General features: G+C 41.0%; 3 protein-coding genes, 2 non-coding genes and 2 pseudogenes across 28 annotated transcripts; 5 read left to right on the top strand and 2 right to left on the bottom strand.

The window, feature by feature from the left end:
- Window positions 1-19,731: 19,731 nt before the first annotated feature.
- Window positions 19,732-55,952, top strand: BDH1 (3-hydroxybutyrate dehydrogenase 1). 2 transcript variants are annotated; one of them, XM_027537738.1, is made up of 7 exons: window positions 19,732-19,921; window positions 26,754-26,880; window positions 32,550-32,622; window positions 33,302-33,412; window positions 46,117-46,258; window positions 53,413-53,565; window positions 54,930-55,952. In XM_027537738.1, exons 1-7 carry the CDS (start codon window positions 19,753-19,755, stop codon window positions 55,400-55,402), a joined length of 1,248 nt encoding a protein of 415 aa, XP_027393539.1. In that variant the 5' UTR covers window positions 19,732-19,752; the 3' UTR covers window positions 55,403-55,952. The 2 variants fall into 2 exon arrangements, with proteins under 2 accessions (XP_027393539.1, XP_027393550.1); XM_027537749.1 differs by having other exon boundaries at window positions 19,884-20,067.
- Window positions 55,953-151,423: 95,471 nt separating this feature from the next.
- LOC113890094 lies at window positions 151,424-152,135 on the bottom strand (annotated as a pseudogene). The gene has a single exon (XR_003510430.1). The product of XR_003510430.1 is annotated as a 60S ribosomal protein L9 pseudogene (transcript).
- Window positions 152,136-238,145: 86,010 nt separating this feature from the next.
- DLG1 (discs large MAGUK scaffold protein 1) lies at window positions 238,146-509,067 on the top strand. 22 transcript variants are annotated; one of them, XM_027537537.1, is made up of 27 exons: window positions 238,146-238,241; window positions 239,531-239,582; window positions 240,241-240,372; window positions 261,469-261,635; window positions 332,027-332,191; window positions 365,664-365,762; window positions 385,345-385,398; window positions 400,795-400,845; window positions 403,612-403,736; window positions 409,570-409,739; window positions 410,894-411,030; window positions 417,133-417,277; window positions 427,279-427,399; window positions 432,272-432,428; window positions 448,662-448,764; window positions 464,055-464,169; window positions 468,986-469,162; window positions 472,940-473,009; window positions 476,756-476,855; window positions 485,751-485,792; window positions 486,486-486,521; window positions 487,952-488,002; window positions 489,111-489,212; window positions 494,844-495,016; window positions 499,842-499,951; window positions 505,929-506,020; window positions 507,216-509,067. In XM_027537537.1, the coding sequence occupies exons 2-27, from the start codon at window positions 239,564-239,566 to the stop codon at window positions 507,320-507,322; spliced, it is 2,820 nt and encodes a 939-aa protein (XP_027393338.1). In that variant the 5' UTR covers window positions 238,146-238,241; window positions 239,531-239,563; the 3' UTR covers window positions 507,323-509,067. The 22 variants fall into 22 exon arrangements, with proteins under 22 accessions (XP_027393338.1, XP_027393344.1, XP_027393382.1 ...); XM_027537543.1 differs by lacking the exon at window positions 238,146-238,241 and adding an exon at window positions 238,306-238,335; XM_027537581.1 differs by lacking the exons at window positions 238,146-238,241; window positions 476,756-476,855 and adding exons at window positions 238,623-239,070; window positions 477,544-477,577 and having other exon boundaries at window positions 486,501-486,521.
- On the bottom strand, window positions 278,394-278,500 carry LOC113899844. The gene has a single exon (XR_003513016.1). It is a non-coding gene; the product is annotated as a U6 spliceosomal RNA (small nuclear RNA).
- Window positions 391,626-392,399, top strand: LOC113890090 (annotated as a pseudogene).
- LOC113899722 lies at window positions 495,240-495,366 on the top strand. Its single transcript, XR_003512970.1, has one exon. It is a non-coding gene; the product is annotated as a small nucleolar RNA ACA64 (small nucleolar RNA).
- Window positions 509,068-519,708: 10,641 nt separating the features above from the next.
- On the top strand, window positions 519,709-545,673 carry MELTF (melanotransferrin). The gene is made up of 16 exons (XM_027537516.1): window positions 519,709-519,936; window positions 521,703-521,857; window positions 523,128-523,227; window positions 525,460-525,642; window positions 527,242-527,398; window positions 528,572-528,639; window positions 531,470-531,657; window positions 532,191-532,371; window positions 533,420-533,571; window positions 536,063-536,159; window positions 537,076-537,270; window positions 538,158-538,314; window positions 538,416-538,483; window positions 540,258-540,445; window positions 542,836-543,034; window positions 543,491-545,673. Exons 1-16 carry the CDS (start codon window positions 519,888-519,890, stop codon window positions 543,571-543,573), a joined length of 2,220 nt encoding a protein of 739 aa, XP_027393317.1. The 5' UTR covers window positions 519,709-519,887; the 3' UTR covers window positions 543,574-545,673.
- The last annotated feature ends 31,043 nt before the right edge of the window (window positions 545,674-576,716 follow it).

The following is a 576,716-nucleotide window of genomic DNA, read 5'->3' as shown; positions in this document are numbered from 1 at the left end:
ATAACTCGAGATGATTCATGACTGGAACTGCTGGGTTGGATTTTGGAGGATACTGTCACATTGATCTCTCCCCCAAATTAATTTGAACCAATCAGTATATAAAGCTATTTCCCTAAGTCTAGTACCTCCTGGAAATAGGGCCAGAGGGATCCCTGCCATGGACTCTAAGCTGAGGAAAGCTCCATTCTGGCTGTCTCTGACTGTGCCCTTCCCAAAGGGAATGGGCTGTTTGGGTTCAATGGGATGTGTTGACCTAGACCCTGCACCCCTCCACTTCTTGATATCCTCTGGGTATCTGATACCCTAGGATTTCTTCCCCAAAGAGCTCTAAGCCTACCTCTGGGGTAAGTACAGCCTTCTTCCAAGATCATACGGCTGGTATACTCATCCCTAGGTCCTATATGAAGTATAGACAGAGCTTGGATGTGTGGGCTGGGTGTGCACACACACACAGGCCCAAGGTATCTGATAGTGGAGGATGGAGCTGGGGTGGGAAAAAAAGAGACAAGCTTTGAACTAGGGGCTGGAAGTTATCTCTGATGCAGAAGTCTGAGGGGTATAATAAGTCTAAACTTGAAACCTGGCCTGTCAGGTTGTGATTGAGATATATTTGTTAAGAGAAAATAATATATTTTATTTAATGGCTTGCTTGATTTATAACCTTTATGTATTGAATAATATGATATGTGGGTATGCATTTGTATTATTGCTCTAACCCTGTACATGTTAAATGTGTGGCTCAGATGGTAAAGTGCCTGTCTGCAATGCAGGAGACCTGGGTTCGATCCCTGGGTTGGGAAGAACCCCTGGAGAAGGAAATGGTAGCCCACTCCAGTAGTCTTGCCTGGAAAATCCCATGGATGGAGGAACCTGGTAGTCTACAGTCCATGGGGTTGCAAAGAATCAGACACGACTGAGTGATTCCACTTAGTCTATTGGAGGGGATGGACAGAAATGGCATATTGAACTGTGATGGGCATATCTTTAAAATTAGTAATGCTGAGCATGGTCACATGATTCTTAGCCATTTTTGTATCTTTGCTCCTTTCTTCTTTTTCTTTCTCTGTTTGTAAATGTTCTCTTGTGTATGAAGCTAATTAGCTCTTTGTCACCTGTTTTGCATATGTTTGTCTCTCTTTTTGTCATTTATCTTTTATTTTCATTTTTTTTTGCCAATGTCTAGAATGTTTAGACATTTTCTGCTTTCGTATGCACTTACCATTTTTCTTTTCTCCTCTTTCTAATGGTTTTTGTTTACATGCTATTTATGTTTTTCTAAAACCTATCTTACTGTAAGCTTTTTTTTTTGCCACAAACACTGTATTTACAAAATATATGTACTGAATACTACACATCATCCTATCACCATGGAAACAACCCCAAAGCCAAGGGAGGGCAGGCTTTAAAAAAAAAAAAAAAGCGATGCCCATAGAAAGAGCAGAGTTCTGTCTCTCAGCCACCCTTCCAACCCAGAAGGAGAATTTCCCATTAGCGCCTGGGAGCAGGTGGTGAGCTTAGAGCCCACAGGACTGAAGGCCTAGAGGGGAGAGAGGTGATGTGGGGGTAGGAGGGTGAGGCTGGCTGCTTGGGATCCTGCTGGGAACGGGTGGGAGGAGGAAGGGACACCCAGTATCCAGCAGGGGGCGCTGGATGCGTACAAGCAGCAGAGGGAAGCCGCAGCTCACTCGGCCTTGCGCGCTCCAGGCCGCAGGCTTCTGAAGATCCGGTTAAGGTCGTCAGAGCGTGTCTTCACACCAGCGAGGCATTCGCTTGAGCTGGTAGCCACTTTGCCAGGCATGTACCACCTTGGGGTCCCCCACGTCAGAGAAGAGCCCCTGTTCAGCCTCGTGTATCTCAACAGGGCTGTAGCTGCACAGGGGTGGCAGTGACGATGAAGCCAGTCCACCTGCTTTTTCTCCTGGAAATATATTACCACAGCCCCTACCACCTCAACCAGGGTGAGGAAGAAAGGCGCCCACACGTAAGCCTCCAGGGAGTCACTACTGACTTAGGGTAGGAGGGGCAGGCATTGGGACTGTGGTGATACTCATGAGTCAGCGGCCAGAGGGCTGGGTAGTCAGCGTGGGAAGTAGTGCCTCTGCAGGGCACCTCCACTGGGCTCCCTCGGCCACTGCAGCACGGATAGGAATGCCCTGGGTTCCCGCACCTAAGATAAAAAACTGCATATGCTTCCTCCAACCCCCAGCAAATTTGGATACATATACTGTCTCCTGACCAAAGATCAGCTTCAGAGAGAGGAGAAGGAAGGCAGAACAGAATAAAATATTTGAAGAAATAATGGCCAGAAATTCCCCAAATTTGATAAAAACTATAAACTCACAGATTCAATAAGTTCAATCAACCCCAATGAAGAAAACTACATCAAAGAACATCATAATCAAATTGTTCAAAATCAATGATAAAGAAAAAATCTTAGAAATGGCCAATGGGAGAATGAATAGAGGAACAAAGACAAGGATGACAGCAAGTTTCCCACTCGGAGAAAAAAAAGCAAGCAAGACAATAGGGAAGCATCTGTAAAGAGGAGGACAGAAGTATGAGGAATGGAAAGTCAGATGACTCTGCGTTCACCCAGGGCCTGACACTATGATGTGCTTGGGCCAATAGGGTATGAGAATTCTGTAAGGGGCAGATACCTAAAGGCAGGAGGAAGTTTGAGGGCCCATTTCTACTCCGTTACCTTTAAGGCATCTCCCCATGGAAGGATGCTCCACTCTGAAGTCTCTCTGCTTCAGAGACTTCTCCCCTGATAAGAAGTCCCTCTTTCACAGTAATGCCTCAGGGCACTTGCTAGCTCCTGGGGATCACTAAACCCCTAAAAGGAGTGGGGTTGAATAGAAGCAAAGATAAAGAAAGGATGTCAGCATTAGATATAAGGGATAGGTAAGCTTATCCTAAAGACAGGAAAATAAGACCTGGAGGGGAAGTCCAAGACAGGTCAGAGTGGACTTGATCATGGGTCAAGGTGAATGGCTCTGGACAAATGTCATGAACTGTGCAAGAGTGCTCAAGGCTCCACAGTGAGTGGTAGAGGCCGTGTGGAGCAGGGGCCAGGAGGCTTGGTGGTGGCAGGAAGTATAGGTGCGTCTTGCCAGAGATGCCAAGGGCTAAATCTCCTGCTAGCTGTTTCTGCCACCAAGGACCCATCATCGGCTGACCTGGATCTTTGAGAAGGTCACTGCCTTTCGAAGGCAGTCATTTGGCCTGGGTCTCAAAGATCTGTAAAACTTCACTTGGAGTATCCAAAGGGTTTGGGAGAGAGAGCAACTATCAGGAAGGCAAGTTTCGAAAAGCCATCCAAGGACTGAGGTTGCTTTAAATGTCATTGAGCACTTGGGAGATAAATGAAAATCATGCATTCTATACGGTAATTTTATTAGAGAGGATAAACATCTACAACTGCAGAATTCAAATTTGTGCAATCTGTGATTTTAGAGGCATCTTCTAAAGCCTTCTTTTAATTAATTTAAGCCCATTAAATTGAATTTCTTACTGTTTCTGGCCCAAACTAAGTTGTCATACTCAGATTAATTTCTCTTCGAAGAGAAGCAAGGCAATTATGAGTGTACCCATGGTGAGTCACTCTTTGCTGGCAGAGGTTTATTGGTATTTGAGGGAGTATTGTTTACCTAAAATATCTCGTGATACATGGCTGGGTGATAATATGTAATTAAACCATCGAGTCAACATATAGCTTCATTCTCCATTAAGCAGAGAGCTGCACCTCTAGGCAGTTTCGATCATTGTGGTTTCTCATACCTGCTGGAACTACCCTTGGGAAGGGGACTGGCCTCTTCCCTGGTTCTCTACCTTAACTCCTGCTTGTGTGCCTTGAATCATAGGTCTTGGGCACTTGAAAGGGCAGTGAAGTTCATGGAGGAGTCAGGAGGGCATCACCCTGGATAAAAATGATGGAACACAGGAGTGCTAAGCCATCGTCAGATTTGCCCAAGCCCACTTTGTCATCCTATTGTACAGAGATGGACGCCCAGGAAGGAGAGATTGTAAGGTCACATGGCAAAATAGTGGCAGAAACCAGATGCTGGTTTTTTGACTCTGAAAAGTGTTCAGACCTGCTGCATTGCTAATTTATTATAAAGTCAGAGTTCTTCACAGCTTTGTCATTTTGACACAGGCCGTCCCTGACAATCCTGTCCCTCAGAGTACGGTGACAACAGCAGGAACAGAACAAGAGGAGCAGGCTCCCCCTTGTGGGGGGCTCCTCTCTGACTGTCTGCCTTCAGGACAAGGGGAATCGGTGAACACTTGTTTTTTGTCCCATTGAACCTCAGACAGCAAAAATGCTAGGAGACCCCAGAAAGTGAAAGTGAAGTCACTCAGTCGTGTCCAGCTCTTTGCTACCCCGTGGACTGTAGCCTACCAGGCTTCTCCGTCCATGGGATTTTCCGGGCAAGAGTACCGGAGTGGGTTGCCATTTCCTTCTCTGAGGACATCTCGGAAGATGAAGTAAAGACAGGCACAGAGCTGAGCGGTGGTCTCCAGGGACTCCCCCATATTAACTGGGATCGCAGCTTCCCTTGAGTGACTCCATTGCTATCACCTCTGAAAACAGGCTGCCTGTTATCTACCTACATTCCCTTCAGTTTGCTCGGAGCCTCTAGGCAAGACTGGGCAAACATTTCAGCCTGATTTCAGAACAACTCTGCCCTCCAGGCCCTGCTAGGATTAGGGGAAAGTTCTGTGCCCATTCCTCAGTGTGAAGCTAAAGGGGAGCAGCCTCGGGCATACCTAAGGGGAAGCAGGACTTGGGGCAGTGAGGGGCAGCCACACTCCCCAGTGTTGAAATTCTTCCCTGGATTACCTTGGAACGTCTTGGTGGATTTTCTTAGTGCTGAAGAGAACAAGCGGGAATGTGCCTATTCAATGTAGCTGAATAACTGTTTAACAAATATCTGTTTATTTAACAAATCATCTATTTATTTAACAAATACCTAGGAAGTGCCTGTTATGTGCCTGGAATTGCTTATAATATTCTCTCATATGCTATTCAGTTGGCTCAGCCCCTTCACGTAAGTTCAGCTTACCCATTCAACCATGTGATAGGACTTTTTAAAAAAAGATTCTTTATTTAGGCTGTGCTGAGTCTTTGTTGCTGTGCACAGGCTTTCTCTAGTTTTGATGTGTGGGCTTCTCACTGTGGTGGCTTCTCTTGTTGCAGAACATGGGCTCTAGAGTGCATGGCTCAGTGGTCATGGCACACAGGCTTAGTTGCCTCTCAGCATGTGGGATCTTCCTGGACCAGGGATCGAACCTGAGTGTCCTGCCCTTGGTAGGTGGGTTCTTAACTGCTGGACCACGAGGGAAGTCCGTGATAGGGCTTTTAATTTGCACCATGGGCATTGGCCATGTCTCTAGCATTGAATAGTCCTGCTCACTCTCCTGCCTTTGGGACTGTGCCCCGCCCACGCCTCACACCCCACTCACACTTCTGGTTCTGTATTGTAGCTCCTGGGATCCTTTAGCCTCTTGTTTGTTTTTAAACTTACTGTGCTTTCAGTATTGTTCTAGAATGTGTGTCCCATGGAGGTACACTTTTGCTGTATCTCTGGTGTCTAGATCAGGGGCTAGTATTTCCCATAGTAAGGGCTCAATATGTATTTGTAGAATGTATAAGTAAATATTGAAGCAATTGTAAAAAAAAAAAAAGTATAGGGCAGCATCCCTACTCTCAAAGTCTTTTTAATTAAAAAAGTAATATACCTGGATTTTGGAGCTTAATTACATCCCCTTGAGTGTGGGCTGGACTTAGTGACTTGCCTCCAAAGAATAATATGGAAAGGGAAAAATAGGAGCTTTACAATGTAGAAAGCTGGCAGTCACTTCCTTAACCAAGTAATCAAGGTTAACATCATCAGTGAAAAGTTATGTTGATAATATTGACCCTTTGTGATGTGATGAGGAAAGCAATTTACCTCTGTGATGTCTTCCCTCTGGAACCTGAAACCACAGTCAAATCATGAGAACGGGGTTTCCCTGGTAGCTCAGTGGTAAAGAATCCACCTGCCAAGCAGGAGACTCAGGTTCGATCCCTGGGTCGGGAAGATCCCCTAGAGAAGGAGATGGCAACGCACTCCAGCATTCTTGCCTGGGAAATCCCAAGGACAGAAGAGATTGACAGGCTACAGTCTATGGGGTTGCAAAGAGTCAGACACAGCTAAGTGACCAAACCACAACAATCATGAGAAAGACTTCTAACAAACAAAACTTGAGGAGCATTCCACAGAACCCTTTAAAACTGTCAGGGTCCTGAAAATCAAAGCAAGACTGAGAAGTTCTCGTAGATTAGAGGAAACTAGGGTACATGACACCCACATGCAACGCGGTGTCTGAGATCAGATCCTCGGACACAAAAAGAACAATAGCGGGGGAAAAACAAAACTAGTGAAACCCAACTAAAGCCCGGAGTTTAGTTAATAGCAATGTGGTAATTTTAGTTTCTTAGTTTTGACAAATATACTATGGTTTATACAATATCAACATTAGAGAAACTGGGCGAAGAGTATATGGGAACTCTGCACTGTCTAGCAAATTTCCTATTCATCTAAAACTATTCAAAATAAAAAGTTTACTTAAAGCATAAAAGAACAATATATTCTTAGAGTGAAAAAATTCAAACAGTTTGGAAATAAAGCAAAAAGTAAAAGCTCCTCAATCTCTCTTCCATTCTAATCCCTTATAAATAAGAACTATTGAGAGTTTGGTATCTAATATTCCACATCTTTTTCCATGCCTAAGTAAAGGTTTGTAATTTTGTATATTATACAAACAGTTCTCTTAAAATTAAAAGAAATCTTTTGGTGGGCTTGTTGTATACACATTGTTCTGTACCTTTATTTTTTTCACACTACAATATATCCTGGATATCTTTTCTTGGCTTTACGTATATACTTGGTGTCAGTCTTTTTAAAGGCTGCACAGTGTTTGACGGTGGGAAGGCATAGTACTTAGTACTTGTTTGGTTGTAAGTGACTGAATGCCAGCTGGAATTAGTTTAAACAAGGAGAATAGAGCATAAGAATAATAACAGGATGTCTCCGGAAACTCGTGAGAAAGAGGGACGCCAGAGCCAGAGTGAGTCTCTCTCACCTTCTCTATTTGCAGGTCTTCTCTGTGTTTCAGCTTCATTACTCTATTTATGGGCTTCCCTGGTGGCTCAGACAGTAAAGAATCTGCCTGCAATGCAGGAGACCAGGTTCGATCCTTGGGTCAGGAAGATCCCCTGGAGAAGGGAATGGCAACCCACTCTGGTATTCTTGCCTGGAGAATTCCATGGACAGAGGAGCCTGGTGAGCTACAGACCATTGGGTCACAAAAAGTCGTACATGACTGAGCAACTAACACACACACACACACACACACACACACACACTCTGTTCATACTTTCTGTGGCCCAGTCAGCTGTATTCGTCCACTTCACAGGGCAGAAATGACGTTTCTGGGAAGACTCCCCCTGAAGTTAAGATTTTACATCTTCAGACTAGCTCTCTTTCTTACTTCTAGTTCAAAAATTTCAGAGAAGGGTTCTGATTGGTTTGCCACAGATCAGGTGAGCACCATAAATCAATCAACTGTGGCCAGGATAGCAGACTTGGATCCTCTGGGAAGTACCAGCTCCTGATTTAGACAATAGAAATACAGCAAAGATGTATCTTTATGGAACAGACATTCTAGACCAATACTGAATGCACAGTAGGCTTAAAAACAAACAAGCAAGACTCATGTTTCAGGGGATAGAGAAGCACAGGACATGAGGAAGTGTGATCCCAGAAAAGCAGTCATTCTGGCTAGACAATATTTTGGTAATAGGTGGACCAAAATTAAATAAAATTATTTAATTTTTAAAATAATAAAAATTAATCAATTGATTAAAATAATAAAATTAATTTAAAATTATTTCTTTTATTAATAAATTGATTTTAATTACTTTTAAATTATTACTTTAATTAATTAATTAAAGTTAAATGATTTATTTAAAATTCCAATTTTAGATTATTACCCATTTTTTAATCTGTTACAAATAATGTTGCATCAAATACCCACATACATACATCTTTGTGAAATATGTTAGTATTTTTGTAGAATAGAGTCCTAGAATGGAATTGCTGAGTCAAGGGGCATCATGCATGTTGCCAAATTATTTTCAAAAACTTTCACACCTGCCAGCCGCGTAGGAGGGTGTTGCCTCCTTGTGTTTCTTCAACCTTTTAATTTTCATCAATGTCATGGATTTAAATTATACCTTTTTTTGACTTGCATTTTTAAAGTTGGTTTATTATCATAATTGAGCATATCTTCTTATGTTTATTAGGCCTTTGATTTTCTTTGTTGTGCTTTATTTATCCTATGTGTATTTTTTCAAGTAGATTACTTATCTTTTTCTTTCTCATATGTAGGAGCACTTTATGTGTTGTGGGTTTTTAGCCCTTATTTATATGTTATATATGTTACAAATGTTTTCTCTCAACCAATGATTTGAATGCTGCCTCTCCTTGTATGAAAGTTTAAATTTTTAAGTAGTCTCATCTTTTAATCTTTTCCTTTATGTCTCCAGAGCAATTTGTTGGGGTTAGCAAATCCTTTTTCAAACCCAAGATAAACGAGATAGTCTCATATTTCCTTCAAGTATTTTTGTAGTTTCAATTTTCATTTTAGATATTTAATCTTATTTTAATTTTTGTGCGTGTGGTATATATGTAAATAATTGTCCCTATACCATTAAATAATTCATCCTTTTTGATTGGCAGTGCCATTCTTATTGTCTTAAATTTCCATTAATTTGTGGTTCTGTTTCTATTCTGCTTATGTGTTCCATTAATCTGCTTTTTCAATTCATGCATCAACACCATATACTAACTAGCTTAGCTTTGTAGTATGTTTTGATCTATGAAGCATTTTTAAAAATTTTCCTGCTTAATTCAGAATCAGTTGGTCAGGTTCTCCCTCCCGTACCTCCACCTGCCCCTGAACCAAATTCTAGAAAAATTGAATTGAATTCTAGATAAATGTAGGGGAAAGATCCATCATTTTAATATTGCCTTTCAAACTGGAAACATGGTATGTTCTCTTAATTTTCAGTCTATGTCTCATGGTACTCAATAAAGACTTACAGTTTGCTTTTTCTTTATTAAGATTTTGCATTTCCCTGTTATCTACGAGTTCTTCGTATTTTTTGTTGTAGTGTGAGTCTTAGGAATTATTTTTTAACATTACATTTTCTAAATGGGAAAGCTTTTCATTTTCTCCCTATATTTGTCTTATATTCAACCAACTTACTGAACCTGTTATTATTCTAATAATACCCTAAATATTCTAGATTAATAATTATATGCCTGGAATCATGGTAGTTTTGACTCCTTTTATTTAAACTTTCTTTTTCTTGCCTTCAGCCTCACCTTTGAGGTGTCTGGATGTAGTTTCTGTCTTAGACATCTCTTTGGGATGTGACACTTCAACCCCCTTCCAGCTGTGACCCCTGCACCATGGATGGAGCTCTGTTATTAATTATGTGTGGTGCGGGGGGTGGGGGTGGCATGGGACTCGTGCCATGAGGCAGCCTCTTCTTTCCGGAACATACTCTCCCTGTAAGCATGGCTTTCACCCTTCTCTGTCGTGGGCACTGCAGCCTCACGTCATGCACAAAACTAAGAGGCCATTCGAGGGCAAACCTCCAAGGATGACCTGGTGTGCCCTGAATGCCAGTACACAGCTGGACCCCACCACAGCCCCTTTCTCTTCATACTGCCAGCTTTCCCTTTCCTTCTAGCTCGGTCAGAACTGGAAGACTGGGCTAAGTCTGCTGCTTTTGTCTCCCGCTTACCCTACACCCCTTTGCACATGCTCTCGTGTCCTGTGCTTTCCTCCACTCTTCTCTAATTGGCCTGGTAGGACCCCAGCTTGTGTCTTCTGTCCTCTGCCACCCCAGACCTTTCCCAGTGATGGGAAGGAGGAGCTAGCGTGCTGTGGCTGATAAACTGAATGCCTCCTGCACTGGAGGCTGGCTGCAGAACCTGAGGAAATGGGAGGGATGAAGAGGCAAGAACAGAAACCCCTGGTCGGCCTCAAGGAGTCTTCAGCCATGAGGAAACATTGTACTAGAATCACCCAGAGATACCCCAACTGGCCAGGGCTTCCTGAAAAAAGACACGCTTCTGGGTTAGTTGTGTGACCTTAAGCAGGCGTCCCCAACCTCTGGGTCACAGACTGGTACCTCCTGTCAGATCAGCTGATTTATTTCCAATCTGTTTCTGTTCTTGCTTTTATGAAAAGTTTATATGCCTCCAGAGGCTGTGATTCCACAGCGCCCTCTGAATAGAGGCCAATGAACACACACCAGACTTCCCTGACCATCCTCCTAACACTTATCCTTCCCTGCCCTCTGCCCCCATGCCTCATGCCACAGTGTAGCTCCCAGGGGTCACAGCTATGCCCTGACGTGCTGGGCTTTCTCACACCTATGAGAAAATCTTTACTGTTTTCTGTCTGGTGTATCCTTCCTTATCTCAGTTTGTCCAAATTCTACCTATGAGTAAGTAGAATCACCTTTATTGTATGCCTACCGACAATGTTTGGCCTGGATCCAAGCATGAGGATCAAACAAATCCAGCCTTGGGATTATGTCAATTTCATGAAAAGTCCTCCCTTCCTAAACAGAAAAGGCAGGATACTGTTCTAGATAAAAAAGGAACTGAAGAGACAGATGAACTAAATGTAAGTTATGATCCCTTATTAAGGTGGAAAAACTACAAAAGTATAGGGGCATTATTGGGCTAATTGAAGGAATTTGGAGTATAGATTAATTAAATCATATTGTTATCAATGTTTAATTTCTTAAATGTATCAGTAGTGTCATGACTGTGTGAGAGAATTGCCTTGTTCTTTTGAGATACATGGTGAAATGTTTGGGAATGATGTGTTATAATGTCTACAACATATTTTAAAATGACTCAGTGAAGTATATATGTGTGTGTGTACATACAGTGAGAGGAAGGAAATATGACCAACTGCTAACAATTGGTGTATCTAGATTATGACTATATGAGTGTTCACTATACTCTCCCTTCATCTTTCTTTATGTGTTTAAACTTTTTTCCAAATATAATTTGAAGGAAAAAATATCCCATCTCTCTTATAATCTGAAACCCAAGGCAGTCACTTCCTCCATGGAGCCTGTTTTTTGGCCCAAATCTTAGGGAACAGCTCCCATTTCCATCCTCCCAGAGCCTCCTGGTTTTGCCTGTTACATCATCTGACCCAAGCCACCCTGAAGAAGAGTAAGCTACAGATGTGTCGGTCCACCTCCCTGGGCTATGAGACCCTGGAGGGCAGTGACCGCAGAGACCCCCAGGGATGGAGAGGGTGAAAAAAGTAAGCTTTGTCATGTTCCTCCCTGCCTGGGGACCACCCCTCCTACCTCTGCTTCAGGGCCCTGAGTAAGGGCCCTTCTTGGTTCTGTTGAGTCCTGCCCTCCAGACAGAAAGAGAGACAATCCCAGTGTAGAAGGATCTATTTCAATGCAGTATCAGGGTCCAATCAGGGAAGCAGTGCACTCTGAGTGGGTGTATTAGTGAGGGTTTTCCTGAGAAACAAACCAGGCTGTGTGTGGATGGCAAGAGAGAGAGAAACAAAAAGGGATTGATTTTGAGAAGCTGGCTCACACATTTATAGAGACTTGGCAAGTCCAAAATCTAGGTTAATCTGGCAAGGTAGAGACCTGGGGAAGAGTTGCAGTTCAAGCCCAGAGGTGGTCTGTCCAGAGTTCCTTCTCCTTATGAATATGTCTGTCTTTTTCTACTAAGGCCTTCATTTGTTTGGATGGGGCCCACCCACATTGCGGAGGGTAATTTGCTTTACTCAAAGTCCACCAATTTAAATGCTAACCTCATTCAAAAACAATTTCACAGAGACATTCGGGATAATGTTTGACCAAATATATGGGCTCTGTGGTCTAGCCAGATTGACACATAAAATTAACCATCTCAGTTCACTCTTTGTCAACCTGGCACCCATACATGTCTCCTTAGACCATACTAATTCTCCAAATAAAAACAATAACAAGGTCATAATTCAACCTTCATGATACAACTATGCTGTATACAACTAAAAATGCACTAACTGTTTCCCCAAAACCGTATGCGAAGTCCTTGGGTGATAGTCACTCTTATTGATGTCCCATAACTTAATGATGTGAGGTTAACAATAGTATAATATATAATACAGAATCAAAACCAAAGTCAAAGTCAAACATCTTATGTTCCACCAGTGGTCCACAACCTTTTGGGCACCAGGGACCGAAAGGTTTCATGGAAGACAAGTTTTTCACGGATGGGGGTTGGGGGGATGGTTTCAGGATGATTCAAGTGCATTACATATATTGTGCACTTTATTTCTACTATTAATACATCAGCTCCACCTCAGATCATCAGGCATTAGATCCCAAATGTTAGGGATCCCTGTGTTACATGATAAGGGGATAGGAGAGAAAAGAAAGATAACACACACATATTCATAACAAAATGAAGAAAGACTCATAGCCCTTGTTCTGTAACTGGTCACATGGTTGTAGCTGGTATTTTTAATTATCTTTTCCACTGAGCATTCCATATTCCCTTTGCCCTCAGCAGATCTTTACCTGGTGAAGTGAAAAAGTGAAAGTGTTAGTCATTCAGTTGTGTCTGACTCTTTGTGACCCCATGGACTGTGACCTAACAGGCTCCTCAGTCCATGGAACTCTCCAGGCAAGAGTACTGGAGTGGGAAGCCATTTCCTTCTCCATGGGATCTTCCCAACTCAGGGATGGAACCCAGGTCTCCTGCGTTGTGGGGTGACCCAAACTTTCATTTATGAAGAGTCTAGACCATTAGTAGTGCTGTCTGAATTCAACAGCTGTAATTTTCCATTGACTTTACCACCTGACCTGCCTCTTGAGAAATCTGTATGCAGGTCAGGAAGCAACAGTTAGAACTGGACATGGAACCACAGACTGGTTCCAAATAGGAAAAGGAGTACGTCAAGGCTCTATATTGTCACCCTGTTTATTTAACTTATATGCAGAGTACATCATGAGAAACGCTGGACTGGAAGAAACACAAGCTGGAATCAAGATTGCTGGGAGAAATATCAATAACCTCAGATATGCAGATGACACCACCCTTATGGCAGAAAGTGAAGAGGAACTAAAAAACCTCTTGATGAAAGTGAAAGTGGAGAGTGAAAAAGTTGGCTTAAAGCTCAACATTCAGAAAATGAAGACCATGGCATCTGGTCCCATCACTTCATGGGAAATAGATAGGGAAACAGTGAAAACAGTGTCAGACTTTATTTTTCTGGGCTCCAAAATCACTGTAGATGGTGACTGCAGCCATGAAATTAAAAGACGCTTACTCCTTGGAAGGAAAGTTATGACCAACCTAGATAGCATATTCAAAAGCAAAGACATTACTTTGCCAACAAAGGTTCATCTAGTCAAGACTATGGTTTTTCCTGTGGTCATGTATGGATGTGAGAGTTGGACTGTGAAGAAGGCTGAGCGCCGAAGAATTGATGCTTTTGACCTGTGGTGTTGGAGAAGACTCTTGAGAGTCCCTTGGACTGCAAGGAGATCCAACCAGTCCATCCTGAAGGAGATCAGCCCTGGGATTTCTTTGGAAGGAATGATGCTAAAGCTGAAACTCCAGTACTTTGGCCACCTCATGTGAATAGTTGACTCATTGGAAAAGACTCTGATGCTGGGAAGGATTGGGGGCAGGAGGAGAAGGGGATGACAGAGGATGAGATGGCTGGATGGCATCACTGACTCGATGGACATGAGTCTCAGTGAACTCCGGGAGTTGGTGTTGGACAGGGAGGCCTGGCGTGCTGCGATTCATGGGGTCGCAAAGAGTCGGACACGACTGAACGACTGATCTGATCTGATCTGAATACTAAGAGACGCCATGGCGGGATCCTCTATATTGCAAACGTACTCTTCTTCACCTGATTGTGATGTCTAAGAGGTAAGTTTTGGTCTCACCTTCTTGCAGCTGGCCCTGTCCAAAGCCATCTTACAATCTTTCTCAGGTCCTGATTCTGGGCCATGCTCAGGGAACTTTCTGGATGTTTCTCATTCTGTTCAGACCAGTTCCTGTGCTCATTCATGCCCACACACCGCTGGTGGGGAGAGCTCACTATGCAGTCAGCTGCAGCTGCCCTTTGGCATCTTTTTTTCTTATTCATCCCTAGGCAGCAGCATCCACCCATGACCCTCCATTTGTCAGAGGGCCAAACTTACAGACATTTTAAGCTTAAAGCAAACAGTTATAAAGATGAAGTTTGGTTTATTCAATGACAAACACAAACCATATCTCAAATCTGAATATTGTACTTTAGCATTAGTTGGCTTTGCTTATCATACGAGTGTGAGAATTCCCCTTCCTAGTTAAAGACAAGCATTGGAATAATATACCTGGAAGAGGTTTCCAGGGAGTGTTTATTAGACCCTATCAACTGAGAATTAAGAGAATTCCAGGTATATTTAGCTTGTAACTTGCCTGGAGAGGATCCTGCTTGCCGATATGGTTGAGGGAGACTTGCTCCAGTCCGCCAAGGTGAGCAAATGCTGTGTGAAAACTAGCAGCAGAAGGAAAACCCAAGTCTTGGGAGGAGCCTGGTGTGAGGGGAGGGGAGGTTGGGGAGGAACAAATAAGCCTTTGGAAAGAGGTGCTGGCAACCCCAAAATGGAAGGCCTCAACTTGGTAATTTAATTTCCCTTTTGAAATGGTAGGCTCTGGCCCAGAAGCAATAAACAGAAAATATAAATAATACACATTCATTGGGGGGGGATGAAAAGATATTAATAAAATAAGCATATGGTTTTATATTGTGGTTTTAAAAATAATTTGTTATAACATATTAACTATTCTTTAAAAAATAGAATTTGAAGTTCAGAAAATTAAATCAGATTTAAGGGTTGAGAATTTTGTCCCATATTTTTGTCTTTCAAAGTTGATATGATCAGTTAGGACCTATAATTTCTTTTCCTAGTTGAGGGCATCAGATCTTGCCATCTGTATTGTACTTACTGAAAGAAATCTCAGTAGAACAAAGCAATTCCAGTTTCTGTTAAGATTACTCACAAAACAATGCCCAACTGGTTACAAAAACTTCTGTACTCCAAATAGCTTTATAAACTTGGATTCTTATCCTTTTTTCAAAGCAAGAAACTTAGAAGAGTTGGTGGTGTGCTAAGAGTCCTTTGAGTAGGACAGACTTGTGTGGGCTCTGTCTCTGACACTTTCTAGCTATGTTGCTGTGGGCAATTATTTGACCTCTTTGGGCCTCAACTTTCTTGGATGGAAAATGGGAATAATCTTGGGTCACTTTTAGGACTGCTGCAGAGATTAAGTGAAATAATGCACACAAAGCACTTGGTATAGTGTTTGGTATCCAGTGATCAGTCATCAGCTGCTAAGTCGTGTTACTGAAGACAAGGACCCCATTACTGTGTTTTTACCATGTTCCCAGCACAAAGCAGGATGCCTGGGATCTAAGGGCTCAGTTGAACTAAGCTGCATGAAGGAAGGAGTTTCAAGCAGTGCTGTAGCTTGGGGTGGACAGGCAGAGGTAGAAACACAGTCATTTTTTATTTCCTCGTACTTTTCCCTCTTCAAAGATCCCAATTACCTCAAAATAACTTTGGCTAAATTTCCAAACTGTTCCCCTCTCTGCAATACACACACAAAAAGAAAAAAAAATCTCGCAAACCTGCGGCTTAAACAATCATTTTAATTACATACATTAATTAAATTTTATTTATTTAATGTCAAGAGACAGAAAGGGAGTGAGGATGTGGATGCCTGATACACCTTTTTTTCCCCATAAGGTCTAAGTCCTTGTTTTACTTACTTGTTCATTCATTGCAGGGAGAAGGTTGGGCCTCCAGTTCTCATCCATGGGTAGAATTCAGTGTTATAGTCACGTTAGGATCAGGGCTCTCTTGCACACTAGATTCTGAGCACCACAGCTTTGTTTAGAATAGTACCTTGGGTTTTTTCTTTCCTTCACTGTCAATTATAGAAAAAGCTACTCAACACTTCTAAAATTCTGCAGATTAAGGACATGATTTCTAGCCAAAAAGAACTTTTTAAAAAAATGAAAACTCAGTTGCATCAAACAAATGGGAGGCCTCCAGGGTCTGGGAGAGTAAACGGTGTTGTGCTGATTCTCTATTGCCCAGGAGAACTCAGCACAGAGCACTGTCCTCATGATTTCCTGGAGGGCTCCCAGGTGGCCAGCTAAGGGCAGGGTTTAACCTGCACCATCTGGTGTTGGGGGCTCCTTGTGGCTCTGACGGTAAAGAATCCCTGTGCAATGCCAGAGACCTGGGTTCCATCCCTGGGTCAGGAAGATCCCCTGGAAGAGGGAATGGCTACCCACTCCAGTATTCTTACCTGGAAAATCTCACAGACAGAGGAGCCTGGTAGGCTACAGTCCATAAGGTCGCAAAGAGTCAGACATGAATAAGCAACAAACACACACACAAACATGTTTGTTTTGGGACACTTAATACTGAAGGAAGAGAAGAGCAGGGGCATTCAGAGATGCGGCAGGGCCAGGTCTATCAGAGGAGGGCTGGGACTTGGGAGGATGAATGACTAGCCTGAGCTGGGATTTAAGAAACTCCTAATTGTGAACATGGAAGCAATTGGGACCTAATAGAGGGACAGAAGCAAACACTGGGGCTCTCTGGGAAGGGAACCATTAAGCCAATGGTTAATCCAAAAGAAGCATCTCAGCTCACCTTTCAGGGTCATTCTCAGCAGACCTTTCCTGAGTTTGCTAATGAGGAATCCATTAGGAGGGGGGTCTTTTGAGGAGGCTTCATCCTGAGAGTCAGGATGCTACCCTTCTATAGACCCTGTCCTGAAGCCTCACCAGAACACTCAACTACACTTACAAGCCCCTCTTTCAGAAGAGTTACAGGACCTCTAAGGATTCATTTAGCTTACAAACATGTCTCATTTCCCTTCTTGAGGGCTGGGACTAAGGGCTGTTTCCTCGCAAACCTAGTTTGGAAATTTGCAACAGCAGTCTCTTGATATTGAAATGAGATGAAGTGTGCTGCGTGCCAAAGACCCTGGCCTGAGACCTTATATCTGACCAGAGGAACTGCTCTCACAGTGGGCGTGGGGCAAAAAGTAGACATAATCTTGGCAACATGCTGCTGGGAATGACCTGGGCCCCACCCTGTCTCTGCTTCCATGTTCAACTCCAGAGCTGAAAGTTTCTTCAGTTTGCAGGTCAGCAGTCAGGACCTCCCTTGGAAGGAGGGAAAAGCTGTAAGGTGGGGCTGAGAAAGGCTTTGTTCAACCCTAACCTAGACCCCGCCCTTCAGCTGGTCTGTCTTTTGGGAGTCTGAAACTTCCTGCCTGCCTCCAAGAGCTTATTAGTAAAGCCTCTGCCTACAAGCGGGAGACCGGGGTTCAATCCCTGGGTCGGGAAGATCTCCTGGAAAAGGAAATGGCAACCCACTCCAGTATTCTTGCCTGGAAAGTCCCATGGACAGAGAAGCCTGGTGGGCTACAGTTCATGGGGTCGCAAAGAGTCGGACACAGCTGAGCTACTTCACTCACTCACTCAGCGGGGAGGGCAACTGGGGAATAAAAAGAACAAAAGCTCAAACAGAACAAATGGATTCTTCATCAGCAGACTTGGGGAAGATCTGCTGAGAATACCCGGAAAGTTGGGCTGAAATGCCTCTTTTTTTGGCTGCCTGGGTCTTTTATGTGTTTTATAAAATGTTATTCAAGTAGAGTTGATTTACAATGTTGTGTTAGTTTCTACTGTACAGCAAAGTGATTCAGCTGTACATATATACATTCTTTTTAAAAATATTTATTTCTTTGGCTGCATTGGATCTTAGTTGCAACACATGGGATCTTTGTTGCATCATGTGGGATCTTTTGTTGCTGTGCGTGGACTCTTTAGTTGTGGCACGTGGGCTCAATAGCTGTGGCACATGGGCTTAGCTGCTCGGTGGCATGTGGGATCTTACCTCCCTGACCAGGGATTGAACCAAGGTCCCGTGCATTGCCAGGTGGATTCTTAACCACCACTGGACCACCAGGGAAGTGGTTACATTCTTTTTCATTCTTTTCCATTACAGTTTATCACAGGATATTGAATTTAGTTCCCTGTTGAGATGCCTCTTTTGCACTAACCATTGGCTTGATCTGGGATCCACCCCTACTCCCCCGCCCCCACAAAAACAGATTCTGAACAAGAATTTGTATCAGGTAGTTTATTTGGGGGAATGAATCCCAAGGAACAGGACTGGAGGACTGGTAAGAGTCAAACAGTCAAGGCAGGAAAGAAAAAGGCAATCCAAGGGTGGATTACTGAGCTGATTAAGTTGGATACTACCACGGGCAGCCAGGGTTCTGTCATCTTAGGTGCTGTACAAAATGTACCTTGTAACTGCCCATGGAAGAGTGGAACATTTCTCCACCAGCTTCTGTTCGTTTTGGTTAGAGGTTGTCCAAGGACGTGTTCATTCCTTTGTACTTCCAGGTTTATGTCAGAATGGGCTGTGGCTTCTTGCAGGGGTCCAGACTGCAGTGACAGAGAAGCCCTGAGATATCAAGTACAGCTGAAGCAAGGTCCTCTCAGGTTACATCTGTATGTAGCAGGCTGCCACAGCAAAGCTGGAATAAAAAGATGGGCTGGGAAGGTGTGAGGTCAGCCACAAACGGAGTCAGACAGACATAGACACGTCAATTGTCCTGCCTTCCATAAATAGAACTTTATTTCCATAAATTCTCAGTCCAAAGGTAGGAAGGAAGTATGTTTTTCCTGGGTGGAAATATTAACTCTTTAGTCAACTGCTTTTGAAGCAATGCATAACCCTCAAAGTATAATCTGGTGACCCAACATAGCTATCTATGTTATGGCAGTGGCATGCTGTACCAGTGACTATTCTAAAAAACACCACTGAAGCAAGCTTGAGTCTGTCTATGAAATGGGTACAGAAAAACAAGAGTAACTACCTTCACGTTTCTCCGGGTCCTCGAAGCTCTACCTGCCAGGAGCTGGAGATAAAGCAAGAAGACAGACTCAGCCCTCAAGAAGCTCACATAACCTGGAGCTGAGAGGTTTCTTTAAAGCCCCACAGGGCCCTCACTTCCTTCCTGTTTTCATCTGCCTGGTCCCTTTCCAATCAGTTCTCCGTAATTTGACCTAAACATAGGTCTGCCACTAATTTGCCAAGACAGCTTCCTTCTCCTCAGTTGGTTTCTCATCCAGGAAACTTGGCAGGGAAGCTTGACTTGTGGAGATCAGCCTCCAGTATTCCTTTGTTGAAACTCTGGGAAGCTGTGCTATTCTTAAATCTTTTTTTTTATTTTTGTAACCCATTGGAATAACAAAATTTTAAATTAACTTCATCTGATCAAAAGACAAACTTTAAAACCAACCAACCAACCCACCTACCTCAATGAGCTCGAGACAGTAAATAGGCATACGTCCTGGAAGGCGCCTCAATCTTACCAGCTTTCCTCACTTCCTGGGGCGGCATCTTCGCCTTCCTACCCATACATATCCGCTGGGTGGTCTTTCCCCGCTCGCTCCAGAACCAGGATGGCGGTGGAGGAGATCTGAGGGTGATTTAGGGCTAAAGGACGGTCAGCAAGGGGTTAATCCCGGGCTAGGCGCCTAAAGAATAGAGTTACCCTCCGCGGGATGGGGGCTGTGCCTGGCGCCCCAGGACAAAGAAGGCGGCGCGGTGCGGAGCGCTCCCCGCCCTGGCAACGCCCGCCGTCGGGCTCCGCCCCGCGCAGCCCTACGGCTGAGCCACTGTCTGTAGGAGCACCCAGGCAGCTGAGGGTGGAGGCAGCAGGAGTGAGAGCGGGTAAGGGTCTTCGAGAAGGAAACGGCGGTAGCGCCCCCACTCGGTGGTACGGGACACGAGCGCGGGTGCCTGCGAAGCGCCAGGTTATCGCGAACGCACCAGCTGAGCCCTCTGTAACTGGAGCCCCCGCGCCAGTTTGTTTTGGGGTAAGAGGAGGGGTCCGCACCTCTGCAGTTCAGGGGTGATGAGCGGGCGCCCTTAAACCGGCATGATGATTGGCTTGGTTTGGATTTGCTCTGCCCTTAAGCCGGGTCGCGGGGATGCGGGTGGAGAAGGGGCACCACATCCTGTAGGCTGGGCCCTGCGAATAAGGCCGGGGTAAAGGTGTAAAAAGATGTATCGATCCCGTCCAGACCTGCCTCAACCCCAGGTAATCCTCATCCTCCGCCCTCCCGGCCTGAAGGTTATTATTCGGAATAATGTGCTCGGTCGGAGGAGACCCAGGTTGAACATGTGGCGCTGAGTCTCCCAAGTGAAACCCTCAGCACTTATTCTTCTTTGCCGCCGCATTTAACAGAAGGCGAGCGCAGCCACAAGGGAAGAAACCGGTCCAAGGTCACATGGTAGTCGGAGACCGAGCCAGGACCGAAGCCAGTAGGACTGCTTTCTGGCCCGAGCCCCCGCATCTCTCCCGGCCTGCCCCGCATCCTCGTCCGCCTTCCACGTCCTCCACCAGGCTCTGTTCTCGGGGACTTGCTGGGTGGTGGGAGTGCTTCCTCCCTTTCTGCGGCACCCTCGGGAAGGATGCTGGACAGCAGTCGGGCCGCCGGTCCAGCTTCCTCGAGCACGAGCTGAGCCGGCTGTTGCTGGAGGACCGCACAGGCCGCAGGACCGAGGGAGGAGGAGGACCGAGCAAGGTGGAGGCGCCGCGGGAGCCGGCGGGAGATGCTGGGGTGGTGGTGGTGGGCCCGGGCGGGGCAAGGCCCGGAGCCTCAGAAGCCCGCTGGCGCCGGCAGAGCACAGCTGGGTCTGGGCGGTGCCGTCTCAGCCAGTGGGAGCGCGGCTTGGGCCGAGCCCCCTCGGCTGCTCGCCTCTGGTAGGCGGGAAGGTGCGGCAGCCCTGCGATTGGCCGAGCTGCCCCGGACGCGCGGCCAGAACGCGCGCAGCGAGTTGGCGCCTGCGCGTCTCTGGCGTCCCACGCTCTCCCAGCGCGCTGGGGCTTGTCTGAGACAGGGCTCAGGGCGGTCTGTGCGCCTCGGGGCCGCGCCCGGCTGGGGGAGGGTATTCTGCCGCGCGCCACGTTAAGCGCCGTTGATCTCTGCGTGTTTTTTTCCAACCCGTCTGCCAAAGTGTGCCCCAAGTCAGCTGATGTAAAGTCACCTTCTAACCCTGCGAGAGGCTGCAGAGGCAAACATTTAGTTACGGTGGGCTTCCGACTGCCAGGATCCTTTATGACGCATCAAGTATCTTCCTTTCTACCAGAGCATTGGAGCCCCGCCCTGTACAGGGCAGATACCTGTGGCGGGCGAGGAAGCTGACCTTTGAAATGTGTGTAGCTCTAGTATTCTCTCAATACACATTTAAAGAGCGGCTGCTTCCTGTCAGACACCAGAGTAGTCATTTTGGAGGAACCTGAGACCAATCAAACAACACGTAGGTCCTATTTGTGGGGCAGTCACAGTCCAGGTTGAGACTGGTGATCAGATGGGGGCTGTGAATGGTTATAAACAAGATACCTTTAATGCTACCCAGCCTAGGTTAAGTGCAATTTCCGAGACGCATAAGACTGAACTGCAAATATGGATGAGATTGATTTTTGATTTAGGGGATCAGGAAAGGTTTCTTGAAGGAGATTATTTGAATCAGGGCTTGCCGGATGAAGGAGACCTCAGATTAGGTATAGGATGAGCAAGGCAGGAAAATTGGAAAGTACAGGCATATTGAGAGATGATGTAGCAAATGGTATGAGTAGATGAGAAAAGCATAGTTGGAGATAGAATTTGGAGGGGCCTAGTGAGGACCAGGGGGTCGGGCTTGTACATTCTGGTTTGAAATGTAAGCACTTCTGAATAGGATGCTCCTTAAACTATCATTGTACTGATGCCTTTTTTTTTTAACATCTGCACGAAAAAATCTTGGAAATATCTTTGATTCTTTCTTCTTTCATACCCTACATTTAATTTGTCAGTAAATTACAGTGGACTTTCCCTTCAAAACACAGCCAGACTTTGACCTCGTCTAATTGGCTCTGTGGTTTCCACCAGCATGGTTTCCTCCATGGCAGCCCTTTATATATATATATCTCCAGGGAGTACCTCTTCACATTTTGCTGGAATTGTGCAGTACACAAACTGCATGGCTGTACATTATGGTCCTGGATTATTGCCATAGCTTCTAAATGGTCTCCTTGCTTCTGCCCTTGTCCATCCTCAGTCTATTCTTAACCCAGTGAGAGTTATCATATTAAAATATAAGCCCAACATGGTATCCTCTGCTGCAAACTCTCTTAAAGCATTCAAATATTATGTGCCTACTGTGTACTGGTTTGACTTGAATTTGGTAGGCAAGCCCTGTTCTCCTAGGGATGGAATGGCTGCTTAATCTGGTGGTTGTAATTATAGCCATTTTGACAGCTCTGGTAGCACTTTCTTTTGGGGAAAGACAGATGTTTCCTTGACAGATGTGAAGAGGGAGAGGCTCATGTTCCTGTTATGATTACGAGGTCTGCAGTGTGCCATTCTCAGAATATCAGGCAAGCCTAAGAATTGATGATAGTGTCTGCAGAAAGAACCTGCTTTCAGTGTGTTTTCACCAATATTGTTTTGGCTGCAACTGATTTTAAGCATGCTTAACACAGAGTAAGGACATCACGTGCCTTACAGAGCTGAAGACGAGGGCAGCCCGGTCTCAGGAGCAGATCTACCCCCAGGAGGCTCTGTTAGTTTTTTTTCTCTCTTCACTTCCATCTCTGTTTCTATCTACATGTGTGCCTGACTTTTCTCTCTTTGCAGATTGGCTTTCTCCATCTCTCACTTTCTGGCTTCAGGCTCAATGTCACATAGCTGCCTATCTGCCTTCTCCAGCTCCAGCAGTCAGGTCACATGTCTGTGCCCCACGAGGCTGATTTGCTTGCTTTCACAGTGCCAGGAAACAGAATAATGGGTTCATCTGGGGTCGGGTGTCTCTCCCTGATATAGTCTTCCATGGCCAGAGAATAGGGGCGGGGGTGGTCCTCACTGCACAACTACAGCATCAGAGGCCAAACTCTGTATACAATAGGCAAGTCTGGAAGGACAGGGATCAGGTGAGCAAGATGGACACCCAAAATTTGGCCACTGTAGAGCGTGTGATGTATTCTCTGAGAAGAATTGGCCGTCACCTAAGTCTGATCAGGTGACTGGAATCTGCTGGACTAATCCAAGTGTCTGTTAGGTTTGCCTTTGCTGAACTGAGCTTTAAACCTTGGCTTTTATTGAAGGTCCCTGCTAAAGGCAGTTGTATAAAAGTCACTTCTGCATTTATGATAAAATAATAGGGAGAACATCATCTATAATATCGTTTAGTGTTCCTTCAGGCTTTTGTTTCTGAATAGTTATCTCTCTAAGGAATAATAGACATCTTTTTAAAATAAGGGCTTTAAAACTTCTCGTTTCCTTTTTGCTTGACGTCAAGGAAACCCCCATCAATTGTATAGTTAACATGCATAGCTGAGCTGAGCTGAAATTTTCAGGCAAGATTATACTAAAAGTGATCAGAAGGAAAACAGCCAAAGGATAATAGACACCTGTCTGGTGAGATCTCAAACTCTGATTCCCACAGTGGCCAGGCAGTTAACAGAGGTGATATGGGTAGGCTTAAAATAGTACAAACTTTTTGTATTGAGTTCAAGTATAACATAGCTGGCTTGTTACATTGCCTTTTAAAACATGAGGCTGGCCAAACAAAATAGCCAAATAGAGTATGTTAGAAACTGGCTGCCGGTTGTCAGACCTTGGAGTCTCACATCACTTACTGACTTTGAGCGCCTCAGTGTGGAGTCCTTGCATAGGATGCTTCTTTGCTTAAACCCAGCTTGCCCTCTGCAGTGAAACAGGACCTCCCCCTCCCACTTGTTAGTACCAGGGCCCATGAACTCTGGGTTCTCTTTTCTGCCTAAGTATTGCTTCCTGCATTCCTGTTTGTTGCTGACGCCCTGCCTTTTCTGAGGATGTCAGTACCGGGAATGTTTGCCACTTGCTGGAGACGCCTTGACCCTGAGCACAGGAGGGCAACCAGCTGTGTCCTCTGCAAGATCTTCCTGTCAGAATGTAGCAAGTGAGCCCAGCATCAAGACAAGGATGCAGGCAGGTGTTTTTTGTTTTTTTGAGACAGTATACTTTGCATGGGTTACACATGGGTTTTCATTGACAGTGGAAAGGAGGTACCCTTGAGAGTAGACCTAAGTGTTCTCAGAAAAGTTTCCCCAGATTCCAGAATACTTGAGCATTTTGATTTTACAGCTGTATTTTATTTTATAAATTTGGTCCCCCTGGAGCAGCTAACGAATTCAAAGCTAAAGAGATGGTCTCCACCCCCCAAAGGGGCTCTGCCTGTGCCCTTGAAGCACCTGCTTCCTACAACCATTTTGTTTCCAAACCAAAAGGCAAGTGAGTGGCATCTCGAGTTTGAGAAGCTAGTATTTACAGAGGCTAAAGCCCAGCATAAGACACTAAGATGACAAACCACCCTGAAGAGTGTGCAGCAGTTTCATTGCCTGTAGCATTGTATTTGGAGTGAAAATAGCAACATATTTAAGAAATGTAAAAGTACAGAAGAAAAAAGATCTAAAATTCTGGTATTTTGTATATAAGACGACAGTGTGAATAGTGCATTATTAAAGGGGCTGAGTTTTTATGCACTTTAAGCTATTTTGATGCCAGCACTTTTAGATGTGGCTGACTTGAAGGAAAATAAAGTTGAAAAGCAGCCCTTTATTTGGAGATGACATTGAGGCATTCTCTGCCACAGGCATTGAGCAGAAGGGATGGAAAGGGCTTGAATTATAAACAACTGGATTTAAAATTACCCAGTGGCGGTGACCTCAGACTCCAGTCCTGGCGGGAGGAGGTGGAGATGTGTGTGCTCAGCCAGCTGCTCAGTACTTGGGCGGGGTGGGAGTAGGGACACCGCCTTAAAGAATCTGAGCCCAGCATGGGCCTGTGCCTTCCATGAAGGGCTAGTCTGTGGGTGTATGGGAGGTGGGCTTCAAGCCCACAGCTCAGCCCCACTCAGCAGAGACTCGCCGAGTGCCTCCTCCGTGTCAGGTTTCTTCCAGGCACGGGGAGTTCAGTGGTGACCAAGATGGACCAGGTGCCTGGCCTCACTGAGCTTATGAGCTGGAAGGGAGAGATCAAGTAACGAAACAAGAGAATGTTGGATTGAAGAGTGATCTTACGGAGAGCAATCCCTGCGTGCTGCATGGGGGGTTGGGGCAGCCTCTCCGAAGTCAGAAGGGTGAGAAGGACCTAGTCATCCAGTGTGAGGAAAGGCAAAGTCCAGGGCTTCGAGGCGAGAAAGAGCTTGGCGTGTGTTCAGGTCAGCGTGGCGGCAGCACAGCGAGTGAGGGGAGGGCAATATCGAATAGGAAGGGAGGCAGAGGCAGACTCCAGAAGGCGCGGGAAGGAGGGGGAGGTTTCTAGGCCAGGGAGTCACACAACCTGACTGGTGTTAGAAAGATCTTTCTGGCTGCAATGCTGAGACTGCTGTGTGGCAAATAAGGGCAGGAGTGGAAGCAAGAGCCTACTGCACAGTCTGGAAGGATCACACAAGACAAAAAGCCCTATATATTGCTCTCCCAAGGATTAAACAGATGGAACACCTCCACCTGCCTCCTACAGTGAACACTGTGGGGGTTGGCCAGTCAATGAACTTATTTCAGACCTAGAACCAGGTGGCTGGTTATCAGATTAGGGTGGCAGCAAGATGGCAGGGGAGGAGCTGCATCTCAGGCAGAGCCTTGTTACTGATAAGGGCAGTCTAACCCAACACAGGCAGGTGTGCCAAGAGACTAGGACAGTTCACCAGGAAAGGGCAACAGCTCCCCTGAATGTGACTGCCTGGCCTCAACTCCCTCCCCACCTCCCTTTCCTTCCCTTAGGCCAGGAGGGGTCACTAGAGGGGAATCAACCAGAACAGGAGGGCACCTAGTGCACACGCTGATCAACAACTCATAATGCACAACTAGTCACTGTGCTGAGTAGACTAAAGGTGACACTAGTGATACATGGTCTTGTTGCAACGAGGCTGACTTAACCTGAAAAGGGAGTGGTCGGGTGGTGGGAGAGACTGTGCGTGTGTGTGTTAATTTAGATTAACTAGAGCATGTCTCATTTTGTAGCTCTAGTCTCCATGCTGTGATGAGTTTTGGGGAGAGAGGTGGAGAGCTAAATCAAATGATATGTGGCCCTGGGCTGGAGAAACTGCCTGTAGGGTCACGTGGACAAATTTAGGTGGCTGTTTTGCTGGATATGGGGAACACAGACTAGAGAATGGGACTCATGGAGTTGGGGTCACTGAGGGCTCAGGTCCCCAAGTGCCCCACTAGTTGCTGCACAGTCTGTTTTGAGGATCGCTGATCTGGCCCAAATGGGTGATGATTCATCCAGGGTTGCCCCATGAGTTTGTACATAGCCAGAGCCAGAACCCAGGTTTTTAGGTGTTTCAGCTATCTGACTCTTTCTATCAGATGAGGCTGTAGCTTGCGAGGAGGGTGGCAGGCAGGGACTGTCTGGTGCCATAACTGGACCTGGGTAGAACAGAGCCCAATTTGACTTTTACAACCTGGAAGGAACATGGCCACTCCTGCCCAAAGCCCAGAAGGCAACAGGCAATGAGGGTGCTTTTTGTGTTTCAGAACCCACCAGGAGGAGCCTGACCATTCTGCCTTTTGTGGCCACAATGCTAACAGCCCGCCTCTCCAGACCCCTGTCACAGCTTCCAAGGAAAACCCTGAATTTCTCTGATAGAGAAAATGGGACAAGGTAAGACAGTGAAGGGTGGAGGTAGCCTTGACGGTTACACTTTCTGGGTAAAGCAGAGCTCTTCATGCATAATAAGGTCTGACTCTCAAAGGTGTCTGTCAGTACCCACCGTCTACCAGCAAAGGACACGCAATGGTGTCCTTGGAAGACGGAGACCTTCCCACAAGGTCTATGCCCACAAGGCATAGAAGAATATTTTTCATCAGATTTTTTTTTTTGAAATAACTCTACATTTGTAAAAAATTGCAAAAATAGTACAAAAATATTCCGTATCCCCTTTACCTAACTTTTACCTAACTTCCCCAAATGTTAATGTCTTACAAAACATAGTACATTCATAAAAAACCAGGAAATTACCACTGATATCATACTATTAACTACAGACTTAATTCAGATTTCATCAAATAGCTCACAAATACAGCTTTTCCTAGTCTAGGATACAAACCAGGGTCCCCATTCCATTTAGTTGTTATGTCCCCTTACTCTCCTCCTGTTGAAAGGTTGCTGCTGCAAGACGTGTGTTATGCCTCGATTCGTGACCTCCAGATGAGAGGATTTTGATCCAGGGTCAGAGATGAGGCTTGACTACTTGGAGCTTTTTGTGTAGCAAAGTTTTATTAAAGTATAACAGAGATAGGGAAAGCTTCTGACAGACATCAGAAGGGAACAAAGAGAGTGCCCCCTTGCTAGTTTTTAGCAAGGTGTTTTACGTCTGTTAGAAAGCTAGTATCAGGGAAGAGAGACTCTTCCACGCTGAGGGAGTTGCACCAGGCCCCTCCCACAACATGCAGTTGTGAGATAGGATCGAACAAGGTGTATCATCCCCCGGCCTTGAATCAATTGACATGAATATTGGTTTGTTGAGCCATTATCAGCCCAAGGTTTGAGAAAAGAAAAAAAAGGTTAGTCTTGGGCAGAACCGGTTTCGACAACAGAGAAGGGAAAAAAAGGCTGCCACTTGCAGTTCTGGCCTTCCTACCTGTTACCCACTCACTGTCCGGGTCAGTTCCTCAGTCTCTGTCGCGCATGACCTTGATACCCTGGAAGAAAATGTCTCTCAGTGTGGGTTGTGTGCTGTCCTTATGTTAGGATTCACCTAGAGACCAGCCCTTTTTAAAATCTCACTCGTGAAACCAGTTAACTAAAATGTCGCAAAACTTCACTGAATTGTGTGATTTAGAGAAAGCATTGAGTTGGCCAGAAAAAAAAAATTATTGCAAACTGACTTGTTGCCAGATTTTCTCTAACCCACTTCCCCATATTCAAATCTATCCACTCAAAGTTGAGGTTGTATTACACCAGGTATCATGTATATATATTACACCTGGGTGCATTATACCAGGTGCTACTGCTTGTACCCAGCTGTCCGGGGCAAATTTGGGTTTTTCTGTAACAGCTTACGACAAACTCGAACAAACTTTTTTGCCAACTCAATACAAATTAAACAAGCAACTCTTCTTTGAGAGCTTCTGGAAATTTCCTTTTCCAAGAGTATTCCATGTGCTCTACTACCTCAGTTTCTTCTTTTGCAGCCAGAGCAAGGGAGAAATAATGCCTTTTTCTTTCTCTTATATTTGAGAGGAGTAAAATCAAGTGGCAAGTTAAATTCAGAGTCCCCGCAACTAGAAAATGGATGGTTATTTTCCATGCCAACGTGTGCTCTCTGGCGAAGTAGAAATTTGCCATCGACAGCTGGATGTGAGCAGTAGCACCTGCTGTAATACACCCATATATGTGATATATATGACACACATGGTGTAATGCAACCCCCAGCTGTGAGTGGATAGGTATGAATATGGGGAAGTGGGTTAGAGAAAATCTGGGAACAAGTCAGTTTGAAATAATTTTTTTTCTTGCTGTGACTTTTTGTAACTTTCCAAAATATCAAATAGTGCAAAGGGATGGCAGGGGACAAGCACAGTTCTGCCAGGGACACTTTGTCCTTTTTGTACAGCAAATCCTGGGATTATGGAAATATAGTGATTATTTAGATAAGGTCATTTAATTAATTTTGGGTGTAGTGACCTTACCATTCTACTCACGTGTGACCAGTGTCCTCACCAGAGGCTGTGTCAGAGAAAGCCAAGTAGGGGCCTGGACTTACATTCTACCCTGCTAACCCCACCACCCCCCCACCCCAGTAATAAGGCACCCTCCCTGCCTGAGGTGGAGGTGGGGGAGTGTCAGAGGACATCTAGAGGAGAAAGAGAATCAGGACTTCCTCCACCTCTCAGCAGTAACCTGTACACCCCCACATACAATGGGGAGCAGCAATGAGACACTGTATCTCCTCACAGTCAGGAAGGGTTGGTGGAGACCCAGTGGGGAGCCAGAACTCCCATCCATATCCAGTGGTAACTCTTTCCAATTTATTTTATGAAGCTAGTATTACCTTGATTCCAAAACCAGACAAAGACCATAAAAAACAGAGAACTACAGACCAATACCCCTCATGAATATAGATGCAAAATTCTTAAAATATTAGCCAATATAATTAAGCAGTATATTAGACAGAGAAGGCAATGGCACCCCACTCCAGTACTCTTGCCTGGTAAATCCCATGGATGGAGGAGCCTGGTAGGCTGCATTCCATGGGGTCGTTACGAGTCAGACATGACTGAGCGACTTCCCTTTCACTTTTCACTTTCATGCATTGGAGAAGGAAATGGCAACCCACTCCAGTGTTCTTGCCTGGAGAATCCCAGGGACGGGGGAGCCTGGTGGGCTGCCGTCTCTGGGGTCGCACAGAGTCGGACATGGCCGAAGTGACTTAACAGCAGTGGCAGCAGCAGCAGTATATTAGAAGAATTATAAACCATGAAAAAGTGGATTTGTTTCAGGGATGCAAAGAATGGTTCACACTGAAAAATCAATTAATGTAATCCACCAAATTGAAAGTCAAAGAACAACCATATGAATCTATCAATGCAGAAAAAACAAAATTTAATACTCATTTGTGATTAAGAACTCTAAGAAAAATTGGCATAGAAGGAAACTTCCTGAACTTGATAAAGAGCATCTATAAAAACCCTTGCAGCTAGCATTGTATTAATATTTTCTGGTGAAAGATTGAATACTTTCCCTCTAAGATGGGCAGCAAGGTAACCAATTCACCATAGTGCAGTAAGGAAGTACAGTGAAGCAAGAAAAGTAAATAAAAGTCATACAGATTGTAAAAGAAGAAATAAAACTGTCCCTAATTTGCAGATTATATGATTGACTACATAGAAAATCCCGAGGAATCCACAAAGCACTCCCAGAACTAATAAGTGAGCTCAGCAGGACACAGAATATGTGATAACACACACACATCAGTCTTTTTCTATATTCTAGCAATGAGCTTGTGGATATAGGAATCTAAAACAATTTGCTCAAAAGAATGAGTTACTTAGATATAAATGTAACAAATTATACACAATTTGTACATTGAAAACTACATAATGCTGATGAAAGAAATCAAATATCTAAATAAATGGAGACCCACACTATGTTTAGAAATTGAAAGGCTCAAAAGAGTAACGACATTGATTTCCCCCAAACTGATACACAAGTTTGGCATAATTTCTATAAAAATTTCAGTCAGATTTTTATAGATAAAGACAAGATTATTCTAAAACTTATATGAAAAGGCAAAGGAAATAGAATAGTAAAAACCATTTTGAAAAAGAAAAATAAGGTGGGAATGCATGGTTCAGTGAAACAGAGAATCCAGAAATAGAGCCACACGGGTTTGCTCAACTAGAATTTGACAAAGATCAGTTCAAAGAAGTTGCACAATCAGTTCAATGGAGGAAGGATAACATTTTCAAAAAATGAGACTGGAGCATGGATATTCGCAGACAGAGGCTTACCAACTTTGACTTAAGTTTCACATTTTATACAAAAGTTAACTCACAGTGGATCATGGGTTTAAATTATAAAACAAAACTATAAAATTTTTAGGAAAAAAATAGGAGAAAATCTTTAGTTTGGGGCATAGGCACAGAGTTCTGAAACTTGACACCAACCGTTTGGCCTTAAAAGGAAAAATTAAATAATCAGAGTCATCACAATGAAACACCATTTCTCTACATAAGATCCTGTTAAGAGGATGAAAAGACAAGTTATGAGCTAGGAGAAAATATTTGCATATTACGCATGCAACAAAGGACTAGCATCTGGAACATATAATGAACTCTCAAAACTCAACAGTAAGAGAACGATCCAGTAAGAATATGCACAAAAGACATAAAGAGACATTTTATCGAAAGGGATATACTGATGGCAGATAAGCACGTGAAGAGATGTTCAACATCATTAGCCCTTAGAGAAATACAAATTAAGACCACAGTGGATATCTTTACACAGTTACCAGCATGGTTAAAATAAAAAATAGTGATACTGCGAAATGCTGGTGAGGATATAGAGAAACTGGATCACTCATACATTACTGCTGGGAATGTGGAATGCTATAGCCATACTGGAAAACAGTTTGAAGTCTGTTAAAAAACTAAACATGCAACTACTGTATGACCCAGCAATTGCTCTCCTTGGCATTTACCCAAGAGAAAAACAAATTCACACAAAAGCCTATACAGGAATGTTCCTAGAAGCTTTATTTGTAATAGTCCTAAAAACTGGAAGCAACCCGGATGACCTTGGTCCATGGAATACAATTTAGCAATAAAAAGGAACAAATTATTGAAACATGACAATCCAATGAATCTCTAGAGAATTATATTGGGTGAAAATAACCAACCCCAGGAATGTTAATGCTGCGTGATTCCATTCTTGAAATGACAGAATTATAGAGGTGGAGAACAGATGAACAGATTAGTAGTTAGAGGATGTTGGAATGTGTGGCTATAAAAGAATAATGCAAGGGATCCTTGTGATGGAACTGTTCTGTATTTTCACTGCATATGTCAATGTCCTGGCTATGATACCGTACTAGAGTTGTGCAAAATGCTACCAGGAGGGGTAATTGGGTAAAGGGTACAGGACATCTCTCTGTATTATTTCTTAACTTTATGTGAATCTAAAATTATTTCAAAATAAAAAACTATCAGGAAGCCACATAAAATCTAAGGATTAAGACACTGAATTTGTACACGGCTTTATTAACAAAGGTCTGTTGCTGGAAGGCTCTGCCTACACAGTGGCAAAAATGGCCACTATGACTGCTAGCCCACTTTCTCCCAGACTAATAACCCTGGAGGAAACAGGCCCTCCTCAGTGGTATCAGCAGGTAGTCCTCAGGGGTTTGGGGTGGGAATAGTGGAGTGCTCACTGATGCCTGAGGGTCTGCTGAGTTGCTTCTGCTCTAGAACAAGGGCTTCCCTCATAGCTCAGTTGGTAAAGAATCCGCCTGTGCAGGAGACCCCAGTTCGATTCCTGGGTCAGGAAGATGCCCTGGAGAAGACCCACTCCAGTGTTCTTCAGCTTCCCTGGTCGCTCAGTTGGTAAAGAATCCACCTGCAATGTGGGAGACCTGGGTTTGATCCCTCAGTTGGGAGGATTCCCCTGGAGAAGGGAAAGGCTACCCATTCCAGTATTCTGGCCCAGAGAATTCCATGGACTATACAGTCCATGGGGTCGCAAAAAGTCGGACACAACTGAGTGACTTTCACTTTCAGAACAAGGTCTGGTGTGACCGCAGCCTCTGGTCATGGCTTGCTTTCCTCTTTCAGAGGCTCGCTGCTGCTTTACTCTGCGCCCTTTGTTCCTGTTGGCCGTCGGACTTACGCTGCTTCAGTGGACCCGGTAAGTGGCAACCTGGCTACCTGGGAACCAGCCAGGTGGTCAGAGGCCTCCTTCTGGGCTCCCAGGCTCTAAGCCACCCTCAGAGCAAGGGCTTCCCTGCTTCCAGGGCACTCAGAGCCATCTGTCACTTGCTGAACAACCCCCAACCCCATCAAATGAAGTTAGGGGTTAAGACTTTAGATTCTAAAATCTCTCAGGCCCAGTTTCAGTTCTGGCTTTATCACTAATGATGTTGGGTATTTTAAAATGTCTGTGTCCTCACTTGAAACACGATGTAATAATCACATTTAGGGTATGGAGATATTGTGAGATTTAAAGTAATGCATGCACAGTGCCTTGCATGATAAGTACTCAATACTTGATGAGGAAGATGTCAGTAATGCTGGTGATGCTGATGATAGTGAATGCAGATGAGGAAACTGAGGTCCAGAAGGGAGGTGACTTTCTCAAGCAATGACACTAGTTGATAGCGGAGTCTGGGTTAGAACCTGTCTCTTGATTCTGAGTCCAAGCATTTCTACTACACCATGGTGCTTCTCCAAACAGAAAAAACAGGTGGGGAGGACCAGGCCTGGCCCACTCAAGAAGCCCTAATTAATTGTTGCTGCCCAGAGGAGGCCTGGTCATTCAGCCCCCACGATCCTGGATTCCTAACGTGGAGTCTGACCTTTTGAAACAGGTTGGCAGCAAAGCTGTCCTGATCACGGGCTGTGACTCGGGATTTGGGTTCTCCTTGGCCAAGCATCTGCATTCAGAAGGCTTCCTTGTGTTTGCTGGCTGTTTGATGAAGGTAAGAGTTGAGTCATTTTCATCATCATTGTTATTTTTTGTAGGGTTTTAAAATTGTAGTCAAATACACATAGCACAAAATTTACCATCTTAACCATTTTTAAATGTATAGTTCAGTGGTAATAAATATATTCACATTATCGTGCAATCATCACCTCCATCATCCTCATAACACTTTTCATCTTGTGAAACTGAAAGTCTATACCTAATATAAACATTAACTGTCATTTTTCCCTCCCCTCCAGGCCCTGGTAATCACTATTACGGTTTCAGTCTTTATGAATTTGACTACTCTAAGTACCTCATATAAGTGGACTCGTGCAATATTTGCCTTTTTGTGACTGGCTTATGTCACTTGGCATAATGTCCTCAAAGTTCATCCATACTGTAGCATATTACAGAATTTCCTTTTTAAGGCTGGGTAATATTCCATTGTATGTATATATATTTTGCTTATCTGTCCATCTGTTGATGGACACTTGGGTTTCTTCCAACATTTTGGCTATTGTAAATAATGCTGCTATGAACATGGGGGTACAGATATCTCAAGATCCTGCTTTCAATTCTTTGGGGGTATATACCCACAAGTAGAATTACTAGATCATATGAAAAGCAAAATGGCTGTCTGAGGAGGCCTTACAAATAGCTGTGAAAAGAAGAGAAGTGAAAAGCAAAGGAGAAAAGGAAAGATATAAACATCTAAATTCAGAGTTCCAAAGAATAGCAAGGAGAGATAAGAAAGCCTTCCTCAGCGATCAATGCAAAGAAATAGAGGAAAACAACAGAATGGGAAATGACTAGAGATCTCTTCAAGAAAATTAGAGATACCAAGGGAACATTTCAGGCAAACATGGTCACAATAAAGGACAGAAATGGTATGGACCTAACAGAAGCAGAAGATATTAAGAAGAGGTGGCAAGAATACACAGAAGAACTGTACAAAAAAGATCTTCACGACCCAGATAATCACGATGGTGTGATCACTGACCTCGAGCCAGACATCCTGGAATGTGAAGTCAAGTGGGCCTTGGAAAGCATCACTACGAACAAAGCTAGTGGAGGTGATGGAATTCCAGTTGAGCTGTTTCAAATCCTGAAAGATGAAGCTGTGAAAGTGCTGCACTCAATATGCCAGCAAATTTGGAAAACTCAGCAGTGGCCACAGGACTGGAAAAGGTCAGTTTTCATTCCAATCCCAAAGAAAGGCAATGCAAAAGAATGCTCAAACTACCACACAATTGCACTCATCTCACACGCTAGTAAAGTAATGCTCAAAATTCTCCAAGCCAGGCTTCAGCAATACCTGAACCGTGAAATTCCAGATGTTCAAGCTGGTTTTAGACAAGGCAGAGGAACCAGAGATCAAATTGCCAACATCCGCTGCATCATGGAAAAAGCAAGAGAATTCTAGAAAAACATCTATTTCTGCTTTATTGACTATGCCAAAGCCTTTGACTGTGTGGATCACAGTAAACTGTGGAAAATTCTTCAAGAGATGGGTATACCAGACCATCTGACCTGCCTCGTGAGAAACCTATATGCAGATCAGGAAGCAAGAGTTACAACTGGACATGGAACAACAGACTGGTTCCAAATAGGAAAAGGAGTACGTCAAGACTGTATATTGTCACCCTGCTTATTTAACTTCTATGCAGAGTACATCATGAGAAACGCTGGGCTGGAAGAAGTATAAGCTGGAATCATGATTGCGGGGAGAAATATCAGTAATCTAAGATACACAGATGACACCACCCTTATGGCAGAAAGTGAAGAGGAACTAAAAAGCCTCTTGATGAAAGTGAAAGTGGAGAGTGAAAAAATTGGCTTAAAGCTCAACATTCAGAAAACAAAGATCATGGCATCTGGTCCCATCACTTCATGGGAAATAGATGGGGAAACAGTAGAAACAGTGGCTGACTTTATTTTTGGGGGCTCCAAAATCACTGAAGATGGTGATTGCAGCCATGATATTAAAAGACTCTTGCTCCTTGGAAGGAAAGTTATGACCAACCTAGACAGCATATTAAAAAGCCAGAGACATTACTTTGCCAACAAAGGTCCGTCTAGTCAAGGCTATGGTTTTTCCAGTGGTCATGTATGGATGTGAGAGTTGGACTGTGAAGAAAGCTGAGTGCCGAAGAATTGATGCTTTTGAACTGTGGTGTTGGAGGAGACTCTTGAGAGTCCTTTGGACTGCAAGGAGATCCAACCAGTCCATCCTAAAGGAGATCAGTCCTGGGTGTTCACTGGAAGGACTGATGCTGAAGCTGAAACTCCAATACTCTGGCCACCTCATGCGAAGAGTTGACTCATTGGAAAAGACCCTGATGCTGGGAAGGATTGAGGGCAGGAGGAAGGGGACGACAGAGGATGAGATGGCTGGATGGCATCACCAACTCAATGGACATGAGTTTGGGTGAACTCTGGGAGTTGGTGATGGACAGAGAGGCCTGGCGTGCTGCTATTCATGGGGTCACAAAGAGTCGGACACAACTGAGCAACTGAACTGAACTGAAAGGGTGTGAGGTGATACCTCGTCATAGTTTTGGTTTGCGTTTCCCTCACAAATTTTGATGTTGAGCATCTTTTGATGTGCTTATTGGCCATTCATATATCTTCCTTGGAGAAATGTCTATTGAAGTCCTTTTTTAATGGAATATTTTTGTTGTTGTTGTCTTAGGAGTTCTCTATATATTCTGGATATTAAGTCCTTACCAGATATGTGATTTGTAAATATTTTCTCCCACTCTATGGGTTGCCTTTTTATTCTGTGGATACTGACTTTTGATATACAAAATTTAAAAATTTTTATGAAGTCCAATTTACCTATTTTAAATTTTGTTACCTGCACATTTGGTGTCATATCCAAGAAATCATTGCCAGATTCAGTGTCATGAAGTTTTGCCCTATGTTTTCTTCTAAGAGTTTTATTGTTTTGGGTCTTACAAACGTGCAGGTTTTTGGTCCATTTTGAATTAATTTTTGTGTATGGTATTAGGTAAGGGTCCAATTTCATTCTTTTACATGTGGATATCTGGTTTTCCCAGCACCATTTGTTGAAAAGACTGTCCTTTCCCCTTTGAGTGGTCAAGGCACCCTTGTCAAAAATCATTTGACCATATGTATTAGGGTTTATTTATGGGCTGTCTATTTTATTCCATTGATCCATATGTCTGTCTTTATGCCAATACTAGGCTATTTTGTAGCTTTGTAGTAAGTTTCAAAATCAGTGAGTCTGAGTCCTCCAGTTTTGTTCACTTTTTTTGAGATTGTTTTGGCTATTTGGAATCCCTTGGGATTGCCTATGAATTTTAGGATGGGTTTTTCTATTTCTGTAAAAAACAAAATCACTAAGATTTTGACAGGTATTCGATTAGATCTTAAACTGCTTTGAGTAGTAGACGTTTTAACAATATTAAGTCATCTGATTCATGAACCCAGGATGTGTTTCCATTTATTTCTATTATCTTTCATTTCATTCATAAATGTTTTGTAGTTTTCATAGTGCAAGTCTTTCACCTTCTTGGTTGATTTAATTCCTAAGTATTTTATTCTTTTTTGATGCTATTGTCAATGGAGTTGTTTTTGTAATTTCCTTTTTAGGTCGTCATTGTTTATGTATAGAAATGCACCTGATTTTTGTGTGTTGACTTTTGTCCTGCTACTTTGTTGAATTCATTTTCAAGTTCCAACAGGCTTATATTTTTGTGGCATCTTTAGGGTTTTCTACATGTAAGATCATATCCTCTGCAAGCAAATAGTTTTATTTCTTCCTTTCCAGTTTGTATATCTTTATTTTTCTTGCCTAATTGCTACAACTTCCAGTAATGTAGAATAATATTCAGTAATATTGAATAGAAGTGGTTAGATTGCCCAAAATCAACTGCAGTTTACCATCCACTCATTCTCCTGGAAGTTGCAAGCCTTAACAGATTCTAGATTCTAACAGACAAGTTACATCAGACAGAGTCTGCAAGTGCACTGTCTGGGTGAGGAGACAGATTCCTGGTGCTTCCTACTCTGCCATCTTCCCAGAATCTTACATCAAGCTGTGTATTTAATATCAGTACTGCCCAGAATCTGGGCCAGTGTTTGTGGTTGGTTTCAATTGCTTTGCCAACAACTGGCTCATCTATTGCTTAAAACAGCTGATATCTTTTCCATTCTCTTCAGTGTCCCTTATTCTTCATAGCTTCATTCATTCATTCATTTGTCAAATGCTAATGATGTGCCTGACACTTTGTTAGATGCTGAAGAAGAGTGAGACCTGATCCCTGTCCCCAAGGAGCATTGTCCAGTGATGGGACCGTCATGCACAGACACAGCTGGAAGAATTAGAGTGGAGAGTGTTCTCAGTGTCGTGCAAAGAATGCTTAATGAGAACACATAGAAGGAAGGGGGGCTTCCCACATGGCACTAGTGGTTAAGAACCTGCCTGCCCATGTAGGAGACAGAGGAGACGCAAGGCAAGGATTAAATCTGGCATGACAGAAGGGGTGACATTTGTTCTGGGCCATGGAGAATGAATAATTCTGTCATAAATGGAGACTTGAGAGGAATAACCAGTCAGACAGAAGGAATAACCTAACCATATGCTAGGAAGCATGAGGCTCCACTGGGACTCATAAAGTAGAATTTAGGGGGCATGAAAGGAAGCACTGGCACATGAAGTTGCAAAAGTAATTAGGAGACAGTCATGCAACCATTACCACCATCCATTTTTAGAACATTTCCAGCTTTCAAAAATTTCCCTCTTTGATTATTTACACACCTGTCCACTCCTCCCTCTAGTCTTAGGTAGCCACTGACTTCTGTCTCTTTAAATTTGCCCTTTTGGACTATTCAAATAAATAGAATCATACAATAAATAGTCTTTTGTGCCAAGTTTATTTTACTTAGCATACTGTGTTTGAGATTCATCCCATTGTAGACTGTATCAGTAGTTCATCCCTTTTTACTACTGATTAGTATTTTAGTATATGAATATGCTACATTAAGGGCTTCCTGATGGCTCAGCGGGTAAAGAATCTGCCTGCAATGCAGGAGACACAGGAGAAGCAGGTTCAGTCCCTGGGTTGGGAAGATCCTCTAGAGAATGAAATGGCAACTCACTCTGGTATTCTTACCTGGAAAACCCAATGGACAGAGAAGCCTGGCGGGCTACAGTCCAAAGGGTCACAAAGAGTCAGACACAATTAAACGTGCAGGCACGGCATATGCTAAATTTAAAATTTTACTAATTGATAAATATTTGGATAAAAGTGTTTGGACTTTTGGCCTTTATGAATAATGTTGCTGTGAATATTCACATACATGTCTCCATGTAGATGTATTTTTACCTGGTTCCTTTTAGTGGAATTTGGACACCAACATCTGGGTATTAGATGTGATCGTTGCTAATGGGGCATTGCTTCTCCTTGATCACCTCAGTGGCCAAAGCTGGAATGTGTATATAATCATATACACATTTATATGTTCATATACTGTATCTATCTCCTACATACATTTCCTATAAATATTACACACACACACACACACACACACACACACACACACACAATTCATAAGGTTGTCCTGACTTATTCCAATTCATCACAGTAGCATTCTTCCTGCTCCCCTCATTCCGTATTTCTTTCTTCTTTTCCTGTAGTTAGAATGCTGACTCCCAACTATGTGGATATATATTAATTAATTTAATTAATCCTACAATACATACACAAATGCTTCAGAATTGCTACATTCATACACTACAAACAGCAAAGCTACTAAGTTGTTGTGTCCGTTTGTATCCTGTGAGAAGCAGGTGCCAAAACAGGATTAGATGTATTAAGAAATTGATTTAGGAAATGCCTGTAATGGCTAAAGAGAATGGAGGAGGAAGAGTCAGGGAAGTCCTTTAGACTGCAATGCAGGTCTTTGAAAAGAAATTGGAAGAGGATTAGGTAGGCAGAGGTCAGACTGCAGAACAGTCTGAGAGTCTCAGCTGGGATGATGGAGAGTCCCAAGGCAAAGGTTATTTGTTAGAGGAGACCTGTCTCAGGCAGGAATGGCCCAGTAGCTTCCTGTCATGCTTGGTCATTGGCTGAGAGCAGCCTAGGCACACATGGCCATGGCCATGGCATTCCTGCCAAAGTAGATCTGAAGGTGCAGCAGCACAGGACCTTCTCTTAGCTGCTCCCACAGCAGGTTATCCTGAAGGGAAGTCTGCTCTGGTCCCCACAGTGTAGCCTAAGATTTCTTTAAGTGTTTTTTAATCTGTTGATCAAAGGTATACAAAGTACTGTGTTTAAAAGTTACTTGGATTAATTAATATTATTATTAAATTGGAGTAGGAAATGGCAATCCACTCCAGTATTCTTGCCTGGAAAATCCCACAAAGGAGCCTGCCAGACTGCAGTTCATAGGGTCACAAAGAGTCAGACACAACTGAGAGACTGAGCATATATACATACATTATTATATTATTTATTTGAAAAAATAGTTTGATTCATTTATTTGTATTTTGTTCCTCCCTATTCTTCTTGATTTATTTAGTTTTAGAAGATGCAAACATTAACAAGGATCTAAAGCTAAAATTATTTAAAAAGGTAAACTCAAAGTAATGTTACTCCACCACCTCCTATTTTTTTCTACTCTATTCTTTCATTTCCACCTTCATAAACATTTGCGTACTGTATGCACTCATTTTTACCTAAAAAACTTACTGATATATCTTGGAAACCACCCCCATGTGAGTTCACAGAGATCTTTTTCACTTTTTTTAAACAGCATCACAGTGCTCCATATGTGGGTGGACCACAGTGGACTCCAACAGGTTCCTATATATTTACTAACATATAGGTTTTTTCCAATATTTTGCAATTATCAATAATGCGATAATGAAGAACTTTGTGAATAGGTATTTTTTTCACATATTGTTGGAAGTTTATCTTTAGGGTAAATTCCTAGGAGTGAGGTGACTCTTCAGTCAAAGGGTTAATGAAATACATCATCATTTTAAAAGATATCCCCCAATTTCCTATCATAGGGGTTGTGTAATTTTACATTCCCACCAGTAATGTATGAAATACCTGTTTCTACATACTTTCACCGATAAGAGTATGCTTTAAACTTTTGATTTTTGCCAGTCTGATAAATGAGAACTGTATCTCAGTATAGTTGTAATTTGTATTTCTTTTACTGTGAGTCGGAGAAGGCAATGGCACCCCACTCCAGTACTCTTGCCTGGAAAATCCCATGGACAGAGGAGCCTGGTGGGCTGCAGTCCATGGGGTCGCTAAGAGTCGGACACGACTGAGCGACTTCACTTTCACTTTTCACTTTCATGCATTGGAGAAGGACATGGCAACCCGATCCAGTGTTCTTGCCTGGAGAATCCCAGGGCCGGGGGAGCCTGGTGGGCTGCTGTCTGTGGGGTCGCACAGAGTCGGACACGACTGAAGCGACTTAGCAGCAGCAGCAGTTACTGTGAGTGCTTCTCTTGCTGGCCTTTGAAGTCATGACCCAGAAGCTGTACTTATGGCACCTGTGCTCTCTCTCTATTGGCCAGAGCTTAGTCACATGGCCTGCCTGCCTGCTAGGGAGGCTGGTGAATGTAGTCGTTATTCCGAAACAATATGTACCCTGCTTGAAGTCAGGGGTTTTACTGCTATAGAAGAAGCAAGAATGGGTATTAAGAACAACTCACTGTCTCTGTTCAGTGGGTGAAACATTTTTCTTCATTTTGAAGGCAGTAGGAACCCTGGGAAGGAATTTTTTTCACTAGGTTTAATATCTATAAAACAATATCCATGCAATGTAAAAAATTTCAATAACATAGCAAGCACAGGTAATAATTTGCACTGTCATGGTTTGAACATATTTCCAGATCAGAGAAGAGTTTGTCCTTTCAACGTTTATTTCTTTTGAATTTTGAAAGTAGTACAGATTCATAATAGACTCAAACAATATAGAAGTGTGTGATATGAAAAAGTAAAGCCTTTCCTTTCAGCTGTCTTGCCCCGCCCGTGTGCGCCTGGGCGTGCGAGCTCAGTCACGTCCGGCTCTGTGCAGCCCCATGGCAACTGCAGTTCATCTGTGCCCTTTATTTCTCGCTTTTGTCAGTGCAAACAAAGCCACAGTGAATAGTCTTGTACCTGGCTTTGCAGGCTTTCATTAGTGATTGTTAGAAAAAATTTCTAGATGTGAAAGTGCTAGGTGGAAAGATTTTAGAATTTATTCAAATCTACCAGATTGCTCCCCATAAAAGCTATACCAGGGCTACTCCCTCTAATGGTGAAGGCAGGGCTCAGAATGCCTCTGATCGGGCTTTTATCAGGGAATGCCAGCGGCCTCTCTCTTGGCACATCCATTGGTTACTTCTCAGGCCATTATCAGCAGCTTTGACTAAACAAACCACTCTTGCTTATAACGCTTTGTTTCTTGGTTTCATGGACACCCTGCTCTCTAGGTTTTTCTTCATCCCCTTTGCTGGCTTCTCCTTTGGCTCATTTTGTAATATTACAGTGCCCCAGTCTTGCTCCTCTTGTCTCCATGCTTCTAATATATGTGACAGATGCTCACAGATAACACATGCCAAGTGTCCTCACCTTCTGCCTTGAGGTGTGCTAGGCTGCCTAACAGTAAAATGCTGAGAAACCATGAAACCTTTCTGCTGGGATTAGCCCCTGACCTGCCTCAGTGTTGTAATAAATTGATATAAAAGAGGTTGGAAGTTTAGAGACGGTAGTTAGAGTATATTTTCCCTCTAGTCTCAAGTAAAATGAGGTGGGCTTCAGGGAGCTTACTTGGAGAGCTTACCTTTTGTGCCTTGGTGATTAGAGGTCACAAAATGGTGTGTTAATGTTTACCAAAACAAGTCTAAAAGCCTCCAGATGAGGCCAGAGTGGCTCATCTGGAAGCAGAGCGAACATAGCCCCAATGAGAGAGGGTTGTCCTTCCACCCAACCAGGACACTGCTGCCTGGATGTGGACAGTGGGAGAGTTGCCTGGAGACACCTTAAGGGTATGAGATGCAGTGAGACTCCTGAGAGGCTGTGTGTGATCCCGGACAAAGCGGAGTCCCACTGAAGCCCGGGCTGAGGGAGGAGACACCTCTGTAGAGGAGGGAGTGGTCCCGTGGAGGGATCTGTGTGGAAGTCACAAAAGTGTCCCAAGAAGGGAGGGCCATCTCTGGTGCGTCTGCTGTCCCAGGGCACCAGGAGCAGACGACGATGGCACCCCCACCCCCCAGAAGACTATGGTCTCACCCTTTCATTGGCCAGTCCCCACATCCAAGTCTGAAAGGGTCAGAGATTAAGGAACAGGAGACAAGGACGAGCTCGAAAATAGTGAGACGCACAGCTTCCAGCCCTGCTAGTTGGTACCCCACTCCCACACCCTACCCTGCCAGGCCCAGGTCAAGGCAGGCTCTAAGCTGGAAATAAGTTTGGGCATTCAAGCCAGGCTGTACTGGAGTTAGTGGATCAGTAGACTGAACCGGACTCTCTGCCAAAACAAAAAACTTCTCTGTTAATCTGGGAATGAATGCAAAAGTTACCAGACAAGTCTGGTAAAAAGTTACAAGTCTGCCTGAATGTTCATCCAGGGGTGGAAAAATAGCTTACAGATGTAGTTTAAAGGGATTACATAATAAATGGGTTTATCAAGAAACTGGTTACCCGGGCACCAACGCTGAAGGACCAAATGCTTGTCCCTAAGCAGCAAGACAGATGTGGACACACACAGAAACCCTGGAGCGAGGAGGTGGAATGATCCGGACAGTGCAGCCTGTGTCCTGGGACAGGAGGATCCAGAAGGGGACAGACTGCCAAGGGCTGCGGGCTGTGGGCTGAGGGGGTTGGGAAAAGGCTCCTTTGAACAGCTGAAGGCCAACCGACAGTCAGGGAAGCCAGACGTGGAGGCTGCTCAGAGGCTGATGAGGATGTGGGATGGCGTGGGATGGTGGGGCGGGGGGGCGGAGCGGGGGAGGCTTCTCTCCTGGGGGCCTGAATGCTGAGCTGGAAGCTGTGGTTTTCTCTGTGAGAAGGCTCTTAGCTGTCAAGCAGCCAAACTATGTTCCTGTGGGCACCCTAACCTGGATTGGGGGCCACCCTAACCCAGAGTGGGGTGGGGTTCTCCCCCGGGAGCTGCAGGGGCGTCGGCTTGATGCTAGCAAGAGGCACAGGAGAGGTCTGGAGTGGGGTTCTAGAGTTGTTTGTTGCATGATGATAGCAGGGTTAACAGAGGTCAGAGGAGGAAGAGCGCTCAGCGCCTGGTCATCTCAGCTGGAATCGTTCTATTGGAGCAGACGTCAGCGGCTCTCGGAGACTTGGGCCATGCAGACTCTATCCTCAGGGGCTTTTGAGGAGCCCTGATACAAAGACTGAATTAAAACAAGATAGGTGTTTTCCTGATGCCCGTCTGCCGTCTGTGGGAAAGAGAGGTGTCTGTGGGCAGCCCCTCCAGCCTCTGGACTTGAAGACAGCGTCTGGGCAGTTCTTCTCTGGTGGACTCCGGGGGGACAGCAGTAGGCGCTCACCCCTGTCTGTTCCCCGGAGCTGGAGCACCATGCCGATTAGGAAGACCGGCACATCCAGGGGTTCGCAGGGCAAGTCTTGGGCAAACCAGGCCTCACCCTTGCTGCTATGTGCAGTGGTGACTCTGATGTATCTGATGTTCCTGGTGCCAGGCAGGGCAGAGGCTCAGGGAGCCATGCCTCTGAGTCTTCCAGGGCCTCTGGGGAGGCTCCCTGGGTAAGTTGACAGTTTAGGGGTGAAAGAGATATTAGAGGGGGGTCAGCCTGATGTCCTGCCTGATGCCTGAGTTTTCTCTGTACCGTGTTCTCCCATCCCATCCAGACAGACCCCACATCCACCCTCATTGTCTGAACACCTCCAGGGTAGCCCATGCCATCTCCAGACTGTGAGAGTCACTCCTCGTCTTGAGCTGAATTTGACTTCCCTGCCCTGATTCTGTTTTCCGGGCTGCACAGGACAAGTGGGCCCCCTGCCATCCTGTTCTCCCAAGTCCTCTCCAGAGAGATTATCCTCTCCAGTCCTCTCCAGCCCTGGTAGACCAACGTGATAGAGAGCCTCCCCATTCTCTCCTCGGTCCCTCTGACATTCATGATGTGGGTTCTTCAGGCCTGGGGTTAGGGGCCTCCCGTTTCAAACCACTGATGGCACTCAGCCCATCTTGTAGAGAACTTTGCACCACAGCCATCCTCACGCTCCCTGCTCTGGCCTTGCCGGGGATGTTTGTTCAGTACCAGATGGAGCCCAGGCCAGCCCTCGGCTGAGTGACTTTTCTCAGTGGTCCATGGAACAGGGAGGCATCTCTCCGTCCCTTCGTCTTCTGGCGGCTACTCCTGTCCTCTCCTAAGATTCATCACTGTTCCGTGGGCCACTGAGAAAGGCCCACAGACGGGAGGACTAAGGAGATAGTGCATTTCAGACAGCACAGTGTGAAGCACAGTAAACAGTAGGTGATGTCTGCTTTATTCAGATCCTGCGTCTGCTCACCGCTGCCCGCAAGCAGGCCCTTGCCTGATGCTCCAGCCTCACGTCCCACCACTTCCTCTACCTCTGCTGTGCCTTCAGTGGCTTGTGGTAGGACCGGAGTTGTCCTCTTCAGGAAGTGCCTGGTCCCCAGGCCCCCCTCTGGTTCATGTCCTCGACTGGCACTGCTTTTGGAGGCCCTTCCCTGCCCGCCGCACTTTCTGTGCAGCCTCCTGCCTCCCACAAGCTTTCACGCAGCATAGTTGCCCAGTCTTGTCTGCTCACACATCTGCCTCCTTCCTTAAAACGTGACTCTTTGAGGACAGAGGCTGTTATTTATTTTCACGTCTGTTAGTAGCACAGTGCTTGAACATGAGAGAGGCCCAAGACATGAGTGCTGAGCGAGTGACACTTTTCTCTTGTTTAATAATACTTGAATTTGCATAGTGCTTTGTCATTAGGAAGGTTTTTTTTAAAGCGAGTTCCTCATGCCATTAACCCGAGAAGGTCAGTGCAGGTGGCGATGCCCTTGGAAATAGCTGTGTCTGGAAAAACTGGGCCCCTCTTAAGGGATGCACCTGAGCGCACAGAGCCTGGTTCGTGACCCAACTGCAGTTGCAGCCTGGCTCTGGTCAAGCTGGTGTGACTGGCTCTTGGCTTAGAGCAGAGGTGACTGACTGGCAACCTGCTGGTCACACGCAGCTGTGGGTGTGCTTTGGCATGCAGTGGCTTTTTTTTTTAAGGGTAATTTTTCTAACACTTGGAACATTAGGAGATCCTAGTTACTAGCTTAAAAATCTAAGCATCTGGCAGCCCTGGGATTGCATACCCACATGGACAACAGCTGGCGGGGTGAGAGGGCGTGTGCTCCGTTCCTGAGCCCCACTGTCACCACTGTCTGATCCCCACATGCCTGGCCCCGGTCCGTACTGGGTTTGCGACCTCTGCTGGGAGACAGCATCCTGCCGGGGGGCTTTGGGGGCTTGTGTCTGAGGCACTTAGTTTGGCATTTGATGTGCCACTGTGCTCAGGGGTTGACTAGAACCATTTACTGGTGGAGCAGGTCCAGGTGGGGCCCCAAAGACCACCCTCTGCGGCTGTTAATACGCTGTGCACAAGCCCCAGGCTTTGGTTGGGACCGGGGGCAGTTCCCTGCCTTGGCCCTAGTCCTCATCCCGCAGGCTGGGTAGGAAGGAGGCGGGTGCGGCAGCTCCTCTCTTCTCCCCAGGACAAAGGGAGTGATGGGGTCAAAGAGCTGGACAGCATGAAGAGTGATCGCTTAAGAACTGTCCAGCTCAACGTCTGCAAAAGCGAAGAGGTGGATAAAGCGGCGGAGGTCATCCGCTCAAGCCTGGAGGACCCTGAGAAAGGTAAGGGCGCCTTGGGGCAGTGGGGGTGGCTGTTCTGAGGGGACCCTCCCCAAACACCCCCTTCCATATGCTAACATCCTGCCAAAAGACAACTTTTCTCTTGTTGGGCTCTTCATCCTGCTGCAGAGTGGAGGAAATAGGTTAAATTTCACACTGCACTGAGGCCATACAGACCAACCCAGCCAGTCCTCACTGAGTGCAAGCTCTGGGAGCTGGGCTGATGCTGGGGACACAGAGATGGCCAAGACACAGCCCCTGCCCCAGGGACCTCACAGTTCACTGGGGAGTTGACCCAGATAATCTCCATATCCCCTTTTGGAGTGCAACATGGGATGGGCTGGGGGAGGGTCAGCCAGGGCAGATTGGCAGAGTGCAGGACAGGACGGGCATTCCAAGTGGGAGGGAGAGCGTGAACAGTGATGGGGAGCACACAGGCTGTGCTGAAGGGCAGCCAATCAGGGTCAGGCTGGCGGTTGTGTTGGCAGCACATGAGATCAGGCAGGGAGGTCATGCTTGGGTCCCATGTGAAGGAGCGTGACTGCTCTCTTGAGGGCGAGGGGAGCCACTGAAGCGGCTTTGCTGTGAGGAATGACCTGCTCAGACTTGTAGTCTGGGGATGGTGGTGGCATTGTGGAGGGGAGAGCGTGAGTGTGAGCCTCCTGAATTAGTACACTGGGTGTTGGAAAAGAGGAGGCACCAGATTTAAGGAGTATTGCGGAGACAGAGCCGGCTGGACTTTGTGTGTCGAGATGAGGTAGAGGCGAGAGGTCTGTATCCTGGACAGCTGCTGCCCCGCACTGGAGGAGCAGCCGAGGGATGGTAGATGCTGACATGCCTATGCACACACCCCCTTCCCCAGAAGTCTGTGGGCTGCAAATCAGGTGTGCATGGTTGGAAGTGAGACTAGGAGTGGAGGAGATGCAAGGAGGAACTCCTGGAGAACAGAAGCAATTTGGGGCCACGGAAGAGAAAGACATCTCTCAGAGAGGTTTGGTACAGTGCCCCAGAAGCTAAGGGAACAGAAAGTTGGGGGCCCATCGCCAACAGGGTCACATGCTGCAGAAAATTCTGTATTGTAAGAACTCAAGTGCCCTCCCGGTCCAGGCCACAGAGGACCTTGGTGGGAGAGGCTCTGTCGTATAGCAGAGGGGAGGGGACATGGCTCTTGCAGTGGGACGGTGCTGCATTCTGGTTCTGTCACTTCTTCCAGGACATTTACCTTTGAGCTTCCTGTCAGCCCAGGTGAAAAGGGGGTGCCTTATTCAGCCCTCTGCCATCCTGCAGAGTAGGGTGGGGCAGCTCTCTGAGCCATTACTTCAGTCGGTGGTAGGGAGTAGGCAAGTGAGTGGGTGACCCAGGCCAGTGCTGGCCGCACTGCTGAGCATTTATCAGTCAGGTGGAGATGCTGTCATCCCCCAGCAGTGACCCCAGGGGCTCCCATGCTGTGAGGCTCTCAGAGAAGCTATCACTGATACAGCACCTTGTCAGCCCAGGGCCACCCCCACCCCCACAGCAGGCCAGTCCCAGGCCCCTCTGCTCTCTGAGGAGAGGCCCGTGAGTTCCAGAACGCGCTGAACATCTGTTTAGTAATGAACAGGCAGAGCCAGGACTCCTGCCCCATTAAGCAAAGGCAGGATGGGTCCCACTGGGATGATTACCAGCTTGGAAGGTACAGCCTGCCTTGCCTCCTCCCCGGTGGTAAATCCTCCTCCTGCCCGCCTTCTCTGGGTTGCCTTCATAAATGATTAGGCTGGAAAACAGCTGCAGTCAGCACCATAAACCGACTTCATCACAGCCTGTGGGTTTGTGGTGATAAAACGGCCATGGAAAGGAAGGGTCAGGGTAGAACTGAGCACAGAACAGAGCTACACTGGGGTTGGGGGCTGCTCAGGACCCTGGTCCTTGTCCTCAGCCACCAAGACGTAGTCAGCTCTATCCCAATACTAGTCTGCCCAGTTAGCCTAACTGGGCAAGTTGGGGAGGACCCCGGGCTCCCCGTTGCCCTTGGATTGGGCTCAAATCCCAGCACCAACCCTGGTGCAGAAACCGTTCCCTGTTCCTTTTTCCACATGACGCATTCCTGCAAGGGCTGTTAAACTGCTCACCATCACCTTAATTAACCAGTACTGCATTTTTTGGAAAAAAAGATTTGAAGATTTTTTAGATCTGAAAAAGAAAATAAATCTGTCATATATGTGGCTGCCCAGGTCTCTCCCCTTTTCCCTTCCTTCGGCCCCCTCTCCCCCGACCGCCAACCCCTCATGGACGTCTTTTACTGGGCTGTTGTTGTTTATTATTAAGTCACTGAGCTGTGTCAGACTCTTTTGCGACCCCCTCCTGGGCTACACCCCGCAACTCTAGCCCACCAGGTTCCTCTGTCCGTGGGATTTCCCAAGCAAGAATGCTGGAGTGGATTGGCATTTCTTTCTCCAGGGGATGTTTCTGACCCCTGGATCTTTCTGACAAGGGCTTAAACCCTCGTCTTCTGCATTGACAGGCAGATTCTTTACCACAGAGCCACCAGGGAAGAAGCGTTTTTCTGGGTTGCTGCTGCTGCTGCTAAGTCGCTTCAGTCGTGTCCCACTCTGTGCGACCCCATAGACGGTAGCCCACCAGGCTCCCCCGTCCCTGGGATTCTCCAGGCAAGAATACTGGAGTGGGTTGCCATTTCCTTCTCCAATGCATGAAAGTGAAAAGTGAACGTGAAGTCGCTCAGTCGTGTCCGACTGTTACACAGTGCAAATTCCGCCCCCTCCTTCTCAGGCAATACTGTCTTTGACCACCAGATGGCGCCCTCCCTGAGCTTGCAGACCAGATGCCTTCCCTAAGTCTGTGGCCACTTTTGACTCACTCCACCGACCCACCTTGACTTCCCAGATGGCGCTAGTGATCAAGAACCCGCCTGCCAACATAAAAGACATGGGTTCGATCCCTGGGTTGGGAAGATCCCCTGGAAAAGGAAATGGCAACGCACTCCAGTATTCTTGCCTAGAAAATCCCATGGACAGAGGAGCCTGGCGGGCTACAGTCCATGGGTCTCAAAGAGTCGGACACAACTGAAGTGACTTAGCACACACACACACACCCATCCACCTCAGCAGGAACCTTCCAGGAGACGGTCCATTCTACCCACCCTCCGCCACCACCCCCAATTCCCCCAGCATGGAAGGCACGTTTTGATGGAGAGTCATCACATTTTGATGGCGAGTTTGACACCCTTCACCCTGGCTCTGTGGAACAGTTGCTGCTGAAGCCAGGAGAGCCAGTGGTGGTGGTAAGATGAAGGGGATTGTCAGGTTAGAGCTGGTGAGCCTTCTGCCACCAGCCCCTTTGCTCCCCCACAGGGACCTGAGGGACCGGCCATCCAGAGCCTGTGACCAGCCCTTCCTCCACCACCATAGGGAAAGGCCAAGCAAGTGGACCAACCTGCAGGCTGTGGGCATGGCCTGATCTTGAAACCACCTCTTACCTTGCATTCAGTAAACATTTATTGAGTGCTTACTGTGTTTGGTAGTGTGCTGAGCATGTGAAAGGGTGAGAGCTGGCAGAGGAAGTTTGTAGTTGGGCAAAATGGAAGTCAGTGGCTTCACGGCAAGACCTATGAGGATTATGCCATGGACAGGGAGGTCCCTACATCTGGGGTGTACTCAGTCTGGAAGTGAGAAGGCTGCAGTTGCTCTGGGCTTAGCCTCTTACTAGTGGTGTGAGCTTGGGTTTGTACCTTCAACCATGTGGGCCTCAGGGTGCCCATCTGTGAGGCTCACAGCTCGATCCAACCACAGCAGGAGCACTTTAGCAGAAGCTGCTCTCAGGCTGAGGGTCAGAACGGCTGAGCAGAGTTAGGACACTGTGGAGGCAGGAGGGGCCGTAATATCAGAGGAGTGGCAGACTGTCCAGGCTCAGAGAGGGCAGAGTCCTTGGCGGGGAGTGGATGACAAGTGTGGGAAAGGAGGCTCGCACATCCCACTCCAAAGGGAAGCAGAGGAGCAGGAAGTGGCTGACTGAGAAGGAGAGCCTGGTGGAGCAGTTCGGATCAGGATGGAGGAGGACAGCGACTGACAGGGAGACCTGGGAGAGCTTCTCCAACAACAGGGACCCAAACTAATGCTGTGGACACTGGAAAGAAGGCAGTGATTCTAGTAACCCAGCAGAGGAAGCCAACAGCAGCACGGGATTAAGGGCGAGAGCTATGTCCTCATGCAGACCTGGGTTCTACGCCATCCTATCCACTGATTAGCTGGGTGATGTTGAACAAGCTGCTTAACCTCTCTGAGCCTCAGTTGCTTCATCTGGACATGGGACAACTCAGTATCTATCAATTGGTTTTAAGGATCAGGTGAATGAATGGATACAACATGCTTAGTTCAGGGCCCAGCAGCCATCCTTTTGCTCCTTCTTGGTAATATTAAAGCACTCATGACTCATTAGATGCGGGGGAAATGACGGGGCTGGAGGAGTCAAAGATGACAGGGAAACTTAGCGAAGGGAAACTACTAGCAAAGCAGGCTTGAGCACTTGGTGGTTAGTTAGGGTGAGTTGGGGACCTGTGGGACCTTCGGATGAAAATGACCATCAGGAGGAGGGGTGCATGGGAAGTTACTCAGAGGTGGCGATGGGGCAGTTACAGGAAAGCAGCTGTCACCCAGACCAGCAGGAAGGTTATGAGTCTATTCAGAATGTTGACCAAGGACTCCAGGGCTCTCCTGGGTGCACAGACTTGTTACTTATCGCATCATCGGAGCTGAAATCCAGGAGCACTGTGCTTCTACAGGTCAAGGGCAGTTAACCTTTTTTCATATCAGAGTCAGATGTAATTAATTTTTAGGTGGATAAAAGGGTGGTATGTATTTTATGTCATGTATACTGTCCATAGGAATCAAACACAAAGCAGCTGGAAACTTTCATGAGCATAAAGAAGATGAGGCTGCTTAAGCATCGTGTGTCACTGCATGACAGTTGCTCTAGGACAGGATCCTGGAGAACAGGTGGAAGAAGGGGGTCAGGGGAGATGAAGGAGGTGTGTGGGTATCAGTAGTGCTCACACCGGGGGCAGGCTGAGGCCAGAGAAGATGGCAGGGAATGAGGGTGGGAGAGATATCCCTAGCAAGGGGATGCCCTGGACACCCTGGAGCAGTGTGGGGCTGGGACCCAGACTGGCAGGAAAATGGGGAACTGGAGAGTGTAGCTCGTGTTCTCAGAAGCCTGGCCATGGAGGGAAGGAGAGCAGACAGTGGTGTGAGGGAGCAGCACGATTAAGAGAAAGTTCTTTGGGATATGAAACATGGTATTGATATTTACATTCATTCATTCACCTGACAAACACTTATTGAGCATCTAACGTGTACACTGTTGAAGGGAGGGAAGCATGGACGGGAGAGGAGTGAAAGTTGCATAAAAAGAAGGGTGGATGGCTCATGATGTGGAATGCAGTGGAGGGTGAAGTGTCAGCCTTGACAATTGGTGAGAGGCCTGCTCCTCCTGGGAAGAGGAGCGGGGCAGTGACTCCCAGGGGAAGGTCTGCGGGGGGTCGGGGGTGGAGGGGAGTGGCTGCGTCACCGTGAGGTCACTCATGAGAGCTGAGGGGGTGGCTTTGGCTTGGTCGCCATGGGGAGTGGAGGTGAGAGCGTCATGCGCACTTTGTTAACCGGCAATTTCCTTTCTCTAATAAATGCTCTTAGTTCTCTGTAATTGAAGGAGAAAGCACAAGAGGTCAGTTGCCAAAGCTTTAATTTGGGTAACACGGAAGGAAAGCAGTTAGAGACCAATTACTCTGTCATTTACACAAACTCACTTCCGTGATTAACTGGGGTGAAGCAGGCCTAAATTCCCACAGGAAGGGACAGCCCCCAGGAGGCAGCTCTGCTCGAGGCTACATCTTGGGAAGAAGCACTTTCATGGCCACGGGAGACTAAACCCTGAGGGTTTCCACAAAGAAGGGGCAGGGCCCGGCTGTCCTGAGGTTCCAGCGTGTCCAGTCCTTGTACCTGAAAAAACAGAACTCAGAGGGGGCCCCGCTGCACAAGGCTGCCCCTCGCTGTCTGTCTTGCCCCTCACTGTCTCGCCCTTCGCTGTCTCGCCCCTCACTGTCTTCACCCCTCACCGTCTCGCCCTTTGCTGTCTCGCCCTTCACTGTCTTCACCCCTCACTGTCTCGTCCCCTCGCTGTCTCATCCCCTCGTTGTCTGTCTGGTCCCCTCGATGTCTGTCTTGTCCCCTTGCTGTCTGTCTTGTCCCCTCGATGTCTCTTGGCCCTCATTGTCTCATCCCAGTTCAGCTCTGCCCCGGCCTCACTGGTCCCACTGAAGCCAGGCTTCCCTCTCAGGTCCTCTGTCTCCCTACCCATGAGAGTAATTATCAGACTAAGTGGACTCAGATGATCCTTCAAGTTGGTCTTGCAGGAAACAACCCAAGTACACTTGGAGAGTTTGCTCTGACCATGTACTAAGGCCAGTGGGATCACACAAGCCTGAGGGGTCTTTACTCCCTGCAAAGACCAGGTGTGTTCAGTGTTCATATTGATGACTGATGGCATATTGGTAGCTGACCACATGACATCCAGCCCATAGTGCGTGGTTCAGAGCAGAGAGCAGAGGATGGAGGAGTTGTTAGCACCTCAGAGTGGAGTCGGACTGGGGCCTGACGTGACTTCAAGGCTTGGCTGAGCCTCTGACTTGCTGTGTGACCTTGGATGCTATGTCCCCTCTCTGGTTCTCCAGAGAGGACTTGGCCTGGAGGACTCCCGAGGTTCCCCTGGTTTCTGGGAAGAGGGAGAAGATAAGCAAAGGCTCAGAGGCAGGAATGAATAAACAGGTGCAGGGTACAGGATGAGACTGGAGGGTAGAAGTGAGTAAGGTGAGGGGGCGCTCCGGGCTGGGGTCAGCAGGGCTGGGTTGTGAGGGATCAAAGTGGCTGCAGGGAGAAGCGAGATGAGAACTGGAAACTGTGGACTGAAGGGAGGTCACAGCTGGCACTTTAGACCTCGCCATCTCTGGTTATTCCTGGGTGACTCTAGAACATGACTTGAAAGCCTTGGACAAGAAGCTGCCAAGTTGTGGGGAAAAGGAATGAAAGTGCCTAGGAGGATGGGCTGCAGGCTGTCAGGTGATGCCTGAGGCTGAGCCCTGTGGTGACCCAGTTCTGTCCCCTCCGGTGCAGGCTTGTGGGGCCTGGTTAACAATGCGGGCATCTCGACGTTTGGAGACGTGGAGTTCACCAGCATGGAGACCTACAAGGAGGTGGCGGAAGTGAACCTCTGGGGCACTGTTCGGGTGACGAAAGCCTTCCTCCCCCTCATCCGGAGGGCAAAAGGTAAGGTGGAAGGGGACCTTCCTCCTGTCCTCTAGACCTGCTCTGCCTTTCCATCTTCACTCAGAATGGTAACAGGTCTCAGAGCACCCAGTACCCACCACCATCACTGGCTGAGCCCATAAACCCCAGGGGTGACGCAGGGCCTGTGGATGGTGGCCAGTGGGGGTGCCCTGGGCAGGGGGTGGAAAGGGATGTGTGGTTTTCAGACAGTAGAGCAGGTAAGAGGTCAGCATTCTACACCAAAGGCTAAAAGATTATAGCAGTAATCCTAGTCTGAGAACTTAATCTAGACAAATAACCACCCTTGTGCACAGAGCTTTGTGTATACATCATGTACTGACGGAGGTGTGCTTAAGTAAATGTTTGTAGATCCAGCCTATGGGTTACTATGCCATAGTTTAAAAATGAGACAATTGTGGTAGTAGTTGAAAATAATAATAATCAAGATTAGAAATTGGCAAAACAGACAAAATGCCCAAACCATGTTAGGTAGCCACATGTAAGCAAGCCACCTAAGAAGTCCTGGGCTCACATTTTCTCCCTACAGTAGCAAACAGTATGGCAAAAAGGGGAAGATCCATGCCCTCCGTCCCAGTGACCCAGCAGTGACAGGAGGGACCCAGAGAGCAGCTGTGCGGTTTTTTAAGAAAACGCCAACGTTTCAGCGACTTCCAAGTTGGAGGTTTCTGGAAGGTGTCTCCCCATAGTGCCCTGGTGGGGCCGTGCCTTGACTTACTAGGGGCATACCCAGTGCAAGGGGCTCTGTGGTCTGCCTGGCCTTCTGGGGAAGGCTGGATGGGCTCCTTCTCCACCTACTGCTCCAGGGCAGGCAGAGGCTGTGGCCACTCCTAGCGCCCCCAGGCTGGGCCTGTGGGAGAGCTTCTCTAGGTCCCCTCTCCCCTAGTGCCTGAAGCTCCGCTCAGTTATTGTCTGAGACCTGAAGGCACGTTTGGAACCCTGCCTCTGCCTGCTTGGCAACAGAGCCAGGCCAGGTAATAACAGTTTGGAGTTACTGGCAATAGGAGAACGTGGCAGGCAAGACAGAGCGGTTGCCCTTTATGTTGTGCCCTCCTGTTCTGCAAACCTACTTCTTTTTTCTCCTTCCCTATCCTGCTTGGACCCACCTGGCTACACAGGAAATACCAAGGATGCTGATGCTGATGCTGACCTGAGCTGGCCTCCACTATAAATGAGAAACCCGCCTGACCCTGGGTGGTTCAGAAGGCTGAGCCCCAGCCACGCAGGCTGCAAAAGAGGTCTCAGGCCAAGAGGCCGGGTTGTAATCAGGCCTCCTGAAACACGCCAGGCCCAGGCCCCCTGCAGGCAGGGCCCCATGAGCAGGTGTTTGCTGTCTTCCTCCACAGGCCGCGTTGTTAACATCAGCAGCATGATGGGCCGCATGGCCAACGTGGCCCGCTCCCCGTACTGCATCACCAAGTTCGGGGTGGAGGCTTTCTCTGACTGCCTGCGCTACGAGATGCACCCGCTGGGAGTAAAGGTCAGCGTGGTGGAACCCGGCAACTTCATCGCCGCCACCAGCCTCTACGGCGGTACTGAGCGCATCCAGGCCATCGCCAACAAGATGTGGGAGGAGCTGCCTGAGGTGGTGCGCCAGGACTACGGCAGGAAGTACTTCGATGAGAAGGTCGCCAGGATGGAGAGCTACTGCACCAGCGGCTCCACGGACACCTCTCCTGTCATCAAGGCTGTGACACACGCCCTGACTGCCACCACTCCCTACACTCGCTACCATCCCATGGACTACTACTGGTGGCTGCGGATGCAGATCATGACCCACTTCCCCGGAGCCATCTCCGACAGGATCTATATTCACTGACAAGTTTCGCCCTGGCCTCTGCTGGGGAGCCCTGGGTGTGGAGGGAGGGCCGGGGAGAGGCTTGAGCCATCACTTCTTGATGTCTCACTGGTGGATTAGGCCCATCCCAGGAGGACCCACCACCAGTCTGAGCATTAACTAGAGCAGGTAGCCCAGCCCAATTTGCATACCCAGTGAATGGCTCAGGCCTTCTCAGTTGGGGTGCAGAGTAGTGGGCAGGGCCCCCAAACCTCAGGGCAAACATGGTGCATCTGTCTTTCTGGAGTTGATTTTATACAAAGATTTTAGGTAGATATCTTTATGTTAACAACAGATTTATTATAAAATAGAATACAAATCCTTTATATTTTAAAGCCAAACACCAATTGAAAAAATATATCTCATTTGAGCCTTAAACCAGCCTCATAAGTTAAAAGGATGGGTTTTCTTTTGTACATGAAGCATTTTTGGCCCAAAGAGGATATGTGAATTGCCTTTTATTGCTTATAAGTCAATTTTGCTTATATTGATTTCTATAAAATACAAAGGTCCAAGGTGTGTGTTCCTGCCACTGGGGTAGAAATGTTTCACGGTTTATGTTCCGGGGCAGCTCTTCACGTTTTATGTTCCGGGGCGGCTCTTCACGTTTTATGTTCCGGGGTGGCTCTGGGGCCAGTCACTGGAGGATCCGGGATGAGCTCTGCACCCTCCTTGCCTGACCCGTGCACACCACGTGCCCACCGTGCACCTCTCTGCATGTCCTTGGTGTTGCTATGTGCAGCCTGCAGCCAGCGATTCAGAGCTGAGTGAAAGGGGTGGCAACATTCTGGAGATTTACATTTGAGATTTCTCCAACCTGTTTTAGGACAAACGTGTGGAGGTGCTCAATGGCTAAGAGGTGGTTTGTTTCTAGTTTGGATCCGCTTGGTTCTGCCCAGGGCGGGATGCATGTTGATGGGGCATCTTTGGCAGGAGCTATGACAGATAGGATGGGCACTGTGGCATCTTCTCCCCTGGGTGGGTCCAGGTTCCCTGTCTGTCTCATGTGGTGCTTGCACACACACCTGTTCTATGGCACTCCAGCGTGGCCTTCAATGACAGCTCACCTTCCAGCTGTGGCCTTATTTTTAATTAAGCCAGGTCACTGACAAGTAGAGTTTGTGTTATCACTTCTTGGGTTTGGCTTTGAAGGCTAAACTCATAGTATCCCTGAAATTGTCCAGAACCTGCATGTTTGGACCAGAACCAGGCACCACCCTTCTCTAGGTAGCTGCAGACCTTGAGACAGGGCCCTGAGTTCCAGCCCTGCAAATCAAACCAGCCCTTTTGCCTCGCCCTGAAAGGGCCAGGCCTGCCGCTAGAGGGCGCCCTGCCTCCTTCACAGCCGGAGTGGCCTCAGCTCCCGATTTGGGAGTTTCCACCGAAGCCTGAGGTCTCAAAGGGCTGGTGCTTCCCACCTTGGAAGCACTCTAGGCACAAAGATACAAAGCCCCTTTAGAAACAGTGTTCCTGCTCTTCTAGTAGTTTCCTGGATTAAACATGGAATCTGGTTCCATAAGAAGGCAGAACCTGGGCAGCTGGAACCTGCCACAGGGCTCAGGCAAAGCCAAAGAAGACCGGGTCTCACAGCCTTTGAATTCAGCTTACCTGTTAGGGATTCGTCCCCTCTGTGGTCAGTCAGGGATGCCCTGCCCAGCTCACTGTGTGGGTGACAGGTGGGCAGGGAGGCTGAAACCCTCCAGAAACACTGGGAGGGACACTTGATGGCCATTGCCTTTCCACAACAAGAAAAGCTTTTTGAATCACAGAACTTGCTTTTCAGAATCTCATTTTTTATATCTTGGGAGATTTTTGTCCATGCCTAATTTTATTTTATTTTTTTTTCATGCCTAATTTTATTAAGGAAAAATGTATGCAAAAGTTGTTCATGTGCATGGATGCCTGGGAACTGGCAGGAAAGGGAGATGGTCACATTCTGTGGGTCAGGATCAGCAGTAAACCGGACACTGGAGAAGCCACGTCTGCGTCTGGGACCTCCAGGAGTAAGTCAGAACTGCTAGGCTGCCCTGCAGGCCACCCTGATTTTTAATTTTTATCCCAGTGATTGAAAAACCCAGAACAACTTCCCTCCAGATGACCTCAAAGCTAATTAAAACCTGATGTGAAGAACTGACTCATTGGAAAAGACCCTGATGCTGGGAAAGATTGAAGGCAGGAGGAGAAGGGGACGACAGAGGATGAGATGATTGGGTGGCATCACTGACTCGATGGACATGAGTTTGAGTAAGCTCCGGGAGTTTGTGATGTACAGGGAAGCCTGGCGTGCTTTAGTCCGTGGGGTCGCACAGAGTCAGACATGACTGAGCGACTGAACTGAATTAAAACCTCACAATTACCATTCACCTTCTGGTGGCTGAGTGCCTCCTTGAGGGCAGGTCTAGTTTTGATCCTTTACAAGAGGCAACTGAAGTGGGCAGAATAGAGGTCTGTTCCCCTTTTACAAATGACATTAGAGACCCAGAGAAGGGAAGTGACTCGCCCAGCATCACAGTGGGTCTGAGCAGATCCAGGGCCAGCACAGAAGTCTCCTGAGCAGTGCTGTTCATCATCACCTCACCCTGTGACCCCAGGGACCTGGGAACTAGGTGGGCAGGTCAGGGGCACCTGGTACCCAGACCCCTACTGCCTGTCAGCAGATCTGCCCCTTCTTGTGGGGGTGGGAGTGTGGGGCTGCCACCTGCTCCCACTGTCCGGGGCTGCTTAGGACTAAAGACATCTGCTGATGCTGCCTTGGATAGGAGCATTGTCTCTGGCACCCTCTTCTTGGAAGGGTTTGCTCAGTCAGTGAGGCCTGAGGACGTGTCTCCAGTTGTGTGTTCAGGCCCAAAGCTCTGGGCCTGGTCCTCTTGGAGTATAGTCCCATCTCCCAAGCAGCAGGGACCCACACAGGGCCCTGGGCCAGGAACCAGGCATTCTTGTCTCATGGGATCTTCTCAAGGGGTGTGAGGTGAGGGGGAGGGGGTGAGTCCTGCACCCCAATCCCATGGTGTAACCTTGAGCCAGCAGTAGCTCTGGATCCCAGGCCTTACTGAGGCCTGAGGCAAGAGGAGGGGAAGCTGCAGACAAAGCCTGGCCCTGGGGAGCAGGGTGCTGGCTGGGCTTGGCCTGCACCCAGGGTTTGGTGCAATAGTACCTCTGTCTGTGGGGACAGGGTCCTGTGCCTTCAACTGCCCCTCCCTTGATGGCTGGAGGCTGGGTGAGGGCTTTCTGCAAGATGCTCCTGACAGCGCCTTGTTATGGAACACGGGCTGTGCTTAACATTCCACCCAGGGCCAAGGGCTGTGCAAGCAGGTGACAGACCAGCCTGGCCCTGCCTGCCATGAGCTGCTCAGAGTGCCCCTGCTGCCCAGGGCAGGGGGCCTGCTCACTTTGCTCACTTCCTGTATTTCAAGTGGGGCCTGGCTCTGCAAACTTGTACGGAGCTCTTCTGTTGCAGGTGTGGATGCGAGCAAGCAGAGGCTCCCTCAGCTTGGGTAGAGCCAGGCCTGGGCTGTCAGAGCACAAGCCGGCCCATCTGTGTGGTGCTGGGCCCGTGCACAGCCAGCTCAGCCCCTCCCCTCCTCCAATTCTCTCAGCAGCACTGGGAGGTAGCCAGGGTGGGGTTATTATCTCATTTTATACATGAGGAAACAGACTACCCCAAGTCTCTCACCAAGGGAGGGATAGAACCAGGCGGCCAAGTCAGATCTAACCTCCAGCCCGGAGTTAGTGATGCATGGAAAGCAGGGCAGATGGCACCCAGATCTAAAATAAGGAGGGGGAAAAAATACCTCAATTACGTAACACTGAGAAAGACCCATAGGCATGTGCACGGTACAACCACACGTGCTGCCCCGTGAGCCGTCTCCTCCTTCCTCCCCCATCTTCTTCCCTCTCCCAGGCTCCGGGCACTGCTCCCTGGAAGGGGTTTTGCTGGAGGAGCCCTCAGTGGCCCTCCGAGGGAATCTGCCTGGCCTGGCTCACAGTGCCCCGTCCCGGGCCTCTCTGAGGGTGTGCTCCAAGAAAACCAACACCTAACCTTGAACAGAAACACATTCAGGAGCTGCCCTCAGAGGGCATGAGGTTGTGTGAGCACAAGGCTTGAGAACCCTCAGATATGGATCTGCGTCAGGGATGGTTGTGGGACTCTGGTGCTCAGTTGTAGACCAAGCAAACCCGGAGCATCTAGGCCCATCTTGATGTGTGTGGGGACTGAGGAAGGTGGTTTGTGACATTTGTGGCTTCAGAAGTCTAGGGTGAGCACCTACTAGGCTGGGCCCATAGCCTGGGCTTAGGAATGGGAAGGCTGCCAGGACCGTTGGAACCTCAGAGAAGGAAAAGAGACTCAGCCATCATCCTGCATGACTCCCAGCCTCCAGGCAGCTGGCCAGGCTTTGAAGCCCTTCAGTGACAAATTTCTCCTTACTTCCTAAGACAGCATTTCATTGGTTAGGGAAAATTTACCTGAAGACCAAGCTGAAACCTACCACCTGTGACATAAGTCCTTTGACACTTGGCCATGACCCAGAACGGCACAAAACACTGGGTTGGAAATGGCCAAGTCAGGTTCAAGAGCCAAGGTCCCTCACTTGACAAGGTTTCCATACTCTTCACTGTTTGAGCAGAAGGTTCCAGCTGTGGTTATTCCGTCTCTCATTCTTGATGACACACAGCAGGCTGAATGGTCACCTAAGTCCCCTCAAGCAGCAAGAAATCTGAGGCAGGTTTTAATACATCTGTTGAGATGCTGACAATTTCTTACACACACGTGCCGCCTCACAGCTCATCTCTCCTCTGATCCTCATAAATGGCTTAGGAGTTAGGCAAGGCTATTGTTCCCACTTTACAGATAAGGAAACTGAGCTCAGAGAGGTGGAATGTTTTGCTTAAAATCACAAAGCCAGGAAGTGGGAGAGCCAAGGCAGAAATCCAGGCCTGGCTTCCATCCCTTGGACCCCTTCCTTTATGCCAGGCTGCCTCAGCTTCTCTATCAAGGCCCTGGAGCTGGGCTGGACCACTCACACAAAGGCTGGTCATATAACCTGTGAAGGAACGATGGGTGGGGAGCATTAAACTCAACTCTCTCCCAGCCCAGTTTTGAAGATAGCAGTAGGGGGAGGGAGGCCGAGTATTCCCCAAGTGTCACTGCTAGTGTGTCCATTGAGTCTGGATCTGCCCCTGGTCTGGACTCTCGGAGAGGGGCCTGAGGTGGAGAGACCAGGGCCAGGAGGTATTCCCAGGGCTATGGCTGGGGACCCCCGGACTCAGCACCGATGACATGCATGACAGCAGAGAGGATGTGAATGGGGACTGACCTCTGGGGATGCTGGAGACCAGAAACTCCTTGTACTGTTCTCTCAGTGAGACTTAATTACTCTATAAAATGTGAGGCTGCTCCCACTTATCAAATTATAGATGAGCTTAATTACAGTTCACTGAGTAACCACACTGGGTGCCTTCAGAAATAGCAGTGGGCTGATTGCCCTTCTCAGCCTCAGCTGTGGTCACCTGGGTTTCAGGAGGAAGTGCCCACTGTTTCCAGATCTCAGTGCTGTTCAGCTCGGCTATCAGCTTTCAGAAGGAACTGTATGCCAGGACAGGTCAGGCATGCTCCTGTCCTGACCACCACCTGGCTGGGCCTGCTTGTGCTCTGCTGGGCCAGCTCTGTTCAACTGCTGAGTTGTTTATTCTGCCAGGGCCCCTCTCTCTCCTACTTGTATTGTTTTCTGACTAAATATTTTGGCTCCTAATATCTGACCCAAAGTGTGCAAAGTAGTGCAGGACAGGCCTTAAGAGACAAGGAAAGAACATGGTACTGGATGAGAAAACACATGTTATGGAGACTCAAGGGCACATTCAAGGAAACAAGTAAATAGCAGCCAGGCCCCTAGGGATTGGTGAAAGGTCTGTGACATTATGAAGGCACCATAAACTTCCCTGAGGGCTGGCAGGACTGACGGACTTGTTGCAGTGGAAGAAACCAGTGGAAGGCATGATGTGATTTCAGGGCCTTTGATGGGAATGGATTGAAGGTGGGAGGAGAAGGGGACAACAGAGGATGAGATTGTTGGATGGCATCACCAACTCAATGGACATGAGTTTGGGTAAACTCCGGGATTTGGTGATGGACAGGGAGGCCTGGCGTGTGCAGTCCGTGGGGTCGGACACAACTGAGCAGCGGAACTGAACTGATGGGAATAGAGGAGCAAGCTGAGGATAAGACGCTTGCCCTTCGAGTTCCCACCTTCAGAGGTGCCCCTGGGACTTGTGTGCTTAATAGCATCTGCTCCCTCTCTGCCACCTGTATTATTTGCGTCTTGTGTCAGGTGCTGTGCTGGGCACAGGGCATCCAGGGGCAGGCAACTCATTGCTCTCCTAGGAAACTTCACTGACAGATACCATGATCTGGGCAGGAACTAAATGCTGTATTCTATCAGCAGCGAATGACCGTATTGGTCATTTTCAGTCTACACACAACCTACACTGCCTTCTTCCCTTTACAGCCTCAGCACCCAGGTGACAGCAGATGTGAGGGGGCAGGAATGGGCAGGGGTCTTTTTCTACTTGTGGAGTCACCTGACTTTCTCAGAGGAAAAATAAAAAGTGAGTGTCCCCGGAAGAACACTGCTGGGCCTTGTCCAGATGCCAACAACAGGAAGTGGCCAAGACAACAGTGCTATGACCGCTGATCTGGAGGCTGAAGGCAGAAGCAGACCAGATGCTCAGGCTGAGGGCAGACAAGGAGGGGTGGATGCCGCCTCGAGGAACGTGCTGAATTGGAGTTTTTCGTTTTGGGGGTCGACTTTGTGTGAGGTTAAGCGTACAACAAAAAAATGCAGCAGAATGCTTAAAGATACTCTCAAGGAAGCTCTTGTTTTCGTGAAGCAGAGAAAGAAGGGGCAAATCTGGGGTCCCCGAGTGGCCAGCCTTTGGGGAAGAGAGCCTTTCGGTGATGCCCTGTTAGAGATGCAAAGACCTCAGAGAACCTGCAGCCAGACTGAAGAGCGGAAAGAAACAGCAGTCTTTACTGAAAATATTCTGGGCAAGGTTAGGTAGAAAGTACAGAAGCTCTGGAGTCAGACAGACCTGACTTTGAATCTTGTTCTGGATCCTTCTGATAACACAATGATGTCAAGTAATCCAGTCTCTGCAAGCCTCAGTTTCTGTATGTCTAAAATGGGGGTAGCAATGAGTCCCTTGCAGGGTTGTTAGGTGTGTAAGGTCCCTAGCATCTAGCACAGGGAAGGGACTCAGGAGGCTCCTGGCCAGTATAGGCCAGGCCTAAGTGACTCTCTCCCATCCCCAGCCTACGCCACCTCAACCTTTCAGAGAAATACACAGATCTTACTCCAAGGGTGTTCCAGAGGCAGAGACGGAAGTCAGAAAACACTCATAGTTGAACCCTAGCAGCCAGAGCCCACCTCACCACTCACCCTGCTCCTTCCAGGGACCTGGGACAGAGGAGGTAATTTCCTCCTCCAGGTGCTCCTTTCTGATTACTAAATGCAGAACAAACTCTACAGCCCTACATCACCTCCTCGCCAGAAATCCCTGAAGAGAATGTCAGGTGGGTTAAGGAATTATTGGCCAGAAGGACTTCAGCCCTCAAAGCCTGGATAACAAGTGCATCCCTGGCAAAGAAGGAGGTATTTTCTCCAGCACAAACCTTTGAAACTGTCCAGGGAGATCAGTCCACTCATTTGGCTTTGGGGAGGATGGACTGGTTCCTCCCACGCTCCTCACCCCACTACCTTGGGCTGTCTGCATTGGGAGTGCATCAGCACTCCTCCCCAACCCCAGGCTGTCTGTGTTTGGGTTCTGCATTGGAAGTGCAGAATCTTAGCCACTGGACCACCAAGGAAGTCTTCTGATGGCTTGTTTTAGAAGCACCAGGGTAGAGAGATGCTGGTGAACTCTCCTCCCTTTTCAGAGACCTTTGTGGGGTGAGGGAAGGAGAAGGAAAGGTATTCCCTGAGCCCTGGCAGAGGCCAGGTGGCCAGCTGGAGTGTTCCTGCTAGGAAGAGAAGGGTGGAAGGCCCAGTGCAGATCTGTCTGTCCAGTTAGGCATCTAGATTGTGGTACTAGTTGGGGGCCCAGCCTCCCCACAATTTTCAGGTGTGTATCCCACCAGGGAAGAGTTCATTGCTGCTGCTGCTGCTAAGTCGCTTCAGTCGTGTCCGACTCTGTGCAACCCCATAGACAGCAGCCCACCAGGCTCCTCTGTCCCTGGGATTCTCCAGGCAAGAATACTGGAGTGGGTTGCCACTTCCTTCTCCAATGCATGAAAGTGAAAAGGGAAAGTGAAGTCGCTCAGTCGTGCCCAACTCTTAGCGACCCCATGGACTGGAGCCTACCAGGCTCCTCCGTCCATGGGATTTTCCAGGCAAGAGTACTGGAGTGGGGTGCCATTAGGCCATGCCAAACCCACCTTCTGTGTCACTCTGCCCCCTCGGAACCCCTGTGTCGTTCAGTGTCCTCTCTTTGGCCAGGAGGGGGCATCAGCTGCCTCTCCAGTTTTCTTCCTGCCTTTAGAGTTGAGGCCTGGGAAGGCCCAGGAGGTAGTTGAACAGGATAGGACTTTCTCTGACCCACAGCAGGAGGCCTGAGTTCCACATTCTCATTGCGGATTGAGCCACCAGGGAAAGCTGAGGAGAAGCAACATGTTCCCATTCCTGTTTTTTAGTGCTCTGAGACCTGACTTCAAGCTGCCTATCTCCTGCACAAGCCAGAGGCCTGGGGCAGAGCCTGCTACAGGTTTCTGATATATAGTATACATTCTCCCTTTCTATAGCACTGTACCCATTCTCCCTTTCTATAGCACTGTGTTTAGCTGGACACATGGCTGCCCATAATACAGACTACATGTCCCAACTTCCTTTGCATCTATAGGTGATCATGTGACTATGTTCTAGCCAATGGCATTTGAGCAGACATAGTAGTACAACAGCTCTCAGGAATCTTTTTTATGCGAGAGCCTACAAGCACCCTTTGGCTCCTTCGTTCTGTCTTTCTGCTGCCTGGAACTTGGATACTGCCATCTTAGACCATGGGGTCAAGGCCATGTATGGCATTATAACATAATGTCTGAATCCCAGATACAAGGGAACTGTTACTTTCCACACTTCTTCAGCTACTCAAATTTTATGTGAGAAGAAATAAACTTCTGTCTTTTCTACATTACTACTAAATTATGTAGTTTGGGATTATTTCTTTGGAGGCAAACCAAATTCTGACTAATGTAGGCCATAGCTAGACAGAAGATGAGGAAGTCAGCGCGCACATATGGGGGCAGGCAGACATATTTGATAATAGTCATGAGCATTTATTGAGCACTTCCTAGTGCCAAACCCTGGGTTAAGCACTTTATATGCCTTATCCCATTTGATCCTCCCGATGATACTATGAGGCAAGATTTATAATCCCAATTTTATAGATGATTAAACTGAGGCTTAGGTTTAAATCCTTGCCCAGTCAGTCAGAAAGTGACAGGATTCAGAACCAGATTCTCTTTAACTGCTGGGCACAAGCCCCGACTGTTCCTCAGGTTTTAAGCATGGTCCCTCTCAAGCTGGGCTCAGCTTAGATTGAGAGGAGAGACTCATGAATCTGTGACTGAATTAAAATTGACCATAAATCAGGCTGAGACCCTGAGCAACCCAAACTCTAGACTATATTCTCCAAACAAAAGTCGGACTTTAAATTTTTTTGAGGTCTAGTTCCTCCACCTAATGAGGGTGTCCCCTCAAGAGCACCCCCAATGTGATCATCTGCTATAGTCTGAATGTTTGTGTGCCACCAAATTTATATGCTGACATCCTGACCCTGAAGATGATGGTATGTTGGGCAGTGGGGTCTTTGGGAGTTGCTTAAGTCATGAGGGTGGAGTCCTCAGGAATGGTGTCCTCAGCTGGTGAACCAGCTATGAACCAGGGAGAGCGCCCTCCCTTGCTTGACCTTGCTGGCACCTTGATCTTGGACTTCTCAGCCTCCAGAACTGTAAGAAATAAATTTCTTTTGTTTATAAGCCACCCGTCTGTGGTATCTTGCTATATTAGCCAGAGACAAGACATCTCCTATTCAGTGGCTGAGCTCAGGAGGCTCCAGACACCTCTTCTTCCACCTCCTCCTCTCCCCACCTTTCTCTTTTCTTCCTCCTCTCATCTCCCTCCTTTTCTCTGCACTCCCTGTCCTCCTTTACTTCCCGAGGATCATGGAGATTATGCCTGCTGCTGCTGCTGTGTTGCTTCAGTGGTATACAACTCTGTGCGACCCCATAGACAGCAGCCCACCAGGCTCCTCTGTCCCTGGGATTCTCCAGGCAAGAACACTGGAGTGGGTTGCCATTTCCTTCTCCAATGCATGCATGCATGCTAAGTCGCTTCAGTCGTGTCCGACTCTGTGCGACCCTATGGACAGCAGCCCACCAGGCTCCTCTGTCCACAGGATTCTCTAGGCTGGAGTGGGTTGCCATTTTCTTCTCCAGGAGATTGTGCCAGAGGCCGCTTATACAGTGTGGCCTCCCCCAAATGGACTTTTGTTTACTTTCAAAGATTTCCATGGAGCATCAATCTCAAAAGGTCTAAAACATCAAGAACTCCATCTAGACAGGAAAGCTTAGTACTGCTTCCCGCTTTACTACCGAGTTCCTTTGTCACCTGGTCAAGTCCCTTCTCTATTCTGAGCCTCATTTAAAAAACAATAGTAAGGATAGTAATAATATTAATAGCAACCCCTAAAATACTGTGACCCAGGCAGGACAGGTTATAAGCTGCACTACATGCATTAATTCGCTTAATCCTTACAACAACCTTTTTAAGGAGGAAGGAAAGTTATGACCAATCTAGACAGCATATTAAAAAGCAGAGACATTACTTTGCCAACAAAGGTCCGTCTAGTCAAGGCTATGGTTTTTCCCGTGGTCATGTATGGATATGAGAGTTGGACTGTGAAGAAAGCTGAGCGCCGAAAAATTGATGCTTTTGAACTGTGGTGTTGGAGAAGACTCTTGAGAGTCCCTTGAACTGCAAGGAGTTCCAACCAGTCCATTCTGAAGAGATCAGCCCTGGGATTTCTTTGGAAGGACTGATGCTGAAGCTGAAACTCCAATACTTTGCCCACTTCATGCAAAGAGTTGACTCATTGGAAAAGACCCTGATGCTGGGAGGGATTGGGGGCAGGAGGAGAAGGGGACGACAGAGGATGAGATGGCTGGATGGCATCACCGACTCGATGGACATGAATTTGAGTGAAGTCCGGGAGTTGGTGATGGAGAGGGAGGCCTGGCGTGCTGCAGTTCATGGGGTCGCAAAGAGTCGGACACGACTGAGAGACTGAACTGACTGACTGACTATTCTTATTCCTGTTTTACATGTGAACAACCTGAGACTCAGGTTTTTAAGTTGCCCAAGATCACGCACAACAAAATAAAAATAAGAGAACAACAGATTTGAAAGAGGGCCTTGAACTTGTGCTTAGTTACACTCTCTCCAAATGGTGTCTCCTGCAGTTTTAATGCAGCAAAAATGAAAGAGGGAGGGGGTGGGGGTGCCCTCTAATCTCTCACCCCTACCACCTCCCATGCACTACCCTGGGGTCCTCACTTTCCACCTAGAATAGTGTGCAAACCATACAACTCCAGAGCTCTAGTCTCTAAGGGTCCCTCTCCTTGGAACATTCTGAGTTTCCCTTGACCAGGAGTCACTGGGATTGGGAAGGCAGGGTGCCCTGCTGTCTGCCAGCTGACACTGGGATTAAGGGCTTGATAAACCCTGCCCTGTGATTAACCCCCCAGAAGAGCCTGTTTTTCCAGGTGAGCAAAATCTCCTAGGAAAGATGGGGCCTCCTGCTTAACCTCAGGTCCTTTCAGAAAGCATCTCCGCTTTAAATTAGGGGCGAGACACCCACCCCTAGAACAGAGGAAGGGAGGTAGCCAGGTTCTGCGGGCAGGCCCGGAGCAGCGGCGGTCTGCTGTCTGTGCGGGCGGGGGTGTGCGTCCGCCCAGCAGCTCCCAGCCAAGCGGGCACTCGGACTCGCCCGGAGCAGGAGGCGGGGCGTCCGGGTGGCCTCGCCGCGCTGGCCCCGGTGGCCTCCTTGGCTCCCTGCGGCTCCTCCTGTCGCCTAGCGACCCCATCCTTCCCCGCCTCCCGGCCGGGCAGCTGGCATGCGTTCCGCCCTCCTCCACTGGTGACCCCTGCCCCAGTGCTGTCTGGGCTGCCGAGGACCTTGGTCGAGTCTCATAAATCTTTTCGTGGTAGAACCGTATGCCTGGTCTTCAGTCCCTAACAGTCCTCTCCCGTCCCTCGCCCCTCCGGTGTGTGGACCACCTGCCCCACAGCAACGTGATGGAGGGATTGGCGTGTCTGACCCCTGCCGGCTCCCTGCGGCAGGAAAAAAGCCACTCTGGCTGATGACAAATGTGGGTGCCCTGTGACCATTGTGGGAGACACCTGGGGCCCTTCTGCGGATGAGTCAGTCTCATGGCCTGGCCGCCAGCCTTCGGGGGTGCGATGGGCTCTGGCATCTGGCAGGAATTTCCATTTGTCCAGAGTTGCCCATCCTGCTCCTGCTTTATTTCAGCAAGGGGCGCAGTGCCTCAGAAACAATCTGCCAAACATTCTTGTTTTCAGAGGAGACCATGAGTCTCCTGCTGTGCGAGAGATTTCCTTACTACAGTGGTGCCAGTACGACACCCGCCTATTCACTACTCACACCTCCGTGCTGAGCCTCTTTCCCTCAGGGTATGGAGATGGCTGGAGAAATGAAGGAAGCCTTGCATGTTTCTTTGGTGCTCTATTGAGCTGGAGACACCTATGCTGAGGGTTAGAGATCTGCTTTCCAGGTGGTTTTTGAAATTCGTTTTAACCAACTTATCATGTGGCATTGGTCACATTCCACCCCTGCTTTGAGTTGAGTTTCCCTCATCTGCACAGTAAATCAATGGTGCCTCCTAGGGGCTCAGCGACTCTTCAAAAGTAACTGATAAGGAGTTTGCTTTAAGATCTTGTACAGAATAGGATGTGCTTAAAAAAAAAAAAAGTTGGGGGAGGGAAAGGGTTGAAAAGCACTTGCTTGGGTGACCTCACAGCTCTGTCAAGGAAGTGACTGCTTAGGTCTTCTCATGGAAAACTTTTCTTTAGGCTTCATCATACAAGGTCCCTGGGTCTGATATGTTTTCTCTCTTCGAATGACCAGTACCTGCCACCTTGAGACTGCCCCAGGTGGAGACAGGAATGAAATGGTTCCACAGAGCTTTCCTGCTTCTGGGAGCTGAAGGTCATTTCTGTATCCCCCACCCCTGCCACCATCTCGCTCCCTGTCTAAGCCTCCACTGTCTGCCTCTCCTACAAGATTATGACAACAAACCCCTCCCCGACACTGTTCTCATTTGACACAGCACACCTACACTGGAGGGAGGGACAGAAATTATTTCCCCCATTTACAGATGAGAAAACAGCTTCAAAGGGGTGAAGGGATTGAGCAAGGTGATAGGCAAGCTTTTGGCAGAATGGTGTAAGAATCTTGGTGTCTTGATAAGGTAAACTGGCACTCCTGCCAGCTAGGGAAATGGTCCTGAGGGGTGTGATGTTGGTGAGAGAGAAAAACATGCTGTGAATAAGCTAACCCACCCTCTTGAGCCTGCTCTACCAACCAGAACAGGCCGTGGTGTGTAAGAGTGGGGGGGGCTTCTCTTGGACCCCTGGTGTCCTCTGAACACTTCCTAGGGGCTCCGGAGCCAGGACACTTTAAGGAATGGGCAGAGGGTCCTGGCCAGAGACAGGAAGGCCCTGGTCCAGTGACTCCCCTGCCCTCAACGCACACACACCCCTGGGAGGGAGACGGTGGTCCTCGGCGTTGACAGATTCTGACGCAGAAGTTCTGTGCAAGCAGAGGGTTCTTGCCAGCCAGCCCATAAGGCTCTGAGAGTTTCCCTGGAGCATTGCTGGCAGCCTCTTAACTTCCTCTGCTCTTTCTAAGATGGACCTGGCATGTCCTCAAGGAGCCCTGAGTGGAAATTGGCATTTCAGTCACATTTCCAGTTTCTGTAATCCCTCTTGCTTGGGTAGCACCTGGGAGTCTACAGAGCACCTTCACACCAGAGGTCCATGAGGTAGGCAGGATAGACAACAGACTTATCTCCATGTTATGAACTGGTCACAACAGAGACTTGGGGGTGGGAGTGGCTTGTCCAAGGTCACACAGAGCATTGGAAAATCCAGAACTGGAACCTGGGCCTGTGACTGTGTTTGGTTGAGTGATGGTCTTGACGCATCAATTCCTGGCCTTGCCCACGGTGTTTTCTCCTGCCCACGGCAGCCTCTCTGGCAAAGACAAGAGCAGGGTATCCGTCCTGACTTCCAGCATTTCTCCATGACAAGCTGCTCCTCATACAATGAAAAAAAGGAGGTAGGGGACCAAAATCATGCAACCAACCTGGGAAAGAAGCACTTTCCATGCCCTGTACGAGCCAGGGTCAGTCCAGTGGAGTGGGAATCAGGAGGCCTGGGCTTGGGTCCAGGTCAATAACTGATGCTCTGGGGTCCTCGGTCACGTCATTTTGAGTCTCAGCTCCTTTCTCTGTAAGATCGGGTAAAGGACTAGGATTACTGTTCTCTACCAACTTGTTAACTGGGAAAGTTTATGCAAAACCCACCCTAGGGCTAGTGGATCAGCTGTGTGCTTGATGAAATCTGTGGGAACCCACATTGTTAAGCTGGTGATTCTGAATGATTCTGAGGCCCGCTGGCGTCTGAGACCACAGGACTAGATAGTCCCAAGGGCCTTTCCTACACTGACATCCTATTATTTGAGGCATCAGGAAGTGTGGTAAGTGCACTCTGACTTTCTGCTTATTTCCTCCCATGTTTTGTTATTTGAGTAGACCCAGTGTCCTAGAAATGGAAAGATCTTTTGAAATAGATGACCAGAGTACAGTCCCTTCAGTTAAAGTACAAGTATGAGAAGGCCCAGGAGGGGCAGGATTTTGCTTTCCCAAGGGACCATGAACCAGTTGTGGGTTCTCTGGGCCTCCACCTATCCAGGTGTTTTCCAGACCTCCAGTCCAGGGTGTATTAGGTGACCCACCCCATGGGCATATCCCAATAATAGGATGATTTCTCTAATGTGGCCTCCACCCACAGATCTGTGGGAACCCTGACTCTATCTAAAGGCTCTATCTAGCTCAAAATGGCCAACCTTCCTCCTTGTTCCTGAGGAGGCCCTCCTTAGGGGCTGCCAGAGCAGTCCTGCTCCCTCCTGGAGTGTCTGCGTGCTTGGCAGCCACATGTTTGGCTACATAGAGAAGTCAGATGTCACTGCCCTGCTGGCCCCAGACTATACCAGTCATGGTTTTTGGTTGAAGACAACAGAAACTAATTCTGCCTGACTTAAGCAGAAAAGGAATTTATTCAGGGATATTGGGAAGCATTGAAATTCAGCAGGAAGGCTAGAGAACCAGCCTTGGAAAACAGGTAGAAACAAAGGTGGCGGCCAAAGCCTCATGCCATGGGGGGATTCCCCAAAACTAAAGACAGATTGGAGACAGCAAAAGTAGATGAAGAGGCCTGTGAGAATTCAGGTGAGAGATGATAGAGTCTTGGGCTACTGAGTAGAGGCTGTAGAATGGAACAGAGGATGGATTCAAGACAAGTTTAGGAAGGGAAATTGACAGGACTTGGTGGTAAGGAGGATATGGGGAGAGGTGGGGATTTCTGAGATCACTCTGAGGCATGTAACTTGTGCAGCCAAGTGGAGGAGGGTATTAGGGGAACACTCATTCCCCACTCCTTAGGTTTCCTGGTGAAGGAACTATTATTAGAGTAACACTCCTGAGCTCTGTCCCCATGGCTCCCTATACAATTGATTGGTCCATTAGGGAGGAGGAACTGGGCTAGTATGGCTCAGGGTCTTCTGAGTTTTCTATTCACCGTTGCCTGCCACAGATGGGTGTGATCCAGTTTGGTCTCAAGGCCATGGCATGAGCTTAGTGGAGCCAGCTCTGCCCTCCCCACCCCTACTCACATCCCCTGTGTAGAAGCCTACATTCTGCAAGGCACGTTCGATTCAGGGCAGCCTAACCAGTTCAACCAGCCTCAAATCACAGAAATGGTTCTGACCTGGAAATAGAAGAGAGCTGTCATTTTCTTGGGCCCCCTCCCTTCAAAGCCCAACACTTGGACATACTTGTGCACTTGGTGCATCCCCTGAGACAGGGAGCACTTAAGTGAGCATAGACCTTAAGGGAGAGATCCTGAATTCAACTCTGGATCGCTTTCCGGGCCACTTTGATTTCTTACCATTGACTAAAATGTCCTATTAAATCAGTACACTTGCCCATGCACTTCTTTTTATTTGTTTTGGGAACATTAAGTACATCAAAATAAAACTTGCTAAAATTTTACTTTGTTTCGGTAGATCAGCCTGAACTTAAAATCTGAGTCAGGTCTCCTCAGACAGGTCGAACCTGCACCCCATCCGGAGGGATAATCATAATATCAGTAACAACTACCACAGTGAGGAACTTTGCTGTGCTCAGAACTTCTTTCTCATTTAGTCCTCACAGTACCCTCTGGGAGGAGCACTTTTGCTATTCCCACTTTACAGATGGAGAGACTGAGTCGCAGAGAGGTTACAGGTCAAAGGCAAGGACACCAGGCTAATGAGAGGTAACTTTCGGATTCCAAAGCTCTTGCTCATAAACAACATGCTGTCCTGGAGGGTGTGCTGGAAGATTTTGTGGGGGTGGGGTTGGGGGGTCTTTGAAATGATTCATTGTTCAACTTGAACACATGTGGGCTCTAGGGACAGGGCAGGTCCAGCCTGGGATCCTGCTGTGCTAGAAGATTTTCAATTGCTGTGTGAAAGTAAGAAGCAACATGTTTTTTGTGTTCTCTGCTGACGGATTCCAGGACCTGTCAGCCTCTGCTTTTCTCTTTTGGTCTGTGCTGGTCCTGCAAGCCTTTGAATGCACAGCTTCCTCCTCTCTACTCGTCAGGCATTTTCCAGCTGTCCCTCCCCCTCCCCTTGTCACGCAGAGACAACCTGTCTGTTACAGCCTCATAAATACAGCCAGAACCATCTCAAAGAGTTCAGCAGGCGGGCAGGAAGGCCAGCCTGAAACGGAGCGGAGTTAGCCAGGATTCTGCCCACGGCGCTCACATCTACTATGCAATATAAGCACTGCCTGGTGTGGAAAATCGGTTGCACTGGAGCTGGTCTGTGGTCACTGACTTGTCCTCATTTGCACTGGGAAGTAATGCTGTCCTGAGATTTAGTCTCCTGTAGGTCTGCACTGAGTCGGACACGACTGAAGTGACGCAGCAGCAGCAGGTCTGCACTGAAAGTGGGGGAAGCACAGCAACACCCTCCCCACCTGAGTCTCAAACCCCCTGCAACCTGGGCCCCCAGCCAGGTGCTTTCACAGCTGTGCGGTGAGCTGCGCTCTGCCTGGTGAGCATTGCTCTGAGGTCTGAGTGCCTGGATCCAATCCTACACCCTGTGCCTTCCAGGGTCTCCTCCAGGCCTCTGTATAAAATGAGGATAACAGTTGTACCAACCCCATGGAGCATACATGATTTAACACATGTAAAGGCTTCTGACCATAGTAAGTGTTGCAAAACAGGTTGCTGCCATCACTGGCACCATCAGTACTTGGTTAACCACCTTCATGTTTTGTTCGTTTGTTCTTAAAATCGAAACCAGTACCATACATCATATTATTTATTTAATATTTCAAATGAGGAGGAGAAGGGGATGGCAGAGGATGAGATTGCTGGATGGCATTATCGACTCAATGGACATGAGTTTGAGCAAACCTGGGAGATAGTGAAGGACAGGGAAGCCTGGCAGGCTGCAGTCCATAGGGTCGCAAAGAGTTGGACATGACTGAGTGCCTGAACAACATATACTTCAAATGAACTTTAAATAAACTCACTTTGAAACACAGCATCCTTCTAAATAAAGTAGCCTTGAAATCACAGATTTGATGATGTTACTTATATTTTAAGTGGCTCTTTGCAACAAATGCATGCCTGTTGAAGTACATGTGTTCACCCTGTAGCACAGGTCATCTTGTTCACAACCGGGGTCCCTTGCCCTGGCTTTGAGGAACACTGCTGTGGGTGAGTGCTGGCATCAACTCAGTCTTCTCATCTGTAAAACAGGTGCAATGTGATCCTGCTGCTTCCCGGGACCGTTATCCTATTCTGCAGCATGTTGACTGTGACCAAGCTTTGCAAAGTGCCGTTCACTAGTCGCATTGCTATCATGTGGCTTTCTCATCCCTGCCACATTCCAGGTTAGCTCTTATCCCAGGTTTGCAAAAGGAGCTGCTGATGGTAAACTTTCCCAACCCCTATCCCGCCTCTCCTTGGAACTTGTTGGAATCTGCAATCAAGTATATATATTTTTTCTCATGTGTTTCATTTCCTCAGGCTAGAACAGCACCCAACCTATTTTAATCCTTCATCCTCGTTCAGCATCCCTCCTCCTTATTGAGGGTGTTAAGCCTAGTTGCTAGACTCATGTGATCACACCCCCAGCCCATACCCCTCCAGTGAGGCTTGAGCCTGTCCCAGGGTTCAGGAAGCAGCACCTCCAGGAATTTTATCTCCACTGGCCACGGACTCTCCTCCTTCTAGCCTGTCCGTGAAACTCACAGGTCTGCAAATACCTGTTCTCTGGACCGACCAGCAGAGGCAGCTGCCCCAATTCTGCCTTTTCCCACTACGTGATGACTCGGTAGGCATTCCTTCTGACTAGAGCCTCTCCTTTCTCTTCACCTGGGCCAACATCTCCACCAGAGGGCTTGGGGTAATTTCAGCTCCAAGGAGAGATGGCTGAGGACTTGGGGTGGGGTGTGGTTTGGTTGGGGAGGGGCTGTTCTGTAGGCAGAGGAGAGGATGGAAATAAATTCCCAGACTGCTGCCTGGGATGCTTTGCATTTCTCTGACCCCACCCTCCCCGCCCATCCTGCAGGGCTTTGCAAAAGTCCATTTAGAAAACTCCACCCTGTTCTTGTGGGGAGGTCTGATGGATGGCCTCCATCAGACACAGGAGAAGCTGAGGAAGCTGAGCACTGATGACCGTGTGATTCCTTTTATTTTATGGAAGGAAGGAGAAATGCCTCTAAAACAAATCCAGAGTTTCTCCCTGAAGAGTGGAAGAGAAAAACAGTTTTTAGTTTCTTAGACAATTTTACTCTTATCTATGTGCTATGGAATCCAATGTGTGTGTGCATGCTCAGTCATGTTTGATTCTTTGCAACCCCATAGACCTGCAGCCCGCCAGGCTCCTCTGTCCATGGAACTCTCCAGGCAAGAATACTGGATTGGGTTGCCATTTCCCACTCCAGGGGAATCTTCCTGACCCAAGGATCAAACCTGCATCTCTGGCCTTTCCTGCGTTGGCAGGTGGATTCTTTACCACTGCACCACCAGCGAGTCATGGACTCCAGAAGAATGTACAAAACAGCCTTTCCAGTGTGAGTTGTATCTTCCGAATCAGTTGAAAGTGGCTCTTCTCCACTGCAGCTGGGGAATCCCTGGGACCGCCTTAGCCCTAGATCCTTGGAGCTAGGCCACAGGGCCCCTCCCAGTTGACTCTCTCCTTTTAGCCACCCCTGCCCCAAATATTGCCCCTTCAGATTTTCTCAGCTCATTACTCTGGCTCCCAGGTCCTGGCTTGCAACACTAAATTCCAATTTTCCTTGGCACCTATTTCATTGTACCAGCAATTGTTACTGCTTAATAAATGGTGCTCAATGATAGCTGTTCCAGTTTATAGAACCCTTGGGAAAGAGCTTCCAGAACAGTGGTATGTCGTACCTGCCACAAAATTCAGCAAGTTGAAGACATCTGTGAGTGCTAACCCTCCTTAAGAGAGTCTTGTCTGATGGGATAGTTAGTAGGTGACAGAGGGACATTCACAACAGGGATGATAACAACAGTAATAGTTCTTAAATCAATACAGCTGGGCCCTGTAGTGGATGGTGAGGATTCAGTCACAAACAGGATGTGCTCTCTGTCTTCAAGGGCTCCAAGTCTGGGTTATTTTGACTCAAAAGAATTTGCAGTGGCCCTTTCAGTCCACTCCTCTCTCCAGCAGCCGGGACTCATAGCGATCAGCATACCATCATTTCATCAATGGATGCAGATATGACTGAGGATTAGACACCACACCTTTTATTCCTTCCTGACACTATGGGCTCAGATTTTGTAAAACATGGTTCATGTCTGCTTATCTTTTTACATTTTTATCCACATCAGTGTTGTTTTTTCGCTTCTTAGCTAAACTCCCAAAGATGAGGAGGAAATGTGTTTATTCATTTAAATTGCTTTGCACCAGGATCTGCTTAGCTGAACACCTGGATGGCATTTTGATAATGATGATGCTGATGTTGACAACTGCTTAGTAATTCGATTTCTATGTAAAAGTGCCCTATTTTAAAAGAAAGCTTGGCTAGAACTTAACTTAAATCATAGACAATTCAGAAGATGTTTCCTTTAAGAAAATGGCAAGAATTTGCTGTATGACACAGGGAGTTCAAATCTGGTGCTCTGTGACAGCCTAGAGGGGTGGGATGGGGCAGGAGGTGTGAGGGAGGTTAAAGAGGGAAGGGACATACCTATGGCTGACTCATGTTGATATATGGGAGAAACCAACACAATATTATAAAGCAATTATCCTCCAGTAAAAAAATAAAAAAAGAATATGTCATGAGCATCAGGTAAAAACTTAGATGTTAGTTATAAATTATGTATAAATAAATGGTCAAATAATAATTTTAAAAAAGAAAAAGGCAAAAGGTTTTGCAAATGAGGGAAGAGTGGTCCTGGTAGCTGTCTCTGCTTTCGGCACTGTCCAGGTCGCCTCCAGAATGACGCAATGTCCTTGTGAACCTCATCCCATCTGCCTCTGTCTGTCATGGTCCAGGGCCCATCAATCATTAAATGCTATCCTTCCTGCCTCCCAGGCAGGCTTGGGCTTCCTCTGTGAGTCACTCTCTCAGAAGCTGTGACCCATGCAGCACCCCAGAGCATCTCAGCTCAGCACTTCATTGCTAGCCTCTGTGTTCATCCAGCAATTTCAAGAAGAAACTGTGAAGTGTTGCTCTATGCCTAATCAAAAGCTGTTCTGCCAAACCACAGGGCAGTGAAGATAAAGGTTGCTTTCAAAGCTAAATGGAAAGCAAACAAATATAAGACCAAATTATGTTGGTCCAGTTGGTTGCTTCAATCTCAGCCCGTCAGAGGCGGCAGTGGAGGCTTCCTCGCCTCCATGTGACAGGGCTGATATTCAGCTGGTGTGCAGAGTAAAGATGGCTCTGTCTCACCAGCTTCCATGTGCCCTCTCATCTCTGGAAGCTCCCAGGGAAGAAGCAAGTATTGCTCCCTCTTGGAAGGAATGGGCAGCATCCACACAGTGATGAAATTCTCAAGATCCATTTTTTATCGCAAGACTTTCAATATTTCCCTAACTACCCCTGAAGTTTGCCTGGCCATACCCCTGTCTCTGGCCTGATGCTCCAGCTGAACAATGCAATAAGAAGTATTCTGGCAGCCCCTGTATATTGGGGTGCCCAACAGTTGTGTGCTCCTGAGCTGGGGAACCAGAACTATCAGCCCACGAGAGCCGGACTGTCTGGGACCACTTTTTCTCTGCAGACTTTGAAGATATAAGGCAAGGACCTTGAAAACCAAATTCCAGAAGATATCAAGAAGACACAAGTGGAGGAAAACAAAGAAAGAAAAGTGAAGTGATCAATGCTGCTAAGTCACTTCAGTCGTGTCCGACACTGTAAGACCCCATAGACGGCAGCCCACCAGGCTCCCCCGTCCCTGGGATTCTCCAGGCAAGAACACTGGAGTGGGTTGCCATTTCCTTCTCCAATGCATGAAAGTGAAAAGTGAAAGTGAAGTCGCGTAGTCATGTCTGACTCTTAGCGACCCCATGGACTGCAGCCTACCAGGCTTCTCTGTCCATGGGATTTTCCAGACAAGAGTACTGGAGTGGGGTGCCATTGACTGCTGCATAAATATAGAATCAGCAGGATACCACTGGCTTCCAAGAGGGGATCATTATTCCACTGGTTTTCACCCCAGGCTGAAGGCCCTCTACTGCAGCAGTCCCCAACCTTTTTGGCACCAGGGACCAGTTTCATGGAAGACAATTTTTCCACAGACCGGGGAGAGGGATGGTTTTGGGATGGTTCAAATGCTTACATTTATTGTGCACTTTATTTCTATTATTCTGACACTACCTCCACCTCAGATCATCAGGCATTAGATCCCAGAGGTTGGGGGCCCCTGCTCTATTGGATTGTGAAGACTTCTTGGGCAGGTCCAATAACCTGGGTGTCTTCTTTGCCCTTTGCTGGGTTTCAACTTGAGAAACAGAGAAGAGGGAGGGCGGTTGCTGTGAGGGGTGTGGGTGTGAGAAAGATGAGGATGTGAAAATCAGGGTCTCTGCAACTAATAGCTGAGATTTGCCACCAGCCAGAAAAACGCTAGTTAAGCACTACCCTAGGCCACCAAGTACACCGTCCTCAGAAATCCAGTGGAACGTTTTCAACCTGAGAGCCCCTTATGCTCCCAGAAATGAATTTCATATTCCTCAGTTCCTAGCCAAGAAAGGGGAGGATATGGACCTGGTGGGCCTGCAGGTAGTCTGGACCAATAATCAGAAGGAGCTTTGAGTTTAGTGCTGGGTCCAACACCGAAATAAAATCTGTCTTTCATCTGATCCCCCTTGGATCCCCTGGATATGCTGGAAATAATCCTTGATAGTTTTAACTGAAGTAGCTGAGACAATGGAAATTTGGAGAGCAAGACCCAGACCACAGCAATCTGTTGGCCACAACAAGCCACACTGCAGACTTCCCTTAATGCAATCCAAGTCATCATTTATTACTAACTTCATGGATGACCTGTTGACTGTGGGCTACCACTTCACTAGACCGGTGGGAACAGATGGTCTAATGTGGTGAGAGCATTGAAGAGTGTCAGGGCTGGAACTCCTTTATTCTACCGATAAGGAAGCTGAGTCCCAGGAGGAAGATATAGTTATTTGTTCACATTTCTGCTTCCGCAATTAGGTTACAAATTTCTTGAGGATCGGGACTATATTTTTTGAAGACTCAGAGCCTTAACAGAGGGCCTGGCCACTGTAAAATGCTCAGAGCATGTTTGTGAAAGGGAAGGAGGGAATATACGAAGAGGCCTTGCTCGAGATCACACAGATTGCAGAGGCAGAGGTGAACCCCCCACGCACAGGCCTCTGTCCGGAGGCTGGCATGCTGGCCACTCGGGGAGCCACTGATCTCCTCCCAGCACTGCCAGCTCTAGTCGATGCCTCTGCAGGTCAGGCTGGCTCTGTCTATTGCCCAGAAAGTATCACTGCTGTGAGACCCCAAGGCCTCTGCTGCTCCACAGCAGGTAGAGTAAGCACAGCAGTGCTTACCTGGGCTGTCATATGAACATCATCAGAGGAGCCAAGCCTTCTCAACTCCCCTGCTGGAGGGACTAGGCCTGGGCTATCATCTTAGGCTGGTGTCTCTGTTGGGGCAGAACCCACAGCTGGAGCCAAAGGAGAGCCAAGAGTGAGGGCCCCAGGTTGCAACCCAGGGTGCAAGCAGGATGGAGCCAAGCAAGGCAAACGGGTGGCAGACTTCTGGAAAAGTCAGTGAGGCAGGGCCTTAGAAACCAAGCTCCAGAGAGCAGAAGTGTTAATTGCTCAGTCGTGTCTAACTCTGCGGCCCCATGGATTGTAGTCCGCCAAGCTCCTCTGTCCGTAGGATTCTCTGGGTAAGAATACTGGAGTGGGTTTTCATTTCCTTCTCCAGGGGAATCTTCCTGACTCAGGAATCAAACCGGTGTCTCCTATGTCTCCTGTATTGGCAGATGGGTTCTTTACCACTCGGGCCACCTGGGAAGCCCCCCAGAGAGCAGAAGGGACCTGCAAAGCTCACCCACTATTGGAGCAGAAATGGATATGAGGCAGAGCTAGTCTCTTCATAGAACAAAGGTATTCTCTTCCTCAGAAGAGTGAGGAAGAGAGGGAGTCGGAGCAAGTCCTGGAGGAAATACAGTGCACTTGCAGTTTCTGTTTACAGGGCCGCAGCAGCCTCGCCCGAAGCATGTCGGGAGTGGGGGTGGGGGTGGGAACGGGGTGGGATGCTATTACAGGAGCTGGGCCGGCTGCATGGCTGTTGTCTCAGACTCACTCCACCTTCTGCCGGCCCTGGGAATCTACCTTGTCTCTTCCCTTATGCTGGCTGCACTTTGGCAGTGGGGAGAGGCCCAGAATTGGACATGACTGTCTTCTAAGCAGACTTCAAGGCCCTGTCAGTGATGTCACCTTCTGCCACGTTCATACACAAGGTCTCCCTTTGAAAGGTTGTTGCTGACCCACAAAAAGACGCTAGGATTCTTGGCCTCTGGAGGAGAAGAATTCAATCCAGGGCCAGAGACGAGGCTTGATCGCGCAGAGCTTTTGTGTAATAAAGTCTTATTAAAGTATAAAGGAGATAGAGAAAGCTTCTGACATAGGCATCAGAAGGGGGCAGAAACAGTACCCCCTGCTAGTCTTCAGCTGGATATAATAGTCACTAGCAGTCTGTTAATGAAAGAAAGGAATGTCTTAAAATTCAGAATGGCACCAGGCCCCTCACCCATAAGATGCATTTTGGGATAATCTTGGCACCAGCCGGTTCATCCCAGGCCATAAAACGATTGACTTGAGTCTTTTGTAGAAGGGCAGATTACCACACAAATAGTTTCGTTTACATAGATTAGGGGAACAATGTCTGAATATAACATACTGGTTTGTCAAGTAGGTTCTGAGCCATTAGGCAGAACCAACTTGAACACAGAGTCCGGGGTAAATGCATAGTACATTAGCATAGCTTAAGACAAACATTTCCAAAAGAAAATTGCATTGGTTAACTCAAGGTTTGAGAATAGCTCATTTTAGGTGAAACCAGGTGTCATTATGGCAACACAGTATTTTAAGAGAAACCTCCTTTTAAATTTGGATAGAGAAGGAAAAAAAATATTGCTAGTTTGTTTCCTCCTGCCGCTTAAGAGAGACAAAAATGCCTGACACTTGCAAGCCTATTTCCTCCATTTGGAGACCCCTGGCCTTCCTGCCTGCTACCCTCTCACCTTGTGCCCCAGGATGGGCGCTGGACCCAGACCATGGTCCCTGCCCCCAGGGGGCACCTTTGAGACAGCCAGCATGGGGCACTCCGAAGCCAGCACAGCTCTGGCCACACCTAGTAGGCTCTTCAGAATAAGCAGAGATCCTCGCAGGTAAGTTGGCCGCTTGGAGGAAGTGAGGCTGGAATTGGAACCTGAGCATTGCATGTCGGGGTGGGGTTTTGAGTAAAGTCACTGCAGCCGTATATGAGCTTCTTACTGGGTCGGGGGACAGAAAGTTGTTGGGGTAGCCTCAGAGTCACGGAGTGAGGGTCAATGTTTTTTAAGCATTTTCTTTTGTTTAGCAGCAGAATCCTTCACAAAGGAAAACTTACTCAGGTATCAGTGTGCTAAAAGCAGAACTGCTCATCTTCCCTCTTAGTCCAGAGGTAGCGCCCCAGAAAAGGAATGGAGCTTTACCACTGGACTAGTTCAAGCTTCCTGTTGATGGGCAGGGAAACTGAGGCATGGAAAGTGGAAGGACAAGCTCGTTGGCTCTCAGGAGTGGAGGCAGACAAGGTTGAGGTCTGTCTCCTATCTCCAGACCAGGGCTTCTGCCAGTAGACCCTACTCCCTCCAGAATGCGGTCAAACTCAGGAGACCTTCCACCAGGCTAAGGAATGTGGGTTCCACAAGATGGAGAATCATGGAGTGTGTGAAGGCAAAGGCATTCTTTCTTACATTCCAGTGTGCAACCTAGCTTGGACTGCAATCTCTTGATGTTTCAACCCCTTGATTAAGGAGGCTAGCGTATTTGAATCATCTGAGATCTCTGGCAGTGCAGGGTAAAGACATGTGGGGGTGGTGGTTTGACTAGAGAAGGACAGGTATCACTGGATGAGTTTAGTACATGGATGTGTTGTCAGTGGATAAGTTCCGTGGAAGGATCAGTGCTTCTTAAACTATAGGAGAAATTGTCCTCCTTCATTGGCCTAATGATGTGGCTTTAATTAGGAATTCAACAATAACAAAAAGTCTTCAGAGAAAGAATAATACTGTGTGGTATCACTTACATTGACTCAGTGGTAAATAATCCACCTGCCAATGCAGGAGACACCAGAAATGTGGGTTCAGCCCCTGGGCTGGGACAGAGGTGCCTGGTAGGCTAAATCGCACGGAGTCACAAAGAGTCAGACATGACTGAGCATGCACGCACGCACGCATCACTTCTATGTGGAATCGAAAAAATATAACAAACTGGTGAACATAACAAAAAAAGCAGGCTCACAGATATAGAGAACAAACTAATGGTTACCAGTGGGGAGAGAGAAGAGGTGGGCAATATAGGGTACGGGATTATGAAGCCCAAACTGTTATGATAAAATAAATAAGCTACAAAGATTTATTGTGCAACACAGGGAATATAGCCAATATTTTATAACTACAAATGGAGTATAATCTTTAAAAATTGTGAATTACTGTATTATACACCTGTAACTTATATAGCATTGTACATCAACTATACCTCAATAAAAAAAATACACTTAAAGATCTAAATGAAAAGTAAAATTAAATAAGCCCCATCTTGAGCTCACAAATAGTGAAAAGAAGTGATAAATGTCTTTGGAATTTAGACAAGACCTCTTGCCTCAGTCCGGAGAAGGCAATGGCACCGCACTCCAGTACTCTTGCCTGGAAAATCCCATGGATAGAGGAGCCTGGTGGGCTGCAGTCCATGGGATCGCTAAGAGTGGGGCACGACTGAGCGACTTCACTTTTACTTTTCACATTCATGCATTGGAGAAGGAAATGGCAACCCACTCCAGTGTTCTTGCCTGAAGAATCCCAGGGACAGAGGAGCCTAGTGGGCTGCTGTCTATGGGGTCGCACAGAGTCAGACACGAATGAAGCAACTTAGCAGCAGCAGCAGCCTGCCTCAGTCCTTGCAGATTTGTCTTGGCCAAGCCTCCTCCCACTAGGCCTCTATCAGTTTTCATACAAGTCTTAGTTTCATGTATCTTGTGACTAAGAAGGCTAACAGGGACTTGGAATGGAGTGAAACGTCTGAAGTGGGTAGCATGTGCATTTATCGTTTTCTTTTTTTCTTATTCTTTCTTATGACTGAACTGAGAAATACTTGTCAGGGAACATCAGACACTTTCTGAGGTCTCAGAGTCAAACCACCCCTCCACTATCACCTAGGAGAGCTGCTCTCTCAAGTCCTGACTTACCCAGCACCATCTGGTACATAACACACTTGGAGTGCTTTATAGTTTGTAAAGAGCTGAGTATATTCTCTTGTTGAGCCTCACAAAAGTGCCTTGAGGCAGGCCAGCAGGCACTGTCTTGATTTTAGAGAGAGTAAAAGCAGGGTCACAGGGCAAGTAGACTCGCTAAAGGTGATGTCACTAGTTAGCATTTATTTAACAGATATTCATTGTTTTATTTATACTGCTTTATGGATGATATTTGTTATTACAGATGAAGCAAGATCTGCTGACTTGCTTCTCAGGACTCTTTCAGCAGCACCAGGCTTTTTCTCCTAAGGATATAAATAAAAATGGATTTTCCACTGGAAACAGGTCAAATGACTTAATACAACCATAGACAATTCAGAGGGTACTGGTAAATCTTAAATGAGTCATGCTTCATTTAAATAGCCAGAGGAATGCTGAAGCCTGCTACATAAAGAACTAGAATTATACAGTTGGAGGGAAATCAATTATTGAGAACAGTGGCTTTTAAACATTTTTAAGGCATAAAAACCATTCTTAAAATTCAATCTTAACAGGCATTTCAATAAGAAAGCCTATCAAAGCAGCATCTTTGTAGAATTTGAGTGAAGTGAGTGAGTGAAGTCGCTCAGTTGTGTCCGACTCTTTGCAACCCCATAGACTGTAGCCTACCAGGCTCCTCTGTCCATGGGATTTTCCAGGCAATAGTACTGGAGTGGATTGACATTTCCTTCTCCAGGGGATCTTCCCGACCCAGGACTCGAACCAGGTCTCCTGCATTGTAGACAGACACTTTACCGTCTGAGCCACCAGAACTTGAAGCTTCACTTAATATCTTTGGAAAACCTTCTTATTTATAGATAAGGAGACAGGCCCAGAGACCCAGGGCCTAGTACGTTGGGGAATCAGTGAGCTGGGGCTGGAACGCCAAACCAGCGGTATTTCATGCAGAATGAACTGATTGACCCAACTCATTTTTGGGGCCTCCCTGGTAGCTCAGACAATAAAGAATATGCCTGCAATGCAGAAGACCAGGGTTTGATTCCTGAGTTGGGAAGATCTCCTGGAGAAGAGAATGGCAACCCACTTAAGTATCTTTGCCTAGAGAATTTCATGGACAGACCAGGGGGTCGCAAAGAGTTGAACACGACTGAGTGACACACACACATTTTTTGGTCATGGGCTTCCCAGGTGGTGCTAGCCATAAAGAATATGACTGCCAGTGCAGGAGACACAGAGACGCCAGCTAGATCCCTCGGTTGGCAGGATTCCCCTTGAGTAGGAGATGGTACCCCACTCCAGTATTCTTGCCTGGAAAATCCCATGGGCAGAGAAGCCTGGTGGGCTACAGTGCATGGGGCTCCTAGGACTCGGGCACGAATGAGCCCAGCACACACACACCCAGTCTTTTCCGGTCACCTTTGCTCAAGCTAGTCTCTCTTTTCAGAATATATTTCTGCCTGTGAAACTTGTATTTCTTTCCCTCCAGACCTGGATCAAAGGCATCTCCCCTCCCCTAGGAAGTTTTTTCCAGGGTTATAGTGGGAAAGCCACAGTCTCACTTCTGAGTCCCTTTGGTGACACTCTTAGGATGCTCTGCTTTGGTCTTAGAGTCACTGGAGGCTTAATCCCACTCCTGAGATTTCATCCTTTTTGAGGATAAGGGCCTCTTCCTAGAACCTAATGCTGTCTCTTTCTTCTAGCTCTAAAATACTATGAAGCTACAATCTCAAAAGATCTTACTCTAGAGTCTTATTTTTTTTTCTTTTTCCAAACAGAATTATACGGAATCAGCCTCAGTTTTGAATACCTAAGTCTTGGCTATTTAGAGTCTTTTAAAGCTGAGCAAAGTTCCTTGCATCTTGTCATCTTCCTCATTCTTGAGCATTTATCATGAGGCTCTATAAGAACACTGACTGGCTTTGACCACCGCCTGTGAAACACACACAGTGACTGCCTTCAGGGGCACTGGCTAAGGCGTCCAAATGGCCCAAGCCCCATCCTGGCCCTGCCATTTCCTTAGCAAGCCCCGCCCTCCCTCAGAGCCCCTGTCCCTTCAGCCATCACACAGGCCCACTCCTCCGTGAGGAGCTGAAGACAGGTACATGTAGAGGCATTTGTAAATGGCAGGCTGCCTTGTTGGTCAGTTTACTGAAATCAATGGGAAAAAATTAGTCTAAGATTTCAAAAAACTGTGTAATACCAAATAACCGATTTATCTGCCTATTCTCTTTCTAGTGGGTTGCTGTGCATTATAGAGCTATAGGGTTCCTACCACTTATGGTTCAGCCCTGTAGCCCTTGTATTTTCTGCTCTGGAAATCAGTTCACTGTAATCTGCTGACTCCAGTTGAAAACATTCATTCCCAAAATATTTTTTGAGCATCTACTATGCCAGGGTGTTATAGGTTGAATTGTGTCTCAAACAAGATAGGTTGAATTGTGTCTCAAACAAGATAGGCTAGGGACTTCCCTGGAAGTCCAGTGATTAAACTTTTGTCTTCCATTGCAGGGAGAGGGAGGCGGGTACCAGTGTGATCCCTGGTCAGGGAACTAAGATCCCACATGCCTTATGGCCCAAAAACCAAAACATAAAACAGAAGCAATATTGTAACAAATTCAATAAAAGACTTTCAAAATGGTCACATCAAAAAAAATTTTTTTTTCTTAAAAAAAGATACACTGAAGTCCTAATCCCTGATATCTGTTAATGTGAACTTATTTGGAAATAGAGTCTTGGCAAATACAATCAAGTTAAGAAGAGGTCTTACCAGAGTAGGGTGAGCCCTACTCCATTGTGACTGATGTCCTTATAATAAGAGACGATGAGATACAGATGCAGATCCAGAGAGAAGTCTCCCATGTGAAAACGGAGGCAGAGATTGGAGTTCTGCTGCCACAGCCAGGGAAGGCTTAGAGTTACCTGAAGCTAGAGGAGACAGGAAAGGATTGTCCCTTAGGGGGTTTGCGGGGAGCATGGTCCTACCAAGACCCTGATTCAGATGGCCAGCCTCCAAAACTGTGAGAGATTACATTTCTGCTGTTTTAAGGCACTCACTTTGTAGTACTTTGTTATGGCAGCCTTAGGAAACTAATACATTGGCAAACTGGGCATCTAACGGAGAATAAGACACAGACCTCACATTTTGGAGAAGGCAGCGTGACAATAAACATAGATGAATAAATATGAAAATGGCCGATTCAGGTAATAAAAAGGAGAGTCATGTGATATTTTAATTCTTACTTGAAGGAAGAGAAGCCCTTTGCATAGAAGGTGGGCTGGAACCAGATCATGTAGGGCCTTGGGATGATGTCTGGGAAAAAGGATTGTCATGGAGCCATGGTGGCTATGGACAAACCTAGCTGGTTTCTTCAAATGGATAATGGTGGCCTGGAAGAGATCAGTGGCAATGGAGGTGAAGTCAAATGGACAGATTTGAGATACTTCACAACCGAACCAAAAGATCTTGCTGATGGATTGGCTGTAGAGATGTGAAAAGAGGAATCAAGAATGAATCTAGATGTTTGGCTTAAGCCAAAATAATTTATTTTGGAGTAGATGGTGGGGAAAATTAGAGGACTAATGTGTTAGGAGGTGAGTGGGACAGCATCAAGAGTTCTGCTAGTTTTCTAAAAAATTATTATTATTAGTTGGCTGCACTGCATCTTCCTTACTGCATATGGGCTTTCTGTAGTCGCGGTGTTTAGGCTTTTCATTGCCATAGCTTCTTTTGTTGTGGGCTCTGGAGCATGTGGGCTTCCGTAGTTGCAGCTCATGGGCTCCAGAGCATGGGCTCAGTAGTCCTGACACAGGGTTTAGTTGCCCTGTGGCATGGTATCTTCCCCAACCAGGGATCAAACCTGTGTCCCCTGCATTGGCAGGTGGATTCCTAACCACTGGACCACCAGGGAAGCCCAAGAGCGCTGTTAGGTTTGAGATGCCTGTTAAACATCTTTGTGGAGATGCAGGGAAGTCATTGGCTGTGTGAATTCAGTGGCAAGAAGGTCCTCAAGTCCAGGGTTCTTCTTGTCTGAGAAGAGATTTTTCCAAATCCCAAGGCCTTCAGTGAGGCTGGAGTTTCTTTTTTTCCTATTGGAAACTTTCTCTTTGTCCAGGGTTATAGCTGGGTGTATGCCTCCTGGGTGGCCCTGAATAACTGCTAACGCTAATAAATTTGCCAAGTAGCATGCAAGTTTTCAAACTCTTTCACAAGGATTCTGTGCTTCCTGCAGCATCTTTAGAGCTGTGCCTAGCTTCATCTGCAGAGTCAGGTCTCTTGGGGCTTCTGGGATAACCTGGGTAGAAGGGTGGGGCGAAGCTCTAGGTGACCCTGGACAGTATTCCCAGGACTCCAGGCCCCAAGTAGCTTGGCTAATAAAGAGAGCAGAAGAAACCTTTTGCTTTACACAGACTCACTTCCTGCACAAAGAACTTGGGGGGTGGGGGTGGGGAAGAACCCAGAAATGCCTGCACTCTGGGCAGGCTGAGCCTCACTCAAGGTGTTGACTCAGAAACAGCAGCTGCTTGCCCTGGGAGCTGGCACAGCCAAAGATCAATTAAAACATGCCATTCTGGTTTGCTCTCCCCACCCTAATCCCTCCAGGGCACTTCCTCTCACTTTTAGCTTCCTCCATAGACTCTTTTGCTGCCTAATTAGCTTAGAGTCCAGTGGCTGTAGGAGAGGGGAGTGTTGCACCAGGAAGTAGGACCTGGGGCTTGCTTGGGCTCCCCCAGTAGCACCACTGGGACTGTCAGTGAGTCACTGAGCTCCCTAGGCCTCTGATTCCTCAACCAGGAAGCAGACAGTGATCACCACCCTCCAGTCCTGTACTTCCAGGGTTAACCTGAGGGTGAAGAGAGAGTGCATATGGCCATGCTCTTTAAGCTGTAAACCCGTCTCCAAGTTTAGTGGGTTTTGTAACGTATAGCATATATAATATGACAAAGCATGTATTGTTAACCCATCTTAAAAGTAACACTAAGAGAGAAAAATGGAATTGTTCCTTTCTAGTTGCAAAGTAGTTTAGCAGGCAAGAAATCAATAATCCAGAAACTCCTGACTTTTCCTGAAGTTGACATCTCCCTGGCCCCAGGGACTCAAAAGGAGGGGGCTGTAATTGGGTGCCAGAGAATGGCTGCAATATAGGGTTCCAGGAGCCCCCCAGGGAGGGTTGCCAGATCAACAAATAAAAATATAGGATATCTAGGTAAATTGGAATTTCAGATAAACAACACATAATCTTTAGTATAAGTATGTTCCAAATATTGCATGGGATATACTTACACTAAAAATTATTCATTGTTTATCTGAAATTCCAGTTTGACTGGCCATCTTATATTTTACCCAGCAGCTATACAGGATGCCTGGGCTGTATCAGGCAGAGGACTCAGCAGGTGTACAAAACCATGTGGATGACCAATATGCCTTACCTGTGACCCCAGGATTGCACCCTGTCTTCAGGGTGGGGTCTCCTTACCCTTGAAGCATTTCCTTGGATTAAGGAAATGGTCTGTCTTTACTAACTCAGTACATATGTTTGAGGGCTTCCTGTGTGCAGAAGGGCATTGTCTAAATGCGCAAGACAATAAATCCAGTCACCATGGACTTAAGAGCTTGGGGAGTTTTAGAGGAAGGAGAGACCAGACTCAAAGGAGACGCCAAGGTGAAAGCTGAGGAGAGCGTTAGCCAGGGAGGAGGACTGAGGAGAAAGCAAATAACAGGGCCTTCCCGTGCCCCAGCACAGCCTCTTCTCCACGGACTGGGCGCTTGGGACCCATGTCGGTCATGTCCTTACGCACCTCCTCCCAGTAAGTCCACACACTGGAGTCACTAGTGGGCTTTGCACGCAGGCTTTTCAGTGAGGTGAAGGGATGCAGTGAGTTACCTCAGACAACGCCTCTCCTGGGGAAGCAAAGTTGAGATTTTCTGCTGAAGCTTGTCATTAGCAACACTTGACATGCACAAAAAGGAGAAGGCAAAGGAAACTGGCCACTGACCTGGCTGTATTCCCACCTCAGGAGGTACTTGTCTGGGCCCATAGAGTCTCTCCTCCCCTCCCTTCCTTCCTGCCTTCCTCATTATTTCCTGACCAACTACTCACATAGGAGAATTAATCAGAGTCCCACTAACATGCTGCTTACAGTTACAGGTAAGAAGGGGAAAGGACTGAGGCCTGAGAGCAATCATATCCAACTGGGAAATCCAGGAAGGCTTCCTGGAGGAGCTAACATTTTGCTGTGAGTCCTGAAGAACACATAGGATTTGGACACATGGAGACAGAGTGGAAAGAGGTCACATACAAACAGGAAAGAGGGTGAGGCAAATAACAGAGCTGGAGAAACCAGAATTCAAGAAGAAAGTGTTGATTGGGAAGATTTCAAAGCCTTCTGAGCTTGATCTCAGGGTTCAAACCAGGGGCTCAAGGGAAAACAAAGTTTGCATTGTCCTGGGATGCTCAGAGAAACATTCTGACCCACTTGTTTACCTGTTTTTCTCTTTCCCCTCACTTGAGCACATCTTTCTCTGTTGGAGGATCATTTATAATTCAGGCAACCTCCTTCAGAGGGAGCAGGTGTTTCTCTGGGATGAAGCACCTTGGGAAGCAGAATGTACAAATGGCAAAAAAGCTTGTCACAGCAAAGCCAGGCAAAGAGAAGCCTGGGTTGAGGCAAGGGCAGAAGGAGGGGGAGGCTTACTGGCATGTAGAGACAAGGCAGCAAAAGAGAGCATCATTCTCTTTCCTTCCCATTTCTGAAAATCCGGATTGACTTTATTCTCCTTCAGCTCCAATGTCCGTGATCCCATCACTAGAATGCCTTTCTTTGAGTCCCAACAACCCCTCCTTCAAGATCGCTCTTTAAAAATGCTCACATGTTTATCAAGAACTGTCTACCCTGGGTTCCTCAGACAGCAGAGCCTGAGGTAATGCTTAAGTATTTGCTTTCTTAGGGCATGCAACCCCAAGGAGCAGAAATATGGGCAAAGGGGAGTGGGGCTGGGGTGGGGCGATTGACAGGCATGTTTTCAAGCCAGTCACAACTTGCACAAACCACAACTGCTGTTTCACGAGACCGTCTTCTGAGAGGCCACCTGACAACCATACACAACGTGCCTTCTCGGTCAAGAGAGGAAGAGAGAAGAGTGTGTCTGCCAGCTTCTACCTCCTGTGGAGACATTTGGCCCACAGACATGAGTTCCTCCACTCTTCTATTGCACATATATGAGCACCATGCAGGTCATGAAGCACTTCATGTGTCAGGTCAAGAGGGAAGCTCCATTCCCATGATGGTGGTGAGTGGTGGGCCTTGAAGGGAAGCACTGTGGGGTCAGGCCTGGGTGAAAGTTGTTGGGGCCCACACCGAACTAGTCTGCACTGGACACTGGGGCAGAAACCAGTGGCCTTTGGAGAGGCCAAAGAGATTCTGGAGATGCCTGTGCGGTATCTGGTTTAGGAAATGTCCTTCATCTTATTATTAGCAGCTGTCACCTGAGTTACCAGTTAGCTCTTTATCTGACGCCTGCCTGCTGGTGACTGCTGAGAGCAGGAGTCAGACACGGATTGGACATAGCCATAGATGGAGGTGCTGGGGGCAAGGTGGGTGTCTGGCAAGCTCACTTCCCCACCCTCCGTCCTAGGTTGGGGTGTGATGTGATGTGAATCACTCTGTAAGCCCATTTCAGGGTGCTCACCTGTGGCTGGAAGGCAGGCCCCCAGAGGGCCTCAGCAAGCAAATACAACCCCGCACAGGGACAAGACATTAAAGGGACTCCTGAGGACCCAGCATTATTAATGGCCTGTTCAAGTCAGAGGAAATCAATAGCTGTTTATAAAGGGCTTTGGGGAAGAAACTAGTTTCGATAAAGAAAAAAAGGAAAGACAAATACTTGCTCTCTTTGAGGCTGAGAGGATGAGTCAGGATTTCCTCCAGATTGACAGTGTTTCTATAAAATTTTGACTGACACCTGCCAAGAAGGAGGGGTTGTGTGTGCGAGTAGAAATGAACCACTAGATTGATTTCTTAATTAGATTTTCCATCACCCATCCAGAGTTTCCAAATTCCTGAAGATGGAATTATTCAGTACATAGTTTTCTAAAACACATTAGTACCTTCTTTCCCACAGCACTCAGGAAAATGAAAAAGGCTCTTAAAGCTCTAGAGCATGTATCTGAAATGCTGTGTACTTCTGCCTTGGCAGTGAGAGTGAAAACAAGCCCAGATTCCATTTGAATGGTACAGTGTTTAATAATTTTCTCCAGGAGCTCCAGGCTCTGCTGGATGTAAACACTGTCTTCTTTCTCCTAAGGGAATTAGGTGGTCAGCATTATCAGCCCAGTTTGGCAGCTAATGAAGCAGAGCATGTGATAGGGAAGTGATTTGTCCAAAAGAACACAGCGACAGCATTAGGTGTAACTGTTCTCCACTTTGTCTTCTTGATTAAGTTACCGTTTCAGACTAGAAATCATGGTAAAGACCCTGGATTAAGCACCTCATTGTGAACAGGGGAAAAGAGGGGCACCAGAGGTCACAGAGAGCCATTCCTTCAGGTCTGGGTATTTGTTTTTGTTCTCGATCTAAAGCTGAAGTCTCATCGGTGGCTGACAGGCCAGCACTCCCTCCACTAATCTAGCCAGGACACTCCTGGGCCTCCCAGGAACTTCATCCAGGATCACAGTGCTGGCCTTCATCCCAGGGACCTAGTGTGGCTTGCGTCATGACCTAGCGGTACCTGAGTTCAGTTCCTCTTTGTTAAAGGCCTTCTGTGTGCTGTGCTGAGCAGAGCACTGAATGACCACGTGAGTCTGTACTTGGCAGAGGCAGAAGAGAGGACCGTTTGGTGCTGACTCTGGTGACCATGGCCCTGAGGTATGGTAGGCCTGCAGGGAAGCTGCAAGGCCCATAGGATTCTGTTACCAGGCTGGGGCCTGGAGAAGATATCACCATATTGTGGACAGCTGTCCTAGCTCTAGTTCAAACTCCAGTGCCGTCACTTATAGTTGGTGGTCTTGGGGAAGTGAGTCTTTTAACTTTGCTGCACTTGGGCCTTCTCATCTATTAAATGAAGGTAATGATCTCTACCTCAGAGTGAGGAGACTAAACTGTATAATATATGTAAATTCCTGGCACACAGGAGGCCCTCAGTGATTCCTGTTATGGTCATGACTGGCTTAGTCCCAGTGTCTCTAGGTGATCATGTTTTGTTAAACTGGAAGCTGTGCTGCTCTGGTTCCCTTGGTCACTCCCATTTAGGCATGTCTCTGTCCAGGGAGGGCCACAGGTGAAAAGTTGCAGGCATTCTGTAGCTTGCCTAAAATCACACTCATTGTTCCCACAGGAAAACCAGGAAGCTTCCAGAGTGGAGGGCCCCGGTTCCCCGTCTGCACAGTGGGGTGGAGTGATGTTTGAACACACTTGTTTTTCTTTGCAGATTTTTTCAGAAATCTGAAAGGGTAGAGTCAATTGCTAATGAGACAGTGTTTTCCATCTCTGTCTTTCCTATCAGATGTTGTCTGTCATTGGGCTTGGAGGTACATGAGGGGTCAGATCTCCAGGGATTCAGGACCTGCTCCCAGATTTCCTAACTGGCTAGGAAGAATTACTTTAAAAAATGTTGGGAAAGGAGACCAACATGGTTCCTGGAAAAGCTGCACAGCTACCCTCCCTCCTTCTCCACTTTCCCACTGCTCCAGCAGTTTAGATGCTGGCACAGCTGACCTTGACATTGACAGACAAGCCCCACTTCCTCTCCCACAACCCATTCCCACTGGGGCTGCTTTAACTGAAAGGTACGGCCACATGCAGCCCCATGAGTGGGAGAAACACACACTACAGATGTGTGCTGTTTGTGCAGGAGAGCGTGAGTCTTTGTCTTTTGTTGGTGTTGTGGAAAATTATCAATAGGCTTTTGGTTTTTTCAAAGGTTACATATGGAATGTCTTCTTCTTCATATAGGCTGTCCCCTGCACCCCAATTCATATGTTGAAATCCTAATCCCCAGTACCCAAGAATGTGACTGTATTTGGAGATAAGACCTTTAAAGAGGTAATTAAGGTGAAATGAGGTTATATGGCAGGGCTTCTCTGGTGGCTCAGATGGTAAAGAATCTGCCTGAAATGCGGGAGACCTGGGTTCAATCCCTGGGTCAGGAAGATTTTCTGGAGAAAGGAATAGCAACCCAGTCTAGTATTCTTGCCTGGAGAATCTCATGGACAGAGGAGCCCGGATGGGCCCTCAGCCAACATGACTGATGTCCTTATAAGAAGAGGAAATTTGGGCACAGACAGATATGAATGAGAAAAGACCATGTGAAGATACAGGGAGAAGATAGCCATCCACAACGAGACAAGCTTCAGGAGAAACCAACTCGGCTGACAACTTGATCTTGGACTTCTAGCCTCCAGAACTGTGAAGAAATAAATTTCCATTGTTTAAGCCACCCAGTCTATGCTACTTTGCTATGGCAGCCCTAACAAAGTGTACTCCCCATTTATGTACTCTCAAGTTTTGTGGTCTGTTGTTTTAATTTCTTCTTCTCAAGTTTGAAGGACAGATTCAAAGGGAGTTTGTTCTATTGATGAGTAAGATTTGTTAGAAACCATCTTGTGAAACTCTTTGGCAGATTGAGAAAAGACAAAGCCCAAGCCCATGCTCACTGAAGTTGCTGTATTTGCACCACATATCCTAAACTATAGAGAAAATCAGAGGAGATGGATCTATTTGTACTGACACAAAAATTTGTGAGTTTATGAGATTTGTCCTGCCAAGTGGTACCAGGAGAAATGAGCAATTATGATAGCAAGTTCTTCATCTTAAAAATTTATTTATAAACATCATTAGAGAACTTGATAAATGTTTTACTTAAAAGGGTTCTTTTTTATTTAAGAAGAAATATGTTTCTGCCAGTTATAATTCCAGTTAACCTAATACAATATATTCTGGGCTTCAGTTTTTCCTTCAGTTGTTGATAATTCAATAAACCTTTATTACATTTGTAGTTCTTTCTAGGGCCAGGAGATTCTAGAATCTTTTTTTTTTTTATAAAAATAACTTTCTTTTGAATAGCAGTTTCAAAGATGTCTCAAAACAACCCTGTGAGGCAGTACATATACTGTTACTAACAACTAGCATTTGTATAGTGTTTGATCTCTTACATTATACCATCTTGTTTATTTGCCAGAGAAGGTAAATGAATTGGTTGAAGATAAACAGCAATCTTTAATGTTGAGGTGGGATTAGAACTCAAGCCAAAGCTTTTTTCATGACACCATCTTTTTTTCTTTATAGATAGTCTTAGAGTTTGGCCTTTGATGGTCTAAAAGTTCTGGAAGTAATTTCTATCCACCCTTCTAGATCCAGCTCAGATGCCACCTCTTCTGTGCAGTCTTCCCAGATACTCACAACACAAAGTTAATTGCTCCTTCATCTGCAGCCTTGAAGCATGTTCTTGGGCCCTTCTTTGCTGCTCTCGCCCTCTCTTGCTTTTATTTTGGTTTTCTATATACCCATCTTATCCCAATAGACTGAGCTCTGTGAGGCTAAGAGGAAGACTTCCCCACCCCAACTAGCCCAAGGCTCAACTGATAATACTTAGCATGTGGTCAGGATGTGAAGATGAATTGCATTCACATGTTCCAAATGTCAATTCAGGGGTGCTCCTTGGCCAAACGAGTTCATTGCTTCTCTGAGTGTATGGGAACGTAGGTACCTCATCTATAAGAACTGGATACATTTTTCCTGATGGAAGGGTGGCTAATTCATACCACTCCATATCTAAACTACTGCCATCTTCTTGCTACTCCCCAACTGCTTCTTTACTTTGGTTTTTTCATTCTTTTGTATTTTCCTTGGATAGATTTCTAACCACTCACCGCACCTCCTGTGCTCCTCTGCCCCCAGCCCTGGTCCACAAAGCTGGAGTGAACTCCAAAAACAAAGTGACATTCAACATGTAGACCCACCGACCTTCAAATTCCAACCTGGAACCACTGAGGAAACCGGGGCAGTAAAACTTGACGGGTTTGGGAACCTGTTAATGAAACTTACCACTCCATTAATATGTTAGAAATGTTACTACCAATAGGATATTCTTTAGAAAAATTTTCAGATGGTAATTTTTCAAGATGGTGGAAGATAACTCATGATTAACCATTTTAACTGCTAAATATTGCTTATCTATATAAATATTTTCCATCACTGGTTTTTCTGTAGTCTATGGGTTCTCAAAAGGTGTTCAGTTCAGTTCAGTTGCTCAGTCGTGTCCGACTCTTTGCAACTGCATGAACCGCAGCACACCAGGCCTCCCTGTCCATCACCAACTCCCGGAGCTTACTCAAACTCATGTCCATTGAGTTGGTGATGCCATTCAGCCATCTCATCCTCTGTTGTCCCCTTCTCCTCCTGCCTTCAATCTTTCCCAGCATCACTGTCTTTTCTAATGAGTCAGCTCTTCGCATCAGGTGGCCAAAGTATTGGAGTTTCAGCTTTAGCATCATTCCTTCCAATGAGCACTCAGGACTGATCTCCTTTAGGATGGACTGGTTGGATCTCCTTGCAGTCCAAGGGACTCTCAAGAGTCTTCTCCAACACCACAGTTCAAAAGCATCAATTCTTTGGCACTCAGCTTTCTTCACAGTCCAACTTTCCCATCCATACATGACTACTGGAAAAACCATAGGATTGACTAGACAGACCTTTGTTGACAAAGTAATGTCTCTGCTTCTTAATATACTGTCTAGGTTGGTCATAAATAGCAAACACCCTCTTCCAACAACATAAGAGAAGACTCTACACATGGACATCACCAGATGGTCAACACCAAAATCAGATTGATTATATTCTTTGCAGCCAAAGATGGAGAAGCTTTATACAGTCAGCAAAAACAAGACCAGGAGCTGACTGTGGCTCAGATCATGAACTCCTTATTGCCAAATTCAGACTTAAATTGAAGAAAGTAGGGAAAACCACTAGACCATTCAGGTATGACCTAAATCAAATCCCTTATGATTATACAGTGGAAGTGAGAAATAGATTTAAGGGATTAGATCTGATAGACAGAGTGCCTGATGAACTATGGACAGAGGTTCGTGACATTGTACAGGAGACAGGGATCAAGACCATCCCTAAGAAAAAGAAATGCAAAAAAGCAAAATGGCTGTCTGAGGAGGCCTTACAAATACCTTGAAAAGAAGAGAAGCAAAAAGCAAAGGAGAAAAGAAAAGATATACCCATTTGAATGCAGAGTTCCAAAGAATAGCAAGGAGAGGAAAGAAAGCCTTCCTCAGCAATCAGTGCAAAGAAATAGAGGAAAACAATAGAATGGGAAAGACTAGAGATCTCTTCAAGAAAATTAGAGATACAAAGGGAACATTTCATGCAAAGATGGGCTCAATAAAGGACAGAAATGGTATGGACCTAACAGAAGCAGAAGATATTAAGAAGAGGTGGCAAGAATACACAGAAGAACTGTACAAAAAAATCTTCATGACCCAGATAATCATGATGGTGTGATCATTCACCTAGAGCCAGTCATCCTGGAATGTGAAGTCAAGTGGGCCTTAGAAAGCATCACTACGAACAAAGCTAGTGGAGGTGATGGAATTCCAGTTGAGCTATTTCAAATCCTGAAAGATGATGCTGTGAAAGTACTGCATTCAATATGCCAGCAAATTTGGAAAACTCAGCAGTGGCCACAAGACTGGAAAAGGTCAGTTTTCATTCCAATCTCAAAGAAAGACAATGCCAAAGAATGCTCAAGATCAGATCAGATCAGATCAGTCAGAGTCCCTTGGACTGCAAGGAGATCCAACCAGTCCATTCTGAAGGAGATCAGCCCTGGGATTTCTTTGGAAGGAATGATGCTAAAGCTGAAACTCCAGTACTTTGGCCACCTCATGCGAAGAGTTGACTCATTGGAATGCTCAAACTACCACCTAATTGGACTCATCTCACATGCTAGGAAAGTAATGCTCAAAATTCTCCAAATCAGGCTTCAGCAATACATGAACCATGAAATTCCAGATGTTCAAGCTGGTTTTAGAAAAGGCAGAGGAACCAGAGATGAAATTGCCAATATCCGTTGGATCATCGAAAAAGCAAGAGAGTTCCAGAAAAACATCTATTTCTGCTTTATTGACTATGCCAAAGCCTTTGACTGTGTGGATCACAATAAACTGTGGAAAATTCTGAAAGAGATGGGCATACGAGACCACCTGACCTGCCTCTTGAGAAACCTGTATGCAGGTCAGGAAGCAACAGTTAGAACTGGACATGGAACAACAGACTGGTTCCAAATAGGAAAAGGAGTACATCAAGGCTGTATATTGTCACCCTGTTTACGTAACCAATATGCAGAGTACATCATGAGAAACGCTGGGCTGGAGGAAGCACAAGCTGGAATCAAGATTGCAGGGAGAAATATCAATAACCTCAGATATGCAGATGATACCACCCTTATGGTAGAAAGTGAAGAAGAACTAAAGAGCCTCTTGATGAAAGTGAAAGAGGAGAGTGAAAATGTTGGCTTAAAGCTCAACATTCAGAAAACTAAGATCATGGCAAAAGGTGTTAGACAAACAGTGATAATGAAACATGCTCTAAACACTACCACTCTCAGGACCTAGTCTTCAACCCAGATCTGACCCTGAAGTCCCTCTTTCTCCTCACCCACGCTTCAGCTCCCCAAAACTGTTCTGCCTGGGGAAAGGTTTTCTTAAAACTACAGGTTGAGCGCCAGTTCCTGACACAGGCAGACAGCAGGCTGTGCACAGTTCTTCCTGGGCAATTCACTTAGAGCAAAGAGGGATCTTTTTTGAGGCTTAAGAATATCAATATGCGGCTGCTTTGCTAAAATGCTCTCTGTCTCTCACAGTCAAAGAAATCTGCTTGCCTTGAGCTAGCCTCCAGTTTCTTGTTAAGAGCTAATTTTAGAGCTAATTTGGGTTCCATTAGTATATGGTTCTGTTGCAAATCTGACATTAACATCGGCGGCTTGATGAGTAACAAAGGGAGGAAAAGCCTTTTACCCTAACTGCTGCAATGCGGGCACATATGGTGTCATTTTTCAAGGAACAGATTTTTGTCTTTCTTGCCATTTCAGAGCTGCTTCCCTCTGAAATTACCAGCTCTAATTTAATGCAGAACATGTCTGGATGTCACTGCAGAGATCTAGTTAAACTGAGAGAGCTGGCAGGTCCCACAAATTTGCAAAAACAGTGTTCATTTGCACAGTATAATGTCTTCCAAGTCCATGCTTACGGACTGGGAATCAGTTACCAGTGATGTGGGCTCTGCCCATAGAATTAGAGCCCTTCCATGATTCTATGTCTGAGGTTGGGACACTAGTTTTACAAACTCTTGCAAGGGGAGGTTGGAGTGTTTCCCATTTCATCCCATGACCAGCAGCCCACGTGCTGGGGCCCACATAGCTTTAACTGATATCCATGAGTCCAGCTATGGCAACAGCAGGGCACATTTGAGACCTGTCTGCTAATCTGAATTCTGCCCGTAGCTGGCTGGATAACCCTGTTCCTGGAGGCTCAGCCCCTCACTTCTAAAATGAGGGAATTCTGGGACTCTTTGATAGCTAAGCTCAACAGCCTCTAATAGTAACTTACATTTATCTGACTCTTCTACATTCTTCTGAGAACCCTCATGTTTGTTATGTCCTGTGATCACCACAACATCCTGTGAGGCAGGCATTCCTGTCTTGCCCTTGGGAAATTCTGACTCAGAGAGGCAAGGAAATTTGCCCAAGGTCACACAGCTGGGAAGAGGGAGAGTTGGGACTCCAACCCAGTTGGCCTCACTCCCAGTTCAAGGCTCTCAGAAGTCAACAGACTGAATCAGAAAATAAGCTTTAAATACCACAACTCATCACTAGTGGCCATCTTAGCAGAGAACCGTGCCCAACAGGCCTACATTGTTCAGATGTTTCCTTGCCCAACAGGCCTACATTATTAACTTGAGAAATTATATTCTTGTTTTGGGACATGAAGTATCATGAACGAGCAACCCAGAAGGGGCTGAAAGGCAATAGGAAAGTACCAGAATTGATTCCAGTGCTGGCTTTGTCTCTGTCACAACACTTGTTTCTGTGTGACTTAAACAAGTACCTTGGCCTCTCTGAAACTCATTTCCCAAATGAGGCAGGTGGGTAAGATGCTCTCCAAGGAAACTTCCCTTTGGATCAGCCTATGGTTCTATGGCCAAGGTTCAATGCCAAACCCAAAGAGCATAGCGACAAGATGTAAGACCTTTGGTCAGGGAGGACCCTCTATGCCCAAAACATCTAGATTCTATAAAAACAAAATGCTCCAGGAAGTTAAAAAGTGAAGCTGCTATAAAGAGTGAACAAAGCAGTTACTCCTGAAAGTGACCAGGCAAATGTGAAAACAGGTTAGAAACTGCTACAGAAGCCAACCAAGTTAGTAACAAGAGAGGCAGGCACAGGACAGGACAATAGGGAGCGGTGGGAACTGCAGCAAAGCAGTAAGCACTGCCTGACTAAGGGAGCAGTGACCACTCAGTGCCAACCAAGCTTGCCAGGCAGGAATGTAGATGTGGTGCAAACAATATTCCAGTTTCTCAAGAGGACTGGAGATCTGAATATTCATGTGAAATATCCTAATTTTTAAACATTGGACACAAACCCAAAGACTTAAAACCCTCTTATGCCAAATAAAATGTCTGCTTGTCATATGCTGCCCAAAACACCAGTTTGTTAATTCTGCGCTAACATCTAAGTTGTCTGTGTCTATCTTTGCATTAAACATTTCCAGACGGCCTGTTTCCTGGCCTTCTTGGGAGCATGCTGCAGTAGTGACCTGCCATTTCAAGTCAACATGTTGACCGTTTCAAGTCAACAATGCTTTTCATCACATAGATCCCATTTTCCTGTTCACAGCCTTTGAGGGTGGACCTCCAACAGGGGCCAGCATGCATGTCCAGTTCCTGCTCTGCCTGCCCGAAAATAACCTTCTCCAGAGAGACAAACAACAGTGGGAAGGGAAAAGTATGATTTGGCCTTGCTAGGACACGACTGAGCGACTTCACTTTCACTTTTCACTTTCATGCATTGGAGAAGGAAATGGTAACCCACTCCAGTGTTCTTGCCTGGAGAATCCCAGGGATGGGGGAGCCTGTTGGTCTGCCGTCTACGGGTTGCACAGAGTCGGACACGACTGAAGTGACTTAGCAGCAGTAGAATAAAACAGACACTATTTTTTTTTCCTGCCACCATTTCTACTTTATTGGATCAGATAACCATTTTTATTGTTAATTTAGGTACAAATTAATTGCTGTTCAAACGAATGAAAACAAAAACAAATGCTCTCACCATTACTTGCTACTTAAATGGCAATTACTTGTCTTTGTAATCCAATACAGCAAATATTAGTGCATTCGTGCTGCATTCTTTGGCCCAAGGCACTGCTAATGAGAAGAATGGATGTCCCTGGAGATTCCCTAACAACCTGAGCAAACCTGGAAGGAAGGTGGTTGACCCCAGAGCATTTATGTCTGCCTTTCTCTTCTTTCCAACTATAACTGAATAAAGGAATAGGAGGATTTGATAGTATTTTCATGTCCCTTGTTTTTCCTCTGAGAGATTTCTTATCACACCTGTGATTCTGTATGCATTTTTCTCTTTAGAGTCACAGGTGAAATATCTGTTCTGGAAAGCATGTTGGGGCCTCTTGTCCAGGCAGCACTCATAGGCCCCCAACCTGAGTGTGAGGGTCCTCCTTCGTATGCCTGTAATCTCAGTACTGACTTCATTAGGGCCCTGATCATACTGGGCTAGAACTGTCCACTTATTTAGCTGAGCTTCCCTCGAGTAGACTACAAGCATCTTGAAAGTAGGGATAGCATCTTACTCATCTTTGTAACCCTGCTCAAAGTATGGTGCCCGGTACTGGTGTGGCAGTGATGCTCAGAAATGAAGACAAAAGAAAAGCTTGGCGAGCCCCTCACTTTATCTGTCTGCAGCACCTTCTCAGTGTATCCTCTGTACAGGGTACCACACAAGTAATTTCCTCCTTTGTGTCACAGATTTTTAGAATTTCCTGCCTAATTTTGTCATCTTTCATATAACAGTGACAGGAAGAACATCCACCTAGAAATATCTCCTTGATTTCCATTTGCCAAATCAATCTCATCTCCCCCTACCAAATAAAATGTAGTTACTCTTTGATCAAATGAAAAGGTATTGCATAAATAATGGAATTATACTATATAAAAGTTTTTTATGACAGTAAGGAAATCCCATAGTGTACAACAGTCAATACCAGACTCTAGATTAGGTCTAACAAATATTCTTTTTCTCACCCTCAAGAAAGTTGCACTGGAACTCGTTTTGAAGTTTTTATGATGAAATTGTAGATTCTTATCACAAAGAACTGAAGGTAAAGAGTTCCATGACTAGTTTTCTCTGAACACTTCTGTCATTTGAGAGCCTGTTTAGAGTGCAGAGAATTTCTGAGTCACTTGCAGGAAATTTTCTTTGTCTGCATATTCTGCATTCCAACAGAAGAGCCCTTAACTTTTCATCAAAAGTGGTTTAAAGCATCAATTGTAAGTCAAATATAATGACTTTTTTGTAAATGTTCTTGATTTCCTTACAGAGGTTAGCAGCACAGATTTGTGTTCAATGGACTGTTTCTGTATTCAAGTCTGTACTCTGTACAGAGCTTAGCATAGTACCTTATGCTTAATCAATGTCTGTTAATGACTAGATGGTTGAATGATTAAATGGATGCCTCTTACACAGAGGTAACAAAACATTCCTTTTTATCCTGGATAGTTTTTCCTTTGATGATGCTAATAGAACTCATAGATTTAGACTAATAGAATGTCAGTGATAAAATCTGACAGTGATAAAAATAAATCTAGTTCAGTATTTTTTTCACTTTTCAGATTTCAAAAGTGAGGTTCAAAGAACCCCAAGATCACTTGGAACACTCAAGGGGAATTTCAAGAAATTGTACCAAATATGAGCCTTAAGGTACGCATGGGTTTCCATGTCAACTGAACATGTGCTATTTCATTACTTTCTGTTCTCTCTACCTTTGTGCAATTCTCATAAACTAGCTAGGATTCAGAAGTGTGTGAAAGACTCATTCATCAAAGCTCTTAAATACTGATTGGATCTCTTTATCCACTAGTCATTAATACTGTGGAGTGGAGTTCAGTATTCAGTGGATGAGAACCCACCGAGAGGTCTATTATCAGTGCATGGGGAATGAAAAGAGCTCTGGGTCCCAAGTTCTAGATGGATGTTTTTACTTTTCTCTATTCCCTAAGGAAAGCGGTACTTAGAAGAGCCAATTTATATAACAGATGTGAACACATTGTAGCATTTATAGCATGCAAATGCAAGGGGTTAAAACTGTTCTCAATGTGTCCCTAGGGACACAGTAACCAAGCAGATCCTTTGGGACATGAGGATGGAGGGCAACCCTGGGGTATTGAGCCTCCCTGCTCAAAACCAATAAATATAGAAAATTAACCTTCTGAGAGTCAAACAGTGGTTTCCAGCTTTTTCCAGTATAAGCCTTCCTTTGTTATCATCAAAATCTTCCCCAGAGCCCCTTCCACATGATGTTTGTATTTAACAGCATTTGTTGATTAAGAAAACACATATTGATGAAAAGTTATTACGAATTATGACCACCGTTTGCATTTTATAATATTTTGTTCATTGTTACATTGTGTTAATACTTTTGACAAATACTGGTACTAGATTAGAGCAAACTATGTTAGTTATTCAACCACCAGGCACTCACAGATTAGCTGGCTTCTCAGAAGAATTCCCTCTGCTCTCAGATCAGGGAAATCCTGCATTAAACTGTGATAAGGAAACATAATGAATGGGTCAGCCAAGTAATACAATCATCTTAAGTGGACTCTGGCCCCAGGTTGAAGTCAGACTTTATGGATGACATTAACGTATCCAAAGAGACAAGATATTGGTTACAAGAAGACCTGCTGCCAGTGGAAGCCAGAGGAGGTAGCTCCATCCTGATGAGCGCTGCAGCATCCTACCAGCCCTGCCCAGGGAAGACATGCATTGACCTAGAGTCTCAGTCTCAGGTCCTGGTGTAACAACTCATGTTACACTCCAGGCTCAAGTGAGTATCCTTGCTGCCAGCAGAGAATAGTCAGACATCCTGATTGTTTTATCAAAGATGAAAGTCTTGGTTGTAGATCAGACAACCATCCTAAAATCTTGGATAAAGTGAGACCAGTCCCGAGCAATGGCTGACAGGATTGATCTGGCCCTGAGGCCTGTGAGTAGTCTCGGGGTAGCCATGCTATTGTCCCTCACTAGGAATATATCTTCTTTTTCCATTACCTTGAGCCATGATTTCTCAGCTTCAGGACTATTGACATTTTGGGTCCAATACTGCTTTGTTGTGGAGGGTTGATTTGTGCATTGTGGTATGTTGCGCAGCATCTCTGGCTGCTCCTTACTATATGGCAGTAGCATCCTGACCCACTTGCACCCCCCCCCCCAGTTATGACAACCAAAGCTGTCTGCAGACATTGCCAAATATTTCTGGGCCAGGGGAACGCCACCCCTGTCCCCCCAGGTGAGAACCACTAGCATGAATTATTCTAGTTAAGTGTCTACAGGATGCAACCACATGGGTTTTTTCTCAAAGACTAGCTTATTCCCAAATCACAGTACATTCAATTTATATGCAATGTTGCCTTTATCCAAAAGATGTTAGAATTCTTGAAAAATCAATTTCAAGGAGCTTGTGTTAATTTAGAAATACGGTCAAGCTCCACTTCACTATAATGCAAAGGAAACAGTTATTCTGGCAGCTGAGTGAACTGAAACTTCTCTTTGATGCCCTGGTGATTCAAGGGTCATCCTTCTGAACAGCAATTGCTCCTTTTTTAAAGTGTAATAGGGATGGATTGTGCTGACTAGGGGAGTCACTTGGAGGTTTGATATTCTGTTGATTTAAAGAATAAACACTTGATTGTTTTTGATTTCTTATTATTTACCTCTTCTTCCTAAAAACAGTACCACACACACAAAAAAAGATATTCCAATTATTTGAGAAATTAAATTAGTTTTGTGTGGCTAAATTGAAGATTTTTGCTAAAATGATTCCACCTTTTTCTAGATAATTCTTCCACTGGAAATTTCTTCTTTTGAGAAGAGCATTTCCACCACAGTCAAACCACTTAAGTACATAGAGTTCATCAATGCGCGTACTTACAGAGAAATTTCCACCTGATTCCATTCAGGAGTGAACGTTTCCCTCTTGGCCCCATCCGTACTTCTGGTCCCCAAGGCCACCATTTGCTGTTTGAGGCCTTATAAGTTAAGCACCAAGAGCTGGTGACTGGTGAGAGTCCACACTGACCCCAAAACAGAACACCTCCACGGGCTGCCTTGTTTCCCTGCCCCTCCCCTCTTTCAAGGACTCAGGCATTTTCATCCTTCCTGTTCCGGCCCAGCTGCCCCTTCCTGCTTCCCAAGTTCGGTTCTGTCTAGTCTCTGGGAGAAGAAAATCTGGTTCTTCAAGCATTCACTGAACTTTTGTGTCTAAACCCAGGCTCTGCAGTTTCTGTGAGCATTTATTTTTTTCAGTTTTATACATATATATATATATATATATATACTTCCCTGTGTTATACAGTAAATAATATACTTCCCTGTCTTATACAGTAAATCTTTATTTCTTATCTATTTCATGTATAATACTGTGTATCTTAATCTCAAACTCCTAATTTACCCCTCCACAAACTTGCTTTTCTCTTTGGTAACCATAAATTTTGTTTTCTATGTCTGTGGGTTTGTTTCTGTATTGTACATAGATTTTTTTGTATTATTTTTTAGATTCCACATATAAGTGGTATCATATTTGTCTTTCTCTGCCTAATTTACTTCACTTAGTGTGATATTCTCTAGGCCCATCTATGTTGCTGCAAATGGCAATATTTCATTTTTTTATGGCTGAGTAATACTCTAATTGTATATATACCACATCTTCTTAAACCAATCACCTCTTGTTGGGCACTTGGGTTGTTTCTATGTCTTGGCTACTGTAAATAGTACTGCTTTGAACACTGGGGTGTATGTATCTTTTCAAATTAGATTTTCATCTTTTCTGGATATATGTCTAGGAGTGGCATTGTCAGATCATATGGCAGCTGTATTTTTAGTTTTTTTACGGGCTCTCCATACTGTTTTCCATAGTGGTTCCACCAATTACACTCCCAGTGATGTAGGAGGGTTCCCTTTTCTCTACTCCCTCTCCACCATTTATCATTTGGAGACTTTTGATGACTGGTGTGAGGCAATACCTCGTTGTTATCTTGATTTACATTTCTCTAATAATTAGTGATGTTGAGCACTTTTTTCTGTGCCTATAGGCCATCTATATGTCTTCTTTGGAGAAATGCCTATTTAGATCTTTCACCCTTTCTTTAATTGGGTTGCATTTTTGATATTGAGTTGCATGAGCTGGTGAGTGTGTGTTTCTGTCAGTGCCCACTGGAGTGCCCTTGGATGCCAGTGAGAAGCAGAGCAGAAGGATAGGTTAGCTCTTGGAGATGTAGCCCTGTCATGTGTCTTGCCAGCTATCTGAGACAGAAATGAAGATGAAAAGGGGCAATAATCAAGGCAGCTCTGCACAGGAAGCCCCTTCCTATTGGAGCCGCATAGAGTTTCAGGATGGCTGGGGCCTTGAACTCCATCTTTTAGTCTTTTTCTGTTGGGGAAAAGGTGGGGTGGGGGGAACTGCTTGGGTAAAGAGAGTCTCTTTGGGGGCCCTAGGATATAAAAGTAATGGTTCTGAGTTTGAGACCCTGCAAATCACCCTCATGAGAAGCCTGCTGGGAGGAGGAGTGCTTTTTAAGAGCCTGAGTGCAAGCAGACTGTCCCCCGCCCCCAACATGGGAGACGAGGAGCTCATCGCACTGGCAGCTGCTCTCCACCTGGCCAAGGCCTCCCATGACAAGCAGAAGAGGGGAACCTGGTCTAACTGTGAGGCAGGGGGTGATATAAAGCCTTTCAAGTGCCATTCTCTCTTTCTCCAGCAGGGTGGGCTGGGTGCCAGCATAGACACCCAGGGGCTGCTGCTTGCCTAAGTTCCTTTGTGCAGGAAGCACTGTCTTCATGTAGAAAAGCCCCAGCCAGAATACCGGCTCATCTGCCCAGCTGGGTGTCTTCAGACTAGCCCAAACTGCACGATGCTTCCTGCTGTGGCCCTGCTTACCCATCAGAAAGGGACCAAATTTATGAAACCTACTGGGTGCCATACACCACACACACACACACACACACACACACACACACACACACACACACACACACACACACACACGCACACACGCGCGCGCGATCTCATTTAATCACCTCAACCATCTTGTGAAGTAAGCATTCTTATCCTTGTTTTACAGATGAGGTAACTAGCTTAAGCAACTTGCCTAAAGTCACTCAACTAGACTTTTTTTTGAGTCTTCACAGAAGGGGACTGATTTGGAGACTCTGAAGAGCCTGCTGGTCCCCACTCCTCTCCTTGGGAAATTGTGGATGAGCAGTGACCCAGGCAATGAAGAATCACTGCTAAGGACATAAGAGATTTCACCTGCCTCCACAGGCAGGCACAGCAAGAAAGGTCTTTGTCTGGCGAAGGTCTATTAGGGCAGTTGTCAAAGTCAGGCAGGGCCAGCAAACTACTATCTCCTGAGAAAAATCACTGCATCTTCAGAAATGCAAATTTGAGACCAAAAAAAAAAATCTTATCTGTAATTTTATAATGACCATCCTAATTCCCAGTTGACATCTGCAGCAACTAAATACCTGGAAGGCCAGTTAGGGGCATCAAGGGGTGGGGGGCGGGCGGGAAAGCTGGGGAATTCCTCCTCCTCCAAATCAAGTGTGGGATTGAAAGGAATCCCAAGAGGGAGGAGCGGCGGTAGCAGCTGAAAAGACCATGCTCCCTGCGTCTCTAGGAGGAAAGGGACCCCGATGGAGAGCAAAAGTTGGGTGGTGGTGGGGGAGGCCCCTGCCTCAGGCCCGTAGGGCTGAGTGTTAAGAGCTGCGCTGAGCCCCGCATCCGGTCGGAAGTACGAGTCTGGCGCTCCTGGCTCGGGATGCTGCAGCTGTTCTGGGGATCTGCACAATTAGAATTCTCCTAGCGCTACGAGCCTGCAGGAATCCAGTCACGTGGTGGACGCTGTGCTTGGAGCTGGGGTCAATGAGAGCTCAGTCTGAGGGAAAAAAAAAAAGCGTTCCCTCCCCTCTGAGACATATCCTTCTTCGCGGTGGACTGCTGGGCTTTTCCTCAGAGGAAACCTCACCACCTGCGGGAAAAGGCTCCTGTCAGTGACCCAAGCCGGGTGGCGCCCTCGCCCGCCCTCCCCCCACACCCCCTCCCACCTAATGGCGTGGAAGCTCTCAGGCGCATGCGTGGTATGCAGGGGCGCAGAGAGACACTCTCCCATCTGAGTAGGGTTCTGTCAGAGGCGCATACCTCCACATCCTTTCATTCCTGTTCCTCTCTACCACAAGACTGGCTTCGCACCAAGTTAGAATCTGGTTCCTGAATAGCTATAGGGCTACAGCTTTACAGAGATCATTTCTTTCCTATCTTACCCACTTTGCCACGAATCTGTAATTAATTAAGGGGGCAAAAGCTTTCACTAGAATTTCCTGAGTCAGAACCAAGGCTTTATTATTTCTGCTTTGGCGGGGGTCGGGGGGGGGGGGGGTTTGAAGATTTCCAGATTTCCCTCTCTTTCTCCGGGTCTCTTGATGGGAATGCATTTCCCACTTCTTTATGTTCACAACTGTGATGTAAGTCTCCCAGATACTCTCCCTTCAGCCTACTCAGTCTCCCATCCACCAAATGAAATGCTGGACCCAAGCTCTTGACCAATTTGAGCCTTCCCATATCCAGCTTGTTCTTATTACTGATGAACCTCCCTCCATCCACCCTCAGGAAGTGTTAGTCGATCAGTCGCGTCTCTTTGTGACCCAATGGACTGTAGCCTGCCAGGCTGCTCAGCCCATGGGATTTTCCAGGCAAGAATACTGGAATGGGTAGCCATTCTGTCCTCCAGGGGATCTTCCTGACCCAGAGATCAAACCCAGGTCTTTTGCATTGCAGGCAGACTCTTTACCGTCTGAGTGACCAGGGAGGCCCTCACACTCAGGACCAACAGCTATTTCCAGAGGGAATTTGATTCATCCTTGTTGTTTTCCAGTTTGTTCTGTGCTGCTTTTTTGTCTTCCCTGAAAAAAAAAAAAAAAAAAAGCCCTCATCCTCATTCCTGTCAAAGACCTGTCAGAAATCACTACTCTTCTCTGTAATGGGCATTAATGTCCTGTCAGAAATCTGTGTTCTCCTATCAGCAATCACTGTCTCCTGTCACAGTGATTGCTGATCACCCCTCTTCTTTTTAAAAATCACTGTTCTGAGAAGAATCACCACCTCAGAAATCCCTATTCTCTTGTCAGAAATCCACTAATATCCTGTCAGAAGTCAACATTTTCTGTCAGAAATCCTTGATTTCCTGTTATAAATCATTGCTCTCCTGTCAAAAAATCCCTGCTCTTCTGTCAGAAATTCCTGCTCTCCTGACAGAGATCACTGTTTCTTGTCAGAAGTCACTACTTGCCCATTGGAAATAGTTGCTCTTCGCCTGATCCTTCTCTCCAAGGGATATTCAGAGTTGTTTGTTACATTTTGACATTGATAGCTTCTCTGTGACTTCCATCCTGCTGGCTGTTTGCACCTGTTTTGCTGCATCTATTGAAGCTTCAATGCTGGGTCTGAAAGCAGCCTGGGCAAGTGGGCATTGTACTGGGGCATCCACAATCTCATGTGCTCCTCTTGGTTGATCAGACAGGTCATTTTTGCTTGCTGGACCTTTTCCTCTTTGTTAGGGATGATAATATTTTGCTCAGCCTGCTTCACAAGGTTATTTAATTTAGATCATTTGACAGTTCTGACTTTTAGAAAGCTGTTACCTTATTCAAGCTAATATCTCTCTTCCTATAATTTTTACTCACAGAGCAAGTCTAATACTTCTATGCTGTGGTAGAAGGAACACTTTTTCAATCTAAATCTTCTGTAACCCAGTGGACATTCCTGAAGTTCTCTAACATCTAGATTAAACCTACTCAGTTCCTGATATGACATGGTTTTCAGACCTGTTGCCAGCCTGGCCACATATAGTCCCTCCCCTTGCACCTCCCCAAGATGTGGTCTAGTTTGTTTCAGTTTCCCTAAGAGTATGGTCTGAATGACTCAGGGGAAGCAGGATTACCACCTCCTTCCTTCTAAAGCTGAGTATTAATGTGGCCTAAAATTGCATTAGTTTTTGTATCATTTTCCAAATAGAATCTTCCTAGCCAAAAGCTCTATTTGTTCAGTAAGTCATTTTTTCCTTCTCATTAGAGGTTTATAATTTTCTTTGAATAGATTTTTGCATGTCCTATTAGGATAAATGCAAAATATTTAATGTTTTAGATTCTTCAGGGAATGAATACTCTTTCTTTTTTCCATTTTATTTTTTTCTAGTCTTCATCACTAGAATCTAGAAATGGTATTGATTTAATTTTAATCTTATGATCTGCAATGTTGCTGAACAGATTTGTCATTCTACTAATATTTCTAGGATACTCTATATCTTTCATGGAGGGCTTACTCATTCTCTTTTATAATGTTGAAAGCTTTATTTATGGCAAGACATAGCAGTACTCCAAGCTGTAGCATTTTTTTTCCTAGGAAATGCTCAAAATGGGTAACAGCACCCTCTTTTGCGGGAATGTTGCTGGCTATACCTAAAAGGGTATATCAGAATACAAGGAAATGAGGATGACATTATTATATGGGTAAAAGTGAAAGTCACTCAGTCATGTCTAACTCTTTGCAACGGCCTGGACTGTAGCCTGCCATACTCCTCTGTCCTTGGAATTCTCCAGGCCAGAATATTGGAGTGGGTAGGCAGTTCCCTTCTCCAGGGGATCTTCCCAACCCAGGTCTCCTGCATTGCAAGTGGATTCTTGTTGTCTGAGCCACCAGGGAAGCCCAAGAATACTGGAGTGGGTAGCCTATCCCTTCTCCAGTCGATCTTCCCAACCCAGGAATCAAACTGGAGTCTCCTGCATTGCAGGCGGATTCTTTACTAGCTGAGCTACCAGGGAATGGGTAATCTTTAATTAATTGATTTCTATCTTTAAAAGTAAATCATTCAATAGCTTTTGATAATTCAACCATTAATAGCAACAAATTACTTACCACATACTTCACAGCTAAGAACTGGTAACACCAAAGCCGGGATAATGATTAAAACAGGTTTTCACTGAATTGTACACTTTTAAAATGAATTTTAAAGTATGATTTTTTACAAAAGGAAAAATCTAAAACATAGGCTGTGGAGACAGATATTTTGAATTTATTATGTCCCATCTCTGCCTCTAAGAGGCCCTGTGGTCTTGGGTAATTGCTTGATTTCTATAAGTCTCAGTTTCAACCAATGTAAAATGGGATTATGAATCTCCCCTCCTCTATTCCACTGTAAAAGACCCTCTACCCTCCCCACCCCCGCCACCATATTGAGATATGGAATGGCCAACATTTCTCATTTTACTAGATTTGGTGATTGGTACAGATGTGCCCACATAACCCCAAATGCATCAATTGAGGTCTTGAGGAGGACTGATGCAGGTGTTAGGTTAGAATAGGGCTCTTTCCTTCTGAAATTATAAGCTGTAAGGCTCATGGGAGTCAAAGCTCTGGGGCTCATCTTTTTCATCACATGGAAAGAATATACTAGAGAATGAAGCTTACACAGAGGAGATAGAAAGGGAAATCTTTGATAATATTGTTTGAGCACATGGATCCTGCCTACCCAGAAACTAGACAACTCCTGGTATTTTCATTTGTATGTGCCAGTAATTCCCTTTTCTCTTAAGCTTGTATTGGTTGGGTTTCTGTCACGAGCAACCCAAAAGGACCTAATGTAGAAATCTATTTTATATGGATGCTATGATAATTATTTGTGGTAATACACGTAAAGCACCCAATGTTTCTGTAGAAAAAGTACTCAAAAATTGAAACTTACTATTATCATCATGATTATCACTGTGCAATAGAGAAAGACAATTTTGTGTCTACTTTGTCTCCCGTAGTAGCTAAGACAGCACAAGTATACAAGAGTTCAATAAACTTATCCTTTAGCAAGAAATTTATATTTTCCCTTAATATGGAACTTAAGCATGAATAAATCAGAATTTTTCTCTGCTTTCTATTCTTATGAGATAGAGACAAATCAACAAAATGGAAAGAGTGTTGAACTGGGGGCCAAGAGACCACGGTTCCAGTTCTGACATTGCTTTTCACATATTGAATGCCCTTCCCCTCTCTGGGCCTTGGTTTCTCCACTTATTAGATTAGGCTTATAAGCTCTAAACCTCAGGCTTAAGGAAAAAGATCAAGGAATTCTTTTAATATCCCATGATTTCTTGGGGTTAAAACAAATCCAGTTTCATATACCCTTGAGGAACCAGAGATCAAATTGCCAACATCTACTGGATCATTGAAAAAGCAAGAGAGTTCTAGAAAAACATTTATTTCTGCTTTACTGACTATGCCAAAGCCTTTGACTGTACGGATCACAATAAACTGTGGAAAATTCTGAAAGAGATGGGCATACCAGACCACCTGACCTGCCTCTTGAGAAACCTGTATGCAGGTCAGGAACTGGACATGGAACAACAGACTGGTTCCAAATAGGAAAAGGAGTACATCAAGACTATATATTGTGACCCTGCTTATTTAACTTCTATGCAGAGTACATCATGAGAAATGCTGGGCTGGATGAAGCACAAGCTGGAATCAAGATTGCCGGGAGAAATATCAATAACCACAGATATCCAGATGACACCATCCTTATGGCAGAAAGTGAAGAGGAACTAAAGAGCCTCTTGATGAAAGTGAAAGAGAAGAGTGAAAAAGTTGGCCTAAAGCTCAATATTCAGAAAACTAAGATCATGGCATCTGGTCCCATCACTTCCTGGGAAATAGATGGGGAAACAGTGGAAACAGTGTCAGACTTTATATTTTGGGGCTCCAAAATCACTGCAGATGATTATTGCAGCTATGAAATTAAAAGACACTTGCTCCTTGGAAGGAATGTTATGACCAACCTAGATAGCATATTAAAAAGCAGAGACATTACTTTGCCAACAAAGGTCCGTCTAGTCAAGGCTATGGTTTTTCCAGTGGTCATGTATGGATGTGAGAGTTGGACTGTGAAGAACTTTGAGTGCTGAAGAATTAATGCTTTTGAACTGTGGTGTTGGAGAAGACTCTTGAGAGTCCCTTGGACTGCAAGGAGATCCAACCAGTCCATTCTGAAGGAGATCAGCCCTGGGATTTCTTTGGAGGGAATGATGCTGAAGCTGAAACTCCAGTACTTTGGCCACCTCATGCGAAGAGTTGACTCATTGGAAAAGACCCTGATGCTGGGAGGGATTAGGGGTAGGAGGAAAAGGGGACGACAGAGGATGAGATGGCTGGATGGCATCACTGACTCGATGGACATGAGTTTGAGTGAACTCTGGGAGTTGGTGATGAACAGGGAGGCCTGGCGTGCTGAGATTCACGGGGTCGCAAAGAGTCGGACATGACTGAGCGATTGAACTGAACTGAACTACAATGACACGGGATCAAGGAAGTTGGCGTACTTGCTGATGAGCATTTTCAAGATTCTATGTTTCCATTGGATGATGTAAGGAAGTTCAGGACTCTTCACTTGCTAATGTAGAAATGTTGCAAAATGCATTTTAGAATGATTTTTAGTCACAGGGCCTGAAATATAATTTAATATCCAGAAAAAAAATCAATGGAAACAATATTTTTCATTCATCAAGCATTCCTTTAGAGCCTTCTAGACACATACTGTGTGTGTCAAGCACCAGGGAAGCATCAGGACTAAGACCCGTTTTCTGAGGTCAAGGAGAGCAAATCTTGCCAGGCTATTTCCTGATTGTCTTGTTCATCAAGATTTCACTGGAGTTCAGATACAAATAGAGATTTTTGATGCCCTTCCTGGGTGTCCACTGTGTGCTAGGCCCTGGTTAGACTAGTTCGTGCACATTGTCTGTCACTGGGTTATATATAACTTGCCTGTACTCCCACCTCCCAAAAACACTGCTCTGGCTGAGGCCAGAGACAAGCACCTTGGTAACTGATCCTCCCTTCACAAGCAGGCCCTGACCCTCACAGCCTCATCCTCTCTCATCCTGGCTTTCTGATCAGAAGTGGAGCTTCGCTTTGTAGTGAAGCCTGGAGCTATGGTGCTTGTGCTTAGTCTGACTCTTTGCAAACCTGTGGAATGTAGCCCTCCAGGCTCCTCTGCCATAGGATTCTCCAGGCAAAAATACTAAAATGGGTTGCCATGCCCTCCTCCAGGGGATCTTCGCAACCCAGGGATCGAACCAAGGTCTCTCACATTGCAGGTAGATTCTTTACCATATGAGCCACCTGAGAAGCCCATGAATACTGGACTGGGTAGTCTATCCCTTCTCCAGGGGATCTTCCCAACCCCAGAGTTGAACCCAGGTCTCCTGCATTGCAGGCAGACTCTTTACCAGCTGAGCTACAAGGGAAGCTCCAGAAGCTGTGGTATGTACAGGCATCTGAAGCACCTACTTTGTAGAAGATGTGAGGCATTGATTTTAACTCAAGTGCTGGTGAGACGGGGGATAATTTTTATGTTCAAATAAGTATTGATAGATCATGGAGTAAAGTTTGAAATTTGAACAAATTTAAGATTCATTCATTTTTTTTCAAAAAACTACTGAATGCCTGCTGTGTGCTAAACATTATCCTAAGCCCTGAGGATTATAAGGTAAATATACAGGAGGAAAAAAAAAATCTCTGCCGTCATGGGGCTCACACTCTAGTAGAAGGATAGACCAAAAAAAGGAAAAAAAGAAAACCCGTAACATTTCAGATGCAGACAAGGTCTATGGAGAAAAAGAGAGCAGGGAAGCAGATTTCAAAGCCATGTGCAACTTGCAGAGGACTGCTTCAGGCTTCACCATCTGATTCCTTGGAGCTCTTCCTTTCCTCTGTAGCAAGGTTACCTGGGCAAGGAGGGATGGTGGGGGATAACCAGGAGATAAACTGGTCTAAGAGGTGCATCTGGAGCCCATAGACCCAAGAGGAGTTATTCAGAGGGAAGGGAGGCACCCAGTGATACCTCATGGCCCAGAACCCACACTCTGTGGGGCCCCAATCAGGGCTTGAGCAGGCTTCTATTGCCATATTTCTACCTCCTCACTCAGCACGATCCCTGCTTGAGTTTCTCAGGTGCCCAGATGGCTGTCCTGGGGGAACTTTTTTCACTGCTCCCTCAATTTCACTCATCAAATTTCATTAGTAATTCCTCAGACTCTACCCAAACCCATGCCCTTTTGGCCAAATGCAGCCCTGCTCTGTTACCATCCCACCCTCTATGGTTAGAGAGCTTTCCTAGCCACACACGGTGGTGGTTTCTCATGCCTCACCCTTGTAGGGCAGAGAGGAGAAGGCAAATCAGAGAATGGAGCTTAATGAACAGTGGGGTATAAGAGCGGTCCTGCCAAATAGGACAGACATTGCAAGCCATTGGTTCTCAACCTTTACGATGTCCCAAAGTCATGAGTGGGCTTGTTAAAACAGCTTTCTGGGCCCCCTTCTCCAAAGTTTCTGATTCAGTAGGTTTGGAATGGAGCTCCTGAAACTGTGTCTGACAGGATCCAGATGGCAGCGGTGCTACTGATGCTGAGCCCACACTGAGCTCCAGGGCTCTAGGCCAGCCAGTGAGGCAGGATGAGTCTGCCTCTGCACCCCAGCCTCCTTTTGGGCCCTTCTCCACCTCTAATTTGTGAACACTTCCCCCCTCCACTTTCTTCCCTTCCTTAGCCATCTGATTTTCTCTCTTACTCTAAAAATAGCCTTTGGAGTATGGTCTGAAAAACAATTCTACTAAGTTGCAAATAGTGGTCATAACTATCATTCCTTCCAGGAATATTTGAAGTTTGACAGTCAAATACACACCAAAGCTAAATAAATAAAACTCTGATGGTGGACTTCGGGGATCAACTAGTGAGTGGTGGCTATGTCTGGGGGCTTAGGGCCTCTGCAACTGTGTAGGTGGCCACTTATCTTACCTCCTGTCAGGGGATGGCTCCCACTCAGTCTGGCTAAGAATTGAAATTCTACATCCCTCTTCTCCAGAAGCAGTGAGGCAAAGATGCTACTGCTGAAGAGGAGAACAACTAATGGCAATAATTAAATCCCCCAAGGAGACAGGATTCTCAGTGTCTTTTGTGTTCTGGGAGTGTCTCTTGCTTTGGTGGAAAGAAAGAAAATCCATTGTGACAGGCTCTGGTTTTCCTGCACTTGGAGCCCCCTGCATGGTTATAGCAGGGTCCGGTTTTTTTCTTTGAAAAATAAAGTGACCAGAATTTTAAAAAGTAAGGTCATGGTTCCCACCCCAGGTTTAGAGAGAAAGAGTGGGCGGGTATAAAATGTGTGGGGAGGGGTTCCTAATGAAGAGGCTGGAAAAGAAGGTGCATGGAAGGAGGTCAGCCATGGCCAAACTGCTCATCGGTGCAGAATCTCAGCCCTGAGCACTTGCCTTCCAATCCAAGAGGCATCTCTTGCTCTCACCCAGAGAGAACGAGATTGCTGACAGAGAGGGAGGAGCAGGGTTTTGGGGTGGGCTGAAGGGAGTTGTCCCCTGAAGCTGACCTGATAAGGCCGGCACTGTGGCAGATAGGCAAGCACCAGCCTGGGAGCCAGGGGTTTAAGTTCTTATTCTTACATGGTGTGGCACAAGTGACCGTGCTCTCCACCACCGACAGAGGAGTTAACTGAGATGATGTTTAACATCCCTCAGACCCTGAAATTCCGCTACCTCTTCTCCCATCATCTGCCATCAGAGATACTTGGAGTTAGTATTAGTAAGTGTTAGTGCGTGAGGACCAACTAGAGAGTTCACAGATGACAGTCCTTTTTTTCATCTCTTCTCTTGGCCTCAGGTGAATTACACATGAGGATTATACACAAGGAGATGTCTACTGTAAAGCATCTCTCTGTTCTGTCTTCAGTGGCTATTTCTGGAGTCACATTACACACTGGGAAACCTCCCCACATCCTCCCCTCTGCTCCATCTCCTACCCTGGGCCAAAGGGTCTCATTCCCCAAAGCTGACTCTTGCTATTCTTGTTGGTTTTGCACAAGGAACTCTGCAATGATCTCAGCTGGCCTTGTCTACCCCCTGAGAAATGCCATTCCATGGTGCCCTTGAGGGCTCAGATTGGAAGAAGCAACCAGAGTATGAATTCATTTCATGACATATAACTTTAGTAACATGCCTATGTAAGTGTGTGTGTGTGTATGCAACATAAAGATTTGCACTGGAGGTGTTATAACATGGCAGTGAGCCATGGAGTCACAGACATCAAGATTTAAATGCTATCTCTGCCACTTATTAGTTATATGACCTCAAACAAACTGCCTTCTTTCTAAGCCTCAGTTTACTTATCTGCAAGGTGATCATTATATGCACCCCAAGAATTTTCTGGGAGCCATGTCCTCCCTTCTCAGACTATAAAATTTATTTCAGAGCTAATCAGAAGGTTCCATCTGTGTTGTGAGCATGCATCCTTTCTGGTGGATAGTAGCACTTCTTTCTACTGCTGCTGTCTCATTGGGGACCACCCTCCTGTACCCCCTAACACACATGGGTAGCCAAAGTCCCGCAGATAGGCCATGGCATCCAAGAGGCCCCCCTCTTCTCCTGGACCACTGGCCCTTCAGCCTCCATAAGATCACATATCAGGCACAGGCTGATTTCTTTCCTGAAGAATTAAGTCTCCTTCAGGAGAAGGAACTGGAGAAGGAAATGGCAACCCACACCAGTACTCTTGCCTGGAGAATCCCAGGGCCGGGGAAGCCTGGTGGGCTGCCATCTATGGGGTTGCACAGAGTCGGACACGACTGAAGCGACTTAGCAGCAGCAGCAGCAGCAGCATAAGAAGAAGAAGGAAAAGAACCTAGAGCACTAGTTTATTTGGACTTTTCCTTGAAACTCACTAGGAAAAACTTTGATCTTCTTAAGGAGGGTCCTCAGATACTCCCATTCCCATGGATCTCAAGGCACTCTGTCCTCTTTGGTCTGTACAAGGCCCTGCTATGCGTTCATTCCCTTTTTTCTTCCATGTACCCCTCTCATTCTCCTTCCCCTACAGGCAATCATGGATTTAATCTATATCTTTTTGTGTATTTCCTGTGATATATATATTTTTTTCATGTAAACTGTGCTGTGTCATATGGACATTCTCTTTTCCCTTCTTCCTCCAGCACTGAGCTTTTTAAATCTATGTGTATTGCTGTGTGCACTTCAGTCGGTTTTCCCCTCTTCTCTTCCCATAACGGACTCTGGGTGACCTTCAGCTTCCTCGCCACAGATAACCACACTGCACTGAGCTCCCTCTGACAGCATGGGTGCCCTCTCCTAATGGGACTCACTGCTCTCAGGTTTGTCTGCGCTATCTCTGAATCTAAAACACATAAAGTGCGCGCACGCTCTGGATCCTTGTGACCAGGAGGACCCGAGAACACTCAGGTGGCAGAGACACGAGCATTGCTATTTGTGCCCCCTTGTCTCACAGGGCCTTGGGGGAAGGGACTCCAGACCTGTAATCCTGGATAATAGGAGCCTCTTTAGATGTTTTCGTCTCAGGCCTAGTTGTTCCTTCAACTGGTTGACAGTTTAAAAAAACCTGGAAACAATGGAGTCTAAACCCCTAAAGAGTATATCCCTCATTAGAAATGCATTTATCCTGTCCTGGATGTCATACTGAGGAGAGTTTGGTTTCTTTAGGGGGACGTAAGGGTTTGGAGGAGAAGGCAATGGCAACCCACTCCAGTACTCTTGCCTGGAAAATCCCATGGGCAGAGAAGCCTGGTAGTCTGCAGTCCATGGGATCGCTAAGAGTCGGACACAACTGAGCAACTTCACTTTCACTTTTCACTTTCATACATTGGAGAAGGAAATGGCAACCCACTCCAGTGTTCTTGCCTGGAGAATCCCAGGGACGGGGGAGCCTGGTGGGCTGCCGTTCATTGGGTCACACAGAGTCGGACACGACTGAAGCGACTTAGCAGCAGCAGCAAGGGTTTGGAGAGGCATAGGGAGTCTTGCTGGCATCTCAGAAGAGCTACATTTGATGTTCATGGCTGCTCTGGGATCCTCTGGGGAAGGGCATTGGCCTCAATTAAATTCTCTCATCAGTAATTCCCTTCTAGTCAAAAAAGGCTCAGTGATTTGCCAGTACCTTCCAAAGCTTTAATAGGATTAAATACTGTTCATTGAAAGGTGTCTATTATTATTGAGCAAATTTCATAGACTTCCTGACTTTTTAAAAAATCCTTTTATCCTTCTTCTTTGGCTACTTCCTCTGTCAAACTGCCTCTTTTTGGGGGGTCCAGAGGTGCTGCACGAGCCTCAATGGGCACCATAAATACAGGAGCCTTGACTGCCCAGACCTGCATTCATATCCCTGAGCTATTGGCGTGTGCAACCCTGATTCTAGCCTGACTTCTCATGGCCTTAGTGTTCTTGTTGAAAAAAACAGGAAGGTGTCAGAGAGTTGAGGCTTTCTGGCTCTTTCTGTTTCTGATTTTACAAAGGTCTCTGATTCCTTGGCATTTCCAAGATGTAGCAACTTCTGCCTTCTTCCACCCCACATCAACAATGACTGCCAACCCTCAAACTGCTGTGACCACGGCCCTTGTAACCCCAATGCTCCATCATTCACTCCTGCCTCTCTAGCCCCCTTCCCTTTCCGAGGCCACTCTCTATTTTTCACCTCTTTCCCCCTGCTTACTGTTACATCCCTTTTCTCAAGGAATTCCCATCCCTCTCTAGTCTCCCTCATTGAAATAACAGTTGAAAGCATGCAGGGTCTCTCCCTTTCCCCCCCAACTTTCCCTGTGATCCCACAATTCCCCCAAGGGTTCTTGTCTATTAAGTGGAAGCTGAGTGTACTTTGAAGGCCCTAGAATTTTTGCTTTAGAATCACCCCATATTCTCGAGTATCTTGATAAGGAATAATCTGGGCTACCCTAGAGCTCTCACAATCATGCCAAGATCTCCCATGCTACCCCAAGATTCTCTATGGCTTCCTCATTAGGTGAGAAGACAAAGACCAACAAATCTCCCTTATAGAAGACTGATATGCTCCTTGACTTTTCTCTAGTCATGTCAAGCTTTTGGGGATTTACTGTCTTCTAAAAGCTGGGCCCTTGTAGCTCAGCTGTAAATGCAGGAGACCGCAGTTCAATTTCTGGGTCAGCAGATCCCCTGGAGAAGGGATAGGCTACCCACTCCAGTATTCTTGGGCTTCCCTGGTGGCTCAGACAGTAAAGAATCTGCCTGCAATGTAGGAGACCTGGGTTTGATCACTGTGTTGGGAAGATCCCCTGGAGGAGGGCATGGCAACCCACTCTGTTATTCTTGCTTAGAGAACCCCATGGACAGAGGAGGCTGGTGGGCTACAGTCCATAAGGTCACAAAGAATCAGACATGACTGAGCAACTAAGCACAGCACAAGAGTTGGACAACAAGCTCTGCTTCAGACTCTTTCATGCATCTTTCATTCATCTGACACTGGGAGATAACTCAAGGCTGCCAAGATGAATACACTGAAGAACCCTGGCCTTCCAGAGCTCACAGTCAGTGGGGACACACAGATGGTCAGAGACCCACAGACTCTTCTACAGTTCATAGTTTTTTCTCCTGGATTCTGGGGACCAGACAGGTTGGGACTGGGAAGAATTTGACTGAAGCTGTAATTTACCTAAGTTATTATCACTCAACTGCAAAGTTGCTCACAAGTACATTCATTCTAGATATAGTGGCATACACAGCAGAGCAAGAAAATCAATAGGATAAAAAAAGGCAGAGGATTGTATAGTGATAAATAGCCATGTTTCTCAACTTGCCCTTCTATTGGAGTTTTGTCCTTGCCTTCCTGTCCTCTAAATTTCTCTGCAGTTCACAGGGGATGGTAGGAGTCTGGAAGACAGCCCTGAGAATACTCATCTTAGTACATGTGGGGACCCTACTACGGCTTTGTGTGAACCAAGCAGGAGGATGGCTTTTGTCCTAATGATACCAACTGATACGCTCTTTCAAACTTGGTGTTATCTTGGAACCACATTCATTCATTAGAAATCAATTTTTAAAAGAGTTCTAAAGACTTTCACATTTTTGGTGTCACTAGTAGTCATAACACTAGGCCATACTTTTATGAAGCTTCAGATAAAGAGTAGATACTCAATAATATGGGTAGTATAATTGCCAGTCTATACACAACTACTCAGACATGAGGAGAAAATGTGGGTTTTTTCCTATGACTGACCAAATCTTTCTCATGAATCCTGTCCCTGTTTTACAGTAAAGGGAGTAAAGATAATAGTAACTTACCAATCAATAGTAGCTCAGTCTGTCCCTGTTTTGGGAGACTCATGGGGCTAGCTGCTTAGAAGTTCTGATGTCTTTCCCCTCCCCCATTCCACCCTCAGATGGTGGCAGTGGCCCTGGAGATCTTGTCTATCAGGTGCTGGCCTCTGGGCCCTGTGTGCTCCTATTGCCTGCGGGGTGTCTGACCAGTTCTGGTTTCCACAGGAAATTTTGTGATTCAGTTAGGGCGTGGGGTAGCTTGTTGGCTCACACCCTCTGAGTCTCAGTCACTTTCCCCATCGGCCCTAAGGCCTCTGATGTGGTTTCACTCTGCCTTGCTCCACAGAGACCCCTGATAGGCCCACTCGCTTGTGCCTCAGCTACCATCTCTATTTCCCAAGGGGCATCTGGGGATTTAGGGCCCTTGCAAGGCACATGATCCTGGAGTGGGGCCTGAAAGCACTGAGTCTGGCCATTTTTTGAAGTGGCCATTTTCAGCTCGTAAAGTGACCTCCTGTTAGTAATGGGGAACAAGCTGATTCCCTCACAGGGGGCCACCATGGAGTGGAAGTTTCCTAAAAAAGCCATCTAGCATCTTCACCCATCTGGATTTCAAACTTGGGGTGGGGGGAGTGGTGAGGTAAACTATAAACTTCCAACCTGATTATTTCCTTCCACAATTTTCATCTCTTTTCCTTCTCCCAGTGCCCACTGGAGCAGGAGGGGGAGGATCCCCTCCTCCTCACCTTGTATTATATCCTCCGACTCCCACTGGGCAGCTCTCTCATAGCCTGGCCCTCATAAGGAAAATAGGGCTCTTTTCTCTAAACTATGAAAGTAGTTAGGAGGTAAGTGCCCTCCCCCAGCCCCCTGGCTTGGCCTTTGATATGGGAGCTACCCGACGACCAGGAACTAAGGATAAAAATATGCTGTTTTACTATTCCCTACACTTCTCCATTACATTTTATATTTATGTATGAGCCCCAGTCCTTCCCTAGATTAGCATGTTGCTTACGAAAACATAAAGATTAGGCTGATATTTTTTTTAATTATTGAAAGTCATGCTGAGGAAGAGGGAGGCAAATGACAAGACATGACCTCTGATCCCAAGGATTGGTTACAAATGTAAACAAGTAACTGACCTGAAACAGGAAATTGCTGGGAGAAATATCAATAACCTCAGATATGCAGATGACACCACACTTATGTCAGAAAGCAAAAGAAGAACTAAAGAGCCTCTTAATGAAAGTGAAAGAGGACAGTGAAAAAGTTGGCTTAAAGCTCAACATTCAGAAAACTAAGATCATGGCATCTGGTCCCATCACTTCATGGCAAATAGATGGGAAACAATGGAAACAGTGACAGACTTTATTTTGGGGGGCTCGAAAATCACTACAGATGGTGACTGCAGCCATGAAATTAAAAGATCCTTGCTCCTTGGAAGAAAACTTATGACCAACCTAGATAGCGTATTAAAAGCAGAGACATTACTTTGCCAACAAAGGTCCGTCTAGTCAAAGCTGTGGTTTTTCCAGTAGTCATGTATGGATGTGAGAGTTGGACTATAAAGAAAGCTGAGCTCCGAAGAATTGATGCTTTTGAACTGTGGTGTTAGAGAAGGCTCTTGAGAGTCCCTTGGACTGTAAGGAGATCCAACCAGTCCATCCTAAAGGAAATCAGTCCTTAATATTCATTGAAAGGACTGATGCTGAAGCTGAAACTCCAATACTTTGGCCACCTGATGTGAAGAACTGACTCATTGGAAAAGACTGATGCTGGGAAAGATTGAAGGCAGGAGAAGAAGGGGACGCCAGAGGATGAGATGATTGGATGGTATCACCAACTCAATGTACATAAGTCTGAGTAAACTCTGGGAGTTGGTGATGGACAGGGAGGTCTGGCATGCTGCAGTCCATGGGGTCACAGAGTTGGACACAACTGAGCAACTGAACTGAACTGAACTGAGGGGTGTGGAGCAATAGCCTATGCAAGAGGGTTTGCAAAGGACTTGGTATGCTTCGGATGTGAGGCAAGTAGAGACAGCATTAAAGTCACAGAGGACTACGATCACAAGCCTGGATTCAGGACTATGAGGTTTTTGAGGAGTATCTGGTTCCATTTGGTACTCTCTGATGCTAGAACTACAGTTCCAATTGCTCAGTACACACCAGGCCTGGTTTCTAGGTGCTTCCTGGAGTTCAGTGCACTTCATGGGCTGCTGCATGGGTTTGCACTCTATACACCTCACTGGTTTCTAATCAGAAACTAAGTTTATAGAAAAACTTGGCTTTTTCAGAGTTTGCCTTTTGAGAATGGGGCTAAGGAAAAAATGCCTTTTGAAAATTGGGGTAGCCTATGGAATGTCTCTGGAAGTTACCTCTCCTTTCCCCCAGCAAATGGATCCCTTCCCCATCCTCACCATTGCCAGCAGGAGCAATAGCTATAGTGTCTACTATTGTGGATTATGGAGAGCCAACAGGGTTCCATGTCAAGGAGAGTCCAGGGAGAGAGATGATACACGCTCTAGGAGCTGAGAGTGAGGCTGGAAGGCCCCAGGTACTCGGGGGGCACGTTAATGCAGAAAATATTTATTAGGTGCCCAGGGATGGGGGAGCCTGGTGGGCTGCTGTCTATGGGGTCGCACAGAGTCGGACAAGACTGAAGCGCCGTTGCAGCAGCAGCAGCCCTCTATAAACTGAGCTTTGTTCTAAGCATTGAGAAGAGAGTGGTGAGAGAGACACAGGAAAGGGCTCTGCTCTTCATTACATTCATAGAGAACGTAAACAATAAAAAGTAAAAACTATAAGAACTGTAAAAATATAAGAGACTAGTAAGTGCTACACAAAATATTACTTTAGAGTGATAGGGTGAAGAGAAGCAGAGCGGCCTCTTTGGAGGAGCTAGTCAGAAAAGTTCAGCAACTCTTTCTTGTGGGTATCTGAATTGAACACCAACAGCCCTTTAATTATTACTGGAGTAAATTGTGTTCATCGTTTCCACATGCCCTGGAGCATTTATATGTATTATTTTTGACATCCACAGTTTATTAAGTATAGCAATAATTTAATAGCAGGCCACACATCTTGTTTTCTTCTAAGCTTTATTAGATTGGATTACTATAGCTTTGTCTACTTCTAGTTGAAGTGGATAGAGTGAAAGCGGTTGCTTCTTTGCTTCAAACTGCAAATCAGCCTGACAACCTTGCCTGGAGAGCAATTTCTATGAAGGAAAAAAATGAGCGAAGCAATCAATTCATTAAAGGATGACTCAGAGGAAAGGAAATGGGGGTATTGGATACAGGGAATATAGACCATAAGTTGTGAGCAATCTTCTCATTTATAGTTGATGGGAACATTATGCCTCCTTTCAAATCAGTCATTTCACAGAGCTAATGATCAGTCATGGGTCATTTCCCCCCTAAAAAGCTCTTTCTGTGTCTCACAGGGTCCTCAAGAATGCACAATGCTCAGACACTAAGAAAGAAAGTCTAATGGTAACACCCGAAAACAATAAGAATATCAGCCATTGTAAGGTTTCTGAGACTTTACAGAAAGAATCACCAATAAAAGAGTAAGAAAGCCCAGGGGAAAGGTCAGCTCGTGTCAATCAGAGGATGGCCTGGCACTGAGTAGACAGGTGCAGCCATTTTTTCTCCCAGGAAGGACCACCAGTCAGCTCTGCTCCATAACTTAAGCACCATTGACTTGTCCATGACATTCAAGTATTTCTGAAGATTGCATTAAGATTTTGCAATAAACAGCTTCAGAGTATTTTATCCCAACTGACCAAATCCAATGGCGATCAGAATGTTATATAGAAATAAAAGGAGATAAACAGTATTTCTTAAACCTCATTATCCTTTTGATAAACCAACTCCTTTCTGCTCAACATTTTGTTGAATTTTCTTTTTATCTATGGTGAGATCAATAATTTTAAGTATTATTTCTTAAAGTTTTCATTACCAGCAAGAGCCTCAACAAGTAAATAGTCATCCCATGCTTAATAGCTCAAACTCACAATACCAGATGAGAAGGATCTGATGCTTCCTTTTTGTTCTCTCTGAGAGAGGGAAGGTTCACTATGATGCCAAAGCGGGAAATCCAGGTGAGGATTTGTAAAATCTATCTTCTAGTAGGAAGAGAGCCTTGTATTGTGGTATCTTAGAGGACTAGAGTCCTCAAAGCCAAGCAGAAGGAGGAGAGCTACTTTTGTGGGAGAGGTGGGAGAGAGAACACAAGTGTTGGCTGGAAGAAGCCACTTTCTTCATGCTATTGGGGTCAGTCAATAATAGGAAGAGCCCCTGTTCAGCAGGGGCTCAGAGAGCTAAGGCTCAAAGTGCCAGAGCTGCCATGTTGGAAATGGAATCGATTACATGTGTTGGATTAGTGGCACACAAGCCCTCTCCTGAGGACCAACACTATCCCCTTCTCAGACAATCTACTCCACCTGTCCCTACTAAGACCTCTCGTCACCCACTCCCTTACCTTCTGCCATAGCTAATAGGACCATGAGAAGACAGGTGACCCCAGCTGGACCAATCCGATGATCACTCCTGGGAACAGGGAGGTGGGTCTCAGAAACAGCAGGTTTCTGCCAACAGCTTGAACTCTAAGTTGGATATGAAACTGGGATTGGGGCACCCGTGTTTGGACATAGGTCTGAACAAGGTGAGCTGGGAAAGATAATAATGAAAGCCAAACTTGCGAAGTACCAGGCACTGTTTAAAGAACTTTATTTATATGAGTCAATCTCACAACAATCCTACAAGGTAATTACAATTAGTTTCTTCATCCCCACTTTATAAATGAGAAAACTGAAGAACAGAAGCTTAAGGAACTTGTTGAAGGTCATGAGCAATTAAATGGTGGAGCTAGTATTTGAATCTAGTCATCTTGACTTCAGAGAGTGTCCTTAACAATATGCTCTCTGGAGGGAGGGAGGGGGTGTGGGAGGAGGAGAAAGAGAGATGAGAAATGTGCCCTAAAGAGTTAGATATAAGAGGCAATAGAGCTCTAGAATGGAGAAGGAAATGGCAACCCACTCCAGTGTTCTTGCCTGGAGAATCCCAGGGACAGAGGGGCCTGGTGGGCTGCCGTCTTTGGGGTCGCACAGAGTCAGACACGACTGAAGCGACTTAGGAGCAGCAGCAGAAGCAGAGCTCTAAAAGACAAAGACTTGAAGAGCCAAACCAGTCTGGCTCTCATCAACTGTGCCATTTCTGGCATCATTCTTATGAAGCCTGGCCTCACTTCTGCTTTTGGTTCCACCAGATCCCTCTATTTCTAATCATATTTCTTTTTTACTTAAGCCAGTTTGAATAGGTTCTGTTCATTGCAACCACACAATCTCTGACTCAATAAATTAAAATAGGAGGGAACATTTTCCAACAGGGGGTCTGAAATTAGATAGAATTGTGTGTTATGTTAGTCAGCTAGAGAAGTATGTGAGAAATGTTTTAATTTTGCCCTTTCTTAAATTCACACAGTATACTAAGCAGGGATGATCTAACTGCTTTAATAACCAAGATTAAATGTCATACAAAAGTATGATTTAGAAAAGGGAGTACAGGCAATTCCCTGGTGATCCAGTGGTTAGGACTCTGCTCTTTCACTGCTGAGGGCATGGGTTCAATCCCTGGTTTGGGAACTAAGATCCCAGAAGCTGCGCAGCTGCAGCCAAAAAAAAAAGAAAAGGGAGTACAGTCTCTGCCCAATGACTGGATTAGTATTGATTCAATCATGGCTTCACTTCCACCTTTGGAATTTAAATTACAGAGATAGCTTTTTGGAATGGCAGTAAACCAAGTACCAACCAGTTAGAAAAATGGGTATAGATGATGGATTCTTAATCAGTCTTAATTTTTGTTTCTTAGTTAATGTGTTCTCCATTGCTGCATTACGAATCATCTCCCAAGACTCAGTGGCTTAAGAAACTATCATGTATGTATTCTCTATCATAGTTTCTGTGGATCAGGAATTCAGACAGGACAAAGCAGGGATGGCTTGTCTTTGGGCTACCTTCTCTAGGACTTCAGTTGGGAAGATGTGAGGTCTGGGAGGCTCTAACCATCTGAGCTCATAAGCTTTTCCACTCATAAGTCTGGCCATTGTTGCTGGTTATTGGCTGGGCCTTCCCCCGGGCTGTCTTCCAAAATACCTACATGTGACTTCTCCACATGGTTTCTCCACCTGACCTAGTTTGATTTTCCTCGCAGCATGGCTGCTCAATTCCAGGAATGAGCATCCCTGGAGAGAACCAGGTGGAAGCTATATCACATGTTATGATATAGCCTTGGAAGTTACATAGCATCCTTTCTGCCATGGTCACAAGACTGCTATGTTTAAGAGGTGGAGATACAACCCACCTATTGAGGGGAGAAATGTCAAAGTCACATAGTAATAAGATTAACTGGGATGGGAGATATTGTTATAGACATATTTTGAAAACTAGACAGAGATAAAACATAATGACAAATGTTGATTTTTAAAATGGACATGTAGTAGAAGTCTATAAGTCCCCAACTTTTTTTTTTTGTCCCCAACTTTTTTGAAAAGCAGGATATTAAGTAAATTCCTAAATGGCTTGATTGAAAATTTCATCACTTGAAAGGAACAGGTGACAAGGGAAAGTGATTATACAGACTGGATTCTGCCAGCAAAGAACTGTTAGTGATGCAAAACTCACAGGAGTTTTGAAGAGAGTGCTCATCCCATTCAAGCAGGACAAGTCACATGCATGTCTTCAGACTTACAGACGAAGAAAGCAGACTTCAAAAAGTTCAAAACAGATGATCTCATGGTGAGAATCTCTGAAAGGGAGTATGGCTAAAAAAAGGATGGTTCTAAAAACAAAATTCAGAGCCTAAAATTGTGAATGATCCTGATGAGGAAGAAAAAAAAGACATCCAAAGGAAACAGCATTTCTGCTGATGAGTTCTGATTTTAAGAGGGCACACACACAAAGATGGGAGGAGGGGCACAAAATCAAGGATGTGTATAGAATGACACAAAATTTTAAGAATGTCAAAGGCAAGAAAAAGCACACAAAAAAGTTGAGGTTTTGAAGGTTGGGCAAGCTAAAGATAAATAACCAAGAAGATTCTTCTATGTGTATAACAACAGGGAAAGAGCAAGCATAATGTTTCTAAGCCCACTGTGTGGTCTGCTAAAACATCTAGAGTTACCCTACTAGTTAACACAATGCACACTTAGAAAATACAAATTTGTAAAACTTCCTTCAGTTGACAGAAAGAAAGCAGAATGCCTTTACTGCTATTTTGCTTTCTCCTTCACCATTATGGACTTTCAAATTTAGGATAACCATGTCCTGCACTGCTTAGGACAGGCCCAGTTGTACCAGTGGCCAGAAGGGATTACTAATAGTGTTCTATGTCGTTCTCAGAAATGTTCGTATTTGAATACTGGACAAGATAGAACAGAGATGGCAATATATTTTACTAGCCCCAGAGCAAAATTATAATGTGGAGCCCCTTGTTCAAAGAGCAGGAAAAAAGGTACTGTTAAAGGTACTATAATATAAAACTTTTTCTGTTCTTCTACAGTTTCTCTTGATTGTGTTTTTTATTTTACATTGTTCTAATTAAAATTTTTATTAATATGAAATTTACCTTTTATATTTATATTGTATAATGCCCATTTAAATGCAATATAAAAGCATTTGACTAGTGTTTGGAACCACCAAAATTATACTATTCACATTTTTTAGTTTGTGTGTAAATGTTTATCCTATTCTTAATAGAGGAAATACTGCAAAAAAAAAAAAAAAAACAGGCTTAACTGTTTTTATTTAACCTTTTGACACTCACACATTCTACCAGCACTCTTTACCTTCAGCTTATTGATGAGAAAGAATGGATGGAAAGGAAAAGGAGCAATGGATTGTCCTCACTGTCCCTTTTCTTCTGTGTCAGGATATTCAGCACAAGTGATTGGCTACAGGGACGTACCTTGAGTAAGAAAGGATATGCTAGAATTCCTTGGTCATTTGTATTTCTTAAATTACCTTCTTGGGCATACAAAGAAAGTTCTGGTTTTAAAGGAGAATGTGGCTTCTCAGATCTATTATCAGCCTGCTCATTCAGTCATAGATGTAACACACTTACATCTCACCCTGAGCCTGGATGAATTCCATACATCATGGATCCAGTAGCATTCTGTACTCACAGGCTTCATGAGCCTGCACTTGCAAAACACAAGCTCAAAGATAAAATCAAGAATTGCAAGACAGCGATAAGGTACCTTAAACCATGGTCATATGCCCCTGAAGCCCCTGGATAAGACAAGGATTGTGTATAGTTTCTTGAACTTGAGCATGCCTCAGAATCCTGTGGAGGGCTTGTTAAAGCACAGATTGTTGGGTACCACCCCAGAGTGTCTGATTCAGTAGGCCTGAGGTGGGGCTCAAGAATTTGCATGTTTAACATAGTCCCAGGTGATGCTGATGCTGTTGGTCCTAGGATCACACTAGAAGCACCCTAGTTGAGACCAGTGTGTCTCTCATTTGATTATGTGCATCAGTCACCAGGATATCTTGTTAAAATGCGGGCTCTTATTAAGCAGCTTGGGGGTGGGTCTGGTACTGCAGGTCTCTGGTCCCACTTTGAGTGGCAAGTGTCTAGAGTAGGTTCTGAGTACTGCTCCAGGAGAAAGACGGGCTGGGACTTGAAATGGGCTTTAAAGCATGGATGTGTGTGTGCTCAGTCGCTAAGCAGTGTCTGACTCCTTGCCACCTCATGGATTATAGCCTGCCAGGCTCCTCTGTCCAAAGGATTTCCCAGGCAAGAATATTGGAGTGGCTTACCATTTCCTTCTCCAGTAGGAAATGCTTAAATGAAGACAGGGGCAGGACAAAGGGGACTATGCAGAGAGAGGAAACAAGAGCAATGAGTAGAGGAATTTGGCAGGAGCAGAGGCAATTATTGGAAATAGGGAAATGAGGTTGGAAGACTGCAGAGGAAAGGCCAGAATGCAGAGGGTCCTCAGGGTTGAATGTCCCCCTAGGAGTGGTAGTTCTGGAGAATATGCCTCCACCAATATCCCCAAACAATTCTCCATACCCATTGTCATTAAACCCTAATCAGCCAGTCAAACTAGCAGTCCCCAAGGGACCAAACACTTCAAAATTTAATTTCTTTAGGGGCATCTTATGTTGAGCTCTAAGGTAGCAGAAGCCCGAGTAAGAATATCTGGTTTCAGGATCTATCTTGGGTTGGGTGACTCTGGGTGAACTCTGGGTGAACTCTGGGTGAATCGGGTATATCCGGGTTCTCTGTAGTTTCTCTGTAGGGGAAGTCTTAGATGATCTCTCAAGTCCCCTTAAACAAAAAGATTATGTAATTTTGGGAAACTGTGTTCCACCCCTCTCAACACCCCTACCATGAGGGTCCACCCTAATGAAACCCCAGTGTGCAGGGTCAGGACTAAATAGAAGTGGGGAAAGTAGGTTGGTGCTTGTAGAGGAAGAGGAGCTTCATGGTGCTCCTGTTTCCAATCATAGTGTCTCTTTACAGGATTAGGGACTGAGTGCCCAGGGATGGAGGCATGTCCTGCCCTCAAAGGAGCATTCTTAAGAAGTTTACCTTGACTGTTAAGACCTAAAGAAGATCCAGGTGTGACCAGGAAAAGGTAGGGGGTAGTATTGAAAACAAACCACTAAATGGATGCAGCTGTGAACTAAAGTTATGAAACACGCCGTGCAGCTACTTCCCACCTCCTGCTCTGCTCACTGCTACCCAGACTCAGGTTTTCAGGGGACCTTCCAGTGGCCTGGGAGGTCACTGCTGCTTGAGTTTACTGTGGGTGGGAGGGAAAGGAAGTCAATGACCAATAAATAAACCTGATTCTAGCAACTTGTAGATATTAACTAAAACTATGCACAAAAGATCAAAAAATTTCAATTGGAAGGCTGGAAGATGGACTAAGTTTATCTCCTCCTCTGCAAGAACAGAGACAGGGCACCCCTGCTTTTGTTTGGCTCAGTTCCTATCATCAAGAAAAGGCTCCAGGTCTTGTCCCCACCCCCCAAGGAGGTGGGTAAGCCCACTTCTCTGAGGTTTTTAATTCCTGAGATAATCCTTTCCTTCCGTGCCAGGTGGGGGGTAGGGAGACCCTCACATCCAAATCTTTGATCTGGGTTGCAGAAAAAGAGAAACACTTCTATAAAACTGTCAGGAAGATGGGAAGGGGCCTTGAAAGAGGAGTTGTAAATGGGTAGTTCACCTTTGATCAGTCGCCTAGATTTTTTTATAGCCTAGGATTATGGGTTTAGAAGAGCCTTTCGTGTGTCCCCATAGGAACCATGTGACTTAAGAACAATTAGATTATTCTAAAAGTTTAGAGACATTGTGCACAAAGGACTTTCATTTCCATTAAAGAAAAACAGAAAACATCAGCCAAACCATGAAGTTGATCCCAGAGCTAGTAATAAACTAGAAACCCAGCCTGTTTTGTTTTTCCCTGTAATAGGATACTTTGGGCTAGCAATTCCACTAAAATCTATTAACTGACAAGGGTAGGAGATATATTTTTATTCCCCACTCGCCACCCCCCAGATAAAAGAAACAAAGTATTTGCTGTTTCTCATCGTTAAATTTTTATTTCAAGCTATATAAAATATCAGAAAAGCAGAAACTTAACAGTGAGACTTTTTTAACTTGAGTACAAACAGATAATAGGGCTGACTGCTGATTTCCAGTTAATTCATGTGTGTGGTCAAATACTTCTTAGAAAGACTAATTCATTATACCTATGTCAGTCTGTATGTTTCTATGAGTGTCTCTCTCTCCTCCCACCCCAATACCACATGAAGAGGAAGAAAGTTTACAATCTGTTTGTCTTCAAATCCGGTCAGCAAGAGATCTCATCTTGGCTAGGAAATATAAACAGCTTCATGTCAGTGCTTAGGGAAAGTTTGCGATTTGGGGGAAGGAAGAGACTTTTCAGATGTTCTCAGCCCTTTAGCCACCACCCTCCTGCTTGCTTCCTGAGCTGTCCTCTCCCAGGCAACGTGACTGTGAGCCCCCCAACTACATTGGTGGCTGCACCTCAGAAATGTCCCATTTCCTGTGGCAGCCCTGGCTTCCTCTGCTTGTGCATCAGCCGGGAGTCAAAAGCCCTGTCTCTCTGGAGCTGGCAGGTTTGCCTGGCATTTACTGCACCTAAGCTGCTATCCAGACCTAGCGCAAGCCCAGTACAGTCACCGGGAACAATCTCTTCCCCTCTAGCCTTTATGATACAGCTCTAGCTGCCCACCTCCCTTTCCAGGACCCTTGACTTCTTAGGATGGAAGCAGAATCCGCTAGTCCATTGGCTGGCACTGAGCCACGACACTGAGAAAGGGCTTCCACCTCTTCCGCAGGAGGTCTAGCCCTAACTATAGAATTACCAGTATATTGTCATCCCTGAGAGGGGATAGCAGGCAGCTGGTAGACAGGACAGTCTTCCTGACAGTGAGAGAGCTGTCAGTGTTAGAAGCTGTCATCATTGCTAAACAAGGCTCTGATGTCTGCATGGGAGGCCCCAGAGCTGGAGAAGCAGACACCAACTACAACCTCAGGGCAGAGCCCTGAACTGATTGGTGGCTGATGTTAATGGCAAGGGATGGGGTCCTCTTCACGGGAGCTGATCAGGGAGGTCCTCATAAAGAGAAATATTTAAAACTTGAGATTTTCCATTTTTGAATGATTTTTCTCTTCTTCCCTGTCCTCAGCTATCCATACACACAGACACATACACCACAATTTCTTCTTCCCCTCATGATTATCAACAAGCACCAGTGATTTTTTTTTCTTGCTTTTTCTGCTCAATAGTGCATAGTTTTCAAGGGTGCAAATAAGGAATTATGTGAGTTCCAGATGTTTTCATATGTATTGAAATATTCAGCGCCTGTGTCCTTATGACCCCAAAATATCTCCTCAGAGTAGTTAAAACCTCAGACAGTTTGAGACAAATCCATCTAACATATTCATTTGTTAATCCAACAAGTAAGTACTGAGTGCCTTGCATGTGGAAAACAGGAACTATCCAGGGAGAAGAGAACAAGACGTGGACAGCTGTTTGGTGATACGAAGATGAGCCCTTGGTGGGGATTCATCAGATTCTCCCATTCTTGCCATTGCTTCAGCTCTTTAAAGAGCCTCTGCAGGTTCTCAGTTTGGCCTCAGCTCTCAGGCTGTCAGCCCCTATCTGGTAGACACTTGGTTTGGGCTTGTAGGCTGGAGATTGGGCATCATTTCTGCTCACTCTCATTACAAGAGGATCTATGTACATGTCGTAATTTTACATCCTTTCTGCTGGAGGTTATTGGTTATCTTAAGCCTGTGGCTGGGAGAGTGGGTTCCAAGATGGCAGGCTCTCCAAGGGTCAGTAATGATGGACAGTGAGAAGGACGGAGTGTCCAGTCCTGTGGGGAAGAGAGTAGTAGTGTACACTAGAAAAAGTGAGTACTTTTTAGAGACTATTGTTCCTGTTGTGTCCAGACTCCCCTGTGCTTGACAGAAGTGGAAACTGGAGCCCTGCTAGGTCTGCCAGAGGAGAAGGTATTCTGCCAGACATCTATGACAGGATGGAGGGGTGGGGAAAGGGACAAGCACTGAGCCCCATTCCAAGGGGACTTCCCGAGTGCAGGGGACAAAGCTGAGCATAAACTGGAGGGAAAGGCTGCTCCAAGGAACAGAAGCAAAGGCCTTCTATCCAAGGTCTTTCTCAAGCCTGGGGGCCCAGTGGGATCAGCCTCTCAGATTCTCACCCAAGAACATTTTAAAGGCCCTGAGCCACCGTTGGCAGTTTCTCAGTCTCGCTGACTTGGAATCCTTACCCAGGGATCTTTTCACAGCTTTCTGCTATTAGCTATCCCTCAGATATGTGTACTCTCTGCAACTGACAGAATGCCAGCCCCTGGAGGAGCTGGGAACCCAAAGAGATTCCAGGATGCCTCATTGTTATCCATGGCAAACTTTAATGTGTAGATTCCCACTTGATAGGTAAATCAAGAGGAAAAACTGACAGTATTCACAAAACACTGGTAAATTCTTATGATGTATGCATTCCATTTTTATTGGGAGGGGGTCAAAAAATACTTGCTGAGCACCTGCTTAATGAACTCATTCTCCTCCTCCTTCCCTCAGCCCTCCACTTCTGAGTGAAGCCTTCCTCACTCCTTCCTAATCCTTAATATTTACTGTCTCCCCATCACAGCCCCTCACTGCCCTGGAAACGGAAACCTCCTTTTCTCCTCCACTGCACTGTTAGCTTCCTGGTGACTGTCCTTCTTTCCTGTCTCTCTCTGCCTAGTGCTTCAACCAACACAGAGCAAGGGTCTATGTTAAATGTTTGTCAGGCCAGCGAATGAATGAGGGGATGAATGAAGGCATATAAAGCTGCATATGCTAGTGATGTCAGGGGACTGGGCAGACACTGATGACCAGTCTGGCATCAATGCGCCAGGTGCCCCCTTTGTGCTGGGAGGACATCACCACTGGTCGTTCACCTCCCTCCCAGCCAGAAAGTCTTCTTTGTCCCTTGGGCTTGCCCTTGGTGGTTGTGGGTCCTCCTACATGTTCAGGGCTTTGCCAAGCACAAAATGAACGCTCCTTCAGATGGCACCCTCATCAGTTTATGTTCAAATTGCCTTCTCCCCCAAAATTCAAATTGTCTTTTCTTCTTCCTGAGGTATAATAATCCCCGCAACAGATTGTTTCCTGTTCTATAAAATGACTCCCTTCTGCTCGCCACATCCCCACCATGGCATTATACCTTCTCTCCTGTTTCCTTTGCAAATAGGCTTTCTTGTACCTGAGCACAGCCACTAGCTGACCCTGGAGCCCCTTGCCTGGCAATTCAGCATCCATTGGCTTTGTAGACAGATGATAAAAGAGGAAGGTCGACCCTATCTCGTCACGTGCAGTCCACTCACTCCCTGCTGCCTTCCAGGGACCTCTGCTCCCGGACTGTTTAGCCTGGGTAGTCTCTTCATCTAATTTCCTAGCAAACTTGAACTAGACAATTAAAGATTCAATTAGAGAATTGGGAGGGCTGCACACTGTCCCAGGAGGATTCACTTCATTCTGAACCTCTTAGCCTAGGAAGATCACCCTTTCCCAGACCCCGCTCTTGGTGGAGTACCGATGTCTGGGAGGGCACCAGTCGCTTGTGATCATCCACTGAGGAGAAACAGTACTGAAGTGGGGGTGGGTGGGCGACTCATGTTGGACAAGGAAAGAAAGAAGACTCTGGGGTGGGTGGGAACCAGGGCAGGATTCAAAGGAACCAGCCCACCAGAGCGTCTCACCTGTGCAAAGCCACACACATGTAGGCTCTGGGTGTTCCTACTCAGGGTTAATATTGAAGGAAGCATGTTCTAGGAGGGATGGAGATTATAACACTGCACATTTGCAGTACATACATGCCTGTGTACACACACACAGCATCAAACAGTACCCCAGGCTAGAAACCCAAATAGGATTAAGGTGTTTGGGCTGGGTATCCTGTAGACTGTGCCTGCTCAGTAGTGTAGGCATTAGGATGAGATGCTGGTGACATTGGGAAGGAAATCGGGTTAACAGGCTATGTATGACCTAGGGCAATGCCATGTGAGGAAAGTGTCAGATACCAAACTGGCTACATTCACTTTCCCCTGTCTCTACTCTGCTTTCTGCACTGAGAGAGGACCACAGCCACAGGGGTTCCATGTCCTCTGGCTTCTGATTGGTTTTAGCCAATGGACAACCTCAGAGTTAGAGGGAAGGAGGAGAGAGAAATGAGGTATTTATTTCCCCGGCTGCATCCTATGACATGGCCTCAATCTGGCGCTTTCCTTCCTTTCGGAGCATCCCAGCTCTGTACAGCTCTTTTCTGGTTCCAAGGCCCTCTCCCTCTCCTTATCCCGTCAGACTTAGGGATGGCAGCAGCTCTGCTCTGCTCGCCCTGGGTTTCTAAACTGTCCTTTGTGATTGTCCCATACTCCAACCTATCTTTGCTAATTAGCCCCTTTATAAATAAAACCTCCTTGAATTATCCTAATTTGACTGTCTCCTGTAGGAATCCTGACCGATATAGACAGAAAATCATATTTCAGTAAGACCCCCATTTTGTTTAAAAGAGAAATACTGTCAGGAGCTCAGCTGAGCTGGAAGAGCAAGCTGAGCTGTCAGGTGTCAGAACAGCTGATTGAAGCAACAATGAGCCAAAATGAAAGTAACAGTGAAGCCTTTAATCACTTGCCGTGATAGTATAAGCAGGAGGCTGAACCCGAGAAGGCGCTAACTTCCTCCTGTTTCATTTTCTCCATGAAATGACACCTTGGTAGAGGCCCAGGTGGATCAGCACTGATGTGGGCTAATCTCAGTGTTGAAGGGGTCCTGAATAAGAGGCTCTGGCAGCTTTACAGACCCCAGAGTCGGGGAGGGGAGAACTGAGAGTGGATGTGTACTGAGTCCTGAGTCCCCGTGGGGAGAAGTGGCAAGGCCTCCACTCCACACAGAGGTCTCAGCTGAGGTGCCTGGAAGACCTCCGCCCAAGACCTCAGGGAAGGAGACCTGGGCATGAAGACGCCAGGGTTAGGGATGTAAACATATGAAGGGCTTGACTGGCCAAGAGGCCTGAGACTAGGCTGCAACTCTCTCTTCAGAGACTGGGATGCCCGAGCTGCGTGCCGAGGCTGGGGCCAGGACCACAGCTTTCCTGGTGTAGCTGCCAGGGAAAGCCTTGCCTGGGGATCAGGCCTGAAAAATCACACATGGGTTTGTAACTAGGAGCTGGACTTCTCAACTGCGGACACACACAATGGGGGAAATACATCAAAATATTAGCAGCGTTTTCTCTAGACCTAGCAGTCAAATAGAAATGTAATGTGAGTGACACATGTCATTTTAAGGTTTTTAGTAACTGCATTAAAAAACAGGTGAAATTAATTTTAATGATTTTGTTTAATGTCCAAAATATTATAATTTTAAGCACATAAGTATTTTTAAAGTTATTAATGATAGATTTTATACTTTTGTACAAAATCTTCAAAATCCAGGGTGTATATTATACCAACAGTGCATCTCATTCAGATTTTCACATTTCAAGCACTCATGGCAATGTGATGGTTAACACAGCCAAATTAGATGGCTCCGTGCTAGCTGATGGGCTTGCAGATTCTTAAAAAGTATTTTGCAAGTTTTCTACTACAAAGGTGTTTTAAATTTTACTTTATAAATCTCTAATCTATAAATGTTATCATTTCTGGTGTTTCTTTCAATTCTATTTTAGTAAATGTTTCCTCTTAAAATGGATTATTTCTACCAAGGGGATCATTTCCTACTATATGGCAGCAAATTTAAGAAGAACAGATCGTACTATTTTTGGACAGCAGTAAGATGAACAGCAAAGAACTTCCAAGAGATATCTGTGAATAAGTAATTCAAAAAATGTTTTCTTAAATAACTTTATGGTGCAAGCATTTGTAAACATAAAAGTGTTGGGCTGTACCCCATAGAACTGCAAGCCTTATAGTTGCCCAGAGACCAAAGGAAAAGCCTAGAGACATCAACGGTTTATTGGACAGGGGGTCTTACAAGTGTCCTGGAGCTACACCCCACTACGTGCAGCATGAGATAGGCAGGACGTGGCAGCAGTCTTCACCAATCAGGGGAGAAGGAGCTACCATTTATAGGGTGGAATTGCTGTCAGGTGGGCTCATTAGTTACCAGGGACAAAGTAAGTCCTATATGATTAAGAGGATTGGATAGTCATGTGAGCAAAGCAGGGCTTGGTCAAGCAGCAGGTGAACAGAGACCAATTGCCATCTTGAATGGCCTGACCATACATACACATATGTATAAATGTCTATGTTATCTGTTATATTAAATATTTAATGTATTTACATGGGTAAAAATTCAATCCTTGTCTATGGTGGCCTAAGAAGGAAAAGAGTTATTGCTATCTGGAGGGAGTGAACCTGAAGAGCATTAGCTGGGCAAGGGCTGCACTTGGTCCAGCCTTGAAACCGCAGGAAGAGCGGGTGTGGCTTCAGCAGACAAGAGGGCTGAGCAGGGCGGGCAGCTGGGTTTGCACCTGTGCTGGCTTGGACCTCCTCTCTGCTGGTGTTGCTCCCTGCATGTTTGGAGCATCACCTAGACCTAAGCCATCCTGCCCCAGAATTGGGATCTGACCCACTCAAAAATATACAATTCTGTCCAACTAACTCTAGATGTTTTTCATGGAAAAAGTGGAACTCTAAGTTCCAGAGAGCAAAGGAAGACTCACCCATGCAGGCCACGTCTGCTCTGTGCCAAAAGGTGAGTGTTACTATTGCACTTTGGGACAGTAAAGACATAATCTGTCACAGAGTTCATAGTCCTAGGCTCATAGGAAGCACTTACAGGTTGCTTACCTGATTGGCAGGTTGGTTGGTTTGGAAACAGCTGCATGAGAAGGAAGCAGAGAAATTGGCCCTGTGGCTGGAGGCAATGTGAAAATGGAAAGAACTTGAAGTAGGCATCAGGACTCTTCCCCTTGACCTGTCTATGTAACCTTGAGTAAGACATTTCCCTACCTGGGACATTGTATTTCTCCACAGACAGGGGATTAAATTAGGGTCATGAGATGATCTCTAAAACCCATTCTAGTGAAAGCATTTTGCGATTTTTTCCTCTGGAGGAAGCATTTAAAAGGCAGTCTAAAGATAAATTTGAAAATGATTTCCAAGTCTGATTTTTGAGACAGCTGGGGCCAGAAGAGGTGAGAGCCTGCATTTATCATTAGGACCCAGTGTCGGGTGGAAAAGAACTGCCCTAAAGCCAAGGGCCTGAGTAGGCAGGATTTGCTGAGAACTGCCTGGGCTGACCGCATTAGCACACATAATACTCCTGCTGATTTTTTTTCCATTGGAAACGTCCTTTTTGTCTGAGGCAATGTTTTCCACAGTTCCAGGGGGCTGTGGTCATTTCCTAACAAGAATTTTCCTATTTTGAGCAGCTGTGGTCTGGCACGTGTGACACTGAGTCTTTTGAAGCTGAACCTCACTTGGGTCCTAGAGGGCTGAGGGCTGGTGGGTAAATGCAGGCCTGGTGCACTCTGTGCTGTGTTCTCAGGCCCTCAAACCATGGTAAAGTGCTTCCTCCAATACCTTGGAGGAATAAAATAATACAATAAAGAAGTTGCAGTATATATATATATATATATATATATATATACACACACACATACACACACATACACACAAAATGGAATCTTATGAGTCATAAGAATTGCCTTAGGATTATGGTGCTAGATGTATAAGATTACAAATGACAGAAGTGTAAGGACCTTGGGAGGTCATCTGGGATAATCTTCTCATTCCATGAGAGGGGACTTGCCCCAGGTCAGAGAGTCAGACAAAAGACAGCTTCCCTGACTCTTCCTCAAGGTCCCTGGACACTCAGCCATAAACCTGTCCACTGAACCTCCTTCTTTGCAGATGTCGTGGGTAGAGAAAGAGAAGTTAACTTTCTGTGAATGGTTCAATAATATGTTTCAACCCTATACTTCTACTTTATTATTATCAGATACCTCTTTCTCTATTTCCTGATTACTCCATCTTTGTCCTTTGGCTTTCAGTGTTTATTAGAAATGATAGATGGAATACATGAATGCAGAGGTTCATTCAACAGACATTCACCGAGAGCCTTCTACTGCTGAGGATGCTGGATAAGTAAGATACGGGTCCATCAGAGCATGGGAGATTCACTTTCCCTGCCAACCACAGTCTCAGGCAACAAGCTCAGTAACACCCACCGAGGCACTGCTTAGGGAGCACAGAGGAGAGGTGGTTTGCCCTGTCTGGGGCTGGGCAGGGATTGTAGAAGGAGATAAGCTGGCAGATAGAGATCTACCTGCATATAACAAATACTAATATTTTGATTATTTGGTAAAGAAGTTGAAGTCCGCCTCCAGTGTAGGTTAGGTGTTTATATTTAATCCACAACCATCAGGCAAGGGCCATGAGAAACAGGATCTCCCTAGGATTCAGTCTCCTAAATTTCTTCTTCAATCCACAATTAGGCAGCCTCCTTCTCCTTTATCGTTTTGCTGTTGTTTACATTGCCAATCAGATGCACTTAGCTTCAGTTCAGTCACTCAGTCATGTCCGACTCTTTGCGACCCCACGGACTGCAGCACGCCAGGCCTCCCTGTCCATCACCAACTCCCAGAGTTTACTCAAACTCATGTCCATTGAGTTGGTGATGCCATCCAACCATCTCATCCTCTGTTGTCCCCTTCTCCTTCTGCCTTTGATTTTTCCCAGCATCAGGGTCTTTTCAAATGAGTCAGTTCTTCACATCAGGTGGCCAAAGTATTGGAGTTTCAGCTTCAACATCAGTCCTACCAATGAATATTCAGGACTGATCTCCTCTAGAATGGACTGGATGGATCTCCTTGCAGTCCAAGGGACTCTCAAAGAGTCTTCTCCGACACCACAGTTCAAAAGCATCAATTCTTCGGCACTCAGCTTTCTTTTTAGTCCAACTCTTACATCCATAAATGACTACTGGAAAAACCATAGCCTTGACTAGACAGAACTTTGTTGGCAAAGTAATGTCTCTGCCTTTTAATGCTTATTCGCAGCCTAAAAACCTCGATCAAAGTCTTTCTTATCCCACACAGACCTGGAGAAGGGGAAGACATAGAGCTAGGGAAGGGACAACAGGCTAAGTCATGGGCTGACTGAGCATCATTCAGGCACCACAATGGTCCTGGGGATTCCCTTTCCACCAGGAGGTTGGCAGAGAGCTTGATGGGAGTGAAAGGTAATCTGGGGTTCTTCCAAAACAAAATCAGCTAGAAAATGTCAAGCACCTGGCTTAGTCCTCTCTCCAGGTAGTTATTTACTTATAAAAGGTAGCACCATTTAAGCCTTAAATGTCACCTTCTTGCCTCTGCAAACATGGAATCAGGTGACCCCCTGAGTACTTCAGCCTGTATTCTTACACGCAGTATCCCCGACACCAGTTGGGGGCAGCCAGATACCCTGTCCAGGCATCAGCAATCCCCGCACCCACCACCCCTGCCCAGAGAATGGTGCCAGGTACTGCAGCTTTAGGGGTTTTGGTCCCTGATAAGTTTAATGCGTCTCCTTCCTGAGGTCAGTTCCTAACTTTACCCTCACATTGATAACTCTTTTAAAACACACTGAGAGCTGAATTTTAATTCCCAAGCTTGGGTCTCTACCTGGCAGCTCCTCCTGTATCTAGCCCAAACTGCTCTCAACAGCCTTCTCTTTTATGAGCTAATCCCTCTCTTGGCTCCTGCTTGCTAATGGTTTTCCCCATCCCCCCATACCCCAGACACCATATGTTTAATGATATCCTACAAAGAGGGTAAATTTCCCTTAGCCATCCTCTAACTTTTGGAATGTACTGTCCCCTCAATAGTGGCAGGGGGGAAAAAAACAACAAATTAAGCTCTAAGACAGCATGAGAGCTAATGGACCTCTCTTTCTCAGAGAAGGGAAAACAAAGATTCCAACCATTTGGGACCCCTGAATCATCCCGCTGAGAGGTGATCAGTCCCAGTCTGCTAACGAGCTCAAATAAGTATTCAGTGATTTGCCTTTGTTCAGTTCTCTTCTACCTGAATTGTTTTCTCCACTCCACCTTCAGACACACTGCCCGAAAGTTCATCTGAGGGGCAAGAGATGGTGATTTGGGTCTCTGGTCATTGTAAATCACCAGTGATGTCTTGAAATTCAAAGCAATATAAATCTGTGCCATTTGGCTCATTATGAACAGGTATTATCAGAAACATTTTCAGTGCAGATTATTTTAAATGTAATTATTTATTATCTCCTATCCATTCAGAACATGGAAGGAGTATTACTGAATATTAAGGGACTCTATTCACAGAACATGAGTTTCCCGCCCAATATTTCCAAAGTGTTGTTCTAGATGAAATAAACATACAGTAATCAGTCAGTTTTAGGAGAAGTGGCTTACCCTCCAAACCTTACATAACTGCACTGTAATCTTGGCTTTGTTCCTATCCAGATACTGGGCTGAATACTGACAAAACAAGCCAGTTAATTCAAGCTTAGATCTCATTTGACTGTTTCCCCTCTCCCGACTAAATTAGCACTTTTCTCAGGCATCATTCAGAACAATGTTTCACAATCCTGGCTGCAATTAGAATCATCTGGGGACCTTTAAAAAAAAATCAATGCCCATGCCCCACTTCAAATCAATTAAAATAGATTTTTTTTCTGGAGGTGGGCCTGAGGCATGGGGATTTTTATAAAGTTTCCCTGGTTATATCAATGTGCAGCCATGGATGTGAATCACTGTTTTAAATGTAAGCAAAATTAAGGAGTGAAAAATTCTCTTGTGTAATGACTGACAATTAAATATTTGTATAAAACTTAACATAGTCACAGTTTAAGTCAAATAAAGTCAACAAGAAGCTATATCTATATAGTGAAAAGTAGACTGTTCCAGTGCTACATAGATTAGCCAGATTTGGGAGGTCATGAAACAATTAACATAAATAAATCTGGCCAAAGACACTTCAGCAATCAGCTTCACATCCATCATGTTTCTAGCAAAGCCAGGGCTGTTTGTGTGAGGTAGTCATGATTCACTCTGCATTCTCTCCATTGAGGGAGCCTGGATGAAAGCCAATGGTCTAACTGTAGTACTCGGCCGGGGTGGGGGGTGGGGGTAACAACTGAGATCAGACCCAGGACACAACCTCCTCATGCTGACATTGGGACCACACTGTGGCATCTTCTCGAGAAGTCCATGACAACCTGAAGCACCCATCTTAAAGATGTTTTCCTATTCCACCACACCCAACTTCCTGCCCCCCAAACAGACACCCTGGGCCAATCCTGAAGGCCACTCTGTTTACTGGGCACAACCACACTTCAGAAAAGACATCCTGGCTGCTGCAGGTCTGCAACTTCCCTGCTGAGGCAGAGCCTACTTTCCTGAATCTGTCTGCCAAGTTCACATGTCCCCAAATGGTCCTTCTCACAAAGAGGTCTGATCTGCAAGCCTTATAGCATCTCCATGGCTTTAAAGAATGCAAGAAAGGTCTGTTTCTAATTACCACATTTACAGCTCCCTCTTCCCTCCTCTGGAAAACAGACCCAGCTCCTTTTTGAAAACTTTCAAATATATCGCGCTTGTTTGGAGAGCAGTTTTCTTTCCAGGTTTTTGGAAAGCTGAAGTCACTGACACAGTGCTGCTGAGTGATACTGTTGCCTAGTACAAACATCACTTGTTCTAAGCACAGCCAAACCTACCTTTTAGGCCACACTTCAGGCAGGGAGGGGTGAGCCTGGTGTGGAATAGTCCCGGGGCTGCTGGGAGTGGTGCTTCTGTTGGCAGAGACCTCAGTGAGACAGGGCTTATGATGGTCTGTCTTGAACCTTGCCCCACCCCATCCTGACCCTGACCCAGGCACCAGTTGATTCTAGTTCAGACCTCTACTCAACATGAGACTATAGAGAAACCTGGTGCCCTTCTGGGGAATAAGAATGGAAGGGTATGGATCCCGGGATATCAGGCATCTGGTCTGTTCATTCTGAGCCTGGTCCCAGTTACCACTGGTCTCCATTAATCCATTAGATCCTTCTCTACGAAGAGCACAGATACAGCAAGATCTAGTCTGGAGTACAGAGAAGGCAATGGCACCCCACTCCAGTACTCTTGCCTGGAAAGTCCCATGGACGGAGGAGCCTGGTGGGCTGCAGTCCATGGGGTCGCGAAGAGTCAGACACAACTGAACGACTTCACTTTAACTTTTCTCTTTCATGCATTGGAGAAGAAAATAGCAACCCACTCCAGTGTTCTTGCCTGGAGAATCCCAGGGACGGGGGAGCCTGGTGGGCTGCCGTCTATGGGGTCACACAGAGTCGGACACGACTGAAGCGACTTAGCAGCAGCAGCAGCAGCAGTCTGGAGTAACTAGCTGTTAAGGCCAGGTGCTTCAGGATCCTCTCCTCATTATAATTACCTTATACCCCCAGGTCAAGTCTTCCTCTGTGCATATTCATGATGATCAAGTGTCATGTGAATTGCAAGATTATTTATTATAGATGCTAGAATATTAGCACTGGAAGGAACCTCTTATGTTACAGAGGTGTCTGTAAGGCTCAGCCAAGTGAAATGACTTTCTCAAGGTCACCCTAGCTAATGCCAGAAGTAGGAGGAGAACCCAGAAATCCCAACTCCCATACAAAATTCCACCACCCTTCACTATCAAATTTTAATGTGGACCATACTATGTGTATAAGTTGATGAATATATTCTCTTCCCAGAAGATAAGACTGCTTGGGGAAATAACTTTATTAATAGAATGTTACTTGGAGTTTCAGAGGCCCAGTCCAGGGTTTGGGCTGGAGAGAAATGCGTGAATCCAAGAGTCAGGGATGCAAGATGCCATGCTGTAAAGGTGAGTGACGGACACTCCCCACGGTGGGTGCAGGGAAACTTTCTGTAGCTCTATGGACAGTCAGTAAAGAACCGGGAAAGAAGCAGGGTTCCAAGAGAAACCTTAATCCCTGAATTAAAAATGGAATTATTCTGAGAAACCAACAGAGGGAAAAGTTAATCCCTTCTTAACTACTCTTTGTTCCCTCAAACAAGCTGAAGCAAGTAGGAGGAATTGCCAGCCCAGAACCCCCAGAGAGAAAAGTCTGGTCAGTTGATTTATTTAACCTACAGCCTGTCCAAGAGAGGAGACTGGCAGGGACTAAAAGGGACACAGCCATTTTATGGGGGAAAAAACCCAGCTACTGGAATGAAACTGCAGTCCTGTCTGTTCCCAGCTCAACCCAGGGCCACAGTCTGGAGGGAAAAGATTCCCCTGATGCCAGCCATGGGGGGAGGGGCAGCCGAGTTCCTAGGGGCGGCTGGCAGGATATGGCTGCTCTCTCCAAGCTCTCTGGAAAAATACAAATAGGGAAATTTGAACTTGGGTCTTGAATAAGCTCATTATATGTATCAGTGTAATGTGAGCACCCAGCAACTCCTAGGGCTTGGTGTCTGGTGACTTTCCCCTCAGTGGCTCCAGAGACTGCCAAAAAGGGCTGGTCACTCAGAGCTCAGGCCTGGTCAGCCTCTAGTTCCAATCAAAGGAAGACACAGAGGATGAAGAGAATGTGTCAGGGGGTTTGGAGATCAGTCCTGGGGCGGACCTCCCCTCCACACGGGAACCAGAGTCATATTTCCTGGGATCCCTAAAGAAATCTTGGTAACAGAGAAAATGAGCTAAGAAGAAAGAGATTTCTTAAAAAATGATGAGGTTTATGTCAAATCAGGTGTGAGCTGGAGGGTACTAACGTGGAGACCCAAGAAGCTGCTCAAGGACTGAACTGTGGGTTTGTGCGGTCCAGACTGTGGGGGGCCATTTTTCCCCATAGGGGTGCAGGCCGACTACCCCAGGATGTCCTCTCTAAGGTCCCCTCCCCTCCTTGCAGCATAGGCTTCAGGCTGGGAGCTGCATTGTGGAGACTGGGAATGAAAAACCAAGTCTCCACCTGCATCCTCCATTCTGGCCACTGTGCTAGGGAAAGCTCTTCCCCCACCTGTTCACTCTCAGATCTGAAAGACAGAGCTGCAGAGCCAGCGTTCATCATGACTCAGTTGCCCACCCAAGAGCTCTGATGAGGAATGGCCACACTACTAAAGACCGACACAAGGTGAGGATTAAGGGGTGAAAAGAAAAGTCCTTAGGGCAACGACTTGCCCCTCCTCACCCCTTGCCTGGGAAGCAGCAGGAGGTACCAGTTTTACTCCAAGCAAATCCTGGGTTGGAGAGCACTGGTGGCTCAAAGCTACCGAGTGCCACCCCAAGGACATCCCAAGGTCCTGTGGTGACAGACCTCCTTAGCGCAGATGTGTCTCGAGTCCACTCTGGGGCCAGCTCTGGGGACGGCAGGGAGGAAGAACGACACAGCCCACACTCCTGGAGGTTACATTCCAGACAGAAAAACTGACAGCAAGCCAAAATGATGTAAGGGAGCAAAGGGAGGGGCATCTAAGTATCCTGGGGAGTTGAGCAAGGCCTCCTGACGGAAGTGACATAAATGCAAGATCTGAGAGTTAGACAAAGTGAGGGTGGCAGGGACTGCAAATTGCCCCTTAATATCTATCTCCTCTGCTTCTGTAACCACAGAATTTTCTGTTCAGTCTGTGACTTCCCAGGAAACACTTATACTTCCTAGCCTCTCTTAGAGCCAGATGATACTCTGGCCACCTGATGTGAAGAACTGACTCGCTGGAAAAGACCCCGATGCTGGGAAAGATTGAAGGCAGGAGAAGGGGGCGACAGAGGATGGATGGCGTCACCAACTTGATGGACATGAGTTTGAGCAAGCTCCGGGAGTTGGTGATAGATAGGGAAGCCTATTGTGCTGCAGTCTACGGGGTCACAAAGAGTCAGACACGACTGAGTGACTGAACTGAACTGTGACTATGTGACCATGGTCTGGGCAGTGGGAAATGAGAAGAGGTGGTGTATAAAGTCCTGGCCTTGGGGAAGGGGCTAGCCCTCCTTTGCCCTTCTACTACTGGTGGTGTGGCAGTGGCAGGAAGCTTTCTCAGAGTAAGGAAAGAACGATGACACTCTTGATGGTCAGATAGAAGGTACTCAGGCCTCTGATGACCTCTCAGACCAGAGCAGCCACAGTAGTTCGGAATTTTATATGAGAAAAATAAACTCCTATCTCATTTAAGCCATTGTTATTTTGGTCCCTCTGTTAGAACAACCAAAGTAATATCCCAACTAACGCACAATGTGAGGGGACAGCAAGGAGTTTCTGCTTATATTCATTTGATCTTCCTAAGAACCCAGTAAGCAGGGGATTAAGTATTTTGGTGTTACAGAATCTGAGGCTGAGAAAGCTAACTGTCTCATCCAAGGTCAAATTGTGGTAGAGACAAGGACTCAAAACTCAGGTCTTTACCCTTCCTAGACCAGTGAGCATGCGCTGCCTCCCTCTCTCTAGAGTGGGTTCTGGTGCTTTCTCCCTTTGTGAGATCAACTGTCACCAAACCATTCACACTCCTTCTTCATCCCCCTCCCCTAAGTCAGTGCAGACAAGTCCATGGTCTTGATAGCCCAGGCCTTGCCCAGCCCCAGCAGCAGGTTTAAGTGCCTACGTGACATGGCGATTTGGGGAGCTCTTACATTTTATTTTAAAAAGGGATACTTGGAAGAATGCTCTGTCTCCCAGCTTAACCTGTACTCCCTCGTGCAAAGGACCCAGGAGTCCTTGAAGACACCAGCCCTTGGAGAGCCCAGGGGACCCTCTGCTCCTTCATAAGGGCAGGCCGCTTCTCTCCTTACTATGATAGTCTAGGCTTCTTAGCAGGAGCATCCCAGCTCCTCGGGGCACTCCTCAGGACACTGTAAGAACAATTCTGTTATTTAATCTTTTGTCAGCCCTCTGACTGATTGCATGGGAAATTGTGGGCTCATCCACGTTCATGCAAGCCGTCCATCGCTGTTCTCCTACTGAGGCGCTCCAGAGGTTATGAATCACCTCCGGGGTACGGTATCTGAATAATTCAGATTTTAAAATATTGATTTTTATTCCTCACAGCTAGGAAGCAGCTTTATACAGGCATGTGGCTTGATCGGGCCATCATGTGTCTCAGATGCCTGTATCTTGCAAAGATTTCAAGGCTGAAGCAGCCAGGGAGGCAAGGCTGCAGTTTCCTCGGAAGCCCACTCCTTAATGTTGGACCTGGGAGTGGGGACGGGGGTGCAGGTCAGGCCCTGGGCATCATTTCAGATAAGCAAAACATCATTCATCCAGATGCCTTCCTCTTTCTTTCATGAAGCTCCTTCCGTGTCGTTTTGTTGCTATCCACAAAGGACATCTGAAAATCGGGCTCCTCGCTCCCTTCTGTCGTTTTTCTGTAATTGCTTTCTTCATGCATTGCTGTATTTGCTTTGAGACACAGTAATAACTCGGAGGCACCTAGAGGATTCTTTAAAATGTTTGGAAATCTACACAAAAGATTATGGAGACTCTCAGATAACTGTTTTCTCCCCCCACCCCATTCCTCTCCCTGGGTGACTGGCACACTCCTGCTTTTTCACCCTCTGCCTGTGCCCCCTAGAGCCTCCCCCTGGTTGGTATCATGGCCAGTTCCCTTCCTTGAGCTCCTGACTCACATGTTCATCTTCCTTGAGGATCGGCCTAGATGACCCCCAGGCCCTCAGACTCCCCTCTGAACTCATTGTCTTCACTCCCAAGCCTGCTTCTCAGCCTGTTTGCCCCCTTGGGTGATGGTGTCTCTACCAAGCGGTCATCCAAACCGGAAGCCTGAGAGCCAGTGTGCACGTGAGGTGACTGAGTTCTGGCAGCTACTCTTTAATGTCTTTGAAGTCTATTCTGTCCATCTGCTTTCCAAGTATATTCTAAATAGTCTCCTAACTCATCTCTCTTATAGCAGTCCTGTTTCTCCAATCCATTTTCTACACCACCAAAACAATGTTCTACTATGCCACTCTGATCATCAGGGTATTTTAGGATTCTTTCAGGAGCTCCCTCATGCCTTCAAAGTAAAATCTCAATTCCTTACTTAGCAGGACTTTGTTTCCATTGCTATTACTCCCTTCCACTCCCCAAGCAGAATACTCCCGAACTCCTGTGCCCTCACACCTCTGGGCTTCTGCCTGGGCATCCTTCTGTATAGGACCTTCTCTCTCCTGACCTGACCCCTTTCTCCTGATGCCTTCAGTCCAGGCACCCTCCCTCTCAGGAATCCTTCCTGCTCCCACCCCCAGCCCCTCACAGCAGCCTCTGTACATTGTCAGAGCACTCATCACCAGCTACTCTGGGAGCTCCTGAAAGGTAGGAATTGTGTCTTGTCTATCTTGTCCTAGAGCCTGGCAGTGTGTCTATCTCAGAGGAGGTGCTCATTAAATATTTGCTGCCAAATAAGACGTTGGAGAACCCGAGGATGACATGGTCACTTCCTCCCAAGATTTCTGTCACTTCTACATCAATTTTTTGTGTTGGTGAAACTTTAATACCAGTTTAGGCCAATAAAATCAGTTCCCTTAATTTTTTTCCTCTGGGAATATTACTATATTTCATTTATCCATTATTGGTATTAATCACTAATTAATTAATATTAGCCATTAATAGTATTAATTCATTTAGCCATCCATTAATCAGTCACTTCATTGAGCAAATATGCAAAACCTCCTCTATGCCAGCCCTTGTGTTAAGCATTAGGGATAGGAAGCTAAGTGAGGTGGAGCGTAGCCTCTGTCCTCAAGGAGTTAACAGTCCAGTGGTGAAGACAGATATGCAGACATATCATGACAATAGCTCTGAGTCATGTGGATCTTAGTCTCCCCACCAGGGATTGGACCTGCATCCTTGGCATTGCAAGACAGATTCTTAACCTATGGACCACCAGGAAAGTCCCAGAAGTCTTTAAATAGCAAGATCCATCTTACTCTGAACTTTCCTGAATTAAAACTTAAAGCAGACACGGAAGTTTACTTTCTGGGCCTAGAAAAAGAACATGATAAAAATGATACCCACACCAACTCTCTTGCCATGTATCCTGGGATTCTCATTTTGCCTAGGATCCTATTTATTGCAGAGCCTTGCTTGTGAACACAAGGCCAGTAGATGGAAGAGACCTTTTCTATAGTGCTAACTGAGACAGGCATGCCCTGGGCAAGGAAGGGTTAACCTGGGAGTCAGGGCCTAGTGGTGGAAAGGTTCAGAGCAGGGCTTAGAGCCACCTTTACATTCTGGGTCTACCTTTTGAGCCTGAGAGGCAGGGCTTCTCTCACTTCCCAGCTCAGCTCTCCTTTGTATCCCTGGATCTTAATCTCTGTGTTCCTCCCTTCGGACTGGTAACCTGAACTTGTTCTCCAATCACTAGTGGGATATAGTGTTAGGGACTTCAGGGACAGCAACTGGGGTTTGGAATAGCCACCGTGGGGAAGGGGACCCAAGACCAACTCATAAGCCTCATTATTCTTCCATTTCTCTCAGGATCTCCAGTTTTTCTGGGGCTGACGGGTCATGCAGGGTAGATTTCACAAGGGGAGCTCACACCTCACCCATTCCTCATGAGCAGAGAGGGCTTGCCAGACGAGTGGGCCAAAGCAAGTCCATTTCCCAGTGGGACATCATCTCTCTGTTCGGGGCCCTCTCAGAGGTGGGCAAGATCTAAGACAACACTCCAAACTGGTTGTGTTTCCTCTAACTTTCATACCAGTCCTGATCAAAGTGGGGCAGTGGCTGTTTTGCCTATTGCATTTCAGTTAAGGTGATGACTTTGATTGGAATCACAGGTGGGAAAGTTCAAGGTTTAGATAGTGAAAAGCATCCTCTGAGCAAAGATTCCTTCTGCCTGGGAGATGCATGAACCTTTATCCAGGTGCCAACCTTTTCATCCCGCTGAAGATAGGAGGTGGCTGTCATTTCATTTGCAGGTAAGAGCGGAGAGCAGTGTGTAGCAGGCCCTTCGGTTTTCCAGTGACTCAGCCTGTGACCTTTTAGGAGAGATCTCAGAGAAAGCGGAGGTGGAAAACAGGAGCTTGCTTTTCCAGGGCTCAAGTGGTGGTTGCTGCTGCCGCTTGTTTTAAAAAGCAGGTGTACAGAGTTGAATTAATCTGACTTGTTTCATGGAGCTGTGGAGCCAGCCTAGATCATTGGTCCTGGGAAGACCCCTCTCTAGAATTCACTTCCTTGTTCCTTTTACTCCCCATCCCACAATCCCATTCCCCTCTGTCACCCGTGGTGATTCTTAAGTATTTAGTATGTATCCTTTTGTTTGCTTTCATACAAACAGTATTTGCTTGCAGTATTTAGTGTTTTTTTTTTTTTAAATACAGTTGATTTACAATATTGTGTTAGTTTCTGGTGTACAGCAAAGTCATTCAGTTACACACACATACACACACACATATTCTTTTTCAGATTCTCTTCCATTATAGTTTATTACAAGATATTGGGTATAGTTCCCTGTGTTTGCAATATTTTTAATTTACGTTAATATTCCTTCATTATATCTCTTTTCTTTGTTCTTCCCCTGCCCCATTCTTTTCATTGTTCTCCAGATCCATCCATGCTTCTGTGTGTATATCTGATCATTTGCTACAATCTTACCGTATAGAATTCCCAGGTATGTACTCTCTGTATTTGATTTCTCAACTCAGTGGTAAAAAGTCAGGTAGCCCCCAACTCCCACCACAAATAACCATGCAGAAAACACAAGTATCCTTATGGAATTATGTAAGGATTTCTTGGGATATATAACTAGAGGAGGAATTGCTAGTATGCAACACTGAATTTGACTCATAATGCCAGAATATTCCTGAGAATGTTTGCTGATGCATTTTTCTGATGTTCATCTTCTCACCAGCAGTCCATAAGAGCTGTCACACCCCATATCCCTGCCAACACTTGGCACTACACTTCCTTCTAAATTTTGCTAAGGAATGCAGTGATAGCTCTTTGATGTTTTAATTTGCATTTTTCATATTACTAATGTTTTTGAGTCTTCCTTGATATCTGCCATTGTGGATATATAGTATACTGTTAAGATTCCTGTCCTAAGACCAAGGCCCTTGTTAACCCAGCTGCCGGAAGTGCTGGCTGCTTATGGCTCACAGATGAACCCTCCCCAGCAATTATCCTCAGGCAGAGAAAGCTGCTTCACCTTGGGCTGTGAACTCTCCTTGAGGATGGCATCCATTCAATGACTAGTCATTGAAGAGAGATAAAGCCTGGTCCCTTTGCTAAGTCCAAGACCTCTCTGAAGAGAGACCCTAGTTTCCACATTCCCCTGTGGGGTCAGTCTAATCTGAACTGCAACACAGTTCAGATTCTTGGTTCCACCCACTGCTGTTTACTTCATTCCCTCACCACTTCCAAACAAACCTGCTCAAAACTCTCCATCTCAGATTCTGCTTCCAGGAAGACTGACCTACACCAACTTGCTAATTCTTTTGAGTTTCATCCTCTGTACAATGTCTGTTTATATCCTTTCCCCATTTTCTATTGCAGTCATAAATGTTCAAGATGTTTGCATGTTCTTTGTATCAATTCCCCATTGGTTTTAGATGTTACACATATCTTCTTTTTTTTAAATCAGTGTTTTAACTTTGTTCATGGAATCTTTTTTTTTTTTTTCAAATCAAGAGTTTTTATTGTCTCTTTAAAACATCACAACTGAGTCCATAGAACCATCTGCTATCTTGTTGTTTCTGCAGCAGGATCACTGAGATCTTATTCATCAGCCTGCTGAACTGTTCCTTTTTCAGAAACATAGATACCATCCAAAAATTTTCTGATATCCTTGTTTTTAACTGTGGTGGCTTGCTGAATCAAAGCAGCTGAATTTGACACAAGTTCAATGTCATTTCCTTCAAGAATCAACTCATCTTTCTGGGCTTGAGATACTGAACAGGCAACCCCTGGCCTCATTCGAACCCTGCGTATATATGTTTCACCCAAAAAATTTCGGATTTCTGCAAGAGAACCATTCTCCTGAATAACAACGTTGATGGGGAAGTGGGCATACACCGACCTCATCTTGTAATGGAAACCCAGTGTAACACCCTTGATCATGTTCTGTACATGACTACAGATTGTGCGAACAGTGGCCAATTCCTTTCTGTTTCCCCACCAGTTGTCAACACGGAGCCTCTTTTTCTTTCCAAGGAGACTGAGTTCTACATTGATGTGATTGAAGTCCCTCCGCAGGGTGCCTCTGGGGCCCTTCACAATAACTGTCCGTCCCTTCAAGTTAATGTCGACATTTTCTGGGATGTCGACAGTCTGGTTGCTGAGAATGGTCTTCATTCTCGCAGTAGATGCGGCAAAGAGCTGTTCATGGAATCTTTTGCTGATTAGAAATCCTTAATTGTGATGTAATCAAATTCATAAAATTTTGCCTATGGCTATGCTTTTGAAGGAGAAGGCAATGGCACCCCACTCCAGTACTCTTGCCTGGAAAATCCCATGGACGGAGGAGCCTGGTGGGCTGCAGTCCATGGGGTTGCAAAGAGTTGGACACGACTGAGCATCTTCACTTTCATGCATTGGGGAAGGAAATGGCAACCCACTCCAGTGTTCTTGCCTGGAGAATCCCAGGGACAGAGGAGCCTGGTGGGCTGCCGTCTATGGAGGACTCTGTGTCCGCACAGAGTCAGACACGACTGAAGCGACTTAGCAGCAGCAGCAGCAGCATGCTTTTGAAATTTCATCTTAAAAGAGCCCTCCTGAATCACAAAGATATTTTCCTGCACTTAATCCTACTAATTTTTTCCTACTACTTTTCTTTAACTTTTTACACGTATGTCTCTATACCACCCAGAGCCCTCTTTTGTATGTGGCATTAAGTAGAGACTCATATTTCTTTTTCTCCATATAGTAAGCCACTTTCCCAAATGGCATTTACTAAACAATCTATCCTTTCCCCAATTTGTGGTAGCACCTTCATCTTATATTAAATTCTGACCTATATGTGAGTCTGTGTCTGAGCTCTCTATTCTGTTTTGTTGGCGTATTTGTACATTTTTAATTACTGTTTTTATCATGATGGCTTTACGTGTCTTGATGTCAGAGAAGGTAAGAGCACTCTTCACTCTGCTTTTTAAAAGTTGGCTTAAAAAAAAAAAAAGTTGGCTTAGCTGTGATTCTGTGACTAATTGGAGTGTTAACATATACCTGCATAATTTTGAACAAGTTTAGCTTAAGTGTTTTGGACTTTATATGTTGTTTAGATTAGATTAGATTGTTTAGATTAGAAGCCCTTAGTTCATCCGGCAGCAATGGGTCTGCTAGCCAGCAGGCTGGAATGAGGATTTGCGTCATCAGTGGTGCACATACAGAAGCACAGGGGAGAAACGTTAGGAAGAAGTCAAGCCAAGAGATGCTATCTGGCCTGCACTGGGTGCTAGAAAGCCCTGACAATTCTCTGCAAAGTGGAATCCAATCTGATCCAAGAGAAACATTCAAAGGCTCAGCGATCTTAATGAGCCTGGGAACTTAATCAGAAGCAGTAATGAATGATATTAACAATACTATCCTGCCAGAGAAAGCCCTATCTGGATGCTGGGTTGCTTGGCCTGTGCTCCTGAGCATTGCAAGACTCTGTAAAAAGGTTAGTTCATTGCTGCCTTGTCTCTCTGCTGCTCCTGCAGCTCTTCAAACCCACTGTTACCCAAAGCTCAGCTTTGAGGCACGTAACGTTCTTGTTTTGTGATAATGAGGAGACTGTGAACAGGCTGTAGTTAGTCAGCCATGGTGTGAAGATGACGTGTGCTCCAGTGCTGGAAGTGCTTACAGGTTCAGACACGTCAGGGCTGATGGGGGATGAGATGACTCACCGCTGAAACCTTGAAAACCAAGTTCAAGGAGAGGGCCAAGGCTTTCCAAATGTAGACATGCTCTTGGATGGAGCTGAGGGTACGCTGTGAACTTCTGTTTTCTCCTTGCCAAGAACTTTAAGGCCGAGAGTATCACCTCTGTTGGGTCCAGTGTGTCCACCTGCTTCGCGTGGACCAAATTCTGCTGGGTGTCTGCATCTTTCCTTTCTCCTTCATGCTGTTTTCATCATCTGCTGCCATATGAGGCTCAGACCCCTTCCTGTTTGTCAAGCTCTTACTTCTAAGTTCAGAGTCTTTGATAACAGGCATTTTCTTTCTTTTTTATAAAATTTATTTATTTTAGTTGGAGGCTAATTACTTTACAATATTGTAGTGGTTTTTGCCATACATTGACATGAATCCACCATGGGTATACATGTGTTCCCCATCCTGAACCCCCCTCCCACCTCCCTCCCCCTCCCATCCCTCTGGATCATCCCAGTGCACCAGCCCTGAGCACCTGTCTCATGCATTGAACCTGGACTGGCGATCTGTTTCACATATGATAATATACATGTTTCAATGCTATTCTCTCAGATCACCACCCCCCTCGCCTTTTCCCACAGAGTCCAAAAGACTGCTCTATACATCCGTGTCTCTTTTGCTGTCTTGCATATAGGGTTATCATTACCATCTTTCTAAATTCCATATATATGCATTAGTATACTGTATTGGTGTTTTTCTTTCTGGCTTACTTCACTCTGTATAATAGGCTCCAATTTCATCCACCTCATTAGAACTGATTCAAATGTATTCTTTTTAATGGCTGAGTTTACTCCATGTGTATATGTACCACAGCTTTCATATCTATTCGTCTGTTGATGGACATCTAGGTTGCTTCCATGTCCTGGCTATTATAAACAGTGCTGTGATGAACACTGCGGTACACGTGTCTCTTTCAATTCTGGTTTCCTCCGTGTGTATGCCCAGCAGTGGGATTGCTGGGTCATATGGCAATTCTATTTCCAGTATTTTAAGGAATCTCCACATTGTTCTCCATAGTGGCTGTACTAATTTACATTCCCACCAACAGTGTAAGAGGGTTCCCTTTTCTCCACACCCTCTCCAGCATTTATTGCTTGTAGACTTTTGGATCACAGCCACTCTGACTGGCGTGAAATGGTACCTCATTGTGGTTTTGATTTGCATTTCTCTGAAAATGAGTGACGTTGAGCATCTTTTCATGTGTTTGTTAGCCATCTGTATGGCTTCTTTGGAGAAATGTCTGTTTAGTTCTTTGGCCCATTTTTTGATTGAGTCAGAGAACAGGCATTTTCAACTGATCTGTATGGATTGTGTTTTTTCCCCTGAGGGGCTCTACAAAATCCTGGTTTGGGGCTACACATGTTTAGCTCAAGAATGGCCCACAAGTCTGATTGCTTGGCCCTGTGGCTCTCTCTACCTAACCTGAGTGTGTCTGCCTCTCCTGGACACACGCTAGATCCTGTACTGTGACAGGGTGTGGTCTACATCATCTGCTCCCTTTGGATAAGGGTCAAATCCTGATTGGGGCCCAAGAAGGCCTAGAAAGTGCCCTCATTTGACCCTTGTAGCTTTGCTGAACCCCAGAAGGCTGGAGTTTAATGGCCTTACTGTAACAGGAATGTGTAGGGCCACTCTGAGGAGAAGGCCTTAATCTCTCCTCTTCATTCCCTTCTCTTTCTTTTGCTCTGGGTATATGATGGGATCTCAAGGAAGCTCATTAACTAGCCTCCTATTTCCTTTAGGTCTTCTTTAAATGTAATGGCCAATACTTGGAGCCTCTATTAGCTGCTTCAGAGACCAACTGCTGTGTCTTAAACAAAGACAACTTGGCTGAAGGCCTTTTAATGTACTTTTGGGGTCCTTGCAATGAGGGATATCAGAGGGCTTTATCCAGTGTTAGACTGCCTGGAGTGCTAGGAGCTAGGAAAGGGACTGGGGATGGCTTTTTTTTTTTTTTTTCCAGAATCAGTGAGAAAAGGGAGGAGACTGTGCCACCTTTTAAGATTCTCAGTGCAGTTATCTAGGAAGCATCTATTGACTCAGCTCATAGGTAGGTAAATATTCACAGAAGGAGATACCTCAGTGGTAGAGATCAAGTTGTTGACTATCCCAGTGGAAAATGAGATGATCCATTCTGTACCACCATCCTCTTACCCCATCAATTCTAAACTTTTAGAAAGAAAGGAGTACAGCCCAGCCCACAGGTAGCCCACTGGAGAGGATACTGTGCTGACTGTGCTCACACAATCTGCCCTGGTGCCAGTCAGATGCTGACCAGGTCTAGCAGGATGGCAATGACTTCGTTCAGGGCTATTGAGGATCTTACTGGAATGGATAGCCTTCCCCTTCTCCAGGGGATCTTCCCAACCCAGGAATCGAACCAGGGTCTCCTACATTGCTGCTGCTGCTGGTGGTGCTAAGTCGCTTCAGTCGTGTCCCACTCTGTGCGACCACATAGACAGCAGCCCACCAGGCTCCCCCATCCCTGGGATTCTCCAGGCAAGAACACTGGAGTGGGTTGCCATTTCCTTCTCCAATGCATGAAAGTGAAGAGTGAAAGTGAAGTCGCTCAGTTGTATCTTACTCTTAGTAACCCCATGGACTGCACCTACCAGGCTCCTGCATCCATGGGATTTTTCAGGCAAGAGTACTGGAGTGGGGTGCCATTGCCTTTTCCGCTCCTTCGTTGCAGGCTAATTCTTTACCAACTGAGCTATCAGGGAAACCCCTCTATACCTCTTAAAGCCTATGCTTGTCCACATGTCTAATTAGAACTAGAGAATACATAGCCCAACTCTAAAGGGCTACTGCTGCTGCTGCTGCTGCTAAGTCGCTTCAGTTGTGTCCGACTCTGTGCGACCCCATAGACGGCAGCCCACTACGAGTTCACCAAATCTTTAGGCAAAGATGCTTCTTAGAAAAAATGAGCAGTTGCATCCCACAAACTGACTTTCCTATGTTTGGTTTCTCCCAAGAATATTAGATATAACTTTTCACATGTAGTAAGCTTCAGAGCAGATCATGTGGTCACAGACTTCTTGGTTTGGGCTCAAAAGTTGGCCTACCTGTCCCTGAGGGGACCTCTGAATATTAGGCTATATGAAACCACTCTAAAAAATGTTGCACGTGGGTGAGCAAAAGCAGAGATGGGCCCAAGGAGCTGGACCACCACCTGCACTCCCTGAGCAACCCCTTTCTCCCTGGAGCTTCTGAGGAGGTCCATTCAGTTATCATCATCTTGACTAAATCCAACACAGCCAGGAAGAGCCATTTCTCAGGAATGACCCTTGGCAGCCACACCACTGTGCCTTCTTGTGAGCCAGGGGGCCCAGGGCGAGGAGAAGTCAGTGCAGAAAGTTTCTTATGCTCCGTTATGATCCAAGGGCTCTGAGTTTTGCTGGTGAAAGTAGGAAAAAACTCCTCATGACAAGGAATCAAAGAATGCACAGAAGGAGTGTAGATAGTAAACTATCCACAAAAAGATGCAGAGCCTGGCTGAAAAAAGAGAAGGAAATGCAAAGAAGCAAACAGGTTTCATGCTCCACCACACAGTTTTTTAACTGGGGTACACCCTAACTATGAATTTTCAACCCATATCAGCCTACCACAAACCCAGGGACAAGTGGCTGTAACAAATAACCCTCATTCACTTCATCCTACTTGGAGTATTTGTTATATACTAAGTCACTTCAGTTGTGTCCGACTCTGTGTGACCCCATAGACGGTAGCCTACCAGGTTCCCCCGTCCCTGGGATTTTCCAGGCAAGAGTACTGGAGTGGGTTGCCATTTCCTTCTCCAATGCATGAAAGTGAAAAGTGAAAGTGAAGTCGCCTAGTCGTGTCCAACTCTTAGCGACCCCATGGACTGCAGCTTACCAGGCTCCTCCATCCATGGGATTTTCCAGGTAAGAGTACTGGAGTGGGGTGCCATTGCCTTCTCCGTATTTGTTATAGCTTCTGCCCAATTCCATTTCTTGGCTTCATCTCACAGATCCTCTCCCTTGATTCATATCCTGTATTCCTGACTGTTTAATTTTCCCAATTTGACATGGAAAAAAATGAATAAAATAACAAAACTCAATGATAGCCCAGTTTTGTGCTAAGAGAAATGACACATTTAAATGAAGCTGAAGGCCCTACAAATTGATTGCATCTTTCTAGAGAGTAATCTGGCAATAGCAAGAGCTGAGCCCTAGCCATGATCCAATCATTCTGGCCAGGAAAGCATATTCCAAATAAACAAACCCAAAGGGATAAAAAATTGTTCCTACAGAAATAACCATATTGTGTTATTAATACTAATGAGTGAGAAATGACACAAATATTCAACCTGAGGCAAACTGGAAAGCAAATTATGATGTACCCATATAATGGACACAGTATTATAATTATAATTGACAAACATGAGGACTCTACTGACTCAAAAAACCTGAATGTGAAATAACATTAGAGAAAAAAACACCCTGAGAGATACATCCTTACAGTGACGGCACAATGTGAAAACCTGACAAGCATCAGAAGGGAATTAACAGAAACACAGACATTTAATACACAACGGAGTTATCCTTTGGAAAAAGTATGTAAGTTCATAAGAAAAGTGTTTCCTAAATAAAGTAGAAAGGTGGGAGGACAAGGCATTCTCCTCTGGTAGGTGTTCCTATGCTGGCTTGGGTAAGATGCTTGGCTCCTTTTTCTTTCAGTTTTGTTTCTGTCCTGTAGATGTTCTCAGCTTAAGGAGAGGATGGGGTAAGAGCTGTCATCTTGGCAGCACCCTCCACCCTCTGCTTCTGCCACCCAACAGTTTGGTCTGTAGAGAATCCTTGGCTTCCTTTCACTTCTCCTAACTCATTTTTCAAAAACCAACCCAAAGCCTGCATCTGCCAGCAGCAACAGTAGCTGAGACAGCACCAGCCTTAAAGTCCAAGGCCAAGGTTCTAGCCCTGGCTTTGCCACCATCTTGCTGGATAGCCTTGGACAAGTCACTTCCAGACTTGGGCAAGTCTGGGCCTCAGTTTCCTCGTCTATAAAATGGCAGTGTTGGGCCAGGTGATTTCTAAAGTCCTTCAAGTCTTTATGTTTCTATGGCTTGATCTTTATTGACTCAGGACTAGGCAACGAGTCTTAAAATGGAATTCCCATCACTCTGAGGCTGACAATCAATTCTGTCGCCTACAGTCAGCTGCCTACATGCCTTGAAGGCTGGGGTAGCACCATGACCTGATCCCTCTTACTATAAGTTGCCGGGGCTCACCAAGGGTTGATGAGGAGAAAAGAAAGCAGCCTGCATGTTTTGGGCCCTTATCATTGGACAATTAATAATTACAGTTCAATGTTTCCTGAGAGGGTTAAGAGCCAGAAAGTTCCAGCAAGAAGCAGATCTCCTTTAGAAGAGTGGGCTAGTCCCACTTGACCTCAAGTTGCCAGAATGAGGCCCTCTGAACAGCTCTGCAGCAGCTTCTAGGATGGCAATGACCAGGCTCCTGTGTCAAAACAACTCCCCACATTGAGACTTCCCAGAGAACCAAGCAAGCAGAACAGAAGTAGAGTCACAGAAGCTTCACCCAACTGGAGGAAGAGCATTTGAAGCAAGTCAGAATTCTTTCAGATGCACTGTGATCAAGAAGAAAAAGATTGGAGAGAGAAAAATGGAAACTGTTCAAGGAGAAGTAGTTGGCTGTGGTATGCAGAAGGGGCCCTTAGGGCCACTTCAGCCTCTAATGAGTGCATTTCCTTGGCACTGTGAGAAATGCATGGTGGCAGAAGGACAAAGGGATGGGAAGTGGGGAGAGCTTTTGTCTGCTTTTGGCAGAGAGAATGAAAAGCCTCTTGGCTGTTCAGTGGCCACACTGCAGTAAAAGAGTAGGTGAAGCTCTTCTCTCTAAGATTAAGGGCACTGGGAGGGCACGGAAGGCCCTGCCTGCAGCGAAGATCTTAGAGAAACAATGAACATAGCAGCCTTTATGGGGAACTGTATGAATTAGTTTGCACTGAGTAACAAATCATCCCCAGCCTCAGCTTAAATCATCCCCAAACCTTGTGGCTTAAAGCAACAGTGACTTACTGAGATGACAGCTCTGCAGGCTGGCCGGGTCCTTCTTCTGCTCTGGGCCAGCTTGGCTGGGCTCCCCTGGGCCACATGTCTGCCATCAGTCGGCGAATCAGCTGGCAGTTGAATGTCTGAGGATGGCCTCACTCACAGGTCCGGGGGCCAGCACGCTGTTAGCAAGAGTTATGAGGCGACCAGGCTGCGTGTCTCACATCATCTGACCGTCTAGCTTGGGTTTGTTTATGAGGCAGTGAATCTTCAGAAGCGGCACGGGAGGAAGCAGCAAAGCCCCTTGAGGCCTGGACTGAAAGCTGTACATTATCAGTTCCAATGCACTCTATAGATCAAAGGCCAGCCAGAGTGACCAACTGTCCTGGTGTGCCCAGCACTGAAAGGTTTCCCAGGACGCAGGACTTTCAGAGCAAAAACTGGGAGCATTCTGAACAAGCTGGGATGGTTAGTCCTTCTAATGGCCAGCCCAGTTCCCCATTCTTGGCTTTCTTTCTAGTGCCAAGAATGGGGAACTTGACATTTCTCCAAAGAAGATATAAGATGGCCAATAAACACATGAAAAGGTGTGTAACATCACTAATCATTAGGAAAATGCAAATCAATGAGATGCCATTTCACACCCATAAGGATAGCTATTATCCAAAAAAATAGAAAATAGCAAGTGTTGGACAGGATGTGGAAAAATTGGAACATTTGTGTATTGCTGATGGGAATGTAAAATGGTACAGCCACTATGAGAAACAGAATGGTGAATGCTCAAAAAAAAATTAAACACAAAATTACCATATGATCCAGCAATTCCAATTTTGGGTATATACCCAAAAGAATTGAAAGCAGGGACTTCTACAGAGATTTGTACACCTATGTACATAGCAGCTTTATTCACAATAGCCAAATGGTGTCTGTCTAATAGATAATGCAAGTGTGAATGGATGAACAATATGTGACATATGAATACAATGGAATTATTTTTCAGCCTTTAAAAAGCAAGTAAATCCTGTCACTTGCTACAACATGGATGAACCTTGAAGACATTATGCTAATTGAAATAAGCTAGTCAAAAAGAAAAATACTGTGTGAGTCCACATATATGAACTTCCTCAGTTCAGTTCAGTCGCTCAGTTGTATCCTACTCTTTGCAACCCCATGAATCGCAGCATGCCAGGTCTCCCTGTCCATCACCAACTCCCAGAGTTTACCCAAACTCATGTCCATCGAGTCGGTGATGCCATCCAGCCATCTCATCCTCTGTCGCCCCCTTCTCCTCCTGCCCCCCAATCCCTCCCAGCATCAGAGTCTTTTTCAATGAATCAACTCTTCACATCAGGTGGCCAAAGTACTGGAGTTTCAGCTTCAGCATCAGTCCTTCCAATGAACACCCAGGACTGATCTCCTTTAGGATGGACTGGTTGGATCTCCTTGCAGTCCAAGGGATTCTCAAGAGTCTTCTCCAACACCACAGTTCAAAAGTATCAATTCTTTGGCGCTCAGCTTTCTTCACAGTCCAACTCTCACATCCATACATGACCACTGGAAAAGCCATAGCCCTGACTAGACGGACCTTTGTCGGCAAAGTAATGTCTCTGCTTTTGAATATGCTATCTAGGTTGGTCATAACTTTCCTTCCCAGGAGTAAGCGTCTTTTAATTTCGTGGCTGCAATCACCATCTGCAGTGATTTTAGAGCCCCAAATCAATAGAAACAAAAAGTAGAATACTGGTTGTCAGGAGCTAGAGAGAGGAGGGAATTGGGAGTTAGTGTTTTAAAGGGTGTAGTGTTTCAGTTGAAGATGAGAAAGTTCTGGAGATGGATGGTGGTAAAGATTGCACAACAATGTGAATGTACTTCATTGCCACAGAATTGTATATTTTAAAATGGTTGAAACAGTAAGTTTTATGTTTATATGTATCTTACCACAATAAAAAAAAAAGAGTAGGGAAATTGCCTCCCTTATTAAGGACAGGAGCTATAAACTATTGTGGCCATTAATTTATGGCCACAAATAGCTATACATTATTTTTGCCATCTGCTGCACGGGAGAATGGGAATTTAATTGAATAAGGCCAAGCGGTTACAGTAGAACATAGTTTTTGAGAAAGTGTGCTGGGAGACAATGAGCAAGACCCAAATGTGACTATTTTGGTACACTAGAGAGTGAAGGGGAGGAGGCAATGGCACCCCACTCCAGTACTCTTGCCTGGAAAATCCCATGGATGGAGGAGCCTGGTGTGCTGCAGTTCATGGGGTCGCTAGGAGTCAGACACGACTGAGCGACTTCACTTTCACTTTTCACTTTCATGCATTGGAGAAGGAAATGACAACTCACTCCAGTGTTCTTGCCTGGAGAATCCCAGGGACAGGGGAGCCTGGTGGGCTGCCGTCTATGGGGTCGCACAGAGTCGGACACGGCTGAAGTGACTTAGCAGTAGCAGCAGCAGCAGAGAGTGAAGAGGAACTAAAGAGTTGCTTGACAAAGGTGAAAGAGGAGAGTGAAAAAGTTGGCTCAAAACTCAACATTCAAAAAGCTAAAATCCTGGCATCTGGTCCCATCACTTTATGGCAAGTAGAAGGGGAAAAAGTGGAAGCAGTGACAGATTTTATTTTCTTGGGCTTCAGAATCACTGTGGATGGGGACTGCAGCAATGAAATTAAAAAGACGCTTGCTCCTTGGAAGGAAAGGTATGACCGACCTAGACAATGTATTAAAAAGCAGACATCACTTTGATGACAAAGGTCCATATAGTCAAGGCTATGGTTTTTCCAGTAGTCATGTATGGATGTGAGAGTTGGACCATAAAGAAGGCCAAGCACCAAAGAATTGATTCTTTTGAATTGTGATGCTGGAGAAGACTCTTGAGAGTCCTTTGGACAGCATGGATCAAACCAGTCAATGCTAAAGGAAATCAACCTTGAATATTCATTGGAAGGACTGATGCTGAAGCTGAAGTTCCAATACTTTGGCCACCTGAAGTGAAGAGCTGACTCATTGGAAAAGACCCTGATGCTGGGAAAGATTGAAGGCAGGAGGAGAACAGAGGTGTGAGCAGAGGATAATATGGTTAGATAGCATCACTGATTCAATGGACATGAATTTGAGCAAACTCTGAGAGATAGTGGAGTCCAGGAGAGCCTGGTGTGCTGCAGTCCATGGGGTCGCAAAGAGTCAAACATGACTTGGTGACTGAACAAGAAGAAAACCTTTGGGAGCCAGTTGTAGCTTAGGGAAAAAGAGAGACTTGAAAGAAGGTACATATTGATGAGTGAATGAGGTGATGAGCAGTGTGGCAAGACTTTGGAACTGGCTGGAAAAGTAAAAATAAAACTAAGTCAGAGCCCTAAAGAAATCACTGACGCGTAAGAACGGCTCCAAGGCGTCCCCCTGGCTGTGCCAGAGCACGCAGTCAGTAAACACCTGAGTCACCCAAGGTGTTGGGTGCTCTGCCTCCCCTCCTAGGCCCTCTCTGCTTGTGGAGTCTGTGTTTGTGGAAAACCTGGATTGTGCCTGTTTCTTTAGTCCAGTGTCATAAGGAGCAGACAGCAGGGAGGGGTGAGGAAGGCCGTGAGTGTGTGTGGGTGGCCAGGAGGAGTGGTGGCAGATAGGAGCTGAAGAAAGCTATTAATATGAAGCAGATGACCAGCAGAACAAACAATTCCTAGGACGAGGTGACAGGGAGGGATTTGGAGAGCATCTTGTCCACTCTTCCCATCAGAGGATGTGAGTCCAGAAAGTTTCGGGCACTTGTTCAGGATCAGTCACTGGGGGAAGCAGGAAGTGGCAGAGCTGGTACCTAGGACAGTGTTCTCATTCCTAAGCTGGAGCTCTGTCTTCTACAACCAACGTTGTCCAGCTTCCCCACAGAACCTTCTCCACACGGTCAGTGAGAGTGAGCATGGCAAAACAGCGCGCCTCCTCTCCCCCGGGTTTGCTCCAAGCCTCGGGGACTCAGTGCTCTTGGCACACGGGACTGTGTCTACTTGCTCCCTCAACCCTGGGAAGTCTGGTACAGAAGGTGTGGTGTCATCAGCTACTTAATTAAGGGGTTCTACTGTATTTGCCAGTCATTTTCCCTACTCAGGCCTGTGGGAAGAAGTTATTTTTAGGTATTATGGGAAGTACAGTACAGACCAATCCTTTTTTCTCAATTCAGTGACTAAAATTTAGCCTGCTCGGGGTTTGTGGCTTAACACTTAAAGGTCAACAGTCAGGGAACAGTCTCAGGAGGACAAAGTACTGGGGAGCGGGTAGAGTCAGGCTGAACCCTCTCTTTCATCGTGTGGAGAGGAGAACTTCTGGGAAGAACCCCAACTGAGAAGCAGCTGGTGAATGGATTTATTGATCCTTGTCTCTTCCAGCTGGGATGGCTTCAATAACTGGGCAAAGCTAGTAACAAGCATACAGTTGTCTGCACTGTCCAGGGCTCAGTGTGCTGCTCTAGGAATCCTATGATGAGAATCCACACATTGGTATGGGCCTGCTAAGGACAAGTTATTAGGGGACCTTTCAAGAGGAGGCAGGTCCAATGCCTGCCCTTGGGGAACTCACAGTCTTGTCCAACATGATTCACTACCACATTCTCATTCCAACCAATGGAAAGGGAAATGGAGCCATGGGGGTGGGAGGGAGCATCCTTCTTTTTAAAGGTTGAGGGATTGCTCAAGCTTTGTACTCCCATCCCGCTGACCAGGGGAATAAGGCAAGGACTGAAATCAAAGGCACGTGGAAAAGGTAGGGGCTCAGGAGGCACAAAGTGCCTGTGTCTGACACCTACATAGCCGAGGCTAGAACCAGAGAGCAAACAGAATCTAAAAACTCCAGCTTGGCCCTAACCACACTTTCCCCTATGTTGCCTGTCAGGACAGATGCCAGAGAAAGGATCCAAAGCTACCTTGAGAGGTCAGGTTAGGCCAAGTGGGGAGGGACAAGCCAAAAGCTGGCAGGGAGTCAAAGAGGCAGCGAGAGGGCAGAAGCAGAATAGGAAGCCAAGAGTTAAGTGGAGTGGGACACTACGGTGCTCAGTCACTCAGTCATGCCTGACTCTTTGCGACCCCCTGGACTGTAACCCACCAGGCTACTCTGTCCACAGGATTTCCAGGCAAGAATACTGGAGTGAGTAGCCATCTCCTTCTCCAGGGGATCCTCCCGACCCAGGGATTGAATCCACGTCTCTTGCATTTCCTGCATTGGCAGGTGAACTCTCTACCACTGAGCCATCTGGGAAGCATTAGTTAGGAGTCAGGTTTAGCAGCATGGGACAGAGACCCAGAGTAACTATGGTTACTCTGGGTGTAACCCAGAGTAACAGAAGTGTAGACAGAAGTGTATTTCTCAAGTAGAGTCTGAGCTAGTAGAATGGTTCTGCTCAGGGAATCATCAGAGGTACAGGCTTCTTTTCTTGCTCCATCAATCATCTCTCATTTGTTGTCCTCATTTGCATGGTCCAATATGACTCATCACCACATTCACATTCCAACTAAGGGAAAGGGTGATGGAGCCATGGTGTGTGTGTTGGGCGGGAGTGGAGAGAATCCTTCTCTTTAAAGGTTGAGAGATTGCTCAACCTTTGGACTCCCATCCCATTGACCAGAACTTGATCACAGGGCAATGACTAGCTACAAAGAAGAATGAGGATTGTTGTCTTTATTCTGGGTGACCATGTGCCCTGCTAAACTGTCTACTGCTGTGGAAGCGGGGAAGAGTGGGTATTGGGGGATGACAAGCAGTCTTTGCCACAGGCAAAGACAGAAATAAGACAAGACAGGGCCCATCCAAGGTCAGTCTGGCACAGTCTATCAAGCACAGCAGCTCTTCTGTGATCCCTGCCAGGACTGTGTCCTCCTGGACACTGAGAAGAGAAAAGTACAGAGCAGAGTGAGATTACCATCCTTGAAGGAACTAAGGAAGTCTTCATGTAAGTGTGCATTTCAGTGGCGACCCATCTATCTAACAATAGATGGAGAGGAAGGACACTTGAAGAAGACGTGCCAGTTGTGTGAGGAAAGTGGCAGAGATGGGATCCAAGATAGCAGGAGCCGCTGAAGGTGTCTGAACAGGGGGAGAGACGGGGACTTGCTTCTCCTGGCTTCTCAGTGGCCACTGCAACAAGGTTCGATGCCAAGACAGGTGAAGGAAGAGAATGCAGGATAAACTGATGCTTTGGGGCACTGGGCTCTAGACTGCTTTTGTATCTCCCCAGAAGAATTGGACCTCACTGAATTTACATAAGCAGGTGCTCTGTCCCACCTTGCACTAAAGACCCTGGAGGCCTTGCCTTCTCGTTTTGTTAGGGACGTGATGGCTCTGCCCTCTAATGCCCCACAGAGGCGTCCTCCCTGTCTCCCTGAGCTGCAGACACAGATGCTTGACACTGAGCCTTCACTCGATGTTCTGGTTCCCAGTTGGTGTCTCTATGGGGATGGGGAATGAGGATGGCTGGCTTCACTCCTCATGCGTAACAGAGCCGGAAGATTTGTGAAACCCAGGAGGTTCTGCTAGGCTGTTCTGCAGTAAATACTTGTTATAAAAATAAACCTATCTTGCTATCCAACAATAATGAGCAATACCCCAGATTGCCAACGCTGGAAGTACTCAGACATCTCTGGGCACACTGCTGCAGCAAGCAGACCAACCTGCGGCAGCATGTCAAGTGCACATATCCTCTTCCTCCCAGTCACCCACATCCCACCCAAGACTCAGACCTGCTTCAAGTTGTCAACTAAAAAGCAGCCAGGTATAGAGAAACGTAAAGTTCTACTTTTGAGTCAAAACCAAATTGCCAATGTTGGTGATAGGGAGTATGACTATAGCTGGTGTAACAGAAAAATTAAGGGGTTATTGTGGACTCTACATTTAATCTGAGCCAATGGCATGCAGTTAGCATAGGGATGCTCATGTAGTCTTTAACTGCTTTGGAGCCAATGGGATATCCAGAACAAAGGAGGCTGTTAATCTTGTTTCAGATCAGAGTAACATATGAGGTACAATCTGAGAAAAGGTTCCAGAGTGGTATGAGAACTCAAAACATGGAGGTAAGTTAAGAGAACAGAAACCCTGCAGCCTAGAGGAGGCTCAGGTGAACATAATGACCAGCTTCACATCCCTGGAGGGTTGTCATGGGGATAAGAAAGCAGCTTCTTCTGTGTGAGCTCCAAGGGGAAGATATAGCCTGGCCTGTTAGTTTCAGAATAGCTCTTGAATTGTCTGAAAATGGAATGCTCTTCTCCATGAAATAGTGAATTCTCCATTGCTACAGTTTGAGAGGCTGACTGGGTAAAGGCAGGACTAGGGGACCTCTTGAGTTTCTTCCATATTTGAGGTCTTATGATTCTGTGTGCTTTATTTTTAATTACAATTTTTAGTTGGACATAAGTGTAGATGTATATGCTGTTATAGGGCTTCCTAGGAGGCACTAGTTGTAAAGAATCTGCCTACCAATGCAGGAGACATAGGAGATGCCAGTTCAATCCTGGGTCAGGAAGATCGCCTGAGGAGGGCATGGTAACCCACTCCAGTATTCTTGCCTGGAGGATCCCATGGACAGAGGAGCCTACCCTCGGACTACAGCCCAGGGTCTCAGAGTCAGACATGATTGGAGTGACTGAGCATGCATACATACATGCTGTTGTAAGATACAAGACATAGAGATCTGGTGTGCCAGTTACTCAGTTTCCCTCGATGGTAAGATTTACAAGACTCTAATAAAATCTCACAATCAGAATATTTACCACTCCAACAAAGTCTGTCCTTCCTGTGTCTCAGAAGTCCCTGCTCTTGAGGAGCTACCAGTCTAAAGGAGAATAAGACACATACAGAATCAAAAATAGTGCAAGTTTGAGTATAAGACTGAGTGGGACCAACCAAATGCCATGGATCGCCGAAAACAAAGAGATCACATCTGCCTAGGGACACCAGGAAAGGTTTTCCCGGGTGATGGCATGGAATCAGGCCTTGAAGGAAGAATAGGAACTTGACAGATAGAGTTGGGAGAAGCATTGGTGATATAGTGGTTAGCATAGCTAACTATTGGAGAAGGCGATGGCACCCCACTCCAGTACTCTTGCCTGGAAAATCCCATGGATGGAGGAGCCTGGTAGGCTGCAGTCCATGGGGTCGCTAAGAGTCGGACACGACTGAGAGACTTCACTTTCACTTTTTCACTTTCCTGCATTGGAGAAGGAAATGGCAACCCACTCCAGTGTTCTTGCCTGGAGAATCCCAGGGACGGGGGAGCCTGGTAGGCTGCTGTCTCTGGGGTCACACAGAGTCAGACACGACTGAAGCGACTTAGCACATAGCTAACTATAGCCTTCCAGACAGAGGTAGGCATTCTTAGTTAAGGACTTGTGACCATCCAGGCTCATTAAGAAGTAGAAGATAAGTCTCCTTGTGAATGACTTCCTCTTGTTACAGATCTACTACATAATCTGAAATTGCCAAGGATATGAACGTAGGTGCTCAAAGAACCATTGACAGCCTCTGGGTTGGCTTCATCCATTTCCTACTTTCTCCCTAGGGCCTCATGTGTTACAGGGGATTAGGATCTGTTGAATACATTCCTGAGTGAAGGTATGAATGAATACATCTCTGCCCCTGTTGCCCCAGTTCTGCTTTTCTTCCTTCATAGAAGAAGAGCATGCAATAGCATGGAACGCAATGGCATTGGTTTGAGTAATCACCTAAAACCCATGTGGTTTTCTAGTGTTGTAGGCAGGAAAGCATGAGATGCTGATTAAGGCTGAGGTCACAGGCACCCCACAAACCCTCCCGGAAGCCAATTAATTTTTTTTCTCTTCTGTGGCTACAGGCTCTGCACCACATCCGAGGTGTTTCACTGTTCAAAGAAATCTCATAATCCACAACTGGTTATCTTTTCCTTAAACATTTTGATAATCAAGACTGCAGAGCAAGTTTCTGGACCTAGTTACCTTTGCCCTTGCTTTACCTTCCTCACCTCTGGGTTTGTGGTGTGAGAAAGGAATGTGTTTCCTAGAAGCAAAGAACAGCAGAGCTTAGGTGGTTGGGGAAGGGGGGACTTCGAAATTTAGAAATCGTCTGACATTATCCCTTATTTTAAGACTAGAAAGTGGTGGTCAGGAGAGGGCACGTCCTGTCCAGTGTCATCTCGTGAGCCACTGGCCTCACAGAGCGCCGGCCTCTTGGCTTCTCTTGTGATGTTCACTTCAAGGCAACCAGCTATTTCCTTCTCCGACAAAGCCAGCCCCTCTCGAGCCTCCTACCCGTGGCCGTGTGCCAAGAGTTTCTAATGCTTATGACAACACGGCACAGGAATTAGGTGTACTTGGTTTTCCTTATGTACAGAAGCATAAAAAAGATCAAAGCACTTACAGTTTGATGATGTTCCCAAATGCGAGTTCAAATTGCTGAATTAAACAGCCAGTAATTTTTTAGAGGACTTTCCGGAGTAATTACTCAAGATGGAATTAAACTATATTTGCCTTTGGCTCCTTCTCATCCCCTCCCACTGCCTGGAAGGAGGAGGAATGGGGAACCGACAAAGAAAATCTTAAGACGGTATTGCCAATTACACATTTTTACCTGCCTCATATTCTTTTGCTTTGCACATTAATTAAATCAAGCCCAGGTGTCTTGCAGATGGCTTAGCTGCTGGCGATCGGAAGAGATTAATAGATCCTAGCAAATAGGTAAGGGAAAAGCTCTCGAGTTTTATGGGTCATTGATGCTGCTTCTCTCAGCAGAAATCAAGACTGAGAAGGAAAGACGTGGCATAGTTAATTAGGAAGCCTCAGTGGCTCCTCACGTGTTAACCATCTCCAGAGTCCTGAAAGCAGGCAGATCCCCTCTGCTGGCAGATCTGGCCGAGCCCACAGATCTGAAGGAAGTCAGACGTCAAACTCTCATTCTAAAGGAAACTGGTTCAGGATTGAAGGTTTGTGATCTGGGACCAGAGACTGCTGTAAGGGCCCTGGGTGGCAATTAGGAGTCAGCCGTATGATGGGGGAGTCAGTCTCTGGCTTCCTTATTCTGCCTCTGCTGATTTTGACATCTCTCCCCTAACTGTCAAAACAGAAAAAGAAGATAACTGAACTGGGTTTTAAACTGTGCTCAAACATGGGTCAAAACACAGCTCTGCTCCTAAAGCCCAGGGCCCTTGTCCCTACCCACTGTAAGAACAGCTTCGGGTTAAAACACAGAATGACACCCATCCCCCCTGTACGGAGGCTCAGGGTGCCCAACTCCATCGTCCAGGCCAGGTCATGTTTCCTTCTGGATCACCCGGGATCTGGGCTGAGGCCAGGATGAGGCAGGGAGGTGGGGGGGCAGGGCAGAGGGAAACAAAGGTCACTTATTACTGACAAAGAAGGCATTTGTCCCAGCGTGTAAAGCCCGGGGTTTCACACAGTGCTGGGCCATTCACTAGAGCCCTGAGCTCACACTAACCAACTAATTAGTTCCAAATGCTCCTCAGAAGTCTGCCTTCCACGGTGCCGATTTCTGATTCATTGCCACGGGGACGGATTTCTGGGTGAGACAAATGATGAGCAACCAGGAGCCAGGCAGGTTCCCTGGAACTCTCCCACACACTGTTGGAGGCAGGCACACCCACTTTGTCTCAGAACATGAACATACTTTGGTTTGTGCAACTTGAATCCCTTTCTGAAGAATCCTGGGTCTTGTCCACCCTCCCCCATAGTGAGTTAAACCAAAATGTCCTGGCTTCAGAGGCCTGGTGGAAATGACTAAGCTGTATCTTGCAGCCAGTGGTCATGTCGGGTCATTCTCATCCCAGAAACTGCCAAAGCCTTTAGGTAATGATTTAGTCTGTCCATTCTTTGGTTTTCTGCCCACTGTCTTCCCCAGCCCATTCCCCAGAGGTCTCTTGGCCCCATGACATTTTCATCTGCAATTTTCCTGTGCCTTCTGAAGGGAAGAGACTTAGGGCCTGGATAACCTCTTTAAATTGGACCAGGGAAGGAGCTTACCTGGACAGGAGGTGGAGCAGGTCTAGGTGAGGTAGGGTAGCACCTGGGAAACACATGGAAGGAGGTACTCTCAGGCGCCTACCCTGCACTTACATGGCCTTGACAATGAGCATCTCTTTAAATTGTTCATTCTTGGTGCTTCACTTGCCTCACCCTACTCCTAACCTAGGTGTGGAGGTTATTTCTAACCCTGAAGGAAACAGTTCACTTCCCTGGTCACAAACCCAGGATGCTTTTGTTTTTATTAGAGTATAGTTGATTTACAATGTAAATCAAACTGATTTAGTTTCAGGTGTATAGCACAGTGATTCAGTTTCATATATATATACACACACATACATGCATGTATATATACACATATACACTTGCACACATATATGCACATACACATACACACACATATATGGTCTTACCTGGTGGCTCAGTGATAAAGAATCCTCCTGCCAATGCAAAAGAGGCAGGTTCAATTCCTGGGTTGGGAAGATCCCCTGGAGAAGAAAATAGCAACCCACTCCAGTATTTTTGGTTGGGAAATCCCATGGACAGAGGACCCTGGCAGGCTACAGTCCTTGGGGCTGTAAAGAGTCAGACATGACTTAGTGACTAAACAGTAACAACACACACCCATATATACATATATATATATATTCTTTTAAAGATTCTTTTCCCTTATAGATTATTACAAAACACTGAGTATTGAGTATAGTTTCCCGTGCTATATAGTAGATCCTTGTTGTTTATCTGTTTTACATCTAGTAGTATGTATATGGATGTGAGAGTTGGACTGTGAAAAGCTGAGCTCCGAAGAATTGATGCTTTTGAACTGTGGTGTTGGAGAAGACTCTTGAGAGTCCCTTGAACTGCAAGGAGATCCAACCAGTCCATTCTAGAGCAGATCAGCCCTGGGTGTTCTTTGGAAGGACTGATGCTGAAGCTGAAACTCCAGTACTTTGGCCACCTCATGCGAAGAGTTGATTCATTGGAAAAGACTCTGATGCTGGGAGGGACTAGGGGCAGGAGGAGAAGGGGACGACAGAGGATGAGATGGCTGGATGGCATCACTGACTCGATAGACATGAGTTTGAGTGAACTCCGGGAGTTGGTGATGGACAGGGAGGCCTGGCGTGCTGCGATTCATGGGGTCTCAAAGAGTCAGACACGACTGAGCCACTGAACTGAACTGAACTGAGTATATATATGTTAATTCCAAACTCCTAATTGATCCCTCCCTGACACTTCCCCCTTTAGTAACCATAGTTTGTTTTCTATGCTATGAGCCTATTTCTGTTTCATAAATAATTTTATTTCTATCTTCCCCTCCCCGCTCCCAGATGCCACATGTAAGCAATATCATATATTTGTCTTTGTCTGACTTACTTCACTTAATATAATAATCTCTACATCCATCCATGTTGCTCCAAATGGCACTGTTTCATTCTTTTTATGATACATATCATGTGTATGTGTGTGTATACATACTACAGCTTATTTATCCATTCATCTATTGATGGACATTTAGTTTGCTTCCATGTCTTGGCTGTTGTAAATAGTGATGCTATGAACACTGAGCTGGGTGCATGTTTTCAAATTAGTTTCTTCTGGAGATATGCCCAGTAGTGAGACTGCTTGATCATAGAGTAACTCTATTTTTAGTTTTTTAAGATACCTCTATAGTCGGACACGACTGAAGTGACTTAGCAGCATACTGTTCTCCACAGTGGCCACACCAATCTACACCAACAGTATAGGAGGGTTCCCTTTTATCCATACCCTCTTCAGAATTCATTATTTGTAGACTTTTTGATCATGGCCCTTCTGACCACAGTGAGGTGATATCTCATTGTAGTTTTGATTTGCTTTTCTCTAATAATTAGCAATGCTGAACATTTTTTCACGTGTCTGTTGGCCATTTGTATGTCTTCTTTGGAGAAATGTCTATTTAGATCTTCTACCTATTGTTTGATTGGGTTGCTTTTGTTTTTCAATATTGAGCTGTATGTATTGTTTGTATATTTTGGAAATTAATGCCTTGTCAGTCTCATTATTTGCAAATATTTTCTCCCATTCTGTAGGTTGTCTTTTCATTTTGTTTATGGTTTCCTTTGCTGTGCAAAAGCTTTCCAGGCTGCTTTTAAAACAAAAAACACTAATGCTTCACCACAAACTAAATTAAATCAGAACTTTTGGGTGTGGACCCTGGACTCACTCATCGGAGTTGAGCCTGTTGAGCAGCCACGATTCAGAGTCGCTGATCCGAGGGCTGTCATGTGCCACAGGTAAGGGATGGATATCTGCTGATATCTGCTTCAGTTTGGCCAGGGCTCAGTTGTCTCTGTGACACTTGACTCCTTCAGGACTTTGGATCCTACCAGGCCTTGCTGGACTTCCAGGCAGACTTACAAAGGCAGTCTGATCTTGGCTACAGTGCCAAGCACTCCTACTCTGCAGTCAAACTTTCAGCAAAGTTTCTATCAGCCTCTAGGAGCCACAGAGATTCCCATGCTGTGCTCATCTCCTTTAATGTGGCCACAGATACCCGATGTTGGTACGGGGAATGTGTATGGTTGTCCCTGCAGGCTGCAAAGAAGACAAAGTGTTCTCCTCAACTTAGCAAACATGTGTCCCCCAAGACTGGAACCTGGGGTAAGGAGATGGAGACACAAAGCTATCTGAACCCCTCTGTCACCCTTTTCCTAAGATCTGTTAGAAATAGAAGAATGGGCTGCCTCCCCATTTTTCCTCTTCCCTCCTTGGAGGGATAGATCAAATTCCATGACCAGATCCTCCAGGCCTTTAGAAAATTCTCTTCCTAGCACTTGACTTTCAAGCCTATTATCATTCTTGGGAATCTGGAAAATCTGATTTGACAGAGAATCCTAAACTAAGGCAGAGACTGCCCTTCCCTGAGGCATCGACACTCCCTGCTTTAGGGACTGGGAGGCTCCAGAGCAATAAGATGTACAGGTTATAGAAACACTTCTAAAAATATTTCAAAACAACATTATCTTTACATTTGTGTGCCAAGATTCAGCATTTCACTTAGTCTTGGGAGTCATGGGTTTCCTATGTGGTGCAGTGGCAAAGAATCTGCCTGCCAAAGCAGAAGATGCAAGAAATTGGATCTCTTGTGAGTTTGATCCCTAGGTTGGAAAGATCCCTTTGAGAAGGGAATGGCTACCCACTCCAGTATCCTTGCCTGGAGAATCCCATGGACAGAGGAGCTTGGTGGGCTACAGTCCATAGGGTCACAAAGAGTGGACACGACTGAACGACTGAGCACGCACATCGGAAGGCATGGGCCTCTTTCTGGATCTCCTGTCAGCATTGTTGGAACATCTGAAGAGGTGAGGGGCATTTTCCTTTCCATCTTATATTTTCACAATGAGAGAAGAAAATTAAGTGAATACTAGGGCCTCGATGGGGTGGGGTAGAGGGGCCAGAAGGAAAGAAACAAAAGCTCTGAAGTGGGTCTTGAATTTCAGTTAATGTCCTTATCAGGATCCTTAAACCTCTGAGTAGGACTAATATATTTTATCGAGAAGCTTAAAGTCTTTGACTCAGCTATGAAAACTGAAAAATGCATAACCCACCTCTACCTAACCCTGGGTGTATGTTTACCCAACTTTCCCCCACTTCCACCCCGCCCCCACATTCTGTCTCCCTGTCAGTGCCTCTGTAAACACTCCTGTCACGGGCTAGCTAGCGCAGGCTCTTGCCTCTCTTTCCAAACACCTCACCCTCCCTCTCACTGCTCTCTCCCACCCCAGCCTGCTCCCCTGCCCTCATGTGCGTGGCCAGGCAGGGCTACATGCCAGCCCACAGGCCCCATTTCTGTAGTTGCACAAACACCACTAAGCCCTCTAGGCTTCTAGGAGCTGGGCCTGCCCTCTGCAGGAGATTAAGAGCCCACGGTGAGTCAGCAGCACAGCTGGGCCCAAAGCCCCAGACTCCTGGCTGAGCCTCTGTCAGCGGACATTCCCTGTAGCCTCCTACTTCCTCCCCATGGACACCCTTCTCATTCGCCTCAAGCCCTAGGTAGACGTCTGTCCCCATTTGGCCGAGTCCCAGCATGTCTCCTTCCCTACCCTGCCCCAGCCCTGGAGCTGTGCTGCCAAACGCTCTTGGCCTGGATGGTTGGCCACGTCTATAAGGCAGAGAAGCCCATGTCTTAGTGGTGACAGTGGCATTCTGGATGACAGGGGGTGTGAGGTGTGCATACGTCCTCTCCGTGGCTGTGACCCTATGGATTCTAGTAGGGAAGCTGAACAGCTGCCACAATTCACCCACAGGCCTTCGGTGCCCACATGCTCTGTGAACACAGCTACTGTACACTACTGTGCTGAGTCACCACCAGGAATCTGGGGAGACAATATTGGCCTATTTTTAAAAGATCTGCTCATGTACTCAGGCTGTCACAAAAGACTGGATAATTATTGCCAAAAATAGGTGTTGGTTCAGGGTCTCCAGGGCTGTTGCAGGCAGGTCCTTTGACAAGGGGCTCTGACACCACACGTGTAGCATGGTTGTCACCGTGGGAGAGGCTGGATTTCCGTGAGCACAGCACCTCCAGCCGCCACATGGGGAATATCATGGACTCTTGATACCCTTTGCTTCTTGAAGGAACGAATAGGAGCTGCAGGAGAGGCCCCAGGACCAACTTTGAAGAACAGAGATTTCATCTTTGTGCTGACTTCTCTCTGAGTCACTTAATGTCATTTCCATTCATGGGAAGAGAGAAATCTGGTACAAGCAACTAACCAGTTTGAATTTCTAACTTCTTGGGAATCCAGGAACTTTTAGGCCTCTGTAAACAAGTCTCCAAAGCTCTCCCTCTTCTGTTGGGGTTGGGGGTGGGGGAAGCCCTCTTCACAATCTTCTCATCATTCAGTGAGCCCTATGGACTGAGTCTCAGAATAACATGCTCCCTAGAGATCATCTTCTCCAATTTGCTTACTAAAGAGTAAATCAAGTTTCAGAGTAGGGACTGGATTTGTTCGGGTCATAGAGATGAAAACCAGTGGCCAGCCCTAGAGTTAGCCCTGTGGTGGGGACGATGGATAAGACACAGCCTCTGTCCTCAAGGATCCAAGATTCTCAAGGGGAAGCAGTCATTAGTGCAGAGAGCAATAATACATGGTAGTCTGTAATTAGATCCAGAAAAAGTTGACATGAAATATCTTGGGTGAGCAATGATGCAAAATCACTCCTGCATAAGGAATCAGGGATGATATCATAAGGATCAGTATTAGAGTTGACCTTCCAGAGGTGGGCTGGATTTGGACACTTGGGAATAGAAGAAGGGGGACAGGGGTATGCAGATGAAGGAAATAGCTTGGGATGAGACCTGGAGATGGGATGCCCAAGGAATATATAGGCCAGTTTGGCTGTTGTATCAGATACTGAAACCAAACAATGAGGGTGGGGAGGGGAGTAGATCAGGGGAAGGTCAGATGATAGAAAGTCTGGAATGCCAGAGTACAGGATTTGAACTTTATTACCATTGTTAACATCTCAAAGTACCAGGTGGCAACATGCCAAGCATTTTACAAAGCAATATTACTCATGTAGTGCAGAGTCTGCACTTTCTAGGAGCTTGGAATTCAAGACAGAGAATGAAATTATGGACAGATATTTAAGGCATAGATTATACATATACATAAATCAAAAATTATTTAACACATAAGTCTTTAAGTGCAAGTCAAAGAGTAAGTACATTTAATGAACACATGAAAGAAGAAGGCATCTGGAGACGTGTTATGAAAAGTCTCCCTCTGTCTGCGGTCTCCCCTGTGCTCTACGGCTCTGAAAAAGGACTGGAAGAGTCAGCATCAGTCTTAATATTAGACTTCAGCTTCATGTGGCTTTGTCTTCCAGATGGCTGATTTCTGACATGGAACTATTCCTTGCGTTTCCCACTTGTCCTCACTGATTGATCTAGTACTCTTCTACATCCAGTCCTGAGCTCATAACACACAGGAGACGCAGCTTAAAGGAGGAGAGGATAGGGATCAGGGTACGGTGGTGCATGTTAACCACAGCACAAGAGAGAACTCTTCCCTTGTCAAATCAAAAGACTGTGGGTTATGTGTCCTCCTGGAGCAGGGAGTGCCATTTGCTAACCCACACAAAGGTGTTTTATGGGCTTGTGGCTCTGAGGGGGATGTGGCCAAACAGCTTCTCTAGCTAATAATCCTCTCCAGCCTTACCTCACATCGCGGGACCTGAAAACACTTCCAGCCCAATGCTGTGGGCCAGGTGCCAGCATGGAGGTGACTTTCAGCCTCCCAGTTCACTGCACTGAACTCCTGGCTCATCTGCTTCCTGATGAGGCTGGAGATCTGAGAAAGGGCAGAAGGAAATCTTTGCTTAAACTTACTACTACTTCTACTAAGTCGCTTACGTCGTCTCCGACTCTGTGCGACCCCACAGACGGCAGGCCCACCAGGCTCCCCCGTCCCTGGGATTCTCCAGGCAAGAACACTGGAGTGGGTTGCCATTTCCTTCTCCAATGCATGAAAGTGAAAGTGAAGTCGCTCAGTCGTATCTGACTCTTCTCGATCCCATGGACTGCAGCCTACCAGGCTCCTCCGTCTATGGGATTTTCCAGGCAAGAGTACTGGAGTGGGGTGCCATTGCCTTCTCCAAGCTTAAACTTAGCAAAGACCAAAAAGTATCCATATACATGCTCTAAACACCTTCTGAATCAAACCCTGTCCTCAAACTGTTAAACAGACCCCTGACTATCCTGGTGTACTTGGCAAATACAGCACTTGACACTTCATACGCTGTAAGAGTTGGACGCTCCTCAGAGTCCCTAGTCAGCAGAAATCACTTCCCACTCCCTATTCCCCATACACACACCCTCCCTAACAGAGGCCACCCAGCCTTTCTCTGAGCATTTGAAATGACTTAGAGCTCTCCAGCCCCAGATGGCCCCTCTCACTGTGAGTGAGCTCTGGCTGTGTTAACTGTCTCCTCTTTTTGTTCTGCTGCAATTTGACCCCTGTAACTTCCACCGTTAGTTCTGGTTCTCTCTCTCAAATCTATATATGCCATATAGATTTGTAGGTAGGAAGAAAAGAAAAAAATGACATCCCTCCGTAAAACAAACAAAAAATTCCCTTTTATCCCTTTACTCACATGTTCCTGCACCAGGAAACCAAACCTCCTACAAAGCAGCCCTCAATACTTCCAGCCAAACCTTTGTCCCTTGTCCCTGTAATGTACCATTCTTTGTCCTGTTCCTGTTCTTGGTTCCTGACTCCTGGGCTGGTTTCCTGGTTATCAGCTGGCAAGAGTCACTTGGACCTCACCCAGCTTAAGCATCAGTTCCTGGCTTCTCCCCCACCACGTCGATTCTGCTTTTCCTGGTAGCTTACGGTACATAGCTTACCTAGATCAGCACCAAGGCCTCCATGAACAGTTGCACAGGTTGCACACTGCTCTGTTGCACATCACCCTCTGGACCCTATCTAAAGGCTACTAGCCTCATATGGCTAATGAGCACTTGAAATGAGGCTAGTACAACTAGGCTAGTAATTTTATTTAAATTTAACTAAATTAAAAAAATTTTTAATTTAAATATAAATATAAATAGCCACACATGGCCAGTAGTAATGTTTTGAATAGCATATATCTATTCCAACCTCAATTCACACATGAGGAAACCAACAAAGTGACTTTCTCAGCAAAATTACTTTCTCTAAAGTGTGAACCAATTTTCTTATAACTTTCATTTTCATGTAATTTTTTGTATAATTGAACCCAGATGTGCTTAATAGAAATCCTGACATGGTTAGAATAAGGCCTGACTAATGAGAAAGATCTTTTGAAGAATGGAGGATCTTGCTAAACTTTCACATTGGTTTTTAACGTTAGGGTCAACTGGATTACTTTTTAGTAACTTGAATGCTCATCGCTACTAGTACTAATGAAACTGATACCCTTAATTGAACATCGACTACAGGCTGGGAACTTGAATTGATTTTCTATTGCTGTGTAACAAAACATTGCCAAACTCAGCAGCTTAAGACAATGAGTATTTATTGTGTTACATGGTTTCTGAGGATTAGCAATCAGGGAGTGATTTGGCTGTGTGGTCCTGGCTCAGGGTCTCTGAGGTTGCCGTGGACATGACAGCTGGAGCTGCTATCTCTGAAGGCTTGACTGGGCTGCAGGATCTATTCCTAACACAGCTTACACACATGTTGTTGGCAGCAGGCTTCACCTCCATACCCCGTGGGCCTCTCACAACACATGATCCTCCCTCAAGAACAAGTGACCCCGAAGGAGAGTGACGAAGCAGGAAACCTCAATGCTCTTTTATGACCCTGGCTTAGACGTGACACGCCAACACCTCTACTGTATTCTGCTGGTCACATGGACCACTTCTAATGCTACACAGGAGGAGATGACATATGGTGTCAGTATGAGGAGGCAGAGATTATCTGGGGCATCTTGGAGACAGGCCATCTCAGTACTTCACACATATCACCTCGCTTCAGCTTTATAAAACAAGCAGGTGGAGACTATTATTATCCCCTTTTACAGATGAGGTGATTGGCTCAGAGAGGTTAAGTGACATCCCAAGTGTCTCAGGTGACAAGCAGCAGAGCCCTGTCTCTCCAGGTCTTCTTGGCAAAGACTGTCAGATCTCTTCGGTTGCTCTGCCAACCATGACATGCTCCAACAGGCATTCTTCTTGATCCAGTCCTTTGGCTTAAGGCATTTTGCATCTGTTAAATCTTTATCTAGCTTCCCAGGTGGCACTAGTGGTAAAGAACCTGCCTGCCAACGCAGGAGACTCAGGATATGAGGGTTTGATTCCTGGGTTGGGAAGATCCTCTGGAGAAGGGCATGGCAACCCACTCCAGTATTCTTGCCTGGGGAATCCCATGGACAGAGGTGCCTAGCAGGCTGTAGTCCAAGGGGCTGTAGAGAGTCAGACACAACTGAGCGACTAAGCACACACACAGGGAAAATTTAACACTCACTCCTGACCTGTTAAAAACTTTTTTATTTTTTGGAGCTAGGAATAGAAAAGTACTTCCTCAACACAATCAATTGCAACTCATGCAACTCATGACAGTAGCAACACAATACTTCACTGAAAAGCATTAGACATAATCTTATTAAAATCAAGAACAAAGATCTCTGCAACTGTTACTGTTCTTTAATACTTGGAAATTCTGATTAGTGAAATAAAATAGAAATAAGTAGAATTATTGGAAACAAGAAAATTGTCATTAGAAACTCCCAGAGAATCATCTGAAGCCCTCACCAGTATTAATGAGATTTCCACAAAGCACTGGATCTGAGATGTACACCTCAGAGCAGTAGCTTTCCCATAGTTCAGCAGTAACTAGCAACAAGGTGCAACAAATCTCCTCATCCCCCATCCCGCTTGTGTCACCCTGGAGCCAGAGGCCTGTGCTTATTTTGCAGCCAAGCATTTGTGCCTTTTTCTGGTCCACATGCAGGGTGCCTGAAAATATGGGGGCGGGGGGAGGACTGCGAAGCAGACAGCTGCAAAAGGAGCCCTCAAGCTGGAAGTTTTCTGCGTGAGTCTGGGACTGTCTAACACCCTGAGGATTGACAGACAAGCCTTCCCCTGCCACTCTGGCTTTTCCTTTGCAGAGAAAAATAAAGAACAGGAGACAGGACGCTGGCAGGGCCGGATAGTGCTTACCATATCAGCGGCCAGAGTGGAAAGTGCCCTGGTTTTTGAATCCTGAAGATCCAGTTTGGTTCATGGCACAGACATTATTCATTTGAAGAAGCTATGCATGTCTGCACCCCCACTTTTTTCTCTGTGGGGCAAAAAGGGGATTGCCTACCACCTAGGAATTGTGGGGAGAATGCAATCTGATAGTGAGCAGGAAAGTACTTTGCCAACTAAAGTACAGTGGAAACAGAAAGTAAGACTGCTTGTATTGACGAGGGCTCCAAGCCAGCCTGGTGACAAAACCGCATGCTGTGCCGGCTCTCTGGCTGGTCCCTGGGTCCCCAGGGTGCATCTGACCCAGCTGTGACACTACCCCAAAGTCCCACACAGGCCTCCAGCTTGGTGAACTGACCACATTGGCTACTTCATATGCCCTAAGGACAGACACAGAAATGCAGTTATCTTGCATGTTTGCCTGGGCCGAGTTTCTTAGTCCATAGACAGGTATGATTTCTCTGATGAACTTGTTTGTATTGCAACTTCTACTTTGAGGAGCCAGGGTCAAAGGGTGTCACCTTCCTTTCTGACAAGGAGATGGTAGCATGTCTCCTGGAGCCTCAGGACAAGGCCTCATGATCCCATCGAGGTTTGGGTCTGGCCAGCAAGACACACACAATAGGGTCCCAAGGACAAAGACAAGCCCCCAAAGAGTCTGTACAATAGGAGTGGGCAAACACTATGAGGCTGGGAGAGCAAGAGTGGAAGAAGAGTAGTCTCAGTGGTCCTCAGAGCATAAAGAGGAATGGGCAGGGGTTAGAGGAACACAGGACAGGTCAGGGAGTGAGAACTGGGAAGGAGCGAGAGAGAGGCTCTGGGAATGGTCCCAAAATGATCTCTTAGCATCTTAGGTGTCTGAGGGTGACTCACCTGCCTAGAGCCTTTACTTCTGGGGGCCGCCCCAGGTGGTCCCATGCTAAAATCAGCCAAGATTTCTTAGGTGAAGCATGTTGCCCCATTTTGTTGGGAAATGGGGAAAATTTTGCAGTGACTGACTTCAATTACCAAATTCTCTCTGCTTTAAAGGAGCCCTTTCCCCCGTAGACTGGAAAGTGTTTATGTCTACCTGGGCATGCGCATGCCAGCGGGGATGGGGTTTGCTTAGGAAGTAGACTGATTGCTCCCCTCATTCCTGAGATAACCGCAGAGGCCCGCACCAGCAGCCAGGGCCCCAGGGTCGGGCCAGCCGCTGCGGGGTGCAGGCTCCTAACTGCTGGACACCCGGGGGTGCAGGAGGCCACTCCTTTCCCTCAGTTCAGTCAGCCCTGGCCGCAGATCCATGTCATGCTCCCATGGGGAGTAATGGGGAGAATCTGCCCTGAGCAACTAGATGGCCTGCGGCCCCAGCCCGTGGAGTAAAGCGCTGGTGACTATAAACCGCAACTGAAGGTCAACTGTCCCTGTACATCCACCCAGCCCCCTTCAGCGTACCCTCTGAACATGACACCCTCTGAACTCAGCTGGCTGCTGAGAACTAAGAACCCACTTCAAGATGAAGACTCCTGGGTGCAAAGTACACAGTCTCCCCGGGAGCCCCGGCTGGTCCTGCTAACCCGCAACCCCAGCTTCCCTCATCTCCCTGGAAACTGTGTTTCTCTTCCTCTCCCTCTGAGGGTCTCTTTCTCTGTCTGTCGCTCTCTCTCTACTGTTCTATCTGTCTCCACCCCTCTGTGTGTGTCTGTGAGTTCCCCCTGTTTCACTGTGTTTCTCTGCTCTCTCTATGCCTCTCCTATCCTTTGTCTGCCCCTCTGTGCCTCTCTGTGCCTCCCATTCAGTCTTTGTCTCTTTGATCCTCGGTGTCTCTCAGCCTCTCTCTGATCAGCTGTCTCTCTCTCTCATCTTTGAATAAAGCTGCCCACACAGCACCTCCAGCAGGACCAAGGTCCTCCCAAGGTCCCCACAGAACAGAACAGAGCAAGGTGGACACTGAGCCAGGCCCACATGTCAGGTCAATACAAAGGTTTTGCTGAAGCCTGCCCTCTGGCCACGTGAAGCCAGTCCGTGGCGCCAGGGTGTTCTGGGCATACATAGCAGGCTGCATGGGCGCTCACCTCTTAAGCAGCAGTACCTGGGAGACTCAGAGAGACGATTACACGCTGTGTCAGCAAACCTGTGAAGCTCCGTGTCTCCCTCCCAAGAGTCAGCATTCTCATTCTTTGTATTCTTTGGTCCTTCCTAGTAGCAGGAAAGACCTTTAGAAGCCAGTGTCTATACAAAACGCCAGCTGGAAAACCATAGGTTTCTGCTTCCTCTAAGTGAGTGGGAGGGAGTGGAGCTGGGGCTAAAGCATGGATAAAGAATTAATAAGGATATAATAGGTATAGCCATGCAGAGCCCCATAACTTGAAAGACTTGAAAGGTTCAGGGCCACACCTGTGGCCAAGTCACCACCCACCACCCCTCTCCCCCCTGTCCTGCCCCACCTCAAAAATATAGCCACTCAGCAACCAATATATGAATCAGAGTAATAATAACCGCCATTTCTCTTGGGTCAGGGGTACTATCAGCCACTTGCTGTATTAGTATCTTGGTCATTCCTACAAAAAAAACCTAGGTAAGTAGTCATCTTTCCATTTTACAGGTGGAGAAACTAAGGCTCAGAAAGTTTAAGTAATTTGCCTGAAGTTATACAACTAGGTGTAAAAGATCTAAGGTTATTACTAGAAGCCAGGACTGTCAGCCTCCAAGCTGCACACTTGCTCCATTGTCACATGGAAGAAAAGCTTTTGGTCAAATGGAGATGTTTCTTTTCACATCGGAGTGTCCTTTCTATGAATGGATCAGAACATAGAAATACTTGGAAGCAATTAAGCATCACGTCAAGCCAACCTCTCCTCCCTGCCTTCCAGGCAGCAGGTGGTACCTTCTGAGCACATCCAGGAGTAGTGCCATTCCAATCAGTCCAGGTAGCAAAGGCCTGCGGTGATGTCCGCGAAGCTTCAGGTAATATTCCATTTGCTGCGTTTTACCAGTGGTCAAAACACAAAATCAGATGTTAAAGGCTTAAAAATGTATGGAAGAAAAATTTGCAGTTTATAAAATTCTAGCATTTTTTTTTCTTTGAATTGAGCTAAAACTGACATTATTCTCATTATTGAAGTAGAATACATTTTCCACTAGATTTGACTCAAAGGTCTAAGAAGGGAAAGGAAGGGCTCCCTGGGGACCTCCTCCCAAATGTAGCTCCTCCTCTGATCGGCAGTGATTAGGAGGCCTGCATGTGCCTTACTGTCTCAGGTCAGAGAGAAGTTGGGAAACAAAAAGGTTTGAAAAAAAGACGTCTGGTCCATCTATCTGTAAACTCTTCCTTACTCCTTGCAGTGGAGAAAAGAGTTCTGTTCACAGCCATTGTTGCTGAAACAAGAGGGGAGAAAAGGGTGGCTTGAAAGTCAGCCAGGCAGCGTAACGCCACACCCACTCAGGGATATTTAAACCTGCTGAGCCTCTTGGAGTTAATGTCTCCCTGCAGTGACCTCATGGAGACAAGATATGGGTTTCTGGTGCCAGGAGGAGACTGTGGCTTCACACACAAAAAAGTTTACGAGGTTTAAAAGAATTCATTACTCTAATAATACAGTAAGTAGTGACCCAGAGTATACACACCCAAAGTGGATTTGGGCCCAATTGCCAATTTGGCGGTCTTCATTTGACATAAACTTGATTCCATTCCATTCCACAAATATTTCCTGAGTTCCTACTGTGTGCCAGTGCTTTGACCCCAAAGAGCTTATTCACCCTAGGAAGGGAGAGCAAATAGGTACTCAAAGGTGGAGGGTCATTGAACAGTCAACAAATGGCTTTTGAGGGCCTACTAAAGGCCAGGTGTTCAGAATGAGGGATTCTAGAAAAAAAGCTTTTTGAAGGCAAATTTGATACTCTTTTTTGATCAAATAAACCACAGTCAGTTTAATTTCATGGGCAAGTCCCTATTATTTAAGGACTTTTTAAAAAAATGTTAATGCTTTTTCATGTTAATTTTTACAGGGAGAAAGCCCCTCCTTTTTCTTGCTGTCTCTACCAGAGTCTGGAAAGCTAAAATAACTGTTCTAGCCACTCCAGTTGGTTTATTTTACCTGTGTCTGAGCCCAAGCCTAATAAATAATATAAAATAAGCACTAGTGACCACTTTCCACGAGCTGGAGGCTTTGTATTCATCAGCCACCACGTTGCGAGGCACAGATAGCTAACTTTTATGGAGCAGTCACTTTGTGCTAGGAACTATTCTGAAGTATTTACGTGTGTCTCCTCTCCACTCCTCACTTACTATCACTTCCATTCTACAGATGAAGAAGCAGGTTTGGTGGGGCCTTGGAGCTTGCCCATGTCTGGTAAAGGGCAGAGCTGCTAGCTGAGCGTGTCACCAGTCACTTATGATATCTCCTCCCAGTCTTCTTAATGAAGTCATTCTTAAAGGATGGCCCCAGACCTGCAGCAGCAACATCCTCTGGGAGCTTGTTAGACTTGGAAATTCTCAGTGCTCACCCCAGACCTACAGAATCAGAGTCTAGGGGGTGGGGCCAGCATGCTATGTTTCAACAAGCTCTAAAGGGGATTCCAATGTTTGTTAAAGCTTGAGGACCCCTCTTTAGAATACGTGAGGAGCTTCTCTTGTCCTCTTCTGGACATTCCTGTTGGGGACTCCTCTTTGAGTTCTAAATCTTGGAATTCTTTTTGGATTCTGGGTCCTGGTTGATCTTTGCAGTTGCCTTAATGCAGGAAGAAGAGGGATTCTTTGATGTTATGGCCCCAAGTCCACTTTGGGCTTTAGGTTCACAGCTACCTAAACTGAGCGGTGCTCTAAGACCCACTGTGCAATGTCAGGAACAAGTCTTTCTAACCCAGGCTGGAGTGACTTACTCGCTGTTCCAGGCTCTCCAGGGTCTTTTCAATACATGCCAAAGCACCTCCCAAATTCTACCTTGGGAAGCCCTATCTGGAGCTCCCACTTCCCTTCCAGCTCCATCTTTGACTCAGGTGGCCTCTAAGGGTCTCTGGAGTTAGGGCCCAGAGCCATAGAGGTCCATCTGATTTCCAGAGCAGGTGACTTTTTTCTTAGACTCAGAGCTAGAAGAGGCCTCTGGGACCACCCAGTTCAACTCCCTGATTTTATCAACAAACAGAGGCTGAGGCAGTAGAAGTGATCAGTCCATATGTACCAGACAGACACTGGAAAGATGGGGTAAAACCCATTGGAGAAGTGGTGGGGGCATGTCCTGAGTCCACAGTGCAGGATACTGCCTTTGTGACACTCAAGAGAAGTTTCATGTCACCAGAGCAGGACACATGCCTACTGACTAAGCTACAAACAGGCTCCAGGTGCTTCAGCTCCTGTTGGACAACGTTCATAGCAAACTCTGGGTTGACCCAAACTTTCTAATCCTCCTCTTGAGAATGGAGAGAAATCTCAGATCAGCAGAGTAGAAAAGAGGGCTACTGGCCTGAGAGAAGAAGCCAAAAGGTTTTTCTTCTTGCAGTGATTTCCTTTGGATGAAATCTAGCCCAGGTTTGAGCTGTCCAAGGGATTGTTAAGGAAATATTTATGATGTTGATGGGATTAGAAAGAATACTGGGGACCATCAGTAAAGGGACCTTTAAAGGAGGGTGAGAATGATTGTGTTTGTTTTCTCCAAGACCAGTTGGAAGATAAATTTAGGCCCTTCCAGAATGACTACTACCATGCTTCCTTAGCACAAGTTTTTATTTCCCAAGGGAACAAAGGCAAGGGGCCACCACATCTCTGAGGTGAGTCCCAGCAGAGAGCCTCTGTGTGCTCTTGAGGATGGCTCAACAGAGGCCAAATTAATTTACTTAAATTGCACCATACTCAGGTGCTCAGTGTAATTTTAAAGTGATATGAACATCAGAACTCTTGTTTCTGAGTAGTTTATCTAGTGACGCCTCTTGGCATTCACAGGCAGCCAATTTCTTCCTGAGGAATTTCCACTAATCTCTTCTCCAGGAATAGACCTTGGCTCCCAAGGCAGTGTCAGTGAGTTCAAGGCATAGCTTGAATTCAGCCCTAGCACTGCCAAAGCAAAATGCCCTGACTGTAGGCAAATGGACAGAGATCTGTAGAGCCTTTTCTGGGGTCCCTAGAGTTAGGCTGATTGCAGTGGCCTGTGAGCTTTGGAGTCTTTCCTGCTTCTGGGAAAGGGGACCAGAGGTTTGAGGAGAAGGAGGTGACAGTAGGGAGGGGAGAGCAGAAGCTCATAGACATACAGAGAGCCTTCGCCACTCTCTGACCTTCTTCTCCTTCCTCACCTACCATTTCTATGACAACTTTCCCACCTCATCTGCACTTCATCTTTATGTCAAACAGATTCAAGCTAATTGGGATGAAATAGTGTTGATTTCCAGACTCTAATTCTCCATGGTTAAAGATCACTCTCCCTGGGAGTGATCTTTAACCAAATAGAAAATACAATTTGTAAAGTACCGTATTTGGATTTGCTTGGAATATGGATGGAGAGAGTGGTAGGGTTATAGATGAAATAGGATTGCCTCCAAGTTGATCATTGTTGAAGATGGGTGATGGCATTATTCACAAGAGCCAACAGGTGGGAATAACTCTAGTGCCCATGAACAGAGGAATGGATAAACAACATGTGCTATATGTTTATAATGGGCTATCATCCAACTTTGGAAAGGAAGGCAATCCTGACACATGCAGCAACTTGGATGAACTTTGAGGATACTATGCTAGGTGAAATAAGGAGTGGTGGCTCAGCTGGTAAAGAATACACCTGCAGTGCAGGAGACCTGGGTTCTATTCCTGGGTTGGGCAGATACCCTGGAAAAGGGCACGGCTACCCACTTCGGTATTCTGGCCTGAAGAATTCCATGGACTGTACAGTACATAGGGTCACAAAGACTTGGACACAACTGAGTGGCTTTCACTTCACTTCAAAAGTCAAATACTGTATAATCCCACTTGTAAGAGGCACCTGTGGTAGTCAAGTTCACAGAGAAAAGAATAGAATAGTGGTTGCCAAGAGGTGAAGGCAGAAAGGGGATGGAATCGCCTGTCCACTCTGGACAGTGGATCGCCTGTCCACTCTGTTCAATGGAAACAGAGTTTCAATTTTGCAAGATGAAAAGAGTTTTTGAGATTGGTTGTAGAACAGTGTGAATGGTCTTGTTACTAAATGTACAATTAAAGTGGTTAAGATGGTAAATTTTATGTTATGTGTATTTTACCACAATTTAAAAATTTTTAAAAAGTTTAAGGTGAGTGATGGTTATCGGAGTATTTATATACTATTCCATCTATTTCAACATTTGGTATTTACTGTATTAAAAAGCAGAGACATTACTTTGCCAACAAAGGTCCATCTAGTCAAGGCTATGGTTTTTCCAGTAGTCATGTCTGGATGTGAGAGTTAGACTATAAAGAAAGCTGAGTGCTGAAGAATTGATGCTTTTGAACTGTGGTATTGGAGAAGACTCTTGAGAGTCCCTTGGACAAAAGGAGATCCAACCAGTCCATCCTAAAGGAGATCAGTCCTGGGTGTTCATTGGAAGGAAGCTGAAACTCCAATACTTTGGCCACCTGATGCAAAGAGCTGACTCATTAGAAAAGACCCTGATGCTGGGAAAGATTGGGGGCAGGAGGAGAAGGGGACTACGGAGGATGAGATGATTGGATGGCATCACTGACTCAATGGACATGAGTTTGGGTAAACTGCAGGAGGTGGTGATGGACAGGGAGGCCTGGTGTGCTGAGGTTCATGGGGTTGCAAAGAGTTGGACATGACTGAGCTACTGAACTGAACTGAAAATAAAAAACTAAGCATGTTCAATGTACAGTAGCAATGAAAGCTATCAAAAACATCTAGTAATACCCTTTAAAAGAATTGCACAAAGTCTACTTTTAAAAATACATTTAAAATACCATAGAACTTTACTAAAGGACATAGAAGAGGTCTTGAATAAACAGTTATCTTGCTCCTGCTTGGGAAGATGTTATTTGGAGGGATGTGCAACCTGTCCATATTTATCTGTAAGCTGACCTCAATCCTTTCCAAAAAAAAACAACAAAGAGCTGTTCTAAGGAACAATAAGCTGATTTTAATATTCATCAGGAAGATGAAATGCATAAGAAGAGCCAAGGAAAATTTGAAAAAGAGAAAAAAAGACATGCCTTACCAAGGAGCAAATTTTACTTTAATGTCATGATAATTAAAACTCTGCAGCTATGGCAAAGGAATAGACAAGATCAGAAAAACAGACAAAGGGGAGAGTTAGGGGATTCTGGGATGACAGAAGCTTAATGTGTCCCCTTTCCCGACATATGATGTTAGCTCCTACCCACCCATCACTTCTGAGTGAAGCAGCTGGCAGACAAGGGCCTGGAGGGAAAAGGCTGGATAGCTGATGTGGGACTTTTTCCCTATAAAGAGCCCAGGATGAGATTCTGAAGGAAGCATGACTCCAGCCTGCTGTACATGTTCCAGACTCCCTGACCTCCCTCCCTAAAGCTAAGGAGGAATAGGGCAGGGGACCTGAGAGTGTTCCTGTGAGACCCAGAGCAGAGGTTCCTCCTGCTGCCTCAGCAGGGGACTGACCTGTCTGTCTGCTCTTGCACAACCTGGTCAGTTGTTCAGCCACTGAGCCATAGGGATCAGGGAAAGACAGGAAAAAACACACTCAAGAACGTGGAGGTGGGATGATTTGAGAGAATAGCGTTGAAACATGTATACTACCATATGTGAAACAGATCGCCTGTCAAGGTTTGATGCATGAGACAGGTGCTCAGGGCTGGTGCACTGGGATGACCCAGAGGGATGGGATGGGGAGGGAGGTGGGAGGGGGGTTCAGGATGCGGAACATGTGTACACCCGTAGTGGATTCATGTCAATGTATGGCAAAAACCACTACAATATTGTAAAGTAATTAACCTCCAATTAAAATTAAAAAAAAAAAAAAAGAACATGGAGGCCACAAGGAGAGGAATACCCAGAACAGGTTTCCAAAGAGCCACCAGAGGAGACAGAGGACAACTTCAACAACAAAAACAGGAACAAAAAGAGCCCAGTGAGGTTGCCCAGTAACAGAAATCACGCTTTTTTAATGAAAAATGATTTATGGAATCATTTAAATGAATGATTTAAGGGAAAAGACAGGTTTGAGACTCAATTAGTGGCCTGAAATAAAAATGTGTGAGAAATATTACAAACCACAGGTGATAATACAAAGAAATTGAAATCATGGAGGAAAATATGAGATTTTGAGGGCAGGTCTAGGAGAGCTTCAGTTCAGTTCAGTTCAGTTCAGTTGTTCAGTTGTGTCCCACTCCTTGCGACCCCATGAATCGCAGCACGCCAGGCCTCCCTGTCCATCACCATCTCCCGGAGTTCACTCAAACTCATGTCCATCGAGTCAGTGATGCCATCCAATCATCTCATCATCTGTCGTCCCCTTCTCCTCCCGCCTTCAATCTTTCCCAGCATCAGGGTCTTTTCTAATGAGTCAGCTCTTTGCATCAGGTGGCCAAAGTACTGGACTTTCAGCTTCAGCATCAGTCCTTCCAATGAACATTCAGGACTGATTTCCTTTAGGATGGACTGGTTGGATCTCCTTGCAGTTCAAGGGACTCTCAAGAGTCTTCTCCAACACCACAGTCAACAGCATCAATTCTTCGGTGCTCAGCCTTCTTCACAGTCCAACTCTCACATCCATACATGACCACTGGAAAAACCATAGCCTTGACTAGATGGACCTTTGTTGACAAAGTAATGTCTCTGCTTTTGAATACGCTATCTAGGTTGGTCATAACTTTCCTTCCAAGGAGTAAGCGTCTTTTAATTTCATGGCTGCAGTCACCATCTGCAGTGATTTTGGAGCCCCCCAAAATAAAGTCAGCCACTGTTTCCACTGTTTCCCCATCTATTTGCCATGAAGTGATGGGACCAGATGCCATGATCTTTGTTTTCTGAATGTTGAGCTTTAAGCCCACTTTTTCACTCTCCTCTTTCACTTTCATCAAGAGGATTTTTAGTTCCTCTTCACTTTCTACCATAAGGGTGGTGTCATCTGCATATCTGAGGTTATTGATATTTCTCCCGGCAATCTTGATTCCAGCTTGTACTTCTTCCAGCCCAGCGTTTCTCATGATGTACTCTGCATAGAAGTTAAATAAGCAGGGTGACAATATACAGCCTTGACATACTCCTTTTCCTATCTGGAACCAGTCTGATGTTCCATGTCCAGTTCTAACTGTTGCTTCCTGACCTTCATACAGGTTTCTCAAGACGCAGGTCAGGTGGTCTGGTATTCCCATCTCTTTCAGAATTTTCCACAGTTTATTGTGATACACACAAAGGCTTTGAGCTTACATGGGACTAATTAAGTCCAAGTCCCAGATGACAAAAAGGATAGAATGAGATGGTGGAACATCTACAGAGTTCTGGGGTCAAGGACAGCAGTCCAATAGTCCTATACCTAACCAAGACATCAATCACCCACAGAAGTTAATATATATATGTACATATATCTATATACATATGTATATTTAAAAATATGCAAGTATCCAAGAATTATAGCACTCGCTGAATAAAATAGTTTCAAAGAGACTCCAACCAAAATCAAATGAGTTACAGAAGAGAAGAAACAGGGGTGAGCAACAAATCATGTTTCCTTATATATTTTAATACACACACACATATATGTATATGTATGCATGCTAAGTGGCTTCAGTCATGTCCAACTCTTTGCAACCCCATGCACTGTAGCCCGCCAGGCTCCTCTGTCCATGAGATTCTCAAGGCTAGACTACTGGAGTGGGTTGCCATGCCCTTTTCCAAGGGATCTTCCTGACCCAGGAATCAAACCCACGTCTCTTATGTCTCCTGCATTGGCAGAGCTAGTGCCACTTATTTGCTCATATATATATATACACATGCTTACACACACACATTTGTGTGTATATGTGTATGTGTATTGATTTTTATACACGTATAGTTCAGTATAAATGGATAACAAGAGCCTGGAACTGTGTAATGCTGAAAGGATTCTTAAAATAGAGGTGAAATGCTGCAAAGATAATTCTAATAAGATCTAGAAAGAAAAGTGCTGCACTATTTCAGCAAAACCTAGGTGTTGGAGGCAGAGCATGCAGAACGAAAGCATTCCGGAGGCTCTTGGGATAAGGAGAAGAAAATGGGGAAAGTAGGAATATTCTAAATATCTAAGTGGCAGAATGAAGAAGCATCTAAGTGGGAAAAATAGTAGGGGGGTAGAGTATCTAAGTGGGAGAAATAATATCTCATTTTCTAATAATAATAAAAGAGTTTGATATTGAACACCAGAAAAGGAAAGAAAGGGAGATAACCATTAATGAGATGGAAAGATTGCAGGGAACTCCTGTTTAAACAAGAGTAGAGAGGAAAAGCAATTTGAGCAAGCTAGTAAAATTAAGGAGAAAGAAAAATCATAACAAACTTAAGGTAAGTCAGAAGAAATTAAATCAGGTTTCATAGTTGTTACACGAAGCGTGAATGAACTGAATTCTCTCTTTACAAAATATAATCTATACACTGGGCTAAAAAGGAAAACAAAACAAAAACCCAAACTCTATCTTAACACTGCTTGTAAGAAACATACCTTAAACAAAATGATAAAAAAAAAAAAAAGTTAAAAGTCCAGGAATAGGTCTACATAGATTTTTCTATAGAGGAAAATTTTATGTAGAGGAAAATAGTTATGTGGAGGAAATTTTTCTATTTGATAAAAGTGGTGTTTCACATCATCAAAGAATAGATGGATTTCATAAAGAATGTTGTGACAATTAGATACATATTTGGAAAATTCAAATTTGCCTCAAAAAGAAAATATACCAAATTAGACACTCTCAAGACAAAAGATAAACAACAGATTCAGAGAAAATATTTACAACATATACATTATTCATAATAGACAAAGAATTACTATTCAGAATTTGTCAAGATATCCTGATTTTGAAAGGAAAAGATAAACTACCCAATGCAACAACAGGCAAAGGATATGTACATTTACAGAAGAAGAGAGCCAAATGGTCCATAAACCCATAAAGTAGTGCTCAGTCTTCTTTGGGCAAATGTGGAGATGCACATTAATATAATACAATGTTCTTTTTCTCTCATCAGATTGGCCAAAGTGTTAAAGATTTATAACATCAAGCGATGGCAAGGGTTTGGAGAATGTAAATGCAGTCTCCTGGGAAATCTATTTGACGTCTAATACAATTTTTTCTTTTGCTTGAATCAAATACAATATTAAAAGTGTGTTTCTTTTGACTTACAAATTCTTCATCTATATTCTAGAAGTCTTATGTGTGTAAGGAGACATGTATATAGCAAAATATTGGAAATAATGCAGATGACCATCAATAAAGGGAATGTTTAAATAAGCTATGGCACATCCAAGCTATGGAATCTTGCAGCTGTTAGAATGAGTTACCATATATCTAGTGTTATAGAAAGATGAGAAGATACTTTTGACATACTGTAAAGTAAAAGAAGCAGGCTGAAAAATAATATATAGTATACCTCTGTTTTTTTTTTTTTAATCCCTCAAAACTAAATTATATCTTCACTGCATAGCTATATAAATGAGGAGGGGACTGCAACTAGAGATAAGCAAAAGGAAGTTGAGTTTTATTAATATTTTTGAGTGTTTTACAATAGGAATGTAATCATGAATTACATGTGTGTAATTTGAATATATATTTAACCATAATAAGAAGAAAGACCTTCATGCTTTGAAGGGCAGATGTGTCCATTAATCCATTCATAAATGCCCACTGTAAGCCACTGTTGCTGGAGAGAAAAAATGACTCATACACAGCTGAGTCCTGGAGGAATTCTCTGTCTGGTAGAGGAGATAAAATGTGTAAACCAATAAGATAAATAGGTCAGCAAAATATGATGCAAGCCATGGGAGGCACATGAATGAATACTAAGGGAGTTCTAAGAGGAGAGTAATTCCTGGAGATAGAAGCATTAGTCGCTCAGTCGTGTCAGACTATTTGTGACCCCATGGGCTGTAGCCCCCAGGCTCCTCTGTCCATGGGATTTTCCAGGCAAGAGTACTGGAGTGGGTTGCCATTTCCTACAGGAGAGAGAAGAGGGGCAGAGAAAGAAGCAAGAAAACTTTCATGGAGAAAGTAGCCATGTTTGTGTATGTGTGTGTGTGAATGTATGTGAAAGTGTGTGTGTGTGTGTACACAAGTGCCAAACACTCATACATTGACAGAGGTTGGAAGGAATGGCTCGGAAAGAAGACCCCCAGTGGAGAGCCGATTTGTGCAGGAGACAAGGTAGAACAGGAAGCATATGAGTTTGACTAGCCTGGGGAAAGGAGGAGAAGCAGGGGCAAGTAGAGATTTATACAGCTAGAAAGGGAAAACAATGCAAAAATGTTCATTTATGTAGCCAGCGAATTTCCTTGCCTAATGGGGGGAGTGGGGAGAGGTTGCCTGGAGCAAGCAATAAATGCATGATTACATGTTTAAAAATAACTGCAATGTCACATGCATGCTTGTTTACAGAATAAAGATGACCAAGTAGAAAGATATGGACTCAGTTTATAAAGTCTGGGGGAGCCACAGAAGGTTTTTGAGAAGAGAAGTGACACCATCAAGTTTTAGAATTTCTCCATGGCACCTTGTGTGGGCAGATTACGACAGGTGGTTCCAATGGTTTGGACCAGAGGTAATTGGAGCCCACGTAAGGGAGTGACAGGGAGAAAGAGGAGGAAAGGACAGATCTGAGCAATATTACGAAGGAAGAATTGTCAGGACTTAGTGAGTTTGGTTTTGGATATATTGCCTCTGAAGTATCTGGGGACACTCAAGCAGAAGTATATTAGATAAAAGAAAAAAAATGGATAAAAGAATTTGAAAATTAATAGATACGTGTATATGTATAACTGAATCACTTTGCTGTACACCTGAAACTAACAACATTGTTAATCAACTATGCTCCAAAAAAAAAAAAAGACGTTTGGAAGCCTGCTGCCTGGAGAGAGCAGACTGAGTCCTTGTTTCTGGATGGAGGACGAAGCAAGGGAAGGATCAGTCGAGAGGAGCACTTGGTGTGTGCAGGAAAGGAGAGGGTCATTATGGAGTCTCCTGGGATCTCAGCAAACCAGGGAAAGGGGCCAGGACTTCCATTACCCAGGAAGGTCAAGAAAGCCAGCAGAAGAACTGGGTTCCGGCATTTGCACCTCAAACTTGTGCTCCTATCATCCGATGGTGACAACCCATCTGATTCTGTGTGTGCAGCTGGCATTGGCTCTGCCAAGCTGCAGCTGGGAGCTGACTGGATGAGACAGTGACAAGACGAGAGGGCCTCACTTACAGCATGTGGGAAGGAGGGGTATAAATTGGACATTCAGGCTCTAAGGGCTGCTAATAGTGAAAGGAGTAACTACAGCCTCTGTTTAGGGGGTCATATCCAAGGTGATGCTGCGCCACCCTTCGCTTTCATAGTGCTCCCCACCTGCTCCTCCCTCATGACTTGCTTGGGAGCCCACACTCCCCAGGCCACAAAGACAAGAAAAGGAGCAGGCACATCTCTGCCTGTCTGCAGGTTAAGGACTCCTTAGTGGGTTCCTAGTGAGTGGTAAGTGGCAGGCATGTTTTACAACCCCAGATTAAAGGCTCCTTCCATATATGTTTATGTTTTATGTCACTCAGATTTCGTTTTTCTGTGAGTAAAATGCAAGTTGAGTTTGGCAATCAAGGCCACCATAACCATATTACTTAGCTGTGGTTGGTGTCTTCAATATATGCCACCCTTCTCCACCCTGCTCCCTGCCACAGGGCCTCTGACTTCTGTTGGGTTCAGCTACTTGGGAGCTCCAGAGGGATATCTGAGTGAGGGGAGTATGATGACAGGGTGTTTATTCCTTTGGGTCTAAGCGTGATTCTGACTTTATGAGACTGAAGCTTGCAATTCTATTGGTCCACAAATATCAGAGATACAACTGCTTTCAATAGTATATGCTCTGACTCTTTATGTCACAACTTTGTAAATAAAATTTTTTAGAAAAAGAAGGGAAATATAATCCATTCTTTCCTCTAGTGGGTTTGATTGGAATTTGGATATTTTTATATTAGCAATGTAGAACAAATTCAGTTTTATTACTCATCATTTGTAATATGTCAAAATTTGAGATTGCTGTTCCATTTGGGAAGATTTCTATTTTCTCTTCTATATTTTCCTTCACATATAACTAAGATCTAGAGCATTTCAAATTTTCTTGTGCAGGAACTAATCTTAATACTCTGAATTGGTGACTTATAAACCAGCTTGGGCTTCCCTTGTGGCTCAGATGGTAAAGAATCTGCCTGCAATGCAGGAGACCCAAGTTCTATCCCTGGGTTAGGAAAATCTGGAGAAGAGAATGGATACCCACTCCAGTATTCCTGCCCAGAGAATCCCATGGACAGAGAAACCTGGTGGGCTACAGTCCATGGGGTTGCAAAGAGTCGGACACAACTGAGTGACTTTAACAGCTTGTCTTGGGCCCCATTATAGTGGCAGCAAACCATAAGTTTTATGTTATCTCTTATAGAGGGTGCTGTGTGGTTTTGCCTGGATTCCCTCATGGGGCAGCCATCCCTCAGCTGCTAGAATATAGGATCTGCTGAGGCCACATGTTTGTCGTCTCTTCCCAGTCCCGCCATCCACATTTCCTTACAAGTGTATCTCCTGAGAGCTCTCCACAGTAAAAGAATTGAATGCAACTATCCAGTTCATAGACCATTTCCAGGGAACCCCTCTAGAGCATCTTCATAGATGTCAGGATTTTGTATCAAAGCAGCAAGAAAAGTAAATATTTTCCCAATGAGTTCATATGCTTCACTCTTCTCATCAATAGTTCAGTTCAGTTCAGTCGCTCAGTAGTGTTCGATTCTTTGTGACCCCGTGGACTGCAGCATGCCAGGCTTCCCTGTCCATCACCAACTCCCGCAGCTCTCTCAAACTCATGTCCATCGAGTCAGTGATGCCATCCAACCATCTCATCCTCTGTCATCCCCTTCTCCTCCTGCCCCCAATCCCTCCCAGCATCAGGGTCTTTTCCAATGAGTCAGTTCTTCGCATCCGGTGGCCTAAGTATTAGAGCTTCTTCATCAATAAGATTACCGAATAATCCAAGATCCTTCACTTCTATTTGCATTTTCTTTCTTCTTAATAAATTGCTAATTTTGATATGATCTGAAATTTTTTATATCTACATATAAATGCAGGAATCTGAGAACAAATGGAATTCCATTTAAAAAGAGATAGGATGGTGCGTTCATAGTTGCATGTGCTGCATTATATTTCTGACAATGAGAACTGAATTCTAGACCTAAAATTTTAGGTCTGAGTATGGGCCACAGATCAGTTTCTGGTTCCTCACACCAGTCTCTGTTCTCTTCACTACCTGCACCAAAGGACACACTCTTATTACAATGTGACCTCTCTGGACCTTTAAGTCATGACATAAGATGAGTTGGTGGTAAGAGTATTCCTGGAAGCCATTCCTACATGAGGACAGCTAGCGGTGAATTAAATATATACAGAGTGACTGTGAGCAACTTAAATATATCTCATCCAACCCAAACTCATCTTCTCAACCAGATCCTAAAAATGCCCACGACGCCTCCAAAGCCACCCAACATAGGATGTGTGTGGTAGAAAGAAACTAGGATCAAATATATCTTACTTTTATAAAATTTACCAAAAAATTTATAAAAGCATGGGACATATGAACACCTTGCTAGGGTTACTCCCCAGACCTGGAATGGGACCTCTACCACTGTGAACGCTACAGCGTAAACTTGACCAGTTTCATTGTAAATTCCCCTCTAGCTAGACTTCTCCCAGCAGGGCTGCCTCAAGCTGACTGCGTCCTTGACCAAAGCCTCTGTTCTTCTAAGGCAGCTATTCGATGTGACACTCTCTCTGTACCTAGAGGTGCAGTGCCTTGGCTCTTACTGAGCCTTGGTTTAGTGTGCTATTCTTTATGGTTCTCCTACACCCCCACCTTTGCAAATAAATCCTCTTCTAATTATCCTATGTTGGGTGTGTCCTCTGCTTCCTGTTGGGACCCTGACTAGACATCACTCCCTCTTCCCCAACAAGACCTCAGTTTCCCTCAAGTTGCTCCCTAACTCTCCCTTCCTCACCCACCCTGGGTCATTCATTTTCCCAGACCTTGGCTTACCCTATCTCCTTGCCTGAATATCCTCAGCAAATCCTGCCAGCTCTTCCAGGCCCAGCTCCACTCCTCCCTTCTCCCCAGTCCGAGTGGTGCTGAGGAAGCACTGCAGGGTGGATGGATGTTTGGATGTTATCTGAGAAGCATCTGCTTTGCAGAACCTCCCAGGGAAGGGGAGGGACTCCTGAAGATATTGATTTCACAATTAACCCTCAGAGAAGGAGTCTCTTTACAACCTCTTTCCTGGAGACTAGACTCACTGTTGATTGCATCACTTACAGAAACCCTGTCAAAGTGAGGAAGGCTCCTTCCATCCCCCAGGTGAGCAGGGTGGGATTCCCCGTGCCTGTGAGGATGTGACTGATTAAAAGGGAAGCTGGCTGAATTCCCTGCTAAATCATTTCCAGCCACAGTGCCTAAGGGACTCCGCTGGAATGCAGGGCAGGAATGCAAATGGATCCTTGCTGGGCCTGTCTTGAAGGAAAAAGTCACGTCAGACCCAGAGAAATGGCCTTTTGGGAGAAGAGATGAGAGAATGGCACTACTGCCAGAGGGAGCAGAGACCTGACTTCCTTCTCTCAGGCTCCCTGAGAAATCCCCCATTGCAAGAAGTGATGGGAAACAGCCCCTGCCGGGGTTCATGAGCAAGTCATGGCTCCTTCCTAGAAAAATAAGGCCAGAAAAGAGGTGGGCTCCAGGCTTTTTTCCCACAGGGTGAAACAGCCTGGAATGCTTACTGGTTGCCCCTGCAGAAGATGGCTGTGGGGCCATACACATTCCTGGCATGAGAAAATAGAGCAGGATTTTGGCCAGAGAGGAGGTTCTTGTCACTGAGAGTGTAGGAAATCTGTTTAGCATTTGGGGAACTTCGTGGAAAATGAGCTGGAGCACGAGAGCCAACTCTCTGCTTTGGCTTTCTAAGACTCATGGAGGAAAATGCAGGGGCTTTCAAACCAGAAAAGTACCAGATGTCTGGGGAATTGCTTTCAATGGTTGATTTGAAATTAGAATACATTTTTATCTCCTTCATAGAATTGGAAATGTATGCTTGTCTAAATGGAAGGTGTGATTGATGACCCCCTGACTCGCCACATGTAAATGTGTGGGGCGGTTAATAATCTGTGGAACATATTATTCAGCATTAGTGGGAAAAGTACAAACCACAGGCAGTGGATCTACGGCCTGGACCAAGCTCCACCACTAAGTGTTGTGACCTTGGGCAAGTCGATTTCCTACTCTGAACCTCAATGTTCTCATCTATAAAATGAATTAATTGTGTGAAATGATCTTTACTGTCTTCTCTAGCTGTAAAAATCCTATGATTTTCATAAAACCAGCCACAGGCCATTGGGAGTGTACGCTGTTTTCTAGTCCTCTAATGAGGTGAGTTTATTCTCCTGTGGGTGGCACACGATCACAGTCTTTAGGCTCTCATCGCAACTCTCCCTACTCCCATCTGTGTGTGCTTAGTCAGCCTATCTCCCTGAACCCCAGTCACTTCCTCAGGGTTCACAAGGTCAGATCTGGTCTCTCGTTCCCCAGAGAGAAGACTCATGGTACAAAACCAAAACTGTCCTGGGTCTCGCTGTGCTGGTTCCAGCTGAGGAGACACACAAATGCGCCAAGCCTTCTCAAATAAACATGAGTCTATCATATCTTAAGTCTGACCTAAGAGTCACCTCAAACGGTAATCCCTTAGGACTTGAATGGTGCATAAATACCCAGAAGATATAAGTACCTTGGGTCTCCCTCCTTTAGGCTCCCAATACTTTCTTAAGGCATCCCTGACAGTGTTCTTGGGTGGGTCAAGATTGCCAGGGCATTCATGGGGCTATTTGGAGGAGGAGACCTATCTCCTTCTGGCAGTTTTCCATGACCCTGAGTCCTGGAATCAAATAAATCTCCCCATTGGGCCCCATTTCCTTACACAGCTTCCAGCTCACCTGCCTGCTAATTTATTGGTGAGGACTTCCTTAAACACAGGAGCTGGAAAGCATGCTACTTTCCCAAGGAAACAGGTATAACAGGTAAGGCCTGAAGGCCTTGTCTTGTAGCACTAATTTTGGATCAGGCAAAGCCAGATTTTATTCTGAGTGGATTATTTCTAGCTGTGTGATCTCAGGTAAGTTACCTAACCTCTCTGAACCTTAGTGTTCTCCTGTGTGAATACCTAGCTTTCAGCACAGTCATGATGTTTAGAGATACTATTCATAGAACAATGATCTCAGTGTATTGGCTCACTTGTATCTGGAGCTCAATACATTTTACAGTTCCTTCTCCTTCTTTGTGTGAAACATTATGAGAAAGTGAAAAGTTGATGACTATTAGCTTATTAGCATTGTGGATCCATTATATCATGCCTATACCCAGATCTCCAGCCTATCTTTCCTCCAACTTTTCATCTTCCCTGAACTGGTTACACAGAATCACCCACCCATCTCAACACACATCCTCGTGCCCTCCCTAGACTGCCCTCCCCAGTGTTTACTTGCCTAAGTATTTCTCATTCTTAAAGGTCTGGTTCAAACTCCATGTTATGCAGAAAGCATTCCCTGACTTCTAACCAGAAATCAACACTGCCTCCCCTGAATTCCTGCAGTGCATTTGCTATCCACTCATCATTTTTCCCTTCTATGATAAAGATGTAAAAATACTGCCCCTCCCCTGTCAACCAGCAGAACATGAATGATAAATACTGTACATGCATCATCTCAGAAACCCTCAGAAGAGTGATCTGCACGAAGCTGAAACTCAGAAAACAGTTTTGATTGAATAAATGAATAGAGATGTATTTATTGGAGGTAGAAGATGAGATGAAATAAATGATAGCTCTTGAAAAAAGGAAACTCAAGAGAAAGAGAAAGCCATGCTTTTTGCAAACCGATTGTGCAAGATGGATATTGCAATCCCAGTTTACAGTGGTAGAAGAGGAAGCTCCTGAAAGTTAAGTGATAATGTTTATAACCATTAACAGGCACAGCCATGTGCTGAGGACTGTACCCAGCATTTCACGTGCATCATTTCATTTAATACCCCCAACAACCCTTATGAAGTAGTATTATTCCCATTTCATAGCTGAGGCCCAAAGAAGTTAAGATAACCCAAGTTGACAAAGTTCCTCTAGAGAAGGGGTTTACTGTAAATTTATACGCTCTACCTCAAATGTGCATAATTGGTAGAGTCCTTTATTTTTCATAACTGATAATTTTGACCTCTAGATCCTCAAATCCCACTGAGGAGCAGGAAAGAAATATCAAAATGTGTCAAGTCAAAGATCTCCAGGTAGTTTTTTTTTTTTTTTTTTTTTTTTTAAGAATGGTAGTAAAAGAGTTTTTTGTGTTTACTTTTTTCCAGTTTTCTCAGTTTCTTTTGAACAAGTATTTAAATAACTGAAGGCTGGAACTTCTTCCGAGGCTATTTCTCCCTCTTTAGGTCTTGCTCCTCCCCTCCACCTCCCAAGAAGGTGCGTCCTTGTTCTCTTCTGTATGTTCTCAGCATCCTAAGTCCTTACTGTGTTCGCATACAGGGCCCTATTCACACCTGTAGCCGAAGTCCACGCTGCACAAGCATGTGGCCTGTTCTCTCGGCTCCCTCTTCCTCCCTGCTGCTGGTTCTGTAGCATCCTCGCTGCTCTCACCAGTACAGCAGACGTGGGTCTCAGTCCATCCCTTGGGGTGTGGGTGGTTCTCCTCCCAGTCTCTGTTTTGGGTCACCTCCCCTTGTGGGGGACCTTCTGCATTTCCCCACTGGGGGCTGCCAGGAGCTTCTAGCTCGAGGAGCACCAAGCTGGGAGGCAGTCCTGCCTCAGGCCTCCTCTCTGCTCCATGAGCCCCCTCAGGTCAGCACGGGGTCCCCTAAGGCTGTCTCCTCCCAGAGTCTCTTAGGCAGGGAGAGGAGCACAGACCTTGGTTCTGAAATCTTCCTCAACTGAACCGAAGGTTTCTAATCGTCCCCTTCTGGGCATGTCCTCCTTCCCCCTTTTGCCTCCTTTCCTCATCCCTTTGTGGAAAGGGCTGCCCTCCCCTCCAACTGTTTAACAGGGAGGGTCTCTGTATTGTATCCTCCTCCTTGTGGTGCTGTTCATCTTATCCTGTTTCTTAGAGCCATAAAGGCAGAATGACTGTAAGAATATATGAGGAAGGTATTTTGAAAAGTGTTATTTATCTCATCCCACTAGAAATTAAATCCAAACATATCAACACTAAAGCTTAGCTCTCAGCATCATCCCAATATTACAACACTAAGGAGGGAGGCCTGGCGTGCTGCAGTCCATGGGGTCGGACACGACTGAGCGACTTAACTGAACTGAAGGAGGGTAGGTCTGGATTGAACTCAGATCTAATCCAACCTCAAAAATCCAAATTTTTCCATGAAACCATTTTTCTTTTTTGTTCAACTGACATAAAGCACCCCCAGACCCTGCCACTCCAGACATATTCTGGGGCCTTCCTTCTGTATCATAGCCCGTGCAGAGCCCCAGGGCCCTTTCTTCAGCACCAGGGTCTCCTCCCTTTCTCCCAAGCAGAGTCCAGGGCATCTCCAGGGTTGACTCAAGAGTGTGTTATGAGCAGAAACGCGAAAGACCTGTCTTCAGAAGTTTGCTTGCATATTTTGGATCACTTAAAACAGGCCTGAGGGGGCCTTTGATAGGTTTGTTTTGTAGTTGGTTTATTTCTCCAACAGGGTCATGGATTTCACTCAGCTGCATAAAGGTGGGAAGGCAGTGTGTGACCATGGGGTGCAGCGACCATCAGCTGGAGCTGATGGTGGTGGTAGTTTATTCGCTAAGTCGTATCCGACTCTTGCAATCCCATGGACTGTAGCCCACCAGGCTTCTCTGTCCATGGGATTCTCCAGGCAATAAAACTGGAGCGGTTTGCCATTTCCTTCTCCAAGGGATCTTCCCGACCCAGGAATCGAACCCTGGTCTCCCGCATTGCTGGCAGATGATTTACCAACTGAGCTATGAAGGAAGCTCCAGCTGAAGGAGGCTGGAATTTCCCGCGGGCCTCAAAAATCCTCTTGAGAAACTTAGTCTGCTAGTTTAGTTCAAGTTTTGTTTTGTTTTGTTTTCCCTTCAGCCAGGCATTCAGAATCTGTCTCTCTCACCTGGGAAGTTGCATCACCTTGACAAGCACAAGGCAATTAAGAGGTCCCAGCTGCTCCTGCTGCTACTGTGCATTTGCAGGGAGAGAGGGAGGGTGACTGGCCTCTCAGATGTGCTTTTGCTGGAAAGCGTGAATAGAAATGGAGAGCTGAGGCGATTGCTCAGACCATTCTGATCAACATGAATGGTATTTGCCCAAAATACTTTGGGTCATAATTCTCAGCTAGAGGCAAAAGTAAGGCATTTCTGGGATTATCTTAGTTCTTTACTAAGTGGAGAAACCAATCTAAGGATTTTCTTTAACAACCACTTCTTGAGTTTCTGATGCACAAGAGAAAGGGTCTGGGCTGGGTAGGTCAGCACTTTGATACAAAAACAGATAATCATGGTATTGAACTTTGTGGTTTCTGGCTGGTGGGGGGTGACCGGAAACGATGCAACATATAGTGTCTACTCCCCCTTAGGAAGATTCTCTGTGTCTTAACCCTGCCCTGACCCTATTGCTTCACAGCCTGAGTTCTGGAAAGATTGGTTCACATGCACTGCCTCCAAGTCCTCTCCTGCTCCTACTCCCCACCACCCTCTGAGCTGGCTTTAACTACTATATTGGCATGCACGTTTTAATCTTTATCTGACTAGTGTTGCCATATTTAACAAATAAAAGGAGATTTACTTACAAATATAGAAACTAATACAAACAATACCTGTGTTCTAGTTTTCCAAGATTGACCACTTAATATTAAAATAATAAATAATATTATTTATCCATTATTATCCCTCTGATCCTCCTCTCATCCCATCAAATGCAAAACTGGAAGCAACAGAACCAGACAAAGGGATCCCACAAGTGTTTAAGAAGTGCTGGGGTGGGGTGGGGCATAATCTGGGAGAAGTAGAAAATCAGTGCTCAGTCAAGGCATTCTTGTAATGGGCTTCAAAACAGCAGAAATCCATCTTTTTCTTAAAAATGCAGTTTTCCCAGAGACTGGTGATCCACTTGAGCTGTATAAAATGAAGTGAGTGAAGGTCGCTCAGTCGAGTCCGACTCTTTGCAACACTCCATGGAATTCTCCAGTCCAGAACACTGCAGTGGGTAGCCTTTCCCTTCTCTAGGTGCTCTTTCCAACCCAGGGATCCAACCCAGGTCTCCTGCATTGCTGGCAGATTCTTTATCAGCCGAGCCAAAGGGAAGCCCTGGAACACTGGAGTGGGTAGCCTATCCCTTCTCCAGAGGATCTTCCCAACCCAGGAATCGAACAGGAATCGAACCCAGGTCTCCTGCATTGCAGGTAGATTCTTTACCAACTGAGCTCTGAGGGAAGCTTGAGCTGTATACTGGTGGCAAACTGAAAACATTAAATGAAAAAAAAATCTTACTTTATGTCGTTTTGGGGTTAAAAAAAAAAAGACTTTGAATAACACGGCAACACTTAAAGCCCTGGTGAAGCTTATTTTGTTTCCGAGCTTGTTCACTCTTGCAACCATCTGAAAAGACTATGAATCAAAATATTAATTGTGAGTATCTTTGGGTGGGAAATTGGAGGCAATCTTTTGTTTGCCAAAATGCATTTTTTTAGAGCAGTGAAGAAAAGGGAGACTGCTTTAAAAACTGCATCCAAGGGAAATTAAATAGATAAATTTTTCATGAGACATATAGGATTTGAAGAGCTACAGATTATATGCTGATAGCCTAGAATTTGAAGCTTGAACTTTAATGAGATTTCTCCCTGTCAGAATTATGGATTGATTGTACCACCCAGGGAACAAACAGCTGACCTCAAATCACATGCCAATATATTCACAATTAAACAATCATTCAAGAAGCTATAAAGCACACAAAATGCATAGTGGCTAAAAATAATAAACAAATGAAGCTTCTGTGTTTTCTTGCCTGAGAACAAGGGGCCTGTTCTTTTAGTATTTATAGTGAATAGTGAGACTCTGTGGAAAAAAATACAGCAGTTGGTAAGTGTTCTAAGTGAGGCATTGCAAACATGTCAGAGAAGCTGGGTGCTTCTAACTTCACCTGTGGTTGGCTAAGGAAAACGGAGGGGCAGGTGGCCAGTGGGCCCCTAGATTACCAATTCGACACAGAAAATGACCATTTTGAAATTTCATTCTTTTCCTTCTTAATTTTTTCCTTTCTGGATTTTAAAACAAGGAAAGTATTTAGTAATGAGAAAGTGATTTACTGAGCATTTTCCTGCATATGCTACTCAAGTGAGATGTGCTTTTTTCCCCTAAAGGTGACCTCTGTACTCCAGGACAGATTACAATTGATAAAAACAGTTTAGAAAGTCTTGCAAGATTTGGAAGCATTTGGAAAGTGGCAAAAACACACCGTTTTCTCCACGTATTCAGTCCTATGCGTTTGGCGTAGAAAGAAAAACGAAACGAAGTGCCTGGTTTGATTTCTTTTAATTAGATCCTCACCTGGGTTTAGATGTTTTGTTTCCCTTGCTTCTTGAGGGAGGAGAGTTGTGCTAATGTTTGTTATTTGCACACGCAAAGGATAGGGGTAGTTTTTGGCAGCCTCTGCACTTACCAGTCCTGAAATACCTTTTTAGCATGGGGTCAGACAGCCACATTTCCCTGAGGGTCGCTTGCCAGGATGCCATGGGGTGCAACCAAATCCTATAGCGTGAAATGACAGGATCAGTGGCCACGCTGGCGTCTGATGGACAGTGAACCGCGGACAGCAGGTCAGCCTGCCAGGCTCCATTCCAACAAATGCCCTTTAGAGAGCTGACCTTCTGTCTGCTGGGCCTCCCTCTACCAGATACCATTGGAATTCTGGTAATAATTCTGGAAATAAATAAAGGCTTTCAGTGGGTCAGTCAGTCAACAGATCTTTCTTAGACACCTAAGAAAGGCGTTAGGCACTATAGATACAAAGAATTCCATGAGAATAGAAATTTAGACCTGCAAGAATATTTCATAATTGACCATGTTCATCTACGTTATATCAAAGAAGATAAAACAGATATGGTCCTCACACTCAAAAAGTTTATAATCTAGTAAGGGAGATGAAGCATGCAGATACATTACTACTTTACAGAGCACAATTCAGCACTCTGTCACAAGAGAAAAAGCAAGTTCCTGACCAGAAAATGAACAGCTATCCTGGAGTCACAAGCTAGTACTTCCATGTTTCAGAGAATTCGAAAGAGGGAGACACCACGTTCAGCTTTGGGTCAGGGTTGTGTCTAGTCAAGACCTACATGGTGGGATTTGGATGTCTGAGGGTGCAGGATGGAGTGGCTGCACTTTTGTTACCTTGAAAATTTCTAAAGGTGTGCTCCTTTGGTTTTGAGGCTCAACATCTTTTTGAGGGAAGTGCACATACCAACCATTTGGTTGCCTTTGCAGCACCTGTACTTTAAATCTAGCAACATTTTTGGAGCCTAAAAGGTAATGAAATCATGACTTATAATTCATGTTGAATTAAACTTAACAATGTGCTTAGTCCCTCAGTCATGTCTGATTCTTTGCAACCTCATGGACTATAGCCTGCCTGGCTCCTCTGTCCATGGGGATTCTCCAGGCAAGAATACTGGAGTGGGTTTCCACTCCCTTCTGTAGCAGATCTTCCCAACCCAGGGATCAAACCCTTGTCTCCTGCATTGCAGGTAGATTCTTTACAGTCTGAGCCACCAAGGAAGCCTTAAGAATAAAACAGGTCTAAGTCTCACACGTGGGCCGTGGGCCATTTTCTAAAGCCACACAATTTAGGCATTAATGGTTTTTCAAATTGTGGGGGAATAATCTGCATACTTGAGTGGCTTAAATCATTAACTTTGTCCTAAAATTTATAACTCTTTAATACAATCTCATCATCCTGCCTAGAGAATGAGACCTCTCCTAAATGAGAGAGGTCTCATTATATGACAGATAACTATTAAGTAAACATTTTGTTTCAACTCTTTATTCTGATAATTGTTTTCACATGGTGTTGAAAGATTGCCTGTTTTGGTAATGAATGTTAGTTCTTTTCGTTGGTGATTCAATATTTTATGGCATCTCAACATTGTCATTCTGAATGTCAGTTGCCATTGAACAAGACTGTAGATACAGAAAATGTAGAGTTTTAGATGAATGTGTACTGACACCAGAAGATGAAAAGAAAGTTACGAAATCCCGTCTGATAAAAGTGTGTTTGTGTATGCTGTTCTTCTTTCTTCTAAAAGAGAATAAGAGCATTCTAAAAATAATGGCTCATTATGGATTCTGATTAGTCTATTTTACATTTATGACTTGCAATCTACAGCATTCCTCTGGTTTTCATGACTCTTATGTCCTAATTGTCTGTGTCTTGGAAGCTAAAAACATGCCTTAGAAAGTCTTACATATTCCTACACAAAAAAGGTGGTTCTAGTGGTGAAGAATCCACCTGCTAATACAGGAGATGTAAGAGATGTGGGTTCAGTCCCTGGGTCAGGAAGATCCCCTGGAGAAGGGCATGGCAACCCACTCAAGTATTCTTGCTGGAGAATCCCATAGACAGAAGAGCCTGGTGGGCTATAGTCCATGGAGTCACAAAGAGTTGGACATGACTGAAGTGACTTCTTATGCACACACACCAAGAAAAATTATGGGATTTGTCAAGTTCTGAACTTAACACAACCTTCTTTCCTCATGGAAATGAAAAGATGCTTCTTAATGTATACAATAATCTAAAATATTAGTTTGATTAAATAAAAAATATAAATTAGTCATATTTATTTCCAGATAATTTTCTTACACTTCTACAAATGCCTAAGTAAACTACTATCACTTAAAGTCAAAAGCCATGTAGAATGAATTTTGTTCCAATGGGCCCAAACATTTCTTTTAATCTCTAATACGAGGCAATATGTTTGCCCTGTTACAAGGCAAACATGAAGATGAGAAGCAAACTTAAGTCTACTGACAAATATAGAAAATGTTTTGCGTACCGAATGAATGTGTCCATGTTTTCCTGTTTCCATCTGGATCCTTTTCAGTGTGATTACTTATTTTTAGGTTGGCATTTTAGAAGATGAAATGGCTTCAGGAAATGATGTGAAAGGTTAAGAAGATGGATGAGAAATTTAAGTCCAGAACTGTCATGAGGGAAAATGTAGCCTCCCAGTATCATGTTCAATGTATTTCTCAGAAAAACAAGATATCCATATTTCTACTGAATCTATATCCCTGAACCATGTAAACTTGAGTAGCTATGCTTTGGTGTAAAGGTTTGTAAGAGAAAATGTGGAATTTGAAGTCATATAAGCATAGGGGGAAGCAGTATAATCAAATAATGAAGCGTAAACAGGCCCCAAACAGTCTGACACTTTTAAAAACACAAAATCTTGGAATCCAGGGGGAGAAGGAGGTTTCAACTAGAACAAGGCAGCGATTAGGTTATATGACATTGAACCCAGACAATCTACCAAAGCTGAGTTACAGAATTATCAAGATAGTGTTGAGGAAAGAAGCTCTCAGAATCTGAATAAATATTAGCTGTGTTCCTAACATTTTGAGGAATTCAAGATATTCTAGAAAGCTTCATATTCTGCTAACTCCCTTATGAAATAAGTAACAATGAAGTCATCAGTTCTGGCTGTGTCTGTAAGTCTGCCATCAGGTGTCCCCAGGACAGATGAGGGCAAGGAATGGCCCCACATCCACTTCCTGCTCAGATGGCCATGCTTGTTTCTGATCATGCCAGTCCTGCCCTGTCTGACTCCTGATTGTAGGTTCCCCTTGGGATTCACTCTGGATTTCTGAACTGGGTTTGGAATTTGTTCATCCTCGGCTGAATCTGGGCTCTCTGTCAAGACCTCAGTCCATATTCATCCTTAAAATCTTCTACTACACGATGAGTCAGTGACTCTTTCCAGACCTCCCACTTCTAGCCTTGGCCTCATCTACACAGGGCACCCTGACCCCTGGTGAAAGGGAAGTACAACAGGAGCTACAATTTTCATGTTTTAAGGCTGTGGAAGTTCACACAGGCCCCAAACAGTGTGTCCACACTCCCCTGTATATGGAATGGGTCTTAGACACTGTTCTTTCATTAACTAACCTGACATTTCTGCACTGACACAGAAGAGAAGATGGTCCAGGTTCTATTGGAGGTCTCCTCCCTTTCTTTACCTTTCTTTTTCCCTCCCTCCCTATCATCCTTCCTTCCAAAAGTTTTTGCTTGGTTTCTCCTATGAGCCAAGCCCTGGGCTACACGCTAGAATCATAAAGATAGTGTCCCTGCCCTCCATAAACTCACAGTCTTGTGCCTTCTGCTTTGAAGCTATGACCAATCAAGACTACATACTCATAGACTTGTTAAACATTTTAGAGTTTTGCCTCTATTTAAAATGAGGAGGAATAGGAATTCATGTGTTCTTTGTCTCATACTGGGTACTTAATCAAAGATTTAGGTAGAGCTTTCAGGGAAAAGTGTGTCTCAGAAAGCATTAACCTTACCAGCCCAAACTGCCATCTCCAGAAGAGCATTTTTTTTTTTAATCTCTATTATGCACATTTGTAAACTTTTTATTCTGAAAGCATTATAGATCACAGGAAGTTGCAAAAACAGCTGATAGAGTCCCCTGAATACAACTTCTTCCAGTGGTATGATTTTAGTACACTATAAGAACAAGGAAATTGACAGACTTGATTGCGTCTTCGGCAGTTTTCATATGTGCTCATCTGTGTGTATGAATGTGTGTGTTTCTATGCAGTTTTAACCCCACATAAATTGTGTAACCACCAGAGCAATCAGGATACAGAACAGTTTCATTCCCACAAAGGTACTCCCTTATGCTGCCTCTTAGGGTCACACCTACTTGACTTACTGGGCACTTGGCAATCGAGACTCTGCTCTGCATCTCTATAGTTTTGTAATTCAAGGACGATTATCAGCTCAGTTTCAGTTCAGTTCAGTTGCTCAGTTGTGTCCAACTCTTTGCGACCCCATGAACTGCAGCACGCCAGGCCTTCCTGTCCATCACCAACTCCCGGAGTTCACTCAGACTCACGTCCATCGAGTCAGTGATACCATCCAGCCATCTCATCCTCTGTTGTCCCCTTCTCCTCCTGCCTCCAATCCCTACCAGCATCAGAGTCTTTTCCAATGAGTCAATTCTTCGCATGAGGTGGCCAAAGTACTGGAGTTTCAGCTTTAGCATCAGTTCTTCTAAAGAACACCCAGGGCTGATCTCCTTTAGAATGGACTGGTTGGATCTCCTTGCAGTCCAAGGGACTCTCAAGAGTCTTCTTCAACACCACAGTTCAGAGGATGATTATAAATAGAATCATATAGTATGTAATCTTTGGAGATTGCCTATCATCACTTCAGATCCTCCAAGTTGTTGCATGTATCAACAGGTTGTTCCTTTTTATTGTTGAATAGTATGCCATTATTTAAATGTACCAGAATTTGTTTAGCCATTCACCCACTGAAGAACATTTGTATTATTTCCAGTTGTTGTTTTTTTTTAACTAATATGAATAAAGCTTCTGTGAACACTCCTGTAGTTTTTCTGTATAAACATAAGTTTTCATTTTTCTGGCTTAAATACCCAAGAGTGCAATTGCTGGGTATGATAATTGCATGTTTAGTTTGAAGAGAAATTCCTTGTTTGTTAGCTTAAAAAAAAAAAAAAAAACTTTACTGAGTATAATTGACATATAATAAGTTTCATATGTTGAAAGTGTGTGATTTTTTTAACAAAAGTATATATACTGAAACTATCACCACAATAAATACATCCTTTAGTCTCCATACGTTTTCTCATGGCACTTGATAATCCCTTCCTCCTGTCCTACATGCCTCACAACCCATCATCCCAAGGTAATCACTGATCTGCTTTCCACTGTGATACATTCGTTTTCATTTTCTAGAATTTTATGTTAGTGAGATCATGCTCTTTTCAGGAGATGTCTGGGTTCCTTCATTCAGCATAATTATTTTGATATACATCAATTCATATCAATAATTAATTCCTTTTTACTGTCAAGTAGTATTCCATTCCTTGGATATACCTCCATTTGCTTATCCATTCCTCTGTCAATGAAAATTTGGGTGGTTTACAGTTTTGGATATTATAAGCAAAGCTGTTGTGGACATGGATGTGAAAATTTATATACAAACATATGTTTTTATTTCTCTAGTGTAAACGCCTAGTGGTGGGGTTAGGTGGTGGATGTGTATTTAACTTCTTAGGAAACTGCCAAACTGTTTTACAAAGTCATGTATCATTTTCTCTTTCCCCTAGAAGTATATGAGAGCTGCACTTGTTCTCGGAGAAGGCAATGGCACCCCACTCCAGTACTCTTGCGTGGAAAATTCCATGGATGGAGGAGCCTGTAGGCTGCAGTCCATGGGGTCGCTGAGCGTTGGACACGACTGAGCGACTTCCCTTTCTCTTCTCACTTTCATGCACTGGAGAAGGAGGTGGCAACCCACTCCAGTGTTCTTGCCTGGAGAATCCCAGGGACCGGGGAGCCTGGTGGGCTGCCGTCTGTGGGGTTGCACAGAGTCGGACACGACTGAAGCGACTCAGCAGCAGAAGCAGCAACAGCAGCAACAGCACTTGTTCTCCGACTTTGCCAATACTTAGTCTTTTCAGTCTTTTGACTTGTAGCTATTCCAGTAGATGGGATATTTCACTGTGGTTTTAACTTCCATTTCATGTTTTTGAGCATCTTTTCATGTGCTTCTTTGCCATCTCTCTATCTTCTCTGGTGAAGTGTCTATTCCAATATTTACCCTTTTTAAATCAGGGTGTTTGTTTTCTCATTATTAGGTTTTAAGAGTTTCCCAAGCATCCCTCCAATAAAAGTGCTTACCCGCTCTGTTTTTAGTTAACATTTTAATTGGCAAGTTAAGCTTTTGTTCCTTTAAAGCAAAACAGCCCTAACTAATTTGACCCCACTTTGTGAAATGAAGAGAAACCAAGTTCTGGGAACCCCGGAGGTGAGGTGGCAACAGATTTTGGCAAAAAGTGAGGTTAACAATGTCTTCTGTGAAGAGAAGCTACCTGAAGGAAAGGTTTATCCCCACCTACTTCACTTGTTTTCTTGATCCCCATTTTAGGTTTAGTCTTGGAATTACTCTTGTTGTATCCCTCCTTGGTTGGCTCCTCGGGCTTCTTTTTCCTCATTCTCTATAATCGTTATCAAATATCTACCAGGTGTCTGACCCTGTGCTAAGGCACTACCCCTTACTGCCACTGCCCCAAGATCTGATATAGCATCTCACACTGCAGGGGTTCAGGAAGTGTTGTCTAAATAGAAGGATTGGTGAATGGGTGTTTTAATTTTATTAAAAAGATCAGTATTTTCACAAACTCTTTGTAGCCCCAGAGTTCAGCCGAAGGCCTCTCGAGTTTACCATGTGGGATCCAAGGGGCTTTCCAAGAGAGCAGGACTCTTTCAGTGCTGCCTCTGCCAGCCACACCCAGATCAGTTCCACTTTTATCCATGTTATGTAGTTGGGCTCCACTTAAGATTTTATTTTTATGGGACTTCCCTGGGGGTACAGTGATTAGGACTCCATGCTTCCACTGCAAGGGGCCCAGGTTCCATTCCTGGTCTGGGTTCCCACTAGTCACGCATGCAGCCAAAAAAAAGATTTTACATATTTTTTTTAAAGGTGTACTTCTGCTAAAAAGAAAAACTTTTAAACCTACTGATGTAGATACCAATTTGCTGATATAATTCCTTGAAAAAGAGAAATGAATCCTAGTCCAATTTACACTATACTAGGTATCAATCATTAAATGATATTCAGACTAGACTCTCCAAATTGAAAGTGAGGGCCACAATATAGCAGTGATGCAAGAGCTAATTAGTGACTGAGGCGACGTAGAAGTCCCAGGATCATCATTTGACATCAGTGGATTCCCTGCTAATAACATGCTAATATATTTATGAGGAAAGCGCCAGTGAATGCTCCCAATCCACCGCACAAAGTCTTTTACACCCTGGGAGGAACTGCTAATAACAAATTTGTAGTGGTTGCAAATATCTTTTAGTTCTCTATAAAAAAAAATTAACAAAGGAGCAGAGGCAGGTTAAAGAACTCTGAGAGTCTTTCAGGTTCAGGTGTGCAACAAAATTTCTAAAGGCAGAGAATCTAATCTTTTTTTTTTACACACCTGAATGGAAAAGGTCCTAGATCAGTAAGAATGTTAACAATGGCCCTTAGACAAATAACAAGTCAACATAAATATGTCTGAGAGTCAATCTTCTCATCTGTAACCTGGTGATGGTAGGAAAGGACATTGCATAAGTTGTGGAGGATAGTGGAGATGAAGCTGTTTTGTGAACCTCAGTGTGATATGTTAAATGAAAGGCACTGCTGCTAAGTCACTTCAGTCGTGTCTGACCCTCAGCGACCCCATGGACTGCAGCCTTCCAGGCTCCTCCGTCCATGGGATTTTCCAGGCAAGAGTACTGGAGTGGGGTGCCATTGCCTTCTCCGAATGAAAGGCGCTGTTACCATTGATTCTGCAAAGGCAGAATCTTCTTGTTCTGGATCTTTCTCTGACAGAAGGCAATGTGGCTTCTCCTTACTTGTCCTTCTCCCTCTCTCTCTTCTTGCCTCAGATTCCAGGGAATCATCCCACTCCCGAGCAGATTCACCCGAAATATGAAAGAAGCAGGAGATATAACCTATAACAAGGAGAAAAACAAGTAAGTTGAGACAGGCCCATAAATGAAAGAGGATAGAGTTACCAGAAAAGGTGGCACTAGTCGTAAAGAACTCGCCTGCCAATGCAGGAGACAAAAGAGACCCAGGAAGATCCCCTGGAGGAGGAAATAGCAACCCACTCCAGTATTCTTGCCTGGAGAATCTTATGGACAGATATAATAAAGACCGAAAATGGAACTCTGTGAAGTTCAAAAATACAATATGTGAAATGATTTCATTTGATTAATAGCAAATTAGACACTGCAGAACAAAGGGTCCATAAATTTAGAAACATAACAATGCAAAATTTATAAACTGAAGCACAACAAGAAAAAAAGGGGAAAAAATTGAAACAGGTTTCAGTGACCTGTCAGACAATATCAAGCTGTTAAACATTCTTGTAATTAGAGTCCCAGAAGGTAAGGCAGAAAAATCATTGAAGAAATAACAGCCTAATATATATATTTTGATGAAAACTATAAGCCCACAGATCGGAGAAGGCAATGGCACCCCACTCAAGTACTCTTGCCTGGAAAATCCCATGGACGGAGGAGCCTGGAAGGCTGCAGTCCATGGGGTCGCTGAGAGTCAGACACAACTGAGCGACTTCAGTTTCACTTTTCACTTTCATGCATTGGAGAAGGAAATGGCAACCCACTCCAGTGTTCTTGCCTGGAGAATCCCAGGGACGGGGGAGCCTGGTGGGCTGCTGTCTATGGGGTTGCACAGAGTCGGACACGACTGAAGTGACTTAGCAGCATAAGCCCACAGATATAAGCTTGATAAACCATAAGACAGAATAAACACAAATTAAACTACAGTAGATAGACCATGGGCTTCCCTGGGGGCTCAGACAGTAAAGAATCTGCTTGCAATGTGGGAGACCTGGGTTCAATCCCTGGGTTGGGAAGATCCCCTGGAGAAGTTCATGGCAACCCACTCCAGTATTCTTGCCTGGAGAATCCCCATGAATCAAGGAGCCTGGCTGGCTATAGTCCATGGGGTCACACACAGTCAGACATGACTGAACGACTAAGCACAGCACAGATAGACCATATTATAATCAATTTCTGAAAACCAGTGATAGTCTACCAGATACGTCTTTTAATTATATATTTTTAAACAGCCAGCATCAGAGAAGGCTATTTTCACTCTTACCTTGTGCTGCACCAGCCCTTTCCACGTACCATCTTCCCCAAGATAAAACAAAAAACAGTATTACCTCACTCCTCATCACTAGCAGTAAGCATATCAGGCAAGAGACGTTACTTTGCCAACAAAGGTCCATCTAGTCAAGGCTATGGTTTTTCCAGTGGTCATGTATGGATGTGAGAGTTGGACTGGGAAGAAAGCTGAGAGCTGAAGAATTGATGCCTTTGAACTGTGGTGTTGGAGAAGACTCCTGAGAGTCCCTTGGACTGCAAGGAGATCCAACCAGTCCATTCTGAAGGAGATCAGCCCTGGGATTTCTCTGGAGGGAATGATGCTGAAGCTGAAGCTCCAGTACTTTGGCTACCTCATGCGAAGTGTTGACTCATTGGAAAAGACTCTGATGCTGGGAGGGATTGGGGGCAGGAGGAGAAAGGGATGACAGAGGATGAGATGGCTGGATGCCATCACTGACTCGATGGACATGAGTCTGAGTGAACTCTGGGAGTTGGTGATGGACAGGGAGGCCTGGCGTGCTGCTATTCATGGGGTCACAAAGAGTCGGACAGGACTGAGTGACTGAACTGAACTGAATTGAGCCTTTGACAGGGATTCACATTATCTTGTCTAATCCTGATAATAATCTTGTAATTATTGTCACTAGGTTGTTGGTGTCCATTTTATGAGTGAAGAAATGAAAGCACAGAGAAGTTAACTTGTTCGTATCACATAATTAATGCTGTGGAAGTGAAGTGAAGTTGCTCAGTCGTGTCCGACTCTTTTCGACCCCATGGACACCAAGCTCCTCCGTCCATGGGATTTTCTAGGCAAGAGTACTGGAGTGGGTTGCCATTTCCTTCTCCAGGGAACTTCCCAACCCAAGGATCGAACCCAGGTCTCCCACATTGTAGACAGACTCGTAACCGTCTGAGCCACCAGGGAATGCTGTGGAACCAAGGTTCAAATCCAAACAGACTGACCTGGGAGCCCGTCCACCATGCTCAACACTATACTATATCAGCACCACGAAGGGCATCACACCCTCCTAGGGAAGGAAGAAATACTACTTATAATTCCCTACTAAGTAGCAACCATAAAATGGCTTTTTATTAAAGCACAGTTTTCAGCTGCTTTCCCCAAACTGTTATCACCTTTCCAATTTAGGGGGAGAGTAAAAAGTCTTAGAAAAGTCTGTACTATGCTTACTCATTATGCCTGGATCTCAAGGACTGGAAATGAACCACCTTTAATTGGAAAAGTAATGAACTTAGAACCTGAAGATACGATTATCAGCTCTGTGACCTCAGGCAAGTCACCTCTTTGACCTCAATTTTTTTTTAATTTAATTTTCTTCTAATTTTGTTTTCTTCAAACATCTTAATTTCCTTAAACATGTTAATCAACTTTTCAGTTTAGTTGTAACATATGTTTGAAGATCCCCTTCTGCCATCTGTTGTTTCTGCTGGGTCTTTCTTATGGTGTCTTTCCCTCCCTCTTTCTCTCACTCCCATTTCTTTCTTTATTTCAATTTATTCATGTGTAATCCAGAAAAAATAATAACTAATTATAAGAAATGTAACTGGAAGTGGTATATAAAAAGTAATATACACAAACTTGAAAAGACTTTCCATGTTTATTTCAGTTCAGTTCAGTTGCTAGTCATGTCCAACTCTTTGCGACCCCATAGACTGTAGCATGCCAGGCTTCCCTGTCCAACACTAACTCCAGGAACTTGCTCAAACTCATGTGCATTGAGTCAGTGATACCATTCAACCATCTCATCCTCTGTCGTCCCCTTCTCCTCCCGCCTTCAATCTTTTCCAGCATCAGGGTCTTTTCAAATGAGTCACCTCTCCGCATCAGGTGGCCAAAGTATTGGAGCTTCAGCTTCAGCATCAGTCCTTTCAATGAATATTCAGGGTTGATTTACTTTAGGATTGACTAGTTTGATCTCCTTGCTGTCCAAGGAACTTGCAGAAATCTTCTTCAACACCACAGTTAAAAAACATCAATTCTTCAGCGCTCAGCTTTCTTTAAGGTCCAACTCTCACATTCATACATGACTAATGGAAAAAAAGATAACTTTGACTATAAGGATCTTTGTTGGTTAAGTAATGTCTCTGCTTTTTAATATGCTGTCTAGGTTTGTCATAGCTTTTCTTCCAAGGAGCAAGTGTCTTTTAATTTCATGGCTGCAGTCACCATCTGCAGTGATTTTGGAGTCCAAGAAAATAAAGTCTGTCACTGTTTGCATTGTTTCCCCATCTATTTGCCACGAAGTGATGAGACCAGATGCCATGATCTTAGTTTTAAATGTTGAGTTTTAAGCCAGTTTTTTTCACTCTCCTCTTTCACCTTCATCCAGAGGCTCTTTATTTCCTGCCATTTATTTTCTGCCATAAGGGTAGTGTCATATGTATATCTGAGGTTACTGATATTTCTCCCAGCAATCTTGATTCCAACTTGTGTTTCATCCAGCCCGGCATTTCGCATGATGTACTCTGCATGTAAGTTAAATAAGCAAGGTGACAATATACAGCTTTGACATACTCCTTTCCCTATTTGGAACCAGTCCGTTGTTCCATGACCGGTTCTAACTGTTGCTTCTTGACCTGCATATAGGTTTCTCAGGAGGCAGGTCAGGCGGTCTGGTATTCCCATCTCTTTCAGAATTTTCCACAGTTTGTTGTGATCCACACAGTCAAAGGCTTTAGTGTAGTTAATGAAGCAGAAGTAGATGATTTTCTATAACTGTCTTGCTTTTTCTATGATTCAAAGGATGCTGGCAATCTGATCTCTGGTTCCTCTGCCTTTTCTAAATCCAGCTTGAACATCTGGAAGTTCTCAGTTTTTAGGAGGACCATTTTAAAATGGAATTGATATCACTTATATTAATTGAAAATTTAAGCAGCAAGATCTGATCTTTCATTTTGTTTCTTGTGACTGATGACTTATGCAACACCTTCACTTCTGAATAAGAATTTTGATATAAAGAGTTCTTTTCTTTGGGGGTAGAATTTAAAGATACCATAGGATCCTCAAGCTGGGACCCTTGCCCTGATGACACAGGGTACTGGCGATAGAGGCTGATGTAACATAAAAAGAAGCCATTAGAAGCTTGTGCATATGCTGAAACACTACACAACAAAACCTTAAATTAAAAATGTATACTCCTTTACCTCACAATTTCACTTCTAGGAATTCACCATATGAATAAATATTTATTCTAGCATTGTTTTTAATAATGGAAAATTAGAAGCAACCCATTAATTAAGCACGTCATTAAAAAAAATTACTCTATGGATAATAAAAACCATTCTGGAAAAGAGTGGATTATTATTAATATGGAGGAAAGAAGTATAAAAAACAAAGTTTAACAAGGAGGTTGCAAAAATAGAATTATCATACAATCCAGCAGTTCCATCTGGATATATACTCCCCCAAAATTGAAAGCAGGATTCTGAGGAGATATTTGTACACCCAAGCTTTTGGCAGCTATATTCCCTACAACCAAAAAGTAGAAGCCACCCAAGTTCCATTGGTAGATGAATAGATAAGAAAATGGATATATATACATACAATGAAATGTTATTCAATTTTAAGAAGGAAGGCAATCCTGACACATGCTACAATATGAATGAACCTGAGAACGTTATGCTGAATGAAATAAGCCAGCCACAAAATGATGAATATTGCATGATTCCATTTACAAGAGGCACCTAAGGTAGTCAGACTCAGAGAGAGAGAAACTAGAATGATGATTGCTAGGGGCTGGAGGGAGGAGGGAAGGGAGAGTTATTGTTCAATGGGTATAGAGTTTCAGTGTTTCAGGGGGAAAATAATTCTGGAGATTGGTTGCACAGTGGTATAAATGTACTTAACACTACTGAACTCCACACTTTAAAGTGGTTAAGATAGTAATTTTAATGTTATGTGTACTTTACCACAATTAAAATTTTTAAAAAGCAAGGAGGCGGTGATGGGGCACATGGTAAGAGAATTTTTCAGGCAGAAAAACAAAACAAAAAAACAAGCATAGGAAAGCATGGTATATTCTGGGAACTGTATGTGATTCCATATAGCTGGATGGACCAGACAATACAGGACCTGATACACGATGTTTAAGAATTTGGACTTTATCTAGAAAAGCAATATTGAGTTGATTTGCTTAAGACTGCTTATCGAAATGAGGGTTAGAATATTGATAGTATCACTCAGATCTCCTGATTCCCCAGTTAGAGAAAGTATGTTTGTGTAGACATATGATATGTCTCAAGTGGGTAAACATCTTTATGAAAGGCTAATCCTAAATATCTAATGTTTAACCCATTAATTGAATTGCATCACCCATTTTCCAAGGAGTCAATATCACTCATAAAGATCCTTAGTTTTCTGTCATTATTGTTAAACCCTTTTGAAGCTGAAAAATAAATGTAAATTCCATTTAAAAAAGAGGCCACAAAATAGTAGGTACTATTTTTATAAGAAAAGATATATATGCATTAAAAATACTGGAAATATCTACAGCAAATATATATGCATGAAAAGTACTGGAAATATCTACAGTAAATGTTAGTAGTTATCTTTGGGATGTGTAATTTGGGTTAATTTTTGTCTTTTTCCTGGTGCTTTTCTGTTTTCTAATGTTTCTTAGTGAGCACATGAACTAAAATTGTTAATGAAGAAAAAGTACTTGTAAGTTTCACTCCATCAAATGGCAAATTTGTCGAGAGTACTTTGGTAACCATGTCAATGTACTCTTCTGAGTCTAGGAGTTAATGATACCCTGGCAGGTCAGCATCAGGACTGGAAGGGAGCAGCTGCCCAGCCAGGAAGATCTGAGCCCTCAGAGCCCCTTTTCTCCCTCCCTGCCATTCTCCCTGTGCCTTCCTCCCTTTTCAGTCTCTTGCTCAATTAGGCTGTCTGTGTAGAACACCTCCTTGATGGGGTCACTTCACAAATACTAGCCTGATAGGGGGCTTAAGGACCCTGGGAGCAAGGGATGCTGGGAACTCCAAGGTATTTCACCAATGGGACTATGTTGCAGAACTGATTCATTTCAGAATTCCCTGCCTTACGAAACGAGGTCATTTTTGAGAAGCTCAAGGGGAAAGCAAAGAAAAGGGAGGGATATGAGACTGAGAGAGAAATGTCAGAAGACATGAGAAGCTCATGGGGGAGGAAGGATGGAACGAGGCGAGGGTGAGGGCTGAATTCCAGACCCCTGTGTGGAAGGACATAGGTATATACTTCAGCAGTAACTGCAGTGAGGTGCTGAGCACAACCTCTGATTGTGCAGGTCATCATCCTGTCACTTGTGCCTGAAGAGACTGCTCTTCTCAGAAAAGAAGAATCTGAACCTGTGACAATAGGAAGGACCCTTCCTGTGCCTAGCTTGCCTGTGAATTCCCCAGGCCTTGTTGCTGCCTTTCATTCTACTCTTTCCAGCCTATAAAATACTTCCACCTTTCTTTCTTCAGCTAATTTATCCTTCAGGGTTCAGCAAAGGATTTGCTTTCTTATTACATATCATAGTATACTTAAATTATCTATATTGACTTCCTTTCATTTCACCAAAAGTTCCTTGAGGGTAAGAACTCAACCATTTTCGTTCATACAGTCACAATGCCTGGAACGCAATAGGTACTACTAAACATTGCTTGCAGTGACTTGACCTTAACCTTGAATTAAGGTTTTCTTGCTACTAAGGCTTTCACGAACAAAGCTAGTGGAGGTGATGGAATTCCAGTTGAGTTATTTCAAATCCTAAAAGATGATGCTGTGAAAGTGCTGCACTCAATATGCCAGCAAATTTGGAAAACTCAGTAGTGGCTACAGGACTGGAAAAGGTCAGTTTTCATTCCAATCCCTAAGAAAGGCAATGCCGAAGAATGCTCAAACTACCGCACAATTGCACTCATCTCACACGCTAGCAAAGTAATGCTCAAAATTCTCCAAGCCAGGCTTCAACAGTAGGTGAACCATGAACTTCCAGATGTTCAAGCTGGTTTTAGAAAAGGCAGAGGAACCAGAGATCAAATTGCCAACATCCGTTGGATCATCGAAAAAGCAAGAGAGTTCCAGAAAAACATCTATTTCTGCTTTATTGACTATGCCAAAGCCTTTGACTGTGTGGATCACCACAAAGTGTGGAAAATCCTTCAAGAGATGAGACTACCAGACCACCTGACCTAAGTTCTGGGAGTTGGTGATGGATAGGTAGGCCTAGTGTGCTGTAGTCCATGGGGTCGAAAAAAGTTGGACATGACTGAGCAACTGAAATGAACTGAACTGAAGGCTTTCACATTTCCAACTTGAAGGTGAGTCATCTCTTCACTGACAGCTGAGTTTGACACATTGACCAACCTCTAGGACCTCTGAGATCCAGCTAGAGCCACCAAAACTGCTATCCACTGGTACTGTCCCCAGTAGCATCCTGTACCAGGCCCTTTGGACAGGAGGAACAGAAGAACCAATGCAGTTCTCTCTCTGCCAGCACTGACTCAGGACTGGATGAAGTCTTTTCACCCTATAATAAAAAACCTTGACTTCATCATTTCTTCAGAAACCTATCTTTCACATTTAAGAAGGTCATGCTGCTGCTGCTGCTGCTACGTCGCTTCAGCTCTGTGCGACCCCATGGACTGCAGCCTACCAGGCTCCTCCGTTCATGGGATTTTCCAGGCAAGAGTACTGGAGTGGGTTGCCATTTCCTTAAGAAGGTCATAGAAATGAATTTTAGAGCAATCTCCTCTATGGAGATTTGGGTTAAGAGCTTTCTCTGTAGGGGAGTTTCCTTTGCTACTCCCGCACCCTCTTCTCTCCATGAACAACTTTAAAAGGCATTCAATGAGATTCTGTTCTGAGAGACCAGATTCAACACACAGCACACAATTTTGCTAATTGGTTCACCTTCGGAGAACAGCTCTAGTGATTCCCAGGAACCTGTGCTTTTCAAGCAATTCCAGCCTACAAAAGGACATGTCAATAAACTGCCCTCAGAGTCAGTCTGCACTGAGCTTGACCTTAACCTGATCTGAACTTCTTGGTACTTTGGACCAGAAGAGCATCAGTCACACCCAAGTTTCCAGTAGAAGTCACAGTGCAAAGAAGGAAATCAAAAGTACTAACTAACCCAAAGAGATCTTCCTCAATACTATATTGCTTGAAATTTTAGTCTCTCCTGATTTGTTCACAATTAACTTTCAAAGCTAAATGTGAACTGACAGTTTCATGAACAGAGATAATGAAGCCTAGAGACCAATGATAAGAATTGTATACTCTTCCTTGGAAGCTTTCTTCAAATTAAGTTGCTAGCTGGATTTCTTTCGGGCTTATTGTAGACTCACCAAACTATAGAACGAGTGATTTACCAAACGAACCTTGGCTTTCTTTTTCTAATGCTTCATTTAACTAGTTTATGCCTCAGAGTAAAGCTATTATAATGGAATTATCTTTCTAATGAGCAATGGTGCAATGCTTCCCAGACAGCAATACCCAGAGTTATGCAGTGTTTAAAAGCCACCACGACTTCAGGGAATACTCACTATTTTTTCTATTGCAAATACTGTAGTCACATTCAAAATGAATGAGTGTAATTCTTTTGGTGTTTTTTCAGACTTTTAATTCTTTAATAAATTTTGGCTTCCCAAAGGAATAAGCATAGTTCATTAGCAGTGCTAATGAAAATGTCATCTTCAGTAAAACTTACTAGAATATCATTCCCTGAAGCAAAATGTTTTCAGTTGCTTTGTTTGCCAACTTTATTAAAGAAAAACTTTGTGGTCTGGTTTAGTAAATTGAACATAATTGAGAGAGGAGAGAAGCAATCATCCTTAGACAAGTAATTATACAATTTTTAAAAAAAAACCAACTCTAACAGTGTTACAAATCTTCAGGGGAAATAAGAGATTTTTTAAAAATAAAAAGATTGGCATGAGAAACATTATTATCAATAAGTCCTTTTATGCCATTTATGTTAATTGCTGAGGCCTTCTCTCCTTTCATGTTCAATCAAGAAATTTTGAGAAGTTCAAAATAAATAGTATGCCTGCTACAGGCCATAAACAATGACTCAGAGTCAAATGTCCAACTCTTAAGGATTCAGCTCAGTAGTTTCCTTCTTAAACAAGTTTGTTTACATTTGTCCTAGGGAAATACAACTTATTTTACTGGCTGGCTCATACTAGCATACTGCATATTAGTTGAGACTAATAAATGAAGGTTTCATTAAAGCAGCAGACTAAACTGTTATTCTGATATCATTTTTGCTTCTTATAGGAAGGTTTTCTTGTTATTGTGGAAATAAATGATGACCACCTGAATAAGATCAATGGCTATTTATTCAGTAGTTACTATAGTGTGGATCAGCTACCATATCTTATGTTTGGTGGAGACTCAAGGGCAGGCAGGGGAATCAGAAAGCTTTATATATTTTTTTTTTAAAAGGGCATCAAGTATGCCCTGATTGAAGGTTGTTGATACAGGAAAGCTGGAGGTGGGAGAGTCAACAGGACATTTTATGTAATTGACTTGGAAAGCGTATTTGATTTTCTCTGGTTAGCCCTGAGTTAGAAGCAAGGGCAAAACACAGGAAAGCTGACAGTCATTAACCAAGTCCTGATCATTCTGCATCAAATGGTTGTAACTGGCTTCCTGGGCTGGTCACTGCAGAGATTGTGGATCAGAGATCTATTGCCATATATAGTCTAGCCAACATCTGTGTGTATGTTCAATCTTTCATCATACATGGCAGTTACTTCCTTGAATTACTTTCTCACCTCCATCTGCTTTGAAAAATAAAAATGTAGTGACCTACAAAGCGATTTACCAAACTATTAAACTCCATTCTTAAAGAATGAGTCAGAGCAGGGTGACAAAGATGGGAATCTCAGTTGAGTTCATTTCAGTCGCTCAGTCGTGTCCAATTCTTTTTGACCCCATGGACTACAGCACGCTAGGCCTCCCTATCCATCACCAACTCCCGGAACTTACTCAAACTCATGTGCATTGAGTCAGTGGTGCCATCCAACCATCTCATCCTCTGTCATCCCCTTCTCTCGTCTTCAATCTTTCCCAGCATCGGGGTCTTTTCTAATGAGTCAGCTCTTCGCATCAGGTGGCCAAAGTATTGGAGTTTCAGCTTCAGCATCAGTCCTTCCAATGAATATTCAGGACTGATTTCCTTTAGGATGGACTCGTTGGATCTCCTTGCAGTTCAAGGGACTCTCAAGAGTCTTCTCCAACACAGTTCAAAACCATCAATTCTTTTGTGTTCAGCTTTCTTTACAGTCCAATTCACATCCATACATGACTACTGGAAAAACCATAGCCTTGACTAGATGGACATTTGTTGGCAAAGTAATGTCTCTGCTTTTAATATGCTGTCAAGGTTGGTCATAACTTTTCTTCCAAGGAATAAGCGTCTTTTTATTTCATGGCTGCAGTCACTATCTGCAGTGATTTTGGAGCCCCCCAAACTAAAGTCTGCCACTGTTTTCATTGTTTCCCCGTCTATTTGCCATGAAGTGATGGAACTGAATGCCATGATTTTAGTTTTCTGAGTGTTGAGTTTTAAGCCAACTTTTTCACTCTCTTGTTTGACTTTCATCAAGAGGCTCCTTAGTTCTTCGCTTTCTGCCATAAGGGTGGTGTCATCTGCATATCTGAGGTTATTGATATTTCTCCTGGCAATCTTGAGTCCAGTTTGTGCTTCATCCAGCCCAGCGTTTCTCATGATGTACTCTGCAGATAAGTCAAGTAAGCAGGGTGACAATATACAGCCTTGATGTACTCCTTTCCCTATTTGGAACCAGTCTGTGGTTCCATGTCCAGTTCTGACTGTTGCTTCCTGACCTGCAAACAGATGTCTCAGGAGGCAGGTCAGGTGGTCTGGTATCCCCATCTCTTGAAGGATCTTCCACACTTTGTGGTGATCCACACAGTCAAAGGCTTTGGCATAGTCAATAAAGCAGAAATAGATGTTTTTCTGGAATTCTCTTGCTTTTTCGATAATCCAACGGATGTTGGCAATTTGATCTCTGGTTCCTCTGCCGTTTCTAAAAGTAGCTTGAACATCTGGAGCCTGGCTTGGAGATGGGAATGGATACTTTAAGTATGTGTGTGTGCTATGTCACTTGTGACCCCATCACTGTAGCCCACTAGGCTTCTCAGTCTGTGGGTTTCTCCAGGCAAGAATACTGGAGTGAGTTGCCATGCCCTCCTCCAGGGGACCTGCTCAACCCTGGGATCAAACCCACATCTCTTATGTCTCCTGCATTGGCAGGTGGATGCTTTACCACTGAGCCACCAGGGAAGTCCTATTTTTAAGTATATGTGCTCCTTCCTATTGTTTGCAGTTTTATTTTTTAACCATAAATACATCTTAGTTATATAGCTTTTAAAATTGTATATTTGTTTAAAAATAGACACTTAAAGAAAGCATTGATATATAAGTTAAAGCATACTGACATTTTAATACTGGATGCTAATAGAGTGGTTTTTCTTAGAGTTTTTATGATTTAGGTAGGGAAGACACAACATTTTACTTTCAAAGGTTTTCTAGAAATCTTAGGGACCCACACATATATCAAGTTAGAAAGATTCTGAGCAGTAAACAAAACTATCTACAAACAGAACCACATTTAGAACCTTGCTGGAGAAAATATGAGAGACCCCCTAGAAAAGGAGATTCTGAACTCTTGTCATTCTGGCCCTGTAGTGACCACTTCCTCCAGCCATCTCAGTTTCCAGGAGGGATGGTTGCTGCAGCAGCAATTGGAGTTATCAGATTATTTACATTTACTTTTGGCAATGAAATTCTCCTTAAGGATTCAATGTGCATGGAAGTTAATGTGCATCACTTAACTTCTCTTTATATAAATTTTATAAGATTTTTTTTTCTTTTTTTTCTTCACCACACTGCATAGCTTGTGGTATCTTAGTATCCTGACCAGGGACTGAATCTGGGCTCTTAGAGGTGAGAACGGGGAGTCCTAACCACTGGATTTCTGGGGAATTTCCTATATGAATTTTAAAATCATCTTTATCCCTTATCATTTTTGTCATGCATGTAATTTTTAAAGGTCAAAGAATGCTACAAGTCCTGTAGTAATAATAAAAACAAGGTCTTTGCCCTCTCCCTACCTCTCCACTGCTTCCATCCCACTCTGGAGAAAAATCTTCAATTCTTTCAGCTGTTTCTTCTGGAACTTCCTATATATCATTAAATAATATAGACAATTGATATTTTTATTCAAAAGTTGAAATCATCAATTTACTTCTATTACATATGTATGACTTATCTGAAATTATTAATATACTAGTTCTCATCCTGCTTTTAGGGCTTCCCTGGTGTCTCAACAGTAAAGAATCTGACTGCCAATGCAGAAGCATGGGTTTGATCCCTGGGTCAGGAAGATCCCCTAGAGAAGGAAATGGCAACACACTCCAGTATTCTTGCCTGGGAATTCTCATGGACAAGAGAAGCCTGGCAGGCTATAGGAGTTGCAGAGTTGGATACAGCTTAGTGAATAAATACATTCTGCTCTTGTAACTGTATCTGTCTTTTTGGTTGTTGTTAAATTATTTTTCATTACTATGTTTTCATTACTAGGACTACAAAACTACTATACTTCTGAACCAAACTGTATATAGTGATATTTCCTTTCTTACACAATTTATTTTCCTGAAATTAACAATTACATGTTTTTTGTTTATTTTTCTGTCAACATCTTCTTAAGTTTTTCCACCCCCTCCAACAGCTCTGAAAAATGCTACTTGATCAAATTTTCCATGTTATCAAAATTATCAACTAGTTTACCAGTTCCATGGCTGTCTTGGAACCATTGATCCTGAAGTCCTCCCACCTTCCAGTCTGTACCACTTCCTCTCAAAGTTCTATTTCACAGTTCTAGTACTGAAATTGTCAGAAACCAGCATCCTGGAAATTCTCTTCACCCATTTCACTTTGGATCCTGTTTCTTGGATCCCATATATCCTATTTTAGTTTATGCTCTTGATGAAGTACATCCATCTAGAAGCCTCCAGAAAAAGCATGTATAAGAGATCAATTTTTTTGAGACACTAAAAAAAAAGGTTTTTTAATTGCATGCAGATTGCTAGTCTGTTTAGACATATGATTCCAAGGAAAAACAATATTTTCCTTAAAAATTTAAGTGCATTGTTTAAATATCTTCTAACTTCCAAAGTTACTGAGAAGTCTGATGCCATTCTGATTTCTAAATTCTTACTATGTGGACTGTTTTTTCTTCTTGGAAGCACTGAGGATCTACACTGCATTTTTAGCGTTCTAAAATATCACAGTGACATATTTTGGTGTGAGTCTTTCTATAACCATTAACCTTGCTGGTCAGTGGGCCTTTTTTGATTTGTAGAATCTTATTTTTCAGTTCTGATGAACTTCTTGCATTATTTACTTCCTTCCCTTAATTTGTTAATTTCTTGTACTACATACTTAATTTTCTCCCTTGATCTCTCTTCTGGAATATCTTTATTTGATATTCTTTGTTTATCAAACCTCTTACTTTCCTAGATTTCCTTTCTCATCCTTTCTTTCTTTCTGGATATTTCCTTGACCTTATCTTCCAAATTTGTTTAGTTTTGTGTTTTGTTTTCAAATTTTTAATTTTAAAGAACTCTTTTCTTCCTTTTTTGATTATAGTGTCCACTTCATGGATTCAGTATCTTCCCTGAGGATAATAATTAAAACTTTTTGATTTTCCCCATATTCCTTGCATTGACTCAGAACTTCTATTTCCTCAGAGATTTTTTTTTCCTGGTGTGTCCATTTTTGGTCACCATCCTTCATGATGGTGACTATTTGGGCATTACCCAAATGTTTGGTGACCCTTGGTTCCTTACTGCTGGTGAAAACAGATGATGGGAAGTTTTTTGTATATGGGAGGGGCTCTTTGATTGGTTTTCTTGAAGGGCAATAAAGTGGCCAACCTGACTTTAAAAATAGTTCTATGGAGATATAATTCACATACCATACAATTCACCCATTTAAAGTGTATAATTCCATGGCTTTTGGTACATTCACTGAGTTGCACATCCAACACCAAATAGATTTTAGAACACACTCATTAACCTCAGAAAAACTCCTAACCCTTTAACGGTCTACCCCAAGTCATAGCCCTCAACCCCAGGCAACCACTAGTCTTCTTGCTATCTCTATAAATTTGCCTATTCAGGATATTTCATATACATAAAAACATACACTATGTGGTCCTTTGTAACTAACTTCTTTTACTTAACATAATATTTTCAAAGATTATGCTTATATCATATAATATATACCAGTACTTTAAGCCTTTTTATTGCTGAATAATAATTCATTGTATGAATATATATATATTTTAGTCCATCGTCTGTTCATGAACTTTCAGGTTGTTTCCACTTTTTGGCTATTGTGGATACTGCTGCTAAGAACATTTGTGTACAATTTTTGTGTGGACATGTGTTTTCAATTCTCTTCGGTATATATTCAGGAGTGGAATTGTGTCATATAGTAACTGTCTGTTTAACCATTTGAGAAACTGCCAGATTGTTTTCTAAAGTGGCTGCACCATTTTACATCCCCACCAGTAACATATGTGGGTTCTGATTGCTCTGTATTCTAGGTGTGTGCTTAGTCACTCAGTCATGTCTGACTCTTTTTGAGCCCATGGACTATAGCCCACCAGGCTCCTCTGTCCATGGGATTTCTCAGTCAAGAATACTCAAATTCTAATAAGGTGGATAAAACTGGAGCCTATTATGTAGAGTGAAGTCAGAAAGAAAAATACCAATACAGTATGTTAATGCATATATATGGAGTTTGATCTCTGAATAATGACCCTACATGCGAGACAGCAAAAGAGACACTGATGTAAAGAACAGACTTTTGGACTCTGTGGGAGAAGGCCAGGGTGGGATGATTTGAGAGAATAGCATTGAAACATGTATATTATTGTTCAGGGACACACACCGATTGAAACCGCCCACCCTGGCCAGGCACCATAGTAACCATTTGCATGAGTTGTTTTATAACAGGAGGTCCTGGTAAGGAACAGGGAACTAATAAGCCTCCACCAACCAGAAGAGTTCGGGAAAGGTCAAAAGGAGACACCACCTATCTGACCACCTCCCAGAATCCTTCTCTCTGGCATCCATCTTGGCTGAACAAGGTGTGAACCACCAGGAAGGACTCTGAGTCAGAACGATTGGCTAAGGACAACCTGGAAACTAATACCATCAACATAAAACCCAAGACTGCAAGCCATGTGACAGAGCAGTTCTCTTGGGTTCCCTTATCCTGCTGCTCTCCATCCGGGTGTTCTTTCCCAATAAAATCACTTGCTTTGTCAGCACATGTGTCTCCTCAGACAGTTCATTTCCAAGTGTTAGACAAGAGCCCAGTTTCAGGCCCTGTAAGGGGTCCCCTTTCCTGCAACATTATCATATATGAAATAGATCTCTAGTCCAGGTTTGATGCATGAGGCAGGGTGCTCAGGGCTGGTGCACTGGGATGACCCTGAGGGATGGGATGGGGAGGGAAGTGGGAGGGGGGTTCAGGATGGGGAACACAAGTACACCCATGGCTGATTCATGTCAATGTATGTCAAAACCACTACAATATTGTAAAGTAATTAGCCTCCAATTAAAATAAATACATTAATTTAAAAATTAATAAATTCTTCTAAAAAATAAAAAAAGAATACTGGAGTGGGTTGTAACCCAACAGAAGAGTGGATTTTCTTCTCCAGGGGATCTCCATGACCCAGGGATTAAACTCGTGTCTCTTGCATCTCCTGCCTTGTAGGTAGATTCTTTACCAACTGAGCTATCCAGGAAGCATATCCTAGGTAGCGTTTGTTCTAATGATAGGTATGTTTTAACAGATGTGTCTTTTTGGTTATAGCCATCCTAGTGGGTATGACGGAGAAGGCAATGGCACCCAACTCCAGTACTCTTGCCTGGAAAATCCCATGGACAGAGGAGCCTGGTGGGCTGCAGTCCATGGGGTCGCTAAGAGTCAGATACGACTGAGTGACTTCACTTTCACTTTTCACTTTCACGCATTGGAGAAGGAAATGGCAACCCACTCCAGTGTTCTTGCCTGGAGAATCCCAGGGATGGGGTAGCCTTGTGGGCTGCCATCTATGGGGTCGCACAGAGTCGGACACGACTGAAGCCACTTAGCAGCCGCAGTAGCAACAGTGGGTATGAAGTTGTATCTGATTGTGATTTTGATTTGCATTTTCCTGGTGGCTCAGACTAACATTTATTGTGAATCTCCCAACTGTGTCTATTGTTTTTTCCCCCTCAGGAAATTCCCTTTTTGTTTTGTCTGGAGGATATGTGTCCAGCTATGGCTCCTGGATCTAAGGGGAGGAAGTAAGTTGGTAAGGGAATATCTCTGTGTTTAGTGTGCATATTTTCTCTTAGTCTCCTGTTTTTATTACTGTAACTCACCACCACCTTCTGCATTTACCACCCCCAAAACTGAAACCTCTCTGTTTCTTCAGTAAATAAAACTCCTGTCTTTTGGAGTAGAAGGGGAGGGGGTCACCCATCTGAGTGTATGGAAACGTAACATCTAATTTCTCCTTATTTAGGTATTTAATCATTCTCCTTTTCATCACCCCCTCCATTGCCCCACAATGCCTAGCTGCACCTCATCTTCAGTGGTATCTGGAGCCTCTATTTCCTTAGCTCTTTTCAGTTCAGTTCAGTTGCTCAGTTGTGTCTGACTCTTTTCGACCCCATGAATCGCAGCACGCCAGGCCTTCCTGTCCATCACCAAGTCCCGGAGTTCACTCAGACTCACGTCCATCGAGTCGTTGATGCCATCCAGCCATCTCATCCTCTGTCGTCCCCTTCTCCTCCTGCCCCCAATCCCTTCCAGCATCAGAGTCTTTTCCAATGCGTCAACTCTTTGCATGAGGTGGCCAAAGTACTGGAGTTTCAGCTTTAGCATCATTCCCTCCAAAAAAATCCCAGGGCTGATCTCCTTCAGAATGGACTGGTTAGATCTCTTTGCAGTTCAAGGGACTCTCAAGAGTCTTCTCCAACACCATAGTTCAAAAGCATCAATTCTTTGGCGCTCAGTCTTCTTCACAGTCCAACTCTCACATCCATACATGACCACTGGAAAAACCATAGCCTTGACTAGACGGACCTTTGTTGGCAAAGTAATGTCTCTGCTTTTCAATATGCTATCTAGGTTGGTCATAACTTTTCTTCCAAGGAGTAAGGGTCTTTTAATTTCATGGCTGCAGCTCTTTTGCTCTTTTAGGATTCTTCAAAACAATATACCTGCTTCTTTCTAGATATAAAATTTTAATTCAAATGTTTAAATTGAATGTTTAACGTTTAAGTGTTTAATTCAAATGTATTTCAAGTGTTTACAAAAATACAGACAATGAGCCAAGCAGATAGTCTTGTTATGTTAATCAATAGTTAACACATCACACAAACACACGCGCATTTTTTCCTACTTGTTTTCTTTTAGTTAGTTATTTTTGACTCCCTCAACTCCTAGCTCAGGCACTTGAATTTGACCAATTCTCCAACTACTTTCTATCTTTTTTGGGGTTACTAAGCACTCTTATTTTCATTGAATATGGAGAAACAAGTTTCTTTTTGTTCTAATATTTTCGGAGTGATTTTCTAAGAGAGAAAGGAATATAGCTTTATTCTACTCCTCTGAATCCAAGCTTCTCTAAATTATCATGGTAACATTTCTTATCCAATATCTGCTCCTCCCTTTTTCTTAAATACTTTCGCCACTTTCATTAGCAATTGATAACATCAGCCTCCTTTTAATTTTTGTTTTTATAGTTATTATTTTATTGTCCCCCACCTACTTTGGGCTTAGCTTTATTTATTCATAAAGTAACTTGCAATTTGAAATGTTTTCCAAGTTTCAGAAATTTTGCAGGGTTTTAGAAAAGCATATGTGGAAGTTTCCTCAACTGTAGCCCAATTTATTAACAAAAGATAATTAATTTCATTTTTTTAAAAAAACTATCTTTTGAAAGAAATTAATCTAATATAAAGGGAATTTAAATAGAAAATAATATTTAAATGATATTTTGTTGTTACTGTTCTGGTGAGCTTAAAATAAAAGGAAATAATAAAGGAATCTGGGGTTATACAACATGAGAAACAGGAAAATGACAGCTCTGGATTGTGTCATTTCCCAAAAATGAGAGACTGGCACAGAGAGCTTCTAGAAGAGTATGGCAGTTTTTTGTGCTAAAGGAGATTGGTCACTGGGACTCAATCAATGTCTCATTATGAAGACTCTTTCGGATTCTTTTGCTTATCAGAATTCTATTAGCCAAGCCACGGTTCAGAAATGAAATACAAATGATTTCCTAAAATTCCAGCAGTGTTTCTTCAAATTCCAATTAGGTTTCCTATGAAAGGATAATCTGACCAGAGGGCCCTACCCAGAGCCTTCTTTGAATAGACACTGGTAATCCTCTTGGTAGGGAGTGGGGTGAGGAGGCTGTCTCATGTAGAGATTTGACTATAATCCTAAGGATTTCAATATGGGATTCTAGAGTTCTGTCAATACTCTGAGCTCCTCACAAGTAGAAAGGCAAATTTGGTTAAACTTAGAAATGTATTTTTAGAAAGTATTACTAATTTCCCACTCCCCCTCCCTGCCCAGAGGAAGACCGATTTTTCCTGAAATGCCAGTAGCGTTCTGCTATCAGGCAGAAGTCTTTAATAATTGTGTGCTGATATTATCTGGGAGCTCTTCTGTCTTGCAAAGGAGAGGATAGCACTAGATGGTGTCCAAGGACCCTTCCAGACTGGTTGTCCCATACATCTGTGAAACCTCTCATTAATACTCAAGGGTATTTTTCAGAGTAAAGGAAGGAGAGACAAAGTTACAGAGTATTTTAAATAAAATCTTTGCATTAAAAAAACTTATTTAGTTATCATGTATAATTAGGGTGTGGATACTTATTTCTTTGTGGTCAGAGGTGACATTCCTATTTCCATAAAAATTATCTTCACTGTTAAAAGCATTCAAATATATGATAAATAGGTAACAGACTAGCCAGTGCTATATTTTATCAGATTCTTTGTGTCTCTCTTCTCTCTCTTTCCCTTAGTATCTGTCTTTCTGACATCTGTATCTCCAATCTGTCTCTTATACACCTGCTGCCTGCCCCAACACATACACACACACACACACACATACAGTTGTTTGCTTGTTGTTTTAGAAAAGAATCAAGTAGAGAAAATGCAACATAATTCAACAGAGTAAACAATGAACTACCCATCAGTCCCACTCTATTACTCACTAGCTGTGGTGTCCTAGACTGGATTATTTATTTCCTTTTTCCTCAATGTCCTCCTCTGCAAAGTGGGAGGTCATAACTGATACATTTATCTCAAAGGTTGCTGTGAGACTACAATGAGTTAAATCTGTCTTTGAACACTCTATGAAGGGCTATAGCAGTACAAAAGTACACCAGTTTAAATGGGAAGAAGTTAGAGAAGGCAATGGCACCCCACTCCAGTACTTTTGCCTGGAAAATCCCAAGGACGGAGGAGCCTGGTGGGCTGCAGTCCATGGGGTCGCTAAGAGTCAGACACGACTGAGCGACTTCACTTTCCCTTTTCACTTTCATGCATTGGAGAAGGAAATGGCAACCCACTCCAGTGTTCTTGCCTGGAGAATCCCAGGGACGGGGGAGCCTGGTGGGCTGCCGTCTCTGGGGTCACACAGAGTCGGACACGACTGAAGCAACTTAGCAGCAGCAGCAGCAGTAGCAGCAGCAGTTATTAGTCTGATACGGACTTAAGAACCCATTACAGCATAATATAGGAATTTGAGGATGGATTATACATTAAAAAGCATGAGTTCAGACCCTAATTGTCATGGAGGTGGGCAACTGTCCATGTTTTAAAGAGAACTGATTTCAACTTGTACCTTGTGTTTTGTTAAGAATTATCTGTGTAGAAGCAGGTCAGTCTTAGTACCACTAAAAATGGATGGAATGGATTTTTGATGTAGATAAAATGGTACAAATACCACAGCAGGGACCAAAATTTCAAGTGCTTGGAACTGTTGTCTCAAAGGCCACTTAGTCCAATCTTCTGTCCTGGTTATCTACCTCTCTCTGACAAGGAACCCTTGCTGGATTCTTTCAGCCTCTGCTAGAAGGGGAACACCCACCATCCTAGGGCAGTTCTTTGTAATTTTACAGTTCTGACCGATTACAGTAAGGAAGAACTTCTTGTGGCCCTGTAAACTCTCATCCATTAGTTTTAGTCCTGTCCCCTAGATACACGGGCTTGTTTGAAGATTAAAATCAAGCTCCCTGAAGTTCTCTTTTCTGAAAGAACTGACCCTAGGTTCCCCACTGGGGCAAGGTTTCACATCCCTGACTGCTCTGCTTACTCTTTTCTTTCTGGGTGCTGATTTGCTAGATCCCTCTTAAGTGTGTTGCCAGGAAATGCCTCCTGAGCTCTTCCTGGAGGTCTAAACCAGCATGGTCACTTGTTTCATTCTCAGCACTGTTCCTTTTCTTGTAGCCTAAGCTGGCATGGCTGTTTTTGATAGCATCCTTTCCTTTTATTGATGACCTTGGCATGGGCAGCACACTGCCACTGCCAGAGTGAGAGCAAAAGATGCAATAGAGTCTGGCAGGACCTGGGTAATTTTACACAAGATAGGCTGGGGACCTGGCTGGGGGTAAGGACACAGACAGAGATGTGGAGCTATAAGGGTGGCTTGGGTAGAGGGATATTACAAAGGGAAGGTTTAAAACTGAGAAACAATTTTGTTTGAGAGTCAAATCTCTGACATCTCAATAGAAGAATAGTGGATTAGAGTCTTTCTCTGTAATCCTTTGGCTCCTAAGGCTTTGAAGCTATTTCAAAGGAAAGTTAAGTTGCAGCTGGAAAGTTTATATACATATATCTATGTATATACATTATTATAATTATTTTTAATGAGGAGGTTGGAACATTAATCAGATCCTGTATTAGATCTCAGTTGATGGCAGCTGCTATCTGCATGAAGTGAGGAGAACTTCGAGGAAATAAAAGTTTGGAAAAATCCAGATGCTATTGCTTTGTATGTTGTGATGATGTGTTAGCCAGACTCTAACAGGCCCCCGTTGAGTCTAACCTTCTGGTATTCATACTCTTTGAGGTTGACCTGAGTAACAAATATGAGGCTGTGGAAATGATGGTATGTTACTTTTGAGATTAGGTTATGAAAGATGTTGTGGTTGCTGCCTTGCTCTCTATGAACACTTGCTCTGGAGGAAGACAGCCACCATATCATGAAGATAATCACGCAGCCTTATAGACAGAACTGCTTGGTAAACTGAGGCCTCTTGCAACAGTAAGAGGCCATGTGGGAGTCATATTGGAAGAGCCTCCTTTAATCCATTAAATCTTCAGATGATTGTAGCCCTGGTAAACATCTTGACTGCAATCTCTTGAGACCACAAGCCAGAACCATCCAGCTAAAGTTCTCCTGAATTTCTGATGCACAGAAAATGTGACATAATGTTTATTACTGTTTTAGTTACTAAGCTACTGTGTTTTAAGTTACTAAGCTCTGAGGAATTTGTTATGCAGCTTTAGGTAACTAATACTGATGGACAGAATGTAGGAATGAAGAATAAAGGCTCTGCATTCTAGGCCTGGACTTATCCTAGCCCCAAGGGTGGAACAGGTGTTAGCATCATTCATTTATGTCCATTCTGGACACTGCTGACCACGTATGGCTAAAAGATGACAAGAAGAAGGGGCTTCATGTCCTCTTGTTTCCTCTTCTTTCTCTGCCTTCTTGTTTTTAGGGAGAGGACTAGGAAGACACTGAGAACTCACACAGATTTTGTTTTTGACTTGTCAGTGGCTCCTGAGAAAACCTGCATTGGTCTTTGTCCATTTGTTACTAGGCTGTTGGTCCTTGAGAGCAGGGCTTAGATCTTTATTTCTATCCCCATCACCTACCAAGTGAACATATTTGAACAACAGATGAATTTAAGGGGGTAGATGAACTCTCTTCTCCTAAATTCTGCTGATTCCATTCTTAGAATGGTTCCTGAAGTGGAACCACTTCACTCACAGTTCATCATTGAAGTCTTGGTAACAGCATGCATGCCATCAGTCATTTTCACTGTTAACCCTTTACTGTGCTGTGCTTAGTTGCTCAGTCTTGTCCAACTCTTTGCGACTCGAAGAACTATAGCCTGCTAGGCTCCTGTCCACAGGGATTCTCAAGGCAAGAATACTGGACTGGGTTGCCATGCACACCTCCAGGGGATCTTCCTAATCCAGGGATCCAACCCAGGTCTCCCGCATTGCAGGCAGATTCTTAACCATCTGAGTCATCCAGGGAAGCCCACTATTAACCCTTCCCACCAGCTATTTCACTATTTAAAAAATCCTCCTATTTAAGCCCTTGCTTTTAAGATCTTCCTTTTACTTTTCCATCCCATTTCTTCTCTGAAATGCTGCTTTAACTGTTGCTCAAGCTCCCATGATGCAGGAGCACATAAAGAGATTTTCTATCAATACACCAGCAATATACTACTCTCAGGTGTCCAAAGTCACAGTGGAAGGAATCTTGAACTGAAGCTAGGAGCATTAATTCTGGGCTGCTGTCACTGATTGGTCTGTATGTCCTTGGGCAAATTGCTTCCCCTCTCTGGACCTCAGTTTATCTTAAACTGAGATAGTAAGTCTAGATGAGCTCTTAAGTCATTGGGTTCTCATAACAAGTTAGGATTCCAAGATGCAATCCAGAACTGAAACCTGTATACCTCTGAGCAACTGTTATGATTACAGTACAAGGTTTCCGGGACTTCTCTTTATTAGCCCAAGGATATTGCCTCAGTGAAAGGCTATCTGGTTTATTGGGGAAAGCCTTCTAATTTTGACAGACATGATCTCTGTGGTTCCAGTTTTGTCACTAACTCTGGGTGATCTTGAAATAGCTCAACAGAATTCCATCACCTCCACTAGCTTTGTTCACAGTGATGCTTCCTAAGCTCCACTTGACTTCGAATTCCAGGGTGCCTGGTTCTAAATGAGTGATCACACCATCATGATTATCTGGGTCATGAAGATCTTTTTGTACAGTTCTTCTGTGTATTCTTGCCACCTCTTCTTATTATCTTCTGCTTTTGTTAGGTCCATACCATTTCTGTCCTTTATTGAGCCCATCTTTGCATGAAATGGTCCCTTGGAATCTCTAATTTTCTTGAAGAGATCTCTAGTCTTTTCCATTCTATTGTTTTCCTCTTTTCTTTGCATTAATCACTGAGGAAGGCTTTCTTATCTCTCCTTGCTATTCTTTGGAACTCTTCATTCAGATGGGTATATCTTTCCTTTTCTCCTTTGTCTTTTGCTTCTCTTCTTTTCACAGCTATTTGTAAGGAATCACTGCACATCATGACTGCAGCCATGAAAAGACACTTGCTCCTTGGAAGAAAAGTTATGACCAACCTAGACAGCATATTAAAAAGTAGAGACATTACTTTGCCAACAAAGGTCCGTCTAGTCAAAGCTATAGTTTTTCCAGTAGTCATGTATGGATGTGAAAGTCGGGCTATAAGAAAGCTGATAGAAGAAGAATTGATGCTGTTGAACTGTGGTGTTGGAGAAGACTCTTGAGAGTTCCTTGGACTGCAAGGAGATCCAACCAGTCAATCCTAAAGGAAATCAGTTATGAATATTCACTGGAAGGACTGATGCTGAAACTCCAAACTTTGGCCACCTGATGGGAAGAACTGGCTCACTGGAAAAGACCCTGATACTGGGAAAGATTGAAGGTGGGAGGAGAAGGGGACGACAGGAGATGAGATGGTTGAATGGCATCACCGACTCAATGGACAAGAGTTTGAGTAAGCTTCAGGAGTTGGTGATGGACAGGGAGGCCTGGCGTGCTGCAGTCCATGGGGTCGCAAAGAGTCGGACACGACTGAGCGACTGAACTGAATTGGGTGATCTTAGGCAAATTCTTCTTTCTGGATCAGAGCATGGAGGTTGCTGCTACACAGAAGAGGGTCGACGACCTGGAAGTGATTTGGACATCTTTGACCAATTCCTTTTCCAGATCCTGGGAGGCTCAGCCCAGGAGCCAGGTCCTGGCCGGCCAGTTGTCCCTTTCCTAGGTGCAACCGAAAGTTAAACTAGCTTTGCTAACTGAGCTTCGGCTGGGCGGGCGGTAGCTACAGGTGAGTTCTTAAAGGGGCCGCCAGAGCTTGAGTAATACTTGAAGCTGTTGACTTGGAGGGAGTTGCAGGCAAGGGAGAATGAATGAGAAAACGAACGAACCAATTTTCTATTTCCTTCCTTAAATGCATTCATACTTGGAATTAATCACTTAGATTTAAAAAATTCTCTGGTAAAACCTTCAATCTCTTATCAGATTAACTAATCTCCATGTTTTACCTACCCTTCTTTAATTCAGTTCCTCCGAAACTTTTACTGAGGGGCTAATACTAACTTTTAAAAAATTAGCACCGAGTGTAAGAACGCAAAGACGGCACCCCTCCCCCTCGCAAATGCTTCCCTTTTCCCCCTCCCAGGCTCCGCCCTTTCCCGCCCCCTATCGTGGGTGGCGCAGTCGACACCTCCCAGAGAATGCTTTTCCAGGTTGGGGATCCACCCCTGGGGTGGATCTCTCTCCGGCAGAGTTGGAAACGATACGCGTTTAGTGAGGTTAAAGGGTGTCTCGGAATGTGTGTCCTGAATCTGGTGTAGGTGAGGTCACATTTCTCTTCCATCACTGTCACTCTTCCTCGCCTGGTGCTCTACTCGCTCAGAGCCGCGGGACACACCGGTGGGCTAGGACGAGGTAAAGGCGGGCTCTTCCAGGGCGCCCTGACCCACCTGTAGAGTCTGTGCGTGAACTCCTTTGTTCTCAGAACCACTTCGGTGGCCGCGCCTTTATGCAAGGAGCTTCACTTGGATGTTCCTCAGGTCCCCTTCTGCCGTCCCCAGCCCCCTCCTGGCCCTCCTCCCTCTTCGAACCCAAAGGTAGCAGCGCTGAGAGCCCGGGGCTCGGCGCGAGCCGCCTCCTCACTTCCCATTGGCTGAGAGCGCTGGGAAAGCGGTCACGTGGGGGCGCGGCAATCCAGATCAAGGGCCGCCATCTTGGCGGAAAGTTTGGGGGGAGAGCGGTTGGGGGCGCGGAAGGAGGCGAGGTTCCGGGGGTGTGGCGGCTAAGAGCTGAGAGGGCGAGCGGGCTAGCGGGCACCGGCGAGTGAGGAGGCGCCGGGGGCTGAGGCGGAGGAAGAGGCAACGGGGGTGCAGCCGCCGAGGGGAGCTCCTCCCCCGTTCCCTCACCCCCGTCTGCACAGCTCCGCGAGCCCCGGGTGGGGCGGGGGGACGTGGAGCGGGGCAGGGCGGGGGAGACGGTCCGGGGCGCACCCCAGCTCCGAGCGCACGCCACTCGCAGGAACTTTGTGGCGGCGCCGCAGGTGTGGGGGCCCGCGGAGGTGTGCATGTGGGGCACGAGGGCGTCGGAGAGCGGTCGCTGTCCTGTCCGGCCCTCGCTGGAGTAGCTCGGAGGAAGCCAACAAGGAATCAGGCAAGCGAGAGGAGGGGGCCCGAGCAGGGCGGGGTGATCATTCCAGTTGGTTCCTTCTCCGACTGCTTTACAGTCTCTGCTGGTTTAGGGGCCAAGGGTCGGAGCGCCTCTTCACCCACCAGTAGCAGGTGGGGGGTATGCCTTCTAATACCGGGGGAGGGGTGGCCCCACGTCTAGCATTAAGCGCCCTTTGGAAAAGGGGCAGCTTTCGAGGAGAGTTTGGCAGCTTGCTACTGTCTGCTCTTAATTTGCAGGGGAACCCAACGTTAGGTAAAAGCTTTCTACATTGACACTGCTGGGTTTTGAGGCTCTTTCTCCTTTCACTTGGGAAAACTTTGCCAGGTGGACTTTTCAAATAGGGCTAGGAGTTTTTCGATTTGAGAGTTAGGGGTAAATGCTAGGTTAACCTCGATTCTGTTCTTTTCTGAATTCAGTTCTGTTTCCTGTTTTGTGTTCTAAGGTGTGTGTGCTCTCTTCCTGATTCTGGAGAAAAATGCCGGTCCGGAAGCAAGGTGAGAGTTTACTTCGGAACTCTTGTGGGTATCCCTAGCTTTTTTTCTGTTTTGTGCTTGCTGTGTATTAGAGATGTTTGTGTAACTGATGAAACAGCACAGCCTTAGCCTTACTACTTATGGAATCTAAGCCTCAATCATTCAGAAGATGGAAACACCTAAACGTTTGTCAAACTTTTTTCCCTTGCTATCTCTCTAGTGACTGGAGAGGCAATTAACTTTTTTCCCTCTGAAATGTCTTTTTAAAAAGTTTGTATTGGCGTTTTAATATTTCATTTTATTATTCTTAGTAAACCCTTTCGTGAACGAATGTAGAATATTGGCTAAGAACTACTAGTTTTGAAAGAATATTTGAATTATAATGACGGATTGTAGTAATCGGCGTTTGTATATTAGATCAACTGAAACCGTGTTATTAACGCTGATTAAATGATCACTAGAACACATTGGTTACAAAGTACTCACCTTGTTTTATTGTGACATAATGAACAGTTTTGGATCATTTCTAAGGACTATGTGTACAGGAACATAGTAGCATGGATTGACTTGGAGGTTTGGAGAATCGTTTAGGTATCTTTGTAGTCATTTGCTGCATAGCTAGTTTGTAATACTTCCTTGTAAATATATAATTTTAATCAAACTTTTTGTTTCTTTTCAGATACCCAGAGAGCATTGCACCTTTTGGAAGATTATCGTTCGAAACTAAGCCAAACAGAAGACAGACAGCTCAGAAGTTCCATAGAACGGGTTATTAACATATTCCAGAGCAACCTCTTTCAGGCTTTAATAGGTGGGAATTAAAACTTTATTTGTGACCATTATGTGTCAGCTGGGCTTAAGGCTTCTCTGAATTCACTTATTTTGAACTTAAGAGAGGGATATACTTGGTTCTTTGTGAGGCATGCAGTTACTTGAACATCCAGTGAATTGTGTATTTTGATACTTAGACCAATATCTTTTCCAAAAATATCTAATAACCAAAAAAACTTTCAGTATGATTATTTCAGTGGTCTTTGATAACAAAGTGTAATATCCTAGCATTAAAAAATGAAGAGGTTGCAAAAAGTAATGACTGAATAACTGTTAGCTTGTTTCTTTGTTGGTTTTGTTATTTCTCTGGAATCTCTGAAAATGTTTGAAGAGTTGTGTGTTTAAGAACATTCATTCTCTTAATATAGACCTCTGTTTAAACTTGGCATTTGTAGAGTTATAGACTTGAAAAATGATCTTACAGGTAATCTTGGTCTAATCTTGTTTTACAGACAAGAATATTGAAACAGAATTTTATTCTTAACTGTAACTTAAATTTGATGTGGTTCATTGTTTTAAAGGAGAACTGAACAAGGGTGCTGAGTTCTACTCCTGACAGTGCTATTGATTGAATGAGATGGTATAAATCATATAATCTTTTCTAGGTCACTGCATTAGCTGTAGCATGTGGATGCAGTGGTACAGTGGCTTTTAACCTTTTTCCTAAAAAGTAGCTAGATTCTTTTTTAAAGCAAAGTCTTATATTATGTACACAATTCCTGGTATATAAAACAAGATGATCTGTTCTGGCCCTCTTCTCTAGGTACCTTGAAAAGTTTACAAACCACTGAACTAGAAAAATTGTCCCTTTCAATTCTAAGAATAAAATGCATTTTTATTCATCATTGACTATATAACATTAAAATAAGACATTTCATTGGATTATATTTTTTTCCTCAGTAGTTACAGCCTTATATCTGTGTATCAATGGAGTAACTTTTGATGTGATTTGAGGTTAATGTATCCTATTCTATAGTACTTTGAAGTTAATGTAGTCTATCAAATAGCTTATTGGTAAATTGATACTCTACTAAATTAGTTTTAGAATTAAAACGTTAAAGAAGATCACTCAGTACACTTAAATATAATTTAGCATTATTATGAACTTTTGAAAACATACACGGCAACAGAGAGAACAGTGTAATGAACTATTATGTCTGTCACTCATGTTTAAAAATGACCAGTATTTTGCTTATTTTGTTTAAACAGATGGACATTTATTAAATTTGAATTTCTAAGTTCTGAGGTTTAAGGTCCAAATGGATCAAATTGGATTCCTCTGAAAAAACAACAAAGGAAGGGAAAATCATTTTTAGTTATTTTCTAAATCACCATTAAACCTAGGAATGTTTTATTTAGTAGGCTCACCGTTTAGGAAAAAGTAGTATGACTTGTATGTCTTATTTTACATGTAATTCATGGATAGATGAAGTCCTCTGTGTGGAGTCCATGACTTAAGGAAATGATTAGTGAAGTAGTCAACCAGAAACAACACTGAGATTGAGATGGGAAGTAGATTTGCAATGTTGATGGGGATTTTTTTTTTTTTTTGGTATATTCTGCCTCCCCTATTTTGAATGTTTATTCTTATGCATAATTGAATTCTGATAGAGTTAGTTTTCTAATTGTAACTTATACTTGTCAATCTTCTTTGTCCTGTGTAATTTTATTGGTTGTGAGTTTAAGCTTTGCTGTTTAGGTTTACTTATATTTTAAGGTCGTATAGAATGTAGTATCAGATTTTGGTGTAAGGAAAGTAATACATTTTAGGAATTTTGAAACAAGTAAATTTAGTAGAGGGTTTTTTGTGTTTCTATACTGTAATTGAATTAATTGTTGACACTACTAAATTAATAAATGCAATTTTTGGTACATGCTTAAGTTGGATTAATTAATTTTTGAAAATTTTTAGGTCAGTAAGATTTTCTTTCCTTTGTACCTGTACCATTGTTTTTGAAACAGTGTGATAGTTTTTTAAACCTGTAAATTACCCTAAGTTAAAAACTAGAGTCCATTGTGTTCATAGTATGTATGGAAAAATTCTGTTAACTGTTTTTTCCTTTAGTAGGTAGTACTTCATCTTCTGAGGTGATACTTGTGAATCATTGAATTAAAGGAGACCTAGAGTCTTGACCACTAATTGTTGAAAATCATATGGTGCTTAAGGGTTTTGACTTTAAGAGTTTGGAAGTCATTGCCTTAGCTATAGTGAATTACTTAGTTACTACTTGGACTTGCAGTCTACAACAGTTATTTATTGAGTGATTCTTGAATTGGTAGTTTGTATCCACTGTTTTCATGCATTTAAAACAACTTTGTGCAAGGACCTAAGTTGCTATGGGAATCCCCCCCACCCCATAGTTGATATATTATTAAGGTTAGGCTTCCGGCACCTTGAGGGCTTCCTTGGTGGCTCAACAGTAAAGAATCCACCTGCAGTGCAGGAGACACGGGTTCAATCCCTGGGTCGGGAAGATACCCTGGTGAAGGAGATGGCAACCCACTCCAGTATTCTTGCCTGAGAAATCCCATGAAGAGAGGACCCTGGCAGACTAGTCCATGGGGTTTCAAGAGCTGGACACAACTTAGCAACTAAACCACAACCACTTTGTTGTTATTCAGAGGAATAGGCATACACATACTGTGCTATATCTGTTCTAAGATACCAATTTTTAAAAACTTCAACATCTCTGAACTTGGGATGAATTTTATAGTGGATATATATTGGCACTGGTTTTGCATTCTTAGTGGCATGTGAAATAATGGTGCCTTTTATAGTTGATAGTGTCAGTATCAGTATCCTCAATTCAGTGAAATATGGTAATCATTGTTCTTGCTCTGAGGCTTGGTAGTAGTATCCTTGATACTACTTGAAAGTAGAAAAGATTTTATTAACTTCAGAGTTTCAGCTAAGTTGTTTCTTTAGAGGTGAGTGTTTAAATTATAGCTTTAAAAAAGTCTGTGAACTGGGCGTTTAAAAAAAATTTATTCCCCAAACATCTGGTGGTTATTTTTGTATAAATGGGAAATAAAGTCCACCTAATTTTAATCCCTAATTTAGGTGAGAGCAAGTTGAAAACTTAATGTATTTGATTTTGTAGTCTCATTTTCTGTACTTCTAGTTGAAAATTTTGTGAGTAAAATAGATTGGATATGGTTTGATGATAGTCAGCTGTTCAGGTCCATAGTGGTTTGTGGTCATCTCTCAGTCTCAGGTTTGTCTGGGATCAGAGAGGATCTCGGTAGTCCTCAAAGATTTTGTAGCAGTCTAGACCTCTGGGTTTACTTACGGGACCAGAGTACCCATCTACCTTCCTTGTCCATAGGAGAAAATCCTAGGCTAAAGATCAGACTGGCTTTGGAGACTTTAGTAAGTTGAATCACATGATTTGTATATTTTGTCTGTGATAAATAGCAGTCTTATTTTAAAGCACTATTTTATTTTAATTCTGCACATATTTCAAAGTGAAGATGGATTATGCAATGAAACTGTCCATTTCTGAGATTTTTAGCTTCAAATTTGTTTACTGCTACTTTATTAACTTTCCCTTGCCCTTGTAAACATAGTGAACTGCATTTAAATTTGGAAATACTGAGTTTCAGGTGTGACTCCTTTTTTAATTGTAAAAGAAAAACCTAAAATCTATCACCTTAACCATTTTTAAAAGTGTTGGTTAGCGTGTTAAGTATATTCATATTGCTGTAAAACAATTCAGAACTTTTTCATCTTGCAAAACTAAAACTTGATATGTGTTAAGCAACAGCTCCCCTTTTCTTCCTCTCTCCAGACCTTGGTAACCACCATTCTACTTTCTGTCTCTGATTTTGACTACTATAAATACCTCATATAGGGAAATCATAAAGTATTTGTCTTTTTGTGACAGGTTTATTTTACTTAAATGTTCTCAAAGTTCATTCATGTTGTAGCATGTGATAGGATTTCCTTCCTTATTAAGGATGAATAATAGTGAGTGGTGGCAGGTGGCATTGTCCACCTCCCCAAATATGTGTGTGTGTTTGTATAAATGTGTGTGTGTCAGATTTTTGTTTATCCATTGATCCCTAGATAGATGTTTGCATTGTTCTACCTCTTGACTGTTGTGAACAGTGTGACTGTGTGAGTATGCAAGTATCTCTTTGAGAATCTACTTTCAGTTCTTTTGAGTGTACATGTGAAAGTGGCATTGTAGGATCGTATGATAGTTAAATTTTTAATTTTTCCAAGGAACCACCATAATGTTTTTCATAGAAATTGCATCTTTTTATAATCCCAGCAACAGCGCACAGGGTTCCAGTTTCTCCAGCTTTGCTAACACTTGATTTTCAGTTTTTTTGATAGTAGCCATCCTAATGGATGTGATAATATGATTACTTTTTAAGAATGTAAAAAGTAATAATGGCTAATATTTATTAAACACTGTCTGTGTGCTGATAAAAATATCTCATTTAGTCATCATAATTCTGTGAGATGTGTATTCACCTATGAGGTGATTATACCATTTTATAGATTAGAAGAAAAAGAGGAGATGGGTGATTATGTAGCTTGCCCAAGAATTCTCAGATAGTCAGTTGTGGAGCCAGAAACTGGACTTGGCTAATCTGATCCAGAGTCTCTCTTCACCTTCAACCATTAGGGTGGTCTTTATCATAAGTTTAATACTATTATGGGATAAAGAACACTGACAACAGGTATGTTTAACATGGATGTTGCTCTGTAGGGTCAATGTTTTTTAAAAGTTTTTACTTTAAAGGAGAATGTTTATAATGATGGAATACATACTTTGAAAAGTGTATTCAGTAATCAGAGTTTACACACTTCCAGCCATAATGGTAAAATGTCAGAGTTCCTTAGATTTTTGCTTATTATTGGCCTCAGTGATATATGTTAGTATATCGTTGTACACCTGTGTGTGTGTGTGTGTGTGTGTGCAGGTTTGAGGAAGGAAAACAGTTATAACAAAATATGGATCAGACTATTGGCTACAACTTTATGGAATTGGAGGAAAATTTTATTAACTTTCTGGTTGGTGGTTTTGATTGAATTGGGTTGTTACTTATTTGTTACTCTTGCTTTGAGGCAATACTTTGAAAAAGCAGAAGCTGGTTGAATTTTCTTTAGAACCTTGCAATCACACAGCTGTAAAAGCATCTTTAAATATTTCTTCTAGCCCTAGTTATTTTATGTATGTAGGGACAGTAAATTTTTTCATAATAAAAATTTCTTTTTCCAATAATTTTCCCGATATACTATCCAGGTATTGCATTTAGTTGTCAAGTCTCTTTATTGTTGCTGTCAGTCTCTGTGTCATGTCCGACTCTTTATGGCCCCGTGGACTGCAGCATGCCAGGCTTCCCTGTCCTTCCTGTCCCCTGTTCTTCACCATCTCCCAGAGCTTGCTGAAATTCACTGTCCATTCAGTCAATGATGCCACCCAACCATCTTGTCCTCTGTCGTCCCCTTCTCCTGCCTTCAGCCTTTCCCAGCATCAGGGTCTTTTCTGATGATCCAGCTCTTCTCATCAGTTGGCTAGAGTACTGGAGCTTCAGCTTCAGCATCAGTCCTTCTAATGAATATTCAGGGTTGAGTTCCTTTAAGATTGACTGGTTTGGTCTCCCTGAAGTCCAAGGGACTCTCAAGAGTCTTCTCCAACACCACAGTTCAGAAGTATCAATTCTTCAATGCTCAGCCTTCTTTATGGTCCAACTCTCAAATTCATACATGAGTACTGGAAAAACCATAGCTTTGACTAGATGGACCTTTGTTGGCAAAGTAATGTCTCTGCTTTTTAATATGCTGTCTAGGCTAGTCATAGCTTTTCTTCCGAGGAGCAAGCGTCTTTTAATTTAATGGCTGCAGTCACTATCTGCAGTGATTTTGGAGCCCCCCGCCAAAATAGTCTCTCACTGTTTCCATTGTTTCCCATCTGTTTGCCATGAAGTGATGGGACCAGATGCCATGATCTTAGTTTTTTGAATGTTTGAGTTTTAAACCAGCTTTTTCAGTCTCCTCTTTCACCTCATCCAGAGGTCCTTTAGTTCTTCTTTGCTTTCTGCCATAAGGGTGGTATCATCTGCATATCTGTGGTTATTGATATTTCTCCCAGCAGTCTTGATTCCAGCTTGTGCTTCATTCAGCCCGGCATTTCGCGTGATGTACTCTGCATATAAATTAAACAAGCAGGGTGACAATATATAGCCTTGACATACTCCTTTCCCAATTCTGGGGTTTCCCTGGTGGCTCAGATGCTAAAGCGTCTGCCTGCAATGCAGGAGACCTGGGTTTGATTCCTGGGTCAGGAAGATCCCCTGAAGAAGGAAATGGCAACCCACTCTAGTACTCTTGCCTGGAAAATCCCATGGCCGGAGGAGCCTGGTAGGCTGCAGTTCATTTGGTCGCAAAGAGTCGGACATGACTGAGCGACTTCACTTTCACTTTCCCAATTTTGAATCAGTCAGTTGTCCATGTTCAGTTCTGTTGCTTCTTGACCTGCATACAGGTTTCTCAGGAGACAGGTAAGGTGGTGTGGTATTCCCATCTTTTGAAGAATTTTCCACAGTCTGTGTGATCCACACAGTCAAAGGCTTTAGTGTAATCAATGAAGCAGAAGTCGATGATTTTCTGGAATTCTCTTGCATTTTCTAAGATCCAGCAGATATTGGCAATTTGATCTCTGGTCCTCTTTAGTCTTCTTTAATCTGTGCACATTTCCACAGCCTTTGTCTTTTATGACATTAACATATTTGAAGAATATAGTTCCCCCTGCTCTTATTTTTTTATATAAAGTTTCCTGTTGTAAGTTTGCTTATATTTGCTTGTGATTAAACTCAGGTTATGTATTCTCTGTGTTTCTGTACATCCAGATAGGTACATGTCTTCTGCCCTTTATTTAATGTTAATTTTAATCACCCAGTTAAGGTATTGTCTGATTGCTCCTAGTCTGTAGTTACTTTTTTCCCCTTTGCAGTTTATAAGCAGTATATGGGGGAGACACTTTAACACCTTGTAGTCTCCCTGCTCTTTAGAGACATTTCCATCTGGGCTTAGCATCCACTGATGATGCTTGCCTGAATCAGTTTTTACTGTGTTGAAAATGACAGTTGAAAGATTGTAGTAGAGTTTTTTTTTTTTTTTTTGTAATACAGCAGCACTTTTTTATAGTTTCCAGTTAACACTTGGCATTTTACTATAATTAAGAGCACTCCTCTTCCATTTACCTACCTACCTACTAGCTATCATATTTCTTTCAGTGGTTGATCATTTATTATCATCCTTAATGATTTTGGTGTTTAGATTGTCTCAGATTTACCTAGTATAAGGCTTCTCTAGCTTGGCCGTAATGTCTTTATGGCATTCCCTCATTTTTTTTTAAGCACTTTTGTAGTTTTTGACATAACAAGATGTTCTAGGTTCATCTTGTGCATAACCTGCCCCACCCTTAGAATCAACCATTTCTTTGAGAAGTTCTGGTTCCTTTTGATACATACCTTGTTTTAAGGAATATACTATGACTGTTCAGTTCAGTCACTCAGTCGTGTCCGACTCTTTGCGACCCCATGAATCGCAGCACTCCAGGCCTCCCTGTCCATCACCAGCTCCTGGAGTTGACTCAGACTCAGGTCCATCGAGCCAGTGATGCCATCCAGCCATCTTATCCTCTGTCGTCCCCTTCTCCTCCTGCCCCCAATCCCTCCCAGCATCAGAGTCTTTTCCAATGAGTCAGCTCTTCGCATGAGGTGGCCAAAGTACTGGAGTTTCAGCTTTAGCATCATTCCTTCCAAAGAAATCCCAGGGCTGATCTCTTTCAGAATGGACTGGTTGGATCTCCTTGCTGTCCAAGGGACTCTCAAGAGTCTTCTCCAACACCACAGTTCAAAGGCATCAATTCTTTGGCGCTCAGCCTACTTCACAGTCCAACTCTCACATCCATACATGACCACTGGAAAAACCATAGCCTTGACTAGATGAACCTTTGTTGGCAAAGTAATGTCTGCTTTTGAATATGCTATCTAGGTTGGTCATAACTTTCCTTCCAAGGAGTAAGCGTCTTTTAATTTCATGGCTGCAGTCACCATCTGCAGTGATTTTGGAGCCCAGAAAAATAAAGTCTGACACTGTTTCCACTGTTTCCCCATCTATTTCCCATGAAGTGATAGGACCAGATGCCATGATCTTCGTTTTCTGAATGTTGAGCTTTAAGCCCACTTTTTCACTCTCCACTTTCACTTTCATCAAGAGGCTTTTTAGTTCCTCTTCACTTTCTGCCATAAGGGTGGTGTCATCTGCATATCTGAGGTTATTGATATTTCTCCCAGCAATCTTAGTCATATCATATTTAAAGTGTTGGAATAATTTATTTTGGATACTGGCTTGACCTTTTTTCTCTTTCTAGTGTGTGAAACAACAAATTATAATACATAGTTTAAAAGTTTATGTACTTCCCTCTTTGGGAATCAAAATGATTTTTTAAATGTATGGTAGTTTAGTCAAAAGCAGAGTAAACTGTGCCTGAGTAGGTTTGAATGTTGTATATTTTAGTTTACAAAAACATTGTACTTGCTTTTAATCAATTAACTGGTAAAATTTTTCTCTCTGAAATGATTGGATTGTGTTTCATTGTACATTAGCTGTCTAGTTGTTTTTTGTCTAACCCTCCAGAGTGCAATTTATAAACATTTATGGTCAGATATGTGTACTTTATATAAAATATTATAAGCAAGAGAATTCTTACAACAGAGATAACCTACTTCTTCCATAGGGTAAAGATCCTTCTAGAATCTTATTCTTGTGTATATATACACTCTTTCATTTTGCAAAACAAAGTCCTGTATACAAATTTTGTGTGTAGAACATGGTGCTCAGTTGCATCTAACTTTTTGTGACCCCATGGACTGTAGCCTACAAGGCTCCTCTGTCCATGGAAATTCCAGTATTCTTTCTTGTCACCTGTGGTTTTGGTGGAATTGTCCAGGCAAGAATACTGGAGTGGGTTGCCATTTCCTCCTCCAGGGATCTTCTCAACCCAGGAATTGAACCCTGGTCTCCTGCATTGAGGAGAAAGCAATGGCAACCCACTCCAGTACTCTTGCCTGGAAAATCCCATGGACGGGAGGCTGGTAGGCTGCAGTCCATGGGGTCGCTAAGAGTCGGACCCACTTTCACTTTTCACTTTCACGCATTGGAGAAGGAAATGGCAACCCACTCCAGTGTTCTTGCCTGGAGAATCCCAGGGATGGCAGAGCCTGGGGGGCTGCCGTCTATGGTGTCGCACAGATTCGGACACGACTGAAGTGACTTAGCAGCAGCAGCAGCAGCTCCTGCATTGACATGCGGATTCTTTACCACTTGAGCCACCTGGGAAGCTCCAAATAAAACATGGTATAATTGATTCTACAATTCAATGGGAATTGATACTTAAAATTGTTACATAAAATGAAAAATATCATCAGATTAAAATTATCCTTAAAAATTCTTCAGGAATTGTGTCTCATTAACTACAATTCCACTGTTTTCTCTCTAGTGGAGAGAAATAATTTCTTCAGTTGGGCAGCAGATGAAGTAGTTGACTTGTGTTTAAATACCTTTAGTATTAAAAGCACATAATTCTAGAATCACATTCAGCACAGTGAAATATAGAGAGATGCTATGATAATGGAGACTACCTGAGGGAACAGTCTTCTCTCTTTTCAGTTTTTATTTGCTGGCATTTGCTTACTGGACTAATAGGAAGAATTTCCCTATTTTTGGTGGAAAGAGGTACTGTGGTTGAATTTGCTTAAGTGTATACAGTGTGACTTCTCTGTGCTGTACATTTTAATTATCCCACAAAGTTTATCATTATGTGCCTTTCCATATCAATGGGTTGTGCTGTTTAAAGACTGTTGCAATGTATAGATTTTTCTGTAGTTATACTAATAATTTCCCAGGAGCATTTAGATATATAATTTTTCTGACTTATAGACAACATTGCTTTTGTATATGTTCTTCGTTCTATATCCTTGATTATATTCTTTGGATAAGTTCCTAGAAATGAACTGCTTGGTAAAGGGGATGCACAATTTAAAAAGGCTTTTGATGTGATTTTTGTTTGTTTAATTACTGTCAAAAATGTTATATTAATTTAATTTTTTAGATATGTGGAAGAATGACAAATTTACTATCCCTTAAGCACATCAAAGTATTATCTTTTTAGTATTTTCTATTCTGATCTGTAGAAGACACCTGTAGTCATTTTGATGTTTTATTTTGTATTTTTTTGAATAAATAACCAACGACGTAAGAATTTTCTTATATCGTTGTTAATTTCTGTGATTTATTTGTTCATGTCATGTGCCCCCCACCACTCTTTTTTTCCATTTTTTTCCTTAGAGGTATAAAATGTCCATTCAAGATATCAATGCTACCTGCCTTTGCAAGTTGCATTTGTTTTTAATGCATTGTCATTTGTTTTTAAACTAATTTTTAAAAAATTACCCCTGGTATTATGCTTAGAAAGACTTTCTTATCCCTAAGATTATAAAAATATTTGCTGTGTTCAAATTCTGTCATGGCTTCTTTTTTCAACGTTTAAAATTTTAATACATTTGTAAATTATTTTGAAATGAAGTATGAGATTGCTTGTTTTTTAATATAAATTTGTTATTTAATATGTTCCCTTAAACATTTAAAAAATTATTAGACTTCTTCAGGATTTTTAGATTTATAGAAAAATTGAGTGGAAAGCACAGTTTCCATATCCTTACCACTGCACACTCCCATTTCTCATATTATTGACATTTTTATTAGAGTGGTATATTTGTTACAGTTGATAAGCCAGTATTAAATAACTAAAGTCCATAGTTTACATTAAGATTTGCTCTTTGTGTCAATACATTGATAAACTTGACATACACATTTGTTGCTTTGACAAACGTATTCACTGTTACAGTATCATGCAGGATAGTTTCACTCCCCTAAAAATCTGTGTTCCACATATTTATCCCTCTGTCCTTCTCACCAAACCCCTGGCAACCACTGATCTTTCTGCTGTCTCTTGCTCTACCTGTTCTTCTCTTTCTCCCTCCTCCTAAATCCCTGGGAACCAGTTATCTTTTTATTGTCTACATAGTTACGCCTTTTCCAGAATGTTATATAGTTAAAATCTCAACTGTGTGGCCTTTTCATATTGATTTCTTTCACATAGCAGTATGTATTTTGCTTATCAAAGGTAAGGTTTCTCCATGTCTTTTCATGACTTGATAGCTCATATCTATTTTAAGTTTTTAAAGACTTTATTTTTTAGAGCAATTTTAGATTCGCAGCAAAATTGAGAAGGTACCTGCCCTCACACATGCATAGACTCTCTCATATTTGGCATCTCCCATGAGAGTGGTGCATTTGTCACAGTTGAGGAACCTGCATGAGCACATTATTATCACCCAAAGTCCATAGTTTGACCTTAGTATTCACTCTTGGGTTTGTATGTTTTGTAGGTTTGGACAAATGTGTGATGACCTGTGTCTACCATTGTAGATAGATACTTATATATATCCACGACACTATACAGAATAGTTTTACTGTCCTAAAAATCCTCTGTACTCTGCCTATTCACCTGTCTCATCTCCAACCCCTGGCAATCACTGATCTTTTTACTCTCTGTATCGTTCAGTGTTTTCCAGAATGGCATATAATTGGAATCACACAGCATGTAGCCTTTTTACATTGGCTTCTTTCACTTAGTAGTATTCATTTAAGGTTCCTCCACATACATGGGTGTTTTTGTTGTTTTTAATTTTTTAAGTGTTGAATGATATTCTGTTGTCTGGATGTACTGCAGTTTATTCATTCACCTATCAAAGGATGTTTGGGTTGCTTCCAGCTTTTGGCAGTCATGAATAAAGTTGCTATAAACATCTGTGTGCAGGTTTTTCTGTGGACATAAGTTTTCATCTCATTTGGGTAAATATTGAGGAACATGATTGCTGGATTATGTTGTAAGAGTGTGTTTAGTTTTATAAGAAACCACCAAACAGCTTTCCAAAGTGGCTGTATCGTTTTGTATCCCTACTGGTAGTGAATGAGAATTCCTGTTGTTTCATTTTTTGCCGGCAGTAGTTGTTGTCAGTGTTCTGTATTTTGACCTTTCTAATAGATGTACAGTGATACCTTGTTTTAATGTGCATATCCCTGATGATATATGGTGGAATATCTTTTCATATGCCTATTTGCCATCTGTGTGTCTTTGCCAAGGTATCTGTTAAGGTTTATTTTTTAAAAATACTTATTTATTTGGCTGCTTCAGGTGTTAGGTGTGGAGTGTGGGATCTTTGATCTTCACTGTGGCAGGAGCAATCTTTAGTTACGGCATGCGGGATCTTCAGTTGCCTGCAAATTCCTTAGTTGCGGCTTGTGATGTTTAGTTCCTTGACCAGGGATTGAACGTAGCCCCCTGCATTGACAACCCACTCCAGTATTCTTACCTGAAAAATTCCATGGACAGAGGAGCCTTGTTGGGTACAGTCCATAGGGTTGCAAAGAGTTGGACACAACTGAGCACGCATGCATGCACCCCTGCATTGGGAGCTGGGGGTCTTAGCCAGTGGACCACCAGAGAAGTCGCACCTGTTAAGGTATTTTTCTTAATATTTTTTCCATTAGCTAGAATATTACTCATAGATTAGAGATGTCACCTATATTATATTGAAAGATTGAAGGCAAAAGGAGTAGGGCAGCAGAGGATGAGATGGTAATATAGCATCATTGACTCAACATGAATTTGAGCAATCTCTGGGAGATGGTGGACGACAGAGGAGCCTAACATACTGCGGTCTATGGTTTCAAAAAGAGTCCGACACGACTTGGCAACTAAACAACAAATTGTAACTAAAAGCTAGAAAACTTTTCCTCAAGTTCCTTTGAGGGGATTTCTGAACTTCCTTACTTCCCTTACTCCTAGTGTTTGCAAACTTTAAGTTTTAGCAAGAAAATAATAAATTTTTGCTTAGATTTGAAGACTTCTGAAATACATATATTTTCAGTTCCGTTCAGTTCATTTGCTCAGTCGTGTCCGACTCTTTGCGACCCCATGAATCACAGCACGCCATAGAAAAAGTTTTGTAACAGGTAGAAATGATTCGTCTCAGTTCTGTTGGACGAATTACTTGTATTTAAGTTTAATATTTGAGAATTTTTCTGTTGTATGTGGTATAGTTTTGTGATCTTATAATTTAGATCTTTGTTCAGGAACTGGGGAACTAGTTTGGTCCAAAACAGTGAAAGTACATGCAAACTACAAATGGAAAATGAGTAATAGATTGTGATAAGACTGATCTGTAGGATCAACAGAATCAGTATTTTCAACTGTGAGTCAACTAAGGCTAGTTTTCCTCCAATCCAAGTTTTAATATTTTTGTATTTTCTCTTCTTGCCTACTTTAGTGCATCATTATTTTCAAAGGAAATAATCTTTTTCAAGGGTGATAAAATGCATCAGACATTTTAATGATATGTCTGGTATATATCTGAGTGAGCTATGTGTATTTTCAGATGAGTATGGGATCACTCTTGTCTATTTAATGGCAGTCATTTTAACTACCATCACATTCTCCCATTTTCTTTACACTTTAATAGTAAATGATTTACTATGATTTAAAATACAGTTATCAAATTTTTACAGAAATCTACCTTTTTAGGTGCTTTAAATAGGAAAGATTTAGGTGTATAAATTTTTCCTCAATTATCTCAGTCTCCCAAAGACATTATTGTTCATCTTTCAATTCTCTTGTTTTACTTCAAGAGTATATACACTCTGTTAATACTGATTGGCTGAATGTGTTAAGTGTTCAGAGTAAACGCATTAATTCTTTATTTTCATGAAGTTGATCTTTTAAGAATAACTTGGATTTTCAGACATTGGCATGTTGAATAGACTTAGGAAATAGAGATTGGGATTATACTAGAATTTACCTTGTTTGTTTTTGTCTTATATTTGTATAGTAACTTGTTTTACTTTAGACTACATACATTATGGTTTACTCCATGTTATACTCTCTAGTTTAGAAAACTCTAAAGGAAAAAGTAGGACATATTTTGAATCCTAGAATGTTACTTTGTAGAAATATTTACTTGTCATGATGATAATCTGATTTTTTTTCTGAATCTTTATGGTTACAGTCAGTGATGATAACTCTCTTCCGACATATACAATGTAGATTCACTGTGAAAAACAGAGACTGCATGGGAAATATAAAATATTAATACTTGGGACTCCTCTAAGAAAAGCTCAAGTTGTGTATGCAGTTTTTCCAGAGGGTGCCTTTTTTGTTTGGGTCACCTTTGAAAAAGCTTCACAGATACTACTGAAGGAATTGTAATTGAGAACTAGTTTCTGAAGAAGTATTATTACTTGCTCACTTCTGTTGTCTTGGGATACCCTGAAGATGAAGTATGGTGGACAAATGAAATAAAGTGAATAAACTGTGGAATGTTAGTCAAGATGAAATATGAGTCAAGAATTAAGATGTAATGTGTGTGTGTATATATATATTTTAAGGAAAGTGATAATAATTGTGCTGCTGCTGCTGCTAAGTCGCTTCAGTCGTGTCCAACTCTGTGCAACCCCATAGACGGCAGCCCACCAGGCTCCCCCATCCCTGGGATTCTCCAGGCAAGAACACTGGAGTGGGTTGCCATTTCCTTCTCCAATGATAATAATTGTGACAACCTATCATTTCAAAAATACCACCATACTATACATGTGTGTGTGTGTGTGTGTGTGTGTGTGTGTGTGTATATATATTATGGAGAAGGCAGTGGCACCCCACTAAAGTACCTCTTGCCTGGAAAATACAATGGACGGAGGAGCCTGGTGGGCTGCAGTCCATGGGGTCGCTAAGAGTTGGACACGACTGAGCAACTTCACTTTCACTTTTCACTTTCATGCATTGGAGAAGGAAATGGCAACCCACTCCAGTGTTCTTGCCTGGAGAATCCCAGGGACGGGGGAGCCTGGTGGGCCCCCGTCTATGGGCTCCATAGAGTTGGACACGACTGAAGCAACTTAGCAGCAGCAGTAGCAGCAGCATACATACGTTAACAACTATGTCAGTACTTTTGCTTATGGTTTTAGTTAGCCACATATGGTAACTAATCTCTTTAAATTGGGTCTTATCTGACAATATTAGTTCTCCTGACCCAAGTAAGAAGCAAAGAACTAAATAGCTGAAATAGATGTTATCAGTTGAGTTCAGTCGCTCAGTCGTGTCCAACTCCTTGCGACCCCATGAACTGCAGCACTACAGGCCTCCCTGTCCATCACGAACTACCGGAGTTTACCCAAACTCATGTCCATCGAGTTGGTGATGCCATCCAACCATCTCATCCTCTGTCGTCCCCTTTTCCTCCTTCCCTCAATCCTTCCCAACATCAGGGTCTTTTCAAATGAGTCAGCTCTTCACATCAGGTGGCCAAAGTATTGGAGTTTCAGTTTCAACATCAGTCATTTCAATGAACACCCAGGACTGATCTCCTTTAGAACGGACTGGTTGGATCTCCTTGCAGTCCAAGGGACTCTCAAGAGTCTTCTCCAACACCACAGTTCAAAAGCATCAATTCCTCTGTGCTCAGCTTTCTTTATAGTCTAACTCTCACATCCATACATGACTACTGGAAAAACCATAGCCTTGACTAGACGGATCTTTGTTGGCAAAGTAATGTCTCTGCTTTTTAATACGCTGTCTAGGTTGGTCATAACTTTGCTTCCAAGGAGTAAGCGTCTTTTAATTTCATGGCTGCAGTCACCATCTGCAGTGATTTTGGAGCCCCCCAAAATAAAGTCAGCCACTGTTTGCACTGTTTCCTCGTCTATTTGCCATGGAGTGATAGAACCGGATGCCATGATCTTAGTTTTCTGAATGTTGTGCTTTAAGCCAACTTTTTCACTCTCCTCTTTTACTTTCATCAAGAGGCTTTTCAGTTCCTCTTCACTTTCTGCCATAAGGGTGGTGTCATCTGCATATCTGAGGTTATTGATATTTCTCCCGACAATCTTGATTCCAGCTTGTGCTTCCTCCAGCTCTGCGTTTCTCATGATGTACTCTGCATATAAGTTAAATAAGCAGGGTGACAATATACAACCTTGACGTACTCTTTTTCCTATTTGGAACCAGTCTGTGGTTCCACGTCCAGTTCTAACTGTTGCTTCCTGACCTGCATACAGATTTCTCAAGAGGCAGGTCAGGTGGTCTGGTATGCCCATCTTTTTCAGAATTTTCCACAGTTTATTGTGATCCACACAGTCAAAAGCTTTGGCATACTCAATAAAGAGAAATAGATGTTTTTCTGGAACTTTCTTGCTTTTTCTATGATCCATCGGATGTTGGCGATTTGATCTCTGGTTCCTCTGCCTTTTCTAAAACCAGCGTGAACATCTGGAAGTTCACTGTTCTCGTATTGCTGAAGCCCGGCTTGGAGAATTTTGAGCATTACTTTACTAGCGTGTTAGATGAGTGCAATTGTGCAGTAGTTTGAGCATTCTTTGGCATTGCCTTTCTTAGGGATTGGAGTGAAAACTGACCTTTTCCAGTCCTGTGGCCACTGCTGAGTTTTCCAAATTTGCTGGCATATTGAGTGCAGCACTTTCACAGCATCATCTTTGAGGATTTGAAATAGCTCACCTGGAAGTCCATCACCTCCACTAGCTTTGTTCGTAGTGATACTTCCTAAGGCCCACATATTATATCCCATATACTTCATTTAAACTGCCCTAGAATCTCATTCAACTTATTTTTTATTGTGATAAAGTATTATATATATATATATATCACATAAAATTTATCATTTTTAAGTGTGCAGTTCAGTGACATTGAGTAATTTCACACTGTTCTGTTGCTATCGCCAGTATCCATGTCTGGAATGTTTTCACTATCTCAAATTGAATTTCCTTTTTTAAAAATAAATTATTTATTTATTTTTGGCTGTCCTGGATCTTCATCGCTTTGCTGGCCTTTTTCTAGTTGCAGTGAGCAGGGGCTACTTTTGTTGTGGTGCACGGGCTTCTCATTGCAGTGGCTTCTCCTGTTGCAGAGCACGGGCTTTAAGGCATGCAGGCCTCAGTAGTTGTAGCACACGAGCTCGTTAGTTGTGGATCTCAGGCCCTGGAGTGCTGACTCAGTAGTTGTGGTGCATAGGCTGAGTTGTCTTGCGGCATGTGGAATCTTGCATTGGTGTCCCCTGCATTGGCAAGTAAATTCTTAACCACTGGACCACCGGAGAAGACCCAAATTGAATTTCTTTACCTATTAAACAGTAACTCCACATTCTCTTCTTATCCCAGTCTGGGAATACATTTTCTTTCTATCTCTATGTATTTGACTATTCTAGGTTCCTCATAGAAGTGGAATTATACAATATTTGTCCTTTTGTGTTTGACTTACCGTACTTAGCATCATGTCTCCTCAAGATTCGTTTATCTGTGGTAGATTTAATCAGAATTTTATTCCTTTTAAAGGGTGAATAATAATACATTGTTTTTATATACCACATTTCATTTATTAACCATTCATCTGTTGATCAACAGTTAGGTTGTCTTCACCTTTTGGTTATTGTTAATAATGCTGCTATGAACATGAATATATAAATATTTGTTTGAGTCCTTACTTTCAGTTCTTTTGGGTATACCCATAAGTGGAATTGCTGAATCAGATGATGATTCTGTGTTTTAATATTTTGAGAAACCACCATATACATTCCACTGTGTAAGTGGAAAACATACACTGTTTTCCATGGTGACTGCATTATTTATATTCCCACCAACAGTGACTGTTTTTAATAATAGCCATCCTGATGGATGTTTACTCAGCTTGGATTTTCTTAAGTGTGTTATAGCCAATAATCTGGATATTTGGTTCTCTAATGCATAGGAGCTCCGATTCAGCAAATTAGGACTGTTTGATAGCTTAATATAAGACCTAGAAATGAGGCATTTTGATTGGTAAAAGCAAGTTGCAAGTGAACTTTTGAAAAATTCATCTAGGAAACTCTTTATTCCTTGACCATTAAACGTTTACTCTGAGTTATATTATGGGCTTCCCAGGTGGCACCAGTGGTACAGAATCTGCCTGCCAGTGCAGGAGACATAAGAGACACAGGTTTGATGCCTGAATCGGGAAGATCCCCTGGAGTAGGAAATGGCAGCCCACTCCAGTATTCTTGCCTGGGAGAGTTCCATGGGCAGAGGAGCCTGCTGGGCTATATAGTCCATGGGGCCACAAAGTGACTGAGCATACACAGAACGCTGAATTATATAATTAGTCTAGATTTCTGTTGTCCTATACTGTAGCCACTAGCCACTTGTGGGTATTTCACTTTAGTTCAGTTGCTCAGTTGTGTCCAACTCTGTGACCCCATGAATTGCAGCATGCGAGGCCTCCCTGTCCATCACCAACTCCTGGAGTTTACCAAAACTCATGTCCATCAAGTCAGTGATGCCATCCAGCCATCTCATCCTCTGCCGTCCCCTTCTCCTCCTGCCCCCAATCCCTCCCAGCATCAGGGTCTTCTCCAGTGAGTTAACTCTTCACATGAGGTTGCCAAAGTATTGGAGTTTCAGCTTCAGCATTAGTCCTTCCAGTGAACCCCCAGGACTGATCTCCTTTAGGATGGACTAGTTGGATCTCTTTGCAGTCCAAGGGACTCTCAAGAGTCTTCTCCAACACCACAGTTCAAAAGCATTAAAAGCATCAATTCTTCAGCACTCAGCTTTCTTCGCAGTCCAACTCTCACATCCATACATGACCACTGGAAAAACCATAGCCTTGACTAGACGGACCTTTGTTGGCAAAGTAATGTCTCTGCTTGTTAATATGCTATCTAGGTTGGTCATAACTTAAAGGGCAGTATATCAGTATTTCTGTTAATTATAGAATAAAAGGTCACATAGAAATTTAAAATTTGAAACTTCATTTACAGTATTGGAAAATACAAAAATTTTATGTAGTGACTTGGGTTGTTTATCTTGAGATTGGTAACTGACCAATTGCTCAACACTTATTTAGTGCTCTTAGGGGGCATAATACTATGCTAAGAGCTTTTTGTTTGTTTTGTTTTTGTGTAGGGGGTTGGAAATCTTTCTCTAGATAGGCAGGTAGATCTACAAGCATTTGTCTTCTACATATATAAAATATCTCTTATGTATATGGAAATATATGTTCTGCTACGTAAGTATATACATACTCTTGCACACATGTATGTCTTGTACAAAAAAGTTTTTCTCTAATATATTCTGGAAAACAGTCTGTATTTAACTTTCCCTAATTATTGTCACAATGTCTTGTATAGTGCACCCTCTCCAACCTTCCCCAAGCACACATACACACCAGTTAAGGCTTTGACATTACAGTTAGTTCCTGTGTCTTTTTTATTTCCTTTATACAGAAAAATCCTTACTTTTAAACAATTTATTTTCCCTTTCATGACATTGAAAGATACCAGGCCAGTGTCTTGTAGAATGTCTTCCTCTGAATCAGTTTTGTTCTTTGCTTTTCTGATATCATTTAACATGTTCCTCTGTCCCTTGTATTTTCTTTGAACTAGAAGTTGGTTCTAGAGACTTGATTTGGATTCAGGTTAAGCAATTTTTGTTTGATAAGAATCTTTTTTAGCTAACTCTCTGAATTTGAGGTTTGACTCTTCCATGATGCTTATGTGAACAGTTGACATAGTGATTCATGGTTTATAAAATGCTTTTACATACAGTTTTCCATAGGAATATTAACATCTTGTGAAATAGGTTGATATTATCCTCACTGTCAGACTTTAGTTTTTATTAACCTTTTACCTAGAAAGTTCTACAGTTCCATTGGTTATCAAAACTATAAAGGGAGTTACTTTGTTTCTGCTGTCTTCTGATGTTTTTTAAAGGAGATATTAATGTTTTCATCATGTTGAGAAACAAAAGTTATCCTTTCTAAATGTTATTTCTGGACTTCTCTAGTGGCTCAGTGGTAAAGAATCCACCTGCCAATGCAAGAGATGCAGGTTTGATCCCTGGGTCTGGAAGATCCACTGGAGAAGGAAATGGCAACTCACTCCAGTATTCCTGCATGGGAAATCCCTGGCAAGAGGAGCCTGGAAAGCTACAGTCCATGGGGTTGCAAAAGAGTTGGACACAGCTTAGCGAATTTACAGTTATTGTCTTTGGTTCTGTACAAGATAATACCCCATCTTTGCTGTTAAATAATAATTTCCCTCCTTTAAAAAATATCAACTCAAAATTATACCAGAAGATAAATAAAAAACTAGTAGTGGTGTACTTAAACATTATATAACTACCATTCAGAGTTTCTGAGCAGCATAACCAATGTTAATATACTAAATTCATGTAATTCCAGTTGATAACAGAGTAACTTAATCTTCCAAATTATTCTGTGCTTCTATAAGTACATTTGTCGTTTCTATTAGTGTTTTGCCATACTTTTAACTGATTGTTTCTAAAATAACAAAATATTTTAACTTACTGTTTTTAACTATTTGAATGTGAGGGTATCTAAAAATATTTCGCAATTCTTTGATTTTTGTATTAAATATTATTCTTTTTTTGTCTTAACTTTGGTTACTAGGGCAGTTTAAACCACTTGAGTCGTTTATGTTCCAAACCTGGATATTGGTGATACAAATTTATAAAATATCAGTAATGACTTATTTCTGCAGAATTCAAAATAATGATGTTAACTTCTATCTTTAGGAGCTGTGTATGTGCCAGTGTGCACTTTACATGCAGTACATGAATCCTTGTAACAATTCACAGTAATAAGAGGCAAGTAACTTGCCTATACAGGTGATAGTAGGGTGATGAAATAGGGATTTGAACTCAGCACTGACTATGAGGTATAAAAAGCCTGTGTGTTTTACACTGTGCCCTGCAGGTTCTGATATGACTGTGATGAAATAAAATACTCACTGTTTAAGTACATTATAAGATTGGATTTATTTTACTAATTGGAGTAAAAGTTTTGCTTTTGAGTTATATTGTTTTAGCAATGCATAGTTTAATTAGAAAATACAAATTACTTTTGAATTTTTCTTTTCCTTTCCTCACCTCTAGATATTCAAGAATTTTATGAAGTGACCTTACTGGATAATCCAAAATGTATAGATCATTCAAAGCAGTCTGAACCAATACAGCCTGTAAATACTTGGGAAATTTCCAGCCTTCCAAGCACTACTGTGACTTCAGAAACACTGCCAAGCAGCCTTAGCCCTAGTGTAGAGGTAAGATAAAAAAATTTTCCTTAAGCTGTTTTTAGTGATCAATTACTTAGGGCTCCTAAGTTTTTTCATTTCATTAAAATGGATATTTTGTGGGAGTATCTTTTATAATGGTATGAAAAAGATGGGATTAAAAATATTTTTGAAGAAAAAGCTCAATTTCTGGTACTGCTGTCTTAAAATGTAAATGGTTCAAAGTATGAAATACTTGACTGTTAAAGTATTACTTTAGTCTTATTAGTATTACTTTAGCCTTGTTAGTCTTAGTATTACTTAAAGTCTTTAGACTGTTAAAGAATACTCTGCATGGTAAACATCAGTGCAGCTCCTTTCTGGGATAATTAGATAGAAACTACTTTACTTTGAAAAGCTGGTTTTGCTCTGGTATTTTTTTTTCAGACAGCAGTTGTTAAATTTATCTCTAGGATTCTCTCTTTATTGGCTTGAAGGATTGCATTGTTAAATCTCACTAGAGACTGATCAATAATGCTTAAGGACAGCATTGGTTTCTCTATTGTTTTTGAAGTTAAAAGTTGTATTTCTTTGAGCTTTCATAACTATTTTAGTAATGTTCTTTTTTGTTGTGATCTTTTATTGCTGGTGGAGTTATATATGGCATAACAGAGATGTGAAGTGTTTTGTAATGAGGATTCTGTCTGAGGCACATTAGTCATTTGAAGGTAGTTGTCTGACTGACTTTGATTCTAGTATCTTCTAATTACTGCTGGAGAAGTGCCTGGAAAATTGAATCAGGGAAAAGTATTGGTAGGCAGCAACCACACAGCCCTTTGTTAATGAAATAGAGAAATTCTCAGTTTCCTCTTATATGAGATAACATAGAACTATAGAATTTTAGAGCCAGAAGAATCAGAGAACATCTCATCCCCAACCCACCCCCCTTCATCTTAAAGATGAAGAAATTGCAACAAAAATGAATAACTTGACCCAGTTTATTTGGCTAATTTGGGTAAGTCTACCTTCTGATTGTAGACATAATAATACCCATTTCACAGTTCTCTTTATGAACTGTAGTATGTCCTTATATTTTTCTCTTTGGTTAGAAATTTTAGTGTTATGTTACCAGTGTGTCCTTATTTTCCTATTTTATTGTTTTTGTCATTTTCTCTTAGATAATTTCAGTTTCTGTTCCCTGTATTAGATATATCATTTGCACTTACATTAGTCCATTTCAGACTTCCCTGGTGGCTCAGATGGTAAAGCATCTGTCTACAATGTGAGAGACCTGGGTTCGATCTCTGGGTTGGGAAGATTCCCTGGAGAAGGAAATGGCAACTCACTCCAGTACTCTTGCCTTGAAAATCCCATGGACAGAGGAGCTTGGTGCAGGCTACTATCCATGGGGTCGCAAAGAGTCAGGCACGACTGAGCAACTTCTAGTCCATTTCAGATAGATGTTTAAAATGTTAATCAGTAATATAGTTTCTGTTTCACATTTATTGTATAAAGAATTTTAAGAACCATGTGAAATTTTAAGAGAATTGGCTTCTTATTTAATAACTTTATTTTTCTACTGTCTCATTTATGGTGCTGAGCTATAATTATAAAGCATAGAGTTCTTGAAGTTGATTTGTCTAATTTTATAGGAGACTGTGTAGATTATGGCTGGCTCAGTGTAACCAGTAAAAGTAAATGTTCATTAAGGTTAAATAAATGGACAGTTCTGCATGCTGGAAGTTAATTTCCATATAGATTTTAGTCTGAAAGATCGACTATGCATTGAATTCCATTAAGAATAGTATTGGAAACATTTTAACTTTTATAAAATTGTGAGGCACTGATACCTAGAACGCTTTTTGCATTGCTGGTTTCTGCATCTCCTGAAAGGTGTATTATGGACATAGTAAAGGTATCTAAAATTAATAGGAAAATAATACCCTTCAGACTGCAAATATCAGATCTTATTAATTAGGAATGCAGAGGAGAAGGAAATATGGTTACAAAATGTTAAGTAGGGCTTGGTGCATGGAAAATGCTGTAGTGGTGTTTGAAATCTGTACCCATTCATGGGTGGACTTAGTAAGGGAAAGTTGAGATATGTCCATCAAGTCCTAGCTTTGATCGACAAAGAGAAAAATCTGTGAGCTAAGGTCAGTTGAAGGCAAGTACTGTTTTGCAGAGAGGACAGAATACCTGAAGATGTTAATCTGAAAATGCAAATAGTTTTGAAATACACTGGTGGATGACAGTTATAAGACTTAAAAAATAATAAGCTTGGCATATTTGGAGATTTGATTTCTTTTCTTTTGAGGGAAAGAAGGAAAGGATGTTCCCGTGTTAGCCATCCATTTATGCTTCATTTGGACAGAAAACCTGCTTAAGTCACCTTTAATTTGATCTCTTATTTCAGTTTCTACTTTAGACTCTTAGGGGCACAGTGTTTGGGACTGAAAAGAGAGTTGGATCATTTAATTCACCTCACATGTTTTACCCAGTTGAAGAGAATCTGCTGACTTGAATTTAAACAAATGCAAACAAAAGTTTTTATTGGACTGTAACTTGAAAAAATGAAAATCATGAAAATATTTTGTCTTACACAAAAACTTAGAGTATTTTTACACAGTGCCCAAATTTTTGGATTAAAAAATAGTCTTTTTCAGACAAAATGGTGTGCATCATGATCTTCTCTCTCTCACTTTGTGTTCACTTTTGCAGGACTATCTTAAAGAGTTACTTTTGCAAAAAGTATTTGAGATTGATCAATTTCCACCTTGGCTTGTCTCTCTTATTCTGTTAAGTAAAAATTTTTGTCTTGGAAAGCATCTATCCACTTTTCTTTCTTGCCCTTTTATTTTTTTAACTGTTGATAACTGATCTAACTCTTGCAAGATTCCCATTGTCAGTTAATATGTAGCCATGTGATTGTTTTTCTTCTATTTCTTCTGATGTAATAAAATAAGAATTAATGCTATTTTTAAAAGTATTAATTAGTATCATAATATTAATTTAGTTTGTATTCCATTTAGTTATAACTTTTTTGGCTTTGGTATATCTTTCTTTTACTTTGAACATATGCCTAGTAATACTAATTCATTTAATTAGTATTCCATTTAATTATAACTTTTTTTGGTTTTGGTATATCTTTCTTTTACTTTGAACATATGCCTAGTGAGATGTTTGGAAATGTTTGTGTAATATTAATGATTGTGGGTGATGGGGATATTTTTTCTTAGTACTTTTCTGTTACTTTCAAAACATAATGAGCATGTGTCATTTTTATAAAAACAAATCCATTCTAAAATAAGAGCAATTACTTTTAGAGATTGTAAGGAGAAGAATATTTGAAAGGAAGCAAAATGCAAGAGTAGGAGAAACTGCCTGATTTAAAGAGAAATTCCAACAGAGGGGGCACGCATATTCTTTTTGTCTGCTCAAACAGGATGCCATAGACTGAGTAGCTTATCAATAACACAGATTTATTTCTTACAGTTCTGGAGAATGGGAAGTCCAAGATCAAATCACTAATAGATTCACTGTGTAGTGAGATCTCACTTTCTGGTTCATCAGTGACCATTTTCTTGCTGTGTCCTCATCACCAGAGAAGGTGTGAAGAAGCTCTCTGAGATTTCTTTTGTACCAGCACTAAAGCCATTCACAAAATCTCTACTCAAGACATAATCACTTCCCAAAGGCCCCATTTGTTAATACTGTCACATTTGGGGTTAGAATTTCAACCTGTGAATTTGGAGAAGGATACATTTAGTCTATGGTAATCCTGTTTGTGATGATACAGTACATTTCAAATGGAGCAAAGATTCAAAGGTTTAAAAAAAACCCATAAAAATAAACTTTTAAATTATTTTTGGATAGAGTGAAAGCTTTTCTAAACATGACAACAAAGAAAATCTTGAAAAATTCAAAGAAAAGGTTACTGACTCTGTAGAATTGTAGAATTTCTTTGTGGACTTTACAGAGTTTGATTGTTTGAACTTTGATTGTAGAATTTCTATATCTTGAAAGATACAATGAGGAAATAAGAAATGATACTCTGGGAAGAAATTCCATCACGTATAAAAAAAGGAATGAATTTCTAACCCTTTTAACTCAGGAAACCTCTTATAGGTCAGTAAGAAGAAAAAGGCCAAATTCAATAGGAAAGTGACCAAAGGATAGGAATGGGCAGTTTGGAGGGAAAGAAATATAAATGGACCAATGAACCTATGAAGAGATGGTCAATGTAACTTAAAAAAAATGAACAGAATATTTTTCACTAACTTGACTGTCAAAGATTCAGTATGAGGAAACAGAAACTCTTATACTGTTGGTAGGAGAATACTGTGTATAACAATTTTTAAAGATAGCTTGACAGTAAATATTCATATCCTTTGATCCAGTATATGTCATGGATGGACTCACAAACTGTTAATATATATTAAAAATATATGTACATTACAGTATTACTTATAAAATTAGTAAAAAACAAAGCAATCTAAATGATTATTAGTAAGAAACTGGATAAACATGTTATTGTACAGCCACTTAATGCAATATAAAGTAGCACGCGTAAAAATACAAGTCTCTATATCTCCTATATGTTATTAAATGATTGAAAGCAGGTTGCAGATCGAAAAGTATAGTGTGACTCTGTGATAAAAGAGTTAATTTAGGTAGATTAAAAAGAAATTCTTTATGATTATACAGTAGAGGTGACGAATAGATTCAAGGGATTAAATCTGGTAGAGTCCCTGAAGAATTATGGACAAAGGTTTGTAACACTGTACAAGAAACAGTAACCATAAGCAAAGTGGTTGTCTGAGGTGGCTTTACAAATAGCTGAGGATAGAAGGGAAGTGAAAAGCAAGGCAGAAACGAACAATGGATTCAACTGAATGTAGGGCTCTAGAGACTATCAAGGAGAGATAAGGCTTTCTTTGAACAGTGCAAAATAGAGGGAAACAATAGAATAGGAAAGATTAGAGCTCTCTTCAAGAAAATTGGAGATATCAAGGAAACATGTCATGCAAAGATGGGCACGGTAAAGGACAGAAATGATAAGGACCCAACAGAAGCAGAAGAGATTATAACAGGTGGCAGGACTATACAAAAAAGGTCTTAATGACCAGGATAACCATGATGGTGTGGTTATTCACCTAGAGCCTAGATATCCTGGAGTGTGAAGTCAAGTGGGCCTTAGGAAGCATCACTACAAGCAAAGCTAGTGTAGCTGATGGAATTCCAGCTGAGCTATTTCAAATCCTAAAAGATGATGCTGTGAAAGTGCTGCACTCAATATGCCAGCAAATTTGGAAAAGTCAGCAGTGGCCACAGGACTAGAAAAGGTCAGTTTTCATTCCAATCCCAAAGAAGGACAACTCCAAAGAATGTTCAGACTACCGCACAATTGCACTCATTTCACATGCTAGCAAGATAATGCTCAAAATCCTTCAAGCTAGACTTCAAAAGTATGAAAACCAAGAACTTCCAGATACAGCTGAGTTTAGAAAAGGCAGAGGAACCAAAGATCAAATTGCCAGCGTACATTGGATCATAGAAAAAGCTAAAGAATTTCAGAAAAGCATCTCTGCTTCATTAACTACGCCAAAGCCTTTGTGTGGATCACAACAAACTAGATAATTCTTCAAGAGATGGGAATACCAGACCACCTTACCTGCCTCCTGCAAAACCTGTGTGCAGGTCAAGAAGCAACAGTTAGGACTGGACATGGAACAACAGACTGATCCAAAATTGGGAAAAGAGTACATCAAGGAATGTTGTCATCCTGCTTATTTAACTTATATGCAGAGTACATGCGAAATGCAGGGCTGGATGAATCACAAGCTGGAATCAAGATTGCCAAGTGAAATAACAGTCTCATGTATGCAGATGATACCACTCTAATGGCAGAAGGTGAAGAGGAACTAGAGCTGCTTGATGAGGGTAAAATAGGAGAGAGAAAAAGCTGGCTTAAAACTCAGCATTCAAAAAACTAAGATCTTGGCCTCTGATCCCATCACTTCATGGCAAATAGAAGGGAAAAAAGTTAGAAGCAGTGACAGTGACTGCAGCCATGAAATTAACAGATGCTTGCTTCTTAGAAGAAAAGCTATGACAAAACTAGACTGCATATTAAAAAGCAGAGACATCACTTTGCCAACAGAGGTTCATATAGTCAAAACTAGGTTTTTTGTCATGTACGGATGTGAGAGTTGGACCATAAAGTCCAACCGCTGAAGAATTGATGTTTTTGAACTGTGCTGGTGGTGAAGACTCTTGAGAGTCCCTTGGACTGCAAAGAGATCAGATCAGTCAATTCTAAAGAAAATCAACCCTGAATATTCATTGGAAGACTGATGCTAAAGCTCTAATACTTTGGCCACCTGATGTGAAGAGCTGACTTCTTGGAAAAGATCCTGATGCTGGAAAAGATTAAAGGCCAGAGGAGAAGAGGGCAGCAGAGGATGAGGTGGTTAGATAGCATCACTGACTCAATGGACATGAATTTGAGCAAACTGTGGAAAATTCTGAAAGAGATGGGAATACCAGACCACCTGACCTGCCTCTTGAGAAACCTATATGCAGATCAAGAAGCAACAGTTAGAACTGGAGATGGAACAACAGACTGGTTCCAGATAGGAAAAGGAGTACATCAAGGTTGTATATTGTCACCCTGCTTATTTAACATATATGCAGAGTACATCATGAGAAGCGCTGAGCTGGAAGAAGCACAAGCTGGGATTAAGATTGCCGGGAGAAATATCAATAACCTCAGATATGCAGATGACACCATCCTTATGGCAGAAAGTGAAGAAGAACTGAAGAGCCTCTTGATGAAAGTGAAAGAAGAGAGTGAAAAAGTTGGCTTAAAGCTCAACATTCAGAAAACTAAGATCATGGCATCCGGTCCTATCACTCCATGGCAAATAGATGGGGAAACAGTGGAAACAGTGGCTGACTTTATTTTTCTGGGCTCCAAAATCACTGGGGATGATGATTGCAGCCATGAAATTAGAAGACGCTTACTGCTTGGAAGGAAAGTTAAGAGCAACCTAGACCACATATTTAAAAGCAGAGACATAACTTTGCCAACAAAGGTCCGTCTAGTCAAGGCTATGGTTTTTCTAGTAGTCATGTATGGATGAAAGAGTTGGACTATAAAGAAGGCTGAGCACTGAAGAATTGATGCTTTTGAACTGTGGTGTTGGAAAAGACTCTTGAGAGTCCCTTGAACTGCAAGGAGATCCAACCAGTCCATCCTAAAGGAGATCAGTCCTGGGTGTTCATTGGAGGGACTGATGCTAAAGCTGAAACGCCAATACTTTGGCCACCTGATGCAGAGAGGTGACTCATTTGAAAAGACCCTGATGCTGGGAAAGATTGAAGGCAGGAGGAGAAGGGGACAATAGAGGATGAGATGGTTGGATGGCATGATCGACACAATGGACATGAGTTTGGGTGGGCTCCGGGAGTTGGTGATGGACAGGGAGGCCTGGTGTGCTGCTGTTCATGGTGTTGGAAAGAGTCAGACATGACTGAGTGACAAATCTGAACTGAACTGGGAGATAGTGGAGGACAGGGAAGCCTGATGTGCTGTAGGATATGGGGTCACAAAGAGTCAAACATGACTTAGCAACTGAACAACAATAGAGCAAACATAATACACAGGAAATCCACTTTCAGTAATGTAGTCTTGTTTTCAGTTGTCTCTGCTGTCTTTCGGTCCCCCTTTTCAGCCCTTGTGAGTTCATTTTTATGGGAGCAAAATTACCTGACTCAGTGGTATAGGGAGGATATCTCTTTTCCCTTTCTGTTTGACCTTGTATTTAATGCTGTAAAATAATCCACTTGCTTTAATTTGAGTTAGGAGATAGTAGAGTTAAAGCATATATTCAGTCTACCAGGTTTAATCTGAAGTCTTCTAAACAGTAACTTTATACGTTTATGGAAGTACTATGTAATATTCATACGTAAAGGTCCACAAATTATAAATGTATAGCTTGATGAAAGCAGAAGGCAGTGGCACCCCACTCCAGTACTCTTGCCTGGAAAAATCCCATGGACGGAGCAGCCTGGTGGGCTGCAGTCCATGGGGTCGCAAAGAGTTGGACGCGACTGAACGACTTCACTTTCACTTTTCACCCTCATGCATTGGAGAAGGAAATGGCAACCCACTTCTCTTGCTTGGAGAATCCCAGGGACAGAGGAGCCTGGTAGGCTGCCGTCTCTGGGGTTGCACAGAGTCGGACATGACTGAAGCAACTTAGCAGCTTGATGAATTATTGCATTGTGAATATATCAGGTCAGGGGAAAAAATGGAATGACTGCTAATGGGTTCTGGAATTAGACAGTGATAATGGTTGCAAAACTCCGTGAATATACTAAAAACCACTGAATTGTGCACTTTAGAATTTGGTGAATTTTATAGTATGTCCTTTATATTTCAATTTTAAAAAAGAAATATACCAGTACCCCCAAATCTCCCTCTTCCCTTTTGTGTTCACCACCTACTCCCCTTTCCTCAAAGGGCTATCTTAATTTCCAACACCATAGATCAGTTTTGCCTCTCTTAAAAGTATATATTAAGTCATATAGTATGTACTCTAACTTCTTGTATCTAGCTTTTTTTCAGGTGTGAATTTCATTCATAATTTGAAGTTTTTTGTTTATTTCTGCTGTTTAATATTCCATTTTATGATATAACCACACTGTATTTATCCATTCTGTTGATGATGAATATTTGACTTGTTTCTAGTTTTGGGTTAGTGCTGCTTTGAATATTCTTTTATGGTTATATCTGCCATAGCACAATGTTTAACTTCTTAAAAATCACCATACTTTGCAAAGGTGTTCAATAAAAATCACAGGGCTTATATATTTAGAAAATGGAGGACTCAAAACTTAAAACTTGTAGGTGCCACATATACCAAAGCTAAGGACCTAACGAAAATGGCAGCACGGTTCGCAAATGTTAAATGATTAAGAAATGCATAAATTACAATATATATGACATTTTACCATGAAAAAAAATCTTGCTTGATATGAGAGTGTGTGTCCTGGTTGAGGCTTGTGAGTTATTGTGAAGTGCTGGTGAGGAGATTGATCTGAAAGTAGAGGAGAAGTTATACCACCAGTGTGACTCATAACATTCTAACTAAAGCCTGAAATATGAACATTTTATGTATTCCTATGTGTCTTTTTCCATCTGGGTTCAATTTTCTGTCCTTACCTAGTGTTTCTCATAGATTGGATTGTGCATAAGCAAATGTGAAATTTGTGCTTTGATCATATTGTTCCCTAATACATCAGTTGCATTGGAACAAATTTATATTTTTAGAATAACACAGCAGAACTGTGTATATTTTTTGGGCACCTGTGTATGCGTTTCTGTTGCTTATATACCCAATTGTGAAAATGATATGTTTAGGTTTAGTACATAATGGAAACAGTTTTGCAAAATGATTATACCTGTTTTTATTAATATAGTTGCCACTAGTATGTGTAAGTTTCATTTTTCATGTAATGGTCAACACTTGTTATTAGTCTTTTTATTAATAATTTCATCCATTCTGGTAGGTGCGTACTGGTACTTCATAGTTGTATTTGCACTTCTTCATTAACAAGATTAACAAACACCTTTTCATATGTTTACTGTTCATTTTGCTATCTTTTTTGAAGTGTTCAAGTTTTTAACACTTTTTCCTGAGTTATGTTTTCTATCTTACTGATTTGTAGGAGGTCTCTATCTGGAATGATTCCTTTGTCAGGTATATGTATAATATGTATTTTTTTTCCCCTCTCTGAAGCATTCTTTTTAATCTTTTAATTATCAAGTACAATCTTTTAATAATCAATATTTCTTTTATATAGTTCAATTTATGCTTAATGCTTTTTGTGCCCTTTGAAGTGTTTTCCAACTCTTAGGTCATAAAGATATTCTACTGTATTATTTGTTAGAGGCTTTTATTTTGGCTTTCACATTTACATCTAATTTGTGCTGCAGTTTGCAAAGTTTCACATGAATCAGCATTCCAGTATGTCTCATTCTTGCCACTCTAGTCTAAACCATCCTCATTTTTTTGCCTAGATTCTTGGCCTGTCTGTGTTCACACTTTCCCATTTTGAATTTATGACCATTTATTTACAGGATTATCTTTATAAAATGCAAATTATGTCATTACCTTTGATTAGATTTCCATTCCTTTCAGAATGAAGTAGAAAATCCCTCATGAGACTCAAATCCCAAATTGTTTGGCCACTGCCTGTTTCTCCACTCATCCTTTAGAATTCTTTTCTTCTTTGGTCACTGGTCATTTTATTTTGAATGTCAATTCATTTAGTCAACAGATACTGAGTACCTATTGTATATCATGCATTTATCTAGTAGGTTAGAAGGTGATAAGTGATAAGAAGAAAGAAAGAGTAGGGGATTAAGAGGAACAGGGATGGCAGATTGTGTGTGGGGGAGATGCTTTGCAATTTTCAATAGGGTATTTATGATAGGCCTGATTGAGGTGATACTTGTGTAAAGAATTGGAAGTTAATCCAACTGTTGGAGGGATAACCAGTATAAAGACCAAGGCAAGAAGAAGGCTGGAATATATGAGAAATAGCAGTATGGCCAGTGGGGCTAGAGCAGAGTGAGTAAGGAACAGTGGGAGATAAGGTCAGAGTGTAAGACAGGGGCAGATCATGTGAAGCATTTGCAAAGTTTTGGAGCAGAGGAGTGGCATCATTTAACCTAACCTTTAAAAGGATCATCCAGGATGTTTTGCTGAAAATTCACTGTAGTAAGGGTAGAGCAGGAGGCCTGTTAGGAATCTGTTTCAGTAATACAGTTAAGGATGGATATATGTGATAATGGAGTTGCCAAGTGACTGAATTATGAGATATTTTGTAAAATGAAAAGAACAGACCAACAAACATTCATGTAGAGTCAACACTTACTAATATTTTATAACATTTGCCTTTTCTCTGTATGTGTATTTGGGGAATCTATTTGAAAATCAGGCATAGACATCATGCACTTAACTTGTAAAAACTTCATATGTCTCCCAAAGTCAAACATTCTCCTGTGTAACCTTACACTATTATCACACCTAAGAAAGTTAATAAATATTATTAAATTATCTCTCCAATCCACAATTGATTCTGATCTAGCTTTTAGGACTTTTAAAAAGCCAGTTAAGATTCATGTACTGAATTTAATCATTAAGTCAATTTTTATCTGAATTTCCTTGATAACAGAACTTGAGGCAGAGAGCTAATGCTTTATTAGGTACTTTATTTAGAGAGTTCATTCACTCCTAGGGAGCACAAGTAAGGGAAAAGGTGAATAATCTGGAAATAAGGAAAAACTAATACAAGGATGCTTCCTGCTGCTAAGTGTGACTGATTGCTGAATCTTGGGTATAGCATCTCTGAGAAGCCATAGAGAATTTCTTCTGGCTTCTGGTGACCATCAGTTCCCCTGTACTTCAGGGTTGTGGATTTGTGGGTGCGGGGGATATGGTATTTGGTTTTACAGGAAAGCTGCAAGTAAGAAGGTGAGAGGGTGAACTGTGGACGACAGGCCAGAGGCACGAGGTGTTGCCAGGGCAGCTCAGGATGAAAAGCAGATGTGGAGGTCTGGGGGCAGGCAATGCAGTGAGTCAGGAGGGCACATACCAAACCTGGTACATTGTCTTTACTCACTCAAAATCTAGGGGAATGGCCTCCCCATCTTTTTTTACCCCTTTAAATGGCTTTTTGAAGAGACCATGCCAGTTGTCTTACAGTATAATACATAGTGTGTATTTGTTCAGCAATCTGTTTTTTCATGTTAAGTCATTTCAGTAAGTCTTACATTTCTGATAACAGAAGTTAGATGTCAAGGTTGATTAGACTCATTTTTGGTAAGCAGACTTCATAATGATATATAGTACTTTAGATTGCATCACAGCAGGAAGCATATGATATCAGGTTGTTGCACTTGTGATGATTAAGTATGATTACTTAGAGATGGTGACCTCCAGATCCTCCTTGTACAGTTATGATTTTCTTTTTGTAGTTATTAAGTATCTTTGGGGGTAGCAATTTAGCACCTTGTATTGAGTAAATATTTACCTGATTCGCCCATTAATGATCTTTGCCTACATCACTTAATTCCATTAGAAGTTTCAAAATGTGTTGATTATCCTTTCTAATTTTATCATTCCATTTGTATTTATTAGTTGGTGTTCTTCTGTAAAAAGTACTTATCCCAATCAGTTAGGGTTGAAACTTTCTCCTAAAAAGATAGGGTAAAGCTTATATTTTCTTTTAATGACCAGTTTTTAGAGTAGTTTATGTGATGGTCCCCTGCAGAGGTGACTAAATAGCCCTACACCCACACTTTATTCTTGCTGTTCTGAATAAAATTATCACTATAAAAAGAAAACACAACAACTATCACTATGGCATGAAGGATGTTACTTACTTAGTGTTTACAGTCTATCTCAGTTATTTGGTTCAGTCAGTTCAGTTCAGTCGCTCAGTCATGTCTGACTCTTTGCCACCCCATGGACTGCAGCATGCCAGGCCTCCCTGTCCATCACCAACTCCTGGAGTTCACTCAAACTCATGTCCATCGCGTTGGTGATGCCATCCAGCCATCTCATCCTCTGTCGTCCTCTTCTCCTCCCTCCTTCAATCCCTCCCAGCATCAGAGTCTTTCCAGTGAGTCATTGCATCAACTGGCCAAAGTACTGGAGTTTCAGCTTCAGCATCAGTCCTTCCAGTGAATATTCAGGACTGATTTCCTTTAGGATGGACTGGTTGGATCTCCTTGCAGTCCAAGGGACTCTCAAGAGTCTTCTTCAACACCACAGTTCAAAAGCATCAATTCTTCGGCACTCAGCTTTCTTTATAGTCCAACTCTCACATTCATACATGACCACTGGAAAAACCATAGCTTTGACTAGATGGACCTTTATTGGTAAAGCAATGTTTTTGCTTTTTAATATGATGTCTAGGTTGGTCTTAGCTTTTCTTCCAAGGAGCAAGCCTCTTTTAATTTCATGGCTGCAGTCACTATCTGCAGTGATTTTGGAGCCCCCTAAAATAAAGTCTCTCACTGTTTCCATTGTTTCCCTATCTATTTCCATGAAGTGATGGAACTGGATGCCATGATCTTAGTTTTCTGAATGTTGAGCTTTAGCCAACTTTTTCACTCTTCTCTTTCACTTTCATCAAGAGGCTCTTGAGCTCTTCACTTTCTGCAATAAGGGTGGTGTCATCTGCATATCTGAGTTTATTGATATTTCTCCTGGCAATCTTGATTCCAGCTTGTGCTTCCTCCAGCCCAGCGTTCTCATGATGTACTCTGCATATAAGTTAAATAAGCAGAGTGACAGTATACAGCCTTGATGTATTCCTTTCCAGATTCGGAACCAGTCTGTTGTTCCATGTCCAGTTCTTGACCTGCATACAGATTTCAGCTATTGCTCTTTGGATACTCAGATTACTCCAAATGTGGAGGATCTCTTGAAGGCATCCCTCCATGTCCTTTTGACATGCATACATTTGTCTTTGAGTATGTTCTTGCATGCTGGCACAGTTCTCTCAAGTTCATTTTGAATTTTCACTGCCCCAGAACTAGAATCAGTTGGAATAGTGACTTCTGTTTCTCTCTTCCTTCTGAATGCCTTTTCTTTGCAATATTATCTTTGGTATGTAAGAGTAAAGAGGCAGGTGGCAGAGCCTTATCTTTAGTCTTTTGCATCAGAATTAGTAATATAAAATTTGAGAAACATTACTGGTCTAAACATATTATAGTATTAATTTTTAAGCTGGTACATTGTGTTCTTTCTTCCTTTTTTAAAAAAAAATGTTCACATGTTCCATAGGAAAGCATTATAAAAATCTTACTTTCAACTTGTGTAGTTTTAAAGGGCCCCTTCACATACATTATTATATTTTGAGATGTTACAGGATTATGGATTCTTGCCTATTAGTAATCTCCTAATATATATGAGTTAAGTCAGATTTTGGTCTTTAGTACTTAGAGCTGATACTCGCTTTAAAATTCAGTGAACTGTAATTCAGGGATGTTGTGACTGCCTAAACTTACAATATTATCATTTGGAAAAACTGAGATTAGAACTTAAAATTTCAGACTTTAAGGCAGATATTTTTCTCTGACTTAATTTAATAAACTTGCTTAGTAATTGGATTTGTTACCTAGACAATGAAAATACCACACTATAATTAATAAAATAAGAGAAAAATTAGTAATTTGAATTTACAAGCTGGGTTTAGAAAAGGCAGAAGAACGAAATTGCCATCATCCATTGGATCATAGAAAAAGCAAGAGAATTACAGAAAAACATTTACTTCTGTTTCATTGACTACGTTAAAGCCTTTGACTGTGTGGATCACAACAAACTATGGAAAATTCTTAGAGATGGGAATACCAGACCACCTTCCCTGCCTCCTGCAAAACCTGTATGCAGGTCAAGAAGCTCCAGTTAGAACTGGACATGGAACAACAGACTGATTCAAAATTGGGAAAGTAGTATGTCAAAGCTGTATATTGTCACCCTGCTTGTTTAACTTCTATGCATGCAAAATGTTGGGCTGGATGAAGCACAAGCTGAAATCAAGATTGCCAGGAGAAATACCAATAATGATACCACCCTTATGGTCGAAAGTGAAGAGGAACTAAAGAGCCTCTTGATGAAAATGAAAGAGGAGAGTGAAAAGGCTGGCTTAAAACTCAAACATTCAAAAAATGAAGATGATGGCATACAGTCTCATAACTTGATAGCAAATAGAAGGGGAAACAGTGGAAACAATGACAGACCTTATTTTCTTGGGCTCCAAAATCACTGCAGTTGGTGACTGCAGCCATGAAATTAAAAGACACTTGCTCCTTGGAAAAAAAGCTATGACAAATCTAGACAGTGTTTTTAAAAGCAGAGACATTACTTTGCTAGCAGAGGTTTGTCTATTCAAATTCAGTACTTTGGTACCATCTATCCCGTAACTCTATATCCCTAATGCACACCTCCATTTCAGTTCTTACTATGTGCTTTGGAAGACAGCTGACCAAATTTTATAGCACAACTTCATAATTTTTTCACATATTTGAATTCCTGCCTTCAGAGTAGTTGATAATCATATGTATTGGTGCTCAGCTTGTTTTCCTCTGTCCTTCATAAGTGTCCTCAAGGTTTTTATCCTTGTTAACTAATATTCTGTTTTTCTAGCAGAATGTCTCTCTCTCTCATTACATCCTGGAGACACTAGTTTGAACTCCCTCTCTCTGCCACCAGATTTACAGTGCTGTCTCATTTAATTCTAGTTTTTAAGTGGTGTGAGTGTGTAAAACTTGAAATAATGCATAACCCTTGCTGCTGCTGCTGCTGCTGCTGCTAAGTCGCTTCAGTCGTGTCCGACTCTGTGCGACCCATAGATGGCAGCCCACCAGATTCACCCGTCCCTGGGATTCTCCGGGCAAAGAACACTGGAGTGGGTTGCCATTTCCTTCTCCAATGCATGAAAGTGAAAAGTGAAAGGGAAGTCGCTCAGTCGTGTCCGACTCTTAGCGACCCCATGGACTGCAGCCTACCAGGCTCCTCTGTCCATGGAATTTTCCAGGCAAGAGTACTGGAGTGGGGTGCCATTGCCTTCTCCGGCACAACCCTTAGAGACCCTGTAATTGAAAAGTTTCATCAAGACCAAAGCTGACAGGTGTGTGTACTAAGTGACGTGTGTATTATATGTTTCTGCAGGTGATTTTGATGACCTCTATGCTGTTATTTTATATTCACTGTTATGTAATTTTTATGTTCTTATGTTTATATCTATGACAGTCTTATTTCAGTGTGTAAATGGTAGATGCCAGTTCTAGAACCAAAGGAAATACCACTAAAATAATAACTTTTAAATGGAAGTGAAATATAATGAAATGCTATGAGAGAAGTGGAACAACTGCCATATTATGCCAAGCTGTTAATCTAGGAGAAAACTTGGCAAAATATTATAGTTACTAAGAAAATAAAAATCTGTTAAAGCTTAAGTGTACCACAATAGTTACAGATTCATGCTCTGCAAGAAGGCATCCCCAGTTTTAAATTATGAGTTTTGATTATAAGACATTTTCAGTAACTCATTTAAATAATTTTATTTGTTATCCATATCTGCATCTGTTACCATCTTCAGTATTAGAGCATTACTATCACCTCATATGCTCTTAAACAAGTTCCCCCTTGTGTTTCTCCAAATGTGAAAAATGTGGGGATTTTGAGTTGGAATAAAATGCATATATACATTTTCCCCAGTAAAGTGTATGGATATTTAAAATAACCCTCCCCATTTGTTGGGATTACCAAAGTAATACATGCTCACCACAGAAATTTCCAGCTTTATAGAAATACATTTTCAGTTATGTGAAAGTCACTGTCTCAGATAAATATTGAAAACTTCTGTTGCACTGTTGATCTTTTTATCTTTTGAAATCTCATTCTCTCCACTCCTCATGTAATCCTATAACCTTATCCTCTCTTGGACCTTTGTTTCCTTTTTCCGTTTACCCTATAAACACATTCAAAGATTCCATTAAAAGAAAACAGACAAATAGGAAAAGTTCTCAGTAGGACCCTGTAGTATTCCTTCTCTTCCTAGTTAAGTTTCTTGAAAAAAGTAGTTTATATTTTTCCATTCTGTCCTTCTCATTCCCAATATTCTGTAATTGGCTTCTTAAGAAAAATTATTTTTAATTGAAGGATAATTGCTTTACAATATTGTGTTGATTTCTGCCATACATCAACATGAATCAGCCATAGGTATAAAAATATGGATGGCTTCATGAATTTGCATGTCATACTTGTGCGGGGGCCATGATAATCTTCTCTGTATGGTTCCAGTTTTAGTATATGTGCTGCTGAAGCCAGCACTGTAACCTGGCTTCTGATGCTTCTTTTCCACAGGAATTGCTATCTTTTTCAGTTATTTACTTAAAAAAAAAAAATCTGATTACAAAGATAATTCAGGCATATCTTAAAACATATATGTACAGAGAGGTGTACATTGTTGAACGTCAGTCCTTTTTAAAATATTCTTTCATTGAGACAACCACTTTCAACCATTTGATATATATTTATTCAACAAATTCTGTATGTTAATAAGTATATAGTATATTATTTAGCTCTTATATATTTAAAATGAGAACTGTGTATCGTTCCATAAGAATTTTCTTATATGTCTGTGTTTAGATCTGTTGCATTACATTATAAATATAGGGCAGATTGCCTAACTGCTTTTAGTTTCTTCATCTATAAAGTGAAGGTGAAAACAGAACTCCCTTCCTTTGGTGCTTTTATGTATGGGATGGGATGGTGGTGATGTGAGCATGCTCAGTCATGTCTGACTCTTTGCGACCCTGTGTACTATAGCCCGCCAGGCTCCTCTGCCCATGGAATTTTCCAGGCAGTTCACTGGAGTGGGTTGCCATTTCCTACTACAAGGGATCTTCCCGACCCAGGGATCTAACCCGCCGCTCTGGCATTTCCTGCATTGGAAGGTGGATTCTTTACCACTACCACCATCTGTAAGAGAGTGTATGAGGGGAATAATTTATGTAAAACTTAAATCAGAGTCTGATATAAAGTGAAGTTCTCAGTAAATGGTAGGTTTATAAAATAATCTTACTGTTTTTATTAAAATGTTGCATACTCAGTAATTTATCAGTATAGCAAAGGATAAAGAACATAAAATCCCTCTTCAGTGTCGCTAGCCCTTTGCCCTTGCTCAGTCACTGAGTTGTGTCTAACTCTCTGTGATCCCATGGACTGTAACCTGCCAGGCTCCTCTGTCTATGAGATTTTCCCAGCAAGAATTGGAGTGGTGCCATTTCCTTCTGCAGGGGATCTTCCTGATCCTGGAATCGAAACCACGTCTCCCGCATTGGCAGGTGGATTTTTTACCTTCCCTGATTTCTTTTGGTGGTGTTTGCTACAATCTGTTTTTGAAAATTTTTTGTCTTCTTGGCAACTGTCTTGTTGATTATCTTCTTTTTGTGTGTTACTAGAAAAAAAAGATTATAGTTACACAGAAATCTGAAGAGACTATTTTGAATCTCCATGTACCTGTTATCTAGGGATTTCCATGATGGTTCAGCAGGTAAAGAATCTGCCTGTAGTGCAGGAGACACAGGAGACACAGGTTCAATCCTTAGTTTGGAAAGATCGCCTGGAGGAGGAAAATGGCAACCCACTCCAGTATTCTTGCCTGAAAATTCCATGGACAGAGGAGCCTGGCAGGCTACAGTCAGTGGGGTCCCAAAGAGTAGGACACAACTGGGCAACTGACGAATGCATGCATGTACCTGTTACCTAGCTTAAGAAGAGGAAATGTTATATAGTTGACAATCTTTTATTTTCCATCCTGATTACCTTCTCTGCTTCATCCCCCAGAATGAATCACTGTCCTGAGTTTGATGCTTGCCATTCCTTTACACTTTCCACTGTACAATTTTCTTCATGTCTTTGGGATTTGTGGAGTTTCTTGGATCTGTGTTTATAGTTTTTGCCAAATAATGGAAAGTTTTTATCCATTATTTCAATAATATTGTTTTCTGTTACCCTCTCTCTTTTTTTTTTTTTTTTTTTAGGGACTGTATAAACAGGCGTTTATTGGGTTGATTGAATTTGTCCCATAGCTCATTGATGTGATTCATGTTTTTTTAGTCTTTTTTCCTCTATGTGTTGTATTTTGGACAGTTTCTGTTATGTTTTCACTTCATTAATTTTCTGAAGTGTTAATCTCATTTAATCAGTTTTTTTTAAGGTATTTGAATTTTTATCTCTAGAAGTTTAATTTGATTCCTTTTTTATTTTCCATGTCTCATTAAGATGTTCATGCATGTGCTCGCTTCGGCAGCACATATACTAAGATGTTCATGCTTTCCTCTGTATTCATGAACATATGGGATAGGTTTATAATAATTTTAAAATATCTTTGAGTGCTAATTCTGTCATCTGTCGTTTGGATTTTTATTTGTTTGTTTCTATTGAAGTATAGTTGATTTATGATATTGTGTTTCAGGTGTGCAGCATAGTGATTCTTTTTTCTTTTTGCAGATTATACTTTATTATAGGTTATTATAAGATATTGGGTATGCTTTCCTGTGCTATACAGGTAAATCCTTGTTACTTACCTGTTTTATGTTTAGTACTAGTTTGTTAATCCCATATCCCTAATTTGTTTGTCCCTCTCCCCCTCTTTACTCCCTTTTGGAAACCATAAATTTGTCTTCGGTGTCTGTTAGTCTTGTTTCTGCAGGTCTGGGTTCTTTTTGTTGATTGCCTTTTCTCCTCTCCAGGTTATATTTACCTCTTCTTTGTATACCTGATAATTTTTTAAATTAGATTTGGCAGATGTTATAAATTTTACCTTTTCAGGTCCTCAGCATTTTTGTGTTCTCTTAAATATTCTTGAGATTTGGTTTGAGATACAGTTAAATTACTTGGAAAGAGCTTGCTCCTTTTGAAACTTGCATTCAGTCTTTTTTTAGTGGGACCAAGCACCCTTCAGTATAGGGTTAATTTTGTCCCAGTACTCTTCTGAGTACTCCACCCAGAGCCTGTATATTAGGAGTTTTTCCATTCTTCTTAGCCCTTTATGAGTTTTGGGATTGTTCCACCTAGGGTTCTTTCCTCAGCCTCAAGTTTCCTTATATATATGACTAATGGGTATAATAAAGACTCAAGAAGAACTCTGCAGATCTGTGGATCTCATGCTATGCACCTCTTCTCTCTGGTACTCTTATCTGTGAATTTTAGACACCTTGACCTTCCTGAATTCTAAACTCTGGCTCCTTATCTTAGATTGCTGGACTTTGTTTAGTTTCCCCATCCTTCTGCTGCAGTGTGGAAACTTTTTCCAGGCAGTTTCTGGGCATTTATGGGATTTTGTTCAGTATCTGGAAATCATTATTCCTTATTTGTCCTATTTTTTAGTTGTTTTAAGGTAGGAGAGTTAAACTGCTCCCTATTACTCTATTATGGTTGGAAACAATTGCCTATATAGACAGCTATTGATTTTCTAAAATACTGTTAAATATCTTTTGTGCCTGAATATTAGGTGAGGTGTTGACATCCCAAAGGCTTGTATTTGAAACCTCTAAGGTTGCTCATATTATAATTATCAATATTATCAATATTATAATATTTATAATTATCAATACTATAAATTTTTAAAGTTAGAAGTTTATAATTTATAGTTATAAGTTATCAATAGTTTGCACAGCAAATGACTATTTAAGAAGAAGATATTGACTTGAAATGTCCTTAATCACTGTCAGTTTGGATGTTTGTAAAAGATGCAGTGAGTGTAGAAGTTAACACAGATTAAATAATTATTCCTGAGTATGACCTTAAAAACTGCAGGCATTGGATAGTATGTGTAAACTTTTTTTGAAAATTAAAAAGTATACTAAAGAATAATATAGTAAGTGGTTATATTATAGAGGTTATAATATATACTGAGAAAACAAATAGGGAAAATCTATTAGTATCTGTGAATAGGTACTAACAGTGATTTGAGATATGTAAGGTGATATATTAATACATGGATTAAAAGTGCTGTATCTAAACAACTTAGATGGAAGTGAAATTGAGCAAAATGAAGAATTAATTTAAAAAGTGGTTGTAGTTATAATCATGACCCTAACATTTAAGGTGAATGTGAAGTTTGACCAAAATTGTTTTCTGAATGTGAGTAGAATAAAACAGTATTTTAGATATATTTTTAATAATATGTTGTTAAATATTTATATGTTAATTGAGTCAGTTTGAAGTTTCATCTGAATTTGCCTAAGAATGCAACCCACTCCAGTACTCTTGCCTGGAAAGTCCCGTGGATGGAGGAGCCTGGTAGGCTGCAGTCCATGGGGTCGCTAAGAGTCGGACATGACTGAGTGACTTCACTTTGACTTTTCACTTTCATGCATTGGAGAAGAAAATGGCAACCCACTCCAGTGTTCTTGCCTGGAGAATCCTGGGGACGGGAGAGCCTGGTTGGCTGCTGTCTATGGGGTCACACAGAGTCAGACACGACTGAAGTGACTTAGCAATAGCAATAGCAATGACTACTTAAAGTTACACAGTTTCAGTTCTGTTAATGGGCTGAAGCACTGTTTCTGACTCTTGATACAGTGATTTTCAATCTCCACTGTCATGAGGTCTGCCAAACTTAGGAATGCCTTCTCTCTATAGGGTATACTAATAGATAATAAAAATTACACAGAACCCTAAGGGAGAAACTAGCTAAAGCGTTTCACAAAGCCCTTTATTTTCCCTCACAGAAAGAAAGAAAGTTTGGTTGCTCAGTTGTGTCCGACTCTTTGCGATCCCATGGACTGTAGCCTATCAGGCTCCTCTGTCCATGGGATTTTCCAGGCAAAAGTACTGGAGTGGGTTGCCATTTCCTTCTCCAGAAGATCTTCCTGACCCAGGGATCAAACCCGGGTCTCCCACATTGTAGGCAGACGCTTTGCCGTCTGTAGTGCTTAGTAGTTAGATATTACCTATAATGTTTTCAGTGTTCTTTCTAAAATGGTAAACTTTGTTTAAGGAATCATGACCCATGAGTGGGCTTTACTTTTTTGTCTTGAGAGCAAACAAATGATTGTTGGGGTGTGTGGGAAAAAGCAGATACTCTCAGTCTCTAACTGAGTAGGTAATTCCCAAGATACCTGTTCTGCTTGGAGGAAAGGATGTGTTGGCCAATGATGAAATTTACTTCTGCCCACCCTTCAAGCCTTATAGTTGCATGTGCATGTATGTAGATATATAGCTGTAACTGGCTTGTACTAAGCGCTTAGAAAGATGGGCATTATTTTAAGTGCTGTGCCTTAGTTAGTTAATCCTTACAACAGTCCCATTAGATTGTGTTCAAGATAAAATCCCATTGGATCTGTCTTAGGTGTATCAGACTTGAAACAAAAGGCTGTCACCTGATAGCCAATCAATAATAACAATAATGATGTGAAGGTACTAAGTGACATACATTAACTCTTTTGCATAATCCTTTATAATGAAACTCGGTTTAGTGTGAAAGTTGCTGTTGCAGCCCATGACATAAAAAGCAAATTGGAGCAGTTCACTTGTTTGAATTTGAGGCAATTTATAATATCTGTATAATTTCCTCATCATGAGGAAACCTTGTGGACAGAAATTGCAGGTAATACTCTTCATTATTACACATTTTTACAGGGGAGTGTGACTGCAAGATTAGGAAACTCAAAGCCAGTTGCAGCAGTATGCCATGTCCCCTGTCAGCCTATGTAGCTCTGTTTCCAATGAATTTGAGGACAGGACATGAATTCACAAAGTTAGGTTACTTCTGGGTTAAAAACAAAGTCTTCTTGAGGAGTTTGAAATGGTACTTAGTTACAATTATCTTTTTGTGGTGGTGGCTTTTTTTTTTAAGGGATTAAGTGAAATAGTTTTAGTGGGGCACTAAAGTTAATATCTGACTACATTGGTAAATGTTACTATTACCATTTTTTCTTAAAGGGAAAAGAAGTAAGTTTTAGAGATAATATTTTAAATTATTGCATTTTGTTCTTCTTTTCCCCCCTTCTCAAAAATACCACATGGAATATTCCATTCATTACTGCCTGAGAAAGTCATTACTTTGCAAGCTGCAGTTGCTGAAATGGTTTAGTGAAAGAAATGTTTGCTTACAATTTTTTTTTTCCTTTTTAGTGATTTTTTTTTTCTTTTCGAATATCCAAACTGTAGCAAACATGGAGAAGGAATTTTAAATTTATATCGGGAACATTTTGTGGAACATTTCATCAGATGACTCCCTGTCAACCTCATATCTTTAAAAGAGGGATTAATGAAATAGCATCTGAAGCAGCAGTGATCTCTTGTGGAATAAACCCTGACGACTTCCACAGTGTTTTGTGGGATAATTTCAAGTTCTTCAAATATAGATTACATAAAGAAGATTGTAGGGCACGTGACACATTCTGGTTTCCTGTATTTCAGGTAGTAGAAAAATTGCTACCTCTAAGAATGGATCCTGGAGAGATCTTGTCACAGTTATAACTTTTCATCAGTGGTTTTATCTCACAACTTTATTTTTATTTTTTATTCATATAGGCAACTTATAGCTTGCAATAAACTGCTTTATGTATTAAGTATTGTAATGGTAGAGTAATGGATTGCCTGTGCATTGTAACTACAAAGGTAAGATACAGTATGCTTTCTATGTTTGTTAGTGACAGACCGTGAGAGACTTTTTTGTTTATAATATATTTAAAAAATAAAGTGTAACCATTGTTATATATTTGAAATTTGAATCCATATGATGCTTAGTTTATTTCCTTTAGGAAAGGTAATATTCTGAAGTGTGTTTCAGATAGCTAAAAGTAGTTTATTAAATGGATATTTTCCCCCTGTGGTTTATAGGAAGGCTTTCTCCCAACAGCAAAGGTTTATAGGGCCCTAATTATATCTTCTAAATATATTCTCAAAGTTCTCCCCTCTACTTTTTTTTATGTCCCCATATGTCGTACTGGTTGAAAATATAACTCATTTTGAGAACATTTTCTGGATTCTCTCCTTTATTTATTGCAAATATAGTAAGTTTTTTTAAAAGGAGAATAGTAAAGTTCTGATTGTGTTGCCTTTGGAAAGATGTTGATTGGATTTAAAATGATTATACTTGTTCAAGAACTCCTTAAAAGTTATTTGTTTCAAAGTCTGTTTTTCTCATTTTTCCTCAAAGTGCAACGTATTTCACTTAAGTTCTAAGTTTGGTTTCTTTTATTTCTGAGCACCAGTTTGTGGACATTGTGTGACTGTAAGATTCAAGATGCTTACATTTAAAATTTATACATTGGCTTTTAAAATATGGAATAATTTATTTTGGGGGGGTTTCTATAAACTTATAATGCCACATGATAGACAAAAATTGTTGAGATTTTTAAATTACATTCAGTAATAAAAGAATCAGTAAATTTGTGGAATCTGCAAAGTCTGTTCTTATATAGTGAATTATTTTTCACAACAAGAGGAAAAGCAAGAAAACTGATAGAAATTAGTTTTGTTTGCTTGTTCAAAGTTATAGTTCAAACAATAAGAGTTTTGATCAGATACTAACATGCTTATTGTCTGCTCCCATTCTGTTTATGTCTTCCATGTAAAACTGTCTTATCAAACTATTCTTAAAAGAATGTTTAAAGGGCAGTAAGCCTGGGACACAGGTTTAGTCTAGTGATTTTTTTTTTTTAATATATATATAAGTTCTTTTCGTGATGGTCTGTGGTTTCTGTCTGTGATTAACCTTTTATCATTTCATTCACTTTAGTTTTTATTTCTAATATTATAGAATATTTCTAATAATACAGAATAATATTATAGAATATCTAATATTTCTAATAGTGTATTTCTAATATTACAGGTTTTTTGAAATGGTCTATCTTCTCTCTGCCTTATCTTTCTTGATAAATTTTAAGAATCTTATATTTGATCCTGTTTAAGCAAAAGAGAGCTACCATTAAAAAAAAATTGTATGGAATCAATACATAAAAGTTTTAATAAGTTTTTATTATGTAACTGTTAAAACAAAAATAGAAAAGATGTAGGATGGAAATTAGGAAGCCTAAAACATATTTGTAGTTACTTTTGAAAGAGATAAATTAAAATGATTTCTCCTATTATTAGAAATAAAACTCTTTGAACATATTTAACCAATAGCTACAGCAGAAAGAGCAAAAATCTTAATTTTCTTTTCAGCCAAAGTGCTGCAGTGTTTTCTTTCCCTCTTGAGCCTTTCCTTGCTTTTCTGATCTTTAGAGAGCTTTATGGTTTTATATGTATTTTTTAAGTCTATCAATATAGTTGATGTAATTCTATCATGTTAATACTAAAACACCTTTTCAAGTGAATTTTTTTTCATCATCCGCCTCCCCTTTCTCCCACTTGTGTAGGCATGGTGAGCTAGGTAGGCATGTTGCATCACTGCTACCATGGATACCCTTAAGAACAGGCATGTGGGTTGAGCTAAAGCAATGATGATTAGTTTTCTGGGCTTCCATCCTCCCCCTGGCCACCCCCCACCCAACAATAACTATATTCTTCACAGTGAAGACTCTTATTTTAAAACCTTTACAAATAGCTAGGTTGTGAGCTGTGATGAGTAAATCATCACTGTTACTGAACAGCCAAATTTTGGCCTGTATTTACAGTAGTATTAATGCCATTTACTAATTTAAGATAATCATAAATAGCTGTAGTTGTTTCTCTGTTTTAATACATTTTAAACACAAATGTAATGTTTGTTTTGCCTCTGAATGGGAAATGAAAATGTATTTCGTCTTCAGTTTGCATTTTTAAAAATATTATTCTGCATTTACATTTTTTATGTGGGAAAAGACCCTAGCAAGCATTTCTCTTGTGGCAGTATTTCTTTATTGTTAGTATACATACATAGATCTTTATGTAATTTAATCAGTTTGGATGCAATATTTTATTTTGTGCTTTTCCACATAATGTGTAAGAGATTTTTGTGTTTGTAAATCCTTGTGTTCTTAATTAGCTCTCTTGTAAATATATGTCAGTTGATGGAGAGTTAATAACATTGGAAGGCCAGGAAGAGATGTGTAGTTTTGTCAGGCTCATTATCACAATGGGAAGATTAACTCAAAGCATACAAGAGCCAACAATAGTGATTTGGGAGTATTGTATACAATATGTTTTCTTTTGTTAGTGATAAGCACTGTGTATAAACTGCAGCTGCAGCTAAGGGCATTCTTATTCTTTAGTACAGAGTTTTCCCAGCTGTCGATTAACTTTTGAGAAAGGGAGTTGCTTAACTTTAGTAATTTCTTGCAGTAGAATCCTGTCTTTCTCCATCTTTTGTTATACCTGTTTGTTGATCAGGTAGACGAGGCTAGTCATTGTAGGGTCATTTAGTGGAAGTTTAGTTGCCAGGAGAAAGACCTGTAAAGAAAAAAATGTTTCTTGAGTTCTTGATTAAGCTTTTTAGGAGGAAAGGAGTGTTCATATTTTATTCTCTTACTCAATACAAGCTGTTATTATTGTTGTTATTCAACTTGTTTGCCAAAACTTGGAGTCCATATTAAATTCTGTTAGGGTAGTATTTGAAGTCTTTGCTGTCTTGGAGAGTCTCATCCAGTTAAGGGGTTGCCAATACATATGTTTTAGGAGTTGTGAACCAAGTTTTCATTATTTCTATTTACAGGTCTTTTTTTTCTTCCTCTCAGCTCTTTTGAGGTGATTTTCTTCTTTGAAATCTTCATGCATAATAATTTCCTGTTTGCAAGTCCTTGCTTCTAAATCTTACTGTTGTTGGTAAAGAATCTGCCTGCAGTGCAGGAGACCTGGGTTTGGTCCCTGGGTCGGGAAGATACCCTGGAGAGGGAAATGGCAACCCACTCCAGTATTAACTGCCTGGAAAATGCCATGGACAGAAGAGCCTGGCAGGCTACAGTCCTTGGGGCCACAAGAGTCAGATGCAACTTAGCAACTAAACCACCCAACCCTTCAGTTTCCGTTTATAGATTATTTCTTGAGAGAAGCCTTCCTTGTGCCCACGATTAGTAAGTAAGGTTCTTTTACTTCTATAAGTGTTCTGTACTTTTCCTCTATATCATGCAGTATATCATGTATTTGTGTGATTTTATATTAGTGTATGTTTTTTCACTGAACTATAAACTTTACAAAATAAGACTTTTATTCTTATGATATTCCTGAGGCCTGACCAAGTGTCTGAGTATCTACATGTAGTGGATACTCAGTAAATAATTGTTGAATGAATGAGGCTTTGGCATTGGTATTCCAAACTTGTGGATTAAAAAAAATAAGTGAATATTTTAGTTTGTATTTAGTCCTATTTTTAATATGGTTTTATGTTGATATGCTGGAAAATAGTCACTAAAATTTATTCATCTTTCTATATTATAAATTCAGAATGACCCAGACAATGGCCTGTCTTCCCAGTGTTTTCCACCTCTTTCTTAGTTTATGGTGGGGATGGACTACATCATCTTGTCTTGATACTTGCCTACTAGTCACTTAAGTATTTGACTGATTTTTTTGAATGGTTGTATATATAATTATTTTTTTATTGCTTATACTTAGTCTGGGAGAATCTAATTCTCTTTCATTTTATAGGGCTTACTTCCATCTCTAGACTGCAAAATGCTGACTAAAAAGTTGAGTACTGTCTAGTGGGACTTGATGCGGTGATGAGAATGTTGTGTATCTGTGCTGTCCTATTCCAGTTTGACCAGAGGAAGTAAATTTTAATTAAGTAGACTTAGATTATTGATTGTAACAACCATTCCATACAACCTCCAACCCTTCACTTATTTACCCCTGAATTTTTTAAACATTTTTTTGAGTAGATAATAAACTCATATATTACTCAAACTCAGGAGTCAAAAATCATCAAAAAGAAAAAACTGTGTATCTGTCTCACTTCTGTCCCTTCCAGTTCTGGTCCCCATAGGAAACTACTTTTATTTGTATTTATTTCTTTCCATTGTTTGTGCGTATACAAAAATTAAGAATGTTTTATATCTCCCTTTCCCTATATGACAGTAGTTTGTTTTATATTTATATAATCTTTTGCCCCTTGCTGGTTTTACTTACAGTATCCTGAAGGGTTCTCCATTTTAGTACACATAATTTTTTTCTCATTCATTTTTATAGAAATGTGTAGTTTAGTTGTTTTGATATATCATAGTTTCCTTAATAAAACTTGGGCTTTTAATAAATAACCTGTAACAGCTGCTTCTCATTGGAGAGAGATGAAAGTTGGATATATAACAAGTATTATATATCATGAAAAATGCCAGATTTTCACAAGCTATAAATATATTTTTACTAGGCACCAAAGTTATTTCTAACCTTTTACTGTTAATATTTTTTCAGTGAAAAAAAAAAACTTTGTGTATCATTTTATATTTGTGCATATGTATCTGTTTCATATAGGATTGCTGGTTTAGGTAATTTAGGTAGCTATTGTCAGATTCTCTTCCATTTAGGTTGTGTCATTTTGCAATGTACGAGAGTGATTATATATTATTTCCCTGCAACTTTGTCGACAGAATGTATTTGCACATTTTTTGTATTTTTGCCAGCTTCTTGAGTGAGAAATGGTAGATAAATGTAGTTTTAATTTGCATTTCTCATGTGTTTAAGCAAGGTTTATTAAATTTCATATTTTTTTCTTTTGCGTTGTTGATCTTTTTTTTTCTTAGTTTCTAGGAGCTTTTTATATAACAGGGGGTTTAGCCTTTGTCCATAATATGAGTAGCAAGATTTTTTCCCCATACTTTGTTTATTAGGCCTCCCCTTCTTTCCCCTTCTCTTTCTTCTGAATTTTGAGTCATAGTAAAACCTTCCACATTCATATTCCAGAGTTATAAATAATTCACCCAGGTGTCCTTTCACTGTTTTATATAAGATTTCATTTTTAAGTCTTAGGGCCATTTGAAGATTATCTTGATCAATGGCAACCCACTCCAGTACTCTTGCCTGGAAAATCCCATGGGCTGAAGAGTCTGGTAGGCTGCAGTCCATGGGGTCGCTAGGAGTTGGACACGACTTCACTTTCTCTTTTCACTTTCATGCATTGGAGAAGGAAATGGCACCCCACTTCAGTGTTCTTGCCTGGAGAATCCCAGGGACAGAGGAGCCTGGTGGGCTGCCGTCTGTGGGGTCGCACAGAGTCAGACACGACTGAAGCGACTTAGTAGTAGTAGTAGTAGTAGTAGTAGTAGTAGTAGTATAGTGTTAGTTGTAGAAGCAGCGTAATATTTTCCCCCATGGCTACCCATTTGTTCCAGCATCATTTATTCAAAAGTTTATATTTATCCCCCTGGATTGAAATAACACTGTTTGACAAATAAATTCCCATATATTTGGGTCTGTTCTGGATATTGAATTCTGTTTCATTGATTTGTCCATTTAAGAACCAACTTGATGGCTTTTATTAATACCTGCTGAAGTTTTTTAGTATGCCCTAACATCTAATATAGTTATTCTCTGCTTCTCTGTTTTTGAGTTTTTTCTTTAAAAAAAAAAAAAAAAAAAAAGATGATTCTTGTTTGTCTACACACATAGACTTTAGAATCAATTTAGAGTCTGAGAAAGTATTTTGATATTGGGAACAGCCTCTAAATAAGTGCAATTGGCTCTCCATAATCTCAGGTTCTGCATCTGTAGATACAGAACAATGACTATACTGTATCATTTTATAAAAGGGACTAGAGATTGCTTTCAAGTACTGCCTATTTTTGCTTATGCTTTTACATTTGAACTTTAAAATGAATAACTAAAGCTTCTTATTTTATCACTCTCTCACTTTTCAAATTCCTTTTGGTCTGCATTCTGAAGAAATCACTCAGCTGAAATTGTGCAGGTTAGTCTGGGCAGAGAATAAAGGATAATATTTAAGAGCTCAAGCTCTGGCCCAACACTTGATGCCTGGACAAGTCATTTATTCCTTCTGCATTTTGTTTCCACATCTCTAAAATAGGGATATAATGGCACCTACTTCATAGGGTTGTTAAAGATTAATTGAGTAATAATTATATACTGTCAAGTGTGTGAAATAGTAAGACTTTAATAACGTTATCAGATATTTTTAATAATTTTTATTAAGTAGTAAGAGAATATAGCCTTCTAGTTAGTCACAACAGTCTTTTCTGAATCTTTCTCTCTGCCCTTACACTGTTGGTGTTCCCTCTTATAATTCTTGTTCCCTGCCTTTTATGAATAGTGTATTGGCTCTCTTTCTTTGTTAAGGGTGGTTATTAGGTACAGTTCTATATGAAGGCAAGTTGGAATTAGGAATAAAGGAAAATGAAAAAGGATGAGTTTTAAAGATACTTTTACACCTGTTTCTGCTTTATTTACCTCTTCTTTTGCTGCTTTTATTTTGGATCTTAGAGTTAATGATAATAGCTGTCTTTGGAGACAGCTCCTTGAGTCTCTGATTGCCAAAAGTTTTTTTACTATATATCCTTTTGGTGATTAGTATGTAACCATCTTATGTGAATAAAGAAAAAGGATTGTCCCTATGTGGGAAAAAATATTTATTTGTGATTCCAGTGGATACTCAACTATTTAAGTGGGTAACTGATAATGGTAATTAATAAATCATCAGAGAAATGTTAAATTGTTTTGGCTTATCAGTTTGAGAATTATGAACAGAAATGTCTTTCATAATTATACATCGGAGCACTTTTACTTGTGCTGGGTTGTATTAAAATTGTGTGTTAGCCAGCAGCTTTGAAAGGAGTGTGAGAACTTTTTAAAGAAAGTCTTAGTATAGACATTTTAAGTTTATTAGATTTTAGAAAGTATTAGAAAGTATTTTAATAATGTATAGAAATGCTGCCCTCTACTGTTGCCTAATTGTTTTACTGTCATGAAAAGTGTTCAATAACGTATACTAGGATCATGTTTTTAGAAGTATTAGATTGGAGTATTTATTAGTTTGGAGTATAACTATATAAAATATTACTCTGATAACTTAATTGTTAAATTATATTTATTACCTAATGTTAACTCCCATTAAATATGTTCATTGTCACGATTTTTGGCTTTTAGAGAAACTTGGATCTTGAAACAAAAATCTTAGCTTCTTATTTTACATGATAGGATTTAAGTAGTCACTTGATTGATTCTGTATGGTGGTATGATTCAAAGCTTGTATAGATGGCTTAAAAGCAAACTAAAAAGTTCTACCAGTAAAGATATTTTTCTAAAGTAAAAATTGTTTTGATATTTATTTAATTTGATATGTTACTTGATTTGAAATTCAAATCAGTATTAAATAGGGATGTAAGTCTTCATGTGTTTACCAAAAGGAAGCACTGCCCAAACAGTGATGATAGTGAGCAAAATTTTAACCTCTAGACTACAGGTTTTTCACTATAAAATGAAGGGATTAGAAGAGATCATTTTTAAGATTACCTTCAGCTTTGGTTTGCTGAGTACCCTATTGTACATGAAGTAATCTGTATATAAGCTAGAAACGGAAAAACAAAGATGGTTAGTATAGTTCTTGCTCTAAATTGAGACAGCCAGTGGGCCAAATCAGGCCACATTCATTTACTTACTGTCTTGGCTCCTTTCGTGTTACAGTGTTAGAATTTGAGTAGTTGGTAGCAGAGACCATTTGACCTGCAAAGCTGAAAATATTTACTATCTGGCCCTTTATGGAGAATGTTTTCTGACACTTGCCCCAGGTGAACTTTGGGTCTAGTGTTGAAGATAAATATCTAAAAAGATAATTCAGAATGGTTGTTTGCAAAGGGCATATAAACAAAATGCTAGGAGGTATTTAAAGTTAACATGCAGTAAAGACAAATATGCTTTCATCATCACAGTTCTTCTCAGTTTAGTAGTATGCAAAAACCTTCCAATAATTCCTAGAGATTCCTGTTTATCAGTCATTAGCATGTATCTGGCTTCACAGCCTTATTATCATTGTTGTTATGACTTTCTTTTTGTAAAACTCACAAATCTTATGTAGGCATTTTGGTGTTTTTTAATAACCATGACCACTACCTATATAAAAAAATAAAACATTTTCAGTACTCCAGAGGACTAACTTCCTAAATGTTCTTCCTAAAAGAAGAACATTGTTCCCTCCCCAGAGGTAATCATTTTTCTAACCTTTTTCACTGTAGATTAGTTTTGAACTTCTTATAAATGTAGTCATACAGTGTATATGATCTCTTTTGGTTTCTTTTGCTGAGCATGTTTGTCACTGGATGTGTCAGTAAATTTTCCCATTTTATTGCTGTGTAGTATTCTTATTCATGAATATACCACAACTTTATTCTGCTGTTGTTAGAATTTGTATTGTTTCCAGTTTGGGACTGTAAAGAGTAAAGCTGCTTTGAACTTTTTTGTAGAAGTCTTTTGTGGACATAAGCACTTACTTCTTTTGGGCACATTTTCCTGGGAGGTAGAATTTAAATTCATCTTGGAGATCCTTACCAGAAAGTGTTTTTTTAATTAGATGGGAGGGAGGCATCAAAGACACATTTTCACCTACTTACTAAGTTTGATTTGTCCACTGCTCCATTTCAAAGTGGTATCTTTACATTTCTTCATGAACCCTGTGACTGAAAAAGCCTACCTTTTGACCAAATAGATTTTTTTTCCCTGATACCTACTTTTGTTGATATTTTGTATTTAGAGGTCTTTGCTAAGAAATCTAGTAACAGGTTGAAGGAAAAAGTGCTGTCATTAATTAGTAGTCGATGCCATGGCTGAGGGATTGGAGAAAGTTGGAGGACCTGGCAGAACAGTAGGATCATTTGTATTTAATATGTTGTATATGTTTAAAGTTGCCATTTTAAACGCCTTTTCTTTTAGTTCTGACATCTGTGTCTTCTCTGGTTCTGCTGTGGATCTACTTTTATTAATCTTCTCTTATTCATGTTTTTTTGATTCTTGCCATATCTTGAATTTGTTTGTTTTGTGCTTTAAGCGATGATGAAAGAACCATTGAGACTGAAGCTATGTTATTTTCCTTGTAAGAAGCTAGAAGGAAACTAATCAATTAGGGGTTGTTTGTTTAGAGCTAGTAACATTAGTTACTTTCAGCTTACTTTGGTTTTCAGGTATCATGTGGATGGTACTAGTTCTGTAACTTTCATAGGTCCATTCCACCACCAGAACTTTAAGATATAAGAAATGTGACACTGTAGAAATGTTTCACTGCTTCTCCAACTCAGTGTCCAGCTTCCTGCATTTCAGTAGTACTCTCAGTAAATGTCCCATGAAGGTGAGCCAATGTGTGGGGACAGCAGGCTCTCCATTTTAGGATCCTCCAGATTCCAACTTGACATGCCATCCGTATATGATTAAAAACCCCATTGCTTATCCCAGCAGAGTTCCTTAACCAGACCGGGCCCAATCCTTTGCCCACCTGGGTAAAAATTTGCTAAATATTCCATTTAGGTAAGCATCTGCCTTTTTAAGAAAAGGTTCATCTCTTTGGATTCTTTATAGACTAATTTGTGTTTTAAAAAATTTCCATTTATTAAAAAAAAAACTTTTTGTAATGTAGATTCATGTACATTTGGTAAAAAACCAAACAAACAAATAAACAAAACAGAGATGTCACGTGCCATTTACTCAGTTTTCTCCAAAGGTAACTATAGTATAGTGTCACTGGCTAGGATGTTAACATTAATACAGTCAAGATCTAGAATATTTCCATCACTGCAGAGATCCCTCAGACTGCTTTTTTGTAGCAACACCTACTTTTCCTTCCACCCCACTCGCCCTTATTTCACAGGAACTACCCATCAGTATTCCATTTCTATAATTTTGTCATTTTAAGAGTTTTATATAAATTGAGAATCATAAGTATGTAACCTTAATTCAGTGTAATTTTCTGGAGATTCATCTGGAAAATGATTGTTGTTTATATTAGTATTTTGGTTTTTTGTTGTTGCTGGGTACTATTCCATGATATGGCTGTACCAATGATAACTATTCACCTGTTGAAGGACATCTGAGTTTTCCAGGCTTTGGCTATTAGAAGTAAAGCTGCTATTAAACATTTGTGTACAGTTTTTATATGAACATAAAGTATTTATTTCTTTGGGGTAAAGACCCAGGAATGCAAATTACTGGGTCATATGGTTGTTGCATGTTTATTTTTTTAAGAAATTGCTGAACTGCTTTCCTTTATGGTTGTACCATTTTGGCATTTTCATCAGCAGTGTGTGATTGATCCAATTTCTCTGCACCATTTGGTGCTGTCACTGTTTTTTATTTTAGCCCTTTTCATAGGTATGTAGTGACATCTCATTGTGGTTTTAATTTACATTTCCCTAATGGCAAATGATGTTGAATATCTTTTCATGTCCTTATTTGACATCTGCATATCCTTTTTGTATACCTCTCCATTTCTTTTGCCCATATTCTAATAGGATTTCTTACTGAGTTTTGAGAGTTCTTTACATCATCTAGTATACTGGTCTTTTGTCAAATGTCATGTACAGATATTTTCTTCCAATTTGTAGCTTGGCATTTCATCCTCTTATTAGGGTCTTTCATGGAGCAAAAACTTTTAATGAAGTCCTATTAATTTTTCCTTTCATGAGTCATGCTTTTTGTGGCAAATCTTTTGATATTCATGTGTTTGTTGCTAGTGTATAAAAATACGGTGGAAAAAAATTAAAATATGATTGACTTTTATATTTTTAAAACATATATATTTTTTATGGCTGCACCAGGTCTTAGTTGCGGCATGTGAGATTTAGTTCCCTGACCAGGGATTGGATTCAGGCCCCCTGCACTGGGAGCACAGTTTTAGCCACTCTACCACCAGGGAAGTCCTGATTTTTTGTATTTTTATCTTGTACCCTGTGCCCTTGCTGAACTCACTATTTGTTGTAGGTTCTTTGAGATTTTTTTAATGTAGACAGTCTGAGGATTGGGAGTTTTATTTCTTCCTTTCTAATTTCTATGCCTTTATTTTCTTTCATTTGCCTGATTGCACTGGCTAGAACTTCCAGCATCTTCAAGATACAACCATAATGCTTCTTCTTATCAACACTGTTAACATTCTTGTGTAATTCATCATCATTTCTAACTTGGACACAAGTTCCTAGTAGTTGATCTCTCTTTTGTCTGTTGCTTATGTAAATAATCCATTCTTCACATAAACCAGAATGGGAAAAAAATAGCTAAATCAGGGTATCATCTCTTCCTTAAAAGTCCTCTGAATGGCTCACAAGTCCAGTTAGAATAAAATCCAGTTAGAATATGCTTATTTTGAAATATTAGATCCTACATCAACTAGAGCCTGGCTGCCTTTCTGATTTAAGCTACTCTCCTGGTTTAAGTCTTCTCTAGTTATACAAGCCTTCTTTCAGATCCTAAAATTCCAACACTTTTGGATCAGATTCTCCTACTGCCTGAAAGTCCTTCGCCTTGATTTTTCATGTCAACTTTCTTAAAACTTTTTAGGTTTCAGCCTGAATGAATCATCTCAAAGAGGCCTTATCTAAGTTAAATCTTCCCTGTTGCCCCTTGACCACACTGTTTGCTTTTTAGTGCTTATCACTCTGTAATTGTTTACTTTGTTTAGATTACAAATCTATATGGAAAATAAAATTAATAGATTAGAAATCTTATAATACATAAATAAAAATCTAATATTTGTAATTTTGTCAGTCTGATATTTAAAAAATATAGTTTGGGGATCAGACACATGGCTTTGAATGTCCTGTTTGATGGGTACATTTAGACAGTTTACTTATCAGTGTAGTTGGGTGTAAATCTGTCATTTTTTTGTTTGTTTAGTATTTGCCCCATCTAGTCTTTGTTTTTTCCTTTTACCACCTTGCTTTGTAGTAATTGAGTGTCTTGTGTAATTCCATTTTATCTTCAACTATTGGTTTATTAGCTGTTCTTTTTTTTGCTTAGGCGTTTAGTCATGTCCAACTCTTTGCAACCCCGTGGACTATAGCCTGCCAGGCTCCTCTGTCCATGGGATTCTCCAGGCAGGAATACTGTAGTGGGCAGCCCTTCCCTTCTCCAGGGGATCTTCCTGACCTAGGGATCAAACCCGGGTCTCCCACATTGCAGGTAGATTCTTTACTGTCTGAGCCACCAGAGAAGCCCAGTTATTAGCTCTCTTTGTTTTAGTTGTTGTTCTAGGTGCCAGAGTCTAAGACTCATTATACATGCATCTTAAGTTATCATAGTTTACCTTCAAATATTATAGCACTTGGCATATAACATTAAAACCTTGCAACACTGCACCTCCATTTCCTCTTCCCTTCCTTTGTGCTGCTGTTATCATACATCTTCAACATGTATCATAAATGCTATAAGCTATTTATTATTTTTCTTTAAACAGAATATTATCTTTTTCTTTTTACATTAATAGACTTAATATTTTAGAGCAGTTTAAGGTTTACAGAAAAATTAAGAAAATGCATAGAGTTCCACTTAATGAGCCAATATTGATACAGTATTAACTAATGTCCATTGTTTGCATTTTTAGGGTTCACTGTGCATGCTATATATTCTGTGGGTTTTGAAAATATATAATGAGATTTATCTACCATTATATTATCATACAGAATAGTTGTATTTCCTTAAAAATCCCCAGTGCCCCACCTGTTCATCTCTCCTTCCCCCTGTGCACCCCTGACAGCTATTGATCTTTTTCTGCCTCTGTAGTTTTGCCTTTTCTTTTTTATTATCATAAGCAGTATCATTTTAGCAGGGCTACATTTCTTTCTTGTACTCAGACTAGGGTTATGGAGATGGTGCTAGGTTTCCTTTTAGAACTTTTTTACAAGTAATACCCATATGCACAAAGCAAAGTGTGATAGTTGTTTGATGCTCCTTTAATTACACTATCACAGTCTCTGTTTTGGCCATATTACATTGAGATTTCATGGTATGGTTTGCAGCATACAGATTTGCCTGATTTTTTGAAATCGTATATAGTCACAGTAGAATTGGTTCTTTTTTGATTGTCTCTGTTCAACAGTGAAAGCAGTTGAAATTATGTAGTTAATTGAAGTCAGTCAGGATAGTGTAGTTTTATCAAGAATGAATATAGATTTGATAACGTTAGTTTTAATTATTCAACATCTTATTTGACAGCATTTTAATATTCTTAATTACAGCAAAATATAATCAGTTTCTTTCCAGTTTTATTGAGATATAATAGACATGCAGCACTATACAAGTTAAGGTGTATTGCATAGCGGGGCTTCCCTGGTAGCTCAGCTGGTAAAGAATATGCCTGCAACACAGGAGATGCCAGTTTGATCCCCTGGAGAAGGAATGGGCTACACACTCCAGTATTCTTGGCTTTCTTGGTAGCTTAGATGGTAAAGAATCTTCCTGCAGTGCAGGAGACCTGGGTTGGGAAGATCCCCTGGAGGAGAGCAGAACAACCCACTCCAGTATTCTTGCCCGAAGAATCTTTATGGATAAAGGAGCCTGGTAGGCTACAGTTCATTGGGTCACAAAGAGTTGGACACAACTGAGTGACTGAGCACAGCATAGCATAGGTACTTCCCTGGTGGAGCAGTGGTTAAGAATCCACCTGCCAGTGTGGGGCACACTGGTTTGATCCTTGGTTTGGGAAGATTCCACATGTTGCAGGACAGTTAAGCCTGTGTGCCACAACTACTGAGCCTATGCGCTCTAGAGCCTGTGCTCCACAACAAGAGAAGCCACTGCAATGAGAATCCCATGCACTATAGCTGGAGAGTAGTCCCTGCTTGCTCCAACTAGAGAAAACCTACATGGAGCAGTGAAGACCTGGTGCAAATATAAATAAATAAAAATTTTAAAAAAGGTTCACCATAATGATTTCACTTCCATGTATCAAGAAATTATTATCACGGTAAGGATAGTGACTATCCATCATCTTGAATAGATAGAAAATAAAAGAAAAAAATGTTTTCTGTGAGATGAGAACTCTCAGGATTTACTCCTACTCTCTGAACAGTTTTCATATATCCCAGCACTGTTAATTATATTACTCATTTTGTATATTACATCCCTGCTGCTGCTGCTGCTGCTAAGTTGCTTCAGTTGTGTCTGATTCTGTGTGACCCCATAGATGGCAGCTCACCAGGCTCCCCTGTCCCTGGGATTCTCCAGGCAAGAACACTGGAGTGGGGTGCCATTTCCTTCTCCAATGCATGAAAGTGAAAAGTTAAAGTGAAGTCGCTCAGTCGTGTCTGACTCCTAGAGACCCCATGGACTGCAGCCTACCAGGCTCCTCCATCCATGGGATTTTCCAGGCAAGAGTACTGGAGTGGGTTGCCACATTATACCCCTAGTACTTACTTATCCTTTAACTGGAAGTATATTCTTTTTGACCACCTTCAACTAATTCCCCCTCCTCCACAGCTGACCCCCCGCTACCCCCCGTCCATCTCTGGTAACCACAAATCTGATGTTTTTGTATGAATGAATTTGTTTTGAAGTGTAATTGATCTACAACACTATGTTAGTTCTTGGTGCATATTATAACATAGTGATTTCATATTCTGTATGTTACAGAATGGTTACCACATAAGTCTAGTTATCTATCACCAGAGATGGTACATTCAGTTCAGTTCAGTTCAGTCGCTCAGTCATGTCTGACTCTTTGCGACCCCATGAATCGCAGCACACCAGGCCTCCCTGTCCATCACCAACTCCTGGAGTTCACTCAGACCCACGTCCATCGAGTCAGTGATGCCATCCAGCCATCTCATCCTCTGTCGTCCCCTTCTCCTCCTGCCCCCAATCCCTCCCAGCATCAGAGTCTTTTCCAATGAGTCAACTCTTCGCATGAGGTGGCCAAAGTTCTGGAGTATCAGCTTTAGCATCATTCCTTCCAAAGAAATCCTAGGGCTGATCTCCTTCAGAATGGACTGGTTGGATCTCCTTGCAGTCCAAGGGACTCTCAAGAGTCTTCTCCAACACCACAGTTCAAAGGCATCAATTCTTCGGCGCTCAGCCTTCTTCACAGTCCAACTCTCACATCCATACATGACCACAGGAAAAACCATAGCCTTGACTAGACGAACCTTTGTTGGCAAAGTAACGTCTCTGCTTTTGAATATGCTATCTAGGTTGGTCATAACTTTCCTTCCAAGGAGTAAGCGTCTTTTAATTTCATGGCTGCAGTCACCATCTGCAGTGATTTTGGAGCCCAGAAAAATAAAGTCTGACAGTGTTTCCACTGTTTCCCCATCTATTTCCCATGAAGTGATAGGACCGGATGCCATGATCTTCGTTTTCTGAATGCTGAGCTTTAAGCCCACTTTTTCACTCTCCACTTTCACTTTCATCAAGAGGCTTTTGAGTTCCTCTTCGCTTTCTGCCATAAGGGTGGTGTCATCTGCACATCTGAGGTTATTGGTATTTCTCCTGGCAATCTTGATTCCAGCTTGTGTTTCTTCCAGTCCAGTGTTTCTTCCAGTCCAGCGTTTCTCATGATGTACTCTGCATAGAAGTTAAATAAGCAGGGTGACAAAATACAGCCTTGACGTACTCCTTTTCCTATTTGGAACCAGTCTGTTGTTCCACGTCCAGTTCTAACTGTTGCTTCCTGACCTGCATACAGATTTCTCAAGAGGCAGGTCAGGTGGTCTGGTATTCCCATCTCTTTCAGAATTTTCCAGTCTATTGTGATCCACACAGTCAAAGGCTTTGTCATAGTCAATAAAGCAGAAATAGATGTTTTTCTGGAACTCTGTTTTCCATGATCCAGCGGATGTTGGCAATTTGATCTCTGGTTCTTCTGCCTTTTCTAAAACCAGCTTGAACATCTGGAAGTTCATGGTTCCCATATTGCTGAAGCCTGGCTTGGAGAATTTTGAGCATTACTTTGCTAGCATGTGAGATGAGTGCAATTGTGCGGTAGTTTGAGCATTCTTTGGCATTGCCTTTCTTTGGGATTGGAATGAAAACTGACCTTTTCCAGTCCTGTGGCCACTGCTGAGTTTTCCAAATTTGCTGGCATATTGAGTGCAGCACTTTCACCGCATCATCTTTTAGGATTTGAAATAGCTCAACTGGAATTCCATCACCTCCACTAGCTTTGTTCGTAGTGATGCTTTCTAAGGCCCACTTGACTTCACATTCCTGGATGTCTGGCTCTAGGTCAGTGATCACACCATCATGATTATCTGGGTCGTGAAGATCTTTTTTGTACAGTTCTTCTGTGTATTCTTGCCATCTCTTCTTAATATCTTCTGCTTCTGTTAGGTCCATACCATTTCTGTCCTTTATCGAGCCCATCTTTTTATAAAATGTTCCTTTGGTATCTCTAATTTTCTTGAAGAGATCTCTAGTCTTTCCCATTCTGTTGTTTTCCTCTATTTCTTTGCATTGATCACTGAGAAAGGCTTTCTTATCTCTTCTTACTATTCTTTGGAACTCTGCATTCAGATGTTTATATCTTTCCTTTTCTCCTTTGCTTTTCACTTCTCTTCTACTGACTATATTCCTCTCTGAATATATTTCATCCCCATGTCTCATTCATTTTGTAACTGCAAGTTGGTGTGTTTTAATCTTACTTACCTATTTCATTCACCCCTACCTCTGTCCTCCCATCTGGCAGCCACTTGTTCATTTTCTAAATGAAACATTGTTCTGTTTCTGTTATGTTTGTTCATTTGATTTTTGGTTTCTACATATAGGTGAAATTGTATGGTATTTATCTTTCTCTCTCTGACTTACATCACCTAACATATTCCCTTGTAGCTCTGTCCATCTTAATGCAAATGGCAAGATTTCATTCTTTTTTATAGCTGAGTAGTATTCCAACAAACACACACACACCTCTTTATCCATTCGTCTATCAGTGGGCACTTACGTAGCTTATGTATCTTGGCTATTGTAAATAATTTTCTGACAAACATTGCAATGTGTGTATCTTTTCAAATTAGTGTTTTTGTTATCTTTGGGAAAATAACCAGAAGTGGAATCTATGGTGGCTGCACCAATTTACATTCCAACCAACAGTGTACTAGGGTTCTCTTTTCTCTATGTTCTCATCAACACTTGTCTCTTGTCTTTTTAATAATTGCTGTTTTGATATGTGTGAAGTGATAACTTACTGTGGTTTTGAATTGTATTTCTCTGATGTAGAGCATCTTTTCATGTATCTGTTGGCCATCTGTGTGTCTTCCCTACTCATTTTTAACCTGGTTGTTTTCTTGAAGTTGAGTTGTATGAGTTTTTTTGTTGTATTTTGAATCGTAACCCCTTATTGAATATATCATTTGCAGATATCTTCTTCCATTCAGTAGATGGCCTTTTTGTTTTCTTTCTAGTTTCCTTTGTAGTGCAAAAGCCTTTTAGTTTGATGTAGTCCAATTTGTTTATTTTTGCTTTTGTTTCCCTTGCTTGAGGAGACATATTCAAAAAAATATTGCTAAGACTGAGGTCAGAGCGTACATTGCCTATGGTTTCTTCTAGGGGTTTCATGCTTTCAGGTCTTATATGTAAGTCTTCTGTCCATTTTGAGTTTATTTTTGTATATGGTGTGAGAATATAGACCAATTTGATTCTTTTGTATGTAGCTATTGAGTTTTCCCAACATCTTTTATTGAAAAGTGTGTCTTCCTACTGTATATTCTTGCCTTCTTTGTCTTAGATAGATTGACCATATAAGTGTGGGATCATATATGGGCTCTTTATTCTGTTTTATTTATCATTGTGTCCGTTTTGGTGCCTGTACCATACTGTTTTGCTTTGTTATGTAGTTTGAAATCAGGGAATGTTTATCTCCGGGTTTGTCCTTTGTTCTTAAGATTGCTTTGACTTTTTTTTTTTAATATATATTTTTGTTAAAATTTTTGAATTATTTGTTCTAGCTCCTTGAAAAATGCCATTGGTATTTTGATAGGGATTGTATTGAATCTGTAGATTGCCTTGGGTAGTATGGTCATTTTATCAATATTAATTCTTCCGGGCCATGAGCATGATATACTTTTCCATCTTTTTGTCATCTTCAGTTTTTTTCACTAGTGTTAGTTTTCCAAGTACAGATCTTTTCCCTCCTTAATTAGATTTATTACTAGGTATTTTATTCTTTTTGATGTGATTGTAAGTGGGATTGTTTTCTTAACTTCTGTTTCTGATAGTTCATTGTTAGTACATAGAAATACAACAGATGTCTGTATGTTAATTTTGTATCCTTAAGCTTTACCAAATTCTTTGAGCTCTCATAATTTTTTGGTGATATATATATATCATGTCACCTGCAAACAGTAAAGAGTGACAGTTTTACTTCATCCTTTACAATTAGGATTCCTTTTATATGTTTTTCTTGTCTGATTGCTACGGCTAGGATGACAGTGGCAAAGGTGGACGTTCTGTCTTATTTCTGATCTTAGGGGAAAAGCTTTTCATTGATGATTATGTTATTACATGTGGGCTTGTCATATATATGGCCTTTATCATGTTGAGATATGTTACCTCCATACTCACTTTGTTGAGAGTTTTGTTATAATGTTGAATTTTATCAAAAGCTTTCCCAGATGATCATATGAATTTTATTCTTCAGTTTGTTAATATCGTGTATCATGTTGACTGATTGGTGGATATTGAACTATACTTGTGTTTCTGGGATAAATCCCACTTGATCATGTAAGATCCTTCTAATGTAACATTGAATTCAGTTTGTTGATATTTTGTTGAGGGTTGTTCATAAGTGGTATTGGCATGTAATTTTCTCTTTTTTTTTTGTTTTGTCTTTGGTTTAGTTATTAGGGTAGTGCTTACTGTATAGAATAAGCTCAGAAGTATTTCTTGCTCTTCATTTTTTTAGAATATTTTAAGAAGAATAGGCATTAATTCTCCTTTTAAATTTGGTAGAATTCATATGCGAAGCTGATCCTGCACTTGTGTTTGTTGGGTGTTTTTTAAATTACTGATTTAGTTTAATTACTGGTAATTATTCTGTTACTCTGTTCATATTCTCTTTCTCCTTCATTCAGTCTTAGAGATTGTTCATTTCTATGAATTTATCATTTCTTCTAGGTTTTTTATTTTGTTGGCATATAAAATATTCCAATATAGTAGTCTCTTATTGCTTATATTTTTGTGATTTGATTATAACTTTTTTCATTTTATTTGTTTGAATTCTCTTTTCTATGATGAATCTGGCAAAAGTTTATCTATTTTATCTTTTAAAGAGCCAGCTTTTGGTTACATTATGTTCTCTGTTTTCTTTTTGTCTATACTTCATTTATTTCTACTGTGATCTTTACTATTTCTTTCCTTCTTCTAACTTTTTGGTACCTTTATCTGTAAGATTAGGTTGTTTGAGGTTTGACTTGTTTCCTGAGATGGGCTTGTATCACTGTAAACTTTCCTGTTAGAAATGCTTTTGTTGTGTCCCATAGAGTTTCGATCATTGTGTTTCTTTTGATTTGTGTTGGATTGTTGTGTTTCCTGTTTTCATTTGTGTCCGGGCATTTTTATTTCCTCTTCGATTTCTTCAGTGACCAATTGGTTGTTTAGTAGCATATTGTTTAGCCTCCATGTATGTATGGTTTTTCCAGTTCTTCTTCTTATAGTTGATTTCTAGTCTCATAGCATTGTGACTGGAAAAGATGCTTGGTATTATTTCAGTCTTCTTAGGTTTGCTGAGACTCATTTTGTGTGCCCTCACATGTCATCTATCTTGAAGAATGTTCCATGTGCACTTCAAAAGGATGTGTGTTCTGTTGCTTTGGAGTGGAATGATCTTTAGGTATCTATTAAGTCTGCCTGATTTAATGTGTTTAATGCCAGGGTTTCCTTACTGATTTTCTGTCTGGATGACCAGTCCATTGATGTAACTGTGGTGGTAAAGACTCCTACTACTATTCTGTTACTGTTAATTTCTTTCTTTATGTTTGTTAATGTGTCATTTATGTATTTAGGTGCTCCTCTGTTACATGCATGTATATTACAATTGTCATATCTTGTTTGAAGATTATCATTACCTATTGCTCTTCTTTGTCCCTTGTTTCAGTATTAGTTTTAAAGTCCATTCTGTCCAGTATAAGTGTTGCTGTCCTAGCTTTCTTTTCATTTCCATTGCATGGGATTCCTTTTTCCATCTCTTCACTTTCCATCTGTATGTGTCTTTAGATCTGAAGTGAATCTCTTGTAGGAAGCATATATAAATGTGTTGATTTTATATTCTTTTGGCCATTCTGTCTAATGAATGGAGCATTTAGCCTGTTTACATATAAGGTAATTATTGATAGGTATGTATTTATTGCCATTTTGTTAATTGTTGGGTTTTTTGTAAATTAAATAATTGTTTGTTGTGTTGGGTCCTAGTTGTGACATGTGGGATCTTTTGTTGGCAGTGCACAGACTCTCCAGTTGTGGCATGTGGGCTCTGTAGTTGCAGTGTGCAGGCTTCAGTATTTGCAGCATCTGGGCTCTCTAGATGTGGCATGCAGGGTCCCTAGCTGTGGCGTGCAGGCTCTAGAGTGCGCAAGCTCAGTAGTTGTGGCCCATGGGCTTAGTTGCTCTACAACTTGTTGGATCTTATTTCCCTGATCAGTGATCAAACTTGTGTCTCCTGCATTGGAAGGCAGATTTTCAGTCACTGGACCACCAGGCAAGTACCAAGCTGAAATTATTTTTATATTAAATTTTAAAAAGGTATAACAACTTTTCATTGTGACCTACTGTTATGGCATTCTGTTCTTCCAGGATAAAGTAGATACAAGTTGACAAGTTGTGAAGTTTTCTTATTATTTCAGTTTCAAATACCATTTATCTGAAACCTGGGGAACCTGTACTGGGAAGATGAGTACCCAGAATGTCTGGCTTTGGGGATTGTGTATGGAAGATCAGGAGGGCTATAGAAAACAGATTATAAAATAATGGATCCCTTGCCACTGAGCCATCGGGGAAGCCCCTGCTCTTCAGGGGCACACACAAAATCTCACACATGCCTGTGTGTGTGCTAAGTTGCTTCAGTCGTGTCTGACTTTTTGCAACTCTGTCGACTGTAGTTCACCAGGCTCCTCTGTCCATGGGATTCCTTAGGCAAGAATACTGGAGTGGGTTGCCATTTCTTTCTTCCCAATCCAACAATCAAACCCGCATTTCTTGCATCTCCTGCATTGGCAGGTGCATACTTTACCACTGATGCCACCTGGGAAGTCCAAAGATAGGGGAAGAACTAAGGTGATCCAAAGATAGGGGAAGAACTAAGGTGACTCAGACATAATTTTTACCTCATGAAGTTTTTAGATTAAATAAGCTAAATACTTGTGTTGTATGATTTTCAAAAAGGAAAGTTATTCAATTCAGTTCAGTTCAGTCGCTCAGTCGTGTCCGACTCTTTGTGACCCCATGAACCGCAGCATGCCAGGCCTCCCTGTCCATCACCAACTCCCAGAGTTCACTGAGACTCACGTCCATTGAGTCAGTGATGCCATCCAGCCATCTCATCATCTGTCGTCCCCTTCTCCTCCTGCCCCCAATCCCTCCCAGCATCAGAGTCTTTTCAGATGAGTCAACTCCTCGCATGAGGTGGCCAAAGTACTGGAGTTTCAGCTTCAGCATCATTCCTTCCAAAGAAATCTCAGGGCTGATCTCCTTCAGAATGGACTGGTTGGATCTCCTTGCAGTCCAAGGGACTCTCAAGAGTCTTCTCCAACACCACAGTTCAAAAGCATCAATTCTTCGGCACTCAGCCTTCTTCACAGTCCAGCTCTCACATCCATACATGACCACTGGAAAAACCATAGCCTTGACTAGACGAACCTTTGTTGGCAAAGTAATGTCTCTGCTTTTGAATATGCTATCTAGGTTGGTCATAACTTTCCTTCCAAGGAGTAAGCGTCATAATTTCGTGACTGCAGTGATTTTGGAGCCCAGAAAAATAAAGTCTGACACTGTTTTCCCATCTATTTCCCATGAAGTGATGGGACTGGATGCCATGATCTTCATTTTCTGAATGTTGAGCTTTAAGCCCACTTTTTCACTCTCCACTTTCACTTTCATCAAGAGGCTTTTGAGTTCCTCTTCACTTTCTGCCATAAGACTGGTGTCATCTGCATATCTGAGGTTATTGATATTTCTCCCGGCAATCTTGATTCCAGCTTGTGCTTCTTCCAGTCCAGCGTTTCTCATGATGTACTCTGCATATAAGTTAAATAAGCAGGGTGACAATATACAGCCTTGACATACTCCTTTTCCTATTTGGAACCAGTCTGTTGTTCCATGTCCAGTTCTGACTGTTGCTTCCTGACCTGCATACAGGTTTCTCAAGAGGCATATCAGGTGGTCTGGTATTCCCATCTCTTTCAGAATTTTCCACAGTTTATGTGATCCACACAGTCAAAGGCTTTGGCATAGTCAATAAAGCAGAAATAGATATTTTTCTGGAACTCTCTTGCTTTTTCCATGATCCAGCGGATGTTGGCAATTTGATCTCTGGTTCCTCTGCCTTTTCTAAAACCAGCTTGAACATCAGGAAGTACATGGTTCCCATATTGCTGAAGCCTGGCTTGGAGAATTTTGAGCATTACTTTACTAGCGTGTGCGATGAGTGCAATTGTGCGGTAGTTTGAGCATTCTTTGGCATTGCCTTTCTTTGGGATTGGAATGAAAACTGACCTTTTCCAGTCTTGTGGCCACTGCTGAGTTTTCCAAATTTGCTGGCATATTGAGTGCAGCACTTTCACAGCATCATCTTTGAGGATTTGAAATAGCTCAACTGGAATTCCATCACCTCCACTAGCTTTGTTCGTAGCGATGCTTTCTAAGGCCCACTTGACTTCACATTCCAGGGTGTCTGGCTGTAGGTGAGTGATCACACCATCATGATTATCTGGGTCGTGAAGATCTTTTTTGTACAGTTCTTCTGTGTATTCTTGCCATCTCTTCTTAATATCTTCTGCTTCTGTTAGGTCCATCCCATTTCTGTCCTTTATCAAGCCCATCTTTGCATGAAATGTTCTCTTGGTATCTCTAATTTTCTTGAAGAGATCTCTAGTCTTTCTTTCCCATTCTGTTGTTTTCCTGTATTTCTTTGCATTGATTGCTGAAGAAGGCTTTCTTATCTCTTCTTGCTGTTCTTTGGAACTCTGCATTCAGATGCTTATATCTTTCCTTTTCTCCTTTGCTTTTTACTTCTCTTCTTTTCACAGCTATCTGTAAGGCCTCCCCAGACAGCCATTTTGTTTTTTTGCATTTCATTTCCATGGGGATAGTCTTGATCCCTGTCTCCTGTACAATGTCATGAACCTCACTCATTCCATAGTTCATCAGGCACTCTATTTATCCGATCTAGGCCCTTAAATCTATTTCTTACTTCCACTGTATAATCATAAGGGATTTGATTTAGGTTATACCTGAATGGTCTAGTGGTTTTCCCTACTTTTTTCAATTTAAGTCTGAATTTGGCAATAAGGAGTTCATGATCTGAGCCACAGTCAGCTCCTGGTCTTGTTTTTGCTGACTGCATAGAGCTTCTCCATCTTTGGCTGCAAAGAATATAATCAATCTGATTTTGGTGTTGACCATCTGGTGATGTCCATGTATAGAGTCTTCTCTTGTGTTGTTGGAAGAGGGTGTTTGTTATGACTAGTGCATTTTCTTGGCAAAATTCTATTAGCCTTTGTCCTGCTTCATTCTGTATTCCAAGGCCAAATTTGCCTGTTACTCCAGGTGTTTCTTGACTTCCTAGTTGTGCATTCCAGTCCCCTATAAAGAAAAGGACATCTTTTTTGGGTGTTAGTTCTAAAAGGTCTTGTAGGTCTTCATAGAACTGTTGAACTTCAGCTTCTTCAGCATTACTGGTTGGGGCATAGACTTGGATTACCGTGATATTGAATGGTTTGCCTTGGAAACGAACAGAGATCATTCTGTCGTTTTTGAGATTGCATCCAAGTAACACATTTCAGACTCTTGTTGACCATGATGGCTACTCCACTTCTTCTGAGGGATTCCTGCCTGCAGTAGTAGATACAATGGTCATCTGAGTTAAATTCACCCATTCCAGTCCATTTTAGTTCTCTGATTCCTAGAACGTCGACATTCACTTTTGCCATCTCTTGTTTGACCACTTCCAGTTTGCCTTGATTCATGGACCGTACATTCCAGGTTCCTATGCAGTATTGCTCTTTACAGCATCAGACCTTGCTTCTATCACCAGTCACATCCACAGCTGGGTATTCTTTTTGCTTTGGCTCCATCCCTTGATTCTTTCTGAAGTTATTTCTCCACTGATCTCCAGTAGCATATTGGGCACCTACTGACCTGGGGAGTTCCTCTTTCAGTAGAAAGTTATTACTAAGCAAATAATAGATGAACATTGTATCACAGATTGTATTCCATCCACTTATTAAGTGAGAGAACCAGTAAGATGCTAAACCAGCCTAGAGTGCATTTGTGAACCTAGGTATTTATAGGCAGTGTTAACTTAGGATTGCTGAGTTAGATAGTAATAGGTTAATATCCAATAAGACCATGAACTTAATCTTTGTAGTTACCTTTTCAACTGGGCAGAAATTATCTACTTCTGTACTGGATAAAAATTTGTAAGTTAAATGTATAACTTAGCTAAATCTGCAAATTTTTTAAATCAATGGCAAATAGTGAAATGAAGCACATTCCCTGAAATCAGGATTTTTTTAAACATCGGTACTGTTGACATTTAGGGTTTGATAATTCTTTGTGGTGGGGTTGTGCATTGTATGACTTTTAGTAACATACTTGACTCCTACTCACTAGATGTCTGACACCCTCCCTTCTCCAGTGTAGCAACAAGAATGTTTCCAGACCTTGTCAAATGCTACCTGGGGGTCAAATTGTACCTGGTTGAAAACCATTGCCCTAGATATTCTTAAGTGATTTTTGTACCCAGATAACATTGTAGGGATCTGCTGTCTAATTTCCCCCATTTTCACATTTTTGGTAACTTTTATTAAACGTATAAAGCACTTTGCACACAATGCCTGCCATGTAGTTGGTAATTATTAAATACTATTACTAACAGTGATGACACTATTGTTATTTATTATTACTAACATCATGCAGCTTAAGCAGTTTGAAAGTCATTATCTATTGAATGAACTTCTGATACTGATTTATAAAGTGTCATTAAAAGCAAACAAAAAAATCCCAAGATACTTCAATGCTTATTTGTCAGATTTACTCAGTTTCAAAATAGTCAAAATTAGGTTTTGGATGTAAAGACCCAAATTCATGTTTCTCACAAATTTTAATAAAAAATATATTGCTTGAACCCATTTCCTTTAAAAATCAGACAAAACCCACTAATAATTCCTAATATTAATTAAAACAATCATAACAATTTTATTATAGTTGAATATATTACATGTTTACATTTATTGTACAATCAGCTCTGAACTAAGCCTTGTTAAGGACATAGGCTGATTAGATATATTTGAACTTTGCATAGCATTTTATTTAGTGAGACACATGCCAAAATAATGTACTTACTTATATAATTTAGGTGAACAGATGTGCACTTAATTTCATGTGCTGAATTTTCATGAAATTGCAGTGCAGAACTGCAGGTACATGATCAGTGAGACAAGTCCCACATGTGCTCAAAAACTGGAGATGTTGTTTTTGGAGACCTACCACTTTTAGCTGATAATGTAAGTAAATAAGTTCTTATAGATGAACGCAAGTATTAAAACTTGTTATACATTTGTGCTTGTGGATTTTTAAATTCAAAAGTATGAATATCAAAGTTTTAAAATGAAAGAACATCAGTGGGACCCTTGAAGCACTGCAGTGAAATATCTTGAGAATTACAGTTTGATAGGCAAAGAATACACAGAAAAATTATGCAAAAAAGATCTTCGTGACCCAGATAACCATGATGGTGTGATCATTGACCTAGAGCCAGACATGCTGGAATGTGAAGTCCAGTGGGCTTCACTACAAACAAAGCTAGTGGAAGTGATGAATTCCAGTTGAGCTGTTTCAAATCCTAAAAGATGATGCTGTGAAAGTGCCGCACTCAATATGTCAGCAAATTTGGAAAACTCAGCAGTGGCCACAGGACTGGAAACGATCAGTTATCATTCCAATCTCAAGGAAAGGCAATGCCAGAGAGTGCTCAAACTACCACACAATTGCACACATGTCACACGCTAGCAAAGTAATGCTCAAAATTTTCCAAGCCAGGCTTCAATAGTACATGAACTGTGAACTTCCAGATATTCAAGCTGGATTTAGAAAAGGCAGAGGAACCAGAGATCAAATTGCCAGCATCCACTGGATCATCAAAAAAGCAAGAGACTTCCAGAAAAACATCTATTTCTGCTTTATTGACTATGCCAAAACTTTAGATTGTGCGGATCACAACAAACTGTGGAAAATTCTTCAAGAGATGGGAATACCAGACCACTTTAATGCCACCTGAGAAGTCTGTACACAGGTCAAGAAGCAACAGTTAGAACTGGACATGGAAAAACAGACTGGTTCCAAATAGGGAAAGGAGTACGTCAAGATTGTATATTGTCACCCTGCTTATTTGATGTCTATACAGAGTTCAGTTCAGTCACTCAGTCGTGTCCGACTCTTTGCGACCCCATGAACCTCAGCACGCCAAGCCTCCCTGTCCATCACCAAGTCCCAGAGTTCACCCAAACTTATGTGCATCAAGTCAGTCATGCCATCCAGCCATCTCATCCTCTGTCGTCCTCTTCTCCTCCTGCCCCCAACCCCTCCCAGCATCAGGGTCTTTTCCAATGAGTCAACTCTTCACGTGGAGTGGCCAAAGTACTGGAGTTTCAGCTTTAGTATCATTCTTTCCAAAGAAATCCCAGGGCTGATCTCCTTCAGAATGGACTGATTGGATCAATTCATGGAATATAATTCCCTCTACTTTGTGAAGGTAAGTGGGCCTTAGGAAGCATCACTACGAACAAAGCTAGTGGAGGTGATGGAATTGCAGTTGAGGTATTTCAAATCCTAAAAGATGATGCTGTGAAAGTGCTCCACTCAATATGTCAGCAAATTTTGTAAACTCAGCAGTGGCCACAGGACTGGAAAAGGTCAGTTTTCATTCCAGTCCCTTAGAAAGGCAATGCCAAAGAATGCTCAAACTACCACACAATTGCACTCATCTCACATGCTAGCAAAGTAATGCTCAAAATTCTCCAACCCAGGCTTCAGCAATACATGAACCATGAACTTCCAGATGTTCACGCTGGTTTTAGAAAAGGCAGAGGAAACAGATTAAATTGCCAACATCCGCTGGATCATGGAAAAAGCAAGAGAGTTCCAGAAAAACATCTATTTCTGCTTTATTGACTATGCCAAAGCCTTTGACTGTGTGGATCACAATAAACTGTGGAAAATTCTTCAAGAGATGGGAATACCAGACCTCCTGACCTGCTTCTTGAGACATCTGTATGCAGGTCAGGAAGCAACAGTCAGAACTGGACATAGAACAGACTGGTTCCAAATAGGGAAAGCAGTACGTCAAGGCTGTATATTGTCACCCTTCTTATTTAACTTCTATGCAGAGTACATCATGAGAAACGCTGGGCTGGAAGAAGCACAAGCTGGAATCAAGATTGCCGGGAGAAATATCAATAACCTCCGATATGCAGATGACACCACCCTTATGGCAGAAAGTGAAGAAAAACTAAAGAGCCTCTTGATGAAAGTGAAAGTGGAGAGTGAAAAAGTGGGCTTAAAGCTCAACATTCAGAAAACTAATATCATGGCATCTGGTCCCATCACTTCATTGCAAATAGATGGAGAAACAGTGGAAACAGTGTCAGACTTTATTTTTGGGGCTCCAGAATCACTGCAGATGGTGATTGCAGCCATGAAATTAAAAGATGCTTACTCCTTGGAAGGAAAGTTATGACCAACCCAGACAGCATACTAAAAAGCAGAGACATTACTTTGCCAACAAAGATCCATCTAGTCAAAGGCTATGGTTTTTCCAGTAGTCATGTCTGGATGTGAGAGTTGGAGTGTAAAGAAAACTGGACGCTGAAGAATTGATGCTTTTGAACTGTGGTGTTGGAGAAGACTCTTGAGAGTCCCTTGGACTGCAAGGAGATCCAAGCAGTCCATTCTAAAGGAGATCAGTCCTGGATATTCATTGCAAGGACTGATGCTGAGGCTGAAACTCCAATACTTTGGCCACCTCATGCGAAGAGCTGACTCAATTGAAAAGACCCTGGTGCCGGAAAAGATTCAGGGCAGGAGGAGAAGGGGATGACAGAAGACGAGATGGTTGGATGGTATCACCGAGTTAATGGACATGAGTTTGGGTAAACTTCGGGAGTTGGTGATGGACAAGGGAGGCCTGCTGCACTGCGGTTCATGGGGTCACAGAGTCAGACATGACTGAGCAACTGAACTGAACTGAACTTTGTGTCACTTACACAAGTAAAGAATTGGTTTGTGTAATGTGGAAGTGTAATAGAAGAATTTTTTTTTTAAAGCTGTATATAAAATATCATTATCCATTAATGAAAATTAAGTATTGACTTGGTTTGTATGTTTTGCTACTGTGGCAAATTAAATGTGCTGAAAAACACCATTGATATGCAGGACTTTAAATGCCTTCTAAGATCTTTTTGATGAAAGAAATTATTGGTGGTGAGTTTTGTGTTTAATATCATAGGCTTTGTAATTTGAGTACTAAATCATGTTAATATTAAATTTTGTAGAGGGGGAAAAAAGCTTTTAAACAATACAAACAACAAAAGAAACATGACCCTACCCACACCTTACAAGTTAGACAGTGGTTATGTTAGTGATATGATGTATAGAAAAGAAATATATGTAGAGTTTGTCTTAAAAATAAATGGTTTCTTTTCATAAAGTATTAAGGAAGGAAGTGATGTCTTTTTGCCTGATTTCTATAATAAATAGTGTATGATTTAAAACAAAGTTAAAAGCAGGAAGAATTTTTGAATTAATATAGTATTGTTTTTGAAGTGTGTTTTTGAATGAAACCTTAGTTTTTATAAGACTGAAACTTCCCAACTGATGATGTGAAGAGGTCTCCAAATTGCTAATTGACTAAAAAAATTATACTGAAACTAGTTTTTTATCCATTTATTTGAGAATACATTGCTTTTCTGGCCATATAAGGCTTTTATTTCTTCCATTTTAAACTCTTTGCAGTGTCACAAAAATATTATTTTCCTAATGATATTTCAGAACTTTTCTGAAACATTTTCTCAAACATGGAAAGGTTGTGTAGGAAAAATATGCTGCTTATGGGAACAGATTTTTTAAAAGTTTGTTTTAAGATTTTTATTGGTCATTAAATTGTAGTGGTGTAAAATTCATATTCATGATATAAATAGCTCAAGTTACATTTTTGTTTTTCCCTCAGTCTTAAGTCTACTTTTTTTACATGTAACATGTGCAACAGAATATGTTAGAAGGGTTTTGAATTTTTTAAAGAATGTTTTTATAAAGTGAACCACATTATAATTTTTCCTTTTTTTGTATTTAGGCAAATTAAATATCTTATGAAATAGTATCTTTTTCGAATGCTGTCGTTATCATAGTATCAGCTTTAGAAAAGTGGCATGAAAAAGTGAAAGTGTTAGTTATTCAATTGTGTCTGACTCTTTGCAGACCTTATGAACTATAGCTCTCTGGGCTCCTCTGTTCTTGAAAATCTCCTGGCAAGAATACTGGAATAGGTGGTCTCTTCCTTCTCTAGAGGATCTTCCACACCCAGGGATTGAACCTGGTCTTCTGCTTTGCAGGCAGATTTTTTATGATCTGAGCTACCAGGGAAGCCCCATATCTGGACTTACACTCTATCACCACCATCCCCATCACTCCACTTTAGATCCTGTGGTTCACAAAATGCCACTTGAGGTTCTTCTTTGCCCCCTAGTGGGAAAACTGAGAAAATGTTTTATTGAAAATGTCTTGCCATGGTCATGTTCTGTAATTCAAGATAGTTAAAAGGTCATTTACTTCATTAAACTTGTCTACCTAGGAAATCATTAGATAATTTATTTTGTATAGTAAAAAGAATGCTTTTTCTTTGCTTAAACTTTTGTGGATAGAATTTTTAAAGACTTTTCCCCAAGTTATTTGAATTATGCAGCAAATAGTATTGAATAAAGACTGCAGGTTTTCCCTACTATCCAAAAGTAGAGCATTCCTATGAAACCCTTCCAAAAGCCAAAAGAGGCAGTTATCTTAGGACATATCTTACTAAATGGAGATAGGAAATAAAATTGAGGTGAAGCACAGATACTCACACACACAGTGCAAAGCTATGGCAGCGTGACTGAGATGCTGAGTACAGTTCCTCGGAAAGGGTCTTGGTGGTGCTGCTCTCACTACTTGTGGTGCACATTGCTGGTAACTCCGAGAAGCCCTCCTCTGTAACAGCTCACTGCAAAGCAAATGATGAATGCTGTTTTTGCTTTTTGCCTTTTTTCATATAATCCACAATCCTCCTGAAATTTCTTCAGTTAAGGAATACAAGTAATAATGTAGGTCTTTATAAAAGCAAAGTGGCCCAAAGCGAACTTTCGTAAAGCAGAAGAGTACCCATATACAGAAATAAAGCTGCTGAGACTGCAGGTGTCCTAGCATTTGTCATTAGTGTATTTTTAAATATTCAGAATTCATCATTTAAAGTTTTATATTTAAATTCAACTCGATGGACGTGAGTCTGAGAGTGAACTCCGGGAGATGGTGATGGACAGGGAGGCCTGGCGTGCTGCAATTCATGGGGTCGCAAAGAGTCAGACACGACTGAGCGACTGAACTGAACTAAAATTTAGACATAAATTTTTAATATGCAGTTAAAGCAGAGCACTTTTGGGGAGAACAGGAGAAAATACTAACCAAAGGTGAAATTAACCCACAACTTTTGGTTAATACGTATTAAAAGTAGCTTGCAACGGTAACGGTGAACAAGTCTTACTTTCCAGTGTGTAAGCATAATACCAGTACTGTGCATGAGCTTTATTTTCTGTATTTCTAGTGCTTTTAATATCAATTCTTGTTTGCTTGCTTACTTTATAGGTAAATAGAAAGTAATACACACATGTGAATTCAAAATTACATTTTAAAAATAATATTTTCATTTGTGGCAGTGAACTTTTGAAAAGTAATAAAAGCACCACCTTGTTTGTTGGAAATGAAGTATCTTTTTTAACAGTCAGATTTCTGTGTGACTAGAGTGAGCGTACTCTTATTGTATGATTCTTTATGAGACAAGCATCCAGGACAGTTACATTAATAGGTTATCGTGAGGAAGGAGTCGACTATTAAAGCATCCATGTGTGTAGGTAGGGAGAGTAGTAGCATCAAAGGGCAAGTTGCTTTCTAGTGTCAGTCTCCAGAAAAAGCCTTGATTATCTTTCATCTCTAGTATTAGAACTCAAGAGCAAAGCCCCTGGGGAATGTAGAGCAAATGCAGAGTACCCAAATTCTTATCCAGATTACAGAGTTGTCTAGGGTGCGTTCCCTTAGGGCTGGATGTTAACAGACTAAGAAAATTTATTGTGGCAGAGTGTGCCCCACTCTAGATCAACTTTGCTATTTCAAAATAATAGGTGCAATAAGTCTAGAGCCTAAGATTCCCTGGAAGGAAGTTAGCTGTGTTAATAAGATCAGAATCTTGTATTTTGTAAAGGAAAATTTAAAAAATTCTTATCTAATATATTTAAAAGAGTAGAAGCACTTCTGAGTTCTTGCTTTTACCAGCTGTCCCTAAGGGAAGCCATCGTAAAGCTTTTTATAATAAAACTTTAAATTATATTTGGTGGCAGTAGTTATTAAAATGAGAAAATCCCAGAGAGATCTCAGCACAACCAGTAATAAGTCAGGAATGTTTTTGTGACTGTCTTTTCCTCACAGAAAGATCCTCCAAGATGCTAAACTTTGGTGGTTCTATTTTATTACAAGAGGTGCAGTTTCCTTACAGCTTTGGTTCTTGGCCTAGGATACAGGTAGCTTCGAGATAAACATGATGTGTTAATGGATATAGAAAAGTATATATATTTGTGTGTGTGTGTGTGTATATATATATATATATGTAATCAATTTTTCTTGAATGTATTTTTAAATAAAAAGAGACTAAAATAATTTCATATTGAAACTTGTGATACATGATTTGACTAGGTTAATGTATAATTTCTTTAGATAATTGATATGTTAATTATATTTGTGGAATTCATATAAGACAAAACGTAAGGCTTTTAGGAAGTATTACATGTATGGCTATGACTCCTTCCTGTATATCTCTTCATATTCTTGAAGTGATGATTTATTTACTTATTTATTGCTATTAGAAGATATTTAGTGGGAAAGGTTGAGAAGCACTGTTTTACTGTTCTATAATTACCTTCCCTTTCTCACCACCTCCTACACACCCCCCTTCCCTGGAGGGAAAAAGTCTTACCGCATAGATTTGACCAGTGTGGCCCATTTACTTTGCTTAGTTTGAGTCATGCTTAAAGATGGTATTTGCAAATAATTAAATACTAGGCTGACAATGGCTTTGAAACAAGTGGGCCTTTATTTTTTCCTAGTTATAATCAGCTTGCAAGTATACAGCTGCTACAGCTGCTGACATCTCTGCCTTTCTCTTGCCCTTTGCCTCATTGAAAGGTAACTGTTGGAGCTGTAGCCCTAAAAACAGAAAGAAGTAGGAAGGAGGAAAGGGTGTGGTTTATAAAGCTACACTGCATCTGCTTATATTTACTTGTAGTGGATCATCGAAAAAGCAAGAGAGTTCCAGAAAAACATCTATTTCTGCTTTATTGACTATGACAAAGCCTTTGACTGTGTGAATCACAATAACTGGAAAATTCTTCAAGAGATGGGAGTACCAGACCACCTGACCTGCCTCTTGAGAAACTTGTATGCAGGTCAGGAAGCAGCAGTTAGAACTGGACATGGAACAACAGACTGGTTCCAAATAGGGAAAGCAGTACATCAAGGCTGTATATTGTCACCCTGCTTATTTAAGTTCTATGCAGAGTACATCATGAGAAACGCTGGACTGGAAGAAGCACAAGCTGGAATCAAGATTGCCAGGAGAAGTATCAGTAACTTCAGATATGCAGATGACACCACCCTTATGACAGAAAGTGAAGAGGAACTAAAAAGCCTCTTGATGAAAGTGAAAGTGGAGAGTGAAAAAGTTGGCTTAAAGCTCAACATTCAGAAAACTAGGATCATAGCATCTGGTCCCATCACTTCATGAGAAATAAATGGGGAAACAGTGGAAACAGTGTCAGACTTTATTTATTTGGGCTCCAAAATCACTGCAGATGGTGACTGCAGCCATGAAATTAAAAGATGCTTACTCCTTGGAAGGAAAGTTATGGCCAACCTAGATAGCATATTAAAAAGCAGAGACATTACTTTGCCAACAAAGGTCCGTCTAGTCAGGGCTATGGTTTTTCCAGTGGTCATGTATGGATGTGAGAGTTGGACTGTGAAGAAAGCTGAGCGCCGAAGAATTGATGCTTTTGAACTGTGGTGTTGGAGAAGACTCTTTTGAGAGTCCCTTGGACTGCAAGGAGATCCAACCAGTCCATTCTAAAGGAGATCAGTCCTGGGTGTTCATTGGAAGGAATGATGCTAAAGCTGAAACTCCAATACTTTGGCCCCCTCATGCAAAGAGTTGACTCATTGGAAAAGACCCTGATGCTGGGAGGGATTGGGGGCAGGAGGAGAAGGGGATGACAGAGGATGAGATGGCTGGATGGCATCACCGACTCGATGGACATGAGTTTGAGTGAACTCCGGGAGCTGGTGATGGATAGGGAGGCCTGGCGTTTCATGGGGTTGCAAAGAGTTGGACACAACTGAGCAGCTGAACTGAACCGAACTGAAGGGAAAGTAGGAAATTTAGTATTTAGCTTTTATAGCCCCTATATTAGAGAAAAGCAAAGAAAACATTGTAATATTAGGTCAGGCAACTTACAGAGTCTGAGTTAATGATAAGTGCAATTTTTTTAAACTGAAATCTGATTAATTGCAACATCTGCTAATAGATGTTCCTAATCAGTGGTATGTCTGTTTAGTTGAAATAAAATAGTAAGGTCCAGTTGGAGCTCTCTTCACTTCTTTTACTTCTTTGCTACAACCTTCAGAAGCAAAAGTAAACTTTCAAAAACCTATTTTTGGATTAGTTCTGCTGAAGTATAAGGAGCATGTCCCTTTAGCCTTAGAAGGTTCCTTCAAACCAGTTTACTAAGCATTAATAGGTGACTTAAAATATTCTTTCTTAATAATACATTTTCAAAATAGACACAAATTGAGGAATATTCTAATGAATGACCAATAGCAAACTGTTCCTTTTAATTGGTTAAGAATAATTTTTAACAGTAATGTTAAATACCTTATGTTAAAGCACAAGTTCCATCTGATATATTTTTTCTAACATTGAATATACTTTTTTCTTGGCTTTGTTGCAAGACTTTGACACTGAACGGATATCTTTAGTGTACTGTTCTGTTTTGGTGGTTTTTTTTTTTTTGACCGCACCATGCAGCTTGTGGGACCTTAGTTCCCCAAACCTAGGCCCTCAGCAGTGAGAGCACGAAGCCCTAACCATTGGACTGATAGGGAATTCCCTGGAAACCTGAAAGATATTCTTCAGGACTTCAGTTAATTCTTCAGTCTTTCAGGATGCTGTGTTAAATTCCTTCCTTAAAGTGAATATTTTAATTAAATAATTATTTCATGTATTGGTAAATAGTTTCTAGTAGCAGTTTTCTGGAGAAGGCAATGGCACCCCACTCCAGTACTCTTACCTGGAAAATCCCATGGGCGGAGGAGCCTGGTAGGCTGCAGTCCATGGGGTCGTGAAGAGCCGGACACGACTGAGCGACTTCCCTTTCACTTTTCACTTTCATGCATTGGAGAAGGAAATGGCAACCCACTCCAGTGTTCTTCCCTGGAGAATCCCAGGGATGGGGGAGCCTGGTGAGCTGCCATCTATGGGGTCGCACAGAGTCGGACATGACGGAAGTGACTTAGCAGCAGCAGGAGCAGCATGATGATGTATTCGACTTGCCAGGTGGCGCTAGTGTGAAGAACATGCCTGCCAATGCAGGAAACATAAGAGACATGGGTTAGATCCCCTGGAGGATCTTCTAGTATTCTTGCCTGGAGAATTCCATGGATAGAGGAGCCTGGCGGGCTGCAGTCCATAGGATCACCAAGAGTCGGACACGACTGAAGCGACTGAGCACGCACGCACGTGGTGATGTATTAATGTCTAGGCTTTCAGTTTCTTTATTTGAAAATTTATTACCTTTGAATGGACTTTTTCTTATATTCCTTTAAGAATGTATTGTTTTTAAATATATATATATATGTAATTTTCTTTTTCACAATTGTTACAAATGGGAAACTTGACAAGTTTTGAAAGGATATACTTAAATTTAAGACAAGCACCAATTGTTTGATTATATAACATTGAAATAGTGGAATTGTTTCAGAAGTTACAACAGTATATATGTCTTTTATAATTTTAAAAAGAAAATTATAATTTTCAGTCATTAATTGATTGATTCATTCATTCATGCATTCTCCCATTATTCATTCATTCAGTGATTATCTGTGCTTTGGAAATATAGCAGTGAAAAAAGGAAATGCTGCTCTAATTAGAAATTCTGTCAGCAAGAATGTTGGGATAAAAACTCAGTAAGAATAACTGTAGTGTGCGTAATTAATGATTTTGCTTTTTAGGCTCTCTATTAGTTTGCTAAAGCTGTTGTTACAAAATATACACTGAATGGCTTAAACAACAAAGTTTTATTTTCTCTCTCTTCTGGAAGCTGAAATCCAACATGCTGGCAGAATTGACATTTTTCTCTTAGATCTCTTTCTCTGTAGTTTGCAGATGGCAGTCCTTTGGCGACCTTTTATCATCCAGTTTCCTTTGTGCACAGGTGCCCCCTGGTGTTTCTCTCAGTGTGTTCACATTTCTTCTTAGAAGAACACCAGTCGTATTGGATTATTATACCCTACTGGCTTCATTTTAACAGAATCATTTCTTAAAAAGCCCTGTCTTGAAATACAATCCTATTCTAAGGTACTGGGACCCTAGGACTTCAACAGATGAATTTTGGATTGTACAGTTCAACCCCAAACAAGGACCTTATTAAGGAAAAATTAGAATTCAAAGTTCTACAAACATGTAAGGGAAGTTTTGAATGTAAAGCATTTATGATATATCACATCCTGGAAAACATTTCATTATGAAGTTTGCTGAGCATTCGTAAACCTTGTTTGAACATACTCTATCAGTAGTGATTGCCCAAAGAATAAGTAAGGGTGCTCTGATTTTTAAATATTTATTTTAAAAATTACTTGAATTTTTCAGATTAAGAAAGTCAGTGCAGCCTCTCCTTCTCAATTTGGCCACCCTATTCCTATTTGCTACTACCAAAGAAGAAATTTCTTGATCTTATATTTGGGAATGGAAGGTAGGAAAGAAGATACAGAATATTTTGGTATTCTGAGTTTTAATTTCAAAACAGTATTATCTATATGCATATATGCATGTATATGTGTGTTTGGCTGTCTATGTTTGGGGGAACCTAACATAATTTATATTGTAAGGATTTCAAGTTTTTAAACAAGGAAAAAGTACTGATATTTGGAATACAACCTGTTCATCAGTTGGAAATTATCTATAAAATTGTGTAGCAATAGAAGTTGTAGTTCCTGATTCATCCTGCAGAGAAAGAAAATAATAACTTTTGTTCAACAGTGTGTTTTGAGGAGTGAAGCAAATTGAGTGTTTTCCTGGACTTGAAGTCCAAGAGTGTGTTTGTTCTGATAGTATAGCTATGGGGATTTTTGTTTAAAGGGAAAACAAATTTACTTTAAACTATCTTTGCCATTTACTAGAATTAAAAATACATATAAAGAAATCTTCCCCTGAATTTCATACACTGCTGGGAGCTCCTGGCAGAATTTTTAAAGGTATCCTCAGTTGGTTTTAGAGGGAAAAAAGCCATGCAAGTTTGACATATTTCACAAATTTTTTTCTTTCTTTTTAATTGAAGTATCAGATCAGATCAGTCGCTCAGTCGTGTCCAACTCTTTGCGACCCCATGAATCGCAGCACGCCAGTTGATTTATAGTATTAGTTTTGGATGTACAACATATGTCAGTCTTTTCATAGATTATACTCAATTTAACGTTATTATAAAATATTGGTATTATTCCCCATACTGTACCATATGTCCTTATAGCTTACTTATTTTACACTTAGTAATTTGTGCCTCACATTTAAAGTGAGTAATAATTCTTGTAAATTCCGTTATGTTCTTTACATTATTCTCATAAAGGTAGGTATCTGCTGTACAGACTGCCTTGTCATTTCTCTTAGCTAACAATCACTTAACCCTCCGTGTACCTGGAAAATTATTCCTCATTCTTTGTGGGCCTTTTATTTTTTTGTTACTATTTTTATTTTTGAATACTTTGTCATTTTATAATAATTTAAGAGGAATAATGAAACACTTCATTAGAAATTTTAATTAGAATCTAAACATAATGAATACAGTTTTAAAAATTAGCTTTACTATAATTGATATACAATAAACTGTACGTATTAAAAGAGTACAATTTTACAGGTTTTGACATGGGTATACACCTTTGAAACCATCATTATAATTGAGGTAGTGAACATATCCATCTCTCCTGTAAGTTTCCTTCTTTCAATCCCTTACTCTTGTCCTTCTCCCAGACTACTACTGGTTTAATTTCTAGATTATAGATTAGTTTGACTCTTCTAGAGTTTTATATAAATGAAATAATAAAATATATTCTATTTTATAACCTAGCTTCTTTCAGATTATTTTGTGTTTCACCAACATTGTCCCCTGTATCAGTGATTCCTTTGTTATTTATTTATTTTTTTTGGCTGAGAACTATTCTATGTATATAGCACATTTTGTTTTGAAGATATTTATATCCAAAATATAAATTTCTTTGGAGAAATGTCTGTTTAAATCCTTTGCCCATTTGAAAATTGTGTTGTCTTTTTATTGTTGAGTTGAAAGCCTTCCTTGTATATTTTGGATACTTACCTTATGCACTGTTTGTAGATAGCCTTATCAAATACATGATTTGCAGATATTTTCTCCTGTTCTGTGAGTTATTTTTTCACCTTTCTAATAGTGACCTTTACTGATCAAAAAAGTTTTTTCATATATGCTAAGTCACTTCAGTCGTGTCCGACTCTGTGCAACCCCATAGACGGCAGCCCACCAGGCTCTGCTGTCTCTGGGATTCTCCAGGCAAGAACATTGGAGTGGGTTGCCATTTCCTTCTCCAATGTAGGAAAGTGAAAAGTGAAAGTGAAGTCGCTCAGTCATGTCCGACTCTTAGCAACCCCATGGACTACAGCCCACCAGGCTCCTCCATCCATGGGATTTTCCAGGCAAGAGTACTGGAGTGGGGTGCCATATGAAGTCAGATTTATCTGTTGTTCCTCCCACCCCCTTTTTGGTGGCTTGTGTTTTAAATGTCATGCCTAAGAAACCACTGGCTAATACAAGGTTGCCTTTTCAGACTGTTCATGGGGTTTTCAATGGCAAGAATACTGGAGTGGTTTGCCATTCCTTCTAAAAAGATTATGCTCAAAATCCTTCAAGGTAGACTTCAGCAGTATGTGAACCGAGAACTTCCAGATGTACAAGCCTTTCGAAAAGGCACAGAGGAACCAGAAATTAAATTGCCAGCATTCATTGGATCATAGAGAAAGCCAGGGAATTCCAGAAAAACATGTACGTCATTGACTACACTAAAGCCTTTGACTGTGTGGATCACAACTGAGGAAAAATTCTTAAAAGAGATGGAAATACCAGACTACCTGACCTGTCTCCTGAGAAACTTGTATGCATGTCAAGAAGCAACAGTTAGAATCTTAAATGGAACAACTGACGGGTTCAAAAATGGGAAAGGAGTATGACAAGGCTGTGTATTATCACCCTGTTTATTTTAACCTCTGTGCAGAGTACATCATGTGAAAAACCAGGCTGGATGAATCACAAGCTGGAATCAAGATTGCTGGGAGAAATATGAACAGCCTCAGGCATGTAGATGATACCACTCTAATGGCAGAGAGTGAAGAGAAACTAAAGAGCCTCTTGATGAGGGTGAAAGAGGAGAGTAAAAAAGCTGGCTTAAAACTCAGCATTTGAAAAACTAAGATCATGGCATCTGGTCCCATCACCTCATGGCAAATAGATGGGGAAACAGTGGAAGCAGTGACAGATTGTCTTTTCTTGGGCTCCAGAATCACTGCGGATGATGACTACAGCCATGAAATAAAAGACACTTGCTCCTTGGAAGGAAAGCTATGACAAGCCCTAGACAGTGTATTAAAAAGGAGAGACATCATTTTGCTGACAAAGGTCCATATACTTAAAGCTATGGTTTTTCCAGTAGTTATGTATAGATGTAAGATCTGGACCAAGAAGAAGGCAAAGTGCCAAAGAATGTTTTTGAAGACTCTTGAGAGTCCCTTGGACTGCACAATCAAACCAGTCCATCCTAAAGGAGATCAACCCTGAATATTCATTGGAAGGACTGATGCTGAAGCTCCAATACTTTGGCCACCTGACGCAAAGAGCTGACTCATTGGAAGAGACCGTGATTCTGGGAAAGATTGAGGGCAGCAGGAGAAGAGCGTGACAGAGGATGAGATGGTTGGATGGCATCACTGACTCAGCGGACAGGAGTTTGAGCACACTCCAGGAGTGGATGAAGGACAGGGAAGCCTGCCGTACTGCAGTCCATGGGGTCACAAAGAGTCAGACTTAGGTACTGAACAATAACACAAGGTTGCAAAGATTTGTACTTAATTTTCTTAAGACTTTTATGATTTTAATTCTTACATTTAGGTCTTAATTCATTTTGAACTAGCCTTTTATATATCATGTGAGAAAGAGCTCTAATAAAACTTTTTTTTGCATCCAGGTGTTGAAAATGTATCCCTTTCTCATTAAATTTTCTTAGTACTCATGCTGAAAATCAGTTGACCATAAATCTTAGGATACATTTCTGGACTGTTAATTCTCTGTGTCTATCCTTGTGCTGGTATCACAATCTTGATTCATACAGTTTTGAAGGAAGTTTTAAAATTGTTAAGTGTTAGTCCTCTACTTTCTTCTTCTGTTTCAAGACTGTTTTGACTATTTTGGGTCTTTTGCAGACCTTTCTGAGTATTAGGCTCAGCTTGTTAATTTTGAAGAAAGCCAGGTGGGATTTTGATTGGGATTGCATTGAGTGATATATGAAAAACTTTTAATTGCTTTTGGAGGATGATACGAAGCCAATTTTTTATCTAACTTGAATACTGGTAGATAAAAGAACATGTTATTCATGTGTGAACCATACCAACAGGTAACCAAATAATGAAGACAACTCTTACATATTTGTGTGTGTGTGTGTGTGTGTGTGTATCTTTTAATAAATGAAAAAAGAATAATAGATTATCATCATTTTGCAACCCTCATGGAGTGAATTGATTTAGGCATTGAGTATTAGGAGCTCCTAATATTGCAAAAAGATATAACCAGACATTATGTGTTACTTAATAGAAGAACACAGTACCATCTATAGTCTAGCCAAAAGGATTAAACATGAGACTGATCAAGCTATTGCATTCTGCTGCCAGTTTGCAGGAAGTACAGAAGCCAAGGATACTTCCCCTGGTGGCTCAGTGGTAAAGAATCCGCCTACCAATGCAGGAGACATGGGTTTGATCCCTGGGTTAGGAAGATCCCCTGGGGAAGGAATGAGAACCCACTCCGGTATTCTTGCCTGGGAAATTCCATGCACGGAGGAGCCTGCTGCCCTGCAGTCCATGGAGTCACAAAAAAGTCTGACACAACTTAGCTACTAAACAACAACAAAAGCCAGGGGACCACACTGAATTGTTCCATGAATATGAAGTGATTATACTGGGAAGCCTACAGGTTAAATACCTTGAGTTTCTGAGTAATTCTGTGGAATATAAAGAGATCAAGGGGCAACTTATGTATTAGAAGATACATAAAATTTGGCGGGGGGAGTCTGAAAGATATAAAACAAGAAATGGTTCATTCTGAAAAGGAAAGAAAGAAATCACTAAAAATTTTATGTCTTTTGAAAAGTGAAAAGACAAAATTTTTAGTGATTTCTTTCCTTTTCAGAATTTCAGTGATTTCTTCTTTTGTTTTCAATCTTGTCAGACCCCTCCGAATTATGAATACATATGGACATTTATGGATATGCTTCGCAAACACATAATTGCATATACATACAATGTTTATACATACGTACACATAGATAAACTATCATTTTGCTTTAAAATGTTCAAAATGTGTTTGTTAGTTTTGAAACATGCTTTCCTCATTCAGTAGTTGTGTCTTCATCTTTTCCCCTTAGAAGAGGTAACTTTTTACCTAATTTAACTTCCACATAACATTTCCTTTCATATTATTGCTAACATAATTTTAAAAAAAATTAATGATACGCAGCTTATTTCCAATTTTTCTTTATTTCAAGCTAATCTATAGTGAATATTCTTCTGCATGTATTTCTCCCTAAGCTAAGCTGTGGAGTATCTTTAAAGCTGAAAATATAGTAACAAGTTTCCTTCCTTATAGTGTATCTATTGTTAAGGTATCAGATCAGATCAGATCAGATCAGTCGCTCAGTCGTGTCCTACTCTTTGCGACCCCATGAATCGCAGCACGCCAGGCCTCCCTGTCCATCACCGCTCCCAGAGTTCACTCAGACTCACGTCCATCGAGTCAGTGATGCCATCCAGCCATCTCATCCTCTGTCGTCCCCTTCTCCTCCTGCCCCCAATCCCTCCCAGCATCAGGGTCTTTTCCAATGAGTCAACTCTTTGCATGAGGGGGCCAAAGTACTGGAGTTTCAGCTTTAGCATCATTCCTTCCAAAGAAATCCCAGGGCTGATCTCTTTCAGAATGGACTGGTTGGATCTCCTTGCAGTCCAAGGGACTCTCAAGAGTCTTCTGCAACACACCACAGTTCAAAAGCATCAATTCTTCAGCGCTCAGCCTTCTTCACAGTCCAACTCTCACATCCATACATGACCACTGGAAAAACCATAGCCTTGACTAGATGGACCTTTGTTGGCAAAGTAATGTCTCTGCTTTTGAATATGCTATCTAGGTTGGTCATAACTTTGCTTCCAAGGAGTAAGCGTCTTTTAATTTCATGGCTGCAGTCACCATCTGTAGTGATTTTGGAGCCCAGAAAAATAAAGTCTGACACTGTTTCCACTGTTTCCCCATCTATTTCCCATGAAGTGTTGAGACCGGATGCCATGATCTTCGTTTTCTGAATGTTGAGCTTTAAGCCCACTTTTTCACTCTCCACTTTCACTTTCATCAAGAGGCTTTTTAGTTCCTCTTCACTTTCTGCCATAAGGGTGGTGTCATGTGCATATCTGAGGTTATTGATATTTCTCCCAGCAGTCTTGATTCCAGCTTGTGTTTCTTCCAGTCCAGTGTTTACCATGATGTACTCTGCATATAAGTTAAATAAACAGGGTGACAATATACAGCCTTGACATACTCCTTTTCCTATTTGGAACCAGTCTGTTGTTCCATGTCCAGTTCTAACTGTTGCTTCCTGACCTGCATACAGATTTCTCAAGAGGCAGATCAGGTGGTCTGATATTCCCACCTCTTTCAGACTTTTCCCCAGTTTACTGTGATCCACACAGTCAAAGCCTTTGGCATAGTCAATAAAGCAGAAATAGATGTTTTTCTGGAACTCTCTTGCTTTGTCCATGATCCGGCGGATGTTGGCAATTTGATCTCTGGTTCCTCTGCCTTTTCTAAAACCGGCTTGAACATCAGGAAGTTCACGGTTCCCATATTGCTGAAGCCTGGCTTGGAGAATTTTGAGCATTACTTTACTAGCGTGTGAGATGAGTGCAATTGTGCGGTAGTTTGAGCATTCTTTGGCATTGCCTTTCTTTGGGATTGGAATGAAAACTGACCTTTTCCAGTCCTGTGACCACTGCTGAGTTTTCCAAATTTGCTGGCATATTGTTAAGGTATAGAAATGTTTAATTTTGCTTTCACTAATTTGAGCATATAAACTGTTAAGTTTTGTAAGTATGTCTGTGTTAACTTTAATCTTACTCAGGACAAAGTTAGTAAATTCTTTTCAGTGGTTTTGAAAAAAATTAAAGTCTACATGTAAAAATAGATTGCTTATATCCTGTTGATTTCTTTTGTTGATGTTGATGGTTGTTGTTTTCTGTGTGATTGTACCATTTCACAGAAGGATATAGTTTAAAAAGTGATGCTGGAAGTTGTGTAGTAACTTTCAGTGGTCAAATTCATAGTTAAGTTTTTAAATATATATTTTACAGTATATATGTTTGTCAGTATACCACAAATATTTATATTCCTCACTAGTGCTGTTTCTTCTAAGAGTAGTTCCTGGAAGTATAATTACTAGAGAAGTAGAAATATTTTCAGGACTTTTAAAACATTTTTCCAGATTGTCCACCAGGAAAAGACCTCTACCAGGAAGCCCATTTCTCTGAATGTTGGCATTGTAATTTTTACTTCCTAAAAAAGATGAGCATGTTTTCCTTTAAGTTTACAGACCCAATTGTATGTCTTTTGTGAGTATCCCTTTATTATGTTTGTTGACTCATATTCTACCCCCCCATGATTTATAAGAGCCAGCCTGTAGGGCTAATAATCCTGTTTGTTGGGTTTTTTTTTTTTTCTGTTTATTGTTTTAAACATTTGTTTTCTTTTGTGCCTTGTTTGTAATTTCTTTATAGTGTGTTTAATTTGGGGATGGGTAGCTAAGTTTCTTTTGGTTTTGTGTATGTGTTTACAGATTCCCAGCCTGGGATGAAAAACATACACTTTTATTTTCTTCCCATTCCTATAATTATGATTTCTTTTACTGCTGTGTATGGTATGAGGTAGATTTGGTTTTCTTAAAATTATGTTAATGTTTTAAAAAATAGAATGTGTGCGTGTACACATGAGAGAGAAAGAGGCAAAGATTTTTTTATAAGTAAAAGTATTGCTATCTAATAAATAATTTTCGGTTAGAATTTGAAAAGGCTGAGTTTTTTCATTTGTTTTTGTTTTTTGTTTGTTTTGTTTTTTTTTGGTACAAGTTAATTGGATAAGAAGACCAGACTAAATTAGCTGACTTTGGCTTTGTATGTTGACTTCACTTACATATATCTTTAGAGATACAGTGTTCAGCTAACATTGGGTTAAAAAAATGGACAAATTAACGTTCAGTTTTCTTTTTCACCTAGCTTTGAAGTCTTATTTGTAGTTATTTTTTATTGTGGTAAAAATACATATGAGATTTACCACCTTAACCATTTTTGAGTTTGCAGTTCAATGGTATTAAATGCGTCTACATTGTTGAACAACCATAACCACCATCCATTCCCATAACTTTTAATCTAGTAAAACTGAAATTCTATGCCTGTTGAACAGTAACTCAGAATTTTCTCCTCCCACCAGCCCATGACAACCACCATTCTATTTTCTGTCTTTATGATTTTGACCACTTTAAGTACCTCATGTAAGTGGAGTCATACAGTATTTGTCTTTTTTGTGACTGGTTTATTTCACTAGCATAATGTCTACAAGGTTCATCCATGTTGTAACATATTACAGAATTTCCTTCGTTAGGGCTGAAAAATATTCCATTGTGTATATATACCTCATTTTGCTTATCCATCCATCCATTGGTAGATCCTTGGGTTTTTTCCATGTTTTAGTTACTGTGAATGATGCTGCTGTAAACACTGGTGTAGAACTCTCTCTTCAAGACCGTGCTTTCAGTTCTTTTGGTTATATGCTCAGAATTGGAATTCTTGGGTCATATGGTAATCATATTTTCAATTTTTTTAGGAACCACCGTATTATTTTCTACGGTGGCTATACTGTTTTACATTTATACCAGTAGTGCAAAGTGTTCTGATTTCTCTACATCCTTACCAATGTTTGTTTTCTGGTTTTTTTTTAAACCAGTCTTTTTTTAAAAATAATTCTTTTATTGAACTATAGTTGATTTACAATGTTGTGTTAATTACTGCTGTACAGCAAAGTGATTCAGTTACAAATATACATCCTTTCTTTTATATATATATATATTCTTTTCATTCTTTTCCATTATGGTTTGTCATAGAATATTAAATATATTTCATATATTTCTCTGTGTTATACAGTAGTACCTTGGCTGTTTTTTAGTAGTAGCTATTCCAATGATTGTCAGGTGGTACCTCATAGTTCTGATTTGCATTTCTCAAATGATAGTGATGTTGAGCATCTTTTCATGTGCTTACTGGCTCTTTGTATATCTTTTTTGGAGTTCTTCGCCCATTTTTTAATTGAATTGTTTTTGTTGAATTTTGGAAGTTTTCTATGTATTCTGGACATTAATCCCTTATCAGATATATCATTGGTAAATATTTTCTCCCATTTCTTTTTAGTCTCTGGATAGAGTCATTTGATACACAAAAACTTGTCAATTTTATGAAATCAAATTCATCTGTTTTTCTCTTTTGTTACTTCTGCCTTTGGTGTCATAGCCAAAAATTCATAGCCAAATGCAATATCTTAAAGTTTTTCCTCTAACAGTTTTATTCTTTTAAGTCTTACATTTATGCCCTTGATCCACCTTGAGTTAATTTTTGTATATAGTATTTCATAAGGGTTCAACTTCATCCTTTTATGTGTCAGTATGTGATTTTTGCAGCACCACTTGTTGAAAAGATTGTCTTTCACTACTGAATGGTCTTGGCACCCTGTGAAAAATAATGTGTGTGTGAGGGTCTTTTTCTGAATTCTGCTTCATTCCATTGGTCCATATGTCTCTCTTCATGCTAGTAACAAACTGTTTCGATTACTGTAACTTTGTAGTAAGTTTGAAATGAGAAAGAATGAGCCTTTCATCTTTTGTCTTTTTTTTCATGGTTATTTTGGCTATTTGAATCCCTTTAGATCCAAATGAATTTTAGGATGGGTTTTTTAATTTCCATTAAAAATGTCATTGGGGTTTTGATAGGAATTGGGTTAAATTTGCAGTATTGCTTTAAGTAGTATTGACATCTTACCAATATTAAATCTTCAACCTATGAATGCAGGATGTGTTTCCATTTATTTATGTTGTCTTTAATTTTGTTTATCAATATTTTGTAGTTTTCATGGCCCAAGTCTTTTACCTTGTTGGTTGAATTCATTCCTGTTTTTTTAATGCTATTGTAAATAGAATTGTTTTCTTAGTTTTCAGATTGTATGTATATAGAAATACAACTGATAGTTAATAGAAATGCAGCTGATTTTTGTGTGTCAACTTTTGTAGGATATAAAACACTGTCCCATTGCTTTGCTGTATTCAGTAGTTCTGACAGCTTTTTTGCTGAGTCTTTATTGATAGAAGACAGAGATAATACTGCTTCTTCCTTTCCAACTTGATGCCTTTTATTTCTTCTTCTTGCCTTATTGTTCTGGCTACATCTTCCAGTACCATGTTGAACAGAGGTGGTAAAACTGATCCAAATTAAACACAATATACATCCAAGTTTTCCCCTGATGTTGCAAGCCTTCAGCAGACTCGAGATTGGCAAAATTATATCAGACAGATTATGCCTGTGCAGCCATTACTTAGGTGGAAGCAACAGATTGCTGGTGTTTCTTATTCTGCCATCTTCCCAGATTGTGAATTATTTTTAATAATCAGATAACTTTATTAAAATATTGGCATGACTTTAAAATGGAGAACCATGTCTCTCAGACTTTCTGTGTTAAACCATAAAATACACTTTTCATGTAGCTAAATATTATTATTTGGGTAGTTATGAAAATCATGATTTGAATTGAATTCATGTTGCTTTTTAGAGCTTTCTCATATTTAATAATATTTTGTGTTTTACAGAAATACCGGTATCAGGATGAAGATACACCTCCTCAAGAGCACATTTCTCCACAAATCACTAATGAGGTGATAGGTCCAGAATTGGTTCATGTCTCAGAGAAGAACCTGTCAGAAATTGAAAACGTCCATGGATTTGTTTCTCACTCTCATATTTCACCAGTAAAGGTAAGATAATAACTTAATTTTGTTGCTATGAATTATTTGTTACTTTCGTTATTAATGTCACACATGCTTAGAGAGAACTGTTCTTTAATGTATGATTTTCTGACCTTAGTTTCTGGTTTTTATAGTTGTAAGAAATTTCATGTTATTTATTAGCATTCTAAAGATACTTAAAAACTGTATTTTATAAATAAATTTTATTCATTGATACGATCTTGAAGCCTAAGAGTTCTCATGAAGGAAATAGGTATTATATTTCAAATACCCACAATGAAATATTTTTAAACTTGTAAAAAACTAAATTAGTAGGTTCAGAAAAAGAGCTTAATGGTATCTTTGAAGTCCAATATGTGGCTTTACCTGACACCATCACCTTGTTTCTCCCCTCAGAAATAACCACCGTCCTGGTTTCACATGTTTAGATTTCTAATCAGTATATTGTTTCTTTTGCCTGCTTTTGTTTTATATAATTGGAATTATACTATGTGTAATCTCAACTTACATTTTTTGCTCAACATTATATTCTCAAAATTCATTATTTTCACTGCCCTAGAGTTTTCTTTTTATGAATATACTATAATTTACCTTACTTTTGATAGCTGTTATTTTCAGATTATTACTAGTGTTAAAAATGCGGTTAAAATTGTAGGTTATATATAACATCTTTACAGATAACACCAGATTATTTTTCCAACTGGTTGTATGATTTATATTTTCAACAGCAGTATGTAACAGTTTAAATTGATCTATAGTCTCATATTTTTTTTTTTTTGCCATTGTTTTGGATTTGAAGTAGCATCTTACTGTGATTTTAGTATTCATTGCACCATTTGATAATACTGATCATTTAGATTTCCTATTCTGTGACATACCTTCTCAAGAATTTTTTTCATTTTTGTATTGGATTTTTCCTTTTACTGATTTGTACAAGTTCACTATATATTCTAGATTCTAATCCTTTGTTAGTTGTATGTATTTTAAATAAGAATCATTTCCTACTAGTAGACCTTAAAGTGGCTTTTGTAATTCTCTTTGAGGGATGATTTCATATTACTGGTTAAAAAGTTTATATAGTATCACTAAGATTTTTAGTTAATAATTTTTCTAGGTATTTGTCCATTTCATATTTACTTTGAAATATTCTCAACATCCTATTTATTTTTTGTCTACAGCATATTTAGGTGTAGCCCCTTTTTCATTCCTAGTATCATTGATTTATACCTTTTTCCCCCCTTGATTATTTTTGCCGAAGAAGGGTCACTTTCAGAGAACCATGTATTTTACTAGAAAACAGACTGATGGTTGCCAAGGGGAAGGGGGTTGGAGGAGGGATGGATTAGAACGTTGGGACTAGGAGATGAAAGCTTTTATATATAGAATGGATAAACGAACTATATTCAGTATCCTATGATACTATCTGTCTATAAAACTATCTGTTTATCTACTATGATAAACTATATGGTTTATCCTATGATAAACCATAATGGAAAGAGCATTAAAAATGTATATATGAAAAAAAATGTATATATATGTATAACTGAAGTACTTTGTTGTACAGCAGTGATTAATACAACATTGTAGATCAACTGTATACCTAAATAAGTAAATAAGAACATGTCTTTTAAAAGAAATCTTCTCCTGTGCTCCTCCCCCATGTACTGCCACACCCGCCCCCTTTCATATACACATATACATATATATATACACACACACATGCTTATGTACATGCTGCTGCTGCTAAGTCACTTCAGTCGTGTCCGACTCTGTGCGACCCCAGAGAGGGCAGCCCACCAGGCTCCCCCATCCCTGGGATTCTCCAGGCAAGAACACTGGAGTGGGTTGCCATTTCCTTCTCCAATGCCTGAAAGTGAAAAGTGAAAGTGAAGTCGCTCAGTCTTGTCCGACTCTTAGCGACCCATGGACTGCAGCCTACCAGGCTTCTCCGTCCACGGGATTTTCCAGGCAAGAGTCCTGGAGTGGGGTGCCACTGCCTTCTCCAGCTTATGTACATATATAAGTATAAATGTACATATGTAAATGTACACATGCTCCAGATCAATCAAAGATTGTGTTTGACAGAGGCAGTCTGATCTTCTCCTGGAAGGATAAATGAAAGTAAAGTTACACAGGGGGAAAAAATCAGTTGGCAGAGACAGTTTTCCTTCTATTTATTTCCCTTTCTCCTCTTACCAATATTATTTTATTTTTTCCTACTTTCCATGAGTTTATTCTTTTTGGTTTTTTTCCCCCCTAGCTTCTCAGTTTGGTTGCTTATTACGTTATCAGCTTTTTCTAATGCTATTTGAATTTGTAAATTTTCCTTTAAATAGCACTTTATCTGTAACCTACAGGTTTAATATGCAATGTTTATCATCATTCAAGCTTTTTATTGCCATTGTGATTTTTCTTTGCCCCATGAGTTGTTTAAAAGTATTTTAATTGCATTGCATGCATGCTCAGTCATGTCTGACTCTTTGCAACCTTATGGACTGTAGTCAGTCAGTCTCCTCTGTCCATGGAATTTTCCAGGCAAGAATACTGGAGTAGGTTGCCATTTCCTGTTCCAGGGAATCTTCCCAACCCAGGGATTGAACCCATCTCCTGTGTCTCTTTCACTGGCAGGTGGATTCCTTACCACTGCACCATCTGGGAAGTTCCTATTATATCGTCTTTTCAATTTTATTTTTTCCTTTCCATTTTTCCTTCTAACTAGCTTAGAAGTTTTTCTGTTTCTTTTCCTTTAATGGTCATTCTAGAAATTGTTTTAGAAGCTTTAATATACATGTTTCACTTACAGAAATTTAAACAATAAATTTACTCTCATTTTGAACAACGAAAGAACCTTAGAAGACGAATTTTAAGCACTCCTTGCTTTCTATGCTGTTCTTATCAGCCTATGCCTATTTTCTCTTGACTGAATTTATAAAACCTATTTCTTTAGTTGAAAATCCCTCCAAGGTATGTATGATTCTTGTTTCTAATATTTTGGATTTTTGGTGATTATAATTGTTAAAAATTGTCCAAAGTCAGTTTGGACACACTCAAGCTCTCAGTTTTTTTGTAGGTGTTTGATAGTTACTTCTGTAGGGATGCAGATTCTCATATAAGCAGACATTTAAACAGATAATGAGCCAGGTAGCATAAAGTATTATATATAGCCTCTTTTAAAAAATTTTATTTATTTGGCTGGGCTGGATCTTAGTTGTGGCATGTAGGATCTAGTTCCCTGACCAGGGGGGATGAACCCAGTTCCCCTGCAGTGGACGCGTAGAGTCTTAGCCACTGGACCTCCAGGGAAGTCCTTAGCCTCTTTAAATATGATGAAGCCTCAACTTTCTGTTGTTGCATAAAATGCTCACTCTCGGCAAATAAAACAATATTCCAGAGACCAAGATTTTGTTACATAGAATTTCTAAACATCTTGGGGATTAAACCTAAGGTACCATCCCTAAGGCTCTAAGCCTCTTCAGAGACTTTTCTTTCCCTTGTACATGAGTGGATTGTGTCTTTAATTCAGCCAACCCATATAAATGAAGTATAATGAATTTCAGCAGTGAAAGCCCACTTCATTCATTATATTTGGGGAGCTTTTGGTGTTGATCAAAGATTGATACAACAAAATTCCTACAGAAGCCATTTACTTTATACTTAAATGTTAGCTGACTGGTCTAGGAATGTGAATTCTTGATTAGGACAACTGACTGTCCATTAAGTAATGGTTCTCAGCTGTGGCTGAACATTGAAATCACTTAAAAAAGTTTTAAAATTTATATCTCTGAGATTATGATTTAATTGTTCTGGGATAGAGTCTGGCTTTGGAGATTTATGACAGTTCTCTAGGTGTTTCTGGTAGATAACCACTGTTGAGAAACACTGCCCTAGAACTTAGCCTATTTGAACCACCATACACATCTTTACTGTCTGTCTTAAAGTGTTTTAAAGTAAATTTCTGACATCTCTTAATTTAACCCTCACTCTGCAGTGAGACTAAGTATTTACAGTTATTGAAAGAGAAAATGTTATTACTTTTTTAAAGATTTTCTCTCACTTGCTTCCTTAATTTGACTCCTTTTCTCCTGAAATTCTTACCATAAGAGAACTAAGTCAGTTTTGCCTTATTCTTTTGGTATCTGCTTTAAAAATGCTTTTGTACTTTGCAGTAGTTATTAAATGATAAAGGATTATATCTCTCATCGCATTTCCCCTCTTCTGGGCTTTTTAAAGACAAGTTTGACAGTTCAGTTCAGTTCAGTTGCTCAGTTGTGTCCGACTCTTTGCAACCCCATGGACTGCAGCACTCCAGGCCTCCCTATCCATCACCAGCTCCCGGAGCTTGCTCTAACTCATGTCCATCGAATCGGTGATGCCATCCAACCATTCATCCTCTGTCGTCCCCTTCTCCTCCCGCCTTCAGTCTTTCCCAGCATAAGGTCTTTTCCAATCAGTCATTTCTTCACATCAGGTGGTCAAAGTATCGAAGCTTCAGCTTCAGCGGCAGTCCTTCCAATGAATATTCAGGACTGATTTCCTTTTAGGATTGACTGTTGGATCTCCTTGTAGTCCAAGGGACTCTCAAGAGTCCAACACCCCAGTTTAAAAGCATTAATTCTTTGGCACTAAGCCTTCTTTATGGTCCAGCTGTCACATCCATATGACTACTGGAAAAACCATAGCTTTGACTAGACAAACTTTGTCAGCAAAGTAATCAGAACGAGATCCAGTTTCCCCCACAGTCAATATCTCCCATCAGGAAGCTTCCATAAGCCTCTTATCCTTCCTCATCAGAGGGCAGACAGAATGAAAACCACAATCACAACCACAAAACTAACCAAACTGATGACATGGACCACAGCCTTGTCCAACTCAATGGACAGCCTTGTCCACACAGCCATGCTGTGTGTAGGGCCACCCAAGACGGACAGGTCATGGTGGAGAGTTCTGACAAAATGTGGTCCACTGGAGAAGGGAATGGCAAACCACTTCAGTATTCTTGCCTTGAGAACACCATGAACAGTAGGAAAAGTTTGACAGGTTTATTTAAAGAAGTATGTTATGGAGCTTAAAATTTCCTTTATTATTAGTTATAAACCACACCTTTTTTATATTTTATCTTTTCTGAAATTGGCTTACATCTTACAGTTTGCTGGTGTTATACTATTGCCATAGTGAAGTGGCAGTTTGAGTATTTGTATGCAAATCTTTGACAAATTTTGGTTAAAATCAAGAAAGTACTAGCCTCAAAGCATCTTAGTGTACTATGGTAATAATTCAACTGGTCTCATCGGAAAGCAGCTGAATCTATCAGTCCTTATATGCCATTATCTTGCTGTTTCTCGTTTTGTTTTCTTGTAGAAGATATTAACAGCATCAGTCTCTGCAATAGTTAGAGACTATTCTGGTGAAAAACTTCTGGTGCAGTTAGGTAGAGAAATGGGATATCATCATTGTATTCTCCGTTTTTCTTGCTGGCTCTCTTGATTTATATCTGGGAACTGATAAGGATTTTCTTTACCAGTAGAAGAAATTATCTAACTTCTCTTTAACCTGTTTGTAAGTAATACTTTACATCTTACTGTTTTTAATGACAGGTTTTTTTCCTATTATAAACTTGTTTTACACATTTTCTCATGTTAAATTAAAAAAAAATCTGATACATAATATTACATAGTATATTTGTACTTTGATTTGATGAACACTTCTGGTGTTCACTATTTGTTGTTTCCATTTTTACTAGGTTTCATAAAGAAGGCTGCAGTGAATCATCTTTGGGGCATCTAAAGTATGTTAGGTCGTTTTCTTAGAATGGTTTTCCAGAAGTCAAATTACTGGGTCAGAAATTTTGATAGACTGGATTTTTGAGAGACTATTTTCTGATACATTTGTAATTTAAGAATTATTATAACTGTACCATTTGGGGTATTTCTTCCTGCTTCTCTGTCTCATGCATAGATTAAAATTTGAGGAGGGAGCATAGAACTGGGGTAGTATAATAGCAAAATGGTTAAGGTTACTTTGTGTTAGAAAACCAAATTTTTAAAAAACAGCCTTATTTTGACATAAGGCAAGTTTTAATTTTTTAAAATTTTTACAAATAGCTGCAAATATTTTAGGAAGCTTAATAATGAAGTATATTTTATTTAAAATATATATAAGATTACCAGATTAGCAGTCTTTTTTTTTTTAACTAATATAAAGAGCTTCTCCACTTTTATAGTATTGTGATTGGAATGAAGCAAATAACACTTTACTATACATAGAGCTCAGTATATGAATTATTATTTTTTTAATTTGAAAAGTTACCTTTGAATAGTAGTGATTTGCTGAGTAGAATGTAAATTAGACGCTGCTTTTGTTGTTCACAATTCTTATGAATGTTAATAGAAAAATAAGATTGCTTTAAAAATCAACTGTTAGAATATTAATTTTGTTTATTAAATAACATACATTTAGCATTTATTAAACATCTGTGCTGGTAAGTTTGTTAAACTTTAATGATTGGTATTTTTTATGGAGAGATATTATAACATGGTATGATGTAACATGAAAAAGAGAGAAATTAAATTCTTGAAGTATTCTAAAAAAGAAAGGTGACATTTGGACAAGTGCTGAAGGATGTGTACAAGATGCCAATTCAGAGAAGACAGTTACTGGAGAAAATAAGTACCGTGGGAGGGTGATTGTCTGAGGAAACTGTAAAAATGCAGTAAAGTTCATGAACTGTAGCTGATGTTTAGGATGGTTGTTAGGAAATTGAGGACAAGGTAAGAAAGACCTTGATCCTGAGCTTATGAGTGGCCCTCTGAAGGTTTTGCCACCATGAAACGTGCTGTGAAATAATCTGTCAAGGTGTTGTAGTGCTAATGCGGATTCTCTTTACTGAAGTAATGAATGAAATAAGATAGTGATTGAAAGTTACTTAATTCTGTTATTAGCATAAAATATAAAAGTATGATTTGGACTTTCCTGGCAGTCCAGTGGTTTAGAATGCGTGCACTGCAGGTGGCACTGGTTTAAATCCCTGCTTGGGAAACTAAAATGCCATTTGGTGCAGCCAAAAAAAAAGTGATTATTTTTAAAAAGTAGTTGTGATTTAGGACTCTAAAAGGGAAGTTTCTTGCCAGTGCTAAACAGTTTCAAGAAAGAAGTTGGCAACATAATGTTGAAAAATCCTAACCTGAAGGATATGAACATAGTGGGTAGATTTTTGTGGTATATGAGAATCTTGAAGGTTGATTTTAAACAGTTCTAAATATAGTCATGTGAAGAGTTGACTCGTTGGAAAAGACTATGATGCTGGGAGGGATTGGGGACAGGAGGAGAAGGGGACGAAAGAGGATGAGATGGGTGGATGGCATCACTGACTCGATGGACTTGAGTTTGCGTGAACTCCAGAGTTGGTGATGGACAGGGAGGCCTGGTGTGCTGCAATTCATGGGGTCGCAAAGAGTCGGACACAACTGAGTGGCTGGACTGAACTGACCTGAACTGAACTGAAATATAGTCATATGATGAATATGATAAGAACAATGTTTAAGATTCTTTAAACTGAAAATGACCTAAGAGTTAGGAAAAATGGCCAGAACTGTAAATTGAACAGATCAAATCTAGATGGAGTGACAAGGGTGAGATGGCTTAGTATAAGATGTTACAGTGGTCATTGGATAAATAAAAGAGTTCATGTTTTGACTTTGTCTTCAGTGACAAGGAAAATTATTTTTTATGTGCAAAGTAAATGTAGTTGAGGGACTTGAAATTGAAGACAGAACAGGGTATGTGAACAGATAATTATTTTAAATAAATATATCTTCTAGCCTGGAAGCATTTAATTCAGTAGTACTAATACTCACCAGCAGCAGTTGGTAGTTTTTTTAATACTATGAGAAACAGGGGTAGCAGAAGAACGGATGTAAGCAAACATGTGCCTTTTGAACTAAAGGCTACAGGAATAGAATCTGTCCCACTTTGAGTACATACTGAGTACTTTTTGAAATCAACTTTGTTTTCACAACTCAGAGCATCTTAAAATACTGTTGAGTTTTATCTTTCTTGGATGACTCTGATGTACTAAGTTGAGCAGTTTGCATACAATATGACCACTAGATGGCGCTCATACAGAAGGAATTTGTGTATAAATGATCAGGTAAATAAAAATTCTATGTTATCAAACTTCTTAGTTTAATCTTTTCTTAACTGCTGCATGTTTTAAAATTTAGTAAGCCATATTATAAAGATAAAAAGGTAAGGAAAATGTTATGTTGCATTTATAGTATTGTTGACTTTGTGGTCACTTAATTTTTTTTTCTAGTATTTTAGAGTTTCAGTATTGTTTTTCCTCTCATCCTTCAACCTTTCAAAAATTTTCACCAAGATTATTTAATCATTGCCTTTGTTACTATATCTTAAAGTCTTCTGGGTTTATTTCCAAGTTTGGAAATGTATACAAGTAATTGAGGGCCTATCCTGTATAAATTTTTGAACTGTCTTTACTTCCGTATAATGTTATAAAATAAACATTTCTCATAGTCATAAATTTTTTATGATCATTAAGTATGTAAAAATCCACTAAATGGATATACTTTGTTTAATTATGCTTTCTGCTATTGTGTGTGTGTGTGTGTGTGCGTGCGCGCATGCACATTGAGTTGTCTCCCAACTCTTTGCAACCCTATGGACTAGCCCTCTAGGCTCCTCTGTCCATGGAATTTTCCATGCAAGAATACCGGAGTGGGTTGCCATTTCCTCCTCCAGGGGATTTTCCCAACCCAGAGGTCAAACTTTCCTGCGTTGGCAGGTGGATTTTTTACCACTACGCCATCTGGGAAGCCTCCTCCTCTTGTTTAGAGTTCTTCTGTAGATAATATTGTTCTTTGAAAAAGAAAGATTAAGCTATACAGAAAAGAAGAATATTAGGTGTGGAGTATAGCTCATTAGTAGAGAATTTGACTGCAAAAATAAAATGTTAATTCTTCATATATCATATTAAAATCTTAATAGTGTTCTCTTCGGTGATTTAAACATTGTGTGGTATTTTTTAAAGTATACTATTTTAAATAGACTTTTTAAGTTCTATAATTAAAAATTTGTTTTAATGGAATAGAGTATCTTTCAGCTTTGCCACATGGCTTGGATTATTTTAAAGCAGAGATCAGTGAGGACTTAGGTGCCTTCTGCTTCCCAATTAGATTGTATGAAACCAATTGTGAGTTAGGTACATCCATGGTTTTGTGTGCGGGTGTTGACTATGGGCAATTGATGAGATGATCGTAAATTTCTGTAGCTAGGTAATGGGACATTTTCATGAAGAAACCTGTCTCAAAACTCAAAGATTTTTTTTTTTAATGTCATTGGATTTGCATAGGAAATTTATATATTGAGAAGTATTTCTCATCCCATGTATGGGATGGAGTAATCTGATTTAATTGATTGGGAACAGTTAAAAGCTAACTAGCATAAGAAATTATTGTATACGAATGACTGTGTGTGTTGATACTGTTTTCATCTTGGGTAGGATATTTGCATTCAACATTTGTTTTCAATATCCTCATCTTTACCAATCCAGGGTAACAGAATCTATATAAGATCTAGGTTTCCACCCTAGTTTTCCATCATAGACACACATTTAGGGGCCAAACCAATTACTAGAGCATTTGTATAAACCACACTAATTGGGCTTCCAGGGGGTGCTAGTGGTAAAGAATCTGCCTGCCAGTGCAGGAGACACAAGAGACACAAGTTTGATCCCTGATTGGGATCAGGAGATTGGGAGATTGGGAAGATCCCCTGGAGAAAGAAAATGGCAATCCACTCCAGTATTCTTGCCTGAAAAATTCCATGGACAAGAGGAGCCTGGCAGGCTATAGTCCATGTGGTCACAAAGAGTCTCACTTGTCTGAGCACACAGCTAATTACTAGAACATTTGTATAAACCACACTAATCAGTACCTGGTCCATGGTAAGATTTTTTATTTTTAGGTTTTTTTTTTTCTTTAGAGAGTATTCTTAGTTCTTTGTCTACCCTTAGTGTTTGCTGTGTTCCCCTACCCCCGAATAGATAAGACCAATCTGTGTATGGCCATAAAACTGCCAGCAACTGTTTGTTGGAGTCCTTGGGAGAAAGCAAACTTTGCTATAATCTGTCACAGAACATATTACTTCCAGCAGTCCCACATGACTCTCAACCCTTTGGGGGCATGTGTTTGTATCTTAGAGGTGGAATCATAGAGACAGTGTTTGCATCTTTTCTTGCCAAATCAGGATTTGAAGTAGACCTAGAGGTTGTGGTTTGCCAATGCTACATTTCAGTAGGCTGCATTTAGTTGGTGCTGGTAAGCAAAAGTAAGCAATATTTTGTAGATCTGCATCTGAAAAAAAAATATTCATGGCTGAGGTTGGGAATATTGATACAGTTATAGCAACTTTAAAACAATTACTCAACTACTAGTAAATTTTGAAGTAGCATTTTTATTCACATATTGTTTATAATGGCAATATATTGTGTTATATACTAATATAGCACGGTATTAAGCGGACAGATTTAGGAGTTTGTGGTTCTCAAACTTGAGGGTGCTTATTTAGGGGGCTATTTAAAAGTGAAAATTCTCAGATCTCCCATACCCCTAAAAGTTCTGATAGGGAGAGGATACCAGTCTGCATTTTTTTTTTTTTTTTAACAAGCATCCTAGGTGATTCTGAGAATGGACTGCTGTGTGGAGAAATACAGACCTAGATATTAGATGTTAGAAAGTATCTATTTAACAAACAGTGTTATTTCGTGAACCAGAGTATTATTTATGTAGTATTAGAAAAAATATGTTTTATTGGCTATAAAATAAAAAATTTAACCTTTCTTTTTGTATTTTTACAAATTCATAACTTGATAATGTTTATAACATATATGAGAGGGATGATGGCTGATAACAATGCTTTTTTATCACAAAAATACGAGAAGCCAAATACTTATTTTGCTAATTATTCTGTTTCTGTCATCAAACTCAATTAATCAAAGCACTTAAGACCAATATATTACATAAAATGATCAGGTTACATTCCAAATGGATTTCTCTGTGTCATTAGATCCTCAGAGTTTAATGTAGATGATACCTTTTAAAACCTTAGTGCTATTTAATGTAAGTGCCTTCCAGATGTAGAAATTTATATCTGAATGAAAAAGACTCCTTTAGTAAAATTGTTTTAAACAATTAGAAGTATTGGCAGAGAGAATCTTCTTGTATTTTTAAATTCAGTTCATATTTATAATTTATTTAAGCAGTGAAGATGCCATTGGATTTTACTTCAGACTGTGATTGAACTTGGTAATCCAGGGTTTCTCCACCCAGTGCATTAAATCCGGCAGCCCCAAAGGGTCTTGGTAGTCCAGTGTTTAAAACATCCTTCTTTACCTGCTAATCGAGCTCACTTCCTGGATTTCAGTCTGTCTAGTTATCAGCTAACAAAAGAACAGCTTTTGGTTCCTGCAGACGCTGGTGAAAAAATAATCATGAGAAAGAAATCTACCTTATGCCATCTTTTTTGCCTGCAAATATAAACTCAGCCCTCATACAGCTAACAACAGGTACAGAGGAAAGATGCAAGCTCTTTCATGGGAAGAAATTACAGAGAAAATGAGCATCCTTTCTCAAGGTTTTTATTTTCCCTGATCTACAAGTGATGCTGCTGTAATTCTAGCTGCAGTTTTTACCGATCATTCACCACTCAGCAGCTGGTAGAGAAGTAAGACTGCTTGGCAACCACCTGCAGGGCTGCAGAGATGAATTACATTTTCGGGAACAACACACTTCTATACTCTCGCGCCAGTCGAGGAGGCAATACTAGCTCTAGCCATGGCTCAGTAGGCCCAAAGCAAAAACACTGGGCAAAAAAGGGCTCATCAGATGAACTGCAAGCTGAGCCAGAACCTTCACGCTGGCAGCAGATAGTTGCATTTTTCACTCGAAGACACAGCTTTATTGACTGCATCTCGGTAGCCACCAGCTCCACCCAGGTAACATACCACTTGTTGAAATTATTTTCAGTATATTTTGGTTCGTGTTGCTTTACAGAAATGTATTAGTATAGATTTCTTCTTATTAAAACATTATCTTATGCACTGAAACCCTGGGTGCGCAGAAATGTGTGTTTTCAGTCCCTCTATGCAGGTCTTTAGCACAGAAGGGGAAACAAAAATATTTTCCCTTTGCTCTTATGTAATGCCAAACAAAACAGTCTCAGATTCTGTTGAATGACTTCTCTAAAAATATAAAGCCATTCATACATAAATGTGCGTTAATAATGCTTGTCTCCTTATTTTCAGACTGTTAAATGCTATAAAGTATGATGTCTGACAAAAGAAAATATCTGTTTGTTTAGTTTTTATATGTCATTAAATAACCTCAGGGAGATTGTTGCAGTGAATAAGCAAGAAAATTTGAAGTATTTTTATTTTCTAGAGTTTTGAGAATAGATTAAATTGAATACAGTTGGCTATTATTATACATGCTAATATCTTAAAGTTATTATAGTATGGCTTATTCAAGGGGTTTAATGAATCCTTCCATTTCTGTAAATATATTACATAGGGTTAATTTGAGAGCAGTAAACTTGCATAATTACATGATGTAAATAAAATTTTATCATATATTCAGTTGACAGTTCAAAGAGCTGAGCAAACACTAAAAGTCTCCAAATTTTAAAAAGATGACGTAAAACAACTTTTTGAGGAGTATTAAAAATAAAAGGAAAGTATAAAGTTAATAATTTGATGAAATACCTATTATTTGGTATTAAAGGAGGATTTGGGGAATATTTTTATTTTAAAACATGTTTTTAATAGATATTCATTCAACTCTAGTAAAAATGAAAGCATAACAAAAGTCTAATTTAAAAACAAGATGAGAATACTGTTGTCCTTTGACATCAATCATATTTACATTAAAATGTAGACACATACCTTAGGGCCTTTAAAAAAAAATTCCTTTAATTGAAAACCATCTTTAAAAAAATGAATTAGAAGCAGCACAGTAAGTATAAAGCAACTGTCAAAGCTTCTTGGTTTTGGTTTTAGAATTGTCTTTCAATAATTTTTATTTTAAAATCTCAAATTTCTTAAGTAAAAATATCATACTTGTTTTTCTTACATTTTTGAGAGAGATGAAATTACTTGGGTAGGGAGAGTCCTTAATAGTTTATAAGTAGGCGGTGAAGTTACTTAAAACTTAAGAGGCAGTGATTCATTTAACCCTTAGATTGATTTCTGCCCCAAGAATTTAACTAACTTAATTTTAACTGCAATTACATATACCAAAAAGGGACACAGGGGCTAAAGCTTGGCATTGTTATTCATTGTGGATTAATATTAAGTGATATTTCCATTGTCAATGAGAAAGTTATGTTAAAAACTTCAAATACACACTACTATATGTGTATATGCACAGACACAACCATTGATACATAATTCATCTTATAAAGGACATACAAAAACAACCAAATAGTTTACATATAAAGCTGTTGAAACCACACAATTATAGTTACCTAGGAGTTGGGCCATAAAGTTACTATTGCATTGCACTAAAATAGTCAGGATTTTAATGAAAACTCTATTTATAGTTGATCCTACAAAGCCATTTAAAATTTTATCTTCCTCCCATTTGGTTCACATCACTTATGTATACTGACAAATGACTTAGTTTTATTTCTTTCAGCCCTCTTTCTGTTACTTATTTTGTCTTTTTCATTACCTTTGTATTTTGTATCTGTAAATATAGACTTTAGGTCAGAGTTTTAGCTTCTGTTTCTCCAGCTCTGGAGTACCAACATTGCATTTTTCATTCTGTGTTGTTTTCCTCACTGATGAGTTAGGTATTTTGTATGTCAAAATCTTTTGTTGTAACTCACTGAAATTCATTTTACAAGATGAAATGTAATAGGAGTGAGAACGAATGTGAGACCTATTTTGATGTTAGTTAATCCTATGATACATTTTTATTTTTCATTTACTGACTTACGTCTAGAAGTTTTATTTTTTAGTACCAGAGGATTTTTATATTGTTAAAAACAAAGTAGATTAATGAAATTTTGTAGTTTATTGAGCATATGCTATATACCTATGAATATATACGTACGATAGTGTTTTGTTCTGTCATTATAAATAGCAACAGTGATTACCAGGTCTCCTGTTTTCACTACTGTCAGAAATATTCTTTTCTAAGATTTGATAGGAAGATTAACTTTGATTCTAATTCCTTATAACTATGATGTATAGTACTTTTCGCATTCTGGAGAGTTGCTATTAAATGCAGTTTTACTAATTTGAAAGTAATTACTCTGATTTAATATCCCATCAAATGTCCTCTATAAATAGAAAACTTACAGATTCACTTAAATTGCTCATCTGTTTAAGATATTTGTGTTTACAACTATGATTTTGTGTCAGATTCTACTGTAACATGTGGAACTTAGTAGAAAAATCATTAATATTTTTTAAGTGTTAGGAAAGCCAAGTGATTATAGACTTCTCCAAGACCTCTCCCTCAGCTTCTCAGATGGGGCTTGCCGTGAAGTTGGTGCTCAGTAAATGTTTATGGAATTGACTGATTAATTAGTTTTCATTTCTCCCACCTAACACCTTGTTATCTCATGGCCTTCCAAAATATGAAACCTAGTCTGAAACCTCCTGGGTACCTATCTTCATTGGATTCACTCTATTGCCATCATAAGTGCCTTTGATTCTTCACTGTAGCCCATCTCTTCCTCACTTCCCTTTTCTTCTCTCTTCAGATTTTCTTCTCCTCTCTTCAGATTTTCTTCAAGCTACACAAACCCCCTGTCATTTCCTCACCCCTTTACCCAGTGATGATAGCCATACAGTTTGTAAATTGTCACTGATGTCTGTCATTTGGCTGTATCCCAAAAGTTTACATTGTGAATTTTTTTTTAATGTTAAGCTGAGTTTCTTGTGAATTATTTTACTTTGGTGTAAGTTTTTCTATTTTGAGCTCCATTACTACTTATGTTCTTAATTTTGATTAGTCATTATAGAAAATGTGGGATACTCATTGTCGAGCCCTCCTCAGTTCCTCATCTCAGCCTTCTTTCTGTTTTTGTATTTATGATCCTTTGATGTCTATTTGCCCTGTCCTATTTAGTGTATGCAACTCTGTTCCTATCTGGGACCAGTTTTTATATTCAGCAAGGCTTTAAAGAATTCTGGCATAGTACTTCTAGACTTTGCTACTTGATTGTTTCCTAAGTAAAAGCTTTTATCTACTTGGTGATGTCAGTGTTTATTAATGAAAATTGAAGCCATGTAGGCTTTGAACAGCTGTAATGTGGTAGATCACTTCAAATGTATATTTAGCAAATGTTCCCATATTTTGGATTACTTCAGAATCCCTAATGTGGATCATTAGAAATGTTCAAAAAGAATTTCCTATCTTCCCCAGACAATTGACATGCCAAATTAAACTGAAGACAGCGAAATTCTCTTCCTAGGAGTGAATGAAACAGACATAATGAATTACCATAGTTGAAGCAGAACAATAAAATTTTAACAGGAGTGAATATTAGCCACATGAATTGAATAAGCTGCTTTTTAGAGGAAAAAAAAATCTGTCCTAAATTAAAATACAAGAAACCACTGTTCATTTAGAGTCCCACTGTTCAGATACCAGAAAAATAGGCTAATTTGTATAAAAGCCTATTATTTGTCCTAAACAGGTACATTCTGGAGTAGAAAAGATTTAAGTTTTAGGAGCATTGGATATATATAAAGGCAATAACATCAATTTCATTGAGTTAATTGATTAAACAGTTAAATGTATGTAACATATTTAGTACAGTGCCTGGCAGCTATTATTTTTATTATTTTGTTTTATGATTTTATTTTTTATTGCTTAGTTTTACTAGTCTTAAAATTCAAATTAGATAATTAAGAATTACAGTACCTAGGACAGTGCCGTTCATTCTGACATTCTGTACACTTTTAAATCGTCAGTTGCAGAATTTAAGGGAAGAGCCCTAATGAGCACTTCAAATTCTTGATAAACCCACCAGTTCCCTGATCTTGCCTTCCTTCCCAACACTCAATTCTGCAAATGCTAAATCAATCACAACTAAACAACTAAAATTTAACTGATTATCCACCTTTTACTGGGATTCCCAGGTGGCTCAGTGATAAAGAATGCCCCTGCCAATGCAGGAGCCACAGGAAACACAGGTTTGATCCCTAGATTGGGAAGATCAATCCCTTGGAGGAGGAAATGGCAACCCACTCCAGTATTCTTGCCTGGAAAATCCCATGGACTGAGTGAGGAGCTTGGCAGGTTGTGGTCCATGGGGTCATGAGGAGTCAAACAGGTTGAACCAACTAGCATGCACATACCACCTTTTACCAAACTTGCCATCAGGACTAATTTTATACTTTGCATTCCTTTTATCTTAATTGCTACAAAAAATCCAAGCCTTCCAGATCACTGTCACTTATTTCCTTATCTCTGTTTGACTCTGGTTTATCTCTGATCTGTTCTAAACTCCCGTTTATCTATGATCTCCCAATTCCTTTCACTGTGCTCTTTGGAACTCCCAGTTCACAATCACCAAGATTTCCTTTATCCTCAAACTCTTCTGTGATGGTTTATCTCATCTTTTTTCTCTCATAGAAATCTGGCATTCCCCGAAGATTACTGTTTTTTCTGTAGCCCTCACAAAAAGTGGAATTATTATCTATCACATCCTGTTTACCTTGGGACCAACAAGTGGAGTTGATGTCTTCCTTGCTTATTATTGATATTTATGGATGATTGTAACTTCTGTCTTTAAAAAATGTACCTGTCATCAGACTGACAGTGTTTTCTACTCCCTCTCATGTCTAGTCACATACATCTTATGCATCTAGTCATATACATCTGCTCACTGATGATTTCAACCACCATTTACACAGATGATTTAAACGAAGGTTTACTATCTTTTCTTTGTCCACTATTCATATAATCATTCTTTGAGATTTTCAGTCTCTTGATGTGATCCTTCCAAAATCTTGACCTCTCAGTTCTTTGATTATCCTTACCTCTAGAAGTCTTATTTTTTTCTTTCACTTGAGTGACCTGCGTTAAGACCTCATTAAGGACTTCCCTGGTGGTCTGGTGGCTAAGACTCCATGCTCCCAATGCTGGGGGCCTGGGTTCAATCCTTGGTATTTAGTGCAACCAAATAAATAAATAATTTTTTTTTAAAAAAGACCTCATTATCATTGAGTATATCACTTACAGAATCTCAGTTGCAAGCATTTCAAAGTGACTAGCACTTCTTTTCTTTTCGGCTCCTCTCCTCTATAACAATTTTTCTTTTACCCTCTAAAGACCTCCAGCCCAACTTTTTACTATCCATCACTTCTTTCGTGTTCCCACTTCCCTCCTTGCCTTGCTCAAATTCCTTGGCCCATAACTTTAAACAATATTTTTCATAATCTTAACTTGCTTGCTCCTCTGTCACTTCAGTGGTAAGATCCAACCTTGGTTAATTGCAACTCTGCCTCCTCCACATTGGATCCAAAGCTGCGTGTCAAATTTCCAATACCTGTTTCCTGGCCCATTCTCAATTGATGGTCTTATTCTGTCTCCCATCCTGTTAAATAATTCGTTTGTGTTCTTAAATCTCACCCATCACTTTTGTACTAAATCTTCATTTTTGACTTTTCAGAGAGTTCTGAAATTTCCTTTTCATTGCATTATCTGTCTTTCCCTCTGTACTGGAGTATTCCCATCAACATACATACTCAGCATAATACCTCTCATTAAAACAACCCTCTTGGAGTATAGACTGTCAAATCCAGTGATCAATTCTCAGTCTTCATTTTACTTGACCCTTCCACAGCTTTTTACACATTGACTACTCACTCCCTCCTTTAAATTCTTTTCTCATTTAACTCTTGAACACCATTCTCCTTACTCTCCCAACCTCAATTTCCTTTGCAGTATCCTCCTCCTCTTCTTAACTACTAACAGAGTGGTAACTCAGGGCATCAATCCTTGAACTTCTTTTTTTATACTCATATTTCAGTTGATCTTATTCAGGTGCCGTTAATTAACATCAGTATTCGTTCCTTCAGTCCAGAGCTAATCCCTGTTCACTGGACTTGTATACCTAGCTTTCCTAATCCATATCTCCACTTGGATTAAGTATTTGAAAGTTAACATGTCAAAAATAGAGTTTCTAATATTATTTTCCCCATCCTCATTTAGTCACTGAGATGCTGAAGATAAAAAACCCTTGAAATCATCTTCTGTTCCTTTTTCTTTTGCTCACACAATTTAATAGCAAATTCTGTTGGCTCTGTGTTTAGAATATATGATCTAACCACTTCTCACTACTCTATAATGACTAATTAAAATTATTTAATTTGTTGCCTGAACTACAGCAGTAGATAATCTATTTGGACTCCCTATCTCCATTCTTCACTCTCACCAGTCTGTTCTTTACCCAGAAGCCAGAGGAATCCTTACAGAATGTCAGTTCATGTCATTATCTTGTTTTTATCACTTTCATGGCTTCCAATCCAACATATAATAAAATCCTAAGTCCTTCTTTACCATAGTTCAAAAGGCCCTTTATTATCTAGTCCCTGGCAGTGTCTCTAATCCCATTTCCTATTGCTCCCTCACTTACTTAGCTTTATTGGCCTTGTTCCTATTCCTCAAATAAATCAAGCACGTGGCTATCTCAGAACCTTAATGTAACTGTTTCCTCTGCCTGGAACATTCTTTCCTCAGATATTCTCATAGTTAATTTCCTCACTTCCTTCAGATTTATGCTCATCTGTTACCTTCTTGGAGGATCTTTCTAGATTCTTATCTAAGGTAGCAGGCACTCCTTCATTCCAGACATCACTGTCCTTTTATCTTTTTAAACATTTTTCTTCATAGCACTTAATACTGCCTGACTATTATTATATATTTTTAATCCATCTGAATTCTCTCTTAAATGTTTTGTGAAACATGTCACACTTCAGTGTTATACTGATCCTCCAGCTGATGATGCTCTTCTTATTTACCCTTCGCCTTGAGGAGGTGAAGCAGGGAGAGAACAGGAGAAAAACTATTAAGTTTCCTTATAACTAGGATGAATGTATCACTCACTGACCAAACTTGGAGTACTTTTGATAGAAAAGGGAAACTTCCCAGGCAGACAGAGGCATATGATATTATTATCTATAAGCTTTTATCTTACGACAGTTCCTTCCAGGCAGCAGGTCTAAATATTCACAAGACATCTCCACCTTGGACCAACATGAATTGGCCTAACCTTATCTATATACGTTTTAAACATTTGGCCTTATGCCTAATGATGATTGTATTTTGAAGTGGTCAAATATATATATGTATAAAATACATTCATGTATTTACTTAAATGTATTTAAATATATATATTTTTCCTCATCTCTAAAGAATGAAATTGCTTATATTTAGCAGTGTAATGCCTTTGTATTAAACTAGAATATAGAGTAAGTAGATAATCCTCTTAAACTACTTTGGAAATACCAACTCTGATAGTAGAATAAATTTCCCAGAGAATGGGTAGAAACAGTCTCTTTGAGTAATGATTACCAAGCAGTCAAAGTTAGGATAAACATTGTTATACTGGTTATGAGATGCTGTCTCTTGACAAAGTTGAATTTCCTACTCAAAAGGCCAGTACTTTTGTTAAAAATGTCATTACTCAGATTTGGAAATTGTTTCCCTTTATACCCAAAACATATGGAGAAGGCAATGGCACCCCACTCCAGTACTCTTGCCTGGAAAATCCCATGGACAGAGGAGCCTGGTAGGCTGCAGTCCATGGGGTCGCTAAGAGTCAGGCACGACTGAGCGACTTCGCTTTCACTTTTCACTTTCATGCATTGGAGAAGGCAATGGCAACCCACTCCAGTGTTCTTGCCTGGAGAATCCAAGGGACGAGGGAGCCTGGTGGGCTGCTGTCTCTGGGGTCGCACAGAGTTGGACACGACTGAAATGACTTAGCATTACTTAGCATTACTTAGCATTACTTAGCATTACTACCCAAAACATTACTACTCAAAAATATGTTCAAGTGGTGTTTAAGATCCAGTAATTTGGGCACTAGAAAAGCATAAAGATGAATATTAAACAAAAAGTTTACAGTGGTTATATTCACTTAAAAAAAAATACCAGATTGACCATTTAATCCATCAGTTGCACTCCTTGGTTTTCATTCAAATGAGTTGAGCACTTATGTCCACATGAAAATTTGCACACAGATGTTTATTGCAGCTTTATTCATGATTACCAAAACTTGGAGGCAACCCAGATAACCTTCAGTGGGTAGATGAAATGTTATTAAGTGTTAAAAAGATTTGGAAGAACTCTATATAAGTGCATATTTCTAAGGGAAAGACACCAGTCTGAAAATGCTACACATTCTATGCTTCCAACTATATGACATTCTAGAAAAGGCAAAACTATGGAGATAGTAAAAAGATTATTTGCCAAAGTTAGGAAAGAGGGAGGGATGAATAGAGCACAGATTTTTAGGCCAGTGAAACTATTCTATGTGGTACTATAATGGTGGATACCTGACATTATACATTTGTTTAAACTTGTAAATGTACATCAAGAATGAACCCTAGTGTAAGCTGTGAACTTTGGATAGCAGTGATGTATCATTGTAGATTCATCAACTGTACAATGTACAGCTCAGGTGGGAAATGTCAATAATGGGGATGCAATGCATGTGTATGGGCAAAGGTTATATGGGAACTCTGTACTTTCTACTCTAAAAAATAAAGTTTGTTAAAAGAACAACACTGATAGCTTGAGGTGGATTAGATTGGCTATCGTTTGAAGAACTAAGTAAAGTTTGTTATATAAGCTCTTCATAAATAGGAAGCGTGTTGTGTACATCTTTGTAATTTCTGTGTAGTGTCGTAACTGTTAGGTTGTCCTTTTGTCAAGGAGGGCTCAAATGGTAAAGAATCCACCTGCAATGCGGGAGACTTGGATTCGATCCTTGGGTTGGGACGATCCCCTGGAAAAGGGAAAGGCTACCCACTCCAGTATTCTGGCCTGGAGAATTCCATGGACAGAGGAACCTGGCAGGCTACAGTCCATGCAGTCTCAATGAGTTGGGCACAACTGAGCAACTTTCACTTTTTTTTTTTGTCAAGGACACATAGCAATATATATGTTTTATTGCACAAATGGAAATTTGCATATTTTAATATCTAACATGTATGTATGTGTGTGTGATATATATAGTTTTAGGGTTAACTTTTAAAGTAATCTGTTAATAACAGTACTAAAAAGTGACAGGCCCATAACCTCTGGGGTCAGAATAGGAGATTCAACACACACAACATTTTTGCTCTTTTCTTATTTTAAGCAGTATTTGTTATCATGAGAATTGTATTCCATACCTCTTAGCACAACTATATTTCAGTAATCAATTGGGTAATGATTTAATATCAGCTATAAAACCAAAAGCTTCACAAGAGCTGGTAGGATAGATGTATGTTTTCTTATATACCTAGAGCCTAGAGTGGTGAATGCAAATGATGACTGTTTGTTGAATGAATAAAGTTAATTATATGCATTTATTTTCATTTAATCTGATGATGGCTACAAAGAAGTTTGGAACTTCTAAATATGGTTTGGCCACTGTAAATTTCCCAAGCCATTTTTATGTACAACTATGGCTTTAAAATTATAAGTCTGTGTTATAGGATTTTATAAAACCATGTCTATTTCAAAACTAATTCAAAGGCTTCTGTGAGAAAATTGAAGCATATATATTAATATATGAAGAACTTATATTCTTACTGTTAAAATTTGACTTAGTGTCATTTTCTTTAAAGATTTTTCTCACTGTGTACTTCCTGGCACTGTTATTTAGATAACATTTTTCAGTCCTCCATTCTTATATCAAAATTTAGAATTTTGATAAAGGTAAGAGTAGCTATTCAGATCATGCAGAGAACAGTATCCTACAATTACCAGCTTATTTACCAAACTTTAAATAAACCAGTTGATGTCGCAATTGTACAGGCATGTACAAATCAGTTAACAAAGACTGGACCTATTTTGTGCAAGTGTAAACCAACTGATATCACATCTGGAAGCAGTAGAATTTTAGAATCCTAAGCACAACTTCTGCCCCTAGACGAATTTATTTGAAAGATGTTTTCCCCCTCACCTGTTAACAGTGGTGCTGCCTGTTCATTCTTTATCCATTAGTAGACCCCAGTTTAGTCCCTTTCTGAGCAATATTATCAGTATTTTTGAAATCTAAACTGTGACTATTGATTCAGCCGGCTGTGAGCATAAGGAAGTTATTATTATGACAGAATGGGACCAATTGATTGCCTTACAAAATTTTTGTTGGCTCTGAGGCAAATAACTGAAGATTATAATCTGCAATTTGAAACGAAACGTATCCCAGCCTCATTTTTCTGTATTTAACTCTGACTAATCTTGCTGGAACCATCTAATGTATCAAAGCATTATAAATTTGAAAATAATCACTTGTAAGTATTTTGACATATAGCAGAAAAAGATAAATACCAACCTTAGGAATTAAATGCTTCAACTGTACTAAATACATAGCAGGATTTTCGAGAGCACTGGTTGAGACTGTTGTTTTTAGAGGTTGATGGACTGAGTTTAAAGCTCTGTTCTATTTTAGCTGTAGCACATTGGATAAATTACATAAATTCTGAGTCTTCATTCTTCCACCTCCAGAAAACAAGGATCAAGATTTAGTAAAAAATTAAATGGGACAAACCCTCAAAACCCTTACTATGATACCTGACATCAGTAAAGTACCTATCATCATCATCTTTATCACCACTTTCACAACCACCCGTGAAATTGATCCTGCAAAATATTCTCGTCTTTTAAGTGGGGAATCTGGAGATACCGAGAAGCAATCTTATTACAGAATGATGAAGAATTATGTTTTGACAAGAGGATTGGTAACCTTGAGTAGGTCCGGCCAGAAAAACAGACACCACAGTAATCATTTTAACAGGGAAAATGTAATATGAATGGTGATTTAAAAGGAATTGGAGAACTGAAAAGGAAACATGTCAACACCAAAATAAAACAGAGATAGTAACAACAGGAAGCAGCTACCATCTGAGAAGGGACCTAGGGATCGAGTTGAGGTTAGTAGGACCCAGAAGTTTGGAAGAAGGGCTCTGCATGCTTTAAATATGATCTGTCAGTGATATTTACTACTTAATACGTTTAAAAAGGAAAGAGGAGAAAATCTTTTGAGCAGATGTTCTTGAACAAGACATGTTTACTTTCACATAGGATAATATTAAGCAATTAACTATTGCTAGACAGAGAACAAGGCTTCCCAGATGGCACTAGTAGTAAAGAATCCACCTGCCAATGAAGGAGACATAAGAAGCATGGGTTTGATCCCTGGATTGGCAAGAGTCCCTGGCAGGGGCCATGGCACCCCACTCCAGAATTCTTTCCTTGAGAATCCCATGGACAGAGGAACCTGGCAGAGGGATGACTCTCTGCAACACTATAGACTGTAGTGACTTAGCACACATGCAGAGGACAACATGAAACTGGCAATTTTTTGGCATTTTTATATTTTGAACATCATCAAATATTAGAACATCTTGAGCACTTTGTGATTGGTAGTGGCTGCCCAAGCACACAGACTCTCTTAGCAGTGTCTTCTATGTGTATAGAATGAAAGTGGGCAGGGGGAGGGATGGATATACACAATCTGTTCTCTGAGTCACTTTATCATTCTAGAGTGCTGATGAACTCAGTCTCTTTTGTCAGTCATATTGTTTCATTCATCCAAGAAACATGTGTTAACTACTTCCTATGTGCTAGATATTATTCTAGGAACTATGTATACCGGAGTAATATTGAATAGAACAAGAATCCTTACTCCTATAGAGCTTATATTAAAGGGGGAGAAGACAGATGACAAACATAATTAAAATATATAGTATACTGGGGAAAAGGTAGAAAGAGAAAACAATAGGAAATGTGTATATTTGTGTGTATGTGGTGGGGGTAGGTTTAATAGAATAACTAGGAGAGGCTTCAACTGAAGGGTGTTATTTGAGCAAGGCATAAAAGAAGTTATGGAATTGGGTCATGTGGATATCTGGGACAAAAGCATTCTAGACAAAGGAAGACTGAATAAAAGACTCTGAGGCCAGAGCTTGTTTAGAGTGTTTGAAACACAGCAGAGAGGCCAATATGGTCGAAACACTAAGTGGGAAGAGAATAGTAGAAGATAACTTCAGAAAGATTAACAGTGACCTGAATCATTGGGGATTGTACAAGAATGAACAAAATAGGGTAAATGTATGAGTCCTAGAAAGTGTTGAGGTCCCATTTTAGGTTAGTCATTGTGAAGTCCATGGTTGTGTGTGTTTCTGTAGCCATAGTCCGATAAATGTGGGGAGGCAGGCAGCTTATTGCATTTGGTAGTTTCATATCTGTTTGTTAATTATGTGACCACAGCTTAAATTCAAGTTTTGGATTTCTGTTTACTTGAAATTTTGAATGATTGTTGGCTCATCCTTGTATCAGTACAAAGTGAATGGCTGAATGCTGATGGAATGCTATCTGTTTATAATGAAGGGATGATTACCTTAACTATTCATAAATATCAATCTTGCAAACTTAAATATTGATACATTCATGAACTACTATGTTCTGTCTGTGTAAACTAACAGATTTGCACTTCTATACTAGGATTGTTAATCACTAGACTGTTTTCCTTTCTCCCCTGTTATTTTAAAATCAAAAATTTGTATTTAATCCCTTAGTATTTGTTTCAGAATATATCTAGTTTTGTTGCTGTTTGCTTCAGAGGTAATTATGATAGGAATATCATATGCAGCTGGTTCAAATAACATGGAGTTTATACTGAATGTACTATATGGAGTAAATGTGGCAAAATGAGCATTTGAATCAAATAGGAACCAGATCTAAGCAATGACAAAAACTTATTTTGAAGGTGCTGGATCCCTGTTGAGTACAATGATTCCCAAACAGTTTTGGTAAATTTATTGTGCTGTATTTTATCCTTCTATAAACATACGAAAAGCTTGCAGTTCTTTTCCTTGATTTCTCTTTCCCTCTTAGGTATTTTCTTTGACATTTATTCAAAGAAACATGTCTCACTACCACATTGTAGAAATTTAAACAAAGGAACTTAGATTAAAAATACTAAACTATACCATACAAAAACCAAAAAAAGAAGGAAAATTCTTATAGACCAACAGTGGCATGGGGGTAATTATTTTTCTTTAAGGTATTGATAACAAAAGATCTGCTAATTCATTTATTTCATTTTCCTTAAATATGTTATAAATTTACTTAGCACTTATTGAATCTTTGTGGGTATTCTAAGCTCATTACCTGGTAGTATGGTATTAGTTATCTTTCTTTAGAATTTAATTTTATGAGCATGTTAATAAGACTATAAGTGAGAAAAAGTTAAGAAAAATATGTGCAGAAAGCATTGTAAATCTTTTATGGTTGGATCTAACTATGATGTAAAATATAATTTTTAGTGGCCATTGTTGCTTTTATTTTTAATAGTCCTTCCCAGGTTCCCATCAGTCATATAGGTACCACTTCTACATTCAGAAGTTATCTTTATTTGACTACTCATGTCCGTTTTCACCATTACCATCATTTGGTTGAAGCTACTGATCACCTCTCAGCTGGATTATCATAGCAGCCTCCCAATTATTCCTTTTGTTTCTTCCTGTATCAGACAGTATTCATATGCACATATAAAAAACCACTTTAGCTATTTCAAGCAGAAGGGATTTATTAAAGGTAAGGATTCTCTATCTATATTTATTCATGTATCGAGTGGAGTGAGTGCAAGTGAAAGAAGGAGGTACATAGTCATAAATGGAGATGTGCAGTACACGTTAAGCATGTGGCTATACCTCATGAGGCTTCAGACCACTTTTTATCAAAATCTTTTTAAAAGCTGCTTTCATAATTTTAAGCTCTTAAATTGAAAATGTAAAACTGAATAAATAACAAGAATCTCTAAAAATTAGTTAAAACATTTTTCAGAGAGCCATCAATTTGATACTGGCATTTAAAAAGTACTTTTAAAATATGTACAATCCAGTTACCTTATGGGAATTTACCATTTTCTGCAGTATTCTTTGAGACAGTGTTAATATTATAGCCTCTGTTGTCATGGAAACAAGTCTCTGAAGGAGGCCTCAGAGGCTAATGATTCCATGGTGTTGCTATGGATAGAAACAACTGAGACTGTTGTTAGTCACATGGTCAAGATTTAAAAAAAAAAAAAAACAACTAAAACTCTTTGGAGCTGATCTTATTGAGTGATACAAATGGAACAGAAAAAGGATGATGGCCTGAAAGTCATATTGTCTAATAAAATATGTATGTAAGATTTTTCAAGTTTCAAATGCTTAGGCTGAATTTCTTTTCTATAATAACCCAAATGTAGTGGTTACTCTATATTGCTGCCTCATTATTCATATTAGAGCCTTAAGTTTGACATTTTCCAATTTAGAATCATCTTATACAGCTCACCAGAATTTTATCATGCTCTCAATCCTGCACTCAAAATATCCTTGTCTCTTCTTTTTACTCTGTTATCATATTTAACATCTATACTATTCCTCATCACTCAACCTTCATTTGACTAGATATTATTTGTTTAGGGCAGTATTTTGTTTCATGGAAAGTAAATGACTTATTTTGTTGTTGTATAATCCTTTGTGACTCAAACTGGTTATTGATTGTGGCTAGGAAATTATGTGTGTTGATATGCATTTGTTTTTGAAGACTTTCTCAGCAGTATTTTCCTTTCTTAAGAAAGAGGCAGGGGTATATGTTCTTCTTCAAAGCACTTGCTCAGTGCCCTATAGAGAGTGGGGTGGAATCAGATGGTGTATGTTTTGTTTAAGATTTTTAAAAATGGTATTCAGATCCTTTAAAGGATTCTGTCAAAAGGAAATATATTTAGAATAGGTTCAGAGCCAGTATTACAAGGTAATATTGAAGAATTTATAGTATATCATAAAGGGTTTTTGAGAACAACTGCCTAATGGAGGAAATGTTTATGCTTGGCCTTGAAATTTGTTACAAGCATATAGCTTTGTCTTTTTTATGTTAAAGTGGATTATTAATTAGCTAATATCTGACTCTATTATAGAGGCAAAAAGAAACTTCTTATAGGTTTTAGATATGCCTCTTACTTTGATTGTGGTAATTGTTTCACAGGTGTTTGCATATGTTCAAAGTCATCAAGCTGTATACATTAAAAAGTACAATTTCTTGTATATCACTTATACCTTAACAAAGCTGTTTTAAAAAATAAAGATGATAAATGTTAGACTTTCTTGTCTCTAATACTTTGGATGTATCAGAGCCAGTTATTTTGTAGTTTATCACTCAACTTGGATTTTTCTGATGTTTAATGTTCAGCTTAATCATATTTGATAAGAATGTCCCAGAAGTGATATACTCTGATTACATCCCATTAGGTAACATATGATTTTGATTTGTACCATCCCTGATGATGTTAACTTTGGTTAAGATAGTATCTGCTGGATTTCTTCACTGTAATTAATAAAAATTTGTAGGGGAGATACATGTGTGTCTGTGTGTGTGTCTCCCACTCAAACTTGCTTCCATTAGAATGAAATGGAAGGGTCATTCAGCAGCAGTTGAAGTTTTAACATTTGTTGATGTTTCTTAAATGAGTTATTACTGTGGTGGTTGCCAGATTATAATTTTGTGACTTCATCATTCCTTCTACAATTTTGATTGGCATCTACTGTAAGGAAATGCACTTTTCTCTCTATTCATTTCATTGTTATGTAATTATTTATGTAAGTGTAGACTCATGGAGTCCTCTTTAATTCAGTGGGGTTTATGCCATCATAGGGGTCTGCCATGGTGGCTCAGAGATTAAAGCGTCTGCCTGCAGTGTGGGAAACCTGGGTTCGATCCCTGGGTCCGGAAGATCCCCTGGAGAAGGAAATGGCAACCCACTCCAGTATTCTTGCCTGGAGAATCCCAGGGACGGAGGAGCCTGGTGGGCTACAGTCCACGGGGTTGCAAAAAGTCGGACACAACTTCACTTTACGCCATCATTATTGTTATCTGAGTCTCACATTGTTCCCAGTGTAACTGATAAGAGCCCCAGCAAGCTGACTTCTGTGTCCTTTGTCATGCCTCATTAATTCTTTGAGCACCTCCTTATTTTCTGGCAGAGGCAGAAAGTTCTAGGCTCTAGCTCTGGAGTCATTTCTCCAAAGATTCCTTTTTTAAAAAATTAGAGAATGGATTTTTATAAGCCAAGATCTGAGTGCTAGGTATTTTCATGCTATTGAGGTGTTACTGCTCCCAGATGTTCTCTGTAGACAGAGCAAGGGTACATATGTATATGTAAACACAGATATTTATTTCTGTATTTGTCTATATATATTGAAAACCATGCTGTCATACGAGTGCCTCCAAATCTAGTCTAGAACCATAGATTTCATGTTGATTTTCTCCCTTTCCATGTTTGCAACTCCATTTTCTGATGTGAGGACCCTTGCTCCCACTATCCTTTATATATTTACTTATTGGATCAAGTCTCAGGTATGTCAGCAACCTCCTATCACTGTTGATGCTCTTAGTGGACATCCTTCCTACCCTGCTCAAGATCAAAGAGATATCCCCATCTTGTTCCACTGAGGCCTCTATACTTCATGCCAGACTACTGCTACTGCCACACAGATACTCTGTCACACTTGGGATCCAACAAAAATACCAGGCTGCTGCCACTGCCTGCCCACATGCAATACCCTCTTCATCCTGCTTAGACTCCAGCATCACTGTGCACCCATCCACTCCCTGCGCACGGATGCTGCTGCCTCACTCTGCTGACTTCAACAACCTGTGCTTGCCTACATCAAGATCCTGATTATATTCTATCATTGCTACCTTCTAGAAATCTAATTTTTGTGCTTCTGTTAATATGACAGTAAACCATCTGGAATTTTACATATGGTGTAAGGTAGTAGGGTAAGGGTTCATTTCATTTTCCATATGTATATTCAGTTGATTCAGCAGTAGTTTTCTAGAATAATTGAAGTATAGTTGATGAACAATATTATGTTGGTTTTGAGTGTACTAAATGATTTGATATTTGCATACATCATGAAATGATCACCACAATAAGTCTGGTAACCATCTCTCCACATACAAAGTTTTATGATATTACTGACCTTACTTTTTGTGCTGTATATTACATCCCTGTGACTTACATAACTAAAGGTTTATACCTCTTAATTTCCTTCACCTGTTTTGTCCACCCCCCCCAACTCACTCCGTTTTTGGCATCTGTGCATTTGTTCTCTGTATCTATGAGTCTGTGTTTTCTATCTATGTTTTCATTTGGTTTGTTTGTTTGTTTGGTGAAATCATGTGGTATTTGTCTTCCCTGTCTGACTTACTTCACTTAAATTCTTTTAAAACTATCTTTTTCTCTTTGTCATAAAATTAGGAGTCAGAATCTCTTGGGTTTTTCAAACATTTTTAAAAAGTTATAAGTATTCTATTGAAAATTGTTAGTATTTAAATTATTTATTTTAAGTTCATAATATGGAATTCAACTTTTTTTTCCCCCTATAGGAACAATGTATATTAATAGTGTCTGGAATCCCAAGTAAGACAGACAGAGACTTTATTCCTAATTTATTTTTAATTGTGATAAAATATATGTAACAAAATTTTACTGTTTTAACCTTTCTTAGTATACTTAAGTACAGTTAATTCAGTGTCAATAAATATATTCATGGTGTTGTGCAGCCATCACCATTGTCCATCTCTGTAACTTTTCCATCTTTCAAAACAGAGAACTCATTTAAATTGGTAATATTATAAAGAAAGAAAACAGGAAACAAAATCTAATGGCTTAAAATCTCTTTCTATGGCACCCCACTCCAGTACTCTTGCCTGGAAAATCCCATGGACGAAGGAGCCTGGTAGACTGCAGTCCATGGGGTCACGAAGAGTCGGACATGACTGAACGACTTTGCTTTCACTTTTCACTTTCATGCTTTGGAGAAGGAAATGGCAACCCACTCCAGTGTTCTTGCCTGGAGAATCCCAGGGACGGGGGAGCCTGGTGGGCTGCTGTCTATGGGATGGCACAGAGTCGGACACGACTGAAGCAACTTAGCAGCAGCAACAGGATATCCAGATAACAATAGTCTAGCAGATCTTTTCCTCGTTCCTCACGTTAACTTCTATGAGCTTAAGCTCAGTTGTAAAATAAAGAGGTAAACTTTATCCCTAGCTTCTTCAACTCTAATGATCTTATAAAAATCATTGAAATTTTTAGTATCTTTTTGAACAGTTAATGTGAAATGCATTTTCAGTTTATTTTCTAGAAAATGAGATGGTAAAATATTATAATTGTTTTTCTCTTAATAGGAATACATCTTCCATCCCTCAGCATGCATTACAGCATCACTATCTATCCATTGTCGACAACTGGAAAAGTAGAATTCAAAATAGAGGCGGGGGAAAAACCATTCATAATCCTGTCCTCAGAGGTTAACTTATCAAACATGTCTTTGCATTTTTTAAATAAAATTTTTATCTTCCCTTTTTTAGTTAATGCCATGCCATAGGCAATATCCTATATGACTTACAGACTGTTCTTACAGGTGATTATTAATCGATGCATAGTATTTGCATGCTAAGTCGCTTCAGTCATGTCTGACTCTTTGCGACCCCATGGACTGTAGCCCACCAGGCTCCTCTGTCCATGCAATTCTCCAGGCAAGAATACTGGAGTGGGTTGCTGTGCCCATCTCCAGGGCATAGTATTTAACCTTATGAAATTATTATTATTTGTACAACCATTCCAACACCTTATATTTAGGATATTTTGCATTTTCCCAAATACAATGTTCAAAAGAATATATTGAATATTAAGACATTTGCTTTTTAAATATTCCCTTAGAATACAGTTCAGTCACTCAGTCATGTCCAACTCTTTGCGACCCCATGGACTGCAGCATGCCAGGCTTCCCTCAAGATAGACTAACAGAATTACTAAGTCAAAGAGTTCAACATTTTTAAAGCTATTAGATTGCTTTTTGTAAAGTTTGTATGAAGTTATATATCCAACAGCACTGTGAAGGGACCTGCTTTCCTGTATTAAAATATTTTTGAGGTTTTTAATTGTGATAAAGTATATCTAACATAAGATTTGCCATTTTAACCAATTTTAACTGCACAATTCTGTGGCATCAGTTACATTTCCAGTATTGAGCAGCTTTTACCACCATCTACTTCCAACACCTTTTCACTATCTCAAACTTACTTTGTAACTACTAAGCAGTAAACTCCTTACGTTCCTCTCTCTCTTGCCCCTGGTAACTTCTAATCTACATGAATTTACCTATTCTAAATATAAGTGGAATCACAAAATATTGACCTTTTGTATCTGGTTAATTTCACTTAACATAATGTTTTCAAGGTTTGTCCATGTTGTGACATATATCAGAATTTCATCCCTTTTTTATGGCTTAATGACTATCCATTGTGTGTGTAGGTACACACACCATGTTTTGTATCTCTGTATCTGTTGATGGGTACTCTTGAGTTGTTGCCACCTTTTGGCTATTGTGGATAATGCATCACTGAACACTAGGGTAAAGTATTCAAGCCCCAGTTTTCAGCTCTTTTAAGTATTTACCCAGGAGTAGAATCGGTGGGTCATATGGTAATCCTAGGGGTAGTTTTTTTGAAGGACTTCCAAACCAAACTGCTTTCCATAGTGGCAGCACCATTTTCCATTCCCACCAGCAGTTTTTGATGATTCCAATTTCTGCATATCCTTGCCAACATTTGTTACTTTCTGTTTTTGTTTTTACTTTTTTATTATTGCCTCCTAGTAGTATGAAGTAATATGTCATTGTTACTTTGATTTACATTTCCCTAATGAATAATAATATTGAATAGATTTTCATGTGCTTATTGTTTTTTTTTGGGGGGGGGTTGTTGCTTTTAAATGTTGTAATAGTTTCTTCTGTACAATGAAGTGAATCAGCTATATTTATACATATCCCCCCTCCCTCTTGAACCTCCCCCTCACCCACTCCCCATTCCATCTTTATGGGTCACCACGTGCACCGAGCTGAGCTCCCTGTGCTATACTGCAGGTTCCCACTTTTTGTGTTACACGTCAGTGTATGTCATTCCCAATCTCCCAGTTCATCCCACTACCACCCCACCTCACTCCATGTCCATACATCTGCCTGTTCCCTACGTCTGTGTCTCTTATTTGTGCCCTGCAGATAGGTTCATCTGTACCATTTTTCTAGATTCTACATATATGCATTAAATATGATACTTACTTTCTTTTTCTGACTTACTTCACTCTATATGACAGACTCTAGGTCCATCCACATCTCTACAAATGACCCAGTTTTGTTCTTTTCTATGGCTGAGTAATATCCTATTGTATATTTGTGCCACATCTTCTTTATCCATTCATCCGTTGATGGACATTTAGATTGCTTCCATGTCCTGGCTATTGTAGTGTTGCTATGAACTTTGGGGTGCATATGTGTATCCTCTTTGGAAAATGTCTGTTCCAGGTCCTTTGCCCATTTTTTAATTGTCTTTTTATGGTGAGTTCTTTATCTGTTCTTCATGTGAAACCATCATCAGATGTACAGTTTGCAAGATTTTCTCCCATTCTATATGTTCTTTTCCCCTTTCTTGATAATGCCATTTGCTTCACAAAAGGTTTGAATTCTGATACAGTCTAATTTTTTTTTACTTCTGCTTTTGATACCATATTTAAGAATCCATTGTTATATCCAGATTTATCCCTATGTTCTAAGAATTTTGTGGTTTTAATGCTTATATTTAGGTCATCAGTTAATTTCCAGATTTTGTATAGGATATGAGGTTAATAATTCTTGTATAGAATATGTCATTGGTACAGCAAATATTTATGATTTAATCCAGGTAACAGAGATTGGTACTTTTACAAGACACCCTGTGTTCCATTTACATCTTTTTAAAAAATAATTGAATTAATCATGAGAGTAATTGATTCTTTGAATGCAAGTAAGCAAGTGGTCAAATATATCCTGAATGCTATAAAAATATTTGTAGTCTGTGAAGCGAGTGTCTTATCTCCCAGTGGAGGAGTATTGTTAAATCATTATATTTTATTATTTTCATTTAAACATCTAAAGAGTAGTCACTTATTTTAACTAGAGTCATTAAAATTATTATTGGTGGTATAATTACTTCTAAGAGCATTTTCTCATTTAAATTGAAGTAATATATTATTTTACCTATTTTAGTTATTTCTGAAAACTATAATTTATCTTTGGACAAAACTTTCTGTTATATGTTTCCCTTTTATTTTATATTTTTCCTGATTTTTTGTCATTGATGATTTTTAGCCAACAGAAGCTGTATCTCCCTCTTCTCCCACTGTCCCTGTGATCCCTGTCCTGCCAGTCCCTGCTGAGAATACTGTCATCCTACCCATCATACCACAGGTTTTTATTAGTTTCTTTTTTCTTTATAAAACTTTTATTTGTTCTTAATGGTTTCATTTGTATTCTTTTCAGATCATTTCAACTGTTTCTTTGTTAGATTTGGTAATACACTTTGGACTTTAAATGATATTTTTAGGGAGTTAAATATCTGGGATTTAATATAAGATGGGTTCAATATTTGCCATTTTATTAGGTTATCTACAAAAAAGATACATTCTCAACTTCATCATATGGAATCTCCTTAGATTTGTTATCATGCCTTTTATACATATAAGTCTGTTCAAAACAATTTTAAAATGTATTTGCTTTGGGAAATTTTATTTTCTACAGATAGTAAAAATAATTATCCCTCCTAATTTTGTACTATATGTGTCCTTTTATATATAGCATTTTGTTCTCCAGTATATGTTGATCTTCTTTGGAAATACTCAATCTTTCTGTCATTTGATAGGATAACATACTTCACATTTATTATTGAAAAATAATAGCTGATGTATATAAAGTATTTGGGAGCTCTTTATGGTATCTTTGCAACTTTTCTGTAAATGTAAAAATACTCTGAAATCATGAGTTTATCTTTTTAAGTTAACGTGTAACAGCCAAAAAATACAATGAGATAATAGCCAAATGTCAGAGAATCTGAATATTTGTAGCTTTCAGAGCTTTAATAGTTCCAAGGGATGGCTTGTTAAGAGAATAAATAACTACACTACCAACAGAGTTATCCAAAGGTAAAATCACAGTGGTATTAGTAAGTAGGATAATTGAGATCTTTCACACCAAAGGTCATTATCTCATTTTAATGTGTAAACAAATGGATCTTTAGGTAATTTTACTATTATTGACCTGTAGCATAAAATCTAGTAAAAATGGTGTTTTTTGCTGTGTCAAAATAAGTCCTATTAGGGGGAAAAATGGGTTATCACCTTTCATTGTTCTCATCTCAGTGCCCTTCTCCTCTCTTAAAAAGTGAAAATCAGAACATTATACAGAATAAGATTCTAGGGGGAAATACAGGTATTACAATAAAACTTATGAAAATCACAAAAAGTCAAATTATGAAACTGCCAAGAATTGAATAGATAAATCCAGATGGATATTTTCTGTACAGTGCAAAGAGAAATTGAATTTATAAATTATAAAATATAATTCTACATAGACAAAGGGTTATTGTAATAATGTAACATTCTTCAAAGTAACTAGGATTTAGTAGCACAGTATGTTTTGAAGTAGGAGACTTGAAAGTTTATTCTAGTCATGTCACCTCAGTTTGTCTTTTGATGTCATAATAGTTTTCTAAAACCCTTTGAAATTTTGAAGTAATTTCTGCTCTTATATTCAGTTAGGAATCAGTCCTCTCCTGTTCAGAAGTTCTCTTATTTATTCCAAGTGTCCCTAGCTCAGTATCACACTACACTTGAAAATTGTTTAGAGATTGCATAACCTTGTAATTATAAATAAAGAACTCAGATTGATCTGGTTTAGAATTCTAGTTCTACCACATCCTGCCCTCTCCAGTATTCTTGCCTGGACAATTTCATGGACAGAGGAGCCTGACAGGCTATAGTCCATGGGGTCAAAGAGTCAGACATGACTGAGCAACTAATACTTTTTCACTTTCCTACCACTTACTAGCTGTATAATTGAGCAGTTTACTTAACCTTGATCTCGTTACTCACCTGTTAACACTGATGATGATAGTAGTACTTACTTGAGATGTTTTACAGTGATTGAAAGAATAATATGCATATGCAGCTGGCACTTGATCTTGGCTATTTGTATCATTAGTGTTACTTCATATTTGCTTGAGACAGTAAACCAAGGAACAAGTTTAAAAACAAACAGGAGAGGCTTATTAATAGGGCAGCCTGGTGGGCTGCCATCTGTGGGGTCGCACAGAATCAGACATAACTGAAGCGACTTAGCAGTAGCAGCAGCAACCTCATTTTAGGTTTTAAATATACTTACAAAAGTTTATGTTGAATAGTTTAATAATTCGTTTTGTTTTACATGAGAAGGCTGTGGGTGTGCCTCATTTTGCAGAATAAGTGTATGTATACCTGAGTAATTGAGTATAACATATACATTATAAAATTAATAAAAGTGATTAAAATATTTGTCCCCAAATGAATTTTTAAATCCATATCTTATATATAACTTGATTTTAACATTTTAAATAAATACAATTTTTCTTCTAAAGATCTACTACTTTATACTTTGGATGCATCAGGAGATAATAGAAATAGAAACAGAAGATTTAAGATTTAGAGTCTAGTCCTGCTTTGTGACTCAAATTGTTTAACCTCTCTGAGTTTTATACTCCCTTCATCTATTAAAAATGGGGGCTAACACCTCTCTATTTGAAAGTGAGTTTGAGGACAGATAGCTAGAAAGATGATAAATTTTTAAAATATTGTCTTATATTATTTTTAGAACTTTAAACTTTCAGAGTACTTTTATATTGATCATGTCATTTAAATTTTATGAAAATATGAAAATTATGCTTACTATTTAGAGTGGTACAGAGATACATTGAATGGCTTTTATTTATTTATTCAAGGATAATTGCTTTATAGGATTTTGTTGTTTTCTGTCAAGCTTCAACATAAATCAGCCATTGGTATACATACATCCCCTCCCTCTTGAATGTCCCTTCCATCTCCTCCCCATTCCACCTCTTTAGATTGATAGAGAGCCCCTATTTGAGATTCCTGAGACATACAGCAAATTCCCATTGGCTGTTTATTTTACATACAGTAATGTAAGTTTCCATGTTACTCTCTCCATACATCTTACACTCTCCTCCCCTCTGCCCTTGTCCATAAGTCTGTTTTCTATGTCTGTTTCTCCATTGCTGCCCTGCAAATAAATTCTTTAATACCATCTTTCTAGATTCTATATATATGTGTTAGTAGGCAGAGGAACCAGAGATCAAATTGCCAACATCCGCTGGATCATGGGAAAAGCAAGAGAGTTCCAGAAAGACACCTATTTCTGCTTTATTGACTATGCCAAAGCCTTTGACTGTGTGGATCACAATAAACTCTGGAAAATTCTGAAAGAGATGAGAATACCAGACCACCTGACCTGCCTCTTGAGAAACCTATATGCAGGTCAGGAAGCAACAGTTAGAACTGGACATGGAACAGACTGGTTCCAAATAGGAAAAGGAGTATGTCAAGGCTGTATATTGTCACCCTGCTTATTTAACTTCTATGCAGAGTACCTCATGAGAAATGCTGGGCTGGAAGAAGCACAAGCTGGAATCAAGATTGCCAGGAGAAATATCAATAACCTCATATATGCAGATGACATCACTTTTATGGCAGAAAGTGAAGAGGAACTCAAAAGCCTCTTGATGAAAGTGAAAGAGGAGAATGAAAAAGTTGGCTTAAAGCTCAACATTCAGAAAACAAAGATCATGGTATCCAGTCCCATCACTTCATGGGAAATAGATGGGGAAACAGTGGAAACAGTGTCAGACTTTATTTTTGGGGGCTCCAAAATCACTGCAGATGGTGACTGCAGCCATGAAATTAGAAGACGGTTAATCCTTGGAAGAAAAGTTATGACCAACCTAGATAGCATATTGAAAAGCAGACACATTACTTTGCCAACAAAGGTTCGTCTAGTCAAGGCTATGGTTTTTCCAGTGGTCACATATGGATGTGAGAGTTGGACTGTGAAGAAAGCTGAGTGCAGAAGAACTGATGCTTTTCAATTGTGGTGTTGGAGAAGACTCTTGAGAGTCCCTTGGACTGCAAGGAGATCCAACCAGTCCGTTCTAAAGGAGATCAGTCCTAGGTATTCATTGGAAGGACTGATGCTAAAGCTGAAACTCCAGTACTTTGGCCACCTCATGCGAAGAGTTGACTCATTGGAAAAGACTCTGATGCTGGGAGGGATTGGGGGCAGGAGGAGAAGGGGCCGACAGAGGATGAGATGGATGGATGGACATGAGTTTGGGTAAACTCCGGGAGTTGGTGATGGACAGGGAGGCCTGGCGTGCTGCAATTCATGGGGTCACAAAGAGTCGGACAGGACTGAGTGACTGAACTGAACTGAATACAATATTTATCTTTATCTTTCTGACTTACTTCATTCTGTATAATAGGCTCTAGTTTCATCCACCTCATTAGAACTGACTCAAATTGTTCCTTTTTATGGCTGAGTAATATTCCATTGTGTATATGTACCAGAATTTCTTTATCCATTCATCTGTTGATGGACATCTAGGTTGCTTCCGTGTTCTAGCTATTGTAAATAGTGCTGCAGTGAACATTGGGGTACATGTGTCTTTTTCAGTTTTGGTGTCCTTCGATTGGGTCCTGGCTCAGACGGTAAAGCGTCTGCCTGCAATGCGGGAGACCCGGGTTCTATTCCTGGGTCTGAACGATCCCCTGGAGAAAGAAATGGCAATCCACTCCAGCACTCTTGCCTGGAAAATCCCATGGACAGAGGAGCCTGATAGGCTATAGTCCATGCGGTCGCGAAGAGTCGGACACGACTGAGCGACTTCACTTCTTCTTAGGGTATATGCCCAGCAGTGGCATTGCTCGGTCATATCATTCCTAGTTTTTTAAGGAATCTCCATACTGTCTTCCACAGTGACTGTATCAATTTACATTCCCACCAACAGTGAAAGAGGGTTCCCTTTTCTCCACACCCTCTCCAGCATGTATTGTTTGTAGACTTTTTGATGATTGCCATTCTGACCGGTATAAGTTGATGTCTCATTGTAATTTTGATTTGCATTTCTCTAATAATGAGTGATACTGAGCATGTTTTCATGTGTTTGTTAGCCATCTGTATGTCTTCTTTGGAGAAATGTCTATTTAGGTCTTTTTCCTACTTTTTGATTGGGTTGTTTGTTTTTCTGGTATTGAGTTGTATGAGCTGCCTGTATATTTTGGAAATTAATCTTTTGTCAGTTGTTTCATTTGCTATTATTTTCTCTCATTGCGAGGGTTGCCTTTTCACCTAGCTTATAGTTTCCTTTGCTCTGCAAAAGCTTTTGAGTTTAATCAAGTCCCAATTATTTACTTTCATTTTTATTCCCGTTAGTCTAGAAGGTGGGTCATAGAGGATCTTGCTTTGATTTATGTCATTGAGTGTTCTGCCTATGTCTTCCTGTAAGAGTTTTATAGTTCCTGGTCTTACATTTAAGTCTTTAATCCATTTTGAGTTTATCTTTGTGTGTGGTGTTAGGAAGTGTTCTAATTTCATTCTTTTACATGTAGCTGTCCAGTTTTCCCAGCACCACTTATTGAAGAGGCTTTCTTTGCCCCATTGTATATTCTTGCCTCCTTTGTTAGAAATAAGGTATCCATAGGTGCATGGGTTTATTTCTGGGCTTTCTATCTTGTTCCATTGGTCTATATTTCTGTTTCTGTGCCCATACCATACTGTCTTGATGACTGTAGCTTTGTAATATAATCTGAAGTCAGGAAAGTTGATTCCTCCAGCTCCATTCTTCTTTCTCAAAACTGCTTTGGTTATTTGGGGTCTTTTGTGTTTCCATATGATTAGTGAAATTTTTTGTTGTAGTTTGTGAAAAATGCTGTGGTAATTTGGTAAGGATCACATTAAATCTGTAGATTGCATTTGGTAGTGTAGTCATTTTCACAATATTGATTGTTCCTACCCCGAAATGTGCAATCTCTCTCCATCTGTTTATGTCATATTTGATTTCTTTCATCAGTGTTGTATAATTTTCTGTATACAGTTCTTTTGTCTTCTTAGGTAAGTTTATTCCTAGATATTTAATTCTTTTTGTTGCACTGGTGAATGGGATTGACTCCTTAACTTCTTTTTATTTTTCATTGTTAATATATAGTAATGCAAGTGTTTTCTGTGTATTGATTTTGTATGGCTTTTGAAGTTGCAGAAAGAACCTGGACTTTATAGTGAACTTTACCAATTCCTGGCCTCGCCTTTTCCTGGTTGTGTGATGGTGGGAACATTATTCAGTTTCTCATAGCCTCGGTTTCTCCAACCACATAGAAACTGAGCAAATAGCAATTGTGTAACAGATGCTAGTTCTTCCTACTGATGATATAATCTCTAAGATACTAGCCTATTAAATATACACCCAGAGTAAATACTTTTCTTTACAACTAGATTCTTTAGACCTTTTTTTAAAAACCAGTTCTGAGGAGCTATCATGTAATGAAAGTATTATTGAAATGCTTTATAGCTAATTTTATGTTTGTATGAAAAGTCTATGTTCATACTCAGACGCTTTGGAGACATTGTTTTTTGTTAATTATTTGTTACTGTTCCAGTCATGTAAATATAAAAATAAATATAACATTGTTCTTTTCCTCTGAGAGCCTACTATCTGTTCATGCAAGAGAGAGCAGATAACTCCCACATGACATGAGAGGAATTAAGGTTAGAGGTGTATACAGTATAGAGTATCCTGTTGCTTTTGGACAGTGCAGGTTTCACAGAACATATGAGTGTTGACCCTTAAATGATTTGATCATTAGTATAATCTAAAGCATGGCTTGTTACATTTTCACTTTAGTAGTGATCTTAAATACAATAATATATTTGGATTACCTTGATGGACCTTTTTTAACCACACACTATCACTTGACTGCAGTGCCGCTATTCTGTTTGTGTCTTGGATTTTTTGGTTTGTTTGTTTTTGTGTTATTTTCAAATTATTTCACACTTAAAAAGAGTTGCAAGAATTGTACAAAAATTTCATATACCTATGTCTCCCCCAATTGTTAAAATTTTTGCCTACCACATCTTCTTCATCATTTCTCTTCTTATATAATTGAGTATGATTTTTTTTTGTATACCAATTAAAAGGAAGTTTTACTCATGTCTCCTTACCCTAAATATCATATGGGTAAATATGATAAATATGATACTAAATGTCTTCCTGAGAAAGAAAAATATTGCTATAATATAGTGATCTAAAGCAGAAAGTTAGCTAGCCTGCCAGGCTCCTTTGTCCATGGAATTCTCCAGACCAGAATATTGGAGTGGGTAGCAGTTCCCTTCACCAGGGGATCTTCCCAACCCAGGGATTGAACCCAGATCTCCTGCGTTGCATGTGTGTTCTTTACCATCTGAGCCACAAGAGAAGCAACATAATACTACAGACCATAATTCTCTTTTGCCAGTAGCCTAGTAATGTTCTTTATATGAAAAACAAAAACAGCTCCTTTGTCCCATCCAAGACCACAGTTAGTGTTCATGAATCTACTTTAATCTAAAGTAGTGCCACAGTCTTTCATGTGTGTGGCCTTTTATAAGAGAACAGGCTAGTTGTTTTGTAGAATACCTGCAATTTGTGTTTGTTTGATGCATTTTATTAATTAGATTGAGGTCATTTTTTCTCCTTTTTTAATTGTTAATAGACACATAATGTATATTACACCACCTTAACTATTTTAAAGTTTACAGTTCAGTGGTATTAAGTACATTCATATTGGTGTCTATATATCACCATCATCCATCTGCAGAACATTTTATTCATTTCGCAGAATTGAAACTCTGTACCCATTAAACACTGAATTCCCCATTCCCCCCTCTCCCCCTCACCTCCCAGGTGAGGCCTTGGCAACTAGTATTCTACATTCTTTCTCTATGATTTTGACTCAAGTACCTTAGATAAGTGAATCATAACAGTATATGTCTGTCTGTGGCTAGCTGATTGCACTTAGCATACTGACCTTAAGGTTAATCCATGCTGTATACATATGTAGCACCAGAATATACCTTTTTTTTAAAGCTAAATAATATCTCATTTTATGTGTGTATCAGACTTTGCTTATCCATTTGTCAGTTAACAACTCAAGTTGCTTCCACATTTTAGCTATTGTGAATAATGCTGCTATGAACATGGGTGCATAGATATGTCTTCAAGATCCTGCCTTCAGTTCTTTAGAGTATATACCTGAAAGTATAGTAACTAGATTATTTTGTAACTAAATTTTTAGGGGAACCATCATAACTATTTTCCACAGTGGTGTAGCACTTTATATTCCCACCAGTGAAGTACAGTGGTTCCAATTTTCCCACATCTACAGCAACACTCCTTATATTTATTCTGTTTTCATATTGTCAGTCACACTGATGGGTATAAGGTGGCATCTCATTGTAGTTCTGATTTTCAGCTCCCCAGTGATTAGTGATGTTGAACATCTTTTCATGTGTTTATTGGCCCTTTGTATATCTTCTTTGGAGAAATATCTTTTACCCATTTTGAATTGTGTTGTTGGTTTCTTTTGAGTTTTAGAAATTCTCTGTATATTCTGGATATTAGTTCCTTATTAGATACATGATTTGCAAATATTGACTCCCATTCTGTGGGTTGTCTTTTTACTCTGTGGATAATGTCGTTTGATGCACACAATTTTTAATTTTTAGCAAGTCCAAATTGTCTATATTTTCTTTTGTTGCCTGTGCCTTTGGTGTTATATCCAGTGAATCACTGCCAAATGCACTGTCGTGAAGCTTTTATCTTGTGTTTTCTTCTTAGGGTTTTATAGTTTTAGGTCTTTTATTTAAGTCATGGTTCCATTTAAAATTAATTTTTGTATATGGTGTTAGGCTTCATTATTTTGCATTTGGATATCCAGTGTTTCAGCACTGTGTATTGAAAAGACTGTCTTGTTCGCATTGAACGGTCTTTATACCCTTAATAATTGAAAATAATTCGACTATATATATGTGGGATTATTTCTGCACTGTATATTCAATTCCAGTGGCATATGGCTGCCTTTAAGTTTAAGTCATCTAGCTTTGTCAGTTTTAGGACTATTTTGTCTATTCAGGTCCCTTGAGATTCCAAATGAATTTTTGGATGGGTTTTCCTTTTTCTGCAAAAAGACATCATTGTTATTTTGATAGGAATTGTATTAAATCTATAAATTGCTTTGGGTAGTATTGACATCTTAACAGTATTAAGATGTCATGAACAGGGGATGTGTTTCCATTTATTCCTATTGTCTTTAATTTCTTTCAGCAATGTTATAGTTTTCATTGCACAGATATTTCACTCGTTGGCTAAGTTCATTCCTAACTGTTTATTCTTTTTGATACTGTTGTAAATTGAATTGTATTTGTTTTCTTTCCAGCTTGTTTGTATATAGGAATGCAACTGATTTTTGTGTGTAGACCATTTACTGCCACTTTGCTAAGTTTATTAGTTCTAACAGACTTTTGTGTGGTTCCTTCAGAGTTTTCTACATATATGATCATATTATCTGCAAACAGATAATTTTCTTTTTTTCATTTGGGAAATTTACTTCATGCTTTACAGGGAAACAGGAGGGTCAGAGTACCCCTTGTTTTGGCCATTTTTAAAAATTTTGGAAATATGATAACACATTTACAAGAGACTTGGAAAATACAGAACATGGTTATATGTAGTTCCACTACATATTACAATTATTTTTTTGTAGTTAAATTAAGATTTTTAGTTGGAGTTTCAATATCAAAGTCTCAAAAATTAATAGAATGAATATACAGAGAAGTAGAAGGATGCAGTAGTCTTGAAAAGCACTGTTCACCAGTTCAACATAATTAAGATTTATACAGTTTTCATACAACAGTAGGATACATATTCTGTTCAAATTCCCATAGATTATAAACGAGGAGACACTGGAACATATCCAGAGACATAAGACCAGGTGCAAAAAATGGGTGGTCTAAAGATATTGAAATCATACAGAGTTTGTTCTCTTATCCTTGTAGAATTACGTTAGAGATCAGTATCAAAAGATACTTGAAAATAACCCCCATATTTTCAAATACAACGTAACATTTACAAAGAGAGATCTTTGACTTAGCATTGAAAACTTCAATAAAGTTAGAAGACTGAAAAAACACAGGGTGATTAAAGAGAAGAAAGCACTAAATGAGAAAATAATATCAGAGTGGGAAATTAATATCAAAGATACTTTAAAATCTCATGTATTTAGAAATTAAAAGTCTACTTTTAAATGATGGGTATGTCTAAGAAACCATAGCAGGGAAATAGAAAATATTTATTAATGGAATAAAAATTGAAAAGAGAATTTACCAGAATTTGTTGCTTGCAGCTGAAGCTGCTGAATAATTTTTCTTCTTATTTGTTTAATTGACTGATTTTCAATACTTTGTTGGATAGAAGTTGTGAAAGTGGGCCAGCTTGACTTGTTTTTGATATTAGAGGGAAAGTTTTCAGTCTTTCACCATGGAAGTACGTTTGCTGTAGGTTTTTCATGTATGACCTTTATTATGTGGTGGTTTCCTTATATTCTAAGTTAAAATATTTAATACTGTCACATACTTCCTGCATAGATTGAGATGATCATGCTGGGTTTCCCCCCCCGCCCTTCTTCTTTATTCTATTGATGTGGTATGTTACATTGATCAGTTTTCCTGTGTTGAATCATCCTTGCAATCCAGTAATAAATCCTACTTGCTCATGGTATATAAACCTCTTAGTATAATGCTGAATTCAATTTTTGTTGAGATTTTTGGATTAGTATACATAAGGGATATTGGTGTGCAGTTTTCTTATAGTGATAATGCTGGCCTTGAAGTATAAGTTGGGGAGTATACCTTCCTCTTCAATTTTGGGGCAGAATTTGAAAAAATTGATGGTAGTTCTTCACATGTTTGGTGGATTTCACCAGAAAAACAGTCAGATTTTAAGGGCTTTTCTTTGTCAGGAGATTTTTGATTACTGATTCAATTCCTTATTATAAAGTATTAAAATTTTCTCTTCATGATTTGGCATTGGTAGGAGTTTTTCCATTTTGTCTAAGTTATCCAGTTTGTTGGCTTACACTTGCTCATAATAACTCCTATAATCCTTTTTGTTTCTGTTGAATTAACAATAGTGTTCCCACTTTCATTTCTGATTTTAATAATTTATTATTCTCTCCTTTTCCCTTAGTCCATCTAACTAAAAGTTTGTCAATTTGTTGATCTTTTAAAAAAAACTATTGCCCTCATTTTCTCTAGTATTTATTTGATTCATTGGTTAATAGTATGTTGTTTAATTTCCACAACTTGGTGAATTTTCCAGTTTGCTTCTATTACTGCTTACTATCTTCATCCATTTTTGACATAAAACATACTTTGTATGACAACTTCCTTACTAAATCTATTGAGACGTAATTGTGGCCTAACATATGGTATATTCTGGAAATAATCCAAATGCACTTGAAAAGAACGTATCCTGTTGTTGGGCAGAGTGTTTCAAATGTGTCTGTTAGGTCAGATTGGTTTATTGTGTCATGTAAGTCATTTTTTTTTGTACTTATCTTTTGTCTGGCTATTTTACACGTTATTTTGAACAGGGCATTGAAATCTTTAACTATTATTTGTAAAACTGTTTACTCTCTTTAATTCTGTCGCTTTTTATTTCATAGATTTTGATGGTATATCATTAGGTACATGAATGTTAATTGTTTTATTTTCTTACTGTATTAAACCTTCTATTAATATGTAATGTCCTTTGTCCCTTATAACTTTTTTTAATTTAACTTTTATTTTATCTAATATTAATATGGTCACGCCTATCTTTTAGTTGCTAGTTGCATGGAATATCTTTTTCTATCACTTTCAACCTGTTTGCATCTTTGGATCTCAATGAAGTCTCTTGCAGAAAACATAGTTGGGTCATGTGGTTTTATCCATTCTGCTTTTTTTTTGATTGGAGGGTTTAAGCAATTTGCATTTAAAGTAATTATTGATAAGGAGAACCTTCTGTCATTTTGTTATTTATTTTCTATATTTATTACAGGTTTATTTCCTGCATTACTGTCTGATTTTTTGTTTGGTTGATTTTTTTATATATGTAGTGAAATGTTTAGATTCCTTTCATTTTTCTTTTTATGTATATTTGTAGCTAATTTCTCTGTGGTTACCATGGAGATTACATTTAACATCCTGAAGTTAAAACACTAAAATTTAAATTTATGTAGTTTAACTTTAATGATATATGAAAACTCTGCTCCTTTTAAACAGTTACATCCCCACCCCTTTCAGTTGTTTATGTCACAAAATTACAACTTTATACATTATATGTACAAAAACCTAAACTAACAATTTTTAAATGCATTCATGTTTTAAATTATGTAGAAAATGTGAAATTACAAAGCAAAGTTATTATAATATTAACTTCTGGGCTAGTAACTGATTTTAGTTATTTACTGATGTTGACATCACTTCTGTATGAATAATTCACTTTTAGACTAACTTTTAAAATATAAAATTCCAGGCAAGAATACTGGGGTGGGTTGCCATGCCCTTCTCCAGGGATCTTCCTGACCCAGGATCAGGCATGGCAACCCACTCCAGTATTCTTGTCTGGAAAACCCCATGGGTAGAGGATCTTGGTGGGCCATTGTCCACGGGGTGACAAAGAGTCAGACATGACTGAGTGACTAACATGTCCACTTCTTTAAAATATAGTTAAAAAAATATTAGTCTCTTAAATCATATAGATAACAAAAAGTGATGTTACAAAACACTATTAAGATAACAAAGCGTTTCCTTGTATTTATCCTTATTACCAAGGTCTTTATTTCTTCAGACACCTAGAGTTACTGTCTTGTGTCCTTTCATTTCTACATGTAGGATTCGCTTTAGCATTTTTTTCAGGGCCAGTCTATAAGTAATGATCTCCTTCAGCTTTGTTTATTTGAGAATGTCATAATTTCTCCCTCATATTTGAGAGATTATTTTGCCAGTTACTGGGTTCTTGATTGACAGTGTTTTTCTTTGAGCACTTTGAATATACCAGCCCACTGTTTCCTGACCTCAAAGGAGCTCTTGTATATTGAGTCACTTTGTTGTACTGCTTTCACCATTTTCTCTTTGTCTTTCAGCAGTTTGATTTTAATGTGTCTGAGTGTGAATCTCTCCAAGTTCATCCTATCTTGAGTTTTTTCAGCTTCTTTGATTGTTTATATTCATGTCTTTCATCAAATTTGGGAATGTTTTACCCATTATTTCTTCAGATATTCTCTCTTCCCCTTTGGTCTCTCTCTTCTTGGACTCCTGCAGTGTTTGTTGGTCTGCTTAATAATGATGGCCAACAAGTCTCTTTAGACTCTGGTTACTTTTCTTCAGTCTTTCTGTTCTCAGACTTAAGAATTTACATCATCCTGTCTTCAGGTTTCCTAATTCTTCTGCCTGCTCACATCTACTTTAGTGAATTTTTCATTTCAATTACTTTACTTTTCAGCTTCAGAATTTCCTTTTGGTTTCTCTTTAGGTTTTCTGCCTTTTATTGCTTTCTCCCTTTTGTTCATACATTCTTTCCTTGACTTTGTGCACCATGTCCTTTAGTTCTTTGGATATCATTACAGTGGTTGCCTTAAATCATTTGTCTAATAGATATGCCACCAGCTTTTTTTCAGAGACAGTTTCTTTTTTCTTCACTCTCCCTCCTTTGAATGGAACATGTGTTCCTATTTCTTTGCATGCCTTTTGAATTTTTTTGTTGGAAATTGGACATTTGAATCTTATGATTTTTCTGGAAATCAGATTCTCCCCTTTTCTAAAGTTTGCTGTTTTTTTTGTTTGGGGGTTTTTGATTGCTGTAGGCTCTTTGTGCTAAAAATTAGCTTATGAGTTAACCTTAAAATCTTCTCTAATTTTTTTTCTATGCCTGCACCTTCCCCAGGTATGCACAATGACTTTGTGATTTCCCTCATATATGTGGTTGTTTTTGAATATTCTAATCGTCAGTGTCTGATTCTCAAAAGGGGAAAATTATGGGAGGAGACAATTGCCCTTTAAATCTAGGAGTCACTTCAGCCAGAGGGGGAGGAATTTATATTACTTGGGGGAGGCTCAGCAATAATGGCCACTGTCCATGAGGTAGCTAAGAGTTGGACACGACTGAGCAACTTCACTTTGACTTTTCACTTTGATGCATTGGAGAAGGAAATGGCAACCCACTCCAGTGTTCTTGACTGGAGAATCCCAGAGACAGGGGAGCCTGGTGGGCTGCCGTCTATGGGGTTGCACAGAGTCGGACACGACTGAAGCGACTTAGCAGTAGCAACAGCAGCAGCAGCAGCCTCTTTGAAACCTCTGTGATCAGAGGCAGCAATCAGAACACAGATTCCCTATATTTGAAGAACAGGGTCCTTTTTGGCTGCCCCCTTCCTCCCTACTCTGCCCTGGCTTGTGCAGGCTTTGTGCCAGCTGCTGCAGGAACAAATTATGAAGAATGGGAATTGCGTAGCTGCAACACTGCTGAGAATTGAAATTGACTAAATTAACCACAGTTTGACATCTAATAACTTCTGGAAGTTGCAAGCCCTCAATAGACTACAGAATTCCAAAATACTTACGTCACACTGGCAATTGCATTTTGCCAGTACAATCGTCATCTAGGTGGAGAAGCAAATTTGTGGGACTTTTTATTCTGTCATCATTCCAGAATTCGTCCTATTTGTTTTTACAGTCACTTTAACTTATATATATATAGTGGTCACTAACGTGATAGCGTTGAACTTTCAATGCTGTGTGTGCCAAATTAGAATCCGAGATGTACTACTCTCTGGGGTTTGAGTTCTTTATTGGAGAAATACTTGTTTATAATTTAGTAGGAGAGAAAGAGAGCAACATTAAACCAATAATATAATGAAACTTCGACAAATGCTAAGGAGGAGAAATACAGTATACAGCATAAAAGCATTTTCTAAACTAATTTTGGCCTGTTTTTGAATAACTGAATCTTAGAATTATTTTAACACAAAATTTTTAAGATGTAATATTGTTCTCTGAAATTGGATTAGGATGCTGCAGTATGTTAACAGCAGCAGACTTATGAGGCCCTTTATTAATGAAATAACATTCTAAAAGTTGGATGATCAAAACTGTGTTTCTTAAGTCTTATTATTAATTCGTGGGTCATATTCTTTAGGGGTTGGTTAGTTTCTGTTTCTGGTATGTCCTGCCCCTTTCCTATCACCCTCCCCCCATTTCTAAGTGAATCTTAGGATTTTATTATTGTCTAAGTTGAGACATATACAGTGGTATATACTATTAGTAAGTATAATGGATTAGCAATAGGTTTCTGGGGTTTACAACAGTTTTTTGTTGTTTTTAATATCTCACACTCTATTAAAGTAATGCTCAAAATTCTCCAAGCCAGGCTTCAGCAATATGTGAACCATGAACTTCCAGATGTTCAAGCTGGTTTTAGAAAAGGCAGAGGAACCAGGGATCAAATTGCCAACATCTGCTGGATCATGGAAAAAGCAAGAGAGTTGCAGAAAGACACCTATTTCTGCTTTATTGACTATGCCAAAGCCTTTTACTGTGTGGATCACAATAAACTCTGGAAAATTCTTCAAGAGATGGAATACCAGACCACCTGACCTGCCTCTTGAGAAACCTATGTGCAGGTCAGAAAGCAACAGTTAGAACTGGACATGGAACAACAGACTGGTAACAAATAGGAAAAGGAGTACGTCAAGGCTCTATATTGTCACCCTGTTTATTTAACTTATATGCAGAGTACATCATGAGAAACGCTGGACTGGAAGAAACACAAGCTGGAATCAAGATTGCCGGGAGAAATATCAATAACCTCAGATATGCAGATGACACCACCCTTATGACAGAAAGTGAAGAGTAACTAAAAAGCCTCTTGATGAAAGTGAAAGTGGAGAGTGAAAAAGTGGGCTTAAAGCTCAACATTCAGAAAACGAAGATCATGGCATCCGGTCCCACCACTTCATGGGAAATAGATGGGGAAACAGTGGAAACAGCGTCAGACTGTATTTCTGGGGGCTCCAAAATCACTGCAGATGGTGACTGCAGCCATGAAATTAAAAGATGCTTACTCCTTGGAAGGAAAGTTATAACCAACCTAGATAACATATTGAAAAGCAGAGACATTACTTTGCCAACAAAGGTCCGTCTAGTCAAGGCTATGGTTTTTCCATTGGTCATGTATGAATATGAGAGTTGGACTGTGAAGAAAGCTGAGCGCCAAAGAATTGCTGCTTTTGAACTGTGGTGTTGGAGAAGACTCTTGAGAGTCCCTTGGACTGCAAGGAGATCCAACCAGTCTGTTCTAAAGGAGATCAGCCCTGGGTGTTCTTTGGAAGGAATGGTGCTAAAACTGAAACTCCAATACTTTGGCCACCTCATGCGAAGAGTTGACCCATTGGAAAAGACTCTGATGCTGCGAGGGATCGGGGGCAGGAGGAAAAGGGGACGACAGAGGGTGAGATGGCTAGATGGCATCACCGACTCAATGGACGTGAGTTTGAGTGAACTCCGGGAGTTGGTGATGGACAGGGAGGCCTGGTGTGCTGCGATTCATGGGGTTGCAAAGAGTCGGACACGACTGAGCGACTGAACTGAACTGAACTGAACTGAGTTGTCACACAGTCCTTTTGGTTAAAGGCATATCTCTTTATAGATGGAAGAAATAAGTTTCAATAATTAGTACTTGTGATTTACCTGTATATTCAAAGTCATTAAACAGTAGAGTGAGGTAGAGAGAGATCTAGAATCATGCTTTTTGATGTGTCATCAAAAAGTAACAACAGGTAACTTTCACATAGATTATCCTCAAGTCTTGTTGCTGTTATTTGATTTCCTCCCTAAGTAAAGCTGGTAATTCCATGTTATCTGTTCTGCTATCTCTCATCCTAGTTACAGATACCAAGGTCTTAAACTAGCCCAATTTGCTACTGTATTTTTTGTTTTAGTGCTCTTTATTTCAGCTATCTGAAAGTGGCAAATTCTGCGGCCAAATGTTTCTGTATCTCTTCCATCTAAATACTTGTTCTGGCTTTGGTGTTAAGGTATTGTGTTTTTCTGAGTTGTACCCTCCAAGCCCATTGGGCTACCTCATTCCTACCACCTCCAAGTTTAAGAGGGATGGATTACTACTTTGTCAGATACCATTTCTGTATTCTATAAGAATTTAGAAATCCTCAAGTTAGTAAGTAAAAGTATAATGTATTTTAAGGTAAATGTTTTAATTCTCTTCCTGCTAACACAGTCTTAAATATTTTTAACATTATTTTGGTGGCTGAACTTGAGGCCATCAGATCATGCCTCTTGAGCTGCATGTACACAGGCTCTTATTTTAGACTACATTTTGTGATAGGTCTTTTCAAATTGTTTAATCTGACAGTTTTGAATGAAATTCTTGTTAATCCTCAACTTGAGTTTCTGTTCAGTTTCAAGTCTATGCTTTCCCTTCAGGTGTGGTCATTCACTCAGATTCTTCTAAGATACATCTACAAATAAACTGATTGTACATGTATTAATTATCTAATCATATTCATTAAGCCGAAGTTATAAATTATTTTTACTAGTCTGTAATTCTTTTTTCAGAACTGAACTTTAAAATTGAATTTTATGATATGAATGCTAATATATTAATAACAGCTTTAACCCATAGTATTTTACAACTGCTTTCATTATTAACCTCTTAAAGCTGACTCAATATAATTGTTTTGCTGTAGTTTATGAAAAAATTCAAAACTATTCAAATAGAAAGGGAGTAGTACAGTGAACTCCCATGTATACTTATCACCCAACTACAGCAGTCCTCAATTCATGCACTTATATGATCTATAACCCTTCCTTCTCCTAATCTCTCATGGTCATTATTCTATCTTGAAGGAAATTTAACACTTTATATAATTTTTATGTATTTCAATACCAGATTTTTATATAACTAGAATCCAAAGGTAACATATACAGTGATGATGAGTTGGTGATCATGAGCAGCTAGGGTTGTGATAATTTTGGTATAAGTTAGATTTTTGTAAAAGCAAACTTTTTCCACCATATTTTTGGTAATAAACGAGCAGAGGAAGCCAGATGGTTTTCTTGCCATAATTTTTAAGGACTATAGCTTCTTTTGTAAGTTTAAATAGCCTTGTTCTTTCTTGCCTTCCTCTGTAATTGCTTAAGCAAAGTAAGGTGAAGTTGTACCATTAATTTTTTAATTTAAAAATATCAGTTTGAGACCCCAGTAGTCATTGGGAAATGAATTAATTCCTAATGTTCATAAAATCTCAAATGTCTCTCACAAATAGTATTTTTTAGCAATTTCACAAATAGTATTAGGTTTGATTCTCACTGAATCATTGGAAAATAGACTATTACTGTTAAAGGTAGGGCTGCACACTTCATGCATTGGAGAAGGAAATGGCAACCCACTCCAGTGTTCTTGCCTGGAGAATCCCATGGATGGAGGAGCCTGGTAGGCTGCAGTTCATGGGGTTGCTAAGAGTCGGACACGACTGAGTGACTTCACTTTCACTTTTCACTTTCATGCATTGGAGAAGGAAATGGCAACCCACTCCAGTGTTCTTGCCTGGAGAATCCCAGGGACGGGGGAGCCTGGTGGGCCACCGTCTATGGGGTTGCACAGAGTCGGACACGACTGAAGCGACTTAGCAGCAGCAGCAGCAGCACATAAAGTAGCTAGTATTATGTTTGTATTTAATACAGTATTCCCTACTCATTTTGTTTGTTTGGTTTTTTTTTTCCCAGGATTTTTTATTGTTTCAGATGTACAGCAAAGTGATCTAGTTATGTGTATATATATCTTCTTCAGATTATTTTCCAGGTTATTTTTAGGTTATTTTAATATGCTGAATATAGTTCCCTGTGCTTTACTGTAATCCTTGGTCCCCACTCATTTTTAACTTGCTGCTTCATGTAGCTTAGATGCATCCAGTACAATTTTTTACGCAAGCATATCTCTTAAAATTTATTTAAAGTATAGTCATTTCTTTGATTCTCTGAAAATGTCATTTGACTTGGTAATTATATATTTTAAAATATACAAAAGAAAGAATTTTAAGAGGAGTCACATCAGTTTTCTAGTATGTTCGATCTGGTTTTCATTTGGTAATAATTGCATTTTATTTTAAAAATTTTGTTGCACCTTCATAACAAACACTTTCCAGCTTAATCAGAAAACCAAGCTTTTTTCATCCTAAACTTAATTAGATCTATGTTACTCTGCTTGTGTTTTTGGGGGGATGGGGGAGTGGTTGACCCTTAATTGTTCTGTGAGTGGTCTAGAATAACAGATGAAAAGCAGTAATTGCAGTCGATAACAATTAAGGGCTTTTACATTGAATGTGTTTCTAATTAAAGTTTATGATGGATTTCTTTGTATGGCTCCTTTCCCCCAATGTTTAAACACAGTTCAATATGAGACAGAATTTTTTTTCTGGGTGATGAAATGTTGGAATCTTCAGGGGATCCTTGAGACTAGAAAAGAAGTGATTTCCAAGAAATTTGGGATGAGTTTTTTGTTACATGAGAGAATATTTGTGAATTTTTTTAGAAGACTGGTGAACTTCGCAAATCTTAACAAAATTGTGTCTGTTGTAGCAGAAATAATCATTCATTTCTCAAAAGCAAATGTAATAGCTGCCTATATATCTAATTCTTTCCATTGGTGCTGGAAACTAGATACATTGTTTAACATATGAAAACTTCATATAAAATTATAACTTAAGAAATAGCAAATCTTTCATATGCTTCTAATATTTGTGAACATTAGTATGTAATGTGCCAATTTTCCTGTTAAGCCTAACACATTTACAATTCTTTCTTTAAGGCAAATCCTCCTCCAGTACTAGTCAACACAGACAGCTTGGAAACATCAACTTATGTAAGTTCCATTCATCACCAAGTTTTTCCTGTTCAGTCTTTGATACAGATATCAAAATCACAGCATTATTTTCTCTAATACATTTTCCTTATGATGTTCTGTCACTGAGCTGTAATTGTTAAAGTAAATGAAACATACTATCCTTTTTGTTTTTTTGTTTTTCCCGTGCACTTACAAAGCAGAAATGTTGAAGTAAATTTCATTTTTAAATTAAAATGAACAGCTTTCACTATGGGCTCTCTCACCAGTGGTCATTTACACAATGGTATATAATCCGAGAGTCATTTTTGAAGTCTAATTGAGTGACTATGTTTGTAGTGAATGTGTTCTCAGTTATAACTTTGTAACTTTAAATTGATTACTCCTTCTCTCCAAACTTTTGTTAAAAAGTCTTCTTTCTCCTAAAGATAAATAGCCAGAATAGCAGAATCTTAACATTTTTCATCCCACCTAAAGTATCTTTGGAGATGTGTAAGTAGAAGTTACACCTGTGCATTTTAAAAAAATCAAATGGTGCATAATTTAATAGATTATAAAAATCTTTTTTCTCTCATTTTTGAACTGTAGTCAATTTTCATCTGTACTTTAAAACATTTTATTTGGCTTTGTATTCTGTGTATATTTATATGGGCATAGCAAATTTGGGGAGATTTTTGAAAACTTTAAATAATAATACTTTATACAAACCAAAAGTACTCTTCAGTCAGTGTCACCTTTCACACTGATATTGAATACTTAAGAAGAATTTTGTTTGTACTTTTGTTCTTCACATTTTATCCCTGTTCATTTGTTAAATTATGTTTTGCTTAAGGGCAGAGTTGGTAAATACTTTTATTTTAAAACCCTTTGAACTGGAAGGTTACTATGTAAGAACTAACAAAACTATATCAACAAAGAAAATAAATACACATGCATTTTAGAGATGTCAACAAATTAAAAGCAGGATTAACATACAGACAGCAAACTTAGTTTTTATGACACATTATTCAAAAATTAATTTTCCTGTTAAGCAGAATATGTTGGAAGTCTCTAAACCCATTCACTACCCATGTTGAGAAATTCTCTAGAAAGACTCACAAGGCTCAGCACCTTGTACCTACGGCTAAGATTTATTTATATGTAATAAGTCAGGATCCATAGTCAGATTATAAGGCTGTTTGTCTAGAGTAATACATCTTTAGATTTCCTTGTACTATCTTCCTCCCCAGAGGGGTCCACAGAGCACTGTTTTCACCTAGCAGTGAAAATGTAGCAACAAGTATTCAGTTTTTCTGCCCAGGGAAGCCCATTATTTGGGCTTCACCACAGTTATTTATTGGTAGTCGTTCACATAGACACCCTCTATCCAGTACATACCAAATTTCCAAGCTCCCAGAAGGAAAACAGGTGTTCAGCATAAAGTTCATTGTCTCTGCAAAGTCTTGCCAAGAGTAAACAACCCTTTCAGTGAGGGAATGGTGAGAACGCTCCTAGAATCAATTTCTAAAATGCCTACTAAGACTCTGCTAGCCATAGCAGCCTTGGGCCTGATATAGCAACCCTTTTCTCTACATAAGGCAATAAGATAAATTCCATTTTCTTAAGATTTTGTTCTATTTTATCATATTTGAAAAGCACTGTAAAATGTTTAGTAATATTCTTTGTGTCTAATTAGTTTAATTCTGAAATTTAAAATATGTTCCAGAATGGCTTTTAAACTTACTTGTTATTCCTCTGTTAAGTTCTGATCATTAAATAGTAGCTGTGAGTTGATGAATAAAATTAAGAAAACTTGCAGCTGTTGCATTATATATCACACTTTCCCCCCCTGGCTGCTGTCAAAATGCTTCCTAAAATTAAATAGTTAATTGAACAGGTAATGCATATACATTGTATAAAATTCAATATATACCACAGTATATCCAATAAAAAGGGAATCTTTCTTCACCCCTACTCCTAGTCTTCTAGTTCCTCTTGCCTAAGGCATAAAATGTTAAGAGTGCGTGTGTATGTGTGTAGGATATATATTAAAAGAACATGTATATATATGTATATCCTTGTATAAATATTTTGTGCATAAATAAGGATATATGTGTTTTCAAACTTTTCCCATACAAAAATCAATGCCCCATTGATAATTTTTGTATAGATGTTTTGTGTATATATGCAATTATATAATCTGAATATATTTGTATACATAGGTTGCTCAAAGGGTGTGTCAGTTTTTAGATTTGATCATTATTGCCAAATTTTACTTTCTAGCATTATGATTCAGAGAAGGCAATGGCACCCCATTCCAGTACTCCTGCCTGAAAAAAATCCCATGGACAGAAGAGCCTGGTAGGCTGCAGTCCATGGGGTCACGAAGGGTCGGACACGACTGAGCGGCTTCACTTTCACTTTTCACTTTCATGTATTGGAGAAGGAAATGGCAACCCACTCCAGTGTTCTTGTCTGGAGAATCCCAGGGACGGGAGAGCCTGGTGGGCTGCCGTCCATGGGGTCACGAGTCAGACATGACTGAGCGACTTCACTTTCACTTTTCACTTTCATGCATTGGAGAAGGAAATGGCAACCCACTCCAGTGTTCTTGCCTGGAGAATCCCAGGGACGGGGGAGCCTGGTGGGCTGCCGTCCATGGGGTCACGAGTCAGAGATGACTGAGCGACTTCACTTTCACTTTTCACTTTCATGCATTGGAGAAGGAAATGGCAACCCACTCCAGTGTTCTTGCCTGGAGAATCCCAGGGACAGGGGAGCCTAGTGGGCTGCCGTCTATGGTATCGCACAGAGTTGGACACACCTGAAGTGACTTAGTAGTAGTAGCATTATGATTCATCAAAAAGTATTGTTTTTACCCCATACTGTCACTAGCATGGTGTGTTAATAAATTTTTTGATCCTTTGTTAGCATAATGTTTGTTACCATAAAATATATTAATTCATTGTTTCAACTTGAATTTATATCTCAATTCTTTATCAGCTTTTTCACCTTAAAATTTTTTTTTATGATGAGAAATTTATATACCACAAAATCCACCCTTTTAAAGTGTACAATTCAGTGGTTTTAGTTTATTCACAGCATTGTGCCATCACCACCACTTTCAAATTTCCGTAACATTTTTATCACCTTGTAAGGAAACCCTGTACCCATTAGTAGTCACTCCCTATTTTGCCCTTACCTCAGCCCCTGACAATCACTAATCTACTTTCTGTCATTATGGCTTTCTCTTTTCTGGACTGTTCATATAAATAGAATCATACATGTACACCTGAAACCAACACAACATTGTAAATCAACTATACTCCAATAAAAATTTTTTTTAAAGGAATCATACAGTAAATTGTTTTTTTGTGTCTGGCTTTTACTAGGAGTAGTATGGTGAAGGTTCATCTGTGTTGTAGCATGTGTTAGAACTTCATTCGTTCTTATGGTCGAAATATTTTTCATTATATGTATGTACTACATTTTGTTTATTCATCCTTCTCTTGATGGGCTCTTGGGTCATTTCCACCTTTTGGCCATTGTGAATAGTGCTGCACTGGCATGGGCATCCCCAGTGGATGAGCGGTAAAGAATCCACCCAGAGTCCACCTGCCAATGCAGGAGGTGTGGGTTTAATCCGTGGCTTGGGAAGATCCCTTGGAGAGAGAAATGGCAACCCACTCTAGTATTCTTTACTGGGAAATCCCATGAACAGAGGAGCCTGGTGGGCTACAGTCCATGAGGTCACAGATAGTTGGACTTAATGACTAAACAACAGCAACAGACATTGCATACGGTATCTGGGAATTATTGTCATTTTATTAGTATTATGTCTCTTAGTCCATGAACATATTGTCTATCCATTCCTTTACATCTTCAATTTTGTTAACAGTGTTTTAAATTTTCAGTGAATTTGTCTTACACTTTTTAAATTAAATTTATTCCTAAGTATTCTTTTAATGATATTATAAATTAAATTGTTTTCTTAATTTTATGTATGGATTTTTCATTGCTAGTGTTTAGGAATATAATGGATTTGGGGGTATTAATCTATCCTGCAGTGTTACTGAACTCAAATTAGTTCTGATTTTTGTTCTTATTGTAGATTCCTTTGGATTTCCTACATAAGGTCATGTAATATACAAACAAATATTTTCACTTATTTCTTTTCAATAAAGATGCCTTTTATTTATTTTCCGTGCCTAATTGCCATGGCTAAAACCTCCATTAAAATGTTTCATAGAAATTGCAAGAGCTAACATTCTTATTTTGTTCCTGATCCTTGGGTGAAAGAAAGCTTTCACTCTTGTACAATCAAGTATGATGTATTAAACTCAGTTTTAAGTATTAATTGATACTATAATTTCATTGGCATTGGGTTTGATTATCTCTCTGAAATCCTGTTCTTTTCCTAAGTACTAAGATATTAAGCAAAAATTCTAGAGGTCTTCCTGGTTCTGGTAATGAGCAGACATGAAGAAATTTGTTGAAATAATTCCTAACTATTCCTTTGTATTTTCTGTAAAACCATAAAGAGTAAAAATTAGGAAATTTCATTTAATTTTACTTTGGTAGCTTTCTTACACAGGGGTTTTCTGGTGGCTCAGATGGTAAAGAATCTGCAGATGTGGGTTTTATCCCTGGGTCAGGAAGATCCCCTGGAAAAGGGAATGGCTAACCATTCCAGTTGGAAAAGGAAATGGCAACCCACTCCAGTACTCTTGCCTGGAAAATTCCATGGATGGAAGAGCCTGGTAGGCTACAGTCCATGCTGCTGCTGCTGAGTCACTTCAGTCGTGTCCGACTCTGTGCGACCCAATAGACGGCAGCCCACCAGGCTCCCCCGTCCCTGGGATTCTCCAGGCAAGAACACTGGAGTGGGTTGCCATTTCTTTCTCCAATGCATGAAAGTGAAAAGTGAAAGTGAAGTCACTCAGTCGTGTCCGACCCTCAGCAACCCCATGGACTGCAGCCTACCAGGCTCCTCCATCCATGGGATTCTCAGGCAAGAGTACTGGAGTAGGGTGCCATTGCCTTCTCCCACAGTCCATGGGATCACCCTAATTGGTAGATAATTGCTTTACAGTATTGTCTTGGTTTCTGCCATACATCAACATAAATCCGCCCTTGGTATACACATGTCCCCTCCCTCTTGAACCTCCCTCCCAGGTGCCATACCTCTAAGTTGTCACAGAGTACCTGTTTGAGCTCCTGGCATTATACAGCAAATTCCCACTGGCTATTTTGCATATTATAATGTATGTGCTTCCATGCTACTCTGTCCATTCATCCCACCCACCCTGTCTTTCATCTGCCCTGGGTACTATTGTCTGTTCTTTATGTCTCTGTCCCATTTCTGTCCTGAAAATAGGTTCATCAGTACCATCTTCCTAGATTTCATATATATGTGTGTTAATATATGATATTTGTCTTTCTCTTTCTATCTTACTTCACTCTGTATAATAGGCTCTAGACTTATCCACCTCATTAGAACTGACTCAAATGTGGTGTTTTTGTGGCTGAGAAATATTCCATTTTGCATTTTCCCCCTACCCCCAAGAAAAAGAAATGCAAAAAGGCAAAATGGTTGTTTGAGGAGGTCTTACAAATAGATGAGAAAAGAAGAGAAGCGAAAAGCAAAGGAGAAAAGGAAAGATACATCCATCTGAATGCAGAGTTCCAAACAATATCAAGCAGAGATTTAAAAAAGCCTTCCTAAGTGAACAATGCCAACAAAGGTCCATCTAGTCAAAGCTGTGGTTTTTCCAGTAGTCGGGTATGGATGTGAGAGTTGGAGTATAAAGAAAGCTGAGCGCCAAAGAATTGATGCTTTTGAACTGTGGTGTTGTTGAAGACTCTTGAGAGTCCCTTGGACTGCAAGGAAATCAAATCAGTTCATTCTAAAGGAAATCAGTCCTGAATATTCACTGGAAGGACTGATGTTGAAGCTGAAACTCCAATACTTTGGCCATCTGATGCAAAGAACTGACTCAATTGAAAAGACCCTGATGTTGGGAAAGATTGCAGGTAGGAGGAGAAGGGGATGACAGAGGATCAGATGGTTGGATGGCATCACTGACTCACTGGACATGAGTTTGAGTAAACTCCAGGAGTTGGTGATGGACAGGGAGACCTGGCATGCTGCAGTCCATGGGGTCGCTGAGAGTCGAGCACGACTGAGTGACTGAACTGAACTGAACAATGCAAAGAAATAGAGGAAAACAATAGAATGGGAAAGACTAGAGATCTCGTCAAGAAAATCAGAGAGAAAGTGTGCTCAGCAGCCCCGCGGATCTTGTTGGATGGAACAGACCCAGGGACGCCCCTTGCTCCAGCCTCCAGCCACCCCTCCAACCTTTTTTCCAGTCGCAACCTCTCGAGTCAGCCCCTCAGCTCTGTGGGATCACCAGGACCAGCTGCCATTTTTTAACTCCTTATTATTACCGACCAATCATGAGCTCCCAGATTCATCAGAATTATTCTGCCGAGGTGGAGGCCACCGTCAACCGCCTGGTTAACATGCAACTGTGGGCCTCCTACACCTACCTCTCTCTGGGCTCCTATTTCGACCATGACGATGTGGCCCTGGAGGGTGTGGGTCACTTTTTTCATGAATTGGCCAAGGAGAAGCGCAAGGGCACGGAGCGTCTCTTCAAACTGCAAAACCAGCGTGGCGGCCGTACCCTCTTCCTGAACGTGCAGAAGCCATCTCAAGATGAGTGGGGTAAAACCCAGGATGCTGTGGAAGCCGCCCTTCTCATAGAGAAGAACCTGAATCAAGCCCTGTTGGATCTGCATGGCCTGTCTTCTGCCTGTGGAGACCCCCACATCTGTGACTTCCTGGAGAACCACTTCCTAGATGAGGAAGTGAAACTCATCAAGAAGATGGGTGACCACCTGACCAACCTCCGCAGGCTGGTTGGTCCCCAGCCTGGCTGGTCCCCAGGCTGGGTTGGGCGAGTATCTCTTCGAAAGGCTCACCCTCAAGCACAACTAGGAGCTTCTGGAGAGCAGCGGCCTTTGAAGAACCCACCTAACATCAGGGCTGCCTGAAGCTCCTCTCTGCAGCCACGAGGCAGCTTTTTAACACCCTGGAGCCCTCTCTCAAGCCTTGGACCAAATGGAAACAAAGCTTTTTGCAGCATTAAAAAAAAAAAAAAGAAAATCAGAGATACCAAGGGAACATTTCATGCAAAGATGGGCACAATAAAGGAGAGAAATATAATGGATCTAATGGAAGCAGATGATATTAAGAACAGGTGGCAAGAATATCTAGAAGTACTATGGAAAAAAGATCTTAATGACCCAGATAACCATGATGGTGTGATCACTCAACTAGAGCCAAACATCCTGGAGTGTGAGGTCAGGTGGGCCTTAGGAAGCATCACTATGAACAAAGCTAGTGGAAGTGATGGAATTCCAGTTGAGCTATTTCAAATCCTAAAAGATGATGCTGTGAAAGTGCTGCACTCAATATGCCAACCAATTTGGAAAACTCAGCAGTGGCCAGGACTGCAAAAAGTCAGTTTTCATTCCAGTCCCAAAGAAAGGCGATGCCAAAGAATGTTCAAACTACCACACAGTTGCACTCATCTCACATGCTAGCAAAGTAATCCTAATTCTCCATGCTGTCTTCAACAGTGCGTGAATAGTGAACTTCCAGATGTTCAGGCTGGATTTAGAAAAGGCAGAGGAACCAGAGATCAAATGGCCAGCATCCGTTGGATCATCGAAAGAGCAAGAGAATTCCAGAAAAATATATACTTTTGCTTCATTGACTACATTAAAGCCTTTGACTGTGTGGATCACAACAAATTGTGGAAAATTCTTGAAAGAGATGGGAATAACAGACCACCTTACCTGCCTCCTGAGAAAGCTGTATGAAGGTAAGAAGCAACAGTTAGAACTGGATATGAAACAACAGACTGGTTTCAATCTGGGAAAGGAGTACCTCAAGGCTGTATATTGTCACCTTGCTTATTTAACTTATGTACAGAGTACATCACATGAAATGCTGGGCTGGATGAAGCACAAGGTGGAATCAAGATTGCCAGGAGAAATACCAATAACCTCAGATATTGAGATGACACCACCTTTATGGCAGAAAGTGAAGAGGAACTGCAGAGCCTTGATGAAGGTGAAAGAGGAGTGTGAAAAAGTTGGCTGAAACTTCAACATTTAAAAAACTAAGTTCATGGCATCTGATTTTATCATTTAATGGCAAATAGATGGGGAAACAATGGAAACACTGACAAACTTTTATTTTCTTGGCCTCCAAAATCCCTGCAGATGGTGGCTACAGCCATGAAATTAAAAGATGCTTGCTCCTTGGAAGACAAGTTGGCAGTTCTAGACAGCATATTAAAAAGCAGAGACATCACTTTGCCAACAAAGGTCCATATAGTCAGAGCTAGGTCTGTCTAGTCAAGGCTGTGGTTTTCCAGTGGTCATGTATGGATGTGAGAGTTGGACTATAAAGAAAGCTGAGCACAGAAGAATTGATGCTTTTGAACTGTGGTGTTGGAGAAGACTTTGAGAGAGCCCCTTGGACTGCAAGGAGATCCAACCAGTCTGTCCTAAAGGAGATCAGTCCTGGGTGTTCACTGGAAGGACTGATGTTGAAGCTGAAACTCTAATACTTTGGCTGCCTGATGCGAAGAGCTGACTCATTTGAAAAGACCCTGATGCTGGGAAAGATTGAGGGCAGGAGGAGTAGGGGACAACAGAGGATGAGATAGTTGGATGGTATCACCGACTCAACGGACATGGGTTTGGGTGGACTCTGGGAGTTGGTGATGGATAGGAAGGCCTGGCATGCTGTGGTTCATGGAGTCGCAAAGAGTTGGACACGACTGAGCAACTGAACTGAATGGTTTTTCCAGTACTCATGTATGGATGTGAGAGTTGGGCCATAAAGAAGGTTGAGCGCCAAAGAATTAATCCTTTTGAATTGTGGTGTTAGAGAAGACTCTTGAGAGCCCCTTGGACTGCAGGTTGGTCATACCAGTCCATCTTAAAGGAAATCAGTCATGAATATTCATTGGAAGAACTGATGCTGAAACTCCAATACTTTGGCCACCTAATGCAAAGAGCTGACTCATTGGAAAAGACCCTGATGCTGGAAAAGATTGAAAGCAGGAGGAAAAGGGGACGATGGAGGACGAGATGGTTGGATGGCATCACCAACTCAATGGACATGATTTTGAGCAAGCTCCAGGAGATGGTGAAGGACAGGAAAGTCTGGTGCGCTGCAGTCCATGGGGTCCAAAGAGACGGACACGACCTAGTGACTAAACAACAACAATAAATAATCCATTGTATGTATGTACCACAGCTTCTTTATTCATTCATCTGTCAGTGTATATCTGGGTTGCTTCCATGTCCTAGCTGTTGTAAATAGTGCTGCAGTGAACACTGGGGTACATGTGTCTTTTTCAATTATGTTTTTTCAGGATATTTGCCCAGTTGTGGGATTGTTGGGTCATATAGTACTTTTATTCCTAGATATTTAAGGAATCTCCATACTGTCCTCTATAGTGACTATATCAATTTACAGTCCCACCAGTGCAAGAGGGTTCCCTTTTCTCCACACCCTTTCCAGAATTTATTGTTTATAGAATTTTTGATGGTGGTCATTCTGACTGGTGTGAGGATATATTTCATTGTAGTTTTGATTTGCATTTCTCTAATAATGAGTGATGTTGAGTATCTTTTTATGTGTCTATTAGCATATCTGTATGTCTTCTTTGGAGAAAGGTCTGTTTAGGTCTTCTGGCTACTTTTTGATTGGGTTTTTCTGGTGTTGAGCTGCGTGAGCTATTTGTATATTTTGGAGATAAATCATTTGTTAATTCTGTTTCAGTTTTTCGTGTGTGTGTATGTTTCTTTTTTTCTGTTGTTATTTGTCTCATTTTGTATTTACCAGTTGTCTTTTGTTTCTTGTTTTCATTTTTGTTTTTTAATTATTTATGTTTGTTTTAATCCCCTTTAATTCCATAACAAACAGCTACTGGAATCTCAGTTCTTTGGCCACTCCAGTATTCCTGCCTAGAGAATTCCATGGACAGAGGAGCCTGGCTGGCTATAGTCCATGGGGTTGCAATGAAAGCTTCAGTTTTTCTGTATGTTTAATTAATAACTGTATGATTTTAAAGTTGACCTAAATGGTTATTCTTTATTTAGGAAAAATTCATGAGTAAATTATTTCAGGGTTAATATTTTGTATTTAGTAATGTTGATTTTTCATTAGGAAGAACATTTTCTTCTTCCTAGTACATTTTTATTTTTAGATTCTTACCTTACTGTTGAGGTTTTTAATTGCCTTAGAATATGGGAGACCTAGGTTCGATCCCTGGGTTGGGAAGATCCCCTGGAGAAGGGAAAGGCTATCCACTCCAGTATTCTGACCTGGAGAATTCCATGGATTGTATAGTCTATGGGGTTGCAAAGAGTCGGATACAGCTGAGCAACTTCCACAATCATAATCACACAGTAAGTTTATGAAGGTTGATAGGCAAAATCTTGAATTTTAATGTATTACTCTATAGTTTGAAAGGTATTACTGAAATGAACCTTAAATGACGGAGAAGTCTTCAATTAGACTTCTTTGTATCTTTATTTGGAGGGTCTTAATATCTATTATGTATTAGGATTTGTCTGTCCTGTTTGGATATATTAGTGCAAGCTGTTTAGAAAATTTTAATATTTAGGAATAAGGGGCCAAGGACATCTGTATTCTTTATGGCATATCATCTATAATTGAAGCTAATTATATTTTTCTAAAAAGCTAAAACAACTTAAATACTAAACAGTGAATGGTATTCAACTATACTAGCAAAAACCAATTGACAATATGAGTTATTAACTCTTTCAGTGAAATATGAAATACCTAGCAATCAACTTGAAGCCACATATGTGGTCTTCCTGGTGGCTCAGACATTAGAGAATCTGTCTGCAATTTGGGTTTGATCCCTGGTTCAGGACGAATACCCACTGGAGAAGGAAATTGCAACCCACTCCAGTATCCTTGCCTGGAGAATTCCATGGACAGAGAAGACTGGTGGTCTGTGGTCCATGGGGTCACAGGGTCAGACACAACTAAGTGAGTAACACACACACATAGCAATCAGCTTAACAGGAATGTATATAGTTTGTTGTAAGAAAGCTGTGACACTTACTGATGGTATAGAGGAATACTTAAGTACAGAGCAGTTTTTGTTGCAGAACAGAAAGATAAAGTAGATATCATTGTTTTTTCCAGATAAATCTGTAAATTTGGTATCGTGCCAGTCATAGTGCCAAAAAATAGAATGTGTATTTGGAGTCAGGGGAGGAGAAAGGAAAAGGGAAAGGAGGAGAGATAAAAAGAGAATGTGTGCATGTATTTTGGAGGCATATAGTTACATTTAATGATTCACTTAGAGCTACATCTTCCAGAATTGCAAGCCACTAGCCACATGTTCAGAGAAGGCAATGGTGAAAATCCCATGGACCGAGGAACCTGGTGGGCTGCAGTCCATGGGGTCGCTAAGAGTTGGACATGACTGAGCGACTTCACTTTCACTTTTCACTTTCATGCATTGGAGAAGGAAATGGCAACCCACAACAGTGTTCTTGGCTGGAGAATCCCAGGGACGGGGGAGCCTGGTGGGCTGCCGTCTATGGGGTTGCACAGAGTTGGACACGACTGAAGTGATGCAGCAGCAGCAGCAGCAGCAGCCACATGTTGGTATTTAAATTTATATTGATTAAAATTCAATAATATTTATGGTTTTTCTGCTGGCAGTAGTCACATTACAAGCACTCAGTAGTCACTTGTGGGTAAGTAACTCCTGTATTGGACCAGACAGATTATATTACACTTACATCATCACAGAAACTTCTTTTGGACAGTTTGATATAGAAAAGTTAAAAACTCAAAAACAACCAAGTAAAGATTAAGAACAATTTGGAGCGATTTCTCTACAGATAATGAAATATATTATAAAACAGCATTTAATTAAAAGTGTAGTTCTTGTCCCAAATCATATTGAAAAGTGAAAGTCTCTCAGTCATGTCTGAGTCTTTGCAGCCCCATGGACTATACAGTCCATGGAATTCTCCAGACCAGAATACTGGAGTGGGTAACCAACCATTCCCTTCTCCAGGGGATCTTCCCCACCCAAGGATTAAACCCAGGTCTCCCACATGGCAGGTGGATTCTTTACCACCTGAACCACCAGGGAAGCCACAAATTATATTAGGTGAGTGGAACAACTCACCTTTGTATATGTTATATAATCTGATTTTTATCCTAGTCAAGTTGATTATAGATAAGTTGTTCTTATCTATAATCAGTTTAGTTCAGTTGCTCAGTCGTGTCCGACTCTTTGCGACCCCATGAATCTCAGCACACCAGGCCTCTCTGTCCATCACCAACTCCCGGAGTTCACTCAAATTCACGTCCATCGAGTCAGTGATGCCATCCAGCCATCTCATCCTCTGTCGTCCCCTTCTCCTCCTGCCTCCAATCCCTCCCAGCATCAGAGTCTTTTCCAGTGAGTCAACTCTTCGCATGAGGTGGCCAAAGTACTGGAGTTTCAGCTTCAGCATCATTCCCTCCAAAGAAATCCCAGGGCTGATGTCCTTCAGAATGGACTGGTTGGATCTCTGTGCAGTCCAAAGGACTCTGAAGAGTCTTCTCCAACACCACAGTTCAAAAGCATCAATTCTTCCGCGCTCAGCTTTCTTCACAGTCCATCTCTCACATCCGTACATGGCCACAGGAAAAACCATAGCCTTGACTAGATGGACCTTTGTTGGCAAAGTAATGTCTCTGCTTTTGAATATGCTATCTAGGTTGGTCATAACTTTCCTTTGTTCTTAGTTATGACTTTATGGAATTTTTTCTACTAATATTAAGATTTTTTTATAATTAGGAATTTACTGCCTATTCTTAACTGTCTTTAGAAATTTTGTCTTTTATCCAAATTATTTCCATAGCTTCTTTACCAATTTACTTTTCTCTAATTTCTCTTCCTTTTGTGTTCCACACTGCCATGGTTCTTTTTCTGGAAAACATTTAAACCTACTTGATGCTCCAATATTTCCAAGAATATTTGCCATTCATCAGGAAAACATTTAAGATGTTTCACAATAAGGCCCCAATCCACTTCTCCCACTTTCACCTTCATCCTTAATATAGAATCCCATTTTGTTACTAGGACTAAATTCTAAACCTAGAAAGTAATAGCAATGACAGTTCTCATGAAGTATTTTAAATCTATGCTTTTCTGTTTTTGAAGATGGGGAAAAAACTCAAATATTTTGTCAGTAATATATCATTTTGTCTAAAGATTGATTTAATTTTATTTTTCTCCTCTAATTTTATTTCTTGTTTCCCTCTCACCTTGTCCTATTGAGAGTGATAAACCTATTAGTGAAGCATATTTTTCCTGTTGAAAGCCACATTTTATAAAGATATTATGAAAAGAAAACTCATCACCCATTTTGTAATTTTCCTGGAAACCATATTCCTTTCAAAAATATCACACCATCGTTTTTCTGTTATTTTACAGTAATGAAATGGTAATTTGTGGTTTTGATAATGTATTCATGGCATTTAGAAGCCCAGTTTGAATGTGTTTAATGATGTTATTAAATTGTCTCATGAATTGAACCTGAATTAGGGGTTGCTTTCTTATAGTATAGTAAGAAAACAAAGTGGCTTACATAGATTTCATTCTTCTGTTGTTTCGTTATTCTATTGCTGTATAACAAGCCACCGTGAAACACAGTGGCTTAAAAAATAATTATTTCTCATGATTTTCTGGATTAATTGGATAGTTCTGCTTCACATGATCTTGGCTGGGACATGGGAAAAGACTGGAAGACCGAAAACTGCCTCATTTACCATTTGCCAACAGTCAGTGCCAATTGCTGGGTAGAAATGCAGCTGGGGCTTTTGGCCAGAGGTCTTTGATGCTCCTTCATTTAAATCACCTCGTAGGGTCTTTGAACTTCCTCACATTACAGGTTCTGAATTCGTAGAAGGTGCATTCTTATAACAAGGCGGACACTACAAGGCATCACATGACCTATATTCCAAAATCGCAGAGCATTATTTGTGCCACTCTCTGTTTAGCAGAAGTCGTCTGCTGCTTCTGCTAAGTCGCTTCAGTCGTGTCTGACTCTGTGCGACCCCATAGATGGCAGCCCACCAGGCTCCTCCGTCCCTGGGATTCTCCAGGCAAGAGTACTGGAGTGGGTTGCCATTTCCTTCTCCAATGCATGAAAGTGAAAAGTGAAAGTGAAGTCACTCAGTTGTGCCCGACTCTTAGCGACCCCATGGACTGCAGCCCACCAGGCTCCTCCGCCCATGGGATTTTCCAGGCAAGAGTACTGGAGTGGGTTGCCATTGCCTTCTCCAAGAAGTCATCTAGAACCTGCCTAGATCCAAGGGAAGGGGAAATACCTCTTGATGGTAGGGTGGTTTAATCATATTGCAGAAGAGCACTTAGAATGGAAGATGGGAGGCATATAGAGATTCAGTTTATCACAATCTGTATTTGACTTATGAGATTACTTTGCTCAGTTTCATACCACCAGAAAGATTATAGAGGTGAGAACTTGAAGGAAATGTAAAGGACAGAGCAAATCATTTAAATTTAATGGTATATAAGGCTCATGAAGAGGGGAGACACATGTTTGGAATGAAGTTGAATCATGATTTGGATCAGTTCGTACAGAGCCTTGTATGAGAGTTTCAGAGAATTTTGGAGAAAGTATGTGATACATGGGTTCCATGAAGATCCATCTGTGTAAAACACATTAGAATGATTTGAGCAGTGAAGAATAGTAATCTAAGAGATGGAGTAGATTACATTTGCTATAGCCCAGAAGAGATTAATAACAACTTGAACCAAAGTGATAGAAACGAAAATGAAGAAGTGATGGTTTTCAGGAACAACTGAAGTATTTAAGTCAGGAGGAATTGGTAGCTATTTAGATGTGTGAATTAAAGGGAAGAACAGGGTCAAGAGTTCAGTAAGTATTAAAAGCTGAGTGTACCCTTTCTGTATTTGAAAGTCACAGTATCATAAATGTCATTAATCACATTTGCACTGTTCCATTCCTTGAAAATCTTTCTCAGAATTATTAGAATCAAGCCAAGTTATTTGATTACTATCACATTTAGCAGGGTTTCATTTAACGGGCTCTGTGACAATCTGGAAGGGTGAGATGGGGAGGGAGGTGGGAGGGAGGTTTGGAAGAGAAGGGACATGGGTCTACCTATGGCTGATTCTTGTTGATGTATGACAAAAAAACCACAAAATTCTATGAACAGTTATCCTTCTATTTAAAAAAAAAATTGGGAAAAAAAAGAAATACAAAAATTGTCTTGTCATTTAAAATTTTACACTCTAAATTTCCATGCTTCTTTTCCCCTATTAGGTTAATGGCACTGATGCAGATTATGAATATGAAGAAATCACACTTGAAAGGGTAAAAGCCTATTCATTATCTTAAGCTTTAATGAAAAGAAATCTGTTTCTTTAAAGAACTCTTAAATATACTGCTCTTTCATATAGAATCTAAGGAAGATCATCTTTCAAAAGCAGAACCATGTAATATTAGTTTCTTTAATAAATCCACATATCATAAAATTAGCTGTGGTATTTTCATGTTGCTTTTGAACATGTATGAACATGTGGCTTTTCTTTAAGAACTTTTTTAAAAAGTAAACTTTTATTTAAAAATTTTTAGATTTGTAGAAAAGTAGTACAAAGAGTTTCCATTTACCCTAGACTCAGTTTCACCAATTTATTAACATCTTACAATACTAAAATACATTTGTTTCAACCAGTGAAGTAACACTGATACATTATTATTAACCTAAGTTTATACTTTATTTGAATTTCCTTTTTGTTTTTCTCTTCCAGAATCCTATCTGGAATATCATATTACGTTTAGTTATTATGTCTTCTTGTGCTGCTCTAGACTGACAATACCTCAAATTTTCTCAGTTTTTAATTTTATTATTTAGTTTTCATATAATGAAGTATTATTTATTTTAAATGAGTATTTTGTCTCTTGAGCTAATAACTTGATCATTGTATCAGTTTTGTTTCCTAGAAAAATAATAACCATAGGATTACTGGAAAAGACCTTACTGAAAACTTCTTATTATGCATTCCCTAGTCAGAAAATAATTTACAGGTGCAATTCAGATGTAGGGAGATGAAGGAAATGTGGGTTCAATCCCTGGGTTGGGAAGATCCCCTGGAGAAGGGAATGGCAACCCACTCCAGTATTCTTGCCTGGAGAATCCCATGGACAGAGTAGTCTGGTGGGCTACAGTCCACGGGGTCAAAAATAGTCAGACATGACTAAACTCATGCACGCACACTCACAATTCAGATGTGTGGATTTTCTTGATATATTTTCCCCTTAAGAATATCTGCATTCAATTGATGCTATATTTTAGCAGTGTCACCTTGTCTGACCATCATTTTTGGAAAATGAGGTGCTTTACATAAGTGACTTTTCTAAGTAACTGAATATCTGTGTATTTGAAGTTCCTAAAGGATTAGATTTATGTTTGTAGCCAGATAAACTGAGTGAAAATAGACCGCAGAGGGTCTTTTACATGTGTAATAGATTTTATACTGACTGTTTACCTGAATTTGGGCCACCTATTCAAGTGAGGTAGCTGACTGAGTCTTACAAGTAAACAATATTAATGTATTATGCACATTTTAATGTGGCATTTTGTTGGTTTCCCCCCCAGCTTTATTGAGATTTCTTGACATAATCCTAACTTTTTACCTCATTCATGTTTTCATTTTTTCCTAGTACCTTTTAAATTCTTTTAGTCAGAACTGTACTTTGTATTTTTCACTGATTAAAGGACTTGAATACCAGGAATTTGGGAGATATTGTTAAAGTGTACAAACTTGGAATTAGATGATGAATAAGTTTCAGACTTCTTATATGCACAGCATAGTGAATATAGTCAACAATACTGTATTATATACTTCAGAATTGCATGAGACTAGTTCTTAAATGTTCTCACCATAAAAAATAATGACAATTATGTGACCTCATAGAGGTGTTAGCTAAATAAAGCTAGTACATAAAGTGGTAATCTAAATAAAGTAAGCTAAATAAAGTGGTAATCATATTGTTCTATATAAATATATCAAATCAACATGTTATATACCTAAAACCTACACAAAATTATTTGTAATTATTTCTTGATTTTTTAAAGCAAATAAAAAAGAATACCTGAGTATCTTGGTGTTCCCATACAACCTTTTTATACTATTTACTGCCACTTTAGTAACTTTTAAAGAGTTTAGACTGAAAAAATTTTTTTATTAAAATAGAATTTTAGGACTATCATAATTGAGTGAAATTTTAAGGTATTTTATATAGTTTAGTAATACATCCAGATACACCCACTAATTTGAACTCACTGAAAACCAAAGTTAAATCATTGTTGAAAAAATAAATGTCTAATACCTTTGAGATCAGTTTTTCTTTTTGTACTGGTAGAGAACCCTTCCTTCAAAGAAAATATTCAAAAATCAGTACATAAAATGAGCAAGAAGCAATGCTGCTTTGGCAAAATTAACTTTGCTGTCAAGAAAGCTTACCAATGTTAAATTATCTAGTTATACTTTCAGTATTTAAAAAATGCCTTTTGCTAGTCAGGTAGGTTTCTTGGTTAAACACCTCAAGGATGATGGCAGTGTTACTTAACTGATAAAATTTGGTAATTTTAAAATAAGTTGATGGCAAAGTTAGCAGAAGCAAAGCCCCACCAAGTATCCCCTTCTTAACAGGCTGAAATAATATATCGATATTACCTACTTGGAAATAACAGCAGCACAAGGATCACTTAAGCGTTTTCCTCTTGGGATCAATTTGCCTTACCAAACATGAGCTAGATGCAGTCTAAAAGAAAGAGACCTGATAGTGACACCTCTACAAGGAAGAACTGTGCATACTTTTAAGAAAGAATTGTAGACTAAACTCTGAAAGTACTCGGTACATCTTCAGCGTCACCTATTCAGCAGTAATACCCCTGAATTCATAGAGAAAAGAATAGCTTTCCTTGTATTTTTTAATTTAAAAGTCATCTTACTCCCTATATATATATGTCTTTATATGCATGTTGCCTATGTTAGTACAGTTTCTAGGTCATATAGTGACAGGAACCTATCAATAATTTTTTTTCAATGTCACTTTTTCCCCCTCTGTTCCCAGGGAAATTCAGGGCTTGGTTTCAGCATTGCAGGAGGTACAGACAACCCACACATTGGAGATGACTCAAGTATTTTCATTACTAAAATTATTGCAGGGGGAGCAGCTGCCCAAGATGGAAGATTGCGGTATGTTTTGTACTTGATGTTGTGATACCAAATCTTCTTTGTATCTTTTTCTTGAGAGAAAATAAACAATAAATACAAATAAGAAATATTATCATAATAACTAACATATGGTAGATGCTCAAAAATCAAATGAATGAATGAGATAATTATGCTTTAAGCATTGTTTCCCTCTTTTCATTTAGGAATTCAGTTTTATCTTAGAAATTAAACATTTTGAATAATAATTTTGATTAATGATTTAAATATTACTGAGCAAATGTGTAGAAATTGTAGATTTCCCATTGTATTTTCAGTTATTTTCTGGGTGGGGAACATGTATAAACTTACTTAAGGTTTCAGTTCAGTTCAGTCGCTGGGTCGTGTCCGACTCTTTGCGACCCCATGAATTGCAGCATGCCAGGCCTCCCTCTCCATCACCAACTCCTGGAGTTTACCCACACTCATGTCCATCGAGTCAGTGATTCCATCCAGCCATTTCATCCTCTGTCATCCCCTCATCTTGCTGCCCCCAGTCCCTCCCAGCAACAGAGTCTTTTCCAATGAGTCAGCTCTTAGCATGAGGTGGCCAAAGTATTGGAGTTTCAGCTTTAGCATCAGTCCTTCCAAAGAACACCCAGGACTGATCTCCTTTAGAACGGACTTGTTGGATCTCCTTGCAGTCCAAGGGACTCTAGAGTCTTCTCCAACACTGCAGTTCTAACGCATCAATTCTTCTGCGCTCAGCTTTTTTCACAGTCCAACTTTCACATCCATACATGACTACTGGAAAAACCATAGCCTTGACTAGACGGACCTTTGTTGGCAAAGTAATGTCTCTGCTTTAGAATATGCTATCTAGGTTGGTCATTGGAGAAGGCAATGGGACCCTACTCCAGTACTCTTGCCTGGAAAATCCCATGGACGGAGGAGCCTGGTAGGCTGCAGTCCATGAGGTCGCTAAAAGTCTGACACAACTGAGCGACTTAACTTTCACTTTTCACTTTCATGCGTTGGAGAAGGAAATGGCAACCCACTCCAATGTTCTTGCCTTGGAGAATCCCAGGGATGGGGGAGCCTGGTGGGCTGCCGTCTGTGGGGTCGCACAGAGTTGGATACGACTGAAGCGACTTAGCAGCAGGTTGGCATAACTTTCCTTCCAAGGACTAAGCGTCTTTTAATTTCATGGCTGCAGTCACCATCTGCAGTGATTTTGGAGCCCCCCAAAAATAAAGTCTGACATTGTTTCCACTGTTTCCCCATCTATTTGCCATGAAGTGATGGGACTACATGCCATGATCTTAGTTTTCTGAATGTTGAACTTTAAGCCAACTTTTTCACTCTTCCTCTTTCACTTTCATTAAAAGGCTTTTTAGTTCCTCTTCACTTTCTGCCATAAGGGTTGTGTCATCTGCATATCTGAGGTTATTGATATTTCTCCTAGCAATCTTGATTCCAGCTTGTGCTTCTTCCAGCCCACCATTTCTCATGATGTACTCTGCATGTAAGTTAAATAAGCAGGGTAGGGAATCATATATATCCTGAGTTTTTATCTCATACCTGGTGGCTCAGGTGGTAAAGAATTTGCCTGCAGTGCAATAGACCCAGGTTGTTTGATCCTTGGATTGGGAAGATTCCCTGGAGAAGGGAATGGCTATGCACTCCATATTCTTGTCTGGAGAATCCCTTGGACAGATGAGCCTGGTGGGCTATAGTCCCTGGCGTCACAAAGAGTTGGACACGACTGAGCGAATAACACACACACACACACACACACATGCACCACAAAGAGAAAAGATTAATGCAAACTTTAAGTAAATTAACCTATTTCCTAAATTGAATAAATGTAAGTACCTGGTCTTTTGTTTAATGTTCCATTTCAGAAGATATCCTTAGTATCTTGTTAAACAAAGATCTTTGGCATCTTTGTTGTTTCCTTAGACATAATCATAGATCATAGATTGTGGCACTTTTCCTGTTGCCTTGTTTGTTGTTTTTTACACATGGTGACAGTTTTCTAAAAATTTTAGAACTAAAATTTTATATGGTCTGTGAGAAAGAATATTTTATTTTAAGGCTATTGGTGCCTTATGCAGCTCTTCAGTTTCTAAACTTCTCACTGAATATGACAAGTTGTATATTAATGAAGTTAGATATAAAATTAATAATTTGAATATTCATGTAAATGTAGGCATATACTTCCTGATTTTGTTATTTGCCTTTTATTTGTGCTTCTTGTATGAAAATTAAAATGTTCCATTTGTTCCACTGGAGAACTGACCTGTAGTACTAACTGTAAGGTATCACTGTCTTTGGATATAGAATTTCTTTTCTCTAAACTTAATTTGATATATTATAGAAGTTTAGCATGATCACTTGAAATATTTTAATTGTGTTTTGTTCCCCTTTCCTGCACAATATGAGATGACCATCTTTTTGTTTTCTACATGAATAGCATGCGATTGAAACTAAGGTCAATTTATTTATTTTTATTGAAGTATAATTGCTTCACAATGTTGTGTTCATTTCTTTTGAATAACAAAGTAAATCAGCTATATGTGCACATATATCCCCTCCCTCCTTGGACCTCCATCCCGCCACTCTAGGTCATCACATAGTCCCGAGCTGAGTCCCTGTGCCACGCAGCCGCTTCCCACTAGCTATCTGTTTCACACATGGTAGTGTTTATGTCAGTGCTACTCTCAGTTCATCTCACCCTCTCCTTCCAGCTGAGTGGTTCACAAATCTGTCCTCTATGTCTGCATCTGTATTCCTACCCTGTACATAGGTTCATCAGTACCATTTTTCTACATTTCATATATGTGTGTGTGTGTTAATGTATGATATTTGTTCTTCTGGTTCTGACTTACTTCAGTATGACAAACTCTAGGTTCACCCACATCAATACAAATGACCCAAGTTCATTCCTTTTGATGGTGCAGTAATATTCCATGGTATATATGTACCACATCTTCTTTATCCATTCATCTGTTGCTGGACATTTCAGTTGCTTCCATGTTCTGGCTGTTGTAAATAGTGCTGCAGTAAACATTGGGGTACATGTATATTTTTTATTACAGTTTTCTCAGGGTATATCCCCAGTGGTGGGATTGTTGGGTATTATGGCAGTTCTACTTTTTAGTTTTTTAAGGAACCTCCATACTGTTCTCCATCATGACTGTATCAATTTACATTCCCACCAACAGTACAGGAGAGATCCCTTTCTTCACACCCTCTCCAAAATTTATTGTTTGTAGATCTTTTGATGACCACTTTGACTGGTGTGAGATGATACCTTGTTGTGGTTTTGATTTGCATTTATCTAATAATTAGTGAAGTTGAGCAACTTTTTACATGTTTGTTAGCCATCTATATATATCTTCTTTGTAGAAATGTCTGTTCAGGTCTTCCACCCATTTTTTTTATTGGATAGTTTGAGGTTTTTTTTGTATTGAGCATGAGCTCCTTTTGTATTTTGGAGATTAATCCATTTTCAGTTGTTTCATTTGCAAGTATTTTCTCCCATTCTGAGGGTTATCTTTTTCTCTTATTTATGATTTTCATTGCTGTGCAAAAGCTTTTAAGTTTATCAGGTCTCATTTGTTTATTTTTATTCATATTACTCTAGGAAGTAGATCAAAAAGCATCTTGCTGTCATTTATGTCAAAGAGTGTTCTGCCTATGTTTTCCACCAAGAGTTTTGTAATGTCTGACCTTACATTTAGGTCTTTAATCCATTTTGAGTTTATTTTTGTCCATGGTGTTAGGAAATGTTCTAATTTCATGCTTTTACATATAGTTGTCCAGTTTTCCCAGCATAACTTATTAAAGAGACTGTTTTATCCACTGTATAGTTTTGCCTCCTTTGTCAAAGATAAGGTGTACCCACAGGTGCATGGATTTATCTCTGGGCTTTCTATCTTGTTCCATTGATCTGTATTTCTGTTTTTGTGCCAGTACCATACTATCTTGATTACTGTAGCTTTGTAGTATAGTATAACGTCAGGGAGCTTGATACCTCCAGCTCCATTTTTCTTTCTCAAGATTGCTTTGGCTATTTGGAGTCTCTTTTTAAATTAATGTACTTATGGCTTTGTACTAGGTTTTCATTGCTGGGTTTCTCTAGTTTTGGTGAGTGGAGTCGACTTTTCGTTGCAATGAGTGGGAGCTACACTTCCCATTTCAATGGCTTCTCTTGTTGAAGAGCACCAGCTCTAGAGTACGTTGGTTTCAGCATCTATGGCACATAGGCTTAGTTGCTCCATGGCACATGGAATCTTTCCTGACCAGGGATTGAACTTGTGTTTCCTGCCTTGGCAGGCGGATTCTTAACCATTGGACCACCAGGGAAGTCCTTTTCAGAGTCTTTCGTGTTTCCATATAAATTGTTAACAAAATTTTTCTATTGGGTTGGCCAAAAAGTTTGTTTGGGTTTTTCCATACAGTTGTAGGGAAAAATCAGAACAAACTTTTTGGTCAACTCAAAAGTTGTATGAAAAGTACCATTGGTAATTTGATAGGAATTTCATTGAATCTGTAGATTGTTTTCGGTTAGTATAGTCATTTTCACAATGTTGAATCTTCTAATCCAAGAATGTGGTATATCTCTCCATCTTTGTGTCATCTTTGATTTTGTTTCATTAGTGTCTTCTGGTTTTCTGCATACAGGTCTTTTGCCTCCTTGGGCAGATTTATGTCTAGGTATTTTGTTCTTTTTGTTGCAGTTGTAAATGGGATTGTTTCCTTAATTTCTCTTTTTGATTTCTCATTGTTAGTGCGTAGAAATGCAGAGATTTCTGTGTATTAATTTTGTATCTGCCACTTTACTAAACTCATTGGTTAGCTCTAATCGTTTTCTGGTGGCTCTATCTATATACAGTATCATGTCATCTGCAAACAGTGACAGTTTTATTTTTTCTTTTCCAATTTGGATTTCTTTTATTTCTTTTTCTTCTCTGCTTGCCATGACTAGGACTTCCAAAAACTTTGTTGAATAATAGTGGCAAGAGTGGGTACCCTTGTTCCTGATCTTAGAGGAAATGCTTTCAGTGTTTCACCATTGAGAATAATGTTTGCTGTGGGTTTGTCATGTATAGCCTTTATTATGTTGAGGTAGGTTTCCTGTATGTCCACTTTCTGGAGAGTTTTTTATCATATATACATGTTGAATTTTGTCAAAAGCTTTTTCTGCATCTATTGAGATTATCGTGTGGTTTTTATCCTTTGATTTGTTAATATGGTATATCACATTAATTGATTTGCATATATTGAAGAATCCCTGCATCTCTGGGGTGAACCCCACGTGGAGATCAGTTTATTTTTTAATAAATCAATCAATTAATCTGATTTTCCACTGTGACGTTAAGCTAGTTATTCAGTCTAAGCCTTAGATTTCTTATCTTTGAATCACTGCTCTACTGGTCATTATCTGGGTGGCTTTGGGAATGTTATTTAAACTTTGTGCCTCAGTTTTTCCATGTGTAAAATAGGGATATAGATAGATCCACCTTACAGGTTGTTGTAAGGGTTAAAACACTAAAAGAAGTTTGTAGCTTGTGATTAGTACTAAATAAGTATTTTCTGTTTTTCTAAAGTATTTTAATTTCTGTACATAGACAGCTGTCATTATCATTTAATATTTTTGTAAAATAATCTATTATTTGCACTATTTCCTTTGATGGCCCTTGAGAAATGTTTGTATTTATATAAGTATTTGATATATTGAAATTTAACATGAAGTTTCTTCTCAGAAAAAATCGTAGTAGTTAACCTTAAAAATGTGAAAATAAAAATTGGCAAAGTGAAAAATCGATATTAAATTTTTAATATTTCATTTTTATTTTTAATTTTTCCTTAGAGTCAATGACTGTATTTTGCGAGTAAATGAAATAGATGTTCGTGATGTAACACATAGCAAAGCAGTTGAAGCCTTGAAAGAAGCAGGATCTATTGTACGCTTGTATGTAAAAAGACGGAAACCAGTATCAGAAAAAATAATGGAGATAAAGCTCATTAAAGGTCCTAAAGGTATGAACTAAATCAAACAAAAACAAATTATTAAGTAAGAAATCTCTTAAGTGACATGTAACTCTTAAGTTATATATGACACACATTCTAAGATTAGCAATACTGGTAATCTATAGAATTTACTGAATTTGGAGGGGTGGGGCTTCCCTGGTGACTCCCATGGTAAAGAATCCACCTGCATTGTGGGAGACCAGGGTTTGATCCCTGGGTTGGGAAGATCCCCTGGAGAAGGGAACAGCTACCCACTTCGGTATTCCAGCCTAAAGAATTCTGTGGACAGAGGAGCCTGGCGGGCTACAGGCTGGCAGGCAAAGATTCAGATATGACTGAGCAACTTTCACTTTCACTTTAGTGAATTTTATAATCTGTTACTTCTAATGATTTTTGTTTTAAGTAGCATTCGGCATAAACATTTTGAAGTCATGTATAGCATTAATATTAACTTGTAGTCATTAATCTACAAAGTATATTAAATACGGATACACAGGATAGAAGAAAATATTAATGAGCATATCATTAATAGTTATATCTGCAGTGAAGACTATTAGGATGTGATCTGAATTTTGAAAACATGGATGGAATTGAGGATAAATGGAAATACTGATTCTCATTCGTGGCTTCATGAAAAATGAATAGAGAGCTACAAGTTTGGTATTAAGGCCATGGGAATTATGAATTACTGAGATTCCTTACTTAAAAGTAATTCATAGAATATTGAAAAAGAACAAAAACATCTGCATTTCTAAAGCTGTTAGTTTTGCCCACCATTGATTTTTTTTTCCCTCAGTTGTTTTAATCTTGTGGAAGTATTATAAGTGTTAGTAAGAAATGCAATTATGATGGAAACAAAAGTGAAACAATTCTACATGAATTCTTTGACCTAACACAAATGCATGAGACACTTTAAGAAGTACCTAGGAGGGAAGGGGAAGGTACTTACTTGTAACTGTAGGAGCACTTAATTTGTAATTGCCCCTGATTACAAAATACTTAGGATTTTAAAAATAGGTAAATAGATTCTTTTGTATTTTAAAAAGGATTAGTTTGGTGAAATTATCACCTTATAGAATCTGTTTTCTACTTTTTAGTCATTTCTTTCTGAACTTAGGTTTACATTTATGGGTAAAATTGTAAAACTAGTGTTTTCCAAACAGGTCTTGGGTTTAGCATTGCTGGAGGTGTTGGAAATCAGCATATTCCTGGGGATAATAGCATCTATGTAACCAAAATAATTGAAGGAGGAGCAGCTCATAAAGATGGTAAACTTCAGATTGGAGATAAGCTTTTAGCAGTAAGTATAAAAAATCCATTGTTTTAAAAATCACTTTGATGTCTTTTTTTCCTGAAAGACTGAAATTCTACATGCCAAAAATATTTAAATGACATTTACACATCTGAATACTAGCCTTTCTTTACTCAGGACCTGAAAAATGACTCTTCATTATCTGTTTGCTATTTCCATTCCCTCTGCTAGGTCCCTTCTCTTTTTCTTTTATCCTATTTAGGAGCTTGGATGCACAAAATTGTTTATTCATAATCCTTAGGTTCATAACACTATCATCCTTAGTCGTGTGTGACCTTCTTTTTCCCTTTCTTGTTCTAATCTATAATTTTTATTTATAATATAATGAAAACTGCTAGTTATTATCCAACCCCAAAACTAGAATATCAACAGTTTGTGTTTCTCATTCTTTTGCTTTTTAAAGATTGCTTAATCACATACATATACCTAAGTGTTTTGTTTAGTATTGTTTTGAAAAAAAATTTAAAGGCTGTTGTGCAGTATGTAGTCTTTTAATACTTTTTCCCTCAATATTGTTTTATTGAGACTTATCTATATTGCTGCCTAGAGTTGAGATTTAGTTATTTCCTCTCTTCATAATATTCTATTCTGAAACTATAGACTATATCACAATTTATTTATCCAATCTTCATTAATAACTGTCTTAATTCATGTTCCCTACAAAAACAAACCTGAAGAAAAGCTACTGTGCTAAGGTATTATTTGGAGGTAGAACTTCAGAGAAGCTGGAGTGAGTGGAAATGAAAAGGGAGGCAGAGAATGAGGGAAAGCCAATACAAGGTATTATGTTTCTAAGCTGGCTGTAATTTCATAAGAAAATATAGCTGGTTTCTTACCATATAGGATAGTCTTCCAGGCAGGCAATGTGGAACTGCTAAACCTTAGATCCTGCTATCCAAGCAAAAGATAGGATTGATCTCCTGGCCCCTCTTAGTCTCCTCTCTCTTGTTATTTAGAGTCTACCCCATAGGGGTTAACTGTCCTGGATTCTTGGCTGTGTTACCCGGCCCCTCAGGATGAATACTAGGAAGGCCAGCTCCCACACTCTGGCACAACACTTCCTCTGAACCCAGAAGTGTTGAAAGAGCTAGAGCCTCGGTGGTCTAGACACATCATATGTGGTCTTCTGATATGTTACTGCTCTCATTATGTGGAACATGTGAGCCATGCCCACGCCCAGCCTTTACTACAGAAGAGGTTGAAATAGTTCGTAATGGTAGGAGACAAGATAAGAGTAGCAATAGCCAGGGCTGTCTTGTAAGCAAGCAGCCAAGGCCTAGTGGGAAGGTAGGCTCAAGTGAATCTGGAAAGGCTTACAAAGTCTGATATAGTGGTGATTTGGGTTCTTTCCTCTTACTTATTTATTTGCCCTTTTGAATACCTCTGCTAAGAATAGCTGCTAGTTATTTCTGCTAGTTAATGATAGTGAAGAGGAAGAAACTGTCCTCCAACTGCTTTTCTCTAACTTATCCTCTCATGGCTATGACTTGTCACTCTTTTCCCCAAGCTACAACCAGCACTCCTTCATCTTCACATATATACACAAACCCCACATACACATACACCAGTTCCAGACAACCTTTCTCCACTAGGTTTCTCATTCTTTTTTTAATTTATTTTTTAAAAATTTCTTATGTCCTCCTTTATAGTTTCTCCAGAATCAATTTTAAGAATTTTTAAGAATTTTAAGAATAGGAAACAAGAAATTTACACTGAATTTGCCATTTAATGAGGCTTTTGTTGCCAAATGCCACTGAAATTATTCAGTTTTATCTGTCACTTTAATTGATGAATCAGGCATTTGACACACCTTTTGCCTTCTTAAAACACTCTTTTCCAATTTCCATACTAGTCACCCTCTATCTTGCTATTCCTTTTAACTCACTGGCCATTCCTTCTCATTCTCCTTTCTGATGCATCTTTTCCCTAACCTCTAAACATTGCACATTTTCTTTTCTCTTTGACAGGTAGTAAATAGCTTACTAGGTCTCTTTGTACATGGTAGTAATAAGTATTGTTTTCTGAACTTCAGTCTCCTTATGTATATCTCAAGAGTCATCTCAAATATACAGTTGGCCTTCTGTGTCCATGGGTTCCACATCTGTGGATTTAACCAACTGAGGATCAAAAATACTTGCAGGAAGAATTCCAAAAAGTTCTCAAAACCCTAAATGTATTGGCTGTAGGCTGACAGCTAGTCACATGGTGTTTATATTGCATTAGGTATGATAAGTAGTCTGGAGATGATTTAAGTAAGAGAGGGTGTGTTGTTCACTCACTAAGTCATGTCTGACACTTAGCAACCCCATGGACTACAGCATGCCAGGCTTCCCTGTCCTTTACTGTCTCCTGGAGTTTGCTCAAACCCATGTCCATTGAGTTGGTGATGCCATCCAACCATCTCATCCTCTGACATCCCCTTCTCCACCTGCCCTCAATCTTTCCCAGCATCAAGGTCTTTTCAAATGAGTCAGTTCTTTGCATCAGGTGGCCAGAGGATTAGAGCTTCAGCATCAGTCCTTCCAATGAATGTTCAGGACTGATTTCCTTTAGGATTGACTGATTGAATCTCCTTGCTATCCAAGGGACTCTTAGGAGTCTTCTCTAGCACCACAATTCAAAAACATCAATTCTTTGGCACACACCTCTTTAGGGTCCAACTCTCATATCCATACATGACTACTGCAAAAACCTTATCTTTATCCTTATAAGGACCTTTGTCGGTAAGGTGATGTCTGCTTTTTAATATGCTGTCTAGGATTGCCATAACTTTTCTTCTAAGGAGCAAGTGTCTTTTATTTCATGGCTGCAGTCACCATCTGCAGTGATTTTGGAGCCCAAGAAAATAAAATCTGTCACTGTTTCCACTTTTTCCTCATCCATTTGCCATGAAGTGATTAGACCAGATGCCATGATCTTAGTTTTTTGAATGTTGAGTTTTAAGCCAGCTTTTCACTGTCTCCTTTCACCATCATCAAGAGACTGTTTAGTTCCTCTTTGCTTTCTGCCACTAGAGTAGTATCATCAGCATATATGAGGGTATTGATATTTCTCCTCGCAATCTTGATTCCAATTTGTGATTGATCCAGCCCAGCATTTCACATTATGTACTCTGTATAGAAGTTAAATAAGCAGAGTGACAGTATACAGCCTTGACGTACTCCTTTCCCAATTTGGAACCAGTCCATTGTTCCATGTCCAGTTCCAGCTCTTTTTTCTTGATCTGCATACAGGTTTCTGAGGAGACAGTAAGGTGGTCTAGTATCCCCATATCTTTAAGAATTTTCCACAGTTTGTTGTGATCCACACAGTCAACGGCTTTAGCATGGTGAATTTTCTGGAATTCTCTTGCTTTCTCCATGATCCAGCAAATGTTGGCAGTTTGATCTCTGGTTCCTCTGCCTTTTCTAAATCCAGCTTGTACATCTGGAAGTTCTCGTTCACTTACTGCTGAAGCCTAACTTGAAGGATTTTGAGCATAACCTTGCTAGCATGTGAAATGAGCACAATTATACAGTAGTTTGAACATTCTTTGGAATTGCCCTTCTTTGGGATTAGAATGAAATGACCTTTTCTAGTCCTTTGGCCACTGCTGCGTTTTCCAAATTTGCTGACATATTGAGTGCAGCACTTTAGCATCTTTTAGGAGTGTTGTCATTTAGGATTTTAAGTAACTCAACCGTAATTCTATCACCTCCACTAGTTTTTTTTCTAGTAGAAAGAAATGCCTATTTGACTTCACACTCCAGGATGTCTGGCTCTAGGTGAGTGACCACACCATTGTGGTTATCTGGGTCATTAAGACCTTTTTTGTATAGTTCTTCCATGTATTCTAGCCACCTGTTTTTAATCTGTTTTGCTTCTGTTAGATCCTTATTGTTTCTGTCCTTTTTTGTGGCCATCCTTGTATGAAATTTTCCCTTGGTATCTCCAATATTCTTGAAGAGATCTCTAATCTTTCCCATTCTATTGTTTTCTCTTATTTCTTTGCATTGTTCACTGAAGAAGACTTATCTCTTCTTGCTATTCTCTGGACCTCTGCATTCAGTTGGGTATATCTTTCCTTTTCTCCATTGCCTTTCATTTCTCTTCTTTTCTCAGCTATCTGTAAGGCCTCCTTAAGACAGCCATTTTGCCTTCTTGCATTTCTTTTTCTTTGGGATGATGTTGGTCACCGTCTCCTGTACAGTGTTTTGAACCTCCATTACCGTCTGAGCCACTAGGGAAGCCCCCAAGGGACGCTATGTGTATGCAAATACTATTCCATTTTACATAGGAGCTTGAGAATCTGAAGAATTTTTTTTTATCCTTAAGAAGGGTAATTTGGGCACTGGGGTCATAGAATCATTCCCCCACAGATACCAAAGGACAACTGTATCTAAAAATAAACTTCCAAGTCACAGCAACCCCCCCAATCCTGCCACCCCCAATTCTGCACTTGGCATAATTTTCACATCTAATTAAATAGAAACTTTATCCTTCTATTTTGCCCAGGTCTGAAACTTTAGGATCATTCTCTTTCTTTCCCTCTCCACGTTGAATCCCTTAGCAAATCTTATTAGCTCTTTATTTAGTTATCTGGAGAAGGCAATGGCACGCCACTCCAGTACTTTGCCTGGAAAATCCCATGGATGGAGGAGCCTGATAGGCTGTAGTCCATGGGGTCACTAAGAGTTGGACACGACTTCACTTTCACTTTCACTTTTCACTTTCATGCATTGGAGAAGGAAATGGCAACCCACTCCAGTGATCTTGCCTGGAGAATCCCAGGGATGGGGGAGCCTGGTGGCTGCCGTCTATGGGGTTACACAGAGTCAGACACGACTGAAGTGACTTAGCAGCAGCAGCAGCATTCAGTTATCTAATGCTACATAAGAAAACACTAACATTAGTGACTAAAATGACAACAGTTATTTATTTACTTATACTTACGCAATTTGGATGGGTTTGGCCAGGACAGCATGTCTTGACTCCTTGTAATGTCTACTGGGGTGGCTAAACTAGGGCCAGGGGTCCACTTTCAAGCTGGCTTATATATAGTGGAACATTTAGTTTTGCCTGTTAGCTGGGAGCTCAAGTGGGATGGCTAAGTTGGGCTTCTTAACAAGATGGCCAGGTTCCAAGAGAAACATACCACAAGTAAGCTTTCCAAGAAGATAGCTCTAATGTGTGGCATTTATTAATCCTCACTTTGTGTCATAGTTGCTAACGTCTCATTGCAGGCCATCAGATGAACAGTGTACCACAGGTGAATGACCATACAGCTGAAACCCTGCAAAGCTTTATTAGTAATCAGTGGGAAAGTTAGGATTGTTCTGTGACCTTTAGAAATTTCTGTCAAAACATTAAAAAAAAGCTACAGTCGGTTATAAAGTTGCATGTTAGAGAAATGGAAAATATACTAAAATGAACATTGGTTTAGTACATTATAATTTAAAACACTAGAAACAGTCTGCTATGTTTAGAATGGATAATCATCCAGGACCTTTGTACAGCACAGGTAACTCTGCTCAGTGTTATGTGGCAGTCTGGATGGGAGGGAAATTAGGGGGAGAATGAATACATGTACATGTATGATTGAGTCCCTTTGCTGGCTGCCGGAAACTATCACAACATTGTTAATTGACTATACTCCAATATAAAATAAACAGTTCAAAGGCAAATATACACACCCAAAAAAGTGTTTACTGAAAAGAGGAACAGTCTAAACCTAATGCTAGCAGAAGAGAAAGGATTAGGGCAAAACTTAACAACATATGAAATAGGACAACCATAGAGAAACCAAAACTTGGGCCTTTGAGAAGATCAACAAAATTGACAAACCTTTAGCTAGACTGACAAAGAAAAAAATAACTCAAATTTCTATAAGTAGGAATGAAAGAGAGAGCATAAGCCAATACTTCTATTTATGACCAACTCTATACCAACACATCAGGTAACTTAGATGAAATAGACAAATTCCTAGAAAGACACATCTACCACTCCTGTTCAACAGTATACTAAAGATTCTACCAGAGGAGTAAAGAGGGGAAAAAAATATGGCTTTCAGAGCGGGAAGGAAGAAGTAAAACTTTGGGGATTTTCTTTTAGGTGAATAGTGTGTGTTTAGAAGAAGTTACTCATGAAGAAGCAGTAACTGCCTTAAAGAACACATCTGATTTTGTTTATTTGAAAGTGGCAAAACCCACAAGTATGTATATGAATGATGGCTATGCACCACCTGATATCACCAACTGTAAGTTTGTTTGCTTATAATCTATCTTATTTCCTTAGACGTGATAAATTTTAATGAAAGTTCCCAATATAAAGTTTAAACATTGTACAAATATTTAAAAGAGAAGTGTTAAATATTTTAACCTAATAATTTTTAAAAATCAATTTTAAGTCAGAATCTTCCTAATAATAAGGGGGGTGAGTTTTTCAGTTTTTCGCCTGTAATGTCATAGCAATAATTATTTAAGGCATTGATTCTTAAACTTTTATGTAAATGATAGCCACCAAAGGTATTTGCTTATAATGGAGATTCTTGTTTTGTTCTAATAATTTTAAGATGGAACACAGAAATATACTTAAACAAGTAATTATTTTAACAAGCAAGATAATTCTGATACTTCTAGTGCTGCTGGTTCTTGGGCTGTGCCTTGAGAAATAATAACTTAAGACGGGCTTTTCTGTACTCTCAACTGTGTGAGCACAGATACCATCTTTGTACTTCCAACTCTTAGTGTATTACGTAACACAGTTGTGCATGATACAGTTGTATTTCCTAGAATTGTATTGTAATGAAAGTACCTAGGTAATGTTAAGCTTCCTATGTGATTTTCTTTTTTTAATATACAAGCTGAGATGAAATATAAATATATTTTTAATATGTTCATGTTGATTGAAAAATGAAATTTTTATTTGGTATATTGAGTCAATACTAGAAGCACCCATATGTAATAAAGATCAATATACTCTATAATCTGCTTTTCCAAGTTTTCCTTTTCTAAATTATAGAATTTTAGAGATATTTGTGGTTTTGTAATAATATTCAGTCTCTTTAATGAACAGAGATGATGTCTTACACTTCGTGTCAGAACTTTACTACTTGCTGAAAATTCTTCCATATATTTGGCTTGCACAGGGCTTTATGTAATTTTTATTTATTAGCAGCAGCAAATTCAATGATAAGCTCTTTTATTTACCAATTTAAATATTGATCTTATTTATTATGCTGCCTTATCTGTTCAAGACAACTAAGTGCCAGTTAACAGACAGAGAATTGGCATCCCGATTATGGCCAAATATACAAAAAAACAAGCTGCTGCTTACAGTTGAACTAGAAAGAAAATGTTACTTTTTATTGAATTATCTCTTTTATATAAAATAATATGACATTTTAAAAATAGGAGAGCTGGTCCTAAAGAGTAGTAAATAATATTTAATTGTTTTCCCTATAGTCATATATAGGATATTTCTTGCCTTTTTTTCATCTGTTTTTAAACTAATAGAGTATTGTGAAAAAGTTGAAGTTTATGTTGCTAGTTCAACTTTATCATAACAGTGTTCTGTTTCCATTCTCCTCTCTTCATATGAATTTTGTTATACACTTCCAGACCATGTTCATACTATGCACACAATTCATAAATAACTTGCTTATATGTGTTTTAAGAAGCATTTATGTTTGAAAACTTTTTACATAAATGGTTTTTACCTGTTGGCTCTCCTGAAGCCCTTGCCATCAGACTGTTCACCTTACTGCCTATTCCTTACGTTAGTCATCTAGTGTCCTCCCCACCAGTGTGGCTTTAGGTACTGAAGATATTAGTGGAGCTCTCATTGTCCTTTGATACTGTTATTCACATTGTCATCCTTAGTGATGACCAGTCAAAACCCACACTGATTCATTCAGTTACCAGGCTTCTTTGTTTACTGATCTGTTTCTAACTTTTCTGCCCTCCACTCCAACTCAGAAACTTGCTTCCAAGATAATAATTTAGATCTTATCAATTGTCAGTACCTTCACCATGTCCAAAATCTTGATTTAAATCATCTCATTCTCTGACTACATCCATCAGTTTATTTACTCCTAACAGTTCATCTTCATTTTGATCTTCAGTCAAAATACCATTACTTGGTTGTTCCTTTGTGTCTCTTTTGTGTGTCTTTACTTGTCTTCTTTTTTTAACTTAGCCTCCTTGGTTTGTCATTATATTCAGTTCACTGCATATATCTTCTTCTTTCTTGCCTTCTTCATCTTCACTGGCAGAATTCCAACCCTAGTTCAGCTTGCTGTCTTCATCTAGTCTCACTCCTTAAGAAGCAGAACATGACTGGAGAAAAGCTCAGAATTATAATTTAGCTATGACCATAAATCTAAGTGGGGCCATGCTCTTAACAGTTGTAAAGCACCTATGGATAATAGCCAAAATATGGTACCCAGGAATCGAACTGGGGTCTCCTGCATTGCAGGTGGATTCTTTACCAACTGAGCTATCAGGGAAGCCCACCCAGGAATAAAAGGAAGTTTATTACTGAATAAAAAAAGTTCACTGGATCTGATAAAGCAGTGGTTCCCAACCTTTTTGGCACCAGAGACCAGTTTCATGGAAGACAGTTTTTCGATGGGTGGGGCAGATGGAGGGAAGGTTCAGGCAGTAATGTGAGGAATGGAGAGTGGCCTCTGAAGCTTGCTCACCTGCCGCTCACCTGCTGGTATGCAGCTGAATTCCTAAACAGCACTGTTAAGCGGCCTGGGGGTTGGGGATCTCTGTGATAAAGAACATAGTTTCTTTGATGACATTAAAATTCTCATGCTTTTGCATTATGTATCTTTTCACTTTTAATTTATATTCTCTTCAGATGAAAGATGTTGTTAAACTTCTGAGCCCCCACTGATCTCTTTCTACTTTTACCTTAAGTTCTTCCACTTGGCTTCTCTCCTAAACTTTGGAGGGTTTGGGTCATTAACCTAGATACCTTAGGACAATATTCAGGCTCCCTTGTTTTGTAGTTCTCTAAGGAATCTTTATTGCTTAGGATGTGGGGTATAGGAAATAGCATTGTTTTATCTGATTATTCTTTAGACAGTCATTTCTCTGATAGAAACATTAATTTTTAGTTCCTGCCATGTGAGATACATGTCTTACATGTGAGAATGACTCCTTCAGAAAGGATCCATCAAATAAAGGCAAAGTCTGGATATGGTAGGGGAAAGATACATTTTCTGGCTTGGGCAGTTGACTGAGTTTCTTGCCCAGTGGGTTTTTTGTTGTTGTTGTTCGTTTGTTTCAGCCAAACTTGTTAATGCAGTGAAGAAATTTGAGTCAGAAATCAGTAAACTCTGGACTTTAAAAGGCCAGTGATTATAATGGTTCACATGAATGTCAGTCGCTTTAGGCCATCATGCCAGTTCCATTGAAAATCACAGATATTCTTACATATCACACCGGGAAAGACTTTGGTCTTCAGAAGAGCCATTGATAGAAAGCTTTGGCTCAAATGCAAAACAGCATCTTATATATGAATTGGACAGGAAACAACTGCTAATGGAGACTGCAAGCTTATAAAATCAAAGGTGCAGCAGACTTCAAAACCATATACTGTCAGTAGATATAGTCTTTTTCCTTTTTGTATGATTACAGAAAGATACAGATGTATAGATGCTATCTCCTTTTGATAGAGCATATATTCTTCTCAGTATACCGTATTTATAGTCATTACCTACTGTCTTTCACTCTGGCTGCTTCACTCTTAATGTTATCTGTCTGGCCACTATAGTAATTTGAAGTAATGATCCTTGCACATTTTTGTTTTCCCAATAGGTATTAACAGTGTTTTGTGCATAGAAGACAGTAATGTAATGAAAGGAGAGATTGGTGGTTAAGTAATAAATATTTCAGCTAGATTTTTGAAATGCCTTGTACCTTTATCATAGTTAATATCTCAAGAAAGTTAAATACTACTTTCTACATTTTTCAACGATCACATAATTCAAATGCATTGTGGTTTTGGAAGTTACAACTGAAATATATTGCTTACCTGGGTCAGAAATAACTTTATAATTTTCTGTTCTTAGTTCTTACTAGAATTACAACTGATGGACTGTATTGATGTTTATTATTATTGAAATGAAATTATTACTGGAGTTTTGCTTATATTTTTTTGTTTCTTTTACTAGGTTACCATTTTTTGGGGGGTGCATTAAAAGGGTAATTATGAATTGGATTGACAGATCTGAGATGGTGTCAGGGCATGTCCTTTTTTTTCCTTTACATTTTAGAGCAGTTTTAGGGTCACAGGAAAATTAAGCAAAGATCCAGAGGTGTCCCACCTCCATGCTGCTGCTGCTAAGTCGCTTCAATTGTGTCCGACTCTGTGCAACCCCATAGACGGCAGCCCACCAGGCTCCCCCGTCCCTGGGATTCTCCAGGCAAGAACATTGGAGTGAGTTGCCATTTCCTTCTCCAGTGCGTGAAAGTGAAAAGTGAAAGTGAAGTCGCTCAGTCGTGTCCGACTCTTAGCGACCCCATGGACTGCAGCCCACCAGGCTCCTCCATCCATGGGATTTTCCAGGCAAGAGTACTGGAATGAGGTGCCATCACTTTTTCTGGTCCCACCTCCATAGCTTTTCCTATTATCAACATGTCCCACCAGAGTGGTACGTTGGTTCCAACATCATTACCCAAAGCCCATAGTATACTTTAGGGTTCTCTCTTGTTGTACATTCTGTAGGGTTGGATAAATGTATAATGACATGTACCATCTATCAGTATCATACAGCACAGTTTAATTGCCCTAAAAATCATGTACTCTGCCTATTCATCCCTCCCTCTCCTCTAACCTCTGACGTCCTCTGATCATTTTATTACCTCCATAGTTTTGCCTTTTTCAGAATGTCATGTAGTTGGAATCATACAATATGTAGCCTTTTAAAATCTGAACTTCTTATACCTAAAACTAACACAACATTGTAAATCAACTGTACTCATAAAAATTTTTTTTAAATATATATCACATTTTGCTTTTCATAGAATACATTCTATATAATTTGATTAATGACATTTCCTACTTTACCTGAAACATACAAAATGGCATTGAATATACCATGTATATCCAATTGAAATACTAAAGTTATACCCAAAAATCTCAAACTCCTTAAAAACAATAAAAATAATTCAGCCCTCTGCTGATTTTGCCAACTTTAAGTTAAAATTCAAAAATATTTTAAAATCACACAGGCTGAAGTTTTCCATAAACCTGTTGAATTAAAGAAGGCATAGTAGATATTTGAAAGAAAAGCAAAAAGCCTCCTTTCACATAGTAATGTGCAGGAATTTTTAACTCCTTTGATAACCAAGGAGTGCAATTGCTGGATCGTGTGGTAAGACTGTGTTTAGTTTTATAATGTAAACAGCCAAATTGTCTTCCAAAGTGGCTGTACCATTTTGCATTTCCACCAGCAATGTATGAGAGTTCCTGTTACTCCACATCCTCACAAGCATTTGGTTTTATCATTGTTCTGGTTTTTTAGCCATTCTAATAGTTGTACAGCAGTATCACATTGATTTAATAAGCATTACCTTAGTGCAGGAGACAAAGGAGATGTGCATTTGATCACTGGTTTGGAAAAGTCCCCTGGAAGAGGAAATGGCCACCCACTTCAGTATTCTTGCCTGGAAAATCCCATGGACAGAGGAGCCTGAAGGCCTGTAGTCCATGGGGTCACAAAGAGTTGGACATGACTTAGCAACTGAGTATGTATGCACACACATGTGATGTATCATATGTATTTTTTTTCTGAATATTGAACCAACCTTGCATACTTGGGATAAATCCTAGATGCTTGTGGTATATAATTTTTTTATATATTGTTGGATTTAATTTGCTGACATTTTGTTGCAGATTTTTCCACTTATGTTCATGAGAGATGTTGTTCTATAGGGTATTTTTTCTTAAGATTTCTTTGTCTGGTTTTGTCAAATAATCCTGGCTTCACAGAATAAGTTAGGAAGTATTCCCTTGGCTTCTGTGTCCTGGAAGTGGTTATAGACAATTGGTATAATTCATTTCTTTAATATTTTATAGAACTCACCACTTAACCCATTTGGGCCTCGTGCTTTCTTTTCAGAGAATTATCAATTATTGATTCAGTTTTTCCAATAGATATAGGTTTGTTAAGATTGCCTATTTCTTCTTTGTGAGTTTTGGCAGATTGTCTCTTAAGGAACTGGTCCATTTCCTCTAGGTTACCAAATCTTTGGGCATAGAGTTCTTCATAATACTTACTATTCTTTTAATATCATGGAATGTGTAGTGATATCTGCTTTTTCATTTCTGTCTTCTCTCTTTTTTTCTCAGCCTGGCTGGAGGCTTATTGATCTTTTCAAAGAACCAGCTTTTGGTTTTTATTAATTTTTTTCTCTGTTGATTTCTTGTTTTGAAAATTTCTTTGATTTCTGCTTAGATTTTTTTTTCTTGTGCTTACTCTGAATTTCATTTACTCTTTTTTCTAGTTTTATAAGGTAGAAGCCAAGATGATTCATTTTAGATAAAGATCTTTCTCTTTTTCTAATATATGCATTTAATACTGTAAATTTATCTCTAAGCACTGCTTTTCCTGCATCCCAGATGTCGATAAGTTGTGTTTTCATTTTCTTTTAGTTCAAAACATTTTTTAAATTTCTCTGGAGATTGCTTCTTTGACCCAAGTGTATCTAGGAATGTGTTATTTAGTCTCCACATATTTGGGGGTTTTAGCTATCGTTTTGTTATTGATTTCTAGTTTAATTTCATTGTGGTCTAACAATGAACATTATATGATTTCTATTTTTTTAATTTGTTGAGATATGTTTTATAGCCCAGGACATGGTCTCTCTTGGTGAATGTTAACATGGAAGCTTAAGAAAAATATGTTTTCTGCTGTTGTTGGATGCAGTGGTCTGTAGATGTCCATCATATCCAATTGATTAGTGATATTATTGGGTTCAACTATGTCCTTCCTGATTTTCTACCTGCTGTATTTGTTCATTTCTGATAAAGAGGTATGGATTAATCGATTTCTCACATAGTTTGGCCTTACATAGTTTGACACCTGATTGTTAGATGTTAAATATTGTATATCTTCTTGGAGAACTGACGACCTTATCATTAAGTAATGCCCTTCTTTAACCTGGATAATTTTCCTTACTTTGAAGCCTTCTCAGTTGGAAATTAATATAGCTACTCCTGCTTTCTTTTGATTAGTGTTAGAATGGTGTATCTTTCTCCATCCTTTTACTTTTAATATATATAAGCTTTTATATTTAAAGTGGCTTTACTGTAGACAGTATATACTTGGGTCTTGGTTTTTTGATCCACTCTGACAATCAGTTCAGTTCAGTCGCTCAGTCGTGTCCGACTCTTTGCGACCCCATGGATCGCAGCACGCCAGGCCTCCCTGTCCATCACCAACTCCCGGAGTTTACCCAAACTCATGTCCATCGAGTCGGTGATACCATCCAGCCATCTCATCTTCTGTCGTCCCCTTCTCCGCCTGTCCCCAATCCCTGCCAGCATCAGAGTCTTTTCCAATGAGTCAGCTCTTCGGATGAGGTGGCCAGAGTATTGGAGTTGCATCTTTAGCATCAGTCCTTCGAATGAACACCCAGGACTGATCTCCTTTAGAATGGACTGGTTGGATCTCCTTGCAGTCCAAGGGACTCTCAAGAGTCTTCTCCAACACCACAGTTCAAAAGCATCAATTCTTCGGCACTCAGCTTTCTTCACAGTCCAACTCTCACATCCATACATGACCACTGGAAACATCATAGCCTTGACTAGACAGACCTTTGTTGGCAAAGTAATGTCTCTGCTTTTGAATATGCTATCTAGGTTGGTCATAACTTTCCTTCCAAGGAGTAAGTGTCTTTTAATTTCATGGCTGCAGTCACCATCTGCAGTGATTTTGGAGCCCAAAAAAAGTCTGACACTGTTTCCACTTCAAATTGGTGTATTTAGGCCATTGATATTCAAAGTGATTATTGATAGAGTTGGATTAATGTCTGTGATATTTGCTACTCTTTGCTATTTGTTGCCCTGTTTTTTGGTCCTATATTTGTCATCCATTTTTTGGGGGAGGGGGATGGCTTTAATCAGGCATTTTATATGATTCTGTTTTCTCTCCTTCCTTAGTGTATTAGTTTATTCTCTTTCACTTTTTTTAGTGGTTGCCCTAGAGTTTGCAATATTCATGTATGCTAATCTAATTCCACTCCAAGGTAACACTGTACAGCTTTACTGTTAGTGAGAGTTTCTTATAGTAACACAATAATACTAATTCCTCACTCCCATCCCTTGTATCAGTTTTGTTTCATGTATCATTTGTATCCTTGTATCATGCTGACACTCATTTCATTTATACACAAATATATAGATGCATAAATAAACATAGTCAAATACAACATTGCTGTTATTTTGAACAATGTTTTTTGTTAGATCAATCAAGAATAAGAAAAACTAGTTTTTATTTTACCTTATTCCCTCAGTGCTCGCTCTTTCTGTATAACTGAACTTCTGACCTGTATAACTGAACTTCTGACCTGTATAACTGAACTGACTTCCCTTGTCTCTAAAGAACTTCTTTTAACATTTCAAAAGCCAAATCTACTAGCAATACATATTCAGTTTTTGTTTAATGAAGTGTTTATGTCTCTTCACTTTTGAAGGATAATTTCTTAGGATACAAGGTGGGTTTTTTTCTCTTAACACTAAATATTTCACTCCATTGTCTGTCTTGAATGACTTACTAAGGAGAAGTCGAACATAATTCTTATCTTACGCCTCTACCAGTAAGGTAAAGCTTTTAATTCCCCTGTGACTACTTTTAGGGCTTTTTGCCCCTCCTTTTTTCTTCTGTAGTTTGAAAACGATATGCATTTGCATTTATCCTGCTTAGTGTTCTCTTGAGTTTCCTAGGTCTCTCTATGGTTTGGTGTCTGACATTAATTGGGGAAATTATCATCATTGTTGTTTCAAATGCTTCTGTTCTTTTCTCTCCTTCTCCTTTTGGTATTCCCATTACACATATGTAGTTTTTGTAGTTTTGCAGTTTTGTCACTTTTCTTGGATATTTTGTTCTGATCCCTGCCCACCAACCCCAGTCATTTTTTCTCTTTGCTTTTCAGTTTTAGAGGTTACTATTGAAATATCAAGCTCAGAGATTCTTTGCCTCAGCCATGTCCAAACTACTAGTAGCTCATCAAAGACATTATTCATTTCTGTTACAGTGTTTTTGATCTCTAGTATTTCTTTTTGTTTCTTTCTTAGAATTTCCATCTCTCCACTTGTAATTGCCCATCTGTTCTTGCATACTGCCTTCTTTATACATACTGTTTGCTTTATCCATATCAGAATATTACTCATTTTTGTTTCAAATTCTGGTCTGATCATTCCAGCATCACTTTTGTATATGAGTCTGGTTCTTATGCTTGCCCTGTCTCTTCAAACTGTGTTTTTGCATTTTAGTATGTTGTTTTTTCATAAGAGTCATGCTGGAAAGCCAGAAGTCCCTTAATTTATTTTAAAACTTTGTCAAGCATAATCTTTTTGCACTTATTTTTACGCTTTTGGTTTTTGTTACTTACAATCAAATTTTGAGTATGCAGTTGATTGTTGAACAATGTGGGTTTGTACTATGCAGATCCATTTATATATAGATTTTTTTCAGTGCATATCATAGGTCTTATGGTTGGCTCAATCTGTAGATGCAGAACCATGAATATTGAGGCCCAGCTGTAAAGTCATATGTGCATTTTCAACTGTTTGGAGGGTCAGTGCTTCTAACCCCCATGTTGTTCAGGGATCTGCTGAATATACTTCTCTAAAAATGTTAATCTGCAAAATAACTTCTTAGAAAAATTAAATTATTATACTTAAGATTGATTTAGTTCAGTCTTTCCTGTGACAGTCTTTTGAATAACCTTTCCTGGGTTTACATTTGGCAAACCAGTTACTGTAAAACTCCTTTTTAGTTGTTTTGTCAGAGAAACCAAATGGATTAAGTTTGCTTTGCTGATCTGAATGTCTAAACTAGTTTTTACCTGGAAAGTTGAGCTTCTCTAATTTTTTTTACCTAGTAAATACATTTTCTCTACCAAAACCTATTATATAAATGAGTATGAATTATACATTAATTAACTGTGACATTGATAACCTATAAACATGGTACTGAATGGTGTGTTTCCATTTTCAAGTGTTTTTTACTTTATTTTTAAGCTTCTTCTCAGCCTATCGATAACCATGTTAGCCCACCTTCCTACTTGGTCCAGACACCAGCATCACCAGCCAGATATTCACCTGTTTCTAAAGCAGTACTTGGAGATGATGAAATTACGAGGTAAGGAATTGAATAGTTGTTATTCTTACATAAAGACAATCATTAGACGGAGTTATAATCAACTAAGTAGGATAGTCACAGTTTTCAGGACTAATTTTATTAACAGATAATAAGTTTAAACCTTAATTTTTTTATTTGAAAGGTTCATTAAAGGGCTATAAGTGTAAAAATATTTTACTTTACAAATCACTACATTTTTTAATGTTCCTTTTTTCAAGGATTGGTAAATTATCCTTAGAAATTAGGTAAAACGAAGTTAAAAGTATACTTATGAATATGTAAAACTAACTTTTCATGTAGTCCATTTCTAATATATACCATAAAATATTATGGCAATCATTTGATTCATATTCAGAATTTTGTTTGTTGGTATATATATTTGATATTCTGACACCTAAAATTTACTTTCATCTAACATTACTCACTCACTGAAGTTTGCAGATTATCTTTTTATTCCCAAAAAACTTATCTAAGTAGGAAACAAAAAGTGAAAAAATATTTTAGGTCTTTTTCATATTATTCAACTTAGTAATGTATTATATATGAACAGTTTGCTGTATAACTTTCATGAAAGTATTTCATATTAGCTTTAAAGAATTTAATGGTAAATGATGCCAATTAATGTCATTTTATGTTTTTTAAATTTTATTATTGTTGACTGTTTTTTTTTGAACCTTTATAATTGTTCTTTATTAGTTAGACTACCACCTTCAGGCAGTGATCTCTTAAATGTCAGATAGGAGTGTTTGTCTTTGTCCTCTTCTTCAAAAGTTACCAGTGTTGAGGATTTAATTTAATAGGTGCTCAGTAATTGTTTTAGAATATAAATTATCAGAAAGAATAGTGTCTATGATTATATGTTTCTGATATGAATTTTCAGGGCTATTAACATTTAGGCTGTGCTAGTATACTGATCTATCATGGCTGTTTTCTTGTTGCTATTATCAAATAGTGTTTATTTATAGAAGTAAAGTGGAAGTAGTTAATGGTTTATGTAGTCTTTAATTAGCATATTTCTCAAATTAAAAATATGTTAGCATCTTCATTGCTATTCCCATCTTTTTTCACTACATATCTCTTGTCTAGAATATTGTGTTGAACTTTGTAGTATTACAACAGGCCTACCTGTTTTCTATATTTTTTAAAATCAGGTGGTTGATTATTGAATATGTCTTCCTAAAATGCTGTGTTTTATCACTCTCTTTTGGTAATTCTACTACTTTGCCCAGATAATGAAGTATAGAAATCTTTACTTCATATTAGAAGCTTTGCACAATTTGACCCTAAACACTTTTTCAGAGATTATATCACATTACCAATATAAAGGGAAGATAAAAGAATTCCCAACATACTGTTAATGATTCTAAATTTCATTTTTTAACACCTTAAGTAAGATATGATTTACATACTATACAGTTTATCTATTTAAAATGTACGGCTCTGTGATTTTTCATGTGTTACAATATAAAGTTTAAAAATATGGTAAAATATATATCACACCTTACCTGCCTTTTGAGAAATCTCTATACAGGTCAAGAAGTAACAGTTAGAACCGGACATGAAACGACAGACTGGTTCCAAATTGGGAAAGGAGTATGTCAAGGCTGTATATTATCACTCGTCTTATTTAACTTTGCATGCAAAGTACATTATGTGAAATGCTGGGTGGATGAAGCACCAGCTAGAATTAAGATTGCCAGGAGAAATATCAATAACCTCAAGACATGCAGATGACACCACCCTTACGGCAGAAAGCGAAGAGGAACTGAAGAGCCTCTTGAAAGTGAAAGTGGAGGGTAAAAAAGTTGGCTTGTTGAGGGTAAAAAACACTCAACGTTCAAAAAATGAAGATCATGGCATCTGGTCCCATCACTTCATGGCAAATAGATGGGAAAACAATGGAAACAGTGACAGAATTTATTTTCTTGGGCTCCAGAATCACTGCAGATGGTGACTGCAGTCATGAAATTAAAAGACACTTGCTCCTTGGAAGAAAAGCTACAACAAATCTAGACAGCATATTAAAAACCAGAGACATTACTTTGCCAACAAAGGGGTCCGTCTAGTCAATGCTATGGTTTTTCTAGTAGTCATGTATGGATGTGAGAGTTGGACCATAAAGAGACCTGAGTGCCGAAGAATTAATGCTTTTGAACTGTGGTGTTGGAGAAGATTCTTGAGAGTCCCTTGGATTGCAAGGCAATCCAACCAGTCCATCCTAAAGGAAATCAGTCCTGAGTATTCATTGGAAGAACTGATGCTGAAATTCCAATACTTTGGCCACCTGATGTAAAGAACTGACTCATTAGAAAAGACCCTGATGCTGGGAAAGATTGAAGGCAGGTGGAGAGGGGGACGTCAGAGGATGAGATGGTTGGATGGCATCACGGACTCAGTGGACATCAGCCTGAGCAAGCTCCGGGAGTTGGTGACGGACAGAGGAGCCTGGCAAGCTGCAGTCCGTGGGGTTGCAAAGAGTCAGACACTACTGAGTGACTGAACTGATGTATAATATAAAATGTGCTACTGTAACCATTTCAAATTGTGGTTCAGTGGCATTAATGACCAGCACCACTATCTTTTTCCAAACCCTTTTCATCACCTCAGACTCTATAATCATTAAGCATTAACTCACATTTCCTGTTCTCCTAGCTCCTGATAACCTCTAATCATATTTCATCTCTGTAAATTTATATATTCTGAACTGTTCACTTAGTGGAATCTTACAGTATTTAACATTTTGTATCTGGTTTCTCTCACTTAGCATAATGTTTACAAGTTTCACACATATGTCATGCATCCAAATTCTTGTTTATGGCTGTATAATATTTCATGTATATACCACATTTTGTTTACCACTCATCTGTTGATGGACACTTGGTTTGTCTCCACCTTTTGGGTATTACGAGTAATGACATGATAGACATTGTCATGCACATATCTGCTTGCATACTTACTTTTAATTGCTTTAGATATATACATAGATGTGGAATTACTAGAGCACATGGTAATAAGTATATTTAGGTACATGAGGAACCACCTAATTGTATTCTATGGCAGTCATAGTATTTTACATTCTCACCATCAGTATATGAGGGTTCCAGTTTCTCCATATTTTCATTAGTGTTTGCTTTTTCTCTTTTGTTTTGTCTTATAGCCTTTTAGTAGGTGGGATTTAGCTCATTGTGATTTGTTGCATTTCCCTAATGATTAGTGATGTTGAGCATCTCTTCATATGCATGTGATATTTGAAAAATTAGAATTTATTTTCCTCTGGAAATACTGGTAAATTTCAGCAGGATATTTTTAAATTATTATTTGATAATGCAGCATTATAATTCCTACATATGTTTTAATGTACTGTAGGAATCCTCACCATGAGTCCACAATATAATAAGGAAATAAATAAGACAGCACCAATATAGTGAAAAACTGTCTTGTGCCCCTGATCCTACCCTGCTTCTCCTACTCTGCCCCACCAAGTTAACTTCTTACCTGAATTTTGATTTTATTATTCCCCTTTTTCTTTCATATATGTCTGTATGTGTATATTTCCTAAACAATATATTGTTTAATTTTGGTGATTTTGACAAGAAAATATGATTTTGTTAATCCTGAAGTGAACTGACAAAACTGATCGATGAATACCTGTGTATGACTAGAAAATACCACTTTAAATTTTGAGCAGACAGATATTTAAGATTAGTCCTACATTATATGAAAGAATCCCTAAAATTCAATTTTTAGAAATATTCTTTTAAGCCATTTGTTACCAACAGCTTTTTCCAGTATTTTTTTAAAAAGATTAAATTTTTAAAATATTTACCATGTATGACACATTGTTATTTCAAATGATATTCTGTGATTCATCATATCTAAAATAGCCTGCTCTTGGAATTTTCATGGTCTTACTGAAAATATAAATGGTTCTCACACAGTTATGTACAACTGGCAACGGATGTGCAGCATTATTAGTTGTAAAATGTATCCCAGTTTCAGAGATTTTAAATTGAGAGTTGGAGGGAGCAAAAGAGATGCATGTAGAAAAATAGATGAAAAGCAGAGATAGGTAGATGAATTGGAGGGGTGTGACTTAAGAAATAAAGATATTTAATTATTTTGTATAAAAAATCTAGAGATGGGCATTTCTAACATTTACGTAGCAACCCTAGGTCCATGATGTCTCTGGGATTCTGTTGGTTTTATCTTCATGATTGTAGTATGTCCAAACCAGTAATGGTTTTATAGTTCATTCTTTTGTGTGGGTTAATTTGGGATAAGGAGGGGAAAAATGTGATTTGTGTGGCAACAGAATAAGCTTTGTCCTTGTTAGGGTCTGTCTGTCTTAGGAAAGTGACAATAAAATTTCCCTTTATTTCTCGGAGGCCAAAATAGGGTCATAGCCTCAGGTTAGCAGAGGAGAGTGGAAATACAGTGACTGGCATAGGTCATTCATGGTTTATCCCTTTAAGACTGGAAAGGGGACCTACCTACTTTCTTTAAACAAAGGGATATCCACTTATTTCAACATGTGAGAAATGGAGTGACTACTTCTTAGACAATCAACTTTTCATGAGTATTATTTTTTGAGTGGGCTCTTTATGTCATTTTTAAAATTTTTCTCATTGCTTTCACCTTTTTATTTTATGTTTTGATAAAAGGATTTTTAGCTTTTATATAAAACTAGGATTTTTCCTTTTAATTTCTAGGCTTAGAAAGAATTTCTTTTCCCCAAAGTTTAGAAAACTCATTTAAAATTCATCTAATTTTCTTAATAGTATGGTAATATGATATATCAGTGGGGAATTCTCATTGATAGAATATTAAGTTCTTTATATATTTTAAGGTATTCAATATTTTTTTCATTTTCAGGGAACCTAGAAAAGTTGTTCTTCATCGTGGTTCAACAGGCCTTGGTTTCAACATTGTAGGAGGTGAAGATGGAGAAGGAATATTTATCTCCTTTATTTTGGCTGGAGGACCTGCCGATCTTAGTGGAGAGCTCAGAAAAGGAGATCGTATTATATCGGTAGGATATGTTAATCAAAATAATGTTTTTACTGTTTTAACTATGACCTGTTAATTATTTAAAATTTTTATATTCTAAAGATACGGGAGGTATTTTGGCTATCTTCTTCTAACATTTTACAGCTTAATTGTAGAGTTACAGAGTTGACAGGGAACATGTTCTGTAGGATAGATTTTCTTTTGGTATTTTCTTTTGGTATTTTCTTTTGGTATTTGGTATTAAAATATGTCAGTTTTTGTGAATATACTTGAAAGTATGCATTCTCTGTTTGTTGACTACAAGATTTTCTATATGTCTGTTAACTCATCTTTGTTACTTGCATAGTTCATATCTTCTTTATGCTTCAGTGTGTTGTTGCTTTATTATTAAAAAAGGCTTTTAAAGTTTATGTGAATGGAAGGTAGGTCTAACAGTTTGTCCTGGCAGCAATTTTTTTCCTTGCCTGTTTGAAGCTATGCTGTTAGATGCATCTAACTTTAGAATCAGCTTTCCTTCCTGGTGAGTCAAAATTTTTTATCATTAGGTAATTATCAGTCAGATCTGCTTTCTAGTTCATAAATTTTCTTCATCTGTGTCTAATAAGCTCTTTAGGCTGAAACTAACTTTTTCATTTCAAAGTATCATTTTCTTTCTAGAAGTTCTAATTCTTTTTCAAATGTTCCTTCGTGGTTTTGGGAGAATCTTGACTATTTAAAGTTTGTTATGTTATGTTCTCTTAGGTTTTTCTTTTAAACCAATTTATTTTATACAGACATACCTCAAAGATACTGCAGGTTCAGTTCCAGGCCACCACCATAGAGCATATTGCAGTAAAGAAAGACAAATACTTGGTTTGCCAATATGTGTAAAACTTTTGATTATGTTATATTGTGGTCTGTTCAGTTCAGTTCAGTGGCTCAGTCATATCCAACTCTTTGCAACCCCTTGGACTGCAGCACGCCAGGCCTTCCTGTCCCTCACCAAATCCCAGAGTTTACTCAAACTCATGTCCATTGAGTTGGTGATGCCATCCAACCATCTCATCCTCTGTCATCCCCTTCTCCTCCCACCTTCTGTCTTTCCCAGCATCAGGGTCTCTTCCAGTGAGTTGGTTCTTCACATCAGGTGGCCAGAGTACTGGAATTTCAGCTTCAGCATCAGTCATTCCAATGAATATTCAGGACTGATTTCCCTTAGAATAGTCTGGTTGGATCTCCTTGCAGTCCAAGGGACTTTCAAGAGTCTTTTCCAACACCACAGTTCAAAAGCATCAATTCTTCCACGCTCAGCTTTTTTTATAGTCCAACTCTCACATCCATACATGACTACTGGAAAACCCATAGCTTTGACTAGAAGGACCTTTGTTGGCAAAGTAATGTCTCTGCTTTTTAATATGCTATCTAGGTTGGTCGTAACTTGTCTTCCAAGGAGTAAGTGTCTTTTAGTTTCATGGCTGCAGTTCATCTGCAGTAATGTTGGAGCCCCAAAAAGTAAAGTCTGCCGCCCAAAAAAATAAAGTCTGCCACTGTTCCCACTCTTTCCCCATCTATTTGCCATGAAGTGATGGGACCAGATGCCATGATCTTAGTTTTCTGAATATTGAGCTTTAAGCCAACTTTTTCACTCTCCTCTTTTACTTTTATCAAGCGGCTCTTTAGTTCTTCTTTGCTTTCTGCCATAAGGGTGGTGTCATCTGCATATCTGAGGTTATTTATATTTCTCCCTGCAATCTGATTCCAGCTTGTGCTTCCTCCAGTCCAGCATTTCTCATGATGTACCCTGCATATAATAAGTTAAATAAGCAGGGTGACAATATACAGCCTTGACGTACTCCTTTCCCTATTTGGAACCAGTCTGTTGTTTCATGTCCAGTTCTAATTGTTGCTTTGTGACCTGCACACAGATTTCTCAAGAGGCAGGTCAGGTGGTCTGGTATTCCCATCTCTTGAATAATTTTCCGCAGTTTGTTGTGATCCACACAGTGAAAATCTTTGGCATAGTCAATAAACAGAAGCTGATGTTTTTCTGTACTCTGTTTCTGTTTTTTGATGATCGAAGGGATGTTGGCAATTTGAATTCTGGTTCCTCTGCTTTTTCTACATCCAGCATGAACATCTGAAAGTTCACAGTCCATGTACTGTTGAGCCTGGCTTGGAGAATTTTGAGCATTACTTTGCTAGCATGTGAGATGAGTGCAATTGTGCAGTAGTTTGAGCATTCTTTGGCATTGTCTTTCTTTGGGATTGGCATGCAAAGTGACCTTTCCAGTCCTGTGGCCACTGCTGAGTTTTCCAAAATTGCTGACATATTGAATGCAGCACTTTCACAGCATCATCTTTTAGGATTTGAAATAGCTCAACTGGAATTCCATCATCTCCACTAGCTTTATTCGTAGTGATGCGTCCTAAGGCCCACTTGACTTTGCATTCCAGGATGTCTGGCTCTAGTTAAGTGATCATACCATTATGATTATCTGAGTCGTAAAGATGTTTTTTTGTACAGTTCTGTGTATTCTTGCCACCTCTTCGTAATATCTTCTGCTTCTGTTAGGTCTGTTAGATTAGCATTATGTCTAAAAAACAATGTCCATACCTTAATTTTATTTTATTGCTAAAAGATGCTAACCATCATCTGGATCTGCAGAAAGTCATAATCTTTTTGCTAGTGGAGGGTTTGAAGTATTTCAAGAATTACTTAAATGTGACAGTGACACAAAAGTGACACAAAGTGAGCAAATGCTATTGGAAAAATAGCACCAATAGACTTGGTGAAAGCAAGGTTGCCACAAACTTCCAATTTGTTTAAAAATAAATGCAGTACCTATGAATACAGTAATGTAAAGCACAATAAAATGGGATGTGTCTGTATTCTGTAAATAATATAATAGTTCTGTTTTCTGAAGTTTAGGTGTCTAATACATGTTACTTTATGATGACATGCTTTGTTTCCTTATTCTCTAAATTTTGCATTGTGAGCTTAATGTCAATAATACTTTATATGTTGGTATTCAGTGCTGCCTGATTTGGGGAGTGGTATTCTTTGAAAAAATATCTTACATTGCTTGTAGTAGACTCAGGAGCATCATCCTTATAACCATTTTTCCAATGAGAAAACTGAAAAACAGAGTTTAATTTGCTCACAGTAGCTAATAATACCTCCCTTTAACCACTATATTATGCTGTGCCATTTTGTTTTAATTAAATATTTAGGTAACACTTCCAAAATTTAGGATCTGAGATATAGGAAAAAACCTATATCCTAGATCAGCAGTGCTATACAATATTGATAACTATTTTAAATCATAAATTTACTTTAAATCTTTTATTTTTTAATTCTATTTTATTTTTAAACTTTACAATATTGTATTAGTTTTGCCAAAAGTAAACCTCAGAAAATACTCTTTAAGCCAAAAATATATGTGCCTAGAACATGATAGGAAAAGCATTCCAAAATTTGGATCTTTTAATTGCCATTTTCAGATCAGTCCCTCTTGCCACCTCATCCTTCCTTACATATACTTAGATCTTTCTGAGGGTCCTTTATAATTAAAAATAGACTGAATCCAAGACGGAAAGGTGATGACTGATCATTTACAACAGAAGTACATCTCTTTTTTGTTTTAGTTGTTCTCAGATTTTGGTATAATTAGTTGATACTTGAATGAACCTCTTGGAAATTGGAGTTTTCAAATAGGCAGTGGTACTGCAATTGTAGAAAATACATTAGTATGCAGTGCAAGTAAGTGGAAATTGCTCTCAAATGTTTCAGGCTACAGCAACTAAAATAACATAATATTAACCAAAAATAATGATTATTGGAACAGATTTTAAAGCAGAAGCACACCTTAGTTACATGGTTATAATATTGAGTGTCTTAAGAGAGCATCATTCTTATCATAACAACCAAAAACAATCTGGATAAGTTTATAAAAACTGTAAACTCATCGGAGAACTGACGATTCAAAGTGACCTAGGTAAATTGACTTCCAGACAGTAAGTAGCCCTTCATGGACAACACAGTGGCAGCTCCTCTTTAGAGAGTGGTAGGGGAGAGAGAAGGATTAGACAGATACAGGAAGATATCAGCCAAAACTTTACCCAACATGTAATGGCCTCAGTGGACTGGTCAAACTGATAAAAATTTTGGGAAGTCACAGAGCAAGTCTGTATCCACCTCCCTTCTCTTTTTCATGGGTCTTCACCAAGAACTTGGAGCTTGCAAACCAAAGGTTTGGAACCAATAGAGAATTAAGAGAAAATTATTACTGAGTCACACAGAGCATCCCAAAATACAAGGCTGCTGCTAAGTCGCTTCAGTCGTGTCCGACTCTGTGCGACCCCACAGACAGCAGCCCAGCAGGCTCCCTCATCCCTGGGATTCTCCAGGCAAGAACACTGGAGTGGGTTGCCATTTCCTTCTCCAATGCATCAAAGTGAAAAGTGAGAGTGAAGTCGCTCAGTCGTGTCCAACTATTAGCGACCCCATGGACTGCAGCCTACCAGGCTCCTCTGTCCATGGGATTTTCCAGGCAAGAGTACTGGAGTGGGGTGCCATTGCCTTCTCCCACCTGCCAATAAATAAGGGACGTTGAGATGAAGATCTGTGAAAACCAGCCTCAGCAATTCTGTACTTTGAGCTGCTCAGGACCAAGAGTAGGAGGATATCTTTGCAACCCTGAGGCAGACAGCAGTTTCTTGGACGAGATGTATTAAATACTAACCGTTTAAAAAAAAAAAAGATATCTTTAAGAAACCACGTAGGCAAGCCATACAGTAGGGAAAAAATATGCTCAGTACATATATCACACAAAAGACTCATATCCAGAATATATAAACATCTCCCACAAAGAAGCAATGAAAGATGAGTAAATTTTAAAACAAGCAAAAGACTTAAATATATATTTTACAAGACAAGGTATATGAATAGCCTGTAAACACATGGAACAGTACTTAACATTAGGCATCAGGGCAATGCAAAAGCGCAGTGAATAAGCAGGTTTAGAGGAATTTGGGAACAATGTCACTTTTCTATATCTTGATTGTGGCAGTGGCTATACAATATACACAGTTGTCAAAACTCCACCTGTACACTAAAAAAGATTATTGAATGTAAATTGTACCTAAATAAAAATGTTTCTAAAGCCATAATGAAGTACCATATCCTATCCAGTTGAATGACTAGAAGGGAAAAAAAATGATGGCAGCAAGCATCGACAAGAATGTGGGCAGTTATTATTCATTACTGGTAGATATGTAAAACTATGCAACTGCTGCAAGAACTTCTAACAAAGTTTTAATGAAATTAAACATAAATCTAACCTTATCACCCACATTTTACCTAAGAAATCTTTTGTTTATAGAAACACTGTAATAGGAATGTTCATAACAGCTTATTCATAATGACACTCAAGCAACACAGATGACACAAATTGTGTTCAGTAAAAATAGAATGCACCACAAAAATATACTGTGTTATAAGTAATATAGTTATTTTAAGATAATTTTATAAGATTATAAGATAACCATGAGCAGGCAACGTAATTTATACTAAGTCAGAACGTGGTTGCTGGTAATTGTATTGATTACCATAAAGAGGCATAATGGAGATTTCTGGGTTGGTAGGTGGAAAAGGTATGTTTGGGGTTGTAATTTCATGGGCATATACAGTTGTTAAAAGGCCTTCCAGCTGAACTGTTTAAATTTGTACATTTTATTGCTTGTAAGTTATACTGTAATTCAAATTTTAAAAATGACTTACAGTATTGTTCATATTAGTGGTAAGGAATGAATTTTTTTTTTAATTTAATGTTTGGCAAACTAGCTAGTTACTTGGTGGAATAAAATTAGCATAGAGCCTCACTTCACACCTTGTGTCAAAATAAATTCTCAATTGGCTTAAGAGTTAAGTGTGAAAAACTCAAAAACAAAAATAGATGTTTTGTAAATTTCCATGTGAAATTGTTTATGTGGGTTACTAACACACAGCTAGAATATGTTAGACTGACCGACCAATACAGCCTGGTTCACTCAGAACTTTTCCAGTTTTAGCACTGAAAGCCCCAGGTCTGGCAACCCCTCTAGGCCCAGTTTTAAAACTGAAAGTCTCAACAGTCCCAACCACTTGCTTGCCCTAATGTCACTGTAAGTTATATACAGCTTTCTGTTTGGCAATACGCATCATCTTAAAATTTTTAGTGGTTACTAACTTCTATAGGGAAATATCCTAAGAAAAATAGGAAAGACGTTAGGATAAAGAGAAAAACGTGAGAAAATGTACTAAAAGCTAAAAGAAAACTATGGGACACTTGTTTAAGTACCTCTTTACATAAAATTTAACTATTTTCAATCTTTAGCTCGCTATAGATCACCCCAAAGCCTTATTAAAAAACAAATTCCTGGATTTCATTGCCAAAGTTTCTGATGCAGTATGACTTAGGTAGGATCTGAAAATATGTATATCTAACAAGTTTCCATGAGATACTGATGTTGCTGCTCCTGTGTTATTATACCCTTGTTATTAATGTTCTTAATGATAACCCATATTACTGAGAAAACTATAAAAAGTTATTTGGGAAGTGAGAAAATAAGTAATGATTTCTGTAAAAGAATTCTCTTTGAAATATTTCTTGTTGTTGAAGACAGAAGCTTTTGAAATCAGAATTTATTACAGATGTTGAACACTACATTTTCCACTATGATATAAATGGAGGTATTACTATTATTTCCAATGATGCCAAGAATAGAGGAGAATATAATTGATATGCACTGAAAATTTAGAGTCATGGAAAGTGACCCAAAAGACTTCAACAGAAATGCTGTCCTCCATAAAAATAATGAGAGAAGTGCCCAGAATTGTTAGAATAAGCTTTTCAGAACTCTGGAAATTAACCAAAGACTTACAACAATTCAGGAAGTATTTTCTCAAGAAGAGGAAAAAAAAAATACTGAATTTCCCTAAGAGTGAGGTTTGTGGAGTTTTTACTGAGTTTTATCATTTTATCATTTTTAATTTCACTGCCTCCCTATTACCATACTAGCCTTGGAAAATAGCCAGAATTTATGGTGAAAACTTGTGGCCTAAGCCAGTAAAGAAAGCAAAATGGTGGTAGAATATTCATAGTTTCCTTTCCAAAGAACTGTTATAATTTGATCTGTCTGGTGGTTCTTGAAACACCTTATTTTAAAGGTTCTCTGTATTTGACCTGATTAAAAAGCTCCACCAATGCAAAAGCCTTTTCCCCTGGGCTAAGTGTCAAGATAATTACAGGTATATTATGGCTTCCTGAGACATTGCATAACATTTGGGGCAGACAGTAGACTAATTGAAAACTTAAAAGGAATAACTAGGGAGAAACCTCCATGGGGCCTTTGAAAAGCTCTTATTCCTTGGAATTTAGGAGGACACATACATGTCTTGGACTGTGTGCCTGCTCAGGAAAGACCTGAAAAGGCCCTAAACTCTCACTTCTGGCTGTTTATGGGGCTCTGTGCATGAAGGAAGTGAAGATTAAGGCAGAATTATCAATTGTCTAACTGATTGTTGAAGGCATTACCCAACATGTACGCAGAGCCCTTCAGCAAAGGGTCTGGTATTTAAGGAAGTCTGTGTCCAATCATTAACTAACCATTCTGCTAATCAGACAGAGACGTCAGTGGCACGTATAACAAAATAGAAACCTTATGTAATTTAGAAAAGTGCCCAAAGGACTACCATAACAAACAGCAGTAACAACAAGCCCTGGGTAGGAGATCTGATTTCCAAATTTGCTGTTTGTTTTTTTAAATGTCCAGTTTTTAACAAAACAAGAAAATATACGCAGGTGGAAAAAGAATCAGTAGAAACTGTCCCTTGGAAGCCCAAAATTAGACTACTATATAAAGATTTTAAATGAGATATTTTAAATATGTTTGAAGAACTAAAGGAAACTGTATCTACAGGATGAGGGGAAAATATAGGAACAATATCTCACCAAGTAGAGTATGTCAATAAAAAGATAACTTTTATAAAAAAGAAACAAATTTTGGTGTTGAAAAGTAAAGTAAGTGAAATCAGGAAAAAAAAAAAATCCTCTTTGTCAAGCTCAACAGCAGATTTGACCTGGCAAAGGAAAGAATCCACAAACTTTGAAGATATGTCTATTAAGATACCTAGGCTAAAGAACAGAAAGAAAAAAGAATTAAGAAAAATTAACAGAGTCTCAGAGACTTGCAGGGATGCCATCAAATGTACCAATATATGCATAATAAAGTCAGAATGACAGGAGAGAAAGGGACAGAAAGGATATTTGAATAAATAAATAGCTAAAAAGTTCCCATATTTAATGAAAATGTTGTGCACATCTAAGAAGCTCAGTGAACTACAAGTAGAGTAAACTTGAAGAGATCCATACCATGGATATGTTAATATCATAATCAAATATCAAAAGACAAAGAACCCTGTAAGCAAAGAGAAATGACTTATTGCATACAGAGAGTCCTCAGTAAGATTAACAGCTAATTTCTTGTCAAAAACAATGGAGGCCAGAAGGCAGTTCTGAAAGAGAAAAGCCATTGTCCAAGGATTTTATACCCAAACTATCCATAAAAATGAAGAACAAATCCCAGTGCTAGGTTAACAAAACCTAAGGGAAGTTAATCTCCTTTTTTTTTTTTTTTTTTTAATTTTATTTATTTTTTTTAAATTTTATTTTATTTTTAAACTTTACATAATTGTATTAGTTTTGCCAAATATCAAAATGAATCTATCACAGGTATACATGTGCTCCCCATCCTGAACCCTCCTCCCTCCTCCCTCCCCATACCATCCCTCTGGGTCGTCCCAGTGCACTAGCCCCAAGCATCCAGTATCGTGCATTGAACCTGGACTGGCATCTCGTTTCATACATGATATTTTACATGTTTCAATGCCATTCTCCCAAATCTTCCCACCCTCTCCCTCTCCCACAGAGTCCATAAGACTGTTCCATACATCAGTGTCTCTTTTGCTGTCTCGTACACAGGGTTATTGTTATCATCTTTCTAAATTCCATATATATGTGTTAGTATACTGTATTGGTGTTTTTCCTTCTGGCTTACTTCACTCTGTATAGTAGGCTCCAGTTTCATCCACCTCATTAGAACTGATTCAAATGAATTCTTTTTAATGGCTGAGTAATACTCCATTGTGTATATGTACCACTGCTTTCTTATCCATTCATCTGCTGATGGACATCTAGGTTGCTTCCACATCCTGGCTATTATAAACAGTGCCGCGATGAACATTGGGGTACACGTGTCTCTTTCCCTTCTGGTTTCCTCAGTGTGTATGCCCAGCAGTGGGATTGCTGGGTCATAAGGCAGTTCTATTTCCAGTTTTTTAAGGAATCTCCACACTGTTCTCCATAGTGGCTGTACTAGTTTGCATTCCCACCAACAGTGTAAGAGGGTTCCCTTTTCTCCACACCCTCTCCAACATTTATTATTTATAGACTTTTGGATCGCAGCCATTCTGACTGGTGTGAAATGGTACCTTACAGTGGTTTTGATTTGCATTTCTCTGATAATGAGTGATGTTGAGCATCTTTTCATGTGTTTGTTAGCCATCTGTATGTCTTCTTTGGAGAAATGTCTATTTAGTTCTTTGGCCCATTTTTTGATTGGGTCATTTATTTTTCTGGAGTTGAGCTGTAGGAGTTGCTTGTATATTTTTGAGATTAGTTGTTTGTCAGTTGCTTCATTTGCTGTTATATTCTCCCATTCTGAAGGCTGTCTTTTCACCTTGCTTATAGTTTCCTTTGATGTGCAGAAGCTTTTAAGGTTAATTAGGTCCCATTTGTTTATTTTTGTTTTTATTTCCAATATTCTGGGAGGTGGGTCATAGAGGATCCTGCTGTGATGTATGTCAGAGAGTGTTTTGCCTATGTTCTCCTCTAGGAGTTTTATAGTTTCTGGTCTTATGTTTAGATCTTTAATCCATTTTGAGTTTATTTTTGTGTATGGTGTTAGAAAGTGTTCTAGTTTCATTCTTTTACAAGTGGTTGACCAGTTTTCCCAGCACCACTTGTTAAAGAGATTGTCTTTAATCCATTGTATATTCTTGCCTCCTTTGTCAAAGATAAGGTGTCCATATGTGCGTGGATTTATCTCTGGGCTTTCTATTTTGTTCCATTGATCTATATTTCTGTCTTTGTGCCAGTATCATGCTGTCTTGATAACTGTGGCTTTGTAGTAGAGCCTGAAGTCAGGTAGGTTGATTCCTCCAGTTCCATTCTTCTTTCTCAAGATCGCTTTGGCTATTCGAGGTTTTTTGTATTTCCATACAAATTGTGAAATTATTTGTTCTAGCTCTGTGAAGAATACTGTTGGTAGCTTGATAGGGATTGCATTGAATCTATAAATTGCTTTGGGTAGTATACTCATTTTCACTATATTGATTCTTCCAATCCATGAACATGGTATATTTCTCCATCTATTAGTGTCCTCTTTGATTTCTTTCACCAGTGTTTTATAGTTTTCTATATATAGGTCTTTAGTTTCTTTAGGTAGATATATTCCTAAGTATTTTATTCTTTCCATTGCAATGGTGAATGGAATTGTTTCCTTAATTGCTCTTTCTGTTTTCTCATTATTAGTGTATAGGAATGCAAGGGATTTCTGTGTGTTAATTTTATATCCTGCAACTTTACTACAGTCATTGATTAGTTCTAGTAATTTTCTGGTGGAGTCTTTAGGGTTTTCTATGTAGAGGATCATGTCATCTGCAAATAGTGAGAGTTTTACTTCTTCTTTTCCAATTTGGATTCCTTTTATTTCTTTTTCTGCTCTGATTGCTGTGGCCAAAACTTCCAAAAACTATGTTGAATAGTAATGGTGAAAGTGGGCACCCTTGTCTTGTTCCTGACTTTAGAGGAAATGCTTTCAAGTTTTCACCATTGAGGATAATGTTTGCTGTGGGTTTGTCATATATAGCTATTATTATGTTGAGGTATGTTCCTTCTATTCCTGCTTTCTGGAGAGTTTTTATCATAAATGGGTGTTGAATTTTGTCAAAGGCTTTCTCTGCATCTACTGAGATAATCATATGGTTTTTATTTTTCAATTTGTTAATGTGGTGTATTACATTGATTGATTTGCGGATATTGAAGAATCCTTGCATCCCTGGGATAAAGCCCACTTGGTCATGGTGTATGATCTTTTTAATGTGTTGTTGGATTCTGATTGCTAGAATTTTGTTAAGGATTTTTGCATCTATGTTCATAATCTCCTTAAGTTCGGTTATAGGCAATAAACCCAAGAAATACTAGAGAGAATCCTTCAGACTAAAAAGAGACGACATTAGAGAGTAACCCAAATCCATATGAGTAAATAAAGAACACTGTTAAAAATACATAGGTAAATATAAAACAGCATAAGTGTATTTTTTGTTTGTAGCGCTTTCCTCCTGTGTAATTTAAACAATCATGAAATAAAGCAATAATTTTAGATCTCTGTTGATGGGCACACACACATTGTTTAAAAATGTAATTTATATGACAAGAGTATCACAAGAGATATATTAGACCAGAGTTTTTATTTACTATTGAAACCAAGTTAATCCAAAGAAAATGGTTCAAATCAGATCAAACGCTCAGTCGTGTCTGACTGTTTGCGACCCCATGAATCGCAGCACGCCAGGCTTCCCTGTCCATCACCAACTCCCGGAGTTCACTCAGACTCACGTCCATCGAGTCAGTGATGCCCTCCAGCCATCTCATCCTCTGTCGTCCCCTTCTCCTCTTGCCCCCAATCCCTCCCAGCATCAGAGTCTTTTCCAATGAGTCAACTCTTCGCATGAGGTGGCCAAAGTACTGGAGTTTCAACTTCAGCATCATTCCTTCCAAAGAAATCCCAGGGCTGATCTCCTTCAGAATGGACTGGTTGGCTCTCCTTGCAGTCCAAGGGACTCTCAAGAGTCTTCTCCAACACCACAGTTCAAAAGCATCAATTCTTCCACGCTCAGCCTTCTTCACAGTCCAACTCTCATATCCATACGTGACGACTGGAAAAACCATAGCCTTGACTAGATGAACATTTGTTGGCAAAGTAATGTCTCTGCTTTTGAATATGCTATCTAGGTTGGTCATAACTTTCCTTCCAAGGAGTAAGCATCTTTTAATTTCATGGCTGCAGTCACCATCTGTAGTGATTTTGGAGCCCCCAAAAATAAAGTCTGACACTGTTTCCACTGTTTCCCCATCTATTTCCCATGAAGTGATGAGACCGGATGCCATGATCTTCGTTTTCTGAATGTTGAGCTTTAAGCCCACTTTTTCACTCTCCACTTTCACTTTCATCAAGAGGCTTTTTAGTTCCTCTTCACTTTCTGCCATAAGGGTGGTGTCATCTGCATATCTGAGGTTATTGATATTTCTCCCAGCAATCTTTATTCCAGCTTGTATTTCTTCCAGTCCAGTGTTTCTCATGATGTACTCTGCATAGAAGTTAAATAAGCAGGGTGACAATATACAGCCTTGACGTACTCCTTTTCCTATTTGGAACCAGTCTGTTGTTCCATGTCCAGTTCTAACTGTTGCTTCCTGACCTGCATACAGATTTCTCAAGAGGCAGGTCAAGTGGTCTGGTATTCCCATCTCTTGAAGAATTTTCCACAGTTTATTGTGATCCACACAGTCGAAGGCTTTGGCATAGTCAATAAAGCAGAAATAGATGTTTTTCTGGAACTCTCTTGCTTTTTCCATGATCCAGCGGATGTTGGCAATTTGATCTCTGGTTCCTCTGCCTTTTCTAAAACCAGCTTGAACATCAGGAAGTTCACAGTTCACATATTGCTGAAGCCTGGCTTGGAGAATTTTGAGCATTACTTTACTAGCGTGTGCGATGAGTGCAATTGTGCGGTAGTTTGAGCATTCTTTGGCATTGCCTTTCTTTGGGATTGGAATGAAAACTGACCTTTTACAGTCCTGTGGCCACTGCTGAGTTTTCCAAATTTGCTGGCATATTGAGTGCAGCACTTTCACAGCATCATCTTCCAGGATTTGAAATAGCTCAACTGGAATTCCATCACCTCCACTGGCTTTGTTTGTAGTGATGCTTTCTAAGGCCCACTTGACTTCACATTCCAGGATGTCTGGCTCTAGGTGAGTGATCACACCATTGTGATTATCTAGGTCGTGAAGATCTTTTTTGTACAGTTCTTCTGTGTATTCTCACCCCCTCTTCTTAATATCTTCTGCTTCTGTTAGGTCCATACCATTTCTGTCCTTTATCGAGCCCATCTTTGCATGAAATGTCCCCTTGGTATCTCTGATTTTCTTGAAGAGATCTCTAGTCTTTCCCATTCTGTTGTTTTCCTCTATTTCTTTGCATTGATTGCTGAAGAAGGCTTTCTTATCTCTTTTTGCTGTTCTTTGGAACTTTGCATTCAGATGTTTATATCTTTCCTTTTCTCCTTTGCTTTTCACTTCTCTTCTTTTCACAGCTATTTGTAAGGCCTCCCCAGACAGCCATCTTGCTTTTTTGTATTTCTTTTCCATGGGGATGGTCTTGATCCCTGTCTCCTGTACAGTGTTACGAACCTCATTCCGTAGTTCATCAGGCACTCTATCTATCAGATCTAGGCCCTTAAATCTATTTCTCACTTCCACTGTGTAATCATAAGGGATTTGATTTAGGTCATACCTGAATGGTCTAGTGGTTTTCCCTACGTTCTTCAATTTAAGTCTGAATTTGGCAATAAGGAGTTCATGGTCTGAGCCACAGTCAGCTCCTGGTCTTGTTTTTGCTGACTGCATAGAGCTTCTCCATCTTTGGCTGCAAAGAATATAATCAGTCTGATTTCGGTGTTGACCATCTGGTGATGTCCATGTATAGAGTCTTCTCTTGTGTTGTTGGAAGAGGGTGTTTGTTATGACCAGTGCATTTTCTTGGCAAAACTCTGTTAGCCTTTGCCCTGCTTCATTCTGTATTCCAAGGCCAAATTTGCCTGTTACTCCAGGTGTTTCTTGACTTCCTAGTTGTGCATTCCAGTCCCCTATAATGAAAAGGACATCTTTTTTGGGTGTGTGTTCTAAAAGGTCTTGTAGGTTTTCATAGAACCGTTCAACTTCAGCTTCTTCAGCGTTACTGGTTGGGGCATAGGCTTGGATTACTGTGATATTGAATGGTTTGCCTTGGAAACAAACAGAGATCATTCTGTCGTTTTTGAGATTGCATCCAAGTACTGCATTTCGGACTCTTGTTGACCATGATGGCTGCTCCATTTCTTCTGAGGGATTCCTGCCCGCAGTAGTAGATATAATGGTCATCTGAGTTAATTTTACCCATTCCAGTCCATTTCAGTTCAGTTGTTTTAAATTAACAATATAGATAAATAAAATATGGAATATCCATACAATAAAGTATATGATTCAGCTATAATCAGTAATGATGTAGTAAATCAAGGATGAGCTGTGGAAACAAGCTAAGTAAAGAAGCCAAACAGAAGTAGCCACATGTTATAATATTTATTTTATTTTAAATGTATAGAACAGACAAATTCTTAGAAAGTAGAGTAGGGGTTACCAGGGTCTAAGAGGAGAGGGAAGAGGGGAAAGAATGCTAATAGGTAGTGGGGTTTGGAGGATCTGATGAACATGTTTTGGATCTGAATCATGGTGATGATTACAATACTCGTGACTGTACTAAAAACCACAAAAACACTAAACTTGAAAAATGTCGATTTTATATAAATTATATCTCCATATTTTTAAGTGGTGTGTTTTTTTTGTTTTGTTTTAATGACCACTGTGTGCCTCTCAGTAGCAAGATTTCTTCTAAGATATCCTTGATAATGTTTTACATTAAAATGTTTGGCATTATTTAGGAACATTTTAAATTTGTAATCTTGTTAACAAATTATTCTGTTTTCAATCTATGTTGGTTGTCTTCAGATTTTTTCTGTAGGCAAAGACTTTGATGCTCAGGAATAATTCATTAAAAATTATAATATTTTATACAACAATCTTTGAAAGTTTGTCTACCTTTTATATTTCTTCTCTAATTTTTTCTGCTAGAATTAGGATTTTATGTTCAATGTAAAGCTATTTATACATTGTGTTGAGTTTTTTATGGCTTTTAGCTAGAGATATTCTCTAATAAAACCACGATATGTTACATTCGTTTAGATTAAGGTTTTTGTGTCTTGATTTTCATTCGAAAGGTGTGTGCACGTATTAACTTAGTTACTTAGTGATACCCTTTATAGATAATATAAAACATCAGGTCTTCACTGTTTTAAATGTTCTTTACATCCCAGAAATTTCTGGGCTGTAGTCAAATTTTACAAAATTGGTGTGTAACTTTTAACAAGTTTTAAATTAGATGTTGAGGAAACAAACTTTCATATAAAAATTGCATGATAGTTTCTCTTCCTTTCCGAAAGTATTCATTAAAGGTCCCAAACATTGCTGTATTTTATTCATTGATGGTTCTTAGGGGAGAAGGCCAACTTAAATATTTAAATTAATTACATTTAAGTCTAATGCTCACATCAATGTCCTGTTAAGTTTTTCTTGTAGTGTAAAAGTTTCAGTCTCTAAAGGTAGTATACCATGCAGTGTACTAGGTACTGGCAGCCTTTCAGAAAGAAGAATTAAGTTGCCTACTCTTCTGGAGTGGGATTGATCACCTCACCCAAGGAAGGTCCCCGTGTTAAAAAAGAAAAGAATGTCGTTTTGCTCATTTAGTAACATTTATTGTATTTAATGTCAGTCTGTGATATCTGAGCTCTTTTAGTACTTGAAGTTATTGCTTTCCAGTTACTCCAAAAGAATAGAAGGTTTAGTTTAGGAAAGAAAGGAAGAGAATTGAAATTGAGATTAATAATATTGAAAATATGATGGGATTTGAAATGATGCTATAAACAAAATGAATTTCCTTTGCATTGTTTGAGTTACTAGTGAAATGAAATGTACAAAATGACGACACTTTTGACTTTTCAGGTTGTCAAACTAAGGGACACTTCTTAAGAGATTGATAGCCTTCTAGAAACCTAGGGGGAAGTGTTTTGGTTTTGTTCACTTGACAGTAAACATAGTCTTTTTAGTGAATAAAAATGTTTTGATTGATAGTAGTTACTGTGCAATATATTTTTAGTAAATCAGAATAAGAAAAATACTTTAGTCATAAAATAATTGCAAGTAATTTTTTTAATCTATGCCTTCTTAACAAACAGGCAATTGTGATTTCTATTTAGTATGATGGTTTTCTTTCTAATTTAATATTTGATTTGACTTAACAGGTAAACAGTGTTGACCTCAGAACTGCCAGCCATGAGCAGGCAGCAGCTGCTTTAAAAAATGCTGGCCAAGCTGTCACAATTGTTGCACAGTACCGACCTGAAGGTAATAAATTCTTGTTGTTTGTTTTTCTTTTTTATTTCAGTTTTTAGAAGTCTTCCTCTTAATAATGTTTAACTTCCGAAGCTTAGCTTTCTCTTTGTGTTTTTGTCTGATTCATTAATCTGTTACTTTTTTGTTGCTGTTGCTGTTTAGTCACTAAGTCATGTCCAACTCTTGCAGTCCCATGGACTGTAGCCTGCAAGGTCTTCTGTCCATAGGGTTTCCTAAGGAGAAAACTGGAGTGGGTTGCCATTTCCTTCTCAAGGGGATCTTCCCGACCCAGGGATTGAATTCACATCTCCTGCATTGGCAGGAGGATTCTTTTCCATTGAGTCACCAGGGAAACCCTGTTATTTGTTTAGTTGGAATGTAATTCACCATCCAGATCAAAGTGCTTTTAAATAGAATATAGGAACTTGTATCTGCCAGCTCTTTGAATATTTCATCATTATTTGGAATAATTTTTAGATGTTAATTTTTTTAAATCTGTCATCTAACCAAACACATACTTTTAAATATACCTTTTACTAACTCAGTGATTGAAAAGCAAAAATAGTCTATTAAGTTATCTCAATTTTTTCTGACTTTTGAATTAGATTGTATTTATTAATATCAAGGTTAAGATATTCTAATAGCTTTTATTGTTACTTTAAAAAAAAGAAAGAATACAAATTTGGAATATGATATGTTTCTAAATAGTGAAGTCTTATGGATATAACCTTGCCAAGTTCCTGCTGGGAGATGATAATGGAAAATTTGAGGTCATATTAAACATACATAAGACTCTAGTGTACATCAACATAAACACTTAAGTAAAACCTCAGTGGAATTTAAAAAGCTTAAACACCCAAAAGAATACATAGCATACTAGTTAATGTTCATAAACAAGGTGAAGGAGGAAAGAATGATGTGACTAAAGGAGCCAGGCAAAACATTCTATAATTTGGCAATGTTAGTTTAGTTACATTTATTATTCTTTTCTTGGAGCAGAATTTATTTCTATAACAAAACCCCAATATGTGTTTTAACGTGATCAAAGTAGTATATTGGGCATTGCTTGCTATTTAATAATATAATATTTATTATAAACCATAGCATTCTAGGTTCATAACTGAACAAGAATAAATTCATTTATGTAAGAAGTAAGTTCCAAATAAATCACATTAATCAAGCAATTTAAGGAATAATAGATGAAGTCAGAATGCCAACTTATTAATTTTTGTGAGAAACAAAAGCTGCCGCTGGGACTTAGCCATGCTTTTATCTTCTGGCCAACACGTTCTTGCCAATAGGTGTATTATATGGAAACCAAATACAAAAGCAACAAGGAAATAAAACGTAAACACACTTCTATCCATACAGCTTCACCTAGCATTAAGCAAAACTAAGAAGACAGGTATATCTGGGCAACAAAATACAGGTAAAGGCTATTTAAGCAGGTTAAGATCTGGCAAAAGCTACATGGAAAGAAGAGAAGGGTAAAAACATGAAATGTTGAGAATGCTCGGTGGTAACCAAACTTAAATTGAACTTCCTAAAGGTGGGGGGCTATAAATCCCTTGTTTATAGCAGGGCACATGGAAATTGGAGTAGCAAGCTAGCAAAAGCCATCCTTGATGTGGTTTTGTTTAGAGAGCTAGAGGGACCCATATTTGGTCAAAACCATCTATCTTGCTAGTATCAGATAAGTTGACAGTTTTTTGGTTTTAAAGGATGTAAAAATATGCTTCCATCTCTACCCTGCACTCCAAACTTACTGGTCCAGCCAACTCATTCAGTAATAAGCAGTTTGAAAGGAACTGGCCTGGCATTCATACGGAGATATTAACAAGAAGAGGTGGAAACAAACAACAAAGCTGATTAGCAGGAGGAAAAGATGGCTTAACAACCAGAAGAGATAGATTTTGAGCTAGCATAACCCAGGAAAGAAGAAGAAAGCAAACCGTTTTCTTGAGTTGAAACACAAAGAGACATCATAGAAAAATTCAATAGGGGACATAAAGGATACAATAGGAAAAGTAAACAAAAAGAAACAAAAGCAAAGAGAATTTTTAAAGTTTAGAGAGAAAAAACAGGTTATTTTATATATATATATATGAGAAAGTCGCTCAGTCGTGTCCGACTCTTTGCCACCCCATGGACTGTATAGTCCATGGAATTCTCCAGGCCAGAATACTGGAGTAGGTAGCCTTTCCCTTCTCCAGGGGATCTTCCCAACCCAGGGATGCTATATTATATTATATCATATAATAATTAGACTTTCTGGAAAAAGTAAATTTTTTTTTTTTTTTTTAACACCCTTTATTTTTTTAAAGAAGGGAATAAATGCTTGAACTTATAATTCACTCAAGAAAGCTTTCCTCAATTAAAAAGAAGTGCATCTTTATATTGAAAAGACATAGCATGATAGAAAACTCACAGTGGTCAAAATCCAGATATATTCTAGTTAAATGTTTATTAAGAATTTTCTGAAACTCAGTTAAAAATATTACCTTATTAATAAGGAGATAAAAATTGATTGATAAAAGAACTGCTTTAATGCTTGGTGAGCATAGATCAGGACAAGGATCTTTAATTTTATCAATGGTGTGTTCAGTGACTCTTGATTAAGCCTAAAATGTACCTCTGTATACACTAGGCATACTTGCCACTGATGGCTGGCAAAGGTGGGCTTCCCTTCTGCTGCTGCTGCTGCTAAGTAGCGTCAGTCATGTCCGACTCTGTGCGACCCCATAGACGGAAGCCCACCAGGCTCCTCTGTCCCTGGGATTCTCCAGGCAAGAACACTGGAATGCGTTGCCATTTCCTTCTCCAATGCATGAAAGTGAAAAGTGAAGTGAAGTTGCTCAGTCATGTCCGACTCTTAGCAGCCGGGGATTTCCCAGGCAAGAGTACTGGAGTAGGGTGCCATTGCCTTCTCCTTCCCTTGTCCTAGGATAGGTATTTTGTGCGCCTAGGAATCTTTTTAGGTTCTCTTTTTCTGTGCTTGTACTCTGGTTTTGTTCTTTTTTGTGATTTCTATGCTTTTCTTCTGTGTGAATCTTTCTGATTGACACTTTTTCTTTAGTTATATTCAAAACTTTGAACTTTTCTAATCTTGATGGAGCCATTTTTGTATCAAGGAGAATTTGCATCCAACGTTGCTTATTCAAGTAGCTACTACTTAGCAGACGTCTTCTGTTTTAAGGTTAGACTCTTATGTTAATTATTCTTGTGTATATATCTTTTTTCCCCCAAATATCTCCTAAACACCAGACGTTACTTCTCATTTGACTTCTCCAGCTGTATTTCTCCCTAATGTTTGAAACTGAGCATGTCTGAAACAATTCTTTTACTCCTTCAGTAAATGGCATTTCCACTGATGCTTAAGTCAGAAGACTAGGACTCAGCCTTGACCTCCCTTCCTTTTTCTCACCCTCTATTTCTCAGCCACTAACCTGACCAAACCCACTATCATATCTTACCTGAACTTTTCTAATAGCCTCCAGCAAGTCTCCTTACTTCTTTCTTGTACTTTCTCCAGACCATCAGCCAAAATCATCTTTTAAAATAAAAAGATTGGATTGTATCATTTCCCATTTAAAACACTTCCAGTTATGCTCTGAATAAAATCCTAATAGAGCCTGCAAGGCCATGTGTGATTGAACACAGTATAACATGTTTGGCTTTACTGCGCTCCCTCTACTCATTTTTTTGCTCCTTAAGGTCTAACCATATAGTCCTTCTTTCAGACCCTTGATTACAGAAGATATTTTCCTAATTCTCTGTTCATTCTGTTCTTAGAACATTTTCCCCCTGTTATTTATATGATTGGCTCCCTCTTACGATTCCATTTCTTTTTAGCACTGTTGATATTTTTCGTTACAACACTTAACACAGTTTATATGTTTATTTAGGTGCCTGTTTGTTTTTATTTATTTAAGCCTTGCTCTGGAGCTTTATGAAACACGTAGCTCTATCCCTATATACAGATGATGATATAGACTCAAATAAAAGCTAGCAATAGCTAGGATTCAGTCCCAGGTCTGTTGCCTTAAAAAACGTAAGTGCTTTTCACTAGGAATATTTTAATAAGTGTTTAGCCTGGCAGTATTGATTTGTACTGTATTTTTTTTTTTTTACCACAGCTGTGGTGTCATTGCCTAATAAACACAAGGTAAGTACCAATAGAGCACAGAAAACCAAACATTACCTTAGAAACTCAAAAAGAGGTAAATCATATTGCGTGCTATAAAGGGAAAATGCCATAGATAGAGTCGGCTTGGAACTTAACTGGAAGCCTAATGAATGGGCAGGCTTTCAATGGGCCGAGAGAAAAAAATGACATTCTATTAAGAATGACAGAAGACCAAGGATAATAGAATTAAAATTTAAAAGTGTATTTTGGGTACTTTGAAAACTTACCTGTCCTCTTTACTGTATTGCTACTTACCTTATGTTTGTTTATTAGGCAGTGACATAATGGCTTTATGTTTTAATATTAATTATGTAGTTTTAATAAATGTATTTTTGTCATACAGCACTTAAAAAAAAAAACATATTCCACATCATCAATCTGTAACTGCTGTGCGGGCCAAGGATATAAATTGAAGATAAGAGTCAGACTTTCTTTCTCAGTGAGGGGGCTATTTTCCAAAGTACAAACAGAATTGCCTGATACTCTGATAATCAGTCATCTCCTTACAGTTATAGTATCTTCACTTTATTAATGACAAACCCCTTTGGATTCTCTGGTTCATTGATAATCTGACGTGTACATATGTGCAAAGAGGTAAGCTTCTTTGGTCAGAGCGAGTTTTTATCTTTCAGGATCTATAATTTGCCTATTAGTCATCCATGAAATACTATTATGAGTTCTTCAGCTTATATACTTTAAACTTTTACGACATAGGCTCTAAGTATGAAAACCTCTACAAAACATTTAGAAGGACTTCATCTCCTACCTCCCCTCAGTTTTGCTAACTCCAAAAATAAGCAACAATATATTTTTTAGAGCTTTACTACTAGTCATTTTGGGGAATTACAATCAGAAATCTAACACAAGCACTGGAATTACTATTCTAATGTTTTACTACATATCCAGAATTTATGAAATTTTGACAAATTAGTTGGGTGATAGACTATAATAGAAAAAAATATATGCCAGACATCTAACCATGTTTATTAACTCTTTTAATTCCCATAAAGCCCTATAAATTGGGCACTTTTAGTGCTATTTTCATTACAATTTAATAAAATAAGATACAGGAAGGTTAAAACAACTTGCCAGTTACACAGGTGTTTAGTGGTTAAAATTTATTCCTAGCCCTTTGTAGAGAAGAAACTTTTCCTCTGCCCTTTTAGTTTTAGGGGCTGGGATCTATGAATTAAATTGACAGAAGACAGATTAACAGAAGAAAAGTTTTTATTTTGTATGCATAGAGGAAGCCAACAAGTATGGGAAGTAACCAGGTCATTAAATTGTCATTGTTGTTCAAGTGTTCAGTTGTGTCCAGTTCTTTGTGATACCATGGACTGCAGCACCCCAGGCTCCTCTGTCCTCCACTATCTCCTAGAGTTTGCTCAAGTTCATGTTGATTCAGTCAGTGATGCTATCTAACCATCTAATTCTCTGCCAACCCCTTCTTTTGCCTTCACTTTTTCCCAGATCAGGGTCTTTTCCAGTGAGTCAGCTCTTCACATCAGGTGGGCAAAGTATTGGAACTTCAGCTTCAGCATCAGTCCTTCCAGTGAATATTCAGGGATGATTTCCTGTAGGATGGACTGGTTTGATCTCCTTGCAATCAAAGGGACTCTCAAGAGTCTTCTCCAGCACCACTATTAAATGGTTAAAGTTAAAGGCTTACCTGCCTAACAGAGTTTGGAAAGGGGAGTGGAGAGAAAAGTCTTCTAATAGAAAAACAAATAGTTTTCTTAAGGAAAGAAAAGAACATTTTTAGGAGAAAGTTTGTGACAGTGTTTGTCTCTACAGTAAGAGTAGTCTTTCCACCTTCTTCAAGGCCATAAAGCTCCCCAGAAAGGAGAGTTATTATACAATAGCCTTGTTTCCTAGAAATTGCTACTTCTACTCAGACAAGGAAAGCTCTAAGAAGGCATTTTACTATGTTTGTTGAACTTCAAATGTCCTCACCTTAAAATAATCTCTGTGACAACTCTGGGGTTCCAAATGGTCTGCATACGTTGAATACTTCTCAACCACATAGTAAAGCTACTTCCCTTCACAAAAAGTTCTAAACTCAAAATATTTTATCTCACTGTTACTCATTGTATACTGTAACTTTCAGACCTTATTTTTTGTTTCAGAAATAATTATATTGCAATGATATGATAAAGGAAGAAGAGCAAAGGGAAAGTATTAAACATATATTAAATGTATTTTCTTTCCCAGTGGATAGATCTTAAATTTGTGAGGTATTTTATTTTGTTTTCATAGGAGAAAAAAACATGTTCGAGATTGGTGTTGCTATCCCTGATCTTCAAGTGACTGAAGCCTAGAAAAGCTGAGAGGTTTGGCCAGAGCCACTTCTCTCAGTTTCAAAGGTTTGCTTTAAATCGGAGTTACAGGGATGGAGTTTTAACGCATCTTCTCATCTTATTTTTATAAATACTTTTGGTAGCAACCAGAAAGTTTGGAGACTGAATAGAGAGGTTTTATTGGATTAGTAGCATTTCTTTGCAAGCACTTGTCATTTCTTAAAATGATGTTCTGTAGCAGGCTTCTAATTTTTTTTCAGTAACTTACTTTCCTTTCTATACCTTTTAAACTCTTTCCTAACTATTTAAAACAACCAGCCTGACTTTTGACTCAGAAACTTTGACTTTTTGTTTCTAGACCAGTCTTAGTATCCATTCTTTGACAGTTGTTGCTCTCAGATGTTTAATTAATATATTTCATTATAGAGTATGGATGATTTTTATTCTTCATAGATGGGATTGCAAGCTTCAAAGACATTAGAGGAGATAAAATTTCTCCCCACTCTCTTCCCACCTGCTTTCTTCTACCTTTTTACTTCTAGAATGGAGATACAAACTAAGATTAGAAGTTGAAACGGGAAATAAATGCAGAAAGTTGGCTATTAAATATTGTCTCTCCTCTTGGAATCATACACATACTGTTTAACTTATAGCCAGTAGTTCAGAGATTCCCTAACATATTTCATGATAGGGAATATAGTTTGATTCAGAAATTTCTGAAATGCTTAGTGGAAATTCTCTTAATATTTTACCTCTCTCCAGTGGTAGCTTTCCTGAAATGAGTTGTGATATAATTTCTAGAAGAGGGATGCAAATCACTTAACAGGAAAAAAGAAATGAGACTCTTCTTCCAAAATAAAAAGAAAAGATAATAGAGGTTGAGTATAGGGTGAAAATTGTTAGAGCTGAAAGTATGAGTTAATTGAAACTAAAAGAAAAGATAGGAATCTTACCTAGGTAAATAAAACGGGAGGTTTAAAGGAAAACTAACTTTGAGGAAAGTATTAAAGTACGTTCAAAACAGGCAGATGGTTATGAGAAATTGTTAATAGTAAGTAAAGACCATAAATATGAAAATCTGAACAGAGTGAACAAAATCAGTAAGGCACAAATTTAAGATATTGTCAGGAATTTACTTTAGGTCTTTAAAATCTTAAATGTTGAATATCTGAGCTTTAGTTGCTTTGTAATAACTTAGATCTCAGCAAAGAACATTTTCTGCCTCACTGTAAAAGGTAATGTGATCTTTTTACAGAAAGTTTTTAAATTTCTAAAATGTAGAATACTAGGACTTTGGATAATTCAATAGGCAAAATGGCTGAAAACAACTAATAATGCTACATGAAGTATAATGAACATCTAATTAAAAGCGTCGGAGTGACTTCCCTGGCAGTCTAGTGACCAAGACTCCGCACTGCCAATGCAGGGGCCTGGGTTCGAACCCTGTTCAGGAAATTAGATCTGACATACAGCAACTAAGAGTTCACATGCTGGAATGAATATTGAAGATCTCATGTACTTCAACTAAGATCTGGTGCGGCCAAATAAATAAATAAATATTTTTTTAAAAGCATCAGATCACTGCTAAGGCAGTAAGGAATTATCAAACAAAAAGTGAAGGGAAAATGGGAACTCAGAGAGCTAAAGAATCACAGAAGTCACTTTTGAAAAAGTTCAGTGAGGTACTATCTTACAAGAGTCAGTTGTTAAACTTTCAGGAATTTTGCAAACTAGCTGTTAAACATAGTGATTATTAAAAATAAAATTATACAAATGTACAAATAAGTTATATTTAAAAGATTAAAATGTTAAAGGTTATGAAACTTCAAAATAAAAATAAGTGATAAAACTCATCATTTCCTAATAGTTTTCTAGGATAGCCACTAATATGATGGAATATTTTAGTGGCTATCCTAGGGGGATAAAGAGAATATACAAAATAAGATAGTAGATTTATAACTGAATCACCCAGAACTTCCTCCTCCTCACTCCCAGAAAAAAATTAGAATGGCAAAATCAGATGAAAAGATATCCCTATGTGCCCCAAAATACACACAAGAATAAACAAGCTGTCAACAGCTGTAAGACCCTGTGATAGTGATATCAGCATCTATACAAGGAGAAGTGATAGAAGCCTGAAAGTCAGTCTGTACTCATTAAAAAATGCAGTTGATCAATTTGAGAACAGCATCTGAAGCTATAAGGGTTTTTGCACAGTCTGTATGTGAGTGCAAGGTATCTCAGTAAGGTGTGAAGGAGCTGGATTTGTCTGAGCCCCTTCAGTTATCAGCTATAGCTCCATTTTAGTTCAAAGCCCCTCACTAAGGGAGAACTTCTAGAAGGTCCAGATGAGTGGGAGGAAAGAACAATACCCAGAGATCTCACAGTGTATGAGATATATCTTTGAACACTTGACAGAAACAGCAAAAAGGAGTTCTAGAGCTGTGAAGATAGAAAACTTGAAAAATCCTGACCCAGTACTCTTTATCTTTAATTGAAAGTTCAAGAAAACTAATTTACATAAAAATGAACAACAGAAAAGGATCAAGATTGAATCCAATGGAAACCTATTTGAAAAATGAATGTAAGGATCAGAATAATGTCTCTACAGTGAAAGTATGCCAGAAAGACATGCCCAGAAAACAATGAAAGGTATAACCTAATATTGCAAAACAAGTTAAAGAAAACTGATGATGATGTGGAAGAAAAATGTAAATGAGTTAATAGAACTCAAATTATTAGAAATAAAGAAGCATTTTATTTTAAAAATTTAAGTTTAGAAGGAGCACAATAGTTATTTAAAGCAAGTAGGTAAAAAACAGGAAATTTTTAAAAATAAAAATTAAAGAATTCTTTCCCTTCCACATCCTGACCAATTTTGTATTAAAGCCATTGTATGTGAAGGATAACAACGTAGTTAGGTGCATTGCAAGACCAGGAAGGTAGGGGACAGCTATGGTAACCCAATAGGACTGACCCCTGATGAGGGCAGGAGCTGTCCTGGTGTAAGAAGTGGGAGCCTGAGCAAAATGAGATGGTTACACATTGGACTGGTCTGAATCCAGTCTGGAAAGTAGATGGTACTAGAGACAGAAGACTAGTTACATAAAGATATTGATCAAGTGAATATTTATTTTAAGGGTAGTGTTATCTGTAACTTTTACTGTTCGAGAAGAGAGTTATAAATATAGAAAAGGGGAAAAATATAAACCATATAATACTAGAATTTGAAAAATTAGTATGAACATATTGTTTTCCATTTATACAAATATAAACATAAATGTTTATCTATTTTACATACAAATATTGTAATTCTCTAGCTCAGTCCACTGAAAAGGTGTGGGGTCACTGCCACTCCAATAGCAGTCAGCACACCTAAGATTCAGATCGTGGTTTCTAAATACTCAGTTCAGTTCAGTCACTCAGTCATGTCTGACTCTTTGCAACCCCATGAACCACAGCACCCTGGGCCTCCCTATCCATCACCAACTGCTGGAGTCTACCCAAACCCATGTCCATTGAGTCAGTGATGCCATCCAACCGTCTCATACTCTGTTGTCCCCTTCTCCTCCTGCCCTCAATCTTTTCCAGCATCAGGGTCTTCTCAAATGAGTCAGCTCTTTGCATCAGGTGGCCAAAATATTGGAGTTTCTGCTTCAACATCAGTCCTTCCAATGAACACCCAGGACTGATCTCCTTTAGGATGGACTGGTTGGATCTCCTTGCAGTCCAAGGGACTCTCAAGAGTCTTCTCCAACACCACAATTCAAAGCATCAATTCTTCAGCACTCAGCTTTCTTTATAGTCTAACTCTCACATCCATACATGACTACTGGAAAAACCATAGCCTTGACTAAACGGACCTTTGTTGACAAAGTAATATCTCTGCTTTTTAATATGCTATCTAGGTTGGTCATAACTTTCCTTCCAAGGAGTAAGTGTCTTTTAATTTCATGGCTGCAGTCACGATCTGCAGTGATTTTGGAGTCCCAAAAAATAAAGTCAGCCACTATTTCCACTGTTTCCCCATCTATTTGCCACTCCCATCTAAATTGCCAAGGCTGTTTGGATAAATACCTTGTTTCAAGAGTTGGGCAGGGAAAGTATTAGATTATCCTGTAATATTTTATGCCAGAAAGCATGGTGCTCAAGGAATGATGGGAGGCATGTCAAAAGGGTACATAATCCAGTTCAAAAGGCCAAGTAGGGAACAATTGGAGCATCAAATTGATGATAATAATACCTGATAGTAATCCACTGAATGAACTAGGAAATAATAAGGCTTTACTAATAAATGAGTTAATTGAAAGTTTGATGAGAATGGAGAAGTGTGCATAGTTTCAATAACTTATTTGCAACTGAAAAAAAAATAATTTTGCAGTAAAGAAACCTGGCTCACATAACGTTCATCAAGTGTTGAAAGTTGATAGCATCGGTAATGGGACAAATCAAAAATGTATACCACCTGGTAGGGTGCATTGGAAGAAACATACATCTCTTCTGTAACATTCCTGCCAAAGTTGCAGGTCTCATCATGTGGGAACATCAACAAATCTAAAGAGAAGTTCTACAAAATAATTGACCTGTAGTTTTCAGCAGTAGTAAGATTGCAAAGTCAAGGAGACTTGAGGAACTGCTCTCTCTGGAGGGGATGTCTCATAAGACAACTCATGGTTTCAAACTTGATCGATTTGCTCTTAATGATATTATGAGGAAACTTAAATGGAATGTGAGCATGATGTAGTAATGTATTAATGTTGCTTTCTTAATTTTGACGGTTTTATGATTGTATTAAAAAACATCTTTATTTGTAGGAAATACACACTGAGAATTCAAGAGTGATGAGACATCACGGTAGCAAGTTACTCTCAAATGGTTCAGGAAAAACAGTTTGTGATTACTTCAATCTTGAAAAATATATTAATCTTTTAAAAAATAATAAAAATGGATTTGAGAGTGACAGATACAGAAAGTTGGCAGAGAATATTAGACATACATTTAATAGGAATCTCATAGAAAAAAAACAGTACAACTAAACAAATAATTAAAATGTATAAACAGGAAAACTTTTCTAAAATTAAAAAAAAAATTAAAACTGCATATCAAAAGGTTTGAACAGGTACCTAAGGTGATAACAATCACCGAGAAATATTCTAATAAAATTATTGAAATTAAAAGAAAAATACTTTGATGAAATTGCAGGCCCTCAAAAAATGTTTTTAAAAAAAAATAAAATGAAGTAGTCATCAGAAGTTCATCAGCAGTGGTTTATAGGAGACACTGCAGTCAATATACTTAAGAATCAGAGAAAGAAACTGAAACAAACGGGCTTGAAATATAAAGGCTGCAATCAAATATATTAGTGAAGAATTAGGGTTCACATAACCCTTCCTGAAAAGAAAGAGCAAACTTCAAACACCCAAAATGATGGAAGAGATACTGATATAAAGACTGCTATTAGTAATTAAGATAGTTATAAGGAAAAGCATGCATAATATGAAAAAACTGTATGCTGTAACAATTTGGAGAAAATGCAGTTATCAGAAAGTGGGGGTAGAATTGAAGATAATACTAACATAGAATAAACTTTCTGATTGCTTTGACGTTATTAACAAAAGGATAATGTTTCAAATCAGATTTGGGGAGATTTCTCATAGTAGGGTCCAAAATCCAACAAAATCTGTTAGAACAACAGAATAAAGCTTCCTGATTTTATGTTTATATATTCACTTTTATAAATATATAAATTTTATGTAGATATATTTTATTATGTGTATAAATGTTTTATAAACATGTTTAGTAAAATACAAATTTTATATAAATATTTTATATATTATATTTAAATAATATATATGATCCCTTGTTTAGGAATCTAGTGTGTGTGTGTGTGTGTATATATAAACTTAGGCTTGTCCATGTGTGTGTGTATATATTCATGAACAAATAAAATAGACTGCACAGTGAGACTGTGTTCTAGTTACTGTTACTTCATAACTACCCCTAAAGCTCAGTGGATTAAGATAGCAATCATTTTGTGGATTCAGTAGATTAGGAATTCAGCCAGAATTTTGGCTTGGATGGTCCTTGTGGCATAGACTGAAGTCACTTAATGGGATTCAGCAGATGGATAAGCTACTTTGGAAGGTCCAAAATGGTTTCACTCCCCTTTTCTTGTGACTTTTGGTACCAGCTAAAGGTTTAGGCTCAGAGCACTATTGCATGACCTCTACAGAGTGGTGCTTGGACTTCTTACATGATCCTGGCTTCCTCCAGATGAAGCACCCCATGAGAACCAGGAAAAAGTTCCACAGACTCTTCTGATCTAACCTGGAAAGTCCCATATGATCATTTCTACCACATTGACTTGCTTAGTTGAGTCATAAGACCAGCCCAAACTGAAGAAGAGGATTAGACTTCACCTCTTGATGGGGAAATGGCAAGGTTACATAGTACAAAACCATATGGGATGCGAGGCATGCTTGGAATATATAATCTGCTTCAGGCTTTTTATATAAAAGGTATATTTGTAAATATATTCATATATATTCAACATATAAACATAGAATAGTATGAATAGAACTGGAGTTCACACACACAACTTCAGTCATATCAAAAGTTACTTCACCTTAATTGTTTCAAGAAAATAATTTTCAGATTTGATAGTAAAGCAAATCTAACCCTATACAGTATCTTGTTGTAACAGAGACAGAGGTTAGAAATAAAAGAACCATGTAGCTTTAAAAAAAAAAAGGAGGGACATCTGTATATGGTGTGGAGCATTCTTACTATTACTGCAGTAAGACCACTGCTATACTTATTATTGAATAAAATAAGCAAGGTAGAGAAATGTGTATGTTACTGTTTATTAAAGAAGGAGGAGCAATACATATATGTGTGTGTACATATATACATAATTACAAAATATGTATAAATATACATTTACTAAAATAATGTAAGTGTAAACATATTTACATGAACATATATATTTACTTATATTATTTTAAATGGAAGGATGAACCTTTCTTTAAATGTTTATAATGACCAGAACAGAATAGGGTAGGGAGAAAGGGATATCCTTGTTTAATATTGTTGTTTTATAGATTTGACTTTGGAACTATATTACCCACCTATAAAAAAAAAAGTTTACAAAGTAACCCCTTAAAAGTGAAGTTGAAAATAAAATGAACAAGTGAACCTTGATGTCTATCCATCTGGCAGCATTCACACCTAGGAAGGAATATTCCAAGTGATTTTAAAATGGTGTTCAACTGTATATTTCTAACAGAACATACTCCAGAATAAAAAGAACTAGGGAAGATAGTTAAGTATTTTCAGTGATCATGTAATGATTGTAATGTTGGTATTATAAACAAGCAAGTTGTGATGGAGTACTGTAATTCTGTAATCCCCAGTGTGTTGAGAACCAGGATTCTTCATATGTAAGAAAGCATTAAGAGATTAAGTAAAAACCTAATGGTACTAATTTTTAATTAGAAGAGCCAGTGTAAACTCAAGATTCACTTCATATTTTTAACCTATGTCTTCATTCATCAATCTGTGTCTTAGCTGTGTCTTCATAGCCTCAAGATTTGCCATGAGTTGCTAATTGTTGAATTGTCAGGGATTCATTTTTTACTAACCAGTCTACTAATTTTTATACTTTATATTTTCTATTATATTTTTAAAGAACAATAAAAGAATATGTATTATTGTGAACATTTAAATATTTTTGAGTTTTTTGATGAATTGTTGCTTCACTTGGCTTCCCCAGTGACTCAGCAGGTAAGGAATAATCCACCTGCAGGAGACACAGGTTTGATCTCTGGGTCAGGGAGATCCCCTGGAGAAGGAGATGGCAAACCACTCCAGTATTCTTGCCTGAAAAATCCTATGGACAGACAAGCCTAACAGGCTACAATTAATTAGTCTTGGTATCCAGCAAATAAATTTGGTGACTGTGGTAAAACGAAGAGTAATGCAGCAATAATCATGTTTACTTTTTGTCTTCTTAAACTACACACACTCCAGACACATAGCTTGCTTTTGTTATGAGACTGGTTTTGTAAGAAAAGACAATTGGTTATTACAAATAGAGAAAAAGGTATAAGTGGGTATAACCATGTAATTACAGTATTTTTTAAGTGATTATAAACTTGTTATTAATAGTTTTGGTAGTTTTTAATGTATGGAATAATTTAAAGTTGTCCATCTTCAAAATCATATTTGTTTTTTTATAAAAATATCTTAAATAATATATTTATTCCTTCAGATTGCTTTTTGTGTCTTATTTTGCTGTTCTGAAAATTTATAAATTACAAAATGAGTTGAAGTAAAGTTAATTTCATTAGCTTCTAAGGCATATTTTCCCCATATTATGTATAATTTGAAAATACAATTAGTTGACGTCTTCACAGGGGAAAAGTCAGTAAACAGAGTGTAAATTATTTTAGACTTCTTTTTTTAGTATAGAAATTAGAATAAATCCTACTTTTTAAAATTTACAGTTAAATTCAACAGTAAAGTAGGATTAATACTGCTATTTGATGCATGGAGATTGTCTTTTAATTTATTAAATGTGATATGAGCTCTAAAATAGTGTACTGAAAATATTGTTATCAGCCAGTTCTAATTTATGGTACATTTAGAAGATTGTTAAGTTTTGAAATTTACATATTGGGCAAAATCTTGTATAGATTACTCTCTTAAGAGTCTGACCACATTTAATCAATTATAAGACAGCTTACATATTTAATACTTTATCTTCAAGTAATTTTTTAGGATATAAAATATGAATTTACTTTTCTTTTTTCTTCTATCAGAATACAGTCGTTTTGAAGCCAAAATACATGACTTACGGGAGCAGATGATGAATAGTAGCATTAGTTCAGGTTCAGGTTCTCTTCGAACTAGCCAGAAGCGATCCCTCTATGTCAGGTAAAGTTTTTTTAATTTCTAGTTATAGCAGTCTTCATTTATGCATGCAAGTTCTTTCAGGATTTTCACTATGACTTAGTTTTCACTATAGAAAAGTATATTGCAAGGAAAATGCAGTATTGAAAACCAAGGAAATGTTTTTTATGATTGATTTCCTGATAGTGTGTCTTTTAGAAATAGTATGTCTTTGGGATATTATTATAATTTTATTAATGACAGTTATATAACCTCTTGAATAATAATAATAGTATGATAAAGACAAAATACATAAGGACTAGAAACTTTTTTAAGTTGTTATGACATATCCAACAGTTTTATTTTCCGGTATCTTTTTTAGAATAAAATATTCTTTGTTTGAGTAACATTTAATTACTGTAATTTCTACCAGTCCTTCTATGTTCACTGCTGTAATTTATCTCTGCCTACCTGGATAGTGTGCACTTCTAATTTGTGAGCATTTCTAGGGTCTTGTAGAGTAAATATTACTTCGGTTATTTTATTTCAACGCCTCTCTTCAGATACGCCATTTAGAGCTTCCTCTACTCTAAATTTACCATCATTCAAAACCATGTTAAACTCTGTCTTCTCCTGCTGTCATCTCTCTTTTGTATTTATCTTTTGTTGTTGTTGTTATTGTCATTTTAGTGAGTTTTAGGATGGAAAGAAAATGCAAGCATTACTTGAGAGATTTTCCAGGTTCAGTTACAGACCACAGTACAGTGAATATCACAATAAAGGAAGTCATGAATATTTTGGTTCCCCAGTGCATATAAAACTTATATTTACACTGTTCTGTAGTCTTTAAATGTACAGTAGCATTATGACTCTTAAAAAATATAATCTCAATTTTAAAATATTTTATTGCTTAAAAAAATGCTAATTGTCAACGAACCTTAAGCAATTTCAATATTTTTTTTTTCTGATGGAAGGTCCTACCTCTGTGTTGATGATTGCTGACTGATCAGGGAGGTGGTTGCTAAAGGTTTGAGGTGGCTGTGGCAGTTTCTTAAAATAAGACAGTGGTAGAATTTGCCAAATTGATCAACTCTTCCTTTCATGAATAGTTTCTCTGGAGCATGTAATGCTGCTTGATAGTATTTTAACCACAGTCAACTTTTTTCAAAATTACAGTCAGTTCTCTCAAATTCTGCTGCTGCTTTATCAAGTAAGTTGATGTAGTATTTCCATACCTTGTTGTTATTTCAGTATGCTTCACTGCATCTTCACCAGGAGTGGATTCTACCTCAAGAAACCACTTTCTTTGCTCATCCACAAGCATCCTCATCTTTTGAGTTTAAACATCTTTCCAAGTTTTATCATGGGATTGCAGCAGTTCAGTCACATCTTCTGGCTCCACTTCTCATTCTAGTTCTCTTTCTGTTTCTAACTTCCTCTGCTGAAGTCTTAAACCCCTCAAAGTCATCCATGAAGATTGGAATCAATTTCCTGCAAACTCCTATTAATACTGACATTTTGACCTCTTCCCATGAATCAACAGTGTTTTTAATGACATCTAAAGTCAAAAAATTACTCCTTGATCCATGGGCTACAGAATGGAAGTTGTCTCAGCATAACATTCATTTCATTGTTCATCTCCATCAAAACTCTTGGGTGACCAAGTACATTGTCAGTTAGCAGTAACATTTTGAAAGAAATCTTTTTTGAGCAGTAGGTCTTAACAGTATGCTTAAAATATTCAGTAAACCGTGTTGTAAACAAACGTGCTGTCATCTAGGCTTTGTTAATTTCAATTCTAGAGCACAGGCAGAAGGCACTGTAGATTTAGCATAGTTCTTAAAGACCCTTGGATTTTCAGAATGGTAAATGAGCATTGGTTTAACTTAAACTCACAGCTCCATTAAGCCCTGACAAGAGAGTCAGCCTGCCCTTTGAAGTTTTGAAGCCAGGCATTGACTTCTCTATAGCTATGAAAGTTCTAGATGGCATCTTCTTCCAATATGAGGCTGTTTTGTCCACACTGAAAGTCTGTTGTTGAGTGTAACAACCTTCATTACTTATCCTAGCTAGATCTTCTGGATAATTTGTTGCCTCTTTTACATCAGTACCTGCTGCTTTACCTTGCACTTCTATGTTATGGGATGGTTTCTTTCCTGAAACCTTAGGAACCAAACTTCAAACTTTTGCAGCTTCCTCACTTCTCTCAGCCTTCACAGAACTGAAGAGTTTGGGCCTTGCTCTGAGTTACACTTTGGCTTAAAGAAATGTTATGGCTGGTTTGATCTTCTATCTAGACCTCTAAAATATTCTCAGTATCAGCAATAAGGCTTTTTCACTTTCTTATTATTCCTGTGTGTACTCAAGTAGAACCTTCGTTTTTTTTTCAGCTGGCTTACTAATGCAAGAAGCCTAGCTTTTGGCCTATCTTAGCTTTCAACATCCCTTCTTCACTAAGCATAACTTTTTTCTCATTTAAAGTGAGAGACCTGTGACTCTTCCTTTCACATGAGTACTTAAGAGGCCATTGTCAGGCTATTCAATGGCCCAATTTCAATATTGTCGTGTCTTGGAGTAGGGGGGGCGCCCAAGGAAAAGGGAGAGAGGTGGGGAAAAGGGCCAATTGGTGGAGCATTCAGAACACAGACATTTATCAAGTTACCATCTTATTAAAGCATGGTTTGTGATACCCCAAAATGATTACAATAGTAAAATTAAGGATCACTGATCACCATAATAAATATATTAATGAACAAGTTTGAAGTATTGGGAGAATTACCAAAAGGTGACACAGAGACGCAAAGTGAGCAAATGTCAGAAAAATGGCGCCAATAGTCATGGCAAACTAACAGGGCCTTCCATTTGTGAGGAAAAAAAAACACAATATCTGCCAAGTGCAATAAAGTGAAACACAATAAAATGAGGCATGCCTGTAGACACATGTAGCCAATCTGCCATAATTAACCAGAAGTCTTATCGTTCTTGTTGGTAAATATATTTTTAATCTCAAATGTAAGAATGAAGTTAAGGCTACAATAGATTGTGTACAGTATGGTGCTTTTTTATAAAGATCTGAAATAAGTAAAATCATACATAGATACATAGTCATCCATATGTGTGTGATAAAATCAAACCAACAGCAAAAAAGGGTAAAGAGCGAGGAAATAATAAACTCTGTATTCAGAATAGTGGTTATACTCTAATTAGCACTTAACTCAATCTGAGGAAAGCAGGATCGAGGGGAAAAATACACAGGTGAATGTGAGTCACTGATAAAAGTTTTGTGTAGAAACCTTTAGGTTTATAGTAGATTAACAAGTGTTTATTATATTCTTATGATTAATAACCCACATAAGTATTCCATGAGTACTTCCCTTTTTTTAATGAATCAGAGTACTAAAAGGCAAAGTTTAAATGTTAACATAGGAAGTAGAACTTGTGAGTTTCTCCATTGTTTATTGGTAATATAGTTGTATTGATTCAAAAGTTTAATTTATGATAATAAAAATGTTAAGGTATAGTTTTCCCTTTTCTGAATGTCTTGTGGCATTTGTTCTACCTCTTAAGCTACTCTGTTATCTTGTATTCTGTTTATTTGTATCTTCATCTTTGTCATCTTTACCTTTTTAAATAAATATTTAGTAAATGCCTGACTGTATCAAACCTTTGTTTTTTGATGTTAACTCTATTTTGCAAGTAGAAAGATGCTTCCTCAGTATTCAGAATTTATTGAAGTAATGACTTTAGCATTTATATCATTTATAATCTTAATTTTTACAGTAGAATTCTATACTTTTAGAATTCTTCAAATAAAATCCAATGTGTTGTATATGTTTTAATATACGTTTAAGTAAACCTTCCCACTTTTGATTCACCTATTTCCTTTACACTGTTAGCCACTGAAAAGACTTGAAAGAACATATTTGAAAAGCATTAACTAGTTCATTCATTTAGCTGTCAATTAATTTCACCCCTCTTCAGTTTTACTTCAAGAGACAGCTTCTTAAAAGTTGAGTAGCATGAAAAGAAATATGATTTGTATCCTAATTTCCCATTGCCAAATTAAAACAAAAGAATCAACAAATTATATTTTAAATGTAGTTGCTGGGATCCTTCCTCTACTCTTAAGAGAAGTTTTTTGAATCTAAGAATTTTAATTTCTTTAAATATTGTACACTCATTAAGTAGTAAGACATTATTTTGTTATCAAAATTTAAAATATTCCTAACATTTTGAAATTATTATGTTAAATTAATACAGTATTTTTTCCAAAACAGTTGGCAACTGTTAAGTCATCATATAGTCATGTGTAATTAGTTTTCATATATGTTATTGACTCTGAAAACCCTATTAACTCTGGTTTTATGAACAAATGAAAGCAATACTTACCTGGGAAAATAATCACTCTGGTCTTCTAGCCTTAAAGTCCACAAATGATGAATCAGATCAGTCAGCAAATTTGTTTTCCCAAGTGTGTCTAGTCACAGGGGAGAGTCTCTTAATATTTACTTTATTAATTTAGAGCAACTCACCAAATTTATCTTCATTTTAGAATTAAATATAGTTTGCTATTGGATTGTACTAAAAGTATTTTTTTTTATTTTCTCATACAAAATTTTAAATTTCTCATACACTATTGAGAGAATAGTGTGTCTATTACCATTACAAGTTAATTTTGCTATTTCTTTTTACTCTCATTGTCTTCTTGTATATAACACAAAATTGAGCTTGGCATTATTTTGCCTACCGTGGTACATTGTTTCACTGTCTACCTAAATTATATATATACTTTTAGGATCCTGTTTATTTAATATTGATAATATCATTATAAGAAATGCAGACTTTTTTCTTCTTAATCTAGGGCCCTCTTTGATTATGACAAGACTAAAGACAGTGGCCTTCCTAGTCAGGGATTGAACTTCAAATTTGGAGATATCCTCTATGTTATTAATGCTTCTGATGATGAATGGTGGCAAGCCAGACAGGTTACACCAGATGGTGAAAGTGATGAAGTTGGGGTGATTCCCAGTAAACGCAGGTAAATATAAGTCTGTTAGAGTCTTACCACTTGAAAATTGGGCAATGTGAATAATTGCTGGGATTTTTTTTAATTTCCTTTACTGAAGTGATGATTTTATGCTTGGTGTTTTATATTGTGTTTCACAGCCGTTTAATTTTATTCACCTTGTATTGTAACTGGGCTTCCCTGATAGCGCATTTGGTAAAGAATCCACCAGTAATGCAGGAGACCCCAGTTCGATTCCTGTGTCAGGAAGATCTGCTGGAGAAGGAATAGGCTACCCACTCCAGTATTCTTGGGCTTCCCTTGTGGCTCAGCTGGTAAAGAATGCACCTGCAGTGTGGGAGACCTGGGTTCGATCCCTGGGTTGGGAAGATCCCTTGAAGAAGGGAAAGGCTACCTATTCCAGTATTCTGGCCTGGAGAATCCAGTGGACTTTAGAGTCCATGGGGTCACAAAGAGTCGGACACAACTAAGCGACTTTCACTTCCTTTCACTTTATATTTTAACCAATGATATAGTAAGAGAATATGAAGCCCCCAAATAGAAATTTCTCTAAAGTTCCTACAAAGTAAGTATATTTTAAGTCACTGTGCCACAGATCTATACCAGTGGAGAAAGAATTAAAAACCTCTATAATTTTCCCATGTGGTGGTTTGATTTCAGTCGCTAAGTCATTCCGACTCTTGCAGCCCCATGGACTATAGCCTGCCAGGCTCCTCTGTCCAGGGGATCTTCCTGACCCAGGAATCAAACCCAGGTCTCCTGCTTTGCAGGCAGATTCTTTACTCACTGAGCTATGAGTTTTCCCATGTAGGTGGTGTTAAAACTCAAATTTTCAGGGGTTTTGATTTTGTGAATTGCCTCTTCTAGATTAAAAAAGGAAAAGAGTTTTAAGTGCAAAATTTTTAGAAATATCTAAAATTTTCTTTTAGATATTTTAGATTTTTAGAAATGTTTAGCTATTTCTTTTAGATATCATCTCTTTTTCTTGTTTAATTTAGAATCATGTGTGCATTCAGTAGTCTTTCCTCTTTGTTTTAACTGGTTATTGTAGTGATTCACTCACTGGTGCATACTTAACATCTAATGGCATAAGTGGTTAAGTACAGAGTTTCTTTGAAAAAGGTGATCCCAACAACCCTCTCTGAGGTCAGTGAAATGTTATTGGATGTCTCTACTTTTATGGGGAAGGTGTTAAAACATCAATTCATAATTTCCCCAAAAGAACTTATATATGAGATCTGATTCAGCTAAATCATTGCCTAAAACTTAAAAGTTTTAAGATCAGATCAGATCAGTCGCTCAGTCGTGTCCGACTCTTTGCGACCCCATGAATCGCAGCACTCCAGGCCTCCCTGTCCATCACCAACTCCCGGAGTTCACTCAGACTCACGTCCATCGAGTCAGTGATGCCATCTAGCCATCTTATCCTCTGTCGTCCCCTTCTCCTCTTGCCCCCAATCCCTCCCAGCATCAGAGTCTTTTCCAATGAGTCAACTCTTCGCATGAGGGGGCCAAAGTACTGGAGTTTCAGCTTTAGCATCATTCCTTCCAAAGAACACCCAGGGCTGATCTCCTTTAGAATGGATTGGTTGGATCTCCTTGCTGTCCAAGGGACTCTCAAGAGTCTTCTCCAACACCACAGTTCAAAAGCATCAATTCTTCCGCGCTCAGCCTTCTTCACAGTCCAACTCTCACATCCATACATGACCACAGGAAAAACCATAGCCTTGCCAGTGAAAATTGTCAGAGAGACATTAATGTTTATTTTAGCTAGTTAATTCACTTCAAATCACGCTTATGATATAATAAACTTGTTCTTTCCTTGTTAATAAACTGGACTTATACTTATTTTGTTGAGACTCTAAATTGATACTTATGCCAAATCATATGCCTGTTTATAAACCTCTCTACCATATATATATTTGTACATCTGTTGATAGACTTTGAAGAATACAAATGTTGAAATATTGCCAAGATCTCTATAATTGTGGTTTTGGAATTTATGACTGTTGTTGGCTAGATCCATATTTTTAGCAAGATCCAACTATTTGGTGACAACTCCTCTTTTAGCAATGCAGCCCTCAGCATAACTTCTTCTCTAGAATAGAATATAGTATCCTTTAAATGCAGAAATGCTTCCTCTGTGCCTTGTTGAGTCAATAGAAACCTCACATCTTAAATATCAAGGTCAGAGTTCCTAAAAATTGTCTTTATCTCTGGAAGTCTTTTATCTTACAAAGGCTTTACATGTGTCTGCAACAAATGAGAAATACAGCTGACTTTGGTGGAAAGAGATATTTTGCATTTTGTATAAAAATTCTATAAGGTTAGATTTTGAAGCCAAAAGTGATCAAAGAGATATACCTTGACACCTCTACAAACTCCCAAATTTGTGAATAATAATATAAAATATAATTTTCCTGCCATAAATTACAGTATGAAATCACAGCCAGTTATGCCATTTCATCCTTCAGTGTATTCTAAACTTGTATTTTTTTACATAGAATGCTGTCATCTTTAATAATAGCACAAGGACTTGGAGTTCTTAGCTAAGAACCTACAGTTCTTAGCTTTCTTTCGGGAACAGTATTGACAAACACAGTTGAAGACACTCAACTATTTAGTAAGCAAAATAATGATTAGAAAACAAAGCCATTTTGAGTTGTAAATGTTCACTCACTAAATGTTAGTTTTTCAGTGCCCTGAATAAGTGCCTTGGCAAAATTATAAATTCATTATTCCTATCATGGACTCTCAAGGTTGCTCTGGAATAGTAAAAACAAAAATTTTAAATCCGTGACTGCTAGGGTTCTTCTGTACCCATGGTAAAACTTTATAGTTAGATAATTAAAAAAAAAAAGAAAAGAAAGATATGCTTTTATTCATAGGCTTTTTGGTAGGTTTTTCTGCTATATACTAATATGATTGCTATGCTGAAATCAAGAATTTATAAAGCTTAATTTGTATGAAATTTTTCAAGATTCATACTGGTTGCAATATTCATACATGGCTGTAGATTGTACACTATATACATTGTTGTAATATGTTGCTTGCTTGTTTCAAAGGTAACACTTTCAACAAGGTTTAAAATTCAAAAGATTTTAACAGCTGTACAGGTCCCCTCCTCACCCTGTTCCCCACCCACCCATTTCACCTTCCCTGAGAAGTTAACTAAGGTTACCATTTCTTCTGTATCCTTCCAAAGATACTTTAAAACTATATTTTGTGTACTGTAAATGGTTACTTTATGTGTTTATACAAATATATCATTGGAATTAAGCTTAAATGTTTTTATTTCCCTCCTTTTTATTTTTAAAAATTTCAGAGCTGCAGAAAATATAAGTACAAAGAAATACAAGAATAGTACATAGAATACCCACATTTCTTTCATCTACTTTCCTCAGTTGTTAACATTTTACTTCATTTGCTTTCGCTCTGACAGTGAGTTTTTAGCATATGTGTTCCATAAGCTAAATATTCAAAAACCAGGACAAATGGAAAACCTGGAAAATTGCTGAACTCAGAAGTGGTACATCATAATAATTTCAGTATAGTTATGGATTTGAGTGTATATATAAGTATACATACTTGTACTTAATAAGTGGTTTTATTTCATAATAAAATGAGCCCTATATTTCATTTCTCAGAAGTTGTTATTGTGAGATGCAAATGACTTTTAAAGGCTTTAAAATATAAAAATGCTCCATATTAAAGTAGCAATCCTGATGATTTCTAATTAGAGCCTTGAGTATGTTTATTATACTTAAAAAATGATCTGTGCTTTGCCAGGGTTGAGAAGAAAGAACGAGCCCGATTAAAAACAGTGAAATTCAATTCTAAAGCAAGAGGAGATAAAGGGGTGCGTATATAAAATCTGTTATTGACTTTTTCATAATTCTTATTTGAGCTACATTATTAAAGTTAGAAGGACCTCATCATAAGAATTAACAACAGCTCTTGCCATTGGTGGTTTACAATAATAGATTTGCTTGAGTAAGCAATTTATTAAATGAAAGCACCCATTTCACAGACTTTTCCAGATTATCAGAATTGTCATTTGGTATATTCTTAACATACTTTTGGTTGTTATTTTTAAAAGTGAAATGAATTCAGCCTTCACACAGATGAACAGTTATTCAGAAACTTGTATCAACAGTATTAATTGCCATAACTAATAATACATCTTCTGAGAAAATAGGTCCCCCCAAATTATTAACTAGTTCATAATGTAAGTTTATGGAGTTTTGCAAGTGTGGAAATTATCTTGTTCTTTTCCTCCTTTATTCTAATATTACTTAATAATAGAATCCATGTTTCAAATGTTTAAATCAATATGAATTTTTATCTTAAGGAAATAAAGGGACAGTCAAAAGGAGGACTTTGTAAATGGGCAAGAAATATATCAAAATTATTATATATATATATTTTTTAGATATATTTTTGTTTTCATGTAAAGTCCTTGAATCTGGTGAATGTCAAGGGATGATATCACAGGCTTCATCCTGTAGTATGTGTGTAAATACTGCAATGGAATATTCTAGCAGTAAGCCTGAGGAAAGAGCTGAACACATACTGTGTTGAAATACTGTTTATAGCAATGTTTTATATTTGGGGATATTTACATCTAAAGCAAATGTTTTATACATCTTTTGATCAAGTTTCAAAAGAATATGGAAAATTAACTCTGTAAATAAATTAATCCTACTCTTTGTACATGTCTGATATCATTAAGCATTCAAAGTTTTAATATTTTAAAGGAATATAGTCCTTAATCAAAGAAATTAAATCTCAGTAAATTGTATAATGTATTCAGTTATCTTGGGAATAACAAATTTCTTTTAAATTTATTTGTACCTTTCAGAAAATACAAAATTATATAGTATAATCTGAAGTAATGTTTGAAATAGAAAATCTTTGAAGAAAAATATCCCCAAGTAAATGCTCAGGATTTGAAATATATATAGTGATTTTCATGCTTATTTTATAATGTCTTTTAAAATATTTTAGTAAATACATTGTCAGTGTATTGAAAAAGGAATTGCATGTTGTAACTTTCCTTTCAAACTGTAAGAAGTTAACTGAATTAACGACATATTTAAATCTTAGTCTTGTTTGTTGACTATAACCAACTTTATACACAGTCACTGTGTTCTAACACAGCACCCAAAGTATGCATGGTACTGAGTGGGGTAAAAATACGCTTGCCATTGATACAGAACTGCATCTCTCTGTAATACCGTTTCCCATTCTAAGCTCTTCTTTTCTTGTCCTTATGTGGTAGGTTATGGACTTTATTTCCAATACAGACTTTTTAAAAACACTTTAGGTTCTCATTAACATTCTTAACATTCATTTAGCTATTTTGAAATACTACATATGGAAATTTTATATCTAGATATTTGATATATGTTTCATAAATTTATGTTTTATCAGTCCTTATATTTATTGCACTCTGTTGCAGTATAGCATGAATAATAATAAGTAACTAAACAGATTGTTTTGTATTGAAAATATAAAGAAACTAGAGGTAGTACGTTTCTTCAGTTTTGTGTTTTCCCTACACATTTTCATCCTCTTTGCTTGTGCTATTTTTCACTTTTAATAAATTCTTCACCTGCAGGATATTAGATATAATACAATTAATACATTCTTGACTAACAAGCATTTCTTTCTGTCCTATATTATGATATCTTTATGATATCTCATTTTGGCTAACTGCAAAGATATCAAAAATCAAAACATTTTAAACTTCATGTTTCTTTTGGTTGTTTGCTGTGAAACTGACTCTGACCACTATATATGCAGTAGGAGGAGTAAATAACCTTTTATTAAAAATGTATCAGTTTTATTGGATGGCATTAAAATTATTACTAAATTTGAAATCAGTGATTGTCGTGAACAAAAAATTCCTTCCCTAAATTAGATTACCATGAATTTTTTTCCTACAGAAACTTGTTTTCTTCTCTTTCTGTTTTCTAAAATTTGGATTCAGGCAAGGGTTTTTATTCAAATAATGCTTCTTGACAGTTTGTGAAACTATAAGCTTATATTTCTCCACATTTTTTTTTCCTCAACTTAGTTTTTAACTTCTGCTTTCTTTATCAGAGCCTTCATATTTTAAGATTAATATCAAAACAGTCCACTTGACTAATGACTATGAATTTATTAATTTTGAACTGTTGATGTAAAAAGATAAAAATAAAAGTTTTTTAAAAATATTATTTATTATTAAAATAAATATTCTTACCAAAATAAATCTTTTCAAATAATAGAATTTGAGCTTAAAGTCACTTTAATCCATTTCAGTACCTTAATCACCTGATACCCCATCACTGAAAATATAGGCATACCCCCAAAAAACACCATCTGGTGTTGATATACTTCAAAATATTGATAGCATCGTATGACATGGATAAACTAAAAAAAAATTGAAACAAAATTTCTATCCTTTATGTTGTTCCCACTTCAAAAAATAATAATAATTCCTGGTGTCACAAGGCCATTTCCTTCAAGACATGGGTGCCTGTGACAAATTACAAAAGAAGCTATTCCTCTTTAGCCTCATCTTTCTTTGTGCTACATGCTTTTAAAACTCTCAACGCACAAATGGGACATTCAAGAAGGGAAAAAACTTGTTTCAGACATCTGTGCAATAAGGGACCATCAAATCGGCTGTCATAACAATTATGTATAAACTACTAGAATTTTAACTGCCTCTCTGGCATTACAAGCATCAAACCTTTTATTCCTTATTTAGGACATGGTGCCAGTGGATTGAATCTGGTTCCATTTTATTTATATATACTTTAAAAATAGATAATATGGTAGAGCTGAAAGGCTAATACATCAGTTATGATGGCATTTAAATTGGCCAGGAAAGTTGAATCTTCTTCCTTGGTTAGATAGCACTGATAATTCTTTTGCTCGACTCTGTGCTTGATGGACACATCTTAGTTTTCTTCCCATTTCATGATTCATGCCATAAGCATTTAGTTATGGTAATTCTCTTTTTAAAAAAAGGTTGTTTTAAATTTTCAACACTAGCAACTTTCTCAGTTTTCTTGGTTCTCTTTTTTAGTAGTGGCTTTTTGTTAGTTTGTTGGAGCCACAGAGAGAGAAAAGGAAAAAATTTGCTAAAAAAAAAAAAGGAAAAAATTTGCTAAAGCCAGAGGACAATGAAGATTATTATGTAAACCATTAAAAATATTTGAATAGCTAAAGTAATTTTGGCTATAGAGCACCTAGAAATCTTCTTAAAGAATATGGATTGATATAAATAGATGTGAATTTGGTTTGGACTATAGTGGTAGCTAATCTGGTTTACTCTTCCCTTTTTTTTCTTAAAATCAAATAGCACTTATTATTTTTAGGTATCACTGGATTATTCTCCTTAATTTATAAACTTAAATTTTTCAGTACTTTCAGTTAAAATGTTAGAATTTGAGAAGTTAATAGTAAATTAGAAATTTACTGTATAAAGCAAAATTCATATACAAACTGCACACTGTGGTCACAAGAGTCAGCTTTCACAGAGCTACTAGGCTGGGCCTTTGTACACACAGACAGTAGACATCCCTTTGTTTTGCCCCTCCTTCTCTTCTTCAGCAGTCATTCAATGACAAGCGTAAAAAGAACCTCTTTTCCCGAAAATTCCCCTTCTACAAGAACAAGGACCAGAGTGAGCAGGAAACAAGTGATGCTGACCGTAAGTATGTGGATCCAGTGGTCAACTGAAGATAAATGTAGAGGGACCTACTGCCCTGCAGTTGGTTGTTACCATGGAGACAGTTTCAAGAGCTGCAACAGGTTACTATTTATCTTAACTAGGGGCAACTTAACAAGCATAAATTAATTTGCATACCAATCTTAACTTTTTCTGGCCCCTTAGGGATTCTTAAAGTAAATGATATTTTTAAGCTGTGTTTAAAATAGAATTATTTTATGTAAAGGTTCTTATAAGAAACATTCAACATAATCTCAAAAGAATATTTTAGACAAAAACATGAGTTACCTCAGAACCTTCTTATTGATTTCTAGGTATAGCGTTGCCAATCTTTAATAATAGATCTTTTCAAAACATTCTGTATTATCCTATTTCTTCATTATATATAGACAATCTCAATTTTATTTTTAAAATAGCAAGAAACAGTCAAAATTTTTGCTTCTCTACCTTAATCAGCTTCTCATATAGAACTTACATTCTTTTAGTGGAGCGTATCTAGCCATTAGCTTAATTAAACTTTCAGAAATATGCAGAAGAGCTCTGTAAGATACGTGCACCTGTAATGGTCTTGGAACTGTCTCTTATTGTAGCACCAATTTTATGCATTACTGACAACTATTTTCTTTGATTATCTTTTTATTGCTTGCTCTCTGGGAACTACTCTCTACAGGAGATCCCTGACGACATGGGATCAAAAGGCCTGAGTAAGTGATCAAAATACTCCCAAGTTACTTTTTTACCTCCATCTACAGACCTACCTTTTTCAGATACATTTTGAGACTCGTGGTAGTGCCTATCTGGCATGAGGAGGTGTATGATTTAGATTGCTTTTAGATTTTTCATGTTAATAATATGCTTGGGATTTTTATTTCTATAATACCCTTTAATTTTTTTTCATTTTTCACATCATTTGAAAAACTCTCTGCTCATATTTTCCTCTTTGTAATTTTTATGGCAATTGCTTTCTCTAGGAATTTTTTAAATTTGAAGAAATAGACTTTTAATGTTTTTTTAACATAGTACTATCTGCCCTCATTATTAGAAGGTAGAATATAATCTTCCTTACTATTTTATTCCACCCCACCTTTTTTGTTAAAACATGTTAAAATAACTTTGAATCTCTGTTCGAAAAGCATTGCTATAATGTGAAACAATAAAACACAATAGACCTTAAATATTAGAAAAGAATTATAGAACTCAAGTTCAAATAGCAGTCTGTGTGGTAGGAAAATTTTATATATCTTTTTTATGGAAGATGTAAGTTATGGAAAGAATTATAAGAAATATTATCCTGTGGTTTTTTTTTTTTTAACCAAGATGTCGTCTCTGTTTGCGGGGAATTGTGTGTGTGTGTGTGTGTGTGCATTGTTCCTGTTTAATTTTCTAGTTGGGATTTAATCTTCATATAAAGCTTGGTATAGAGTCTGATATGTAGGAGTCATTCAATGCATATTGGAATGAATGAATGAAATAAGTCATTTTCGCAAACAATTTTAAATGTGAATGTGTTCAAATTGATTAAATGTGAAATTTTACCCAATACTGCTAAGTTATTTTAGGTGACAGTGACTCATAGAAGTAATCTTTTAGGCTAAAGTTTTTTTCTAAATAGTTGTTTCCATTTACATTATTAAGCATTTTGAAAACTTCATAATTTGTTGATCATTAAGGATTTAGCCAATATCTTTCAACTTCTAAGTTAATAAACTTTAAATTTCATAGATTTTTTTTCTTGATTAACGCTAACTTTGTATTGGACTTTTAAGCTTAACTATAGGTACTTGACTTTTATTTCAACTTTTAATAATTAAAGGTTTATATGAGATTGAAAGCAGTATGCTTTATATGTAATTATTTCTGTTACACACACTTTGCTATTTATGCACTTGCCTTTTTGGGATCTGGCAAGAGTCAGAAATTTACTGTCACTAGTGGCACCTTTTTTAAATCTCTTTCCTTTGGGAAAAACTCAGTGAAAATCTTCAGAAACTGGAAAAAATTTCCACTGATTTTTAATGCTATAGAATTTATTTTGAGAATGGTCATGCAGTGCTATGGGTCATCAAATGATCCCACAGATTTCTGTTATCTGTTGGGTCATCAGAGACCTATGGAAAGCTCATGGGAAAAGGAACTAATGAAGAATTTGGTTCCAATATTGATTTTTTTTATAATAGATAACTATACCTTGACCGCTTCCCTGATGGCTCAGAGGGTAAAGCGTCTGCTGCATTGCAGGAGACCCGGGTTCAATCCCTGGATCAGGAACATCCCCTGGAGAAGGAAATGGCAACCCACTCCAGTACTCTTGCCTGGAAAATCCCATGGACTGAGGAGCCTGGAAGGCTACAGTCCATGGGGTCTCAAAGAGTCGGACATGACTGAGCGGACAGATTCCTTGACCACATCATATTTTCATCTCTCGTTTTAATTGAGATGTGGGGCTTGGAAAGAGAAACAAATGAAAAATGATAACTGATTACCCATGTCATTGATTTATTTTCTGGTCATGACTTAAGATTCCTTGAATGATAGGTTTCTATGCTTCATCTCATAGGAACTGAAAGAATGTATTCACCTGGTAACTTGATCACATCAAGAAGATTTTATTTAGAAAAGGTTGATGGAAACAGAAAAAAAAATCAGTAAAATTCTAAAACTGGATAAGATGGAGGTTATCACATAAAACATTACTAGCAGCTGACAGGATGCTAATTATTATACAATACAAAATACTGGGAAGAAGGGTGGGTAGTTATCTACATCTTAAAGTTCAGGATAGGCTTCCCTGGTGGCTCAGCAGTATAAAGAATCCACCTACCAGTGTAAGAGATGTGGGTTCAACCCCTGGGTTGAGAAAATCCCCTGGAGAAGGAAATGGCAACCCACTCCAGTATTTTTCCCTGGGAAATCCAATGGACAGAGGAACCTGATGGACTATAGTCCATGGAGTCGCAAAGAGTCAGACACGACTTAGCAACCAAACAACAAAGTTCAGGATACAAGGAATAAACTAAGCAAAATTCTATGCAATTTTAACACAAGAAAATAAGTGTGACTTCATGTTGGTATTCATTGAGCTTTGTTGGAACAGGACTCTGAAAGGATTGAGAACAGAAGGACAAATTATTCCAGATAAACCTGTTGAAGAGCTGTGGAATAACACTGAATAGCAAGAAAGATGGACATCTGCATGTAATTTCACACAACCTTTGAAGAAATAGGGTATTTAATTAAAGAACACAGAGAGAAACAAAATACCCTAGAATACTCTTCATAGACAAGAATTCAATGATTCTACAAAGAAGAAAATCAAATTATTGATTTACCCTGCTGACAGTAGAGGAAGCAATAAGAGAAATTGTCTTTCAAAACCTAATTTTGACTAACAGAACTAATTAGAATATGATGGAAATCTGGGAGGACGCAACTAAATCATCATAGCTTGTAAAAGAGCCAGAAATAGAAATCTGTGTAGCTTTTATGCTTTAAGGAGGCAATTTTGAAAAAATTCAAGAGGAAAAAAACTGGTTAAGATTACTTTCAGTTCAGTTCAGTTCAGTCACTCAGTCATGTCCAACTCTTTGCAACCCCATGAATCGCAGCACGCCAGGCCTCCCTGTCCATCACCAACTCCCGGAATTCCCTCAAACTCACATCCATCAAGGCGGTGATGCCATCCAGCCATCTCATCCTCTGTCGTCCCCTTCTCCTCCTGCCCTCAATCCCTCCCAGCATCAGAGTCTTTTGCAATGAGTCAACTCTTCGCATGAGGTGGCCAAAGTACTGGAGTTTCAGCTTCAGCATCATCCTTCTGAAGAACACCCAGGACTGATTTCCTTTAGGATGGACTGGTTAGATCTCCTTGCAGTCCAAGGGACTCTCAAGAGTCTTCTCCAACACCACACTTCAAAAGCATCAATTCTTCGGCGCTCAGGTTTCTTCACAGTCCAACTTTCACATCCATGCACGACTACTGGAAAAACGATAGCCTTGACTAGACGGACCTTTGTTGGCAAAGTAATGTCTCTGCTTTTGAATATGCTATCTAGGTTGGTCATAACTTTCCTTCCAAGGAGTAAGCGTCTTTTAATTTCATGGCTGCAATCACCATCTGCAGTGATTTTGGAGCCCCAAAAAATAAAGTCTGACACTGTTTCCATGTTTCCCCATCTATTTCCCATGAAGTGATGGGACCAGATGCCATGATCTTAGTTTTCTGAATGTTGAGCTTTAAATCAACTTTTTCACTCTCCTCTTTTACTTTCATCAAGAGGCTCTTTAGTTCCTCTTCATTTTCTGCCATAAGGGTGATGTCATCTGCATGTCTGAGGTTATTGATACTTCTCCCGGCAATCTTGATTCCAGCTTGTGCTTCTTCCAGCCCAGCATTTCTCATGATGTACTCTGCATAGAAATTAAATAAGCACGGTGACAATATACAGCCTTGACGTACTCCTTTTCCTATTTGGAACCAGTCTGTTGTTCCTTTAGAAGAGAATAAAAAGTGTGTGTAGTTCAGTAGTGGTTATATAAGGTGCTCAGAAATGAAATTATAGCATACAATTTCAGACATGATTTGTACCTGTGTTTTGTATGCAGTTTATTTTTATAGCTTTACATTTTGTAGAATACCTCAGAAATTTCTACAGTTAGGCACATAGGTTTCCTGTTACATCCCATCTTTTTCTGTCTTAAAGACTTATGTAAGTAGAATGGTACAGAGCTCTTAGATGCCAAAGCCAGACTTATTTTCATTTGTGTGAAGAATGTGTGAGAGTAAAAAGAGAGTAAGTTTAAGAGTAGTAGTATTCTTTGAGACTGATGATGTGTAGTATTTAGGGAAAACAAAGAGAAAACACATATAGTCTCAAGAAGAAATGTTTGATTAGAAAGGTGGGACTTGATTAGAGAGATTTGAAATGGTTGTGATCATCAAACATTATAAACAAAAATTAAAACTTTAAGAGTTTTACTGTACTGTTTTTACTGTTTACTATTTATACTGTCTTATGTCAAAAGGTTAATATTTTAACACATAGATTTCTGAAAAACCAAGTAAGACACTAACTCTTCATTGGAAAACTGGACAAATGATACAAGAAGAGTACTCAGAAAATAAGCCAATTAAATAAACACATAAAAATGTTTAACAGCCCTAATAATGAATAAACAAAATGATATGTTTTACCCATCAGCTTAGCAAACTTTTCTTTTAAAGGAATATCCAGTGATGGGCATGGTTCTGTGAAATGACTGCTTTTAATATACTACTTTTAGGAGTGTAAATTGGTACAGCGTTTTTGGAAAAGCATATCTTTTGACCTACTAATTCCTCTTCAGGGAATTGACCCTGAGGATGTAATCAGAGGTGGAGACATAGGTTTATATATCAGGGTGTTTCATTAATCTTTAGAAATTCAGTTCAGTCGCTCAATCGTGTCCGACTCTTTGCTACCCCAGGCCTCCCTTTCCATCACCAACTCCCGGAGTTTGCCCAAACTCATGTCCATCAAGTCAGTGATGCCATCCAGCCATCTCATCCTCTGTCGTCCCCTTCTCCTCCTGCCCCCAGTCCCTCCCAGCATCAGGGTCTTTTCCAATGAGTCAACTCTTCGCATGAGGTGGCCAAAGTACTGGAGTTTCAGCTTTAGCATCAGTCCTTCCAAAAAACACCCAGGACTGATTTCCTTTAGGATGGACTGGTTGGATCTCCTTGCTGTCCAAGGGACTCTCAAGAGTCTTCTCCAACACCACACTTCAAAAGCATCAATTCTTCGGCACTCAGCTTTCTTCACAGTCCAACTCTCACATCCATACATGACCACTGGAAAAACCATAGCCTTGACTAGATGGACTTTTGTTGGCAGAGTAATGTCTCTGCTTTTGAATATGCTATCTAGGTTGATCATGACTTTCCTTCAAAGGAGTAAGCGTCTTTTAATTTCATGGCTGCAATCACCATCTGCAGTGATTTTGGAGCCCAGAAAAATAAAGTCTGACACTGTTTCCACTGTTTCCCCATCTATTTGCCATGAAGTAATGGGGTTAGAAATTACAGCCCCTCAAAATTGAAATGCCCCTAAAATGCCTTACAGCTGGGAAGTAGTTGATGAAGAATGACATATTATACAGTATAATATTTTATAACCATTCAAACTCATATTAAAGCATAATGTTGTGGAAAATGCTCACAATATAAGTGAAGAAAGTAAACTATGAAACTACATATATTGTCTCAGATTTGTAAATAAACATATATATTTAGGGCTATTTTGAATGGTGTTCCTTTGAACATTCCTTTAATGTCTTTTAGTATGAATATATGTCTTTCTGTTGGGAAAATACCTAGGAAATGGATTGTTGAGTCACAGATATATAAATATGATAGGCTTTAGTAGATAATGCCAAGTAATTTTACAAAGTGAGTATATCAATTTACCCCATTCCCCACCTCCAGTAGAATGTGAGTTCCGTTGGCTACATATCTTTCTCTACACTTGACATACCTTTTGTTTTAGTTTTTTCATTTTGGTCATTCTGGTGGATGATAGATACCTTTTGTGGTGCTTGTTTTTTAATTATTTTAATTGGAGGCTAATTACAGTATTGTGGTGGTTTTAGGCATACATTGACATGAATCAGCCATGAGTATACAGGTATAATCCCCCCATCCTGAATCCACCTCCCCACTCCATCCCTCTGAGTTGTGCCAGAGCACCAGATTTGAGTGCCCTGCCTGCTTCATGCATTGAACTTACACTGGTCATCTATTTTACATATTGTAATTAATATACGTGTTTCAATGCTATTCTCTCATACCATCCCACAGTCACCTCTCCCACATAGTCAGCTGTTAGGGTTTTAATTTTCATTTCCCTGATAAGTAATAAACTTGAACACCTTTTATATGTTTATTGGATATTTGAATATTTTCTTTGATAAAATGCCTTGAAAAAGATTATTTGTATTATCAGGGAAAGAGCATTTTACCTGTTTAATAAGCTCCCAACCATTGGTGATGATGCTATTCCAAGGGCAATGCTTGAAGTAGCAAGATTTTACTGTAGAGGAGTTATTTAAAGCATACTTGAAAGAACTTGAATTTGATTGCTTTATAACTATTGGTAATTTTAGAGAATGCAAGATAAGTAAGAGAAATCCCCAGAAAAGAGAATGTAGTACCTTCAACTTTGTATATATGTATATAACATGTCAGGTATATTCAGTAGTAGAGAAATAATAAAATAAACCCCACAAGCATTCATTTATCCAACTTCTCTAATTGTCAACCCATGGTTAATGTTTCTTCTATACTTTGACTTACTCTCACCTTCCACTCGCTCAAATGCAATAACTAACATTTCTTTCTTTTCTATATTAGAAATCCTAGTATAAATTTAAGAACTTTTTCTTTTTTCTATGTGGCATTCCTACTTCTGGGAATGAATTTTAAGGAAATAGGACAAAAGGTGAAAAACATATATGAACACATTCATAATAATGAATTGTTGATGTCTATGAAAAACAGTTTAAAGCAAAATAAATAGTAAGATAAATCATGATTTAACAGTTCAATAGAATATTATACAACAGTTTAAAATGATTATTTTGACATCTGATAACATGAGAAGAAATTTTTAAATGTAAACTTTAAAAAAACCACCATTTTTTAAATGTTTATATATTTTTCAGTCTTATAATTTTTAATGTTCCTCCTTTATTTAAAATATACATAGCAATGATTAAGAAAGTTGTATCTTGTCTTTGCAAGTTAGAATAACAGACTTATTTTTCACAATGACAGCATTTCAAGAACTGTACTAAGTTTTACCATTCTCTAAATTTAGGAGACTGTGTAGGTGGTATGGTACAGCATATATTTCTCCCCAAACTTTTTCCTTATGCTTTAATTTTTGTTTCCTTCACCTGACATAAGAAATTTAGATTTACATCTCTTCCATGGAAATTTTTGTTATTTTAGTTTTTATAGATAAAATTCCTTTTTATTGAAAGGAGAACACTTACTAAGACTACACTAGAGATTACATTTACATGAGAAGAGTGCTGGGTGTTACTGAACAATCAAGTTATGAAATGGGGTCACTTTGAAGGGAGGGGCCAGGCAAATGGGTTTGTTTATCATCTTTTTGTTTTGCAAAACAGCTGTTGTCAGTTTTACCAAAGCAGTTTCTCAGAAATACTAGTCTACTTTAAAATACAATCCCAAAAATGATGGTTGTTGTTAAAAAAAAAATAAAATAAAAAATAAAATAAAATACAATCCCACCTTCTAGAATTCTGTTCCATTTGACCTTTTTTAGAGCATCAGGAAATCTGGGGTATCCAGAATACTTTATCTGTATGATCTCAGACATAGATTTTCATTTCTCTTCAGGAACAAGAAAGAAACTAAGCTAAAAGCGGGGTTATTTTTTTTTCCATTTATTTTTTAAGATACCACTTCCTTATAATGGACCTCTGTTTTCTCCTATATAACTTGTCTCCTTTGTTAGTCATTACTGTATCATGACCTAAAGTAAATGGCGTCAGTGACATTTTCTCATTGGGGTTTTTATATTGACAGTTGGACTAATTTGGGATCTACTTGCCATTCATAATAAGATTTTGTTCATAAACTGTTGAACAGAAAATGAAGCATTGTCCTTGCTTACAGATTTTTCTCCTTGCCAGTTCATATTCATGTATTTCAAATAAATTTTTCAAAGAAAATCAGAAATGTTTTTAAAAACTCTTTGGATATCGGTGGTTTATATCTCAACATTTTGTTGTCACCTTGTGTTTATTTTGATAATTTGCTTTTTTTAAACTCATGACTGTGTTTTCTTTATTTTTTCCATTGTCCTGCAATTTCAGAACATGTAACTTCTAATGCCAGCGATAGCGAAAGTAGTTACCGTAAGTGTTTTAAGTTATTTGTTCTTTTGTTATCTCCAGTAATATATCCTGTGGGGGTTTTTCCCTTAGTGATGTATTCTGAAAACTGAAAATTAGGTGCTTACTATGTTGTAGGGAGAGCCAGGTAAAATACTTTATAGATAAAGTCATGCTATATGTACAGAAGTTAATTTCCAAAGTTTTCATAAAATACAAAAACTCATTTTAACAAAACTGCTGTTCATGTACACAATATGTGTATGTGTATTTGTATCTTTTATAAGAAGTAAATAGCTAAATAGGGATAAGCTTGTGCTTTGCATTTTAATTCTGTTTCTAACATAGGCATTAAAATATTTTTCAATAATGCTAAATTATAATTAGGTTTATTTCCTTTTTTATTTTGTGTCACCAATACTGATGTGTGTCAAGATACTATGTATTGCCAGCTTTTGGTGAACATAAGAAATGACAAAGGGAAAATTTTCAACTATTATTCAAACAGTAATACTAATTTATTTTTTGGTTCTTTTGTTATAGTTTTGGTATTATATTATTAAGTGATGTATATAAGCGTATGAAATTTTAAAACACTTTTGGGCATGGGAGGCGGGAAGAGTACATGAATATTGTCAGTTGTAACACCTTCAAAATTAAAATTGCTTTTCTGACTTTTTTTTTTTTTTTTTTTTTAACTGCTGTCTAATATGAAAGTAATCTTGATTACAGATGAGTATGGCTGCTCAAAAGGTCCATCCTGTTAATATCAGTCTAATATTTTTTATGTTGACAATATATACTTTTAACCCTCATTCATGTGATTGGTTGTTATTTTTTATGCATAATAGTTACTTAATGATTTTCTTTGTTGGTGCGGTAGTGTGATTTCTCATATTTTAGCATTTTATTAACTTATATCAGAACTCACCAGAGAGTAGTTGTGAAGCTTTCTAGACTAAAAAGAGGTAATGAAAGTATATACTGTCTGTCTCACCATTTGCATGTATTATTAGGTGTGGAAAATTCAAATTGCATGTTTCTGATAACATGTAAAATATGTTTTACATACAGTACTTTTAAAAGCAACTTGTAAATATATATATATATCTGACATAATAAATTTTAAAACAACAAAATATACTTTTAAAGCAGGAAAGAATATTTATACCAGTATAAGAACTTAAAAGATTTATAGCTGCATACATGTAATATAAACAAATTTAGTGAAAAGGTTGTTATAGAGTCATAATCATCAAGGAAAATATCTTTAAATACATTCTCAAAATACTGGTTGATTTCTTTGAACCATTTAAATCTTACAATTCTTCCTAGTTTGTTTTCTACATGTGTGTGTGTACGTGTGTTTGTGTATTAAGAACTGAAGTTTTCAACTTTTTATTTTCATTGAGCAGAGGTATAATGTGTAGACTTTTCTGTGTAGGATATTCATATGCTCTAATCCTTTAACTTAGAGAATTTAACTTGTGAAAAGTACTTTTAAGATCAAAGCAAAATATATTATTTCTCCTTTACTATCAACGTGATGCATCTTATTGAAAAAGAATTTAATTTTATCTAAAACTTTTTTACTCAAAATGTTATTTTTTTAAAAACTGAACAAATGAATTATAGTAATCAATGAATTTTTTTCATCAATGAAATAGTAACACTAATTTTACCTTGGCATTAAAAATTTTGGGTTAGAGAATAGTTGTAATTATAAAATATATATGCAATTACATGCAAAACATGCAAAATGTTATACCTGGTAAGACCAAAAATACAGCATATTAATAACACTAACTTATCTAATATGCATATATGTAGGACTGCTCGTTAAAGTAGTAACTTTAAAATATTTAAGAGTTTAGATTCTCAGTAAAAAATTAATAGCTTATGCTTGACATCCCAAGTAAAGATTTAATCTGTAAAACACAGAATAATAGAAAGTTAGTTATTAATAGCACAATTATAATTTGTTTTTATATATACCAGTCTTTGTGACTCTAATTGTTCATTTTTTCCCTAAATCTTGCCATAATTAATTTATAAAGAGCCTTTTTTTATGTCTTCACTGATTTTCTCAGGAAAATTCTAGTATTTTATATGTTCTATTAAAGAATTAAATTAGTATAGTTATCTTTATAGATTTTCTTACCTGTATTTTAACTTTCTAATAGGTGGTCAAGAAGAATATGTCTTATCTTATGAACCAGTGAATCAACAAGAAGGTTTGTGAAGTCTGTTTATATTTTACAGTCTTATAGAAATACATAATTTGGAAAATCAATCTAACTCAATTCATATCTTAAAACATTTTTACAGTATACCTTAAAAAAACATTTTGTTAGAATTTTAGTGTTTTTTCTTACTATATGTATCTGTATATAGAATTTTACTATGTATATTTTATGATACATGATTTAACCCACAGATTATTAAAATCTAGTCATTTTATATTGGTGTTTTATTTCTTAAGCAGCTTCTTTCCCGTGTTCACAATAGTATCACTATTCTTCTAATAACCCTTGTTCAAAATCTTGGAATCATCTTTGATCTTTCTCTGCTCTTCATCTCCCTTGTCCAGTCAGTTTCTAGGCCCTATTTATTCTTATCATGTCTTTCTTATTTATAACCTCCTTTCATCCCTCCTGCCAAATGTTAAGTCTAATTTTCACTGCCAGTCTCCCTGCTTCCAGCACGATCCCTTACAATCCAGTGTTTATACTTCTATTAGATCATCATTCTAGATGACTACTCTGATTATACCACATTTCTTTTTTGCCCTTCTTTGATCTGCTTCCTTGCAGTTATTGCTTCAGAAAGGATCAGTAAAACACTGTACTGTGTTTTCTCATTTGTAATGAGATGATGTTAACAATGTATAGAAACGTTATCTACTAAAATGCTGGGTTTAACTTGGTAAAATTTATCTAAGTGTATGACTTCAAACAGGGCTTCCCTAGTGGCTCAGATGGTAAAGAATCTGTCTGCAATGCAGAAGACTCGGGTTCGATCCCTGGGTCAGGAAGATCCCCTGGAGAAGGGAATGGCTACCCACTCCAGTATTCTTGCCTGGAGAATTCCATGGACAGAGGCGCCTGCAGGCTACAGTCCATGTAGTCATAGTTGCAGACCTGAGTGACACTAACAGTTACGAACTTGACTTCAAACAGATTGAAGTTTAAGATTTTAATAAATGTTTGGAAACTATCAAGTTGAGCATCATTGGTAGAGAAAGAAAGGAAATTCTTCATAAGGATACTTTCGTTTTCTAGTAAAAATACATAGATGTTTGTTGAGTGTTTATTCCTTTTAACATGCAGTTTATTTTTATAGTTAATTATACTCGACCAGTGATCATATTGGGACCTATGAAAGACAGGATAAATGATGACCTGATCTCAGAATTTCCTGACAAATTCGGATCATGTGTTCCTCGTGAGTAACTCACATAAAAATTCTTAGTGTTCTTAACATTTTGTCACTGTGTGGTCAGAGTAAGCATTACCTTTTTTTTCCTCTTTTTTATTTTTTAAGTTATGAAAGTATGAAACGCATTTATAGGAGACTTGGTAAATACAGAACAAAGTTATATATAGTTTCACTATTAATATTACAATTATTTTTTTACTAGATAAATTAAGATTTTTAGTTGGAGTTTCAATAGCAAACTCTCAAAAATTAATACAATAAATATACAGAAAAGTAGAAGAATGTAGTAGACCTCAAAAGCACTATAACCAATTCAACATTATTAAGATTTATATAGTTTTCACACTATAGTGGGAAGCAAATTCTATTCAGGTTCCCATAGACTATAAACTAGGAGACACTGGAACATATCCAGGGACATAAAACAGGTACAGAAAAAATTTGTGGTCTAATGAAACTGAAATCATACAGAGTCTGTCCTGTTACCACTGTGAAATTATGTTAAAAATCAATATCAAAAGATATTTGAAAATAAGCCACATATTTTCAAGTGTAGTGTGACATTTACCAATAGAGATCTTTGACCTAGCCATTGAAAGCCTCATTAAAGTTAGAAGACTGAAAAAACACAGACGGTGATTGTAGAGAAGAAAACATTTAAGTGAGAAATTAATATCAAAGATAGTTAAGTAGAAGTACATGCACTCATCTCCTCCTGCAAGAGCACTAAAATTACAACTAGCTATTGAACAACATTCAACAGGACACTGGAACCCACCAAAAAAAGATAATCCATGTCCAAAGACAAAGAAGCTGCAACAAGATGGTGGGAGAGGTGCAAACACAATAAAATCAAATCCCATACCTGCTAGGTGGCCCCCCCACAATCTAGAGAACAGTAGTACCAAAGAAGTTCTCCTCCTGTTGTGACAGTTCTGAGCCTCCTGTCAGGATTTGCAGCCTGCACATCCAGCAAAGGGACTGGGAATCGCCAGGCAGTCTGACTTTGAAGGCCAGTGGAATTTGATTACAGACTAGGGGAAACAGAGACTGCACTCTTGGAGGACACAAACAAAATCTCGTACACGCCAAGACCCAGGGGAAAGGAGCAGTGACTCCACAGGAGACTGAACCAAGCCTACCTGCTAGTGTTGGAGGGTCTCCTGTGGAGGTGTGGGTCAGCAGTGGCTTGCCATAGGGACAGAGGCACTGGCAGGAGCAGTCCTAGGGGGGCCCTTTGGTGTAAGTCCTCTTGGAAAGTTGCCATTAACCCATAGAGCCTATAAACCCCAGGGCTTAAGTCAAACAACTAATAGGGAGAGAGCACAGCCCCACCCATCAGTAGATAATTGGATTGAAGTTTTACTGAGCACAGCCCTGCCCACCAGAGCAAGACTCAGTTTTTCCCACCACCAGTCCCTCCCATCAGGAAGCCTATACAAGCCTCTTAGCCTCATTCACCAGAGGGCAGACAGTAGAAGCGAGAATAATTACAATCCCACAGCAGCTAGAAACAAAACCACATCACAGAAAGTTAACCAGGATGAAAAAGCAGAGGGTTTTGTCCCATATGAAGGGACAAGGTAAAACCCCAGAAAAACACATGAATGAAGTGGTGATGGGCAACCTTCCAGAAAAAGAATTCAGAATAATGATAGTGGAGATGATCTAGGATCTCGGGAAAAGAATGGAGGCAAAGATTGAGAAGATTCAAGAAATGTTTACCAAAGACCTAGAAAGAACAAACCAGTGAAGGCAATGGCACCCCACTCCAGTACTCTTGCCTGGAGAGTCCCATGGACGTGGGAGCCTGGTGGGCTGCCATCTGTGGGGTCGCGAAGAGTCGGACATGACTGAAGCGACTTAGCAGCAGCAGAAAGAACAAATGAAAATGAACAATACACTAGAAGGAATCAATAGCAGAATAACTGATGCAGAACAGATAAGTGACCTATAGTACACAATGGTGAAAATCACTGCTGCAGAACAGAGTATAGGAAAAAATAAAAAGCCTAAGAGACCTCTGAGACAGCATTAAACACACCACCATTCACATTATAAGGGTCCCAGAAGGAGGAGAAAGAGAAAGGACCTGAGAAAATATTTGAAGAGATAATAGCCAAAAGCTTCCCTAAAGTGGGAAAGGAAATAGCCAAGTCCAAGAAGCACAGAGAGTCCCAGGCAGGATAAACTCAAGGAGGAATACACCAAGACACATAGTAGTCAAACTGACAGAAATTAAAGACAAAATATTAAAAGCAAAAAGGGGAAAATGACAAATAACATACAGGGCAATTCCCATAAGGTTATCAGCTGGTATCTCAACAGAAACTCTCTATGGCAGAAGAAAATGGCACAGTATATTTAAAGCGATGAAAGGGAAGAACCTACAACCAAGAATACTCTACCCAGCAAGATTCTCATTCAGATTTGACAGAGAAATCAAAAGCTTTCTAGGCAAGCAAAAGTTAAGAAAATTCAATACCAAACCCAGCTTTACGACAAACACTAAAGGAACTTCTCTAGGCAGGAAACCCAAGACAAGGACAAGACCTACAAAAAATAAATCCAAAACAATTAAGAAAATGGATAAAGAATCATACATATGGACAATTACCTTAACTCTGAATGGATTAAATGAAACAACCAAAAGACCTAGATGGGCTGGGCAGATGAGAACATGTGCATGTATGCACTTCTACTAACCACATCACTCTACTTAACCCCCCAAATTGTATGTAATTATTTTATATTATTAGGTTAAAGATGTTTCCATTATGGCTTGCAATTGTAATTATCTTTTTTATTGTCTGGTTATCGATTGTGAAAACTGATAAACCATTGTATCATGATTGGTCAACAGAAAATAATAGAATTCTGTATCACTGCTACTGCTGCTGCTAAGTCGCTTCAGTCGTGTCCGACTCTGTGCGACCCCATAGATGGAAGCCCACTAGGCTCCCCCGTCCCTGGGATTCTCCAGGCAAGAACACTGGAGTGGGTTGCCATTTCCTTCTCCAATGCATGAAAGTGAAAGTGAAGTCGCTCAGTCATGTCTGACTCCCAGTGACCCCATGGACTGCAGCCCACCAGGCTCTCTTCTAAGATGTGGTACATATATACAATGGAGTATTACCCTGCCATAAAAAGAGTGAAATAATGCCATTTGCAGCAACATGAATAGACCTAGAGATTGTCATACTGAGTTTTAAGGCATACAAAGAAAAACCAATGTATGATACCGCTTATATGTGGGACGTAAAAAAAAAAAATGATACAAATGAATCTGTTTACAGAATGGAAGCAGGCTCACAGACATAGAAAACAAATCTATAGTTACCAAAGGGAAAAGAGGTAGGGGAGGGATTAATTAGGAGTTTAGAATTAGCAGATACATGCTACTTGCTTGAAAGTGAAAGTGAAGTCGCTCAGTCGTGTCCGACTCTTAGCAACCCCATGGACTGCAGCCTACCAGGCTCCTCCATCCATGGGATTTTCCAGGCAAGAGTACTGGAGTGGGGTGCCATTCACTTTTCACTTTCATGCATTGGAGAAGGAAATGGCAACCCACTCCAGTATTCTTGCCTGGAGAATCCCAGGGATGGGGGAGCCTGGTGGGCTGCCATCTATGGGGTTGCACAGAGTCGGACACTACTGAAGCGACTTAGCAGCAGCAGCAGCTACTTGCTTAGTCACTTCAGTTGTGTCCAACTTTGTGCGACACTATGGACTGCAGCCTTTCAGGCTCTCTGTCCATGGGATTCTCTAGGCAAGAATACTGGAGTGGGTTGCCATGACTTTCTCCAGGAGATCTTCTCGACCCAGGGATCAAACCTGTGTCTCCTGCCTTTCAGGCAGATTCTTTACCACTGAGCCACGAGGGAAGCCCAATCTGAATACTGTCTCCTATCAAATGTATCACCATCCTCCAGATTTAGAGCATATGCTGGCATAAACTGTTACATCACAGTTAAGTGTGAAACCTTGCTTCAAAATATTGCTCATTATTAATTTTCAGAAGATGCATCATAGGACCATAGGAGTAACTGGTGGGCAAATGGCTGAGAAATACCAAGTACAGAACAAAATACCAATTACAACAGATATAAACTAATATATATATTAGTTATCTATAACTAGATAACTAATAAGGACCTATTGTGTAGCACAAGGAAGTCTACACAGTACTCTATAATGACGAATATGGGTAAAGAATCTATAAAGAGTGGATATATGTATAACTGAGTCACCTTTCTATACAGCAGAAACTAACACAAAATTTTAAATCAACTATATACTCCAATAAATTTTTTTAAAAGATACTTTAAAGATTCGATGTATTTGGAAGTTGTCCATTTTTAAATGATGGGTGTATCTAAGAAACCATAACAAGGAAAGTTAGAAAATATATGTAACAGAATAAAAATTTTACCAGAATTTGTTGCATGCAGCTGAAGATGCTCAGTGCAACTAAATACAATGTGGAATTTTGAATAAGATCCATTATTTAATGGACACTAGCATAAAATCTTGTGAAATTATGAACAAAATCTGCACTTTAGTTAATAATACTGTATCACTGTATACTATTTATTTCCTGGGGTGAGGGGGTTGTGTTTTTTTTTTACAACATAGTATTTATTCTCAGAATTGGATTAGAAGTTTCAAGTCTCATTCAAATTTTTTTTTTTTAAAAATCACCAAGATAATAAACTTTCTAGACTTTTAGCAGTAATATTAGATGCCAAAATACATGGAATTATATCAAATTTTGAGAGAATATAAATTAGAAATCTAGCATTCTCAATCATACGAAGTTACACAAGTGGAATTAAAATGTCATAAATTTTTTAGCTAGGCAAAAATTCATAAGTTTTCTAATATATATATATTATATGTACCATATTATTTATGTGTGTGTGTGTGTGTACAAAAGCTTTCCTACTACCTTTGATAAAGTCTTGAGAAAGAAGAACAAGAAAAGACATGGAAAATTTGGAAAACAAACTAAACGAAATGGGAGTACTGAATATGAAGTAGAAACAGTGAACAAACTAGATAAAAGTAAAAAATCATTGTATAGTCCAGTTGTTTTTAAACATGGATGCTTGTTAAAAGCACATCTGGAGCCTTGGAGGAAAAAATCAATACCTGAGCATTTGTATTTTTCAGAAAATTCGAATATCCATATGGATTTTAAAAATTACATGGTTTTATGTTAAATGGTAGTTTTAATGATAGAGAATTCTGTTATTTTCTGTTGACCGGTCATAATACGGTGGTATTAAGTGAATAATAGTTACATAATCACAATAGTAAAAGGTGTTTATCAGTCTTTACAGTCAATAACCAGATAAAAAATAAAAGCTAATTATAATCACAATCCATAACAGAAGCGTAATTAATCTAACAATATAAAATAATTGCATACAGTTTTGGTGGCTCAGTAGAGTGATATGGCAACACATTACCATTGTTTAGTGGTTTATATTTACTTTATTAATTATTCCTCCATCCTTCATATTATTGTCACTTGCAATCTCTGTTACATTGAACTTTACAAAACAGTTCTTCAAGTAGCAAATGGATTTCTTGTGCCTTTTAATATTAAACACTTCAAGTTCTTTTTTATTAAAGATACAACTAGACCAAAACGAGATTATGAGGTGGATGGAAGAGATTATCATTTTGTGACTTCAAGAGAACAAATGGAAAAAGATATCCAGGAACATAAATTCATTGAAGCTGGCCAGTATAATAACCATCTGTATGGAACAAGTGTTCAGTCTGTGCGAGAAGTAGCAGAAAAGGTAAGTATCAAAGTGATCTCAGAATGAAATTTCTAATCATATACACCTTTGACAGTATGAAAGAATGATGAGATAGAAACTTTTAATTCATAAAATGTAGGTGCATGTTGCAGCATTGATTAGTTTAAGCAGTGTTATAAATTTATTCAACTAAATATTAACATTTAGGTTAATTTTAGAAAAATATGTAAGATAAAGTAGATTAAGAAGATCAACAGTCATTGTTGGTTGAAAATCACGTTTGACTTTGGCCATGGCCACAGGTGAGATTCAGCACTCAGAGCCACTAGGGGCCTTAGCTCACTGCCCGCTTCTCCATGTGGGGAGGTGAAACCCAGGCACTGACACACACACAAAAAAAGATCAACTGGGAAAATAAGAATAGAAATGATAACATAAGTCTTTCTTAAGAGGCCTGTGTCACGTGTACTCGGTCATGTCCAACTCTTTGCGACCCTATGGACTGCAGCCCACCTGGCTCCCCTGTCCGTGGAATTTTTCTAGGCAAGAATACTGGAGTGGGCTCCCGTTTCTTCCTCCAAGGGATCTTCCTGACCCAGAGATCAAACCTGCGTCTCCTGCAACTCCTGTATTCACAGGTGGATTCTTTACCACTGAGCCACTTGGGAAGCCCCCTCTTGAAGAGGGATGGGTGATTATTTTGAGGTCCTGTCCATTTGCTAAAGATTGACCTTTTGTTTAGCTCTAGCTTTCCAACATCTAGCATAATTAAGAAGCTAAGATCAGCAATGTCCATCAATAAAAATGAACCAGATGTTCAAGATAAGTGTGAGTTGCTCTTGGTACTGAGACTAGACAAAAATTTCCCCTGAATGGTCATTTAATAAAAGACAGAATGGAAATTCTCAATAACACTGTAACAGCAACAGATTTTTTGAAAGCAGCCTGATGATATATTGACCTTGGGTTAAAGCAGTCTTAATGGTAAAGTCAAAACAGTGTGCTCCACGTGTGCTGCTTGACTTAAATAATTTTTGGGCCTAGAGAATAAACATCAACAAAGTATTTTATACCTTCAAAACTATATAGTAGTTTAAGATTTAGTCATGAGATATCTACAAAAATACAGCAGTAATTCAGCATCTCAGTTTTCCATCTCTTAGTGCTCCTTTTTCTACTAAGAGGTTTGATTAATTCTTAATTAGAACTAATAATTAGAGCTAATTCTAATTAGTTTAAAAATCATAAAAATGGACATGTTCAGTGATGATAGGAATTTGGGAAAATAGAAAATCCTATTAGATATTATTAAAGGGGGGTAAAATGAATAGAACTTCATTTGAGAATAATTTGGCAATACCAAATAAATGTATACAACCTGTGACTCAGAAATTCTACTTTTTGATATCTAAGTAGAGGTTTTGATATCTAAGTATGTGTAATGATATGCATAGTAGAACTTTACAGTAGTGTAAAATTAGACTCAGCAAAGGAGAATGAATAATTATTTATGCATGCAGTAGGATGCAGCAGCTAAAGTGAATAAACTAGAATATCGACTAATTGTGTGTAGCCACATTAATAAATCTCAAAATTGTAAGTCAATAAAGTTGTAAAAGATATATACAGGATGACACTATTTACGGAGAAGGCAATGGCACCCCACTCCAGTACTCTTGCCTGGAAAATCCCATGGATGGAGGAGCCTGGTAGGCTGCAGTCCATGGGGTCACTAAGAGTCGGACACGACTGAGCAACTTCACTTTCACTTTTCACTTTCATGCATTGGAGAAGGAAATGGCAACCCACTCCAGTATTCTTGCCTGGAGAATCCCAGGGATGGGGGAGCCTGGTGGGCTTCCGTCTATGGGGTCGCACAGAGTCGGACACAACTGAAGCAACTTAGCAGCAGCAGCAGCAGATCTTGTTTTCTAAATACTATCCTCCATTAAAAAGATCCAGAACTCATTAGTATTATGGCTGATTCCATTGCGAAAGTACAAGATCAGCCTAGAACATTTTGCTATGCCAAAAACTAAGGAAGTGCTTAAAGAATGATACAAGTATTCCAGAAAGACACTGAAGTCAACCTGTAAAGTCCCCAGTGGCCAAGTTTGGAAAAATTAAAATATTAAAATGATACACAGAGAATAAGAATCTAAGAGTTCACAATGGTATAAGTAAATACATGAATAAATAAATAAGTGGATGTAAGGGAAGCTTTACCTTACATTATTAATGTCTACTAATAAAAGTTAGAGGGAGTAATGGAGTTAGATCTCTCTTGACAACTACCATAATAACTGTTTAAGGCAAGAGTCACCAGTGTATGCTAAAATTATTGAGTGAATTAATTACTATCTGATGAGAAACAGGATATTTACGTAATTTCAACATATCCTTCCCCAAAATACTTATCAATTATAAAAGGGAAATAGTAATCTTACAGTGGTGAAATCTGGCAGACAAAACCTTTAAAAAGTGATCGGAATTAACATCAGGATTTCCCTGGTGGTCTTGTGGTTAGAAATCTGTCAGTCAGTGCAAGAGACATGTATTCGATCCTTGGATTGGAAGATCCCACATGCCATGGAGCAAACTAAGCCCTCATGCCACAACTACTGAACCCACACCGTAGAGCCTGTACTCTGCAACAAGAAAAGCCACTGTAGTGAGAAGCCCAAACACCATTATGAAGAGTAGCCCCATTCGCCACAACTAGAGGAAAAAAAAACCTGCATACAGCAACAGAGACCCAGCACAACCAGAAATAAATTTAAAAAAAATTTTTTTAATTAACATCACTAAAGAAAAGTATTAAAATCACTAGTAGACATCATATGCTTCCTGGACTGAGCATGATGGACTGAGAAAGATGCAACATCTTTTCTGTACTGTTGCTGTCAAAAATGTGTACCTGCCATCTGATGAGAAACATTAGGCAAACCCAGGTTGAGGCATATTCTCTGAAAAAAATATTCAGTACTATCAGAAATATCAAGATCATGAAAGAGACTAAAGAATTGTGCCAGCTGGACAGAGACTAAAGACACATTACAACTAAATGCAATGTGTTGTCCTGGACTGGCCGTAGAGCAAGAACTTTTTTTTTCCTTTTGTGGTAAACGATACTAGATGACCAACTGAAATTGTACTGTGGTTATGTAAGAGATGTTATTGAGTTCAGGAAGTAAGGAGTAAAGAAGTTGTTATGTCTACAATTTGTATACATAAATAGAGAGGGATAAAATAAAGCAAATAAGATGTAATATTAATGTTTCAGTGTAAAGTTTTTTAATTTCTAAGCAATCAGGTAAAACTAATATTTAATAAAAGTGGGTGGTGGGTACATGTATGTCTGTTATTTACTTTTCTGTGTGTCTGAAGTATTCATACAATATTAATTTTTTTTTATTTTAAATATTCCTACTAAATTGAAATTACCATTCATTGAACTGGATTCAAGCCCTTAGATTTCAAGATGCATTATGGGGGAATACCTGATTTTAGTGCTAAGTCACTTCAGTCATGTTCAACTCTTTGTGATCCCATGGACTGTAGCCCACTAGGCTCCTCTGTCCACAGGGATTCTCCAGGCAAGAATACTGGAATGGGTTGCCATTTCATCTTCTGGGGATCTTCCCAATCCAGGGATTGAACCCAGGTCTCCCGCATTGCAAGTGGATTCTTTACTGTCTCAGCCACCAGGGAAATGTTATAATAAAATCTGTTTGATAAATTAGAAGTGAAAGTGAAGTCGCTCAGTTGTGTCTGACTCTCTGCGATCCCAAGGACTATAGCCTACCAGGCTCCTCCGTCCATGGAATTTTCCAGGCAAGAGTCCTGGAGTGGATTGCCATTTCCTTCTCCACGGGATCTTCCCAACCCAGGGATCAAACTCGGGTCTCCCACACTGCTGGCAGACACTTTACCATCTGAGCCAAGGGAAGGGACAAAAATCTTCAACATATGTGGTTAGTGAAAGTTGCTAAGTCATGTCCTACTCTGCAACCCCACGGACTATACAGTTCATGGAATTCTCCAGGCCAGAATACCGGAGTGGGTAGCCTTTCCCTTCTCCAGGGAATCTTCCCAACCCAGGGATGGAACCCAGGTCTCCTACATTGCGGGCAGATTCTTTACCAGCTGAGCCACCAGGGAAGCCCAAGAATACTGGAGTGGGTAGCCTATCCCTTCTCCAGCGAATCTTCCTGACCCAGGAATTGAACCAGGGTCTCCTGCATTGCAGGCAGATTCTTTACCAGCTGAGCCACCAGGGACCCTATTTAACATGGAAATACTCCTCTTTACTAAAAACCTTAATGGCCTTTGGCAGTGAATTTAAGTAAGTCAGGAAAGTTTCTTAAATTCAGAACTGGGGTTTTCAAATGTTCTAGTTTGTGATAAAGTTTTCACTGCTCCCCATCAAGATGAAAAATAGGATAGGATAGTGGTAATATATATGCAGTTTTAAAAAGTCTTCTTTATCTTAGGCTTTTACCTTCTTGTTTGATCATATATTCTTTTATAAAATGATTATGATAAGATGGTAACCTTAGGATATATTTTAGTACCCTTTCTCAGCAAAATAAAAGACAGGAACCCCATATTTGTTGCCATTTTGAGAGATTACTGGTCTGTGGAAACTGCGTTTTTATTCCTTTTTAAATGTAATGTTTGAGAATGGAAAATTAACTATCTATAGTCATTATACATTGTCTTCATAATAGAAATGACAGATTTGCTTAAAGTGAACAGAATCCAAACATAATAATTAAGATTTTGTATTTCTAGGAAATATACTTGTGATATAATTGAAAATACTTGGTTCACTTATTTTTCTTCTCTATCCCCTCTATTTTAGGGCAAACACTGTATCCTTGATGTGTCTGGAAATGCTATAAAGAGATTACAGATTGCACAACTTTACCCAATCTCCATTTTTATTAAACCCAAATCCATGGAAAATATCATGTAAGTATAAATTCCTAAGGCACAGCCTCTAAGTACAAATCCAGTCTCTGTTACTTACTAGATTGGAAAATTTACTTACCCTTTTTGCATCTCAATTCCTTTGTCTGTAAAATGCAGATAATAATAGTATATCCACTTCAGAGGGTTGTCATGAGGATTAAATAAGCACTCGCGATACTATCATAATCAACATTAATATACTATGTATTAAGTAACATTGGAATTTTTAAGTTTAATCACATGGATCTACTACTATTTAATTAGATGGTGCAGCTCTGATAAAGAGAATCAAATAATATATAACTTTATCTAATAGAGGACAAAAAATAGAATTTAAATAAATACTAAAAGAGGGGAATGAGCAAATAGAAACATGATATACAGATAGTAAGATAGTATAAATTAACCCAAATGTTTAATTAATTAAATGCTAGCCTAAGTGGTCCAATTAAAAGACAAAAATTGTCAGAAGAATGAAAAATAAATAACTATATGTTACTTTTGTAGAAAAGGAAAAATATCTTTACCTTTTACTCCTCTAGGTTCTCAGCTGGGCCTCTAACAAAAGACAAATTAACAGGAGAAAAGCGTGCAAATCTACATTTTACGGTCACATAGGATGCTTCATAAGGAAATGAAAACTCAAAGAAATAGTTAAACCTGAACACTTTTATACTAGGTTAGATGAAGAGTGGAGAGTGGTGGGGAAATTTGATAGGACCAGAGGATATGACTTAAGAGTAGTAACCTGGTGGAAACTTAGTAAGGCTTGTTCATTCAAATTCTTTCAGCTTCCCTCTGTCTTCAGGGATAAGGATGCTGCTTTTCTTTAGATATAGGGAGGTTACCTCTCACATGAGGGTCTTTTGCTTCAGAGAAAGGTCAGAGAGTCCCTCCTGCACCTGTCATTTACACATTCCTTCAACTTAAAATGTTCATTATACCAAAGTGTCATATTTTGGGAAAGTGTATTTGGGAAATATTTGGGAAAACCCATCAGTCATATGACAGACTTTAATTATTAGTCTGTGAAAAGGCTGAGAGAGAAGGGGAAAAAAGGATATACCATGGAAAAACCACAAATTAAAGCTGGTTTATGCTACTTTCAAAGTATACTTCAAGTTAGAAGTATTACTAGAGATAAAGAGGGACATTCATAAAAGTTAAAGTTTTACTCCATTAGTAAGATACATTTATACCTTTGCTTTGCACCTTGAGTAGCACAGTAGGAGTGTAAATTGGTATATCCACATTGGTAAACTGTTTACAGTATCTCCTAAAGCTGAACATATACATTACTTAGGACCCAAAAGTCTCATTTCTAGATATACACTCAACAGAAATGTTTACCTGTGTTTACAAAGACAAGTACTAGATTAGACAGAAATACTATACTAAATAACCAGAAACTTGAAATTATCCAAATGCCCATCGTATGTACGTGAATTATAACATATTCACACAATGAAATATTCTACATTAATGGGAATGAACAGTCTCTAACCACACACAAAAGTATAGAAGAATCTGATAAATATAATTTGAGTGAAACAAAAATCCAGACCTGAAAGTATAAGTATATTCCATGGCCCCAAATTTAATCATTATAAAAATCAAATAGAGGTTACTCTTTGAGGGTTGGTTGGTGACTGGAGTGAAGATACTCAGATTCCTAGGTGCCGAGGTAATGTGCTCTATCTCAGTCTAGGTACTGGATATACAGGTAAGCGTAAGTTGTTGAAAACTCATTTATGATATTTGTCTTCTGTTAGAGAATTACACTTTAAAAGATCTGAAGAAATAGAAAAGGAAAAAAAGAATCTAGGCCTGTATTACTAAAGAACTTAACTCTATTATGGAAAGCCTTCCTACAAATAAAACACTGAGCCAAGAGAACTTACTGAATTCTACCAAAAACTAGGAAGCAATACTAGTCTTAAAAAGATTCTTCAACTAATTTTATAGGCATTAATTTAATACCAAAATCTGTCAGATACTTCACAAGAAATGAAACTGACAGACCAGTCTTACCATGAATATAGATGCAGAAATCCTTACCGAAATATGAGCAAATTGAATCCAGCAGTTTTTATAAGATAAAATATAACAGCCAAGTTGAGTTTATTTAAGGAATGCAAGGCTAGATTCACATTTGAGATTAATCCATGATAGAGGCAGAGAGAAGCTGGAGTAGGAAGCACCAGGAATTCATCTCCCCACCTAGACAACAATTGGGACTTGCAGAATTTCTCTGATGTGACTACAGTTCATCCTTGAACATCGCAGGTTTGAACTGCATCAGTTCAGTTCTGTCCGACTTATTGCCACCCCATGGACTACAGCACGCCAGGCTTCCCTGTTCTTCACCAATTCCCGGAGCCTGCTCAAACTCATGTCCATCTCGTCGGTGATGCCATCCAATCATCTCTTCCTCTGCCATCCCCTTCTCCACCTGCCTTCAATCTTTCCCACTGTCAGGGTCTTTTCTAATGAGTCAGCTCTTTGCATCAGGTGGCCAAACTATTGATCAGTCCTTCCAATGGGTCTACTTAAACATGGGTCTTCTTTCAGTAGTAAATACTGCAGTACTACTCAGCCTACAGTTGACTGTGTGGATGTGGAAGTATGGATACAGAGGAACCAAGTATATGGAGGGCTGACTGTGTGGAGGGTTGGCATCCCTAACCCCAGCCTTGTTCAGGGGTCAGCATCTGCCAGTGCAGGGGGTGCAGGTTCAATCCCTGATTGTAGAACCAAGATCCCATATGCCTTATAGCTAAAAAACCAAAACATAAAACAGAAGCAGTATTGTAACAAATTCAGTAAATACTTTAAAAATGGTCCATGTCAAACAAAAATCTTTTTAAAAAAATGGAAAGGATAGTCTGTTTAACAGATGATGCCACGAAAGCTTCGTATCCACATGCAAAAGAATGAAGGTGGACCCTTACCTAACACTACATACAAAAGTCAGCTAAAAATGGATCAAGGCCCTAAACATAAGACAGTAAAACTCTTAGAATGAAACATAGGACAGAAGCTTCACAACATTGGATTTGGCAGTGATTTCTTAGATATGACACCAAAGACACAGGTAACAAAAGAAAAAAGGGAGATTAGGTTAGACTTTGTGACTGCTTAAAGCTTTTTATATCAAAAGACACTACCCACAGAATAAAAAGGTAATCCATAGAATGGGAGAAAATATTTGTAAATCATAGATCTGATAACAGATTAAAATCCACAATATATAGAAAACTAAAACTCAACAACAACATAAAACTCAATTCAAAAATGGGGATAGGACTTGAATAGATTCATTTCTCCAAAGAGGAGAGATAAACAAATGGCCAGTAAGCACATTAAAAGGTGCCTGGCATCACTAATCAGTAGGGAAATACAAATCAAAACTACAGTGACGCACCACCTCACACCAATTACCATGGCTACCGTCAAAAGGCAGAAAATACATGCTGCCAAGGGTGTGGGAAAACGAACTCTTGTGTAGGTGGGAATATAAAATGGTACAGCTGCTGTAGAAAATAGTATGGGACTTTCTCAACATACTAAAAATCAGATGACCATATGATATTGGACCCAGAGATCCAACGTGGGTCTCCTGCATTGCAGGTGGATTCTTTATCATCTGAACCACCAGAGAAGCCCCTTTACCACAATTTTTAAAGTAATTTTAAAAAATCAGTGTATTGTAGAAAACAAACATGATTATTACCAAAGGGGAGATGGAAAAATGAATTAGGAATTGAAGGATTAATAGGTACACGCTGCTGTTGCTACTGCTAAGTCGCTTCAGTCATGTCCGACTCTGTACGACCCCACAGACTGCAGCCCACCAGGCCCCACCGTCCCTGGGAATCTCCAGGCAAGAACACTGGAGTGGGTTGCCATTTCCTCCTCCAGTGCACGAAAGTGAAAAGTGAAAGTGAAGTCACCCAGTTGTGTCCGACTCCTAGCAACCCCATGGACTGCAGCCTACCAGGCTCCTCCATCCATGGGATTTTCCAGGCAAGAGTACTGGAGTGGGATGCCATTGCCTTCTCCGAGGTACACGCTACTATATATAAAATAGGTAAACACCAGGGACCTACTATACAGCACAGAGAACTATATTTAGTATCTTGTAATAACATAAAATGGAAAAGAATCTGAAAAAGTATTTATAATATATATATGAAAAGAATATATGTACACATATAGATAAAACAGAATCACTTTGCACCTAAAACTAAGAGCATTTTAAATCAGCAATACTTCAGTTTTTTAAAAAGTCAGTGGAGTGTACCACATTAACAATTTTACAGGAATTCTCCTGGTAGTCTAGTGATTAGGACTTGGTGATTTCCTGTGGTGACCCAGGTTCAGTTTCAGTCCCTGGCTGGGGAATTAAGATCCCACAAGCTGCACAGCACATTCCGAGCCCCCCCCCCAAAAAAAGATTTTAGTAAAAGGTCATTTTAATGTAAAAAAAGCATTTGGTAAAATTAACATTTATTCATGACAAAACCATTTTGTAAACTATGAATAAAAGGGAATTTTCCTTAATCTGATGAAAGTCATCTACAGAATATCAAAAGTAAAAGTGAAGTCGCTCAGTCGTGTCCGACTCTTCGAGACCCCGTGGACTGCAGCCTACCAGGCTCCTCTGTCCATGGGATTTTTTCAGGCAAGAGTACTGGAGTGGGGTGCCATAATCTGATGAAAGTTTATCTACAGAATATCAAAGCAGATGTCATATTTGAAGGTGAAACACTGAAAGCTTTCTCTCAAGTTGGGAACAAACTTTCATATATCCATCATCCAGCTGTAATATAATTATCACCTACAACTAATCTTGTTTATCTATCCCAACACCTCCTTAACCCTCCACTCCAGATTATTTTGAAACAAATCCCAGACATTGTATGATTTCATCCTTACATCTTTATATGTATTTGAAAGATAAAATTTCTTGTTAAAAACATCACTGTGTGGATAAGGAAATGGCAACCCACTCCAGTGTTCTTGCCTGGAGAATCCCAGTGACAGGGGAGCCTGGTGGGCTGCCGTCTATGGGGTCGCAGAGTCGGAAGCGACTTAGCAGCAGCAGCAGCAGCTTTTGTTCTATCTTGTACAGAAAACAGTAATAGTATCATTGAATATGTTTTTTTCAGAACCATATAAATATGTCTGTAACATTAATACTTCCTTTTGAGACAAATATAAATTCAAAAGAGATTTTATTTAGAGAAACTGTTCTAACTAAAATTATTTTCCTTCACGCTAAGTGTATATTTAGATTCATAATTGTTGAGAGAAAAGAATTCACTGTAAAATAATGCCAACCTATATAATGCTATAATAAATTATTTTGTACTTAAAAAAAAAAATCACTGTGATGTCATACTGAAACAGTAGTTCCTTGATAGCATCAGATCATATTTTCTTGTTTCTTAAGTTTATGTTTTTTCAGTTTGTTTGAATCAAGTTCCAAACAAAGTCTATTCATGACAGTTTGTTAAGTCTTTTGATCTACAGATTCTCCCTCCCATCTTTTCATTTTTTCTGTTTCTTTGTTGAAGAAACCAACTCACTTACTCAGCAGTTTGACCCAGACTATTTTGCTGATTGCCTTCTCATGGTATTATTTAATGTGTTCATGTATCCCCTTTACTACCTTATAAATTGGTAAGTAGATCTGTAAGTCATATTTTAATATGAGATTTTCATCACAGTCAAAACTGACAAATTAATGTTTGGGTTTTTTTGGCTGTCCCGAACTAATGTAAGAAAGTGTTGAAACCCTTCTGTCATTCCAGATACAAAGCTACATGGTCAGTGACCGAATACAGTTTGCAATTACATTACATTTCTCAACAGGTCTCAGCTTTTCATGATTTTATATATGTCTTCTCTCCTTTGTCACCCTTTTTCAGAAGTATTACAATGTAATTATTAATTTCTAAATTTATTTGCCTAGGGAAATGAATAAGCGTCTGACAGAAGAACAAGCCAGAAAGACATTTGAGAGAGCCATGAAACTGGAACAAGAATTTACTGAACATTTCACAGGTTGGCATTATGTATAGATGTTTGTATGTTAGAATTTTGCTTTGGGGCCATAAGAATTGACTCATTGAAATAAATTTTGAACTATGTCCACAGTTACCAGTAGTAATAATAAGTGCTATCATTTTCAGAATAATTCATCTAATCTAGGTTGTAGTGATGAAGAATCTTGAAAACTAGTGTATCTTAGGTTGTTGATACGGAGAAGGCAATGGCACCCCACTCCAGTACTCTTGCCTGGAAAATCCCATGGATAGAGGAGCCTGATAGGCTGTCGTCCATGGGGTTGCGAAGAGTCGGGCACGACTGAGCGACTTCCCTTTCACTTTTCACTTTCATGCATTGGAGAAGGAAATGGCAACCCACTCCAGTATTCTTGCCTGGAGAATCCCAGGGACGGGGGAGCCTGGTGGGCTTCTGTCTATGGAGTCACACAGAGTCGGACGCGACTTAGCAGCAGCAGCAGCAGGTTGTTGATAAGGACAGCATGTATAGGAATAACTCATACTGACCAGAGGGAAACATTCAGAGTTGATTTCTTCTTACAATACTGATTTTTCTCTTATCCTGTATAAATTTTGATCCATTTTTAAGATATTTGTTTAGAAAGAGAAGAGTAGAGAGCAGTTGCCAAATTCAATTCCCAAATTTTATTCAAGTTATTCCTTAGGTATCTTTGGGTAGGTTTTTGTTGTTAATTATTTGCTTGAAATAATGATTAACTTATATTTTGTGTTCATATTATTAATAAGTACCATTAAGTATCATGGAATTTTAACCCAAGTATTTTTTTGTTAAGGATTTTTTAATAATTTCAGACTTAACAGAAAAATCACAAGAATAGTACCAGCACTTACATATACTCATATTCCACCACCGCTAACATTTTACCACATTTATACTTTTTTATGAAACATTTAAGAGTAAGTTGCAGATAGCTGTTCTTTTGCCTCTAATTACTTCAGTGTCTATTTCCCAATTGTACAAAGTAAAAATCACCAAGTCTTGCTTTTTGATAAACTTTTGAAATAAAATGTTTTCCATTTTACGAATAGGAAAATTAATAAAATGAGCTTTTTACTAGTTAAACAATACATAAATAGTATTTCTTCCTGAATAAGTGATTCTGGTTATTTTACAAATAATTGTAATGGTGAAGATAAGCAATTAATGGAGGTTTCTGATTCTATCATTACAGCTATTGTGCAGGGAGATACGCTGGAAGACATTTACAACCAAGTGAAGCAGATCATAGAAGAACAGTCTGGTCCTTACATTTGGGTTCCAGCAAAAGAAAAGTTATGAGGACTGATATTTCTCTATTTCTCTTTTCCACAGTCTCATTTTCTGCAACACTTCTTTGTCCTTTCCTTCTTGAGTCTGTCTTCATTACTTCTTTCTTGTTGAATCATATCCCACTCATCATGGTCTGCAGTTGCACTTATTTTTGATGTCTTAGTGTCTCCCTCAAGTTGTACTATCGGTATTATTTCATGTCACTGTTGGTTTGTGGCCATTTTTCACAGCTGAAGATGGAATGGCCTGACCAGCTATTAATAGGATTTCAGGAGACGGGGTAATTGTGGTAAAATTCCTTAATGTTTAAGGGAAAGTAACTTTAAGAGATTTTCAGAAAAGCTTTATATACATTCTTTCCAAATTTCAATATAAATGAAAGAAAAGTGGTTTTAATCAATGATTTAGTGAATTTTGAGCAACAATGCACGCTTAACTTTAATAGCATGGTTTGGCCAATATGTTAACTCTCAAGTCCTTTTCTCAATTGACTCTGTTATCAAAGCAAATATTTCATACAGATAAATAACAAAAATATATGTCTCTTAATTTCAAAATTAATATGAGTTAACTAATAATTTCACAAGGAATATTCATTTTTCATAAGCGTTCTTCTTAAAGTCTTTTATTATTTGAAGTTTGTTTTTTTTCCTCCCAGTAGATTTGCTAGGAATAACAGTGTTTAAATGTTTTTAATCTACTTGTGCAACACTATTTATAGTGTCCTACAAAAGTTGTTCATACATAATGATCATCACATTTTCTGAATTGAGGCCATGTTTAGGTGCTTGGGGAGCTCACCTTTTACACATAAGGTTGAGAAGATTTCATGGACATAAATACAAAACAGACATTACAGTGGTGATGTAGTATTCATTATGGCAGTGGGAAAGAAGTCCAGTAAGTAGTCTAAAACTTTAAATGCATTCTTAGAGGTCAGATTTTAATGAATATTTTACCCACAATAACTGACTATTTTGTTATAATAAAATATATATATATAAATATATATAAAACTTTCTTTAAACTCTGTAACTATGGGAATTATTTTCTTTACATAGTTGCACACACACACACAAACATATATATGTATATTTAAAATATATTTTTTCTTTAGCCACCTACTCTTTTTGTTTGGTTTTTAAATTAAATATTAATTGATTAGACTTTATCTTCCTTAATCATGTGAAGTGAAAATGAGAGTATGGTGGTATGGAAAGAAACCTTTAGGGAAATTAGGTTATAAGTAAAAACATGGGCATGTTCTCCTCTTTTCTATAAAAGTTTTCAGATGGTTCCTGGTTGGTTTTTTGTGGGGGTGTTTTTTCAGGGGGGTGATTTTTCGTTGTTACTGTTGTTCTGTCATTGGTTTTGGATTTGGTCTCCGCCTCTTTCCAGTTCTTCTTTATTCATAGGCAAAAGCCTCATGTGTATGAGTGTTTTCCCCTCAGACTGCACACCTTTCATCTCTTGTAGCTGCTCTGCCGTAGAGTTGCACAGATCTTCATGGTGAGCAATTAAGAAATTTTAGTGAAAAGTAGATAACAATTTCAGAAATCAGTTTCTCTGGTCTTTTGTAATACTGTTTGGCTTCCCATGGCTTTTTTTGGAGTTGTTTATTGAATATGTGTTTTTGACAGCCTCCTCATTACAGTTTCTTAAATGCATACTGGTTTGTAAAGAATTATTGACGTTATCCATTCCATTTATGAGAAAGAGGAGAACAGCTAATAAACTTTATTGTAAAATCTGTATGTTAAATGTGTCTTGTATTACAAAAGAAAAAATTATTTTACAAGCTAGCATTTTGGGGAAAATTTGGGGCATCACATAATTTGTAAACAGAATTCAAGGATTGTTAGGTAGATTTTGGAATTGAATATGTTAACACATTGAAATATATACCATAGGTGTTACATGCTGAATATAGTAAGTTGTTACCAAACATAAATATATCCGAAGACTGCTGTTGTCATTTGATCTCCAGACCCCAGAAATCATCTTATAGCAGGACCCAGCCTAGGCCATTTTGCAGCATTTACTGGTTGAATGTAAACTATCAGGAGGTTATAAAATGATGCCATTTATGTGTTAAATGTATTGCTTTCTGAATGTCCTCATTAAGTGATTTTTTGGGGGGAAGAGGATACTAACTTGTGTGCACCTTTCTAGATGGTATAGAATTATTAATAAAAGTACCAGTTGCTTAGTACTGCTGTGCAACAGCCACTTTAGTATAGTATCATTTAATTTTTTAAAAGAAGATACAAGTTACTGGCTCCACTCTAAGGCTTAAGCAGAATCACTTTGCCAAGCTTACTTAGCTAGTAAATGGCAGTGCTGGGTATCCGTATCAAAGTTTCTCTGCTGCGGGTTTTTTCCTGATAAACTAGGCTGCCTCATTTTTCAGCCCCTACTGTGTAAGGCACTATAACTTAAATTATGTGATATTATTGTCTCTTTAAAGATAAAGATAGACTTAGATGAAGGTCCTTGCCCAGAGTCGCACAGTAAGGACAGACACACAGAATACGGCATTCCCATCACAGCTGAAAGGACTATTTCTGGCAAACAAGTAAGCCTAGCACTGTCAAATTGGCAAAGAACCTCTTTAGGATTAAAAATGGAACACTATTCATTAGGGGGAAAGTCCACTATTTGAACACACAGGGAATACTACTATTTTGAAAGTTTTATGAAATATTCCATATTTATATTATGTTCCTTATGCTGTTCTCAGTTGCTCAGTCATGTCTGACTCTTTGCGACCCCAGCAACTGTAACCCACCAGGCTCCTCTGTCCATGGGATTTCCCAGGCAAGAATACTGGAGCGGGTTGCCATTTCCTATTCCAGGGGATTTTCCCGACCCCGGGATCGAATTCACGTCTCTTGTGTCTCCTCCATTGGCAGGCAGATTCTTTACCACTACACCACTTTGGTAGCCCAGTATGCACCTTAATACCATTAATTTGGCAAAAATAAAAGTACCTCTTAAATATGACTACATGTCTCTGGTTGCTTTGCTATTCGATATCTCTGCAGGGCTCTTCAAAAAATGATGGAGTGAGCTTCAGGCAGAAAGCACTGGTCAGCACACACCTGCTGAACCACTGCAGTCTTAAACTCCAAACACGGCAATTTGGGGACTTTACTGGTGTGGAAATTTTGTTTTCCAAAGTACTAAACAGTTACATTCTGAGATTCTGCCTTGAATACTCTTGATTTACAGGTAGTGAAACAGAAGCCAGAGATCCCTGTGTCTTAATCAAAGTTGTGCTGCAGCCAGGGACGGAGCCAGGATTAGAGCCTGCAGCTCTTGGCTCCTGAAACAGTTGTTTTTCTCCCATTCCAGGTCCTTTTCTTCCCCTTGTTGAGAACTTAATTAAGTGGGCTATTCAGTCCCTCAAATTTTGAATTACTGATTAAAAGAAAGTATCTGTGAGCTTGAGATTTTATTGAGGTGTATGAATTTAAAAGATATCAGAACACAAATTTCACTTTTCTGACCCAAGTTTAGATAGTTTAGTCCAATATTGAAGACTCTGTTTATCTCACTCCAGAATTGCACAGGATAGCTATCATTGGCTTTGGCAGCAGAAGACTATAATGTGAAGAATGTGGGCTATGGAATCACAGCTTGACTTGAACGACAGCTTTGCCACTTACTGGTTATATAACATTAGTTGGGCAAGTCATCTCATCCCTCTTTGTGTTTACTTATCTGTAAAATGGAGATATTTTGAGAATCAGTAAGATTACAAATAAAGGGGGCCCTTTAAAATCAATTCCCTTTTCCTTGGAATTAGAAGCCTGGATTTGTTCCAATTCCCTTTGTATAAAGATTAACTTGAGCCCTCATTTTGCTATATTTTAAGTGAGATGTGATTGACTTCTTTGCAGGGTTGTTAGTAAGGGTTAAATAAAGCAGTGTGTAAAAAGCACTTATTACAGCATCTGATACTTGACTCTCAATGTCTGTTCTTTCCCTTGCTCTGGAGTGTGTTTATGGTGCAGAAGACTGAGAAAGAAGAACATGGTCCCCCATTCTACATCCCTATAAATTCTGACAGACTTTTAGTTACAAAATTATTTTCATTTTAGTCAGTCTCTGTGACAGACTTTATTTTCTTGGGCTCCAAAATCACTGCAGATTGGTGACTGCAGCCATGAAATTAAAAGATGCTTGCACCTTGGAAGAAAAGCTGTGACCAACCTAGATGGCATATTAAAAAACAGACATTATTTTGCCAAAAAAGGTCTGTCTAATCAAAGCTATAGTTTTCCCAGTAGTCACATATGGATGTGAGAGTCAGACCATAAAGAAGACTGAGTGCCAAAGAATTGATACTTTTGAACTGTGGTGTTGGAGAAGACTCTTGAGAGCCCTTTGGACTGCAAGGAGATCAAACCAGTCAATCCTAAAGGAAATCAGTCCTGAATATTCATTGGAAGGACTGATGCTAAAGTTGAAACTCCAATACTTTGGCCACCTGATGCGAAGAGCCGACTCATTAGAAAAGACCCTGATGCTGGGAAAGATTGAGGGCAGGAGGAGAAGGGGATGACAGAGGATGAGATGGTTGGATGGCATCACCAACTCAATGGACATGAGTTTGAGTAAGCTCTGGGAGATGGTGAAGGACAGGGACGCCTGTTTTGCTGCAGTCCATGGGGTCGCAAAGAGACTCAACCAAGCAACTGAATAACAACATAATCATGTTTACTCATCTTCTTCTAAGGATTCCCACCTTTTTGTCAGAGATGCTGTGACTGTGACCTATGGTAACTCAAACATGGAACTGGAAGGCATCAAGATTTCGTAACCCATTCTCAGACGTCTCTGCAGTGTTAGACCCTACAGTTATAGCAAAATATGTAAAAAATATTAATTTTTGAGATACATGTCTGGAAAGCCTTAAATTGCCCTGATAAGGTACATTTTCTTTCAATTTAAGAATAAAACAATGACTACTACTCATTGACTAGTTTCTCATTCACCTCCTACTACTACCAGCTCTTTCTGCATTCCACCCTCAAATACAGTTACCTGAGAACTGGCAAAACAAACCTTGGTCTGCCAGACAGCACTGTGAACAGAATTGGTTGTCAAGACTTTTAGGAACAAGTACCAAAACCTTACCAGGGAGAATTTCACACTAGAGTTTTTCTGGTGGCTTCTGTTACCTAAAGTGGTAGTATATAGATAATGGGAAGAATTAGGGGAAGGAGACCAGGGGACAGTGAAGGTTGGAATTCTGTCTCACCATCTCTTGTTTACTTTTTATTGAATTATAATATATAGAAACATATGCCTCATTGAATTATTACAAACCAACATCTCCCATGTAACCAGCTTGAAGCTCAGAGAACATGACCAGCACCCCAGGCACTGCCACCCCCTCAGCTCACTCCCAGTCACTACTTCTTACTGCAAAGAAGCCACTATCCTAACTTTCTTATTGTATTTATCTTTCAGTTATGCACAGTAGAATGGTGTACATTCTGTGAGTGTTGATATGTGCATAGAGTCATGTAACCACTCTGACAGAAATACAGAACACTTCCATTATCTCCAAAATCCCTCATTCTTGCTCTTATGTAGTCAATACTTCCTCCAGACCCAACTTCTGATAACCACCAATCTTTTCTTAGTAACTGTCTAGTTTTACCTTCCTCAGAATGTCATATAAATGGAATCGTATCACATATGTAGCATTTAGGGTGTGGCTTCATTCACTTAAATCAAAATACATCCAAGGTTCATCCCTGTTGCAGCAGGTATCAAGTTTGCTAATTTTCATTACTGAATCGTAGTCCGTTTATGAATGTACTACAGTTCGTTTTTCCAGTCACTGAAGAGATCTGGGATTGTTTCCAGTTTTCCCGGCTATGCTTTTGTACTTCATTACAGCCATAAGCCTGCAGGAACTAGGAGCAAAGCCGGAAATGGGTCTGATCTGACAGACATGGCAGGCCCTCCCCAGGCCCACCTTTATCTCTACTGTGAGCATCACGCATTTTGGCAGTTGCACAGGAGCCTGTCATCCTAAAACAAACTTTAAATGCAGAGTAATAGATCCCAAGAGCCTGTTTACAGAACAGAATTGTGCCTAAAGTAGGAGACTGCTAGAATAAGCAATTTAGGACTTGTAGAATTTCAGGTTCCCAGGAATAACACTCAGATGATCCAGTAGCTAGATGTGCCAGTTACTGGTGCCAGATTCTCAGTTAGTTTCCTAAGGAAACTATAGTTTATTTAGGACAGTAGTAAATAAGAGAGTCATATGAGCAACAAATGAAAACAACTATTTGTCAGACATGAAATTGATAGCCTTATAATTTAGAAAACAGTCTGTGAAGAGACAGCCCTACCTAACCTTTTAAGAAAATCTAGTTTGTTGAACACCCACAGACTGTTTTTTCTTTTTAATTATTAACTATCAATTTTATTTAGACGTAACCTCTCTCAATCTTAAATACTACTAATATTATGTGATGAACAGAAATCTAATTTTAGTGCTACGTACTCAAGGAATCTGAACCAGAGTTGGCCTCCTGGTTGATTGGTTTGACTCTCAACCATCTTGCATATAGATGGAACACTCATCTTGTGGCCTTTTCTATTATCACAACATGACTTGATTTCTCATGTGTTTTCAAAAAAAAAAAAAAAGGTCATGCCTTTAAACTGGTTATAGACTAAAGCTTAAGAACTACCTGGTCTTCACTCAAAGTATTTGAGTACATAACCACCCCTACTTCTGCTACTCAGATGTTAATGACAAATTTCATTTGGACAGTTTTTAACTACAGTAGAATAATCTTTTTTAACTATACAGAAGTCAGTGCACAAAGCAATTAGCATGTGAAACAAGGTACAGTGAATTTTCTGGTGGAAGTAAAGACTAGAACAAGTGATGTAATCTTTCTTTAGGATGTCTAAAATTAGGTTCATTTACCTCACAGATGGGAGGGCTAAAAACAAGAGGAAGGTCCATATGTTCCACACTATAAATCTCTACCAAAAGGTTTTCTAAATCTTGTGAGAGTCATTTAATCAAAAATATCTACTTCCCTAGTGGTATTTAAGACTAAAGATACCTTTCGATGATAGATCCATTTCTTTCTCTGAAAGTTCAGTGCTTGGTTCAGATTTAGTTTATCTGACATTCCTGACTGCTTCCTTACGAGGAAAAAAGCTATACTAACCTTTTAACTATTTTTCTACCTTTGGCTAATCATAGCTGAACTTAATGGAATATTCTCTCCATCACATTCTCTTCCTCAAATATCTAGTCACTAGATACTATTGATTCTTCCTAAGCATATTTTCCTTGCTGTCATTTCCACTGTTATCACTCTAATCCAGGACCTTAACCCAGTCTCACCCCCAGGCCTGGATTATTGCAGTAGCCCCTTAAATCCTTGCCCAACTTCTGATCCCTGCCTTGCTAATCCACCAGATGCCTTTTCTTAAAATGCAACTTGGATCATGCATCTCTTCAATGACCTTCATGGGGACTAAACACACACGAATCCATGTACCTGTATAGTTCCTGGAACGTAATTTGTGGCCGATAAATCATCTACCTCCCCAGTCACCCTTAGTCACACAGCCTCTGCAGTGCTTGTCTTGAGACTGGTGATCATGCAGATTCCTACTATGCTAATTGCTGAATCCTCCCTACCCAGGTCCCCTGACCAAGGCTCCACCTTTCTTCAAGGACCCCCTGAGTCCCTCCTGCAGAAGCCTTCCCAGTTACAGTCCTCGATGCCCGAAATCCTGCAGTACTTACTGGGTGTCCACTTAATACTGAGCACGTGCTCTCTGGGCTGCCTTTGCAGATGAGCTGGGTTCACCTTGTATTCCTCTGTCCCCCTAAGTGTCTGGGGCAGGTGATCAGGGCACACAGCTCCTCTACTTGTCCAGAGACTGCAGGCCTCTCAACAGCATGGTCATCTTCACTGCTATGGTTTTTAATGGGCTAAAAATAGCCTTGTATAAAGTGTTGGCTGTGTTTTCATTTGCAAATTGATAAGAGTTGGGAACATAGAGAATAAATGAGAGTGGATAAAAAGATCTGACAATAAATCTCTAAATTAGCTAAATTTTTGTGTTTAATTATAGCGCTTTCCTTTTCTGTTCCTGGAATAACAATCTCCCTTCCTGAACATGCTGTGTGACTTTTCTCTTTTTGTATCAATTTTGTCTTCCTGTGCATACGTTTTCATAATAAGTCATCTGAAATATCGTTAAGTAGCTGGATATGAATTTTTCTGAAAGTCTTATTGACAGAGCCAAATACAATATTGTTGGATTTTATTTCTTTGCTTTTTAGCTTCCTTTTATACTGGTTTCCATTCAGATTAAATCTATTCAATGAAATAGAGATTTATTAATAGTTTTTAAAGCTGTATCTCCAGAATTAATCTTGGAGCATTTTAATCTTCTAAATTTTAAAGTCTGGACTGCAAGGAGAATTTTCAAGGGGAAACAAACTTTTGTGGTTTGATAATTAAACTGAGCTCCAGGATGAGAGACTTACCCTTGAATGCAGGTCTGACTCAGGTGGTCTCCTACCCCTAATTTTACCCATCTCCAAGGAAGAAGAATTTCTCTTTTCAAGATCACTCTGCTTGTCTTCCTAATCTTATTCCTTCCATCTTCTTCCATCATCCTCTTTTTCTGTATCATTATTTTCCTTCCTGCATGGGCTACTTGTGCTCTGACTATATGATCAACTCTCTCCTATCCTATGAAACTTTCCCTTGACCCTGAATCTCCTGAAAACAACCTCTCTTCTCTTCCTTTCTTAGCCAAATATCTTGAGACACACTGTCCACTTTTCACTTAAATAATGTTTATTGAATGCCTGCTTATCCCAGGCACGGTGCTGGACATTGGGAATGGTGGCAGACAAGGTAACACTCAGGCCCTTGTGGAGTTCAGCCTCCTGGTCAAGCCTTAGCCCTTGCCATGCCATTGAAATGGCTTAGACAAAACTTCTGGGGATCTACTCCCAGTTTCTGTGGCTCTTCTCAGCCTCCTCCCTCCAACAGTAAAAGAGACCTTAACAATGGTAGTAATATCCTCAAACCTAATAGCTCACACTTAGAAATCATCCTCCCATTCAAGGCCCTGTGATGAGAGAATCTGCCTTTGAAAAGGTTACACATAAGGTATCATGTAGCCCAAATACAGTCAGTTCAGTTGCTCAAGTTGTGTCCAACTCTTTGCGACGCTATGGACTGCAGAATGCCAGCCTTCCCTGTCCATTACCAACTCCAGGAGCTTGCTCAAATTCATGTCCATCAAGTTCGTGATGCAATCCAACTATCTCATCCTCTGTCATCCCCTTCTCCTCCCGCCTTCAGTCTTGCCCAGCATCAGGGTCTTTTCTAATGAGTTGGCTCTTCGCATCAGGTGGCCAAAGTATTGGAGTTTCAGCTTCAGCATCAGTCCTTCCAATGAATATTCAGGACTGATTTCCTTTAGGATGGACTGGTTGGATCTCCTTGCAGTCCAAGGGACTCTCAAAAGTCTTCTCCAACACCACAGTTCAAAAGCATCAATTCTTCAGCGCTCAGCTTTCTTTATAGTCCAACTCTCACATCCATACATGACTACCGGAGAAACCATAGCTTTGACTAGATGGACCTTAATATGCTGCCTAGGTTGGTCATAGCTTTTCTTCCAAGAGGCTTCTTCTAAGTCCAGTTTCATAGGGTAAATACTTTTAGAGAAGCAAAAGCTTTTATTCACAAAATTTGCTTAATATGCCTACCATTGATCTCAATATACAAATCCAGATGTGTTAAACAGCAACTCTTAGGGAGTGATATAAGAAATAAGAATATCCTTTGATGACACATTTACCTCTGTAAGTGTTCACCATGCCTGATTTCTCTGTGCATAGTAGCCCTTTCAACTATCCAGAATAAAGTGGACTTTTTCCTAGTCATAGACATGAAAACTCTTAGAAAAATACAAATTATGGTTTGTTGAAAAAAATTTTAATTTTCCTAATATTCTGGGTAAAAGAATTGTTCACGTTTTGCTGTCTCATTAACCCCCATCTGCCCATACAGGTTCTCTGCTCCCTGTCAAAGGCCCTCTCTTCTGAGTCCCCAGAGTCTACCTTTGGTGTGTTCCATCCAGCAGCATTGGCTCCTTACAAGCAAGCTCCTGAATCCTTGGAGAACCAGAGCTGTGTCTCTGGTAGAAAAGGGCTCTCTGTATCTCATGTTATGAAATAAGGTCAGGAAGCCCCAAAGCACTGTTGCTTTGGCCCCAACATCTTACATAAGTGTTTGTAAAGCCAGTTCTTATTGTTTTTATCCTCTCCCTCTAACCCCAGTGTAAGTCCAGAGTGGGAACCAGCTATGCCCAGTGCCTCTGCTCCTCCATAAGGCTATTCCTGGGTTACATTACTCTCATCGCATCCCACCCATTCCTCTGATTCACTCAGATATGTCTGCACCCCAGAAATAGCATCCAGGTTCAAGCCCTGGCAGAGTTCCCCATTACACAGCAGCATCAATGCTAAGCAATGTCCATGCTAAGGTCAGGCAAATGGGCCTGAGGTAGAAGGCCCAGGAGCCCACCAACAGCTAGTTCCCTGATGCACCACAGTTGAGGAATGACTCCTAAGAGACAGGAAAAGAACCCATTATGAAAGAGCTCACCCAAGCTCTTAGCTTATAGGTGTTTGACACCTTATCAGTGTCACTTGGAGTTTTACTAAAGGAATAATGTAATGAACACAAATCCTGTCAGGAACTTCTGGTTGCTCCTGGAGTGTGATAAAGTGAGCCTTTTCATCCTCACGGAGTGAGGCTTGCTAAGAACACCTATTCCCTCTCCTAGGACAAGCTATAGCCCCCCTTCCAGGGTTACCTGCCATCTCTGTGTGAATTAGAGGTACCCATCCTCCTGATGGATCCAGCTGGGGATGAAGAAGCAGCTCCCACCAAACGTTCTCCCCTCAGATTCTCCAGAGCAGACAGCTCTGGAGATGTCAGGATGTCAGGGTCATCATGACCTGCCTTTTACAGGGGAAGCAAGCCCAGAGAGAATGAACTTGCCGAGATCACACAGTGAGTCAGTGATAACAAGAGATAAGGTCTCCTGAAGCCCAGCCCATGTGATTTCCACTGATTATCTCAGGGTGTGATAAGTAACAGCTTCATGATCCAATCAGAAAAGCCAAGGCTCCCTTCCCCAGGGAGCAGAGCAAACTTGGGGACTGACAAGGTTCCTTCTCTCTCACAGAGTATTCTTGTCCTCTACCCAAGACAGGGAGGGTCTCATTCCTGGGTACTCATGGCTGGGGGGGCGGGGGGGGTGATGACCAATGATGAGGCTATAAATGGAGGTAGATCACTGAGTAACCATTTCTGTTAGATCACTGAGTAACCATTTTTCCGTTCCTCATGCCGTCAGTATACATGGAGAACTACAATTCCAGTCTACTGAGAGCAGTGCTTCTTAAACCCTGCTGTGCACCAGAATCTAAAACATAGATTGTTGATTGTCTACCCCTAGAGTTTTTGATTCAGTGAGTTGGATGTGGGCCTGAGAATCTGCATAGCTAACAGGTTCCCAAGTGATGCTGCTGCTGTTGATTTGGGGACCACACTTTGAGAACCACTGGCCTAGACAGACAGACAACCCACTCTTTTGTCCCTCACCTTCTTCACTCTCTTCCTCCTCTCATCCCCGTCTTTGTCTTTTCTGCTTCCTCTTCTTCCCCGTCTTTACTCTCCTTCCCATCCACCAAAGCATGATGGGATGGGCCAGGCTCTGCCGGAGACCTGGGCTCCAGTTCCAGCACTGTCACTGTCTGAATGTGTGACCCAGGGCAAGTCACTTACCTGCTCCAGATCCAAGAAGAGGCAGGGAGATCCCCCCACCGCCAGTTTCTCCCCAGCCAGGACCGCGTCAACTTGAGGTCATGTCTATAGCCCCACATTCTCTGTACAAACCTGTGTTTGAAGAGATGCTGGTGAATGAATTCCATTGCTTTTGAGCTTCCTGCCTTCCAGCTCATGCCCTAGGATTCTGACCTCTTCATCTTTCCAAACCTGAACTTTCCCCTTTCCAGTGGAATAAGCTATTGGGGATCTTTCTAGGACAAGAGAGGGATGTTCTGGAATAAGGGGCAGACTGTTAAAGGGAGAGAGCCCAGAAACACCGGTCAGCTCGGGGAATCAAGCCCTAGACAGCAGTTACCTGACTCTCAGAAACAGCTATGTGTGCTTGTCCAGGCCTAGGAGCACGGGGATCAGGAGACTTGAGAGACTACTCCACCACCCACTGCGCACCTGCAGAGGCTCCAGCAGGGGGCACCAGAGGGAAGGGCAGGGCCACCCAGGTCAGCCCAGGTGTCCAGTCGAGGGTGGGCGGGTGCACGCTAGAGGCGTGGACGCCACCAAAGCACGCCCCGGCCGCTCATAAGGAGCTGAAGGCCAGTGGCAGAGAGGAAGGAGGAAGAAAGCCCCGCTGCTGCTGACCCTCTGGGACCTAGAAGTAGACAAAATCCGCGCCCAGCCCAGCCCCAGCTAGCTGCGCCATGCGGGGTTCCAGCGTGGCTCTGTGGCTCTTCGTGACTCTGCGCACTGGTGAGACCCCGCCGCCCGGCCCTGGGAGAGGGAGCTGGGACGCGGGTCCTGGGTTCTCCAGCCACAACCCCCACCCCCAGCCACAGGAGGGTCTCGCGGGCTGAAAAGTGTGTCCTGAACTTTGTTTCCCAGGAAAGAGGGGAGATTAGGAAAGGCGCGAAGGACGACAGAGGAGCACTGTACTAGCACGACAGTACTAGCACTGACCCGAGCAGACCAGGATGTCTGGAGGGCTTCTTGGAGGAAGCGGCATTGAGCTGGGCATTGAAAAAGCGTAGGTAGCCAAGAGAGGCGCCGGCAGAGGCATGGAGGCGAGAGTCCTGGAATGCGGAGAGGTCCGGAGAGTGAATGCTCTCGATGCCTAGGAAGCCCAGGGAGCGTCTAGGAGCCAGAGAGGCTCTACTTTTTCCGGAGGGAGGCGGGAGAAGACTCTGAGAGACTGGAGGGGAGGCGAGAGATACTGCCCTGGAGGCCGCTCCAGGGTGCCCAGCATGGACAGAGGAGGGGGTGCAGGCAGGGTCTTCTCCTTTGGCAGTCCACTCCCAAAGGAGTCAGGATCCCTGACGCTGAGACTTGAGGTGGGACCTCCGGGGAGCTGCCCGGCTGCCTGCAGGGATCGCGGGCAGAGGCTGGTGAAAGGATGGCTTTAAGCCACTGCTCTGACCATCAGTACAGAAAATGGACCTGCCACTCCGGTCAGGGCCAGCAGTTGCCAGATCTACCAGGGTGCAGGTTTGGAGCACTGGAGAGGGGAGAGCAGTTCTACATCCCTGGGGCGGAGCTGGAGGAGGCCAAGAGAGGCAAAAGGGAGACTGGAGGAATCTGCAGTCTTGACCCTTCGAGTAGGGATGGGAAGCACAGACTGCCCTGGGAGGGTCCTTGCCTGGTGGAAATGGACCCAAAACCTCAGGGCAGGCCTGGCTGGGAGGGTGATTAGTGGAGGAGGCTCCCTGCTGGGCCCCTAGACTGGAGGCTCTCTGGAACTCTGACCTGGTCAGATCCCAGGACCCAAGAGGGTCCCCACCAGAGGAGGAGCCTAAGTGGAAGTCAACTGAGGACCCTGTATCCTGACTCTCAACAGAGGTTTACTTTCTAGCGCAGAAGGTATTGCCCTCATCTGCTTTCTCAGACAATAAAACAGGCTCAGAGAGGTCAAATAAGTTGCCTGAAGCCACCAGCTGGAGGAAGAGGAACTTGAGGCCAACCTGCTGACTCCCCTCCCTCCCCTTGTCAGGGGCCTGGAGCTTTGCCCACAGAGGGTGGGTCTGCGTGGATGTAACCACCGATGCTCCAAGGGGAACAAGTCTCCTCAGGGGGCAGCCACAACCATTTCCTGGTCTCAGGTCCCAGTTTATGATGGGGGCCCAGGGACACTGCTGAGGGTGAGGACCCAGTCCAGCACTCTCTTGCTAGAGGACACAAAGTCTCAAGAGGGGCAGGAACCAGCCGGTGCTCCTTCCATCCACCAGGCTGTGCTCCAGGCCGGGGAGGGGTGGGGGAGGAAAACCTGGCTGCTACACTGGGAGACCCTCCCTGGCCAATGCAAAGGGCCAGATGTCTGCCCCCGGGCAAGTGCAGGGAATGCATGGCCCACACATGGCTTTACAGGTGAGCCCAGCCCTTTCCTGGGCTGCCACACCTCTTTGTGCCCTAGCACCCCACAGTGGGAGGGCAGGGCTGTGTCGAGGAATGGCTATTTGTGCTGAAGGGTCCCAGAGTGGGCTGGGGCTGCAGGGGCCTGGCCTCACTGTTCTGCCCATCCCCAGTGCTTGGCGGGATGGAGGTGCGGTGGTGCACCATCTCAGACCCAGAGCAGCAGAAGTGCAGTGACATGAGCAAGGCCTTCCAGCAAGCAGGCATCCAGCCCTCTGTCCTGTGTGTCCAGGGCACCTCCGCTGACCACTGTGTCCAGCTCATCACGGTGAGTCCTCTCCCTTCCGTTCTGCCCAGACAAGAGGGCTGTGACTCAGGAGGAAGCACACAAGAGCTTCATTCACCGGGAAAGGTTCCCAAGTCCCCCTGCCAGGGCTGGGCGATAGGTGCGCCTGAGTTTCCCTGGTAACAAGGGCCAGCCTGTTTCCTGCCGAGGAGGGGCAGGCCAGGCACTGGGAGGCCCCGGGAGGGCCCTGCTCAGGCACTGGTGGGGAAAGGTGTCTGAGAGGCAGAGTTTCCTTACACAGAGCCCTTCTACATGGGGGACACGACCTGCCCCAGCCAGGGGAGCCCGTACCACAGACAACTCAGTGCCCCACAGCAGTTTCTCCCTCCTCCCTGGACTTTTCTAGAACAGGGCTTGTTTCTTTTCTGGGACAGTCCTGGGTGGGTGCGTGGGGAGTGGGAGAGATTTCCTGAGTGGTGGGAGGTCTGCTAACTAGCGCTGACAGTTAAGAGGCAGGACTTTAGTACAGGACAAGGTGTGGAGGGAGGCACTGGGGAAAGGAACAGGGCACTTGGATCTTCCCTCCAGTTCAAGCCCGGATATGCCCCCAGAGCAAATCCAGTCAGAGTCCATGTGGCCAGGGCTTGGATCCACCATAAGAGTGGAAAGCAATTATGTTGAATCATCATTCTATCATGACCCCATTTGTGTTTTTTAAAACGAAAAGGAATAAACTGAACTGAAGAGAGCATCTGTAGGATTCAACCTGCATCTTAGAGAGAAAACCCGGGAAACAGGTTAGCGGTAGAGACAAGGGGTGGAGAAACAAGAAAGTGAGGGACACTCACTTTTCACTGATTTTCATTTTGTGCTTATTTTTAGCTATGTGTTTCTATTATAGTGCTTAGTCGCTCAGTCGTAGCCCTCCAGGCTCCTCTGTCCATGAGACTCTCCAGGCAAGAATACTGGAGCAGGTTGCCATACCCTTCTCTAGGGGATCTTCCTAACCCAGGGATCGAACCCAGGTCTCCCCATTGCAGGCAGCTTCTTAACCATCTGAGCCACCAGAGTCCAATAAAATTAAAAATAATATAATTAGAAAAATAAGGCGAGCCCTTGGTCCTGATGAGGGGAGACCCCTGGGCCCTGGCAAGAAGGGGCCTGCAAGGCTGAGCCAGGATGGGGCTCCTGGGCCAGATGGAAGGACTGTGTGCACCCCCAGGGCTATTCGAGGGCAGGCTGGTGGGCATCCCCAAGCTCCTGGCTGAGCAGCCCTGGGGCCAGGCTGCACTGACCCACATGTTCCCAGCAGGCCCAGGAGGCTGATGCCATCACTCTGGATGGAGGAGCCATTTACCAGGCGGGGAAGGAGCACGGCCTAAAGCCTGTGGTGGGCGAGGTGTACGATCAAGGTCAGAGGGCAAGTGGGAAGGGTGGCAGGAGAGAGGAGGTCTCTCAGCGGTGTGTCATTGCTGGACTTGGCCCGACTCCATAGCCCCCGAGCTGGTCAGTGGTCCTGTCCCCAGAGTGTCCTGCCCCTGAGACCCGGGGGTGCCAGAAACACGCAGGGCTGACCTGAGTTTGTTCTTCCTCATGGGGAGCCCAGAAGCCCCTTTTCACCCATCAGCTCTTACTGAGGGGCTGCCCCACACCTGGTATAAGGCTGGGCATGATAGCCAGGTGAAGACGGCATCAGTGAGGCCCAGCTGCCTGCATCCCAGTGACCTCTGTGAGATACAGCAGGCAGTGGGGACGGGCCGGACAGGAAGTGGTGACCAGGATCTGCAGAGCCCAACAGACCATGAAGACCAGGGTTCTGTCCTTGCCGTCATCTTCTGTGACCCCTGATGCCCTCCACACGCCCTCCTCCGGACCATAACATCAGGACAGTGATCCCTGCCTTGTCACGTGGATTCAGTGAGCGGGTCTGTGTGCCCCTGACATGTGGGTGCAGTTGGGAATGTGGGTCCTGCGCTCACACCACACCTGCCTCTGGCTCAGCTGCTGGTTGGATCCCCTCCCCACCTGTCCAGTGCCTCTAGTCTCTCCAAGCCCAGCTCAGCTGTCCCCACCAAAGAGCTCCCCTGGGCCCTCCCACCGCTGCAAAGGCCTCTCCTTCCTGTTTTTCAGAGCACTCACTCACTCCACAAGGTCCTGTCCCCTCTGTCTGTCTTTTTTGTCCTCAGCACAACGAGTCCCCTGAGGCAGGCCTGGTCCGCATCCTTGTATAGCCCCGGTGCCTGGTACCCAGCACAGGGTCTTACTTGGTCACTTGATAACTGTCAGAGGACACAGGACACGGTCCAGCCCTGCAAACCAGCCAGCCTTTCCACTCAATGGCCAGAAACAGCCCTGCCTCGTGGGCCCCAGACACAGCTCTTCTTTTAATTAATTCAACATGTCAATTGAGCACCTCCAACCAGTCATGAGCATAGACTAGTAAACAAGAGAGCCCGTTCCTGCCCTCACAGAGCAGGAGTCACATGGTAAATAAACACCAAATGCTTCAGTTACAGATGTGCTGGGTGCTGTGAGCACAGTAACGGCCATGCAGGAGAAGATAAGGGCGATGGGCGACCTGCTGACATAGAGCAGCAGAAGGGCTTCTCTGGAGATGTGAGCTCTGAGAAAGGCCCAGAGAGGAAAGAGCTTGGTGCATTCCAGGAGCTAGAAAGGATGGCCACACTGGGGAGTCAGGGGGTGAGACCCGATGGGGCTACTTAGATTGGCACAGGCCAGCCTCAGGTGTGCAGGAAATTACACCAGCTTGGTTTTCTCGAACTTAACTTCATTCTGATCATGGGCATCTCGCCGCCCCGGGCAGCTGTGTGTGTGTCCGTGTGTGTGTGCTGGGATGCTCCCTGGTCGTCGGACCCCATAGAGGAGTCATCCCTGTCTTGTCTGAATAGCCTCTTCCGGGCAACATTTGGTCCAGGGGACTCTTTTGCAAGGCTTAGACCCTTGCCTGCCCACATGCACCCTATTCATCTGACAGTCATCAGGTGACCAAGTGAGACCCTGTGCTGGGTTGGGGGCTACACAAGGATGCACACCAGGCCCATCTTAGGCGGCTCACTGTGGCTATTTGGGATAACTCACTTGAGTGATTTGGGACCACATTGCTAGTGTTTCTCTTCCAGTCTTTCTATCCTCCCACCCCCGGCCCAGCACTGAGAAATCACTTTTTCTAATCTGGGGGAAGCCCCTGCCCTGCTCCCTCTGCTCCTCGCAACCACCCTTATTCCCATAACAGGACACCATTCCCTCCGTTCCTTTAGGTTCTCCTAAGGGCCTATACTTTTGGAAAACAAAAGACTTACAGGCTACTGCTGTTTTTGGTCTGGCTGCAGAGCTCCCTTGATGTGTGCAAATGTAGTGCCAGCTGGCTTGGGAAGGAAAAGGGGGAAATTAATGCATGAATTACCATCTCAGGATAATAGGTACCACCTGAGGCTGGCGGGGGTGGGGTCTTGTGATGACATGTGCATTGCACCCACTTGCTGTCTCAGTACTAGAACGGTGCACATGCGTGCGTGAGCACATCCACACGCACCCTTCCCCCTCCACCCTCCCGGGCAGGGTCCCAGCCTCTTTTGCAGCTTCTCCCTTGCCACCCTCACTACTCTCCTCTCCCCTCCTTCTAGAGATTGGTACCTCCTATTATGCCGTAGCTGTGGTCAAGAGGGGCTCCCAGGTGACCATCAACACCCTGAAAGGCATGAAGTCCTGCCACACGGGCATCAACCGGACGGTGGGCTGGAACGTGCCCGTGGGCTACCTGGTAGAGAGCGGCCGCCTCTCGGTGATGGGCTGTGACGTGCTCAGAGGTGAGGGCTAGGCCGCCAGAGGCTTCTCCTGCAAGGGCTCTGCATTTCCCCTCATAGGATACCCTCTCCCCAGGCTCACCTTCACGGCACCCTTTAAGGAGCAGCACAGTCCCCACTCCTCTGGGCCTTCGGGACACCTGGTCAGTGACCACTCCCTCCTCTCCTGCTGGCCGGCCTGGTGTTGCACCACTTACATTCCTGGTTGGTCGGCCCCTCCAGGCACTGGGCCCTCGTCCAGGCTTCCACAGCACAGCCAAGCACAGGGCCCACAAGAGGCCCACAAAGCCCACCTCGTAGGAGACGGTGAATCGCCCAGGAGAGCCTTCCATCTGCGGCAGACATGGTTGCTATTTCCATAAATGTGCCATCAGCTTCACAGGGTCAGAAGCTGTATTTTTTCAGGACTCAGACGAGGCTTGTACCCAGGAAGCTCACAAGTAGCTAATCAGAGCCCCACATTGATTCACAGGTGGTGAGAATAGGGTTGTCCTGCAGACGAAATGTGTCCCTGAGAGTTGGGTGAGGGCGGGGGTTCCCGGGGGGCCTGGCCGGGAGCCCAGAGCCCTGGTTCTCATGCTTTGGGCTTCTTTTCCCAGTCAGCCACGGGCCATTGTGCTGTGTCAATCTGAGGTGGCCTCCAACACGTCACAACTACATTATTATCAAACTTCCTTCTTGGGACTATAGCACACCTCAGAGTTTCGGGTGTCCCCAAACCCTGTATCCCTGAGCAGGCTGCCTCCTGGTTTGTCTGCACCTGGGAGAGCATGTCGTCTTTCAAAGCCCAGACTTTTCTGTGGGAACACGAGTGAAAACATTGGCTCAGCATGGCCTGCCCTCAGAAAGATTACACAATGAACTTCACTCTTCTCCCCTGCAAAATGGGGAGGTTAAGACTTACTACAATGCTGTGGTTTGGAGGACTGAGATCCTGCACACAGTGCCTTTGCAGTATGCACAGGGTGTGCGCTCGCTGCTGGGAGCTGCTGTTACTATGAGCTCAACTTTCATACCTCCCAGTGGGCTTCTCACAGTGGTGCACACACACAAACCCATAGACTACACACATGCGTGCTACCTCTGCCATCAACACACATACACAGATACTCTGCCCCCACAGAGCCTCATGCATAAGAACCTAGAAGCCATGTCCTCTCAAACAGTGACCAGGGGTGGGAGGTTTACCAGCCACTTGGCACATTTATTAAATATCTACTGCCCTGTGAGGACGCAGAAAGACTGAGAAAGGAACCCACCTTGGAAGAGCTTGGTTTAGCCAAGCACGATGCAACTGGCCCAGTGTAGTACCAGCGTTTGCTCACCCTGCATGGCACTAGGGTGTAGCTGGGCACAGGATAAATATTTGCCAAGAGGGTGGACTTGGGGCCCGGGTGCTTGAAGAGGCCCCCAAATCCTGCAGATCCTGACCCTCTTCACCAACCAGGCCTCCTGAACGGATCCAGTTCCCCAGGTCTGCTCAGACTGGAGTCTGCAGAGTCTAGCCTTCCTGACTACAGCCTGAGTGGCCCGAGCCCTCCCTGGAGGATGGGGTAGGGGTCTGATGCTGTGTGATTGACCCCCCTCTGTCTTCTCCCACAGCTGTCAGTGACTATTTTGGGGGCAGCTGTGTCCCGGGGGCAGGAGAGACCAGTTACTCAGAGTCCCTCTGTCGCCTCTGCCGGGGCGACTCCACTGGGGAAGGAGTGTGTGACAAGAGCCCCCTGGAGAGATACTACGACTACAGCGGGGCCTTCCGGTGAGAGGGGCTGGGGTGGGGCCACAAGCACTGGGAAAACACACCTCGTCATTGAATGGGCCCCTAGGGGAGTGGTGATGTCAGCTGCCTCTCATCAAAGCACCCTTTTTATAGTTCATGTGCCTGGTTGGTTTAAAAACCTCAAACCAGAATATGCCAGACAGGATTTACTCATAAAATCAACATGTTTGGTATATTTAGAGAAGTAAGGGCTCAGAGAGAAGAAAATGGCAAAAAGGGCCCTTTGCTGCTCCCAGATCCCCATTCTGGTGTCTGGGGCCAGCAGGGAGGATGCTGGAGTGGGGCAGTGTGGCAGGGACCCCCAGGCGTGAACTCAGGGCTGGCCTCTCTTTGCTCCTATTCAGGCTGGCCCTTTAAATCAGTGCTCCATGGAGACAGGAGTCTCTTAACTGCTTGTGGGGCCCTTCCATCTGTCCACAAAAAAGGAAATATGCCTGGTGGGGGCTGGCATGGAAGTCTCCTGGTTCTTTCTCTCTGGTTACAGTGTTTCCATCTGGAACCCCAGTGTTTACACCCTACGGTGTAATAGGGGAAATGAAGTTTGGGGCACAGAGGAGAAATGGTTCTTGGTCCTCCAAGTCAGAGACTCACCCACCCTGCCTCTCCTGGACACATGCCCCAGTCCAGTCCCGGCTTGTTTGCTGACTGTAGGGACCTGGGCAGCCCCTTTGCCCAGGGGCCCTGACCTGCCTCCTTCACTGGGCAGTGACAGATGGAGGATCCATAAAGTCCTGGGCCCTTCCACACAGGGTTGTTGATGTGGCTTGAGAAGGTCTAGCCCAATCCCCTGCCTTAGGACAGAGTCATCTTCAAAACATCCTGAGCGTTAAGGCTGCCGATAAAGCAGCTGCCCTATGAGCACCTGCTCCTTTCAGGCCCCAAGCTCAGCTGCACAGAATCTACATGGATTATAAAGGATCTCTCTCTAGGGGAGCTGCTTTCTCATCCCTACTTTAGAGGCAATAGAGGTTAGGAAGGTTCCACAATTTGCCAAAGCCACACAGCCACACAGACTGGGGAACTGGAACCCGGGCTGCATGACTGTGAAACCCATGCCTGCCGAGAGCCCACCCAGCACAGCCCAGGCCAGACCTCCCGAGGCGGAGGATGGCAGCTGGACCCCAGCCTGCCTTATTGCTTCCACCTGCGCAGGTGCCTGGCAGAAGGGGCCGGGGACGTGGCCTTTGTGAAGCACAGCACAGTGCTGGAGAACACAGATGGTGAGTGGAGGGGCTGGCCCCCAGCATCGGGTTTCAGGCCCCGTAAGCCTCCCTGATGGAAAAGAAGAGCTGGGTCTCACCAGTGGAGCTTAAACTGCTCTGCGCACAGGGGGGCTGAGGAGCCACTCTGCCTGCTCTGATACATATCTGGCCGTGGGTTCATTTTCCTTGTGAAGATTGGGTTCTGCTTTTGAAAAAAAAAAGTTTATAAACCTCTGCGTTCAGTTAAGTTCAGTTCAGTCACTCAGTTGTGTCCGACTCTTTGCGACCCCATGAATTGCAGCATGCCAGGCCTCCCTGTCCATCACCAACTCCTGGAGTTCACTGAGACTCACGTCCATCGAGTCAGTGATGCCATCCAGCCATCTCATCCTCTGTCGTCCCCTTCTCCTCCTGCCCTCAATCCCTCCCAGCATCAGAGTCTTTTACAATCAGTCAAATCTTCCCATGAGGTGACCAAAGTACTGGAGTTTCAGCTTTAGCATCATTCCTTCCAAAGAAATCCCAGGGCTGATCTCCTCCAGAATGGACTGGTTGGATCTCTGTGCAGTCCAAGGGACTCTCAAGAGTCTTCTCCAACACCACAGTTCAAAAGCATCAATTCTTCGGCTCTCAGCCTTCTTCACAGTCCAGCTCTCGCATCCATACATGATCACAGGGAAAACCATAGCCTTGACTAGACGGACCTTTGTTGGCAAAGTAACGTCTCTGCCTTTCAATATGCTATCTAGGTTGGTCATAACTTTTTTCCAATGAGTAAGCGTCTTAATTTCATGGCTGCAATCACCATCTGCAGTGATTTTGGAGCCCAAAAAAATAAAGTCTGACACTGTTTCCATTGTTTCCCCATCTATTTCCCATGAAGTGATGGGAGCAGATGCCATGATCTTAGTTTTCTGAATGTTGAGCTTTAAGCCAACTTTTTCACTCTCCTCGTTCACTTTCATCAAAAGGCTCATTAGTTCTCTTCACTTTCTGCCATAAGGGTGGTGTCATCTGCATATCTGAGGTTACTGATATTTCTCCCAGCAATCTTGATTCCAGCTTGTGCTTCCTCCAGCCCAGCATTTCTCATGGTGTACTCTACATGTAAGTTAAATAAGCAGGATGACAATATACAGCCTTGATGTACTCCTTTTCCTATTTGGAACCAGTCTGTTGTTCCATGTCCAGTTCTAACTGTTGGTTCCTGACCTGCATACAGGTTTCTCAAGAGGCAGGTCAGGTGGTCTGGTATTCCCATCTCTTTCAGAATTTTCCACAGTTTATTGTGATCCACACAGTCAAAGGCTTTGGCATAGTCAATAAAGCAGAAATAGATGTTTTTCTGGAACTCTCTTCCTTTTTCTATGATCCAGCAGATGTTGGCAATTTGATCTCTGGTTCCTCTGCCTTTTCTAAAACCAGCTTGAACATCTGGAAGTTCACAGTTCACGTATTGCTGAAGCCTGGCATTAGGGATGTATTGGGTTATAATCATTTAAAATTTTGATGATAATCTAAGGAAATCTAAGAAAGTAATTATTTAAAGAGTTGTCTTTAAAGATTGCAAAAAGACTGATAAGAGCAAAAGAGTGGTATTGACATAAATGTGCAAAGTAGTGAAGTAATATGGCTTTAATTGTCCCTAGTGAAGGAAAACGGGAGTGGCAGATTGAAATACCTAAATGATGCATTTGTCTCAGGGGAAGGCCAAGCGATCCCCCAGAATTCTATTACAAAGGTTTTGTAGCAGTTTAAAAATAGAGGAAAGTTGAGGAGTGGAGAGAGAATGACACTGAGTAATTGTTGAGAGTGCTATAAATTATCATGCAGTCATTAAAAATGACCTTTATGGAGTTTTACAAACTATTACTTTCTTGGTTTTTTGGTTTGTTTTTAAATAGCTTTGGAGTGAATAGAGTGTTTGTGATCACACAAAGTATCTTTTTCCCTCCTATTATCTAGCAACGGTTTATCCTCCTCATTTTAAAATTTAAAAGTCATTAAAATATTGTTATGTAGGGCCATCTGTGGTATATTTTATTGCATGAGTTACAATCCTTAAAATTAGTCTTATTAATATTCCTGTTTGGTGTTGATATTCAGTCTTATAAAGGAGTTTTATGGAAAGCTTCCAGTAATGTGGAAAAATATTTTTAAATAAGTGAAAAAAATATAGGATGTAAAATTGCTTACCGTGTATGGCTTTAACCATATTTAAAATGGTTAGAGGATAGAATAGAAAAAAAAAACATGGAGGAAAAATACCAAAATATTAATAGTTGGAGTGGTGGGGGAAGCTTCGAGAATTTGCCCTCTTCTATCTGGGCCATGGTTCTGGAAAATTTTGTCGGGGTTTGTTTCCACCATTGCCCTATGCTCGGAACTAAATTTAGTGCCAGATGGTGGTGGTGAACTCCCGATATATTTCTCTCTCATCCTCGGTTTCTCTTACTTTCTTATTCTTTTTGTCTTTAATAAGCAGTTCTGTTTATATGTGTTATTTTATTATCAGATATCTCAAATCCTTTTTATTAGAAATTGGTGACAAATTTAAAATGTAAGTAAATAGACACAGTCTATAGAGACACCTGATTTTGTACAGTGCAGCCACCAAGCTCCTCTTCATTCTGAGTTCCGGTTCTCACCTCCTGGTATGATTCTGGGTTCTCACTTCTTGGTGTGGTTTTGGTTCTCACTTCCTGTAAGGGTCGCTTTTCACTGTGTGTCTGTGGTCTGTGACACCCTAGGCTCTCCCCAGGCCCCCTCCCAAGGGTCCTCCCCGATGTCCTCACCAAGCCCCACCCAGGACAGGAGTTGGCTCATGACAGGATTCCCATCTTCCCAGGGAAAACCCTGCCCTCCTGGGGCCAGGCACTGCTGTCACAGGACTTTGAGCTGCTGTGCCAGGATGGCACCAGGGCTGATGTCACCGAATGGAGGCAATGCCATTTGGCTCGGGTACCAGCTCACGCCGTGGTGGTCCGGGCCGACACAGATGGAGGCCTCATCTTCCGGCTGCTCAATGAAGGCCAGGTGAGTTCAGGGCACCCCACACAGCTTCTTGGGGTGGCAGGACCTTCTCATCTTTCACCAGGGTGGGAGCTCAGAGCCATCCAGGGGCTGCACCAGCCAGAGCAGGGGCAGGACCCAGAGGCAGAACATACAAGCAAATAAACAAAATGACTAAACAAATAAATGTCAAAGTACACCATTAATTAAATGTGGTGTATAATGTTTTACTGATACCGCTGCATAGAACAGCAGCAAGTTTCTGCCCACAGGCCGCACCAGCTTTGGTTAGTTTTGTTCATCCTGCCACCGAATTCGGCCCCACTGCTTGTGCTCAATACCATTGCACACCTGAGCCTTAAGCCATGTGTTCAGTCAGCTGAGTGTGAAAAGGCAGAATGCACTGGGGAGTGCAAGGGAAGGAGAAAGCTCATGCAGTCCTCAGAGTGGGTGCCTGGCCTGCAGGCACAGGAAGAAGGAAGCGGGAGCTGAACTAGGAAGAAAGGATTCTCCCCACAGTACATCATCAGCCCCCACCCCTGCCCCTTGACACACAGCGTCTGTTCAGCCATGAGGGTAGCAGCTTCCACATGTTCAGCTCTGAGGCCTATGGCCAGAAGAACCTGCTATTTAAAGACGCCACCTCCGAGCTGGTGCCCATCGCCACACAGACCTATGAGGCATGGCTGGGCCGCGAATACCTGCATGCCATGAAGGGTCTCCTCTGTGACCCCAACCGTAAGTCTACCTTTCTCTTCTCCTGCTGGCCCCAGCCTGACTATGGGTGTGGTCAGGCTTGCTGGAGAGGTGGCCACAGGAGGACACACACCCCAGGAGGTGTGTGTGCTTCTTGGCCTCAGTGGGAACCTGTTTCTTCCACCTCCCTGCCTCTCATGGTTGGGGAAGAAGCATCTCTGGAGTCAAATGGCAGCACTGTACCCTGGAAACCCTACCTGCTCTGGGGGGTGGGATCCAGAACCCCAGGGTCTGTCTTGAAGGGTCTCTGCCCCTCCACCCAGTATTTGTCAAGTCCTGTCTTTCTCCCTCCACAGTGGCTTACTCCTCCCACAATGCCCCCATCCTCCCACAGTGCCTCACTCCTGCCACAATGTCCCCATCCTCCCACAATGCCCTCATTCTCCCACAGTGCCTCACTCCTCCCACAATGCCCCCATCCTCCCACAGTGCCTCACTCCTCCCACAATGCCCCCATCCTCCCACAGTGCCTCACTCCTCCCACAGTGCCCCCATCCTCCCACAATGCCCTCATTCTCCCACAGTGCCTCACTCCTCCCACAATGCCCCCATCCTCCCACAGTGCCTCACTCCTCCACAATGCCCCCATCCTCCCACAATGCCCCCATCCTCCCACAATGTCCCCATCCTCCCACAGTGCCTCACTCCTCCCACAATGCCCCTATCTTCCCACAGTGCCTCACTCCTCCTCCTCACCATGTGGCCATGGCCCTGGTTCTGGCGCTGTTTCTCATCTGGACCCTTACAGTAGTCTACCAGTGACTTCATGCCTCTAGCCCCCACCCCCATGTATCCACCACCTACAGCCAGAGAGATGCTGTGCCTCAAGGCTTCTCACAGCCCCACGAAAGGGATTCTGTCCTCACCTTTCTGGGTAAGAAAACAGGATCAGATGGAGAAATAACTTACCTTTATAGCTAACCATGGAAAGAAAGAGCCAGAATTTCTCTTGGGTCTGATTCTAGGCTCTTCCTGCTTAGGGCCAGCCCCTGATGCAGGCCAGTGTGATCACATGCTCACACCCACACAGGACTGCCCCATTACCTGCGCTGGTGTGTGCTGTCCACGCCTGAGATCCAGAAGTGTGGAGACATGGCTGTGGCCTTCAGCCGGCAGAGGCTCAAGCCAGAGATCCAGTGTGTGTCAGCCGAGTCCCCCCAGCAGTGCATGGAACGAATCCAGGTGGGAGCTGGGTCCAGAGGGCAGATCCGCCCAGGTGGGCAGGCAGTGGCAGTGCCTGGGATGGTCCTTACTGGCCCTCCCTCTGCCTACTTGGTCTGGAGGATACAGGGCAGCCTGAGTAGAAGAAAGTCTCCTATGACAATTCCACAGAGAGAGGGGAGGAGGAAGTTGCCACAGGAAGCAGCCACCACCCCTTGGCGAGGGGTAGGGGAAAGGCAGGGAGAAGGGGGCTATTTCCCTTGGGGGAGCCTCAGAGACTCCTCCCTGCTAAGCAGGTGGGTCAGGAGCAGAAGGACCATGGGACTGGCCCAGCTTGGCACTAATGACCCTGTGGCCTTGGTCAAGTCCTTTTCCCTTTCTGAGTCTCAGTTTCCTCTTGTGCACATCGATGGGTGGCATTGGGTCATCATTTATTAAACTTCAATGCAATCAGAAATACATTTTACATCACAGTCTAGCACACAAAAAAGTTTTCTTTCAGAAATAAACCTGTAAAAATATATATCCCCTGTAGAGAGGTATGAAACCAAACAGTGTTCACCTTTACTAAGTACAATGTATGCTAATAGTTTCTGTGTATTCTATCCTAGTCTCATTTTTTTAAGCTTATCGTGGCCCATTAAATTGATTAAGCATTCATTAATATGCCTGCCACCTGACCCTGGTCTTGAGACCCATTCAGCTCTGTCCTGCTTTGCTTCTATGACTGGAGACTGAGGCCAGGAATGGGAAGCAGTCCCATGGCCCTGCAGTCAGGGCTGAGGTCCTACTGAGGTCACAGGGGTCTCCTCTGCTCCTGGACTGCTTCCTTCCTGTTTTTTTTAAGATCAACTTCAGGCCCCAACCCCATCAGAGTGGGGCCTGATGGTGAGGAGCTCTTTTCAAGGTGGTCCTCAAGTGCAGACCAAGTCACATGCCCTGGGGTGTCCACCCTGCCCCAGCCAAGCAGCACATTGACTTGAAAAGAGGCAAGCGAGCAGGAATGACATGGGGCCAGGATCATGACACTAACAATCTCATAAGCACTCACTTCCCACGTACCCCGCACTGTGCTAAGCCTTCATGTGGGTGATCTCAGTTAATCCTTATGACGACACTTGTGGGGTGGGTATGACTACTATCAGAAGTGGAGACTGAGTCTAGGGGAGGCTGAGGAGGTAACTTGCTCCAGGACACCCACGTCAAGGGTGGGGGAGCCTCTCTCCCCAGAGGTTGCCTGGAGCCTGGTATGGCACTGAGGGAGGAGAGGCCAGCTGGAGTCAAGGAAGGGAGATTCAGGGGTTGGGACTCTTCTTTCCCAAGTCGCGGGCAGGCTGTCCTGTGGAGGAGTGGCTGGTTGCAGGGGGCCCAGACCAGGCAGAGCTGCAGGGAGCTTAAGCTCTCTCCAGGAATAATTCCTCTCTTCATCTGAGCTCACAGAGGACCACGGGAGGAAAGGGCTGGCATTAGGGGGGTCCTGAAAACCCCAGAAAAAGGCTCAGAGATCCTCAGTTCTAACTTCTAAGGCTCTCAGAGATGATGTCCAGTGTAGCTCTAATATCCATTTCCTGCCTGACCACAGTGACCCAGGCAAGCAGGGGTCAGCTGGCCTGGCCCCTGGGCTGTGGTTTAGGGTCTGGGTTCTTCCTCAGCATCGCAATGTGTAGAAGGTCTAAATGGGAGGGAAGGGGTGCCCCAGAGATGCCCCACTAGGCTCAGAATATCAACATCACTGCCTTTATTCTGTCATCATAACTTCAAGCCTCAGCTCTGGACCGTGGGGGGCACCTTCCTGGGGTGCCGATGTCCCCTCTCTCCCTGGACCACCTCTTCCTTGGGGTATGGCTTGATTATCAGCTAATCTCTTTGCAGGGTCTGAGGAGCCACCTGTCCAGAGGCTTCAGAATGGACAAGTGGGGATGGGGCACAGGTGACCGGAGGGCTCTAGAGGCTTCTGAGGGGGGACGGACCTGGGCTACTCCTGAGGCAGGGCTCTATCCTTCCACCCTGGAGCCTCCTCCCGTAGACCCTGAGACTGTCTTCTTTGCAGACCCGGCTCGTTCACCCATTCACAGGCACATTTGAGAAGCATGTAAAGCACTCCTGCTGTGTGCCAGTCCTTGGCCAGGTTCTGGGGGTGCAGTACAATGCCCAGGTCCCTGAGGCTGGGGAGCCATGGGGAGACCCACATGGAGTGCAAGAGCAGGCGCTGTGCTAGGTTCTGCTCAGAACAGGGTCTGGCAACAGGAGACCCTCAGAAAACATGTGCTGCAAGATTAAAAGACACCCATGAATGGGAGTGCTGATGCTGGACGGTTTCAGGCCTCTGGTCCTCCAAGCATCCTTACAAGGAGAGGAAGGGGCAGATGGGACAGGATAGGGTTCCCAGGGGAAGGGAGCCTGAGGCCAGAGTTCCTGAGAGACCCAGCTTTGGCACCTCTGTCAGATCCTGACACCCAGAGCTGTCTGGGGACCCACCTCAGCTTGACCACTCTTTCTGTCCCCTCTGCAGGCTGGGCAGATTGATGCTGTGACCCTAAAGGGCGAGGACATTTACACAGCAGGGAAGACATATGGGCTGGTCCCAGCAGCCGGGGAGCACTATACCCGTGAGTGCAGGTGCCAGCCCATTGGCCCCAGTGGGGAGGTGGTTGATTTTTTTTTTTTACAAAAACTTCTCTAAAAAGTCTTTCTCCCAGTTGCTGTCTGTCACAGGAAAACCACTCTGGCCCCAGGAACAGTGTACCCACCCAGTCACTGGAAGCCTGGCAGGCTTTAGTGAACTTTCTGTGAAGGGTCAGAGAGTAAACACTTCAGGCTCTGAAGGCCACATACAGACTCTGCTGCATGTTCTTTTTTTAAACAACACTTTAAAAATATAAAAATTATTTTTAGCTTGCATCCCAGGCTGTACAAAAACAGGCTGAGTAATTTGCCAGGGTCTGAACTAGAAAGCCTCCTCAGCCTCTTCCATCCAGACCATGTGGCTCATGGCAGGTGGCCCTGGGACCCACCTTCCTGTCAGCTCATGAACACCTTTTCAATGGCCGGGGCCCAGGTGCTCTGTCCCTAGGTCTACTGACCTCAGGTCCACTCCACTTGGACATGAGAACTCTCTCATCTTAGGGAAAGCGCATCTGCAACCTCAGCTATGCCTCCACTTTTCTCCCAGAAGGTGAGAAAAATACCACCTGAGTGTAAGGAAAGAAAGAAATTCTTCTGGTTTCAGCAGTTGGAGCTGCTGAAAAGTGGAGCCCCACAGGCTGCCCCTCAGCAATGAGGGGACACGCACAGGTCTCGCTGCCAGAAACGCTCTCTGAACACCCGCCTGGCTCTTGGCCTGGGCGCTGTTGAGCCTGGGCAGCCAGGGGAGCAGTGCATGGGGCCAGAGCCACTGCTCTGAGGTCAAAGCAACTGGAGGGAACAGATTGCAGGCTCTGGCCTGGCTCCTGCTCAGCTGAGGCCACTAAGCACAGACGAAGGGCCTCACTGGTGTCCCTTCCCCCACTGGTGTCCCTTCCCCAGCGGAGGACAGGAGTAACTCGTACTTCGTGGTGGCTGTGGTGAAGCGGAACAGCTCCTATGCCTTCACCCTGGATGAGCTGCGGGGCAAGCGCTCCTGCCACCCAGGCTTCGGCAGCCCCGCGGGCTGGGACATCCCTGTGGGCACCCTTGTGCAGAGGGGCTTCATCCGGCCCAGGGACTGCGACGTCCTCACAGGTACTGCCCCCCGCAGACACACACACGTGCAAGCTCTTCTTGGGGGTTCACTGGGGTCAGGGCCAGTTCTGAGGGTTGAGGTCCTCTCCCAGCAGGACCCCAGAGAAGGCAACCCCAGAGAGATTTCCTCTTCCTTTTTGACGTGCCCCTTGCTCTCGGGAAGGTTAGGGAATATTCTTGGCCACACCCAGGACAATGGTGTCTGGTTCTGTGGAGGGTACCCCTACCCACTTACTCAGAGTGGAATATTTTCAGTGGGGCGGGGAGCAGGCCAAGTGCATTGCTCAAGGCCTGGCTCACACTGTCCTGGCTCACAGGCTGTCTAGTCCAGTTACTGGGCATCTGGGGGACCTTGTTGGGAAGTGGCCAGCCATCTATATAAGTGCTGAAGAAGACACGTTTACCCAGCACCTACCATATGCCATAGGCAGGGCCCTCCCTGGGTGTTAAATCATGCACATTCATGGTGCAAGGAAGGCAGGAGGAAGCTGGCTGAACACACACCTCTGTCCCGGCTGGCACGTTGGAGGAAAATAACACATCTTTTTTCTAACCACCCACACAAGCACATGTAAGGTGTTAGGACTGGCTGCTCCCACTCCCAGACAGCTGGGCAGTTGCTCTGACTGCAACAGAAGAGTTTATGAGGTAGTGAGTTCCCTGTCCCTGAGGGAGTTCAAGGGAAGGTGGGTTCTCTTATTTAGACAATCTTTGCATTCCCCCATCCCCGTGATCCTCACAGGAGGGGACGTGCCGCTCTGAGCTGAATGGGCAGGAGCAAATGGGTGGCCTGGAGCCATAGCACCAGGCAAGGGGGGCAGATCGGTGGGGGAGCAGTCACCCTCTCTGCCATGGTCCCTCAACACAGCCCTCTCCCTCTGCCCCAGCGGTGAGTGAGTTCTTCAGTGCCAGCTGTGTGCCTGTGAACAACCCCCAAAACTACCCCTCCTCACTGTGTGCACTCTGCGTGGGGGATGAGCAAGGCCGCAACAAGTGTGTGGGCAACAGCCAGGAGAGGTACTACGGCTACAGTGGCGCCTTCAGGTACCCGGTGGGCTGGGGCCGGGCGGCAGGGGAGGGGTCCTGGGGCCAGGGGCCAGGATGGGACCTCCTGCCAATACCTGTCTTGACTTCTTGTGTGGCAGGTGCCTGGTTGAGAATGCAGGGGACGTTGCCTTCGTCAAGCACACGACGGTCTTTGACAATACAAATGGTATGTGTCGGCCCTGGGACATGACAGGGCCAGACTGGTAGGGCTCTTCCCCATCTCCCGCAGAATCCAGCACCAGATGTTCCTGGCACTGCAGGCCAAGTGGCCCAGGGAAAGACTGAGTCTAGAAGGCTCTGCCCCTTGGGGAGCCCAGGAGCCCAAGGGCCAAACAGTAAGAACAGGCCTCGGGCTACATGTCCAAGTGCACAGGCCACCTGACAGTCTATGTCTCTGGAAGCCAAATTCCCATTCTACCAAAATGGTAGCCACTCAGTCCGTTTGGAGAAACCCCGTCCAGGGCGTTTACATGGCACCAAGGTGTGTGGGTTGGGTGGCAGGGACCGCTCGCCCCAGGGTCTTCAGTTCACATTAGCAGCTTGTGTTTGTTCCCGAGCGCGTCAGTGCCGTGCGCAGGGAGGTCACCGCAGCCCCAGGGTGCGTGAGGCAAGGCACGCCCCCCATTCACATCATGAGGTGGTGTTTTTCTCTGGAGTTGCCTTCCTGGTCTCCACTGAGGAGAAGAGGCCAGGAACTCTTCTCCGGGGCCCCAGGCCCCCACCTGAAGTTCTACTGGGTTGCAGGCCTGTACCTGACTCCCCTGCCCTGTTCTGTTCTCCCTCCTTGGGGAAGGAGAGAGAAATGGATTTTGCATTTTGAAGACTGGAAACTATTTCCCTTCAACATTTTTTGTTTGCGTTTTCTGTATGCCCTGCCTACACCCCAGGCTTTGCAACCCCAAACACTGGAAGCTAAGTCTTCTCCACTCTCTCCTAACACATCTCTTCCCAGGAACTCAGGGCAGAAAGGCAGAAGGCCTGAAGGGGAGGTGGAGATTGGTGAAGGGAAAACAAGATATGCAGGGAAAAAACATCAATCAGTATTTCAAAACTCAGATTCCACCATGCCTATGGAAAGTCACTAAGGCTGAAAACCAGTTGCCTCAACAGAGCTGGAAGGGTTCCAGCTCACCTGCCAACCACCCACCAACAGCACTGGGGGTCATCCCCCAGAAGGAGGGAGCAGTGAGCCCTGCCTGGGCCCAGCCTGTGCCCTCTGTGTCCTGGGCTGGGGGTTCAGGGAGGAGACGGGGCCCTTGTGAGGTTCACCTGCGGAGAGGCACCCACTTCCCAGAGCCACTCAGATTTTTTTATCTCTTCTCAAGGACCCACCTGGAGTTCCTCCTGGAGATAGAAAGGCAGTGTATACTAAGTGAATATACAAAGGCACAAAATAATGTGATTCCCGAAAGTAGTGTTTGTCAGGAAGCCTTTGGACCAGCCACTTGCATCAGAATTACTGAGTTACTGGTTTAAAATGCAGATTCCTGGGTCCCATTCTAGCCTACCTGATGAGATTCTTTGCAAGAAGGGGCATTTGAAATTGCCTCTTATAGATCAACAACACGTGATGTTTTATTCCGTCTGGCTTGAGAATTTCAGCTGTTAGGGGAGAGTCCATCGTACCCTCAAGCCTGAGACCTATGACACAAAGATGGAGTTCTTTGCCTAAGAGTGATTAAGAGCCTGTTCCTCCACCTGTAAAATGGGAGTGATTATATAGTTCATTGCTACATAGTACATGCTTCTTATTCCCTACAAATAACATTATAAGCCCAGCTGGGTTCTCTCATTCTGGTTATAGATAGAGCAGAGCAGTTGAAGAGTGGAGAGGGTTGGGGAGCTGGCCAGATATCACCACCTCTCCCCAGTCAAGGACTTGGGGTCCCTGAGGAGAGCAGTCTGTCTATCCTCTCCCCCACTCTGCTTCGTCCCTTCAGGCCACAGTTCTGAGCCCTGGGCTGCTGAGCTCATGTCAGAGGACTACGAGCTGCTGTGTCCCAATGGGGCCCGGGCTGAGGTGACCCAGTTTGCAGCCTGCAACCTGGCACAGATACCATCCCATGCTGTCATGGTCCGTCCAGACACCAACATCTTCACTGTGTATGGACTGCTGGACAAGGCCCAGGTGAGCGAGGGCAGGAGCTGCCCCGCTGGGTGGTTTGCAGGGTGGGGATGGTGACAGAGGCGAGCCAAGCCCCTCAGTCACCTCAGTCTACCTGGAGCAGACTTCAGGAGAAACTGAGGAAATTCTAGGGAATTTCTCAGAAATTCTGTGAATGTCACTTAGTCAAGGCCATCCCTCCAAGCACTGTCCCCTCTGTCTCCTGTGTCATTAATTTTCCCTTCTCAGCCAGACCATTCCCACCAACATACAAACCTGCTATTACTTCTGCTGCTGCTGCTGCTAAGTCGCTTCAGTCGTGTCCAACTCTGTGCGACCCCATAGACGGCAGCCCACCAGGCTCCCCCGTCCCTGGGATTCTCCAGGCAAGAACACTGGAGTGGGTTGCCATTTCCTTCTCCAATGCATGAAAGTGAAAAGTGAAAGTGAAGTCGCTCAGTCGTGTCCGACTCTTAGCGACCCCATGGACTGCAGCCTACCAGGCTCCTCCGTCCATGGGATTTTCCAAGCAAGAGTACTGGAGTGGGGTGCCATTGCCTTCTCCGGCTATTACTTCTACCATCCTGTAAAAACAAGTGAACCTTCTTTTGGTCTCACATCCCCTTATAACCATAACCCCACTCCCATTTATAGCAGAATTCCTTCAAAGAGCCATCTCTAGTCTGGAATCATCAATTCCTCCTTTCCTGACCTCTCTTAAGGATGGAGACTATTCCAGATAGGCCCCTCCAGGTGCTGAGACTGCCTTGGTCGAGGTCTCACTGGCCCGTGCTGCTACATCCCGTGGCTGTTTCTCAGTCCATGTCTCCCTGGCCTCTCAGCAGCACTGGCTGCAGCTCCCTCTTCCTGAAGTTCACCGCCCTCCTGAATGCAGTTTCCCCCATGCCTGCCTGGCTGTCCCGCCACCTCCCCAGCCTCCCCTCCATCCCCTTTGCTGGCTCTTCCTCATTTCCCTGGCTGGTAACCACTGGAGCACCCCAGGCTTCATCCTAAGCCGTCTTCACTGTCGCACCTATACCCCTATTGATCTCATCTAGCCCCATCGTTAACTACCATCCGTATAGTGATGACTGCTAAGTGTACATCCTCAACCCTGCTTCAGTCTCACCCTTTAATCTCAATTTGGCAGCTGCCTATTAGACATTTCCATTTCTAACAGGCGTCTTGACCTGAACAAGTCAAAGTTGGACTCCTCTTTTTCCCTCCATCTTCCCCACTTCAGTGAATAGCAGCCTCAGACTTCCCATTTCCTCAGGAGTCAGGTCAGACTCCTGTCTTCCTGTCATGCCCTACTTCCAGTCAATCAACAAATTAACTTTCAAAACACATCTGAAATTTGAACACAGGCCATCTGACAAGACTGCCCCAGGTTCCAAACCTTCCCCTCTACACACCCCCAACCTGATATAGACTGAAATTGACCTCATTTCCCTCCTTCCATAAGCACCACAGACTTGCAGAGCCAGCTGACCCTCCAGGCCAGTTCCTAACCTTGGAAATGATGTTTAATCTCATCTTTCCTATGGAATCCCTCTGTCTCAGAAGTTCTTAACTCTGGGTCTGTGGGCTTCCCCAAGGTTCCCGAAACCCTCTGAAGTGATGTGGGGGAAGAGCCCTGTATGGATGTGCACTTTTCTGGGGAGAAGGCTGAGAGCTTTCATCAGATCCTCACGAGGATCCATGAGTACCCCCAAAAGATCAATAGCCACCTTACTCTTTCTTTCCCCTTTGACCAGTATTTGAAGGCTGAAGTGGGCATTTGTCCATGCTCTTCTGATGTCCTGTATTGTATTCCTCATTTCTCACATCCCTTCTGGCCTTTTTACTGACTGTCTCAGGGCAGGAGCCATAGCACACTCACCCTGAGAACCCTCAACAGGGAAGAGAACAGCTCCTCAAGAACTTCTTGAGTGTGAGGAGGGTGGGTTAGTAAAGGATATTCAACTTACCTAGTACTTTCTTAGTACTGGTATCAGAAGGAATGGCTCTCTTATGAAATCATTTTGGTTGGGGATAAAGGATACCCATAAAAAAGAGTGAGAAAGCCTGGTAGAAAAGGATGAGAAATGCTGAGCAGACTTAGCAGACCCCTCAGTAGTCTCACCCACATCCTCTCTCATTTCTGAGTTTTATTCCTGTGAAGGCTCAGGCTTCAATATCCAAGAGCTAGTTTGGTGTGATGTTTCTGGATGGCTGTCTTACTGTGGTGGCTCTGGTCATCTCTTATTCCACATCAGCTTTGGTGACAGAGGTCATTGAGTCGATGATTTTAAAGCAGAGTCTTGGCACCTGACTGTCCTTGCTCCTTGGTGCATAAAGCAATTAATGGCAAGTGATACCCAGGTGACCATTTGTAAGCCCAGGTGCAAAGCTGATCTGCTGTGTGCTTCCAGGACCTCTTTGGAGATGACCACAATAAGAATGGGTTCAAAATGTTCGACTCCTCCAGCTATCATGGCCAAGACCTGCTTTTCAAGGATGCCACCATCCGGGTGGTACCTGTGGGAGAAAAGACGACATATCGTAGCTGGCTGGGCCCCGACTACGTGGTGGCTCTGGAAGGGATGCTGTCTCAGCAGTGCTCAGGCACAGGTAGGGCGGGCTGGCAGGGTCACACCCCACAGAAGAGTGGGCACAATCCCTGGGCATCCTCCCAAGCCTTTCTCCCCAAACCTTGAGTGAACCGAAGGGCGCTCTGCATCTTTGCAAACGATCAAGATGAAGTGCCCTGAGAGGGTCTTCAGTTATAGCAGAAACACTGGCTGTGGAATCCAGACAGACCTGGATAATGAATATAAATGTTAAAAATAATCATCCAAAGAGGATTCAGGCAACTGCATAAATATACATGTAGTGTAATTTTGAAAGAAATGAATATGTAAAGAAACCAGGGGAAAGAAAAATTATAATAGGGTAGCAAGAGGGAGCCTGGAGTGAATTTAGTACACAAAAATACACTCCGTCTAGTCCTGCACATGAGTGGCAATGGGCCACAAACACAGCTCCTGGCACTTCAAGGCCCTTTACTGTCTGTGTTTAATCCCTCAGTGACCTCGGCCTCCAGGGTCTCCCTACTCCTGCTGCTGCTCCCGCTGGCCCTCACGGCCAGCCTCCTCCAGCCCTGCCTCTGAAGCATCTCTGGGCCAGCCTTGCCCTCCTTTGGAATGGAAACCTATTCAGAAATCTCTCTAAATCGGGCTGTTCTCCTCAGTAAATCCGGTTAACACTGCTCAGAGGAAAAAATGTGTGATGGGAAAGGAAGCGTGAAAAACCATAGAGCTCCTCAGGGCTGCAATTCCGACACTGAAGTTTCTGTGATTGCTTCAAAGTGGAATAAAGATGAATGTTAAAACAAAGTGCCCCCAACTGGACTGAGCGGGTCCCTCCTGCTGGAACCCAGCCTCTGCCTCCCAGGCACCACCTGTCCCTCCGCTACCTGGGGTGGCGCGCTGGCCCGCCTCCAGTCACGCCCCACCCACAGGCTGGCACAGCCGCTTCCCTGCAGGTCTGCAGGCTCCCACCACGCAGATCCTCACCAGCCTCGGGTTTGGAAAAGACCGGTTGCCAAGGAAACAGGCTGAACCTGAGCTTCCCACATGGCCCTCTCTGCTGGAACTCGCCCTGCTGAGCCGCCCAGGGGGGCCTGGTGAGATGACAGGCCTGCCGGCCCCTCCCTGCCAGTTACCACCTCCTCCTCTGGGGAATGGACACCGCACCCAGCACCTCCCATCAGCCCCCGCTCCGTCTGTCTCTGGACTCCAGCCTCCCTCGTGAGGATACTGTGTGTCTGTCTGTCCACTGAGGCAGTACCTGATGAGGCTGGAGCCAGGCCCTCCAAGGAGGCAAAGCTTCTGGGCACTCACAGCCCTTTGTCCTTGTCTTCTGCGGCTTGGCATGGCTAGGACCACCGGACCCCTAATTGTGCTGGGCTGGGAAGGCCAGGGCTGGACCCTAGGGATGAAGTCCTCAAGGGTCCTGGGGCAACGGAAATGCTTCTCAGAATTTTTACTAGGTAGGGGGCTTGATGCAGGGTTGGAGGTCTAAAATCTTGCCTAAATACCTGTCTGTGTAAGAAGGGCAGGCCTCAGAACAAAGTGTGATCTGTGTGCCCTGCCCTTTGGTGGTTCAGCTGCACCAGGCTCTGTCCTGAGGCTCAGCCCCGCAAGCAGAAATCCCCACTCCTGAGTTTCCTCCTCTTAGGCTCCATCACAGTTTACCCTCTCCTGCTCTGCTGTGATGTCCACCGCTCTGGAGCTGCTCCTGTACCTCTGGCAGCAGTGGTTTTCTCCAAATTAAAGGGTTCAGCCTTCGGGGCTACCCAGTGATCTCCAGGCGCTCAAGTGTGGGGGGTGCCTCTGAAGAGCTGGGGATGGGGAGATGCCATTCTGTTTGTCAGAGGAGCCTCAGGCCAGCGAGGAGCTGAGGGGAGTCCCGGCTCCTCAGGTGTGAGCACAGGGTCTCTTCCTCCCAGACATCCTCTGACTGGGCCCGAGGGCCACTCATTTCAGAGGAAGGCTCCATCCTCCCCATCCCCTTCAAATCAGTGGAAACTGCTGGGAGAGGGTCTCTATTATCGTCATGGTTGTTTGGAAAGCAGGAAAAAGTTCCCCAACTGCCAGCTCTTACTCTGAAATCTGCTCCCTTTAAAAAAGTAAAAAGAAGAAACGAGAGCAAGCCACCTTCGTCAGCAGGCTGGGAGCCGCGTGGGCCTGGAGCTATTTGCATCTTCATCTGCGGGGGCCTCGGGGATGCTGATGACAGGCTGGGCTCCCAGTGCTTCGCCCCCACCTGTGGGCGTTGGGATGGATCCCTTCCATCCTCAGTGGAGAAGGAGGCCACTGGCCGTGTCCTGGCTATGGTCACACCATCCTGAGGAGTCCTGGCCTCCACCCCACTGTGAGAGGCCAGAAGGAGCCGGCCTCAGCTACCAAGCGTGTACCCTCTTCTCTGAAGGAGCAAAATAATTCTTCTCTGACTTGATGATTGTTTGATTTCTTTTTCTTTTTTATTTTTCAAAGGGAGATTTGTGCAGTGAGGAGTGTATTACCATGTGGCCATCCTGGGCCAGTGTGCTGCCCAGGGTGTGACACTGTACTGTGAGCCCCTCAAGGTGTGACCTGCCTGAATGCTGGGTGGCTTCTGACTGTCAGGTGACAGCAAGGAGCCACCTCTGTGTTAGCACTCATGAAAGACGTTGGTTTGTTCTTTCAAATAAAGCCAAACAACCTGCACTGGCTGAGGCTTGGATTCTGATAGAAACTGCTGATGATGGTTCACTTTTTTCTTCTTAGGTGGGCAGAGGTCTGCAAGCCCCAGGTCACCCCCTGCCTCCCAGAATGACAGATTCCACTCAGAACCTCAGTCAGGAACCAGTCCGAGCCTCCATCCAGCGAGGCCCACAGCTCCCTTCTCTAGTATGGACTGGTTCTCTGGCCTCAGCCATCCCAGACATCCCAGCTGACTCCTTCCTCTCGGCCTCTTGGGCGTCTGTTCCTCTGGGAACCAGGTGCAGAGCAGTGCAGTCTTCTCCACCACCCCCTGCCCTTCGTCTCCAAAATAAGTCACCCACACCATTCCTTTGGCAAGCTGGCTGCTAACTCACTGGAGGAAGGGAAGGAGGGGTCAGTCTTCACAGTGAGCACTCTCCGGCCTTACTTAAGTGTGGCAGGTGGGCTGGTCTTGGCTGGTGCCCCACACTCACTTGGGAAGTGGAGGTTCTTCGTGCTCCCCTCTCCCAGGGCTCCCGCCCTTCATTCTTCCCCAAGCCTGCCTCTTCCCTCCCTCCCTTCCTCCATCCCTCCTCACGGCCACCTCACAGAGCTGGGACCCGGCTCCGCACGGCACCCAATCACCATGAAGCCAGGAAGTCTGGGGTCCTGGCAGCAGAAGTTGATAACGTCTCTGTACCACATGGCTCGGGTTTGGCCAATCAGCTGTCTTGATGCTGTCCCTGCCTCCCCTAATCCCTTGGGGGAGTTATTTAAATTCAAGCCACAGCTCCTCCTCTAACCAACAAACAGAATAATAATACCCACCTGACGAGGTTGATGTGAAGATAGGATATTTATACTATATGTAAAACACTCAGCACTGTGCTTGGCACATAACAACAGGTGCAGGAGATATTAACTATTGCTACTGCTGTTACTCTGGGATCTGGATTTGGGGGCTTAAGTTTCAGATTTCTGGGGGAGAAATCTGGACCCAAAGTGGGTCAGGTGACTGCTGCTGGACCAATCACCTCTGGCCACAGAGGCCCCAGAGAAAGACGAGATTAAAGAATTGTGAGCCGGGAAGCCACTCACCTCAGCTGGTTTAGGTGACATTTGGCATTCGTTGAGCAAACATTTATTAATACCCACTATTAGTACCCCTAGACCTGGGTTGGAGAAGGCAATGGCACCCCACTCCAGTACTCCTGCCTGGAAAATCCCATGGATGGAGGAGCCTGGTAGGCTGCAGTCCATGGGGTTGCTAAGAGTCGGACACAACTGCGCGACTTCACTTTCACGTTTCACTTTCATGTATTGGAGAAGGAAATGGCGACCCACTCCACTGTTCTTGCCTGGAGAATCACAGGGACGAGTGGGCTGCCGTCTCTGGGGTCGCACAGAGTTGGACACGACTGAAGCGACTTAGCAGCAGCAGCAGCAGACCTGGGTAAGACGGACCTTGGGCCTGAGCTTTATGACTTAGGACAAACCTCTGCAAACCTGCACACGAATCCCTGGGGATCTTGTTAGACTGCCAGTTCTGACTCCGTAGGTCTGCAGCAAGGCTGCAGCTCTAACCAGCACCCAAGAGGTGTCCATATTGCCAGTCCTGGGACTGCATTTTAAGAAGTGAGCCCTTCTCTGACCACTGCCCCCAACAGCTGGAGGAGTCATGGGGAAAGGGGACATGTTCACCTGAAGCCCAGACCCCATTTTTTAGACATGCTCCTGAAATTCTTATCCCAGCTTCCAGGGTCTGGATGGCCTCTTCTCCAGGTCCTGCCTCCAAGGGTAGTCAAAAGATGGCCCTTGGCAGGGAGGTGTGGCTGGAGCTTGATGAACAGGCCCTCAAAGAATGGGATGGAACCTGGGTAAGAAGAGCTATGAGGTGGAGCCTGTTCCCTCTGAACCTCAGATTTCAGTCAGCCAAGTCTATATAAAGGTTTATTTGTCAAAGTAGGAGGACAGGACACGTTTAAGTTTGTTAGCTTGATTTGTAAGTTTCAAATTTGTAGCCGTGTGGTAGAAACTGTCTGGGTGCTGCAGACAGTTGCACCAGCCTGCTGTGTGCACAGCTCTTTTCAGGGCTCCAGAAGACACAAGTTCAGTTAAAGCCCACTACCCCTGTCCTTGGGCTCATTTGGTGAGGCCACTGGGCTAGTGTGTGGAAGAAGGGACAGTGAGAAAATGAGTGACCCCCCAACAAGGATGGATGGTCCTCCTGGCTTCTCAGCACACTGAGGAAGAAACACCACCCCACCTCCAGACTCCTCCCCAGGGCTTTCTTTACAGGTTTGCAATGAGGATGGCTTCCTTAGGACCACGACCTACGAAGGTTCACACAGTAGGTATACATGCTATAATTTTTTTAAGTTGTTTCAATTTGGAGAGAAACATAAACCTAGGGCTGAAGAAATTTGAACTGTAGTTCCGCTTTTGGTGTTCACCCCAGGGAAATGCTTTCTCCTGTCTCAACCTCAGTCCCCAACTCTACAAAATGGAGATTTGGATGGGCCCTCTGTAGCTCCAAGCCCAAACAATTCTTCTTAGACTCAACAGTCTCCATCTTCCCAGGATTATTCCCTGGTTGGTGCTGAGCACAAAGGGGCCAGGTGGGCTCTTTTTATTTCTGCCTCCCCAGCTGCCTTAGGGTTGGCACAAACAGCCTAAAAGCTGTTTCACAACCTGAAAGTCATTACATGTTAGTGATTCTCAACCTGGACCATTTACCAGAAACCACCCGGAGCGCTGGCCCCACCCTGAGCATTTCTGACTCCGTGGGGCAGGGGTGGGGCCCAAGAATGAGCATTTCTGATGCTGCTCCTCAGGCCACTTCGATTTGGAGAGGACTGTGAAAGACAGTGAGAGCGTGACAAGGGCTGCCCCGGTGGGGTGGGGGCCTGGTGAGAAAGGCGCATAGTTCGGAGGCCCTCATGGAGGGAGCTGCACCAGCCTGGAAGGAGGGGTGGCCTGTGACCACGCTCCGTGCTCCATGGCGGAGGGGAGGGAGGTGCAGGATGATGCTGAAGTGCCCAGCCAAGGGGTCCCAGCAAGGTAGCTGAGGGTGAGGGCAGCATCCTGACTTTGGCTTCCCACGTAACATGGCTCTTGGCTCCCGCTGCCCCTGGGTTCCCCACCAAGCGTTTCTGAGTAGGGCTTTCAGGAGAGGGAGAGCTCTCAAAGACGAGCATGAGGAGCACATGTGGTCAGGATAACCCTCTTCCACTTTTCTAGTTTCTGACATGCCCAGAAACCCCCAACTCCATTTTGCATTGTCTACTGTGGCCCTCCTTTGGGACACTGGGGGATGAAGAGAAGGGCCTGGCAACTTGCCGGCGGAGAACTAGTCGCCAAAATCCCCATCCAGGCAGATTCATGGCAGACTCTGCCTGTGGCATCCACCATCCCCTCCCACGTCTTCCTCCCTGGCACACCTTGGTTTGCTGCAGAATGTCAGCAAGTTCAGCTGAAACTCTTCACTCTGAATGGCCAGGGAACACAGGCCCGGCTGATGAAACAAGTCGAAGTTACGGAGTAGGGATTTCAGGAAGGCGCTTTCACGGGAGCCACTCTGGCTATCATAGCCCTGCACTTTCTCTCTTCTTGGGCCCAGAAAGCAGACACAAGAGTCTTGCTGTGCGAGGCACCAAGCACTGGATGAGCACATGGTGAGCAGAGCAAAAAGAGGGAGGCACTGGGGTTGAGTGAGCAGCAGTGCCCAGGCCAGACTGTTCTAATTTGATTTTCTAATCCACTGTTTGAGCTGAATGTACGCATGAGGTATACAGTGCTAACAGTTGGAAGGGCACGAGTTGGGTTTGGGGGACTTGTCCTGGTTTTTTAATAGGCTGTGTGATTCAGGGAAAGTCATTGGGTTCTTGTGTCTTCATCTGTGGGAATAAACTTCATCTGTGGGTCTCCAGGGTCTCTATATGACCTTCTGTGGCTCAAATCAAGAATCAGAGTTGGTGTCATCTGAGACTTCCAGGGCTGGGCTTCAGGGGGGATTTCAGTGATAAGGCAGGAGGTGACCTTAGGAATAAGTAGCACCATGAGGAATACAATGTTTAGCTGAAGCACAGAATTAGAGGTGTCAGCAATAATTCAGTCCAGATGTCATAAGCCTTTGAGTATCCTCAGAGAGTGGTTAATGTTTGTCCCTGAAAGGAGCTCCGGAGCAGCTGTGCAGACCTGTTCCCTGTCCCACAGCCCCTGTCATCAGGTGGATGCCAGCTGGACTTCTCGCTGCATCAGGGAGGATGGGGCATGGTGCCGTGGCAGGAGAGAAGTCTGAGACCCTTCTGATGGGTGTCAGCCAGGTCATAAGTTGTCCTCTGCGACATATGGATTAGTAGAGCCATCCCCCAAAAGTACAGGGTCTAAGAATGGGGGTATGTGTGCTGTGTGCTCAGTCAGGTCTGACTCTTTGCGACCCCATGAAATAGCCTGCCAGTGTTTCTGTCCGTGGAATTTTCCAGGCAAGAATACTGGAATGGGTTGCCATTCCCTCCTCCAGAGGATCCTCCTACCCAGGGATTGAATTCGAGTCTCTCGTGTCTCCTGCATTGGCAGGAGAACTCTTTACCACTGCACCACCAGGGAAGCCCAAGACTGGGGGAGGAAGGGGAAAATCAGAGTACTGTGATTAAAGATCAGGAAATGGAGAGAGGCTGCTAGGAGCCTGATCATCCTCCACCCTGGCCCAGCCTCAGCCCTGTCCTGAAATGGATCCCTAACAGCACGTGCTGCCTCTGTCAGCTTCCTGAGTAAGCAGGGGTGGGGCCCTCCTGTCTTAGCAAGAGGAAGAATACAGCAAGAGCTCTTTTAATTTTTACTGGAGTATTATTGATATACAATGTCATATTTCAGGATACAGCGAAGTGATTCAGTTATACATTTATCTACTCTTTCAGATTCTTTTCCCATATAGGTTATTACAGAATATTGAGTAGAAGTCCTTGTGCTCTACAGTAGGTCCTTACTGATTATTTTATGTATAGTAGTGTGTATATGTTAATCCCAAACTCTTGATTTATCGCTCCCTCCACTTTTCCCCTTTGGTAACCGTGAGTTTATTTTTTCAAGTCTGTGAGTCTGATTCTGTTTTACAAGTCGTATATCATTGTTTGTAGATTCCACATATAAGCTACAAGGGCGTCCCTCGTGGCTCAGTCAGTAAAGAATCTGCCTGCAATGCAGGAGACTCAGGTTTGATTCCTGGGTCAAAAAGATCCCCTGGAGAAGAAAATGGCAACCCACTCCAGCATTCTTGCCTAGAGAATCCCATGGACAAAGGAGCCTGGCCGGCTACAGACTATGGGGTCGCAAGAGTCGGACATGACTGAGAGACTAAGCACAGCACATATAAGTGATATATGATATTTGTCTTTTCTCTGACTTATTTTACTTAGTATGATGATCTCTAGTTGTATCCATATTGCTGCAAAAGGCAGCGATTATTTCTTTATGATTAATATTCCATTGTGTATATATGTACCACATCTTCCTTATTCATTCGTCTGTCAATGGATATTTACATTGCTGCCATGTCTTACTATGGTAAATAGTGCTGCAAAGAACATTGGGATGCATGTATCTTTTCAAATTATGGTTTCCTTCCCATCTGATCATGGTGTATGATCCTTTTAATGTATTACTGGATTTGGGCTTGCTAGTATCTTGTTGAGGATTTTTGCATCCATGTTTATCAGCGATATTGGCCTATAATTTTCTTTTTTGTGGTAACTTTGATTTTCGTAACAGGGTGTTTCGGTTTACAGTAGCCATGAGGTTTTGATATATCAGTCTATGTGTATACACAAGATTGTTTCAAGTTGCTGTTCTCTTCATTTCAAATGCACTTCCAATATTCTGCAATATTCCAATATTTGTACTGTTCTCTTCTCACAATGTCTGGGTTTGATATCGTAATTTTCTGTGGATGATTTCCTACCTTTATGTCTGCCTTTACAGGTGAGCTTTCCCATTCGTGATTTTCCGGTTTCTAGTTGTTGTCTTTTCCATCTAGGGGAGTTCCCTGAGCATTTGTTGTAAAGCTGGTTTAGTGGTACCAAATTCTCTTAGCTTTTGCTTGTCTGTAAAGCCTTTGATTTCTCCCCGGTATCTGAAAAAGAGCCTTGCTGGGTAGAGTATTCTTGGTTGTACATTTTTCCCCGAAAGCACTTTTGAAGACCATCTCCTGGGAGGAGGCACTAACTGGCAACCATGACAGTCAAGGTCATGATCAGTCTGGTGGGTGTCTGCTCAGGGATGGTCATCTCCATGGAAACAACCTGGATGACTCATAGATAGGCTCTCACTGCCAAGACTCTGGGACTCTGCTGTCCTCTCCCCCATTCCCTTCTCACCCTCTTTAGCAGGCCTCCTCCAGACCTCAAACCCAGCCCCTGATAGAGTCATTGTACCCCAGCAAACCAACCCATGACCTTGGGACACACTTGAGGGGCGCAGAGGAAACCTTGCCTTTGAAAATGGTGAAATAGGTTCACCTGTGTCTCTCCCCTTGGCAAAAAGCTCTGTATGAGTGTTGAGGGAGTGTATTCATAACAATGAAAGTTGCCCCGACTTCGTTTTCTTTTAAGTTTCCATTTATTTATTTTTGGCTGCACTAGGTCCTCGTTGCCGTGTGGGCTTTTCTCTAGTTGTGGTGAGCAGGGGTCACTGTCTTGTTGCAGCACAGGCTTCTCTTGCCGTGGAGCACGGGCTCTAGGGCAGGTGGGCTTCTCTAGTTGTAGCATGAGGGCTCAGTTGTCCTGCAGCATGCGGAATCTTCCCAGGCCAGAGATCTAACCCATGTCCACTGCATTTGCAGGTGGATTCTTAACCACTGGACCACCAGGGAAGGCCACTTTGTTTTTTAAAAAATAAGCCTTAGCTGGCTAAGGTATAGACTAAAGTCTGCTAACGAAGTAACTACCATCCAAAACCCTCCAACCCCCACACCTTGCTTCCCTCAAGTGCGTGAGAATTGGCAGTTAGCCCTCCTGCCTGTGGGCTCTCCCCTGCTGCTAAGTTGCTTCAGTCGTGTCCGACTCTGCGCGACCTCATAGACGGCAGCCCACCAGGCTCCCCTGCCCCTGGGATTCTCCAGGCAAGAACACTGGAGTGGGTTGCCATTTCCTTCCCCAATTCATGAAAGTGAAAAGTGAAAGTGAAGTCTCTCAGTCATGTCCCACTCTTCGCGACCCCATGGACTGCAGCCCACCAGGCTCCTCCGTCATGGGATTTTCCAGGCAAGAGTACTGGAGTGGGGTGCCATTGCCTTCTCCGGGCTCTCCCCTTCCAACTGTGAAATCTTCCCTTCCTTGGTTCTGCTTACCAGCCCTACCACAGACCTACCTTACTAGATAAAAGCGCAGGTCGATAAATGAATCAGTGGGGTACCAAGCCCAGGCTTCCATCATGGCCCACTGGCAGCCTTTGGCCCAAGGTCTTTAGGCCTCACCTGACCCTTTGGCATCCTAAAGGGCACAGTCAAGCCCCTGGCTGAGCTGCAGGCCCTCAAGCCCCACCAGCCTCTGTAGGGCTGATTCATGTGGCCTGGTCGTGTCTTTGGATTTGGACTTGGAAATCTCACAGGTTGGGGTCAAAGCCCACCCTGCATCCTACCCAGAGCTGCCCAAGAGAAAAAAAAGCTGCATCCCTGAGAGTGTGTCTGCTGAGCCGCCATGAGAGAATGTGGAGGAGCCCCTGGAAAACAAAACTCTGTGACTGGAATGAGGCAGCAGAGTAGCCACCGCTGCTGTGGGAATTTTCTCTAAGATCAGCATGCTAGAATGTGCCCGGAGACCGCAGGTGGACAAATGGCCAAGATAGAAGTGTGGTAATGTTCATCAGAGAGTCTCTGTGACAGCAAAATCTTGCAAACAACCTAAATGCCCAGGGTTTTAGGTTGGATAAATGCAAGATAATGCATATTTTCACTTGCAGTGAAATACAATGGATGGTCTGCAGCCAGCAAATGAAGGACAGAGCTCTATTTACCCATGTGGAAAGATTTCCGTGACATATTGTTGAGTAAAAAGAGTTGGTTATGAAACAGCTGATGATTCCATTATCATAAAATATCACACACACACACGGAGCCGTCTGGAAATCTGTTCACCAAACTGTTAACAGTAACTGTCTCCAGTTGGTAGAATTTAAGGGTAATTTTTACTTTACCTTTTTTTTCTTTAAATTTAAATTTTGAATTTTAAAGCATTCTATCTAACTAATTTTCATTTGGGAATGAATAAATAAACAAGCAAAACCTAAAACCTTCCATTGTCCCGATCACAGTCCTGATGTTTCACATCCTCTCATCTCTTGCCAAACAGTTCTGAGTCTGCCCCAGTGAGGAGCAGAGCAGGCCAGCAGGAGGACTGGGCTTGGAGCTACTCTGTGCTGGAGGGAAGTGGCTCTTCCATGAGCCATGGAACCTTCAAAAAGACAGTGAACCCTTCAGAGCCTCCATTTCTTCCCTGAGTGTCTGCCACATGGGCTGGTGGGGAGGCAACAATGGTGAGTCAAGTGCTCATGTGTCTCCTGGAGGGGATGGAGAGGGGATGGAGTAGGTCCCGCCTGCCCAGGCCAGTGCAGGAGCACAAACCCAAGGCCCCATGCACCAGACCCCACGACATGGGTCTGATTCTCCTACTTCTGTAACTGAGTGATCCTGAGCCCACACCTTCCTGCCAGGCTGTGGGAGGAAGAAAGAGAAATCTATGAAGCCAAGCTTTTCCTGAGAGAAGTGGACAAAAATCCAAGCTCACTGAGGTCAGAATTAGAACCCATGGGCCTGGGGGAGGGCTAGGGGCCTGACCCCAAGATCAGCCTGGCCACTTCAGGGAAGGTGGGGACACACAAAATCCCCTAAAGACCCCTCTACCCACCACCACCTCGCATATTCACACTCTTGTCTCCAAGGCATTCCCTTTGCTCCTGTCAGCCCCGACCCACTTCCATCACTAGTTCACTTGCGAAGAATCCGAGAGCTGAAGAAATCTCAGTAAATCAACTTGTCCAATCGGTGCCTCGCATGCCCTCACCTCTGAGGAAAACAAGGCCTACAAGGGCAGCACTTTCTGCTGATGGGAATGTGGCTCCAGGCTCACACTCAGAGCCTGGTTCTCAGCTCACAGGATGCAGTGCACAGCAACCAGCACAAACCTATGCACTGCCTTCCAGAAGACTCCCAGCCAGGGTCACCACCTGGGAAAGTTTTAACAATGTGCTACAACTATGTGCCTGAGGTCCTTATTGCCTGCTAGACCACGATCCAGCACCAAGATCCCATTTTGAAGTCTATTCCTAGCCTGTCTCCTGGCATCACTATTCACTGTCACAGGTTGGGTTGAGACGGGTGTGTGTGCAGATTTATTGAGGAGAGCTCTCAGGAACAGTACCTACAAGGGGGTGAGGATTCATGAAATGGGCGGAGAGGAGTTGAAATGCGATGCTGTAGCAAGGGAGATCCCAGCTGATCCCACAAGGAGCTCCAGTGTCCCTTCAGGATTATCCTGCTGTGCAGCCAGAGGGTCAGGCCTTTATATGCCTTCCTCAACCCTCCAGGGGAGGCAGGTTTGAGGAGTTGGGGGAGGGAACATGTGACCTTGAGCAAGGTGACTTTCTTCCGCTGAGGGCAAGTCCTGGAGAGAAGCGCAACTGGGACCCATCAGCCATCAATGTTGCCAGCAGCTCGGGATTGAGCACCTCAGTCTTAAAGGGGCTTGGGGCAGCGGACCACAGCTTCCACCACAGAGTGGGGAAGAAACTTGCCTGAGATCACACAGCCAGTAAATGATGGAGTTGAATTCAAATCCAGATGGGCAAAGCCCACATACTTTTTTTTATTTTATTGAAGTATAGTTGATTTAAATGTGTTCATGTCTGCTGTGTATGACTCAGTTTTTTATATATATTCTTTTCCATTACATTTTATCACAGACTATTGAATATGGTTCCTTGTGCTATTCAGCAAGATCTTGTTGTTTATCCATCCGGTATATACTAGCGTTCGCATCTGCTAATCCCAAGTTTCCAATTCTTCCCTAACCCAACTACCTCCCTTCTAGCAATTACAAGTCTGTTTTCTGTCTGTGAGTCTATTTCATAGATATGTTGATTTGTGTCATATTTTAGATTCCACATATAAGGGATAGCATATGGCATTTGTCTATTTCTGACTGACTTCATTTAGTATGATAATCTCTAGATCTATTCATGTTGCTGCAGATGGCATTATTTCATTCTTCTTGATGGCTGAGTAATATTCCATTGTATTTATATACCACATGTTCTTTATCCATACATTTGTCGGTGGACATTTAGATTGTGTCCATGTCTTGGCTATCGTAAATGGTGCTGCTATGAACATCAGGGTGCATGTATCTTTTTGAATTATAGTTTTGTCTGGGTATATGCCCAGGAGTGAGATAGCTGGATCATATCACAACTCTGGGTTTTCAAAGAACCTCCGTACTGTTTTCCAAAATGGCTGCACCAATTTACATTTCCAGCAACAGTGTAGGAGAGTTCCCTTTTTCTCCACACCCTCTCCAACATTTATTATTTGTAGACTTTTTAATGTTGGCCAATCTGACTGTCAAAGCTATGGTTTTTCCAGTAGTCATGTATGGATGTGAGAGTTGGGCCATAAAGAAGGTTGAGTGCCAAAGAATTGATGCTTTGTACCTGTGGTGCTGGAGAAGACTCTTGAAAGTCCCTTGGACATCAAGGAGATCAAACCAGTCAACCCTAAAGGAAATCAACCCTGGATATTCATTGGAAGGACTGATGCTTAAGCTGAATCTCCAGTGCTTTGGCCACCTGATGTGAAGAGCTGACTCACTGGAAAAGACCCTGATGCTGGGAAAAATTGAGGGCAAAACGAGAAGGGGGTGCCAGATGATGAGATGCTTGGATGGCATCACTGATTCAATGGACATGAGTTTAAGCAAACTCAGGGAGATAGTGATGGACGTAGAAGCTTGGCTCGCTCTAGTTCATGGGGTCGCAAAGAATCGGACACAACTTAGCAACTGAACAGCAACAGTAGTTCTGACTGGTGTGAGGTGGTACCTCATTGTAGTTTTGATTTACATTTCTCTAAAGCGATGTTGAGCATCTTTTCATGTGCCAGTTGGTCATCTGTGTTTCTTCTTTGGAAAAATGTCTATTTAGATCTTTTGCCCATTTTTCTATTGGGTTATTTGTGTTTTTTTGTTAATTAGTTGTATGCACTATTTGTATATTTTGGAAATTAAGCCCTTGTCAGTTGCATCATTTGCAAATATTTTCTCCCAGTCTGTAGTTTGTCTTTTCGTTTCATCTTCCTTTGCTGTACAGAAGATTGTAAGTTTGACTAGGTCCCATTTGTTTCTTTTTGTTTTTATCTTTATTGACTTGGGAGACTGACTTAAGAAAACATTGGTACTTTTTATGTCAGAGAATGTTTTACCTTTGTTCCCTTCTAGGAGTTTCATGGTATCAGGTCTTATGTTTAAGTCTTTAAGCCACTTTGAGTTTATTTTTGTGCCCGGTGTGAGAATGTGTTCAAACTTCATTGACTTACACGTGGCTAACACCACTTGCTGAAGAGACTATCTTTTTCCCATTGTATATTCTTGCCTCTTTTGCTGAACATTAGTTGCCCAGAGGTGTGTGGGTTTATTCCTGGGCTCTCTATTGTGTTCCAATGACCTGTATGTCTGGTTTTGTGCCAATACCAAGCTGTTCTGATTCCTGCAGCTTTGGAGTATTGTCTGAAGTCTATAACCCTCCCACTTTGCTTCGGCAATTCTGGGTCTTTTATGGTTCCATATAAATTTTAGGATTATTTGTTCTAGTTCTGTGAAAAATGTCATAAGTAATTTGATAGGGATCACATTAAACCTGTAGATTGCTTTGGGTAGTATGGCCATTTCAACAATATTAATTCTTCCAGTCCAACAGCATGCAAAGCCCAGATCTTAATCTCAATACTCATGTGAATGTCTAATGATTAAAGAGTGTGCTTACTGTGCTGGGCATTGTACCAGACACTTTCTGTAAGTTATATAGCTTACCTCTCAAAACAACCCTCAAAAGCAGGTGTATGGTATTACAGCCACATTTTACAGATGAAGCACTTGAAGCTTGGTGATGATAAGTAACTGGCCCAAGGTCACTCAGCTAATAAGTCAGGATTTGAGCCCAGAGCCACTGCATGATAAGGCCACACTGATAAACTGAACCCTTGTTCAGTAGCTTGTGGATAATGTGCATCTTCTGAATGTTTTCTGGAGTAAGAGGAGAACATGGTGAACTGTACCTCTGCAAGCTGCCTGCTGGTCTGCAGGCTGCCAGACACTCGAGGAGGCTGAGCCCACCTGGGGTCTGCACTGCTCTGTAGGCTCCCTACTCTAAGCCTGGTTGGAGGAGTCCACGTCTCACCTCTTCTCACAGCTCAAGTTCAAGCAGGGCCACTGGCACTGGGCACCGAAAAGGCAACCTAGAGTTTGGCTCCATAATCCCCACAGAGCCCTGCCCAGAGGACTCTGGGAAGCTCAGTTCACAGAGCTGTAAATGAGGGCCATCCTCGTTGTTATTCCTGCGTTGCTCCAGGACTGAGAGGCCTGCTGGAGAGAAATGATTGTAACACATACTGCAAACCACAAGTGCTAGCTGTGTTCTGCAGCATCACCAGCCCCAGCAAAAGATTATCTTTGACAGCCAGAAACCCCACATTCCTTGGACATAGTGTGTTTCCACCTTGGGGGTGGGGTGTGGCCCTCTCTACCCATGAGAGGCTGTCCTGGGAACCCAGATCCCTGTGCCCCAAAGCCTGGCAGCTGTACAGGGAAGGCTGACAAGGAGGAACAGACCAGAAGTCTGCTTGCCATGTTCTCCCAGGCTCTTCTCTCCCCTCCTCAATTAACAGTTTGTGTTTGGGAAAGATCTATCCCCAGACCCAGTTATTCAAGGGTAGAGACCAAGCCTGCCCTCTGTCTACTGCAGTCCCAAGGCCAAGCTCAATCTGGAACATAGCCACAGCCTAATAAGGTGTTAGCTAAAAGAATGAATGAATGGGCAAGAGAGATAAAATGCTAGTTTTGCATTCTGGAAGTGGACCTTTCCTGGAGGAGTCTCTGGCAACTCCCAGACTATGGAGCTGACAAAGAAAGGATTACTGCTGGCATTAGGGTTGGCCAGTGTCTATTCCTAGGCATGAGGCTGGCTCCTTTCCCAGATGTGTATATAGTTTGCTGAGCAGCTTAAACAACAAAAATGTATTGTCTCAGTTTTGGAGGCTAGAAGTCCAAGGTCAAGATGTCAGTAGATTGATTCCTTGTCTTGTAGATCGCCCCAATCTTGACCTGTATCTTCACATGTATGCTTGTGTCTCTATATCCAAATCTCCCCTTTTTACAAGGATATCAGTCATATTGGATTAAGACCCATCTTCATGACCTCCTCTTAACTAATTCCATCTACAACAACCCTATGTTCAAATAAGGTCATGCCAGAGGGACAGACAGGCTGAGGGGCCACTTGCCCCAGCCGCTAAGCTCAGGGGATGGTTTGAATAAATTATTTCTTTCAGTAAGAGATAGCCTTTCTGTGTCAGTGAGTGTGCATGCACGCACACCTACATGATGGATATGTGTACCTGTGTGTAAGCAAATACACACATTTCCAGGCCTTTCCTCCGGAGAGGATGACAGGAAATATCCTCATCCAGAGGCATTCTGAAGTACTGGGGGTTAGGACTTCAGCATGTGAATTTGGGAGGAGACCGTCCTACGCATGACAGTTTGCTCCTATTTTGTTGGTCAGGGTTGGGCAGAGAATGCCCCATGCTCTCTCTGCCCCACTCCCACCAGTGCCGAACAATCGAGGTGGACAATGTTTGGGTGAGATGTCCCCCCAGATCAGGCCATCTGGGCAGCACTCCCCGAGCCCCAAGATGTGCTCTGACTCTCTGCTTACCTTCCCTCACGAAGGGGCAGAGGCACGGATCCAGACAGTGTGATGCACAGATAGACGGGGCGTGGCTCAGAGCTTGGGTGCAGCTGGGAGGAAGGTGGCTCTCCCAAGGCCCGTTGTTCCGGAGTGCACTCATACCCCATCCCGGCTCCCCAACCCTCCTTCCTTTCTCCCCTCCACTTTCTTTCCCCCTCTCAGTTCCCTCTGCCCTAGGGTTCCTAGACTGGCTTCACTCATCATGGACTGCAACTGAAGTGGCAGTGTGGCGTCTTTCAAGGATGCTGCATTTTGTCCATTCAGTCCCCAACATTCATCGTTACCTCATCTCTCCCTCCTGACATCCCTTCTGGGGAGCTATTAGTATCACTCCCATTCTATAGGAGAGGCAAGTGAGGCCATGAGACTGGAGGAACTCGCTGGGATTTGAACCCAGGCACAGCCACCACCAGGGCATGGTGGTGGCAAGCTGGCGTGCCTGCCGCAGCCTCCAGAACACCCCAGCCAAAGTCCAGGTGCAATTGCCCTTATCTCCAGCACTCAGATCTCCATAATCATCTCAGAGCCCTGTTCAGGCGGGCCCCGACCCAGGGCAGGAAGCCTGGGTCAGCATTTGTGGGTGCATGGGATCCTCACTGATAACAGAAGTGCTGGCCCTGCTCAGGTTAGAGATGTGAGCTTATTTTGAAAGGACAGAATTTCACAGTAAAGCTTGTCAGCCACTGGCTGCTGAGCTGAGCCTCAGGGCAGGAAGTCCCTCCTTTTGAGGGGCTACTAGGGGCTGAGAGAGTTTCTGCCTGCAGATCTGTGCCATCAGTGTTCCAGATGAAGAGTCTCTGGTCCCACAGCAGAGAGTCGGTGTGACTAGGAAGGAGGGCCATGCAGGCTGACAGGGGCCACCGGGCCCAGCTACTAAGCTTGGGGGATGGTTTGATTAATGTATTTCTTTCAGTAAGAGACAGCCCCCTGCATCAGTGCATGTGCACACACCCACCAATACATGATACATGCGTGTACACACGTGTAAGCTTGCACACCCACTTCCAGACTTTTCCTCTTGTGAAAGGACAGAGTGCTGATTCCTACCAGGAAAGGATGACAGGAGATGTCCTCACCCAGAGGTGTCTTAGGACTCCAATTTTTGAAGCCCTTCCTCTTTTCTTCCCATTTCCATCTCCACCAAAGGCTAAAGAACTTTTAAAGAGTTAGGCCTCCTACCTCCCCCAACCTTAGGTCAGGTCCTAAGAAGGACCTACTGGGGGTGGGGTGGAGGTTGCTTTAGTTGAAATGCATCTGCTTTGCAGAATCTCTTCTTAGGTAATTTCACATTTTTTATTGTGAAAAAATACACATAACATAAAAATTTACCATTTTAATCATTTTTAAGTGTACAGTTCTGTGGCAATAAGCACCTGCATGCTGTTCTGCAACCATCACCACCATCCACCTCCAGAACTTTTTCCTTTTCCCCAACTGAAACTCTATATGTGAAACACTAACCGCCCCCACCACCCATTCCTCCACAGCCCCTGCCCCCAGCCCCTGGCAACAATCCTTCTACTTTCTGTCTCTGTGAGTTTGACTTCTCTGAGTATCTCATATAAGAGGAATCATCTGTCCTTTTGTGCCTGGCTTATTTCATAATTCACATAGCATATCTTCAAGGTTCATTCACGTCGTGTGTGTCAGAATTTCATTCCTTTTTAAGGTTAAATAAATATTCCACATTTATTTATTTATTCCAATAACCTCTCTACCACATTTTGTTTATATATTCATCTGTCTATGGACATGGGTTGCTTCCACCTTTTTAATGCTGCTGTGTATATGAGTGTGCAAGTAACATTTCGAGTCCCTGCTTTTGATTCTTTTGTATATATACCCAGAAATGGAATTGCTGGATCACATGGTAACTTCATCTTTAATTTTTTAAGGAACTGCCATGCTGTTTTCAACAGAGGTGGCACTATTTTACATTCCTTTCTAACAATGCACAAAGGTTCCAATTTCTCCATATCCTTTTCAACACTTGCTTTATTTTTCTTTTTTGTAATAGCCATCCTAACGGGTGTGAAGAGGTATCTAACTGTGCCTTTGGTCTGCATTTCCCTCATGGCTAATGATCTTGAGCATCTTTTATGTGCTTATTGGCTGTTACATTAGGTTGGTGCAAAAGTAATTATGGTTTTGGACTCCGAATTTTAAATCATTTTAACTAGACTCAAACACATATTTATTAATCAAAATAGAAACCATTACAATCAATGCATTTTTGTCAATGAGAAATAAGTTTGTTTATCCCTGTAGCATAAAAATTCACGTTTAGGGATTTGGCAAACTCTTAGAAAGCATTTTCTGCCTCCTGCTGGCTGTGAACACATTATTCCTTGCAGGAAGTTGTTGAGATGCTTGAAGAAGTGGTAGTTGGTTGCCAAAAGGTCAGGTGAACATGGAGGATGAAGCAAAACTTCATAGCCCAATTCGCTCAGCTTTAGAAGTACTGGTTGTGCGCCATGCAGTCAGGCGTCATAGTGGAGAAGAGTTGGGCCCTTTCTGGTGAACATCACCTGCGGTGCTGCAGTTTTCAGTGCGTCTCATTGATTTGCTGAGCATACTCTTCAGATGGAATGGTTTTACTGGGATTCAGAAAACTATAGTGGCTCAGACCAGCAGCAGATCACCAAACAGTGACCATGACCCTGTTTTTGGTGCAGGTTGGCTTTGGGAAGTGCTTTGGAACTTCTTCTTGGTCCAGCCACTGAGCTGGTCATCACTGGTTGTTGTATAAAATCCACTTTTCATTGCATATCACAATCCAATTGAGAAATATCTTGTTGTTGCATAAATTAAGAGATGACACTTTAAAACATAGTTTTGTTTTTTTTTTTTTTTGCAGTTAGCTCATGAGGCATCCACTTATCGAGCTTTTTCACCTTTCCAGTTTGTTTCAAATGCCAAATGACTATAGAATGGTAGACATTGAGTTCTTGGGCAACTTCTTGTGTAGTTGTAAGAGGATCAGATCCTCTCACTTGGTCATCATCAACCTCCAATGGCCAGTCACTGTTTCCCCCACCTTCAAGGCTCTAGCCTCCCTTGAAAAACTTCTTGAATCACCACTGCACTGTACATTTGTTAGCAGTTTCTGGGCCAAATGCATTGTTGATGTTGTGAGTTGTCTCTGCTGCTTTATGACCCATTTTGAACTCAAGAATATTGCTCAAATTTGCTTTTTGTCTAATATCATTTTCATAGTCTAAAATACGTATAAAATAAGCAGAAAGTAATAATTCATTAGCAGAAAACTTAAATTAAGAAATGTTCATTAAAATTAAATATAATCACATTTATTTAAGAATGTATTCCAATATCAAATGGCAAAGTTCAACAACGCAAAATCAAAATTACATTTGCACCAATCTCAAGGCTATGGTTTTTCCTGTGGTCATGTATGGATGTGAGAGTTGGACTGTGAAGAAGGCTGAGCGCAGAAGAATTGATGCTTTTGAACTGTGGTGTTGGAGAAGACTCTTGAGAGTCCCTTGGACTGCAAGGAGATCCAACCAGTCCATTCTGAAGGAGATCAGCCCTGCGATTTCTTTGGAAGGAATGATGCTAAAGCTGAAACTCCAGTACTTTGGCCACCTCATGCGAAGGGTTGACTCATTGGAAAAGACTCGGATGCTGGGAGGGATTGGGGGCAGGAGGAGAAGGGGACGACAGAGGATGAGATGGCTGGATGGCATCACTGGCTCGATGGACGTGAGTCTGAGTGAACTCCAGGAGTTGGTGGTGGACAGGGAGGCCTGGTGTGCTGCGATTCATGGGGCCGCAAAGAGTCAGACACGACTGAGTGACTGAACTGAACTGAACTGAATGTGTTATTGTGTATCTTCTTTGGAGAAATGTCATTCGAGTCCTTAGACAACTTAAAGATTTTTTTAAAAAACTCCTATTCTGGATGTTCTGAAGGTCATTGGGATATTTTTTCTGAGGTTGCTTGCAGCCCATCCTGGGGCTCCCCACCCAGATATTCCTATGGGAATAGGAGGTGAAGGGGGAGAGGGAGCCACAAAGAGAAATCTCAGCCAGCTTGGACCCTGGCCTGGAGAACTTTGCTCTCAGGAGTTCAAACCTTGAGAAATCCAGAAGCTTTGGTTGAGCTAGACCCAGTTTCTGGGTGGCTCAGCTCAGAATGCATGCATCTCCCAAGACAGGAGCTTTGCCTGGGCTGGGAGGGCAGCTGATCCAGTGCCTGGTGCTGGGAATGGGGAGTGCCCACCTCCAAAGTTGCCTTTGGGCTCCAGTCACTTGAGATTTTCTGGAAAGAATTTGCTATCCTCAGGCCCCATGACTGCTAGGGTCACTTAGCACATCCTCAGACCTTTCTGCTGGTAGGAAAGATTACCATCAGGTTTGTGTCCAGAAGGTGGTGAGTTTATCATCTGCCTCAGCTCAGGGTTTATCATCATTACCAACCCACAAGACCCATCTCCTGTTTTATTAATTTATTATCCCCCTTTTATCCTTGGACCCAATTCCTGTTCCCATTCCTCCCTGATCCGATCATGGGCATCCATTCTACTGTGTTTGGATGTGCCTTCTTGCATTTATGTAAAGCATATGGGTCTTCATGGGTATGTGTCTTGAATACATCGTCCTGTGCTAAGAAATGTCAATCTCCTTCTCACCTTATCTTTCACTTAATGCGATGTTTTACAAACCAGTCCAGATCCCATGATGTATTTCTAATTCACAGAGGCTCTCACCATTGGGAAATGGCCAGCCAGGTGCCTCCATCTCTGGATATACCTTCACTCTTGAGATTTTTAACTGAGTGATTCAAATCATCTGTATCTTTGGGTTTTTTGTTTGTTTTTCTTTCTTTTTTTTTCCCCTAAGCTATCTCTTTCTGAGGCAAAGATTTCAGTTAAAATCTTCAGCTGAAATTGTTAAACTGTTTTTTTCCTGCAGTTCTATCTGTGGCTGCTTTATATATTTTAAGACTTCTGTTGGATGCTTTGGTTTGTGGCCATTTTACCATATGTTATATCATTCTTTGACAATATGATGCTTTTTCTCTTGAATTATATTTTGTTATTAATCTTGCTCTTCTGGCATCCTTTGGTTCATATTCACCTGATACACCTTTTTCTGTTTCTTTTTTATTTTTCTCTATCATTTTAATAAACCCCCTAGTGGCTCAGATGGTAAAGAATCTGCCTGCAATGAGGGAGACCTGAGTTCAGTCCCTGGGTTGGGAAGGTCCCCTGGAGAAGGAAATGACAACCCACTCCAGTATTCTTGCCTGGAAAATCTCATGGACAGAGGAGCCTGGAGGGCTACAGTCCACGGGGTCACAAAGAGTCAGACATGACTAAGCAACTACTGCTGATTGATAGTCAAGATATCAACACTAGGAGTTTCTGTCAAGATATATACTGCCTTTATATAATTATCATTAGTGATAGTTTATTTACAATTATTATTAATACTATTTATTGTATGAGGACTTATTTCTACCTTATTTTATACATTCTATTTACTATATATTATTGCTTTTTCCTTTCCTGCCTTCAAAAGAAAGTATTTTTTATAACCATGTAAAATACACATCTGTGAATGATTGAATAAATAAGTGGGAGGAGAAGGACAAATCTTCCTTACAGAAGAATTTCAAATGGTAAACAGAAGGAATGAGTGAAATAGAAAATCACCATTAGAGTACTACAGAAGCGTATTTACACGGACTCAAAGTATTTCCTCTGAAATATTGTTGATTACTACACTAGCTTTGACCATTTTCTTTGATACTCTTCCCTCAGGGAAAAGGAGTTTAATTCCATTTCCCTTGAGATAGGCTGGACTGAGTGACTGGCTTCTCATCAATAGAATCTGAAAAAGGAAAAATAGCAGCTTTACAGTGGAGAAGCCTGACAGACACCACCTTGACCACGTGAACAAGACCAATATGATCAATATTAAATCACACTGATATCACTCCCACATGATTTTATGAGGAGAGCACTTCACCTCTCTAGTATTATTCTCCCAAATCCATAACCCCACACTAGTCATGAGAGAATATCAGACAAATCCAAGTTGAGAGATATTCTATAAATTTCCTGACCACCATTCGCCAAAAGTTAAGGTCATGAAAAACGAGAGACAGATACAATGGTAAACTGCAAGATTTGAAGGAGTGATGGTAACTAAGGGCATCACCGCATCCTGATGGGATCCTAGAACAGAAAGGGCATCAGAGGAATGTTAACTTCTTAATTTTGGTAAATATGTCATGGTTACATAAGATGTTAACACGAAGGGAAGTTGTGCTACATGGACTGTCTTCATAATTCTTCTGCAATCTAAAATTCTTAAATTGAAGTTTGAAAGATACAGCTGTATATAAAAGCTTAGAGAAATAAGGCAATCACAGAGATGCAAATAAAGCAACAAGAGAATGCCAGGAATAAACAGATTTAATATTTTGAAACAAAAAATGTAATTCTTAAAATATCAACTGGGCAGAGATAAAAGAGAATTGGGACTTAATAAACGACTACAGATACAGTGCTGAGAGATAAGTAGAGGGAAAACATAAAGAAGCACTAATTAGGTATGAAGGTTAGAGTAAAAAGCTCTAATATAAGCATATGTATATAATTAGATCCTTAAAAATGGAGAGCAAAGAGAATGAAAGAAAGTATTTAAAGGGATAATGGCCTTTATTAAAGTTTGCAAAAATGTGTACTTAGTTGAATAAGCTGAATATAAAGATAAATCCATATCTAGACACAGCTTAGTAAAACTGAAGAGATAAAAGACAAATGTAAGATCTTCAAGACAGCCAGAGAGAAAGGCCAGGTCACTCTAAAGATTCCATGATTTAAAGGACAGTGGACTCCTCAACAGCAACATAGCAGTCAGAATACAGTGAATAAATCTTGCCAATGTTGATAGAAAATAACTATCAACCTAGAATTGAGACTTTACCATCAACAAACCTGCACTATAGAGGGGAAAATGATCTCACAAGAGCAGTCTAAGATTTAAAATAAAAGAGGGAATGCCAAGTAGGTAAATGGAAATAACATGATATAAACCAAACAACCATTGTCTTTAAAAATTATGGATATTATAAAACTCAGAGGTTGTGCCAATTTATATAGCCACCAGCAACATACGAAAATATTCATGCATCTCTCTGATAACCTACTACCAGACTTTATGACTGTTACTGAACAAATAGGTAAAGATGGTATCTCAGTTCAGTTGCTCAGTCGTGTCTGACTCTTTGCGTCCCCATGAATTGCAGCACGCCAGGCCTCCCTGTCCATCACCAACTTCCAGAGTTCACCCAAACTCACATCCATTGAGTCGGTGATGCCATACAGCCATCTCATCCTCTGTTGTCCCCTTCTCCTCCTGCCCCCAATCCCTCCCAGCATCAGGGTCTTTTCAAATGAGTCAGCTCTTCACATCAGGTGACCAAAGTGTTGGAGTTTCAGCTTTAGCATCATTCCTTCCAATGAGCACTCAGGACTGATCTCCTTTAGGATGAACTGGTTGGATCTCCTTGCAGTCCAAGGGACTCCCAAGAGTCTTCTCCAACACCACAGTTCAAGAGCATCAGTTCTTCGGCACTCAGCTTTCTTCACAGCCATGAAATTAAAAGATGCTTACTCCTTGGAAGGAAAGTTATGACCAACCTAGATAGCATATTGAAAAGCACAGACATTACTTTGCCAACAAAGGTCCATCTAGTCAAGGCTATGGTTTTTCCAGTGATCATGTATGGATGTGAAAGTTGGACTGTGAAGAAAGATGATATCTCAGTGAGTTTTAATTTGCATTTCTTTTAGTATGAATCTGTTGATGTGGCATAGTTATTCTTTCCTAATTTTTTGACTTTGTCTGTGTTTATGGTATCTTTTGCCACAGAGAACTGTTTAAATTTTATGTAGTACAATTTTCTCCTTGTCTTTTAAGGCTCCTTGCATGTTGTGCCATTCTTAAAAGTGCTTTCTCATCTGCAAAGTTGTTTAACTCTTTCATTGCTTCCTCATTATTCATGCTTTCTTTTTTTAATATTTATCTTTGTTTTTTTAATATTTGTTTACTGAGTCAGAGGGAGAAGTCAATGGCACCCCACTCCAGTACTGTTGCCCGGAAAATCCCATGGATGGAGGAGCCTGGTGGGCTGCAGTCCATGGGGTCGCTAAGAGTCAGACACGACTGAGCGACTTCACTTTCACTTTTATTTTCATGCATTGGAGAAGGAAATGGCGGCCCACTCCAGTGTTCTTGCCTGGAGAATCCCATGGACAGAGAAGCCTGGTGGGCTGCAGTCCATGGGGTCGCACACAGTCGGACACGACTGAAGCGACTTGGCAGGAGCAGGAGCAGGAGTCAGAATCTTTCATTGCCTGTAGGATCTTTCGTTGTGGTACGCAGGTTCAGTTCCCCACAGTGTGTGGATCTTAGTTCCCCCACCAGGGATTGAACCCATGTCCCCTGCATTGCAAAGTGGATTCTTTATTTAGTTTCATTTTTTTTTAGCATTTACACATTTGGTCGCTCTTAGAATTACCTTACTGTGAAGTGTGCGGTATTGACAAACTTTTTTTCCCAGACAACCTACCCTGTTTGCCTAGAAGTTTTATATTGAATAGCTTTCCTGTACTGATTTGGAATTTTGACTTTATCATGTCGTAAATTCCTTTGTATTTGAAGCTATTCCTGTACTTTCTGTTTGTTCCACTGATCTCTCTCTCTTCTGTGCCTATACCACACAACTTTAATTATAAAGGTGTGATGAGATAAGACACTTTAATTGCCGATAAGTCTGGCTCCCTCTCGTTTGTCCTGGATATTCCTATTTGCTTTAAAAAATTCTTGGATTTTTTTTTTTTTTGAGGTAGCATTGATTTATAATATTTAACCTGTTGGTATTTTTATTGAAGTTTTATTAAGTTTATAAACCTAGAGTAAATGGAGTTTCTAAAAATGTGGTAGTTTTTCTGTTTGTTTAAATCTTTAGTATTCCTTAGTAGAATTTTAATGTTTTATTGATAAATATATTGTATAAATCTCATTATGTTTATTCTTAATTGTTTCATTTTTTGTTTTGCTATTACAAATAGATTTTCTTTTTAAAATTTTTATTGAAGTATGGTTGATTTACAATGTTGTGTTAATTTCTGCCGTTCAGCAAAGTGATTCAGTTGTACATATGTATATTCCTTTTTATATCTTTTTCCATTATGGTTTACCACAGGATATTGAATATAGGTCCCTGTGCTACACAGTAGGGCCTTGTTGTTTATCCATTCTCCATATAATAATTTGCATCTGCTAACCCCAAACTCCCAATGCATCCCCCCCACTTGGCAACTACTAGTCTGTTCTTTTTGTCTGTAAGTCTATTTGTTCCGTAGATGGGTTCATTGGTGTCATGATTCAGATTCGACTTATAAGTGATAGCACATTGTCTTTCTCTTTGTGACTTACTTCACTTAGTAGGATAATCTCTAGGTTCATCCATGTTGCACCAAATGGCATTATTTCATTCTTTTTTATGGCTGAGTAGCATTCATGTATATATGTACAACATCTTACTTGTCCCTCCATCAGCTGACAGACATTCAGGCTGCCTCCAGGTCTTCGCTTTGTGAACACAGGGGTGTGCGTATCTTTTTGAATTACAGCCTTGTTCAAATATATGCCCAGGAGTGGAATTGCTTGATCATACAGCAACTCTATTTTTAGTTTTTTGAGGAAACTCTATAATGATTTCCATAGTTGCTGCACCAACTTACATTCCCACCAGTGGGGTAGGAGGGTTCCCTTTTCACCACACCCTCTCTAGAATATATTTGTAGATTTTTAAATGATGGACATTTTGACTGGTGTGAGGTGATACTTCATTTTAGCTTTGATTTTCATTTCCCTAATAATTAGCGATGTTGAACATCTTTTCATGTGCCTGTAGGCCATCTGTTTGTCATCTTTGGAGAAATGTCTGTTAAGTTTCAATCAGGTTGTTTGGGTTTTTTATTGTCCATATATCAAAAACAGCTGTTTGTATATTTTGGAAATTAAGCTCTTGTCAGTCACATAATTTGCAAATATTTTCTCCCATTCTGTAGACTGTCCATTTTATTTTGTTTATGGTTTCCTTTGTTGTGAAAAAGATTGATTGGGTCCCATTTATTTTTGCTTTCATTTCTATTGCCTTGGGAGACTGACCTAAGAAAACATTGGTACAGTTATGTAAGGGAATGTTTTGCCTATGTTCCCTTCTGGGAGTTTTATGATGTCATAAAACTTATGTTTAAGTCTTTAGGTCATTTTGAGTTTGTGTCTGATGTGAGGGTGTGTTCTAACTTCATTGATTTACATGTTGCTGTCCAATTTTGCCAACACCACCTGCTGAAGAGACTGTCTTTTCCCCATTGTATATTCTTGCCTCCTTTATTGAAGAATAGTTGATCCTGGGTATTGGAGTTATTTCTGGGGTCTCTATTCTATTCCATTGATGGATATGTCCATGGATTCCATTAATCCGTGTGCCAGTACCATGCTGTTTTGATTATTGCTGCTTTGTAGTATTGTCTGAAGTTTAGGAGGGTTATGTCTCCTGCTTTGTTCTTTTTCCTAAGGATTGCTTTGGCAATTATGGGTCTGTTATGGTTTAATATAAATTTTAGGGTTATTTGTTTTAGAATTTTAGGGTTATTTGTTTTAGAATCCCATGGAGGGAGGAGCCTGGTAGGCTACAGTCCATGGGGTCACAAAGAGTTGGACATGACTGAGCGACTTCACTTTCACTTTCTTTCACTTTGGGTAACATGGCCTTTTAACAATACTGATTCATCCAATCCAAGAGTATGGGTTATCTTTCTATTTCTTTGAATCGTCTTCAATTTCCATTATTAATGTTTTATGCATGTGTACTCAGTCACTTCAGTCATGTCTGACTCTTTATGACCCTGAGGACTGTAACTCACCAGGTTCCTCAGTCCTTGGGATTCTCCAGGCAAGAATCCTAAAGTTGGTTGCCATAGCTTCCTCCAGGGGATCTTCCAAGCCAGGGATCAAACCCACATCTCCTATGGCTCCTGCATTGCAAGTGGATTCTTGACCTGCTGGGCCACTGGGGAAGCCCCTATAAATGTTTTATCATTCTCAACATAATAGTCTTTCACCTCATGGTGAGGTTTATTCCTAAATGTTTTATGTTTTTGCTGCAATTTCAAAAGAGTTTGTTTGTTTCAAGTTCCTTTCTGATATTTCACTGTTAATGTAAAGAAATACAACCAATTTCTATATGTGAATCTTGAATTCCCCTACTTTGTTGAATTTGTTTATCAGTTCCATCAGGTTGGTACAAACTAACTGCAGATTTTAAATCACTATAACTAGGTTCCAACATATCTTTATCAATTAAAAGAGGAACCATTACAATCAACACACTTTTGCCAATGAGAAATAAGTTTGTTTATTCCTGTAATGTAAAAATCTGTGTTTCAGGATTCAACAAACTGTTGGAAAGCATTTTCTGCCCCTGTTGGTTTTGGAAGCATTTTCCCTGCAAAAAGTTGTCAAGATGCTTGAAGACATGGTAGTCAGTTGGTGAGAGGTCAGGAGAATATGGCAGATGAAGCAAAACTTCATAGCCCAATCTTTCAACCTTTGACGTGTTGGTTGTGCGATGCAGTTGGGCATTGTTGTGGGGAAGAACTGGACCCTTTTTGTTGACCCTTTTTGACGCTGGCTGCAGGTGTTTCAGTTTTTGGTTCATCTCATCGATTGGCTGAGCATTCTTCTCAGATGTAACGGTTTTGCCGGGATTCAGAAAGCTGTATTGGATCAGACTAGTAGCAGACCACCAGTGACAATGACCCTTTTTTTGGTGCAAGTTTGGTTTGGGGAAGTGCTTTGAAGTTTCTTCTCAGTCCAACCACTGAGGTAGTCATTACTGGTTGTCATACAAAATCCACATTTTGTCACACATCACAGTCCAATCGAGAAATGCTTTGTGTAGAATAAGAGAAGACATTTCAAACTGATTATTTTTTTTTTTATTTGTGGTCAGCTCATGAGGCACCCACTTATCAAGTTTTTCACCTTTCCAATTTGCTTCAAATGCTAAATGATCATAGAATGGTTGACATACAGTTCTTTGCAACTTCTCATTTAGTTGTAAGAGGATTAGCTTCAATGGTTACTGTCACTTGGTCCTTGTCGACTTCCTAAGGCTGGCCTCTATGCTCCTCGTATTCAAGGCTCTCCTCCCCTTTGCAAAACTTCTTGAACCACCACTGCACTGTACATTCATTAGCAATGCAGGCCAAATGCATTGTTGATATTGTGAGTTTTCTCCACCACTTTACAACTCATTTTGAACTCGAATTAAGAAATCACTCAAATTTGCTTTTTGTCTAACATCGTTTCTATAGTCTAAAATAAATATAAAATGAACAGCAAATAATAAGTCTTTAGAAAAAGCATAAAGCAAAAAATGTGCATTAAAATGGTGTATAACATAACCACATTTATTAGGAATGTATTCCAGTATCAAACGGCAGAGTTCAACGATGCAAAACTGCAATTACTTTTACACCAACTTAATAGTTTTTGTGTGGAGTGCTTACATTTTCATAGTATCATGTCATCTGCACATAATGACAATTTTAACTCTTCCTTTTCAATTTGGGTATCTTTTATTCCTTTTTTGTGTCCAATTTTTGTGGCTAGGACTTCCAATACTGTGTTGAATAGAAGTGGTAACAGTGAGTATCCTTGTCTTTTTCCTGGTTTTAGCAGTAAGGCTTTCAGTTTTTCACCATTGAGTATTATACTGGGCTGTGGGTTTATAATAAATAACTTTTATTAGGTTGAGATATGTTCCTTCTACACCCACTTTGGTAAGAGAGTTTATCATGAATGGATGTTGAATTTTATCAAATGACTTTTCCATATCTGTTGAAATGATGGTGTGGTTTTTGTCTTTGTCGATCTGGTATATCACATTGACTGATTTGCATTCGTTGAACCATCTTTACGACCCTGGGATAGATCCAACTTAGTCATGGTGTATTTGCTCAGCTAGTAAAAAATCCATCTGCAACGCAGGAGATCCCAGTTTGATTCCTGGGTCTGGAAGATCCCCTGAAGAAGGGATAGGCTACCCAGTCCAGTATTCTTGGGCTTCCCTGGTAGCTCAGACAGTAAAGAACCCGCCTGCTTCAACTCCTGGGTTGGGAAGGTCCCCTGGGAGAGGGCATGGCAACCCACTCCAGTGTTCTTGCCTGGAGAATCCCCCATGGACAGAGGAGCCTGGCAGGCTATAGTGCATGGGGTCAGACACAACTGAGTGACTAAGCATAGCACAGCGTGATCTTTTTTATGTGTTGTCTTATGGTTTATCAATGTTTTGTTGAGAATTTCTGCATCTGTATCAGAATATCATCAGAGACGTTGCCCTGTAATTTTCTTTTTTGGCCATGTCTCTGTTGGGTTTTGGTATCAGGGTGATGGTGGCTTCATAGAATGTCTTTGGGTGTGTTCCCTCCTCTTCAATCTTTTGAAAGAGTTCAAGAAGGATTGGTATACATTCTTCTTTGTATGTTTGGTGGAATTCTCCTATGAAGCCATCTGGTCTTGAACTTTTGGTTGTAGCGAGCTTTTTAATTACAGATTCTTAAATAGATTTATTACTTCCATTAGTTTTTCTAACTAGTTGTTTGTAAATGTGAAAGCTAGTTTCTAAATATTAATTTTAAACCAGACATCTTACTGAATTATTTTGCTCTTTATAATATTTCCTCTTTAATCAGCATTTTTAAAGCAGTTTTAGGTTCACAGCAAAATTGAATGGAAAAACCTGAGGGTCCCCACGTAGCCCTGCCCTTCCCCCAACCCATATACAATTTCCCTCACCATCAATATCCTACATCAGAGTGGTACATTTATTACAACTGATGAACCAACACTGACATATTACCAACCGAAATCCATAGTTTATATTAGAGTTCATTCTTTCTATTGCACATTCTATGCAATGTGCAAAATCTATGGGTTTAAACAAATGCATAATGACATGTATCTATCATTATAGTATCATACAGAAGAGTTTCCCTACCCTAAAAATTCTATACTCCATTTATTCATTCCTTCTACCCCTTGGGCCCCTGGCAAACACTAATCCTTTTACTACTTCTATAGTTCTGCCTTTTCTAGAATATTATACAGTTGGAATCAGTGTACGGTTGGCTACAGTATGTAGCCTTTTTAGATTGACTTCTTTCACTTAGCAATATGTACTTAAGCTTCCTCCATGTCTTTTCATGGTTTGATAGCTCATTTATTTTAGCACTGAATAATAGTTCATTGTCTGCCTGTTCAGTTCAGTTCAGTCGCTCAGTCGTGTCTGACTCTTTGTGACCCCATGAATCGCAGCACGCCAGGCCTCCCTGTCCATCACCAACTCCCGGAATTCACTGAGACTCACGTCCATCGAGTCAGTGATGCCATCCAGCCATCTGATCCTCTGTCGTCCCCTTTTCCTCCTGCCCCCAATCCCTCCCAGCATCAGAGTCCTTTCCAATGAGTCAACTCCTCGCATGAGGTGGCCAAAGTACTGGAGTTTCAGCCTCAGCATCAGTCCTTCCAATGAACACCCAGGACTGATCTCCTTTAGAATGGACCGGTTGGATCCCCTTGCAGTCGAAGGGACTCTCAAGAGTCTTCTCCAACACCACAGTTCAAAAGCATCAATTCTTCGTCGCTCAGCTTTTGTCACAGTCCAACTCTCACACCCATACATGACCACTGGAAAAACCATAGCCTTGACTAGATCGACCTTTGTTGGCAAAGTAATGTCTCTGCTTTTCAGTATGCTATCTAAGTTGGTCATAACTTTCCTTCCAAGGAGCAAGTGTCTTTTAATTTCATGGCTGCAGTCCCCATCTGCAGTGATTTTGGAGCCCAAGAAAATAAAGTCTGACACTGTTTCCACTGTTTCCCCATCTATTTACCATGAAGCGATGGGACCAGATGCCATGATCTTCATTTTCTGAATGTTGAGCTTTAAGCCAACTTTTTCACTCTCCTCTTTCATCAAGAGGCTTTTGAGTTCCTCTTCACTTTCTGCCATAAGGGTGGTGTCATCTGCATATCTGAGGTTATTGATATTTCTCCCGGCAATCTTGATTCCAGCTTGTGTTTCTTCCAGCCCAGCGTTTCTCATGATGTACTCTGCATAGATGTTAAATAAGCAGGGTAACAATATACAGCCTTCACATACTCCTTTTCCTATTTGGAACCAGTCTGTTGTTCCATGTCCAGTTCTAACTGTTGGTTCCTGACCTGCATACAGGTTTCTCAAGAGGCAGGTCAGGTGATCTGGTATTCCTATCTCTTTCAGAATTTTCCAGTTTATTGTGATCCACACAGTCAAAGGCTTTGGCATAGTCAATAAAGCAGAAATAGATGTTTTTCTGGAACTCTCTTGCTTTTTCAATGAGCCAGAGGATGTTGGCAATCTGACCTCTGGTTCCTCTGCCTTTTCTAAAACCAGCTTGAAAATCTGGAAGTTCACAGTTCATGTATTGCTGAAGCCTGGCTTGGAGAATTTTGAGCATTACTTTACTAGTGTGTGAGATGAGTGCAATTGTGTGGTAGTTTGAGCATTCTTTGGCATTGCCTTTCTTTGGGATTGGAATGAAAACTGACCTTTTCCAGTCCTGTGGCCACTGCTGAGTTTTCCAAATTGGCTGGCCTATTGAGTGCAGCACTTTGACAGCAGCATCTTTTAGGATTTGGAATAGCTCAACTGGAATTCCGTCACCTCCACTAGCTTTGTTCGTAGTGGTGCTTTCTAAGGCCCACTTGACTTCACATTCCAGGATGTCTGGCTCTAGGTGAGTGATCACACCATCGTGATTATCTGGATCATGAAGCTCTTTTTTGTATAGTTCTTCTGTGTATTTGTGCCACCCCTTCTTGATATCTTCTGCTTCTGTTAGGTCCATACCATTTCTGTCCTTTATTGTGCCCATCTTTGCATGAAATTTTCCCTTGGTATCTCTAATTTTCTTGAGGTGATCTCTAGTCTTTCACATTCTATCATTTTTCTCTATTTCTTTGCACTGATCTCTGAGGAAGGCTTTCTTATCTTTCCTTGCTATCCTTTGGAACTCTGCATTCAAATGGATATATCTTTCTTTTTCTCCTTTACCTTCTGCTTCTCTTCTTTTCTCAACTATTTGAAGGCCCTCCTCAGACAACCATTTTGTCTTTTGGCATTTCTTTTTCTTAGGGATGGTTTTGATCACCACCTCCTATACAGTGTCATGAACCTCTGCCCACAGGTCTTCAGACACTCTATCTATCAGATCTAATTCCTTGAATCTATTTGTCACTTCCACTGTATAATCATAAGGGATTTGATTTAGGTCATTCTTGAAAGGTCTAGTGGTTTTTCCTACTTTCTTTAATTACAATAGCTATAAAAATGGACAAATCTCTCTTCTTCCTGACTCTGAGTTGGGGAGTTTCTCCCCATTAAGTTCAATGTTGTCTTTGATATTAAGATAAATATAATTTATCATGTTAAGGAAGAATACACCTACTCCTATTTTATTGAGTGTTTAACAAGATTAATTTGTTGAATTTTTCAGCCTTTAGAGAGGTAATCATATGATTCTCTTTTGATCTATTAACATAATACATTATATTGCTAGATCTCCTAATGTTAAATGGTTCTCATACTTTTAGAAGGTAGCCTTTTTAAGATATTTGTTTATTCGGCTGCCTCAGGTCTCGGTTGAGGCACGCACACTCCTTGCTGCATCGCGTGGGATCTTGCATGTGGCTCAGGGACTCTCTTGTTGTGGCGCCTGGGCTTAGTTGCTCTACCGTATGTGGGATTTTCGTTCCACAACCAGGGATTGAACCTGCATCCCTGTCATTGCAAGGCAGGTTCTTAACTACTGGACCACCACGGAAGTCCCCAAGATAACCTTTAAAAAAAAAAAAATTATTTGAATTCTTCACACTCCAAAAAACTTTATTATCTGAACACTTGT

Source organism: Bos indicus x Bos taurus, chromosome 1, assembly GCF_003369695.1.
Source record: "Bos indicus x Bos taurus breed Angus x Brahman F1 hybrid chromosome 1, Bos_hybrid_MaternalHap_v2.0, whole genome shotgun sequence".
In the NCBI taxonomy this organism is placed as follows: Eukaryota; Metazoa; Chordata; class Mammalia; order Artiodactyla; family Bovidae; genus Bos; species Bos indicus x Bos taurus.
The sequence above is the reverse complement of the archived record's forward strand: the minus strand, read 5'-3'. Positions and strand labels throughout refer to the sequence as shown.

Coding starts and splice junctions, on each gene's coding strand:
- BDH1 (XM_027537738.1), top strand. CDS start 19,753: ATGGGGGCTGTGCCTGGCGCCCCAGGACAAAGAAGGCGGCGCGGTGCG. Junction 19,922..26,753: donor GGCAGCAGGAGTGAGAGCGG/GTAAGGGTCTTC, acceptor TTTGTGTTTCAG/AACCCACCAGGAGGAGCCTG. Junction 33,413..46,116: donor TTGCTGGCTGTTTGATGAAG/GTAAGAGTTGAG, acceptor TCTTCTCCCCAG/GACAAAGGGAGTGATGGGGT.
- DLG1 (XM_027537537.1), top strand. Junction 385,399..400,794: donor GCTTGGAAACATCAACTTAT/GTAAGTTCCATT, acceptor TTCCCCTATTAG/GTTAATGGCACTGATGCAGA. Junction 400,846..403,611: donor AAGAAATCACACTTGAAAGG/GTAAAAGCCTAT, acceptor CTCTGTTCCCAG/GGAAATTCAGGGCTTGGTTT.
- MELTF (XM_027537516.1), top strand. CDS start 519,888: ATGCGGGGTTCCAGCGTGGCTCTGTGGCTCTTCGTGACTCTGCGCACT. Junction 521,858..523,127: donor ACTGTGTCCAGCTCATCACG/GTGAGTCCTCTC, acceptor TGTTCCCAGCAG/GCCCAGGAGGCTGATGCCAT. Junction 528,640..531,469: donor AGTGCTGGAGAACACAGATG/GTGAGTGGAGGG, acceptor CCATCTTCCCAG/GGAAAACCCTGCCCTCCTGG.